The 546195-nt window shown below is 39.8% G+C and overlaps 3 long non-coding RNA genes across 4 annotated transcripts; 1 reads left to right on the top strand and 2 right to left on the bottom strand.

Annotated features, from left to right (window-relative positions):
- Nucleotides 1-92731: 92731 nt before the first annotated feature.
- LOC135327494 (uncharacterized) lies at nucleotides 92732-388773 on the bottom strand. Its single transcript, XR_010387688.1, has 4 exons — nucleotides 388635-388773; nucleotides 371505-371658; nucleotides 158600-158755; nucleotides 92732-95521 (listed from the first exon to the last, which is right to left on the bottom strand). It is a non-coding gene; the product is annotated as an uncharacterized LOC135327494 (long non-coding RNA).
- On the top strand, nucleotides 370005-389491 carry LOC135327495 (uncharacterized). Its single transcript, XR_010387689.1, has 3 exons — nucleotides 370005-370108; nucleotides 385345-385432; nucleotides 389362-389491. It is a non-coding gene; the product is annotated as an uncharacterized LOC135327495 (long non-coding RNA).
- A 607-nt stretch (nucleotides 389492-390098) lies between these two features.
- On the bottom strand, nucleotides 390099-520915 carry LOC135327300 (uncharacterized). Of its 2 annotated transcripts, XR_010387402.1 has the most exons (5): nucleotides 520836-520909; nucleotides 506538-506715; nucleotides 506069-506242; nucleotides 414160-414269; nucleotides 390099-390240 (listed from the first exon to the last, which is right to left on the bottom strand). It is a non-coding gene; the product is annotated as an uncharacterized LOC135327300 (long non-coding RNA). The 2 variants fall into 2 exon arrangements; XR_010387403.1 differs by lacking the exon at nucleotides 506538-506715 and having other exon boundaries at nucleotides 520836-520915.
- Nucleotides 520916-546195: the final 25280 nt, after the last annotated feature.

The following is a 546195-nucleotide window of genomic DNA, read 5'->3' as shown; positions in this document are numbered from 1 at the left end:
TAGCAAGTAGCTCCTCATCTACCTGTTCAAGACTTCTCACTGCTTTATATCCTTTAATGTCTCCGCTAAGTCTTCTTATTTCTCAGGTGAAAAATTTCAAGTTTTGCACTTCATTTGAGGGCCTTCCTATGCCTTTATTCACTGTTGTCAATCTTTTCTGAAACACCCTCTAATCCCACAGAATCCTCTCTAAGAAAAAGTAACTTCTTCTCTACAGGTTATTCCAGGTGAAAGGGTATTATTGATTCATATAATAAAATTATAACAGCTATCTTTTTTTGCTCTCAATCACATTCCTAATGAATCCTAATTCATCACATTCCTAATGAATATTTTTTGACCACAGATGCACATTGCTGGTAAGTCTGTTTTGAGATGTCCTTTTCCCCATCTTAATACTGTTAATATAAAAACCTTACATGGGCTGGCTAGAAAAAAAGGCATCTTTTCTGAAAGGCTTCAAAACAAAACTCTCAAATATTTCAAAAAAGAAACATGAGGGAGAGAGAGAGAGAGCCCAAATCACACCCACACACAAACTTGCATACTTTCCCTAGAATATATACAGTGACCATGAATCAACCAGTAGTTCATATGTAGAAGATCACAGCCTGTATCAAGCAAAGTCACCAAACTTCCTTTCTCTCTCTTCCATGATAAAGACTAATATATTAGTGAGATGAAATTTTCCTTTTCAGGAACAGCTGTTTACATCCTTTCAGAGACTTACTACTATTTTATTATGGTGTTTATATTATAATCTTAACCCAAATATTGGATACAAATGTTATTCTTTGTCTATATATATTTGTATATGATGGTTATAAGTTAATGTTGAATATAGGAAAGTTGATAATGCAGTAAGATTTGATTTTAACTTTCATATGAACCATGTTTGAAAATGAAATAGCCCAAATGGCCTTTTGTTAGAACTGTTTACTTTGGACAATTAGAAATGAGTGAAATTCTTGAACAACATAGAGCCAGTACCCTTTCATATAATCTGATCGTGTGCTAAGTGTTCTCTTTTTAACTTTTTCACATTACAGTTTTCTATATTTTTTATTTTTTTATTTCATTCTGCGAGGCAAAAGATGAAAGGAAAATGAACTCACAATAAAGACTGAGCTCTAGTGAAGCAGTTGATTGTCTCTGGAGAGAGTTATTGAGAAAACTCTGCTAGCTTTCAATTGTTTCATGAAAACTAATTATTGCTAAATGACATTTTAAAATCTTGTGTGTATAATCATGGTGTGTGTATTATGTAACCTTCATTTAAGGCTAAATGCGAAACAGCTTAAGAAAAAAACTGACATAAATCTATATTCATTTATTTTAGGCTTCCTATGATTTACTAAAATATATTCTTCACCAAAGGCAGTTAGTAATAAGAGTAGCAACTCAGTAGAGTGCTTATGGATATAGCTGAAGGCTGCAGAGATGTTCAGAGAGCCAAAATGAGAAGATCTGAAACACCCTCATGATGTTTCAGACAAAAATGCATCTTTTGTTTGCTTTCTGATTTCCTAACCTTTTGGCACAGGGGCACATTTAAAGGCATAGGAATTCATATGTGTGTGTATATCTCCCCGCCACGCACAAACACAAGTTAGAAACGCTAGTTAGTTAGTTTTCTTCCTTAATCATATTGCTCCAGGCATCACAGCACAGTTGCTGTGCTACGTTATCATTTCCATCCAGAAAGAAGCCCTGTTTCTGCAGATCCCTGTGCACAGTAAGTGCAGAATTGGGATACTATTCACGGCTGATGCTTCTAACACACGGCTGTGCAACGTCAGCTCTAAGACAAGGAACACACTGTGCTTAGTGTTGCTGTTGGGCAGGCAGTGGTTCCCTTAAACTCTTGGTAAACCTTTGCTAACACTATCAGCTGGAGGTCTTACCATGCAAGTTGCAAAAGTTTGGTCTCCTATCATGTCTTGCTTTAAAATTCTTATTTCCTGTTTCAAAAGAAAGAAAGCTACAAGCTTATGCAAGGTAGCGACTGTTGATGTATCAGGCACAGAAAGAGTATTAGGAGCATGAGTCATTCTGTTGGGATATGTCTGGACCTGCTTTTAAATAGCCTTTCTTTTTTTAAGGAAAAAAATGTACATTTTATCAGAAGTTTACAGGAGTTTTAGCTTTCATCAGTCTTAAAAAATTAATTGTATCAGAAATGTTAAAAGCAATTATTATAATATCTTTTAAATTAACTATTTTGTCCTTAGTGTTGGTTTGGAGACATTTCTTGTATTTTTTAGAATTAAAAAGTTTAATTTCAGCTAAATTCAAAGCATACAGTCTGATTTCAAACTTCTATTTTTTTCATGTGATCCTTCCAACACAGAGATACATAATTGATATATCTATGCATATATTTTTGGTTAAATTGAAATTATTTATTTCTTTTTTCAGAACTGGTCAGGAGCTGGAAAATTCACTATATACTCAAAATCTACCACAAACAATGGCAGAGCCAAAAGTGCGAGATAATGAGATTTTCCATTGTTTAACTTTCTAGCAAACTTCAGTGGAATATTTCCTGAAAAACTCAGAACAGCTATCTGGAACTGTGCCTCTCAGTTGGGTTTTTCCCCTTCCATTTTGCTTCTTCATGAGAACAAGACAATATAAAGAAACTATATTCAAGGAAACTGTTGAGTTATTGAATTGTCAGTTAACTTCTATAACACATAACTTTAGAAAATAAATAATATCAATATTTTGGCCTTCAGTAATCAGAATGGAAGACTGAAGTGCATCCAGTGTTGTATCATAATGACAGATTGATGATTTCTTTAACAACAAAACTGTAGACATCAATATGCAGTTGGCCACAGAGTTTCATAAAGAACAGGATTCTACAAAATCTTCTGTGTTCTTCATTTTCTATTATTGACTGGCCCCAAAATGATATCAAATAATGGCTTAATTATAAGCAGATTATATAATCGTACACCTGTCCTCATCATCCCCATTAGCTTACAAATAACATGTTAAAATGTATAATTGCTGCTGACATCAGGATTTCTCTTTAGACACTTTATTTAGTACCTATTCTGTCCACCATTTAGTTTTATTGCTTATCTAAGTCTCCTTGGAAAGCTGGCTGTTTTGGGTTTTTTTCCAACAAGACAAATTTCCTTCCTGGTGTTTACAATCAACTGCTTTCAATTGCTCTTTGTTACTGATGTTTTCTTAGTCACAGCTTTTTCCAATTCATTCCAAATTCCTTTTATTTGAGTAAATGGGATCTTTACAATAGCCAGATGCTAAAATATCGATCTCCTCCATTAGGAATGCCTACAAGATACTTCGTATGTTGTAAATCACTATCCTGGCATAGTGAAACGTAAATTCGAAAAATTCAAAAGCGCGCGCACACGCACACACACACACACACACACACAAAGAGACATGCAACAAAAGATGGTAACTGTGCACTGAAAAAAAAAAAAGTATTTTAAACATTTCACGGTATTTTTCCATTACGGATATACATCTTCATCTACCCACAAACTTTCCAGAAACAGATGTTGCATCCAGAGGAGACCTGTCAGTCGGAACAAGCCCCCAGGAAGAGGCAACAGCAGAGAGGGAGCAGTCTTGTGAACCCCGCTGATAGGTAGGTGCCACATGTTGCGAGAGGCACTGGAAAGAGGAAGCTGTGCGAAGGGGGCCTGAGGCTGCCATCCTTGGTCGTGCGGTTGAAATGGGAGGGAGCAATGCTTGAAAGCCATTGGCAATGCACAGGGGGATAACATCTGGCATGGCCAGGAGAGCCTGGCTGGGCAGAAGGAGGAACAACCCCTTGGGGTTCAGTGTTCATACCTGTGGCAGAAGGGGGAAAGGGTTGGGCAACTTTTCTTGGCATCTTCATTACATATGAAATGGAGGAGACACAGCTTGGTTGCCAGAGAGAAAGAGAAGGAATTAGCAGTAGAAAGAGGGAGTAATGTGTACACCTCATGTTCTTCCTCAACCATTTTAGTGCTGCATTTTAAACTGCATTTGCCAATGTACTCGATTTCTTCCGTTGGTAGTAAAAATATGCCTTTCACCTTTCTATTGTACTGCATGAGTAAAATCTTAGGTACTTTTCAGAAAATGACCACTTTTTTATTTATTTCTGTCTTTCTGTGGTGAGATGACACCTCCCACAGACACACACAGTCTTCTGTTTAGAAATAGCATGCCCTAAAATGTTAATTAATACTGTAAAACTGTTTTGCCTCATTGAACAACTGCAAAGTATCTTAAGTTGTGCTCCGTTTTTTACTTTCTTGTTTTTACTTCTAAGCACATGTCTCTACATTTGTGGCTAACTAAAGCCTGCATCTCTATTACACGATCCTTCCAGTTCCAATTAAACTCCTAATTGATGGAGGTGGCCCTCAATGCATGACACGCAGCATAAATAAAGTAGAGAGAACACTATGAACAGCAGTTGTAGAATACAACTGCAGCATTTCATTTCCAGCTTTCCTACTAAAAATATCCACATATTTTGACTTCTCACCATGGCCTCTTCCCTTGCAACAGCTTTTTAATTTACTGAATGCTACTGCACAGCGTATTGTAGCACAATTACAACAAGTTGTGGCAGAAATTGCACCTGCTACATGAACTGTATGTGCTGTTTACAAAACTCCAAACAAAAGAAAAAAACAGAAACAGCAAATGATATGTCTTGAATGGTGATCTGAAGGTTACTTGATTTGGCTCGCCAGTCTTGCCAAGGGGAGTAAACTCCAAAGGAAAGGCGTACTGAAACCAGTGGACGGGAAGCTGTAGAGATGCTCTGTGGCAGGAAAACCATCTCCTATAATGCTGTTAAAGCAGAAAAGAGGAGGAAAAAAACCCTGTCTCACTTGGATTTCACCACTGAATGTCAGAGGGTGTCCAAGAAGTTTACAGATTATCTAAATTGTTGTGGCAAAATAAAGGATGAAAGATGGTTTCATGTAATTTCTGAACCTAAAATTGTCCCATGCATTGTAGAACACCACTGACAGCCTAAATAAAATATGAAATATACTAGGAAGCCAGTAGAGAGAATTAGTTATAGATGTTAATTGCTCATTGTGTCTCACACTACTTGGGAAGTAAAAATTGTGATGTAATAGGCTAAATTTTCCCAGTGGAGTCCATAAGTACTGCAATACAGAAGTCTAATCTGGGGCTGACAGAAAAGAACTGGTCAACTCCAAGGAGGAAGAATGAGCATAATTTTCTGGTCTGCTGTTGATAATGATGTCTAGAGCTGTGAAGTCGGAGAAATGAGAGATCTAAGAGTATCCTGAGGCTGTTGTAAAGACTGATTGCTAAAGGTCAATTTTTGAAGGTCTTTAACAGAACATCCAGATGCCACTTACATCCTTTCCATCACACAATTCCCTCTGTTAAACAGCACTGCTTCCATCACATATGGAGACTCTCACAGAAGGGGTGAAAGACCATATTCAGACTCAACTTGTCCACAAAAGGATATAACCTTTTGATGAGAAAGGCTGGATTCTGTTACGAAGTTGAACAATTCAGGTTTACTCAAATAAGGCCATGTGGTTTATATTGTTTAGAGACTTGACTGTAACAGAAAAATAACTTTTCCTTTTTGCTTTAGCAACTGTAATATCATAAAGATACAAAAATTCCCTAGAAAGAAATATCTTGAAAACTGATCTCTTCCATTCTTTTGCATCCATTCTTCCATAGTCTCAAGGTAACTCCTACAGCTAGATGAAAATACAACCATGTTAATGAACAATTGTACTGTAGACAATAGTAGACCATTAGAAAGCATGTCAGATAACTAAGTCTTCCATTCTATCAGGTCTTATGCAAGATAATAGTATGTCAGAATAGGTGATGACTGAAATTAAAAGAATTTTAGAAAAAAAGAAAGGTCTTTTTTTTTCTTACATTCCTTGTGAGACATTTTTTCCTGTAAAGGTTTTTGCTTGTCAACAAATTTCATTGTAAAAATCCAGCTCCACTTTTCTTTCACTTGGCTTCTCAAACAGTCTTCATAAGACCAGAGGTGACTTTCTCTATCATGAGAGAAAAGAGTCATTGTAAGGAAAAATACATCTAGAGGAAACAGGTATACTGGTATACCAAGGATACCCATAAACTGCTTGATATTTCTTGTTGCCTTGTTCATTTATCCCAATCATCACTAGACCCAGTGGACAGAAAATACCCAGGTGATCCTGACTGGGAATTAAAACGAACATTTTGTACCTCACTTGCAGGACAATATTACTGAAGGCTCTTCTCACTAAAAGGCATAGGCCACTGTTATTCCTGGCATATCAGCTCCTGCACTGCTTGTCTCCCCAGATCACAAACAAAACTGTAATGCTCCTAGCCTTTTTATTATGTTTTGACACATTCCCACAAAAGAAATGAGAGCTGTTCAAAAGGAAGAGAGGGTTCCAAAGCTCCAGGAAAATACAGAATAATTATGCTTGCTATTTTATCTTTTATTTGTGCTAGTGTTTCCTTGAAAAAACAAAAGCTTTAGATTACTCAATAAATTGAGCAATCTGGACACATCTAGTTATGAGAACCCAACATTATGAATACCAATATGTTTTTTTGTTTGTTTGTTTAATAAAAGTAGAAGGCCCTTCATAGTTCAAAGGAGCTAACCAGGATTTTGAGCGTATGCTGAGAGGTTTAAGCACTTCATAAATTTACTAAACTTTCCTGTTTTACTCCACCCAGTAACAGACCATTCAAGAGGCTGTCTCCTTGACTCTGACTTGACACAGGAGGTAGGGGAAAGCATCCGCTTTTCCACATCTGCTCCTTTTTATGCTTTTATTTGATGTAGTGAGACTTTCTTTCCTCTCGTATACCTACTGTTCCCTTGTGTTACCCAGCAAACCAAACTCCAAAATCATATGACCAAACTCACTCACTGGACAAACCACTTTGCTATTTCTAATCATTAGCACCAGCTGCTCAGCATATCTAAGTGACTAAATGCAAGTATACGATGTTTGCCAAAAGTGCAGTGCAGAGAATGAAAAAGTCAGGGAAAAAAAGAGACAGAGGTACCAGTCATAACTTGCAGTGCAGCATGACTATGAAATGTTCTCATGGCCAGCAATACTACTTGTAGTGAAAAGTTTATTACGAAATAGCCTACAGCAGAGATGGAGCAGAATCTAGTACTTATGCGTAGAATAAAGAGTAACTTTGGACTTTTTTTTTTTTTAAGAAACAGTGAATTTCATTTAAAAAGAACTGTTATGAGTAATGCTGAAAGGAGGGACTCTCCACGAAGAGTCACAATTAGCAAAAGCCAATAAACACAAGACAAACTGCAGTAATTCTTACAGGGAAAGTAAGTTGGTCATATGGAAAAGTTTTCTATAATTACAGATAAGTCTGCATGTGCGGTGATGAAAAGCATGAGATAAAAAGTATTATAAATAGAACTACTCACCTGCACCTTATCAATTAATTCATTCTCAAGACTCCTCCTAACCTCATGCTCTCTTGAGCAGCTTTAAGTGGCCTGTACAACTCTAATATACTACCTTTATGTGAATGCATTCAGAAAGAGTTTTTTAATCATACGATTGCATACTATTTCTTCACAGATCCCTTGTGCCATACGTCCCACTGGAAGGATGCTACTCACTTTATGACAAGCTATTCAGTGTTTTCTTTTTTATCACTGTTAATGGTTGGACTTTGATCTTTACTTCTTGCACACTATTCACAGTCTGCTCTGAATGTAACAATTTTCTTACAAACTTTTCTCTTGCACATACCACTGTAGCACCCAAGCAATTTCTTAAAAACTATTTTTTCTTTTCAAAAGTGTTGGATTAAAAGGTGATACTAACTCCATTTTACTAACAGGAATTGAGGCTCAGATTAAAAAAAAAAAAAAAAAAAAAAAGAGGCTAAAGTGTCCTCTACTTGGGTGCATTCAACTTGCTTTTATAGAGTGTAAGTGTACTAAGCATTCAGTGGTACTTTTTATGTCCAAAGCACATCTCCTACTGATTTCATTTGATGCTGTGAGTCCTCAAATGCGCATAGAGATGAGACCTAGGGTTTCCATTAAAATGAAGAACTTTCACTGGCTATTGAAAGATTAGTTTCAGTTAGGTAGTAGGAAGAGGTGGTGTTGCAGTTGAGTTTGCAAGCCTATCTGATGTTACTGCCTCTCAATTCCCAGTTATTGCAGCTTACAGGGACATTACTACACTATCTGCTGAGGAAGAGTAGGTGACTGCTATAAGTACTATGGCTCCTATTCAGTGAATGTAAAAAAGGGTCACTGGATCCATTACAGAAACAACCGATGAAACTACTGTAGCATTCACATGGTCAACGACTGAGTCTCAGGTGAGGGGATGACATCTTCTATTCAGAGGCAAGTTTGCGATACTATTCAAATGGAACTTGTAAAAGCTTCTTTGCCTATGTCTTGTCTTAATTAATATTGCATCAGAACAACATAGCAGAAGCAAGAAAAAAAGCCTTTAGGAAAGTATTTCACTATGATAATTTTCTTTCTCCATTTTCAGCTCCTCTACCTCTATATGCTCCCCAGTTTCTGCAGCAGATGGGATCTGTAAACAGCCTCCTTTGCTGCACTGTATGTAGTTGTCTCTATATCAGGTCTAATCTTTGCAATGAATAAAGCGTGAGTCCAGAAGGAAAAATCTGACCATGCAGTTAAAGTCTATTTTGTAAAGACCAAACTATTTATGTGCAAAGCAGGGAGGGGCTAATTAAAGTGACACAAGCAAAACAAATTCTGTCATTTCCTAGCACAGGTCTAGTAGGTTAGTGTTGTTCAGGTGCAATGGCACTAGAAGGGAATTAAACACATACTTTGCCAGGGCACTTTGCAGAATTTCCTAAAAGGAAAGGTTGGCTTCAAGAACCCTGAACATCCATTCCAGGTTCTGGAAATTGTCCATCTGCATGGATTCAGGTGTGATGTTTTGTAGAAAGCTCCTGATTGTGACCCTGTCTTGCTTCTCCAGCTTCACTCCTTGTCCCATGATCATTCTCCCTGTATAGTTAATCTCAGCCTCCAAACCTAAGGCTTCTTGTCACAGGTCCATTCTTCTTCCCTAATATCCTGATCTCCATCAAATCCCAAGTCCTAAGCAGCTTACCCTGACTCTCCTTGTAATTCACAGATCATTGTCATTTGTATCATTATTCCTAGCCTTTTCTCTTTCTGTCCAAACTTCTTTCTCAGCTTTTCCTGCAGCTTGATTTTTAGTCACCCAGAATTTACCCCCACTAGCTCCCCTTCTTTCAGTGTTAGCGATCCAGAGAGTACCTCCTTTTCAGTCCTACTCAGCTCCTGCATCGCTCTTTTGAGTGGGATGGGGGCTGTGACCTACCTTCCCCATCATTTGAAATAGGCATAGGGGGCATAGCTCTAGTGAGGATAAAGAGGCCTATATATACCAAACTCCATTTTTCAGAGCAAAAACCAGACTCAAATGGCTTTCTCTTTGTTAGAGGGATCAAAACAAATTGGTCAAACAAAGCACCAACAGAAATAAACACAGCTGTTGAGTTGTCAGTGACTTGACTGATCAACCATTTCAAGTAACTGAAGACCAACTGAAAATCTGTGCAGATAATTAAACATGTTACAGGCAGCAACACATGCTAAAGAACTGATAAAACACACATATATGTTCGTGTAAAAGACCCTCATGAGAAATGTGGTATACATGATCCAAGCTCTATGGGTATCAGATAGTTTTAAACATTAATACTGTAAGCCAAAACCTTTAAACAGCATATTATGACCCAAAGACTGAGAGGGGCAGAAAATCAATAGTGCATTGGTATTTCTTTAACAGATCCCCAGCAGTGCCAAGACTGACTGCTTAAACGCACTGTATAGCTGCAGCCTCAGATAGTTAAATTATTTAGATGGTTTAGTTTATAAAATGTTATGAAAACATAAGGAAAATTATCTAGTAAAATTAAAAGAAATCTCTACTGCGCATGTGTGAGCAGTAGTTATTTTAAAGCTTATATTTTTGGTGTATTCTCATGGGAAGAGCAAAAATGCACATCTCCAAAACAAGTGTAGTTTCAAAGTTCTGATTCAGGTCTTCGGGGAAATGGGGCTTCTCAGCAAAGTTTGTCAGAGTGGTCCTTTGTTTGTTTGTTTTCAGTAAGGGAAAAACATTTGGCTTTTTGCCTAGCTTTGTTCTTAGGAACAGCTGGATGGCATTGGCTGAAATTTCAATGAAATTTAGCCCAAAGCATCCACTTTGAAAAGTTCCTATCCAGAAAGTGGAGTTAGACAAATCTATCAACAACCAAAAGAGAGGGTTTTGCTTATTTGTTTTTAAAAGGGAAGTGTCTGGCTGTGCTATGTCTTCCTCCTATAGCAGTATCAGAATGGATAGGAGAGTGGCTGCACATCAGCTTTCAGGGTTGTCTTCCTCACGGTGTGAGAAGCATAGTTTCTGAAGAAATGCTAACAGTTTTAGGGTGGTGCTTTGTGGGTTGTACTAGAGAAGGTGTTGTAGATATCGAAAGTTTGCTCTCTGCTTTCTTTTTCTGCTAATCATCAGAGAAAGATGAGGTAAGTATGAACACATGCAGCCTTTATATGCCATGAATATGTGTATGGACAATGATCTAGTGTAGGAGTCCAGAAGTCCTTCTACAGGCCTTGCTTCCATGCTGCTGTATTCATGATCTGCATCTATATGCAGCCAGGTGTCAACCACTGTCTAAAGATATATTTGTCACAAAAAGCCACTTAGGTCAAAAGTCTCATATTTCTGAAAACTTCCTGAATTCCACTTAATAAACCAGTCTTGCTCTTCAACCTTGAAGGTGTAAGCAGGTACTTCTGATCTGAGCAGAAGAAGAAATATTCCCTCTCCCTCACCAGCAAGACTGAGCGTGCTGCTCCTTACCTTAACCTTCGGTTATGCTACCCCTGTCCTCACAGGCAGTGGAGGACAAGCTGGTCTGGGGCTCCCACTCCGCTCTGTGGCTGCTGCTGCTCTTCCTCCACTCAGTGATGGGACAGGTAGCTCTGGGGCTTATTCTGGCTCCACTCACACTAACGGGATTTCTCCCTGAAATGTCACTGGAGCTAGAACTTCCTCTGCAGCTTTGCTGTTTAGCTGAAGTGTGGAAAGGGGACCTAAGCTCATTCAAAAATTTAGCCTGAATATCAGATACTTTTGAAAATTTGGCTTACGGTGTATTAGCCTTGTAATATGTCAGCGCTGGATATTTATGGTGCCCTTAAATCTCTTATTTTTGTTCCTGTTTGAGGTAATGAGAGTAAAGTGTACAAGATCTGACCATTACGTATTAATGAATGACAACTGTAAAATAATTGCTAAAGACCTATGAGGAAATCCATTTAACTTAGGAAGCCATAATAATGCCAGGTTAGCACTTTAGCTTGAATGGTGCAGTGATATAAAACCTTTCCAACCAGTTATCTAGGATCAGTCTTAATGGTACCATAAAATCTATACGTGATTTCTTCAACATGAGACAATTTTTATTTCCTGAGAGCTATGCAGATTTTCTGTAAGTGCATTTATACATTTGAGTATCTAATGGAAATAAATTAGCACAAAGTACATAACTACCCAAGTGTAATGCAAAGTCTTAAAGTACTTTCCAATCTGATAAAAACCTCTTATTTCAAAGAAACATTTTAGAAAAAAAGGCGTAAATACCAATACAGCATCAGAATGTCTATTTTTATGTACTGTGAAAATATATATTTATATGTATAGTATGCAAGTGTTCCTTTGATAAGTTTGAACTGACTTTCCCACTTCAAGCCGGATTTAACTACTTTGTTATGTATAAAGCTCACTGCTCAGGCGCCTAGTATTGATGCACTTACACCTTCAGTACATAATCAATATTTCCATGTGTTTACAAGTAAATTAGTTAATTAGTTTTTAAATTAAAATATAATTTAAAATGGATCCTTCAGTAAATTTAGCATCTGACAACAACCTATTGCCTTGTCCCAAATGATCCTGATACCATAACAATGGATAGACTTTACATTTCCTGTATAATTAACGCTCAGTTTCAGACTTTTGCCTTGTCTACATGGTTAGAATAAAATGGTCATTTTCCTTCCATTATTCTTCCTAACTAAAGGTTTATTTTTCAGTATGGGACTATTACAGATCACACCAACGATAATTTTAGTCTCTCTAGATTGATACAGAAAGCAGTGGTCATTTTACAATAGGCATCTTCAGTGAGAATAGTGATGGTGTGTTAGCTAAGGGCAGTCTGATTAAAAACAGTGGCAGAAAGCTGCTGTTATGAAAAACAGGACCTTCCCACAAGCTTCTGGAGAAAAATATTTAAAGCATCAGCATCTGCAGAAGGATAAACATTGAGCTGTGTATTAAGAGGATCATAATAGAATTCACCATTAATTCTTAATGTTTTGTCACAAAAGTAAAACCATCAACTACAAGATGTAGTGTAGAAAGGAGGTACAAAGAGACTTGCACTGTACTGCAGTCTAGTGTCAATGAAGATAGGAGGCTGAATTTTTTACACCTCTTTTTAGCATATCCTTAAATGAACATGTCTTTTACCAGATGCACAGATGGTGTAGTGAGGCTTTGATTAGAGTTCTGCTTTGATACAATTGCTGACAGTCACAATTTAGAAACTAACTGAGGCAGCAAGTGATCCTAAAATCTATAAAACCTCTTCTGCTTTCTAGGACAGTAGCCTTCGCTAGCTGCAGAAAGAAAAGGTCTCACTAGCAACAGTGGTGTGATTTTTCACTTTGGAAATAATACACTGAAAGACCAGATTAAATGATCCCTCCATATCAGTTGACTCTGTGAACAAGTAGATATTAAGGAGAAATTCATTTCACCTTAATGGCTGGGCACTGAAGAGACGAGAACATCATACACAGTAAAAGGCAACAGGCACCTTCCCAACAGCAGGTAGCTTTTTTTCTGTCACTGAGACTGAGGTATTTCATCCACTATGTTTCTTCCTGAAGACATTTTTTCACTTTAATTGCCATGAAGCTGGTGCACTGGGAGGTAGCAAAAGCAGGAAATACTGTTATTATTTTACAAATCTATGGGGGAAGATGACTTTTTATTTACACAGAGAACACTGGAGATGATAATAAGGTCAAACCTGCAGGATTTTCCAGATGTTTGATTATCATCTGTGTATTTTCTTTTTTCCTTTTTTTTTAAGTGAGAAGAAATTAATTGTTAGATTCCCCCTTTTCTCCCTCCACTGAAAGGAAAAATAATATATCAAATGCTAACTCCCATCACTCATAATTCAGGAAAGGAAGATTGAGAGGAACAGAAATAGAGTTACAAGCTTACATGAGCAGTTAGAACTCGCAGGCTTTCCAGCTGACATATAATCCACCTAAATACCCCAAATACTAAATAGATCTGTTCAAGCTTTGGAGAAGTCAGGCTTGAGCTGAGAGCTCACAATGTTTAAGCCTCAAAGCTGTTTCTGGGACCACAGGTCCACTTGACTCTCCCCAGCACACTGCAAATTTCATCAAACAAAGTTTCCAGCTAGAAATTCGGAGGTTGGATTCAGATAATGCAAAAAGGCCAAGTTCACCACTCTGTGGATGCTCTTTGTAGCTCTAATCCCTCCAAACCAATCTGAGCTCATTTTCAATTTCATGGATCCAATTGGCTCTTGCAGCTGAGCTTTAGGAAAGTCTGTGAAGTTGAAAATTGCCATTCTGCTGAATGACTGCAAGTATAATGAGATATGTATATTTCTATCTTCCTGCAGAGAGATGGTACTCACACATATTCTTTGCATATCAGCTAACCTGTAAACCATAAACAATGAATTTTTTGTGCCAAGGAATTCAAGCTACTGTTTTTTTCTTTAATATGTATTTTATATTTAAATATAACCCAGCAGGTATGGACCACAACAAATATAAGCCAACATTCAGTAAGCATAAAAGCAAATATGAGGCTGAAGAGTAAACAATACATTTAATTTTTATTTATTACTTATTCATACTCCTCTAAGCCTCAGTTACTACACCTCATAATTCTTATTTATCAGTTGAAGAAAACTGAAACATATTTTTCATTCATGTAAAAGCACACTGACTAGCAAGGATATTTCCCCCTGCTTAACATTTAGAGAACACTATAAATATTCCATTATATATGACATTAACAGGTTTAAAAAGCTATCTTTTAAAACTGAGGGCCATGTTTATCCCTCAGCGTACTTTTGAGACCAGTCTGACCATGTGATCGCTTTGCTTGCATGCTGGCCAGTGTCATTCCCTTTCTTCCCTCACCTCCTCACAGAACTAACGGATTCCCCTTGGCCTTTGGGACAGAGTTCTCAAACTTTTAGGGTGTTACAGGTTTCATAAACAACAGCAGGTGGGTAGAGCTCAAGTTACTGCTTGCATTGAGGAAAAAGCAGGTATAAGTCAGCTGTTATCTGTTGGGCAGTGACGAACCAGCTGAGCAATGTCTGCAATGCTCCAAAGTAGCCCTGAACACTCGTTGTTTCTTACCTGGTGGGAGAACCGGGGAGGGCACCTTGGGGATAGTGCAGTAGAGGACAGAGGATAAAAGAAGCAGTCCAGAGCAAAGCTGTTCTGCTGTTCAAGGAATAGCAGGGAATACCAGACACATGAGGCTCAACCTTTCTATTTCTGAGTTAGCATAGATGCTGTTGGAAAGCATTGAATATTTTTAAATTAAAAAAATTTAGAAATTAGACCAGATTTTGCAAGGGCAGTATATGCTATAGTCTAATCCTGTGCTCTTATCAGGAAGGTGATCAAAGTAGTGTAAAGTGGCCCCATGCACTTTTCCCCATGCTGTCCTCTACCGTATCTGGGTCACAGGCCCTGATCATGAGTCTTGGCCCTGGGTCTAGACCTCTCAGATGTTGTCCAGGTACAGCCCACACCCCTGATGCTCTTTCCGCAGGGTGAACTTCCCCTGCCTGGATTCTCTAGGCTGCAACAGACACGTCCTAGTCCTTTCCTGCACCTCATCGTGCTTAAGCCCAGCCCGCAGCAGCCACCAGGGTGCAGGACGTAGGCTTCTCAGGTTACGACTTCCATGATGACATACATGTCAGAAGAGTATGGATCACAGGGTTTACAAAGAGTCTCTCAGTCACATCTCACTCCCAAAGCAACCAGAGGGTTACAGATACCTGAGACAGGCAATCTGTCTTAAAGTACATATGGGTCTTACCTCAGTGTCTCCTACTTCTTAATGATAATCCAAGCAAGCCTATACTAGCTGAATATCAGTGATGACAATCTCAGCCTAGTCTACAAACTATCTGTTCTTGAGAGAATCCCTTTCAAAATCCTACTAACATTACCTTATTTTTTATGAATGTGGCATTCTTCTCTTTAATTTCCAAATTACTTTGCCTGCAGAAAGCCAGTGGACACTTCAGAGCTAACAATATGGATGTTATCTCCTTGTTTACCAAAGAGCAACTTATCTTGAGCTATATTCTTCCTTCCTCTTTGTTTGTCTTGACAGCTCCTAAATTAAAACAAATATTCTGGGAACCAGTTCAACATACAATTCATGAAGTAGGATACAGCAACTCCAAGTTGGTCAAAATCCACAAAGTTAAATTTTAGTTGCAAACACAGTATCTTTTAAAATCAGTCTTAGTACAACCAAGACAAAAAAGTTCACACTATTTTAAAAAAGGAAATGAAAAAAAAATCAACAGAACACTTAGAAGTGAATTCAATTTAACAATCTTCTTGAATTTCAAAGAAGGGACTCCTTTCCAAATTAGGTCAGAGGAGGAGAGAAGGCTAATGCTATGTAATTATATTTCTAATACATTCAGTGGACCTTTATGACTTAGGATATTATATTTGTTTTTGAAAAAGAGCCTTTTCACCCTGACAGCCAAGTTGTTGAGCCTTGAAGAAAAGCCTTTAGCTTCCCAGGCTCTGACATCAGCTCCTTATCATAGGAATATTCCTCACGTCACAGTGTCAATATTATTATTTTACACAAATTGTCACAGAAATAGAAGAGGAAGGCATTCCGAAGGAAGAATCTGAGTTCAAATATTACAAAATAAATTCAAATCATTGTAAAAAGTGTGAAGAATGCTGAGGGTGCCAGCAGGAAAATCAAACTTCCTGAGAGACAAGTAGAGCTACTTTATAGTCTTCATTTTGGGACAGTTAGTTAGAACAGAGAGAAGGTTCTCCTCCCCAAAACCAGTCTATCACTGTGTGTTCAAGCCTCAGTTTTTGGACATCCTGAGCAGACCAGGTCAATATTCAGATTCTTTGGCTGACGAGAAATTTTCAAGGTCTTTTTTTCAGTCACCTTAAGGGAAAGGATTTTATGTTGAAAGAAAACTCTAGAGAATGGTAGCCTGTAAAATTTTCAATTTTGAAATTTGGATTTTCTTTTAATTCTCATCATTTTCTTTAAGAATGGATTCTAATTATTGCTGTGTTGCAATGTTACAGTACGAGACAATAGCAGAATTGTGCATTTTATTTTTATATCTTTAAAGCCAGCCACTATTTAGAGCTCATCTCAATACCTTGTATTCTTTCTGATGTCAAAGTATTTTCTCTTTATCGTAATGAAACATGCTAATATAGGACAAGACAACCAATTTAGTACGCAAAGCACCTGCCTGAAATCCTTAAAAAGGATTTAACCATGTCACCACACTTGGACACATCAGTAATAAAAGTATTGTGATAAAATAATGAAGAATAAAAATACTAGCAAATTATTCTTGGAGTAATAGTATTATTACCTGACAATAGCACTAAGATATGAAAATAGCAACAATTCCTAGGCCTTTGAAATGCTATTAAGTGTTTGGCTGGATAAAGCTCACTAAAAATCAAAGTAGTGTGATGCTAATCTACAAATTGCCATAGTAGCTGTTGTCCCTGTATTTTCAAGTGATGTTAGTCAATGATCTGTTTATCCTGGGTTCGCTATCTACACCTCAGTCATTTTCCTGTGTTAGCCCCAGATTTGCTGCTGTAAAGACAGGCATTAGGGACAATGTGGTGCGATCAGGATGAGGACACCCACCCTGGACATGCACAGCGCAGCTGGTAGGAGCGGAGCAAGTGCCCAGCTCCACGCTGGCAACCACTCAGGGCTTTGCCTGCGACTGCTGCAGACTGGCTTGTACAGCCAGGCAATAGCCCAAAGAGATCAAATGGTGATACTACTGGAGTATCCTGCATTTCACTGGACTGTTGCTTTATGCTTATTTCAGTGTGGTTTGACAAATGTTTTTCCTCTCTGACAATTCTCTCGTTGCAACGCAGAGACAGGCTGTTCTGCCCTAATTCATTGCTAATGGTGGGAAGTTGAGGTGCTGGCATCATAAACCACCTAGTAACAGTCATTTGTTAACAACTGACCAGATCTCTTCTTCCTTTGCTCCACCTCTAAACATAAACTCTCTTGATGGATTTTATTACTTGCTGTAAAGTTGCCCAATTTTCATTTTTCCCCTGTGTTCAGCGTTCTGCAGCATTTCACCTTTAAAGGGGAGGGGGAAGAGGGAATGCAGTATAATGCAGTTTGATTTAAATTATTACCCTGGTGCACTGTTTCTTTGAGATGCTATTTTCCCTGCCTGTTCTAACTGCTGAGCACAATCGCTACAGCTCAATTATTAAAGAGATTCTAAAAATAGTGCTGTGCAAAGCTGTCTACAAAGAAAAATCATTCAAACACAGCGAGAGACATAGCCAAGGCAGCAAGCTTTCACTGTTATTAGCTTAATTCTTTTTTTTCTTCTTTCTATCTTTTTCTGTCTTCCCTCTACCCTTCCATTATTCCCTTTAGCAAAAATAAGTAAGAGGGACCTCCAAGACCTTCTCCCTGTACCCTAGGGATTTGCATTAGCTTATAAACACGTTGACGCTACTTCCTTTTTGGCAAATGCCAGCATTCACTAACTCTCATTCAGAGAAAACCATGAACCTGCATGCACAGGAGTGTGGCCAAAATAAAATAAATAAATAAATGCAAGTGCTAGTATTTCTAGCTGTGAATCTTCTCATGCACTCTTCAGTGCAGCTCAAAACAAAGGCATGGCTAACCATCTGCAAGCTTCAGAACTAATGTTTCCCTGCCAAAGATTTTCACAAGGTTGTGATTCATCTGATGATTCCTATTTGGGCATGCATTTAAGCCCCATACTTAATCTCTAATAAAGCACAGGTAAACTCTCCCCTCAAGGAAAGTCTTCCATCTCTCTTTTTTGATTCAGTAGATGGGAAGGAAGGTAGGAGGGAAGGTGAGTAGGATATCTGAGAAAGTCCATCTTATAGCCGATGTGTGCATCCTAATTCCTGGCCACTCTTTCACATGATATATTTAAGGATAAACAGGGAAATTAAAGCAGATGCAAAATAGTGATATTTTAACCTCTTTTTTTGTTTTAAAAGTTTCCCAGATGATTTCAAAATAAGCAATAGCAATTACAACCAGATGGAGATTTGTGGGAAGGAGGAGAGAGCAAGAGAGAGAGAAGAGACAAGAAGGCTAAAGGCGTTCTGGCTCCCATGGCGAAGCCCGGATCGTTGCACCCTGTGTGTATGTGTGCCTCTCATAGCAAGATAGAGGCCACGGCACTGCTTTGAACCACCAGCGTTAATTAACATTCATATTAAATTTGCAGCTGCAACCCCTCCATCAGGCAAAACTTTGCAGGAACAGTCCTGCAAAGAAGATGTGAGGACTGCAAAAGTAACAAGGGACCTTAGCTTGAAAATTAAAATCCGGAGGCTATCGGCTTAGGGGTTGCAGCGTGCATGAAGGACATAACAGCATGGAACGAACATAATTCTTGTAGTGCTGACAGCTCTGAACCATTTTACTTGACATTTCACAGTGAGCTTAGGTGGCCGTACACCTCTTTCACAAGCCTTGTCATATAGAAGAAGGGTGTCAACTGCTAATGCCAACAGTATGAAGCTGTTCAGGAATTTTTCTGCCAGCTTCTGCAGCAGAGCAACCTATTTAGGGAGCGTATGATCCTCAAGACTGTCTCTTGCTGTCTCGTATACAGTATACACAAACAGATGAACAGTCCTTCACATCTTGTTAGAAATTAATGCTCATGGTCATACTGAGCTAGATTCCTGCAATTTAATACACCCATCTCCAGTGGGCTCCAGAATACAGAAAAACTGAGGCTGTTTGAAAGTTGCTTGGGTGTCATCACAGACTCCTTAATAGGGTTGAATACCAATTTCAGCCATATGAATGTGGGAACATAAACACATATTGAGAACAAAGGTTTACTAACACAAAATATATTTCACATTCAGACTGGTCATTTGGGGTATGAGGTTACCATTGTGAAGAATATCAGAGTTCACCAGTTTCAAGAAATTAGATTTCAGATGAAATATACTTTTTATCAGATAAGAAATATGAAAAACAACTGAAAATTGTTTTTTCCATGGTCAGTTGCAGATGGGATATTTTTGACCAAGCTAATTATTACGCAATGGTAGAAAAACACCTTGTTAAGGGAAACAACTACCTGCATGAGGAGCAGAAAGCAGATTAAACTAAGTTTCTATACAGCTTATATGTCTTAAGTTTAGGAGGTGACTTACACCTTAGAGGAAGCAAAGCCTTGAAAGCAAGAGAATTGAAATTTACTTTCTCTCAATAACATCCGAAATAACTCATACAAAACTGCCACAAGCACTGATATGACATTAATAGAGTCCCCATCAGGTTCACCTTATCTTAAAACATGATATTTCCCTCAATTATTCCACCTCGAAGTGGAAAAATATGCGAAAGAGCATTACCAATAACTGAAAATATAACTTTTGTGAGGTGCTACTGATTAATATAATAAAAATCAGATCTAAAATACAGCATCCCTTTAGTAGTTATAGATCGCTCTCTTTAATTAAAATGCCATAACTAATTATTGGCACTTCCAAAAGGCACAGTTTGCCAGAGGCGCTATAAATACTAAAAATTCACTCTACAAATACTAATAATTTGTTTCTGTTGAGGTTTTCATCCATGCAATCCATACACAATCCAAAGAAAGCATCAGACCCCCATTTGGTATGTACCAGAAGACAGACAGAAATGATGTGACCAAGATTACGCAGAGAACTAGTAGCAGAGCCGGGATGGAAGCGCAGGGAGGCAGCCCAGTCTCCGGCTTGCTTTGCCTGCTGGAGACAGAGGGCTGCAAGTCAGCTGCTAATACAGCGAGTCATGACGAGACATTTATGCCAGTTGTCACACGGATACACAAAGAGCAAAACACATTTTCAGCCTGAATGACTTCAATGAGATCAGGGAACAGGAAAAAACTCAACAAGTCTCCACAAAGAGGGAACAAAGTGAGTAATACGAAGCGCCATCATCACTGTTAGGATATTCCAGGACTTGCTGCCAGCCTCCCTTAAGACACACAGAAGCTCCTTACATTTCAAAGGTGCTGGGCGTAGAGCATAAGAATTAGGTTCACGACATCTCCCCTATATTTACATAGCTAATGCAACCCTGAATACTACCAGCTTCCCTCTTGCCTGCCATTCTGGATTGGCCATTAAGCACTGAATGCACTAAGAGTAGCTAATCTGCAATACTTTTTGCATGCCATAATTTAGTATGATTAGTTGAACATGGCCTTCTTTGACAGTCTCATTTGCTGCGGAGATGTAATGCCTTTCAAATGTTTTTTGTGAGCAATGTATCTGTGCAGCAGCGTCAGCCTTTGCTGATTTTATTATTGCGCTGCTGAAGGAACACAGATGTATCCTTCAGGTTTTATGAAACTCCCAACATTCTTGTCAATTTAAGGATGAAAGACCTAAACCAGTGATGCTCCACCTGGGTATTTTAAACGTGATCTATTCTGCTTCTCGTACTTCCTTTGGAAACTAAGTTTGAAAATAAGAAAACAAAGCCACGAATGACTCTCAGAGGGAAAAACTGTCCTACCAAATCCATACACATGATATTGAACCTGATATTCTGCCCCCCCCCCTTTGCGCAAACCATGCCACATTCCCAGTGGTGTTCAGATTTTTTTGTCATTTTCTTTATTACAACCATCATTAATTCTAAAGAGAAAACAAGCTCTGGAAAATGGACAGCTTTTTTACTGTTGCTATTTTTTGGCAGTGTTGCCACAGCTGCTGCCGGCTGCTCTGGGGAATGTGGAACATTAGGAGTCAAATGCAGAGTTCGACTCCAGCACCTGGAAACAGTTTAGCTGAAAAGAACTGGATCCTTGTTCTGCAAGAGAAAGCCTAAGTATAATACACCTGTGTGGGACCCCCGATGGGGCAGCCCGTTCCAGTAAGAAACTTCAGGCTGCTGCAACCCGTGCTTCCCCTGCCAAACTTCCTGGCAAATCGTGCCTGCTCTCAGGCAGCTCCGAGGTGGGAGCATCAGCCTCCACACCTGCCTGTCCTCCTGCCCTCTGTCACATTTCTTCGTTCGCAGGCTGCTTTCCACCCTGATTTAACAGTACTGTAATGTTGCTTTACTAAGCGAGATAGAGAAAGCAAGCTTCATAAAGTCTTTTTTTTTCCTTTTTCTTTCTGTAGCTCAGCTTCCAATTTACAAAGATATATCCCAATCTCTCACCATGGTTAACAGGGGAATTTCACATTGCAGGATCACAGACTGAGGGAGCACAGAGGAAAAGATATAAACATGTCACCATTAGCTAATGGCTGCGATATTTTAGGCTGAGTGAAATACATTGGCTGCTGATACGTACAATACCATAGAAAATACTTCACAACAATGAGGTCACTGAAGGCACTTTAGGCAAAAAGGAACCACAGTCTACAATGCTTGGCAGCTACAACACAGTCTGGCTGTTTGCCGTCTTTGTCAAACCAGGGAATTAAAGGATCCTCTATAGATCTTGGAATAAATTCATCCCGGCTGCAACATCAGGGATGAATTACATCTGGATTTTGCAAATATTTGATAAATTGGCACTCCAAAGTCTCTGCTTGCGTTTAATATAATGTGGATGTTTTCAATTTCCTAGGCTCTTTATTTTGAAAGGAAAAACATATTTTTAAAAGCACTAAGGTACCTTACGGTGTGAATTTTCTTTTTTTCCCCCCCTTCTGTTTTTTAATAGATATCATCTATTTTAAAATATCCAGCCCAGAACTATGATCAGCAAACACAATTAATCATTGACTCTGACTGAGGTTTGTGCCAAATGGCAAACTGCCCCATATAAAGGTACATTTAGTTTCTTTCTATTTATCTCTCTCTGCCTTAAAGTCTTTAGTATTAAGGAGCAATGAGACTTTGGGACAGCTGGGTAGCACGCTACGAAAAGGGAGCAAAAGGTTCATCTTATTTTCTTGACATATCCTAGCCTCAAACAGGTTTCCTACAATAGCAGAAGAACAGATGAGCAACTTTGGAAGAAAATGGACAGCTATAGTCTTATGGAAGAGAGTATTTATGTCTGGAAAAAAATGCAGTAAAAAAACCCTGAAATAAAAAATGTGAGGGAAATTTAAGATGGAAGATCACTTCCTAGTGTTAATATTTATCATGTCCCTCACAGTAACTCAGTTTTTGATGGTATTTTGCTGCAATATTCCGAGCATAAGAAAAACTGAAGTTTCATTATAATGATGACTGCTGATTCTTTTCTTTATAGCACTATACCTGCCAACCAAGTATGGGGTAAGCTCAGGTGAGGACTCCGTGCTTGTAAAACAAAATGAGCTTTTCACACAGAGATCTTTCTCCGTGAGGCACCAACTGCCATACACCTGCTTACCACAGGGACGTAGGCTGGCTTTCTCCTCTCTCCTATGACATAATGCTCTTTTCTCCGAGCTCCAAAGACTGCGTCTTTCTTCAGTGGTTATTGCTTGGTCTCAGGTGCAAGCATCGGCTGACTTGCAGGGCAAGAGGTGAGCGGAGCATTACTTGCCTTAAGAAAGCGGGTTTTATCCCCTTTGGGTCATTTTATGCTTCCTTTTCACTCTAGCCCACAGGCCCCACAGGAGACCCCTTCTCACCATGTGTGTTTTCATCAGCGAGGCAGGTTGAGCTGCCTCTCCAGCCAGCATGCCAACAACCGGCTGGGCGCCTGTGGTGCTTGCGCCTCTGTCCTCTCCTCTCTCTTTTGTGCCAGATCAGCTGATGGAGAGTGCTGTACATCTACGGTTGCTTTAGTACTGTATTCTTCGCTGTCCTGAAACCTTGGCTTCCTTCCGTGAGCGGTCTCCCCGCGCAGCTGGCACTGTTGCCTTTGGCCGCCGAGTTGCAGCGTGTACAATGACAGCTCGCGGAAGCAGCTCTGCCAGTTTCTCTGCCTCCAGCAGGGCTCTAAGTGCCACATTCATTACAGTCTCACAAGCCACCTAACGGCTCTCTTTCTAACCATATTTTCATCAGTGCGGTGCAACATGCCTGTATTCTGCTAGGCTGAGAAGGGTCCCAACAACTGGTCTCGTTCCTCCTCTGTCAGAGAGATTTGGGGTTTTATGCCGTGTTTAGACCCACTGCTATCTGGCAGTGAGCAGTGCTCTTGCCATTCACCTGTGATAATCTCCAAATTGTCCTGTGGTTTTATCATCTGCCTGTGTTTGCCCGAGAGCCTCGACGGGACTCTCTTGCCCGTTACTGCTTTCTGGTAGCCCGAGCTCTTCTGTGTTACCCAGTGACCGCCGTAGGCAGCATTTCATCTGCCTGTCAGTCACAGTCCCCCCAGGCACCGGGTCTCACCAGCCAGTGCACGAGTACCACGCCTCAGGTACCGTATGAAGAACCCCAACATGACCAGACTCAACATCTCTGCAGCTTCATGGAGAAAATTCTTTCTGGGGGGGCTCACGCTACAGGTTACACACTGGCCAGATGGCTTCCCAGAGCCTTCTTTCTTCCTGAAACCTGAGCTCCTTTTCCCGAGCTCCACAAACACTGACACCGATGCCATCCTTGCCTCCGCAGCTGTAAATGTGTTTTTAGGAAGCTGTCATGCTCTTAGCGCTTTGCCTGTCTCCAGGCTGGTAGATGCCAATGCTCAGATTAGTGCAAAAAGAGCAGAGACCTGGAGCCTGGAAGGTAAACTCTTGGTTTTCATCGTAATGTGCTGTGTGTCTCTAACTGGGGAAATACTTCACAAGAATACTGAGAAAATGCATTCTCTCACGTGTAGCATATGCTACTTAAAACAAATAGATAACAACCCCTGTGTTGCTGATACCAGCAGCACACAGTATATAAACCTGACTTAGGGAGCCAAATACTTAAAGCAAATATGCCAGTAAACTGGAATACACTGGAATACCAATCTGAGCTTGAGGGAAGCTGCTGGCTGTGTGATAAAAACAGGCATAGCCCTTTTCTTCAAACTCAGCTTAGTCCTTGAATGTTACGGCAAACTCTCACCTTCACATGATGAAATCCTAAGCCTGGGTGGGCAGAGAGGGGGAAGGGAGCTGCTAGGGCCATGGAGGGAGAGGGGGGAACCGCAGTGCCTTTGAGTACTGCTAAAGTATAAAGACATTAAAGGGCCATCAGCAGCTCACCAGCAGAACCCTGCATTTATTACAGCATAGCATATTTCCAGAGATGAGCTCCTTTCATTTAGGTCTGCAGCTGCCTCTGACATCTCCCAGCTGAAAAGGGCTGAGCATTCTCACAATATTAAAAACTCAGCTTCTTTTGCTCTTGAAACTGTAGAGAGGAAGAGCAATAAAAAATGAAATAAAATAAATAGTCCGCTGTGTCCTGCGTGTTTACTCCCAGGCATAGGAAGACTGTATCAAATTTAACACGGTAAGAAAACTGGAGTCAAAAGATTTGTTTCTAGAATCCATGCTATCACTGAGTGTATGTAAGCCTTATAAAATTGAATATGTGACTCTGATCTTTACGGTAATGCTATGAGTCATCCTTTAATGGTCAGTCTCCCTCGCTTGGAACTCATTATGTGGTGAGACTCATTATAAATAAATCCCTTTATCAGAAGAATTTAAATTCCCACTGCTTGTTCCAGGTGCCTAAACAGCTAGGGTCTAATTAAGTAATGATGCTGGCCAAACTGCAAAAACAATTTGTTTATCGTGTGACAATAACATGCATACATGCAACATCCTCTGGCAGCAAACTGTGGGCAATGCATATAAAAGATCATGGCTTTAAAAGCTCATTTTCCACAGGCACAGGTCAGAAATGACACAGGCACTACATTTATCATATAGCCAGCTAGTAAATGAGACTGCACTTTACAGCAAGCTATACATATACACGGGGTATATATTAATGAATCAAAAGATGACTCTCGTTTCTACATCATGTCACTCCGTTTTCACTGGTGTCGGTTTGCTCTTTGGCCCTGCAAGCACCACATTCATCAGCACTTGTTGCAGCTGCAATCTTAGTGCCGCGGAAAGATGAAACAGAAGAAAACAACAACACTTTATCATACAAGAACATTAATATCTCTCGACTGGAAACAAGTTGCCCAAAGGGTCTTCCTGATGACTTCAAGCAGAGGAATGCTTTGAATGAAACTAGGCAAGACATATGTCTAAAGAAACGTTGGATTATATGGTCTAGCAGGATAATGCCACGCAAATTAAAACAAAGAGCCTGCTTCTTCTATTTTTATAAATCCAAATAATTAGCATCTAAATAGATACCTACAGAAAAGATTAAGTCAAATGGAAAACATTTTCAGTTATAATGTAAACAAGAAACTTTGTGATATACAGGCAATGTTAAGATGTGCTAGTCAACACCAAATAACAGCTGCTCTTAAGGTTTTAAAAAAAGAATTGATTAAAATAAGTATTTCAGCTATTGCATCATATGAGAGATGAAAACCAGTACTGTGTGCTATTAACTGACCAGGGAAGAATAAAAAAAGAAATTCAAAACTGGAAAGCCAGTAAAATAGGAAAAGTGAGTTTTTAGAATTCTGTGCCATGAGAAAATCAAGAGCATTTTTCTTCCCAATTCAGAATGAAAGTGACGCGTCAACTTTCTTCCTCTGAAATAAATATGGAGTTTTTTCCTTAATCTGGTAACTGTCAACAAAGGTGAAAGGACCAGAATGAACCTGAAGACCAAATCACTGTCTGTCTTCTCTCTCAGAGAAGTGGGGAAACCTGAAACATTATGGTCCCTGCTTCATCTGCTCTGTGCCTGGTGACTCCAGACTGGTACCTATCCCCAACCCTCCTGGGGCAGGGGGAGCGAAAGGGAGAAGCCTGCAGTGACCTGCTGCCCTTTCTCAGTATGCAATCTGCACTTCTTCCCATAGCCCCTCTGGCACGCATTTGTCCTAGGCTTGTCTCCTCTCTCAGCTAGGTAGTGTTCACAGACAGGTTAGCAGAAGGGCTGCCCATGCTTTTGAAGAAAGTGGTGTTTGACCACTGTCCAGGCACGTGAAATGGAAGGTGATGCTCCTGGTGCTCTTACCCTTCCCCTCTGAACTTCTGTCAGATTTGAGAAATCAAGCTCCTGCAAAGCCATACCTCCACCCAGCAGGCCGGACACACAGACACTCCCATTTTCCTCTGGATGAATGACAGGTTATGGAGCTGATTGCAGACACACCTCCTTTCACAAACCCGTTTTCATCTGCTCAGGCAATACGCTCATCGTAAGGAGGTTTCTGGATGAGGAGAAAGAGCATCTTGGTCTCAGTCTCTGATGTTACCCTCCCACTGAATGCAAGTGCTGCTTGGCTTGTAGGTACCGGGGAGGATTCTGACATCTGCATCTTAAAAGCTACCCTCCATCCAGAGCCTGGTTCCAGATGCATTTTATACAGACACACACAGTAGTTAGGATGGAGATATGACAAGTGGTGAAACATGCCATAATCTTCCTCTCCCAACTCTCCTCTGCGTTGCCACCCACCAAAAGAAAAGCGCTCCTGATTCAAAGAGGCGGATGTAAAGAAGTGTCTTTCTAAAGCTATATTGCGGATATATGTTCTTTCACAGAGAAGCAACAGAAGACTTGGTTATTTTTGGCTTTGTTTATATATTGTTCTTTAGGAGTAGTTTATATTTTTTGAGGAAATGAAAGAGCTTTTTAATTGTTTTTCATGGACCTCTCTAACATTGCAACTGCAACTTCTCATTCCATCTTCTTCTTTGTTAATTAAAAGACAAAATCAGAAACAACCCTTTTTTCCAGAATAAAGTTAATTTTTCATGCTTTTGTAAAAAAAGCTCTGTCTAGAATTTTTTCTTGAATAATGATGGGGAAGAGAATCTGCCTTTTAAGTAAAACCTCTACTGCTTGCTTTTGATTCTTTTTTCCTAGGAAAGGAAACCTATACTCACACATCTCTGCTGATACTTTAGGTCCTGGAATGACAGAAAAAAGTTAGTGGTTAATTATTTTGGCTTGTTTTCTTTAAACTCTTCATTACTGACCTACTATTCAATGTCTGAAATGTTAAAAAGAGAACAAAATAAATCTTTTCTCATTAAAAAAAAATGAATGCATGAAATTTTATTGCCAAAGGCTTGGGGTACTTAACTACGGTGCATTCACAGCTGCCATTTTTCCTCTCCTACCACACAGTGATTTTCAATATCATTTATCATGTCAAACAACTATCCTTAATATTTATGGATGATATGCCTGAAATGACACTTTTTCATGGTACATACTTTCTGTTTTAGCACCAGAACTCCTACTGCTATGGATAATGTCTATGTGCTGAGAAGAGCTGGCTGAAAGTATTCAATGAAACAGTTTTTGAGAGGATTTGGCATTGATTATTTAGAATATCCCGCATTATTTAAAAATATATTTCAAAATGTCCCACTGAAATTCACTTTTAATTACAGGGGTTCATTTTTTCAAATCAAGATGACTTTTCTTTTCAAAAAGGATGTTAATGGATAGTAAAAAGGAATTTTCCTAGAGTAAAGTCAAAACAAAAAGATTCTTTGACTTGACCTCACACAATTTTCTTTTTCCTTAACTTTTGTAGACTCTTGGTCCACAAAAATTTTCAAGCTGTTTAACCTTAGCAAAAATCTGGAGTAGGAACATTTGAACTATGAATATCTACATTCCCTTAATTAATTCGCAAGTCTTGTCAAGGTGAAACCAGTTCCCCTGCCTGCTCTGTGGACAAGCACAGGTGCCCTCTGCCTGGTGGAAGAGGGTTGGCTCAGCCGCTTGGAAACCTCTCGCTCGTTCACATCAACAAAGGGCCTCTAAGCCCCCAAACTCCTGCCCCAGATCCTCTTTTTTCGTTCCAGGGGTGGATCAAAAGCATTCAGCTTTCCTAAACAGATGGCATCACTTTAAATTGTGACCGCGTTGTCTGCATGTGTCCAGTATACGGTACGGATTATTCCATACAAGAGCTTCTTGGCAGCGAGCTGGCTGCGGACTAAGCAGCACATTGTGTCTTTGTTCTGCTCCTTGGCACTTCCATGAATGTTTCCCCTTTGTAGCAGTGTGGGCTTTATGTTGCATCAATGTCACTGACATGTGAAAATCTGCCATATTTTAATGCTATAAATATTAAGCAAAGGCAAAGGAAACAGAATAATAAATAAGGACACGCTCTCCCCCTGTTGCTATTGTTAAGGTACTATTTATTTACTCAACTAGGCTCATGAGCTAGAAAGGTGATCCAAGGGTTATGGATTTAACATTTATTTATATATATATATGTATGGATATACATATTATATATTTATATAATGTATCTCTCTGTGTGTGTGTGTGTGTGTGTGTGTGTGTATGTATGTATGTATGTATATATTTAAGAAAAGCATCACTCACACCCTGCAACGGTTCTGCAAGGTTTGTCAAGCAGATGTGTTCACACCATGGGATCCCTGCCCACCCCCTGGCATATCCACCATGAAGCAGGTCCTTCACAGTGTGCGAGTGGGCACAGTCTCAAGTAGCCAAACTGAAGGGAGGTAATTTGTCCAAAATAATGCTCTTGGTGCACATTTTTCTGTCCCTAAAGATGATTTGGGCTAACTGCAAATAGCAGCTTTGGTTCAATTGCAATCTGTTTTCTGTTTATCCTTCTGTGAAAATTCATGCAAATTAAGTTTTTTGGGGGGACTCTGACCATTTAATACACACCTCTGAATGAACAGAAGTACTTGCATGTAGATATGAGTTTATCCAACTTCCTCTGGAAGAGCTCTCTCCCTGTTTATAGATTTACAGTCAGCAATTAGGCAACAAAGCATCACATCTTAAATAAGCATATTTACCTGCCTACTTTATAACCTACGGTGGCAAAATTAGGAATAAATGCATTATAAACCAAAAACTTGTTGGATTAATATTTTGCAAGCAGAAAACACAAAACAAAAATTGTGAGACAAATCATCTGAGTAGCTCAGCCAGCTCCTTTCCCTCACTACATGGCTCTCTTTGGAGGAAAATGCTAAGATTAAGTTATTGAGGGTAGATTACCATCAACTTTATTGATTGTGTCTGAATCATATGATCACCCACACAGTACTAAAGTAAGTCAGGGCACTGAAATCAATGAAGGTAGGCTGCTTTACACCAGCAGAGAATAAGTCTTCCCATGCCTGCACCAATAGTAGCTGTAAAAAAACCTTAAGTGGGCTTACTCAGGGGTGAGGGAGTGGGAGTGAAGACAATCTCTTGGTTAATCCAAAATCCTGGCCAAGGATCCAGAGGGGGATTATTATTAAAGTAACCCTCTTACTAGCTGTGCTGAGCTGAGCTTGTTAGAAAGGTGTTAAACTTTCCTCAGCCAAGCTTTGCACTAATCAGTTTATGAAAAATTCAATTTGGCAGCAAATTCTTCGCAGTCTCAAATCAACTGTACTTATTATATACCAGTCACAAGTGGATGGGCAAAGGTGGCGCAGTGTATCACTACCTCCTCCCCCTCCTCCTGGGTCTTGAAATTTGCTCAGCAGTGCTGAGAGAGGGAGAAAACAGTGTTATGTAACTAGTCTCCAAAACCCAAGCAAACGTTTAGGACATGAGAAGGTGGGGGGGAAAGAAGTTAGAAACAAACATCAACCAGCTGCTGCAAAACTTCTGGCAGGAGCTTCCAGGTAGGGACTGTTTGTGTGGGCTTTGTGGGGCACAAGACAGCTCATGTCCTGTCATGACAAAATATTCACCCCAACTGGGAAAGATGTAATGAAACTGAATTGATAATGAGCACTCAAGTGGATTTCTTTCTGAAATAAATCACAGCTGCTGTCAAATCTCTGTCAATATGATTGCTGGGGCAGGGTGAGGGGAGGGTGCCCAGGATGTTCGAAGGTGTTGGCTGGTCCCACCAAGCCCAGTCAGCACCCAGCACGGGGGGGAGGCTGTTTGATGGAGGTGCTCAGCATCATGGGGTAGCAGGAATGTCTGCTCCATCCAAACAGGGACCAGAAACTTCACCTGCCTTCTCTGGGGGAAGAAATGGTCCCTCAGCACACACAAACCATGAAACTGTGGTGCATTGCTGCTTGTAGTGTTAGTAGCTTCATGGCTAGCTCCACTCTTTTTCCACTAGAAGGCATTACGGTAACCGGGGAGAGTAGGCTGGAGAGGAGACAGATGGTATTTTCTCTCTAATTTTGGTGTTTGAGAACAGAATTTGCACAGTTTGTTCCTCAGTCAACCCTTACTTTCAGGATAAAATGTGTTACCTGCCAGAACATGAACGGTTCTGAAACATGAAATCAAAAAAAAAAAAAAAAAAAGAAAGAAAAAGAAAAATAAAAAAGTGTGGGGGAGGGGGAGCTTTCATCTTAAAGAGCTACTAAATTTGCATTCCTAGGGTCTGATGCTATGCATCAGAGCTTTGGAGATATTAAAGGCTCTCTTTCACTAATATCAAATGCAAAAGTCCTTTCTTTCTCAAGATTTCCCAACAGATCTTTAAAGTCTTGCAGCTCCTTTCATTCCCAATATGCACCCTGATTATCTTGTATCTGCAGAGCTCTTCTTTACACTTCGAGTTTAATATCTTTTTCTTTTTCTTCTTCTTTTAGTCAGGGCCTCTCTCCATTTCAGGAAAGTGCAACTCCAAAACCTAATTTGCCCTTTTGTACTAATACATGCCCTCAGAAGAACTATTACATTCTCCATTGGCTTGAAGAAGGCAAGGAAACTTGCAAAGACTTTCTAAACTCACTATGATACCTACTTTTTCCATGTTCTGCTAACTTACACAATTTTATTCTATCACTGAAATCTGCAGAGTAAGTAAAAGCCAGAGATGCAATTAAGTGAATTCTCTTGCTCCATTTGATGTGACCAAATGACTTAATGTTGCTCCTTCCCACCTTCACTACTGTACTGAGAGATGGGCAAAAGCATGTGAGAGCCATAAGGTGTATAGACAACATATGTGCAGACTGAGACTCTCTTCAATTCCCTTCCATATAGAGCAAGCTGATTTCTATGTATAAGAGCCTTTTCAGGGATGAACGCTGCAGAGAGAGTGTGAAGTAGTGCACTATCAATGTGACAGAAGAATGAATTCTCCTAAGACATGAGACAGGCATTGACAAACCTTTGGAAGTGGTGGGTGAGAAGGTAAGGATTATTTTACATATGCATAACATAGGCTCTGGGCAAATTATGTCTGCACCAGCAGCACCTGACGTCAGCAGCTGAAACGAGACAGGAATCCATGGCCTGCTTGGACCATTTTCCTCTCCCTCTCTCTCACAAGCACATGTGCACATTCATCCACATATATCATCTTGATTAAGAGTCTCTAAAATTCAAATTCAAAGCATTCTTTCTTCTGCTGCCTCTCTTCTGCCAGCCACCACTCACTCTGCGTAAGGTGTAAATAGGTCAGGTGTTTCCATGGCCACAGTGAACCAAATAAGCAGTTGGGGTTCAGCAAGCAATGGGGATTTTTTAATTGTTCCAGTGCCAGGCAGCACAAAATGTGTGGCACCATGCTGACAGTACCTAACTATCTCTTCCTGTTGCAGCGCTGCTCATCAGCAACTTTATAGTTGGCACTGGCCCTGCCTCCCCTTGAAACTGTTATCTCCTGCAAGCTTCGACAGGCAGCTCCCCTCATGTGGTAGCGCTGATGAAAAGTACATTTCACACAGAAAATGTCTCTTTGCATTGCCGCTGCAAGTACTAATTGCCGGTTCCAATGCAGCATTGAACCAATTCGTACAGTGTGTAATTAAATTGTGACTCATTGCCACAGGATGTTGTAGAGGCCAAAAGCACAAAATGTGCCGAAAAGGGGACTAGGCAAATTCATGAGGGACATGTCTATTAAACATGATGGTTGAGATGCCACACAGTTCAGGAAATCCCTAAACCTCTCAGTGCCCGGAGGTGAGGAGGTGTAGCACAGAAAGGTCTTTTCTGTACTTATGCTCCATTTCTTTCTCAGAGCCTCTGCTGTTGACCGGGATCCTGAGCTAGATGAACCTTTTGTTTCTCCCGTCACCACTGTCCTTGCATTCCTCACTCAGCATAACATAGAGGAAAATATTAGTAGGAACTGTGGAGGTGATAGCTCTGAATCTGAGCAGCGCAGAGATGTCTCTGACCTTAGCTGATGCCTTGGAAGGAAACACACAGAGCACCAATGGGATCAGCCCTGTGCTGTGTTTGACCAGGTGTCAGAAGGCATTTTCTGATTTCTGATTTTTTTCCCATGGTGAATCACCTGATTACTATGGTACAGATCAGTTTTCACTCAGTGAAAAGCACCGCATCTTTCAAGTGTCACAGACTGACTTACTTGTCAGTAAAATTGCTCATATAAGACTGATTTTCTGGGGCCAGACATGAGAGTGTCTACCTGAGCTCTGGCTAGTATTGCTCCTGAAAGCTCTGGCAGTAATGCGATAATTTTGCTCCATAACCTGCCACCCAAACCATGCCTGTCTCAGCTGTTGAGGAAGAGGGCTCACTGTTGGTGGCATTCACTAAAGCCTCCTTGGCAATACAGAACAAGGCTTTTTGAGGAGGAGCCAGAACAAGACACTACAGGAAGCTGCTTCTGTGACTAGCCTGCTTGCAGCAGTGAGAGCCCTCCTGCTTCCCAGTTTCCCTGCTCTATAAATTGGAGATACCAATCTCTTCTGCAAATTGTTAAGTGTATAGAGCTCCTGGTAAAAATACCACTAGAAAAGAGAAATAGTAATAAAAATATTAATAATGCAAATATGCTATGTGATCCTAGAATTTCAGTTCAGGCTCTAATTGCACATGGTTGAAATACTGCAGCTTCTTGGGTCCATCATTAATCTCTCGGGCTAGCAATGGAAAAAGAAGGTCCACACTGCAAGCTCCTCTCTCCCGCAACCAAACACACATGAGGAACCTGCTCAAAGGTGAGCCTGAATTCTCCTGACCGACTTTTTCTGGTATAATCTTACTCAGATACATCCTTCTCTAAAAAAAAAAATCTCAGCTACATTTCGCCGCTTTTGGCAGTGTGGCTCACTAAAGGATATGGGGACTACAATCTTATTGCCTGAACCATGCTGAAGTCAATAACACTCTTCACATCTGTTCATTTATCTTATCAAGCTGGGGCCTGAAACTCGTAGTGCTGTCTCCTGCCGATACTGCCATCACAAATAACTGGTGCCAACCAAAGCGGCTGTTCTTTGTCTTGCCCCTCTGCATGTCATCTTCTCACACTGCCAAAGGGGCCTTAAACTCAGGGTCTTTATGAAGGCCTGAAAAACAGTTGGGAGGGTTATAACCAGCTCAGCTATCAGCTGTCTCCCAACGTGTTGGCTTGACACTACTCTTATACCCTCTGTGTTAGAAGTGTGGAAATTGAAAAGATTTTAATTTCAAGGCAAAATTTCTCAAAATTAATTGTTATGTGAGGCTTTGTGTTTACCTTCCAGTCTCTCTCCCAAGCCTGATAAATATATGTTCCCAGTTTGAAGATACTGATTTTTTCCTCCTCAGTATTTTTTCCTAAGTGAAATGAAGATCAGCAGAGATTTTCTTGCTTAACAGCATCAGATCAGATCACCTTGTCATGACAAATAACCTTTACTTATTCACTGGCATTAGCAACGTCCATGCAGCTCCGGGAATAGTGTGTTGTTGTTTTAGCCCATTACTGCACTGTCAGCAAAAGGATAGCAATAGGATTGAAATCCTACCCTGAGATATGTGTGTGCTGTTTGGAGCCTGGAATGTGGAACAGTATTTTTTCTAGTCCCTGCACAACGACCTCTCTTCCACAGCAACTGATGGGTGGCTGTAAAAAAGTTCTCCAGAAAGTCAAAGAGGACATAGCATGGGTGCCAGAAGACCTGTTTCTCCCCTCTAACTTTTTCTCTTATCTTGAACAAATTGTATCGCCTTTCTGCCAAAGATGCCACATTTGTAAAGTGGGGATAACAGTATTTACAATGCTTTGTAAACATATACAAATCTACAAATAAAAAGAACAATAGCAAACCAGGTAAAATCCCTCCTATTAGTTAGCTATCATCTATGGAAACTTTCTTTACCTCTCAAACAGATTCTTATAATTAAGATAAATATAATGTTGGAAGCAATACATTTTATATATAATTATCTACTCCCTCACACATACTTCCTCCACCCCCATTTTCTCTCTTATTTAAAAATTTCTGGTCTTGCTTACCAGCTAGATTTAGCTCTATTAAGGTTATCTGTAATACAGCGATTATACAATCATTAAAAATACAGGGCTTTGGGGACAAAAGATGAATCTGTAGGGAATGTATCGCAATACTATGGAAACTATATTACAGAATTTCATATTGTATACCCTAGTGATCTGAAAGTCCTGCATTGTAATCCTATGATACCAATGCTATATGGAACAGCAAGTAATGCTAAAATCCAGTTAGTATAGGTTTAGTGTACTGCAGAAGCACAGGGAATAGCAAAGATCTATCCAGTCACATTAAGCTACCATATTTACAGGATGCGTTCAGGAAAATATGCTTTGTTTTGCATTGCAGACTTCGCTTTCCAAATGCTGTCTTTATGCATTCAGGAGGTCTATATAAAAGCTGTTGGGCCATGGCCTAGTATCCTAAGTCAAATCATACGTTACAGTGCACCTATTCCAAAATAATCCCCCTGCCCCAGTCAAGTCCGAAAACTCCTTATCATGGATCAGAAAATGTAAGATAAGCAAGCAGGCACATAACAAAGTTCTGTAATTACAATGCCTGCTTTCTTAACAGCTTCTAAAACTCAGATACAAATGTAGGAAAACACACTTATTATGCTATTTAACTTAGATGATTTTATGAACACTGACTCACTTGGACAGTCCTACTAGTCCCACCACTGACCCCGTTGCGGGGAAGGGGACACAAAATGCTCTCCTGGCCCCTCCCTGATTCATTAACACCATGCATCCTAATTACCAATGGCCCACAAAAGCTTGCAGTTATACCAGTGAAATCTTTGGAAATCTGTCAGTAGTTTTTTTTTTTTTTCCTACTGGATAGTTGTCCTTTAAATGTGGACAGCTGGATAGCTGTCATTACGTGGAGTGGGATTCCTGGGGGGGGAGACAAGCCGCCAACAAAAACCCAGTAGAAAGCATGCTGAAACACATTGCACAAGACCTCAAACGTTGAGGCTATGCAGATAATCTTAGCACTGCCATTCTCTGACTGCTCACTAACCCTCAGATCTATTTTAAAAAAGCTTTTCAGCATGAAATTTCTTACGCAGTGCTTGGTGTTTTAAAAGAAAATGAAAAGGAAAGGATGTTCTTTAACTGATTTGAGAGGGTTATGGATAAGGCCTTTGAAGGTACTTCAAAATATTAAAGATATAGCCAGCATATTCCCTCCACACCTCTTTTTTTAAACTAAGAGATGCTAACCTGTTTCTTTAGCTATCCCTCCCAGATTGCTAAATCAATTAATAGATTTCTTAATCAAATGCATTATTAATCTTGTAATGTTGCATGCAAATGATATTTACCTACTCAGCAACAACCTGAAGAGCCTACCCTGAAGAGCCTAGCTAACTGACTACTGCAGCAGCAGCTATAGAGGTCTGTTTACTTGTGTGCAAATAAAAATGAGTAAAAGAAAAAAAATCACACAAAAATGCCAGGAAAAAAAAGTAAAATCTTATAAGGAATGATAAACAGAAGCACTTGGAAACTCAAGGACAGAAATCAAGTCTGTGGCCCTCTGTATCAAGTCTGGCCCCATGTATTACCATGTATCAGATATACTGAGTCAATGCCAGGGGCAAACGGTCCGATTGTCCCCATCTTCCTGGAAGCCCTGATAGCAAGTGCAAGAAAAGGTGTTATAACCACAAATACAACACTGGGGCCTCAGCTCTAGACAGTGACATTCAACAAGCCACAAGGAAAGTTGTTTTGTAACTTTAGCTATGACAACTGAGAACCTACAGCTGCAGGAATACTTGACTTAGGCCTGGATCAGCCTTAGATTACACAGACTATATGCAGCAAACACAGCTTTATTCATGCCTGACTATTACAAATAAGAGTCCCTGCCTCCCTACTTGTTTCTCTTAGAGGAAGAAAATCAGAAAGTATTTTTGCTCCAGCACTGCCTGAAGGATCTATAGCAACATGAGTTTATTTATTACCCATCACTTTTATCCAAACATTTTCTACTGTGTCAGACCAACCATTTATTATATCACTTCTCTCTGAGGTCTCAGCATCATCCATCACTTGTAGTCACCCACCCCGCTCCTGCTCTGGGCCTTTGCAAGCACTGGGATCTGCAAGTAAGGACGCCGGGGGCCCAGGTTGCTGCTGTTTTCCAGTTCGTCACTCTGCCATTACCACTCTGCCTGCCTGGAGCTGCCAACACGTTGTAAAGGGTTCAAAGGGGCACCTTCCTTATGAGCTTTTCCTACCAACATCCCCTCCATGTAGGAGGTGCTGACCTGCCTGTTCGTAACACCTCACCTCCTCCTCCTTTGACAGAGAAGGTAGATAACCAGTGGATGGGGCATTCCTTGTGAAGAAACTAGCTACCTTTCCACTCTCACCCTTCATTTATCCATTACCTTTAGCCTTAAGACTGGGTTACACAGATTTTTATCCAACCTTTTGTAAAATTGCTGCAGCGACGAGGTGAAGGTGTAAGTAATGGTGCAGCTGCCGTTGCAGCAGCAAGAGAGAGATGGCTGCACTTGCCGGGAAAGCAACCAGGACAACCCAGCATCAGATAGATTTCTCTAAATTCACATCTTAAGACACTTTAATTCTAATCTGCTGCAGTAAGAACATGTTAACATTACCCTAGTTTCATAGTGAAGTTTGTCAATAAGTGAGACGTGAAAGGATGGATCAAGAGGGACCTAGAGAGAGAGCAGCAGACTCAGCTCCATGTGGGTATGTCCTCCTCAGACCTCCCTCAAAGATGAGTCAGATAATCTCTTTTATTGCATCTATAACCTCTAATGAGATTGTTCATGCCTTTTTTTTCTGTTTGCAATAATTTCCTCTCCTTCGTCTAGTTTTTAGAAGGTGTGAGTCTGTAAGCAATACACAACTATATCTGTAAATAAACTTCTCTGGAAATTGCCTTTGCTCTGGAGAGCATCTGGTAGAAAATCTGTCCCAGTCTTTGCTTCCCAGTCTCCCTGCCAAACAGACTTTCTCCCTTGCTCTTTATCTTTGGACCCTGGTGAGGAGAGGACAGACCATGATTAAATTTTCTGTGACAGAAAGGGAAAGAAGTGTTCCTTTACAAATTCACAGAAGTGCAGTACTGCCAATATATGACTGGGGGATACTTTCCTTGCATGTTTGGTTATCACTAGCTTCATTAACCATGATGTCAGGATCCTAATAGGGCTGATTTTATGAGTAGCTCGTGCATGGTTTTGTATATTATACAATTCATATTCTCAAATGCTCACATGTATATACTCTTAGGGCCTAGAATTTGTGTAGCAGACTTTTATAATAGCTGATGAAGGGAAAAGGACTGTCTTCCTCACTATCTAGATGTGTCCATTATTACAGTATATTCTTCTCTTTCCTTATCACCAAATTAAATAACTCTGACCAGGTAATGTGTTTACAGTAGCAGAGGGGATTACCATACTGCTTAGAAATGTAATTGGATTTTTTCATAATATATTGTAGTGATATTACAAGCTAAATACCCAAGAAATTACTAGAATATGATGGCAGGGTAAGTTATGAGTATAATGTGCTACATAATGTAATACAAGAGCCCATAAAGCTGCAATGTCAGTTTCCTATGAAACTGATACAGAATTTTAATAAAAAAATAGAATTGCGCAGATACAGCAATGACTCCATGACCCGTTTGGTGATGAAAGGTCAGCTGTAAAACTTATTTGGATATGCCCTCTAACTTCTGTCTAAGATCAGCAATTTGTGTGTAAAGTGGAGAAACATTTTATTCTTCTCAAACTTTTGTAACTCTGGGCATTTTCCCATAGTGGTTCAAAAAACAACAGCTTTTTATTAACATGCTGTACTGTCTCATGGTCAGTCTAATCTGTTGTATGCACAGCACTGCTGGAGATCCATGTGCCCATTCGTACTTTTCTGTGTGAATGCAAGATACTTCGTAAAGTGATAGGTCTGGCTCTCCGCGGGCCACATTGCTGCTGTTCTTCTGAAGTAATCTTAGCTGCTGAGTTTAGTGGCAGCAAAATCCACTTACAAATACCACAGGACCCGAGCCACCTTGTATGTAAAAAGTGGCATCAAATTTACGAATGGCCCTTCTGTGAGCTGCTTAGAGAGACAAAGTCACAAATGACTTTTGAGGGGAGCTGGCCGTGTAATTTCTCCATGCCTTTGCCAACCCTCCTTTCAGCACATTACCAGCAACCGGTGCTGGCGTAACCCTGCCTGGGTTCCTGCCCAAGCGTTTCTGAAGTGTTTCCTGGTTCGAGATGTTGCAAATTCTGCTCCTCACCTCAAAATAAGGAAGACAGAAACCAGGTTGGCCAGGCAGTGGGGAGCAGAGAGGGCTCCCAAGAAAGGTTTGATTGGAAGCAAGAGTCAGAGATGGGTGAGATGCCCATAGTTTACATAGCGTCCTCACTGCCAAACCACCACATGGAGGCCCCTGCGCATGGCTGGCTCAGGAGAGGTCACGAGCAGCGTGACGGTAGTAGTATTGCAGTAGCTTGGTGTCCTCAGTCAGAGGTACCAGCCCGGCAAGGGGCTCACAAATGCAGAAGCAGTTACAGTTCCTGCGGCAAAGAGCTCCTGGTGAACTTTGAGGCATGACTCAACAGGCAGTTATCCCAAGTAACACTGAGAAAAGGCACTTTCTTCCTTTCTTGCCAAGACCATGTTAAAATTTTAACAGCCTCTGCCAAAAACCTCTCCCTGAAAGACACGCAGACCTAGCCTGCAGCTAGAGACATCTGACATGTGTGAAGTGGACCCTTTTTCATCAGATCCATATTGTCTATATTTGACCCACGTGGCAAGGATTTCTTCCACGATTTCCAGAAAATTCTTTCACCCTTACATGGAAATACTGAGGATGGTGCTGAAGCAAAGCCTAACAAAGCCAAGGGAGACATTCCCACCAATTAAATATGTTTTGCATTAATCTAACTCTCTGAGAACACTGCAGGAGCCACCTTTCTGCCCTTGGTAATGCACCAATTCAGAGTAAAACTCTCTGATTTTCATAGACAACCCTTTTATTTTTCTTTTTCTGAATTTAGAAGTCCACTAGTATCTGACTTCCAACTGCCAGCAGACCACTGCACACTGCAGACAGAGCCTGCGAGGCGCCTTAAATAAACCTGCTGCACTCGATACGTGAGCATGAACATACGCACGGCGTGCGGGCGCGTGCACACACACGCGCACGTTATTCGTCCGAAGGCACACTGCATCACTGCCATGGGAAGAGCAAAAGAAGAGACGTTACCGTGAAGAGAACAGACAACCAGAAATGAGCTTGTGAAGCATCATAAGCCCTTCAGCTCCCTCTTTTTCTCCCCGGCCTTTATGCTAAGTAAACGCCACCCAGACATTTTGTTGCTTTTACCAAAAGAAGCTATTATGGCCTCAAAAAAAAAAAAAAAAAAAAAAAAAAAAAAGAAAAGAAAAGAAAGAAAGGGGGTAGAGGACTTTATGATATTATCCCTCAGCGGACAGATACTTTTAGAGGAGAGCAACAGCACTTCTCCCCTCCCTACAAATGCAGTCAGCACGTTTGATTTCTTTTTGTATATCTCTCCCATGTTTATTATTAAAACACGTCATCACCATCTAATCACCACTGGAATTTAAAGTAACTTTGCACAGAAGCATTCTAAAATTAGAGAACACCGATTAAAATTAATGCAAAAACAAAGTGCTCATGTTTTGCTGTGCTGTAAAGAAACCAGGGCTAATATACTAGTAAATGCAAACCCATGTCTGCTAATTTCTGCACTGCTGATATTTGATTTTTTTTTTTTAATGTGGCTCCATCCTCTGAGAGTAGCGCCACAAAACTGCTAACACTGAGCTCTGTTAATACCTTCTCCTTACCCTTTCCACAAGGCAGAGGTAGTCCCATTAAGAAGCCGCACGGATTTCTGCTTGCTCGAAGCCACCACGCTCCTGTTTTCCTGATGAGCCTTCCTCCACGCGAGCTGCCCCTCTTCACGTCCCGTGGACAGCTGAGATAAGCTGCTGGGGACGGGCCATGGCAGCGAAGTTGCTAGGCCCTTCCTGATATAACGGCAAGGCTTGCGCCAGTGGCGACATCGGGCCGGGCCAGCGTCCAAGGGCCGCGTCGCTCTGCACCTGTTGTAAGGCACACGCGGTGATCATCAGCTGTCCGGCTAATATTAACCAACACAACGGCTGGGCCGAGTGAAAGGCGGCGGGGACAGGAGCACAATCAATGCATAAAACAGCTTATAGAAAAATAACTGTGCAGCTTGGCCTTTAGTTAAAAGGAGAGCAAAAGTAGAGTGAAACGCAGACAGTGCCACCAGCCAGACAATGTCTGCACAGAAGACCCAGAGCCCCACACAGTCTTTTCTGGTTCATCACATCAACCAAATTTTCCCTCCGGCAGTGGTTTTGGTCCTTCCAAAATTGCTTGCCACAAATAGAGAAAGATGTATTCATATTTACTGTCTCTATGTGGAAAAGAGAGAGCACTGATAATGCCAACTCCTCCAACGGTGGGAAGAGAAACGCTGGGCTGAGCCTCAACCACACCAAGGTCGACAGTCGCACAATCTCATTACTTAACGGCATACTTTGATTTGTGGCTACCAGGAAAACACAGCGAAATACAGTGCTGTTGCATATAGCAAGAAGATAAAATAGCCTCATGTTATAAGGGACTCATAAAAACCCAAATCAAGAAAACCTTTCTGCCCCACATAACCTACAATGCTAACATAGCATGTTAATGTCCTGCTTACAACAATAAAAATCCCACAGCATTGGGTCATCTTTTTCTAAAAGGAATTTTTGCAGCACTTGATCTCTTCTGTTCCCTGGGTATTTCAGGGGTCTCCAAGCACCAAGGGAAGTAATAAATAAATGTACTGCAGTAACGATAAGCACTGGAGGGCAGCTTAAATACAAACGTGAGCTCCGACTCCAAATTCTCTGACTCTGAGCAGCTTACAGCAGATCTTCCACAGTTTGAGCTGTAAGCTCTTTTAATGCATCTATTTTGTTTTCATGAAATGATTATGGTTAAGACGAGAGAATAAAGCAAGGACTGCAAGGCCCTGCTTTATGCAAGATCTATTTGAAGAGAATGGGACCTGAAAGTGGCAGTGTTTTTTTCAAGAAATATCGGTGGGGAAGCTCTCATATCAGGTTGTGAAAGGTGTAAAGTCTTGCTTCGGGGTTTGTGCTGGCTGGATTGTTATTTTAAACTCTGTCAGGGACCAGATGGTGCCTTTTAAGAAAAAAAGCGATTATAAACTGAAATTAAGAAATACATCAGAAGCATTTGTGGAACTGTAGGAGAATTAAAGGGACAAACACCAAAAGTAAATGTAGAAACACCTTGGCTTCTGAAGGAGAAAGCTACTGCAGTCTGTGAAAGAAAAAATATAACCGAATGTTTCCACTGCTGCAAAACATGGGAGGCTTCCTAGAGAGCTAAATTAGAGACAAGATGAGACACAGCCAAATCCCCGCATTCCCCCTGTATCCGCTGAGTACCTTCATTGATTTCTGGGAAAAGGGTACTTGAGTAATTTTCACAGCTGTCTCTCTATTGATAGTAATATATAGGTATGGTCAAGATTTGGGCAGGCTCTCCCTCCTTCCCTACTAGCTGCATTGTCTGCTTACCTGGCCAAATCAGGATGTGCTGCCTGAATTGCAATAGCCAAATATCCTGTACTGATACACTGACTAGCCTTCTACAATGTAAAAAATGTTTCCATTTCATTACTACATCTCTGTTTAGATTAAATCTTTAAAGCAAATATAAAAATGTTTAAATCTTTCAAATAACAAAATTGGTAGGTTTACAAAAATCTTTCTCTATTTTACAACCTTTCAGAGAAGATATATCAGCTGATTAGGGCTACATAATCTAGCGAAAAGAGAAAAGAGACTAGAGAAAAGAACATTTCCCTTGAGAAATGTGGATTCAGATCCACTTCTTCTCACCTTTATAGCACATATAGAACTGGAGTGTGGGAAGCCTGATTTATCCTAACTTGACACAATCTGTTCAGTAACCATGGGCAGCCATCTACATAAACAAATATCTTTAATTTTTCTTTGCTCTATTCAGTTTCTGTCAAAGGCATTAAGCTTACTGAGGAAGAAAATTACAGCGTTCCTTAAAAGAGGAAAGCATCAGGCATCAGTTTGGATGTTTGTTGCGGAGGCATGGGATGCATATCTGTTTCAGGAGGTGTTTTAGCGTGTCCTTAGCCAAACTTCTCATCACAATAACTCTAGATCAAGGAAAGACGGAAACTAGCTGCAAAGCTTGAGTGCAGATAAGACATTATCTCGCCTCTAACTATACTGGGATTTAGGTGTCTGTTTTGGACTTACACATGGGGCAGTGTGCCAACACATGCCATTAGAAAGTAAACCTGTCAGAGCAAGGATTTGACATGCAAAGCCATATTCTTCAAGAGAGTTATAATAAATAACAGAGATTCTGGAAACTTCTTATTTCTTTTTTCTACCTCAGTTTCCAGCCCTCTGCACTTCAGTCTAGCAGCAAGCCAGCCATTCCTGCAGAAATGGTGTGTCCCCTTACAGCCACCATATAGCTGTAATTCAAGACCCTGAGCACAGCTGGTATCATCACTCAATATTGCACAACTCCTTGCAACATGAAACAAGCTGCTCAGACTGTGGCATTAGACTAGTGTTGGACCTACTCCTGTAGATGTGCCTGCATGTATTTCCCATGAGATTTTGCCCTACTATTGAGAGTTCTTACCTATATGCAGATTTCTTTTATGGTGTCACAGCTTATCTAGTCAGCGTATGATCTCCCATGATGTTGTCAACCTAGCTTGCTACGCACCATCACAAAAAACAGTATTACAATAATGAGAGCAAAGCATGTTTCAGTCGGGCCCTTCCATCCCCTGTAGTTTTCGACTTTGTAATCTACACCCAAGGTTATGGGAGGACAAAAATAGATATAACCAGATCTACGAAAGACTTAGACACTCAGAAACCACACTTAGCTTCTGCCTTATTGTGGAGGTGCCTCAGTTTTTCACTATAACACTTTCCATATATCTATAACTGGGTATATTCAGTTGTACTTAGTCCCAGAAGTACTAAGCAGGTGGGAGAGCAGCTTACATTGAAGATTATGCCAATCAAGACCATAGCTTATGTGTCCCTTCTCTTTTTCTACTGCCAAAACTCCCAGTGGTTTAGATCTGTGACCCAGTATATGAAAAAAAATTGTTTCACTTCCTTTCCTTATGTAAAGGAAATTGATCCCAACAAAAGGCCATCTCCACCAAGCTACAGCTACAGAGTACTCTGAACTAGGTGTTGCCAATCTCTCCTGTTGAAACTGTTCTTCTTTTAGTGGACTACATACAATAAATTCTTACGACCAAGACAAAAGTAATCCTGAGTTTCTAGCCAGTGGGTATGTACAAGGGAATATTCACATATTTCAGCAACAGGACTAGAATTTGGCAGCGTGCCTTAATAACTAGGTTAGAGGTTTATTTTTGAACTCTCACTCAACCACCCATCAATTGGGTGAAAGAAAAATCTGAATATTTTGATGCATACGGAGCTATTTCCATCCCTGGTTGCTAACACTCATCAAGTTTTTGCCTTGTTTTGTTTTTTAAGTATATCAGCTCATCTGAAAACTAGCCACACAAGCAGTTTGCTACCTGGGGTGCAGAGTGTTACATGTGAAGCGGAGAGCTATATTTTAGGAGATAAGGCTGAGCAATAGCTCATCTGAGCTGCTCAAGTCTTGAAGCAAGCTTTCTGGAACATCCTAACTCCATTCATACCGAAGTCCATAATTAGTCCCTCTGCACCATTCTGGGGAAGGCTGGATTGATCATCAGGTCAGCATAAAATTAATTCCAGGCCAAGCCCTTATATGACAGATTGGCTTAATGGTTTCTAAAATAGCTCCATAGGCTTATGCTGCACCTATTCTCAGAGAACCAGCCCCTCACTGTATCGGAGAGTGCAATACTGCGCTGGGGGTAATAGTCATGAATCAGCAAAAGCATGGATCTATCGGCATCCTCACTGCCCTTTCGCTGGGATTCAACATCTACTAGAGTGGAGGTCAAGGGAAAAACCTAACCACACTGTTACAAGGGTCTGTTACTGAGGTATATCTTAAAGCATGAATTAAAGCAATTTATGGAGTAAGGGGAAGGAAGTCAAACAGTCTCATAACTACACTGTGTGTTTTATCCATAGATGAGCACACTTCCCAAAGAGCACAGAGGTAAAGAGCTTCAGTGCTTTTGCTTGCAATCCTGAAGAGAAAAGGCATTGCTGAGCCATGCAAAAATAGAAAGAAAAAAAAAATTAAGTCAGAAAAGGCATTTAGGCCTTTAGGAAAATGTGAGGCATCTCATCATGCTATGCAAAGTATATTCAGATCCTAGACCACGAATGCAATACATTGCTTGTATTTCCATACATTCCTTGGACAGGTACTAGCATCAGTGGCTGCAGCGTTATTGGCAAAGGCAGCTTCTGGTTCAGCATTGAATTGGGTGCTGCTTTGGAGTGGCTTGTGTAACTCCTGTGGTGCAGGCATCACCTTTTGGGAATCTCTGTGCTTGACAATAACTCTTCCAGGCAGGAGTGTGTGCTGAGCACAATACGGTCTCTAAAAGTTCCCAGCAGTTAATGCAATTGCTGGTATATGAACACAGGGAAATGAAGATCCACAGGTAAAAACCAGATGCATCAAAACTGCCTTAAAGTGTGGAGCACAAGACAAGAAAGAGAATGGGCTTTGAGGTGGTAATACTGGATTGCAACCCTATTTGTAAATTGTTATGCAGCGTGGGAGGAGAAATCATCCTATGGCCTCACATCTTTGCTTTTCCAGACAGATATGACTTAGCCAATTGCGTTTCAGCCACCGGGGACCTGTGCAACTTCTGCTGTTTGAGAAGCACCTAGCTGTGCCGATGAGCTGACAAATCCAAAAATGCCTCCCGCCCCCAGCCCCCGCTGTGTGCCAAATTGCTATGTGTGCACTTGTGCACCACTTAGGATCCATCTTCGGTGGTTGCCAAGAATGCCCCCCCACGTCTCCCCGGCAGAAAGAAGCAAGGAGAGAGGGGGGAGAGATGGGGAGACAGAAAGAAAGAGAGAGTGCGCTGTGCACTTAGAAAGCCAACTTTTATTTTTAGAGACTTGAAGCAGTGCTCAAGCACAGCTTGTTGTCACCCCAAACAGAAGACATTCCTCCTGAAAAGAAAAATTATTAAAAAAAAAAAAAATCAGCTGGCAGCTCAGCATTAGACAGGTACCTAAAAACGTCCTTGAATGCTCTAAGAGTCTAGCTGAAGCAAGAGAGAGAAGGAAGAAGCCCCATCGAGCAGGGGTAAGTGTTCATTTATGCCTCTCCACCACAGTCCTAGGAGCGTCCCCATCCAGCGCTACCCCGTTTGCAAAGCAGTTCACCTAGAAAGCGGGCAGGCAGCCTGGTGCAGTCGAGGCTTTGGGAAAGACCACTTAGGTTAACTTGCTGCAGATGCTGCAATGCTATTACAGATTGCTGTTTACTCTCTTCAGATATGGATTTAGTGAGTGCAACAGTCCTGCCAGGGTAGGAAGAAGCCTGTTGAACTGAGCCAACTTGAGCTATGAACAGATGACAGAGCCTAGCAGAGGGATGAGGAAGTGCATGTGGGGCATAGTGGTTCCCTGCGCTGCCTGGTCTAGCGTGGCGTCAGCCATCAGCCTCATTAATGCTTGACCGATGCAAACTGCCAAAAAAGCCAAAGCCCCAAAGGAAGAGATGCTCACAGTGGGAGAAAAGGAACCAGCTTCTCCCATACCCTTTTCCCAGAACCAATGAGATTGCCTGATCCCTCGGACACCTCGCACAGCGCCAGGGTTGGCATTTGAAGGCAAGAGTCAACTGCAGGGAAGACTGTGCTAAACCTCATGGGCCTCATGGAAATCTGTTAGGTCTATCTGGGACTTAGTTCTAATTTTCAAGCAAAAAAAAAAAGCTACATTTTAAATATGGGGGAACCTCATGACTTTTCTGTGGCTGTGTTAAAAGAGCATGGAGTAGAAATCAGTAACATGGGAATCCACGCCTCTTCGACTGCTCGCCAGGCACCCATGTACCTCAACAGTCCCTGTCTTCATTCTTCTTTTAGCAACTACATAATGAGTTTCCTTAATTCACGAGGGGAGAGGTGACACTGAGGACTGGCAGGGCATCAGGAATTCAGTTACTCCACAGAGGTAGGCCCCTGTGCAGCACTATATTTTGGCGAAATGTATGGGTGAAAACCAAGCGTTCAGAGGTCCAGCTTTGAAGGGCAACTTTCACCTCCAGTGCCTGTGTCGGGCTGCTGTCTGGCACAAATGAAGCAGAGGGTCAGGAACTGATTAAGGATGCTTCACTGATGCAACACTATGGTGAGTACAGCAACTTCTCTATTTATAGGTAGGATATATTTTCCTGAAATATAACCACGTCCAAAAAAATTTTTTTTCCCTCATTTTTAACCAGCAGAAGAGGAAGATCTGCAATAAAATGAGCAAGTCCATCTTTGGATGGCAAGTCACACTGGGCTGCATGTCTTAACCTACGGGAATCTTAAAAAAGACTAAGGGTTTGTATTCAGAGGGATCGTCCACAATTTTTAACCTCTCATTTGTGAACTGATGGTAACCACAAATTCATCAGCGTCAGAACCTATTAGCAAGTACAAATATCTTCCAGATGAAGATCTTTTACATCTTATCTTAAAAAATGCCAGTGGTTCTGTATTCTTAGTGTTCAGATTTGCATGTTGGTTAGCAAAAGCATTTCCAGCTGCATGAAAATGTCTTCACAATACAGGAGGGAGAGCAACTTCAAGGCAGCAATACCAGCCAGGCAAGCCATAATTATATTTCACTCACAGCTCCCCTCCCACCCCCAAATTATGTGCGAGGCTCATCCCATGCTGCTGCCAGATCCACCCTTAGCATCCTTATCAGGGCCAACTCACATTTTTCCACTGAATTCTCTTCTTAAAAAGTTTCCTACTTGCAAGCAAGAAACAGAGGAAACAAAGATTATTACTGACTTCAATCCCTGTTTCTGATCTATTACAATCATCTCCCACTCATTAGCATGACTGCCTCCAGTTTTGAATAGAATAAGACATCCTTGTTTCTCTAAAAAAAATCAGTTTCCCCAATTCGTGGTCCTCATTCTGTAGGATGTTTATTTATAGGTTGATATGTTAAAGCTGATAACAAATACTTCCCTTGCCCCTATCTGTATCTGTCACTAGTCAGCTTAACTAGTAACACTAACACTAGACCGGACAAATGCATATTCATCACATGATCAGTCTCCAGGCTGGAATACTTTATTGCTGTCATTCTGCTATTCACATCTCATGGCCAGTGATTCCTTACATGGAATCAGAGCATTTATTTAAATAGTTCTTTATTCTCCCGGAAGCTGGCAGCACATATATAATAAAGCTTATTGTCTTCATCCTGCTGAAGTTGGTTTTATTAGTGACTGTTTCTATAAAAGTCACTTCTGAAAGCTGTGATTTAACTGCTGAAATCCTAAGGAAAGAAAGGTTGCATACCTCACACTGCCCAGCTGATCATGCTCTCTCTCAGATGTTATTAGTTTGTAGAGCAGCAGCATTATAGCTTTCTTTCTCAGTGGCTCTGTATAATTTTTTGAGATTGGCACTGCACAAAAAGCGTGGCATGAAAGATATCCTGAAAGCTTGGCTTAGGTACCTAGAAGCAGATTTTTTCCTTTTCTTTTCTCTCTCTCTTTTTTTTTTTTTTTTTTTTTACATCCTCAATTTGCATACCAAATATTGATGCATAAATGTTCACTGGCAAAAACACAGCTCTAAAGATTTTTCAGAAGAGTGCAAAAGGACAGGGAGGGGAGTTGACCAATGCCAGTCTACTTTTAGTGATACCACATTTGGTCTTCATCCCTGGAGCTGCAAAAATCAGACACAACAAGTGTTGCATTGTCTGCTCTCAGCAGTACAGCCCCATCTGGCAAGTCAGCCTGGTGTGTTAAAACAAGACAGCGGACCATATTGTGTCATCACTTTTAATGCAAACTGCCTCCCTCCATCTACATTTCAATGGCAAGGGGAGGGGAATTGAGCTCCACAGCTGATAGCAGGGTACGGTCTGTGGGGTCCTCTCTAATGCCTGAAGGTTATCCACAAAGGGCACACATCCACGCAAATCTACTAGGAAATTGGCAGCACAATTACGAAGTTTTCATTTCCTAATGCATGCCTCGACATTTTAGAAGCTGCTAATGAGAGAAAAAAAAACCCAACAGCTTAAGTCCCCTTCCCCTACAAGCTGGCTTACTGCACATTTCTTATATCAAGCAATGTGACTTTTTAATGCAGACAGTGGATATTTCACAGTGGGGTCTGACCCCTTTTTTTGTCTTCTTACATGTATGGAGACATGAATGAAAGATGTCGGGCATACTCTGGACCATAAAAGTGTGGAATGTTTTCTGCCAGGGTAGATTTTGTTCTGTCTCTTTCCTTTAAGTAGTCTGAGCTGTTTGCAGTACTCATCATTTTCTGTTTTAAGCACATGTAGAAAGCAGACAAAGTGTGCACCTTGGCCTTGTGCATTTGCAAATTTTTAGCAAATACAGTCATTTAGGTAACTGCTCTGTGAATGCTTTTTTGTCGTTTGGCTCCCTGCACCAAAGATAATAATGTAGAAAAAAATATCAGTATGAAACAGAAAGGGAGGCAGGAAAGATGTTGCAAATGATATGAGAAGAGACATAAAGAGTAAACAATGCTTATTCATATAAACTAAATGCGCTTTTATGTGAGTTTGGCATTGTAGAGCTGACAAACTCAGGTCCATAATCCATGTCTGAACAGAAGCGTATCTTTTTAATCAACAGAGATAAAGCTCAGGGCTGATGGGAGGCATTGGGACTGTCCTTTCCATATGCACATGGCAGGAGTAGTCCCCTCCAAGCCCAGGTAGAGGAAATGAGCCTTAGGTACAAGAGGAAACACATTTTCACAACTCAGACCTAATCAATGTATGTTACTTGATAGTGAAACCAGGGTGGAGGAAAGTAGCTGTAATGCAAAATAAGTTACGCCTGTTACAGCACCTCTGGAAATACAGCAAAACACCAGCTAAAGGGTAGCAGAATAGGCTAAAGCAGTCTGAAATGCCACACCAAAATACAGAGAGGGCACGTAAACCCAAAACCAAGTCAGGGCTGGGCAAAGACAGCTCCCCAGCTGGCCACCTCCATTGCCCGCAGATGCTGTGCTGTGTGCTACTGGCTGAGCCTTTGGGAAAGCAAGAGGCCTGAACTCATTATGATTCCTGCCAGCAACAGTTTAGTAAAGCCATCATCAAGATGGGATGGTTGATATACTTGATGTTTTAGAAGTAAATAGTGAGCTCTTTATTATAAGAACACCTACTACAGTAGGAAAGAGACGTTTAATAGATCATGGGCCATTATGACATGCAAAACCAGCACTCATCTTTTTAAATGAGACTCTAAGAGCGATAATCACTCTTCCCCATATTATATTTCACTCTCCTTGGTCTTTAAATGACAGTAATAAAATGCTACTGTCCCACTAGTAGATTCGATATCCCATGGTTTTTGGGTTGCTGAGTATTATCAATATATTGGTATATATTTGTATTCTTTAATGCTTTTTAAACACTACAACACCAATTTATTTGACATCATCTCATGGCAGAACCACAAATGGATGGCCTTTTAGTTCAAAATGGATGACAATGGGGAAAGAGAACAGAATGCAGAACATGAGGCAATTGTGTAGCTTGACAATTTATAACACTACCTGCCTTCTGCTGCCTGGTTATTTATGGCTGGGTGGGGAGATAAAGGAAAGAAGGATAGTTACAGTGAGGATAGCTTAATCTAAAACATTGTCACCTGCTCCCACCAAAGTCAGGAGTCAGGTTCTCAATATATGTAACAGGTGCACCGCTTCTGAGCGGATGCACTAATAACAAAATCAATTTAAAATGGAGTCTTTCTAAAAGAAAGATGAATGAAGAGGGAACAAAAAATCAGAATGCTATCTTAGGGGTGGACAGTGATATTTCAGCTTGATATTGCTGGCTACTAAGAGTGAAATTAAAGCACCTCAAATTTCTAGCTCCATGGAAGAACAGGGAATATGTAGCTGGGCTCTAGGATATGTCATCTCACAGTAAATACATCTTTTAACTTCCCAGGTTAAAAGTCCTTGTCCATCATCACGGGTTCATATTTCATACTCAGACTCAGACCAAGGCTTCAGTCTCCTGAGTCTGCCTCAGAAGGTGTACAGCAGAATACACATGAATGGCCAGAGGCAGCAGGAATCTTCTAGGATCACCCATCAGATTGGTTAGAAGGCCAAAAGTTACAACCCATCTCTCCATCAGGTTTACAGTGCACCAGGCCAAAATACATCCAATGAGAGAAAGCAATTATATCTTAAACCTGGGGGTTAGCAAGAATGAGAACATACTATTGTTTGGATCCAGTTATGTGGAACACAGATTGCCCAGGTTTGCTTTTTTGTCTTTTTCTGTCCTTTCCTTTTCCCTACCCACTCACTGATTCTTACTCTGTCTTGGTAGGCGTAGCTATGCCCTTGGCTACAATATTTTGCTAAGTGTTTTAATAATTCAGGTATGAATGTTTAAGTATTGTCCACCCCCAAACACAGACAAACAGATCACAACTGACATTCATTATGAATCTACCATGGGTAAATAGGATCAGGAATGAGAACTGCTTTGTTCAGAAAAAGCGTCATCATCTTCCCTGGCTGGGTACTTTCTTTATGGACAGTAAATATTTATAAAATCTGTTTAAAATAAGACCTGCTATAAAATCTGTTATTAAAATAAAAAATGAGAACGTAGACGAAATCAGTAAAACATCCCCTGAATGCAGGCAGATTTTGCTCAGTTATTCACTGACATCAGTATCAGTCAAGTTCATTTGGACTGAAGTCAGCTGAGTTACACTAATGTAAAAAAGAGAGTGATACCATTGCTTTTAACTTGGGCTCCGAGTGCACCCCCAACCATCTGTTGGAAAGAAAGTGGAAGGGGCACTCAGTCACACTCCAGGCTACTGTGGAGGTAATAAAAGTGCCACAAACTCAAAACTATAATTCATAAATCCACCAGGCACGTACATTTGGAGCCTTCAGTTTCACATCAGATCACAACAAAAACAGAAGATGCCAGAGCATCAGTAATATTTGCCATGAGAACAGAAAGCATCTAAAAGAAAAAGAAAGAAGAAGCAGCAAACATGTTCCTACCAAGTGCATTGTCATGACAATGAGCAGTGACAACACCGCAGGAATCCTTTGTCACAGAAAATATTCTGAAAAGAATACGCAGCAATGGATTAATTTGTAGGTCAAAGATTATCAAGAGATCAGGTAATATCACTGCATGACTTTCTCCTGATGACAGGGATTATAACCAGAATAGAAAATTACGTAGATGGCACCCACATGTGAAATACATGTACAGCATCAATAGCAGGTGGAAAGAAGTATTTCTGCAACTGGTGAAAGGCAACAAAGCAGCACTCCGATGATTTATTAGTGCAGAGCAATGGTGGGATTATATCCTTATCCTAAGCTAACCTTATCCTAATAGAGACAGCTCTCTTATGCTGGCCAGATAACATTTGGCAGGGACATGACAATTTTCAGTGTTCTGGGATTGTCCTTTTTAATAATCATTACAGTTAAAAAAGAAGAGAAAGAATAAATATAATTGAAATCATTTCATTTTTATCCTCTGTTTTTGGAATTTGTTTCTACTGCTTATTTTAACACTCACTTCTTACATTTTTCTCTTGAATTTGTTTGGGATTATCTTCGGAAGATCTCGGATAGGAATATTTACTCTTCTACCTGCAACCAGAGTTATTAACACTTAGCCCATTGGCATTAACTCAGTCAAAGGAAAATGCCCATTCAGAGGGCTCTGGTGCTGATTCATTTTGGTATCAGCTACCACTCCTGCCTTACTATGCACGAGTAGCCAAATGAGGCAGCAGACAAGCAGTATCTGCCATAGGACCCTGAAACTCTTCTTTTAATACTGATACATGTTTTGAAATATGCAGAACTGCACCTCTTCATCTCTAAACCAAAGCTTTTAACTCATTTCATTCCTCTCCCCCCTACCTCTCCCCTACTTCTCTGGCTTTTTTGAATAATTTTTTTCAAAAAATACCCTTCTACCACTCTGTTCAACAGTAAAACCCTATTACTCACTGCATTTGCAGGATCACACTACAGTTTTACAACATGCGCTTGACAGGCTGATCCCAGATTATGTTGTTAGCTAGTACTCCAAACACCTTGGAAATGTGACCAATCCATCCCTCAGCAGATTAGGGACCCAGAAACCAAAATGAGTTTGATATATTAAAGCAAAAAAAGCGGTATAGATACAGTAGAAATTCATTTCAGGTGGGAGTCCAAGGGGTTAAAGGGAGAAGAATCTCAACTATTTAAATACATCTTGCTATAAATTGCATGAGCATCTTTTTTTTTTTTTTTGACACTTGTCTTTTTAAAAATATATTTCTGTTTTGATGTCCCAGCTCTGAGCATATTTCACTCCTGCCAACCCACTGTTTGTGTTTTGAATAACTCAGAACAGATGAAGCGCTGGTCCAGAGACAAGAAATCCTCCAAACATCTGTCAATCGCTTCAGCCCCTAGAGTTGAAAACAAACTCAACCAGTGGCTTTGCTGGTCCTGCTGCACACTGAGGCTGTGGAGAGTAGTTAATATTCCTTCACAGGCAGGCAGACAGGCAGCAGAGATGAGAGAAACAGCATGACATGAAGCCACACTGGCATAGCAATGGTCTGAGGTTCTCTGTGATGTGCAGAGCAGATCAAGTGAGGCTGGGGAGAAAGTTACGGAGAATGTAAAATCCTGGAGTTGAACACACCCTGTCACAGGTAGGGGCTGGGAAAGGAGAAGAGAGGGAAAATTCATCCTCAGGTGGCAAGCACATTTGTGATTCAGGTGTGACTTAAATGAGACCAAAGTCATACCAAGACCTTGCACTGACACTGAATAGACTCTCTGCCATCTCCTTTCAAGGGCCTAGCTCCACCCTAGCCAAGCCCTAGGTCCTCCTGCGTTAGGAGAAGTCTAGAGGAAAGCAAATACGGAGAACTAATGAAGAAAGGAAAGAGTCAAGGGTTAAAAACTGGATTGAGAGGCCTGTGTGGGTGATGATGAGAGAAGCACCCTGGTGTGCCCCCGCCAGTGTCCAGGGAGTCCAGCAGCCTTCTGACCAGGGACATGGGGTGATAAAGGAGTGAAAGCAGGCCCCATGGTCTTTTGGGGCCCCTTCTTGGCTTCCACCTCTCGGTGTCGTGGGTGGCCAGCATGGCCAGGGCCAGGAGGACTGTGACTTGAGGAGCTCTAGAGCAGGCTGTTCCACTGGGAACAAGCTCCTGAGCTGGGGACCAGCAAGCTGGGGCTGCATGTTTAGAGAACTCTGAATGTGACACCATGTTCTACCTTGCAATCCTCATTTAACAGGTTTTTGTTACACATCTCTGCAGCCAAGGTTTTTCTGTAGTCTTTGACGTTACACTTTGAAGACAAACCCTGCTCCAAGACTGACATGGCAGATGTCCAGCCCTGGTTTGCTCTCCTTCCTGGATGTACAAAATCACCAGGGACATCTGGAGCATACTGCTTCCAAAAAGCAGGGTGCTCATAGGCACTGAGAAACAGTGCTAGGGCTGGCTTTAGCTAGCCAGGTGTATGGGAAAGCACAGAAGAATGTCGAGGAGATAGACGATGGAGGCTAGCCAGACTGTTCTGTGGGAAAAGGAGCATCAACAGGGCATGTTGACCCATAGTCATGTAGTTGAGCCTGTGCCAGGGTGGCGCTGCACCTGGGCTTTGAATCGAGAATAGCAATGAGCTCAACATGCTTACTGCTCATGTGTATGGTACATAAAAACTTCATCTAGTGCCTCCCCCGGTGTTCCTAACCCTGGACTGATGCTCAGCGGTGCCAGGGATCCCCCGCTGCATTATTGCCTCGATCGGGAAAACACCGGGGAACCCCCGTTCAGACGCAGAGGTAATAAATGCTCCATATCGACCATCGTATGCCTTGTGTTTGTGTATCCATCCCTGCTGGGAGTCCAGGCAGTGCCCCCACCTCACCCTTACACCAGGTTTTAAAACTTTGCCTTATTTTTCTTTTAAATCAGCAATGCCCTATAAAGTGGTGAATAGGTTTAGCTTTTCGAAGTAACGAGCATCAATTTAGGAATCAGAACTAAACTCAGCTTTCCCGATTGATCTGATGGGTGCTACTGCTGTTCTCCCCTTTTCCCTACATGCCAACACTGCTCCGTGACATCAGCAAGGGTTCACCTTGCTTTCTGACCCCATGTAGTCTTTCCTGCACACATTCAGGCTCCAGAAATTCCCTCTTAAGTATTAATGTAATATATATTTATATATCACTAGCCTTTTCTCATATATACTCAATACTAAGAAACCACATACAAAGATCAGGCAGTAGATATCCATTCAGTGAAGCCCTGGATAACATAGGTTTCTTAGATGAGGTTAAAGATACTGTTAGATAACTCCTATCGCTGTGTTGGAGTGCCGGCTCAGCAGGCAGAGCCCCAGGAACACTGACATGAACTCCTTAAACTGTATTTTTTTTTTTCAGTGAAAGAAGGTGGACAGCAGTCCCCTCCTTGCTCATATGACAAAATAAGCTTTGCTTTCTTTTACCAGAATCGTATTCAGACATCAACATTCCATCAGAAGTAAACCCTCAAAAAGGGTTTCCTAGCCTTTCAGGAGATGCCAAACTCTGTAGTGTTGCCTGTGAATGTGATAGATACAGTCAATATAATCACAAACTGATGATAAGAGAACGAGAACCCTGAATGACTGCTCAGAGTTACGGCCTTGAATAAATAGTGTGAGCAGGATAAAGAACATCTTCCTGAGCTGCAAAATCATTCCCAAGCCCTTTAGTTGTATTTGTTTGCTTGTTTGTTCACAATAACAGCTAGGGTGTCTCACCAAGAGAAACACATTACGTCCCTGAAGATGGTGGCACTATCAGATTTCTGTTGCTGTCTCAAGAAGCGGGACAGCAGAGAGCAGCAGGAGACATGAAGAAAATAATGACACGCAATATTTAAATTTATCAGGAATCTGAAGTTAACGAGTATTTAGTGCTGCAATCACATTAGGTTGGAAAGAAGGGACAGCTTCAACTTCTCAGCTTCTGTAACTACTACTGTTTTATCTAATTGCTTTTGCATGTTAGTTATGATAGAAATGAAAATCCTGTACAGAAATGAAACAATGAAATGGTATTTCTGTGTAGAAAACATTTCAATTATTTCAGGTAATTAAAATAATATCTCAAAATAACTTGAAAAGGGAGCAGCATATCTTTATCAGGCAAAATGCTAAATTTTTATATGAACAAATATAATACTTTGCAATGAATTTAGACTAAGAAAAATATATATCATTGAAAGCCTAAAACAGATGCCATGACTTAATGTCTATTAAAAAAGCTAACAGTAGTCATTTCTGAAATTAAGCAGACGTATCTCAATGCACATGAATGGAAAAAACAAGTATAACTGTTTATTGGTTACAATAGGTTCAACTGGAGATGGTTAAAGTTTTCAACAACAACAAGGAAGAAACTAGGCCAGAGTGTCAGGGACATTCTGAGCCAATTTTGGGGGGGGGGGGGAATAAAAATGATAATCCAGGGAATAAAACATAATGATAAGGAAGAAGCTGAATTCTAATCTTGGCCCTGTCACAGACTCCCTGGGTGACCTCAGATAAGGCATCCCCTTTGGGCCTCAGTTTCTCCATCTAGAGAGTGGGAAAGCTAAAACAATTCTGTAAAGTGCTTAGGCTTATGAACAGACATTTCAGTGTTAGGCTCAGTACTTGCTGAACCTCTCATAGCTTCTGCTTTCCAAAGTGGGAGCTGATGGCATGTGAGAAGCATAGGCACTGGGCTCTGAAAGAAATGTATTTGCAGCGTGAAGCTTACATTTAGTTTTCACTTCAAGCACCCTCTGCTCAGGTAACCAGGGAGCAAGCTACCTCTGGTTTGTATTTCATAAACAGAGTCATATTTTTCAATTCATATTTTTTTCCCTGAAAAAAACAATAACTTTCCTCATATGAACCTACTCTTTGGTCCTCTTCTGTTTGGGAGATTTGGCTTGCCAAGCGTGGTGGGAAGTAAATGTAGTTTAACCATGGCTTTGGAAATGGTGGTTCAACTGCTGCAGCTTTTGTAGAATCCAAATGCAGATTAGTCACATGGCTCATGGCAACTTCTTATGCTACTTATTTGATGTGCTACAGCCATCTATAACACCTACTGCTCACCTCTGTCAAGGCTTTCATATATTTTAATACATGTATATATATGTATAGTCTAAACCAGAATTCTTAATAGGGGTACTCAGCAAAGGGCCCATGGGTCATACAAATGATACAGGTCTTTTAAAGCAAGGCTAAATGAGAACTGTGCTGAATCTCTCTATATGTGGCTATCTTAAAAACTAGAATCTACCAGGTTCTGACAGACTGAGTTGTCCCAGAGTGTAGACAGCCATAAAAGGCAAGACTAAGTCATTCATCATTGATTTTAAAGGAAGAAGAGCCCCAGAAGCACTCAAGTCTGGTTTCCAGAGCTCAGAGCACATGCCTAAGAGCTTAGCTGCCAGTGCTTAAGGTGAGCTCACTGAGATGATGGCCTTGGGAAGCCTCGGTGGGGGTGTCCCCGCTTGAGGTCAAGACTTCCCAGCTGGACCTCGGACCTGCCTCATTGAAGGACTTGCCTGGTGACAGGGACCAAACCTGGACACTCTTGCCAGACCCACTCCCTTGCCTTGCTTGGTACTGCTGCCCCCTCGCCACTGCCTTCGGGCCCCGCTGTCCCTGTGGGCTCCTGGCCCCCTGGCTCTCAACGCTTCCCTACACAGGTTACAGCAAACATGCTCTGCCCTAAGTGATGCTGGGCAAATCTCAACCCGAAGCAGAAACTCAAATATCTTTTCTGTTAAAAACCTCCAGTATTTAAAGAAAAAAAAAAAAAAAAACCATAGGGATGTGTGTGTGGGCCTTTTCAAGGTAGTGGCTGAGAATACTCTAGGTTGAGTAATTCTAGTCATCCTTGTAGATGCTGTGACACCGGGCAGATATATGAATGAGAGAAAGCATGGGCCCATGGCTTTTAAGACATGAGAGGTGTTCAGTTCAATGCCTCTCAGTCAGATCTCATCTTCAACCATGGGGAAAAAGGTGGACAGAGAGCCTGTCTGCAGAGTATCTTCCCTCTTTCCACAGAGAAGGTAACTATACTGAACTGATGGTGAGCTATTCAGATGGAAGTGATTAGGTGCTCGCAGCACATCGTCTTGGTGTGAAATCTTGAAATCAGCAGCAAAATCCCATTGAACAGGGAAGGGATTTGAATCCTGGATCTCTGTTCCAGAAGAGACTCCCTAGCAATCATCAGTATTCCAGAAACTCACTTTTACTATTTAATCTTTTTACATCTCACTAGTCCCCACTGATGTTGCATGGAACTCATTTATGCAGGAATATTTATTATCAAAGTTCATTTATTACCATTGTTTTTTCATTGCCCAGTCACTACTTTGCTTTCAACAGCTGAGATGTTTGAGACCTCTCAGAGCCTCGCTGCAGCACGCACCTGTCAGCTCTCTAGCCTGTCATTTTTTGACATATTCTAAGAGAGACTTAACCTGGGCGTCTGAATAAACGTAATTCTTTCCTCACCTCTGGGAAAGTGGGAATCTTCCTTGAACTATCTGTGGAAACTGAAGGGTTTCTGGGGCTTCAAGCAGGAGAGAAGCCTACGTGTGAAAAACAGTTCAATGGGAAATGCAAAAGCCAGAGACTATTTATCCAGTGACACTACTAATGCATACACTTACACATACACTGAATTTGCAGGAGCATTAAATCATTGGGTATGTTATTTTTTCATGTGCAACTTCTCTATTGGGCAGTATGCCCTACATTCCTGCAAGTTGTTTATGATAGGACATAAATTACTTTAAGCAGACATTCAGCGGGAAAAGCAGCAAAGACCATTGTTTCAGATCTCGATTATGCAGATTGGCTTCACTGGTAAGGAAATTAACTCTATGCCACAGCTGCGGGGACTAAAATTACAGAACAATCTATATTTTGAAAACTTTGAAAATCTGCCAAAGGAGAAAATTACATGATTGAACAACAGCTTTTATAGAATCAAAGTAAAATATTTCACTAATGGGTTTGTTTATTGCTTTGTTTAAAAACTTTGATCGGTGAGTTTATTCCAGTATGCCCAACAATTTGTACATCCACATATAGTTTAGAAACCCTATGTTTTTAAACTCGTTCAAAAGAATGAATGAAAATAAAAGTCATTACTCATTTTCTAGGCCTCATCCCCAAAGCAACCCTTTATTGAACGTTCTAAAATGTTCCTTTAAATTTTATCTGAGCATTTTGAGTTCTGTAATACCTCTGATCTGGGGAAAAAAAACACAAGACCCCTCCCATACAGTGTTTCAGTCCAGAGACAAGGAGGAAGTAAAGGAAGTCGATAGCCCACCCCCATAAGCACTGGGGACTGAGCAACCGCCAGCAACCCAGAAGTTACAGAAACATAGCTAGATAGCCACCGCTATCGTGCTGCTGAATTCAGCATATTCAGGTTACAAAAGTAACTGATGCAAGCAAGACTGGTCATATAAATTCACCACTGGATTGCTTCATAAGAGGCCTGTGCTAAAGGATTCAATTAATTCTCTTATCCCAGCAAAGGAGAGAAGAAGAAATAATTTGTATTATTTCTTTTTCTGTCACCATTTCTTCTCTCTTATTTGTGTGCATTCTGGATAGGAAGTTCTAGCTGCTCACAAAAACAGAAAATTAAGCAAAAAAAGTGTTTTATTTTATGAAATGGAGCACTTGTCAAGTTATATCATTCAGTTATTCATTATTATAGCTATCATGACCAGAAGCCAGCATTTTACAATCTAGGACAGCCACGCTTTGCTACTTAATACTACAGGCAGTGCCTCATACCATAAACCTACCATTCATTACATGGAACAACTGACAGCTTCTTCCCCTAAGGAGGCCAAGATTACTTAAGTCTTAAGTCTGAAATGCCATACCCTGTCAACACAGGTGTACAGAAAGAAGCTCATTTAATAGTGGGCTTGGAAATACATAAAAATAGCCGAAGTCCAAAGTTGATGATCAGCAAAAAACAGTTAAAACCAGCAAGGCTTGATGCTCAGCTGATTAAGTTCATAATTCTTCATTTGTTTCAGGGGGCTACACCTTTTAAGACCTCCTGGGGTCATGCATAGCTTAGAGGCCATTTAGCATGTGGGCTACATAGGTGCAGAAAATCATTTGTGGGTTGCTCTTGCCATGCTATTGCAGGTGTCTCCTCTTGTATAGCAGTGATTGAAACAGAGCCCCACGGCACAGCAATACAGTGATGTGAGAGACTCAACGAACAGCAAGAGTCTAAAATGACTGACTTCAGTTATATAAAGGTTTAACCCAGACCACTGAACTCAGTCTAATTATGTGCATTTATTCTTCATGCTAACAGATCCCTTTAATACAGCCCCTTTCAAGTGCTGGTGTCAGGCCCATCATTTATAAGACAGAGTTTGCTGACAGGCAGGCAGGTTTATTATATAACACCACACTGTACTACAAAAAAATGAAGTTGAAGCTGGAAATTCCCGCAGTAGTGCATGCTGCCTTTTGCCCCAGTTCAAGCCCTATTAACTTTTCTTTTTTTCCTCCACACAAGCAAATGTCAAAAGTGTACAAACTACATGTTTCGTTACCCATACTTTGTCCATTTTAAGCCAGAGCAGGGAAACATTTGCTGACCCAGGCACATAAATTACATCATACCTAATGAACTGCTGCAGAACTCATTTGAATGTAGCTGACTTTGTGAAGAGCGTGAATCTTCCAGTGATTTAGACAGGAGTACTTCAGGGTAGACAATATTAATTTAGGGATGAGTCATTATGTTCAGTACCAGTCTGGGGCTTAATGATTTGATTCAAATTAATTTAAATCACCAGGGAGAAAAAAAATAATACTAAAATTACACATACGCCATAACATCAAAACAATCTTTTCTAAGGTCTGAAGCACTTGGGGGCTTGTCATTGCTGGGTTGAAATTTTATTTTTTGCATTGCATTAAATGTGCAAAAAAATCTTGCTCATGTGTAGTGGTACCGATCATGTCGGCTGGATTCACAGGTGCCCCACAGTCCCTCCAAGGCAGAGGTATCTGTGCTTCAGAGAGCTGTTATGCCAAGTGGAGAGGTTTCTGCCACTCTTTGATACAGGTGATATTTTAGAGTAGGCAAAGGGAAAGAAAGAGGCTAGAGGGGACAACTGGCAATGAGACTCAGATTCCAGCTTATCCCTGATGCTAGGGCAGAGATTACAGACAGGATCAGAAAGAAACAAGGACCAGAGTACTGTTTTTCTTTTCCTTGATTAATATGATAGAGAGCTTCTTTTAACACTTCACTGTGGAAACAGGACAGCTGTGGGTTGTCTTCACATACCTCAGGCCAGACAGACTCAAAGCCTCTGGGACCTGCTACCCAGATATATTTGCTCCATCTATGCACTTGTGGGGAACTCATGAAGAAGAGGTCTGCAAGCGTGATAAACCTTCCAACACTAGCAAACTGAGCCAAAGTCAGACAATTATTTATTTGTAGAGATAGCCCTAGGTTAGGTAAACAGAAAGAAAGTGCTGTTTAATAGTTCTTTATAATGTTTTATTCACTGCATCTCCTTCCACGCCTACCCTAGGGACAAATATTCACCCATATATTCAAGTCCAGCAAAAGGAAGAGAAAACCAGAATCAAAGCAGTGCACTGGGTTTATACGGCATTTTGAGCAAGGGTCAATTTAATCCTTGTGAAGCAACTACCATAAGCCATGTCATGCCATGATCATCTATAGCGTACACCCAGTTGTGGAAGGGGGAGGTTGTTGCTGTTTTTTCTGTATAGCATATGTGCCTGCCTGTCAGTCTGATACCACTTACGGGGCCGGGGGGGGGGGGGAAATGTGGAGTGAGGGAAAAAAAACAAACAAAAAAAGAACAAAAAACCCCACACAGTTGTTGAGAATAAAGCAGAGATACCTTCACAAATCTGCCCTCACCAGAAGTTGTTTGTCTCATTAGTGCTTTGATCCTAAGCTGCTGAAGGATACTTTATTCTCCTCTCCTTCAGAATACCTTGAGGGAGGATTACTGCTCTATTTACCTTCTAAAAGATCATGATAGTAATTCGGATGCAGGTGCAACAGGTAATTTCTTATACTTCTTCTTTTGCAAATTATAAAGAAGCCTTTTAATTAGGAGTTTGCTTGCTTGCATTTTAAGTACAGGATTAAATGAATGACAACTCAGTGTGCAAAGGCCTCAGTTCACTAAGCCACATGGCCTGCCACACTCTTCAGTTCTCGAGCAACGGTGACCTGGGGATACTGTAGATGTGGCCTTTGCTCCTGATGCCACAGCAGCCTGGGCTCACATCCTGAAATAACACGATGAAATGACTGAAATGAGCTGCAGCTCTATAAATTGGACTGGAGAAAGCAATACAGGGTCATGATGAACAGATTTGGGTTTTGTTGGTTCTGTCAGATTTGGTGGGGAAGACTAATTCAATCACTTTGCTGTGTCTCAGTTTCCCTCTCTGTAAACTGAGGCTTATCATACTATCCTCTTGGTTAAGTGCTGACAAGAAGTGCTGTGCAAAATCTTTTCTGACTGAGTGTAGAGAAGAAACAGAATTTAAGGTTAGACCACATTCAGGCTGACTTGTAACCAAAGGTAGTGCTTTAACAGAAGCCTACAAAGAAACACCCACAGAAGAAAGTGATTGCAGCGTGTATTCCTCTACAATAAACTGACTTGAAAATGTTTGCACTTCATTGACAGCATTGGCTCCTTCACTTGGTGAAAGAAAAAAAAAAAATCAGGTTTTCTACTGGCTTTGCTGCATGATTTGCATCTCCTGTAGCTTCCTTCTTCACTGCAACCTGGTCAGGGCATTCGGTCTTAGCTTGTGCAATGCACAAATCATTTGCATGCTTCCTTTTATTCAGTGAGGGTGCACAGCTCTGACTACAACTCTTGCACAATTTCCCATAAAAAGATGAATGACCTAAGCCTCAAAACTCGGGATCTGTCCACCTCCACACAGACAAATGCTACTGCACACATACTGTTGGTAGCTCTATGATCCATGGCCATTAGTCCAAGAGATTTCATTATCATCTGACTTTTGTTTTGAGCAGCCTATATCCATTTCATTAGGAGAAGCTGGTAAATGTCAGCTCTACAAGCAGGACAAAAAATGATTCAGTCCTCTCTATATCATCTGTCCAATAAATTCAATAGGTGTCACTTCTGTGGAAGGGTCTATATACCTCAGGAGTAATTTGTCACCAAGAAACAGTTTCAGGGCGTTTCACAGTTTTGTGTCACTGTTTATTTCAGGCCTTATCTTCAATGAACATTTCTTGCTAAGAGAAATTAATTCCTTGCATCTGTCACTATAGGAACAAAGCAAATGCACTTTATGTAGAAGGCCCATTATTCAGTACATTAGGCACTGATATGACAGTTCTCCTCATCCCACAGTTGCACACAACAATAAGTAACCTCACTCGTCACTAAGATTTGCAAAATTTAATATTATGTGGGTAGGATGGTGCAAGGTATTTTCTTTCTTTTCATTTTTGGTAGTACTTCTATATATTTTAACCCCAATCAAAAAAAAAAAAAAAATTCCAGTAACCGCTGCATCACCATTTGAATTCAGCATAACAGATTTAGGCAATTTGAAAAGTACAGGTAAGAAAAAAAATAGCAGAAGGGTTTAATAAGGGGATAGGCCTTCTAAAATACACTGACATGTACTGGAACTTATTTGAAATGGGCAAATCTACCTGCAACAAGACTTTTGCTCAACTCCGACCTTTCCGTCCTGTCTAGCCTGTCCTCCAATGTAGCGGCCTAAATAAATGCAAAATCAAGACAAATAATTGTGGACAACTTTCTGAAGGAAACAATTAGATATTAAAAATGCAGTTACATGACCTCTGGAAAGAGGGTTGGACTAGAAAAGAGGTTTTCAAAAGGGGGAAGAGAAAGGAAATTCTGGACACACCAGGAAAGAAAGGCAGACAATGACCTGCCTTGTCTGATGTCTGCTGCAATGAGGAAGAACAAGGGAGATTCATATGCAAGAGCTTTTCAATCAACTGGAGGAAGCTGAAAAGAGGAGGGGAAAAAATTACATATATTCTTTGTGATCCGAGTTACTCATTTTCTGAAACATGACTATACTGTACAAACTGCTAAATGATGAAGTTAAACAGTACAATAACTACATTATATATGCAATATTTGAAAAAAGATATGTATGCACCAAACAGTCACCAAAATAAAAGGGACATCTCATTCTAGCTGCATGTTGATTCATTTTTCTTAGTTATGCCAGCAAATATATTAATTCTGAAGATCCGCTTGCTAATCGCTTTAAGCAAACACTGGAGAAAACTCAGTTGGGATGCATTTAAACAGGCACCACAGGAAGCTCATTCTGGGACTAGCTCACAGACAGTCAAAGAGTTATTTTCATCTAATTTGAAACCGGAATAATACCATGTGTCTTACAATCCTCCAGTCAGAGCTAACCAACATAATATAAATTGCAGATCATCACAGTGCAAAAGACCTCCTTGTAATAAAGAAATTAGCCGCTAAAACTAGGAATGAGTTGGAGAAACAAGTTGTTCTACATGTCCCAGCATTAATGATTCCTGTTTTCTTATGCGTTTGTGCCATATATTCGTATGTACTGCTCCCACATTTATCCTAACATTTGTAACTTGTCCACAGTGTCTGCTTCTCCTGAATGCCTCTTTCCTTCCCTCCATGTCTCCTAATCCCTCCATAATTCCCCAGATCTCCTACATCCCCAAGCTATCGGCTGCACTTGTGATGGTTGGATGGCAGGCTGAAAATGGAACAGATATTAATTATTGAACTCATAATATCTTTTTCCTCCCTTTATGAGGCCTTTTCCTCTCCCTTACTGTCACGTTTCACTAGGTACCTAGGAGACTAATATTTCTGAGACATCTTTTCCTTTATTAAAGCTGGTGAAAATTAGCGAATGGGTTCAGTAAGAGCCCGATGGTGCAATTGTAAAACCAGGCTAAACCACAGCTCTTCTCACCAGGTGTGCCCCTTGGCCATACAGGACATTAGCCCCCATCACCTGAACTGTTTCTGTGTAAGAAAGAAAAAGTTTTCAAATATCTCAATTTGCCTACTTTAAACCAAAGAAATAGTACAAAGCAGCTCTAATTCTTCACTAAGAAAACTGCTCAGATATTTTGGTTTTAATCAGTAATATTCCACTTACCTACTTGAAATCTAACAGTTAATCACACCTGTCTATTAGCTACAATTATTTTTTGTGTGTCATAACATTTTTGCATAATATATCTCTGCTCTTAATTAGGTAAGGTCACTGAATGTTCTCTTAATGACTAACATACAATCCCTGAAGCATTGTGCAGCTGTTTTTCTCCCTCCTATTTAAACTTATAAAAAAATAAAAAAGTTTTTTGAAACTCTAAATGAAGGATGAATTGCCTTAGGGTTTCCTGAATTTCCAGTATTTTTTTTTTAGCAGCCTCAGTTTCTTTAGCTAGCTTCTGAGCCATTTCAAAAAGTTTCTAGCAGATCCTATGCCAAGGGTTCTTCTGATCACCTGATCTCACTTGCAATGATAGATGTTTTTCTATTTCCAGGTGACTTTCACCCATTCCAGTTTAAGCAACTGTTATTTCCCCTTTGCCCTTTATACTTTTAATTAATACAAGTTTTCCCTTCCTCCCTGTAAGAATATTATTTTTAATTTTATTATTATTTTGCTATCATACCGCCTTTGCCAAGTGCTCTCAGCACAAAAGCAGCTACTCTGGCAAATCTATTCATTTGCCATGAGAAATCATTCTTTGGGCCCCAGCACATGGGCAAACTGGAAAGCTACTCAGAGCAATAGAAGAAGGGGGCAGCTCACCTGTCCTGCAACTTCTCCTTGGTTGATACTGTTGGTTTGTCATACCACTTCCAGTTGGTAGCATGGTTAATTCTGCAGGGAAAATAGCCCATTAGCCTATGGTGACAAAGAACTGCAGATGCCTGTTTACTGCGACTAGTGATTTTTGTCATACAACCATTCTAATCTGAAATCAGATACATGAGTGATTTAACTGTGTTGATACAGGTCTCTTCGCTGATGAGCCCAAGATGCTGTATCTGCAAGCTGCTTTTTCCCCTTGCAGGAGCAGCTTGCCTGCTTGAACACCACCACACACAGAGCCAAACTCTTAGCCCCACTCTGCACCAGCACCTCAGCTACAAACCCCAGGGAATTCTTCATTTTTCTGTTCCTTGACACTCTTGCCCCATTTTCCACAAGCTTTTCAACACACAGGGTCTCCTCTCAGGCATAGGACTCTTGCTTACTGTGACTGTCACACAGGCAACCCAAACATGTGGGAATGCGGAAGCGGCAGCCAGTCTCATTCAAAGGAGACATTCTGGAGAGCACAGAAAATACCATGCCATTTAAACTGCTTGGAAACCAACATATTTTTAGCTTAATTTAATTGGACTTTTTTTTTTTTTTTAAAGTGAATATACTAGTTTAAGTGTCCAAAAGAAAAAGATTGTTTTCCAAGCCAGTAAGGATGTTTCTATCCATCACTTTAATCCATGGTTTCTTTGCAGGTTTAATCTTTTATCATTTTTAAGTGCTCTAAATTTTAAAAATGCATTTGTCCCCCTCTGACTGCTGCCAAATGAGATTTCTAGTAGCTTAGAAACCCAGAAACAGACTGTTGGTTCAACTCTATTTTACTGCCTATTGTTTAAATCCAATTATTTACTATTATTGGAATAATGATAATATTATATATATAGTGATGATTTTATATTTCTCTTTAAACTTCATTTTTTGATAATCACCTTGGTGTTCACCAGTCTGCCAAGCCATTATCCAGTCACAGGTTCATAACACATAATTTGATTAAGTTTATTACAAAAATATTGTAAAGGTTTTTTTTTCCAATCACGCTTTCCTAGAACAATGAAGAGATGCCATGCACAACAACTCCCTCCTCCACAACAATTCTCACAGAAACGTTCTTTGTTTGCAAAGCTTCTTTGTTCTTTGTCCTGTGATGCTTAATTAAGGATATAATGGAGAATATTATAGTCATTTTGGACTAGTTTGGAAGTAATGATGCCTGAGGCAAAGCACAGAGCTCTATTTAACTCAACATACAAGTGTTGGCAATGGCCTTTACAATTGGATCCTATTGCCATCACAATTTTCAGAAATAATTTGTAGTTCCTTTTTCCCCCCAGCCTAACCCTTTCTAATTTCTTGAGTGCCATGACTCCCAGCAGGATGAAGCTGCATTTTTATAAAAGCTTATCTTTCTCCTTTAATAAACAGTGCTCCTTAAAATCATTTTACATTGGCATAAAGTATTCTTCCCAGAGGCACCTAACTCCTATTGCTGGTTGCATGCCACATCTATCAAGTTAGTCACACGGATTGCATAAGTGTGACAGCTGACCATCCTGAATAGAGAAGATCTAGAGGCAAATTTCATCCAGGAATCAACCAATTCCTTTCCATTAAGGCTCACTGCAGTTGTATGGGTGTGGGAGAAGGAAACATTTGCCAGGACAGTAGCAAAAAGAAAGAGCTCTAATCCCCTTTGTCAGGTGTTCAGCAAGGCCAGGGTGATGGGCAGTTGTTCCAGTGCAAGGTATACAGGTGCTGGACCACAGTGCGAACTGCAGAAAGTTAAACAGGGAAACTGCCACTGCCCAAACTCCCTGGCTTGAGTTGTAGCCCCTGGCTGGCCTTAGCATGCTTATTTTGCACGGGATGTTTTGTCCCAAGCCTTCTCTGCCTCTTCTTCTCACATACAACCCTTGCCTTCCCCCTCACCCCCTTGAGCTCTACTGAGACTAAAAGGGGAATTTATTCCAATATGCACAGTATTACTGTAAAGAGTTCCAAAATATGTATTTGTTGCTTAAGGAAAGCTTTCATAATATGCATTTGGACTGTAGTAAAATAGTGAGTTTTAATGAGTATTCTACAGAAAAGCTATACACCAGGGGTTGGGGGAAGAGTAACTATTTATGCTAAGGGAGATTTTAAATGTCTCAAATAATTGTATGAATGTTTTTTAATCAATGCAAGAGGCATCAAAATAAAAACTCTCCATCCTCAAGTAGAGCATCTTAAACATGCAGCTTTGCTCCCTCAGATTTCTTCAGAGGAAAGAGTTCCTGACTCACGTCACATGAAGGAGTAATGAAACCACACTAAAATATTAGGCTAAATCCAAGGGAGAGCTCTCTAAACACATACGCACTTAGCCTCTCTGCTGAAGCTGGTACATTTAGATGCAGAGATCTGCATCCACTGTGAGCTGGACTGGGGCCTTTAATCTGTTTCCCAAAGGCAAGACTGTCAGGCAACAGCAGCTGGTTTCACTCCTAAGCAAAGGCAGGTCTTAGTTCTCTGCTCCAAATTTGGTAGATCTTGAAGTCTATTGTTAGGGAAACAGTATGACCAATGGGCCCCTTTGAAATTGTACACCTAGAGAGACAGGTCAGACAAGTTGGAAAAAGTCTCCCAGTTTCTTTTCCATATATAGGACACTTGACATAAAAAATGTTAGTATGTTGATAAATTCATCAGGAAAACCTTCAGAAGTCCCCCCACCCTTCAGATAAGTTCTCTCTACTTCAGATGCTATGTGAAAGCCAAAAATGTAAAATTCATTTGGCACTCCCAAGCACAAACATCTTCCAACCATCTGGAGATGCCACCATGCCGTGAGCTTGTACCCAGCACAGCTCAGGCTCTAGGTGTGCAATGCGAGGGGAACAGTTTCTATCACAGCTCTGGTTGCTATACATTTTTCTACCTGCTCCTATTGATGAGCTTGAAAATGCTCCCCTTCAAAACAGGGGCACATATTTACAAACAGTTATTCAGACTGGGTTATTGCTTCTCAGGCTAAAGAAATAAAGTTAAATTAATTTTGGAGTCATGCACTCCAGGGCACTTCACATTAAACATTAGATACTACAGGCAACTAGATAACACTAATAACACCTGAGGCAATTTCCTTTCCTATGTTTCTTCTCCATTGCCAGCTGGAGCCTGGGCTAAAAATAACCTTGCCATGACAGAGTAATGAATCCAAGCAATAAGCATATTCTGCAGCAATGCAATGAGGTCATTAGCAGTGCATTAATGGATGAACAGGGTGGTAAAGGGAAACTGTTATTGGGTGGTACAATAAAGATGTGGAATGAATGAAACAAATGCAAACAAAAGTTACTCAAAAGGGTCTGAAAAAATCATAGCCTGCTTTCCTGTTTATGTTACTGTAAGAATAATTCATGACATTAAAAATTGAAAACATCCATAAGAAGTTTTTCGTAACTGGTGATTCTTCCACAGGAGCGAGCACTACTTCCTTGGCTCTGCAAAATTATTCTGTTTTATCTATAGGACATGGTTGATTTAGGGACAGGATGAATTTAAAGAGTAACATTACTCAAAAATGTTTTATTGCTGCCATAATTCCTAATATCACTACACCTGAAAGAAATCAGTCTTTTTACTCCCAAACCTGTTGATTATCATCATTAGACATAACTTGCCTACTGGTAGGCAAGTTATTTTCAGCATTTTTGTAGCTAGATCTGCATTTCCCCTCTATAGAGGCCAGTGATCATACATTTTCTTCATTACTTTTAAATGCAATTCTAAGTCAGAGAAAGTACATTTTAATATTTAAAGCCAACCCTGGTTGCTCTTTGCTGAGGAAAGAGAGTAGAAGTTTTCACTTGGGCAAAACATCCTGTTTCCAGTCTTGAAGATATTTTGTGACAGTGCTCAGGTGTGATAGAAAGCCATATGGATAAAGAATACATTCTAAAAAGCAAGCAAGCTAATGAGAGTAGTTAATGAATGATATTGTTAGCTCAACAGGTACAGGAGAATGTACAAAACAGAGGACTTAAAGGGAGCCTCTGACCCCAGAAAGCATGGAGCATGCTAAATTTGAATTGAGCTGCCTGCTTAGGCCCAGCAGTAAAGCTTAATTGCTTATTGTGCACCACTATTAGAGTGCAGATTTTCTTGTTTAGAACATTTAATATAGTGCAACTTATGTCCAGGACTCCTGTGCATTAGCAGAGAAAAGCACAACAATTAGGTCTTGCATACATGTACAATGCAGAAAAAGCAGAAGAAAAACTTTTGAGGCAGACCAATTATCAGCAAAGGAGAACATAATGACAACACTTCAGATCAAAGAACAGAGGCAGCCCCTGTTGCTGCAAGCATTTGTTTATTGTCCTGCGCTTCACTACCATGAGTAATCTCCTTGGGTTTCAATGAGAATTTGCATAATAGTAAAAATTAAACTATGTATCATCACTTTGAGGGCATGGTTCTGAAACAAGTACCACCTAGTCTCTCCACTCTACTTGCTAAAGAGAGGAGAGGAAAAAATAATAATTAAAAAAAAGCCTCAGAAAACTTCTGACAACAGCTAGTCCTGCTTTTCTCTCCTGCTGAGAAAAAAATTAACATAATCACCAGACCAATTACAGCAAACATTAGCTTTCTAACAGTCTAGCTATCAGGATATTTTCAAGTTGAATAGATTGGCATAGACTGAACTATTAGATCAGACAGGCCTGGGTTCATCCCATCTCTGTATCAGTTCCCTTTTTCTCTCCCTCTCCTCTGGAGGACAGCAAGTCTTCTTATTTGAGCAATGAAGTTAAACGCCTAAAGTTAAAACTGAAACCAGGTATTTTGTTGGCCACCCACAGCCTTTAGAGTCAGGTTTCCAATGCAACTGTCACACTTCTCCTTGTCTATATGCTCAGCAAATTTGTATTTTTAGAAAACTGCAGCTACAGAACTTTTTTTAAGCAAAGAATTTGTGCTGAGCAAATGCAGAGGGCACGCTGAGTATAATTCTTCTATCCACATATATTGTATATCCATGGGAGCTACAGATGATATTACACTCACTGTCAACTAGAAAGACCAGCTCTTGAACTTGAGGCTGGGCAGATCTAGCTACAATAGTTTATGACCAAAGCAGTCCTACCTGTCCCAACTTCATTCTTTTTCCAGAAGTTACAGGAACCATAGTGACTACAGAAAGGGCGACCTGCTCTGACCCTCAACTGATTCAGTTCATTATGCTAACTTAAACCCACAGCCAAGATGGGTTTGATCTACCCCACCAGATGGGACTGCAGTGGCTGAGGTACAGATGTGCTCCCATCTGCTGGCTCTTTTATCAGAGTGCTCTCACTGCAAGGGCAGACAGAATAGAAGTTGTAATTTCTTAAACCACTGCAGCTATTTTCTTCCATGCACATTCGTTTGATAAAGATGAGACAGAAGAGATGCATCATCTGGTGGTGAAAACACAAAGATAGTGTTAACAGTGTTTGACACGGCTGCCATAACACAAATACAGCTAAAGGAAACCTGAGAAACCATGCAGCTGGAGAGGTGTGCAAGTGCAAAGCATGAACTAGGATGAAGATTCACTATGTAACTCATTATTTCTTGTTTCCAACCTGCTTATGAAAAGCCTAGCCTTGAGTTTTTTTGTAAGCTGCGACTCCAACTTTTAATAAACATGGAGTTTTGTCTCTGGCAAGTTTGGCAAGCTTTGGATGTGCTATTTCCATAGATACAGGGAATATGAATAAGAAATGCACAAACAAGATGTGTTATAGGCCAATACTAGAAGAGATGTCCAAGAAAGAAAGGGCCAGATGATTAGCTGTGAAATGCAACTGCAACAGAAATTAATATTCTTCAATTCCATGCATAGAGCCAATTTCACCAGACTCACAGTCTGACTTCTTGCTCCAGTCTTCCCAACCTTCCTGGCTAAGCCAAGATTTTAATGCTGCTTTTTTAACCTGTCATCTTAGGTTTCTCACCTGTGACTGGATTTTTCACCTGCAGCCTTGGGTTGCTGCAAATATTAACACAATAATGAGGGAAAGACTAATGTCTTCAACAGGAAATATTATTGTAGCTTGATGCTACAGAATCTCTCCTTATATGTAAAGCACATTTTAAAATAGTCGATATAGTAGCAATAAATGATTTAGCCACACAAAGCCATGATATCATCAGGAACAGGAGTTCATTGGTATGTGTTGTGAATAGGTGTTTATAAACTGTGCTATAAACAAGACCCGAGATGCAAACCTTTAACAGCACCAATTGATTAAGTCTTCATGCATCTAAACACAAATTAGTCATTTATTAACTCTTTACAAATGTTTGCTTAGCATAAAAAGCTAAAACCAGCACTGATTTTTAAATAGTATAGTGGAAAAAACAAAAAGAATTTGTCAGAAAGCCAAAAGAAATAAAAACACAGCACTGTTCTTGCTTCTCCAAAGAATTTTTTAAAAGAAAACAGTCTTAATTTTAACATATTCTAAGTACGTGGTTTAGGTAACCATAAAGCAGTTTTGAACTGGAAAAAAGCTCCTGGAAAGAAAGGATTACCAGAGACTGAAGTAGTAAGTTACTTTGGCTGAACTGGGGTTGTGAGGCAGAGAAGACAACTCTTGCTGCTGGAGTTCTGGAGAAGTAGGGCAGATGAGGCCTTTCTCATGAGAAATGGAGAATGAACTCCACGGAGATTAAGCTGAAAGAATGAACTGAATGGCTGAAGACAAGTAGAACTGCAGCCTGCAAATCATTTTTGAATAAGTTTTGAATTTGTGAAAGCTGAGAAATGGTTAAGTAGAAGCTTAGTGAAACACAGCTAAAACGATGCTGCAAACAGTATGAAGTCAGGGATAGAGATGAAGGAAGCATATTAAGGAATTAAGAGTTTACATTAGAGGCTCCTATCAGTACATATCAAGTATCTTTCTTCCTTCAGAAATTTTGCTTTCAAGAATATTCACACTGTTTGGTATGAAAAAAAATTGCTCTGAAAATACTTACCTTAGTATTCTCCCCCTCCTCACACATACTTCATTCAACACTGGATACGAAAAGTTACATGTCTAGTATAGCAAAGGTATTACATATAGAAATATCATAGCTGCCAAATACCTAACAGAGGCAAAAGACTACATATTACTATTATTAAACAGAAAATAGCTACACCTTTTAATACTTCCTAACACTATTACAGAATGCAGCTACCACTTTCCCTACCTTGTTTGCCACTGCCATTATATCCATTTATATCCACCACCTTCTGTTCTAGTGATGTTTAATATAGTTTCGGGGTGGATCTTGACAAAGACACATGCCAGGTCATCTCTCCACCATCTCATAAAATAAAACAAGGCTTCTCTAACTTATTTACTCCTGTGACAAAAAGGAATAATAGGAAAGAGTTCTGTATGTGAGCAAGTGTTCAAGGCATTAGGATAGTCTCCTGCAAGTCCCAAGCACTTACAATGACTAAGTTTTATTCTTGTTCTCCTCTATGCTTCTCCCATTTTTCCCATGATTCTAGTCCACAAAAACCTCATTATTCCCAGGCTTGCCTAACTGTGGTTGCAATTCCTCACACCAGTTTAACTCGGCAGTCAGGGAACCTTATTGTTACCTTCTCAATAGCTGGCTGCAAGTCACTGATTCAGACTGATGCCCTGCAATCATCCATTGTAGGATATTTTAAATCCTAGGGGCAATTAGTAAGACAAGTCATGGTCTTCTGTATTTCTACATATTTCACAGATGTACTGTTTCTCCTCAGTAAGCGCTGTATTTGTCAATCCTCAAACTCAAGAATATTCCCCATTACCTCCTTTCACTATGGGGCTACCCTGAGCAAATCATGTAGCCAAAGAGCATAACATGGAGAGAGAAGTTAGAATACCCCTAACATTAGCAACATTAATCACAGGGCACAAAACCTGCCTATAGGGAAGAAGCACATCCCAAAGGGAACCCCATCCAACATGCTTCCTAGCCCAAACAAATACAGCACATCTAAAAGCTATTTGTAAATGGAGTCAAATCAGAATATGAAAGTACACTCATTTGGCAGCATGCAATATCACTTTCAGTCTAAGTATTGCATCCCTCCTGATGGAATTTTCTGATTCAAGTAACTTGATTAAAATTCTGTGACTAATATATGCTTTAGATTAACAGCTCAGCTGCATGGAAAGTATCCTCCAATATAGATTCTGATAGATTTATTCCATACTCTGTTACAGATGTTGCAGACAGACACTATCAATAGCTTTCATTTTGAGCTTGTGCGTCACTCAAACCCTTATTAAAAGGTGAGTCTGTTCGGAGGATTTTTCCTCAGTGACAACAAAAGCAGTACACATTCAATTTCTCTAAATACATTTATTTCCCAGTTAAGCTACCTGGCTTTATTGCTTCAAAAATGCAATATTCTCCAATGTCTCCATCTGAGATGCCCGATACCCTACCTTCTCCCACACACACTGAAGCTGACATACAAACCAACTCAAAAACGTCAGAGGAGCAAGTCAAAGTGAAGCAATCCCACATCACAGCCTTAGATGTTGCCATATCAAAATACACTGCCAACAACAAAAAGGTGACCCTGTTTACATGTGATTATTCATGTATCATAAACTTCCCTGCAATACCAAATCCTCCTGGTTATATAGGCTACCTAAAACAGTCATATATCCAGTGGGGGGGGGAAACCCCCCCCCCCCCCCCCACACACAGATTTTACCATAAGGTTAGACGGATGAGAGGAAAATCTGTGCAAACAGATTCATTCCCTGTCTGTTGCACCTATACCAATTTCTTCCCTCCCTCTTACATTAGTATAAGCCACAGGAATTACAGCAACTTTGGAGACAGATCAGTTCCTGGCATGCAGCCTCACATAGAGGACACAGCAATCCTGCTTCACTGGCAGGTTCTCATTCTGTTTAATTTAACATATATTTCCAAAAAAGTACATTATCACTTATTGAAAGAGTCAGTTCAGAAGGGCATCTTTCCTCAGCCCCTGTAGGCAGTGATGTAGATGTCATGATGGTTTCTTCAGTCTAAGCTGTGACCACAGTTCCAATATACCTTTCAACACCATCAAGACAAAATGCTTTGACCCAGAACCTCAGTTAGGACCTGGACTTGGTGCCACACAGCCCTTATAAGCCATATCAAACAAACTTGAAATAAGGGTGACATAGCATAGCCAGAGCTCAGGGTTAGCTGCTACAAACCATTTCAGCCAACAAACATGCTATTTGTGCATCTGCTTCTTGGTTGCCTGGGTAAACATTACTGTTCCATAGAAATAGGTAGCATGTGGAAGAAGCCATTGTTCTATGTTTGTAAGAAGGTGTATATATATTCTTAAAAAAACAAACAAACAAAACACACACACACACGAGATAAATATCTTGTATCATCATCCAAGCATTATGAATCCACATCCACTGTCATTTTGGGAGTATCTGATTAAAATCAAGAAGTCTATTATAGCAGCCATTATTTCAACACAGAAATTAGGCATATTGTTAATTCTTTTCAATGTGTATCAGTTCCCTTCTAACTGGATCTATATTCATTACTGCAACTGAATTAAAGAACAGCTATGAAAGGCTTTTGATCTCAGCTCTATATATCATGCCCTGAATTAAGTTACAAAAATGGTTAAAGCATTATATGAATCTAAGTACCTATTTCATTCCATAATGCAGCAAGCTTTTAGGATGGGTAAAGGAGCCCCCTCCATTTGAATTGCTGCAAAACGCATATATCATGCCACCAAACCTCCCCGAAATCCGCTGCTTTAGAACTGATTGGTCTGCCAGGTGCAGGAGCTGCTCAGTAAGTGAGGTACAGGACAAGGAAGAAATAGATCCTTTGAGTTATTGCCCATCAGAAATGCCGCAAGAATACAAAATAAAAGCTGGCTGAACTTGGATGAGTGTACTACTCCCCATCCAGGTAAACACTTCCCCCCCCCCCCCCTTCTCCCCCCAGTTAAACTGAGAAAATATTTAAAGAAAAGTTTGTGTTGAGTTTCAAAAGACATTTATCATAACTTTTCTTTTTCCCCCAACTCATGCTTCACTTAATTTTTACTTTTTTGTGGTGGATCAAAAGGCAGACTAAATTAAGAGGGCATTGTTCCAACCTCTCAAACTGTTAGAATCTCCTTTCTACCAATTATTGCCATAGGGCAATAATATATAACAACAAGTGGTATCCATTCTTATGCCTTCAAAAGAAGGCAGCATCTTTCCTGCTTGCCTGGTGTGGCACAAAAGCAGGTGGGAGGGAAGCTGAGTGACCTCTTGCCTCCACTATTCCAGACTGGAGAGGGACAAGAGGGACAGAGAGGTTGCTTTGATAGTTAGGTTTACTCACTTTTGATTGGAATCCCTATTTTCCCAGTAACAATAACCTGTAACTAGCCAGGCAGAACAAGCCATCTAGCCCTTCTTGCCTTGTGCAGCTCAGTAACACAAGGAAAGAGAAGGCAAAGCAGTAACAGTGATTATAGGACATAGATTTGCCATACTCAGAACCAGAACTGAATAATTTCAGCAAGAGCCAGCAGGAAAGCAAGTGGCAGGGTTCAGAAACCTGCTGCCCACCCACCAGCATTACAAAACAGTATTTCAAGGCAGAGGGAGACCAGAGATCATGTTTAAAGCTTCTTACTTGAACAGCCCCTCTTCTTGGGCCAAACATCTTTAATTAGTGCTTTACAGGCCCCTGAAAAGTCATAACCTACTCTTAAGGGCTATATTGATATAGCCCTTATACTAAGGGTATCAAAACAAGCTGGTGCATGCTACACTACAGCTTCTACATGTGGAATTACTTGAGAAGGCTATCCCTCTGCTAGAGGCTTTTAAGGTCCACAATCAAAAAAAAAAAAAAAAACCAAACAAACAAAAAAAACCACAACAAAACAAACCAGTTCTGCTCACACTCCTCTAAGAGACCTGAAGTAGACCAGTCTTCACTGGACTTCCAAGTGATTCCCAGCAAATCCATTAAGTTGTTGCACTGGCTAAATATTAGTATGTTTTCCAATGCAAGCATCTCTTCCTTCTGAAAAGCTGAGTCCCTTTTCCCAGGGAATATCCTGCCTGAATCTTTCTGGAGCCAGCTGAAAGTTATCAGCATTGGTGATTGTTCTAGTTTCTGTATTTGCCTTCTGTGTCCTTATCTTGCCTGCTGCAGATTTACTGACTTCTCAAAGCAGCACCTGACATTTGCTCAGGCTTTCAGAGAAGAGGTAGACAAGCCATCCAAATTTTATTTGACCAGAACAAAACCTTGGAGTAATTAATGTAAAGCAGAGTAAAGGATACCTGGCTAGAGAAACAGTGTATTCCATTTAGGCCAATTATCCTGGTTATAGTTCACCAGTTTGCAGTGATAAAAAGCCATTAATGAGCTTTGTCACTGATAGCATTACTTTCTAATCTTAATTCTTTTAGGATTATTAGCTTTAAAGCCACTTGCATGAAGATAAGTTAATTTATACTAAAATTAAATTGAAAAGTAATGTGTAGATATTGCTGCATCTAAGCAATAAAGCTGCACTACATTCACTTGAATAAAACCCACTAATTCACTCAGTGTTCTTCACAGCCTCTGAAAATGTGTTTCCTACAGGGTTTTTTTGATAAATCATAGTGATACGCACAAAAGAAGTAAAACAAAAAAGTTTTTAATCACAACCTCTAATTTTCTATTGACATCAAAGTTTGTGTGAAATCTATTTGCTTTCTGCAAAGAGTGAAGACTCTGCAAAGAGAGTTGGGTTTTTTTTTCCTTGCCAAGTCACTATGCTTCTCATAGCACCTGATAGACTCTGTGGCTGTAGAGCATTACACCCCTTTTCCTAACACAGCAACCCTTCCTCATGCCAGGGACCCCTTGGGAAGCAAATTTTTTTCTCCAAGGGCCTTAGACAGAATTAGCCCTAATAGGGATATGTGGCTACAGGCATAAATGGAGTCATGAAGCCAGTAACTGCTGGAGGCACTGGTGCAGGATACTTCAATCAGATAACTCTTTTTGGGCTAATGGTCAGATACTTTTATTAAGTGAGAAATCTTGTTACTCTGAGCAACAGTTGCTTCACTAGAATATAGCTGATGGACTTGAGAGATATACTACCCTCACTAGGAACAGTACCTTCAGTGATAAAAGCTATAGCCAAGAAAGGTGCGTAACTTGCCCACTACATCCCACAGCATATGCCTTTAGGCCTCTGGCCTGAATTCCAGAGGAGAGAGAGATACCCACAGTGGGATCCAGGTGATTGAAACATCTAGCACCATTTTAGACACCACCAGGTTTGTGGGACATCCATACAGAGTTAGTGACTATAACACAGAACCTACAAGTAAAACATCTTGCATGGCACAGGTTAAGTGCTATTTTAGGTACCTTAAGGTAGCCCACAAGTACCGATGGTTACACTCCTGACCTGCCTCCTCCCCCATCTCCCTGTTCAGTACATGGAGTGAATTAGGTACCTAAGAATAAAATTCAAAAACAGAGAGGCTGAGATATTAAGTAGCACCCCAAGAAGGAAAGCTGAGTACAGGACACTCCTACCTCTCCTTATGAGGCAGGAGCTACTCAAGTAGTTAAATCAGGCTTCAGCCTCTCCACATGTTCATTACCAAGCAGCCACATAGCAAATTTACCTGGGGTTCCCCTGTCTGTCAGACTCCCAGGGTAGGTACTCACATTTCTGCAGGATTTTCTGGCCAGAAGTCAAGGAGAAACACAACAGGTCCTACAGCATGGTTGCAGCAGTCTAGCTGCAGCACCCATCCCCCTTCCTCCTAAACACCCAGCTGTGCAACCATAGCTCCAGCTCTCTTTTGAGAGCAGATTCACATAACTTTGATACCCTCAGGGACTACTTCTCACATCAAGCCCCTTATGTCTCTGCAGCATGGCCAGGTGTCCAAACTTAGTGCTTGGTCATAGCCACCACCTGGGAACCTCCACATCAGGCATGAGGGGCTTGGAGAGTTCAGGTACAGCTTGGATTACATGGGGCCACTGCTGAGACGGCTGTGAAAATGTTTTGCTAAAATAACCAGTGAAATGATCAGGGCAGGAAGATCTGCTTACAAGCCTCTCTGATACAAAAGGAGTGAAGATTTGTAAAGCAAGTAGACAAAACAGTGCTTTCCAAAAAATAAAAATAAAAAGATGCAGTAACAACACATACAGTGCTGACCTGCAGAAGCCTAGCTCTGCGAGTTGGAATAATTTCTCATTCACACAGCTGGAAGCACAGCTGCTATGGATGGTGAGAGGAGAAGGGAACAGGCTGCATAGCCAGGTGGTTCCTTTTCTAGCACATCATATAGAGTTCATGCAGTCTAGCAGAAACCACTAACCAGAAAAGGCTTGCTTCAGCTTCTTGTTCCAGAGCAGTAAATGCATTCCTAACTCACAGATGTGTATTTAATTCAAATGTCATGATATTGCAAAAGGATTCACTGGATAAATCAGAAGAGCTCTGGTGGTTCCAGCTACCCTAGAGCAAGAACAGCATCCTGTCAGATCCTGGGTAATAGTGAGGAGAAGTGCTGGAAATTCTAGCCAAAAGAACCACTGTACATCTTTTGCTGAATATTGTGTTTCATATCCTTGCAGAGAAAAGCAGATTTTGTTTTTGGAAGAATTTTCCTAAGCAAATGTCTTGAGGCTTTTTGCTTATTAACATTCTATACTGAAATAGAATCATCAAATATTAATAAGTAAGTGGGCTAAAGAAGATGGGAAATGGGTATCTTTGCTGCTCATACATCTTAATCAAAAGTCTGTTTTATCCTTTAGCTGCAGGTGAGAGCTACAGGGCCGATTTGCTACTGCTTTACACTGGCAGAATCGTGTGACCTCAAGGATATAAAACTGGAATCAAGAGGGTGAATTAAGGCCTTGGTCAAGGGCAGAGATATATTATGTATTCTGTTCATATGTTTTTTGCTCTCGTATATTCTCAGAGCTTCTGGTCAGAAAAATTGCATTTTTTCCTTACATACATGTATGGGTAAGGCAGGACTGATGACAGGGGATGAGATTTTCAAGACTGTCCAGTTCAGCTACAGCCTTCATCATCAGTAACCCTTGTTAGTGATGCAAGGGAGCAAAGCTGGGGCAGCACTAAGCACTTCTGAGATTTACATCTGCTCAGGTGAGAGCTGAGGTGTGGGGCTAAAAGGAAACAGGATAATTTGCCCCTCTGTCAGGAAATAAAGGATTTTAGTCTTTGGGAATGTTACCAAAGTTTACCAAACATGGCTCTTAAAGACAATAGAGGGACAAAAAGAAAAACACCTCTGGAACTACTGAGCTATATGTGGAATAATGCTAGATGCGAGGGAGCTGCCAGCTTTCTTGGTGTACCTCACAAGTATGCAATTAAAAGCCCTTTAAAACTATCACTTACATAAGAAAAAAAAAAGACTTAACACACGAAATAAAAAACACTAAAAGTCCAACTATAGAAATAGAATCTTTTGTCATTCTTTATTGCACTTCATAATTATGGGTAATGATTTGTTTTTCATATTTATGAGATGAAAATACTGCATCAAGCTGTTCAGATTTGCTTTCATCTTTCTCAGACCACAGAATATATGGTTTGGTTGCATTCTTTGCACAAAGTCTACAGGAAATACTGAAAATGATTTCTTTTCACTAATTTTTGTCATAATTAAATATGGAGCACTGCTCAAAAATAATTTTGGACAAGAAAATTACCAGTAATTAAATCTGTAATGTTAGTTTCCCTCTCCTCCTTTTTGTTTTGTTTTGTTTTGTTTTCTTTTCTTTTAAGCCTGGTTTCTTAAGGAACAAAAACTTAGCAATCTGTGGTCTGTCCATCTGCTCTTCAGTACATTTTGCCTTTCTGAACCTTTGGACCTCTTAGCAAACTTCAAGCAAATTTGACAGATTAGCAGGAGTCTTAAAGATAATTAAGTTCCTGAAAGTTTCATGCAAATTGGTGGATAGCTGGATGGAGAAGAAAGCCAGGTGAGTTCCTCCCGGGGAGGAAAAGGGCTGCAGCATGAACTTAACCCTTCCCTGTTGCGTTTGACCTGCCGATACCCACCCAGCATCCTGTTGCTCACTGATGTCACATATGCATGTCTCAGCTCTAGCCCTGGTAAGCGCAGCCTCTCACGCACACTGTGGTCAGGGCACAAGCAACCGGACACAGGTACAGTGCAAATGCGGGGTTGCCAGAAAGTCAGGCCATGAGAGGCCCCTGAGGAGGTACTATGGTGCATAGGAGCATGGGGATTTGTAGGCAAAGACACAGGAAAGTTGACATCATCAGTTTTTCTCTGCATGAAAAAAACTGACTTTGTCGTTTGGGAGATTTTTACCTCTGCTGTAAAAGGGAATCTCTGTTCTACCTGAAGGCTAACCTTCCTCTCTAAATTGCTAGTGCAAATTTAGCCTACCATGGAATTAGCATGTATGTTTGCCATTCAGTGGCTGTTCAGCACACTGGAACAAGAAACCTAAAATAGTTGTTTTGCCCAGTAGACGGTAGTCCATGTTGTTTATACCAACCTCACTGTTAGCACCAGCTGAAAGTATTCAAAACAACAGTGGTGCAGAAGCCATAGATATGATTTCAGCAGACAGTACCCAACAAGAGCAGTTCCTGCTCATTTCTCTGATTGCCTAAACAGACTGTGGGTGCTCAAGTGCGCTTTACACCCAGAATGCTTTTATTTTAAACAGGGACAGAGAGCTAGGGAACACCATATGCTAGAGCTGCCTTTGTTGCACCTGTCCTATAGGTAAATGGAGAAATTTGTCCCTAGGACAACAACCTGGCAATTTTCACTACACTTTACCTCAAAATAAATCCTTCCAAGACATAACTGAGCTGGAAAAGGAAAACAAATGCACTTTGATTCAAAACTGAACAGCCTTGTCAATCAGCTACATCACTGCTTTTCCTTCTCTCTGGCCACAGAGCAAAACAGAAACTCCACAAAGATTGTTTCTTTTTCCTTGAGGGAAAAAGTTGAAGTAATAATCAATAGCAGAGAGTAAATAAATCAGTCTCTTAACTGAATGCAAGGGGCCTTCGGAGTTCTTAGCACAGCACCAGAGCCAATTCCAAAAGAACAGGGCAGCTACTTTAAAGAGTACAGCCAAAGCATCTGCACCAAAGAAACGTCAAACTCAACATCAAGTGTACATACTAAACCTCAGAAAGCCTATAAAGCCTAGGTAGTAGAATTGATCATTCCCATTCTAACAGGACAAGGCACCCCAAAGCACCTTTCTGAAATCATTGCTCTGCTGTGTGAAAATCAATTCTGTCCCTAACTTCAGATCTACAGAAAGTGAAAGCTCTCAGAAATAATATAGAGATCAATATACAACAGCTTAACCTTTATTAAGAAGATCCTAGAAGATTTGGAAATAAACTTTCTCCAGGTAAAATGCAGTCTGAGGCAGCACAGATAATTTGACGCAATGCAGATGTGTCTCTATTTGCAGGATAGCCACAGTTACTGTCACAGAAACCAAAAACCTGGCTAATCACAAATATCTGGCTAATATTCATAAGCACTAAAATTATTACGAGTGTGAGGTCAATAGCTTTATGCTCTAATACCTTTTAAGAAATTAATGATAGCTATATATCTTCATATATACCATCCTGTATCAGAAGTTGGACAAACTACAACTCGTATCATCCTACAGTTTAAAGTCAAGGAGGGAGACTAACCATATAGCTACTCAGTTTGATGTGAAACATGTTGGTTTGTATGCTTCTAGCTAACAAAGCTTGAAAGCAGTGCTTCTGGCAAATGCTAGAAAGAACAGTGGATCCAACCTCCTGTGTGACCTAGGGCAACTCAGTAACATTAAGGAGAAGTACCCTCCAAGTGTCCCCTGGTTGATGTTAGGGAGAAAGCTCCTCATATTCCCTCAGCAAGGTCAGAGAAAAGCACACCTGGTCCCTCCTGCCCATTTGAAGTGAGCCAGACACAAGTACAGTGGAAATATGGGGTTTATGGTCCTGCTCCAAATGGTGGTTGTCAAGACCAGGACTCATCAATGCGTACCCCTGTCAGCTCCAATCACATGATTTGCTAGCCTTTATATACCCCTTTTTCTCATGTTTTGTCTGCTTTGTCCATTTAGACAATGGACAAGGATTATCCCTTGCTCTTTTTATTCAGAGCATGTGATTTCAAATTAGGCAAAGCAGTAAGCTGCTGTGAGCAAGTTTGTTGTCTGTATGAAAATTTAGTGAGTCCATACTGGTGTCAAGACTCTGTTGCATATAGGACCAAGACTTTAGGCTGCAGTATTTCCAAGAAAAGACTGCCCTACCACTTAATCCATAAAATTACTGGAGGCATAATGTAAAATAATATGAAGAATATCAGAATATCTCCATGTTGCTTTGAGATGGAGCCTGCTCCACACCATGTCTGCTCTTACTCCAACCTTCCAGCTCCTCCTTTTAACAACCTTGGTGCATTTCTCCATACTCTTGAAAGCTGCATGGAAGATAAAATTACCCTGCTGTATTCGCTCTCTCCCTAGCTAGACACTTGTCCAACTCTTTTACAGCCATCTGCTACCCTCTGATCCATGTAATGGAGAAGTGTGTATGGCCTGAAATTACCCGTGTCTAAGAACATCAGCAAAAATCAAACATCTGAACTAGAGATTTCAGCTTTCTTCTAAGCTCAGTGAATAGTTTTATAATTAGTGATTTTTCAGTTTAACACCATGAGAGCTGAAGGGCATGATATCATGTACACTTCATTCCCACAAGAAAAGTGGTAGTACGTCTAAATATTCATGACATTATTACACAGTTTATCAAATCCAACAGTATTGCCAGCTTTTAATTTAGAGCACAGCTCAGCCATATTTCACTTTTAACTGTAAGTGTTTTTCATTTCTTTCAACATTTGAGTCCAAAGTATGTAGAATGGGTAGACCGTGAATTTTAAACTTCTCTCGTCTCTCCTCAGATCCTTTTATTTGCATTATTTTGTTTTTATTTCTTAAATAGGTTGTGCTTTTTGAGCAACCAATCAACACAATTCAAAAAGATATAATAGGAAAACAGTTACCGACTGTTACTTCTCATCTTTAGTTAGGTTCATTAGAATAAAATATCCAGGCTAGAGTGATAGGCTATTCAATGCATCAGATGGATATTTACCAATGAAAACTCTATCTACTCTAGCTTAATCAAGAAGAGTAGTTGTTGCTCCAGCTTGAATACAGTTCAGAGAAAATGAAACTTAGCCAAAACCAAAGAGAAAAATCTCCTTACAGCTTAATGGCATCCAAGCTATTGAAAATATTTGCAGCTTTATATTCCAGAATCAGAGAAGTGGATCTATTGCTGCTTCTCTTCTTGTACACATTTCTCTTTTCTTTCCAAGAAGCTGGAGGGAGAACGCAATTTGGGTATGTTGGCATAGGTGGACAGCAGCTGTTCAGTATTGTCATCTGAACACAGGCAACCAGGAGCCCCCGTGATTGTTTTTCCTGTAACCACAACAGCAGAGCTGTAATAAGCATCTAGATGTTAGGAGTCCAAGTTTCATGCCTTCAAGAGTTCACCTACCTTCTTCCCGGTTTATTTTTCCTAAACAGCCTGGGAATGTGAGGAGTAGGGACTTCCCAAGAAGAGGACAATGATGAAGCAAGTAGAGGAAGAGTATCACTGAAAGGTGTAGCAATCTTGAGGTCTTACACTGACGTACCATTTAATTTTAGGGCACAAGAGAAGCTCTGCTTCCTAGTCCTTTTTTGTTAGGTGGGAAGAGTTACCCACGCTGTTCTGAGTGGGTCTATGGCTGTGTTGTTACTTACCCACTTGTCTAATTCGTACATCAGTAGCCCTTGACTGCCTCATTTGAAATCACGTGCTCTGAATTTAATTTAACCTGTGAGGGGCACATGGCAAGATGAAGGTCAGAGACTGTAGTCTGAGGCAACAATGTATTTTGTCATATACATTACTGTATAAAGCTTAAGCTTGAAAACCAAAAGCATTTCATTTCTTTCAGTGAGAATATTAAAGAGATATAGGGAAGCTTAAATCAGGCAAGTTATGAGTGGTGAATGTTTGCACCATTAAAAGCTAATTGACAGGTCTGATAGGGGATTTATAGGCTGAGTTTGCCTGACCTCCAGAAGCAGAAGAAGATATTGTGGAATCTGGGGTGGTGTCTCTGTAAAAGCCACTTGATCTACTCACAAGCATTAAAGTGTGAGGGCATTTACACTGGCAAAACAAAAAGCAGAAGTGAAGGCTATATTAGAAAGTGAAAACACATCTGGATAGTAAAGGAAATGTGCTAGTTCCTAAAAGGCGATTGTTTAAGCCCTATTGGATAGGCATGAAGAATATGATGAGGCAGCGGAGGAAGCCATGGACAATTACACTGAGTTAGTGGAGAGAAGACAGCGGAGCCATAAGTCAAATCTTCTGCATCAGGGAGGGAACTTTGTGAGGACAAAATGAGTATGACCTCGGGTAACTGGAATCTTCCCTGGAGCTGCCATTCCCCGTGTGTCTCATTCATGTATATTTATTTTACTAGTACCCCTCTTCTTGCTCTCCTCTTGATTTATACCATACTGTTCTCATCTGTGCTTTGCTGATTTGAAACACTCATGAGAAATTCTGGGAGGGCCAAAGAAGACATATTAATGAAATCCTCTTTGTTGCAGAGAAAGAATACATACATATGATATTGATAGCTCAGCTGAGTTTCTCAGAGAAGCCTGTAGTACTTAAACCCATTTATGGCGACCCACAAATTTACAGTCAGAACAGCTTTGGACATTCCTGCCTATCAGCAACAGCGAGGAAGGTGGGCCAAGGCTCTGCTATCTTTCTGCTATCATAGACATAGGATGTGAACAATAATGGAGGCGGTACCTAGAAGATGTATCCTTTGAAATGACTGAACAGCTGTGAGAGCAAAAATCAAGACAAAAAGATCTAAAACTACACAAGAAATAAACAAGAAATAGCAGTCAGGTGAGCAGTAAGCCATGACAAATGCAAGTATGAGAAATAAAGTGCAGGACAGAGATAGACAGCTGGTATGTATCTCAGCAGTTTCTTTTGCAGAGCAAACAAGCAAGGAAACATAAATAAATAGCTTGTTTGCAAACTAGTTTAAAATATAACAAATATAACAAAATTTCCAGATGCCAGTAACTTTGCGTGGTTTAGCAATTTAAGCCATGAATGTCACCTATTTTCTATCTATGAGCAACTTGTTTTATACAACTATATTACTTTTTAAATATTATTCAACTGATTTTCATGGGAGCTAATTTCATGATATGCTTTTTCCAAAAAGCAGTCATTAGCATTGGTATTTAGTTGATGCAGGTTTTGAGGTATTTAGCTGACGCTTATTTTGTGATCAAAATAAAGCAAAAGAAAGAACAGTTAAACCCTGTTAGCAGTTATCAGTTGAATCTCTAAAAATGGGCCTTTGAGTTGCTTATAGAGAGAGCAAAAAATGGTCTGTGGAGTTCAAACTGAAAATAGTGTGAGGAAATCTGCACGACATCTTACATCACTTCCCTTTGGGTTGCTGGAAATGAATCTTGCATAGATAGCTATTGTCAAAATAATGCATTCAGCATAAGAAAAGGTGGTTCCAGTACCAATGTTTTTTCTTGGAAAGAGGTATTTGTGATTTCACTGGCAATACCCAAGCCTTTGGGGGCTGGTCCCGCAAAGATTTAGGTGCATAAAGAGTAGCCATAGGAGCCAGAGAGAGTGGTCCCAGCCTCAGGGCTCTGAATGTAACAACCTTAGTGAGCATGCAAAGGCACAGACCAAGTGCATTCAGCTTTAACAGACTATAACCCTATTCCAAGCCCTATAGGACAAGCACCATAAGAAGCTGACGTGTTGTCCTTCCATCCATAATCATTAAAACAAACAAACAAACCAAAACAAAAAAACAGCCTGAAGAACCCCAGAGAAAGGGGATTTTGTTTGGAGCTGATCCAAAAATATGAAACACATTAGATGGCTCTAAAGAGTGGGTGAGTGAGGTTCTCCCTTCTCGTCTCCCCCAAAATGGGATGCCCTGGGCTGTAGCTCTCCAGATTTCGGCAGCTGTCAGCCTGAGTGTCTCCAAGGGGACTGCTGTGTGACCTGTGTGTTGCTGAGCAGAACAACTAACTCTTTAACCTGCTGACACAAGCCTTAAGTTAAAAGGTCTCTCTGGAAGACTTTGAATAGGCTGCTGAACAACATGCCTGTTCTGCAAGAGGTGAGTGGTTTGAAAGTAGTATCAGAATTTGGTCTAGGCAGGTAAGAGTGTCAAATACTGACATTTTGAAAGAGCCCAGACTGAAGAACTGTACAGAAAAAAATAGATCACGGGTCTGCCTGGTAAAGCTATGTTTGGCAGAGATTCACTTCTCTGAAGTAGATCATGTGCCCTCCTTACTTATGAGAGTTACCAGAGCAATAAATATGTAATTTTTTAATTTGGGTAATTGTTTTGGCATGTATGAAATCTCAGTTGATATCATACTGCCAAAGTAAGAAGAACAGGTGGAAGCATTTTAATACAAAACAGAATTCAGCAAGCAGCATGAAGTAACCAGGCAGAAATTGTTTGTTTAATTTAAAAATTCACAGAGAGACACATTATTTGGTATTCCATCCTATATGGAATTGCTTTTATGTCAGGAACACATAATTTACTAATGAAATTAATTGCATCCATGTTCAAATGATGCACACATTTCTGAGAAAAGGCTTCCCAAGAAATGGGAAACCAGAGCTGTGGAAGGAGCAAAAATAGCAAAAAGCACCTCCTGGATAAGCTATTTGTTTATTTAAGTTTTTGCCTTCAGGTGTGACAGCTGGAAGAGGTTATGTTCTTGAAATTGAATATAGACTCCTGGCAGTGGATTGCCAGAATTTTCTACAATAAGGAGAAAAAGAGGAGAAATCAAACAGACAAAATGCAAGTACGATTCTTTCTGAGAACTGTCCTATTTTGAATGTATCTAAAACAGATACATCCCACTTATCTGAATTTTCCAGGCATGTAGTGTACCATAAACAAACACTGATTAGCACAAGCATCTCTGAAAACCAGTAATTTTTGATGTTTACATCTGGTTCTCCACCTGCAAAAAGTCAATTAAAATCATGTTTTTAACCATTACCTTTTTCTTATAGTTCGTCACAGAGTAGGTTTCTTGGATTATATACTGTTTTGCCTTGGAAACAGCTAATCACAAGAATAAATAGTGTGATGCAGAGGAAGTCCATGAAAAGAAATCAGAGGTGGGCAAGAAGAGGCTCATCTCCTGGTAATTTTCACTCCAGTTAGCCTCTCCTTTTTCCTTCTAGAAAGATAGAGCCATGTAAATTGTTTTTGGTAAGCTATCTATTCAGTGGTTTTAGCCCTTCTTCCTGTTGGCAAATGATCCATGAACTCTTTTTGATTTTCATTAATTTTGTGGTTATTCAAATGTATTGAATGAATGGTTTATGCAAATGTGACTGTTGCTTTGAGTGTTTGCTCATTATTCATGCTGCGTGATTGATTGTCTAAGTCACAGGGTATTGTTTCTGCTCCATGAGTGGAAGAGTTCTACAAGCACAAGGAGCTTTCAAGACTGCCAGCCACCACCAGGGCTACTCCTCACACAAACATCAGTTATTACAAGTGTCTAAAACATTTCTCCTTTGTGCAAAAGAAAAAAGAATATAAATAAAGCAGAACTTCCTGATATACAATGCAAGGGGAAATGGATAATTAAATGCTAGTTTTTAATCTAAAAAAAAAAGATGAATATGCAGCACTCATCCAGGAACAATCTCTGAAATTATTTGGATAGTCATTTTCAAAGAGATAAAAATAATTCATCATATAGGAGATCTTCAAAAGAAATGTCTTTGAGACTTGGTCAGTGATTCCTTTGAGCTGATACAGAGCTAAGCTGCTTTAAGTTCATTTTCCTTCACAGACGATTTCCATCAAAAACAACTTGATCATATCATTCATTTTGTCTGTTCACAAACCATCTATTAATAGACTGCAAAGCTCTTGAACATATTTGTTCATCAGGTATTGACAGTCACTGACAATGGCATCTGCTGAGACCAGAAGCTCTTAAGAAAGAGTGGTCAAAGCAGTCGAGTATATTTTCTGTAATGAAGCCCCTCGCTTAAACCCAAGGTTATATAGATGTGATCTGAATGCTGAATAGATGGCACTTCAGCTTGTGCTTCCTCAGTCTTTCATCTTAATAACTCTCAACAAGTAGTTACACTGGCTTGAGGTTTTTTTTTTAAAAAAAGGGAAAGTACAGTATATGTTTTTGCCCACTTGATCGTACAGATTGATAGAAGGTAGAACAACATCCCAGGAAAAGGATTATTCTGTATTTTAGTATGTTTGAGGATGGAATTTTGGGTTAAATAGACCCTTAGCCTGACCAAAGAAGTCATTCTTTATGTCCAGTTATATTCCCCTATGTAAGGGATATCTAGGATACCTCATCTCACTGAAAATGTCTGTCCACCTTTATGCATACCGTGTTCCTCTCTTTAAATCTCACAAGTGATTTTTTTTCTCTTTTTTTACAAGGCCCTTACCTTCTACCACAGCTAGGATGAGAGCAATGGGAACAGAATCAAAGCAGCACAGTTCCCAGAAATCTGGAAATCTGGCGTTTCCCAATTTTCTAGCACTTGGCTCCCCCCCCCCCCCCAAATAATGCTTTTACAGCAAGTATTGGTATACACTTTTTTAGCTAAATACATTAAAGGTCTTTTTAAAGTATCATGTGGATAGGGCACTTCAATAGGAGATTTGCCCTTTCTATCACCTCTGTTCTGCTGCGCTTCTGAGCTCTTCCTGCCCTTTTATCACACCCTTGAAGAGTCACCTTGTGGCACCCTTCTGTGGTCCCTATCTGCTTTGGCTGGCCTTTACAAATTTATCTTGCAGCTGCCTCTGCCTCTATTCTTTCTCCCTGCTTCAAAAATCTATTTCTGCCCTGCTGTCTCTATAGTAAAACGTATTGATTCCTATAGAAAATCCATGTTGTTACTTCCTTTCTCTGACCTCTGTTTACTGATCATTGGCCTGTGAGTTTTGGAGGGACAAGAACTTTGTACATCTGGAAAGCACCTGTAGCACTGGAGACAGTCCCAACAAACAAAACTGTAAAAATAAGAAACCCAACTAGTGTTTGGAGCAACATTCAAGTTTATGTGAGTGAGCACCATACAAAGAACATCTATCACAATCCTCCCCTAAAAAAAAATCACTGTGTGTGAAATGTTTTTTCTCATGTACGCTGAATAACTTGGGCTCTCAGTCTTTTATCTAGCTAGATCCCAAAATGTTACACCTGTAACATCACAGTTCTTCACCTAGTGATTGAACTGTCTGATCCCAGGCATTTAATTTCTGTGTGTAAACATATCAAACGGACTTGGAAAATAGGAATCACAAATCACATTGTTTCTCCAGAATGGAAGCAAATGTCTCCCATTATATGATTATTTTTTTCATCTGAAAAGACAGATAAAAAACAAGACTTAAATAACAGACATCAAAAAATATCTTTCCCTAATATCCCATTGTAAAACTAGTGCATATAGTTCTTCACATGGTTACCCAAAAAAGGTTAGATCTTTACCTGGTATAATTCAGCACAGAATCACAGAACCACAGAATGGCTGAGGTTGTGAGAAAGCCCCTGGAGATCATCTAGTCCAACCCCTCTGCTCAAGCAGGGTCACCTAGAGCAACCCTGTTGAAGAGATTAAACCTATGCTGATTTACACCAGCTAAGAATTTGACCACTATGTTTACCAACATGGCTACAGTATTATTCTTCTGTCTGTTGACTTTTTCATTAGTTAACTAATATACAATTTATTTTGATGAATAGTGCAACCGCCTTCAATTTGTTCTTGTAATTAAGGTACATGATCAACCAGTCGTTATTCAAAAGCATGATGAACTGTTAAGGTCTGTTTAAGGAGAAAAAAAAAAAAAAAAAAAAAAGCCTTGCTTCTACAGCAGCATGTGGAGGTATTTAAAAAGCTGCAGAGATTTAGAGAAAACAATTTAGAAGTTCATATAAACTAAGTACTCTGCATTGGTTTATCATACAGACCTTTTTCCATTTCCCAGAGAGACCAGTGATTATGTAGTAGAAGTAAAAGCATAAAAGTGTAAAAGTTTGGGTGGCCATGAAGTATGCATTCACTGTACGAGTATTCCCTACATTACTTAAAATGCATTGCAGTACTGACAGACAAAAAAATTAACTCTATCCTACAGTAGGTAGAGATAGAAACATTGTTTTAAGTTAAAGTAGTAATCTGTTCATTTTACTGATACGGTGTATTAAAACTTTCCCACTGAATCCCAGCTGGCATGAAAAACTGAAATCATCAGACATCAGAGACACGCTGTTTTTGTGGCACTTCTACCTAGATCTGAAGCAGGAGAGAATATCTCATGGGAGGGCATGCTCATAAGTAAATTCTAAATAGATAAGATATTCTCAAGAGGTTCATATATCCACCTGAACTTCTCTGCGGTTAACCAGACTTCAAAACCATCTGAACTTTGTCTGTCATTGGTCCTAATTTTTTTGAGAAGATGGTAACTACTGTGTACTTACCTTACAGTAGCACAAAGAGGACTGCCTTGAAAAATCTGTGATTGACATACTTTTTGATTTGGGTACAGGACAACTGTGGATAAACCAAGGCTTACTCTGCCCAAATATTTAAGCAAACATAAAATACTTAAAAGGGAAATACCAACAACAGAAAAAGAGTGATTGATCTGGGGATGAATCTTGGGAACTAAGACATGAAACAATTCAACAACTTAGAGTCACATAGAAAGTGATTCTCAATAGGCTGCTGTAGGCAGCAAGACCCAGCCAGACCAGTGCTTTATCCAGAGCTCAGTCATGATTTTAATTTGAAGCGCCACTCTTCCTTCATTATTTGCTTGCTAGAAAGAGTTGAGAGAAGCTATTGGAAGACTGGTAACAAGCATTCATAGAAAGAATCCTTTTTACAATGACTAAGTAATGTGTAACAATGATTTTCATTATACTGTCATGATTTTCTTAAATTCAATGGTTTAACAAGTGTTCTTCCTTTGGAAAGAAACAAATGTAAGAAACAAATTCTTTCATGGAACAGGGAAAAAGATGGGAACAATATGCAGCTTCCAAAAACCCACTAGGTTCTGGCTATAACAAAAGTACATACCAGGCACGTATGCAGAAGAGTTGTAGGACAATTATTTTTAGTAGAGGTGCTTACGTGAGCAGCAGAAGCCATGGGAAAGCACTAACTAGAGATAAAGTGAAGGTGATGGACTGAAAAGAGAAGGTAGCTCTGAAGAACAGTCTAGAAAGAGTACATTCTGGGCAGAATTATGTCTAAAAGATGCTGGCAAAGAAACATACCCTATTTTATTCTTTGTATGTGGAGGAAACATACTACACACATTTTCCAAGTTTTTTAAATAAAGAAGATTTTTCACTTCATTTGTCCACCACCAACCATCAGAACTCCGAATTTAGCTTTTCTAAAGGGGATAACAGCCCTTGTTTACTAGACAGTCATGGTTAGTTTGTCTCAAGTAACTGTTTCAAAAATAAATGCAGTAAGGGTTTGTTATGATTTTACACAGCAAGAATAAGGTCTGCAGACTTGGTAATAAATTTATTAGGACCAACTTTTAAACAGCAGAAAGCTAACATTCAGATTGTAGATACATATTCAAACATGTAAACAATCTGAGTGATTTAAAAATGAGCAATTTCAAGTCAATATATACAACAGGATACTCAGCACTTCTGCATCAAGATAACTTCCGAAAGATTAACACTGAGCTCCCGCTTCTAAAATGACAGTATTTTTTTCCTCTGGAAAGAATCTCTTTCTTCTTAGAAGCTGCCTAACTTTGCGAGACTCACCCTTGGAGTTCTGCCACAACCTTTGGGAAGGATCGTTGTCCTTGTGTAAGGAAGCTCCTACACAGGGCTATTTCGAACTGGTGTTCAGAGCAGCTGAGGAAGGGGAAGGAAAATATGAACAACTTGAGAGATTCTCCAATCCTGATATTGCATCTCAGAGTCTCTACCCTAATATTAGCTACAAAAAATTCTGCAAAAAATGTGATCTCAACCTTTGAAGAATCTTTCCAGCTCAGTTTTGAAGGCTCAAGGAGTCTAAGGAAGGCTAGAATTAATATTTCAACTTTGAGTAAATCTTTGAATAAATACAAATATTTTCAGACTCACAAAACAATACTGATTTTGAATTTCATTCTTTTAAAAAAAAATACTTAAAGAAGGGCCAAATTGAGAATATAATCATTGACTCATTAGTAGAGTGAGAACTGAATTCTCTCAGCTGAAATGAAGAACTAGGTTCTGGCACTGATCACAGTATATCTGTTTTCTACTTCAGATGCAAACAAAATCTCACAATCTTGTTCCCAAAATCTGAAATTGTCAGTTCTGAACCACCTGGATTTACCTTTAGCTTCTGACTCCTGAAGATTCACACCATGTTTTTGCTGTCCAAAGTACAGAGCTTGTCTTCTTTTTCCCTTGCCCACTTTGAAGTTGTCTGCAAAACTCACGTAATGCCCATATGACAAAGTTAAGGACAAAAGTGTTCCTCTTACTTTGCCATCAATCCATTCATTTTCTTTCTCTCTCATATTTCCTTCTTACCCCTTTTCCACTTTTAATCTTTCTCTTTTGTTTTGATTTTGCTCATGTCTCCTTAATGCTAATGCCTCTTTTGCAATTTTTCTTTTTGCCTTCTATGTTTGTTTGCCTGTTTTCTCCTCATTCTTTCAGTCATCTTCCAAATTGTATTTTATTCTACTCCTAGCTCCTTCTTTTGACTCTCTACCCATTTGCTGACCCATCAGCCCATTTTCTCCTGTTCTGTCTGTCCGTTTGCTTTAGATTTCTCATCAGTAGCTCTGACATTTCAAAATGTTTCCCTGGAAATACCCCAAGACACAATGTTTGAGCGAAGATGGTGCCCTCTCCAAAAGTGAAGTGGTAACATGGCACTGGAGATCGAGGGCCCCAAAAGGTACGGCCTTTGTTAAAAGCCCTTTTAGTATCCAGAGGAATTTCTGACTTAAATAACTGCTTTTGCAGTCAGTAATTTAAAATTCCACTGTTGATTAAAGAGCTGTATGTTGTACTAAAAAAAAAAAAAAGAAAAAAAAAAAAAAGACTACTATGCCCTAATAATGTAAGTTATGCTGTCTGTGAGAAAAGAAATACATTAGACAACAGCTTAAATACTCCAAGGAAACACAATTTAAGGGACTCTGTTCTGATTTCTCCACACATTTGAATACAAAATGCTAATAGAGAAATGAACATCAAATTATAATCCTAGTGAAAGAAAAAAAAAAGAATAAAACAGCACTAATAATGTTTAGCCTTCAGATTTCTTTTCTTCAGCACATCCGGACACAGAGACATGAGTTTTACTGTGACAACAATATTAGATATGTATGCATGTAAACTTGGTTTGGCTTTTGTGGAATGTAACATTTAATAGTCTGGGAGGCATAACGTACACTATGTACATGCTGTGCTAATTGCACTTTGAAGACGTCCTCTTTACTTTCTGCCAGGAGCACAGAACACAGCTTGTGCATATTGTTTCCCTTCTGATTCATTCCATACATGTGCTTTTAAAGCAGAAAGTCTGTAATTCAGCAGCAGCAATCCTTAAGGCTGGAATCTGGGGCTCTGTATTGTCAATACCAATGATACATATAATACATAACACATAGATACATAGCATACAAAATGAGAGAATAAAAATACAGAAACTGATTTGCTGTTTTGTATGTTGTCTGCATTGGAGGCATTACAAGAAGACTCTTCTCCACACTAGCCATCAATGTGTATGAGAGTGATTCAGTCTGGCTTAACTTGACATGAAAATTTAATTTGCAAACAAAAACGTCATCCCAGCCTGGCTATCTGCAATAGGAAATTTCATGCAGACACTGTCCTGACCCAGTGGCAGAGCTGTAGCATGGCCCTACTACACTGCCAGGCCATTTCCTTCCCCTTTTAGTGCATTCTTTCCCAATTTTCTTCCTGACCAGTTCAGCAAATCCTTTAAGCACTTGCTTAAGTTTAGTTGCCTGAAGATGCCTCTGAAGCTGGGCCTGAAACCATACCTTCATCATCCCCACCTCATGTCTCACTTTGCTCTTTGCTCTTCTGTTCTGCTCTTCTCTGTCGTCTGTCCTTTGCAGTTTCTTCAACTTCTTCTCTTCAGACATGCAGAAATAGGATGGCAGAATTAGGATGGCATGCTCCAATAGGATGGCAGTGAGTGTCCAAAGCACAGGAAAACTGCAGGGTCACTGATTTCAGCTCCAGTTTGGGAGAGTGTTTCAGCACATGTTCAGATTTGTGCTGATATGGTGACTTTCCTGGACAAGAGACAAAAGCGACATAACCCATTAATCTTTTCCACTGATTCTGATGGATTCATCATTACTGCCAGGTCCCTCGGGAATGGCCGTTGTCATATAATGGATTTTCTCAGTAAAATATTTTAATTATTATCCCCTTGCTTTATTATCCCCTTGTTAGACTACTTACATTTTTTAAAGCTCTCTTGAACGATCTGAAAAATGACAGTGGAAAAGGGTTAAGGTATGTGTTAAAGATGTCAAAGCTATTTGGGATTTCTCTATGTATCACCGGAAACTGTTATTTTGAACATGGTGACTACAGCCTCACGAGGTGCATATAATAAATAAATAAATAAACAAAAGAAAGAGGTTTTTCTTAGAGATGCTAAAGACCAGCACATACTATATACAGCCAAGAGGCAATGAAATAAAGCCTGTTAGAAAGTTTAGAAGTAGCCTCACGCTAAACAAAAAGAGAAATAAACAATGTATGTTTACAGTTTCCGTGGATGAGCAAATCTGTGCTAGCAAGCAACAGTATTTTCACCTCTCTCTTCACACTGCTAAAATAGCATTCTCTTAGGAATAGCTAGCACTTATTGATTATTATCAGATGGCATTAAAGAAACACATGGCTCAAACAACAACAGCAGCAGCAACAGGAAAACATACACTTATTATTTTTTCTTGAAGAGCCAGACCCCAAAGACACCATATGAAGGCTTGCTTGTGAAGTCTGTGGTTTTTTACTACCGAGGGTTATTCAGGAAGAGCAACAAACTTTGAGAGAATAACTAACCTGGCTGGCATTGGTGAGAGTTTGACACAGAAGATCTCGAAGGAGATGGCTGTGCCTATTATTGAGGGTTGCATGCATGAGGTGCACCAGGTGACCCCGCTGACAGCCACCGAGCACACGTGCCACCAGGTAGTGAGCAGGAACCAGCCACGTCCTGCGCAGCGTCTGGCTGGAGATGCTCCAAGCTGGCTGCCTAGCCCAGGGCAGAGCTCACATGCTGCAGCGTGGTGGTGGCACCAAACAAGGGGGTGGCAGTGCAGGAGGTCACAGCACAGCTAAGGAAAATCGAGCTGCTGCATGTCCTCTCTGCTCTCTCTGAGAGGAGAAGGACAAGCCACGTGGGGCCCTGGCTGCCAAGGAGGGCCTGGCACAGGCAGTTACTTTTGGCCCCAGTGAAGTCCAATGCAAAGATTACTTCTGCTCAAAGAGCAGTGTGCAATCAAAGGGGTGCTCACATATCTAAAACACAGAGCCAAGGGGCCTACAGGGGGCCAGGCAAGAGCAGCAACTGATTCACTCTTCTGCCAGATTAACTAGGGCCCTTACTTATGTACTCATCTTCATAATACACGTATTAGTGCTGCTTTATTAACAGTACCAAGCCTCTTTATAGTCTCTTCACTGCTGTTTTTTGTAGGCGTTTCAGAGGAAGACAGTAGAGTTAGTGTTTTTTAAATCCCTGGCTTTGAGAGCTGGAGAGCTGCAATTTTCTGTCCATTCATCCCTTTCCCTCCTCCTATGTATTCGGAATAAATACCAACCATACGTGCTGCAATCCATCCTGCCGCAGCAAGAAGTGTCAGCTATTGATGGCAGATGTTATGCTAATGCGTTTAATGTATACACTGTATCTCCACAGAGTGATGACACAGTTGTTGAAAGAGACCAAGTGGTTTCAACATAATATGGGATTTGGCGCTGGGGCGGGGAGGCAGATAAGATGTCTAAAAGACATTTAGATCTTACACTTTTAAATCACTGATTCCAATGTAGATGGCAACAGAAGAGAGGAATTTATTTCTTGGAACACAATAAAACAGACAGGGGTCTGAGTCCAGATCTGTGGTGTCAGGAAAAAATACATGCCTACATACCTTCATATGAGCACCTAAAACCCTGCTGTGGCTATGAACTGTGCCAAAACATCAGTAATAATGTTGCCACCCCAAAAAGAGCCTACCATTAAAACTAACAGTCTGCAAGCAAATGTCAAACAGATGGTGAAAGCACAAGGAAACAATGAACACTGGAGCAAGCAGTGGCCACAGGACACCAGTGCCTAGCTACTGTTAAAGTGTTTTGTTAGCACCACAGCAGAGATGTTTTAAAAGGCATATTTTAAAAAAAAAAGATGTGCAGAGAGGCCTTCTGCATTTTGTCCTGTCTGTGTATAACAGGGAATCTGTGACACTGTCCATCCAAACATTTGTCAAACTGTGAAATATCATGGTACGATGAGTAAAGTTAGCCCCATATGTAAGTACAGAAGATAGATGTCAGTTCACAGATTTATGTTAAAATGATGTTCAGGTTGTGGAAGGGCTCCCTATGGAGACTTGCTCATTCCTTCAACAGGCAGGCAAGGCTGCTTTATCCCTCAGTAAGGTACCATTCGCTAATAGTTTAGCTACTTGCATGCCATGACTGCCCTTGCTTTGCCATTAACATTTCCAAACAAGGGAGGGGACTTAACAGTTGAGATGGACAAGGTCTGAAATAAACACGTGTGCTCAGCTCAAAAACCTCTCCCATGAATGCAGTAAAGTTTCTTGAGAGCAAAATCCTTGACCAGGAGATTGTAAACATCTAATGTTTTGTCACTTGAATCTGAGATGATATATCAAAGCTTCTCTAAGTGAAAGATAAACTGTTTGCATCTTTTGTGCCTTTACAAGCCTCTGCAACTTTGGAACCTCTTTTACCCACTTAATAAATAGACATCTCTACCAGTTTTGCCTTAATGTAGTTTAAGGGTGATTTCAAGGTAGCTAGCTAACAGCATGACTTTCAGCTTCTACAGTTGGGTGGTCTATAAAACTAAGATGTTCAAGCTCTTTCCTAGTGCCTAGCATACTAATACATTTCTCCAAAGTAAGCACACTGTAGTTTAGTGCAAAAGATGTACACACAAAAGTGTGCACTGCTGCATGGGCTGGTAATGCACAGGTTATGTAAAAGTGTGTTCTGGTAACATCCGTTAGCAAATAAAATTCACAGCTTGATTAGGTTAGTTAAAAAAAATACATTGAACCTTGAGGGTCAGCAGTCAGGTTTGTGAAAATGATGCAGTCTGTTTGATTTGTGCTGTTCCGTGCCTCCTCATCTAATTCATATTTCATTTCTGAACATACTCGCAAAAGTACCTGTGTTTTGGAGATATACTAGCATTTCTCATGTTAAAAGAAATTGGTTAGCAGAAAATACAAAAATACAACAAAGCAGATGTCATTCAGAAGAACTATGTCTGAACAATAAAGCTGTTAAGAGATGGATTTTGCTTGATCATCCAAGTGGATTTCAATGTTCAACCTGGGAAAGCAGCCACTACCAGTTTAGGACAGCATAGCACTGTATATTGAAGAGTAATGAATGCAAAGTTAGCTAAATGAGATACGATGAACCAGCCTAAAGCTTGCAGTGAGTTCATTAAAGTACACCATGCAAAACCCTGCCTAGACAGAAGAGTTGATGTTGCTGGAAACAAAAAGCATAGCTACTTCAGTATGACCAGAGAAAAATCTGTTGGGACAAACTCTGCTTTGGACCCATCACATGCATGTACCGTAGCTGTACAGCAAGAGAAATTGGAAGTAAAAGAGATGTGGGATCTTGAAGCCACATTTAAGTTAAACGAACAGAGGCAGATAGGTGTTGAAAAAGCAGTTGAATATGAGCACAAGCGTCAACTTAATTGTGGGGACAGGAAAAAGCAGCTGGAAAGACCACAAAGGAACAAGGCAAAGGCAGAGGGAAGCCAACAAAGGCAGAAAACTGAGTTGCTGCAGAGGCAGCACCCAGTATCTCGGGATCTGCTGGGTGTGCTCATACTAGCAAGGCTCCTTTCCTGAGGAGTCTCTGACATGTTACATATGCTTTGTAACAGAGGTAGCAGAAGACCACAAGATTCCCATTTTGTTTTTTAAGTATGGGGAGGATGGCAGGAGGAAGGATGCTAGTTATTTCCAGGACTCCAGACCCAGATATTGTGCCAGATGTTTGCAGAATCCCCATCATTAAAATTCCATCTTCACAAAATGTGTTCCAAGGAGAGAGGGTTATAAAGAAGGGAAGATAGAAGAAGAAAATTGTCACCAGGATGAACGACTCAGTGGAAATGATTGGGAATTTTTCAGCTAAATGCTTTCTCAGTGATTCACTGATTTGCTGAAATGAAACCTTTCGCAGCGTTACCTGTGTCTAAATACTTCACAGGTAGAGGCCCTCAGATACAATGCAAAACTCCTGAGCAAATAAAGAAACCCATCTCACAATAGTGAGTATTACAGACATTATCTAAATTCAGCCCATTCACTCTAGGCTTATACTGTAGTAGGTTATACTTACACTAGGCTAAGACTTTCAGCCAAGATGTTAACTCCTTTTTTTGCTTACAGCAAGGGTGTGTGTGTGCATGCATGCACACATGCACGCACATGTGCACACGTAAAAACCAAAACAGACTATAGTCTCTTCCTCATGTGGCATAGAAACATTCTTGTTATATCTCAAACACTTCAGAGGCAGGAGAAAATCATTTTCTACTCAGCTCTAGTAATAAGTTAAATAAAACTAGCAATCATATCTATTAAACACTAAGCAGCTATTTAGCTTTTCCAGTTAACTGGTCTGGAACATATTTAAATTAAAGTAGTACAAATATATTAATTCAGTAACAGTAGCATGAACATCCTTGTAAATCAGAGCTGATCAGCTGCCAGACAGGCCTGCAGATATTTTACAGCTTTCACCTTTGCTTTACTCAGGTTAGTGTGGAAGAAAGAACTGATATCTTTGACCTTAGGAAGAAGCCCCTGTACTTAACTTGAAGATTTCTAAGTTGAGAGAATACTTTTCATCAAGATGAATTTACTACTGATGGTGCACAAAATATGTCATCTGGCATTTCTGCAAGGTAGAAAGAGTAATTGTATGAAAGCATCTGGAGAATTACACATATCTTAACACACATCTCTCTCACACACATGCTCCCCCACAAGACCTGTTAAAAAGAAGAAGAAAAAAAAAATTTCACGAAATCTTATAGGTGTATATTCTGAGAAAAAATAACATCTTCCATATATCTTCCAGGTTTGTTTTTGTATGTTTAGAAAAAAAGCACAATAATTTCCTCTAAAACTTCAGAAGCACAAAAAAAGGTTGACATTTAGTGGTGAAAGTGTAATTGTAATTTACAGAAAAAAGAAACACTTTTGATACCTTAGGAAAGCTCTAGATCAGAGTTAGTTCTTCATCTCATTTAACAATAAAAGAAAATAGCATGTAGTGATTTAAGACATTTAATCCAAGCTTAACAACGTATCTCCTATTTATAATATTGCTAATGAGTAGCCTGTCAGGCAGTGGAAAAATATCTTTACAATTAGTGACTTGACTCTAACCTCATTTTCATCTGCAGGATGTTGTAGATCTGCCTTAAGTCAATGGCATAACCATGTAATAATTTAAAAGTGGTGTAAGAGAAAGTCTGAGAGAAATGTAGCTAGATATTTGAAGGAAGGAAAATATAACAACAGTGTAACAGTTGCATTTGTAATAAGTCACTTTAATGTTCACTCTCAGAAAATGTAAAGTCCTGGAAGGCTATAAGGTGATTGAAATTGAACCATGAGAAAATTAACTTAGCACTGAAAGAATCTAGAAAAGAAAGTAAATTCTTTGCCTGCATCACAGATTCGATCACGTGACAAGAAGCTTACATGCAAACTGATGCAGTGTCCTGGCATGATGTTCACTTAGACAGCTTATTCTTGTTCAGAAAATACTGAGAACACTTAGATAAATGTCCCAGGACTTGGCTCAGAGTTAAAAACAACAACAACAACAACAACGACTTTCATTTTCTTAAATATGCCATTTTTAGAGATAGTTGAAAATTTCCAAACTAGTCCTCAAAAATATTTGCTTACTTCTGAAATTGTAATTTGTTCAGTTCTTCTTCTGTTTTATTCATTCCTCATGAACATTTGCTCTTGCAATTTTTTGTTTGCACATATGGTTAGAGAACATCTGTTCTTTGTTCCCATCTGAATGAGATTACCTACATATCTATGCATGAAGAAGGCAACTGGTTATCTGCGACTGTCTATTATTATTATTATCTAGCAGCAGGAGCTGACCATTTGCCTTGTATAACTGGTGAAATATCTGACTTTCATAGAATGCATATCTTCAGCAGGCAAATATGAAGAACTTTTTTGAAGGAGGCCAGTAGCATCATCACCATCTTGGAAGCAGCAAAAGAGAGAGAGAGCAGAACTGACTTGGCCAAGGTCGATCACCAGATCAGTGGGAGAGCTTAGGATAAAAACCAGGTCTCCTGAATCCTAGCCCACTGCTCTGTCCATTGTTCCACACTATCTCTCTGTAATAAAAGGCTGAAATATATTTATTCAAGCAACTGTTCATGAATAATAAAAGGAGATGGGAGCTATTCAAACAGAACTAAAGTGATCAATTATATTGGAAATTCTTTGGAAATGAATAATTTGATTGGCACATGCTGTTTGAATATATAATTTCATTTGAATGATGATTTATAAAGGAACCTGGGCATCAGTCAGCATGCAGGACCCTGCAACAGTAACATTTCTCTTTTCCATAACTGAAGACGTTACTATTTCCTACAATGTTTGTGTCTCAGAAACAGAGTTTTGCTCCAGCAATAGATTTTAAACTGTGTAAGTTTTCACATATGCCCACCATAAATCAACTAGAATATACCTGATAATAACATATATTTTCTGCAAGTCATGTTTGTGATTAGCTCTCCCACCAGGCATACTCAAAGAATGTGTTTAGCTACAGATTTGATGGAGACAGCCAGGTTTCTGTAAGAGAGGGGTTTTTTTGCTTTCCAAATTTTGTTTTTAAAAGTGTGCAGTATTGAACAGCATAAGCAATTGTGGCAGAATGGAAGTTCTTGCTTTTTATCCCCATTTCTATTTACCTGTCTGCAAAACAATCTACATTTTTACTGCAGTTCTCCTTGACATTTCCCTTATCTATTCTCCTTTCTCATTAGCCTGCCTCATGAGAAAATATGGGCACAGAATTCTAAATCAACTTTATGATCAACACATCTGGTGCATATTGGCAGACAGATTGTCCACGTACGTAAGCCTTGGGTTGGAGGGTTTTTTTTTTACTAGAAGCATAAGAACATGCTCTTCCTGAACTGGAATATATTCAAGAAAAACCTTTGCAAATACAAGACTTACTCACCTAAAAGGAAGCAGGTGGCATCATTACAGGAAAGCAATGTAAACATATGAAAGAGAAGAGAAAGATGTATTTTATCTCCTTTCTCTGAATATCTGGTTGGCTGGTTGATTTGTTTTACCTTTTCATTACATGAAGCCATTTTCATTTAGTGGCATCTCAGGAGGAATTGGTCGATGTCCAAGCACTTGCAACTTTTGACATTTTGCCAAGGTAGAATATAGTGTTGCCAGAGGACAAGACCGAGAGTTAGGGTTCAGGGTTTCCATTCCTAGAGACTGGCTCCCCTAATGGACTTGTTCAACAGAATGGGACTCTGATCTCAACTGGAGCTCACAGATGTTCCCAAGATACAGATAAACAGAATATTAAATGGAATCTATTCTTTGCACTTTCTCCAAGTGCAATGTGGTGATACATGATGGACCACTTTGAAAAGTCCCTACTAGCTTCCAAACAGAAAAAAAATGTATCCTTGGCCCTCAGGGCTTCACAGTGCAGCTGGAAATAGGATACCACAAGTGAATTCTGAAAAAAAAAGAAAGAAAGAAAGAAAAGAAAAAGAGACAGAGAGAGAGAAAGAAAAAAGGGTAGAGAAGGCAGAGCGATATAGTGGCTGTAAGTTCATATGGTTATTTACCTTAGTATCTGCTAGTTCCAAATTTTAGATATTTCTTGCCTAAATCTTGCAGATGCATACATGATATCAGATATGAGTGAGTGAATATGGATATCTTGACTAGGTCATGCTCTTCTCTCACTTGCAAAGCATGCACTTGATTTGAAGTCTAAGGAAACCCATATTCCCATAATAAGAAAAGAATTCTTAAAGTTGGTGGAATCATAATTGTTCACCTTTTGCATAAAGTCAATCCTCCAGAATGCTGTTTATGAAGACAAACTCTGGTCACTTCTCTTTATAGCAAAAATTCAGTGTTTCAGAATAATGGTAGAAAACCTATGCTCCAATATAACTATAGCATCAGAAACAAATATTTCCTTCATTTGCTTGAAAATTATCCAAAATGTAGATATCCATTTATTTCAATAAGATCAAGGATTTTAGAAAGATATTTATTATGCTACATATTTCTTGTTCCATAAAAATACCAATTTGTCAAGATTCAACACTGAAAAATATCACCTTATTTTTAATTTGACAAGATACAGATGAAATAGCTTAATTTCAGCATTAATGTGCATATTTTTTCTGGTTGTCAAGACCCAAAACATCCTCAGTCATTGTATGTAACTTCTTAAAAAAGCAGTATTTTTTATAATACTGTTAAAATGATTTGTTAATTTACCCTAGCAGTGGCCAAAAGTTCCTGACCCTAAGCCTTGCCTTCCATGATTTTAATTTGGCTATGCTATTCCAACATCCCTGCACCCTCCTTCCTACCCACAAAGTGAGACCTTAGTCCCTTGCCCCTTGCCCCCAGGGCACCATCTATACCACCACCAAACTGGCCTCTTCTGATGGTATTACCCTGCAGCTTTATGATAATTCAGACTTCCTCAGTTCCAGAGAAATTCAGAGACTGTGATTAGCAGTCGTCTCCTGATAGATGCTTCTCCTGAAGCATAGTGGCTATTTTATCTGCAACACAATGTGAAGCCAGTACCTGCCACAGCAGCTGGGACTGTAATCTCACAACTGGAGCACTGCACTCTCTCCCTCCTGCTCGGTGGTATCCTATCCCAGATAAACTCCATTGATCTGAACCACGGTCCTCTATGGGTATGCCTGGTTTGTGAACCAAGAAATAGTGTTTCCATCACTCACATTTTGTTGCTCCAAGAGGCTTCGATAGAAAGTGCATTACCACCTGTTGAAGCTGTACGTCATGACCTGCCCATCTCCCGTCAGATAACTCGGGTCCTTTTCCCCATGACATGACTCAGCCTCCACTATATGGCCTCCTCCTTTGCTTGCAGTATTGGCTGCAGAGAGCTCTGGGAAGCACCCAAGGGCTCAGAAGCCAAACTTTAGTAATTTGTCATCTCAGCAGACTTTCTTACTTGGAGGACTTTGCAGGAGTATAATTATCAGTAGACAGAAGCACTGATAAGCCAATGTTTAAAAAATACATATGTTTTGCTTTGTACGGTGTAGTGGTTCACAGAGCACATGTCAGAGACGTGCCTTAAAAACACACCTCTGAGTTGATATAGTTATTCAGACATTGGAAATGGCAGCAGGATTAACATGTAAGTATGTCCTCTGAGTAGGAGGAGAGGAGAGGAAGAGAGAGAAAAAGAGGGAGAGGGAGAAAAGAAGAGAGAATGAATATTCCTACAGGCTCAAGGAGGAAAGATAGGAACAAGTTAAAGAGCTGGAAAAAATAGTTGTATAACAATTTTGTAAGACCATAAAAATATATCAGAACAACACTGCAAGCAATATACATCTCTTTTGAGTCAAATCTTGCAGACCTTATTCAGGCAAAATGTATATTAAAGTAAATGCTGAGTAGGATTTGTAGATTTCACCAATTACTAGGTGAATTTAAGGTTACTATTTCCATCTGTTTTTCATTAGCATCAAAATTCCATGTGAAATTCTGTTTTTTTTGAAGTTAGTGCCGAAAGTCTCTTTGACTGTAATGGGCTGAGAATTTTTGCATCATTAGGTACTACTAGATACATCAGCTAGTTTGTAAAGCATGCAACTTATTACGTTAAAGATATATATTTCAACGCACCCAGTGAAAGAGCACAGGCTAAGAGGGACCACAAGACTTATTGGATCTTTAATCACTGTTTTAGCAGAACTGTAATCACATTTCCCTGCACACTTTGAGATGGTGTAAACCAGTGCTGCTGCCAAAAGAAGTCATCCTAACCTTTTTGCTGGGTTGCTTTTAATGTAAACCAGTTCTCTAATGCAACCTGCTGCATAAATGCACCAGGGCTTGGGCTGCTCAAGGCAGGGGTAACATGGATTCAGGAGTGAACCTCTGCCTAGGAGAGGAAGGGATGTCTTATTCTAACAAAAATGGCAGCTGGCTTATTCCAGCTTAAAGTGCTTGAGAAACTATGATGCGGATGACCTTTGAGTCATTGACCGCTGAGAGTTTTTAAGCGGTCTTGAGATACAAGTACCAAAAGACAACAGCATGTCAAAACAATGGATGAGACGTTTCATTACATTTTTACAGTGGAAGAAACAACATTACAGAACTGTGCATCAGTAGAGCTTAGGCACTAGCCCTGATGCTGCTACCACCCTGAGGAGTAGGCATCTTCAGGCCCCTGCAGTCCTCAGATCCCCACCGTGGAGGCAGGCATGAGCTTGCTCTGCCCAAGCCATTCCAAGGCCCTGACTGTTAAGTTATTTATGAAACAGAAGCATGCAGCTACAGTCAGCCCTGCAAGCATAACAGGCCTATTGAGACACAAAAATATATTAGCTTTTAGTCTGCTTGGAGCACAGGCAGAGCATGCTTACGTCTGCCTGCAAAAAGCAATGCTAATATAGCCTTCTGTCTTTTTCTTCTGTCACTCTTCAGTGGTCTGGTTTATTTGCACCAGGACATCTTCACCACAGGAAGTCTTTCTTAGCCCTACTTTATACAGTGCTGAACACAACAGATCCCAGATCCCATTTGGATCCCTAGGTGCTGGCACAGCACCAGCAACAACTCCCTAGCTCTTACTCTTGGGAAAGGGAAGTTTTAATCTGTGTCTTATGTGTTAATATGTCTGAATAAGCCTGCACTGCAAAGCTTTAGGCAATGGATAATTCCCCCTCCATCACCAGATTTAATTCCCAGTTTCCAGGGAGTGGAAGTCGAGGGTGAAAGCTGCAGCAGGTAGAAAGAGAGAGTGCTGCTAATTATGAACCATGTGGGGAGCATGGATTTTTTTGCACTCAGTACTACAAAATACCATTCTGCCTAGGAAGCAGATCCAAATCGCAAAGCACAGTGATGCTTCTGACAACTCTAATGAGGACTAGAGATCCCCAAGAACATTTCAACAGAGTTCCATTGACTTCAACAGGCCACAGCAGAACTGCAGAAATCCACCACTGAGAAGTTAATGAAGGATAGGGATCTTTTTTACTCTCCATCCTTTTCTATCTGCTCCTTAGGTAACTTAAATAACATATTAAAAAAGGAAAATAAATAAAATGGAACGCGTAAAAGAGGGAGATAAAATGGGATTTAAAGGAGAAAGAAATATTGGAGGAGCTGTGAGAACGGAAGGAGCTAGCAAATTAAATCTTGTCCTGATTATCTCATAGTTCTAATGATCTGAAAAGAGGGGGGTGGAAAGAACAAGGAAGAGATCAAGGGGCTTAGAATAATTAATTAATTCATTGTTTGGATTGTCTCCTATTCTTCAGCACAGAAAAAGAAATCAAGATTAAAAATAAAAATGAAAGTGAGAGAAAGTTATTAGAATAATTAACTCATAATTAGGCTGTTGTGCTGATTTGTTTTTGTTCTAACTATAAAAAAGAAGTCCAATAAATCCTACTTGATCAAATTATTTCTTCTTTAACAATTTCTTTAGAAGTGAAAGCTTTTGAAGTATGTAATTAAATGCCATTTGAAAAAGGAAGGAGGATTGGTGCTCAAACCAAGGAGATAAGCTCAAACAAATATCCCCTCTATCATGCAGTGAAATGATGGATGTCAACTCAACTCAGGCGGGTTTTTCTTTACAAGCCATTGTGCTCTATTAGATACCTCTCTTTCCTCTGTGTAGCCCCTACGAGAAAGTACACTCCTAAACCTGTGCTTCTAATGCAAAGTTGGAAAACTGGGGTCTGAATTTCACAAAGCCCAAACACTAGTCCTGAAGAAGAAAAACTCTCTCTGTGTGTCAGTGGAGCTCAGACTCAAACAGGTGCTGCTCTGGATGACCTCTGCCAATGCAGCTCCTCAAGTGCCTGTTTCCTGGGAGAGCAAAGCGTGTGGATCCAGCCCACCTCAGCTCACTTGCACACTGCAGCTCTGGGCTACGTAATGGCAGAGCTATCAACCCCTCGAGGGAACCGACGGGGAAAACAGCAGTGCCCCATCCCGCTGCCCCTGCCAGTCGGCTCGGGGACTGATCTTGATGGAGAAACCCCATGTGTGCAAGCACAGACAGCTTTCACTCTGCTAGTGATTCTGAGAGAGGCTACCCCTGGGCCATGCAATGATTTGACAGCGTGTACTGTATGTATAATGTATGCGACTAGTGTAGAGACAGAGACGATGCTGTACACAAATGAGCACTGTAGTGGAAAAGATAGGCTGTTCTTCTACATTGAAATCGTACTGGAGCTACTGAGAACTGAACACAGAATATGCTAAACTCCCTCTGTAACCACTCAAAGGAACAGCATCTAGAGCAACATCTAGTGCTGTTGACTTCTCTGAAACACACAATGATATGAGCTTGTGAGGAAAAAAATTACCATGGCCTGCCATGCTAGCAAGACCCAGAGAGAAGGGCAATAGTATAAGATGAGGCTGTGGTGTGCTAATGCAGCAGTCAGCCCCAGAAAAGTCTTCTCTTGGTTGCAGATAGCACGAACCTGGAATACGCAGGATTTCTTTTATTAAATCTGGTTATATTACTTCTTTTAATATCTTATTATTAATGTTGTTGTTCCAGTTATGTGATTTCTGGTAATATATAGTGCTGTTACATTATGATTATTGTTGTTATATTATACTTTCTATATCCTCTGCAAATATTGACGTAATGTTGGTAAAATGTCCAATGTAAGAAACACTTTTAGGGGAAACTGCTCACCTTAATCATCTGTAAATTTTGGTTTCTAATCTTCCTTATAATATGAAACTAATAATATGGATTTTTTTTACCCCTAATAATTCTTGCTGTTGGATATTCCATATCATCTGCAGATTACTCATTGGCTGGGCTGCATCTTCCAGCACTATATCAAATTAGATTTGATATGAAGAGTTCAAGGAACTGGGAAAAGAAGACTTGAAAGAAAACTGCTCAAGACACCAGCTGAATAGAATATGATAGATAGCATTATCCATACAGTGGGCCAAATTTTCAGATAATGTAAATAGCTGTAGTTCTACTGAAGTTATTGGAACTATACTGGAAGGTAATGAAACATCTTAGATGCAAAGTGATATCAAGAGGAACTTTAATTTTCCATATAATCTATCCTGGCTAACTTGTTCCAGGGATTTGAGAGATGATCCTTCCAGGAGACAAATCAGAACACATCCTGATCATGGGAGTTTATGATATCTTCAGTAGATGTGGTGCATTTTAAAAGTTGTTCCAGATTGTAGTCATTTTTATTTCAGCTATTCCTCTCCACTCTTCAATTATTAAGGTTTAATACACAGAATTCCTTGGGGACTTTCATGTTTATTAAGCAAACATTTGTATGTGCTAACAGAAAATCCCAAAATTAGGAGAAATCATTTACAAGTAGACAACAGCTGTTACAGCTTTAAAACTTTAATTGGCACCCCCTAACAGATCATTGGGTATTTCATTCATTCTCTTAAGCACGTGATAATCCTTGTAATATTCAGAAAGAAAACAATTTATATGAACCGTATTGCCCATTAGCATAGATTGAGCACATGCGCAAGCACAAATAGGTATCTGTAGAAATAGATGGTCCCCTGAGAAGACAGTAGGACCCAGCATCTCAGGTGATAGTAACCTGAATTTTGCCACTTACCTGTGGTCTTGGACGAGTCATTTCTCTAATTCGCTTCTGTACCCACTTCTTGCCAGGTTAAGATAAAAGTTCTTCAGAGCCAGGGTTCTCTCTCACTACCTATTTCTACAAGTTTTTAACACAACCACCCCTTCTATTAGACAGAGTCCTGAGGTGCCTTTGTAATGCCATTGATATCAATAATGGATACTATTTATTAACAAACAACATTTCAACTAGGTGATTTCTCGTGAGCTGTACAAGTAAGAGAGAAAGATAATTTCTGCTGAATATCTAAGCGTTCTGAATCAATACCAAAGTAACATAAATCAGCTCTGACAATGCATCCCTCATCCAAATTCTCACCATTGTAAAAACAAATCTTAGAAGAATTAGGTTAGCAGCTGAGAGACAAAGAACACTATTGATGAAATTATTAGTGGATTAGTTTGATGGCACAGAGGAAAAAGATAATGAAGTGAACAGAGTAATTGGTACAGTAAATGATCTCTGTATTTCAATATCCATTTACCTAAACCTTGCAGCACTGGAATGAAGCTGAAAAATATCAGTATGCTTCTCCTCAGGGTTTTTTCCCAGCTGTGAACAATACCTTCACAAAGTTTTCTCTGTTTTCTTTCATTCCCAAGCAGCCTAAATAAAATAGTAATATAAAATCCCAGAGAAGATAATGAAAAGTGGGATTTAAAAATTTGCCTTGGGATGGGATTCTAACTCATGAGCAGCTGCTTAAGTGCTTTGTTGATCCTGGGTCTTAGAGGAAGATTTGCTCTATTGGTAGGAAATACATAACGGTTTCACAGCTTAGCCATTCTGACAGCAAAGTATATCAAATGCTTTCTTCATAGCATAATTAAGAAGATGCTCCTTAAGGTTGTTGAAGATGTGACTTTGAATATTATGTAGGAAGCAGGGGGCTAAAAGAAGATTATTTGCAGAATAACAACCCAACAGTTTTCAACTGTTTAAATTAACTTGAAATTCAAGTATGAAAAAGATCCAACAAATCATTATTCAGTGAAGATTTCAGATAGTTGATCCTGCAAAAAATGGAGGTAGAAAAGCTGAAACATAGATAGAAAATTGTGTACTTTCAAAGGTTTATTCCTATCTTACTTTCACAGGTAATCCTCCTATCAACTTTAGTGAAGCTGTAACACTATTGCATGCTATTCTCTGGTTAGAGTTGGTCTCCAGCATCTGACCAAAGAAGAAACCCCATTTATTCTGTAAGCATAAATGCTAAGGGCCTAAAGTATATGTGCACAAACAAAAATTTAGCTCTAAACTTAGATCTATATCAAGGAATCTTTCACTTTACAGAAAGGTTGTAATAGGCTTCAATGTGCCCCTTGGAGGTCAGACTGAGTAGAAAAAAATACTCCTTATATTCCAACCATCCCTTTCTGAGGTATACACAGTTGCATGTAACACTCAGGTCAGGTTTTTCAATACCCATCAGTTTCTGAAAAATAAAATGACTGGATTATGACAACTGATCCTTGCAACCACAGTAGCTGAGTTCAGCTTTAGTTATGTGCACCTTAATGCAAAAGGAGATCTTTCGCCCCAAAAAAATAATTGCAAAAGACTGATGCCTATTGTTCTGTATTGTTAAGAAGATGCTACAGAGAAATTTGTATTTAGCACCACTCTCAGAGCTACTACTCAGCTGTATTTATCAGCAGCATAACAAATCCATCAAAAAGTGCATAAAGGGAAAAGTTGACAAGAAAGGGAAAAGTACATCAAAACATGAGTGACAATCCTATTGACTTAGCCTCAATCACTCTTAATGTATTTTATTATATATACATCCACACAAGAGTGTTCATTCTTTGGTATGGTAAGAAAACCAGAAAGAACTGATACATTTTCAGTTCAGACACAGAACAAATAAAATTTTAGAAGTTTATGTCGTATAAAAGCATACTGTTCCAAAACTGGTATTCAGCATACATGAGAAGAAATATTGTAGACCACAGATTCTAACTCATGCTTTGCTAGGTTTCTTCTGGCTTTTTATATGTAGCTATGTATGTAGTGTAGGCCATCCTTCTCCTCAGTATTATTTTAACAGTTTCAATGATGTAGCTATACTGTCTCATGTGACTGCCATAACACATAGCCATAACCTCATCTGCCTACATAAGCTTTTAAATAAAGTGCGTTCTGTATTTGGAGAACCACTTGGAGCTCCCTCTCATACCTGCCTCTGCCAGGTCAAAGTAGGAAAGATTAACAACTAATACAGGATTCATATACGGTTGGGGAGGACTATAGCATTGCTTCAGATTTGCTTGAAAGGAAGCCAAGGAGCTGGACAGTTGCATGCCAAAGCTTGCAGAGGTATTAAGGAAAATAATATGGATTTAACACATAAATTCACTTGGTGGAAAGACTTACTTGCTGGATTCCCAATATGACTAAATGCCAGAGAAGAAGTAATCTAAATGGTTATTAGCATAATTTGAGTGCTGAGTGCTGTTCTGCTCCAGCTACAAATGTGATTGAGACATATGCTTGCTCTGATGGAGGAAATTAACAGAGGATTACCTCTTTCCCTAAGAAGATTAAACTAAAAAGAAAAAATAATTTGCTTTCCATTGCACTGCTATACCATCTACCATTAAAAGAAAACAGACTACATTAAAAAGGACCATCAGTTTAATGGAAAGATTTTTCTGACAGTTGCCAGCTTTACAGCCTGTTTAGTCACATAAGTCAAGCCCACATAAGAAGCAACGGCAGAAGCTGTTTCCTCACCCCAGACAGCAAGACTGTAAAGAATTCATAATGAAATCAGGAAAGATCTCACAAAACTGTGTTAGTTTATTCTAGATTCCTTCCTTGCCAGTATCCTAGCGGTAGCCCAGCATCCCATCCCAACAGAGGAGCCTTTGCAAAGCTGCCATTTATGGGAATTGAGGACACAGAGAAAAACGCCATAGCCTTACTCCAAATCACACCCCTCTTCACCCTAACTCTATTCAAGTCTGCACGATCTGTCATAGACTCTAATATCTATGTATTGAGATTGCAAGTTGAAATATAAAAAGGAATAGAGACTATTCCTAAAACAGCCACTCTTGGTATGGTCAGATCCATGTCCCATGTGTCACACAACACTGTGCTAGTCATGGGAGAGTGAACAGGCTGTGCTGTCCAAGTACACCTTTTCCTCATTAACTGACCCAAGACACCCTATCCCATAACTGTACAACATTCTTAATAGCAATCATTACAAAAATAGAAAGAGAAAATATAAGAAATTTTCAGGTATTTTAACCTGTTTCATTGGCAGCTTCTGAAGTTTTTCCTTCTCTGTAATAGCTGTAGCTGAATAAAGATACACTGGATCCTTCTTTTTGTTTCCAGATGCCTTTTATAAGCATCTAGGTGCTTTCTTGAATAAAAGGAGTTGGACTAAAAATAAAACCAGAAAAAAAGGAAAAGAATCAAGGTCCAGCTCCAACAGGCCTACACCCTAGTTACAGCCTGTGCATAGTGTTTCCTACTGACTCATTCAAGCCCTTCAGGCTGCAGGAAATAATTAACACTTGGCACAGGAACATACATGTAATTTTGGACCCCTGGATCTGAGCCCACTTTCCAGCTACGGACCTCAGTTTAGAGGCTATCATGACAGAGAATAGGTCTCACATGTGCTATCTTCTTAAAGATGAGAAATTAGGATTTATCCAATTTATGATGCATTTATTTTAACTCCTGCATTTCTGTTTGTCTGAACGAGTCAACTACTCTTAACTTCAGTCTACAGTATAAAGCAGTCATTTCCAAATCAGTTGTATGACTATTGCCATGGTAAGGAAAAGCCTCTTAAATTTCCCTTACACATGCTTATGGATTTGTAAAACAGATAAATGGAAGTGTTAGGAGGCAACATGCAATAGAGCTGATGTCTGCTCCTAGGCACAGCTCTGAAAAAGTGCTAGGAAAAAAATCCTGCCCTAAAACCACTGCAGCAGAGCAGACCCAGGAGGCGGTGTGACTCAGACACACATGGCTGAGTCACCCGTCCCCTGTGCTTCCTCATGGCTGTTGTCTGACAGTAGTTTACTCAAGGTACAGACTAACTGGCAATTATTAGCCCTCTCCACTTGTCTACTCTACATCAGATTAGCTGTGCTTCCAACTGAGCTCAGACAGAGGGAAGGATTTGGGCCGGCTGAACATCTCACTTCTCTATTTCTGGACCACGGATTATGCACAGGGAGTTTTCACCTCCTCTCAGTCTCTTTTGTAGATGAGCAATGCAAGGTACAATGTGGCCTATAGTCAGTTGGTAGGTTCAGTGCAGAATCATGAAAAGCAAACGAGAAAAATTTTACCACAGCTTCAGTAATGTAGAGCTCTGGTCTTGTTAGGCAGGCATGATTTGTAAGGCAAATATTTATTTATAATTAATAAAATTTATAAAACAAATAGACGGTTTTGAGGGGAAATGGTGGGGATACCTCTTACAGCAGGAAAATGTCCTCTTCTGAAGGATAGGGAGAACTACCTATGTTCATTCCTCTGCAGCAAGGCCTTGTTTACCCACAAAATATTCTGTGTTGTTCCAATTTCAGCCTTTGTATAATTAGTGTTCAGTACCTGTCTTACTGATTATCTTCTTTCCTTAAAAAAAGAACCATTTTTTTTAACCTGTCCAGTGTGGTGTCCAACCAGCTGGTTCCAGTGGTGATGCCAGGGAGAACAGGACAGGGACTGGGGACGGGCCAAGAGGGATTGCCCTCTTGCCAAGGAAGAAGTCATAAGTTTTTATTTATGCTTAACATAAGTTTTTTACTGAGCATAAGTAAAATGGCTCCCTGGAAAAACAACTGCTTGCTAGAAGTGACTTTTAGCAGCTACTTCAGCCCTCAGTTCTGATCTTAACAGCCAGTTCATCCAAACCTGTCAAAACTGCCCCTACCATAATGTTTATTGCTAAAGGATGTTTATTGCTAAAATGAAATATCCTCCACCAGGAGAGACTTCATTTCCCCAGACTGGAGATTCAGGTTCTGCAGCTAGACGGCTGACACACCTCAGAGAGTGCAGGTGCTCAGGAGCGCTTGTACACCCTGTTTGGCTCTAGCGTAGGAACTGCCTTTATAAATACAGAAAGTAGGGGCACAGTGACCAGATAATCATCATCATCTTCAGTTCATAGTCCTGTCAAAGAGGGGAAGAACTGAGAGAGCGCAAAATCACTTGCTTAGGTTACCCTTCTGGATCTGGCACAAAGCACATTAAGGCCAGACAACATCACAGAGTTGCCAACGATTTGATTTTAAAGGAAACTTTAATCTCCTTGGCTATCAGTCTGATATCTTTTAGGAACACAGAAACAATATTTTAAAAATTGAAGTGAAGTTACCTGAAGCAGTTTCATAATTTTACACATTAAAAATAAATAATATGCAGTTAGCAATCTCATTCCCCAGACTCTTTCTCTCATGAGTTTAAGCAGCACTGACCAGATTTATTTGCTTCCTGATAACATGTTGTCAGAATTTCACGGTACCATCTTTTTCAGTGCCAAAATAAATTGTGCGTACACAAATTTGGTTTTGCTCTCAGAAAGGAATAGAGTAAGTTTTACGCTACTTATCAGAGCAAAGTTATCCTTTGGTGTCTTCTCTGTTTTACCCTAAATGGAGCTCAGAACAGAAAGTAGCTCTTTGCTTTTCTGATCTGATAAAACAAACCAAAGCAAACGCAATTAAGGACCTGTTTTTCACAACATGGAAAACATTTTTTACACAGCTTTCAGTCTGCAAACAGGGATGTCATTCTGATTCCATGGAGTCAGATACATCAATTGGTAATCTGATCCTTCATCTGTTTCCTTCCTGATAATCCTCCTAGCTCTTCCTAAGAACAATTCCATAAATTTGGAGATCCAGATGTCCCATTCAGCTTGCAATGGTAAGTGTTGAAGCACTCCGTTCTGGCTATCCAGCCACTCTGACTACAGATACTACAGGAATTCAAGCATGATGCTATGTGCTTCAGACCATCCCCCCAGCAGGTGAACAAAACACCCGTTTCTGATCACGGCCTTCACAGCTCACAGCCTATGAACCAAATGATATTCTCAGGCCTCAAATCTCTGAGTGCAGACTATAAGGCAGAAAAAAACTTCAGCTTGTCCTTTGCACGCTTAGAGACCCAAATGTTCAAGGCAAGAGCAGTTACAGTCAGAATAGTCGTGCTCTACGTCAGCCTCATGCAGGACAAAACATCCTTTCATCATGCCCAGACAGCGGCTTATGTCAGATACAGGAAGTCATCATGCTGGACCCCAGCCAGTAGTGCTACTCCCTCTCTTCTTTAAATCAATAGGAACTTGACCATTGACTGTAGTGGGAACAGAATAACACCCGCTGTTGCTTCATTTACAGTAACTCTCTCCACCCTCTCTTTCCTTCCTCATTAACATCCTGTAATTGCAATGGCTTCATCAGGCTGGTTTACACCGCCCAAGGCAAATCAGAAAGCATCCACCTTTCCACCACAGGGTCGTCTGCATAAACAATTAATGAAGAGTTCCTGCCCTCAGCTAATGTCCTGTCTGTCAGGTTGCTATAACCTATGGCTAGTTAGCTCCACTGACCAGTGATCAGTTGCTATTAATGCTCCAGTAGACTATTAAACTCCTGTTGGCAAGCTAAAGCATCAGAAAAATATAGCAGGCTTCTTGATTAAAATATTGAAAAGACTACGTCCTGCTGTCAGTAATGGTTTTGATCTCCTAGTGGATGAAAATACCTTGTGGCAGAAATGTAATTACAAGGGAAACACTGTACTCCTCTGGCTTAGAGCAGATGGAGAAAAGGTCAGCTATCAATTAAGCTGTAGGATAAAATATTCTCATATAAAAATAAGAAAGTAATCAATGAAAATTACACCCTTTGTATGAGAATAGAAATTTTTTTGTTTCATTATTCTGCAAGGAGATCAACAAGCAAATTTAGAAGAGTAGTTCACCAGCTAACTTCTAATGACCTCATGATATCATTTGGCAAAAGCCAGAGAAATTCAATGGGTATGGAATCTCTTCTAACTCTATGCCACACTTATCTCAGGTACTGCAGAGAACACAGTAAAATATACCATATGTAGGTGGTGCCTAGAAACAGAAGGATGGACACATCAGGTGAACTAGGCATGTTATAATCACTGGGTTACATTTGCATTTGATGCAAATTAGAGCAGCATTTGGCTTACCGAACTAGGACAGGAAGAAGTCACCTACCAAGAAATACATGTAGGAAAAAATTTCTCAAGTGAGCCACACACAATTCTTCATAGCTTCTGAAATCTGAGATCTACATTTAAGCAAGACCTCTCCTACACATAGTTGCATTTTTTGTTTCAGTTCAACACCATCTGAGTTTAAATAATGAGAGATTTTTCTTGGCACAGATACTACCTTCTTGAGATTTCATCATTAAGCCTGCCATTTTACATTCAAAGTTTTAGGTTGTTAACTGGTAGAGCGGGGTCAAGAGGGAAACTCTTTGTGATGAAGGTTAATTAGAGGAAAGAGTATGATTTCAGTTGAGCCATTTCAAAAGCACTCTATTTTTAATAGAATTTCATTAAAGAAAATAGTAATGATTTTTATTTAGACTCCCATGAAAACAGTCTTCAGAAGTCTTTTTTTTTTTGAAATGTTTTTGAAATGTTTTTTAGAATGATCTCACTACAAAAGAGAAGGAATCATTTTTGCTTTCCTGATCTTTTCTGTGCATGTGTAGAGGTCCTGTTCTAAAGTTTTCATGCTGAAATATGACCTCTGCCTTGAGACATATTCAGGTCCATTTAATAAAGAACTAGAAATTATCACGTTAAAAGCATGCTTAATCTTTACTCATTAGGGAACTCTTCAAAGAGAATCATTTTTATGTGCTTCTGAAATATCCCTAAAAATACAAATTACATTTCCAACTTCATTTAACAGATGTCCTGGGCATCTTCTACATTATAAACACATACATATAGCATGAGTGATGAAGCATGCCTAAGAAAATAATCTTCTCCAGTGTTTACTAGCTCTCTTTTTTTGTTTAAAAAAATTTATCCTTTTGAGAGCATTACAAAAATAATATTACAAGTAATCACAAATAATCCTGTTTTAACTTTAAGGAATGAATTACTTGACTTATTATTGATGAATGATATTTTAACCTAAAAAACTAAGATCATGTGTTTACTTGAAGTGGCCATGAACTTGTCTCCAACTTCTGTCATATTCATTTCCCTCATTGCTCTCCTGAACTAGTTCCCTGATGTGTCCAAATAATGGCCAAGACTCACAAATATAACAGCGCCAAGCACAAAGGATTGGTATGCATAGACAGGGACAGACTGTGCTTTGTACCATACAACCTACAACATCTCCAATTGCAAAGGTTAAATATAGCTAATTCTCAAGGGAAAAAAATAATGAAAATCAATCTACCCTTTAAGGCCATTCATTTTTTTTCTATTTATGATTGCTCCATGAGCTAGATCTCATTCAGACCTTAACCTATAGCAAGGCTCCATTTGCTCAGATAGAAAGCCTTTTTCTCCTCCCTGATTTCAGTAGAATATGAATAGATATTAATTGTTCTCAAAACGTCAGACTTGCAGAAGATCATTTTGCTGTTGCTTGTGCTTCAATAAGCTTGTAAGCTTTTGCTGATTTAATTTCACACATGCCAATCACTTTCAAAATTTTCACTCAAGAAGTTACCAACCATGGTGCCTATAAGCTGTGCTGGAGTCACCTTGCAGGTCCTGCATGGTACATCCAGCAGATAGCAGATTTCTGCTCACTCTTGTTAATGCTCATAACAGCCACATAAAGTATATGTCCCTGGAAAGGATCAACAAAAGCAATATATATGAAAGGCCATTTCCCAAATGTTCCTAATGCAAATAAGAGCACTTCTTCTTTTCTTTAATGCTATGAAACAGAAGTATAACTTTGGCAATTTCTTCCAAATGTACCCCCTCTACATTATGCAAAGTGAATCCAGCATCAGAAATGGTCCTAAGTACCAAAGGTTTTAACCTACTTTGCATTTTACTCCATCCTCTCCAACCATTGCTCAACTCCTTCACAAAATATTAGTGAATTAGATCTAACACTTCCTGTCGTGTTACCTACTAATCTTTTAGAAAAATGTTGATTGCCAAATCTGCCAGTAAATCAATTTCCATAGCTATCTGTTAGCTTTCATAAGTTCAAGTATAAGACTTCGAGACAAGTCTGCAAGTAGACTTGTAATTTTGATGCCAGTCTAGTCAAACAGAGATTATCAGATGTTGTGAAAGGAACTGAGATTTCAGCCTTAATGCTCATCTTTCACTTGTCCTGATTTGCAGTCTTTTCCCTAAGACTCAGTCATGTGACTTTTGCAGTGTCAGAGGTCTCATCTGAGTTAAGATTGTGTGTTTTTACTAAAACTTGTTTTAAAAGGGACAGTGATACAGTGAATGACTTGAAAGTTGAACCTCATTTCTCAGAAGTCAAAACATTCACACAGAATCCAGGACATAAATATAGAGAAGAAGAATTTAAATGTTGAGGATAAATTCTGTCTTCCTCAGCCATGTTGCCTATATTTAACAAATTGTCCTATTCACTTTGCTTAGGACATTAACAGAGTAATGACAAGTCTATTAATTGCAATTAAAAGAATAAGTTTCTCTCTCATTTAGTAGACTTTGGGAATATACTACATTATGGACTCTATTTTATATTTATGCTGCATAGGTGAATAGTAGATTTACTTAGTCCATGCACTGTTTTTATACCAACATTTTAATACTGTCATCTTAATTGCCCAGATCCTGGATCTCTAAATTCCAATACCATTAATGGAATCCTGAAAATATAGGATTTTTATTAAATTCCCAAACCAACATAACATAAAATATAGAGCAATTCATTTCATATCAAGGATGTAAAAGTTTCTTACAATGAGAAGAGTAAGATCGGAAATATTCAGTATATAAGCTTTTCCTGGCTCAAATTAATGATTAACACATTTGATATGATTTTATTACTTCTGATAAATCAAAGCAGTTTACAAAGCCATATTTATCATTATTGTTTGGATCAGTTATTCTCTGATGACTTAACTGCCTTGCTTTGTGTACATTTCTGAGCAGACGGAGGGTGAATTCCGATTTTGGCAATTAACAGATAGGTCATTGAGCATAATTTGTAGTTAGTTAATGTATTGTTTTTTGTAAAATGGAGGCTTAATGAACTATTTTACCTATAATTATTAATAATGGTATCTATATTATTCTGAGTAGACAAATTGCATAACTATTATATATTCTGCAAAGAAGCATATTCACTTGTGGTAATGCTAACCTCTTACTTTATTGAGAAGAGAAAGACTCTCATAAGGGTAGCAAATGCCAGTTTGCCACTTCTACAGCAGCTTTGCATCTGAAGACATCAACGTATTTAAAAGAGGGTCTTATTTCCATCATTTTCAAATAGGAAAATCTAGCTTTAAATGGAGCAGAAATTTGCTAAATGTCAGACTGGGAATCATTAGCCCAGCTAAGAATAGATCCTATCTTTCTAAGCTCAGCCGGCAGCTGTGTCCAGTAGTACAGGTCCCTCAAACAATGGAACGCAACACAGGATCAAGCTATAATGTGAAATCTTCTAGGTCACAGGCCGTCAGTCCCAGTTTGCAACCCTGACAGCTAAACTGAGATAAGAGAGGAAGATACACCTTCCCACTTACCCATTTTTATTCCTATCTTTCCCTTTCCCTTTCACCAGTTCTACTTAATCCAAGAGAGATCGGTGGGTGTTTTTAGCCCTTGTACTAAACTCACCTCCTGGAAGAAAAAAATGACCTGTGAAATTCTACAAATAGATCCATAACTTACCAAAGCAGCATTACACCTTCTTCCAGAGCTAGGAACTATAGAGAAAATAAGAAAGAATCAGTTGTTCCCAAGTAACTATTATCATTTATTACTGCATCCATTCCTCAGTTGTTAATACAGGTCTAGACATCTTGAGGCCACTCTAAATTACTTTTTGGACCTGGATCATTCTTCATAGAACTTAGGATCATAGCATTAGGTCACTTTTTTCCTTACTTCCCTGTGGCTCTCACACAGCTGAGGAGCTTGAAGCAAATCTCTAAGGAGGGTCACAGAACTCTCAATATTACAGAAAAAAAAAAAAGAGTTCTGTGGTGATCAGAGAGCAGGAGAGTCTCTGAATCAGGGTGGTGCTTTTCCCTGTTATAAAGATGAATTTACTTCCTGACAACCAGAAAATGTCCTTCAGTTCGGGTTATTTCTTGGGGTCTAATTAAATTATCCTGGTGTTTCTATCTCCATAATGCTTATCAGGAGGCTGACAGATTCAGTTCCTGCATCTCAGGAAAAATTGCATGCATATGTCAGTGAAAAAATCATAGGCTTCAGTCATGGTTTGGAGAAGTATCATATAAATAAAAATCACAGAGCTGTTTTATGTGAGATCTCCCTCTATTTTCTCCCTCTCACGCACACAGGCTCCTCACTGGTCAGGCCTATGCAAATGTGAAAAGTCACTTTAGGGATATGAAGTACGTCCTGCTTGTGCTGAGGTTTTCAGACTGTCTTGAACAGATTATTCATGATGTATTAAAGCCAAGATAACAATATGGAAAGCAGATTGGCTATGCACCTAGAGCACAATGCCAATCTGGCTCTTACTTTACAGGCTGACATCATTTCTTGAAAGAGCTGGAGCTACAAATCAGAGCTGGAGCTACAATCAGTCCCAAGAAGAGGACACTCCGCACAGCAATAGGCAGGTCAAATGGCAGCATGCTCGAACTGTATGGCACAGTGAGTTCTTAAATACCTATGACTTGGAGGTGGGGGGAATTTACCTTCAAACTAATAATATTAGTTTGTCACCAAGTGTGTTTTGTGTTAGACAGTTGGTAATACCTTCAAGTCTGTAATGTTCTTATATGCAGAAGATAGCAGGATATGGCAGACATACAAGAATACATACAAGGTTTCCCACATAGAAAACACATTTTAAAATCTAAAATATGGGGATTTTGTGCCTCCATATTTTCATAGTATTTCCAAAGCTCCATTTTTTCAAAGAGAAAAAAGTGGAATTAAAAACCTGGAGATGAACAGGAAGTATCCCTATAGTGAAACAGAAGACAACTGCTGGGCTGTATTTTAAGAAATGTTCACTTGCCGTTGAGAGACCAAGCAGGATTACCCTATTTGCTTGCCCCTTAATATGAAAAAAAAAGAGAGAGAGAGAAAGGGAGAATGAGTGAAGAAGAAAGCTGTGTAAGTGAGTGCTCTGAAGCAGCTGAGGATATGGTTACTGAGTATTAGGGGATTAGCATGATGAAAGGTTTCATTATGAGATCTCAGGACTTCAGGAGATCAGAGGAACCCTGAGGACATTTTTAAGATTCCAAGATGCCATTCCTGCTGAAACCTGAGGACGAGCTTGAATCCTTATAGATAGAGCCATGGATAAGGTTGCTATATAGTCTGTCTGCAGTGATTTGTTAGTGAGAACTCATTTATGAGAAACTAGTTCAATGAACTGAAGAAGAACAGCAACCTAAACTTAGTAATAACATGACTAAGGCAGTGACCTACTTGAGCAGTCAGCTAACTTATGCTAGGAGAAGCCAAAGAATTGTCAGTTCTTGGACTCCTCTCTTAACCCTGTTTCATTCACCTACCACATGTAAGATGAATGGGTAGAGTTCTGATCAGCCTCATGCTAATGCCCTATTCCCACTAAAGTCCATGACGAAACTCCTGTTGACTCAGGAACCGTGGACTTCTTCATCATACTTAAATGGCACATTTTGATTTACTAGCTCACTTACTGCACCATCCTTGTCTTTCCTCTAAGATGGGAAAAAGGCTTTAAAAGAGGTTTTTTCGCCTGTCCACAGCATATATATTGCAATAAGCCTGAAAGTAAATGTTATTATAAGCTCTATGAAAGAAGAGGAGCCAATGAATTGTCTGTGTATAGCTCTCTGAACTATTACTTTGACTGCGCTTTTCTCTCATGGTTTCAGAATCCAAGCTGGGCCATTTGAATAAGTCTAGCTTAAGATCACTCTTCTCACTATTCACAGATGCTGCATTGACTGTTGGTTTGCTGCATTGACTTGTGTACTAGGACTTTTGGGCCATACATTGCAGAACATTGTGCTGCAGTGACCTGATCTCCCCAATGAATCTTTTCCTAGCCTACTGTAGGAGAATTTGATTGCCCTGTTTGGGCTTATGGGCACAAATGATCTTAAATTAGCAGCTCATTTATGCAAAATACTTCCAAGTTAACATATTTCAAGTTTCTATCCTGTACCTTTGTTTCAATCAGAAGATGCAGTTACAATCTAGACCAATGAACCATACCAATTATTAGTATAACTCTTAGAGGGAGGGAGGAAGTGAGGCAGATTCATACATATAGTAGTATTTCTCCAGCAGCTTGCTACTAGGAGGAAACAGAGGCATGTTTTCCTACAGAATTATATATGCTAGCATGAAAAGATATGTGAGGAGAATATTTACAGAGGTGCTAGTAGATGTTCTCATAATTTATTATGTAACTGGAGAGCAAACAGAAGAATAGCAAGACCATACTGTCATGGAGGTATGTGAAGAAATGTGGTGGTGCAGACTCAGTTCTACAAGACAGTGAACTACCCAACCTCCTGTCAAGCTCTTCAAACCACACATAAGCAGGAAGTTTTATTAGATTTCTGTGTATCTGTAATAATTCTGCTGGATCAAAATTACAGTAGGCAACATCCACAGACACATTAGCAGCACAGGAAACATTGAGCAAAATAGAATTTATAGAGTACGAAGGGTCACTTCTTGGTCCTTCTACATCTGTGATGGAGGCATCCTTCAAAGGATGCTCTGATATTTTTTGTTTAGTGTCTGTGAGTTTCTTCCCTCATTTTCTCCTTATCCCCAGTCTTTCAATACAACTTCAGCAGTTTAATAAAGAACAGTATACTATCCCTAAAACATACCTAGCTGAAATTGTAGATTATGAATATAAAAATCAGTAAATATTCTCAAATTTGTTGTAAAATCTTCAGGTGATCATTTCTATCTACCAATCCAATCTTCATATATTAAAATATTTTTCAGGACTACAAAATCGCAAATACTTTTGTTTGTTTGTTTATGTGGGACCATTTTTAGTGTCATATCAAAAATATCTATAAACACAGATTATTTTTAACAACTGTAACTATTTCTCAAAGAAGAGAAAAACTCAATTATTGGAAAAGGTAGTTATAAGGCAGAAAAAATCAGTAAATGCCAGCTGAAGTAAGCTTCAGCTGTAACTGCTAACAGAAATACACATCATATATGCACACGCGCACGCACACACACACACATCTCAAGTTTGTATCCAAGAATACGCTGCCATTTCTATATAAAATGTAACCCCATGTAGTTTATAAACAGCTGTATTTCACTCATGTCATTACAAGAAATTTTTTCTTTAAAATAAACTAATAACTTTTGTTTTTCTGTCAATACAAGAGAAGTAAGAGGAGTTAATGCTGTCAACGTAAAGAAAATACATAAATAGGTCTCAGGGATTTTATAGTCATTTTTCCCATCAACAGTTGAGCAGATATATTATATATTAGGAACTATGTATCTTTTCAGGCTGGATGCAAAAACAGAATCTACTTAGTCACCAGATGGGAACATTGGGGTAAACTGGCTTTACTTTTTTTTTCCTTTGTTTGTAAAGCCAAAAAGAAAAAAAATTAAAACACATGTAGCAAGCTGGAAGATATATGCCACCACATGTCCTAGTACAGAAAAGCAATAACTATTAGAAAGAGGAATCGTTGGGGACGACCTGAAAACTCCATTAGTGAGGAAAAATTAACCCATGAGGACCTCTTCTTCTATACCCTCAAAGCGAATAAGCATATTGCAAAATATATGTCTGCCATCTCATGCTTGTGTAACTAAAGGGAACTGAATTGCTTGGTTTCCTATAAATTCAGGAAGTTATTGTGCAGCTATAGATAAATAGAAGTTTGCACAAATACACTTCTGTGTTATCAATCTACCTCTCATTTACCCATTTAGTGGGAGGGTGAATGTCTTTTAGGAGAGTCTGGTGGAATACTACTTACACTAAGAACATGTTCAATCTGTTTGTTCACAGAGCAACTGCTTGGCAGTGTTTTCAGCTTATGAGTGAAGTGAAAGGAAAGGAATTCTAACATTTAGTGAATAGCGAGCCTGCTAGATTACTCACACAGCTCTGCTAATGCAGTTCATTTTGACCTCTTGTATCCCTGCTCTTGCAGTCTCCAAGTAGTGACTGCCAATCACACCAAATTGTGGAGTGGCTTTGCAATATTCGATAATATCAACATATTTCAAATGGCAGGTGGAGAAATTTGTCAGAAAAATGAGCTATGTTGGTTCTGTTAAAAGCTGAAGTGATATAACATGCTTCGTTGTAGACTGGAACACACAGGAAGCAACGAAGCACTCAGAGTCTGATTTCCCTAAAATGAATCACTTCATGAATAGACTTACAGAAGCTAGCAAAATATTTTACAGATTAAAATGATAGCAAATGTATATCTGAGCATCTGAATCCACCTCCAAATCTAAGAATTTGTTCCACCTTTGGTTACACAGAAGGAGAAGACAAACACTTACCATTTGCATTAGCTCTCAGTAGCTCAAATCCAGCAATGCAAATGGGTTTCATGACCACAGTCATGACTTTCATGACTAATCACGAATGATTCATGACTTACTATGAATGGGAATTTTCTGGAAAGATTAAGGAAAAAGGCATGCATCTCTCAGGTGCAGGCTCCTCCATCTATGGAAACAGTCAAGAAAAGAAATAAAACAACTAACTGAAAAGGAAAAAAATATAGATAATAAGGCTGAGCCTTCCTTCAGCATTACTTGTCGTAAGTCCTTTGAAATCCAAACAGCTATGCTGGCGTACAACACTTGAAAGGGCCAGAGTGTGCTGAAGGGAAAAAAATAAAAATGAACGGTGACAAGTTAGATTCATACTCTGAGCTCCTTGAAGATGCTTCTGTGCCTTTTTTCACTGACCAAAAGACAAGATTACATACTGGAACAATCTTAAAAAATACCAAAGATTGAAAATAACAGTAACAAAATCTTCTCTTGTTATCACCTGCAATTTTAATGTTCTCTGACCAGTAGGGTCCCACAGAGTGTCTACTTACAATATTTGCCCCCCAACCCGCCCCGTGAAGAATAGCTACACATGCTATTATAGTTACAAATGAGTAGCTAAGCACAGGCAAGTAATACCTAAATCATTAAATATCCATCTACTATATTGTATTGTACTATATCCTTTTCTCTAGACAAAACTGATATGAAGCCCCCAAGATGTTGTAAATCACAAAAAAATGGACGGGAATAGTTACAGGATCATTTTTCTGTTTCAGTATGTTAATTACTTGTAATATCGCCGAGCCCTGTAAAACACTGTTCTGCAAAAATCATAGGTATAGAAACTAGCTTAAGCAAGCAGCAATTAATTCTCATCCATAAGCACTGTATCAGAGTCAGGATTCAAATTTTAACTCCAGAAAAGTCACTTAAAATCTCTGCCTCAACCCCCAATCTATAAAGTCCTCAGCACTTCTGCTTAGATCATAAGATCACTGGGGAAGAAGTGTGGTACTGCCTGGTAGAATATGGCCTCATATATAGGGCTTTTATATACATAACAGCATAGAGATATACTAAAATGTCAGCCAAAAGAATGAGAAATTATCAGTCCCCATTCTGAAGATCTTTGGACATATATTCTTATTTTTGTATACTAAATGTGAAATATAAATGTATTTAGCAATTGCATTGATATTTTTTCCTCTATAAAATGATTAATTATTTTGTTTTTCAAAACCACAAAAATGTATGTGAAATGTTAATTGGGAAAAGTGTGAAAATAAAGGTTTTGGTTATTTTGAATTTCCTTAATGATCTCTAAAGGAAGTCTGGATATCAGGGGATTATCAACTTTTTAACAAAAAACACCTCTCCATTTTCTGTAACAGTTTCGTGATTTTTTTGAGTAGGCAAGTGAAATGAGTTTCTAGATCCCATTTTAAATATAGCCTGACATCTTCTCTCAAACAACAGGTTTGATTTTTGAAAAGGATAATGGACTTTTAATACTGCATGGAGCCTATTCACTGATATAACTCAGCCGTCTATGTGGGAGCTGTAAAAGTTGCTTTCAATGTATTTTTAACAGATATTTTTGGCATCCTTTATTTCAGATTGCATTATCAAGGAGAAATGTCTTCAAATGGATTTTTTCTGAATAGTAAGCTAGCTGAAAAATTTCTGGTTGAAATTTTTTAACTACATTTTAATTGACACAGAAAAAAATTAGAAAACCCCAGGTGTGCCTGTCTGGATAAAAATCTGGAGGACACAACCATATACTGCCTGTCTAGTACAGATTGTCCTGAATTCCCTGAAGATTTCGGAGAGCTAGATGCATAATTGCATTCGCATGCACACTAGAATGAATGCAAAGATGAACTGGTTCCGTCAAACAAATCTGACATGACATATACAGAATAGGAGGTCACAGAGCTTCCTGGCTAAAACATTTTAATTGAAAGATCCACTGAATTTAAGACAGTTAAGACCAATTGAATCATCGTGGAAGATCCTACTGGAATATCCACCCTGCCTCAAAACATGATTAAAAGAAAATGTTTATGTTAGAGGGGGATATATCATGCAGATTGACATAAGGGACATCAAGATCAGACCCACTGAAAAAATATCAGAATTTGATAGATCTAAGTGATAATGCACAGATTATATTTAAAAATAGTTACAACAACAATGAAAGAACTCACACAAAGAGTTCCAGGTCATCAGGTTATGTGTTTTAGAACTGAAATCTTGGCCCCACTGAAGTCAGTACCAAAATTTTCATTAACTTTAACAGGGTCAGGATTTCACCCAATATTAATAAAGGGAAATATAATAACTACCATTCATGAAAACTGCTGCCTCTGCTCCTGTCAGTAACTCCTATCTGAGGTCTCAAATTTATATAAGAAAGTAATATGATGCAGGAGTTAATTCTGCAGCTTTTTTGTACTATAAGTAAACTTCACTTGTGTTATCAATCAGTTTCTGATGTGTATTACAAATTATTCCGTGAGCTATTTTTAGTTCAACTTCCCAGTTGAAGCTTGAGGCTGGGGAGTTATGTGGCCCCATAGGAGAAGGAAAAAAAACAAAAGGTTTTCTGGGAAACAATATCAGTTTCGGTTTGTGAAATGTGTAATGTGACCTGCCATCAGGGCTTTTCCTTCCTGAGGAGAAAAATTCTTGAAGGAGAAATTTCCACTCTGTAGTTTCCCAAAAGGTCAGCAGAGAAATCATGAAGAGAGTAAATGTAGAGACTGAGGTGGACACCGAGCCAGCCCTATGGCTGTATACTCAGCCCTGACCATTTTTCCATCTTCTTCATTTACAAAATGTTTGTCATTATTCCTCTTAATCCTTCGCCCTTACCTAGGAGGGCCTGGAATTAATATTGAACGCTTAGTATTAGCTCTTACAGTATTTTCTTTAATCTGGTTTACCTTCTCCTCACCACAATTCTTAACTCAGAAGATAGGTCTTCATTGTTGTGTTAATTCAGGTGAGTTAGCTCACATCAAAGTGAAACCAACACCTGTTATACAAAGCACGAGGCAACCAGACGAACACAACAAGCTCTGATTTTTGTGGAGAGTGTAATTGCTTTAGAAACTGTAGAGTTATAGCCTGGACTTGTGTTAAAAAAATCCTCAGTACTCAACTGAAGGAATTTCGGTGTGGGTTTTTGGTGCGGATTGGTCTTGGTCTTTAGTGAGTGACAATGCTTAAGTTATAATTTGAGTTAGCTCTGGCGTAAAGACAGATAAGCTTTAAATCCACTGAGCCCACACGTTCTTTGCAAAGAGATTATGATGACAAAGGATGAGTATGTTGGCTCTTTGCTCTGTGTGATTGGGGTTTGGAGGTACTCCTCCTTCTGTCCTGCCTTGGTCTGGAAGATGAGCCTGCCAGCATTGTTGCCTTCCTTCTCGAGGCACCCAAATATTTCTCTTTCAGTTGGATGTCATGAGCTACAGCACTTGTGTACAAGCAAAATTTACATTCAGCTCATTATTGTAATTGTTCAGCTCCATATTGTAATTTGAAAACTGCAGCTTCTGATAGTAAAAGCACCAAAGCATGGCACTTACTGTCACATCTATTACACTGTGGGATAGATGTGCTCCACATTGCTTCAGAGATCTGGCTGTTGCCATGCCTTAGCTCTCTTTGGATTCATCTGCCTTAGTCTCCTCCCATAGAAACTGAGGTGCAAGAGGACTGGGGAGGGAAAATAGCTGTGAGCTGTGCTCAAGGTGCCATTCTAAGACAACATCCTGATGCAGCTGGAGCACAAACACGAACCTGACAGCTGCATAATTCACCCAGGAGCTTTGAGAATCTCATGGAATTACAAAACTAATGGCAATTAAAAATCTTCAGCAGGAAATGTCAATTTGGGGAGAGCTAAATGTAGTACAGAACTGTGTTGATTTTGAGAACCTTTTGTTTTGATGCTTTTGGGGAAGGCATTGTTTTGATTTTCCATTTTCAAACCCAATTTTCACCTCAACTTCTTCTATTTCATTTGATACACCCTTTGAAAAATATCAAAAATCAGAAAAAAACATTGTGTACAAGCCTCTTCTTACACAGTTCATCTCCTGAAATTTCATTTCTTAAGATTTCAAAACTTTCTGCACTCATTCCCTTTGGGAACTTAAGGAGAAAAAGACAAAAACAAACTCAAAAATATTGGACTGATATGTTTGGATATAAAAACAACCAGTTCCCACCCACCTCTTCTTAAAACAGAGATCTCAGAGATGTGATTGAATGAAAGAGACCCTCACATCATTTTTCAATATTCTCTAACACAGTTTTCAATTGAGTTCCTCATTTTGAACATGCCACACATTGTAAAGCCCAGTGTCATGCATTTGAGGTTTGGCAGACTTTGGAACAATATAGGTTTCACTTGTTTTTGACATCTTAGTGCTCCTTGCTGATGCTGACAGGAAAGGCCAGAAGGGAATATGAAAAGCAGCTGGGTCCACACTGCAACAAGGATTCAGTGAAGGCCTGCCCAAGCTCACTGATTTTGGTTTAATATTGAGGCCAGCCTTAAATCAACTCTTGGCTGTATGTTTCAATAGAACATAGGCATTTTTGCTCAGTCTTTTATTTTCTTGTCATATGTCTGGTATTTGAAGTCCATCCAACTTTTGGTAAGGAGGGAACAGGCCAAGAGAAAAGAAGAAAGTTGATCTGGTTCACTATATACTTTGGTATGTTGCTGGAGACAGAGTGGCAGAACTGGTGTCACTGGCCTGAGGAGCTAGCCTTATTTAGTATCCAGTCTATCATATCATTCAGGGTAATTTGAGCTCCTTGGGTTTTGATTTTTCAAGACACCTGCCCCTGGTCCTGGAGGACTCAAATGTCAGTAAGCGAGGACAGAGAATAAAGGCTTTTCAGTCTCTCTGTTTAGAAAGCTATTCTTCAACTCCTCTTTTGCTTTCCAGGTCATACAGGTGTGTAATCCTTGAAGCCAAGGAGTGTCTCACACAAAGGAAAATATATAAGACTGCAGGTTGGAAGGACAAGTATCTTCAGGGGCCTGAATAAGAAACTGTACAGTCAACACTGAAAAAAGGTTAGAACGATGCTGGCAATAGTGTCTTCTTTCACACAGCATTGTAAACCAAAGGTGAGTCATCTAAAGTAAGTGTTCAATTAATATAGTCTGAATTGCTCCAGGAAATAAAACAAACAAACAAACAAAAAAATCAAAACCTTTTCCTGTACCCTGGATTTAGAGAATTGAACAGAATGAAAGCATGATGTAATGGAGCTGGCAGTGGTCTGTAACAGGAGAGGTCCTTTCAGAGGAAGTCAAAGAGAAGGAAATGCAGCTCAAGCCAAGTCCACTCTGAAACTGTTAAACCCATAGAGAGGAATGGACAACACAGAGGAAGAAAGGCAGGATCTCTAACCTTATGCAGTATGCAAGCACCTTTTCTATCCCTATTCAAAAGAATTATCACCTACTTAAAGCTGGTGAGAATTTCTGCTGATTGATAGAGATGTTTGTTAATTCCAAAGGAAGCTTTTCCAAGCTTTTAAAACTCTGCCAGCAGTTTCACAAGCGACATACATTCTTATTCCAGGTTCTTCACTAATAGACATGTCTAAAACATACACAGCAGTGTTACGCAGAAGCATGGAAGCTAGCTCAGTATTGAGGCAGTATGTACACATTTCCTCATGAGCTACTAGCTGAGAAGGCCAGAAGCATCCAGGGAAACTGGGCAAATAATTCCATTCTGTCCAAGTGCAACATCGATTCGTCAGTAGGGGAGACATCAGCCCCTATGCCCAGACTGTTTCTTCCAACAGGCTGGAAGCTGTTTTTCCTCTCTGGTAGGGTGTGAAATTCTTCCACAGGAAAGGGAATATGTAATAGGTTTAGAGGGAAATCATATCACAGTTAAAGGAAAAAGTATACTCTAATCCTGGATGTGAACTAGTGTTCCTGTGTAATCTTACAGAAATTCTTTAAAAAATGGTTGTCCGAGGCATTAAACTTCTGCATAGCATAAAGCTGTGAGGCAACTGGACTCTCTATGACTGCTCAAAAATAAAATGAGGATTTATCATCAGAAAATGAGAGAGATCTTTTCCTTGGGAAAATATTTTCTCTTTGTGGATTGTCAGTCATGAAAATCCTTTGGTGTAATTTGCATAAACACTAATAAGGGGAGGTTGTGTGGAAATTATTACTCTTTTCAATAAGATTCAGTACCCTTCCAAAACCCTAGACATGGAATAAATGACTGCAGAAGAAAAGTTCCACCTGCCCCGAAGACTGTCTATTGTCTGACACTGAAAATGCTTTGACCATTCTCAGCTTATCCACTCTTTACTTAGAATGGTATACAGGGAAAGAAATAACCTAAGGCTCTTAAATGTCCCTTAAATAGCAGGTTTTGAGTAAAAGAAATTTTAAGTGTGACTAATAGTAGTAGCACTTTTAGATGTGAGGAATTATGAAAGTAATGAAAAAGTTCCTTTTGGGGCAGTATAGCAGATGTTAACAGTTTTCTGCAGACTTAGCATTTCTACTATAGCTGCAGACCACTGGGTATAGAATTTGAGTCTACAGACAGGCTTGCTTTTCTTAGTCCCCCTTTGGCAGCCATTGGAAGTAACTGGCAGATGCCACCAGAGATCCTTAGACCACACCTTGAAGACCACTCATCGACACCTTTCTTGCCTATCACGTATTTGTCACAAGTGAAAAAGAGACTCCAAATTGTTTCCTTTTGTGAACTTTCCCATGTATCTGACTGGGAAACTTCAGATAACCTGACACTTATAACCACTGCACTTAAGTGAGTTGTTTCTCTTTCTGTGATTAGGAGGACAGCTGTTGTAGTACAGCTGTTGCCCTGCATCTGGATGTATCTGTTCAAGAAACACCGTAAGTGGAAGGAAATATTCTGGACACAGCACAAATTCATCCCTATATTGTCCCTCCTAGGGGAGACACATTTCAGACAGCATCACCAGCATCATTCACATTGAATTCTCTGTAAACAGGTTATCTCTATATTTCCATGAAGACAATACAAAAATTATTACTCCTTTCTGTTTGACTCTGAGAGGTATCCATCCTCTTAGTTTATCCACTTATTATTCCTCATTGATCCTTGTGTTTGGGGCCTCTTCTTGATTCTTCCCACCATTACTTCACTTTCCCTCCTTCAGATCCTTCTTAATAATACATTAGCTACATAAAGAATCTCTTTCCCTTTAAGATTTCTAATATTTCAGTTGTATATTGACTGCTTAGGCTATAGAAATGCCTACTAAAACATTTACCATATGAATACAATGTTTAATAACTTATCTTTTGGTGGGGCAATTAACGAACTATCCAGCTACCTGCAGATCAGCAGTTAGGATTCTAGCAGCATGCTCAGGGCAGTCTGATCCACATGAACGCACCACGTAATCCAGATGGCTTTGAAAATCTAATAATTGTTATGTTAGCAGCCATCTCCTTTCTTATCTTGCGATTTTAACTGTGACTGACTTGAAATCACATGATACTGTAATTAATTAGGCTTTCTGCATATATGAATTGGATAGAAGATCTCATCACCAGCATAAATAAAACCATAAATCAGTTCACCAAACACAACAGAATGAGTTCATGGTAAAAAGTTGGAAGCATCTTTACAAGCCATTCATAATATTACATAGTTTCTCTGTAGTACTGGGAAGTTTATATTCTAGAAATACTCTTTTCCAGACTCCAGAAAAGAGAGCTTTTTTCCTGCACTAAGATGTAGCAGGGGAGTGACTTGCAGCAAAACAAAGAAATGAAATGGAGATAAGACGTGAAAATCAGAACAAAGAAAGCAAATTTTAAAAAGGTGATACTGGTTATTAATCTACACAATAAATTTGCCTCAGTCTTTTGTGTCCTACTACTTAGAAAATTGTTGACCATGAATGTACCAGTAGGAGGTAGCAGTCTTATTTTTGTTTGTGTGAATGTCACTTCCAGGTAAAAGGAAGGGACAAGCATGTGGGTTCTATCAGTGTCACCAAAAGATTTACAAAAGCTGGTTACCAAGCAACTGTTTATTACAAAAATCAAAGTAGCATCCTTTTGTTACTCAGATTTTAGAACAGAACACTCAACCCCCACCGCTTTTGTAAGGTCTTATGATATATCAGGTCTCCCAGTGCAGCTGAGATTGGTATCATAAAGGTATTTGTATAAACCTCTCCTCTTACTTTTTCTGAAGTTGCCCACTCTTAAGCTGCAAATTGTGTATATTAAGAAGGTAACTGCTACAAAGTGTGGATCACAGAGAGTTAAATGACTAGGTGAATGTTTAAGTGGGCTTCTGGATCTCTCACCATTACCTTGATATTTATTTAACGGACTAGACACTCACACACAATGGTGATAAGTACCAGTTATGGAGCTGACAGAGAAAGAGAGCTCTGATTAGGCTGGTAAAATGCAAAAAGGGCCAGTCTGGTAATGCTTATGTTTGTAGCACTCCTTACATCAATGATTTTTCACACACAAATTTCTCTTTCTTCTCCAGGTAATTCCAGTATAAAAAGAACATTTCTATTTTGGAGATTGTGGGGTTTCTCTTTTGTTAATTTCAAATAATATAACTCAGTAATAAATATATATGTGCATATATATATATATATGCACACACATAGACACATGCCCATATACATACATATATGTGTATACAGGCTTCAGATTTTTAGGATACCACTCAGGGCAGGATTTGGGCCACAATTTGAAGGACAGCATATTGGCCACTCCTGCTAACAACCACTACCATCACCAAAATCGCATTAATGCCACACTCGGCAAATCCTCAGAGCATCCAGCTAGGTGTTTCTAGGTCTTATTCATCTTCTGACCCAGCCACACACAGAGCATTCAGCATTGCACGGCTGCCTCGTCTGCCTACGCAGAGAGTGCAGAAAAGAGACAGAGATCAAGGCTTCCCAGGCCTGCCACCGCCGCTCACACTGACAGTCCAAAGAAACAGGCACCAAACTTCTTTTATTATGAGGAGGATGAAACCTTGGGGATGTGAAATGAGCTTCAGAAGCTCACTTACAAAACTGATTAGATGGAGAGATCTGTGTGGCTTCAGATGCTTTGTGAGGGCTTTTTCACCCCTCCTTCATTTCACCTTATTTAAAATTAACTTACATTCTCACCTATACTTAAGCAGAAACTGTTGCCATGGTAACACTGGAGGTATTCTAAATCCAGCACTTGATGTAAGCAACTAAAATGAGCCTGTATAGAAAGTGATATTGGCACTAAATGCAGCCAGTTCTTTAAGGATTTCATCCGAAGGGAATAGATGAAGGAAGACTCAATCCCCATGCCCGGGAAGGAGGAAGCAAGGTGCTGCTGCCCAGCTGGGCAGCGCTGAATAGCAGGGGGCCTCTGGCAGGGGCACCTCCTCCTCCTCTGCCACCCCCTGAAGCATGAGGAGCTGCGGACTGAGGGACAGAGGCTCTGCAATAAGCTAGGAGAAAGATGCCCCCCAGAGCCCACCCTGGCACTGCTGCATCCAAAAATGTGAACAGAGGCACAGGTTCAGTTAGCTCAGGGGCTAGTAATTCATACTTTTGGTTTGGCCTGTGGGGAAAGATGGAGCATGATTTACATCATCCTCCTCTATTTACTTTTGCATTTATCACTTTTTTTGCCCAGTCTCTCTGCTTTTAGATGCCTACCCCTATTAAGCCACCTGGCAGGGCGCGGTGACATCCTGCCGCCTGCTTGCCTGCCTGCAACATGCGATAGCACCAGACGCTAGGGACAAGTGGCCAAGGTGGCACTGTCCTGACTTGCTCAGAGCTGATTACATCCTCTCCTTTATCAATTTATCCAGGTCTAGAGACCACCAGGTTGAAGCAGTGTTTGCCACATCACAGTAGACAAACTGGATTTATGGGTGGCCCCTAAGCAGGGAGAGGGGAGATTTTTTTTGGCTACCTGCTTTCTTCTCATATGTCTGCTAGAGCTGAGCTCCAGGTGAGGGCCAAGAAGGTAATTAGTGTGGAGACATAGCTTAGAGGAAATTTTTTCTTTACCCTTCCCATGATTTTGATGCTCATGGGATGTACCAAATTGCCAGCCCTCTTGCTTAAAATTCTTCAGTACCCCCATGACAGCTGTCAGACTGACCTGCTCAGTTTGTACATTCCCTCCGACCCTGCCTGTACATTTTAGCCCTGAAATGCAGAATGAAAACAAGTTCAGTCTCGACAGTTTCCTCCACCATTTTCTCCTTTGCTTAGCTCATTAGTGCTTTTGTGCTGTGAACAACTATTTGTTCATAAGAACTGGAGTGAGACTACTAAGTCATTTTGCACAGATCGCTTAGCTGCTATCAGAACAGCAACAATTACTGATTTGGGCTGGAGTCAAACCAAACAGCCCATTCCCTCACACATCATCCAATGCATCTCCTGAAAATTACTCGACATTACACATACACAGACAGAAATCCTGTTTTAAAACACTTACTTTGTTCCAATTTATGTGACCTACCTATGTATTCCCAAGCTTTTCAGGATTTTAATTCTCCTCCCTATCTGAATTCCAGGTTGTGTGAAATTTGTGAGCTTTCACAAACCCCTGCAAAGTGTTGATTTAAGAATGGAAACAATATTAGATCTGAAAAAAGTGAATTTAAAGAACAGATGCTATTCTACCACGCATATCCTAGAAAACAAGGTGAGGTTTTATAGATGATAAAGCCAAAATAAAGGCTTCATTTTTCTGTCATTTTTCTCCTCACTTTGAAAATTCTCATAGACATTGCTCCCTAAACAATCGCACAGCTTACAGTGGGCCTCTTTAGAACAGGGTGTCAGAATCTAGCCATAGGAATTCAGGGAGAGCAGAAGCTATTTTTGTATAACTAGCATTTGATCTCCTTGGACTATCTATCTTTGCCACAGATTATTGTGGGGATACATACAATGACAGAGAGATACTTATATTGGTTTTTGCTAAATGCCTCCCTGCTTCCTGTGTTGAAAATCTGCTGGTGATTTTGCCTAAATGAAGGACAGAGGAGCAGGCTTAATAAAACTTTTTAGTTCACTTTAAAATAAATGAATAAAATAAACAAGAGCAATAGCAGCAACAAAAAATCCCATGCTGCAGTCAGTGAATTTGCTCACCAGGTGCTGACTTGCCAGCTTCTGTAGCTCTCATTTTTACTGCAGCTTCCTTGTATAGATATTTTAAAATCCATATAGATCCATATATTGGACCAGATATTCTGCCACTTACGATCTCTGGAGATTTCAGTTCTGCAGAAGCTCAAAAAACATATTGCTTCTGCTCACCCACTGTTAGCTTGGCACACTAAGTCACATCAGAACTATACTTATCACTTTTAATTTTTTGTTCAGTTATTTCAACATTTTTATCTTTTTAAAGAATTGGTTGTTGTTGAAACTTTCATGACAAAGTGCAGAACAGAGTTACAAAAGTTAATTGTCTTTTTCTTGGTTTCAGAATTCATCCTTAATATTCGTATCTCCTTATCAATAAATGACTCTCCAATTTGCTAAGCAGACTTTCACTGCTGGCTGAATTTCCTTGATGGCTTTTAATTAGACTCAAGCTGTCTCCACCTTGCTAGCAGGCAGTCACAGGCACAGACAGATACGTTGTTTCTAGTTCTTAACTGTACCAAACCTTACCTAATTTCATTTAAACCAGTGGAAATTAAGTAAAAATTGTACCAAATCAGAATGCCACACTTTTCCAATTGCTTTATCCTGGTGTGAGTGACTGCATGATATGCCAGTCAATGGGAAATCAGCTTTACATTTTTACCATTAAAGAGGAGATTTAAGTAGTCTTCTGAGCTACTGTAGAAATGGTCCAGACAGGAGGAAGGAAGAAGAATGAACCTTTCTGCCTGTGATTCAGAGCTTACCAATCATTTCTTCTTTTTCTTTGCTCATCTTCCTGGGCATTCTCTATACAGAAGCTATGGCAGCCGTCAAACAGCTCAACATATTGCTAGAGACAGTTCTGCTACCAGGGGGGAACCTGGAGTAGGAGGGAAGGTTGTGGGATACTGCCAATAATAATCCTCAATAATCCTGTGACAGTAATGTCATCCTGTGCCCTTGCCAAACAGCATTCATAGCTGCACAGGCAGGTGTAGGAGCTCTGCTCTTGGGATCTGCGCAATCATGCACCCTAACCCAGAATAGGGGCCCAAAACTCCTTACTTGTTTCTCACCATTCTGTGGTCTTAAAAGTGTACCAGTTTAGCCTTCACTATTTCTTGCTGGCAATAACAGAACAAAGAATTAACTGTTTTGAAAAATGACTTCCTCTTTCAGCACTAGAGAGCTGCAATGACTTTGGTACCTGCAGCAGAAAATAAGAACCTCTGATCCATTAAGGCTGAGTTCACCTTCTTACCCCTTAGGGCTCCAACACCACAACTATTTAAAAAGCCTAGGAAGGATCTTGGTTTTGAGACTGTCTGTACCTTATGCTTTCTACAGATAAAAGACTCAAATTTCAATATATCTAGAAAATTCAGGAGAACTAAGCTTTTATTCACACATAGATAAAAGCAGTATGAAAGACTAGCCAAGGGAGTCACAGGTAAGTATATGCAACTAATGCAGTATTCCAGTCCCTGATCCAGCATGTAGTTCTTTCAGATACCACATTCACTTATCACTTGTTACACATGTATGTAAATATGTATGTATTTATGTGTAAATGTGTGCATGCATATGTATATATATTTCTTCCATTAGTCCAGAATAAATTGCATGATATGAGAAGAAATATTACCTGCAAATGGGAGAGATCCCATTTTTTCCGTGGAAGATATAAGGGCATGCATACAAATGAAAGTGTCTGAGCCCTTGTTTATCAGTTGAGACACAAACAGATTGCATGTATGCTTTTGGTCAGAGCCGTGAAGCAGAATGCCTGTTGTTGTTGTTCACGGCATGCTCATTATTATAGTTTAAGAGACCACTTTTTACTTTGCAACTGGTCAGTAACTGAACTGCATTTGCCACATCTGAGGTATCAAGCAATAACTTGTGAAGCAGAGGTGATGCAGTCACCTATCCACATGCTAAGTGGAGGAACTGGCCATGTTCATTACCAATCTCCTTTCCTAAAATGGCAGACTATTACACACAATGGATAAACAGACTTCACATTTGAGCTTTCTTTCTTATTTATAGAACAAAACATGTCTTATTTAACTCTTAGTTGTAGCAGGTGTGTCAAATATGGTGAGACATGATGAGTCCTTGGGCCAGCAGAACCTGAAGCATGTTCCTAGACAACAAGATGATTTCTTTATTGAAAAGGCAACTGACAACTGATGAAGCTAAGAGTAGTCAAGACTGTTTTTGCATTTAATTAGTACAATGCCTAGGTATCTATTTTTATAGGCACTTCATTGAAGAAACCTGTATGGAAAGCAAGACGGGGAATAAGACAGGATGCTGGATATGAGATGTGTTGTGTGCTACACAGCAAGACTGAAATACTGACCTGTATGCTGAGTATGAGCTGAGAGGTTAAAGAGGTTCTTGTCTCCATACAGAGGCAGTTGGAATATCAAACCAGTGGTCATTTTAGCAGGTTTTTTTTTTTTTTTTTTTTTTTTTCGAAATCACCTAAGGAGCTGGTAAAAGAATGTGGGACTTATTTAATGAGCTATTAAATAAGCTGAAAGCTCCTGTTGCATATTGATCTGACAAGGTGGCTTCAGTTACTGGGAAGACACACACACAGCCTGCTGAAGTGAGTTTATCCGAGTCTAGTTATAGACTTTCTTTGCCATTTAGGTGGTATTTGAAGTGAGACAGGAATAAAAGCAGTTTCAAAGCCATTTGAAAGAGTATTTCTGACACCTTGGGTCAACTGTCATTTTATTTCCAGTACAGACATATAACTATTTTATGTGCAACTTATTTAGTAAAAAGTGGACTGGAGCCCTGGACAGGGTGTCTCTGGCTAGTTTCTCATATAACCTAAGACAGAATAATATTGCCTCTTTCCAGCCACACAGTCAGTTTCTTACCTGTGGTCTGCACTCAGGTGCCTCTACCACCGAGATGACAAAGAGCAGGGGAAACAAATTAACTGCCAATTATTTTCAAAGCTGGGGCTACAGTCATTTTCATGATGAATATATTTTTTCTTGGCCCAGTACATTTGAAAGTAGCAGTTCTTCCTTTTCAGTTTATGGCACAGAAAAGCAAGGTCATTCATGAGTGAATGATAAACATTCGTACATATTCCAACACTGTCTCTGTTGTCCAAAGTTGTATGCAAAATCTATAGCAAAACCTGGAACTGAATCCCTATGCCCTGAAACTTCATCCAGTGCCAGTAGTCTGTAACTACACCATATCAAATATCTTCAGGAGTTATCATACATCTCTTATTTCTTCTTCTTTATTGCTCATTGCTTTTTTCCAAGACTTTCACTGCACAGTGTCCATCAGCAGTCTTTGATGGAGAAACACATAGCAGGAACAAATCATATTTATTTTACACATTGTGATCCATTGTTTGAATCAGAGCAACAATTATGCCTCCAAAAGACCACTGTCTAAAACATTATTTGCACCTGCGTGGGTACACCTCCCTTTTTCTTTAATACACTGAATGATAACAAAGACAGAAAATGCAGGATGGATATCTGCAGCAGCCTAGCTATCTATAATGTTGTGAAATAAATTCCATAGGAGAGTATTGTAAGTCTCTCACTGGAAAGACCTAACATATAGCAGGAGATACATTAAAAGAGGGGCAGTAGAGAACTATCTTAATCTCGCAGATGGGCCAGATGACCTAAAAACATTTTATCCTCTAATATATAGGATTCTATGACGTGTATTTCCTTCAGTATTCATCTTCTCTTTCTGATTGCAAATGCACACCATTCAAATGCACACTTCTGCTGCTGTATAATGCAATACATAAAATGGCACTAAACAATTATCTTAGTCATCTTAGACCCAGAGAGTCTGTTCTTTCGGAATACTATAAGTCTATTTTTCCCTGAATATGTCATTAGAATGGAAGTGTCACTATGCTCCTGATGACTTGTACTGAACAAGAAGACAGGACTGATTGTGAATGTGTTAATTATATTTTAACTTTGCAATGCACTTCAGAAAATATTAATAAAAATGAAATTTCAATTATTAATTACATAATAAGTAACAGAATGCAGTTGTGCAGTCTAATCCAGGCACATTCCTGAATAATTCAATTTTTAAAATGATGTAGCACAAATGGCCTGGATCACAGTGAAATCAAGCAAAAGCAGGAAGGCAAGAGTCTCAGGACTGAGAAATACAAATAATTTTCTTCTTCAAAAAATCCTGAAATTCAAATGCTCTTCTGTGATAAGAATCAGGTTAGGTATAATGTCTAATCAAAGAACAGGGAGCAAAGTGGTCATTTTATACATTAATATCATTGGCAAAATCTGCACTCCAAAACTGTGTAGTTCCAAGTGTTTGACTGATGATGCTCATTTCCTGATTATTCATCATGGTTTATAGCTGCTCACTGCTAGCTCTTTCTTCACAATACCTATTGTGTAAATGGTCTCATTTACCATAATAGTATAGGATGGCTGACAGGGAAACAATATGAAAATGTTGTGAGATACGGGAAGCTTTTGGAATTTTTCACTGTGAGGTTGAGAAAAACAGACACCTTTTAAAAATATATTAAAAAAACCCCAGAAATTGTTTCTCATGCCTCCCCCTCATCCTTAGTCCAAATGCAGATATGACCAGAATGTACTGAAAATCAGACAGACGAGAGATTTGTAGGGAGCACACCTGAAGGTAATCACATATTGGCTATGGCAAGGTAAAGGAATGTGATCTCCTGACACCAACCCTTCTTGTCTCTCACCCTTTTATCTCCTTGTCTCCTTTATCTCACCCTTTATCCCCCTCGCCCTTCTCCTTTCACTGCCCTCTGCACCTAAAAACACCCTGCCAACAAAGGGCTGAATCGCACTTCTGCAAAACGTTTCATTTTCAGCAAACTAGCATTTTCTGACAGCAGTGAGTCCCCAACTAGCTATAGGTTCGACATCTTAGCAGAGGTCGAAAGGATGGTAGAGGTGCAAAGGTGCAGGAGGTATGGCCAGCAAGCTGTTTCGTCGGAGTTCATATTAATTTTCGAGCGTGTATCAGCAGGAAGGCGCTCGCATGGTGACCCCAGTGCCACCCACATGTCAGGTAATAAAACAGAAGAAAAAAGTGGTGACCACATCTTTTTTGAAATGGATCCTGGATTCCCACTGCCATGAGAAGCAGCATAGACACAGGAGCCAGATGGAGCAAATGCTGGTGTCTTACAAATGCCATGACCGCAGGGAAAGGCACACATGCACTTGCACACACAGATAAAATAGAGGGAGGGAGCTCCAGGCTGAAGCGAGAGCACGAAGGTTGCTCTGGCCAGGAGGGTTGGGGAAGGGAACAGATTGCTGCTCTGCTGCTTGCACCTGAGCGCCCTGCCAAATTGTCACTCAGGCCAGAAGTGGCAGCTTAACTGTAGCCAGCGAAGCTGTGCCAAGCCATCGCAGCCAGCCCGAAGGGAGCCAATGTGACCTCCCTCTCACCCCATGCGCCGTCCAGCTTCCCAGGTAGCAAATGTCAGCGGGAAAGGTTTGCTGCTCCACGGGCGCTTTTGTCTTTCCGGCTGAAATATGTTCCTCTATGTTTCGGTGACATGAGTCGAGCAATAGGGAAACAAATATTGGTACTGCGGGGGTTTTTTCTGTCATTGCTGCTGATTGCAAAGAATATTCACGGTCCTTTCAAAGGATAAGCAAGTTTTGAAATGCTGGCTGGGAACCTGCAATGCATGCTGAATGAATGCTGACAACATGGGCAGTAACCAGATAACCGCGCTCTCCTCGATCCTTTCCTATCTGCTTACTGCAAACTTCCACACCATAGGAAGAAATGCTCATTCCCAGACTGTGACAGAGAAGAAGCCATGAGTGTTAGCACGAATATTCACTCCCACGACAGACTGCTGACCGAACGTGCTTTCTGGGCGAAGGCTGCGGGAGCAGAGGCAACATAGGCAACTTGGAGTCATCTAATTGTACAGATCGAGTTGCTGTGGTTAATTTTATGGTAATGGGTGATTTTCTTATGCTAAGTATATTTAATTTTAGGCTAAGCTGAAAGATTTCACTGAGGTAAATCCCAAGATTTGGAAGGCACTAACTAAATTTGAGAACACATCTTATAAAATGAATTTATCCCCTTATTCTCTTGTGAAACAGTATTAGACTAATGCACAAAAAACAGCAACAGAAATGACTCTAAAGAAGAACAGAAGTTTACTCTCTAATAGCATTACCAAAAGTAGGATTTACCTATGCTCTTGTAAACTAAACACCATTGAAATAATTTGCATCTCCTCTGCCTCTTTTGCCACATGGCCTACAAATCCTTCTTCTGCACCTCCTTCTCTTCCCATTTCTTTTAGTCTGTAACTTGATGAAAGCAGCACTTATTCAGTTGATATTTCTATGACACCATATGTGCAATTCACACCAGAAAAGGTTTTGGCTAAAAACAGAGACATTTACTTCATGTTTCTTTCACAGTCATCAGAAGCATAGACTTGGATTTCTTTAAAGAAAAAAAATCCCAAACCTATACATCTCTCCTTCCCAGAATGGGTCCTGGAGATAAATGCAATTTTTAAAAATCTTTAACTTACAGTACTCTCTTTGTTAGTAATACTGCATATAATGACATTCTAAAACAAATGTTTTCTTGCTTCACAGTGCCTTTTTAAAAATGATAATTTGATGTACAGTGATAAGAACTGGGTTGCAGGAGGGTGGTGGGAGGGAAGGAGGAGAGACTCCTGACTCAAGTTTTATGGAGTTAGAAAAATTTCAACTTTGCCAGGCAAAGAGAGAGAGGAGAGGATTTGTGCCAAGCGTAGAAGACTCTCTCCCAGAACTATGACCACAGCTCTGGTGGCTGCAAAGCAGCACTGCATTGTTCTGGGGAACTGCATTAGACACAAAGGAAATTTTCTCCTGACAAAGCAGCATGGTTTCTTTTTCTTCCTCTTTCTTTTTTTTTAAAGGACGCTATTTTTAAATGTCATGAAGTGCTGGGCAATGGCAGCTTTGTTTGGTCATCAGCCATGGAAGTGAAAAGCCACTATGGCTGTATTAGCTCACAGCCCAATATAGAAATATCACAAGAGCTGTGTTATCAAGTGTTGTACAGTGAACACATTTCTTCAAATCCACATAATTAATAATGAGCCTGCCTGAATGGAAAATTACTTTTTTTTAAGTGTTTTTAGCATGGGTTTGGCCAATAAACTTCATTAAGCGTATGTCTGCTAACCTAACTAGCTCTAAGGTTTGTCATGTCCCCAAGGGGACTCCAGCACTGAGGCTTCTGTTTTTTCTTGTTACAAGCAGCTTACCTGCACATATCCCTTGAAAGGATATGATTAGACTCAGTGCAGTCCCAGTAGATACTAGCATTTCTTTATGACCTGGGGCACAAACTGCAGATATTGTTTTTGCTCACAAATTTTAGGCAAGAGGATATAGTGATTTTTCCCAGGACAACATACTGCTATTCACAGGGTAGGAGTGACATTTAGTTTAACAGAGGTTCCACGTGAAATGCTGCATTGGACTAGACTATATATAGGGACAACTAAAAAACAAACATTTCCCAACAATGACTATGTGATGTAATTATTTGTTGTTTAAAGTGTACAAAAGCTATGCAGTAACCAATACTAAGATGGAGTAATCCTGACAAATGTTCAGTTTTGAATGCCTATGCCATATTTCTTTTAGCAACATAGCAGATTATTAACCCCCAAGACAAAAAAGGTTGGCTACCTATTCACCTCTCCTTACATGCAAAAACCAAATAATTCACTAGGAATCAGTTCAGAACAGCAATTCACCCATGGTTATTATGATGACAACAGTTACATATCTGTGCTCAAGTAAGTGACATTCTGGCAAGACAGAAAGAAACATCACCGTGCTGGGACATAACCTTTTATCACCAAAGTGAATGAGAACTGTGCAACTGCCTGGGAAAGGAGTGAAAATTTTCATAAAAGTGGACTGTGAACATACGAAAGATGGGAACCTGATTCCAATGTCTGAATGAGTAGCAGAACTGTTTTGCTTAACAGAGTGGGAGGAATGTAGAGGAACATTTCGTCCCTTCAGAAAAGAGGCTCTACTCAGTTAAGATCTCATTGAGTCTATAAGCATCATCTAAAAATATCATTATTGCTGAAGTCTTTGTCCACACCTCACTTATTCCAATATGGTCCTCTCCAGATAACCCACTTCTCACAAATTTCTTTCCCATCTCCTAATTCTCACTTTCACCCACAGACATCCTGCAAATCTAGAGCTAGGCAAGAACTGGAAAGTGTAGCTTGAGGGAAACCTCTTATTTACAAAAATGTTGTTGTACAGTTTGGAACTGAAATTCAGAAAAGCAAGATTTTGCAAACAAAGGAAAAGTTAAAAAGAAATTGTTTTGGAAAAGAGGAAACGGAATCCTTCAAAACCCTGCGGCCTCTCACCAGATCTTCAAGTGACCTCAGACCTGGAAACAAAACAGTGAGTTTTCTCAGCACGAGAAACACTCTCCGGAAACCTGATTAGCATGTGTGCATTCCTTCATCAACATCATTAAAGTTTTGAAATAGCAAATTATTAACAAGAATTAAACCTGCAGGAAAGTAAGACCTCAATTTCAACCCAAGACCATGTTTAATTCATCTGTTCCTTTACAGCCACCTCATTCTCTACTGTATCCTCCTCCTACATGGTTAAAAGATAGGACACTGCTTATGACAGTTATTTCAGCACCAGCGGTTTGACTCTTATTAGGTTTACTGGTGAGTTAAACAGGAATTGTATTCCCTTTGTAATTATGTCCCTAGCTCACCTTGGCCTAGTTTACCTTGCAAATATTAAGTCTGGCATTAGCCCCAGCAAGGTAATTAATTTCACATTTGCAGTATGCTTTATATTGCAGTTTTTACCGGCTAACATTCTTCCAAAGTTGTATGTCATATTATGTCCTTAGGTGTCCATTAAGAGCGTGCAGCACACAAAGCAGTGATCTGAGGACATACAGGTCAGTGTTTGTTAACTCTGCCAGTGACCAACACACATACCAAATTAAGCACTTAGGTGCTTAAGGTAGTGTATGTACACACATGTCAAACGTGTGGCTAGTGAGAGACCGATTAAGTAAGCATGCTGCCGTATAATTAGCCATCACAACTATTTCATACATTGCATTTTTCTTTTATTTTGATAGACTGGGGACTAATTCTTACTTCCCAACCCACATTTCCCAGGGACCATGATACCTTATGAAATAACTTCCTGAAGACATATTTTTCCTCGACCTCTTTGTATTTCCATATGCTCTTCCCACGAAGATACAAGTCTAATCATGCACCAGGCAGATATAAGCCCCAGGACTGGGCCCTCTATTCAGGCAGAGAGGAGGTGGTCACACCTTCCCAGAGGGAGTCAAACAGTAGCTGCTGCATCTGCACATATTCAGTTTTTAGCAATAAACTCATATTTGGCTGCATTGGAAAATCCACAATGAGAGAAATGTTTATTCATGAAGAGGAGAAAGGAATGTAGGAAGCAATATCAGTAAGATTACATCTATTTATGCACACTGCAGCTGCAGAAAATTCATAGGCCCATAGATTTTGAGGCTGGACAGGACTATTAAGAGCAACTAGCCTGACCTCCTGCATAATACTGAATTTCACCTAGTAATTCGTGTAATCAAGCCCAATATTTCACAGTTGAACTAGACTATAACATTAGTAAAGGTCTGTAACTTTGATGAAACATTTCTAAAGCATAGTGATTCTACTGCATTCCTTCGTAATCCATCCCACTGATTAATTACCTTCACTGTCACATTTTTGTGCTTTACTTGCAATTACATTTTTGGTGCTCTTTTGTACATGGAAAGAGACTAGAATCGGAGTTGCATTTTTGCCCTTGGCAGTGAATCTCAGAAGTAATTTCACCAACGCTATGTAAGAAAGGGAACATCACTTCCATAGTCTTTCTCATGACTGCAGTTCTCAACAATCAAAGAACTTTGCTCACACTTTATACTTAGGTTGGGAACATGTGGAGCCAGAGGCTGTGTTGCTAGCATACACACAACCCAAGAGGCGCTATCAGAAAACAGATTACCAATAATTCCAACCATTCTCACTATGGCATTACAGTTTGCTTCATATGCATCCCTTTGCCTAGAATAACCCATAAGACTTTGTCAGAGTTACACATTTCCCAGATTTGGTCCAGTATATATGATCTCTATTTGTTTGTTTTTCAGTTTCTGGTCCTGCAGTTGACTGTATTAACACGCTTAGTATTTGATGGGAACCACACGGCTCAAGTGTGCTAGATTTTTCTGCGTGTCATAGACAAACATTTCCAGCCCTCCAGAATCAAGTTGTTATAAGCCTGGATGCCCTAGCAGATTTGTCAGTTTTTGTAGTTTTTTGAAAGAAATTGGAGTAAACTTGAGAAGAACTTCAAGCAGCTCCTACTATACCAGTACTGCTAGTGGAAATTCTATTATATTGGTGGTTTTGCAAATTATTGATCTGAAACCAAACAAAGTGTAATCCTTTGAGTTTCATGTTTGATTTAGAACCATTCAGACACAGGGCTGCCTCCATACATCGAGCTGGGCGAAATTCTTTCCTGTGCTGCATGACAAGGCTTAACACATTTAACAGTGTAATTGAAAGGGGACACAAGCAATGTAATGTAGAGTGCTGCCTAGGAGTTATGCAGCCACCCATGGGACTCTCAGAGTTCAGACAGCCATTTTTTGACATTTAGAAAAGGCATTTTGCCACACACACACAGTCATTCTGAGAAAGCTAGTGCACTTAAACAGATTAGGTGGTTCTTTGTACTCTGTGTTTGTACTCATGCTCCTACAAAACTCACTGCCATTTAACATCACAGGTAAAAGCATATGAGGGGAAGTAAATGCTCTTTAGAACTTGGGCTGTCCCTTCTGCCATGGCTGAATTTGGATTAAGTGTGCAGAAATGCACCCTTGAAATACATGAGGGCTCAAAATGCTTGGGGGCTCATAGGAAAAGCTCCCTCACCTTTCACCATTTAAGATAAGAATCCCTTGCATCATCTTACTATGAATAAAGAAAACAATTTCTTAAAATCCTTGCCCTAAAGAATAAGAAAATGTTTTATTTTCTCTTTGTGCTACCTGTATATTCAAAAGTGTTTGTGGGTACCTGTCAGTCAAATAGGTATTGTTCCCTGGCTATCTACTCTTTTGCTGATCTCATTAGTTGGTTTGATTGACAAGAGAGAGTATTTTGGTTATGTTTATTATGAAGAATTGTAATTGCTATTAAAATTCCAAAACCTAACAACTTCATTTTTTCCCTAGTGTCCCTGAGACATTTAAACAATAGTAGTGGTTAATTTAAACTGAAAAATCAGTTGTGGTTCTCTGTAAAACTAAATGCCCTTTCTTCCCATTTTAAGTCATTAATCATCTTGGTGACTTGTAAACTCTTCACTGAGCCTGGAAAATTACGATCAACTTGTTGCCATGCTGCAAAGCAGTCTGGTCTTCCAGCCATTTCCACAGGTCAGAGTCAGCTCACTTTCTCTGCTGGATGCAACCTGCCCCATGGGCAAGAAACCCTTTCATTCTTTAGCAGTTGACATAGACCACATGTAAACAGATTTTCAAATGCCACTAAATATAACTAAAAAAGTGCCAATCAGTCTTTACCACAATTCACTTCCCATGCAGCTGGACCACTTATTTATAAGTTTGTGTTACACTTATATACACTCATGTAGAAAAAAGTCTCTGTGTAGGCGTCTAGAGGGATAAAATTTTATCTAGGGAGAAGAAAGTATAAGGTGTTTCAGCATCTCCTTGTGATTTCTGACACTACCTATTGCTATGATGACATCTTAGCGTTGTACAGCACATTCATCTCTCAGAAATAAAAATAATAAAATAAAATCTAAGCTGTTTATAAATCTGAGTGAACTAAGAGAAACTAAAACATTTAGAAATGCAGTGTTCAAATGGTGACGGTGGTGGTGATGTGTATTATCAGTTTCGAAAGTGATGCACTCCATCCTAACATACTTGAAGGAAAGAAAATTAGTTCACATAAGGCAGATTAAATTGGTTAGTCAAAGTTAAGGAGATGATGCAACTGATAAGAAAAAACATGCAAAACAATAGTTATTTTATACAAAAAGACTTCAAATGGAGATCAGACCTTTAGTTACCTTGTATAAAGGAAAGACGTTTATATGGCCTGGAATTCTTTGTCCATGTTGGAGGAACTACAGTAATTTGTCCAGGAGAATTATATCACGAACACTTTATTTTATCTTAGTGATATTACCCCTCCTGTATGGCCAGAGTTAAACCAAAGTAAAGAAGAAGAGGTGGAATCCTTGAGAAACAATCAACAAATAAACAAAAACTGGCAAAGACAAAGTAGCTTAGGTGAACAGCTTCAAAGGCTTTGTCTTCAAAGGAATTTTCTTGAGCCACCAGTTTGGAAAAACTACCTACCTGCTAAGAAAATGGTTTTCTTTTCTTAAGCATGGGATCAGAAGATGTTATTTAACTATAACAGAGCCTTAAGCCAAGAAGAGAGAGTAAGTTACCAGAAGAACGTAAGTGATGGCAGTGAGCCATGCTGTAAGAGAAGGGAAAGGAAAGAAATGGAAGGCATAGCAAGGAAGACTGCTTAATCCAACCCAGAGATGGAGGTGAGCAGGCTATGAAATGCAACAAAACTTTCAAGAAAAGAAGAAATATATAGAAAGGCCTTTATTATTATGACTCTTTGATACATACACTCCATAACTCCAGATAAAAGAATGTACGATATGCTATTTAAAAAAGCCTATTTTGCAGCTCTTCTTTCTAGCTGCTAATCCCAGCTTGCTCAGAGAGCAAGGATTTACAGACTCCACGTGCAGCTGTAACTGCTGCAGGCAGAGAGCTTGGGGAATGGAGGCAGCCGCCATCTCCCTCAGCTCCAGAAATCCAGCCTAGAGTGCCTGGAACTTGTGGTTTCACCAAGAGTGGGGAGAAGTGATTCAGGACTATCCCCAGTGTGCGTATTCAGTAATGGTTAAAAGGACTGTAATGCCAGTGGTTTGCTTTGTAATTGTGACACCAAGATGGTATACGTTAGAAGTTCATTGTTAAGACAGCAAGTATATTTACATATTCCCTCTCAGCATCCAAACAGAGCTGTCTCCTTCCCGCATGATGAGATCAAACCACAGAGAAAGTGAGAAAAAAGTGTGAGGCCATATCTAAATGTCTGAAACATGCTTAAAATTCTAATTTGTCATTTTTCATGTCTGGAGTGTCTGCAAGGTCACTTTGTAGGTGTCTACAACACGTCTTCTCTTGTAGGCATCTTCTTTTCAAATCAGATGGTCAACATAAGCCAGGCGAGCTGCCAGGCATGTGCTTGTCTATTTTTTCTATGCAAGTCCAATAAAATATGATAGCTCTACCCATGAATCTTTTCTTACTTATTTGTCCTTAGCTGGCATCATTACCCTTACTGCCAGCCTGCTTCGTGATCATGTCATAAAGAAGCCACACAAAGGCACCAGAATCAAGGAAACGGCCTATAGGGGAAATGGTTCCTCTTTCGAAGGTTAAGGCCAGGATCAAAGCAGGATCATAGGCCATTACAGAATTCCTGCACCGTAAAAAGGAGAAGGATGTACAGAGGCTTGTGGGTAGACACCTTTTGGCCCCTTAGAGCTCAGCTGTGGATTAAATTCTGCTTATTAATATTTGTAAGACAACCCTATTAAAACTTTTCTCACTGAGATGAATGAAGAAAACAAGTGAATTCCTTGCAGTTTGAGTCATTCATTTCCCACCATGCTGTGTGAGTGCATATATATCAAAGGGATAAATGTCTTTTTACACCTGTTCTGTGATTCTGCTTAAGACTTTCTTCAGGATTACTTTTACCGTTATCATAGAAATATGTCACAAAACCATGTAGTCCCAACCCTTTAAATTGTCTTTCAAAATGTTTTTCCTTTACATTACAGATTAAATTGGACTAAAGAGAAAGAGAAGCTCTCAGTGTGGGCAATGCCCATGGATCAAGCATTCCAGTTAAGGGAAGAAAGAGCTTATTTTTCATAGATTTTAATAACCAGATAGTAGCACTGGTCATAACACTGAGATTAGGAGATGGTAATTATCAGGTTTGGTTACATCAGCCAGGGAGTCGCTAAAAGGAGCTGCCTTTTCATACCTTCTAGCATCTTCATGAAAGTGTTTTGTTTACTCTAGTTATAACATCTCTGCATTCTGAAAGAGCTATCACTCTCTTAAATATACAAATATATATATACATGCTAAGACTGCAGAAAAAAGATATTATAATGAATGGGAAGCAATGAAGGGAATGTGTCAGAGATGACTTCAGCATGGATGTAGTAGTATAGCAAATAGACAAAAGCCACACATGAGGTAAGCAAAGCACTGAGGGTTCGAGCATGGTGCCAGAAAAAGCCTTGGTGGGTGTATCTTTTTTCAATAATGAACTCCCACTAGAGCCTGCACTTTATGAGCCTGACACATCTAAATTACATTCAGCAACATTTAAATGTTGAAATAATAGGATAAATTCAAACCAATTAGAGAGCATACGGAATATTGCTTTCTTAATGGTATGCATAAGCATCTCCTGTCAATTTTATCAGATTAAAGACCCCAAGTGCTGGCAGTGATCAGATCCGTGGTGGCATGAGCAGAGTTGCATGTGATCTTTGAGGTGGGTCTTATACATGGGAAGGAATCTGCATTGCAGTTGGAGCATTTTCCCTTTGTTTCAAGAAAGCAGGGAAATTAGACTGAATTCTCAGCCCAATCAAAGACCATTGTTTTTACCAGGTCAAAGTCTTCAAAGGAGTACATTTTTCTCTTTTTCATCTGGGCATCATTGTCCCAAGATGAATGCTCCCAAAAAAACCCAATTAACCTTGAAGTGACAATGAGACACTTTTCTTCCACTCTTAGAGCACAAAATAATGATAATCAAAAAAACCCACACAGCTTTAAGCAGAAACATTACAACAGGAGAAGGAAAAGAAGCTATATAAACCTCTCAAAAATAACGTAAAACAAAAATAAAGCACCAGCCAAATTATCAAAACACCAACCTGAAGTGGACACCCAGCATGAAAAATTTTTGCCCAAACTGCTGAAGTTTGGCAAAATTATGAGCAACTGAAAACACAAGTGTGTTGCTGCCTCTGAGTTTTACAATGATGCATTTTAAACAAACTATCACAGCTGCAGAAGTCCTTTGTACACTTTGGTCAGTTCTTCAGGGATTTATATTGCTTTGTGCATCTTAAATCAGTCCAAGGCTTTTAAAACCCTTGAATGTGAAGTGCGAGATTCACAGATTCTCACCAGCTGTACATTGCAGTCTCAGCCCCAAGGACTGCAGCAAAGTTAAGTTGGGGTAAATTGGTCCATAGTTGCCCAGCTGAGGCTCTGGCTCATGCATCCGTTTTAATCTGTTCAAGACGCTCTGTCTACCCCCTTGGCTTAAGATGTGTTGTGTTTTGCTGTGTGAAGCTCTTTGAGGCCTTCTTCAACCTCTCCTGCTCCCTGCCTGCAAAGACGCTCAGCAGCATGCTGAGCCCTCTGACAGTGTCTCGCTAGGCACAGCACCAGCACTGTCCCAGCCCCCAGGCTCAGCTGGTGAGAAGGTGCACCCCAGAGAAAACGTCCTCATGCTCTGGAAACCCTTACCTGCTGGAATAGTCCCAGAAGCACCAGTAAAATATTTTGGCCCATCTTGGTCCTGGCATCAGGGAGATGCATACATAACCCCGAGCAGCGCTAGCTAGAAGGGCACATTCCCAGTCAGGCATGTAAACATACCAAGAAAACATGCATCCTTTCTTCAACAGTGCCATTAGCAGAACAGCTTGAAATATTTAGGACCCTGGCATATATATATCACAAGACCATTTAAGCAGTCTACAAAGCATTTAAAAGGCAGCTAGCAATAAGAATGCAATTCCCCTGCTAATCCTTAATTCCTTCTTTTATAATAAACTTTCCACCTGTGTTGCCTCGTCTCCAGCTCTCTCTTTACTACTCATCGCTTTTAGGAAGTGCCTCCTCCAAAAGGCAATTCAGCTCCAGGGATTTGAGTAAATGCAGGCTGGAGACAGTGCTGCTGACTCTTGGAATTTTCTTTTTTTTACTAGTCACATAATACTTGGCATGTTCTTTTTGCTCCTGGAGGCACCTGATTAGATGATCCATTTAATTTTAATTTTAATAAAATTTTAAAAGCAGCTCTCCAGCACTCCTGACAGCAAAGGAAACTTTGAGGACTTAATCCAACATGCATAAGAGAAATAAAAGTACATTTAGTTAAATAATTTTTGAAAATCTCATGATTGGCAGGAGTCTGGCTAATGAGTTTTTCAACATCTGTGCTCACCATTGTTCTCCGTTCTTACTGGAGTCAAAACGAAATTTTAAAAGCACTTAATGAAACCTATTTTTCCTGCAGCCTTTATACTTGAAAAGTGCACGTACATACATTTTATGTTCTGAGAAGGAACAATACAGTGTGATTAAATCTTGGTCCATTTCAATCCCTGATTTACACAAATATCATCTTCTACTTATGTATTTCACCTGGCTTACCAGCAGTTTGCATTCCCATGCTTCACGCTCCGGGAGGAAGGATGTCAAGGCTTTGAAGTGAGGCCTGCTTGGGCACCGGGACCCTGGGGATCAGAGCCTCCTCTCGCTGCGGAAACAATGCTGATTGGGGGGTCTGGGCTATCTCGGGGTCCAGATCATATTCCCTTTGTCTGGACCTTGGGAAATAACACCTACCGTCACTGCTGGGGAAGTAATAAATTGTCAGGGCTTTGAGAGATAAGGGCAAGACCCGAAGAATGAAAATGCATCTGTCAGCAGAAACCACAACGGTAAACAACCTACCTAGGGACCCAATAAGGAGCAGGAGACCCCAGACCTAAATATTACTATTGGTCCAAACTACTGCGTGAAGGGCAGAGAGCTTAAGATTGGAAAGTATAATTGCCCAGGGATTTCTTTGTTCGGGGTCCCTCTTCGGAGGCACCCAACTCAAGCTGTAACTACTGCACGCGTGTCATTACAATTTATTTATTTAATTTGCCTTGATTTGGCTCCGAACTTTTCAGCGGGAACCTAGGGTCGGACCCTGCTTGAGTTGTAATTACTGCACGCGCTTCACTAAAATTTACACCCAGGGTGAAGAGGACCAACAGGACGCCGCTGGATCCATGGGTGGTGATAAGCCTTTCTCTCTCTCTCTCTCTCTCTCTCTCTCTCTCTTTTTCTTTCTCTCCTCCCCTTCGCCTTTCCCCACCTTTTCTCCCCACTCCGTGGAAAATAAAGTTAAAAGGTTGTACGATATTTGACTGGTTTTAGCGTCTTAATCTCGTCCTTGGAATCGTAACGAACCCCCCCCCGATATTGGATGGGGACAAAAGCGTACAATCAGCTGCCTAACTTTGCCTCGTGTTGTTCTGCCACTACCTCTCTCTTACATGCCTGAGGAGATAAGATTACGTGGGGCACAATCTTCCCCTCCCTCTGAAGCCCCACTCCCTGTTACAGCCCTAGGGCTGAGACACAAACCTTCGCAGGAGGAAAAGCAGCCACATTCTTAGAATATCACTGAACTGATACCACCACACCCTGCACTGAAATACTCTTTTTTCCTAACATTAGAAGTTGATGATTAAACTGTCTTAGTCACCACAGGATGTAATGCAAACAATAAAGTACTTTCTATGCATAGCTGTGATTTCAAAAGCCAAGGTGAAGTTTGGTATTGTCTGAGAGATCAGGCAACTCATCAAATAAGGAGCATATCTTGTTTCTCTTGAATGAATTGTAGCAGTGCAAAGCTCTGAAAAAGGTTATGATGGTGGAGGTTTCAAACTGATCCATCTCTTCCTTCCTAAATGTTTTTATGTGGAGGCAAGATTCTGTCCCTTGCACATATTTTATTCTTTGGGTGGAGGAATAGGACAGGGATTTCCAATCTTTTAAAAAAGAGCTATCGGATGAACACAAGTTAAAAAGAAAACATCTCCTGCAGCAAAATGAGGATTGGGGACAGATGAAAAATGTGCAGATTCACTTATAAGAGGAAAATTAATAATGATCACACTATTACCTTTAATCTCTCTATGTTGAAATGCAAACAGAGCATGTTATTTTCACACATCAGAATTTGTTTTTAATGCAGCTACCAACAACAGTTGTTGATGGAAGAGGGGGGCAAAATAAGGTGACTTTAAAAGCATTCCTTCTTAGGGAACTACATAAAAGTTACCAGGGTATAAAACTGGAATTATGGCCCAGCATAAACTCTACCTTCAGACTTTTGATAGTAAAATTTGATGGGAGTAATACATCTGCATCCTAACTCAACAGACACCAGTCCCTTTGTTTTCATGCACTTGGAAAAAAGAAAAACCATAACATAGCTGTGCTTATATCTTCTGTCATATGAAAGTGAAAGGAATTTCCTAATTTCAGAAAATTAGGACTTTACAACCGCACACAGGCAGCAGAATCACTAACTTCTTTGCACCTGTTGCCCAAATACAAAGACAGCAGGTGACACCGTGACCCCTTCTTCCAGCCATTCCGGTTTCGTGCTGCTGAGCCACGTACCATGAAGCCTCACCAACCTCTATCAGTGCGTGCACCAGTAAAAGCTTCTATCACAGAAATAAAGCACAAGCACACACTCTTCGGATGTACTATTTTCCCCTGAGAGACTCCATTCTGGCAAAAGGAAAGACCAAAGAAACAGCCACTTTGGCCGGTGCTGAGCGCAGCTATTCTTTCCCACTGCACTGCGAGCCATCTTGGAAGAGGCAGAGCAGCAGATTTGCAGTATTTGCATGGCTGGATTGTTGCCCCCTCCCCCTTCCCCCCCCTTAAATCCACTACCTCTTCACACTGGTGTGTGGAAATCCTCCTGTAATCTTGGAGGAGGTAGGACTTCTGCATGTCCTGAATGCATATATTTTTTCCAACCTTACTGGCATGAAAAGAGCCACACTGTCACAAAGGGAGCAGCTAAAGCATGGATAAATGTAGTAAACTGCAGAATCTCTATCAGGAAACAAAGCAGTCCAAAGTATCCCTCCAGACTCAGACTTTAGACTCCAGAAGAGTGTAGGTCCTCCTTTACTTCTGTGTTAGCCTACCTCTCAAGAGCATCTGGTGAGCTGTGTGCCCTCACCACATTAGCTCTGTCCCACTACTCCGTGTGCCTTGTGCCCCAGCCTGCTCCCTGCCGATTTCCAGTACGACACTGGAGGCGACTCTCCTGTGGGGGAGCTGGCAGCAAGGTGACACTGCCTGTTTGGTGCACCCCTGTTGCAAAGAGGGATTGCACAGTGCAAGCACATGCACAGAGGCACAGTCTTCTACCCAGATTTTGAGATGGCCACATACATTTAATGTGTATGGGAGAACCAAGGTGCAAGTCTCAGAGCAGAAATGCAGAGGATCCTTTAAGAACGCTGCAGCCCAGTGAATAAAGATTTCATCACCCAGCTGCTCCCCATTTGACTCTTCTCACATCTAGCTGACTGCATACAGAGCACCCCAAGGCAGTTGTCTCCTCTTCCCCACAACAACACCTGAGATCCACACTTATCAGGGGATGAGGGCCTTGGAAACTCCTAACCCAGAAAGGAGCTGCACTGCTGTGCAGGTTGCTTGCTACACCTTCATGCATGTGGAGGCAGGAACCGAGTTTGCACGGTTTTGCAAAGCTCTGTGACACTACGTTATTATATTACAATGTGCAATCATCAAACACGCTGTTTGTTCAATTCCTTCTCGATTAAATTCAGCTTCATCAAACCTAAGTAATGACTGTGTTTTGTTTTAATAGCAACCATATTTCCATTCTAAGTGTCTTACTGAATATTCTCTTCCCCTTTTAGACCTTTCCATGATCTCCGAGCAGATTCATGTCCCATCCTATTTTTCATTTTCCTTCTCATTCTTTTTCTTGCCATGCAGGCAGCTTCCTCCCTATGAACTTTGTTGAAGCATCTCTCTGGTTTCTGACTTTCAGTATCTCCAGGGGTCTGATTGTGCATGCAGCCCTTGAAGCTGAATCAAACAGGCACCTTTGTCCTGAGATGATGGAAAGTTAGCTGCTTTGATTCCTCTTGCTATTGCGTGCAGCAGATAAAAGTGGTAATGCTTAAACAAATCAGACATTTTCCTGGTGATTGTATAGCTCTGCTCAGGTACCATTTTTACACAAACATGATCTTGCTGCACAGACTACCTACTTCACCTAATTATCATTCCTCCAATATGACAATTGTCATTTCATTTTTAATATACAACACACAAACGAAGAGTGGGCAAAAGAGAGGGAAGGGACAACAAAGATGAAACCTAAAGGTACCTTAAAAAGGCACAGGGAACGGGAGAAAAGCAGCTTCAGCTCCCCTCAGTCCGCAGGCATTCAGCACAAAGGTGAACCAGCAAGGGCACCAGTGCGATTGTCTTTCAAAGGTTCCCACACCCTCCGCACACATGTGCGCCCTCCCTACGCACGTCGCTTCAGTAACCTGGGCGACCCGTCACGAATACATTGTGGGAGAAATGGCTGCTTTTAAATAGCTAAATGCTTTAGTAAGGAAACATACTTTCGATGAACAGATTGCTGCCGGAAGAGGAGAGAGTACTGAAGTAAATAAAAACCAAAGGCACTGCAGAGTCTTGTATGCCATGTAACCAGGTACACAGAGGTGGAAGCAGGGAAGCTCTGGCCTCCTTTTCACTCCTCAGTGGATCTTTCCATTTCTGTTTCTTTTAGACAGTGTCCTTGAATTCTCCTTGCACGTATGTTTGTGCCATGGGAGAACAGGGAAGCTTACTTTAAAGATATTTTAAAGGCTGTGTTTTTTTTTTTTTTTAAATGACACTTTGAGCCAATAGGGGTCTGCTTACTGTTTTGGATTGCATATATAATCTGAAAAGGATTAATGTAGTGCTGATTGCTAGGCTAAACTGGTTCAAAAAATGTTAGAGCATAATGTACCCTATCTAATGTTTAATAATAGCTGTAGTTCCTGAGTTATCATACTTCTGTTGTTTTCGGTTTTTTATTCATTTCAGTAGCAATATAATCATTTGATGTTAAAATTGCTCCTACGTTACCCTGGATAACTTTCAGAAAAGCAGGAGCTTTATATAACAGTATGTCAGGCTTCAAAGCAGGGAACTGTAAGGACTTGAAGGAAATTTTGACCAGAGCTGAGAGGGCTGCAACAATGCGTAATTTCCCTACATGAGAGCAGTTTTGTTGCTGGTAATGTGGGGTTTGTTTGTAGATAGAACAATGGAAATTTCTTTCTTTGGTGAATAATTATTAAAGAACAAAGTAATCTGCATAGAAACCAGAGGGAAGATTTCTTTTCTCAAACATGGATCATTTCACGATTCGGCTTACAGCACAGTTCTGCAAGTCAATATCAGCAAAGAGATGGGGCAGTCACCCAGCGAGGGAGGGGGGTGTCAACCAGTGAGTGTGTGGGTGGGAACTTCTTAAACTCAAATTGTTCTTGACAGAAAAATATCCTGTAGTCATCCCATAGGTAGGTATAACATATAGCTGAAAAGCTAGGAAGTGCATATCAAAATGAGGGGGATTGTAAACATTCTTTTTTAATCACGGTTGATCAGATAGTTTTAATCGTTAGGTTTCAGTTTGACACGATAGCAGAGAGAAGAGACCTCAAATCTGAAGCGCATGTATTTACCACTGAAAAGTCAATTCCTCTGTCACTAGCTCTGGCAATAGTATCACTATAATTATGAGTTTAATATCTGAAATTCGTTGATTTCATATTTGCATGCATGTATGCTAACTAAAATTAATTAATTTTAATTGCATACACCAATTACAACATCAGGCTCATTTTCCAACATATTATTCCTCACTGATTACATATCCTCTAAGATTGCTTTAATTTTTCATTTTGTGCTTTAAAGTCAAAGAATAATATGTATTTCTAATTAAGCTCACTTACATATCTCACTGCTGATTAAATCACTATTTAATATTTTATAACACAAGCCACCTTTAATTTCCCCCACTGAGAGCAAAAACCTTGCAGACTCTTTTCTTTTTCCCCTCAGTTTCACCGACCTTGCCATTGCTGTGTTGCTACAGGCAGATTTCTTCCATCTTCACAGCAGAATGTCAATGAACCACCTTGTTGACAGGAATTCATCCCTGGGGGAAGGCAAGCGCCTTACTGACCAAAGGACCTGGGCTAAAGAGATCAGCAGCCTGCCACCACCCCTAGGAGAAAAGAAATAGACATTTAGGGAGAGATTTTTAACAGGGCCTTAAGGGACCGCAAGTCTCACTGAGAGTCTCTGGAAGTGACACGATTCAGACCTTTCAGGGGCTCCTGCAAGTCACCTGTTGGTGCCTACCAAAGCTGGGCTGTGTGCTGAGAAAGGAAAAGAAAAAGGGGACTCTCCTCCCTCTCCTAGCCAGCACAGCAGTCAGCCAGTCCTGAGCCAGGACTAAATTGCTATTTTCAAAGTCTTAATGTAAGTTAGTAGGATATCTTGAGGAGAAGTCCCAAACCTGCCTCTAGCTGCCCGTGTTAATCGTACAGCTTGGGCAGAACAAGCTAAATAGTCACGTTTCCACCACAAGATTCCTGGGAAAGCAGAAAGGAAGAAGGTACACCAGATTAAATCTTCAGCAACTCTGACTTCTTAACAAACAAAAAAAGGCTAAGAAATGAAGTTCCTGGTACCTCAGAACTTGAGCCAAGTTTCACTGAAATCAATCGGAAACTTCTGATCACTTCTTTAAAAGCATGATAATCCCATACGTGACAGATACATGTATCAACTGACAGGGGGATAGATTTAGGAAGACCAGTGTTAATTTGGGCTCTGAATGAAATCAAAACATTCCCAATATCTGTGTTTGGATGCAGAACACTTCTTTGACCAGTTATTAAGAAGGAGTCATCTTTATCTGATTGTTAAAATATTCCTTTACAGCAGGCAACTCTGACAGCATCCAATTAATTGGCTAGAGACCCATTCGCCCAGATTTGTCACACCCAACTGCCAGCATTTCAGCAAAGTGCTGGATCCTTCCCATAGGCAACAGAAGGAGACTAGAGTCCAGAGCATGGTTCACCCCCTCTAAGCTCCAAAGTGTCCTCTCCATTGACTACTGAAGTTTTAACTTATGATCATCTAACATTAGGCATTTCAGTTAAGTATACCACTGTGATTACTTCAGGTCAGAGAAGAAAAATAATCAAATTGGAAAGCAACACTGTAACTAAAAATTTTCTCTCAAAACAACTCAGTCAACTGGGAAAAAATAAAGACCAGAAGACTTTGCACATTAAGTTTGAGACTGCAAGGCAGATCTAAACAAAAAGTACATATCAGCATGCATATTTGATGATATCAAAACAGGAAGATACACTCAAAGGAAAAATATACTGATAGAACCATTAAAAAAGATATTTGGGGGAACACGGAAGACACAAAGAAGAAAAACTGGGACAAAAATAAGGCAGAGGAAAAACTTGGAAAAGAAAGACAATAAAAAAGAACAATATTTTTTTAAAAAATTTTCCCTATCTCCCACCCCTGAAAAATAAAGAAGTCATTTATATTCACTTTTCTTCTGAGAACTGGATGATTATTCAGGCTATGTTAGAGATGTAGGAAAATACTGTTGCTGTGACCAATAGGTTAGCATAATCCTTCCAAGGAAAAAAATGCATGCCATCTAAATAAGAATGATGAGCCAGCAGACTTTCTCAGATAATAAATAGAAAAAAAAAAAAAAAAAAAAAAAAAAAAAAAAAGGATTGGTGTTTGAAGCTATACTATAGAAACTACTTTGAGTTTGAGTTCCTAGTATAGGTCTCCTCTGTACGTTTATTCATTTTGACACCAGGGTTCTAAAGATATTGAAATTAGTAGGAAATAGGAGCCTAAATTCAGGCATTAGTCAGTCTGTCACACTTTATAAGCTTTGAAATGGGGTTCATTTTCTGCTCCTTACTTCAGAGTAATATCACAAGGATAAATATATTAAATACATGTAATCTCAGCTCCTAAAAGAGATAATTTTGCATTTAAAATAGAGAAAAATTATAGAACCAATTGCTCAAATTTTCATTGGATGCATTGTCATCTAGAAATTAAGCCAGAAATTTTACATACGCACAAATATATAGGAATTTTACATATACAGTTATCTTTACATATCTGAGCAAATGCAATCTCTTTATTTCCACATACAGTTTGTTTGTGTTTGTATGGTTATATGTCCTCTACTTCCTTTGCTTTTCCATTAATTAACATTTCAACAATTTGCATGTTGGCTGCTAAGTGTGCTATCTCAGAAGATAATACAAGTAGGATTGACTTAGTCTTAGTCCTCTAAAAAGTAAGCACCTACACACAGCTAGCTGATTGAACCCCTTTGGCAGTCAATGGAAACAGGTACAAGAGGGCAATTTATTTTAGACAACTATCCTCTACAAATGCCTGTTAAGAGATCTTCTACAGGAGAAGATCTCTGGATTATCCAGAGTGTAACCTTGAGGAGACAAAAGAGAGATAGTGTTCAGAAAAGACAGCAGATGAGGAGAACGCAAAGACATCTTAAGGTGCCCAGGGCTGTGAAAGTATTGCCAAAGTGATAGTAATGCCCATGGCTGGAATTTTTGAATCTGAAAAATGAAATCACAGAATCACAGGATAGTTGAGGTAGGAAGGCACCTCTGGATATCCTCTAGCCCAACACCCCTGCTCAAGCAGGGTCACTTAGAGCAGGCTGCCCAAGACTGTGTCCAGAAAGCTTTGGGATATCTACCAGGATGGAGACAGCCTCTCTGGGCAACCTGGTCCAGTGCTCAGTCACCCTCACAGTAAAAAAGTGTTTTCCTACATTCAGACAGAATTTCCTGTGTTTTAGTTTGTGCCCAGTGCCTCTTGTCCTGTCACTGGACACCACTCAGAAGAGTCTGGCTCCATCATCTTTGCTCCCTCCCTTCAGATATTTATACACATTGATAAGATCCCCTGAGCCTTCTCTTCTGCAGGCTAAATAGTCCCAGCTTTCTCAGCCTATTCTGGTGTCTCAGATGCTCCAATCCCTTAATCATCTTCATGACCTTTTGCTGGACTCAATTCAGACTGTCCATGTCTCTCTTGTACTGGGGAACCCAGAACTGGATCCAGCAATTCATAAATGGTCTCACCAGTGCTGAGCAGAGGGGAAGGATCACCTCCCTTGACCTGCTGGCAACAATTTGCCTAATGCAGCCCAGGGTGCTGCTGGCCATCTTTGCCACAGGGGCACGTTGCTGACTCCAGGTCCAACTTGTTGTCCACAATGACCCCCAGGTTCTTCACTGCAAAGCTGCTTTCCAGTAGGTCAGCCCCCAGTGTGTACCAGTGCATGGGGTTACTCTTGCCCAGGGGCAGGACTCTGCACTTCCTTTTGTTGAACTTCATGAGGTTTCTCTCTGCCCATCTCTCCAGCCTGTTGAGGTCCACCTGAGTGGCAGCACAACCCTCTAGTGTATCAATACGTATTGGTGTATCCTTCCCAGTACATCCCAAAAGACCCTTAAAAATGCTCCCATGTTATTTTATAGCAGAAGGATGTGGCAAACATTTTGAGGGAGACAGAAGATGGCTTCTGATGTTTGCATTTCTGCTTCATGTATAGAATCAATAACAGAGCTGGGAACAGCATCATAGCTGACCCTGTGATCATATCCCATATGCATGGAAGACTCACAGCAAGGATTGTTAATAACCAATATTGATTCACTTTTCCCTAATGCATGGACAAAAATGTCATCAATAACCTGGTCAACAGCTTGAAGCAATGAACCTTATAATACAATGAGACTTATAATACCCTACTAAGCCAGGAATAACACAGTGTTCATTTATTTACTCAAACTTCACATCAGTTGCATGTAGTCCTCTGAGATATTAATGGATTTAAGCAGCTGGCATATAATTTACATGGCCACTTCATTTGATGGAGTCACACCCATGTTGTGTCTCAACCTGGTGCTGGCTTTATACTTGGCTGAGCTGGCTTCATCTGTCTTCCCGCCTCCACCTATCTCTGTTCTGCTGTTATCCTTTCAGCCCTGAGAGCTAGCATTTGAATTTTATTTTTTCTTTCTTCTACCAAGCTATTACAAGCAATATATCACAGCAATTATGAAAGGTTTCTGAGTTTTACCATATTGAGGGTGATATGAACATGGAAAAGAATTTCAAGATAAAAGCAATTCTCCTAAGAGCCTTTTCCACTACATTCATTTCCCTCATTAAAATAAGTGATTGTACAGGTGTGTGGAGTATAACTAGCCACTAAAACCTGTAGACCTCTCCTAGGTGAAAACAATGCTAAAGGGGACTAAGTACCAATTTTCAGTAAAACTGTGCATAAGGGCAATGCAAGCAGAAAACAGATGATAATCCTGTAATAGGTGTCACTTCTAAATGTACATTCAAATGAATAATAATGTGAGTATAATCCTATGAACCTTCATGTGATTGCCATTTATTTAATTTGTTAAAAAATCTAAATGTACTTCTTTGGAGGGCTGGAGGGCTTTTGAGGAGAGGTGGAATGTTTCTTTTTTACATTTTTATCTCCTTACAGCTTTGCTTTCTATCTGTGTATACAACATTCATTACCATGGTTTCTAAGTGTGATCATCACAAGAACATATTTATGATTAGCTATGCTTTTTTTTGCCCAGTGAGAAACTGATGCTAGGCTCAAGCCAGGAAATTTGGCTAGAGAGCAAGACTCCAAATAGCAGTCCATTGTAATTTAAAGGATTTTAGCTCCTCCCCATAAGAAAATTTGAGGACTTTGACACAGCTTGTATCTAGGGAAAAAAAAGCTCTAATTTTGAACTCGTCATGTCTATCTTTAATAAGGAGCTGTTTTTTGGAGCTAGATTTTTTTCTCCATAGAGCTTCAGTCATCAGTGAAAATGACAGAGGAATGTCCATTTCATTGAGTATGCATGGCTGTATAAATAATAAATAAATAAAAAGTTTTCAGCAGCATGGCATTTGTAAGCCACACACACAAAGTAACCTCACTAGCAAGCTGGAAAAATGTTATGGCAAAATTCTGAACAGAAATTCGAACAGAAAGGCTTGCTTTACCCTTCCTTACTCAGGTACATAGAGATGAAAGAGAAACCTTAAAATGATCCAAGAGTCCTTGGAGATGTTTTGTATTATCCTCAGGTGCCCTTTGCACCACTCAAGGATTCAAAGATTTGTTCTGTTAGGACAAGCAACACAGTAAAAAATGGCAGCACGGAGTTCAGTTCTTGATGTCTCTGAAATTTCCAATCAAATGTATTTGTGCTACAAATAGGCCATTTCCTTCCCACATTCTCTCCAGTAGCCATTCTAAAAAATCACTGTGTGTCTGAAGCCAGCGTAGATCCTCCCTCTCTGCTAAACCACCATCGGTAAATAAAGTTTGTGCAGAACTAATTAGGCCTGTTATCATATCTGCACAGTTCCACTGTCTGCAATGTATATATTGAACTGGTGCAATATCATTGATTTTGATAGAGTCTCACGAGGTTACCTGATGCATCCTTTTAATTAAAATTCAATAAACACTTCTAATGATAAAGATACACAGAAAGGAGCAGAATCAAGATCTCTTCCAGCAGCTGTGTCACTTCTGAAGGGTGAGCGAGAGTAAAACAAGCTGTACAGACATATTTTTGTCACTGAAGTCAGCAGATAAAACTCTGAACACACATAGGGAGCAGATCTGATAAGTTAAAAGGTGACATTTTAGTATTGTCACTTTCAGAATAGAACCGTACTTCAAAGAATATGTCCTAAATGGTTTTAAAGATGTATTCTGGAGGGGTTAACACATTAATTTCACATCAGAAACATCTAACAGGCACTGCAAGATAGATAGGATTACTTGCATGGTCTTTCTTTAAAATATTCTATGCCCATGGTTTACCACTTAGGTAAGAAAGGGGAAAAAAAAAGAAATTATCACATTTTATACTCTTTCAAATGTATGGCAGTCACTCCTTTTATTATATACTTTTATATGTTTTTGCCACAACTAGCAAAGAGGTCAAACAGAAATGGCTTCTACAAAGCAGAAACCCAAAGAATACCAACTAATTATGAAAGACCCTCAGAACAGTCAGAAAGTTTGAGAATACAAAGACATAAAGTTGCCCGTGCTTTGTTGTCTAGTTTCTATCACTAGGATGCACATCAAACATATCATTTTCTTTCTTTCCATTATGACAAAGCTCTTTATGTTGCAACAAGAATAATAAAAAATCAAGATCATGTTTTGAATTCAACAAAAACTATAACATAAGAATAGCCATACTCAGTCAGATGAAAGATCCATCTAGACCACTCTCTGACACTGGCCAGTAATGGATAAGCAGCAGAGAACATAAAAACGAAGACAATTATGCAATGATATTTCCCCAGAACGATCTCAAAGTAACCACTTAACTTTGGTGTCTTAACTACTTGAGACAGGAACTGAAGACAACATACACTAACTCTGTAGTCTTAGTGGACAAACCAAATAAGTTACTTGATTTTGTGGGGTTTTTTTCTATTTGGAAAATTCAGAGACACTCTGTCCATAATGACCTCAAGCATCATCCAGAGAAAGCTAAAAACTCCCTGCCCTTGGCCATACAGAAAGCCCTTTCGTTCTCCACTCTGCTTTCCTTCCAGATGTAGAGATACTTTTGCTAGCTGCCACCAGTAGGACTACTTAATTAGAAGCAAAGCTTAGTTATCTCAACACAAAATAAAGAATGATATATCCACCACAGTATTTATTAAACAGAAGCTTTTGTGAAAACGCCTAGAGCAGGCATCGCAAAGATCGGAGGCAGACAAGCCCTATACTTATTGATAGATGCTTTGATTAGCTGAGTTTTCACTTTAACTACACATTACATCAATAGTGTTGCTCATTTTCATTACTGCAACAGAGGGCTATTTCAATATTGCTTTCAAATCACACTGTCCTTTCTTTTCCAAGAATACACCTGCCCAACACCCTTCATCCTGTCTGATAAGCCTCTGTGTCTCTGAATCCAGATACTTTAGCATCTGGCACATGACCTGTCATTTAGATTGCCATAAGCAAGTACACTTGTGATTCCAGGTTACCATCAACTTGATTATTTTCAGTGTTTATGTTATGCAGATATATAGAGTCTAAAAGAGATTGCTTTTACCCCTTTCTGTCTCTTTTACATGGGAAAGATAACACATCTCTTTGGGCTGAGAGCATCATATTGAACAGCAGCCACAAACAGCGGTATACTGATCTATGCCAAGGATTCTTAAAGACAACCATAAAATACATACATAATTCTCACTCCAAAGAAAAATTACTTCACTGGAGCTTTTCAGAATATTCCTTCTTTGTTTTCCATCTTTGAACACACACAAGTCCAAAGACTGTGCTTAAGAGGAATTGTTAGTGGATTTTTGAAACAGGCCTATACTCCTTGGACACCTTTCTCCTAATACATTATTATAATAGTTTATCCATTGAACTATATTCAAAGACCAATGTATATAACACATTTAGCTTTAGTCTAGATATTCTCAGTTGTGACACTTCCTTAAGCACTTGCGAAGTCATTACCAATTCCTCCCACAACAACCTTTTTAAAATACAAGGACAAAGTCACAGATTTGACCTTGATGAAAGCATTGTTGATTATTTTTCCAGGTATTTCCATATTGCAGCTTAATTTTGTACACAATGGACTCTGTAGAAAGATACTTGGTTTATGAAATGTAGTTTAGAGTTTCTTTTTGTCTCCTTCAAAGAACAACTTTCTCTCGGTATATTTTTGAAAACACTCATTAGGGTGAGCTCTGTGGGGCTTAGATAGGGGCTTTTCACACTTCAGGGAAAGAGGAAAGGCTTTTTTCAATGATTTGTATCCATCTCATAATTTGAGGAAAAGAAGAAAAGAAGAAAAGAAGCTGAGGCTTTAGATTTACTACGGACTGAATAATTTTCTTGCATCAAGTCCTATACATTAGCGTTGGGTGTTGGGAGCTTTTTTCCAATCATAGCATTTTGCAGATAAAATAACAAAAGTCATATTAGGACTCAGTAATAATATCTTCTTTAAAATTAATGCTTCAGAAACAGCAAGGGACAACTGAAATTTCTCAGGCTTCTTTCGGGTAAGTGAGAAAATTCAGCGTCTAGCAAGAAAAGGGACATCTGTCATTTCCTGGAAAAGTGGAGCATGCAAAGAGTAGCCTCAAAACCTAGCTCTTTTTTTTCATCTCCTCAAAATATACACAATTAATTCCATAAGCATTTTTTAATTGTAGTACCTATCTAGTAGGATCCCTTTGCCCTGAAATCAGGTTATTTTGGTGGCTATATGAATTGATTCTTATAACTCTGAGAATCAACACAAAGCAAATGATATTGTATAAAAATTAATCAACAGTTGTAAAACAAAAGGGAATTTCTTTTTTTAAAAAAAGACATTTAGATGGCTCTGCTTATGAGAGGAGGAAAAAAAAGATTATATTCGAACTCTGTTGAAATCAGCGTTCCATTGCTATCAGTGGTCTTTATCTCAGGCCATATAAAAATACCAAGAGCTAGAATGGGGGCCAAACTGAAATTCAGACAGGTACTTCCTACCATGGTGTTCCTATTCACTTCTAACTCACTTCACAGCTGAGAGTTTCTCCATTCCCAGCCCTTCATAACATCACTCCTTCCACACTGCCTTTCTCGTGCGCCTGCTAGACCCCCTGGTCCTTGTGCCTCCCAGTGTATCTCCAGTTTCATGTCCTGCTGGGTTCCCAGAGAGCCTGGTCTGCAGAGGCCTTGTAAAAGATGTGGCCTCCTGGAGATGTTCAACTACTTCGCTCTGTTGCGCAGGAAGAAGCTGCCCAGCCAAACTGAACTGAACTAGCAAAACAATGTTTTATACTTTAATCTGTGCACACAAACATTCCTTTTTTCTGGACTACTTTGCTCGCTGTGAACATGATAAAATGGAAGGCAACAGAATGAATATAAAACGACAAAATTTAATTTACTTTCAGAATCCATATCTAGTACTTTGCATGATACACAGCTTAAAAAAATCCACCACAGAGAGGAAGTCACAAAAAAGGGCAAAGAAACAGATTTTTAGAGGTGTAAACATGAATGCTAGCTACAGATAGGAAAATTTTTTCTACTGCCTAGTTAGAGGTGCTCCACACTTACAACTGCCTCATTATGTGTAGAAACCAAAATATTACAGTAGACTGATGGGAGAACCTTGTAAGACTTAGGGCTTGGATTTGTTTTGGACAATTTCAAATCTTTCATTTTAAGGCCTACTCTCTTTGCTTCAAAATGCAGAACTAGACCGGAAGTCTTATGAGGGTGGCTTTCTGATTTATGAGGCTTCTACTGCCAATCTCAGTTGAAACAAAGAAAAGAAAGCTGATGGAAAAATGTATGAGGAAAACATGTAAAAAGCATGTTTCACAATCTGAAAAATCGATGGTTCCAGTTCCTTTCTAAAAATAAAATTCAGGGATCAAACAGATAAAGTTTATTTTCCCAGCCCTAATACTACAGGGAGCCAATTTAAAAACAGTATATATTTTACTTAAAAAAAAAAATCCATGATGAATATTGCATAATATAATTTGAAAAGATAACACAGTCTTTCAAAAGGATTCTATTGACTTATATAAAATTCTGACGGGAAAAGTTAGATCCTTTGTAAATTCATAAGATAGCCACAAATACAAAAGCGAACGAACTTCTGATAAGCTGGCATTAGAAAGATCAATATATAGTTACACAGAAAATACAGCAGTTATGATACAAAAATTATCAAAGAAACAGCAGAACCTGTCTGAACCAGGGCTGAAGAATATAGTTCACTAACCGGCTGGTTCCAAAGCAATTGCCGGTGTTTGGGACCTATGAGGCTCTGCAGTTCTTTGAAAAATAACCCTTTCTAAAACAAAATGTAAAGGTAGCCTGGATTTAAACAAAAAAAGACAAAAGTCTCACTTGGGACAGACTTGGAAGAAAGCAGTTTCATAAAGTTGCTAGTTCCATTTTCCTGATGTGGCTTAAAGACTGCAATCACTGAAACTTGTGTCTTTGCTGTTGACGGGTTCCACACAGGGCCTTCACAGGGTGAGTGCTGCAGCTCACATTGCAGCTGCAATGCTATAAGGAGAGACCATCGCTAGCTTCCCTAACTTGTCAAAACTCTTGCTGCTAAATGTTGCCCAATAAATATAGGCAGCTAGGGATTAACTGAATTTTCATCTGCTTACCTTTTTCCTAGCTGTTCAGCCCAGTTTGTTTTTTACTGATGGGTGACTTTGGCTCCTAATCCTGTGTTACCAGATTCATCTGAAATATATGGGGCTACTCAGGTGAATTAAGTCCCAGAATCAGTGCTAAAGTTCAAGTAGGCTCCTGGCAGTGAGGCAGACAGAAGTCTAGAAAATGATCCCTGAAGTTATTGAACAGGGATTGGTACTCTTCCTTCACAAATGCACTGTAAAAGGCTATGTCCAAAGGAGTTGGTGAGTTTTGCTCAGTTGTGGTTGGAGCACAAAAAAAGAACAGAGAGAGAAAGAGAAAACCTCTGCACTGATTCTCTCCCTGCAAAATCCTTCAACTGAAGGACGCAGATTACAAAAAGCTAAGATGAATGAAATACCTTTTTTTTTTCTATTTTAGCATTTGAATGAGACCCCATTAGAGCAGGTGCTGAGTGAAAGGCACAAATTATCATAACCTTAAAGAAAAAGCTGATCTTTAGTTCAGTATTTAGGAATGTAGGCCAGTCCTTAATGTACAGATGAAGATCCCTTATGCCTAATAACAATTTACATGAGGAATTCATTGACTTTAATGCTGACAGCATTAATGCTTTGAAGTGCTAAACTTTTACAACAATCACATAAGCATGGCAGGAAGCAAAATAACATTCTAAAACATCCCTAAAGATAGCAATTGAAGTGTTTTAATAAATTCATGCAAGACCAGGCTACTTTTTGAAGTGATACTCTCAGTGCCTGGCCACCTTGAAAGCTCTATCCCCCATAGGCAAGCTGAAGCAACTCAAGGCATTTGAGGTGACATCCAGTCTCTCTCACAACCAGTTCATGTTTTTCGAGGAAGGGGTGCAACATATCACATTTATTTTACTGCATGTCAGGTTTTTAAATAGTGCTATGGGACAGAAGACCCAGCTTGACTTTAAAAATCACCTTGACACCACCATGCCTGTTTTTAAACAACACATAGTGCAGGGGTTAATACCACTCTGCTACCCTAATTCTTCATTCATTTCTGTATAAAGTTTTATTGTTACAAATAATCAGATTGAGTGTCATGATCTGGAAAGGCTGTAAACTAAAATTTTTTTGTCTAAAGATTTTTTTAATGACCTAATAAAATCAATTAAGTACCATACAGGTCAGCACTACATGATTTGGCAGAAATGTTAAACCTGAGTAAAAAATCCCATGGAAATATGAGTCAAAGTTGTTCTGCAAGCAGTGCATTTTTCTTACTGCAGGCGTAATAGCTACCCTTAGGGTTTAGAGATTTTCGTTGATTTAGAAAAGGAGAAGAGAAAAGAATAAAGGGAGACATAGTCACTTATGGCTTTTGCCTTAAACAACCAGATTAATGATGTGCAGTGAACAATGAAATGAAAACATTCAGTTTGGTCCAAAATGCTACTTATTAGCCAGCACAGGCAAAAATGGAATAATTTTGAGGATTTCAAAGAGGATGAAAAGTGAAAATATCCTGTTTTTTTAATGATGCTTTCCATTTTGGGGGGGATCAATTAAAACATTTCATTTTGGTATTTTAAGATGTTTTTATTTGGACCTGCTGATTTGTATTGTAATACAATTAAAAAAAAAAGGTTTCACAACATTCTACTCCTTCCTTCTCATAGACCGGTCACTTCTAATTTTGAAAACATCAGGTGGGATACTGCAGCAACCTCAAACTGCTTTTCAAACAAGCAAACAAAAAAAGGCAAGGTGAAAATCTTCTTAGAGCCAAATCGCCCTTTTGTACACTTTCAGGTGCAAAGTTATTTTTTAATACAATACCTACAGCTGAAAAATCTGGGAGCAGATCTTTAGGCAATCAGGACAGAAATAAGGCATGTGTTATCACAATAGTTTATATCATATGGACTACATAAAAGCCTTGTAAGCAAGACATTGAGAGTCTATCATTCAGAGCCTATTATTGTTTAGCATTAATTTAAAAAGTATTATAATGTATTTTTTGGATTTATTGAAGTCTTTTGCAAATTCAGCTGTATTGCACTCTATTTTTACCTGTTCCTCCCTTTCTCAGAAAAGTTCCTGTGAAGAGGAGGAAGAAAGCTCATCTGACTTTATTTATATTGTCATGCTTTCCATACAGACAGAATAAACATTTCTGTCTCTCATCACTAAAGCAAATATTCTTTTTGCTATTTGTAGATGTACTGCCACCTACCAGTATGCTGGGTGTTGTGTGTACGTATGTGTGTGTGTGGGTGTCTGTGTGGGTGTGTTTCTGAGAGCGAGAAAAAAAGAAAAGAAGAACAATAAACTTTATTACGTTATTTCACTGAGTTAAAATCCATTCATAAGAGTATCGATTCATTCTGAAGAGAAACTTATGCCTAAAGACCATGTTGTAAAAACATATATATACAACATATATAAAACATATATATATGTGTGTGTGTGAAAACATACATATACATATACACATATATGGCATCTTGCTCCATATCCTGTCTCTCTCAAAAAGCAGATATTCAAGGAAGACTACAAAGCCCAGGGCTTGTGTAGGTGACACTTTCTGGGAATACTCTCCCAGCTTCAAGCCATTTAAAGATCATAATTTCTTTCTTCTCTGTTTAGTTTTTTAACCTCTCCAGGCATAATCACAAAATCTCACTCCTGATTTGTAAAGGTCATCACAGAAGCTGTCATTTTCTATGTAAGGATGGGTTTGTGTTTTCTGCATACATCATTTTACACTTACATTGAATTTCATTTGCCATTTTAATGTAGTCACACAGTCTCAAAAGGCCTTTCTGCAAACCCTCCCAGTCAGCCTTCTTTATTGCTACCTTGTATACTTCGGTATTATTAGCAAAATTAGTCATCTCATTGTTCACTTCCCTTTCTGGGTCATTTAGAAATATGTTCAATAGCACTGCATTTAGAAATATGTTGAACAGTTTTCTGCAGAACTTCCATAACTTCTCTACTGCAAGATATAGTAATTTACATTGGATCCGTTTCCTATTTTCTAGCAATTTATATACAGGTAAAGACACTTATTTCATCTCTCCTCTTCTCTTATTTCATGGCTTAACTTCCTTAAATATTTTTCATGATGGACTCTGTTAAATGCCTTTTAGAAATCCAAGCACAGTGTATCAATTTGAGCTTGCTGTCCACACAGCTGTTGATGCAAAGGTTTGTGAGGCAGAAGATTTTTTTTATTTTTATCTTTTAAACGAAAGCCAAGTTCACTGTTCCCAACTGAACCACAGGTCTACTAATTCTATTCGCTATTACATTTTCTTTTAATTTGCCCAGTACATACATCAGGTTTATTGTCCTGCAGTTCCTATAATCTCTCAGAACCCAAAGGCAGGTTCTGCCTCTCTCCACGCTACAGGCAGATGCTCTCCTTCAGCTTCCCTGCCAGGGCGCTCCTGTTACTGAATGCTACTTTAATGCCCTGACCCACCAGCAGCCCTGAAGCCTCCCAGGGAGGTTTCCTACTCCTGGCCCATCTGGAGAAAAAATATACTGATAGCTTGAATGTGTCTTGATATTTATTCCTCTTTTTTTGCTCAGCCTCACTGGGCATTTACATTTGACCTTTCTGTTCTCTTCATTTGTTCATGACTCAGATCTCTGAAATATGCCTTCTTGCTTTTAATAATTTCTCTTACCCTGCTGTTTAGCCATGCCAGCTTGCTTTTGCCTTTAAAAGATCTATGTAAACTGGTGAAACTCCCACTGAAATCAGTAAAACCTTATATAAAACTGTATACCTATACATCAAGACTAGATCTGGCCTCCAGAATTGTGGGCTTCACTTCTCACAAGATGTATAGGATTTCTATACTGCACGAGAGAAGGTGTCCACCCTGTCCACACCTTGTCTCACGCAGCATTGATCCCCTTTGCTTCAGAGGTAAACAGGACGTAAGCGGAAGATACTTGTAAACAGAATGAAGGAGCAGGGAAAGCGAGAGGAAGAGGAGGCAAAGAGGCATAACTGCTAATATTCTGTAACTGCAGATATTCTTAGCAGCTGTACATATATCCAAATGCCTTTTGAAACTTTCTGAGTTCTTGACCTCCCTGACTTGAAGTGCCAATGAATGCCACAGATTGCTCCTCAAATGAAAATGTGACTGATGGCCAGAAGCACTTCTAAGCAGAATATCACATCAGCTAAAATTCAGAAGGTACAATCCTGTTGTTTAACCATTAGCAGCATCCCTATTTCTAATTTTCAGGTATGTGGCAGAAATATTTCTCTGAAGCAAGGCTAAAATTCAAAGGATGGACTTTTGAACATGACTATTAGAATATTTACCTAGAAACCCCTGGTTTCTGATAGCTCCTGCAGATCTCAGCAATCCTGCTTTTCTTTCCTTTCTAAATCTAATTTTGCCTTCTCACAGGTGATATGTTTCGTCCAAGTTTTATTCAGTCTGCTTTTTTACAATCCATTAGCTTGCTTTCAGTCAATTATCATCTGACTTTCTACACCTTTTAGTGTACAAGTAAATGACGAAGAAATTTTCCTGAAGTTTCTAAAAGATAGATACATTTGCAACTTTTATCTAAAGGAATGAACTGGGGCCCTAAGGAAAAGGGCCGTTTGAGGAATGGTTTAGTAAAGACAACCAAAATCTGACCAAGCTGATACTACATTACAAGTACAGCTGCTGTCTGGTGGCTTTTAATACAGAAATGAGCACATGAATTAATTTACTTGATCATACTGGTTTGATCTAAGGATACCTGCAATAATTTACATAATTCCTATCTGCTGTCTTTCTGTAGGCAATTTAGGACAATGTATAATGCTTTTAATCGGTCTTTTATTAGTATCCTAAAAATGAAATCTTCCAAAAACAGGTTGTGAAGCAGTAAAAACTCATGTACAATTAGCTCAGTTTAAAAATGTTTTCTCCTAATGGGATTATGTTCTGTAAATGATCTTGTTACTATGGCAACTACTGCAAAAACCGCACCATGTTGTCAGTTCAATAGCAACTATTGCACCTGTGTACCAGTCTTTCTTTGTGTGGTTTATGTTTTTGCTTTTCAGATATTGGTGTGGAAGCAAAAGCAAAAGAATGTGACCTAGAAAATTTCAGGCACTGTTTCAGCTACCTTTGAAGGTAGCATCATTAATAGTAATTTTCCCACATATTTTCTTATAATTAAAGATATAATGGAGTAATTAAGCTGTTTTGCAAAATTGAGTGAATTTTCCTTCAAATGTGATTCCTGTAAAAAGTAAAATAAATAAAATAATCTTTATTCATCACGCAGAGGAACACAGGTGGTGGGGGGAGTGCATGCAAGTGCCTGTAGAGAAAGTAGTAGAAAACAGTTTCTACAGTAGAAAACAGTAGAAAAGTTTCACGGCCATCCTACCAAGACGGTCAGATACATTGCACAAGGATAAAAATTATCTCACTGTTTCAAAGAGAGCAGAAGGCTGTGATCAGTATAGGCAATAGGCAGCAATAAACAATACCGTGTGGCCACATATCCATCTAGAAAAAAATAGATCACATGAGAAACCTCTCTCAAACCTCCACTTTCCACTCAAGCTAAGGAGGCATCAAAGAGCATGGTGTCATTTCCTTGTCCTAATATTCTCTCAAGAGTTGATGCTACAAACACAAGGGAAGCAGGAATTATTTTGAATAGTATCCAAAGTGAGATGAAGTAAAACTGGCTCCTTTTTACTTGCAAATGTGATCCTGAGTTGCACTTGGAGTCAGATCCACTGACTTAAGTGACAGAAGTGAATTTCAAGGTCAGGAAGGAAATGTGGGTGAGCAGAAAACAGAAGTTACATGATAAAAGTGGGATTTATCATTAGAGAAGGTCTGGTAGAAACCCCCAGAAACATGAAAGTCCATTTCCCCACCTAGCTTTTACATTATATCATCACTGAGAAGTAAAAAGCAACAGAAAACTTCCACTCCTTCCTGAAGGAAGAGAGGATGGTACGTTTCTAATTTTGAGGAGCAGTCAGACACAACAGTGATGGATGCTGAATTAGAACAGAGATAAGATTGGGTTCTGTTCCTCTGGTGCCCATTATCATTTCTGTCTTATCAAAAGCTTATCATTCACATTCTGTGTCAACAGGAAAATGAAGTGTCTATTTTCTTTTTTTTTTTTTCCAGAAAAGTAGACATAAATCATCAGCATGCTATTTGCACATTGAAGACTCTGAACAAGGCGCACAACAACAATTACTTCAAAAAGCCTCCTGTGCAAAACGAAGACAAAAACAAGGCCTGTTGGAACTCTGAATAGGGAGGCTTTAGTGGCTAAAGAAGAATGACTACCCTGTATCAGAGATGAATAGCAAAAAAGATATTACCAGATGTTCCCCAGTGAAACACTGCACGATCCACTGTCTCAAAGGCAGCTGATGGATTCAATCCAGTTAAAAGAGACATTTACCTATAGAGGCTGAGCTCCTGAAGGTAAAAGTCCATTACCAATGTGACTTCTCAGCAACAGTCACATCTGAACACAATTTTTTTGTACTCCTTTCCTTTATAACATACACCTTTCTCCACCTTCACAGTCTCCACTGAAGCATGAGGAGCATGGAGAAGGAACCCTGTTGGGCAAAGAAAATATATAGAAAAAATCTGTCTTTTACTAGGTCTGTTCCATATCCCTGTGCCATATCACACACCTAGGGTTTTTTTGTTTTCATTTTATTTGGTGAATGGGTTTGAAGGCTGGAACAGCTCACTGTGAAATCATTTGGAATATGGGTTATCAGGGATACCTGAACTACAAAGGTAGCTACTTGACAAAAACTTCAGTATTAATATTACTTGAATCCGACTATTACTGCTTAAATGTTACTACCTTCCTATTCCTTTTATTCAGTGTTTTGAAAAGATGAATGATGTCTACCTTAGACTTCCTTTGTTATTTGGAGGACTTCGCTTATCTATGTCACTATGTCTTTTCCTGCCGAGACTACAAGCTCTTCAGGACACCTGTTTTTTTTAATTTGCCTGGCAAAATAAAATCCTAGGGCCACATGTACCACTGATATAAAAAATTAAACCATATGTTTGGATTTTTGGACGTATTCCCAGTCTTACAGGGCTAATTTGTTCTTCTGTATGAAGAAGTGCAAACACGGCTCCTTCCAGTCACCCTTCCCTTTCTTTTATATCATTCAGATTGCGTTGCTCTACTGCACAGTACTACTTCCTACTACTTTCGTATGAACATAAAAAAATGTTTTACCACTTTTTCTCAAGCAGCAAGCATCAAAACCAAAATCCCTCATCTTGAATACAGAGAATTAAACCCTTCCATCTAAAAGTGACAGGGATTCAAAGTAGAGATATGTGAATAAGTAATTTTTGGTTCAGTTGCATTCTCGTGAGGCTAATGCAAAAAGTGCTTCCTGTTGCATAGTACAATTTACTTTTTTCTCACTAATGTGAGAAGTAAAACAAATGAAGGTCCTAAATGAAAATCTCAGACTTGAAGAGGCCTGAACTCTAAGAAGATTTTTAGCTGGTGACTGAGGACCAATTTTAAACTTTTAAATAACGTATAATTACAATGAAATGACAGGAATAATGTATGCAAGTACTCACTCACTTTGGAAATAATGCTATTCAGATGCAGGCAAAATTATAAAATGACACTATACAGGGTGAACTGTTTTCCTTATAAAATATGACTCCTATTGATTACCCTGCACTTCTGTACCTTAATAGAGAATAATTGCATGAGACAGCAAAGTATTCAGACACAGGATCCACTGATGTACGAGCAATAGTCATTATCTCTACAGTGACATTCATTAAGATGGACAGAAAATGATTTGTTGGCAGGGATTATTGCTCAGTCATTCCCAAGGCTTTTAGACAATGGCAAATGGGGGAGATTTTCTGACTGTCAACCTTTGCCCAAGAAAAGAGAGAGAAAAAGAAGCAAAGAGCAGCTCAGGACATAGTGAAATATGACATTCTGAGGTCATCAAGTTTTCATCCTGAGCATTAAACATTAACAAAGAAACTATAATGTCAACAGCGAAGAATAGAAAAACAAATTGTTTTGTTTTGTTTTAACAGACTTCTCTGACAGGACATTTTGATTGTGAAATATTTTATTTAGAAGTTCTTGATAGTCTCTGAAGTTATCAAATACCAAATGCTAATTAGACCATAAGCTTTAACTGGCTGGACTGAAATGCCAAAAAAATAAAGGTTATTTAATCATCAAAGCAACAACAGTTCCAATCTGAAGAAAACTCTCATATAATTTGCCCAAGCTAAATCAAACTATAGTGATTCTTGAATACAAAGTACTGCAGGATCAATATTCACAGTTATGAAAGTATCTGAAAACCTAAGTGTTACTCTAAGCTTTTCCCAGGATATGTGATAAGACCCTCAATTCATCACTCAGTCCTGACCTACTCCCGGTTTCTCATGCATATGAAAGAAAATAATTCGGACTTTCTATTTCCCAGTGGAGGAGCCAGTTTTCTGGTATTCCATAGCCAACACTAGCAACACGGACAGCAGAAAAGAGCCAGCGGAGGCGCGCTGGTTCACTGCCGTTCGCAGTCGGGAAGCGCGAGCCTCTTCCTTAGCCCCTGGGAAGCCCCCGCAGCCTGTACGTGACAGGGAGCTGCCAGACAGCCCCCTGCTCTCACAGAAACAGCGCAAGGATAGAAAGGCTGTCCCCATAAATAAATTACTTACGGTACCACAGAATTGAATCTATTTCTGAGATTAATCTGTAATGACATGAGTGGCTGTTTTCACTTGTGAACTCACTCTGTTAAGCAAGTGGTGATTTTCTTGGGAAGTGCAAGCGAATCCTGCTGACTCACTGGTCCGAGCGAGCCACTAACTCCCCTTAGCATAAGGAAGATGGAGAATGACCCTGAAAAACAAAAGCCTTGGCAGAACAGCCCTCAAGGATGCAAACTCATATCTGCAGGCAGATTTGGTTTATAATGATTATGAATTATTTTGGAAATGAAGACTCACTCCATGATAGAAGATTAGTTCTGACAATCTGAAAGACATGTTGGCTATATTAAGAGCAGTCTGAGAAAACTACCAGGTAGCTGTCTATAAGCCAGTAGCATCTGTCTAGAAGACCCTATACACCAAAATGAGCACAAAAAATAACAAAATCATTAGGAGACTGTGGAACTAGGGTAGATAAAAAAAGAGAGAAATATGTGTAAAAGAGAAATTCAGTATTATCCTTACAGGTTCTGCGCTGATCCCTTTTCTATAACCTCCCCATCCAGTTTGCTCTATAATCAAATTATTTTGTCATTATTTTAAAATGAAGCTCTTTCAGAGAAAATATATTTTCGTTGCCCAGTCGTGTGAAAAAACTAATTGTCAGACATTCCAACAAGATGAGGGTGGAGCTATATACAGTGTTTCTTTTACATTTATACAGTAATGATATAATTTGGAATTTGATCAGAAAATTAAGATCCCGATGTCACAACGGACTGCTGAAATTTGCCCCAACTGTACGCTCCCCCTCACTCACACAAGCAATTGGAAAATTAACACAGTGCTTCCATTTGTATTTTCATTTCAGAGGCACTGGAATGTCAAAAAAGTTCTCTAGAGACAGACATACACATTGCTACTTTTTCTATGCTCTGACCTTCCTTTCTTATGTCAGGACCAACTCTAAACTCCTCTTGCAAGACAAAGTGGCCATGACCTTGATTAAAATAAACAGAAAACCTTATTCAGCAACCCCCTGAAAATTTTAAAGTTTTCAAGAAAAAAAATCCTATTGTGCCTGAGAGAAATCCTAAAAAATGTTATGCAGTCTGTCATGAAAATCAGAGGTAAATATAGATATATGCTTGACTTCTGCTCTTCCTGTGTCCAGCTGGAAGCCTCAACCTCAGTCTCCATCATTAAAGACAACACCAGGCTGTTGACAATTTTGGGACTGATCTCTCTCAGTGTCTCCTGATGGAGCTGCTTTCATTTTGTAGATAACACACAATATTTCTACCAAGTGAAACATTATCACACAGTCCAGTGGTGGTGGATTTCTAATCTCCTGTTCCAATGATAACGTAGTTCTTTACATAAAGTAGAAAAGCATATAACCTATTTTGTGTGTGCCTATGACCTCTCTTTTCTTTCCCATCTACTCCCTTCAATCACAACTTTCCCCTCTCCTTACTTGGATCTGAAACAAACTTCTCATAGGGAGCTGTAAGAACACTCCTATAAGAAAAACAAAAAAAATCAATTTCATGAACCAATTGTCCACCATGAGTCCACATTGTCAAAAAATTCTTTACCATCTCTAACAATGGTCCCCTGAAACCTGTTTACAGTCCTTTGGTGAGAGAACCAACAGTATGAGCAAAATCCCAGGTCTGTCCAGCCCTGACTTCTGAGAAATGAGGAATCTGCATCTTTACAAACAATGCATAGTAAGCAGGGACCAGCAACCGAGAAGCACATGTCCACTCAAAATAAATTAAAAAAAAGTTTGTTTGTTTTTCTGCATCTCTGAATCCTAACAGTGGTATCTGCATGTGATAGATGCTGCCATTCTACCACCTCTGCAATGTGTCACTGAGGACTTGAATCATCCCTGTCAGCCGTGTGTGCAGCCTCTGCCTGAGCGTTCTGACAGTGTGATCTGTTCATGATTGATGCAGACCACTTAGAAATCATTTGGCTCCAACAAGCTGTTCTTAACAGTTTGTTTGATGCGTTTGATGGGAACTGGGAGGGAAAACAAAATAATTTAATAATCTAGCATGTCAGAGCTCTAACTTTTTTTTTTTGGTAGGAAAATTGTGCTTTTATCATATACACCATAAGTAACTAATGCTCAGCAGTAGAGCAACATTTCAGTAATGGATGAAGTGGTTCCGGTTGTATGAAGAGGCATAGCAGGAGCCAACACAAAGCGTTTTCTCCCTTTGCTTAGTACAGCAAAAGCCACCTTTCCTTCTTATCAGCTTGGTGCACTGATAATCAGGGCAGTACCTGGTCCGAGACAGCTGCTCCCAATGCTGGCTGAAGCCTTGCAAGGCAGTGAAGAAAGTCGCTTTGCACTGCAGTACTTCCCCACAGCTGACATTCTGTAGCAGCCAGGAGACCCTGCTTGGGTAGAGGCTCTTGATGGGACTGATGAAGATACAATGGCCAGTACCAGGTTCCTATATAACACAGAGTTTCCTCGCTCGTGCTGAACTTCTCCCCGCAGGGAAGAGGCCACCCTACCCAGCAGAACTTTGGCTTTTGGCCTGGCATGCAAAGGTGTGAGGAGCTGGCCCAGTAAGTCAAAGCCCATCATCCTACCAGCTGCTGCTGAGTTGCACCTCAGAACAACTATGTGTCTGCTAATTCCCCCCATCTGTATGCTGATAGTAACACCAGCTTTGAGGGCTTTTTGTGAAACCAGCCTAGTCAGCTAGTTGTGTTGTCTACTTGCTCACACTGACCCTGCACACAGCAAATATATAGCATAGCACAACTTTTGTAAATCATGTGACATCATATATATGGGGGTGAATTGAATATAAGCAAATTCACAGTTCGCCTGCTTTCTACCCTATTGGAATAGGGTAGAAATCAATACCTTTCCACATAGAGTGGAAAAAAAAAGACCTCCAGTTTTCCCACAACATAAGCTGCTCTCCCAAAATGTATGCTGCTCTGAGTTAAAGACAGTTAGTAGGAAATCTTGCATGTTGCTTTTTTAATGTCCAAACCTGCAGTTTTCCAGGATTTATACTATATGGCAAAGGATGGACACCTCAGCTCTAAAGTAGTATCTGCTTCAGTTCTTCCATGACAATTACTGCTCTATTCTACTGGAGCAACTCTTCTAATTTGTAGGAAAATATTTGGTTACTCTTCTGTCAAAGTTTTCTAACATGATTGGAACAATAACAAAAATATTCAATTGAAGGTTGGAGAGCGTGGGGATCCTTCAAGTATTCTAAGATATGAGATCACAATTATTAGGTGTATAGAATACCTCAGGGTTCAAAAACTCTTAACTGAAGTTTTCCCTTCCTGACCAAAATCTGTATGGGTTGGGACCCATCTTTATTGATGAAGAAATTCAGAAATAGTAACATTTATGATTAAAAAAACAGCTGAAGTATGTCTAACATTGTTCTACACAAGCCAGAATGCTTTCTTTTTAATAATAAGGTATTAAAGTATTTTTGATGAGAGTCTGGGAGGTACACTATGACTCACTAACATCTGTCCCTTTTTTCTCTTTTTACTGCAATATATTGCTTCTCATTAGTCTCTCTAGCAAAAGAAAGCCAAAAACCAAACAAACTCCAAAACATAAGGGATCTCTTGTGGATCTCAGTGATGAAAAGACCAGAAATATTCACCACATTATTAATAATTTTCAAGTTAAAAAAAAGAGAAAGAATAGTAGCGCAGCCAGAGGGATACACTTGGCATTGCAGGTATTTTTGCCATTGGAAAGACATGAGGAATGCTGAGGTGATGGACATCTGCATTTAGCGACACCTGTTCAACCTTGGTAGCACAAATTCCAGAAAAACGTAAAGTATGTATAAACAGACATATAAAAGCTCTTCGGCTGACCACCTCTGTCCTTTTGTCTCGGGGAGGAACAAAATCCCAAATACTCATAAACTCCTTCATAGTTACCTCACCATTTTCCCAATGGACAATACCAGATGTTAAACTGCCATTAAATAACAAGAGCTGAGAAAGCCTAGCCACAGTGAGAATTTCTCATGCAGAGGAATTGTACTGCAGTTAAGATGTTGCATTACCTCAAGCTGACATAACCAAGTCAGCTTTACCCGTGCTGCAAAATCGTAGAGCCCAAAGCAGGTTATGCAAACCACTCCAAAAGCTAAGGGAATACACAAGTGGTTATGTCCATGCTCTGCTCTGTACTGCTGCAGCTGTGGAGCTCTTAATACCAGCAGTAGCTTGTGTAAAGTTAGTTGCGGAATGAACCACAGTCTCATCTTGGCTTGCAGCATACATGTACCCTCTACCTTAAAATTAATCTCATGCTCTCTATATTAATGTCCTTATCATATCTGCTTCACTTTCAGCATTTACCCCTTCCCTGGTCATTTCTGCTGTTTTGGGGGGAGATTTCTGTTTGGATTTTTTTTTTTTTGAGAAATGAATTATTTCATGTATTTTAAGTAGTGCTTTGCTTCCCTGGATTGGTAACTCTGACACCCAGGAAAGTTCAAGGATCCTAGGCTGAGTCTCCTGGCTCCACCTGCTGAAGAAAGTTTCTTTCATGAAACATTTAATAGACCATCACCTGAAATGACTAAGCATCAACAGCAACACCCACCGCTCCTCCCTTCAACATAGTTTTGAAGTTACATCTAATAACTTCAAGAACTAGAAGCTGAATACCTTAGCTGATGAGTTATAAAAAGAGAGAAACAATACATGACAAGCAACTGTGAATTCCAAATCTATAATTGCACTACAAGGTTTCAGTGATACATAATGAGAGTGAATCTCAAGTAGCTATTATTTAAAGCATCTTTTGTTTTCTAAATGCCACTGAAGCAGGGCTTTTCAGAATGTTAATAGGGTAAATTTTTCTATGAAGTAGAACAAACCGATCTACATTAAACTTCAACTAAACTTCATGGAAAACAGTTGTTTTGAGGAACGTCACATCCAGGAATTCAGTGGCATGGCATAAGATCAGTAAATGTCAAGATATCTGGGATCTGGCTGTATCCGCCAATGTGCCTAGCTATATCTGTTCCATTGGTGAGTAAATCTAAAACACTTTCTTGACAGATCCTAAGGAAGTTTCTTAAATGAAACCCTAGCTTTGGAAGATTATGTGCTAAACCAGGAGAGCTAGTCTTTTGTAGGCTTTTTCAAAGTGACCATTTGCAGCTGCAGGTGACATTTGCCCTATGTAAATGTCTAACTGCCTCTTGCACCTGTGTAGGCTCTTGCATTACAACAGCCGCCTCATGACCAGATAGCTGCATTCTGCAGACTCAACAGATGTCACAGCTCTTTCTATCATTTTTACACTGAAGATCTTTTAATGTACTTGGCTGCACTCTTCTTTCTGTATTATCTGGAGGAAAAGAAAAAAAGGCAAATTCCACTAATCTTCATCAGCTGCAATTCATCTCCCAAGACTATCTCAAAGTTAGTGAGCTACTTAAAGTCAGTCAGACAGGGTCTTCCTACTGCCTTAAGGAAGAAAGAGATACACTCATATGGCCCTTCCTTCCTCCTTAAGATAACGTAAAACATACTGGGCTGAAGATACACTTCCTGACACAAGTGCTTTAGACTGCATTTGATGAAGCAAATAAAACTGAGTCTTTACTATGCACGTTGCCTAATTTCAAGGTTCTCCTCACTTCGTACAATAAATTGTTCTGATTTATCTAGCTGCTGTAAGATCCTGCTGTTGTAATGCAAGCTGCCCTCCAGCTTTTTAATACATCACAGACCACACAGAACTAAGAGCCAAGAAAAGCACGGCTTTCAACTACTTCCCTACTAAATCATACATTTATTGTAAATGCCAATAACTTTTGGGAGACTTGCAAAAATATTGTGTGTTTTTCTACATCATTTAGGCAAGGCTATATCTATGGATTATTATTTTATATCCAAAAATTAAAGATTTCATTTTGCTGTGTGTATGTCAGACTCAAAACAAATGCTATCTCACAACCAATACAATTTCAGGTACTTCATATATACAGGCATACTTGGAGGTGCACCTGAAAGAAATCCATCCAGTGGCAATCTTCTTTTTGAGTGAGGAAAAACCATCCCTAGCAAAAGTGCTCTTGTATTGCTTGATTGCTTATTTCACATGAGATAAAAACTGGGAAGCCCTTGTCCCTTGCACTCAACAGCACATGTGTTACAAACATCACCCTCATGGCAACCAACTTCCAGTAAAAATAGTTACAACTGATCCCTAGTGAAGGAGGATGAAATATGACAAAATACCAAAGATCAACATATGGCTTAAGAACTGGCACTAGGAGAAAGATTTTGAATGTCCAGTCTCTAGAAAATATTCACAGACATGGGACCTTTCTTGACAGATGGATAGTTCCCCGAGTATATGGCATATCCAACCTCTAGGAAGCCTGGCATGACTGATAAGAGTGTTAAGCTTAGAGAAGAGATGAAAAGAACAGAAGAGACTTGACTTGTAATCTTCATGGTTAGTTTAAGAATACAGAAAAATTATGAGATAAACAAGGACACAACAATACAAGACTATCAGAAGACAGGAAGAGGGATAGTAAGGAGAAATGAAAACACTATAGGAGTGAAAATTCCCACAACCAAAGTATTAGAAAATGAATTCAAAATCAGACAGACCAGATGACTGCTATTCCAGAATTTAAGAATTTAAATCATAGATCCACCAGCAAATATTTTATATCTCTCTAAGTTTGTGACATTAGATGGAAAAATAGCAAATGTCATTCTTTTATTTAATGAGGGAAAAACTTATCTGGGTCCTATAGTCTGACTGCAGTGATGTAAGAGACTTTGAAACAAGTTCTGAAGAAAAAGAATTAAAAATGTGCTAAATAAAAAGGAAACATAACAGAACATGGGTCAACCAAATGTAGACTGCATCAAACTATTATCTTTTCTGATAATGAATCTGATTTTCTACACAAAGGGAACATTATAGGTCTCCTTTATTTGAACTTAATTAAAGCATCTCACATGGACATATGGGAAATGATTGCTTAAACTAGAGAAGATTGGTAGCAGTAGGAAAATTCTAAGGCATATATGGGATTGGTTATAGAAAAAAACAAATAAGAATGCCAGTAAGGGAGGATGAGTCTTTGGCCAACCCTATTTCATATTTTCATTCATAACTTTGCCATAGTACGTAAGAGCATGTTGATGAAATTCACTAATGATGCAAAGCTGAGAAACATCTCAAACAGGTGAAGACTCTAACATTGTCTAGATGACTTTGAGAAATAGATGTAAGTATAACTTGAAAGTTAATACTATTAAGTGCAGGGTCACAATTTTAAGGAGTAATACCAAGAGTTTTTGCTAAGGTTTGAGAGTTCATCAGAGGAAGCTAAAAAAAGTAGAAATAATACAATGTAGCAGTTGATTTCAGTACCATCTACAAGCCAGCAATGTGATGCTGTCATGTGAAATGCAATCTTGAGATGCCTGGGACAAGGCACTTCCTGTGGAGTTAGGGAAATAACAATAATAACAGCACGGCCAAAACATCATCTGAAATACAGGTCTGGTCAAGCATGTTTAAGAAACATCCTTTCTAACTGGAATGAGTGCAGGGGAGGATGACTAGGAATGTCATCAGGAAAATGAAAAATTTCTCTTATAGAAAGAAAGTGAAACAGTTTGACTCATTTAACATAACGTATCTTACACTGTGGTGGGGAAAGTACAGGAAACAGGGGAAAGAGAAAAAGAATATAAGTTATATGAAGCTGTCACAAGCACAGATGGGTAGCCCACAAGGCCTGCATAGTTAATATATACCAAGTTATCAGGCAGCACAGAAGCTGTCATGTATTTGATTGCCTTTGGGTTCCCAGCACAGGTTACCGGAGGTTCATAAGGAAGAAGCAGTTTCTCTCAAATGGGGAAGAAGATCATGCTATTGGAGTGACAGACATTTTTCCACTCTCCTACTAGTCTCGACCTAAGTGCAAAACAATGCCTCAGCAGCAGTTTTATGATGAGTTTTATGATGATGATTTCAGTTAGAAATCTACCCTCTCTCCTATCGTATCTCCTCTTGTCCTCTGCATCCAGCTACCATTTGTAAACCCAGTGAGGATTTTTAAGAAGGCTGTCAAGATCAGAAATATTATAAAACATCATTTTCGAATCTTTACAAAAGATTTAAAAACAAACAAACAAACAAACAGACCCCCAAACTTCTGGGTTTTTCAGCATGGATAAAGTTTGCTGCATTTTGTCCAGAAATAGGTGAATATGCTCTATATACCCTGAGAGCGCATTGGAAGATTAATCCAAAGAATGGCCTTAGAGGATCAGCTCCATCTTTATAACTCATTGATGTTGTACCTCTGCTTTACTATTTATAATCTTGCATTTCCTTAAATGACAACTGTCAAAGAGAAAGCAAAATAATCGTGTGTCTATTCACAATAGGCAACTACAAGCAAATACTCTGCTCTATGTTGGATTACTGCTGGTTAGACTCTACTAGAATATGTCACACAACAGCAAAGCCTTATAGTTACTAATTACTCAATCAAGAAGACTGAGGGTGCCGTTCATCAACCCAGATACCTGGAGATAGGCACTGAAATAGAAATAAAAAGACACATATCTCCAGAAACTGTTCAGGTAGCCAGGAATGCAAATAAAAGAAAACAGAGACTTGCACAGAGCATTCTAGTGTAGCCCCATTCTCTTCTGGGCTACCATCACAGACCCAAAACTACCCTTCAAGAACACCAGTGGCAGCAGTCAGCAGGACTTTGGCATATTTGGCCCCATTCGGTGCCCCTCTCACTTGATCCTTTTCCCTGCTTTTGTAGTACAATGTCACTCAATGCATTTGGAAGAAAAAAAGAAAATCAGTCCATGTTCTAGCAGGCTACAGGGAAATTTAAAAAACGATTTTGAATCACTATGTTTACAAACAGTGGCCCAGTTCGTAGAATTCTTCAGGGAGGTGAACTTTTAACAACAGTTTTAAATACAGTGAAATAGGTTTCGGAAGGAAAAGCAATAGCTGTCCAGAGACTGTATGGTGTGGGTAGGAGCAAATGGCAGTTCTATAAAGAATGAAGCAACTGCTGCCAGTTTGGCATAGTTATGCAGTATATAGCATATATCACCCCTGAGGATAATTATCTTTCTGTCATGAGCATAAAAGACAGATAACTCATGAGCCAGTTGAATCTCTTTCTCATAAGCAGTAGGGAGGTAATGCACTGATAACCCTTTTGAGGTTAAATATATTTATTCTATGGGAATGAGCTTTTATTATGATGATATTTGAAAGGGATAGATTTCGTCTGAAACCTGATTTTTCATTTCTGTGTCTGTTTGGGTTAAGCTTTTTCTTATATCTGCATTATGCTTGCCACAGTAGAATACAAGAGTAATCCAGAGGAGGCAGTGGAAAGAAACATTGGATAAGCATATACCTTTCTTTATTAGGCTTTACAGTGCAAGAACATACACCTGTTTTCTTTGGGTAGCTATGTGGATGAAAACCTGCCCAGATAGGAGATCAGTAGTACAGACAATTTAACAAAAGCTCTGTGTTCTGTTCTTATGGTAAAATAGCAACAAGCAAAAAATTCTGAGGTGAAAACCATACAGTAGTACAGTTTCCCTAAAACCCACAAAACTCCCTTTTCCCCACATTTGCTAAGCAATGCAGATTTCTGAAAGGCGTGACAGAGACAGTTTACAGTGTTGTGAGACCCTGACCATCCCACGTTGACTGATACTGATAGCACAGCAGGGCCACTTGTAGGGGAAATAATTACTTCAGGGCTTGATAATCCTAAAGACAGTTCATATACAAAATTCATTAGGAGACATTTGATTATTTTATGGGATTCACAGAAGCCTACCTGTCCCTTAGTGATTTGTTTTGTGAAATGTGAGCAACTCATCTATTAAGCTAAAGCAACTTCTTTAACAGAGGATCGATTGGGTCCGTAGTTGGAGAATTAACATACATCAGGAGTGCTGGAGCCTGCATTTCAGATTCTTTGACATAATCATGCTGTTAACTTTAAAACAAGCTCCAAGAGCAGCAACTATATACAATAACACCCCAGCTGATTGAGACGGCTACAAGCACAAGTGGGATACTTCCTATGGGTGATTTAGTTCAAGTTTGGGTGCTAGGCTCAAGGGACCACTGTCCTTTGTTATCATCTTATCAATCTAAAACTGCACTTTAGAAGAATAAAGTAGCAATACACAGGTTCTTCACTCATTGCGCCCTTAGACAACCTTTGTAAGCTAGGTTAATTTGATCCTTAATACAAAAGCACCATGTTTAAAAAAATTAGCTGTTAGCTATTTTGCACAGAAATTGCCTGACAGCTGCTCTTGGGTACAGGGAAGGAGAGCTACAGAGAAAGCACTTTCACTTCACTTGCTTCTTTGTGGATTCTGACCTTATACCCAGCAACATATTAAAAATTAAAAAATAAATTCCTTGTCTTTTGAGCTAAAACAAAAAAAATCTGCTTTAAATTCCAACAGATTGGTTATTCTAGCTGCTGAACAGCTTTATCAACTGCAAGGCTCAGAAAGATTCATCCATACAATGCATCACTGTCACTCAATCAAAGTTTTATAACCCACCTTTGAAAGCAATAATTTCCTAAATTCTGTGAAAAGATCTATCTTTTTTCTCTCAGAGTTTATAAATTATCCCTGTTACAGCATTTTTTTAATTCAAAGGCATTTAATTATTTTACTGGGAAAGCAGATTGAATGGTACCATAAAAGGAAACTAAAACAAAAGCAGTCTGAGAGATGTTCTGAATGCCTCATTATAGCAGGGGAGCGGGGAAAAAAAGCATCTTCTCATTCGCTAGAAACAGTTACAGCCTTAGAGGATATTCTCCAGAAAATCAGAATAATTGTTGTTACTGGGGACTCAGGTAGTTCTCATAAGCAAGTACATCTACCTCAATAGCTCACATTAGTACATCATTTCAGACAATTTGCATTAAATAGCACATAAAAAAAACCAGTAGAACTTCTCAGGAAAGTTCCAAAAAAATGACAAATCATTTATCTCATCAGCGCTTTTCTTGAATTGTTCTATCCTTTGCAGCTTTTTCAAGTTTTTTATTAAATCCTCCACTGTAGCTTTTTGCTGTTTTGTGACTATCTAGTACAGCTATGACTGATAATAGACCAGCCCTGTATCAGTGAAATGGGGACAGTAATCTTTCCGCTTTCTGCCATTAGCCATGTTGTCTGATTATAAAGCTCTCAAAGAAAAGTGTGTTTCTTCCCATGTACATATACAGTAGTTGGCCATTTGTCTCACTTAGCTTAATATTCAGTAGGTTTCTGTCTCTCTTTCCTTTCACAGAGAGCTCAGGCATCCAAAGCTCCGTACTTTTGTTAGAGAGATTTTTGTAAAGGCTTTGGGTAAGACGACATTAATATTTATGTTTTCATAAAGCTGCAAAAGTTAGAAAAAAACAAAAAAAACCCAAGCCCTTCAGCAAACTCTGCATTCAAAGTCACTGGGGAAAAAAAATATATAGGAATTTCCTTTCAATTATTTTTAGGCGGTTATCTCCTCTGGTCAGCCATAGGATCCATCAGCATAACATTAGCAGCGGAGGAGGCATGCTTTATAACACTGACCTAGGAAAGGTGTGTCATGCATGACACATCAAGGTGCCAGTCAAAGAAAAAGAGTGTGGATGGGTTTAGGAGAAAGAAGAGTTAGTATGGCAATAGGGCAAGGAGCAGCAGTGTACAACAGCTTAAAGTTTCCAGCTGTCTCAGGTAAATGGAAAATGGTGTAATTTCTAATGCAATAGAGACATTTTAGGATATATATCATGTTAGTGGTGCCACTCTTGTGAATCATTACTTTTTCCACTCAGTTGACAACCTGATACAGAAAAACATTTCTATTCAAGCAGATACTTCAGCATATGCTTAAGTAGCTAGTAATTTCCTATGAAAAAAACAGTAGCTACAGCTTCTGAAATTTTTTTCATTTTGTCCAAAAAAGTTTTGCTTTAGCTGAAATATTTCAGTTTTAAGAATTTTAACTACTTCAGTATTAAAGCAAACTGACATGACCTGTCATAGAGCCTTAAAAGTCTCTTTTTTCATCTGTAGTCCAGATTCACTGGTTAGACCAGTCTGCTCTTGCCAAGATAATGAAGTGTTTCACAAAAGTTCTTTAGCCACAAGTACAGATAAAGGAGATGTAGTTTAGCAGTGAAGCTTCTTCCCCAAGTAAGAAGGGAAACAGAGTTCCCAGCAGGCAAGATGGTAACTCACCATACAAGGGGCAACACTGAACGGCTGTGAAAGTAAATATTTCCAGACATTTTGTGCAATATTTATTTTGGTGCTGTTTTGGCTTTTTTCCAGCTTGTTAAGAATGCAAACAAAATCTAAAAAGCCAGACTTTCCCATAGGTCAGAAAGTCTAATTAATAGTGACCTTTTCACATTAAAAAATTTTCATTCCTCTGACTACTGGAAGACTTGAACAAATGCTTTGCTGTTGCGTTAATTCAGAATGCTGTCCTCTTAACTGTATACAAGTAGTGTATTAGCCCTACCTCTGAATCCTATTCTATTTTTTTAATTCTACTTAATCCTATTCTATTTTACTTATCAGTACAGCTTTCCCACATTTTTCTGTACCAATATCACTGGCTGAACCAAAATAACTGACGCTAAAGAAAATTTTGTGCTTAACCTCTGGATATTTATTTTGCTTTTCCTCAAACTTTCATGTCAAATAAAACTGATCAAGACTTTAGGTTAGGCTTTCACAGTTCTTAAAGTTTCTTCTGATATTTACAATTTATTTTGTTCCAAAAATCATGGGTGAACGACTATTTCCATGCTAATTCTTTTGCCCTTCTGTAAGCTGTCACTATCACAACTGTAGAGGTGGATAAATAAGTTGAGCCCTGTTTGGAAGATGTGAAGGTTCCAAGTTCTTTCTTATTTTGTCTGAACAAATTCATGCTAATAAAATAATGCTGATGAATCACAGAAAAATGGGATTATGCCAAGGTAGGATCAACAATACTGATGCTATTCCCAAAAGACATTTTCTCCTATTTTCAGAAAAAAGCTCTTAAGCATCCAATCACCAACCCGCACAGATTTACAAACAGTGCTCCTGACATTCAGGGTTATTTCACCATCAAATTAGATTTCCAGCAAACTACCTATTTCATTCTTGACGGTATTATCTACCTTCTACTTCTACTACCTCCTAGGTGGGAGGGCCAAGTTCTGCTTTGTGACGTTATGCACTGAACATCAGAAGTCTAAGCATGTTTGATACATACAGATAAAGGAAAACACAAAGAAACTGCCAGGGAAATAAACATTTTGGCTTTGACCCAGCGTTAAATTCTTGTACTATATTCTTTCTTGCTTTCAACCTATAAAACTGGTATCAACAAGAAATCTGCAGCCATAAGAGTATACACTGGTAGTTAACTGATACAGTAACTGAACTGCAAAAATGCAGTAGGCTGGTCGCTGTTCAGTTCTAGACATCCTAACATCCCTCAGCAGCAGCACTCCAGATACTGAAAAGCAAGAACCAGGGAATTCTCAAAAAAGCTGTAGTGAAATCAAAGACTAAGGGCTGTCTGCACAGAGAGAATACTGAATTACCATGGCAAAATAGTGCTTCACATGACTATAAAATGATTTTAGATCAGAATAATTTCTCTGATTTGGAAGTGATTTAAACAAAACTGAATTAAGACAGTTTTTATTTCAAATGAGAAAGGCCTCACAAGAGTTTAATCTGGTTTAATTAATCTGATTTACATCAATTAGCCTGGATTAATTTCCTAGAGTAGACAAGCTTTAAACTCAGGTTTCACTAAATCAGCAGTTGTGTTACCACAATAAAGGTAGTTGATTTTAAATATACAGACCATGGTGGTAATCCCACTAAAAGTCATTAATACTGTTCACATACCTGAAGTTAGGCATGAATTTAAGTGCTTACATAAAGCACAGGTGGAAGGAAAAGAAAAGAAAGATTTTGTGAAATGGGTACTCTAAAGGAGCTTAAAATAGAATTGCCATCAACCAAGTGAAATATCAACATTGCTTTGTAATGCAAGTGTTTCTTTAGAGCAAGATGAAACAGTCCCATTAACACATGAATAGGTCTCCATAAAACTACACTGGTTAAATGGAAGTTAAGTCTAATCATACTAGTCACACCAGTAAAACTTAATATATACACGCTCATATTTTCAAATTGATCTGCACTGCTTTAGTTTGCATTATCAATTAGTCCATGGGCAGATGTCCCTGCCCAGATTCAAGCTGGCTAATTAAAATAGTGCTGGATCCGGTTGGAGGTTATCCTCTCCCAGATAGCATGGGAGTCTCTTACATCTTCTGACAAAATATGTTATATGTCTGCTTTAAAGATGCTTAGCTTGCTTCAGGCAAATTCAGCCTTAAAGTGGATTATCTTAAACATTTAAATCATTCTGTTCAATTAGTGCAGATGATTTTGCCTAAAGAGTATTAGGGCACGTTTCCCCAAACCTCCTGCTGGGAAGCAGAGGCAAGCACCTTGGGGCAGAAATCCTTCTACCAGCCCAGCTGGACCCTCAAGAGCACACGGTCATACAGAGCAAAACAAATGTATGAAATGAAGAGTAGCTTGAGGCTTCTGAGAAAGTGGATGATAAAGGGCAAAAAGTGGTGAGACAAGAATGATACTAACTTTATTTTCACTGTATCCTGCCCTGGCTGTGCTCAAATGAAGGGAGGTAATATCCCCAGACTACTCTGCGTTATCAGTGACCTATATCACACAAGTGAAAATTTTGTCAGACCTACGAGTACATTGTATAATAGCCTTTTCCAGTCCAGGTCATTCTGACTGAATCAAATCATGCCAGAAGAACCCTGCAGTAATTGGAGATTAATCACTAGAAGATGGAAGGAGTAAAGTCTTCACATGACACAGCTACAACTGAAGCAGGACACAAGAACACAACCTAACCAAGCAAAAGGAATGTATAAACGGGCATAAAATCACGCAGAGTTGGCACAAGTCTTCCTGATTTGTCCAAGAGACATCCACAGAAGCTATTCTATCATGAAGAGATGAAAGTGTACAACATAAATCTATTCCCAAAGACACAGTGCAGAATGGGGTACACTTGGGTGAATCTAGCCAGACCGTCTCCTTCCAATTACTGTTTTTTTCTGTTTTCTCCTCTCCCAGTTTCCTCCACTACAATGAAGACAAGATTTTATTAGGACTTCTGCCAGCTGTGACTCTTTACCACTTATCTGGTGGCCAAAGATATCCACCTTTTTGCCTCCGCAACATTTTACTGGGCCTGACTGCCAGTTATCACTACTACTGTGCAACCAGTCCAAAGCCAGAAATACTTCCTCATGGAGTTTTTCTCTTGGTCCTCCTCTCTGATACCAATTTCAACTTCCAGCTTTACTTTCACCTTTTGCATTCTCATATCTCTTCTCAGAGGCAGGTATGAAGTAAAGTGAGATGGCTGCAGAATGAGGGTGAGAATAAAGCCTTAAAAGCTTCTGGAACAGTTATTAATTCAGTAGTTTCAGCATGCAGAGAAACAGTGCTGTCTCGCTGGGCAGGATTCAGCTGCTTTAATATAGGTATCTAGAAAAACAGTTTGTCAATGTATTTTTTTTGTACTGGGGAAGTCCAAAACTGAACACAGGGCTCCAGATGCAGTCTCACAAGTGCCAAATAGAGATGAATAATCATTTCCTTCAACCTTTTGGCTACATTCTTGCTAAGGCAATGTGATATGCAGTTAGTCTTCATCACTGCCAGGGCACACACTGACTCATGTTCTACTTCTTGTCCACCGGCACCCCAGGTCATTTTCTACAGAGCTGCTCTTCAGCCAGCCAGCCCGAGACTGCGCTCTTGCAGGCGTTATTCCATCCCAGTTGCGTGATTTTGCATTTGCCATTGTGGAATGTCATCAAGTTCCCCTCATCTCTGCAGCCTGTTGAAGTCCCTTTGAATAACAGCCCTGCCCACCAGCATATCTACAGGTGCCTCAGTTTGATGGCATTTGTACTCAGTGGTGCTCTTTGTAGCCCTGCCTGGTTATGACTCCTGGCTTGTGTTAGGTGCAGACATCTCTCTGTGCTCCTCATTACTGCAGGCTCCAAAACATGACAATAAATAATTCTAAAGAAGAGGAGCAACAGCAAAGGCAGGATTTACAAAGGTTTAAGTAAAAGAAAAGGTTTAAGTAAAAGGAAACACTCTCTAGCTTAGAGTTATTGACAAGATCCTTTCTGCTAGTGCAGAGAATTTCTTCTCTGTATCAGTCCCCTTTAATCACAGAACAAATATCAACCAGTGAGAAAATGAGAGAAAGAGAAAGTTGCAAATATTAGAGTCTGTGGAGGGGGAAAGCTGAACTTCCTGAGACCTCAGGACAGCAGTTCCAGTATGATTAATACATGCACACTCTTGAATGTAAGCACTAATGGCATACAGTGAAATTGAGTTGACTAGGGAAATCAAGCAGGACACTTTGCACCATCACAGCCTTCCTCTAGAGTTTCATTTTCCTGTTTACCACTAATAAATCTCTGTGTTTCATCACTGGCCCTTGGATTTCTCACATAGTTACTCCTGTAGCTTACTCCTGTTCTTATGAGACAGGTCATTTGGAAATTCATCACAGACATCTCCTTAGCGCGTGCGGTTGTAGCTCTACAGAAACGCCATAGTTACTTCAGCTTTCACAAACAGTATGTGAACAGTGCACATCAACAGAGCATGAGTTATAATAATCTTTTACTAGATTGCCAAGCCTCCCAAATGCTGGCTATGCCTACTTCCTGCCTGACTTTAACAGTTAAGTTCTTGCAAGGAAGACACACTTTGGAAAAGGATCATGGACTACAGAGCATACTCTTATTATTCAAACTTTGGTATACCAACAAAATGACACTTTTGAACTGGGCTGATTTAAAACTGCTAGCAACCTGTTATTTCAGAGATCAGTCGTTCTTTGTAGAAGCTTCAAGATTTTCCACATTTATTTATGAGAGGAAGGCTGTCATTCCAAACACACAGGGCCAAAGAAATAATAAAAATAAATTAAACTGTCTCATAATTTTTTGGTAATAAGAGGCAAAAGCACATAGCAGAACACTCACTTAAACCTCTTAAAGTATCATCATTTGCACACAGTTCCAGATTATTTCCTCCATGAGCTAGTTTATGCTTAATAGAATTTGACACTCTGCTGAATTTGCAATTTGACAATGCTCTGCTGAAACACTATCAAGGTACAGAACTAATAAAGATAATTATCCTTGCAAAGTGGAAACTACTTCTGAATGGACTCACTGAACCATCAAAGAGTATGTATGTTGCAGAAAGCTTTTTCAAAACAGAGATAAAATTGTTACAAAATACAAGCCATCAGAAAAAATATGGTACAATTTCTTGTAACTGACATCTTCCAAATTATAATTTAGTCCAGGAGCTGAAATTGCTCTGTCGAATATCATATGAATACTTTAAAAAGTTCAAATGTACATAGCCCATGTGTCTGTCCAGAAAACAAAAAAAAAACCACTCAGCATATCAACTTGACTCCAAATGAAAGAAACACACATATTAGTATCTTGCACATTGTCTCAGCATATCAGAGGAAACTGTCATGGGCTGATTCACTAGCTATTAATAATAACCTCTATTAGTCACATAATGCAAAGAGAAGCCATCACCTGTTCACCAACTCCTGTGGCCCCTGCAAGAGTTGAATCTATTTCCTCCTCCTTCCTGCCTGGCAGGTTGTGTTTTTCTTACTTATAATAGCAGCCACTAAATGCAATGGATGTCCTTACCCTCCTTGTTTTGTCATCCACTCTCTACTTGAACTGAAGTTGCCACATGGGAAGAGCAAGCTCAGCCTAATGAATGGCACATTTAGGATGTGTGGTGGTCAAAAGATCTTCAGCTGGCATGAGCTGCCTTAACCTCACAAAGTTAATGGAACTAAAACACTTTTAATGCCAGCTGACAACTGACCCATGGTCTCTGTAATTATTCAAAGAAGCCAGGTCTGTAAAGAGAGGTAAGCTATTTTACTGAAGCAGCTGATGGAGATGGATAAATTGGACAAGTTTTTAAGCCTCCTCAGGTCTTCTTCTGATTTTAGACTGTTGCACCCACATTTCAAATTGCATCCAAAGCCTTTCGTCCTTCTGCTGGGCACCTTTGAGAGGAATTGCTACTTTTTCTGTATCTCACCAGGTAGTAGTTGTAGACAGCAATAAGATCTCTCTGTTAGCTTTCTCTTCTCTGGGCTAAACCAGTCCAGCTCTTTCAGCTTCTCCTCATATGCCACGTGCTCCAGCCTCCTAAAACATGTTAACAGCCCTCTGCTGGACTTGCTCCAATATGTCAATGTTTTTTTATACCAGTGAGCCCAAAACAGGACACAGTACTTCATATGCACTTCATCAGAGCTGAATAAGGGGAAGAATCACTTCCCCTGACCTGCTGGCTACACTATTACAAATGGAGCCCAGTGTGTGACTGGCTTTCTTGGTTGCAAGGATGCAATGCTGACTCACATTCAACTTGTTGTCCACCAGAACCCCCAAGTGGACCCCTTTTTTTCTTCAAAACTGCTTTCTATGCAGGCAGCTCCTGGCCTATGCTGTTGCATGGAATTCTTTTCTCTCAGATGCAGGACTTTGAATTTCCCTCTGTTGAATTTCACAGGGTTTCTCTCACCTCATTTCTCCAACAGATCCAGCTTCCTCTGAAGGGCAGCTCTGCCCACCAACATATCGACTGCTCTCACCACTTTGGTATTGTCCACAAACTTGATGACAGTGCACTCTCTCCCATCATCCAGGTTACTAATTAAAGCATTAAATAATATTGGCCCCAGAACTAATTCTTGAGGTACTCCGCTAGTAACCAGCAGCCAGTTTGGACTTCGTGCTGTCAATCCCCACCCTTTGAGCTTGAGACCCCAGCCAATCTTCCACCCACCTCATTATCCATTTATCCTCTCCATATTTCACCAGTTTGGCTATATGGAGATTATAGGAGACCACATCAAAAGACCTTCTAAAATCAAGGTATACAACATCCATGGCTGTCACCTTACCTACAGAGCCATTCATCTTATTGTAGAAGTCCGTAAGGTTGGTCAGGGCACAACTTGCTCTTGCAAATCTATGCTAGCTGTTCCCAGTCTCCTTCTTCCCCTTCATGCGGCTAGAAATGGCTTCCATAAGGATTTGCTCCATAACCATCCCATAATTAAGGTGAGGCTAAGTGGTCTTCTGGCCCTTCCTGAAGACAAATGTGATGTCTGCTTGCCTTTCTTTCCCCCCACCCCCAAACACCCCTCCCCTCATTGCCACCATAATATAACCTTTCAAAAATGACAGAGAGCAGCCCTGCAATGACGTTGGCCAGCTCCCTCAGGTGCATCTCATCTGGTCTCATGACTTGTGCAAGACCAATTAGCCTGAGAACTCATTAATTTATCTTTCTCTACTGTGGTTAATGTTTTACTTCCTCAGACCCTGCTAGTAAGCCTAGAAAACTGGGAGGCCAGAGGGTAGACCTTACCAATGAAAATCAAGGCAAAATGGGATTGATTACCTTGACCTTTTCCCTGTCATTTGTCATTGGGTGCCCTGACCCATTGAGCAGCAGGATTACATTTTCCTCAGTCTTTCTTTTGGTAGTAATGTACTGAAGACTTTCTTGTTGCCATTTACAACACCCACTAGTTTCAAATCCAGCTGCGCTTGTTCTATCAGAGTGAGTTTTCCTTCATATTTTGAGAGGAAAGGGCACATGAGTGTATATGTGTGTGTTTAAATCACTGTTTTTGTTCTGTCAGTTCAAGAAAGGAAAGTTTTTCTGTGTTTCACATATGTTGAAGGAAAACTCTTTCCCTTCCCCCACCAAGGTAAGACCTTCTTGGTTCTTCCCATAGTCATTCAACTTCATTTTTGCCCAACCTGGTAGTAAGGTGAAAATGGAAAGACATGTCTTCCTTCAAGTGATGTAAAAAGAGTAGTTACCTCAAAACTATATATCACTATTGTGTACAATAGGGAATCAAATTACCACCCCTTACATCTTCATTTAAGTGGTCTATTCTCTCATCCTACAATTTATTTTTTTTATTTCTTTTACAGTAGGAAAAATTTGAAGAAAGATGATGATAATGCAACCTGCCCCTGCTATATACACACACACACTCCACATCAATGCTTGGAGCCCTGTATTATCCAAAGCTGTTAAATAGAAGCCTGAAACTCTAGTTAGTCTTGCATAAAGAATTAGAAATGCTGTACTCTCTTTAAAATCAATTTACCACTGTGCTTACCATGGTCTCTGGAGACATTAGGCCAGACTCAAAAAAGGTTATTGAATCATTGTTTCTTCAACAGTGGTTTTCAATTATAAACAAAGTGAGGGCTCCATTCTGCAAATCCCTACTTGTGGTATGCACACACATGCACAGAGGGTGAATGGAAAGGATTACAAAATAATGTATGAGGTCCTGTCTACTTTACAGGGATCAGGGGCTTGACTCAACTTCTGGGTTCCCAGGATATAACCTTCAGCAAGCAGAGGTGTGATGTCCTTTCTTGGCAGAAGGCAAAGAGATAAAACTGAATCAATGGGATTAAAACAAAGCAACAGATGAATGAAAGTGGACTGTAGTCTCAAGTGCGTTTGGGAAAGAACACCACATCATACAATGAATTTGCTTGAAAGTGTTGCTTAGATGCCTTTTCCAAAAATGAAGAGTAACCACATGGTTAGTATAGCTAGGGGTGAAGACGCCCATTTGATAACCAGTGTTGTCTCATGTCCACTATTATGTTATCATACTCTCCTAGTACCTAGGAGGTGCACAGCCCTTTACAGAGAATTGAAAATGATGCTCGATGATGCATAAAGTCCAAATTAAACTCTCCACTATGATGGATGGGAGCAAGACAATGTGGTTTTGGTATCTAGGATAAGAAAGGTAACGCTTCAAATTTTTGCTACAAATGCCATTATTTGGATGAGTGGTGTGTCTGAGCAATGTAGTAAAGGGGACTAAGCAATCTCTTTCTCTGCTTGACAGGAGTATCTATACTATAAGACATAGACAAGGAACTCTTTGTGGAAAAAGTATTTGGGGGAACTCTAAGAGAGCTGAATTCATAGCCCACAAAGGACAAGGGGAGATCTAGGACACATAAGATGTAGGTGCAGGGACAAAGCGGAATAAGCCTTTGGGCAAAGTGTTCATACATATGGAGAAAAGTCAAAGTAGAAACAACCAGCAACAAAGTAGGGTTACTGAAATGTCAGGGCTGAAGAGCAGGGGCAGGAAGACACTAAGGACCAAATAACAGTAATAAGGGATCACAGGCACAACAAGATGTAAAATCTTCCTGATCTTATCCCTATCAGAGTGCATGATGTTGATAAAGGATTGCTGGAACAAGACTGTTCCTTCAGACAAAAAAGGGCTGAACAGCATAGGGGCACTGATCTCATAACAGCAGCAGATGCAGCAATCAAGGAGGCAGGTCTGGTGGACACCTGGAGTATTTAACACAGATGATGGACTATATCAGCTAAAAGACAATAGGAATGCTGCATTCTTCTCTTTCCCAGTGCTCAGCAGGTATTGAAACACGCCTAAGAGTGGAAGTGAGTAGTGCTGAAGGGTATCAGAGAGATGAAATTTTGGTACTTTAAAAGAAAGAGGCAACTGCAGTAGAGATTAAACAGTGAGTGCATTACAGCTGTTGCCCAGACCTGAAGGTCACAGTACAAGGCAGTGAGGACAGGAACAGAAAACTAGATGGTACAAGAAAAAAAGAATCCCCTGAAGAAAAAAGGTCTTGGACTAGTAACTCAGATCTATAAGGAAAACAACAAAGAGGGTAGGAGAGCAAGCAGATCCTGGGAGCATCCCTGCCCTCCTAGAGGTAGCTGGTTGCAGCAACAAACTAAAAGTTCCTTCTGGAGCACAGCGGCCTCTTCTGAGGCGTCTTCCAAAGAGTTTGTGACAAAGTAAATTCCCTCTAAATAAAAGATCCTCCACAGAAGTTAGTGGCACACAACTGGTGTTTTTCGTCTCACGCTATGAGGATATGAGTGCAGAAAGGAGGAAGAGAAAGGACATTGCTGACCAGGGAAAATGGTGGCTCTTTCAAGCCATGCAGAGAAGAGCAAATAAATATGGGACTTCCTGACACCTGTGGCCATTAATATATTATAAGTGGGACACTTTCATTAGAGAGAAAAAAATCAAGAGCCTTCCTCAGAGACTGGTTAGATGGAAGAAAATAACTCCCATAAAAAGGTTTAATAAACAAACTCATAGCGAAATAATATTGTTCCATCACTCCATGCAGCATATTACTGTCAAGCCTGTTCCAGAGACAAGTAGAAGGTTCACTTCAGCATTTCACCAGTTTTACAATAGAACAAAATTAGTCCCTCCCAAATCCCCTGACAGTTAAAAGAGAGAGCAAAAAAAAACCCAACCCCCCCCCCCCCCCCCAAAACCCGCAAAAGTTGTTGGGTAGAGAGTCTTGCAACTGATGATATTAAATAAATAGATAAAACTTACACATCGTTAAGATTCCACTGGATGTTGTCAGTATGGTTTAATTAACAATAACTATCCACCCCGTTTTGCTACTAATGTAATCTCAAAAGCACCACACTAATTCTACTTGCAGTTTATGGTAACATTTTAAATTAAAATACTCTAAGTACATTTAACTACATGTTCAATGTGGATTTAATAAGGTGATTATAGGTTCACTAAGTAGCAATTGATTATTAACTCTTTGCTGGCCTACAGATGTGCACATTTGGTAAAGAACAGTGTATTCTAGAAAAGACTATCTGCCCAATAAGCTGATTTCTTCACATATCAAGCTAAACTGCTTTGTCCCTTCAGAGGCAACACAGAATCAGTTCTGCTGCAAAATGTCCATTTCCTTAATCATGAGCAAAGTGTTAAACTATGCCTGTTTTGTAGGTAATAATGGAAAGTGGATTTTTTCTGCACTGGGAAAAACTCACCATATTAAAACATATTAGTAGCAACAATATTAACACTTTCTTTCATTTTATTAATCTTGTGAACACGGCTGGAAAGGCCCTCTCTAAACTGCATTGTTCCAAAAGTGCTTCAGGAAGCACAAGTCCGATGGAAAGCCAGCAGGGCATGCCTGACAGCACGGGTCAGTGCCATTCACAGACAGGAGCAGTGGTTCGTCCGCGCTCATCCACTCAGCTGCAAACAGCAGCTCAGCTCCCGCTACAGTTCCATCGTCCAGTGGCAAATGACAGGGACAACGCTTGCTTAAGCTAGACTTTTTACTAATGTGCACCCAGAATTGGGACCCATTACCCGTACTACATTATTGCCTATCACCTTCACGTTCTCTATGATTCAACAAACCAAAAAATTGATTAACTTTTTCTCTCGATCTTAATACTTCCACTATGCTATCTTTGGACATCTTTACTATTGCTACCGAATGGAGGAGCACTATTAAGAAAGTCTATTCTCCAAATTTCTTGATGACAGTTTGGAGACTTGCAGGTCCACCAGACGGACTCAACAGTTCAGGCAACTTCTTCACCGTTGTGTGACTTCAGTGATCACCAGGCTCGAAAGCTGATTCATCTCTGTCACTGGTTAAATTATTTTAAGCCCAAATTGGCGACATTTTAAGAGCATTCCCCAGGTCAGAGAAAGCATTCACTTGTAACCTGACTAGCCAGCAAGTGTTATCAACCGAGATATTTACATAGCAAGGAGAAAGTACTCTTTAACATTTCACCTTACAGATGACATTATAAAGTTCAAAGCAGCTTAGTGCAAGCATGCATATTGTGTTTTGCAGCTATGTAAATAAAACCCATTTTTACATCTTGCTGTAAGACTTGAGTAACTAAGAAGGAAAACAAACAAACAAACAAAAAACAGTTGCCCTAAAAAGAACACAGAGTAACTGCAAATGCCATCTGAAAAAAAATATGCTGTGTATTCCCAAGGCCTGAAGTGTTCAGAGAGAGTTGAGGAGATTGTAGAGTTTCTATCAATTAACTGAACAGCTCTCCTGAAAATTTCCTAAGATCAAACCGTATTGATTCCTGGTTCAGCATGTGCAGCACTAATTCCTTTTGTTCTATCTCCCAAAAAGAGCCCACTAAACACCTCTTTACCTAGTGATTCATATGATAGCAGCTTCACAGCTCCTTCTTCATAACTTGCTTGTTCATGTCCATCTACTCGATCTTAGGCTCCATCATGCAACTGATGGAATAATTAGGCCCCTCACACCTAATACAGTGCAACTTTATTAACTCAAGTAATTCCTTGGTACATGTGTAATTCCTGAGCTTAGTTATAATGACTTTAATGAGGAAAGCCAATCTTTTGCTAATTAAGTGCTAAATGCGTTTTTTCTTTAAAGTTTTTCCTCTACTTTCATTAACAAGCTCCCTTTGTAAAACAGCTGTATACATATAAGCACTGAACTCAGATCAGCATATCCAGTTAAACCACCTCATACAATCTCAGCATGCCATGAGATCAGCTGTTCAGACATATATTTAAGATTACTGGTATAACACCTAATTCCTTCCTCTGAAACAGAATAAAAGATCATTTTATTTTCCAGATAAATTAAATCATTGCCAGAAGATGCTTCTCAATTCTCCCAAAGATACCAAGCAGAACCATCACCCTGATGTGCTAAAAGACTGTGCAAACATATGGCTCATTCTTTGCATTTTACTGACAGGGCTTGATAAACTATAAAACAGTTGTTATTATATAAACATTAATTAGAGGAAAAGAACAGGAAAGCACCAGGCCTAAACCTAACATTTGGGATCTGAAACCACACCTAAACTTCATGGCTAGCTCCTAAAAATCTAGTCCCCTGGATCCAGACTCAGTAGATTCTCTGCATCTCTATGAAAGAAAATATGAAAAATTTATACTTTGTTTTTCAAAAAATAAAAGTAAAAAATAAAAAGGAAAAGAAATAACCAACCATCATTTTAAATATATTTCATCCAAATGGATGTCCTGAATTCAAACATGCTTGATAGAAGAAGCCATTAGTGCTTTTATTATCCCTTTCTTCTTGGAAAACAGAGTGTTTTCCAGGTTATCTGACAAACAAAGGAGACTGAAAACAGACTTACTTTTTTTCTGACTTTGTTTCATACAATGCGGATATACTGTAACACCCCAATAACCTTCTTTGTGTAACACTTCAATAAACGACATCTATAATAAAGCTCGGGTTATACTTTACTTCTATTAAAACATTTTTCTGCTCTCAGGATTGCATCAGACAAACTCATAGACTGGTATTGCCAATATGTCTGCACTGCTATATACAGTAAGTGGAATCGATAAATACTCACCTGTCATCTTTTTCTTACATTTCTGTCAAAGACACACACTGCTTATTGAATCTCTCAAGGAAAAGGACTTCAACACAGAAGTCCCTTTTCTTAACTACCTAGAACCCTGCTTTAGACATTAACTCAACTAAAAATCCTGCAAAAAAATGCTTGTGGGCCTGATGTTCTGCCATAGCCCCCTGAGCTCAGAGAGCCACCTCCTCAGCTACTGTTAATCACCACTGTTTCACTGACATCAGCCAAGCTTCAGCAATATACAACAACATACAGAGGTTGAGGAACTTATCCCAGGGGGCTGCTGTGCTATCTATTGGCTAGGGAGCATAATGGCAATGCCAGACGAGGATGGGAGGGCTTGACTTAACTTTTCTCCATGCTTGTCCACTTTAGTGGTCCACCAAAGCCATAAGAGTCTCCAAGTTTAAGAGATGTCTTAAAGGCCTCTTCTAGATTTGGTTAATAATCAGATTGGACTGCTTCTACCACTTGATACCCTTGAGCGGTTCCAAACAGCTTCTATTTAAAGTGAGCAAATAAATAAGTAAAAACCAATCCACAAAAGACACAACATTCCTTTTTGACTAGAGTGAGCCTTTTTCCCTCAATGTAAGATGTCTTCAATCCTGTGCCTTCATCAGGTTTAGAGTCTAATCTTCAACAATCCTTTCATTGTATAACCAAGAGTTCAGTACCAAAGCATTTCAGTAGGACAGACAGAATGAGTGACACATATCAAAGAGGGATATTTAAGAAGTGTGATGATGAGTGTTAAAGACGTCATTGACATTCATTTGGATGAGCTGCATGATTTGTAAATAGGCTCGTCACTCATGAGTAAAGCAAATGTTCCAACTGCACATCAACGTTTACATAGCACTACCCCAGCCCATAGTATCTCATGTGATGCATTAAAGGAATATGTTGTATCTGCAAAATACAGCACAGAAAAATGCTGAATTTAATTTAGCTCCCTGGTGTGCATGCACTATGACATAGCTTTTATTTGCACAATCGCCCTCCACTCAGAGCTCTTCAATCAGAGTACATGAAGAAGAAATCATTCAGAGAACAAAACATGCCTGTGATAGGGTCTTTAACTTACTTTATTCAGAAGCTGTGCATTCCTAGAGCAACTGTTCTGCATCATCAGTTAATATGGAGTAGGAACAGTTCTAATACTCATTTCTATTGTGAAAGTAATACAAATACTATTTCTATTGTTTTAAGGAGATGAATGAAATGTGAATTGAATATTAATCATGAGAGACATTTCCAACAGAAATTTGGAATGGTTAACATTGTCACACAAGGAACTGATGAAACTTTGTCTGAAATACTACATACATCCTTGATCAACCATGCTCAGGACGGATAGACCTACACCAGAACAGGTGCATGAAAGGCCACTAGCATGATCAGAGGAATGAAGAGCCTTTTTTACAAGAGGAAACTAAAAAGCTTGGCTAGCCTAGCCTAGCAAAAGGAAGGCTAAGGGGGATATGATCGCTGTCTATAAATACATCAGGGAGTGAGGGAAAGGACAGTAGGGAATGAAAAGAGCTAATCAAAAGAACTATGTTGGCACAAGAACTGAGTTATAAACTTGCCAAAATAAGTTTACGCTGGAGATTAGAAGAATGTGTCCAACCTCCAGAGCTGTGAGATTCTTAAAAAGTAATGAAGACAAAATAACTAACCACTTTTTAAAATGGAGTTTGAGAGGTTTCTGAATAACACTAGATCACTGAGCTGCCTGTGAGACTACGAAAACCGTGGTTTAGGCACCTAAATAGCATGGAAGATATTAATCCAAGCAATATATTCCAAATCATAGAAGGTGTCTGTGGGGGAGCTGAAAAGTGAATTTATTTCCCCTCAGTCTGGCCAGTGGTTCACCTTTCAGATCTCTTCCTGTTTTACTCTCAGATTGTTTTATGTTCTCAACTCACAAGAAATAGAAGTTACATATTAGTGACACACCTGCATTTGTGTGCCCTTGAGCTTGGCACAACATAAAAGGAGGAGAAGATGCAAATGCAAAAGAGAACCAGAAATCAAGGATAAAGAAAGCTCACTGACACTGCGATATTCAAAATTCAAGACTGGATTGAGGCCATCAGTCCCTGGAAAGAGATCATACAGCTAACATTCCCATCCAATCAGAAAATGGCAGTGTTGCCAGCTCAATTTGTAAAGTTTGAGTAACAAGGAAAGTAATAGGGACTCGCGTTCCTGAACAAGAGAAGTTGTGCCCAAGGAAATCTAATCTTCTCTGCAGAAACACACTGCGGGAAAAAACATAAATCTTGCTCTGAATGCTGTATTCCAGTCATCCTTACAAATATTTTACATTTCTCCCGACCTTAGATGTAACGCTTTCTCCAGGACAGATGAGCAGGTGGAGTCAAGCTCTCCATTACAATGGGTTCTACCAAGTGAACCGTAGGGAGCATGCTACGGGGAAGCCCTCTGCAAGCAAAAAGCAAAACCTCTTATGTTGGGACAAGGCAGTGTATGTCTCTTCTTTAGCAAGGCTTAGCTGGTATATAGTTCCATAAGTACAACAGCTACCTGATCTAAGCCAGAGCTACTCTTAAGAAATTTTAATTTAGAATATGTTGCACAAGAATGAGGGAGCCACAAGCAGTGTCAAGTAGACAGTAGGGCAGAAGGAAGCCCTGTACCATGCCATTAATCTAGATGCAGAACATTCACTTTTAACAGAGGAAGACAGATGTAGAAAGGTCAAAACAGAGGACCAGGAGACATCCATGGGTGACTCTTTTTTTCTCCCTTTGCAGAAGGCCTTTCTACTTACTGTCCCTTCCAGAAGCCCAAGCACTATTCTGCAGATGTTTTCATAGTGTGCACTTCCCTTTATTCCCTTACATTACATGTTACCAATTAAGACTGAAGATTCAGTGAACCCCAAACCTGAAATTTCTCTCACTCCTAATAAATAATAGAGCAAAAAGAAACCCTACGTGCCTCCTAACCTACAGCCTGCTGAGCAGTCACTGCTGCTGATGATAAAATGTTTATTAACATGCTCTGCCAAGATATCCAGGAGGTATCTTCTCTATTCCTGAGGTCACATTCTTTGCAACTATGCTGCCAGACAGCAAGATTAGCTGAAAGCCTGTAAGTGTCATGTCTGAATTCATAGGCTCAAATATCTTGCAGACAAGGATTGCAAGAGCAGGTGGTCAACTCATTAAATCCTGATCCACGTCAGCAGGACTTCTTTCTTTCTAATTTTCTGCCTCTTCCCTCCTCCTCAGCTCTCTGGATTGGAGATGAGTGTGCCTAGCCTTTTGAAAGAATACCAAATGCACTCTTCGGTGCTTTTGGTCCAGCCCCTCAGCAACAAAAATCTGCAGCTGTTCCAGGGATGATGAGGTAGGCTTTGGGCAGGCAGTAGCCAGATCTGAAACTGTTACCTTAATTTAGAGGATCATCATTATATACATGCAAACCAGCAGGACTGCAAGTGGAGAGGGAAAAGGATAAAGGAGGCGGAGAAGAGGCATGAAGAAAACATTCAGTATTTTAACCTTCCTTTTTTTTGAAAAAAAGACAGGATTGGTCAAGGTGATTGATAGTGAGCCATATTTAAATGACTGAATGAAGCCATATTGAAATTACAATGATTGGCAATTTTAGATTGCAATCAACAGCAAAATGTCATTATGCAGCCTTCTGTGACAGAGCCTTACATTAGTGGCCAGTAACACAGAGAAGCAGATGATGCATACAAGAAACTGAACTACATGCACAAGGAAACCAGAGAAGTTACTGAACACCCAGTTTACCTAGATTCATGTGAATTCTAGGATGCCTGGCAAATCCTGTACATGCATACAGATATAAAGACTTTTATTTCTTCATAAACAGAGTTTTTAGCTTTTAAGTGGCCCAAGCAGAGCTAAAAGGGGGATGGGGGGCAGAAACAAACCAAAAAACCTTCGTTACTTCTTTTCACTCCCAACAGAAAGCTTAAGAGTCCACAGCTAGAATTTGTCCATCCAGTGCAAATACTTTGAAATCATTTTCTTCCCTTCTGGATTCACTATGAACTTCTGAGAGATTAAATGCTACCTACTCTGTCATTTTCAGAGAGCAAATTACAAACCAGCCAAGGTACCTTTCAGAAAGTTCTGAGGTTATCAGTTGAAAGTTATTAGTATTTAAATAGTATTAAAAAAATGAAACACTAGAATAAAATGTAATGTCCTTGGGTTTTTTTAATTTTGGTCTGTCTCTTTTTTTCTTTCTTTTTTCTTTTTTTTTTCTGTAGGGCTGGATTTCCAGTGTTTTTTGAACACAGTCTGATTTACATGCAGGTCTGAAAATAACATACAACTCTATTGCTTTTTTAAGTATGGCAAATCCTCCATCTCTCACCTCTCCTTCCATTCCTGAAGGAGACAAGCACATGGAGCGCATTTGCTTCCTTCCTGATCACCCTATAAGGTCACATAGTTCTTGCAAAGAGATTTATTGTTAATAAGCCTTTGCTCCCTCTGCTGGCTACTTTGCCCCTTTGTAGCAGCAGAATTAAGAGTACCTGTGACACTGATGACAACATTTCAGTCAAAGAACTTAAACACAGCTAAATACAAGATCTAAGGTCATTCTCTATACAGATATCAAGTAAATCCAATTTGCTCTTAAATTAACTTGCAGAATGACTTTAACTTTATCCTTTTAACTTTGCTGGATATGTCTTTATCTCTGAAAATGTGCAGTTACAACACTATTTATATTAAAAATTCACTGCATTCATTTGCTTTGCTTCTGCTATTTGTGCCTGGAAACCAGTCCCATGTGTGTACTGTTATAACACCTGGGTATACTTGTTCAGAAGATGCGTTGAGCACAGATGGATGTGGTCTGTGGTAAATGACAAAGACCCACCACAGGGCACAGCTTCTCTTTCAACAGTTCAACAAAAAAAATTAACCCGGAGGATTTTTCTCAGCTGATGGCAAAAATGATAGTTGTTCTATGAACTAAAGTTTAAAGTGAGAATTTGGCTGGCTGTAACAAAGAGGATTTGCACCAAAGAAGACATTCTAGTGGCTTTCCAAGGGCATGTGGAAGAAGCACTATTTAAATAATAAGAAGGACTATTTAAATAATAAAAAAAAGTTAGTTGCAGTGGCATCCTATAGAAAAAATCACAACACCAAAACTGTTCATAAAGGATCAGCTGCAAGTCACAACTGATTTTTTTGTCCTGGACTTGATCAAACTCCTCTCTATATCACAATGTGTGCAGCTTTTGTTTTTTTCCTGGATTCAAGCAGTTTCACTTGACTTCTAGAACTTCTTGAATGCATAGGTTATTTTCCTTATTCGTGAAGATAGTAGCCTGCAACCAGCATCAATATTTCTGGTCTGAAAACCAGTGTGACTTTGGAATCTGCTCACATGTTCCCAAATGAATCCTTAACCCTTCTATAGCAGAAGTGACCACTAGAGGAACTTTCAGAAGCAATACAGGTTTCTAGAGGGTGCCAGTGTGGAGGTGAAAGCAGAAAGAAGAGAAGACAGCCATGCAATAAATTGTTCTGTTGATTTCCATTAGCAAATTTGTCTGCTTAGGACACCATACAGCATAGATTAAGCCTTGCCAACTTTGTTTCTGGGAAAAACCTTTCATCTACTAGGACTCAAGTATTGATAGAGTTCCTCTTCGGTCTGACAACTGCCGCTAGAATGAAGTGTCAGCACCTGTCTGACAACATAGATTTATGGCCTTGAGCCTAGAATGTCATTGTTCGAAAACCACTACATTTCCTTCATCTTCAGCAGTCTGGTAAACGGCAGGGTTGAAAATACACTTCGCTCTTGTGCCACAGATCCATCTATTGTACTTGTAAGAAGTTCAAGTAGACACAAAAGACAATAAGGCTTTGAATAGATTTTGGAAAACCAACAACTGTCAACAAAACACCAGAAATGTGTGCTCATTTTGAAAAAAAGTCTCCAGCACGATTTGCTCCAAGCTGCTGACAGGTGCGAAGTTCCTCCTGCCTGCCCATACATCACAGCAGAGTCACAGGATGTTTCAGCAGCAGGTGAAAAAACTCCACTCACATTTCCCAGTCTTCCCACAGACATCTCACTTCGCAAAAGGGAGCCAGACTGGATAGTTTGCAGAACATCTCCTGAAGCCACAGTGTGAGCACACGTGAGCCCTACACTAACACAGACGTAGAAGGGAAAAGAGAGAAGAAAAAGAATTCAGGCTAGTATCATACGAACTTGTTGATTTGAGTGTGTTGTGACTTTACCACTGACAAATGGTGAAATCTGTCTAATCGCAGGCCAATAAACCTCATGTGCTATGCCACCTTGTATACTGTATGGAGCACATACTTAACATTACAGCTGTATTTTGGGACTTCTTAAATAAAGGATTAATATATAAATACATACATGCATACACACACACATATATATGTATTCTGGAAAGCCAGTTTTACTTATGTCTATTCCAAGGCTAGCTGCTCCTGAGAGCTAAACAGGACATTTTGGAATAAATCCCATGTGAGGTGGATTCAATAGCAAAAGATAAGTGATGCAGTCAAAGGATTGCAATAGATCTGCTTCTCCTCAGGTCCAGTTTCTCTCATACCCTACCCACATAATAAACATATTTGATTTATACACATCACTCGTCACTGTCGTACAACCTTCTCTACAGCACAAGAAAGCACAGTGACAGCAGGACGGATCAAGAACAAAGCCTGAAAAATCCCATATGCAACTGAAACAGGATTTTCCCCATGAAACAGTAGGGAAAATTCAGAAAGGTCTGAGAAACGCCATCACCCAGATTTGTTGGAAACCCATGGCCTAACACATCTAATCTCTACAAAAGGTGTGCCGAAATCTTTCCTGACTACATGTCATCAGAATCCTGCTTCTAAAATAACCTGTAGAAGTTTAGCTTGCACTGCGTTTCAGCAAGACCTGTATTCCTTTAAACAGTACAGATTCCAGCAGACTCTAGACCAGTGGTGTTAACAAGTTTTTAGGATATTCCTGACACTGGGTGTCTCACTCAGCAATTACTAAGACTGAAATGTTAAACTTGTCAAACATACATGGATTTCCCAATACTAAGAACTCTTCTTTCTCCTCCCCTACACTCCCTTATTTAATCTGAACATCTCTCCTAACAAAAGCCGTTAGTTCAGTATGTCGATGATGATAAACAATTCTATGTTGTGGTTTTGTCACAGAATTTTTTTTGGAAGGTGTTTTTATGACACCTCAGAAGCCAGGCACTGCTCTCTTACATGTGTTTGTACATAAACCCAGAACAACTTCGTTAGCAGATAAGTGTGTGGGGCTGTGGTATGCCAGCAAGCATTAACTGATGCACTGGAAGAGTTATATGAGGCCATGAAACTCCATCTCAGGATAAGGAATATGTGTACAAAGATAACAGTCTCCTCAAGAACGACAGAAGAAATACACATTTTGAAAAATCTCTCCTTTAAAACAATAATAAAATAGAAGCTAAATAAAACCTCAATCTATGCTCAGAAGTGAATGTAGGGGCTCAGGAAAAGATTGCTTTCCATGGATGTAAATGCATGATCCCTTTCATTAGTAACAGGATTTGAGCATATGTCCAAGAAATATTTCTGGAACAGATTATTGTATATCTATCTATCATGCCAAGCATGCTGCAGGCTGTTATCTTAAAGTGTCCATATCCATATTTTCACTGCAAGTCTTAACGAAGTCAAGCCTGCGAGGCCAAAATGTACAAGCTGACACAATGCCAGCGTTTTTTTCTGGAAATATGCTGATTCAGAGTGGTCCCTTGACTTCAGGTGGAGCTTATATTCATTCTTTAAGTTGAGTGTTTGGTCATCTGGCTGAAATTGGGCCACGTTGTCTTGTGTAGCCTGGCAGAAAGAGTGCTCTGCAGTATTAACCATTGCATCACTTGACTTTGACATTGGCATGAACAGCGCAACTATTACATTAGCTTGTTGCATTTATGACTATAAGGGACCTATTAATGGGTTAAAAGTCTACACATCCTAAATTGGGCATGCACAAAATCCATCAGAAGTAATTAAACTGAGGTATTTTTAAAAATATCTTTTAAATAATTAAACTGAAAACCTCCTGATTTCCTGCCATTACACATGCCCCCTCCCCTTCCTCCTCCCCCAAAGAAGTCCCTTCTGCAATGAAATACCTATAGATGGCAGTGAGAAGTCACTACCAGCAGGCACCCTCCCCTAACAGGGAGTCAGATGCTTGCTAATATCGCATTGATCCATTGACGTACACTTGCTCAGTGAAGCAGGCATCTTGGTGGAAGTCAATATCTGCTTATTATTTCAGTGTTTGAGCCCCACCATGACATGCATCTCTATACACACTGGAAATCACTAGCAATTTTAGGGGCAATTTTCCAAAAGGCTAAAGAAATGGGTTCTGAACTCCCTTGCCTTATCATTAGGAAACACTCTGAGTCCTAATTTTAGGCATATAAGGAAGGGCTCAAGTTAAGAGGTGTATTCATCTCACCATGTATAGCATTATAGAACATCTGGAGTCACCTCCAAAAGTCAGGGCCCCACTACAGTGAAGACAGATAGATCAAATTTTGGAGCTAAAACCTTTCTCCTCCCCCCCCCCCCCCGAAGAGTATTGTTACAGCAGAACTAAATTTTTCAGTTAGGTGTTCACGCTAGAGAAAATTGAAAATCTCTCCCCAGAGTCTGCAAATTTTCTTTTGAATAGTTTTTAATTGAAGCTTAATTTTCAGAATTAAAATACTTCTTATATAAATATGTGAATACAATTTATTTCAACATAAGGTAAATTCTGAATTTGAAATAATTTTTTTTTATTTCATTCAACCCAAATTGAAGTTTTAACTTTTTGATTCAGTAAAATATTTTGGAGGGGAAAGTTTTTCAGTTCACATGAGATAATTCTTTCTTAGTTCTTAGAATGATCACAAACTGAAAAATTCATTACTTCCACAAATTTTTGGAGGAGCATCATATAAAAGCACAGAAAAATTCAGTTCCTGCCTCAAAGAGTTTGTAATAAATTACACAACAGGTGGAAGAAAGGAAACACTATTCTCTTGGGATTACAGCTGACTGAAACTAAGCTCAGTGTGATTTAGTGAGCTAACCACAGTCACATGGAAATCGGTGTTACAGACAAGAATTGAAACCAGATTTGGTTTGTTCTAGAAAAAAGTATGTACCACAAAATCTTTATTCTTCATAACTTCCAAGACATTTTGGGACTGAACTTATAAATGCAGGAACAGCCTGCATATAGCACCTCAACAGCAAAGCAGCAAATTAAAAAAAAATTGCAGCTGGTCATAGCTTACAGCTCAGGTTTCGAGAGAGACTTTCTGATTAAGCAGAATGTCCTATAATATTCAATCTGCTAGGCACATGAAATGTGAAGTCAGTGTATGAATGGTGTTTGTCAGACCACATGCCTGTATGGCAATATTTAATTCTCAGAAAACTAAAAGTTCCCCAGACCTTCATGTCTTTAATGGTATAATTGTCAACTTTATTGCTCCACCAGCTTAATACCAGGTGTATTGGCCCTGAGCTTGGCTGTCCCTCAGCAAGTCCAGGGAGAGCCAACAGCAACCTAAGCACCATTCCCACAGCAAGCAGCCTTAACTCTGGCTGAAGTTCATAAAACAAATGGAGATGTGTTGAAATGGACATTTTATATTCAGTGGTCCAGCAGTTTCTGAGAAAACTTTGTGTTTCCATGGAAGATTTCCAACCAGGACATTTCAAAGAAGAAATGAAATTTATTCCTAGTTAATTCAGCAAAGGACAAGTTAGAAAAAAAAAACATACGGCAAAAGGAGTGAAATTTCTATGAACCTTCCGCACAGTTATCACCACAAGAAATGAGTATAGTTTAATATAAACTAAAGCTGTATAAATACCATTGTTTTCCACTTGTTGGCTGGGTTTCTTTTCAGATTTAACTGAAAGGAAAAATGTGTGGGTTTCTAACAAAAATGAGAACACTGTTAAATAAATACGTGAGATTGTGCTGAATCTTTCAAATCACCCCATTTTGTTTCTGAAGTGAGGGGAGGTGTTACTCTTTTAAAAACAAAAAGAACTCTATTTCAAAACAAAATAAATTTTTAAATTTTAAAAAATGAAACAGTCCAACTTTTAAAAATATATTTCAGGATATAGACAAACTATGAGTGAATTCATAAATAGTTTCAGTCAGCGCAGATTGGCATTTTTCAATAAATAAAACATTTAACAATAAAATATGCCACATTCCTATATCCTTCTCATTGCAATATTTAGCTTCTGTGACTTCCAAACAGAGGTATCCAACCAATCTCTCCTGTGAAACATCACTAGAAAGTAAAGCAAGATCAAAAATCTTTTCACTTCCAGTACACAATACCAACAAAATAGTAACAGTAAAACTGAACACACAAAGGGCAAACCTACCCATTTAAGCATGAACAAATCTAAATGTACTTTGAACATAAAAACTTCAAGGTATAAATCTGGGACAGGACTTATCAGCTAGAGGCTTTGAAGGAAGAAAGATTTGGTTGTTCTGGTAACTGGGGGATGCCCACTATTTGCTAAAGTAACACAGCTTTGAAAAGATTAATGTGGTTCTAGGATGCATAAGGCAAGGTATTTTTAAGAGACAGAAGTACTGGCAACATGGTACAGCATTGTACATTGGATTCATCAAGGACATTAGCTACGGTCCGCTATGTTTACAGAAGTAAATTCACACTGGAGCAGGTAAAGAAGATGGCTAATGCCTAGTTATGCGAATAGAGCAGCTGTTATGAAATGACATGAGCTGGGCTCATTGAATTTGGCAAAACGAAGGTTGAAATTTGATATAATGATTCTTCATTAAGATACTGTAAGAGTAAATATCAAGATGGCAGCACAATGTAAACTGAAGGATAATAACAAGACTATGCTAGAGGCAAATGAGTACAGAAAATTTCTAATTATCTGGAGAGTGATGAAACAACTTTCTAGGAAGACTCATAGGGACAGGGAATCTACACGACTGATAGATCTATTGAAGACAGAATTGGGTAAGTTAAGAGAAGGGCCTGTATGTCATATCCCAGGAACAAAAAACTAAACTTCTAATTTGAGTCCTTGCTACCTGTCGTTTTGATAACTTGAGTGCCTTTGAGAGGATATTCAGTCATGTTTTGTTTGCATCATTTTTACAGGCGATATATTTGAGCCTTCTACTGATTGCCTGGAAGGCTTTTTTTCCTCACCCTTATTTAGCTTCTGCTGTTTTTTCTTCACTTCCCATTGCAGCACTGGAGTCTGTTACAGCTAGAGAGAAAACGTGGGCTGCATAAGCAGGTGCACCACTCAGATTAAATTCCTTTAGGCAGTTAGTTGCCTTCAGAACCTCAGGAATTAGGTGGGAATTGGGTTAGGCAGGAATTTTCCCATAGTCAAATAATGAGATCAATAAGGACCATTTTTACATTTATGGAGGTATTGTCAAATTCCTACAACCACCTGGAAATTTTACCCAATATATTTCCTGTTACTGTACAGATTCAGGACCCTGGTCGTGGCCTTGATCTCTCCTGTAGCACATTGCAGCAGCGGCATTAGCTAGAGTGCTGGGAAGTGTTTGCAGCCCATGGTGAGCACTGGAAATTGGAATGAACCTTCCCTAGGCCCTGCCGGAAGCTTTGCCTTGCCTGTTCCAGGTTTCCTCCACTCTGCATCTCCCCCTTTATTATTTTGAACCAGAGGCAAACCATCAGTATAGAAGTGAATGCATTTCTAGCTAACAGTCACCGCATCCAACTTTATACACATGTACTGTATGTAATTTTTTAGCTGTGAACATTTTGCATTACTATGGTAATACATATTGTAGTAGTCCTAGTATTGTATGAACCTCTCAAAAAATGACTTCCTGTGTAGATTCTTTTTTTTTCTTTTTCATTATTATTGTTTGTAAGACAAGCCTTCTGGCAAAAAAAACCAACGTTTGTGGGGACTCTATGAGGGCTGTTTCACTCCTCTTTGATTACTTGCAGATCTGTTGCCCAGTTAGCAGTTATAACTCAGAGCTAGCCATTAGTATATTCTTCACTCCTACAGGTGGCTCCACATACTCAGGTGTGCTGGTGACTTGGAGCAGTCTCTCAGTCTGTCAGCTGGTATTGTTATCCCGCTGACACACTGCCAGGTCTCCCTTGCTATCCTGGAAGCCTATCATTTTTTTTCCTACCTTTTGATTTTGAGGAATTTTGCTCCTACTGTGAACAAAGCTGTTGAAAGTAAGTTTCATTATTAATTCTTCAACAAGTCTGTATGGATGCTCCACTGTGCTTTAAAATATGGGCCTCACCTCATCAAATTCCCCCAAACTCCTGCCTGAACATATATGTTGCTCTGCACGTGTTCAAAAAACCCACTGACACCTTGGCTTGCTTAGCAAGATGAATTTTCCCATTGCAGTTCTGACTGATAACGTTTCTCCATTTCTCTAGAATTTTAAAGCCATTATGAAGAGACAACACAGTTCTCCAAAAGAGTTCACCAGAATAAAAGAAGAAAACTATAAGGATGGAGCAACCACACATGTATTTTTGTATTGCGCTGCTCTCCAGAGCTGCCCTTTAGCAGCTGGGATGACATACAGGAAATATGCATAGGCAACTGTAGTATCACCTTAGCGTGAGTTATTCTGACCTGTTGCAGTCAATTCAGTGGCTTAGTAAAAATACCCATTGTGCTCCAGCGCATCATAAAAAAATTAGGCCTGAGCTGATGACTGCCAGCACAGCAAGAATGCAGAGATGTGTACCCAGCTGAGTCCCCAGGTCAAAATTCCTAAAACCATTTACTGTTTAAAAATTGAAACAGTGAGGCTGTGACTATTTTAAAAATTATTCTAATCACTAACTGAGCTTGTTTATCTTTTGCCCCTTTGACACAGTAAGATTTAAGTTACTCCCACAGTATAGCTTATAAGACCATTTCATGACATTAGTTTGTCAATCAGTAGTTCTGTAAGAGCTAACCCAGAGCTCCAACATCACTGCAAGAAAAAAAAAAAAAAAAAAAAAAAAAAAACAACAACAGCAAGTGCTCAGAGCAAAAAACCAAAGCCTATTACCTCCATGGAGACTTGTTTCTACATCAGACTGCATGGCTTATTGGTTCTGAAAAAGACTGCAGTGTCAGGACACAGGCTGGTGACACTGAAATTACACACACACACACAGACAAAACCAATCTGTGGACAAAACCTGCTGAAGACCATGTACGAAACCTGCCCAAAGGGGAGATGGAGAAAGCCACTTACATTGCTGTGTTATCAGCTCTGCTTTCAGGTCTTCACAATGCAGACAGTGTCAGACTTTTTTGGTACATGTACCTGTATCTTTGATCACTACATTAAAGCATCTCCCTCTTAAGGTTCTGGCTCAGTAATCTTTCTCTATTCATCGAGCACTTAAGCATCTCTTTCAAACTGTTTAAGTGGCACATAAGCAGGTGCTTAAGTGCTTTGTTGAATAGGGTGGATCAAAGCATGTGCTTAAATGTTTTGCTAAATAATTAAAAAGTGGCTTGAGAGCTTACATAAATGCACTCACTGAAAATTACCAAGCTTTATGAAAATAAAATGAAGCAATTAAGTTTAGCTTTCCTATCTCAATTTCCAGAAATGCCAATTAAGTCTAGTGCACAAGCTCTGGTTATTGGAAGTGACAGTATCAGTAAGTCTAGGACTACTTACAACATTTTGTTTTTACACAGAGACCTTGATACTGACAAGGTGCTCTGTGTCTCTTACCTTAAGGTAAACCCCAAAGAAGGGATTTTGAGCAAGAGCCTAACAATATAAGATAAAAAATATTTATGCTTTCATCTTCCTTAAGACTGCATTTTGCAATAGGTGACTACAGCCACATAAATCACAGCCTCTGTTCTTGTGAAGGCAAAGCTGACATCCCTACTTTCACTGCCACCCCTCACCTTTTGCCCTAGCTCTTCAAAGTCTCAGAGAATTTCATTTTGCCTGAGCCTTCCCACATCGGGCTAAGCCCCAAACTGTAATTTTTCTAAACTTGAACAGAACTGATTTAATCTTTATAAGTGTTGTTATCCAAACACCAAAGCTAAAAACAGAGAGAGGCTTGCACGCAAAATCTATAGGGATAGGAGATAAATTCTGTCCTCCATGCAAGGGCCTGTCAAACACTCTATTGCTTAAGAAGATCTGCAGAAACATTTAAGTTGCAGAAAAAAACTGTCAACTGAAGTGAAAGTTTTGCTTATCTTGCAAAACACTGAGTACATCTTGTGAATCCTGTTTATTTCAGTCTGTTTTGCTCAGTTGTCCTTTACCATCAGGACCAATGCAGCACTATGCCTCAGACGAGTTCATTCTTCCCTTATGTGGAATCATGTAAAAATCGTGTAACAACGGAGTCCTTCATCCTGAAAAATGCATACTATAAATGGAAGAGACAGACCAACTGCAGAAAGGAAAACAGATGCCAGCAGAAGAGGCTTGCTCAAAATCATATATCCAGTCAGCAAAATTAGGAGTAAAAGCAGGGTCTCCCGACTCTTAAAATCTCACCTGTCATCTGCTAGATTGAGAGCTAAAGAGCTCAAGACAACTCTCAGAAAGTGCACGTAGGTTGTTAAGAGGGTTATCACTTGCATTTCTTTTTAAAGGTAGGGGCAGGGGAGAAGAATGTGTGGCATTATGAAGGAATGCAAGCAGTGAACATGAAAACTTTCCATCGTTTTATAGCAAGGGACAGGGAAGCAGAGGCTAAACTAAAGGCTAGAATATAAGGGCCCAAGTTCTCCCCAAAACACTCAGAGAGGATTTCATACTTTGAAGTCTATGGGGTTGGTGTGCAATGTCCTATGCAGCTGAGGCATAAAGAATTACAATCTCTCTCTTCAAAGTGAGAGTGAATAGGTAGGCATTCAAACGATCACTGCTTGGCTCCACCTGAACGCCTCTCAACCTGCGTGGGAACTGATCTCTGATTACTGTTGCCAGCTGGGAGCCTGGCCTCTCAAAGGAATGCATATCCATATCTCCCACTGCCACCCACAAGGCTCTGAACTAAATCCCCAAAACTTTTCTCTCTTTCTCTCTTTTTAAGAACTGTTCCTGGTAACAATAAATGTTTAATCTTTAGAATAAAAAAAGGGTACTGGGTTTAGTAGATGGCCTCAGTCTACTTAGTATCAGCAGTTCTTTCCCTCTAGGGAGTAATTAAGGGAAAGCTCCCACCATAATGTTAAACTCTGATAATGATAGAATTTTAAACCATTTCCATACCACATGCTGCACTGCAGTTCATTTCCATATGCTCTGCCTCCAACTAAGGTGTCAAGCCTACAAAGTCTCTTGGGCAAAAAGATGACTGAAGTCCCTATGCCTGGAAGGAAGCTCAGGGGAAAGATACACATTGTCACACTATATGTGATAAGGTCTCCACTTCACAAAGCGTGGCAGAAGGGAGGCAAGAAGGCCCTGGAGATTTTAACTATATTTGTCTCTGCAGCACAGTTAGTGTCTCAGATTTGGGAGGTTTTGTTGCTGATTCACCTGTTCTATAAATTATTAACTAACACTGGACATTCAAGTATCCACTGCTCTCACCCAATAGCTAGATAACGGTGAGGGACCCATAAGAAATTCTTAAGGCCCATACCTTGTAACACCCTGCAAAACAGCACAGTTCAAGGACTCAGTACTGCCTGGAATATGCATTCAGCATGACACTACATGGAGCAAAATCCACTAGCAGTACAGCCACATTACCTAATAGGTCACTGTGGATTTGGGTGCAGCATTGTCCTGACAGTTATGTTCCTTCTAATTCCAGTTCTGGCTTCTTCAGTGGAAATGAAAGGACCCTTAGGGAAAGGTCATTTGCCAAACATCCCATCTGGGCTGGGAAATTAAGCTATTGACAGGACAAGTGGTGGCAGCCTCCATATAAAATGTACAGCTTGGAATGATACAGCTGGAGAAATACTTTGCAAAAAACAAACAGCAGCAAAAATCACCATCAGCTTGTTAGTAACAGCAGATAGACTGGTTTGGATAAATAATTCATTCAACCTTTGTCTCTCACTTTTATCACCTCCAAATTCAGTAAAATCTGACCCAAACATCTACGGGGGTAAATGAATAAATATTTATTACACACAGAACTAGTGATCCTACCTGAGAGGTCTCCCTACAGAAGTAAATGGATGAGAGCAGAGAAGGAGGTTGACAGGAGAAATGGGAATCAGAAACATGACTGTTGTGATAAGTGGAACTAGCAAGGAAGGGACACATCTTACAAGAGGAAAGATTGTAGGGAAACGGGAGTGGGAATCTGATGAGGGCATTTGGGAATGCATGGGTGAGGAGACTGAACCCCTGAAAAGAAATCTCTTGCAAGGCAAGACTAAGGAGAGAGGTACTAAGTAATTAAAACTGTCCACTGACAGGCTGATAATCGGTCCACTACACACAGCTAGGAATAGGAATAAAAGGACTCAGTCAACTCAGATTCACAGTCCACTGAGATTGCTTCATCCCCTTTGGGAACTAGTCCACACAGGGAACAACAATCTGACACTATTTTCCTTTATTCTGGTACTAGGCCTTGGAGCTGTCAGTCTAAAGAGTCCAGCTCCGTAAACAGCTTTTATGATTGTCAGTACAATGTTACAGTATGGAAAGAAAGTGAGGGAAGATATACGATTTGCTGTTGTAAGAAGTTTAAAAACACATCTCAACCCAGAATGACACTACACTAAAATAACGTCATTGAGGTTACAGAGTCAATCCTCAGAAGGTAGGAAATCCTAATTTTGATACTTCTCAATTCTGAAAAGAGTTCTGACATGCCAAGCTTAACGTACCCTTTTATGGTAGTGTTATCTGTGCAGGGTGTCTGTGCATGTTGTTCCTGTGAAATCATATCCCATGCTACCTTACACCTACTAGGGCTAAAACAAATGTGAAAAAAAACCAGAGCAAAATTTGAAGAATAATGCTGATGTGTATGTTGCTCTGTCCTGAAAGCAGGAAGTTTTGAACATACCTATTTTAAATCTGGAAATTTCTCATTTCCGCTATGCAGACTCAGAATGTTTGCTTCCAGAACAAAAATAGAAAGATATCTGAACTTTTCATATTGCTGCAAACTTATGATATCTCACTAATTCTTTGAAGTTTACCCATCTCATCTCACATCATTCATCTCTAAACAGCAAACACAGCACAGCCTGTCACAAAGGCTTGAAAACTTATTTCCTTTGAGTCTTTGTTTGCTCAACATGGTCTGTCAAGGAATCAATACCTATTCCCATATACACACACGCAAAAGTAATCTTAAGCATGCATATGAATAAAAGGGAAGCAATAGATTTTATGCAATTGAGACACTGCATAGCATAAGTTTGTAAACCCTTTTGGAGACCTTTATAGAGCTAATTAAAACAGGTAGAAAATATCTATCTCAACTAGGACCACACTTGCTCATGTAATTTTTTTGTGCAAACATGATGACAGAAAGTGAAATTTAAAACTCTACATGCAGCCACTGTATCAGAAAGAAGACAAAATCTTCTGGGTGCAATGCTTCAGGAAAGGCTTGGCAACACAGGATTGACAAATTGGCTGACAATTTTTTCAAAATTTCTAATCTTTCTGCTATCCAGTGTGATAAAGTCAAATTCCCAGTAGTATTTCTATGATATCTCACTGATTATGAGAATTCTGGTGATCTAATCAGGAAGTAGAAACAATACCATGTGATTTGTGGCTAGCCCCAACTAACAACAGATCAGATTTCAATAACTACCTTTCAAACAACTAAAAATCATTTGTCATCAGCCACACAGGAAAACACTTTACCAAAAAAAAAAAAAAAAAAAAATTAAATGTGAAGAAGCTGCAATCTTTCCCAAGTGAAATGAGCATTTCCATGAGCATAAAGGTTACATTTGCCTAGCATTTTATTCCACGCTATTATTCACTAAGACCTACCCTATTTAGCAGAAGTGATCCATTTGTATCTTCTTTATAAATATTGCATTGAAGTCCAAGTTCATGCACATTATGATAACTAATATCTCCCTTATACGCCTGGAAAAGAGAAACCCTATAATTATATCATTAACACACTGAGCAGAGTTCCATTTTTCTCCAAGAGCAATACTGCTTATGTAAGAGTAAAGTCTGCCTATACTTTGAGGATCTCAGAGTGTCTCTGGACACAAATTGCTTTTCACTACACCAACATGAGATAGGTGAAAATTATACACGGATGACACCACGTACATTAGAGTTAGGTTAAATGATTTCCTGTCAACAGAGCAGACAAAAAGACAGGAACGAATGGCTTAGGACTTTCATCAATAGACTGCATAGACTGCATCAGCTTAACAAGAGTTAGATATTCTATACATATGAATTACACCAGCATATTCATGGTGTATATTGCCAATTAACAATTACCTGAAAATTCCCAAACTTGCAGAAGTCAGCAGTTTCTGCATGTCTTATGGCGTCAAATGTCAAATTTGTCAAATGGGCCGATAACAGATAAAGCAAAAGAAGAATGATTTTTTCCGAGCAACCAGGAGAAACTCAGATTTTTTATTTTGATTTTAACACATAGGAATGAGCCATTTGAACTGAAACAAGCAAAAGGTCTGCATGAATTGGAGGACCAAGAAGTGCTGAGTTTTGCACAAGCTTTAAAAATTATCTGCCTTTCTCTGCCCTTGATAACAAATTGTGATCTGGGGGCTCAGATTCTGCAGTGGATCAGTGGTTTTGACTGTGAATTACTCAGGTGATCCACAGGTCAGTAAAAAGCCTTTGTTGTCTGCTAGGAAAATTCTCCTGAGCCATTCAGCACATTTCTAGCAATAAACAAATAAATCCTATAATTCAACTCACTTCACTTTTAGAACGTGAAAGGCCATCGGCCAGGATAAAACAAATTAGATTGGCATTTTATCTTGTGCCGAGACTCAGGCAGTCTCTAAAGTGACACACACCTGAACCAGATGCCATGTAGGCAGTGCCCAGTGGTATACCACAACTATTAATGGAGATACTGACAGAGGGGTAGAGAGAGACAGGAACGAAAAAGAGGGAATCTCACTTCTACAACTCCAGCAGAATGCAAAGGAGAATACAGCAGCGAGACCCTTCTATATTTCAATTAGCTTCATCATTTTACTAGGAAGCAGTGGATTCCACTGCCAGAGTTTTAATCTATCCTATTTGCCTGTTCAAAAGAGTGGGAAGGTCATGCTAAATTTTTTGTAGCACAACACAGAAAGCCAATCCATGGGAAAAGGCCTCAGGATCTACCTGCAATCAGTGGCCTGAATGTGGATAGTCTATTTGCCTTGTAGAGTGTGAATCTCAGTGCCTGGGTGAATATTTACATTTGGCAAATACTGCATTTGGCAACGGCAACATTAAATCATGTCTTTTTTTCACTATTCTCTCGCCTCACTGGTCTCTCCTTGCCAGTCACGTGTTTAAAAATCAAAACTACTACATAATTTCCATGCAAAATTTTCCAGGAGTAAGGATTCTGAAAAACAGGGATCTTGAAGGTTTGCAAGTCTCAAAGAGAATGTATAATCTATACAGTTTTCTCATATCAAAACAACTTTTATATAGTACACAGTAAATTTTACATTACTTAAAATCTTTTTGTCTGTATTGAATGTGTTTTTCAGGAAGAAACATAGTAGTTGAACCAGAAGCTTACGGCTTGAACCTTGCTGCTTATGTTGGGTGAAGTTCTGTAACCTATGTTAGGCTGAGGTTCAGACTTTTAGCTCCTTCATACCTTACAGCTATCATAAGTAGTCTGAAATTTAGCTTGAAAGGCCTATTTTAATTGCATAAATCATCTAAAATGAAGCTGCAAAGCTCTTCATTACAAAAGGCACATTATTTCCAAACAGCTCTAAAAAGTCTATAGATCACAGATATGTAAGTACCATTTCTATATTACAACGTACTTCATAATCTAATGGTATTTATAGAAACTGCTTACCCTAGTTTGAAACTTTGCCATTTGAAAACCTTGGTCATACTTTGTAACTTTTAGTAGTTAGGAATATAAACTAAAAACAGTGCAAGCAAATGCAAGTGACAAGCCTACCAAATTTTTTAAGGGTTATGCATAGCTTTATATGATAAGACCGCCCACTCACCAGCTGCAGCAGAACAGTCCATGTGCTAGCAGAGTACAAACAGATATACAGTAAGATACAAGTACATAATCAAATGATAAGTAAATACAACCAAGTCTTAAAAGAAGATTCAGGGGAAAAAAAGAGTTTTACTCTATCCTAAAGTTAGGACAGAGAATTTTTTTTTTACCCATTTTCTTACAGGGATGGTGGAGTCATACTGCTCCTACCTGTGTGGAGATATTGCCCCTCTGAACAGAAAGCTGTTTGTCAGCAGCTGAAGCTTTGAAGTGTTAGTAACTAGTATTTGGCACATCAGTGGTACACTGACAACTGAGGCATCAGAAGCACTTGGAAGCGGCAGGAATACTGATTGTGGTACAACTGCATATGGAAAGGGCATAAGAAATATAGCCCACAGAGGGTTTTCATGGAAGCTGTTTTCTGCTGGACCACAATTTTATTAATGACGTAGCCACAGGCGCTCATTAGACATCTGCAAACTACTAGGATTTCATATATAGTACAAACAACAGGTAACTGTAAAGTATAACATTTTCCACATTTTATCAAGGGGCTCTGTTAATTTCAGTAGCCGCTGAAAACTCCAGCTGCCAACCTGTGCTTTGACCTCCGTTCCTTTTACCACAGACATGAATAAGACTTGCCTCTTTCTCTGGCAATTTTCCATGCAACATAAGTGCCATTCTTTATATGAACCTAAAATACAGTGTCACATCCATGAACTGAGGCTTTGAAATTTTGATTGTGATTTTCAATATGCAACAAAATCAATCTATGTTCTCACAGCAATTGGTTGTAACTGTTACTGCTAACTCTAAAATCATCTGTAAATCAACTGAATAAGCAAATAATTAACAATACAATAATAATAATATGCTGGGAAATATGTTGCAAAGTTATTCAATGAAATATATCTAACATTTCATTGTAGGACATAAAGGAAAAAATATTCTGTGTATGAATTCTTTCCAGTTTAGTAAGCTCTGAAGACACTCATTCCTTTCAAATTTCAGTCATTTTCTACCCTATTAATTCTTGTATTAAGTCTTGTCAAATCAAGTAGGCCATCTGATGACAGGGAGGAACCAGAAGTTAATTGAACAGCCAGGTGATATGGACCAATAAATCCCTGGATTTCCACCTGGTGGGTATATTTTAATAGGTAAAGGGAAGTAAGGAAAAGTCAGGCAGGGTGACTCATCAGTTTGAGCAATGTAAGAAAATTAGATTTTAAGTGGAAAAAGATGTTTCCTAGGAAACTGCATGATCTGCTTGTGGAACATCAAACAAGAGCAATTTCCTAACAACAGCCATGGCTAAATTGATCTACTGCACCTCAGACGGTTTTATCAGTAAGAGAGAGATTGGGTCCTTTTTATATTTTCTTAGTTACCATCATCAATTTGTCTATTATTTGACTCCTTCAGTTGTTACCTTTCTGACCTTCCACAAGTACAAGTATGATATTTGCCATTATCTAATTGGAAAGCATGTTTTCCTTTCCCTCATCTTTTTTTCTTTATCTTTTTCTTGCAGCAAGTTCCCAGTTCTGCTATTGCTGCTGCCACTGAGTCAGGAGGAGGACGGTATACACCATCAAGCTAATGGGCATGCAGCATGCATAAGCCAAAGCAAGGGTCCTGCTTGAAACTCTCCACCTTGCAGCGATGAAAAGTGAGCTGCAACATGAGCAACCTACCAGGCTCTCTACTCTGAGCTGTTCATTCCACAGTTTGTTCATCCCACCTATGCAATTTACACTGGATCAAAATCAATGTCTTTCCCATTACAGGTTGCTGTCTACAATTCATTCCAATAATTTAAATTCCCTAAGTTTTTACTGTTGCACACTGCACAAAGGATACCATGTATTTTAGATGCTAGAGAGGAGAACGTTTTTTTTTCCTTGATCATTTCCTATGCTGATTGTTCAATACATACAAGTCATAGCCGACAGTCTTGAGAACATGACCATGGATTTCTGACCATAAAGACAAGCACGTGTTGCCTCTCTGTGTGCAGTGAGTGCGGGAGTTCCAGGAGCGGTTAGCTCCTCAATGACTATGCTGCATGCATGGCTTGCACCCTTCCTGAGACATGGCAAATGCATGTCTGTTCAGCCCAGATGGTCTGGAAGTGTTTGGCTACCCGGACATGCCCTGCACATTTAATCTGCATGTGCACACCAAATCCCATGCATCATAAAACCAGTAGATTTACTTTGTGTGCATGTATGGAGATATATCCTATCCCAATGGCCAAAGCATTCAAATTCCTCCTGGACAAAATTTCCTGGCAGAAAAGTAAGATATGTCTGAGAAAATCCACACACCTGGTAGTCCTAATCCTGGCCACTCTTGAGCTATCATAATGGATAAAGGGGACTCCCAGGATTAAGAGTGAAAAATTAAGCAGGCTGCCAAACGTATTAGTGAAACATTTTCAAATATGCTAATTGTGCAAGAATTTGGAGGAAAAAATTCATAAACCTAAATTCATCCATGCTTGTAAACTTATCTACTGTGCAACTTGTGAAGAAATCATAAAGGAACACATTATAGCTGACTCTTCCACAACAGAGTTGCCTTCAGCCAAAATGCAATGAACACACAAGCAGGTTTTGGGGGTTTTTTTGTTTTTTTTTTTACTTTCTACATAGTATAAAACCATGTATTTGAGGCTTTATTTTTAATGGGGAGATGCAGATGCAGGCAGAAATGATGCCAGCCCAAATTCAGGAAGTATGTTCAAGCATTTCCTTCAATTTTGTGCCTAAACTATACCAACATACTCTGGGAATCATAGGTTCAACTTTTTCTGAATTCAATGCCCAGCTGAATCAGTCCCTCACTATGAAATTCTCTTGAAACGTTCCAGAAATATCCAGGAGTGACTAGCCATCAACAAGTCACACGTGGAGCGGACAATCTCAGGTAAAAGCTGAAGAAATTGAGAGGAGACTTCACGTTCTGATTTTGTGGCTGCAGGGTGCAGTAAAGAAATGGCATAAGGAGAGCTTTGCCCACCCATAACTGGTCTTTTGGATTTGCAGCCATGATTTCACAGGTACCAAAAAAAGTTTGAAAATCTGGCTTTTTTCCAGCCTCCTAAACAGAGCACAATTCCCCAGATCTTGGTGAAACCAAGACTGAGTTGTTTAGTATGAAGAAACAACATCCCACCACCATCCCCAGAAAACCCAGATAAAATCCTGTCTACAAATCTTTTATTCTTGCAGTGTTTTCCCCAACCTGTACCTTTAGAATGGGAAAAGACTCCTTTTCCTTCCTCTTGCACTTTACAGCTTCTCTCTTAGCTAAAGACATATTTAGGATTAATGCTTTTATTTTAAAGGAGAAAGATTAAGTATTTTTAGCTTATGTGAAACAAGATGATGTATGCTGCAATTGTCAAGTCCCTCTTAAATTGCATGTAGCACATTCTGTAGCTCATAAATATTTAAGACGGCTAAATAATTATCCCAGGCTCCTCAACCTGCCTTTCTTTATTAGTTCCATGGGGAGCCAGGAAAGCATTTGTTCTTCTTCAGCCATACAGACAATTATTATATTGCAAAAATATCCACTTTCTGTTGTTGATGCTGCTGCTACGTGATTCTCTTCTGTTGTGGTGTGATGGTATTAACCACTTGCAGAGGACAGAAGAGCCCCCCCTCTCCTCACCAGATCAATCCAGAAAGCTTAGCAACTTTCCCAAAACATCTCCATCAAAGTGAATCCCACCTCACTCAATTCTATCCTTGGTTTCATGTTCAAAATAGCAGAGGGGAAAAAACACAAGTGGGCCTCTATTCGAGCACCCTGAATGTTAGCATATTTCAGAGTGCCAGGCAGAGAAGTACCTCTGATTCACCACTTTGCAGGGAAATGATAGGAGCTGAATGGATGGATGCAGGTGTATCTGTTTAAACCCATAACTGTAATGACTTAGGGGAAGAGGAAGGTGAGCCAGCAACCCTGTCACCATGCAATAGCATTGATTCTTACAATTGCTTTAAAGCTTATTCTCCTCTTTCCCTCTTTTTAAGGCAGCCATATGGTAGCAAGCAGACATTCACAACCTAATAGCAGATGAAGAGCCTGCACGCTCTAGCAGCCAGCAGACTATGCCCTACCAGTCGGAGTGGCAACACCCACCAGCAAAGCCAAGGAAAAGGAGCTGCCTCCCAGATGGCCGGGCTGCAGAGCTGTGTCTCGAAGCTTAAGCTTCTTGATTCTGCACCTGTCAAATCTGTCACCACGGTTCAGTACCCGCTGCCACCACCCCCACCTTCTTCTACTTGGATACACTGCAAAGAAGTAGAGTAAGAGCATAAGCCACACCTCTGGTGAACGCTGGCTTTTGAGTGCTGTTGTCATGCTATCTGGAGATTAACTTGCTTGGGAATGCTATTGTTAAAGTGGATGCATGGCATCACGTCAAAATAACCTAAGTAGATATTGTAATTCACATCTGTGCTGAGCAGAAATCTACATTTGTTTAGTGAAAGTGTGATGGCAAAGGTCTGCCACTTCCGTGTTAAAAGCTCAGTTTAGATTCAGTGGTTGAACATTGTGAAAGATAAGATTTTGCAAGTGTCACAAACTTTTCAAGCATTTTGCTTGCTGCATTTGTGTTTTGCAGTTTCTCCTTTATTTTTTAATCCAAAATAATAATAATAAAAAAAAAATAGTTGGGACACATCTACATGGGGGAGCACAGGGAATTTATGAGCTGAAAGGCATGAAATTAATGTGCATAAGTTAAAGCATATTACATACCTATGGGAATGCTCTCATTCTGAAGTAAATTGGCTTAAAGTTCACTGTGACTTAATGCTCCTTGTAAGATCATGATTTCCAGTGACTGCAAAAACCAACATATAGATGAACATGATATTTTAGGGTGCAATCTGACAAGATTGCTCAGCCAGTTTAATATTTTGCTACCACAGCCAGGCAGCTCCCTCCCTTTCTCCTGCCACACACTTTGCTTTGCTTCCCTTCCTTTTGATCTGGCTCTGCCACTTCTCTGACCCCTCAGTGGGCCTGTTCAACTGGCTAATCCAGCAGAAAACTAACAAGGAAAAATGTGATTAGATACAATAACCTGAAAGTAATTTTGTGGTCAACATGGGGAGTTTTACACCAGGTCCTTATTATGAACTTTTGTTGGGATAGGTTTATGAGCTACGAGCCCACAGGGGAAAAACAAAAAAGAAAAAAAACACATTCCCACCAACAAAGCAATACCTGCAAAATGTTAGGATTTAGCTTAGGCTGTGTTAGTCAGAGATGGTATGTAGCTGTGCTAGAAGACAGCCTGCTTCCCTCTGCCTGGGTGGTAGCTGTGCAAGGAGGATTCTGCCAGTGGGGTTATAATGGTGGAACCAGCTAGTGACCAGCCTTTGCCACTCTGTCTCGCTGCTAATTCCCCAGAAAAAAGTTCTTCACAGATAGTCCAAGCTTGCATGCTAGGTTCAACCAAAAATACATGAAATGTTTTATTCAAGAATGTCTAGAACTACGGAAAAACAGATTCGAAGGAGTGTCTGAAACTAATCCAGTAAAAAAACTTCCCTTACGGCTGTTGCTAAAAGAAGGCAGGGAGGTGGGAGGAAAGCAGCAACGGATAACAAGGAAATCATTTGACAATGAATCTGGATTTACAGTGACAGTATTCAGATACATTTTGAAGAAAGGGAGTGTAATTACTAGCGCAGCTGCCATATATGGGGGAAATATTTCATACTCTCCTCATCCACATCACTGTCCCCACGCTCAGATTAAACAAACTAGGCCAGATCAATAGGCAAAGTTTAAGACTGCAGTACGTAGTATGCAGAGTGAAGATTCACAGGGAATGAAGATTTTTGACACTGTCTACTTTGGAAACAATGTAGACTTCTGCATCCTATCTTTTGTTCTGAGCAGTCTAGCAAAGATTGGCACACCGAACAAAATGAGCAAGGATTAATCCAGATAAAAGTAAGACTGTGCATTTAGATCTATCAAATCAGCTGCACAAAAACAGGTGTAGTTTTTTATGCAAAGATACAACATCTGCTTAAGAAAGCCCTTTAGACCATAAAACACAGGAAGCTGGGAGACTAGTTGGGGGAGAGAAGTGAAGAAGAATTACCATTGCTCGATATTTGCTTCATTCTTATGCTTTTTCCTAGGCACTAGCTGTGGACCACTCTTGGACAGAGGATACTAGGCTAGAGGACTAGTGGTCTGACCTGGCATAGCTCTTCCTATGTTGTTAATATCATAATTTCCTCTATTCATCAAGTTGGGAAAACAGACACGGTAAAAATCTTTTTAGAACAAGGGATAGGACAAACATTTGGATACACCAAATCTCCACTTTCCACAGACATACAGCCAGCAATCTCTATGCAGGCTCATTGTCTTCAGATTGCCAAAGACACCTTTTCAAAACAAATAAATCATCAGTGATGAAAATTTTGATCGAGTCATTCTGTTTGGTGAAAAAATGTACCTTAATACACAACTATTTCTTTACAGATTGCACCAGGTGTCACCAATGACATGAGCTGAAGATTTGAAGCTGCCAGCTCAAAATGGTTTGTACTGCAGAGCACTAACTGTCAGTCATAAAGGACCAAAATTAAAACACTCAGGTTACTGTCAACAGTTCTGTGTCAAACTGAAAGAGCATTCCAGGTGAGGCCCTGCAGAAGCACAGTTCTATTAATAATTTTCATCAATAACTTAGGTCATGGAGTGTAGACTACACATAAAACATACGAATGACGCCAAGCTTGAATGGGTTGTAATTACTTTGAAGGAAAGAAAAAATGGTTCGATGTCAGCAAGGAAAAAGATCAGTAGAGACAAAGCAAAGTACAGCATTTAGCAACACTAAGTCAAGCGCAAAGCAGGCAAAACTAGGTAGGCAACTGTTCTGAAAGGATTTGGAGTGTTAGAGGATCACAGACCATTAACACATTTCTAGGACGCTACACAGAGGCAGATATCACTTTGAGATATATTAACAAACAACCTATGCAAGACAAGGATGGTAGTTATTTATTCTGATCAGTGCTATTGAGATTTCAACTGTAATGCTGTACTCAGCTTTCAGAAGGATGAAGCCAAATGTGAGAGCAGAAGGGAACTGCATGAAAAATAATATCTGTGAGGGAAGAAAAGGAGACTAAAGAGGATCACAGAAAAGACACAACAACAGCTTGCAAAGGGTTGCTCTGAAGAGTAAGGTGACCAGTCATTCCAACGTCTACTAGGGAGATAGGACAAGAAAAGATTAGCTAAGTTTCAAGCAGATAAGATTTAAGTTAGCTAGTACAAAAAGCTTTTTTTTTTTTTTTTTTTTTTTTTTTTTTAACGTGAGGATTACGAAGGATTACAAATGATACTTAGGGCTGTATGGCTTTTTACCCACAAGGATTTTGGGAATAGGTTAAACCTCTGCCCTGGGTCATGTTGATCCTGAACACCCTAGGGCACTTCCTGAATGTAAGAGTTAGGCTAGCTGATCTTGTGAAATGTCGCATTGCTAGAAATCTCTAAACACCATTGTTTCCTCATGGAGGATGATGGAGAAGTCTGTGTTTAGACATTTGGGACATTCCAGTATAAAAATAACTTATATGAAAAAGCAGACTTAAAATACAAAAAAAAAAAGTCATTCATTCACAAGAACAATTTCAAATAATATGCTGAGAAATAAACATGAATGTGAAGTACATTATTTATGACAACTTCATGTGGTCCCCAGTGGGTGACATGATGTCTGAGTCATCTGAGTGGGCTTGGGAAGTATTTTAGGTAAACTTGGAGCAATTTATTCTGGAAAATAATATCCATCAATATAGAATTTATAGCTAGGTGAAAAGAGAGAGGATATCTTGCTCTTCGGTTTCTAATAATGGATACTGGATAAAAAGAGTTACACTTTAAACTCCAAGCATACAGAGCTATTTGGCATTAAAATCATACAAAAAGAGGCAAAGTGTGCTGGTGGCTATACAGATGATCCACAGAAAAAGAGTGTTTTGTTTATGTAGTCATCATTCAAGGTAATTCTGCTCAAAGATAAAATTGCCTTTCCGAAGTTCAAGTTTAGCCAAATAATGGCTAGAGAAGGTTCCCACTCACACTCACAGCTGGTAGTAATACGGTATATTATTCTGAGCTTGTCTTCCCTCCCTATCAGAAGAGTTTGTTTGCATATAGGATTGATTTTTGATACCAGAAGATTAGAAGGAATTGTTGCATACATAGTGTATCTCATAGTGTATTTCAGGCACAGTGTATTAGCAGCTACACGTCTCATTTTTTAAAGGAGTCCTAGAACATAGTCACAATGCAGAGTGAAAACTATACACTATGACAGCATTTCTAGAGTATTGAAGTCAAGCCAGGTTGTTAAATAAATCCATATACTGTTTTGCTCTATTTCAAATCATTGTTTCACAAAGTATTAATTGCTAAGAAAGAAGACAGAGAGGCATGGCGGGGGGGGAATGCTTACTATCACAGCCTCTGGATTAATTATCAGGTAACTTCAGCTATGTCAGAAGCAAATGGGAAAACTTCAAGACATTCTCAGGAAGACTAATGTTCTTTTTTAAAACACACACACACACACAATGATCTCTTCAGCATGTGTATATACATGAATAATCTGAAGTTAATGATGACAATCAGGCAAGCAAAGAATTTTTTCCCCCAGAAGTCAGGTCTTCATCTGCAAACAAAAAAAAGAAAGTTCCCAAAAAGAAAAAAAGGTTGCATTGTTCTCTCTTTCTGGCACTGACAACCTTACTGGGAACCTGAGCAATTTTGAGGTTGTCCCAAGACAGTCCAAGAGAATTGCTTAAATTAAGAAGGAGAGTTAGAAATGTGAATATTCAAAAATAACCATGAGCTATATATTTCTTTAGAACTATGTCCCCCTTGTGGATGAGTCTGGGGAATATAGACTTGGATCCAGGGGAAAAAAAAGCTTTCTTTTAAACATCATCATGTAGGGGTTAGTTCCTGCCAAATATAAATCCATCTACAACTTCATAGCAAATAGTGCAGTCCAAAATTCTAGCTCAATTCTATTTTGAAAGAAGTGCTGAGGTCTCAAAATTTGTTTTTGCTCTAGCATGGAATGAAATAATACCTGTTAAATTATAAAAAATAATAAAGAGAAGGTATACTCACATCAGAGACTTTGCCAGTCAGAAATAGCACAAGTTGAAGTGGGTTCCCAACAGCCACATGCCAACATAATCACTTGCCTTCTCTCAATACTAGGGTTTAACCACTAGGGTTTAACCCTACACTAACAGTTCCAGCACCTATTGCCAATTTCAGAACTATGATCCTATCCAGCAACTTCAGTTGCTCCCAGATGACATCAGGCAGCTTGAAGTTCCATGCTGAATTTCTCTGCCATCTGTTACACATCAAACCTAGAGCAAGCAAAGAGTCCACCTGACTAGAACATCTGTGAGACATGCTTGCATGACTAAGGAAAGTAAAAAAGCCAGCATATCCCCTAAATGTACAATAATTACAATGGATAACCTCCTCTTCAGAAAGTGTGTGTAAATGGAGAGAAATAGCAGCAGTTTTGTATCCCTTCCCTTCTCTATGCACCCTCGAGAAACCCTCCTCCTCCATCTTTACCTATCACTTGGAACAGCCAAGTTACTTCTACCAAGTTACATTCCTATCCATAGCAGAGAGGGAAATTTGGCTGTTTAAACTGTGTGTCTTATATACAGTTTGATTACGCAGCTGGTAATAGCTCAGTATTTACATTACCTACAGAGTACTAGTGGTACATAGCAGGGGTCTTAGCTCATGCTACTCTCTTTGCTAGCAAAGTTTGTACTATTTGAAAGCACACTGTAGCTATTTGTGACTCCAAAAGTACTAGATTAGAAAAATTCATAAATACGTGGGGTCTGGTTAAGTACTTTTTCAATGAAAATGGATAGGACAAAAGGATTTCATAGCTATATTTATCTGTTGCAAATAACATCACATAATTTTCACAAAAATAGTATAGATTTTATGGACTTTTCCACTCTATTTTTCCTTCTCATACTTTCTCCTCTACTTTGTATGTTTATTCAACAGACAGCTATAGAAACCGCAGCACATCTAGAACAGAAATTCAGGTAAGGAACAGAGGGCTGCAAAGACCTTACCCTCATTGAGATCCCTATGAAAATGCTTGCAGAAGGCCTACTTTTGTGACTGCATCTCCACCTTTCCAACACTTATCAATGTACTCCTTGAAGCAGGGACTTTGTGTTCTTAATGCCTTTGGAGCTTACAAGCGCCCTTGGGCCTTCCAAGAAGGCTCGGGATGTCCTCCCCGCTCAGCTGTGGTGACATATCATTGCAAATACAGAAGGGCTAGATACAGGCTCCTATACCAAGATGAGATATTTAGGATGCAGACATATAGGACATAAATAGATTTGCAGTAAGCTTACAGCTGTGTGAGGGGATTTCCCTTGGAGTATTCCCAGGTGAGCCAAGAACCAATCCCCAAGCAGGTTAACTGCCGTGAGCAGACAGCAAACGTGGCTTTATGCCCCCTCCCTGGGGCCATTCCCGAGCAGCTGTACATGTGCAATCTTTGTCCAGCGCTGCTTGCAGCCCACACCACCACATGGGCATCACGCAGAGGGTGTGAGCCATACAGGTTAAGGTACAAAAAAGGTACAAAAAGTCTGTAATCCGTTTCATACCAGATCTTTCCCAGCCACTGTCTCTCTCTCTCTCTCCCCCTCTGCACAACCAGTGATTTTACTTCATATTTTGCTAGAAGTTTTCCAACCTTAAACTTTTTTTTTTCCTATGCAGATGATATATCTTCAGCTGCATTTATTGGAATGGATAGTTTCTAGATCTAACCTCTAACATTTTTAAATGGTTCTAAGTATTCTTTCATTCAATCAGGAGTTCCAAATACATACAGAAAACTAAACAGAAAGAAATCTCTTATGAAAATAATGCTACTAAAACTGTATTTATCAGATTGCTGCCCTGCTTCATGTAGCATGACAATGTGAATTTCAACTACCTTCCTTTCTTTTTGGAAACATAAAACAACATTTCTAATACACTATCAGAACTGCTTTACAATCAGCTAAGCAATTCCAAAATTTTCCTTTGAGCAGAATTGGAATACTACCCTCTTTCTTTTATGCTATTTATGTATGAACAAATAAGGCCATCTTATTGTATATATATGTAGATAAAAATATACATATGAATATAAAGCAAGATAGAGAGAAGCAGCAAACATCATTTGGCCATTTGTAGGCCAAATGACACTTTCTTACATGATATTTTCATATTATGTGGCTAAAAAATATGGGTTAAATGAAACTGTGATAAGATGGATGTATACATGACAGAAAAATATGCCCTAAATACTTATCAATGGCTCACCATTAAATTAGAAAGTATAGCAAGATGAATTCCACAAGAGTCTTGGCCCAGTACTACCAAAGATTACCGTTAATTTGCATGATGCAATAAGAAGTATGTTTATTAAACACATAAATAACAGCAGCGTGGAGGAGCTTTAAGCATGTTTGAAACATGGTTTTCCAAAATATGGACAAGCTGGAGAAGCTCTTTAAAAATATAAAATACTAATCAACCAGGAAAACTGTTTATAGAAATAATCAAACATTACAAATATAAGACAGGAAAAGCGGTTAAGTAACAGTTTTGCAAAAGGGATAGAGTGATGTCAGTGATTATGGATTACAAGATAACATAAGGCAAAAATGTTGTGCTGTTGAGAAAAAGCCAAACATTATCTTGAGATGCATAAACAAGAGTATTGCTGGCAAGTCATGCACAGTAATCATCTTGCTTATTGTGAAGCTGTTAAGATCTTCGCTGAGTATTACATATTCCAGGTGGAGAAAGTCCAAAAGAGATCAATGAGAAGAGTCAGAAGTCTGCAAAATATGATCTATATGGAAAGAGAGAAGGAAGAGTAGTTACTTAATCTAGACAGGAGAAGACTGGAGAGAGGCATAATATAATAAGCAGAGCTGAAAGAAGTGAGAGAATAAATTGATCTCCTTGTCCTAATTGCAGATAGGACAAAAAGTGAAGAACTTAAATTGCAGCAAATGGGATACAAGTTTGTTATTTTAAAAAAAACTTTCTAGCAATAAGGACAGTTAAATATTGCAGAGATTGGCTATGACTTCACAGCATCTCTAGCTGGAGAGGTTTTGTTTGTAGAAATGATTAGATAAACATCTGTCAGGAATGATTTTAATTCACCTTGATCCTCAGTGTTCCTTTCCATCCTATTTTCTCTGATTCCTTATGCTACTGTTGTGTTGCTTTTTGAAATTTAAGGTGATTCTCAACTGGCATCATCATGCAATGTAGTTAAAACTATGTCTAAAAATGCCAATGCATTAGCAGTAGTCTTTTCATCACTTGTTACATATGTGAATAAGTGGTGACTTGAACTTTTGGCTGCCTTTAAGGCCATCTCTTCACACATGCATTAGCTCCATATCTTCCCAGACAGAGCCATTCTGATTCATGCTGCTATGTACCAGCATGACCTGTTTACTGTCTATAATTCCTAGTTAATTGACATCAGTTGCACATCACTTGAAGTTGTATTTCAGCTTATCCTTGAAGTATTACTTGTTTTCCTCAAAGGCATGCTTTGTCCTTCAGTTCATCATACAAGAGCTCCTTTGTCATTCAGGTATTTTCCATTCAGCATACATGACTGGCCAAAACAAATTAATAAAAACAGTTTTGCAGCTTAGCAGAGTTAGAAGGCATCATTTTCCATCAATCATGACCAAATATAAAAGCAAAAGTAGTAAGGTTTCTGTCCTGAAGGAAATTCTGAATTGAAACAAAAAGCTGAAATATCAACATTTATTCACAGAAAGTTTTAAAATTTTTCCTCCAAGTGTGGGTGAACACTCTGCTTACTCCATAATGAAATCAGTCTAGGAAAAGTATAGGTTTCCTTCCTATACAACGTAATAGTAAAATACAGTAAATCACAGTATAAATATAGTGATGAACTCATTATCCAATTTGAATGACGTTTTCTCAGGCAAGATTCTCATTCAAATGACTGACATCAAATCTGCCTTGTTTGAAATGACATGATATGATCAACCTCTTTGAAGACATAAGTATCTATTGGCAATATAAAAATCTAGATTACCAGATGTATTGTGTTTGTTTTGGGGGTTTGGAGGCAGGTGTTGGAAGGATGGCACTGGATTTTTCTTACAAGTTCTAGAAAAGAGAGGGAGTACTCAGACATGTGATGCTAACCCTCTATCCCAGTTACAACATATAACACAGTCAATGCACAAGTTAATATCAGCTGGAGCACTTTATATGAACTGTGTTATTAACAGCACGTGCTTAAAACAGGTTTGAAACCTGTGAAGTTAAAGCTGCCTATCTATATTTTCATCTCAATAGGAGATCAACAATTCACCCTATAACTTACGATTGTTTCCAGTTCACTGGGTTTGTTTGCAAATTCTGTCTCCCCTCTAGTGATTTACACAATGCTGCAGGCAAAAATGGGAGCTCTTGTGATGTGTGCAAGATAATGTGACATCAATACCAAAGATTGGGTGATTCCACTAGTAGACATTTAAGATGTTAAGGAGGGGCTTGAACAAATGCAGCGTAAAATTGCCTTCAAGCTTATGTAAAGTAAACTAGATCCAAGTTCATTGTCATGCACAATCACTTAGCAAGGGTGCAAAATCTGGTGTAACAGCATTTTTTCGAATGACAGTAGGAAGCCTACAGTATGTCATGACTAATTCTGACAATCACAGCCTCCCCATGGTTGTCACAGAAGCTAATGATGGATTGTTAGAAACCACTTCAGCCTCAGGCAAAGCCCTGGGAGGTTAACTACTAGGATGGTCTCTAATAAGTGGTGAAAAACACCTTATTGGCTATTTTAAGAATGCAATTTATTTCTGTTAATCAAGAGAAGCTTTACTAAGGCATCATCCAGTTTTAAAACAAGGCTGAGGTAGCAGCACAGAAACCAGCTCAGAGATCAGTGTGTTTCCACCCAACAAATAATTGACTTAAAGATAGCGCACATCAGAAGAATTTTACAGCTCATATTTTCTATCATTATTTTGAATTTATTTTAATAGTTGGCCATAGCAGGTGACTTTTTCAGCAGACTTTGGTGAAGGATATATGTAATTATCACCTCACCTCTAGGACTTCTTACTGGAAACCAGCTTTGCACTAATGATACCTTAACATCATTATTTCTTAATGGAGACAATAATTCTGCCTCCATAATAACTAACCTGAGTAGTCTGGTTTAAGCCATGATGGTCCTGTCCAACTTTAAAAGATGTCAGTCACTCATGATACCGACAATGGAGAAAGATACAAGAATTCAGTTCACTTCTCTCAGTTTACCTAAGCTATGAAACCCTTAATTGTTATTACACATTCAATATTCACATTGAGAAAATGCCTCTGATACACAATGAAGACAAGACCAATCATGTGGATACTACAGACTAACCCATGAATGCACAATACGCTGATAAAGGCGTACCTCTCCTAAATTGTAGGCTAAGGCAGAGATTCACTAAAGCATACCATATTGACTCCAAAGTGAGCCATTAACATTCTTAACTTCTTTGGACGTAGAGGATGACCAACAATGAACGTGCAGAAAGCCAGCATTTTTCAAAGCTGCCAGCACTGGGCTACCTGATGTTCCATGCAGGGCCATATTCCGTTACGTTTCTATAATTCATACTTGGAAAATGGGCTCATCTCTACAAAGCCATTCGCCTGTAGGTATCTCCTGTTGTTTTTCAACTCTTATTAGATCTATAACCGAACCTTGAAGAATGCGTAACCTTAAGGAAAGAGGCCTGAGACTTACTAGTAAATCAAGAAGATGAGAAATTAGTCAGTGGAACTCCAGGGACAGCCTAAATGCTTGGAGACACTCAGGTGCTATTGACTAATGAGGCAGGATGCCTTGCTACTAATAATGAAAAAGGGGAGGGAAAAAAAAAAGCCAAAAAACCCCCACAAAACCCAAGCTGGGAGATATCTTTTCTTTGGGAGATCCTTACTACACTTCAAGAAGCCTAAAGGGCTAAATGCTTACATGAAATTAATCTCTGAAAGATCCAAGTTTATCTGGCATCAGGCCATATTCATTTGTAAGTCAAGTCCTATACCTGTCTTCTGCAGAGAAGCAGGAAAGATATCTCAGTAGATATCTTGCTGAACTGTCATTTTTCAGCTAATTACCAGATTCAGCCGCAGACTCTGGGTATGGAACCATAAAGACCTTTTCTGGTTGAATGTTTCATCTAATCACTGTTTATAAACATTTTGGTGCAAACTGAAGTGCAGCTAATAACTAATTAGTGAGATAGAAACAAAATAAACTAGTCTTACAAGAAAGTATTTTAAGAGCTCAGAAGTACTGCACCAAAAAGTACCTTTAGTTCTTAGCACTAGTAATTTATTGAACAAATATTGTCAGAAGTCAGTAGGGTTATTTTGGATCCGTGTTGATATAACTGAGAGCAGAATTTAATTCTTTATTAAAATGCTGTTCAAATATTAATAGGATTTAATCTTATTAAATCAGATTATCTATATTTTTGAAGATCAGTAAACATATATAAAACTGAATTATGCCAGAAGTCCATAGCTGAGCCAAGAATTCAAGGCATCCTAGATGCATACTGTACAAGAATGAAAAGACTAATATTCTTTTCTGCTTATTTGACCATCTATTTCCGCTACCTCCAGTTTATGTTGAGGTTCTCCACTAAACCTGCACTGTGATGAACTTTGAAGATGAATGGAAAAAAATAAAATAAAGTAAAATAAAAATAAATTTAAATTCCATAAATCTTTGACTTCTGCTTTATGATTGGTGTTTATATTTGTTAAGGAAAAATATACAGTAAAAATCCTGCCTTCTGGGGGAGAAATAATCATGATTTACAGAGAGACAGATTTACTTTTGGCTAGGCACACTACTGTAAACAACATTTGGACCAATGTCACAGTTAATATCACTATGAATTTAAGATGATGGTACCAATTAAGGCAAGTAAAAAATAACCTTAAGATCTACCTAGCCTGTAAAATGCAACTAGGAAATGACCAACACAAGATTCATATCATTCCCCTGCGACGTACTTAAGTTGGGGTCTACAAAGCATCTCAATTTGCAACACTGAAGCCTGACAATAAAACAGCAATTGGTAAAAACAGCTAAATTAGTTTCACACTACACCTGCCTATTATCCAGGGCAATTATACTGGATGCTGCTTTAAGCACAAATTCTGGACAAAGAAACAGAAGTGCACCCACATTCACTCATGCACTGACAGAATGGCGTCCATGGAGTTCATCAGAATTGCATATCAGTGGAATCGGTCGACCCAACTGATATGATTCTCCTTAAACAACAAGAGGCTTAGCAGTAGATCATTAACATGACTTCACTTAAAATTTATTTTTAATGAACCATGCCTTTAACACATCCCACTAAAGCCTTTCATCAGTTTTCTGGGAGTATAAATAAAATTATCACAAAACTAATAGTTCTTTGAAGAGGAAGGGAGGACTTGAATCCTCAGTTTCCACAAAATGGAGGAAATCTCCGGGTAAGTCTTTGTCCATTTTGTAGCCAAGTCAATGTTCAAATTCTCTATTTCATGATTATTCAGTTGAAACCTTCCAGCAAAAGGAAAACAAGTACAGATATAACTATCATGTCAAGTCTGCTGTTTAATGTACAAGGATAGCAGAAGTTTTTAAGATGTCTGTGGAAAACTTCAAAACAGGATTAAAACATGGCTGCAAGTACACAAGCTGTTATTTTTCAATGCAGAATCTCATGGCAAGTAAGAAATTAACTTTGTCAAACTGACTTTCTACCAATAATTTTAAAATTTGACCTAAGTGTATTCAGTCTGCTCTCTCCCTCACTGAAGACAACATACTGTGTGAATTCCCTAGTACAGACTGTTGAATCTATTAATAAAGTAAGCAGTCACTTCTTATTATTGTTTAACCAGTAAGTTGAGGAGAACACAATAAATAATTTCTTGGACAAATAGAAACATAGCGTTTTCCAGCTTCCAGAAAATCTACAAGCAGACAGATATTTCTCTAAGTGTATCCATTATTCAAAGTATTAAACATAGTTTAAAACAATTTTAAAAAGTCTATTGCCTGACTGGAAAGAGTAGTCTACATGCATTAACTTTTTGGGATGCGGCAGTTTGTGGTGACCAGTCAAAAGTTTCAGCTCCCTGAATGGATAAGTGCACATGAGCTTCCCGTGTAAGCAAAGAATCAGATGAATAAGAAATTCTCTTTTAAAGTGTGTTCAGACAGCAAATATGAAGACAGAAGTGGGAGGCAAAACTTCATCACGCCCATTCATTTAAAGACTAGAGTATATTCTTACAGTGTATTTGTAGATGTACTTTGAGTGCTTGTGTATAAATCCATACTTTTCAATAGCTGTATTATCTATGTGCATGAATGTATGACAAAGCATCCATTTTTTGTGTCTGACTGACCTATTTTGATCTCATATAGGGAGATTATGACAAATAAAAATCAATAGTCCAGGAACGTGCTGTAAAGCTATTTCTGCTTTAGCACTGCTGTTCTTCAACATTCTGTCTCCTCTATAATTCCCTGTGGTTTAATCCTTTTTTATTTCCTTTCTCTTCCAAAAATACCATCCCAAGCTACCAACAGTTGCCAAAGGCCAATTGTGCTGAAAATATAGGCTATTACCCTCAGAGGAGAAAGCAAAAGGAGTTGTTTTATCTAACATTGCTAAATTAGCCACGTTTTTCCAAAGTGTTTGACAGATTTCATTCTCAGTACACAACACTGTACCTCACTCACATAAAGTCTCCAATAGGGTAAAAATAGCAGCCAAGGGTAAGTTCAGGCCCCTTGGGGTCTTTTTTCATTCCTGTTATGGAGGAGTCTAGATAAATTTAATAGCAAAAACGAATAAGTTTCCAAAGAATTTACTCCACAAGCAAGTTAAAACCAGAGAGTAATAGCTTTTAATTGCAGAAAACTACAAACAACTTTACTGGGGCATTTTAAAACTACTTTAGCATTTAATAAAATTTTAGATGTTACATCTTGTGGTGTTTTTCCATAAGAATATAATCATCATTGCCAAAAACCATATTTTCCTTTACATAACAAGAGCACTCTCTGTCCTTCAGAATTTTCACATCGAACACTGGAATGGATACACTTCAGAATCTAAATACTGAAGCACCTACAACACTCTCAATACCCTATTAATGTTTCCTAGATCAGAAGTTCATAATAAAGAAAAGGCATAACAAAGCTAAAACCTCAAGGAGATGTAATTTTCAGAGGCAAAGGAGCACCATCCAGTACCAAATGATATTGTCCAATATCCAACTCCATTTCCATATCTGAAAATGTTTCCTAAAAATTTTGATAATTACTTTGCAAAAGGCAGACATAACCACAAGCATGATAATTCCCTTTTTAAAATTGTTTCCCGTCAGAGCCCTACTTGTTGCCTGCATAAATCATTTTCTTGAAAATATCTCTTGCATCCAGTGATAAACTCCCAGATGGACACATTGAAATAATAGTACTCCCCACTCATGACTATGCCTGAAATTTACAGTGTAACAGAGTACAATTTTTCAATAAAAGGCACACTCCTTGGTCTAGGAATCCTTCAATTCTAAATCCCTAATCTTTGAAGTTTGGCTGCACCACAACATTCGGTTATTTCACATCTATCAGAATGCTTACACTAGAGAAACAATAGGACTCCATAGATATGAACATCCACTGAAGCCACTGTTAAAAGTTTTACCGACTTCAATGTTGGAAAAAAACAGGTGCCGTAAAAAAAAAGACTCTACTGCTCAGCACAGTGAATTAAGGGGGTAGTGTTGTTATTATCTCCTGTAGTCATTACGGAAAAGAGAGCTTTGCAGAAACAACTTAAGAGGCCCTTTGTTGCCTATCATGTATTTTCATGCAGGTCCAGAAGTCCCACACGAGTCAGTGGCAGCATTTTGCAAAATGACAGTAGAATTGGTTCCAGAGGGGAGTTTAATGTGAGGGTACGATTCAACATAAATGATATACTAAATATATATCCTGTTAGATCGTAAGATTATCTACAAAGGCAGTACCAGAGTCATTGGCTGGGAATAGCAGCATTTATCTACAGGACCGTATTTGAACCAAAGCTCCACGGGTTTCAACAGAAAGATGTTCTTCATTAAAATTCCATAACTGGGCTCTTAAGTGATGCAATGATCCAGAACGAAGAGCAAATATTCATGGAGATGCTTCCTCAGCTGATATTGCTGGACTTGATGGGTTGAAGTGTTACTCTTTCATTCTCAAGAAGCCTTTCTAAGCTCTAAACAGAAGCAATATCTATCTATATACACACACACTCACGTTTACATAAAAATATAAACACGCATCTACATAATATGCATGTTTTGTATATATATGCATATATATACACACATGTGTGCACATATATATACACATCTATATAAAATGCACTTCTTGTGTTTCTTTTTTGAAGAGTTCTCTAAAAGTTTCAGCAAAGCTTTACTTCTGCTGATTGCTCATAACAGCTCAGAGTTTACATGTGTCAAGAGCTTCACATAATGGCATGGCTGAAATATGAGTCAAGGTGTTTGAAGAACATTATTACAGGAACAGTTTGATTTCAGGGCAAGATGACAGTCAGGGAACAATTACATTCTATTCAAAACTTTCATGTGCATGGAAGCTGTTGAACACTCCCCACTATTTGATTATATGTTATCTTAATGATTCCATCGATTAGGCAACTTTTCCAAACAAGAAGAAATGTCCATTTTTTGAACTGTACTTTTCTGCACTTGAGCACTTTGTGTTCTGATTCATTATTTTTTTAATCGAAGAGGCAGGTTTTTAAAAATCTGGGAAGCTATTTAGACTACATGAATCTCTAACAATGGTCAGTCATTTGCAAGCCTTTTTACATATATGATGATGCAGTTACTGATAATGATAAATTGTTCACCATGCAAATAAGTGTTGAAGTGATTACCTGCTTCTAATATTGTTTTCCTAGTGAATACAGAGAGATGCATGCAGTGGATGGGCATGGCACAGCTCAGAAATTCGGCATTTTTTTGTGGTTATCTAAAGCACTATACTCAGAGGGCTCAATCAGAGACTCACAGAATAGTTTTAGGTTGAAGAGAAATCTGGAGACATATAGTTCAACCTCCTGCTCAAAGCAGAGACGGTTTCAGAGTCAGGTTGGCTTGCTCAGGCCTCATCCAGGAGGGTTTTGAGAAATCTCCAAGGATGGAGATTCCACAGTCTCTCTGGTCTGTGTTCTGGTCTGTTAACCATTCTCAAGGTGAAAATTTGTTTACCTTATACCCAAATGCAATTTCCCCTGTTGCAGCTTGTGACTATTGTCTCTGGTACTTTCACCATTCATCTCTTAGAAGAGTCTGGCTCCATATTCTCTACAAGTAGTTACAGACAGCAGTAAGATCTCCCCAACCTTTGCCTCGCTTTACAGCCAGTCAGCCCCCAGCCTGTGCTGTCACAGGGGGTTATTCCTGCCCAAACGCAGGACTCTGCATTTACCTTTGATGAACTTCATGAGGTCCCTGTTGGCCCATTTCTCCTGCCTGTCAAGGTGCTTCTGAAGGGCAGCCTCACCTTCCAGCATGTCAACCACTCTCCCCAGTTTGGAGTTACCTGTGAACTTGCTGAGGCCACCAGTAAAGACTATGAACCACTACCACTACAGCTTGAGGCTGATGGTGCTGCCAGTTTTTCAGCCATCTTGCAGTCCTTATCTCCTCGGTTTGGCTACAAGGATACTATAAGAAACCACATAAAAAGCCTTACTAAAGTGTAGGTATACAACATTCACAGTTTTCACTTTGTTCATAGGGCCAGTCACCCCATCAAAGGAAGCAGTCAGGTTAGTCATGCACAGCTATCCCTTGGTAAATCCATGCTAGCATTCCCATTCACCTTGTTCTTCATGTACCCGGAAACAGCTCCATAAAGATTCCCTCTGTAAAATGTCACAGGATGGACATAAGGCTGATCGGCTCATATTCCTTCTTGCCTTTTCTGAAGATGGAAGTTACATTCACCTTTTCCTAGTCCTAATGCACTCCGTTCTGGGCTTCAAATTCTTTCTTCCCCCCGCCCCCCAACTCTAATGTATTTGAAGATAGGTGCCTTCCTCCTCAATGTGCATTCCCTCCATTTGTAAATTACTGCTTTAAGCAAAGAGATGCCTTCTTTCTACCTCATCCTTGTATCTTCCTTTTTCCTTAGCATACTCTATCATTTATCGTATCTTTATATCCTTACATCTGCAAAGATAATCCCACTAGCTAGCCTTCTGCAGTCCATATTTATCAGAAACAAAGCCATAGAGTGCAGTGTTTTTTGCATGGTCCAAGACCCAATCCAGGGAATATGTGAGATCCTCGGACAAAACAGCCTCTCATTGCACTGGAAATCTTCCAGGAGTCATGGTAATCTAACCGAACTGAGTGCTTCCTATTAAGCCTATAATGAAAGTCGAACACACGCACAAAAGAAAAACTCATACTCTAAAATAAAAATGATAAGGAAAAGCAGCAGAGGCCATATCCATCAATGCAACTTATGGGTTTAACTTATTCATGAAAAAGAAAAAGAAATCAAATAGATCCATAGATAATTATATAAGTATGAAGTAGTAAAATACTTGGCATATTATGTATTTAAATCAAGAAGAAAAGCACAGCACACTGCTGGCTTATTTCTATAGCAAGCCCTGGAAAAGAATGAAACATGATCATTTTCACTGGGAAGTCAGTACTTTGGGGGAAGCCGAATTGCAAGTGTCATGTCCTGATAAATGATTTCTCTCCAGCTGAATATTTTGCTTTAATGTTATAAGACTTGCATAGAAGCCCCTCTCACTTATTATAAGACCTTGGAGAAAGCTCTCAGTTTTCACAGCCAGCTTTCATACTTGAATCACATCTGCCTTCCTTGCTATAAATGCTGTCACCCATTCAAGTAGGCTTTTTTCAATTTTAAAAAATGTTACCTTCCTATAAAGACTAGATTTTTTATTTTAATAAAAAAGATTCATGTTGCAATAATGCCCTATGTGAAAAAGCAATATTTGAAATACATAATTCAAATATATCAAAGGTTGTCTCCTGCGGCTCCTACTAAAGTAGCTGACTGACTTTCTGTCCCTGACATCCAATAACCCTTCCAATGGTCAGCAACTAAACACATCTATTATGTGCCACTGCAATAAGGTCTGTAATTAAAACTGAAATTGTTCTACTGGTTTTAAAATAAACAAACAAGAAAACCCGTTCCTCAGTGTATCATTTCTAAAGAAAGAGAAAAATTCAAAAAAACCTCTCTAACCACCCAATCCTAAGTTATACTAATTAAACACTCACCTGCTGTACCCTACAAAAATATAATTCAGGGTAGAACACAAGGCAGTCGCCAACACTGTTATGGCGAAAGACTCTTGAAGGAATACTTGCCACATGGGGAGATGATAAGGTTCATTAATTGAGAGAGAGGATTAGACTTTCTTGGACAGTACAGATGTAGAGGGGACTTAATTATTTAAAAGGTTATAAAAAGAACTCAGTCTCTATTATATCCAATTTGGCTCCCTTTAAATTTGCCAGAAGGTATGACAAGAAAAAGATATTGAAAGTTATAGAAAGAAAGGTCCTAACTCATGAGGAGGAGACTATTCTCCAGATTCACAGGAGACAGACCATGAGTAACAGTGAAATAATGTGTATGCCCCCAGAGAAAAATTTTCTCCTAGAATCTTTGAAAAAGTAGAAATTTTGCCTTTGTATTATCAATAGACAATACAAACAATATCAAGTACAATGTAAATTAAAATCTACAGGAATTAGAAACTTAATAAAAATATATCACATATGCACATACCCCAAGGACTAGCTTGTTTTTGGTAACAATGACCTACAGTATCCATAAGTGCAAATATGGCATCCTATCCTAATTTCTTACGTGAGATCTAGTAAAGACTTTATAAAGTCTTTTCTCTCTCCCGATTTCTGATATTGATGCAACTCCATTTCTTTATACCACTATGGAAAGTAGAATTTGCTCTGATGCCTTCATGGAATTGTAATTATTTCATTTTCTCTCATCTTTTTCTAAACTCAGATTTAATTATATACTTTGCTTCTTTTGTCCACACTGCCACAATTTGATCCACCTTTGCTTCGCCTCTGTCCTGTGTTGGCACAGTGTCTCCTAGAACACCCTGTCACACTTTGCAGCATCCTGTGTGCACACACCGTGTGGAGCTCCTAATTCTTTCCAATCCCCCTCTAAATTCATCTCTCCCTTCCAGGTCAGGATTCCTAGCTCTGTATTCCCCCAACTCTTTCTGCCCCCAATTAAACGTTTCTTCTCACTATATTCCACTAGATAGTTATCACCGACTTAGGAGCCCAATCTCATTTGGGGCGACTTTGGAAAATGAGACGTGAGCTCTTTCAAAACATTGTCCTAAGTGTACAGGCTAATCACACTACTGCAAGCAGTGTAATACTTATCTTCCATAATTAGTAAGAGCTGCAGAGTGCAGTACTGAATATTATAGACCTCCTGATCATCTTCTGTATCTGCAAAAATAAAAAAATCTAGCTGTTTTTCTAAGTAATTTATAGTCATCACTTCAATCACCATTTGTTAAAAAATGAAATTGGTGTATCTTTTTGAGCTAGGTGTTGCTACACACAAAAGGATAACCTTATAAACACCTAACTACATTGCTGAAGAGCCAGTATTTCATATATTCATAATATTCATACAAAGACAGAAAAACAAAACTGAAAAGCCAGGACCTTTTATCAACCAATACAGAAATTGCATTTCTAAGCAGGTTTTTGTATATGTGCTCATGCATGAATATGTGCCAATAGTTGCTTATATAGATCCTTCCTCAGTGGAGAGAGAGAGAAGGTCCAAAATTTTCCTTGAGTTGTTCTCTGCCAGCTGGCTGGGTTAGCTGAGGACACCAGCCAACATATGAGGATTTTAATATTTCAGAGATCTGTCGTTTCAAGGATAAACTTTTCATTGCAGTATTCTGAGAACCAAAAATGAGATAGGTTCAGATGCATCCAGCAGTCAGAGCAACAGCATTATTAAATCTGATCCCTGGATTGTACCTTAACTCCACAACCACTGTATGGCCCTGATTCTTAAAAGGGCCCTGAGAATTTTCCCCCATACATTTGTTTGCCTGCACAAACACGGGTGGTTCTGGATTCAAGTGGGAGATGTTTAAGAGAAGTCAAGGCTTAAATTTACTACTGCTACTTTTAAAGTATAATTAGGATGCAAGGCAATCCATACATAGATCCTACACAGCACATCTACACTGTAAAGATAGACCATACAAAAGAGACATGAGAGCTAGCTCAGACCACCCTAGTTCCTAAAACACCACCACTGTACCCTTGTGGTGCAAAGTGCCAAGCAAAGAAGCACTGCTGAGAGGTACCAACATGAGAATGTATTAATATAACTATTTCAGGATCCATTTATATCTCATATGTCACTGCACCAGCCCACAGGGACTTCGCTGCTTTGGCTCATATGATCTTAGGCATTTCTGCATAACATTCACTTGCACAGTGCAGGCATGCTGAGAAAATGCTAATATGTGGGACACTCAAAGAACTAGAGCTAAATCTCTTAAATGAAGCAGAAGAGAAAGTCAGCACACAAGTTTCGAAGAATTGTATTCGCTGTTAGGTGCAGATTTCAAGGCTAGCAGACTACCAGCTGGCTAGTCTGAGACCATTTCTTAGAAAGGTGTCCACCTTTTGGAACAGAGTTGATGGCAGCAGAAAAAGACTGTGACTGGAACTCAGAATGTCAATGGTCTGGATAAGACTTGCTGTGAAGTGAGGTCAAGCTTAGGTTTGTTTGTTGAATTAATTTGAAATTGTTCTAAAGACCCTCTTTTTCCTCATTTAATCGGGTAGTTTTCCAAAAGCTTTCAGGGAATCCTTCAGAGAAAGAAAATGCATATCCACTGGTAAAGCAAACTATTTGCAATTTTCATTAAAGATTTACTTATGGTGCCTTGTGCTGAGCACAATGTCTCACAACCGGAGACAAACTCAGTTACCTACTCTGACTAAAAGTCTTCTACTTCTAGGGACATGGCACACTGGAGTCTCAACAGACTATATTGCACAAAAGGACAGTGTTACAGTGGCTAACCTTTAAGGACATTCTTACAGCAGAAATTTGGAGCAAAGTCCTAACCTCAGACTATGTAATGCATGAGAGGCTGGCCTGATTCAGAAAGAATACCACACTGGAATATTTCAACCAGCTTTAGGTCAGTGCCAGAGATGGTAGGCATACAGCTGTGGGTCACTGACCTGCTAGTTAAGGTCTCCTTCTGAGATTTGGCCTAGGTTGTTTTGAATCAGCTCAGAACCCCTTAGAAGAAACTGCATTTCATTCTGAAGATAAATTTGGGGTTTAATTCAGAGTCTACTCATGAAAAGCCAACTAAAGCAGTTACTATGACACACTACTAAGAAGGAAGCATCTTAAAAGCCTGGCCTTTTCCTGGGTTTCAAAATCTAAATATGGGCTGTTAGGAACATAGTGAAGATACTTCCAAGCTAGCAGACACCTCAGATACCAGGTGCATAGAGAGCAGGTTCAATACTGAGGCAGGTTACAGCTTTGGTTTATGTTCTGCTTGAATATGCTCAGCTGACCCAGTAAGTCTGGCTGTTATAGCCCCTGTTTTGAAAACTGTTGGCCAACACATCCTTCCAGAACATTTTTCAGGGAGGTGACAGATGCAGGTTTGACTCACATAAGCTGAAGCATTGAACTGTCACCAGGTCTCCCACATTCTGGGCTTATGCTGTAACCACTGAACTACTGTATAGGAAAGGACAAATCCTCCTCCAGCTGTACTTTTTAATAAAAATGGCTCAGTGTGGTCAGTGTGTTTTAGATGTGCACTGAGCACACCTTCAGATAAGGCACATAGGAAGATGACTTTACAGTTTGAGGACTCCAGGCATGGTATAACTCTCAAGCTGTTCACTCTTCACCAAATAGTGGTATTTCTGTGTGTGTATCATGATAGCAGAAATTCTGCTACCGAGGGAACTTTACTGAAAAAAGTTAGGCAGCTACTGGCTGTTGTTATGTAAAATGTTAGATATGGAGAGTCATAGTTTGTACCACAATACAATCTGCTGTCTTGCTGAAACTTCAGAATATTTTGTTATTCTCAGAGTACCTGGTCTCAATGAATATATTCAATGTTCAAAAGGAATATATCATTCTGTTAGGTTACCTCAGCTGGATTAGCCTAACATTGCAAAATTTTCCCTCAAAACAGTCAGAAATGTGCTTATTGGCTACTTGCTACCCTACCTCCAAGAAGAGAACGGTGGCACAGGGTTGGCCTCAGCAAGCTAGAATAGCATAGCAATATCTATGTCTTGTCACTGGTCAGCCCAAGCTGCACAGGTAGCTCTGGAAGTCCTGGGATCAATACTGTCATACATCCAGCAATATGTAATTAAATCCCTGGGTCTCTACATGTCTGTGAAAAGGTATGCACAGTTGCACAAACACCTGGCAACTGTATATCCAGCATTTATTTTTGCAAACCCTATTTATAAAATTAAAGTTACAAAGACCACTATTGAGCCAGTTAGAAAAAGGCACTGGGTGGTTGTGGGGGAAGGAATCCCTTGGTAATGCTGGACAACTGCTAATAAGACAAAGGATTAGCAGCAGTGTGAAGCATTTCATTGTTTATTCCCTTTACAGAAAGGCTTGTTACTTGGAGGAAAAGAAAATCCTACACTCTGCAGAGTTTGTTCAATATACCTGCCAACATCTAACATCAGACACACCGCTCCTATCAATGGTGGTAAAATAAATCTCTTAAAAGTCAAGAGCAGGCTGGTGACAGAGAGCTGATGTTCTCTGGTACAGTGAAAGGATTTAGAGAGATTAAATACATTTGTAGGTTTTGCAGTTAGGTAGGATCTACAGATGGGAGCCTTCAGGTGACAAATGTATCTAGGCAAAAATAGCACTGCACTCATCACTCAGGGAATGGAGAAGACCTAAGATAAACAACTACCTTAGAAGATGCCTTTAAAAATCTTTCCAAAAGTAGATCATTCCTATGAAGCCTCTATTGCTTTGTTCATTTATGTCTATCTCCTGTTTATTATACCGATTTGCAAGGCCTAGCCTATGCCTTCTTCTCTCAGTCCATAGTACAGAGGATTACCCAGCTTCTGTTATCTTTTGGAGTTGTGCAATATAATCAAAGCTGAGAAGTTCTGTTTCATCATCATCAACACTACTGATGTTGTGGTAAGTGTCCCTCAGGTTCTCAGCTCTGTTTAAGCATTCAGACTCCCAAACCCACTGGATCTAGGCAGATCAAAAGAGGGATAGGGAAGGGGAGAGAGAGGAAGAGCAGTGAATTTTTTTGGTTCTAAATTAGGAAATATTTCAAAAAAAACAGTAAGAGTGTCAGACTTGATCTACCTTTTACTCCACAAGTATTACATTAACTGGCAGAGCTGTTTTCTAAGCAAGTCTGTTGTGAATTTTCTGCAGTGTCTTGCAATGGATGTTATGGAAATGAAAATAGACTCTTTTCTAGTTTGCATGTCAGAAATGTCATTAGTAAATAGTAGCTTAAAAACTAGTGGGAGTTTTTTTTTCTTTTTTTAAAAAAAGGCAGTAACATATCCTCCCCAGTAAATAAGACATCAAATTTAATTATTTCCAGTCTGTTTAAAATCAGAAACAATTCCACTGAAGTAATTTTATTTTTGTATATATAAAACCTACAGAGACAAAAATCCAGCCCCATACATCTAGGAAATTCTCAGTAGGATTTCATTTTATTCCTTAGAGGAATTTCATATAGTACATTTCCTCCTGTTTCAGTTTCCTTTTGCTCTCCCATATCAAGATCATGTTCACTACATAGTTAAACCATACCTATATGTCCATCAACAGTTCAAAGAATCAGCTAGAATAATTTGTGGACAAAAACGTCTATGTACTACACTTTCTTCTTTCCGCAGGGTTGCTAAACATTCACATACTTCTTCAGTAACTGCCTCAGCCTCAAATTTAGAAAAGGTTTTTAAGTCCCAAAGCCCAGTTTCTTTCTTGTAGTAGGTTAATCTTTGTCTTATGATAAGACAGGAAACTTTTTTTTTTTTTGGAGAAGCTATTAACATTGCTTAAATCTAAAATTTCTAAACATTCGGTATATAGATTCTTACAGGAATGTTTTCTGTTGCTGTTTGGCCAAGTTCTAGTGCAGAAGACTAGAAAATGTGGAGGTCAATTAGTCAGAGATGCCTATTCCTGGTCCTCCTTTACAGTTCGGCAGTGAACTATAGAAAACTATTCTTTCCCCTTCATTTGGATAGTTCTCTTCTTGGTAGCATGTCAAAGAACAGCAATGGTACATGAAGATGTTAAGCCAAGCTCTGTGTTGGCAGATCTAGAGAGGAGACACCAAAGTTGTAAAGTAAAGAACATCATGGAAGAAAACAACCAGACACCAGTCTCGGCCATTCCTCCTAGATCAAATACAACCCATAACCCAGCATCCCACAGCTCTGACCTGCAAGCCTTCTCACCCTGCCCAATTAGAGCAGTTAGCTCTGCAGCTTAACTTGGAGATCTGCATTGCAATACTACACTCAGAAACCAAGCTAATGTGATGGAAGATTTCAAAAAGACAGCAAAGATTAAAGCAGTGAAAAAGGTAAAGAGCAAAGGAATGAGGTTCAGACTCCAATAGACTTTTAAATTATGCACAAAAAGCTAAGTTATGACGAAACTCCAGTTGTAAAATCAGGGAGTAAACAAATAGGAAGCGTACTTACTAGCCTCAATTTTCCACCTTGGTGCACATACCTCATGACCCTTTCTATAACTCAGTGATCATACATTATTCTCCTGTCATAAGGATATATGCGACAATCACGTTCCATCCAAAAACATAAATCTGGCATTTCCTAATTTTCAGGTACTTCATTTTATAACCTGGTTAATACTTCTTCATCACACCCTTTACTTACAATCACATTTATATTGCCAAGTTGGTGGCACATTAGTAATAGCAGCTTAGCACACCTACGTAAAGAAAACAGACTCATATATAGTGCTCCTTGGAGCAACCATATGTGAGTCAATGTGTTTGATTTTAAATATACGAAATATTGACATGCTTTGCTCTTCCAGCACCTGCTGCTGACTGAGCTATGTACGACAGAGACATAGGACTTATCCTCTCAACAGTAAGTAATGTATGATGACAAGTCAGTAGTCTCCAGCCAGAGAAGGGAGTGAGGTGAACAAGAGGACGAGGAAGGACAATCACTTCAGCCAGAAAAATAAGCAGAGCAAGAAAATGGAAAGAGGAGAGGGGAAAAAAAAAAAAAAAGGAGAGGAGTCAAACTTTTTTGGACTCCACCCAAAAAGCTCTGTGCAAGTACTATAATTCCCTTTTTTGTAAGATCTGAGAGTTAAACTTGCAATCAGAACTCCTAGACTCACAGAAATAAGACCAGAGGAAAACACTGAGATCATCCATTCTGACACAGCACAGACCACAGAACTTGCCTGAACATATTCCTGCTTGAATTCCTTGCTGTATATCTTGTAATAAATAGTTTGGGAACTTAAGCCATTGGTTCTGCTCCTCTAAATTCTATAACAGCTGTTAATTCATTAAAGGAGCAGCTGATTAAAAATTAAAAGAATACAAAGGTTGAGTACTGAAAGTATATAAATAAAACAAAAATAGCTTACACAGATACAGTATCTGTTTTCATATATTCTTCCCCATTTTAGGGTAGGGTAGATGTCTCATTTTAATTTCTGATCTACTTACAAAGACATATTTATTCTTTTTAAAATTATATATATTTAGTGAGAATTATAAGTAATATATTCCTCACAATGTTTTGAAAGTAACATTTGCTTTTCATTCCCATGGCTCACACTTGATTGTACTGGCAGGAAGTCAAGACTCACAAAGCAGCCTCCTGTCTAATCAAAATTAATATACAGTAATAATTGGAAGGGCACTGGAACAAAACACTGAATGGTGCCAATAAAAAGCAAGTATCACACTGAGTGCAATGTGTATGTTTTAGAAAAGACTAAGGAAAGCAGCTTGATTCTGCGCGTCACAGAAGCAGACTTCTTTTCTGAACAGGAGCAAGAAAAATTGCTATAATGTCCTTACCTCCCAGATCGCTGACTCACACGAGAGGGTGGCGGCGAGGCAGACAGCAAACATGTACAGGGGGCTCAGGGCACTGAGGGAAAAAAGCAGACCTCTGTGCGTGCATGTGTAAGGGGAGCTCCAGGGAATAAAACTATAATAATTTTCTCCTGCTTTAAGCATTGTTTGGGGCTAATTTTTGCGTGCATGAAGTGTGCCAGAACAACAGCTCTGGAAACTGAGCAGCTCTGTCTGAGGAGGGAGGGCAGGGCCCAGTTGCCGTGGGTTCGCAGAGGCGGCCCATGAGCTTTTGCTGGTCCCTGTCTCAGGGTGGGCTGCCTGGTAACAGGAAAGGTGTAGCCAAAGCCAGTAACGCTGCCAGGGTGCAGCTGCCTTGGCTTTAAGGGACTACAACCCACAGCTAAACAAAGGATTAGCAGCCTCAGCTAAAAAGGAAAAGATTCTTGCTGAAGAGTTGGGAAGTTGCCTCCAAGATCCCAGTAGGCTACATCCCAAGGGATTTACAATGTTTTACATGACCAACCTGTGTCAGAAACCATATGAAAGTATCCTGATCCTCCTTCTTCTTGAAGGTCGTGTTTCCTCTTCAAATGCTAAAACAACTAACACAATTTTGTTACAAGCAAGAGAGTTAATGCAGCAGTAACTGCTGCACAGATGGGACTAAAGCATCCCTCCATGAAAAATACAAACAAACAAAAAAAACAAGGGGGAGACTATTAATAAACACAGTACTCTCGCCAAAGGTGCCAGAACTGCTTTTTCTAGACAACTAAGCCGTTTAGAAGTTCTGGATGGAGACTTCGCAGATATTTCAAAAGTTGCTAATCAGAGGGCCCACTCAGTTCTGTGGCCTGCCTTAGATGCCTCACCACGACAGACCATGCAGAGCAACAGACGGTGCATTTGCAGTGAACACAAGCCTGCAACACACAGCTACACAGTTGGGAGCAGGGCGGATGAAGGAATGGAACTTGATAACAGAGAAATAAATATAGCAATGTACATGAAGTACAGTTTTTTATTTTCTTATATGCATTTTCTCACTAGTGTTAAATTATCCCTCAAAATTGTCTCTGGTTAAAAAAAAAAAAAAAAAAAAGTCAACATGTACAGCAGAGGTTGCTGTGGTAGGATTCCACTGGGCAACAGGAAGACAACACTGGGAAATTTTGTTCTGAAACTCTTGCAAATCATTATTAAATGGTTTAATCATTTAAAACACATACCTTATTTAATTCAAATGCACAAAAAGCAAAAGAGGACTTTTAGTAGGACCTCGCAGCCCCTATTATGAAAAGGGGCTTACTAAACCGCATCCATCCATCTGTACAGGAACACCAAGAGCAACAAATTTAACGCAGGACTCTAACATACTGGTGCAAGGAAAATCTGTATTAGCTCTTAATGCCAATAAAGCACTGAGGATTTGAGTCTAGCCTTTAAAGAAACAAACCTTTTGTAATCATGCACCATATTTTTATATACATATATATATGTGTGTGCACGCGCACATGTCTGTGTGCGCGCGTGTGTGCGCTGCCTCTTCCCTCCCTCCCTGATTTTTGAACCCGTTGATTGATTTTTAATAAACATTGGCCGAGCTATAATTTTCTCAAAAGATACCAAGTTTCTGCACATTTTCCGAAATCAAGCAAGCAGATAAATGAGCCACAGATTACTACTGCCCTTGCCAAAGGAAATGGTTCAAGAGTGAGCTCACCACTTATTTGCCACCAGAGAATTTACGCAAGACAGAGATGATGAGTGGCCGAACCACAGGAAAGCTACAAGTTCACTGTCTGTTAGACTACAGAGAATCCAAATGCAAGGTTTAAAAAAAATCTCCCCTCAAAAAATCCAATCCCCCCAAAAAAGGCAAAAAAAAAAAAAACCTCAGAATTTGGACTTTGTTAGTTCCGTTTCTCAGAGAAAGTTTATTTCCACATAGAGCAGCCCTGTCAGGAGCAAGACCTTGCAACTCTGAACAAATTTTTTCAACACACTTGCCAAATATCCACCTGCCCACCAAAAACCTTCAGCTCTCAAAGAGGCTTCTAAACATTCAAGAAATACCTGTATGCTGAACTTTTTCAAAAAACTGACCCATTTTGAAATCTGTAGCCACAGGATATTCCCCAATGACAAAATACATCCTTTTACCTGAGTGAGAGTAGGACTGTGTCTGCTGCAGCTACTGAAGTCAAAGGAAGTCAGTTGGCCTCAGTACTGCCCACAACGAAGTTAGTCATTCATTGCAGTTATAATGAACCTTATTCAATTAAAGCTGCTGCATTCGTTTGCAAGGAGATTTCACTACGTGGATAGTATGAAGAGTGAAAACAACCCTTTTTGACCTCATATGAGACAAAAAAGGCTCAATTCCAAACTGGATTTTTTTAAAAAGAAACTTATACTCCAGACTAGTTCAATGTAATTTCTCAAACTTTGCAAATGTGTTTTCTATTGATTGTTTGCTCTCCAAAACAAAATTTTGAGGTCTCTTAAAATAATACAGTTTATTATGGAAACTGGCTGCAATTTAAGCTATGGAAGGGCCAGTTTAGTAATATTATTATACTAATTACTTTGTAACCTTTAGCTGATTGCTTTCAATTCCCCATTAATTCAAGCTGTGATTGTCTAACAGATGTTCCACTGCAACAGAAATTATTATTTATTAGCTCTTATGTGTTCAAATGTTAAATGCAAAGTCCGAGCTGGGCTGCATCTATTTGCAAACTTGACTTCAATAAGAACTGCATTTTCAGTCTCCATCCCACTTTCTCCCCCACAGCACTCAAGCCTTGACTTGGTAATGACAAAATTCTCTCCAAGATACTGCAGCCAATAGGGTTAAAAAGGTTACAGCTAGTATTTAGAGTACATGACGACTTGATCGGATGAATGCCCACCAGACAAAAGCACGTGCAGTAATTGGAAGAGACCAAGGGTGTCTCTCTCTCTCTGCTTTTGTACCAGTTTTGCGTGGGAGAATCTGGACTGAAGATGGAGCATGACAGAAAAGGAGTGAGGCTTACAAGCAGGACTCCATCTCAGTCACCTCTGATGATCATCCGGTTACGTGATCGGACCTAGTCAGAGTGAAACAAGTAAGCCTGTATGCAGTAGCTGCATCTCCTCTTTGCATTTCCTTAATTTAATAATAAATAAATAAAGGAGGTGTGGTAGAGGTTGTAGGGCAAGGAGTAATTACAACAACAAATAGGTTTAGGCACTTACAAATGCAAGACCAAAAAAAAATCCACTCAGTTCTCAAATACCATTCTAATTAAAACAATACAAGCGAGTACAACCGGACATGATGCACTTACTTAAATCACTTGCATGCTATGTTGACCTCAAATACATACACAGAAATTGTTCATGAGTAACTGGGGTTTAATAATATATCAAAAGATTATTAAGACTTTTAGATGAGCCTCATTACACTTAACAAGAGCAGCTTGTAACACGGGACACCACGCTTGCAATGAAAATGCATACACTTTATCGGCACATCACACAGCCAGTACTACATTGCTGCGTTCCCTTCTTTTGGCATAATTCACTGCCAAAGCCAGGACATCTCCCTCCACAGAGCATCAATCCATTCCCAAAGCTCTATATTCCTAAAATAGTGGGTAAATAAATAAATAAATAAATGACATCCTCAAGAGAATTATGCTTACAAGGTCAGCAACCACAACTGAGGTGTACCCGGCTTCAGCTATAATGCAGCGGACTGCTCCTAGCCATCCAAGCTACAGCTTCAACACGCTGCACGTTCACAACGAATGTTGTGGCTTAGTTTCTGCTGGCTAGCGGTGTAGGCAGTAAGGGCAGGAAATAAGTAATTGTATTTCAAGAGCACTGTATACCCGGTAAAGCCTTTATACAGTTATACCAGAAACAACAAACTTGGCTTAATTTTCAAATTGTATTCACCACTCCTACTTTTAACATCACTTCCACAATCATTTGAGAGTTGAGCCTAGCGCTGTCGAATAATCTGTTTGCCAATATTCATTTTGTCTAAATGATTTTTTTTTCCCCCGACAGGAAAGCATCAATTCTAGAAACAAGAAAAAACAACAGTCTAGGTTTGTACGAGAAACATTTTAAAGTAAAAATTTTAGTTCTGTATCACAGCAAGTATCATTCGGTTTCAAGTTTTGTGAACCTGAGAAGTATTTTTAGTAATTTTAGTCATTTTTAGTTAGCATTTTTACTTAAATTAAAACTTTATTCCATGTTAAAAGAAACATACAAGAAAATAATATTTTAAGCTTGGTGCAAGACTTCCTAGGGGAAGAATGATATTTTTCACTATTTGACAATTTAATGACTACTTCTGCTTTAAATTTCTCATAGAGAAATATTTGGTTTTCTTTTCAGCTCTGTTTAACTTATTAGTCAACATAAGTCCCCCCTACTCAACATAAGTCAATTTGAATGTCAGAAACCAATATGAAAAAGATGGCTACTAGAAAAAAAAATACTTCAGGGAATAGTGATAATATAGGAGCACAAAGATTAATTTTAAATAAATATGTTAGGTAGAGGTTGGTTTGTTCATTTATTTTTTAAAAAATACTCCTATAAGAGATTAAATAAAAGCTTTATCTGGCATATCAGCAAGGCCTACCACTCCAGTAAGTGGTATATCATTTTCATATATGTAGAAAAGCATTTACAAGTCAGACAGGTTTAGGATGAAGGCTAGAACTGTTCACCTAGGTCAAATATGAATGGACATTAAATCCAATAGTATTCTTATTTAATGTTAAAAATATGATACAAGAAAGTATTATACAGGATAGATTTCTGTTCTATTAAAAAAAATACAGGCTTAGTGGCATAAGTATATGCATGATGTTCAGAGTGCTATTTGATTTTATCTTGTACTGCCAGTACTTTCTTGAAAGCCCACAATGAGTGGGGCTGCATGACTCTCAGAATACCGGCATCCTCTCCATGCCGCTGGAAATCTGAAATAGGCAACATAAGTTTACATCCAAAACAAACAGAATAAGAAGATAAGGATATAATTTCCTATAAGTGCAGGAGACTGTTTCCTCATTTAAAATCATGATACATTTTATGGAAGCTCAATACTTACAAGCTTTCTGGAAAACATGTTTAAAGACGGATTCCAGACTCTGGTTATTTGAGGGAGAACAGCTCGGACATTCTGATTGCACCTTCATCCTTCCCTCTCAGAATAGAAACATAACACTGAAGCGTTCTCTTGGGGAACCATAACTCATTTAATGGTGCAGGAAGTTGGGAGGAAAATGCAAGCTGAGGTATTCCCAGAACTTGAGCAATGAAAGTAAATCTTTGCACAGAAAGACACGTAGTAGGAGGAGGATTCTAATAATCAAAAAATAATTCAAGATGAGATACAGGAAGGGAAACAACATTCTGAACCCACATCAGCCTGAGTTATCAAAGGCAATTAATGATTGAAGTGCCTGACAGGACATAGATTAAATGCGCTTGATTTCAAGAACACAGATACTAAAAAAATTGAAAACTTTTAATGTCGAGTTTGGCATCTAAAAAGGCAACCAGTCCAAACTTACTTTTTCTTTGGAAAACTTAAGCTGAGATACTTTGTCATTGGTGGGGAGGAGGGGGAGGGAGGCAGCAGGTGGTGAAGACAAATGAAACAGAGAAGAATAGGAAGCACAAGTCACCCTTACTTTCATTGAGTTGATACAGAACCTCCCAAAAGACACTGAAAAGAGTAAGCATCTGGAAAGAAAGCATCTAGACAGGAGGTGATGACAGAAAACAGTATACAGCTATTGAAGTTAATAATGGAAAGGGTAGGGAGCAAGCTAGAGTGGCAGGACAGAGAGCACAATTTAAAACTAAACCACCTCAGGAATTTCACAAGTCATTAGGGTTCCCCTCATTTTCATTCTGAAGTACATTTACCTGTTGGCTGCTCAATTATACTGCAGCATCCAAAAATATTATGGAAGATAGCTAGGCTCCTATCTTGAACCACAGTGAAACCAATAATGCCCTGGAAAGAGCAGGCATCTTTATGTTTGTCATTATTCAAGCACGACTCATGCAGATGTGACTCTCAAAGTATACTGTATTATACCACATATCTGATGTGAAGAAGCCTCCATCCCAGCTATACAGCTTTATGAAAGTCTGTCCAATTAGGATTAGAATGCAAAGTGTTCATAATTAGGAAAGTCCCTGACTGGCTAACAGGACATAATGGTTTATACTCTAGAAGCTAAATCTGTCCTATTATTATGGAAATGTCCCGTTTATTTCTTTTCTCATGAAAGGGGAAAAAAAGATACATAGCAAAACTATCCAAAGAAAGTCCAATTATTTTTGAATGCTGTATACAAAAATCTTACAAAGAAAAACACAAACAAAACAAAAGAAAGAAAATAAAACCCCTTAGCACCCTCCACCCCAAAAAATCTGCATTGATTTAACAACTCTTTCCCGTGGGTTTGATCATTTCCTTTACAGTCTGAAAGGGCAATTCAAATGACATTTTTCACACTGGCTGCAAAAAAATAGTCATCCCATTTTTATATTTGCATTTGTCTTTCTTCATCTTTATTAATGCATTTAGTGAGTTCAAGAAAGTCAGATATATTGTGACAACTTTTTTATTATGTCCTCATCTATGAAAGTACTTTACTATTCAGGGAATTAAAACCAACCTCAATTAAGGCAAACAAAAGCAAGCCAGAGCGGCTATAATTAAGGGGACAAATGACAATCACAATTCTGAATGACGAGGGTCTCTAATCAAGAGTTACACAAAATATCCAGCAAGAACTACAGATCTGCTGCTACTGAACTTGGATTTGAGGTTTACTGGGTCATTACACTAAGGAGAAATCTAGCAGCTACGTTTAATGAACTGTGGCAGTTAACACAGCAAGAAAGTATACTGATAGCACCCCTGCTCACTCCTTCCCTACTCATCTGTCAACCTTGCCTTGTATACAGCTGGTATCTCCAAAGACTGGTTGAAAACTCTCTCTTTTCTCCCAGGCAGCTTCTAGTTGACCCCTTTCAGGATCTTCAGAAGGCACTAACAGTTTTCTCTACTCCAAAGCAGAGGAAATTCAGGCAAAAACCCTGCTTATCAACCCAGCCAAAGCTGATTGAAGGAAGGGGCAGGGAACTGAAAAGTCTAAACTATGAAAAAAATCAGAAACTCTCCCTCTTCGGCTGTAGTTAGAACCTCAGGTTAGGCCGTTCTCCTTATGCTGTAGTATTACTATCCCAGCACTGCTGGCCTCTTGAGGGCTTGTCCTCTCCAGAGTTTTCTCTCAGGTTCCCTTACCAGGTAACTGAAAAAGCTCCGTGACTTGATCTACACACGCTCAGTTCAAGCCTCTTTCTTGCTCTCACTAGAGGTCCTCAATTCTACTTACAAACCCTTACCAAAAACTAGCCTGAACCTATCAATGCTGCTATTTCACACAGCAGTTAACAGTCACTACTGTTCACTCTTTGGGAATTAGCACAGGTTAGGTTCTCACACAGTCCATAAACTAAAATATTCAGCAGGGTACACAGATCATCCCTCTCAATTCTGACTACCCAATGAAACATTGTAGGGCTAATTTCTGGAAAGAGAGGGAACAAAAAAGGTTCAGCTGAAATGAGTTACAGATAATCAAAATTTCAAAATAAAATCACATCTGAAATCAGCAGCAACTGCTTGAAGTAGCTGCCTGAAATAGTAAGCATTGTTGCACAAAACTACAACAGACAATGAGTAGATCTTTAAACATCTGATGGTAGTCAGTGAATTAAATTCTCTCAAGAGCTTTTCTAGTATTAGTTGATACAGTCTGTTTTTAAAAAAGTAACCTGAACAAAATTATCAATTTTCTCATTAACTATCCTCCAAAACTGCCTAACATCAGAAACTCAGAAATGACACGAAGTGTCATTTGATAGACCTGGTCCGCTCCTCTACATTAGCAAAAGTCCACCCCAAAGACAGCTTTTTCGATTTCTGAGAGTATCTAACTTCTTTTCTTGCCTTTGATGTTCACTTTTGTATCTTCTCATTTTGATGCTTAGTCTCACCACCTGAAAAAACAGAAGGACTGCTTTAAGATTCCTATCTTCCAGTTCAAACCAGTTCGAGTGCAGACCAAACAGCTTTCAGAAAGGTTTGGAGAGTATCCTAACATTTGGTTACCCAATTGAAGATAATTTTGTGACCAATTCATTACAAATATCTAGCAAGTAGAGACAGAATGATTGTCTCTTTCGTTACTTTGGTTAAATAATTGGTGAATTTTTAGATACGATATAGTGAATATTAAATTAGTCATAGATAGCTCATCCATGTCCTATTCATACTATTCATAATAGCCTACATTCTCTACCGGTGTAGATTCTCTGTTGGCGATATCCCTGTAATCAGTGCATCTATACAAATTTACACTTGCAGAAATTGGCCCAATATTGTAGACAGGCATTAATCAGAATCACAGATTCAACCACCCTGTAACTTTGGGGAGTGCAAAACAAACGCAACACATACAACTGTAATTAATTTTGAGAATTTATACAGATTGAGATAAATGTGAAGCTCTCTCTAATCAGTACAGAATAAAATTAAATTTTCCTTATATGTTGCCATGGTTGTTTCTAAAACAAAAGTATTTTTTGATTAAAATTTACTTAATTTTTAAAGACTTACTCATTTTAAGGAGTTTTACAGCCTGAAGAGAGAAAAGGAATTGAAAAGAGATAAATCAGTAGAGTATTATTGAATTCTTCTCTTTGAATGCTACTGCTTTGTTTACATTTCTTAATTTATTTTGATCTCAGACAAGATAGATGTGAATGTCACAAACTATCTATAACAAGTATTTTAAGCCTTCTAAATAACAGCTGCCTTCAAACAGGATTTCAAAGGATATTCACTAAACTCTGTTCAGTTCCAACTGGATGATACTGCAGGCTACTGAATTACCTACTGATCTCTGAGGTTAATGAGACCTACAGGTGCCAAGAACGTTTCATGACTTGGTCCAACAAAGACTCCTCGATATGTAGGTAATAAAGACCCCAGCTTGCACTCAGGGAAAACTCCAACTGGCATCGCGGTTTTCCTCAGGTTAGAAATAAGTTGCTGGTTTACATACATCAAAGCTACGAATGATCAATGACAAAGAAACATAGTCTAGCCAATCCTTTGAAAACTTACCCAACTGAAAATTTGTTTTCAATTTTCATTCTTAAAATATCACACTGTTATTTAGAATTTAAGAAAAGGGGGGAAAAGAAAGCAGTCATGAAGAATTTTCCCCAGGTGAAAACGTAGGACTATCCCTATTCCCACAGGTCCTCTGCAATGAAGAAACCATGACAAGAATGCATATACTGAAGCTTAAAGCTGCAGCTTTCAAAGCTGATTTTTAAAGTTTTGCCTGAATCAGGCCTCTTTGTAAATTGATATGGTCCAGATTTAGTTCAGTCATAGATTTATGCTTCTTATTATTATAAGATAGTAATTGCAAATTAATTTTATTATGCTTCTTATCATTCTTTAGAGGTGCCATTGTCTCAAACATTTGAAAACTTTTTTCATCAGCTTTGGCATATACAACAAAGTTTGCTAAGTATTCATCATGTTTGCAGAATACTAGTCAAAGCATCTACAAAAATTTTATTTATTAATGTTTTATATCTGAAATGCAGCAAGGTTATCATTTGATGTGTAGTAGCCCCAGATGCCTTGCTTTTAAAGGTGGTATAGGGAGATTATTGTAATAGTATGATATATAGCACTGTGAGCTATAGAATTCAAGATCATTAGTGTCTGGTAATTTCGCATAAACAGCTGTCTGTGACTTTCTAGGTGCGTGTTTTTGGTTGTGCTCAGCTAGGAATAGTATTTTTTTCACACATGCAAAGGAAGCTTATCAATTTGTCTGTTTTTTTGAGAGATATTAAGATAAATACTAATAGCACAGTTACCAAGAAATCCTTGTGTGTCTGTCTCATTGGGACATTAGTTCAGCACATAAAGCAACAGTTACCCAAGTCAGTCTTCCTCTAAAGCTGAAGAGACTTGCTTTTGCCAATAAAACAGGGATTTCGAATTGCTTCTGCAGAAGGGAATATTGTAACACAGGCAGGTCTCTCCACAAAGGAACACTGATTCATCTCTGCTACATGCACGCAATAATTATTGTGGCTTAACTTTTAAGATGCTCTTATGATAAAAAGCAAACAAAGAAGCATTAGTATGCTCTGAAGAGCTGTCCAGTATTTCTCCTCACATAAACTAAACAATTTATGCAAGTGTTTAGTATCCAGCTATTCTTACATAGACAACAAATACTAATATTAAGTTATCTCCAGCTCCCTGAGTTTATATCAGATGATTGGCATTTGGGCTTGGTTCACGCATCACAGGATAGCTGTTACCAACAGGATCAGTATCTTTACTTCTGAGAAAAAGCAGAGCAGGAAGGAACCATGCCTGTTCTGGAGAGCTCTGGCTGGGCTGGTAAGGGTGGCTGCAATTTGAACTGAATCGTAGGATGCTCTTTTCATCATGTTGCTTCTCAAAATAGAGCACCAGCTGCAGGGCTGGGATGTGGTGGAGAGAACAACATCCACTTTATATAGCACAAGAAACAGCAGGGGTGAGGGGGACAGGGAAGGAGAGAAAAAGAAAGAAGTTCTTTTGCTCATTGGACAAACAGGGGGACACTGCTGTTTTCCAGCATAGTTTTCAGAAAGCTCCACAGCAGCTGGGTAAGAGCTCTGAAACTTAAACAAGTCCTTTCTTTTCTTACTTCTCCCTTTTCTCCCTTTTACAAAATGTAGGGAGAAAAGGGCTCTTTTTCTTTCCATCTCCAGGCACCCTCACAGTCTCCTGAAACAGAACTCAGGGGCCCCATCTCTATTTCCACATCTCCTTAATACCTTTCCCCTTTGCTCCAGGTTGGAAAGGCCCCTCTCTGCCAGAAATGTTTTCCCTTGGGTTCCTGTTCTTGTCCTTGCTCAGCACCACTGCTGATGACATTAGTCACCCCTCTACCACCTCCTGTAAAATATTCCAAGAGGGAAATCCTCACCATTTGGTCTTTCAGACCTGGCAGTGCAAACAGGACAGAGACTATATTACCTGAGTCCATAAGAACAGGTAGACAATATCCCATGTTGCACAACTCCACCAGTGTTAACAGGGAAAATGAACTTCAAGTAAGGCAATCCTTGGAAAGGAAATCTAAGAAGGAACCAGGTGGAAGCAGATGCAGCCAAAGCAGAGTGGTCTTTTTTTTTTTTTTAAATTTGCTTTTTAAAAATGCACAAAAGACCTTTTCTCTTTTGATCTAACTCTTATACCTTGAACTGACAGTGGTTTGTTCAGACGGTCTCCCATTACTTGCCATGCAGCATCTTCAGCTCACTTCCATTTTTGATCTCACCACCTTACTTTTGTGTTCTTCCCCCCAAGCCCTCCAACTCCCTCACTCTTTGATTTCAATAGCTCATGTTTTCCCTCTGAAAACACATCACAGGTTTCTTCCCCTTTTGGCAACTGTCTTACTGTGCTGTGCAGCGCATGGAGTGTCTGCAACTTTGTCCTTGCAGTCAGCCAAGTGCAACAAGTATTCCTTAGGCACTGCTCTCAAATGCCATAAAAACAAATGCCATCAACAGGGTACGCTCAACCAAGCCCCTCATTCAAGCCAGCCTCTAACATGCTAGCACTAGCATATCTCTAAGAAAACATCCCTATTTGCTTGCATCATGCCTAATTAATGGAGATGCTTTTGATGAAGAATGACACTGAGTGATAGAAACAAAACTACTAGGGAATTTGGTTATTTCTAAGCATATCTAAACAAATTGCTTGACTTGCCAGAAGCATTTGCCTTCAACATTTTTAATGTGGAGGGGGAAAAAAACCCACTGTTTTTAAACAAAAATTGCCTTGAAAGACAGGTTATGACAAAATGGTTAAACAACGACAGAGTATGATGTTTCATTTCATTTTACAAGATATCAACTCAATCCAAGCTCATTTTGGAGGTGGGGGGGGGGGGGGCAGAGGGATGGGCAGTGTAGCACCAGAGGAAAGAAAGAAAGCATTGTTTCATTTTAAAAAGTGTCGTGACGCCCCCCATACACACACACAGACACACCTGGGAAGATGTTTTCTTTTGATTCATCTTAAATTAAAAGAAAAAAAATCATATTAATCCAGTTGGCAAACTGAAGTGGCTGCTATTTGCCTCAGTGATGTTATCATACTTAGTTTATTTACTGTTACTTCAACGTGGCTACCTGGCCTCACGTTCACTCATTTTCTTTGCTGACCTCTTTTCAGCAGAGAACTCTGGATAACAGATCTTGAGAGGACTGTTTTGGCCCCCAAAACAATTTAGGTCTCCATAAAACAAGTCTTTTACATTGGTTAGATGCTGTCCTGGATATCCTGCTTATCTATTATCCTCTAAATACCAAAGGCTTTGCAAAGGAGATGACAGAAGTTCACGGCTAGGGCTTATCTCTAAAGTCAGTTTCAGATGCCGGTTCAAGGTCTTGACTTTAATCTTCAAAGCAATTAACAGATGAGCCTCTGCTACACTGGAGACCGAATTGCTATCTATAAATTTCCTAAACAGTTGTGCTTCTCTGGGATGACGTTGATCACAAAGCCCAGACCAAGCTACATGAGAGCTGGGGCAAAGCATTTTCTTTCACAGAAATCTGGCTATCAAACAAGTCTCCATAGGAAAATTCAGAGCTTCACTCTTTTGAACCACTTTAAGCCTCTTCCTAAAGAAAAAAAGAGGGGAAGGGAAAAATAAAATAAAATAAAATTAAATTAAAAAGCCTCCAACCTTAGCAGGCATGGCACAAGTGCTATTAGCACTCACCGGTCACCTCAAAATATCTTCACTGCCCTACCTTCAAACTAATTAACAAAAAAAGGCATAATATGAGACATTATTCAGAAGGAGGAAGACCAGAGATTTTTAAGGCATTCAGAAGAATTTTTGCTATTGCTGCTGTTATGAGAAAGGTACAAGTAGCAATTTCAGCTAGACAGAATTGTATATTATACACTAACATGAGCAATAGTCTTTGTGTCAGCCTTGCAATTCCGTTTGGAAAGCACTGCAGCTGACAACTAGATTCACAAAACAAACACTAAACAAACAAAACTAAATTTCATCTTCCAAAAAAGGCCAGCCCACCTCATCAGGAATAGTACCTGCTACACTGGCACTCTACCTCCACCTCAAAAACCCTCTTCTGCCTTTAAACCTTTAAATGTAAGGTGCTGTTCTTTTCAGTGTCCAGTCCAGAGATGGAATTCACATCCCACACAGCACATGAGGAGAGTCAGGCACATGCTGTAGCAGAAAAAGTAGTTTAGGTTGTGAACACTAACTGGTGGCAGATAATTGGGTGTACGTGCACGCATGGGTGAATGTCCCAAACCGAACTTCCAAACTCTCAAGCAGAAGGCTGCTCCTTGCTAGTTGCAAACAGTACGGGCTGGTAGTAAATTTTGGTTTTGACATTTGGACTAAACAGGAGTGGCATGTCCAAACCTCCAATTAAAAAGACAGACCTATCACTGAGGATAGATGGAGGATCAGATACTGTGCTTCTGCACATAGGCTATTTAGATGGGAAAAAACAGGGGCTTGGTTTCCAGAAAGAAGAACTGGTACCAAGACAGGCTGAAAGGAGGAAGTGGTCTCTGAAAGAAGGGAGACCAGAAAGAAGAAGGTAAGGATCCTGGCTGGAGGAAACATACAGGAAGTTGGGAAAGATCCTGGAGATCATGGAGATGCATGGAGACCAATGCCAGGGGATGCCCAGGACCGGTGACCGGGAGCAACTGCACAGCAGGAACTGATGACTTTTTGCCCGACCTTCTGGGACAAGTAGCAATCTCCCTGAAGTGAAGGGAAGCCAAGACCTGGGAGCCATAACACTGGGTGGGGGGAAGCTGTAATAGCCATACAATTCAAAACAAATAAATAAAACCCACAGTTCCCACTACAGTTTTTGCAGAGGTGATATCCTCTGCTTTCCCAAGGATCCTAGATGAACCTTAGAGAAAAAGCTATGGGATGGAGAGGGAGGCAAGGAGCGGGAAGTGCTGCTGTTAATTTGGCATTCATTTGAAGGAGCTGAATGGGAGCCAGGAGTAGTACAGATGGCATCTCAATTCCCACTTCTTTTGAAGAGAATGTATTTTTAATACAGTAACTTTTTGTTTCCATTAAGGCATTTTTAGCTGTGAAAAAAGGACAGTTAAAAGCAGTAGTTAAAGCCTCAGCTTTTAGATGACAGTTCTGAAAGAGGTTTATTTCACAAAGCGATGACTAGTGATACACACATACAGTTTCTTCAAAGCCCTAACAAGGTGCTGGGCAGTGAGGATGCAGGGGGTTGTTGGCAGGCATCCTAGGGAGGAACACTAAGCAATACAAATGAGACAATGCTATTGCCTTTCCAAGGGGGGAAATTTGCCTGTATTAAATTATATATTCTATTTTATTCTCTGTGATTAATGCTAGCTCTAAGCTTCCCCTGTTATACTGCATTCCAGGCATCTGCCCAGTTTTCAACACCTGATTAAAAGTCTATCTGACAGCCATCAGGGCTGAAAACCTGGGAATTTTGATTGTATTTCAAACACTGACTCATCTCATGCAATATGTGGCACAGGAACCTGAAAGGGAAATGAGAAAAAAGTGTGTGTGTGTGTGTGTGTGTATATGTGTGTGTGTGTGTGTATATGTGTGTGTGTGTGTGTGTGTGTATGTGTGTGTGTGTGTGTGTATATGTGTGTGTGTGTGTGTATATGTGTGTGTGTGTGTGTGTGTGTGTATATGTGTGTGTGTGTGTGTGTGTGTATAGGGTGGCAGATTAGGAGTGTCTCCATTTGAGAAGAAATGGAGGCTGTGTTTAAGAGCAAGGTTTTGTTCTGCCTAGGGAAATCGATCAACATCACAGGCAAAGAGGGGTGGCAAGGAGGACTAGCAGGAGAGACAGGGCAAGAAATGTCACCCATCATGAAACAGCTGTGCCATGGACTCACAGAAGGCCAAGTTCAGATAAGGTAGGATGCACCTCAAGGCAAGTTAAAGAACTGCAACTTGAGTGCTTTTAAGTTCCTAGGATAAGATACTATTTTTCTAAAACTTCAGTCTTCCACTCCTTGTTAGGCAGTCCTGCATTAGATTAATGTATTTTGGCTCCCAGTGACTAAAGCCTAGGGCATCACAAGAGCATGGGATGCAAATGTCTTGTGGGGGAAGGTGAAGAGGGGAGGGAAGTAGCTCTCAAGAGACATCAGACATTAGTTTTGCAATCTAAGGACTGCATAGTTCTACACAGTTCAACGTGCACCCGGGGTTCAACATGATTGAATGGTCTAGACCAACAGGACAGTGGTATCAAAACCTTGTGGGACACCCTTTCCAGAGCTGGGAACCCTACCACAGCCCTCTGGGTTCTGAAGCACCCTGCAGTCACAGGAGGCTAGTGCTGGGCTGGGGGAATATTGCACTGCTTCATAAAACCTCATTTCCATCAGCTTCAACAGTCAGTATGCCAAGCTACCATATTTTGACTTGCACCAGTTTTTTTTTTTCCATGACTCTGCCATGACGTACAGTGGGAACAAACGATCAACATGGACTGGTGGAACTCAAAATTCAGAGCATCAGCTTGATAATATCTCCTAACACACCTGCATTTGTTCTGTTTGCAAGTACAGAGATTTAAGTTTCCACCTGCCTTTTCCCTTTCTTCAAGGGGAAGAAGCTCCTAAGAAGCAGTGAAGTCCTTAAAGGCTGAAACACATCAAACATCATTTAATAGTTGGTTTTGCAGCATGGCCTTTGCACAGTTTATGTTGATATACAGTTATGTGTCACCTAAGGTTGTCAGAACACTTCATGAAACAGCCAGCTCTTACCCTCCCATACCTGCAGTGGGGTGGGAGGAAAGCCAACAGAATATGCATATCCACCATCAATATGAATGATATCTTGGTGGTCACAAGATTAGTAAAATAATTTGAACACCACTACATCATCACAGATTACTCCAGCTTCATCTAGGCTTTCTGATATTCATCAGTTTCCCTCAGCACTTGTTTTGTCTAATGGCAAGTAGTTCATCAACAAGTTCCACCATACCGTAAGTTGCCATTCAACATTTGACAATATTGTCAAGATTGATAACTGAGGTTATCAATCCTTATGTGAAACTATAACCGTTGTTCATATTATGCTGTTTGCCAATTGCTTTGGCTAAGTTGGGAGGTGGGGAGGCTTAGGGAGGGGAATAATTTTAAACTCCACAGTGGTTCTTTTTATTTGACTTGGTGTGTCTAGTAGCAGCTTACTAGAGACAGCCAAGCCTGCACATACTCACTGAGCAGTCAAGATATTTTACTCGACCAAACTTACAGAACTGCTGACTTTCTACATATGTGCTGTTAAGAGCCAGCCATGACCTACGAGCCAGAGAACTGGGCATGATACAGTCTCTACAAACAATGACAGCTGAAAACCATGGGACCTGTGGGGGAGACATTGCAGTGTTCCTTGATTCTTTGCAGGATTTAGCAGATTCGACCAAACTCTCACTGCAGGAAAACCACACCTTTTGCATCCTGTAGTTTATACACAAAAACATTCTTTCTTTGGATGCAACACACCACTTCATACAGTATCTTTATTTTACGACTTATTTATACTCCTGGTGCATTAGCTATACTCTATCAGAGATTCATATCCCAGTATCCCTCTCATTTCTAAACACAGTTGTGAAAAATATCTGAGTCAGCCCAAGCGCTAAAAACAAAAACAGTGAATGAACACACTACCATATTCCCAGAAAATTTCAGTGCTGGTTGGTAGCCACATACACAGATGGAATAAGAGCTGCTTTAAATGTTTGATTATATTACCTAACCAGAAGTCTAATATTCCAAATACTAGAATACACAGATTATGACTAGCTTTCCTGTTCTAGAAAAGGCTTCTTTAACTGCTGGAGTATGAAAGCAGAACAAAGCTCTGAATTTCTGCTTTGTGGGGAGTTTAAAAACCAAACAAACACACATGCACACAGTTCTCATTCCTGTGAAGAAATGAAATGGCAGGTCTGAAAGGAAAACTGTGCCAGCCTTTCAGAAGCACTATTTTGGAACCTCCAATTATTGCTTCCAAATTTTGTAGGAATTTTCATTATTTCATGACAAATGAGTAGCACTGTATAATTATATATTACTGTTATTGATGCCAGTATACAGATATTCTATAATTTTACAGTCCTTTAGGGCAAGTTCTAATTAGTACTATATGGAGAATCTCAGGTTTTTTCCTGTTGAACAGTTTGAAACAAAAGCATATAAATTGAAATAAAGTAATCCCATATCTGTAGCAACAGAGAGATGACCAAAAAAAACTATTCAGAATAAGAATGAAATGAACATATTTCAGAAATGCATCTTTTTTTTTGTTCAGGAAATTTTGTGTTTAAGTTTTTCTCTGATTCTTCATTAAAATAGACAAAATATTGTGAGAAAAAACACACTCCAAGAAAACAAACTTTGGATCATTAAATATATATATAATTTTATATAGAATATACATATAAGTTAACATATAAATAAATTTGACAGCTGTATTCACCAGCAAGCAAGCAAAACCGAAACACAGGTACATGAAATACACAAGCAAGGCCACTCAGTAGACACTAATCACCACGGGGCAGAAGCAATTCTCAGGCAACTGGCAGTCGGGAGGGTACGCATTAGCTCCGCACACTCCTGTGCATTTCAAGACCTCCCCTCCTTCCAGTAACTGCTTGTGCAGCCAGACAAGTGTCCAACACACTGGCAAAAGAAGATGCATTCCAAACTACATTCCAATAAAGGTGCTCCTGGTTATGCACATCAAGCTATCATCTACTAAACTTGTTTAAAAAACATTTACAGGACCAATGTAATACATAGGGATGGATAAATGACCAATAGTGCTCAGGTGTAGCTGTTAAGAAGCAAAGGGGAAAAAAACAGAGCAGTTGGAGCTTTAGCCAAGGTCTCTGCTTGCTTTGTATGGTACTGGCTCAGCATGAACCAAAATCCTGCCTCTCCCTGCCTCCTTCTGTGCAAATTAGGCACAAAAGAAATAAAGGTAGTTAATGAACATGCTGCAAATTTTTGCCCAGAATCAGCACAATGTTGTTTGGCACAGGTGCACTTTAACAATGATAAATCTGGAAAGTTCACATTGATTAATTACTCTCAAATTTTCAGATTCTCACATCTCATAAAAAGAGAAGGTGGATCAAGCTGTTGGAAGTATTTCTCTCTCTACTCCCTTGATATTTTGTTCTGCTTTTTTTCTTTTTAACAGAAACAAACAAACAATAAAACCTTGTTTCTCAGTATCTATTTTTAGCTGTAATATTCTTGAGTTTAAAAGCAGAATTGTATTATCTTAAAACATAGCTCTGAGTTAGGCAAAGAAGGATTTAGGAAAGCTGGTGAAACAGTAAGGAAGTTGAAAGACAGCCACCTCCTTATCCATGGGGAACGTGCCACCAGCCTATCATCATAATATCGAGGCACTTTCCATAAGAAAGAGACAGCTATTGCCACCATCCTTAATGGTTGTTCTTCACGGAAGTAGTGACTTTTCAGGTGCCAGGCCAATGGAAGGAGGACTCAACGGCATATATTCCAAAAGGAAAAGGCTCTCCCAAAAGCAAAGGGCTTCTGGTGTTTTATTTGTTTATTTTAAAGAGGGTCAGATTCAAACAAACTCCCCATCAGATCTGATCCACCTCTGGGCTCCCTCATTACAGAATGCTTTGCACACTGTTTTTGTTTGTCTTGCTGGTTAAAATGATCCTAGCCATTTGAAATAAAGAACTATTTCAACTGTTTCATTAATAGCTACTGCACTGTGCAAAGTCTACTAGAGACCTACTGGCTTATCTAAATTAAATTCAAGAGGTTCTCATCTCAGTGGAGAAGTCAACTTGATAATTTTTCTAGGACCTCTAGCATTCCAAGGGGGAAAACGTATTTTTGCATAGATATATTAACATAGTGCCTAAGCAGTATCAGGCAAATCCAAAGTTATAACATTTTCTATAATATTTTCCACAACATAAGACTTTCAGTACTTCAGCAAATAATTTTAAAATACTGCTATCACAAGTTAGTCCTGGTAATCCACAGCCCGTATATCATAGATGAGTCTAAAAAATGAGACCTTTGATTCAAATATTACTAACTTTAAGGTCATGTATATCCAGATCTGAAGTGATACTGTCATCTCCTATGTAATGAAGAAACATTTCCCTCCTGCATGGAACAAAACATGACAAAAATGGCTCCTCAATTACCACTCTCACGTTCAAAACACGGAATCCACCAGAGTAAGACAAATGTGATTTTAAATAAAAAACAGATGGGAAAATATACATAATTGCTCAACATGACAAGCCTCAACTAAGTATCCTCAATTAAATAAATGTGGTTTTTTTTAGCATCATCTGAGTCAGCCAATAGCCATCAATTCAGCCACAGGAAGCTGATGAATCTGATGGTACCTGTTACACATTTGTATTAGCAAAGTTACCTAGCCAGCAGTATCAGAGCATCCTTGTTGTTGTAGATCACAGATTCCAATTAGATGTTTTTGGGGAGTGTTTTGCTTCGCTCACCCCCCCCCCCCCCCCCAAATAAAAGGGGGAGAAAGGAGATAGATTCAGTTAAAGGATTTCACAAAACTGCAGGAAGGAAATGCATAATCTACTTGAGAATACATAGACAGTGCTGCCCAGACTAACATTCTGCATTCTTCACTCTAATTAGCTTCTTTGGAGCAGATTGCTTTCAATAAGCTCAAGAAAATTGAGCTTGATTCACTGGAGACAATCTGGGTTCAGTTGTTAACCTTTCAGCCTTTAAACAAGGAAACTTCTTTAAGACATACAACATTAACAAGTACACTTGTCAATAGGAATCAGGGCAGCATCAAGATCTATTTTTTTTTAAACACCAAAAGAACTCAAAAGAGAAAGAAAGCAGAAAGCTATTTATTTTGTTGCTGATTAACATAGTCAGTTAGAATCTACCTGAATAAGATTGGAGCAGAGATGCTAAGTGCTAACATGCTGCAGTGGTTCTTGAGTTTGGACAGGATTGACAATATTATAAAACGAGTGCAGATTGACCTGCAGGCCCCAGGGAAGTTGCTGGCCAGCATTTGGTGGGGGCAGGAGGCAAGAAAGCCAGGCATCTCCTCCCACACCAGCTGATGTGATTAGAGCTGGTCAGCCTGCCCATTCCCACAGAGGCTGCATCTGTTCCTGAGAGCAGCTGCATTAACACATAGCATCATATTCCTTCGTACCAATTCCAGGCTCCTTTCTAGCTGAGGTGAGCCAAATCCTGATATTTCTTGAGCATCTACAGTTGCCTCAAGTGATACTAGAAATGGAGAAAACAGTGTTGGCCCAGAGTTCAGAGGACGGAGAAGATTAGATGGAAATATATACCACTAAAACAACTGTTCTAACAGTTTCAGAATGGTTTCTATTTTCCTTTAGAAACAACTTTTCAATTATAACAACCCAGTAAAAAGAGCAAACAGGAAACCAAAAAGTTCTGCTGACTCAGATGTAGTAGTTAGGTGGGTTTAAATTTCCCTTTGGGGAAACTCAGATCTTCGGCTTCAGTATCAATTCAAAACAAATGGGAAGTTTCAAAATATTTTTGAAATTAAAATTTAATCTCAATGCAGAGAACTGTATGAAAGCATATCAAGAGAACAACTACCTGACCATGCTAAGATTGATTTTTTTTCTATTCTTTGCAGTTTTCATCCAATTCAGTTAAGCTGACATACTCTTCTTTTCTAGGCTCAAATATCTTAGCATTTTTAGTCTCCCAAGGTCCAATTTGAGTATAACGGACTATTAAAAATCAACATTGTGGTCATCTACTAGTTAGATGATAACAGACACGAGCAATTATCCGGGATAAGGAACGTAGCTCATAAAGGAGAAAGTAAAACCCAGTCTCTGATTAGATGGTAACAAGCTGAAAAATTGTTGTTTTACAGATGCTGTGAAAAAAGAGAGTTTCAGTATAAGAAAAAAATTACTGAGTACCTTGATAATACTCACAGGAGTGGAGATGAAAAATTTGGAAGGGGAAAGCTTCTACTGATTTTTCTATTGGACAATTATTTGCAACTTTAATGTTTCTCTAACTATGTGATAAAGTGATTCACCTCATTAATCCAGCAGGAAACTAACCCAGTAAATGCAACGACCAGTTTTCTTCTGGGTTAGTGAGTTCAATAAGTTTATTGCAAGGTCAGAAAAGCACCAGAGCTGATGCAAGAAATAAGTAAGACTGCGTAGCCCAGAGCAGGAGCCAAGGGAGGGAGGGAAGGGTGGAAAAGGAGAAGGGAAGAGGAAACAGTCATTTCACTTTGGTGGCCCCAAGCCACTGCATCATCTCAGCTATACAGTCTAACTACTTCTGCAAATTCAGACTCTGCAAGCACAGAGTTCATCTAAGAATGACCTCTTGTAGGTATAATATCTCTATAGGCATATATTAGGAGGATCCAAACTGTGTTAGAAACAGCAGGTCCTACCAGAACCAGCACTACCCCTCCCAACACACAGTTGTTCTGTGCTCTTGCACAGAGGACATTAGAAGGGGAGGAGATCCGTGGAGGCTCCCCCTCTCCCTCCCCTCCTCCTACCAACATGACTGGTCCCTGCAGCCCACTTAGGGAGCTGTAAGAGTTCACATTCCTTACAGTTCTTGTGCAAAGGAAAAAGGAAGGTTTCATCTCCAAAAGGCTTAATGTCTCAAACACTAAAAATATTCAAGCACTCCAACAAATAACACAAACACTGCGTAGGGACCAGATAATCCGTATTTGACAAGAAAATCATTGCTGAAGCTCCCATTGTGAAGATCAAGACAGCCTTATAATTCCTGCCAATAGCTGTCCTCCAGATCTAATGCAATTGCATTATAATTAAAGTGAAAGAGAATTAAGGAAATACTGTCAACTTGGTAGATGAGCTGTTTGTCTAATGGAAATCTATGCATATCCTATAACATGAGTAACTGTTGGAGCTTTATTACGTGGCATGTTTTCCTCATACTTTTGGGGATTATTTGAGCCCTTTCTTTAAGCATGAGGAAATAATAGCTCACCTTGACATATGAATAAGAAGGTACCACAAAACAACGCACTATTAGAAATGAGAGAGAAAATGAAGGCAAGTCATTTACAAGTGATTTAAATGGATTAGGAGTGCTAGGCTATTTTTCCTTGTAATCAATGAAACAGGCCTTTCCCTCTTTCTCTCCCAATCAAGAGCTGTGACATGTGTCACTTTATCAGTACATAATCTCAAAAGCAAGGAAATGGTTTTGCAGCAAAACAGGCCTTCAGAGTAGCTCAGACTTAGTACAGTCTGGAAGGGATGCAGAGGTGCAGCTTCAGATAGCAAAGGAGAATGTAGTTTATCTGATTTCTCTACTGGGAATTCTTTTCAGTCCTTTTAACACATTATATTGAATGTTTTTCCAAAAACATAGGGGGAGGGGAGAGAAGGAAGACAACTCTCGGTAACTGACAGCTTGCTAAGAGTAAGATGATTATAGATAGTAACAGGCTTTAAAGATGAACACTTGTTTGGGAAGTAGGAAGGAAAAGAGTTTCTGCCTTGTTTGGAAAACATGGGATTGTTTATGAAATGTCTGGTTTTGGTGCTTTTAAGAACATTTGCTTCCTTCAGACAGCAATTTGACTGCCATAAACATTGTCTTTCATTCTGACTCGATCTTCCAAGCAGAGAGCATCTACATTTCAGTAAACATAAGAAGGCAGATTCTTTGATAATCTAGCCAGAGAAGAAACAAATTAAGGTGGGGGCGGGGGGAGAAAAACCTTGAAGTCACATCTAAAGTCAGGAAGTTTTAGTTACACAGAAGTAGAGGGAAAAAAAATTAAGGTCTCCAACTCATTACAGTTTGACTTTAGCTACGTGTTTGGCACATCCTGCGCATTCATACATATATTAGCTGTCTGTCCAGTAATCTAGAAAAATTATATAAGTATGTGAATTAATATTACAAGATATCATATTACAAGAGATCATTATCTCCTGACTTCTACGCATTTAAATTTGAAACTTTCATTCTGCACTAATATGAGCTTTCGCTTTAATATTGTATAAGTGTCCAAGAACTGTGACGTGACTGAAATGCTACCATCTCAGAGCATATGTCAAAGACCTTGATCTCAACTAGGCAAAGTGCACTCTCAAGACAAGTGGAACGTTAAAAATATGAAGGGAGTTTAGGTCTTTGATCCACGTTAGTCTGCAGCAGCTTAAGATGTTAGCAACAGTTAGTTAGCACCATAGGGAAAGGTTGTCACCCTGCCCGACTAGTCAGCAGTAAGGAACGTGTTCTCACCTCACCCACTTCAGCGCAAAATCTGACGGCTTGCTTTACACTTCTGATCGGTTGAAGCTCGGCTGCCAGACTTTGTGTTGAACCGCCTGAGGCTCACAGACACGTTCTGTTTCACCAGCTCTCCTTGGGGTAGGATGAACACCTGGGAGAGGTAACTTCAACTGCCACAGGTCATCTGCCAACACATTGGTGGAAGATGCATACACTTATTTTACCCTGAAATTGGGATAGGTTAAGAGGATATCACTGCAACCTTGGTTGACAGGCTATGATTTTAATTATTCAATTTATACCTAGAATAAAGTTATACATAAAAATGTTCTACTTTGTTACAGAGTCAAGAATGATTTATGAAGGCAAAGCTGAGTTTTGAGCATTTTGCAACTAGATCACAGAGTTGGCTGTGGGTATCTCCAGGCTATGGCTTTGTTTCTAAACTTAAACTTTTTTGTGTGATCTTAAAAATCAAGTTTCCAACATTTCTTTTGTAAAAATATCCTTCCAGATTTAAGTGAGCATGTCTTCTTCAGTCTGAAGGCAGAGTTCAGTTGAACTCTGAACCTTGACCACAACTCCTGAAACCCTGGTGCATAATGGAAAGGATGGCAGGATACGTTGGCTAGCCAGTGCTGAACATAACTTGGCATGCTAAGTGTCATTGTATGCCAAATAAGCTGACTTCTAAAAAAAAGTAAAGATGAACATGACCAAAGTTTGAGCACAAGAGAAGAGGAAGTGCACTGCTTCATCAAGCATCAGAAGTGCATTACCAGAAACAAACCTCTTCCACCTCCTAAGGGGACAACCACCTGGCAAGCTTTCAGGATGGCCTTACTCATTTCCAAAATATAGTTCTGAGGTTTCAGGACATCATTTTCCAGTACAAACTGTCAGGCTGGAGCAGCTATAATAATCTGTAGTATAAGCAATTTATATTCATTTACTAATCATTGGCACAAAAACTACTCCTGCATCAGTGTTACACAGCTTTATGTCACACTTATGCCCAGGGAAAGCTCTCCCTGTAGCAACTGAAACTCAGAGGCCACAGGTTTCTTGTGGATTTCATTATACTGAGTTAAACCTGAAATAACTTTATCAGAAGTTACCACAGGATTTTGAGTCATTCCTCCCACAGTACTGCAAGAATCGGAGGCCTCCGCAGCAGAACTTGGTGGAAAACTGGTGGAATGAGTAAGCAAATTGATGGCATGTGCATGCCTTTAAAAGTTGCCTCAGTCTCCTGTTCCAGTGGGAGTCACCAGGTGGCATCGTTACACAGGTTTACACGATTTTTTCCTTAGCACATGAGCACTGCTTTGTCGATGAAACAACGCTACTGCACTGGTTTGTGACGCTATTTCTTTGGAGGGTGTTGTGGCAAGCAGAACAAAATGTCCTTCCCACCTTAATTTCACTATTGGGGATCAATTTTGCAGACGAAGTTGTTCTTCAGAATCCAGTGCCTGAATTTTCTGCAGTATCTGTGTATGCTTTGACCTTACTTCAAAGAAAGAATAACAACAACAAAAAACCTGAAAATCCAGATTTTTCTTCTTCACTCATCTAGACTCAAATACAAAATAAAACTCATAAAAAGCATTATCTAATATGGGCCTGATAACTAAACATCAGTGAACTGTCTGGCAACTGTATGCAAGGCTTGATCCAGGAATGAACAGCTACTCCTTGAGCTGACTCAAGTCAGGGATACTATTGGGTGATGCTCCTGGTTTTTCAAGAGCAATTAATTGATCTGCAGCAACTCTGTGGGCTTCGCTGTCCAATCTATTAAGCAAGGACTAGAACAAAATTTCAACCCTGATTTCTGACCCTGAAAGTTCTGCCAAGGAAAAAGTGACAGAACATGAGATAATTAATTCTACCAGAGGCAGAAAGATGCAGGTTTCTGCAGGTAAGAAAAAGTTTTAAAAAAGAAAAAACTGCTAGACCAAATATGATCTTTCAACATGGCATCCAAGAACCACCTGAGCACTGGAAAGCCTTAGTAAACTGCAGTATATTGATCATGCACAAAACATTCAGCTAGGAAATAAGTATCTGCTTTCATATGCAAATAGGACACTTTCCTTCGAGAACAAATATCAAACAGATAATAAGCATGTCAGCATAGAGCAGGACTCATCTTCCAAGCCACTCTATTTGACTTCTGTCATATGAAATAACTTCCACTTCTTAGTGGCAACAATCAATACTGCCTGTTTCAATTAATCTAAAGCTAAATCAAATTGGAAACAGTGTCACTGGTGTGATGACTGTCAACTGATGATTTTTATTCCCCTAAAACTCCATAATGTAAACTAAATATAGAGAAGCCAAAGTTTCCTTTAACCTTATGTGGGATTGTTGGACCCCTGTTTTAGAGAAATTTTCTCTAAAACTACTTCTTTAAATAGAATTATATTCATTACCAAAGAATAACCATTTAAATGTCCTTCACAGGAACCAGAATAATTTCACATATAGAACTATATAAAATGGAAATAAGTTCTTTGAAATTCAAACACATCAGGAAAGTCATTTCAGGGAAAACATATTTCCTAGCAAAATCTCAATTTTTATTAAAGGCATAAAAACAGATAGGTGCTCCACATCAAACACCACATCACCACCAGATCATTTATTATGTAGCACTTCAAATGAGAAGATAAACAACAAATGAGGCTTAAAGAGCAAAACCCTGAAGAAGCAGATGTGTCCTTAAACATTTATCATCTTTTGTAAGATTTTACCTCTAATGGGATGCAAGATGGTAGAAATAGAAGTTATCCCTGAAAACAGTTGAATTTTTTTGAAGTAGGGCAACATTTTAAGTGCACTGTTCAAGTATATCTCAGCTAATTTATTTACTTTATGACTTAACTGAAACAAAATAAACATACCATCCAATTAAATATAAATTATTTTGGCTCTATTAAAAGGAGGTTGGTTAAGATCAATAGTGAGCATCTGCTTCATTAACATACAGGACTTTCTTAAAACAAAGAAAAATCCCTAAAGAACAAAAATAATTTTATTATCTTCCCACCTTATTACTATGGGTGTAGCTGCATTTAGAGTTGAATAAAGCAAAATAAGGATGTTAGTTTAAGTTAATGTAGAATATTAATGGAAAAACAAAAACTATTCTACTTAGAACAGGGTTCATGTATCTTACTTTTTAGCTAAATTTTGGGTGAAGTGAGGTAAACAGTTTATGTATATTTGAGATGTCTGCTGTAGAGGTTATTTGCTTCTCAGAAAAGAGATAAACAATGGCAGATATGTGAAATTATGCATTTGTAACTCGTCATTTCATCACTAGATATAAGGGATGGGTATAAACTAAATTGAAATAAGCCCACCATATGGAAATAAGAATATTGTTTTAGGTTTTTGCACTGAGTTATCTATCCCAGGCATCATACTAGCCAGATAAATAGTTGGATACCTGTCATTGTAAGAAATAACTGTTGCCCCAAGGACCTTTGCAATCATGAGACACACGTTGGGAAGTTCCTATACCATAAGCAATCCCTCCAAAGGGCAAAGAAAGAGTTTTTCAGGGATGTAGTACTATTCCGGTTGAACAGCAGTATCAGCATCAGTATCAGCACAACTGATTATTTGACAACAGAGAAGAGGAACTCTCTCTTGACAATCTCTAGGACTCAAGTTTTCTTTGGCACTCTATTAATTAGGCCTAGGCTGGCAATCTCGTAGGCATGTTACAAGAAAAAATACAACGCCTGGAAAAAGAGAAATACTTTCCAGCAGAGCCCCATTGGGATTCCCTACCGGAGTCCTTTTCTTCACCCTCCACCCACCTCCCAGAGAAAAAAAATTATCTATTTATCATGATAGTTTTTTTTTTTTTTTAATTCAGTACATCAGAACACTAAAGCAATGGTTTCCTGTCCACATGTTTGGGAGGCTGTTGCCAATTTCAATCTGGCAAGAGTCTTCCAGGCAAGTAGCTGTGGGACTACAGCTGACTTGAGAACAGATACATATATTCGACACAAACAGAGGACAGACAGCCAAGGCATTTAGCATCCAGGAAGATGGAAAGATATTCCATTTTTCCTTATTTTTGCCTGCTGAGAGAAAATATTGACAAGAGATTCTAAACAGGCAGACAGCAAACCAAAACCTTTCATTTAGGGTTCCCTTGAAACTCAGCTCATAAGACATTCACTTTTGTCACAAAAGGATTCCAGGCTTTACCTTGGATCCAGAAAATTACTGGTGAAAAATTCAGGAAAGAGTCATGACAATGCTTAAAGGCCTAAGAAACCTGCCCTACTCAAAAAAGTCTGAACAGAGTAACTTACTTAACTTACCCTCTGACTATCTACAAGACAAAATAGAAACCTATAATGGAAGGATCTCAATCCACCAGACAATTATAAGATCTAAAAGCCAGAAACAAAAAAGAAGCCATTTCAAAGAATAAAGCACAAATATTAAATGAGGATTGTTTACCCTTGGGACAGTTTACCAAGACTGATGAGCACTTTATTCCAAACAATCCTGGAAATCTAAGCCTAGCATTAATGTTGGCTTTAGAAAGCTCCCTCCAGTCCATCCAGGATATAATTCCTAGGCTTTAAGGAATTGCCATGGCCTATGCTGTTTCAGGAACCAGTATTGCTTAGCTAACCCATCTCTCTCATCTGTAAAACTGTGAGTTGAAGTGTGTAATTAGCCAAACCTCAGGATATCTTGAGCTTGGTAGAGGTTTTCTTGCACCCCTAGTATAAGTAAGGTTACAATAAAACAAAGCATCATCATAAGGGCCTAACTAGACAAGGCTTTGGGTAGAGGATACATCTATATATGCATGTGTCTTTATGTATTATTTTAGAACGGAGATATCTATTGTCAAAGTCTGTGATGTTCCTGCAAATGCTGACTGCTGATTTATGCCTGCACACACTACAATCGTTGACACAAAGGTCCATCCACACATTTCAGAGTATAATAGCAGGGCTTCTGGTTTTGCCTAGGCTCAACATGACTGTAGATCACTCCCCCTTTTAGCCCTGGATTATTGTGTTTTGATTGTTGTGTATCTCTATATCTGCTGCTGTTTGCTAGTATGTTCCCCTCCCTCCAGTTTCTGATAAAGCACTGGGACAATATGCATTCACTGACAAAGAACTGAAAGTTATCTGTCTTCAAAACTGTATTCATGACATTTTCTCTGGCATACCGTGATGCCAAAGGAAAGAACACTGATCTGGTAAATACAGAAGGTAAAGACATTTTAACAGCTGCCCCCCCCCCCTTTTTTTTTTTTTTTTAATTTTTGAATTTTCACCTTAAGTAGTGCTCTGGTATTTGCATTTAGCATCAAGCACCAGCAATTAACCTGCATGAAGATACCTCCCCTCTGGTAGCAGACAGAGGAGGCAAGAATCACTTCACATCAATGGAACCAAACATTTGGAGAACAGCTTTTAATCAAGATCGATACTAATAATGAGAAAATGGCTTAAAAACCAGCAAAGCAATAATGCACATATTAGCTTTTTGATTGAACATGCTGATAACCCCAGAACAAACAATTACACCAGTCAACTTGTAACAAACGTAATGGGACTGCCACCCTCACAAGGGGGTTGATTCAGTCAGTCGCAAATCTTCACAAAGGCAGACACCAAAATACTTGCCTACCCCCAGCTACACCGTTGCTCTTTTATCCAAGGCATTTCAACAGAGGCTCCGTCTGAGACGTTGCTAAAAATTCTTTCTCCTCCTTTTTTAAGATATAATTGACTTCTCTAAATAACATATTAAGCTGACCATTTATTTTTGTAGGCAAGAGAATAACTACTGTATTTTCTTTTTATTGTATAATTCTAGTCCAATAATCCTACTGGGAAGGTTTTTAGTAAAACGTGAAATTTCAGAGGAAAAGAAAAGAGTAGCATGAATGTCTTACACCTGCTCCTGGTGCAGTTCTGTTTTCACTACCTAAGATAGGAGACATTTAATGCCCTTTAGATTTTACAATTTATTTTACAGTTTGCTACTAATAAGTTTCAAGAAAAGTAGCTAAATTGGGATATAATGCTAATGAAGAGGGCTACTTAAACAGCCCAGGTTGCTCTGAATCTTGAGTCAATTCTCCCAAGATGTAACTTAGGTCTCAAATCTGTGATGTGTCTGCACTTTTGCAGGAGACCCCAGTGTTTTCCCTCCCAGTTCCTTGGTCACAGAAAATTCCTCCAGTTTGAAGGCTCCCTTGGCTCAAACTGGGAAAAGAGGAAACTGCACAATTTTCACTCTGCAGTTAAACTGCTGCCCTATCATTTTGACTTTCATGGCATAATCATTTTGACTTTCATGACATAAAGGCATACAAAGGGAAACAAGATATTCCAATGATTTCCATCAAAAAGTTTCTATGAAATAAGTAGTTTCCCATGAAATATTTTGATTTTCTGCGGGGGAAACATTCAGTTGGAAGACACTTAGCTAGCCCTATTAAATACTGTGAAGATCATGACAGTGCTGTTAATTTGAGCCTGCTGGCTCTTTGCTCACCAGCACCAGAGATGCACCCTCCTGCTTACCTAGCACTGACAGCCGACCTCAACAGTGTGGGATCAACCATCCACAGAGCAGCTGAGGGATTTAGGATGGGGCTTGACAATTTGGAGAATAGATGGCAATACAAGGCCTTCTTTCCCCTTGGTATTTGTTCTTGTACAGTTCAGCTCCTTCCTCTTCCTCCCATAGTTCATTCCCTCATAACTGGTATGAAGTTATACCAGTACCTCCATTTTTGTGTTTAAACTGGATTTTCCCCCTACACACATGCAAACACAATATCTGGATGTTTGCTTCTTAGAATTGAACTTCTCTTGAGATTTTTGTCACATGAAGCCCTCAGGCTGACATTCAGATGAGCAGAAGGCTCATGCAGACAATCTTCACTGCTGATACACTCACAATCTAGCTCAAAAAAAAAAAAAAAAAAAAAAAAGAGGAAAAAAAAAAGGTTTGCTATTAAGCAAGCAGTTTTCAAGGAATAAATGTTTCATTCTGAGCAACGTCACCATAACAAATCTTGGCTTCACCATTTCCACAGTTTTAGTAAGGGAAGTTTAAGGATGTGATGAGAACAGGAAATAAATTAATCTAGGAAGACCAGCTCAGCTGAGTTCAGTACAGGTAACGGATGGTCCCCCGTGCCCCCCCCCCCCAAAAAAAAAGCTACATTTTCCCAGTATCTGAAGGGGAAAAAATGGAGTATAGGGGAAGGAACCGGTTCAGTAACTGCAAAACAGATGAGTATAGCAGGAAGTGTCACAGGAGATCAGCAATCTGAACAGATACTGGGGAAATGTAGCTTTTTTTTTTTTTTTTTTTTTTGAAAATATGGTTGTAGTTATTGAATTTTAGAGAAGTACATGCTTACCAAGGATGCTTCATAATTGCCCAGTGAACCAGTCACCTAAGGAATCTTATTAAAAGTTGTATAATACATTTTAATTACTTTAGTGTGGAATTCAACTGGTTAGAATTATATTCACTCATACAAGAAATATGTACATCTATTAAAGGTTGAAAACAGCTAATATTTCCTAGCTCTTTAGAAGATGTCTGGGGGGTTCAGCTTACAGCCAGAGGTCTGAAGGGGTCATTAAGTTTATTACTGTTAACTGCGCAACAGCAGTTTATATAACAGGTTTACTTTTTCTTCTCAACCTCTATATAAGTTTCACTGAAATGGGCAAAAAATGGTACAAGTGCAAATATTGAGATGAAGTTGGGTTCTGTTGACTTCTCAGTATTTATTGCATGAAGAGGTAAATATTGACAAAGATTAAGAAAGATTAGGGGAAGGTTAGCAAGTCAATATGTGCCCTGAAGAAAGAGAACACTTGATATTTATTAAAGTCAGGCTAAATTATCAAGAGAAGACTTTCCTCTGCTTTTTGTGAGCCAAGAAGAGGGCACTGGTTTACGAAGGACTATTCCTTGCTATCTAGCAACTTATTTGCCATTAACCAGAATTTTCTATGCTTAGGAAAAAAAAAAAAAATCCTCTCTAGATGCTTACAGAACATTGGCTCCCTCTTGCCTATAAGCCAAAGGGCATGTGCTCCCGTGTCTTTGTTTTTGATGGCACTGTTGCTATTAGAAATAGCTGAGCAATTTCTCTTAGTATTTAAGCACGTATTAAGGCTCATTCGTAACTAACAAAACATTTTGGCACACATCCACAGGCCAGGATAATATTTTCATTCTTTGCTGAAACAGGATTTATTATTTATCATTCTAACCTGAGAGATAAGTCAACAATGAAAATGACACTACTGTGGAGGAAAAAAAAAAAAAATGCTTCTCCCTGTTTCCTTCAGCCAAGATCTTCAAGCATTAGATTCACCTTTGGGCCTAAGTTATCAGTAATATCAAGTCTTCACTCTGGAACAGTTTTGTTAACCCCGTAACAATTAAAGGTTAGTTTTATGAAGCTAGGATCTAGTGAATTATCAGTAATGATAAAAGATAGATCCAAAACTATGGGTTTTACATGAGTTTTGCACTTGTTTTTCAGTTTGACACCACACTGCAGACAGGAAAATAAAAAAAAAAAAAAAAAGAAAAAACAGAAAGTGGAATTTATAAGCATTTGCATATTTGAAGACAGTGTCTTTCTCTACTGCTTTGGTGATTTTCACACGTTTAAGATGACTACAAAGAAGGTAGGCTAGTCAAATACTAAATACTCAAAGATCTGGGATGCCTTGTCATCAAGAGAGATGCCATGTCATCAAGTACATGGACCACAAAAAAGCCCAATTAAGAGAGATAAAGTTAGATCAGGTATGTGTGAAACCTAAGTCATGCTTAAAAATGAGGTCCCATATGTTCAAATGGAAATCAAAGGGAACACCAACATTTGACCTACCTTTGGTTTTTGCTTTTGGAATCCATGAAACTGTCTATATATTTTTGGCCAAGAGCAGCACTCGCTACTGGTGAGAGTGGCAGGTCCTATAAAGGATTCTTGAATCATTCCTGAGGAACACTGATGCATTAATAATAATAAAATGCTGTAACATGGAAAGATGAGCTTTTACTAAAAGAAAAGGTTCCAGCCTCAAGTTCCAACAGTTACCCATCACTCTTTCCTTACAATAAGGAATCTATTTTAAAATAATATAAGCAAATTACAATGACAAAATCTCTCTGACTAGAAGAAATTTTTTCAACTGCAAAGAGTTTAAAGCTGTCTTTTTTAATTATTATTTTTGTATTATCTTCAGAACAGATCCCACACAAGGGTACAAAATTCCAGTACACGTAGGTGACATATCTACACTCTTCCTGTGCTGTAAAATATTGCTTAGGGCAGAAAAGGCAGCTCTGCTATCCCAGGATGGATTAGCTAACTCCTTGTGTCATCTTTTTATGAGACTAGAGTGTTACCCTGTTGACTTCTAACCAGGTGTTTTTCTCTGGCTCTTCTCTTTAAGTGACTCGTTTGGCCTAGGTTTCCCAGTGACACAGAGAACTGAAACAAGAGTGTCCTCATCAAGCACCTACTATACATAATGATACGACACCCTGAAGATTCAAAACCCTGCTCCTACCATTGTAAGTGAGAAATCCTTGTACACACCTCCAAGTTGCTTACTGCTTTAGGAATAATGTATGTGCATATGCTGATATGCCTTCCCAGACAAAACACATCACTTCCCAGCCCCACAATATCTCTTTTCAAGTTCCTTTCTCCCAGCTGTAAGGCCCAAGGAAGACTTCTAAAAAGACAGCATTTGAAGATTACATTTCAAAAGTGATTTAACTCCAGATCAACAGAACCATGTATTCAGACCTACACAACAAATTATCACAAATTGTACCTGTAACTTCAATAGTATATTCTCAAAATATTTTAGAGTAACAGTGTACTATATATAGGCCTATACTTGTGATGACCGCCTAAACACTTTTAATCTACTTTTGAATTTCACTGAAACTGAACTCAGCCTGCAAAGTAACCTGGCTCCTTTATTGATACATTGATGGAAGAACTGTCACTGTTAAAATAGTCACTTGTTATAAAAAGAAAGCTTTTATTGCAGTTAATCAAACAATTATCTTCTGCAAGCTGCCCACAAAATACTGCTCAAAACTACTGAACAAAATGAAGAGCAAGCAAACATCTTGGATGAAAATTTCAGTATGTATTCCAAAAGCAGTAAAAGAAACAAATCCTTCCTGAAGAAGCTTTTTCAGAAACATATATTCAAATTGCTCAGTGTATGTGCTCTGACAGTGGCCACATCACTTTTGAGGTTGTTAAAATAGCTCTACCAAACCATCACGTGTGCTGAAACAAACCACAAGCTCACTGAAGTTGCAGAATTTCAGCTAATGAAGAGCAGATATAAGTCCTCCTAGCTCCACTTGAATCAGCGGAGACTGGTCTGTAATAACTCCCCTTGTCTATCATCCCAGCAGTGATCTGCCCTTCTTTCTCTCTATATATACACCATGAACTCATCCATGTCACCCTGGAATGCCACATACCCCACCTTGCTCTCCATGCAACAACAGACTTAATTTACACCCCTTTCCCTGCTTGTTCAGTCCTGCTTTGGCAGTCTTCCTGCCGCAGGCAACAACTGCCAGTCCCCAGCTTCTCTGGTCTCAGTTCAGCCACCAAATCACAGGCCAAGCTGTAAGATCTGAGCTGCTTCCAATATGTTTCCTTTTCCTTATTGCTCTCTGCCTGAGCCCTGCATATTGAAGAGGCAGCTAACCATGAGCCGTCAGCAATCAGCTGTGCACCACCTGTTCCTCTAATCTCCCAGTCATCTTCCCTGATTATGGAGAAATTTGATGCACCCATAACCAAGTCAGGGACAGAAAGATAGCTGGAGACATCACGCAGACATAAAACAGACCATCGCAGTTCATAAATGCAGGCAACCAGACTTTCAAGCCCTGGCACAACTGTTAAGTTTCCCTTTCAGATAACTCCCCTTTCCATGCCACAGACCCTCTGAAACTTCAGGTGAGATGTGTAGGGCAAGCTGGGACTTCAATGCCCCAAAAGGATGGAGATTTACCAGCTGAGTACACAGTGTGCTAAAACAGAATACAGCCATATTTGGCAACAGCGTTTAATTCTGTTAAGTAATTATTTCACCTGTGGTCTAGGATATTAATTCTGACTGATAAAGAGTCTTATAAAACAAAGTCATTACTGATGCCTTAGAGGTGAAGGTCTACAAAGTGCTTGACAGCTATACATCCACCAGTATCTAACTGTTGCAGTCTACATGCCAGTGCCTTTCTTGCCCTGTCTTCTCCTTCCGTCAGGTTTCCTTTTTTGTTCTCAGTCAAAGATTTACTTTTCCCAGTAATTAAATTAGATAAATTTGAGCCTAACTGAAACTAATTTTGTATAATATCCCAAACCATTTGCATAAGGCTTCTAAAAATCTCCAAGCTATTTCTCTAGGCAGTGGGGTAGCTAATTATCTACCTCTCCAAGCAGCCTTCAAGGCATCACAGATCATATGTTTAGAAGATGGAACAATTTCATTCCTTTGTAAAAAAGTGTCCATTACAGTCCTAATGTATTATGAAAATTCCATGTTTCCACAGGGATTAAATAATTCACCCTCTGTGGAATATATTTGATCATATAATAACAGGCAGACATGATCATTATGCCCTGAATATCGTCATTTAGTAAATCAATTCCTGAACTATTGGGATATGCAAATCCAATTGATTCTTGAACTGTGGAGCTCTGAAAATGAACTGAGATTCTTTTGTTAGCATACAAACAGTCACCTAGCTACCTAGCATCCTCTCACACCATCTCAGCCTTTTTTCCACAGCCATATCCCTTTGGTTTATCAAATTTGAAATACGTTACAGAAATATTCTAACCATTATTCAGAACAACTATCATTACAGTGAAAAAAGTTGAATGCAAAATCGGTATTCACAGACAGTCTCTCTCTGCACATTCTTAGAAGACAGAGTTAGTTATTCAACAAAATTAGTCAATATCTTTTTGCTCAGCCACAGTCCCTTGCCAACACAGCAAACTTCTGACTGGAGCTGATGCACAACTGGTTGTTTCAGACTGTAAATCTGAGTTCTCATCCGCCTGCATGTACCCATCCTGGTAGAGCTCACCGAGACCTAAAACATCCAGATATCTCTTCTGACTCTTCCACAGTGGGGAATTTCAACTCCACAATAGAAGAATTAAGGGGAAACAGCGCCTTAGTGAAGCAAAACAAACAAAACCCAGTAACAACAAGTCCCATATGCAGTTTGTTTCAAGCAGCTGAATACTAAAACTATTTGTACAGCTTCGCTGAAACTATAGTTCTCATTTTACTTAAGTTTTCTTTAAGCTCTAGGTGATCATCTTGTTCCTGGAAGCTACATTCAAGTAGAACTCCCATTAAAATTAATCTGGTTTAAGTACACTCAAAAAAACCCTCTCGTTCCACAGGTGACCAAGGGCTCAGGTCCATACTCCTCCATGGCTTGCCTGCATTGGGGGGCAGGGAGCAGAGGGGAGAAGAGGAAGGAGAGTATACTAGTAATACTTGGCATCTGATGTGGAGGAGACAGTTGCACTTTAGAACATGTCGGCCGATCAGGCTTAATCTGAATGTACCTGCTAACGTGCTTTAAAACACTGCCCATCTTCAAGGGAAGGAAAGCATTCAACTCCAACAGAGCACAGGGAAATTTCAAAGAGCAATTTTCATCAATGTTTTACCCTCACCTTCAGTGCCGAAGATACCACAAGATAAAGTGCTCAGGAGAAAGCTATTCATAACATGAGGGAGACTTGAGGGATTCACATCATGAAGTCACAAGTGCCAGTTTCCCTTCCTGCCTCTCTTTAGGAAGAGCTTAACCCACAAATGATCCACCAAGGAACAGCTACCACATTACATTTACAGCCAGAACAAAAACATTTTCATTTCCCCAGAGTGCCAAGTTATAACCCCTCAATTAAGTTAGAATCCCAGCGTCATGTTCCTACACAAGTGTGCCATCTGTCTAAATGACTTACTGGGACTGGCACGAGTCTACACCTAACTCTCTGGCGCTATATAGAACTCTTTTCCCTGAATCTGGTGTGCAGCATTAGCCACGGCATCTGAAGTATAGAGCTTAAGAGCAACAACTTTAGAGATCCAAACACAGCCTACTACTGTAGCAAAGAATGTGTAAGTTATTTTTCTAATGGTTTTTAGTACTGATGGAGTCAGACCCTTGCGCACACATGCACAAAGGAGTTATTGATGTTTTGGAATACGTTTATGACTACAACCTAAAAGTTATTTCATACATAAAAAGAGGCAAACTTCTCATTCTTGTTTTTAACAAAATTCTTTTCTTTTTTAGAGGATGGAGAAGCATTTCCTCCTGACACTTGAATATTTCAGTTTAAGCTGCTCTCTACAGCTGTCTCCATTACACCATTTCCCCTTCTATTACCTACAGACCAACTGAGACCCTGAGTAACCTGAAATACCAGAGAAAAGTTTCCCCTTCATCACCCTACCTACATTTTCCTCTAAAAGTAGAATGCAATCACAGAACTAAAGAACAACTACAGAGCCAGCAAACGCTCTGATAACAAACAAATCAGAGAAGCAACATTATAAAGGTGCTATTAGGGAGAGGCTAAGGATGCATTTAAGATGCAAAGAATAAGCATAAAGATTAGTCAGAGCAATAGCTGGAACCTGAAGGATCTGTTCTGTCAAAAACTGCCTATTCAGCCCTGGGTAAATCACAGCATTTCTCTGAAACAAGTTCTCCCAGCATCATTTGTTCTCCTTTCCCTTCACACAACTGATAGGTACAGATTATGAGATACTGAAGCTCAGTGGTCATAAGAGCTGTGTAAGTGCCCCAGAGTCAAATCATGGATTAGTATTTGTTTGCCCAGCATGCTACAGATACAGTAAAATGAAATTTCTTGTTGAAGCTCACTGAAGCCAATGAAAAAAAAAATGCCTAGTGACTTGAGTGGGCTTTGGACAAACTAAAATATATATGCACATTTAAATTTCTTTGAACTACTTTGATCTGGAAAGTAGGCTGTATGTCTTATTATCAAGCTTTTTAATGAGGTTTCTAATAGTTCATGGAAAAAATAACAAAAACTACAAATACAAAAAAGACTTGTAATTCTTCATACATTCAGTATTAATGTATTCCATTTTATATATGACTCTGATTTAATGAACCCTAAAACAATACAATATTTATTAGTCTGATAGCATGTCCAAGAAATCATCTAGAACAAAAATAACTCAAGAATCATAAATAAACAATAGTGGGTGACAGATAATCACTACAAAGTCCATACACAAAGAAAATTAAGTGAAAAGATAAGACAGAGAGAAAATGATAGTAATATTATGCACCTGTGTCTTTATGGGCATAATGAAAACAATACACTGAAATTCCAATTTGACAGACAGAAAAAAATTAGAATATGAGAGTGAAAAGAAACATCTTTCCTCAGGAAATAAGGAAACATTTAGAATATCAGATTTCAGGTAGTAAGTTGCCAAGTAGAAAGCTTATTTAGAAACAGTAGAATAAAGATAGTAATTAAAATAACCTTTGCAAGTATATTTTCTGAACTGTTGTAACAAAAAAAATGCATAATTTTCTTGCACTGAATATTTTTTGCAATGCAGATGTCAGATTCGTGCCACACTGAATTTATTCACTACCCTTTTTTTAACAAAGGCTTATACATTTTCCATGAAGTTATTTAAATACCACCCAAAGATGCAAAGCTGGCTCTGTGACTGCAAAGATTTTTTTTTTTTTTTTTTTAAGAGTGTGAAATAATTCATTAGCATATTCATAAGGGAGTAAAATAACCACAGATTTCAGGTGAAACACTAGCGTAAGTATCACCAGAGCTAAGCTCCAACAAAAGGTGCTAAATCTTGTGATTGTGATTGCTATAGCACCACTGAGACTTCTACAAAAACAGTATAGCATTCATATAAATCCCCAGGAGCTTTATAACCGAGAGAAGAAACCTCTCCAGTGCAGACTCTGACCCAAAGGAGCCACCGTAAGGGCAATGAAAAAAGGACGAAAGAAAAAAAAGGGGGGGGGGGGCAGGAGAGTTTCCAGTCAAGGAGTAAAGTTCTGGTGAATGAGACAAAAAGTTAGTACGCAAACTGCGCAGAAACTTGATTTGCTGCAGTTTCCTCAAATCCTACCTTTTAAAATAGGCTCAAATCTGCACACCACAAACATCTCTGACCCAAAATTATAGATAGTAGCTGGAAAGAAACTGTTGACTGTGTAGTGTTTTCCACAGTAGAGACACAGCATGTAGATTAATAGCATGGGAAAGAAAACAGAGGAGCAATCACTTCATTAGGACCCATCTGATCTATCTCTAGATCTTTAGCCGATTTTTCCTTTTTTCCTCCATTCAGAACACAATTATTGCAGCAACAGTCTGTCAGTCTTCCTACTGTTTATTGACCTGGCTCCTGAACATGAAAATTTTGTAGTAATGCAATTTTGTTTGTTTGGTGCAGAGAAGAGGATTAAGTGATTATTCTCTACTCTCTCCAAACACATCTTCTCCGTTAATTTTCTTGTTATTGTAAAAAATCTCTCTTTATTCATGACTGTACACGTTCCTTGTCTTTACTGGAGTCTGGCTGGCTTGCCTGTAGTTTGTTTCTTCTATTAAAAATGTTTTTTAAAAAGTGATAATAATCTATTGGCTGAACAGCAATAGCACCAACTTTGTAACAACTTCATATAGAACACTTCCACTGTGATTAAATAAGAAAAAATTAAAAAATAAACTGATTGCTATTTGCGCTTTCCAGGGAGCACAGACCAGTAGCAGCTATTTAAGCGATGCTTCCATTGCCATTTTCAGGACTATCGGGTTCTAAGACAACTTGATTTCCCAATTAGCATTTTTTTTTCCTCAGCTAGCCACCTCCTAACTGCATGTGTGCCCTGAGTAAAACAGCAGCTCACCACGTGCCTCATGCACTGCTCTGCATTCTGTCTTAACATGGTGAAACCAAAGGAAGACGCATCTACCTAAGTAAGCGATCTCCATATTGCAAGTGTCAGACTTGCTTCAAACTCTTATGCATGATTTACACATCATCTTGCATTTACTTGCATTTGTTCTCATTGATCCTTGTCAGCCTCCAGCGGGGGAAGGATCAACCTCTCTATGCTTTGAATAGGATTAACAACCAGCTTCTAACTAAACTGTAGAGCTGGGTCTTCCTCTAACTTTTCCTCTCCCCACTCCTGAGTGAATGAGCTCCAAGCTCCTCCCAGAAATTCTTTTTATTTTTCCTCTAAGCAAGTAACTTCACATAATTTTAGTACTGATTCCTTCCCATCTCCAATCTCTCACTATTCAAGGTCAATCCTGTAGAATACAGTTGTTGTCTTATGCAATTCCAACTTCAAGTCATTAGCAAGTTTCATTAGCACATTCTTCCTTTTCGTCCTACTTTTCAGTAATTAGTGAAAATAATAAATAAGATCAATGCCAAAAACCAGTCCCTGAGGAACTCCACTAATAACCTCCCTCCAGCCTTATAGTTTCCTCTTTCAACAGTTTCTTGTCATCTCCTTCAGTCATTCACAACAGAATGCTTGTACTAACCACCCCTTCTCCACCTTAGCTATTACTTCCCATGTAGCACCATATACATGCTCTAGTTAGGTTTGGAAAGATTCAATCAACTACATTTCCTTTGCTCACAGAGTGAGTGACACAGAGGGCACATCACCATAGGTCTTGCCATAGAGGAAACTAAGAAGCCATCATACCTGGCCCTGGTGCGACCTCATATGGAAGGTTATGCACAGCTTTCCCATTTAACCCAAACAAAATGCAGGATGACAATTAGAAAGCCACTTGTGAAAACCAACTAGAAAAGCTTGCTTATATAACTTAGCAAAATAAAGGCTGAGCAGAGAGACTTTTATTCTCTGCTTGCATCTCAAAAGTAAATGCCAGAGTTTGAAGAAGAATGAAACTATTTAAGCAAAAGAACAACGATGAAACACATTGAACCCTTGAACACATTCTGCCTGAAAATCTGAAAGTTTCTAATCACGAGAGGAACTTGCTTCATTTATGAGACATATGACATGGTTGTTCACAGTAGCTGAGAGTAGCAGACTCACTAAACCAGCAGATGTCTTCCATTACTTGCATTGTTTCTATCCAAAGATCCTCAGTGCTAGCTCTACTTTGTCTCCAGTTCAAGTTAGGAAAACAAGAATGAGATCCAAGTGCTTTTCAAAACCATCACTCCCAAGGTCAGGTCCTAAAGGGTAACGTGCAACTTGGTTCACATTCAAGTCAACAAGAACTGAAGATACCAGGCATTTTACCTGCATACTCATTCCTTGATCATTGCTGCCTTTTGCTCTTCGCTTACATGTCTGCCTGCAGAGCTTCTCAGACCAGCAGAAGTCCCTCCTTGTCCGATCAGAACATACTTATTATTTACTTTGAATAGCCCCAACAATGTATTAAAGATCAGATGAGTTATGAGTTCAAACTGGTGCTGGGATAAAGAGTTCCAGAGCTGCTTTCTTCATTTTATTAACTTTGTCCGCACATAGGTCTCAACAGGAACTTTAGCCAGGAACTTTTCACCACAGGAGATGGTGAAACAGATTCTGTTCAATATTTTACTGCAGCCTGGGCTATAAAGGAGGGGCAGGAATTAGGTGGCTGAAGTCAGTTGTGAGGGGATATTTTGGAATGTCAAAGTCTGTTATATTGTCTTTTTTGCAGGAATCAAAGAATTAGTTAAAGCTAAAAGGCATCTCAGAACCACTGTGAAGAACCAGCTGGTTTTAAATCAATAAGTTACCTCTGACACTTATGAGCACCCTTCACAGATGCAGCACTTCTTTAAAAACATTTTCATCATCATATTGGGAAGATAGTTCTTTCTCTGAAAGATTTCTTTACCCCCACACCCATAGAACTTATTTTATTTAATGGACTACAGTTTCATTTTGATCAATCAAAAATAACTTTATAAAATGATTTGTTTAACCCCACTGTATGTATTCTATTGTTATTAGTTCTACTGACTTTTTCCCCCCACTTATCTTTTTTTCCCATAATGACATATTAAAAAAAAAAGGCTTCCTTTTCCTGTAGAAATTGCTTTGTTAATGAAAGCAACTGCCAAAGGCTAAAAACAGAGCTGAAGAAAGGATGAGGTTTAGTCAGTGTCATTACACACAACTATGATCTCCTTCTACACATTTGGACAGCCCTAGAATGGAAACATACAGCACTTCAACAAGGATATTCCAACATATATTCTGAAGGTCCCTTCTGCTTGAATAAAAGTTGAATAATGGACAGACCTAGGAGCAAACACGTTTTCCTTCCTGCAGATAAAAAAAATTCCTGTTGCTCCGTATTCATATGAAATCAGCACTATAAAAAAAGCTGTTTTGCGTCAAAACAGGTAAACACTAAAAAGGAGGGGGGCAGGGGGGGGACACTCCTTTTTACAGAACAGATGACCTGACCTGTTCACTGGTTAGCACCCTCACTCAGGACACGGGCCAATCCTGTGGAAGTCCCTGTTTTACCTGATTTCACAGGAGCTCAGTGTTCAAGATAACATCCTACCTACTAGGCAACAGTCATTCAGAACATCATAATTCCAGCAGGTAAGGCTGACCCACTGACCAGCCAACAGGGCACTCACCTCAGTTGCAGGTGACTCCAGTTCAAATTGCTGGCTTAAATAAGATTACTTATGCCTCTTTCTCATCGTCACTTAGGCTGAAATTTTTTTTTCTTGGTGAAAGTTTCATTAGAACTAAAATATTTCTAAAGATAATATTTTCTAGTGAACGTTACAGTTCACACAACTGTAGTGGACCAAATCAGCCCATCTATACCAGAAAAATCAGCTATAACACTATTGTAAAACTGTCATTTAGAACTGGCAAGCATCTTTTTAATAGCAGGGGGTGCCTAGAGACCATCTTGGAGACTGTAGCAATAAATTGGAGCACACAGACATTATTCACAACACTTTTTAGTCTGCATATGGCTAAAGACAAGAGATGGTTCTGCTTTAAACTAGGATTTCAGCCTGGTGAAATCCTTGATAACATTACTGTAAATATAACAAATCTATCATAAACCACAAGGCAAAGTCTATCAATAGTTAATCCACAGAGGTACACACCTAAGGTAAGGCAGAATTGAAAAGGTCAGCCTTATTCAAGAAGCCACTTGAGATTATCAGTATTTCTAAGTAATTGAGAGATATTAAGAGTTCTGAAATTACATCACACAGAACTTAACTTTCCAACAAGGCCAATTTTTTCCTCAAGAAGTAAAAATGAAAGCCTCTAGAAAACGTAGATATCTATTTTTCATGGTGTTAATGGATACTTTGATAGGTAAACACAGGGTGCAAGAGGCTTTCAAGTAGCTCCCTGCTTTGGAAGCACCCAAGCAACAACATCAGAGTGTGCTGGAGAAAGAGCAGGTCACATGCCACAAATCTTATTTGCACAAAGCCAGCAAGCAAAGTTGTTTGAAATGAACAAGCAACAATTCCTAGTTAAAAAAAAGGTTTAGTTACTTTCTCCTCACAAATAGAGATTATTTGGCCACAAAACAACCAGTTATCTCCTCCAAAGCCAAATCAGTTTTGAAAAGATCCAGGATGGAAACTACTTGGAGAGATGAGCTAGATAAATTTGAATACTTGTGTTTTCTTTAAATACACAAGGTAACAAGGCCAGGTGATTCACTGCACGAAACATGAGGAATGAGGTCAGTTTAACGATTCAATCTATATTCATATTAAGGCTTGCAGAATACTTCCTTTCCAGTATTACAGTGATGAGTGAATAGTCCAGGATCACTATATGCAGCCCTGCAGTTTGTCAATAACTATGCTTATGAGAGAATTAAGTACACTCTGCTGTGCAGGAGCCAAACAGTTCAGTTGCTGTTACTCTTAATTTCTGGTATACTTGGAAAACTAACAGTTTATTTCCTCCTTCCCTCCCTGTTTCAGGAAGGTTGATTAATTGCACTAAAAAAAGGGGGGGAAGAGGGAAGAAAAAGAGTATTAACCCTGCATTTTTGAATTCTCTCTTTCTTCAGGGGAAGAAATGATTGATTGGGAAGGGATGCAAAACAGAAATGCTATTTAAGTGTCAGGTACTAATGTATTACAAAACACTATTAAAAATTTATTGTGGTCTATGTTTTTATCAGTAGCTGCAATATGTTCATAGCTGAAGTGCTGAGCAAAGCTTACAAAACAAAGCAATAAGAAACAAATTGCAACAACTTTCAAGAGGAAGGGGCAGATAAATGTGATTATTTGCCTCATCTCCAAGATGAATCTCATTGCTGTCTGTGTCATGGAAAAAAAGTAAGGAAACTCATGGCTGAAAAAGAGCTTTCAGCTTGGGAGCGGGCTAGATACTATAGTAGGAAATCTTGACTCAGTTCAAGGTCATTTCTCTTTCTGCTTGTGTATCTTCTCACATGTCACACAGGAAATCAATTTTTTGGTGCGGGGGCAGAAACGCAAAAAAGTAAAGGCTTCCAGTGTTGGGACCCATGTGCCACTGTTTCAAATTCCCAGAGCTTACAAAATGAAGATAATTAAATACACCAACCTCCCAGGGGTTTTGTGAATATTAATTAGCCAAAATATTTAGAACAGTCCAAGAATGAAAAGTACTCTGTGTCAGTATTTACTGCTATCTTTACATATATTGAAAAAACAATAAAGATTCATTTTTAAATCTATAGGAGAAAATGCATTAAGGTGTCAAATCTCAAGTAAAAAGCCTTTCTGCTAATACGACTTTTCAGAATGATGTCAAAAAAACAAAACGGTAAACAGTTAGTGCAGTCTTTACATAAGACTGCAACTCTTGAGGTCAAAAATGAAGTGCAGGAGCTGTTAAAAATAGTGACAGAAGTCAAAAATAATTATGGAATAATAACTGGCAAAACTTTCTGGGTCTGTACATAAAACAAAGCTTATCAGTTTTCTAACCAGGATAACACATATAATTCTAGAGAAATATAATTCAATATATTCAGTGAACAAATTAAACCATAACAAGTACTGACATTCCGTGTGCATGGAATGGCTATGAGCAGATCATTGTTTCTTCAGCTATTTCACTATTTAAATCACAGAACCATTGAGATTGGAAGGGACCTCCGGAGATCATCTAGCCCAACCCCTCTGCTCAGAGCAGGGTCAACTAGGGCAGGTTGCTCAGGACATTGTCCAGCAACCAAGGATGGAGATGCCACAGCCTCTCTGGGCAACCTGTTCCAGTATTAGACCACACTCACAATAAAAGATTTTTCTTTTAAGTGAAATTTCCTGTGTCTCAGTTTGCACCCATTGCTTCCTGTCCTGTCACTGGGCACCACTGAGAAGAGTACTCTGTCTTCTTTACTTCCTCTCATCGGCTATTTATAAACATTAATAACGTCCCCCTTAAGCCTTCTCCAGGCTAAACAATCTTGGCTGTCTCAGCCTCTCCTTATATTACAGATGCTCCAGTAGTCCCTTAATCATCAGCAGCAAGCCCAGCAAAGGGTTATGTCCACGTCTCTCTTGTACTGGGAACTCAGAACTAGACACAGCACTCCAGATGTGACCTCACCAATACTAAGTACAGGGGAACATTCACTTCCGTTGAGCTGGTGGAAATGGTCTTTCAAATACAGTCCAGGATGCTGTTGGACTTTGCCACAAGGGCACATTGCTGGCTTATGTTCAACTTGGTCTACCAGGATCCCCAGGTCCTTTTCTCCAAAGCTGTTCTGCAGGCAGTCAGCTCCCAGCTTGTACTGCTGCATGGGGTTATTCCTCCTCAGCTGTAGGACTTTGCATTTCCCATCTGTTCCATCATCCAGGTCAATAATGAAGATGTTAAACAGTACTGGTTAACCCCTGGGGTACGCCATTAGTGACTGGCTTCCAGCTGGACTCTGAGCCACTAATCACAACCCTTTGAGCCTGGCAGCTCAGACAATTTTCAGTACACCTTACTGTCCATTGATCTAGTCCGTACTTTATCATTTTGTCTGTGAGAATATTATGGGAGACAGCATGAAAAGCCTTGCCAGAGATAAACAATATTCACCGCTCTCCCCTCACCCAGCAAGGCAGTCATTTCATCGTAGAAAGCTATCAGGTTCATCACCTGCGTAAATCCACACCGTCTACTCACGTCACCCTCTTTCACTTGATATGTTTAGAAGTTACTTCCAGGACAATTTTCTCCATCACCTTCTTAGGGATCAAGGTGAGGCTGACCTGCCTGTAGTTTCCTGGATCCACTTTCTTGCCCTCCTTGAAAATAAGAGTGACATTTGCTTCCCTCTAGTCCTCAGGAACCTCCCATGATCACCACTTGAGAGTGGCCACACAATGACATTAGCCAGCTTCCTCAGCACTCCTGCGTGCATCCAATTAGGTCCATAGACTTGCATATATTCAGTTTGTTGAAGTGTTCCCTAACTCAATCCTCCTCCACCAAGGGTAAATCTTCATGGCTCCAGACTTTCTCCCTGATCTCTGGGGCTTGGAATTCCTGAGGGCAAATTTAACCAATAAAGACCAAGGTGAAGTAGGCATTGAGTATCTAGGCCTTTTCCATGTTCTTTGTCACCACATCCCCCAGCCCTCTCAGCAGTGGGCCCATATTTTCCCTAGTCTTACTTTTGCTGCTGATATAGCTGTAGAAGCTCTTCTTGTTGCCCTTCACATCCCTTGCCAGATGCAATTCCAGGTGGGCTTTGGTTTTCCTAACCCCATTCCTGCACACTCAGACAGCATCTCTCTGTCCCAGGTCACCTAGCTCCACCTGTTATATTTTTCCTTTTATATTTGAATTTTGTTAGAAGTTCCTTGTTCATCCATGCAGGCTTCCTGCCACCTTTGCTTGATTTTCTGTATATCAGGATGGATCGTTCTTGAGTTTGGAGGTGATCCTTGAAAAACCAACTAGCTCTCCTGGACCCCTCTTCCCTCCAAGACTATATCCCATGGGATTCTTCCAAGCAGGTCCCTGAACAGGCAAAAGTCTGATCTCCTGAAGTCAAGAGTTGTGATCCTGCTATTTCCCTTCTTCCCTCCTCTCAGGATCCTAAAGTCTACCATCTCATGGTCACTGCAGCCAAGGCTGCCCCCAACCTTCACAAGCAAGGAAAGAGCAGTCAGGGATGTAAGTATCAAGTCCAGGAGAGCATCTCCCCTCATTGATTCTTTGGTCATCTGTGTCAGGAAGTCACCAGTGCACTCCAGAAACCCCTGGACTGTTTGTACCCTGCTGTATTGCCCCGCCAGCACATACTGGGGTCAAGTCCCCCAGAAGGACCAAGGACTGCAAACATAAGGCTTCTTTCAGTTGTCTGAAGAAGACCTTTTCTACCTTTTGTTCTTCATCTGGCAGTTTGTAGCCGGCATCCACTACAACATAACACATTGGTCTGCCTGCTAATCCCAACCCATAAACTCTCAGCTGGCTCATCAGTTATCGCTAGGCAGAGCTCCATACCTCCCTGCTATGCTCTCACATAACGGGCAACTTCATCTCATTGCCTTCCCAACCTGTCCTTCCTAAAAATCCTGTATCCACCCATGGCAGCTCTCTAATCATGTAAGCTACCCCACCATGTCTATGCAATCTCAATGAGATCATAGACCTACAACTGCACAAAGTGTTTGTTCCCCATGCTGCATGCATTAGTTTACAGGTACTTCAGCGAGGTACCCAGTTGTGCTGATTTCCCAGAAAGGGCACGAGAGCTTCCCTCACGGCACTGTCCTCTCGGCACTCCCTTATTTTTACGCATAGACTTGAGATGGGCCCCTTTCACCCTCATTTTGTTAATTACAAGCTCTCTTGTCCACATCACACACTGCGCCCGTTGCTTACCAATCCAGTCCACCACTTCCTCACTTGTTTGGGGATCAAAATCTCCTTCCTCCATCATTCCTATTTAAAACTGTCCTCATCAGTTTGGCCAGCCTGCTGGCAAAGATGCTTTTGCCCACTTGGTTGGGTGGATCCCATCTCTTCCTAGCAGTCCTCAATGCCCAAAGAGGGTCCCATGGTCATAAAAGTGGAACATATATCACGCACTTAAAGCAAATCCTATGAAAGAAGTGGCCTTCTGCACTCAGCTGCTCCATAACATATCTTCTGCAGAAATAAGAAATGTGTGTGTCCCCCTGTAGACAGAAGAAACTCTTTTTTTGTAGAAACCCCTGACTCCAGAAAAATCAGAGTATTTTCTTCAAACTTTGCCAACAGCCGAGTTACTACTGATTTAGCTTTATTCTGGTTCATTCCATCTCTGCCAGCATTCCACTCTTTCCCAGAGCTCGTCCCTTGACTTGAGGATCTCGAAGCCCTAAGTTTAATGGTTAAATGGCTTCTTCAACATTTATGGAAAGTAAATGCAAGAAGTCCAGTGTCTAAATAGCTGAAGAAAGCTCATCTATGAGATACAAGCCAAACAAAACAAAAAAAACAAAAACAAAAAAAAAAAGCAGATTTTCTTTAAAATACACTGCTTTTGGAGTACTCATCCTCCTGCCCACAAAGTTCCAAGAATAATTATTCCAAGGTAATATTTCCAAAACCACCCCAGAGACCTATAAGTCTCCTTCTCATGTTCAGAGATGATTTTCGCAATTCAGTCTCACTGATTTTCAAGGATATTTAGACTGAAAAAAAATCACCCCTGAAAATGGGATTAAGATGTTTTGCAAGTGTCACCTTCTAATGTAGAAGGGGCCAATGACCTAATTTGAGTCACTCAGCACTCATTACCATTCAAATAATTTCACAGTTTCAAGGTCCACACCTCCACCATAACAAGCCAAAGCTATACTGTGACCAAACAGACAACCTAGAGTTACAATTCCTTACTCCGACAGCCAAGCATTTCCTTGATTGTAGATTTTAGTGAATATCCATTTGACTGCATTGCCTTACTTCAAGGAAATCCTCACAACAGTTCTTCCTCACAACAGTTGCCTCTCAGTTGCATTTCCCCTATACACTAAGATCCAATTTGCAAATGCCAAGCAAATTCTTTTTTTTTTTCCCCCTCTAGGATTCCCCTTTCATAAATCAGGAGTCATTAGGATGACATGCATAATGCAGAGGAGGGGGATCCCTTAGCAAGCAATTTCCCAACCAAAGATTTAACACCAGTTGAACTGAACAGCCAATATCAATTTAAAGACACTAAGACACTACGTCCCCGAGTACATTGCTCAGCACCAATAAAAATTGTGTACAACCTGAAGATCTCAAAAACAATTTCATTCACCTGTACCCATCTATCACTACCAGCCTTTCCTGTGCAAACAGCCAGACCACTACATGCCTTTTAAAATAAATCACTTTAAAAGGATTTTATGATTCACAGCACCCATGGCCTTATGAAGGTCCATAAATAGCCCAAGTAGTATTTAAAAAAAAAACAAAACAAAACAAAAAAAAAAAACACCACACACTCATCTGCTGCAGCAAGAAAAATATGTCGTTATGAACTTCAGTAATGTCAGCAGTGTTTTGTGCTGAATAGGAGCCTGACTGGAGAATGTTCTAAGAAGAAAACCAGGTTGATTTAATCTTTCTGAGCCAGGTGTCAGATTTTTTCCAGTACAATGTACACAGTGGGTAACTGACACAATGAAAACGTCAGCTTCAAGGAGTTCAATACACTTCAAGTTGTTTTTGTGTCAAAGGGCTGCATTTATACAAGCTGTGCTGGCTAGATATTGTGAAGTCAGAGTTGTATTTTGAGCCCACTGGAAATTTCTAAATGGATTTCTTTTTAATTGAATGACACTTCATTGCAATAGGATATTCACAAAGCTTCATTAAGTATGCTTTTTTTCACCCTGCATCTGCTATCGTGTGCTCATATAAACAACATTTTAACCTGTATATCTGTCTTAAGAACACTAATTTGGTAGGGCTGTTTGTCTGGAGATTTTTATGTATTCTGTGGAGCCCTCTAGCTTCTACCAGCAGCGATCTCCATTGTATTAAGCACCACGCAAAGCACACGCAGTCTCCAAGCTGCACAGTTTAAGTTTAGAGCCCACTGTTCTAGCAATGGGTGGAAAAGAGGGAAAGGGCCAGAGGAGCTGAACAACTTGCTTGTTTAGATGACGCACCAGTGTCAGACCCAAATCCAGAACTCCATACTCCCTAGCCAACATCCCTTTTTCCAGACCAGGAGGATGCCAGATCCCAAGGTCTGTTAAGACTGCATTTCTTAATGTAAGGGGTAAAGAGAAAAAATGACTACGCCTGGTTAGGGGCAGACCTTTGTTTTGTTTTGGCTTTTCTTAGAAAGATACTTCAATTATTGCCCTATTTATCTTATGTGAAATTGCCAGTGTAGCTCTATCACGTGATATGGGAGGGGAAAAAGGGTTGACACTTGCAAAAAACCAAAGCTCTACTGTCTAGCCATGCCCAGGGAGAGACTTCTGTGTAGGATTTCCCAAAGAGAAATAACCAGACATGCACATGTACAGTTAAGTACTTATTATGTGTTACATTAAGAGAGTTCCTGCATATGCAAATACAGATCACATCTGAAAATCTACTATGCATCCAGATCCCTCAGATTCTATTAACCACAATTTCCAGCTGGAAAAAGATAGCCTATCTGGGAATACTCACAGATATGATAGCCCTGCATAAGGTTACAGATCAGGGCTTTTTTTCCCCTGGAAAAAACTTCTTTACTTTCATAAAATGAAGTTTCTCTGGAAAAGTGGATACAGGGACATCATAGGTTGATAGTGTATTAATACTAAAAACATACTTTGGATTTTCCTCCTTCTTTATGACCTTCTCAAAAGGTTTTTCTCAAAAGACCTTTGTTGTTAAAATAGGAAAAAAATATTACTCAAGGAACATATACTTTAAATTCTGATTTACAGCTTAACAATGCAGAAATGCTCAATATAATTAGGTAATGATTAGGAACCATACCTATTTGAACTGGCTTCAGGACAGGCTATCCAATTGTTCCGCAAAAAGCTACAGGAAATTGTTAAGGCCTAAGGCCCAAAAGCCATGATCTGATTCATTCTCACATCCCAATGACTTGCAGAAAAATCCTGAGAATGATTTGGGGGGGGGGGGGGGGGAATGTGTCATGATCACTACTTTTCTTCTGTTTTCTGCGAGCTTTGCCTCTGTAACCATTTTCTCACAACTATGAAACTTTTTCTTCTTCCAAATGAAAGCCAAATTTTCAAGGACATGACTACGCTGAAATACTGAAGCCAGGTGTAAAAAGCAAAATTTGGGTTGTTCCAGTCATCATGGAAATGAAGACAGGACACAGAGGGGAGAAAGGTTCTGTAGCCTCATTTAATGGCATGAGAACACGCACTGCAGCAACCAGTGTTAAAGTAAGGATCTCTCAACCCCTGCTCCCACACCTTTGTTAAGCCTGCATTTAACTCAGCTCTTTTACAAACATATCCTTTTATAATCTCTGCTGACATCTAGAACATTGCAGAGCTACAAGATCAGGAGGCTTCCTTTACCTTCTTTTCCCAAAAACTTTTCAAAAATAGCTTGCAATTTTAGAGGCTTTCAGAAGGCTATTTCTTTGGACATTTTAAAAGTGAAGAGATGCAACTTTGAAGAAGGACAAGTATTGAAAATATGGAGATATTTCAGATTGCCCATCCAAAAAACCACACACACAACTCCCTCAGCTAAACTAATTTTTGAAGATATGGACTCCATTGTTGCACCCTCTCATTGTATAACTCAAAATTAACCAGACAGTTGTTCTGAATGACTACTGCCATCTTCGAAAAAATCTTCCTTTCAGGTTGTCATGTGGTCTTTTACTTGCCTCCCTTCCTCTTACACAGGAAGTGTTCTTATTCTGGTACATTTGAAGGACAGTATGCTTTCTTTTCATATTCTCAACATTTGCAAAAAGAAAATGTCTGTCTGCTTCCCTGACAACTATAAGCTTTTATTGGGTTTTTTTTGTTGTTGTCATTTTTGCCAGTACTGCAAAGATGACACATCTATGTGAGAGTGCATTGAGTCATTTTCTGGGTCATAACAAACAAATAGGTAACTTTGTCCTAACTGCTGAGGGATCACTTCCAGCATTTCTCCAGGCATCCAAGAGATCTTAGATAGATGTTCAGACACTGATCTCAAAAGCTCAGCCTTAAAAATATTTTGCCAAATCAGCAAATCTTACATAGAATCACTTGGGGGGGGGGGCAAGAATATGCTGCTTTAGGTTTTGTTTTCTTTTATATTCCCCTTTCAGTACAAACTGCAACAATTTCTGCAAATTTTGTATCAAGGCAAAGAAAAGAAGTCCAAGTCAAGTTAGGTTAAAATAACTAGACTTCATACTGCAAAAGGATACCCAGAAGACCTTAGGACTATGCAAATATTGAACAGTTATGTATAGGTACATTACTATTGACACAAAACAAAACACTGTTTAGTTGAATGGCTTATATTAGAAATGTAGAGCTTTTACATGAATCTTGCAATTTATCACTAAAAATTAAGTTATTTATCTTCACACAATTCCATACATACAAACATTACGCTGTGGAAGCACTGATACTCCCTAGAACACTGTTGATACTAACGTTATCTGTTATACAGCTTTTTTAAGCACACTTCTTTTTAAACAACATGAATGGGAAGGGACTTACCTTCTTTCTTGCTGCTTGTATTTTAGGGAGAATTTGCTACAGTGGATTATACTGTTCTAGGCCATCTGTTGAAAACTAGCTGATTAAATAGGAAACTATCCCTCACAGATTAAAAACAAACAAAAAAATGTTCAAATGGAATTTAAGTATGCAGATGTATATTACCAAGGTTTTAAAGAGATGCATAAACAATGGCATTTAATCTGAAATCCTACCCTTTCAAAGGACGGGAACTCACAGCGTTGTATTAAAAGTTAAATCACAAGATTCATTGCCTGTGGAAGAAGCACAGTCATAGTTACACCCATGCCCACACATACTACAAGTCACAAGCATCCACACTTGCTTGTATGAGTGAGCATACTCAAACACACAGCTGTATATAGTCACAGGGTACAGCAGGGAAAGTCCAAAAGAGATGGCATACCTTCACTGACTGCACCTGCCAGAGATCTTGAAGTCATGAATAGACTTGTCTGCTGTCCAAGACAGCTAGGAGCTACATGTCTGTAGGTCGATACAGAATGAAACCCAAACTAGTAAGTCCTAAAGAGTGAAAGACATTTTGCTGTGGACTGCTTCTCAGGCAGAGGTAAATACATAGATTTTGTCTGTTCATCCAGAGAGCAGAAGATTGTTCCTGAGTCATATGCAAGCAGATCAAAAACCAAGATCTGATAAATTTCCCAACAGATCTTTATTCTGTCATAAAATGGCAATTTGTCAAATGCTAACATTTTGCAGAAACACTGATCCTCTGATGGAACAGAGTTGGAAATCTGCCTGTTTCGGTAGCAGTTTATTTACCTGGCTCCTCAGTAATAAGAGGCTAGGAGTTAAGACCTCCAGATTTCACAGCCATCTGAGCTCCCAGCTGCCTGACTCCAGCCTGAGACTCCCAGGACAGAATCCCGCTCACTAGGGAACCCTGGAAGCCCTCGAAGCTGCTGAATGAAACTGATCTAATCCTTTTAGTTTCACTAGCAACCCCCACTGATTACCAGCAGTGAAACTGTCAACTCCCATCAGCTTCACACAGCAGCAGTCAGGGAACCTGGGGGGCACACTGAGTTTCTTAAGCTAAATGTTGAGATTTTAGTTTTGCATTCTGGGGGAAGAGGACAGCTTTTCATCCCAATGTAGAATTTTCACTGTTTGGGGGAAAAAATGGTGAATAAGAACTCAATTTCCTGGCCAGCTCTATCAGAACTGAATCACTCCTATTTGGATGCCTGATGATTTCTAGTAAACTACAGAGCTTTTTTCCTATCGGTGACTAATTTGAATCAGGACACCTATGTCAACATAGAGGTAAGTGACAATCCTTTCCCTCCAAGTGTGTCCTTCCTACAAGGAAAGAGGAATTAGCTGAGCTGTACAACCATATCCCCATTCAGGGTTTGCCAATATAAACATTTGAACCAGATAAAAAAAAACCTCATATTCTAAACAAAATATTTACATAGAAACAGTGATTAGGTAAGATCTGATAAAATTTAGAAAAATATTTCTATCAAATGGGTAGTTCAGTCCCTGTACTGGATGAGCCTAGGTTTCCCAGCTTTAACTCTTGTTATGAGACCATTCCCATACGTTGCACTAGAATGCATGCTCTGTGGCAAAGGGACTCCCTCTTACTGTATCTTTGCACAATGGCTAACTTTACGCAGTCTTGATCTTCATTGGATTTGCCAGTAAGAGAGGAACTAAAGTCACAAGAAAGGCTCTATCCATGGTATTTTAATAATCCAGATATCTGCATGAGTAAAGTCTATCATTTTTTGTAAACTTAAGCCTTTTTTCAGTACCGAGGAAATAGATTATGGAACCACCCTGGGAGAAAAGAATTAAAGATCCGATTTTACCATAGTTGTGTCTGTATACATAAATAACATCTCCTCAGTGTTTCAAAAACCACAGGCTGATTTGAGACTGTTCTAAAGCAGTGTGTTACTATTGTATGTTGGCCTGCTCACTGGCACACTCAGTATCTGACTTCAACCAAGAGGGGCTGTGGGAAAAAACAGGTGAAGAAAAGACTAGTTTAAGACTAGCCGTCCCACAGCTAATACAGACATGGCTAAGGGGCTGTTGGTTCAAACAGTGCCAAGCCTAAAAAGCTAGACTCAATTGTCATGGTCAAAGGCCTGGAATGGCTTTCTGAGCTCTTGTATTTAGTTGGGCCAAGAGCAACAGGGTCTGCTCCTTCAACTGGAACAAATTGCAACCTCAATTCAGTTAAACATAAATTGAAAGATAATCTGTCTCACACCTGTTGTGGTTCTTCTGCAAAGTAATCTGGAGTATCTCAGCTCTCACCCCAACAGCTTCCCCACAATCCCTACAAACCCAGCAGGATCAGCCTCCAGTCACCCAGTATCAAACCAGAAGCGCACTGTCCACATAAGACTTAGGTTGTCTTACTTTTCTCTCAAAGACAGTCAGGTTTCAGGCACAAGCAATGTCAGCCTGAGGCATCTCCTAACCATTAAATCTTTGCCAATCTTTAAACCAACTTATATCATTATATGCAAGTTATCCGCACAGAGGCCCATGATTTTATTAGATAACATGCACAGTCGCACATTTTCCTCCACAGAACTTGGCAGCGATGCCAACAAGCTGCCACTTTCAAGGCTCCCCACTGCAGCTGAGCCTATTTCAGAGCATTGTCCCCACACCCCATGGTTCAGCAAAGCCCAGCAGCCACAGCCAGCCTCCTCCAGCCCCAACTTGCAATCCATTTTGAAACAGGGAATCTCTGCTAGCATTGTTGAACCTACCGCAGATTTTCCCCAGCCCCAGTAAACTTAAATGCTTTGTGACAGCTGGCCTGGAAAGCTAGCTTGGTTAGTGCAAAGGTGAAGCTCTACTTTTCCACCTCCGAAATTCTCCTTTGCAGGAAAAGTGTGGTTTGATGCACTATCTCTGCTCAAGATAGCAAAGGTAAACAGTTTCCAGAAGCATGATTTCTCACTATTAAGTGAGCCATTATAAATGATCACAAAGAGTTTTAATACAATTTGGTTATAACCCTTCTTGGTGTCCTTTCTTTAAGAAAGGATAAAAGAGGTATTTTGGTCAGTTGCCTTTAAGGTTTGGGGTGCTTGGGTCCCCTCCCCATTTTCCATCATTTTAAAGAATTAAAGATAACATCAACTCTATCTGTTTGCTGTACTGACAAGTCTCACAATCTAACTTAAAAGAACAGCAACATCTGTTGGGATGTGGGAAGTAGCATCTTAAGACACATTTCAGCACTAATGTTAAATAGGGCTTATCAAACACAAGTCAGAGATCAAGCGGTTAAAGGGGAAATTATAACTAACTTGTTATCTGATTTCACTCTGTGCCACTTTTGCCTACCCTTTCAAGTCATGTCTGGCACACTGATGGCTCCTTAAAAAAGCCTAATGCTGCCCTTCTACTTCATTCCGTTGCAATATAAACAGCCACAAACAGCCAGCCACAAACAGTTCTTATCACTGAAGTTTCCAGAAAAAACAAGACTAGAACTTCTAACAAGCAAAACATGCACAACTAAAATAAATCCAAACAAAAGCAAAATTTTCCAAGCTTTATCACCAAGAAGAGGTGGGGGAAAAATAAAAAAGAGGGAAAGGCTGCCCCTTTTACAGGTTGTTTTCCTGATGTTTTATCCCCAAAATTGTATGAAGTTCAATCTATCAGCTACCAAAGGGAATTAATCCTTTTACATAAAAATGCAAGAAATAAGCTTTCTCATTACAGAAGGAAAGCTTCATTCCAGCTCCCTATGGATAAACATGGCAGTTACCATGAAAGCCTTCTCATAGCATGGAAAGTGATGCACATGTTTTAACACTTTATGTGACTGGAACTTTAGCTCTGTTCAGATCCCACGCCATTTCATATTATCAGATATGGACACTTTTCTAGTGCATACAGTTACTGAATATTAACAGGACTGGATCTCCTAAGCTACCTTTAAGGGGAATTAATAAGGATTGTTGAAAAGAGAAGAAAAACATTGGAATGGGAAACCTTCAAAGTTTTGTTTAGCCAACAAGGAAATGCTAACAGAGACATACATACAAAGATAGAGAATCCTGGCCAAGACATTAAAAAAATAGGTGCCTACAGGCAATTTCCTACATCCATATTTAGGAACCTATTTAGTGGTGCTACTGTCAGAAAGATTAAATGATTGGCAACGTGGCTGAAATAACAGGCTTCGGTGTTGTAATAGGGTCCCTGCAAGTAAATTCAGGCCGGGCCATTGAAAGATGCAGGCCTAAACATGGATTTAGTGGCCTAACTTAAGGCTGCCAGAGCAGAAGAGTGCAATCATTAAACAACACTGATAGCTGAAACTGTTTCACTTCATTAGGGTTTCAATACAGTAATTTTCTTCAATTTTCTTCTTTTTTACTTAAAAAGAAAAAAAAAAACTCTAGTTCCTGCTCATAGATTGTACAAGGATCAGCAGCATTCTAAATAGAAAAGGATATTCTGAATTTCTAGCAGTGTTGAGCAATCACTGAAAAGTTCAAATTTATTTTCTCCCAAATATCATTTACTTCTGCTTGGATTGCAAAAACCTTTGAGAACAAACAAAAGATCAAAGACAGCAGAGTCCACATTGCAGAAAAACTTGAAATAGCAACAGAAATCTCGGAAGCAAGAAACAAAAGTCAGACAATAGAAAGCAACAAGGAGGCAGCCTGGAATATATCTACAAACAAGGCTTCTTACATGTCAGCACAACTATCTTATTTCTATATCTCCCCCAGTAACGTTCTTCCAGCCCATACTAAAATAAGCCCAGATTCAGAACAGCTCACATCAGAAACCCAAAGGAGAAAAAAAAAAAAAAAAAAAAAAAAGGAAAACTATTTTGATGGTATTGTCATCAGGAGTCTTATAGCTATAAACATACCACTTTGTTCATTTTTATACCAGCAGTTAATTTAGTTGTTACCATTCGGAAGAAGACACTGTGAAATTAACTCACTTCCATTCTCGCTACCCCAGTTTACTAGCAATCTCTGTGGGCCCACAGCACAAACCACCTTTAGAAAGTTTTACAGAGAATTAGAAAGGGAGCTTAGTTACCATTTACCTGGCAAGTTTCTAAAAAAGAGTCATAAAGCAAAATTCCACATTGTAATGATAAAGTTGTGGTCAGATAACCTCCCCCTGTACTGGGTGAGGCTGCACTGCCCCAGCAGCTCAGCACCAGGCTACAGCTAGAAATTACTGCTCCTACAGACCTAGCCAGCAGGGCAGTTTGTAAGGGCATTCCTCCATCTGTTTCAGGAAAAAGCTAAAGACACCTGTTTTAATTTTAAATTAACCCAATTAATTGAGACTGAGGTGAACTGGGGTGTATTCACACAAGCCACTGCCTGAGCCTTGGAGACAGGAACTCGTGGGAGAAGGAAAGCAACAAAGCAGCTTGGCATCAGTAAAAGCTGTCTGCAGCCTTGAGAGCATACTCTCACCTATGGGAAATGGGCTGAAGTAGCTGTAAACATTGCGCTTAGAGGCTCCTGGCATGTGTTAGGCAGTCAGTAAAATTAAGTTACAGGTGATTCCAGGAAAGCAAGTCAGAATTGCCCTGGTGCTCAATCCTAGAAGCAAGCACAGCCAGGCTGTCCCCACACACTCACGGAGCCGAGGCTTTTTGTGCAGGTCTCAGAAGGAAGGGTTTTTTGGGGTGCCTGTGACTATAGACAAGCTCTGCAGTCAAAGTGCTCTTCAGATCTCATTGCCCAGCTAAGAGGAGCCAGACTGAACAAAAGAAGAGGGAGAACATGTGGATTTCATTTCAGCTACAAAGAAACTAGTGGTAGTGATTCACACAAACCCTGTAAAGAATAAGCAGCAGTTCAGTAGCTAAAGCCATGGGTCTGTTGATTAAAGCCACAAGTTTCACCATTGCCCTGAAGCCCCACAGGCAATGATCCAGGCTTGTCTGTGCTGATCAGGTTACAGAATGGGAGAGCTGGGAGTCTGTACTGCAGTTAACTAGGAAATGCTTAGCAACACAGCAAGCAAAGGGTTAAACACACAGGGGAAAATGCACAAAACTGAAACACTCTGTTCCAGAAGGCTAAAACACACATTCAAGAATCCTCCAGACTGTTCTGCAGCCATACATCAAATGGTCACCTTTGTTTTTTTTAGTTAAGAGATGACAGACAATTAACAGACACTTAAAGCTCTATTTAATTTTCTATGTCTGAACAGTTTCATGGCCCACTTTTTAATTGCTGCATCTAATGGAGGTGGGAAGGTAGATCAAAACTGCTAAGCTTTGAGACAGTACAGACTCTGCAGTTCCTACTGTTTCGCTGTTTATTTCCACAGTGGAAGATTCTGTAATTTGTTGCACTCCATTCTGCCATTTGCATTCTGTATCATTTTCTTTAACTCTAATATAGCACTCTCTTAAGAGAACAGACTTACCTTGCATTGTAAAATACTTTTTGCCCTGCTGTTTCCATAAACACTCTTGGAAAGCTGTAAAACTGAAATCTAACCAAAAAGCTGGGGCCTACTCCTGACCCATGGAACAATATGATGAACTCCTCAGACTCCTTGGAAAATCACTGAGGTTGGGGAGAGCCTTGTCATGCTGAAGATCTTATTAGTAGGACTGTTTTCTTATATGCTTTATTATAGAATACAGCTAACAATTTCATTTTGCAGGGGCCAATGCAAATTGGCCTGGATTGACTTTTAAGTTATTACAAGCAGGAGGAAAAGGACCAACAAAGTTCATGTTTTAAGAGAATGACTAACCATTTGCTTTCGCAGAACAAAATTAAAATTTGGGTGTCTGAAAAAATATGTGCAGGACAGGGCTTCCCAAAGCACAGGAAAGACATAGGAACACAGCTGCCACCCAACTTTTGAAAAGTCCCACAACTCAGCTTTTAGTCTCATGTGTCATCAGCTAAACCTATGCCAGAGGGATTGCAGACCATGCAGACATGTTTAGCTAGCTTTAAATTAGACATTCATATGCTTTGGGGACCCATGTCATGGCAGCAAAAGCATTGGCCACTTCTTCCACAGATGACTACAGGCACTTTTTGCTGAACGGTGTTTCACTATTTGAAAGCTAGATAAGCAAAAGTCATTTTTTTCCACCTCTCATCTCCCCCGTGCAAAATGGCTATTGCTTCCAAGTAGGTAGAGTTCAGCTATGTGCAGAAAGTGTTGTGTAGACCTCAGCATCCCAAACTGCTTTTCCCAGCCTCCAGGCATGGAGAAGTTTTCCTCTCATTCAACAGACTAAAAATCCAGATCTTTAATTTTTATATCTGAAACTAAACACACATATGCAAATTCTTGTCAAATGCATCTCATTCTAGTCCAGAACTATCAGGGGCCAGGCTCAGAATAGGCTTTACGGTCCTAAAAGGAGACTTAGATGGAAAGCAGATATATTCTGTCAAAATCTCAAATCTGGATAAGCAGAAGACCCTGCTCAGCTCTCACTTGATTACCTACACTACAGTGTGAAATGCCAAGCTTGTGTTTTATACAAACTAGTCATGAGATAAAAATAGATCATCAGTCCAGGGAGCAGATTGCCCCAAAATTCCAAGTAGGTAGCCTAACCATGGGGTACCTCCTCCCTTTGTTCCATTTGGTCTTGTCGATCTTAACTTCTCATTGCAAACACCTCTCTGCAAAAAAACAGAACAAGACCAAAAAGTTGAGAGAACTGGAGAATGCTGCTTTCAGCAAGATATGTAGCTTTCAGCCTTCTCAGACAAGAAAGAAAATGAAATGTACATCTTTCACCCCTGGCAAAATACCCAAACTGTATGCAGCGGCAACAACGGCTAGCATCTACCCCACATTTTAAAAGAAAGGTGGAGAGAGGTACCTCCCTACCTGCATTTTCCTACTGTCTTGCTCTCAAACAGTTCTCTATCAAGTATACTCGTTTAGATGGTGTGGGGGGGTTAATTTGTGTCCCATTCTGAAATACTACAAAATCAGTCTCCATATGCGTTGCTCAGGGTTGGGCATCCTCTGTACCTATTACCTACAAAGCAAACTCCTCTATAAGCAATAGCCCTTGACATCTTAATTTCCCACTACTGTCTATAACCATCTATTTTCAGTCTCCCCTCAGAGCAGGAAAAAGGACCCACATTCCTTTATTTCTTTTTCAAAGGTTAACTGCAAGGTAAAGCATAGCTGCAGTTCCACAGCACTGCAGGAGGGAAAACAACAAGAACAAATGAAAATAAGAGCTGGGAATAAGAGGAAATCCCTTAATCTAGTTTAGCTTGTTTCATCTTTTCTCCTGCTGCCTATGAAGAAAGCTATCACCTGAGGGAAAAAATAATAGTTCAATAATCCCAGTTTATTCCTGGGACATAGAATGAGTCCCTAAGCTATTTCCTGTCAACTGGGTGCCATTAGACCACAGCCAGCCAACCTGTGACTAATTTAAGGAAATGCAGGTGCAGCAATCATCAGCCAGCAGGCACTGAGGCAAGATGAGCTTGCTGCTCTTGAAAGGCCCTGCAGTAAAAATGTGCATCACTTTAGGCAGTAAGATGGTGGAAAGAAAAAGATTGCACAGTTAAAGTTGACAGTCACCTTCCTTATACCTGGCCAGGTCCTGATCACTAGGGAGACTTATTCTCCCCTTCCTGTCACCTCTGTTTTAATAGTGTGTCACCCATCTAAAGCCAAGCTGAAAATAATGATTCAGAAGAGCACAAAAGCTTCTCTTTCTGCAAAATAATACTGTGTGAAACACAGTCTAAATTGTCTTTCTTGGCATGTGTAGACAATAGCAGTTCTACATACACATACCAGCCTCTGAAACCTTACTTTAGTACCAGTAAAACATTACAACAATGTCATCAGGGAAGACTTCATTTACAGCTTTTTGTTTGTATTTTTCACCTCCTGACATTTGCAGCACAGTTTCTCCCAGGACCTCTTTTGCTGTTGTTGTTCTCTCTTACATAACAGAGATGTTACTCCTCCTGCCACAGCTTCTTGCAAAACATCTATCACTTACACTGTATCAGCAGCATATTCCAGCAAAGTATTTCCAGCCTTGATCACAGGATTAACATTCAGAATCATGTTCTGCTAGGACATACAAACTTAGGATTCCTCTCATTCATCTCCTGATTCTTTAACCTATTGGCATTTGCATGCTTGAGAGTTTTGCTGTAGCTTTAAGGCTAGAATCTTCTTTTGTTACTGTTCTTATTAAAGCTGAGATTGTCACAATTAAAACCCCAGTTTCTAGGGATGCGTAAGGAAAATATAACTGTGGTACCAGGAGATCCAGGATCAAAATTGTGAGTTAGCAGCAGACATCTACTTTCTCTGTGTTTCTTCCAGGATCACTGATGTGTTTTGGGTGTTTGTAGTTTACTTACAGCCCTGGTCTAGGGCTTGCCAACTCAAAACAAAACAACATAGAATCAAGGGGAAACAGCTACTAATGCAGTGCTGAAGGTCTGATTATCTTGACAATAATAAATTTAAGAAACAAAGAGTTCTTAGAATGTTCTATACCCGTTGTAACAACTTAACATGCAATCACATTACATTCCCTGGCGAGTGGCAGGGTCCCCTCAGCATTAATAAAATGTCATTATTTTAGCATTTCAGCTGTTTGATTTCTCATCCAAATATCTCTGCATGCAGAAAATTTGCATGTAGAGAAAGCAGTAAAAATATATTCACACCAGTATATCAAATATAAATGTTATAAAACTTCTTACAAGTGCAGCAGAAGCTTGTCAGTCAAATAGTTGGAAAAGATAAATTTTGATATTTTTCCCTCACTAAATATAAGTATGAATACATTACTTTGAGACAAAAATAATGCCTTTTTGGGTTCACGTTTTATGCAAAGATCAGTTTTGGTAGATGAGAGTTTTGTCTAAGAATTAGATTTAGAGAAATAATTAAATTATCTTCCTGACTTTTGTACTTATATAAGCTAGTGCAAATCGCTTAACCTTTCTACACCTCCATTAAAATATAGGCAAAGCAAAAACAACACCCATCTTTAGAACATGTTCAAAAAGCCTCAGGTAGAATGACTGTATGTATTTATTTGAAGGTTAGTTTGGTTTCTTTGACATTAATAGGGCATAGTCATATGTGGACTTTGGAAACAGCTGATGTGGCTTAAGTCAGTCTTGCTATTTAACAGCTGGCTACTTCCCTTACAGCTGAGCCTCAGTAATTGACCATGTGACTGCTCCTCATATGCTGTCCAGCAATGGTTTAAATGAAGCCAGAGGACTTTGCGCTGAAGTGGGTTAGGACTGCTTGTGTTACAGCAGCTCTACTTCAGGGACAATAATAAACAGACAACAGTCACTACGGCTATTAGTAAAGCTGTCATGTGATTACGCCCTTAGGTCATATACAAAATATGATACACTAGCAAGGGAGCATTTTTTCTTTTTTAAATGTCAGTGTTTGTGATTATGCAGCAGGAAAGACTGTGCATCTCCTTTTGCCACTGATATAACCATTAAGCAAGGATTCATGTTTTTACGCACATTCATTTCCACTGGGAGCAAAAACAGACAGAAAAAAAATCTCTTCCATTAACATGAGTTGTTTCGATATGTTTTCATGCCACTTGGGGGACTTTTCAAAAACTCTGACTTTATAGTTAGCTCGACTGATACAAACTCTTGCTGTGAGCTTTTAACATAAGAAGTTGAATAGTTGTGAATTCTTTCTATCCTATGCCCCTTACACCCACATCTGACAAAAATGCAATTGCTACAATACTGCAGAATCCTTTCCCCCACCTGCTGCTGACCCCTGCAGATATGACTAAGTTTCTCTGGTCATTAAAAAAGAAGCTGAATCTCCACTGCCATTCCTTTTCCCAGCGTCTTGCCAGCCTGCCAATGTTACGCACTCAGGACTGAATCTGACTGTTGCTCACTTTAATGGGAGCTCGGTCCAACTCTCCATTTCAAAGAGCTACTAGGAGAAAAAAATATGTGCATTATGTAAATAAAGTAAACATAAAAGGCATTTGGGGCAGGGACTTTTTTGGTTTTAAGATTGTACATTGTTTAGCACAGTAGGGCCAGGACCCCAGTGAACATGCATGCGAACAACGCCTGAAACAAAGAAGTTTTATAGGTAACAGTAAGCTGCAACACAAGCTTTCAGCACCTTTTGCTTCTCTGACAGAATGTATGAGTTACAATAGGTGACATCAGCCTGAATTTTTAAAAAGAATAATTGGTTTAATTACACTGATATTTTTAAATCTTTCCCCAAAACAATATACACAATTACTAGCGTGACTACAAAATACAGTATTACTTCTTCCCCTGCTACAATATATCAAAGTCAAGGACAATGTAAGACAAGAAGTTTAACTTTCCTTAACCCTCTTGTTTCAGAGCTGCTAAAACTTACTGTTAACAGGTCCTATTCTTAACATTTTGCTATCAACTGAGCATCCAGAAAAATCACAGTTTCACTTCAGTACTCTTTTCATTTTTCTCTTTCACGGTATCCTGTAGGACAGTAAAAAGCAGTTACTATCTCCCTTACAGAATGGGATAATGACTTTTTATGTCAACTCTTGTCCCTTCTCTTGATATTTTACACTGTAAGATTAAAAAATGCCTGACATACTGGCCCTGTAGCAGTCCTCTGAGGCAAGTACCATATTGGTTCTTTAGACGAACAAACTGCATGGTATACAACTCAGAAAGGCCAACCTTTTTAGGAGGCTTTCAATTTGAGATGACTCAGTTTTCAGACAACTGTGTCTGATTTCCAATCACGTCTAATGACTGCAAATCTCACTGAAGTCAGTCACTGTAGGTGTTCAGTCCCTGAAAATCAGGTAATTGTCTCTCAAGGTCACACAACTCACAGTAGCTGGAATCAAAATGGAGGGCATTCTCTCTGCCTTTTTTAAAATCTCTCCACTTTTCCTGAAAAGATTTAGTCTATATATTTTTCAGACTTTGAGGGTTTAAAATTAGTTTTTTCCTCCCCTTTATAGTCAATAGAGTAATAACAACACCTTCCCCGCCTCAAAGTTTTCTCAAAACTAGCAGTCAGCTAAACTTTCTTTCAGGTTCACCCTTACACAAGGAATACCCAGTAAAAGAGTTTGAGACGTTTAATGAAAGAGTTTGAGCTCTGCTGCAGTGAAGGAGGAGGACGCAGTCACTGCATTCAACAGAGTTCAGGTGTCCTGGTAGGTAAAAATGACAGCAGGCAGCACCGGCTGAACCATGACAAACCAGCTGCCTCGTCCTCACCAGGAGCAGCAGCACAGTGGACATCTCAGAGTACAGCTGAGCCAGAACCAATTTTTCAGCTCCATGGCCAGATTGAAAGAAAAAATATTGTTTCAGTTTTATCACATCTGATTCGGGGGAGGAGCATAGAGTAAGGTGGGGGAGAAGGATGTTCAGTGAAATGGAAACCTCACTTTGCAGTCAACCTGAAATGTTAAAATAGGCATGAAAGTTTTGTTTTATTTGGGGGTTATCTGACCATCTTATTTAGCCTTTTTCTCTACATTTCATGTAGGTCAAATTTTTTAAGAAGTTAAAAGCTATTTTGAAACAAAAATTTCAAATGGCTGGACTAAAAACCAAGAAAATGAAGTATTTCAGTTTCCAGAAAGGATTATTTCAACATTTCTAATATCTGCATCTGTTTTTTTCCTCACCAAAACTGCTCACTAGTTCTGATTTCACAAGCAACAGCCACGTCTCTCCCCACGGCTGCACCATGCAGTGCATGTACCGTTTGTCAGACGGAGGTTGCTGGGCGCAGTGTGGGGACGAGGGCACCCAGACGGCCGCGCACCCCAAGGACCTTTGCCTCCGCTCTGGAGGAAGAGCAGTCGCTATGGAAACAGCGGTGGGGACGCGCTGCAGGCACGCTCCCAGCCCAGCTGCTCTGAGCAGCGCTGCAGACACCAAGCCCCATCCAAACCCCAGCAGGTTCCAGTGCTGGCTGAGAAGATGCGCTTTTTGCATTCCCAGTCAGTTTGCTTGGGCCAGGAGTATCATTAATTAGGAAGTGTTGGAAGGACAGCAACTCAGAAGAGAATTCAAGGTCAAGTCTTAAAAAAAAAGAAAACACACAGATGTGTCATATATCTCCATCTCAAACTCAAGTACAGCAGCTGGAAAGTCCTAGAAGGACAGGAACAAGGAGAGGTGACCCAGAGCTCTCCTCAGTCTGTGCAAACGTTCAACAGGTATTGTTAGTCTTGGACAAAGCACTTTTGCTCGATTTTTTCACTTTTCCTCCTCCACAGGAGTTACTGGAGTCCACTCTGGCACACAGCTGGGCTTTCTGTTTTAAACAAAAGCTTTTATCTCACCCTGCCACTATTTTTTCTTCATACTGGGGCCCAGCACTCTCCAGATCCTCTGATGTGTCCTTGGCAAAGTGCTCAGCTCTGCAGGAGAAATGCCTGTATGTGTGGCCTCTTCTGCACAGCAGCTGTGCTGCAACATAGCAGCCAAATGGGCAATTGCACTAGATTCTACTGATTTCTGGTTTTACCAAAGGTTAATTGAGTCAGAAGCAAGGAAAAAAAAAACGGATCAGAGTAGAAATAGTGGAAGGTGCTGTGCGAAGTGTAAGTGTAGCTTAAACAATACCTGAGTAAAAGAGATTCAGCAGGTTAGAGAGGAAACAGAGCTTCAGCCATTTCCTTCAGAAATTAAATATCTCTAGCCACTAAACACCGGGGGTGAGAGGGAGGAGGGAGTTGAAAATTATCTGTGTCTCATGAGATCCAATTACTTTAGTGAACACAGGGCCAAAATAACAAAGACCATTTAAATTGGTCACTAAAAATCACCAGACTGTGACTGTTCACACCCGTTTGTCCCAGATTGCTTCTGGTTTGCCATATCTCTGCCTGCAGAGAAGCCGCTGCTGTAGTATGCATGATGAATGTATATCATTGCAAGATGGGCAGAAATCCAGCCATTCAGCACAGGACAAGGGGGAAAAAAGAGCATTTTAATTTCTCTTATGCTTGTTGGCTTTGACAATATTTGTATTGAAATAATTATTGTTTTATTTAATAATGCAGCTTCATAATTATAACTTTTAAAACAATGCACTTATTCTCCAGTGAACCAGAAAAAATGTGTTTGTGAATCAAAATATATTTATAGAATATCCAGACGTGTTTCTGAAAAGGCAAGCTGAGGGAGATATTTGTGGATTTCTTCTTAAATGCTTTGCACAGAAGCAGTGAAAAGAAACCACTTATGCACTTTGTGTAACAACAATAATTAGCCCTTATGTAATCCAGCATAGTAACCCTGCATGGATACTAGCATGATGAACTAATCAGAGGTCCTTGTGGTCTAGAAGGAACTAAAGAAAGATTCAATGATGCAAAGACTGTGGCCATCCCACAAATCCCTCTGTGACTACATCTATAAAATGGGACTCAGCTTCCACTGTGGAGCTGGTGGAAATACCCTACCTTGTTCTGATCACACACTGAGAAGAAATCAAGGTTCATACTGTCCTCCTTCCTAGCATCTAGGAAGAAAATCCGGGTGTATGAACCAGGGAAGATCTACTGTGTCTTTCACTATCCCCTGAGGGGACCAAGACTGCAAAAAACACTGTGCAGCCACCATGCAAGTTAGACACACTTACACACACCTGCTATTAGAGAAAGATGACGAACACCACATGGAGATATTTTACAGCAGGACTACTTAAAAACTAGATGCCAACCGTGAACAGATTTTGCCTGACAGTGCAAAGGTCATAGGCAGGTGAGGTTCCCCAAACTCCTTCCCAAAAAGGTATTTCTAACTTTACACAGTGTCCTCTTTATTAACCCTTTGAGCAGAGGATGATCACTTCTGAACAGAGCTATTCAATGCCCTTGTACAATGTTCAAGGCAAGGATGGGTCTAAAACCAGGAGCCCCTCTCACATCACAGAGCATGTGCTGATTAGCTTTCTGGATCCAACTCAGTCCCCACACTGACAGAACAACTGCAGGAGGTCCATGAAAGACTTTTCTCACCTCAGCTGAGGTCCAGCAACATTTATGACCCATACTGTCTCCCTCAGAGTAGGTGTCCTTGCTCTTCACTCCGGTTTCCTTCAGGGCCCATTTTAGGGCAAACAGTATTTTTTCTCCAGCACTATGCCCAAAACCCAGGGCACTGGGCAGCATGAGACAGAGATGGAGTGAAATTACTAAAGCCAGACTAGAATTGAGCTAATAAGTCCAACTAGACCCAAGGATTGTTTCTCTGGATAGGTACACATGTTGCTAGCATACTTGTATCATCTCAGGTTTTTCTAAAGGCAAGACCATCCCAATCCACTGTTGTTCCAGAAAATAGAAAACTGTCTGCCTATTCAAAGCCATATACTAATGTAAACTAAGCAAGGAATCATTAGCCCCAGGACTGGGCTCAGTTTGGAGCTCTACCAGTGCTGAACACTATGGAAGAACTCCTTCATGCTCCTTAGAGACGATGCTCCCATGTCACTGTTTCACCTTTTAATACATTTCTTTAAATGCTCTTTTTCTCATTCTTACAATTGCAGTGTGTCCTGCTCTTTATCCAGAATGATTTTGTTCCTATGACATCAGCAACGCACTTTGCATTTGTTAGTCTACCTAATCTTTAAATTAAAATATTTTCTATTTTAAAATGTACAAATATTCTTCATATGCTGAAGAGACTATAGGTCATTTCTGATCCAGCTGAGCTCTCCTTTAGCCAAAAATGAGAAAGAGGAACTTCATAGAACTCAGACTTTTTTTCTTCATTCTTTCATTTTTTCCCATTCACATCTGTAGAGACGTTTCTATCTTGTTCTCATTTTTAATGATAATTAAGAATTACATCCATTCTCAGCAATGCTGATCCTTGCAGTAAAAGTCTGTGTTAGTCCACCAACCCCCACACTTAACCTGGTCAAAAGGCAATATTTACCAGTAAATTCAAGAACGTTCAACAACATCCTCTTACTGCTGCTGACCTGGACACGGCTGGATCAGAATGTGGGGACTTGGACTCACTGAGTCAGAGTTAATCTTTGCACTTCATCGCACCCTAGCGAGCTAAGCAGCGTTGGAGCATTCCAACCAGCCTGACTCTCTCCAGGATCATGACAGAAAACAAAAGCCAAGCTGCCCTATTTCCATCCCTATAATAATAACAGAGGGAGGTCTTTTCCAGTGGCCAATTTGTATCTTATGATTCCTTAGCTCAGCACTTGTGCCTATGTGTCAGCCCAAAACTCAGAAAAGTATATCTGTGCGCTTGGGGTTATCTGGTCTATAACTGAACAACCAAACTGCTAGTTTATTTTTGTGCATCATGACATGGTGCACTTGCCTGTTTGAAAATTTGAAAGCAATTTGGGTACTCAGTGAACCACAGCACACTGTCTGCCAGCTCATGCATAGCATAGGTAGTGTGTCAAATTATCCATTACAACTATCCATGGTACCTCTCATTTATAACATCACATCGCATTATGTCAGGTTACATTGTGTCAAGTCACATCATTTTCTCTAAAGGAAACTCATGTCTGACAGACTTGCAGTGATGACTTCCACTCTTTTTATATTTCGTTTAATATGAATGGCCCATCTGCAATAATATCAGTGACCTTCTTCCATCTCTCAGGACCTCTGGGAGATTTTTGTTTTCTTTACACAAATGCTAGAATCAAATGTAATTTCTTATATTAAAATGCATACGGATAGTTTAATAAGGGCCCTGTCATTCTGTCCCTCAGGAATGCCTCTTAAAAGAGCAGGAATGGGCAAAGATACTTTATTACTTCAAATCAATAATACTAATATTCTCTGTTCCACAATGCGTCCACATCTTGTCCAAGTGGATTACAGCACTTTACAAACATTGGCTTTTCAAGAGACCAGCCTGAAATAAAGGTTGGCTTGCAAACCTTTTGGGGAAGCTGCCCTACTTGCTTGTTCCCTTGCTTTCCTCTGGAGGAATGGGGTATATGTAAATACTGCCTGAAGCCACTGGAAGTGTAGATTGAGTAAGAGAACTGAAAACAGGCTCACACTCCCCTACATACTGCAGTTTTCCATTCTGAGTTACCTCTTACTCTTTCATCAACACCCCATCCAGACAGTCAGGATATTGGGTAAGAAACCAGTTTTACACCTTGCATATCACAAAACAAGGTCTAATCTGGACACCCAGACATGCTGTAATACACATGCCCAGTGCTAACTTTGTATTGAAAGAGGTACCAGAACATGAATACATGTATGCTAGTGTGTGTATGTCTTCACTCAAACAGGCATCAGCCCCAAATTAGCTATGCACATAATCTACTTTGTCTCCAGCTTTCTGATACGTGGTCACATCTGCAGTCAGGCTGTACTTGTTCTTGAACTGGTGACCTCCTAGTTATAAAGCGGTGGAGGGGAAAGCGGGGCTCCGACACAGCTTTCTCCACAAGAAACTGAGCTTCTCAACATGGTGCAAGAGGTGCCATCTCATAGGGTGTTTCTGAAAGAAGCCAGTGACGCAAAACTGGGGTGTATGGATAAGAATATCTCTGGTGTCTATGTACTAATACAGAAAATTATTTGGTTTTGTGTTCTGTTTGTAACAGATGTACTAAGACTGTCTGAATGAAGCATGAACAGGTAAGTCCACGTGTGTAAAAAACAGAGCTGGAGTGAAAAAATGGCCTGGACTAATAACTAAGGATATGATCAGCAGCAGTCAAATGGGTAAACACTGAGAAACATATTTTTTACATCAGGACAAGAGGGCCTGTGCTGTGATAATGCCACAAGCAACTCATCAGCAATACCTTCTAACAGCAGGATGGCAACAAGTCTAAAGAGCACTGTAGGTGTCATTCTTGTTCCTCTGATCCAGACATGAAGACAGATTGTAACCTTAAAGCAAACCGAAATAAGGAAAGACAGAGAGAAGGCAGCAACTTTGCCTAATATTCATGGAGGCTGAAGTAAACAAGATTCTTAGGCACTAGTTTATGCCATAACAACTGTTGACACCTAAAGCGTATAAAAGACCTGCCCAAAACCAAGTTTGTTAGCACCAGTCAAGGGGGATCCCAAAGACATAGCAAGGGCTCAGTAATTCCCATCCCATATCCTCCATGTTGCACACAAGTCATCCTGGCTAGACCACCTGGAGGTGGTGCTTGTGAGTGTGTGGGTGTGAGAGAAACCTATGAAAGAATGAGTGCCTGAAATCAGCTGTGTTTATGGTATCTATCCCCTTAATCTTCGATAAGGTCTGGGACTGAGTTCTGTTACATTAATTTCCTACATAATTGCCAAAAGGCTCAGACTTTATGTTCAGTCTGCTTATTGTACTGAAAACTCAATAAATTTCCTGCTTGTAATATTTCTCAGTAATACATAAATTTTATCCCTCATGAAAACATACTGTGAAGAAACAAAGGTTACTGCTGTTTTATCTAACTGTAATAGGCTATAGCATTCAAGTGAAAAATGTAGGGTTCATTACAGCTCAAACATTCAAATTTTTCAGTATTCAAAAGGAATTTAATTTCTGTACAAATTTCATTTTACAAAATTCATTCTTTAGTTAAGGCTCTCTTGCTTATTCATCCAGTCAATATACTGATTTATCTCTGAATACATCAAAAATAAATAAAACTGTATTTATACTGAATAATAGGAATCCAAGCTACTTAAAAAAGACCGAGATACATGAGAGGTTTTGCTTGAGTAGTACAATACGCATGCATCTTTGTGGTACCAGTTTCTACCGCCAGGTACTTGAATGTGATACATTAAATGCATTGACTATTCACAGAAATCGCCTCTCATTTCAAAGAAAAATTCCAAGAGTCAAAAGAAGGGGAAAAGTAAAACTTATTTTATAAAGCTCTAACCAGTGAACATTTGAGTCCAAAAACTATACTTATATATTACACCCAAAAGATGAAATATGCCTTACATTACACAAACACACAGGAATCCCACTGGAATCAAACATACAGGATGTAATTCATTTGGAGGACTTCACCATAAATTGCAAATTTGAAACTACAGTACACCAAAACCAATGCCAAAATCTTTGCCTTTCAGAAAGATTATATGTCAGCTGGTGAGAACAAAACAGAACTTCACATTTCTTTGTTCATTTAAAAGTCGTTTCTACACGGCTGCAATAAGGCTAGGCTTATAAGCAGAATGCTCACAGAAGAATAAGAGAGAAGCCGTTCCCTAATCTAAGAAAGCATACTGAATAACAAGAAACAGATGAGGATAACAGCTTCAGATAAGGGAATCTCAAAAGGAAGGTGCACCCAGCATTTGGAGGAACTTGCTGTTCCAAGACTCAACAGGTATCTTGTCAGGAAACCACAGTTCTGTGAAAACTGAATTCCCCATCCAGAGAACTAGATAGTATTTACACCTACTTTTCACCCACCAAATCACCTCTGTGTGATGCTGGGCAAGTTCCTTAAAAGTTAGCTCGTGGACAATATTTGTATGATCACTGCATTCTGGGTGCCTATTTTAAGATGCATTGCACCAGATTTGCAGAACTAATAATCACTTAGAACTGTAATAATAAATTGGATACATTTCTATAAAAGTGCGCTAAACAAGAATTCAGTCTGGGGTTTCAGGCTTGATATCCTGCATTATCAGACACTTATCAAGACATAATTCATCAGTACATATTTAAACAATAAATACTGTATAGCCTCTGTATTCATGCCTCAGTTTTCCAACATTAAGATGGAGGTGCTACCTTATCTCTCTAGGGCTTTGCAAATGCTAACTGACTAATACTTGCAAGAATTTAGATACTGCCCTGAAAACCCTTAAGAAACATGGTGGGAGAAGGGGTACTTTAAGTATTTGGAGCAAGGATTGGATGAGGTGTGCTGAGTAAAGACCCACAGCAATGTATCGATTCAATTGAAAGCAAATATTGACAAAGTATCTATTCAGCAAACGAGGTTGCTGGAAAAGGATTACTAGGCAAATAATTAACATTCACAAAAGGTGAGAACCGCATTTCCAGCATTTCTCAACTTCTGAGGGCTTAACTTTGCAGCCTTAACTTTATTTTAACCTGGGCCTGTTTTGTTACTTAATGAAGTTTCTTTAACAGCATTTTCTCCTGTTTCCAAGGACACTAAGAAAATACAGTTCCCGCTATTTTGAAGCACTAGTTGGCCCAGGAACTGAGCTGCGCAGCCCTAAGCACCGTACCTGAGCAAGGCCGGGGCCACAGTAGCAAGAGCTTACCTTGGCAGCCCCCAAGTCGCGCAGCAACCCTGCCAGGAGCAGCGGGCGATGGAGCAGGAGACACGGCTACCTACAATGAACGTAGCCAGCCAGCCAGCTGGGACCAGGACTGAGGGCCCAGGCTGGGCTGAAATGGGGCCCTGGGCCTGGCCGGGGGGAGAGACCAGGGAGGCAGCAGGGGCAGCAAAGGGCTCATGGTGCTCCCAGGGCCCCCGCAGCCTCTAACCACCCGTGCCTAATGCTTTCTCTCATAAAATAACTGCTGGCTGTGGCTGGGTCTTACTTTGCCAGTGACTCAGCACCAAGCTCTCTGCAGGTTCTAATTTCAGAGAGAGTGCCTAGGAGCAGCGAGGGGCAATGTCAGGACAGAGCGTGAGCCAAAAGCAACCGCTGAGGAGTTAAACACGTGTCCCCTACGTCTCTCATTCGCACCCTCACATGAGAACAGAAGTTTTTTAGATGCCACTAAGTGACAAATTTGGAGCTGATCAACAGAATAGATTCACTCCTGACATTATAAAATCCTATCCTTTTTTTTAAATTAAAGATGGGGGGAAAGAGGGGAGAACGCTCATTTTTTAACATCAATAAAACAATATGTTTTTTCCAAATTGCATTCTGAGAAATGGCTGAATCGCCTTCAACTATAACTTTCCTCACAAACCACTAAGCTTGAGATAGAGATCTGGCATGGAAAATTTCAGCCTGAAGGGTTAAAGTTATAAGCAACGGACAATAGAATCTTAAAATAGGAAGTCTTCAAGCTAAATATCAAAACAGCTTCTCCTATTGCATTAAAAAGAAGAATAGCTTCATTTCTGTGGAAAGGGTTGCACAAAATCAAGTGTCTCATAATATCTCACTGCTAAATGAACCCAGTTTCAATGCTGCTTGCACCAGTGCTGCTTTGATATAATTCTACTGCTCCTGATTTATTCCAGTTCAAGGGAGAAATGAACCCAGCTGTGTGTATTTGGGCCTTTTTATTATTGAACTCTATCAGAAAATACATCAGATTGTCAGGAACATATCAGGCTGTCAGCTTTATTTCTCAAAAGCCAAAATGGTGTATAAACTCACAAAGAGCTTATGGCTTAACAAAACTCTCTTTATTTTTTAGAGTTCGATTCTTTTCTGATCCCTTCAGTGGAGTCAAGCACCTGTTTTCTGTGATTGTTGTTTATACCAATAAAACAAGCAGTAAAATTGGAGTCCCACGGTGCCATGTTCTGAAGACACAGAAATGAAAATACGCAGTGGAAATTTTTGGCTGTTGATGCTTGCATCTCCCTCCACTCTTTCCCTCAGCCACTCCAGCAGAAATGGTTGTGGGATGACATTTCTACTACCAAGTCATTCTGGCGAAAGCCACATCATTTCTCAGTCAACCAAGTCTTGACAAGGACTTGTCAGACAAAGGATGTGTTTATCACAAAATAGCACCACAACAGGTATAGCCTTGCTGTTAAGCATCATCAAACCCCTAACATAGCTTTCTGATTTGCAGAAAAGAGAACACCCAAAATATTACCTGTTACAGATTCCTTTGCAGAATTTTAATTTAAATTTGAGCTAAGATGCCTGGAGAGAAAATCTAAGAGGGAAAAATCTGAACTGTGTGTGAAACAGGGGCAGAACATGGCTGTTAGCTGGACAGATTTCTCTTGTTTTTTTAATTTCCAGACACATTAACTTTTTATGATGTCTCCAGTAAAAAAATAAAATTGTAATAAAAAGAAATATAGCTATGTTATCTTCCTAATAATATATTGGATTTCTTCTGTAACAACATATAAATTTCTAGCACCCCAAACACCATGTCTTCTTTAAAGGTCATTTTGACTTTGATACTTGAAAAAAAAAAGGAAAAAAGAAAGTAGTATTTTGTACTAATGCTTTATTTCTGTGATCCTAAATTTTAACCTTTTCTCCTTCTGATCTATAAATGGATGCAGGTTTTTATATAATAAACCAGAATCTTAGCAGATTTAAAATAGGCATAGTCCACCAAGTTGAACTGAGCTATGCCAATTCACATTTACTGAAGTTCTGGCTCACCATTCATAACCCTTTCAGCAATTTCTAACTGGCTTGATATATTCTTTCTCTATTAATACCCACTTTTGTAATGGGCAGCATACCAGACAGAGTCGAAACTCCATTCAATGGCACCACATACTCCCTAAAATTCTTAGCAATGTGAAATAATAGCATCAGCCCAGGACATCCTTACTTTGCCTTAAGGTCTAATAGCTTGAGCTGTGCAGTTATTTAAAATGCAGCACATGCTGAAAGGCAACAGCCAACATCCGACATTATCATTGACTTTCAACCTGGTCATACTACAAGAATTTGCACAGCTTGGTGGGAAATTTCATGTATAATGGGCAGGTTCATGCCTTTTACTGGGAGAGGTAAGTTGGAAAATTGCCCCAAAGTCATTACTCTGAAGTTCTTTTTTATCACTAAAACTTGATGTTTTGATAAGCTTATCTTCCTCACTCAGTATTTATAGTATCCTTATAACAATGATATTTGAGCCTATACTTTTTTATTGTTTGTTTATTTTTTGGCATTGACCAAACTCTGTAATACCCATCCATTTCAGCTTAGCTACATGGTATCTTGAACACGATACAAAACAGAACAATTTATGTCAAAACTGGATATACTTGCCAGAGCTGATAAATTCACTTATATTGTTAGGTCAACATTTATGATAATGATTCTTATTATGTTGCATATCTATTATTATAAGATTATGATCTAGCAGTGCCCGGAGGTGTCAGCAGAGGCTGGGCTCATAATGAACATAGTGAGAGACATTTCATACTCTAGGAGAAACCATCCAAAATGAATTTGTGTTATTTAAGCAGCTGCAGCACACCTTCTAATTTCAGCCTCTGGACTTGCACCAGACGTCATTTGGAGACACAGAGTGCGAGATGGCAGAAGATCATTTCCCAACAGTAATATTAGCTCATGTTTCTAAGCAATTTTTAGCGCCTCCCTGACTAAACATCTTTAATGGCTGTCCCAGGAAAATAAATGGACCATAAGCAGAAATAAGACAGGTTTCAATTGAACAAGGAAATTGTATGGGAGTTTGAAGTCATTTGAGACCCAGATGGAACTGAAGGTCCAGGAATATGTCTCTGATCCATGTTTGTAATTGGGTAATTGAAACTGTAATTCTGCTGAGTTTCAGCACTCCATCATCATCTACATTTAATTTCACCCTCCAGGGGTGAAAAATCCATAAAAAAATCCATACTAATAGGAGACTTTACAGACAATGCACCCTAGTTGAATGAGAAACCCCAGAACCGAAACTATACAGAACTTTTGGAGAAGGAGAGAGAAGAATGGAGAAGCTTGTAATATGGCTAAATCGCTCACTGACTTCTGCAAATGATGTGGTTTACCTTACCTTTGATTTTTTTCCAGACTGAGTGGTAAGGAGAAGCTGCCCTGCTCTACATATTTATTCCATAGGTATTGCAGATACATCTGTGGGAATCAAACACAGAACTGTGAAAGTGCAATGTTTACATACTTGTCTTTAACACCACTAAAAGTTGCAGCAACAAAACCATGAGACCCTTGTTGCTTTTTCCTCTGATACTAGAGAATAAGAATAGGCTAATGCAGATTTCTGCATGGAACATGTCTTCCAGATACACCAGTAGCAGTTTTCTTCCTACACAACAGCTGCCTTTCCTGTTGTCTATACATGTAGTATCCACTAGTGTATATGGATTCCTCTCCCATCCTTTCCACAGAAGTTAAGGGCCACAGACATGACAGAAAGCATTCCCCTTCTCTCCCTGACGCTGATCCTGTTTTTCTTCTCACCCTATGACCTCTGCTGACAGCCTCCTGCCTCATTTACTGGAGCATATCTGCAGTGTGAATAGCATAGTGGCAAAAATAATGGTTTGTGTATGCATTTCACAGTGCATATAAAAATATTTTTCCACTAGCAAAGGAATAGGCAAGCCAGACAAAGGGCAGCAGCATGGGAGAGAGAGAACCATCCACTGAAAAGAATGCAGTGAGAGCTAATCAACTTCCTCTCAAAAGTGGTTTCAATCACTAAAGGTGTTAGCATGTTGAAAGAAAGTTTTGTGCTAGTGCTAGAGTGAATCTAAACAACTGATCTTTTGTAGAGGGGTTTCCCATTAGCAGTCTCACAGTAGAAATCCCCAAGGATGTTAGGAATCTGTAACATAAACCTGTGCTTAAAATGAAAACTTTAATTGTCATGTATAAGACCTTCCTTAATTTCAACCTTTGCAGAGAACAATACTACCTCCTACAGCTGCTACTTCTCTCTAGAACCCTATAAAGACCTCAGTCAAATCTAAAACATGTCTCACTTGCTCATGGCATTCAAACAGGTATTCACTGGATTTAAAAAAAAGCTTTGACAATGATATTGCTGAATTTAAAGCAGACTGGTAGATTCAATAAGTGTAGGAAATGCACATGTGCATCTGAAAGTTTTAAAAGAAGCCTGACAGATTCCAGATCGGAACTTACAAACTATGTATCTTGTGTACAGACAAGAAACCAACATAAGAACACTATTAGTAATTTTGCCCTTACAAGTTTTATATTTGCACTGCTACCTATTTAGTCATTTGCATACCCAGGGTATGCACACATTTTAAGAGCCAGTCTTCAACCTAGTCTTAATTGCATCTTTGCTTTGCATTTCAAACTTTAAAACCAAATTATGGGTCATTTACCTATCCCAGGAACTGTATACTGAAGGAGAAATTAGAGTCCTGCTGAAGCCAAAGGGAATTTTGCCACAGACTCCTGTACCTCAGCCCAGGCACTCACTGTGAGCTAAACTGAAGCTGCAGTTACTGCTCTAACAATTTGTAATTACAGAAATGGAAGCTAGTGGCTAAAATGGAGCAATAAGTGCCAAAAACCAAGATTTCAGTTGTTTCTCAACTATGTCGTACTCCTGTCTAAATACCCTTCTAAGAGACACTGCATTACCAAAGTCATTAGCAAGTCATTTTATTTCCATTATATGCACATTTTCATCCAGAAATAGAGGAGAAAGGTAATCAGATCTCTTGCTCACCTACATGCACTGCATATTAATGCTTTTTTTTTTTTTTTGGTTACTTTCTTAAAAACAGACAAAACACCCCAACACTTCTTAATAGTATACCAAAACCACATCATACTACATACACATAAATACAAACCTAACCATGTCTTATATTAAATTTCCTCCTCTACTTTCAAAAAGAGGTGGAGGAAATTAAAGTCACAGTTCAGACTCCCAGTTCAAATAGTCTCTTGGCCCACTGACACTGTATATGAAAACTCTCCTGGCGTCCCAGAACAATGACCAGTGCTGGACCTACTGGATGGGCTGGCTCACAACTATGAGAAATTAGGGCATCTACCCAAGGCCAAAAACTGAAGGGAGAAGTTGGATAAGTTGCAAAAGTTGCAGGAGGAATTTGCTGTCTTGGACCTCTGCCCATGCACTCTGATATCAGTCTGTACAGTTTGCAGGATGACATAATATGACTGGCAATGTTTAAACTGACCATTCCTTGGGCAGAGCAATAAAGTGTCTGTTGCACCAGTAGTTCTCTAAAAGTGCTCAGAGTCTGTCCAGCACATTATGAACCACCAAGTTCAAAGCACAAACAACACAGGGCAGAACCCCTCCAAACACTGGTTACCTCAAGCATATTTTTGCTCCTTCCCTTGATCACACACATTCAGGCTGCCACAGCTCAAATGCAGAGCTAGCAGAGCCTAATTAAAAACATTCCTAAGTATCACATGAATGTCAAGTACAGCCTCATGTGTAAAAAAAGTAAAAGATATGTCATTAATTAATGCAATGCTGGATTGACTGGCACTACCAAACCAACACAGAGGATCAGCCATGTGAACACATATGAAACACGCATGTACAAAAGCACAAAGGTTAGTTAAATGATCAGCTTCCTCTGACAACAGGGACTAGATACTTGCTTCTTCTTATGCTTTTGCAAATCTCTCTTTTAAGTCCCAGACTAAGTAAATCCATGGTACCTAACAGGGATGGAGTGCACCTTCTACCAAGATTAGAGCTGGTCATATTTTAGGACTGTTCTAAAAATGGACTTGGGTAGGTATTTTTCAGTGAAAAGAATTTGTTTTCTGTGGGAACGTGCTGTTGCTGGAAAACAACACAACTGGAAACATACCATTTTATAGGAGAAACAAAGTTCCGATCCCTAAATCCATCCTGAGCCCTGTGGGACACAGAGCTTGGCACTTTATGTCCACATTCTCCTCTTTGTGCTGCAATATGAAAATGTTGCTAATGAAACATGTGCCTTACATGCTCAGACATTTCTCCTCTTCTCCACACACTTTATATGGCCTACAATTTTCTTTCAAAGGGTTTAAACTATTGCTAGAGGAATAAAACTGCAGCTGTAGTCAAATAAAGGTTAAATAGCGTACTTCTACTAGAAATGAATAACAACACAGAAGTATGAAACTTCTGTCATCACAAGCAGACAGATTTAAGACTGACACTCTGTCAGGGCTCCTTTCCGAGTAGGAAGTTGAATGAAGAATATGCAGTAAATCAAAAAGTCACATAGGAATTTGCCGTAATCTACTAAATGGCTCTAGCAGTGTTAGCACACAACCTAGCTGACACAGAACAAACCAAGCTATGTATTTTCAGTGTCAGCTAAAATAATAACTGCCCTCTACATGTACCTTTAATAAATACGTGCACACATAATAAATAGCTGCGATGAGGGGTGTTATCTGCACTGTGGAGCTGTCTGGCCAGATACCAGCTTCAGATGTCTACGGGAGCCATGTCCAGACTCCAGATTAAGATAAGACCCTGCCTGTCCTTCATGCCTGGTTTCCATGAGGAGGAAGCTGGGCACATGGGTTAGTGCCACTCCAGTGTGCTTCAGCTTGGCCCCTGAATTTCCTTGTTATAGAAACCAGGAGGACACCATTTGATGTAGCCTGTAGAGACAGAATCCACTTATTCATGTTGAAAGTACTTTTCCCTGCTTACACATATGCTGAAGCACTGAGTAACTTCAGTGGTTTCAGACCTTCCTCGTCTGTAAGAATCTTTTACTTTATATAGTTAAATCCTCCTCAAGAAATTGTGGTAGTATGCCATGCCTGAGCCAGTTGCAGAAGAGCTGTTTTGCACTGCATGATTTCATTAAAATTTTCAGTATAAAATCATTACAAATAAAAATAGATGTAAATGGCCAAAGAGATTAGCCTTTAACTAGCCTTCTTGCTGCTGCCTTTCATAGGAGGGTTCTATACTGTATCGACTCTGCTAGATTTCCTAATAGAAACTCAGGAGGACCAAGAGGGAAGCAAGATACTGCTGACCAGCTGACTTGTGTTACCTTGCATTCATGTAAGGCTGGGAATCCGCAAGTTCCCATCAGCCAAGTTCCCTCCTCAAAAAAAACAGTGTTGCCTCTCACAGATACCTGTCTACAAATGTTTTGGTCTTGGTCTCCAGCACTTCACTAGTCTTACTGATTGTCATTAAAAATTTGCCTGCTTTCTGCCATCTTTGGTAAGTTGCTGACCTTGCTTCTAAGGATTTATAGAGTGCTTCTGATCACTGCATTGGTAAACGTTAATATATCAGATTTCATCTGAAATTTTTTCTCTTGCTGCCTTCACAGGCATGGAATAGCGCACAGATGCATCAACGTAACAATACAACAGTGGGTTGTTTGGTAACACATTCCCAAGGAGCCAGCAACTACAAGGATGGAAATCATTGCAAGCTCTGTTTTAACCAGCTGGACACTCTGGATTTGAGTCACACATAGAGTGGATACAAAACTTCTGGGACTGCTTTTGCTCTCAATCTGTCATTCTTTTAAAATGATTATTTTTTAAAACTGCTCAGCACAGAATACTCAGGGGATGCTGAATTCTAATTCATTACCAAGGTATCTAGAGTTAGACTGACAGTGATGCAGGCATACCTAAATAAAGGGAGAAAAGCAGAAGGTATTTCTTTTACTGCTTTATTCACATTCCTCATGCTGACCTATTATGCTCAGTGGTAGAAATAAAAGTAGAACATTTGATTTGGGTTGTTGCAGCACAAAAATGTTATAAGGAATCTTTTGGGGTAACCAGAATGCTAGAATGGACATTTCTAACTTGTTATTAATGACTACAAGGCTGATCTGAAGACCACTACAGGCAATCCAAAGATTCTGACTGACTAATGGGATTTGGAATAGCCCTGAATGCACTTGTCCACACAAAGATTTTTGTTGGGAAATCAGGGTGGGAGTAAATGGGAGTACACAGATGGCTCAGAGCCACTGTGTTGAGTGAAGTCCTGCAACTAATGAGTTATTTTCAGTTTTTTTGAAGGACAAATCATGAGGTTAAGATAAAATACTGGGTTCTTTTCATTCATCTTCTGGACTTGGAGTGATTTTAATCAGGTTTTTAGGCTTTTTCTCTCCAGCTGTTTTCCTTCTTTTCAACGCAATCTGAGATTCTTCTATCACAGCACCAAGAATTGTTGAAAAATAGCACATAACATAAGATTTATGGTAAAAGCTAAGAGCTGATGAAATGGCAATCATCACAGAGGAATCCTTATGGACATCCTTCACCTTCTACATTTCGATGCAGCAGTAACCAATGTCATAATATTTTTAACATGTAAGACTTCAATGCATGTGATTCCTCTTGAATAACTACTATTTTTTCTCTTTCAGGCAGCTGGTATAACAAGAATCTATAGAATTCAAGATATTGCTCATTTAGAAGATTTCCTTATTTAGCAGCTGAGCCTCATGCCTCTGCCATCTCTACTGGCATATCTTATTTATGAAAACAGTCCTAACGATTCTCAGTGGCTTAGTTTAGCAGAGAATAGACTATATATCACAGGTCCAGATCTGAGGTAATTCTAGTCCCTATCTCGGGATTTCTCCAGTCAGACTTCTAATCTGAATTATGTGGCTGCTTTCTAGAGCCCCAGTTCTGCTGGGCTTCTTTGGCAGAACAAGGAAGTCACTAAATCAGTGAATAATATATTTCAATATAATATTCAGTGCATGGTTATAATCATAGCTCCTTTAAAAGCACTGGCAGTTGCAAATCTTCTGTGACACTTCACAACATTATTTCTCCACAAATTACTTTAATTCTGAATTTACAGCTGCAGGCACAAAGATGGGAATGTTTTGTGACGACTTCTTCTGTCCTCAGTTAATTAGCATGTGGGAAGATGATCATCCCTGGAGCATGGATGGCTGGTGTCTAGGAGGCAATCAGATTGTCTAAACAAGTCCAGCTGCAAATGAGCCAGATTAATTTTTCTTTGACTTCAAACAGAAAAAAAAAGCCAAAAAAAAAGAAAAAAAGAGTCGCGGAGCTGCTGTGTTTACAGATGGCTCAAATATGAAAGTCCACAGTGCTCCCAATAAAGTTGATAAAGAACACACGGCTCATTCAGGGTGACAGCATCTTAATGCCTTTGAACTACATTAATATCTACCAGCAGTATTATTGACAGGCATTCATCCATTAGTTCTGTGAAAATGTTACAAGGCAAGAACAGAGCGCAAATGTTACAGCATCATTTTTCTTGACAGAGGCAAGTAATAACAATACTGCCCATGGAAAGTGCCTAACTCCCCTCAAGAGGTTAGAAATTCCTATAATACTGTACAAAGCAGAAGGAAAGATATAACATGGTAAATATTTCTCTTCACCAACAGAAATATCTGGAAGGGAAGGAAAGTCCTTCTAGAGAAGGGCTATCTGATAAGTGACTTTTTGCTGTGGACCCAGATACCTGTAGGCCACAAAGATATCCTACCAGGTTTCAACCTGTCTGTGATCTGATTAAAATTACTACAGTGATGACTCTTATCCCTATTACTACCATCCCATCAGCCTCAGCACCTGAAAGCCTAACCAGCTTACAGATGCAAAACTGTGCGTTACATACCTCCTTGCCCTCAGAGGTGAACGTTTCCAATATGTGACCAACACCGTGTACAAGGGAGTATGACACACTCCATGCTCCACATATTGGAGGGCGGGAATAAGCACGAATGAAAATATTTGAAACACTGCATGTATAATTGCATAAATAAGCAAGAAAACCAGCCTTGAAATTTGCAGATTCCCAACACAGCTGTTGTCGAGCACTGTGGTATATACACTAGTATGAACTTCTCTGGGCAAGGGTAAGCCACAGGACCTTGCCGGGTAGGTGATGTTGATGCAGCATCTGGCCATGCCTGGGCTGGAAACTCTGTGTGCCACAACACTGCACCCTTGCTGTGTCAGGTGATGTGTCTGCGCAGACAGAGCCTCCCAATAGTAGGGCTGGACCTTAAGCTCCCAAGTCCTGAACATCTCCATCAGGACAATCTCTTCCAGCTGCCCACTCAGTTCCCCTATCTAGCAAGCACTGGAAGTGGTTTGTTGCAGGAGGTGGTGGGCAGAGCCTTGTAGGGCTGTGGGTGCCTTGGGCAAGGGTTAAGTCCCGTTCTACTCATGCACATGCTTGGCATAAAAGAAGCTCATCTTACTTGTTTCCTCTCCCTCAGCTCTCCCTCCCCCTTAGGAACACAAAGAGCCAAACTGATTAATTCAACACAACAGTAACAGACCGCCGCTGGATGTCATAGCGTATGCTGTTTATTGGGATGCCCAATTGGATCTTAGTTTACAAACTAGATCTGACAAATGCATATTGGTGTAAGCAAACTGGCTATTGGAGCAGTGCCTTCTTGTTACCTGCTGCACTGCCCTTCTGCTCCCAGGCACTGTCTAGTAAGATGGGAGGATGAGACACAGGAGATCTGCTCCTACTCTGCCTCTGATTTGCCTGTGACTCAAGACAAGTCGCTTTGCCCAAATTCATCTAGTTTCTTCTCTTACCTTTTTTTTCTATATTCAAACATAAGTCCTGCTTTGAAAGGTTATTTATACTGTGAATCTGAACAGTACTTAAATCCTATACTGAAGACTATAGCAACAATAAACAAAAATCCTAAAAGACCGTAATAATCTACCCAGGTTTTCAAACATGGTCACAATAGACATGTTGTGGATTACGTGCATAATTCAATCATTTCTTTAGCTTAGTTAAAAAATGACAAAGAAGGAGAGGTGAATATAAATCTCTAACATTGTAGGACTCAGTCTCCTCTCATTTACACCAGTTTTATAATTCACTGAGTTCAGCAAAGCTGTTTCTGATTTACAACATTGTGAGTGAAAAAGAATCAAGCCCTGTGTCTCTAGAAGCAATCCAGCCAAGCTACTGGATAATAGCCTGAAATTTCTATGGCAACAAGAAGGAAATTGCTCGGCCTGCTGTCTGGGTTTTTTTACTCTGTGTGTATGAGAGAGTGTGTGTTATATCAGTGAGAGGGAGAGAGAATATTTAACATATAATCAATTAAATTTCACCTTTGATCCAGTCAGCTGTTTAGAAACATTATCTTGGCATCAGTGAATGATTTTTCTCATGGACTGACAAGGTGCCTGTTTATTTTCTATATAGAATGATTAAGTTAGACATCCCTATTCTTCCTGTGAATGAATGATGAAAAATGGATTCAGTATTGATTGCACCATTTAGTAATGCTCCTGGATCTCTGTGCCTCCGCTCTTCATGAAACCTTAGCCCTGGAGAGTATCACCTTCACACCTGACCTAGAAAAGTTGTTCTGTCAGGCACAACACCACATTTTGCTTGGCCTCCATGTGAGTGCTTAGGGAAGAAACCCTGGGAGAGGATGTAGAGGCTTTCACAGTCTTTAACAGCCCACATGTGGGTGGACATTCACTCCCTGCTCTGCTGAGACATCAGTCTTGTCTCATCTTTCTTCTCCTCAGAACCTTAGCAGAGTCAGGAAAAGACTAAGAACAGGCAGCAGATACAGTACTAACCCAGTCAGTCATCAGATGCTGCTTCCAGACAAGCACTGCGGAAGTAGCAAACAAATTCTTGAGGCAAAATATTACCAAGTGCTGCTTTTGAGATGATACAGGCCTACAACATGCTCAGACCTATGCCTTAGCTAGAAAGCTTAGTTAAGCAGGGTGGATTCGTGCCAAGACCACTGACGTGGATCAAAAAGCTTCCATTGATTTCTGTGGGGTTTGTATCAGGCTCACAATATCGATTAGGACTCTAACGCATCACTGAGTGCCACCATCTGGGACTGCTTAGTGGCTCAAGATCCAATCTAAACTTAAGAGTGTACTGAATTACGCACAACATACAAACTCAGTCCTCCTATTGGACAAATGGCAAGTTTTACAGCACATGGAACTGCAATTATAACATGTCTGCATAGGCCTGAAAAAGATTTGGTAATATCCAGATCTTCTTTTCACAAGCCATGAAATAGGACAGTCCAAGTTCAGTCCCAGAATCTTGATGGCATGATGGTATATTATTCACTTTCTGTAAAGGTAAACTACAGTCTTAAATGATAAAAAGCCATCACTAAATACAGCTTAATTCAGAACTCCTGCAGTGCATTTCTAGCAATATCGTCTTTCAAAACTGCATCCTGGTGGAAGCAAAGTCAGGAGTTTACACATAGGTGCTTTACATAACCATTTGTATATAAATACAACACAGTTTATGCAGTGCATGAAATTTAGCATTTTGCGGCATGTCGCTTGCATCTTTCTTCCCTGCAATATACCACCTAGATTGTGCAATATCAGAGTAATTTCAATACACAGTCTAGAATTCATAAGCAGTCAGATCCAAAAATTTGTGTAACAAACTTCTCATTTTGTTGCCATGCAATCAACATGGACAGAAAATACTCTAATCACCCTAGAACAGTATTGCAATGTAATACAATCAAGTACGTAGTGCTACTAGAATCTATCCTTCCATATACTGTTTTAGGCATCCTAATTATCTGATGTAAATTACCCCTGTGTAAATTTGCAGTGCTTTACAAAATATTTTCAATAAATACTAATAATGCTGCTGAGAATATTGATAGCTTGCTGTTGAGATAGAGCAAACATCTCCTATCCCTAGATTTCATCCAAATAACAATGCAGCAATGTATAGTATCCCAATTTCATATTATTACCTGCAGAACAAGCTCTACAATGTCCACTGGTCTAAATCAGAGGAGCTACTGCTATGAAATGACACTGCACTACAGCTGCAGCAATTCACCCATTTCCAGACTCAGTATTTATCCAAATTATAAATATCCTGTCCACCAGCAATGCCCTAGAGATTGGGAGGATCTGCAAGATGATTAAAATGAATAAATAAAGTGAACAAGCCAACATATATTTCACTCTAAATAATAATCAGACAGCAAGGTCTGATGAACTGAGCTGAATATGTGCCTGGGAGTCAGAAATTCCCATGGGTTAATTGTTGTCTCTTTGGACAATTTCCTTTACTTCTCTGCTTTGGTTTTCAATTTCTCATTTTTATTTTGTTACCCTAGGTTTTTGTTGTTTTTTTAAAATTATTTTGAAGATAAAATAACTTTTCAACACAGTGCCAATACTCTTCCAGAAGTTTTGTAGGCATTTGTGTGGCATTGTAAGGCCACTTGTACATTTTTGCTGCTGGTGCAACTTCCTTCATCTGTATCTTCCCTCAATGTATATGTATGCTATAGTAAAATCCACATACACCAGGAGAGTGCTCTGCTTCACAATATTATGCATAGCACCTGGATCACACAGTGCTGATGCAATCACTGTTTGCACCCTATGGGGCACTGTGGGGTTACACTGTCAAAGGCAACCCGTCACTGAAATCACATGTTGGGGAGAGATAAGTAAGCTACAGGAAGCAGAGCTCTCAGGCTACAGTTTGCTCAGCCATCATCAATGCGTAAGCACTGGTGGGAATGCAAATGTTTTAAGAGAAAGCAATAACTATGCCAAATGCCACCACATGTATAAACGTGGATGCTGGTGCAGTCTGGCAAGGGAAGAGGTAGTTCGACATTACTGGGCATTCTCCTAGCTTGTACAATGCAAGCAGAAAAAGCAGAGTTCTGCTTTAAAATTCACAAATATCCTTCTTGGAGGGTCCCTGAACAATGCTAGCCAGGAATGCTTAGGGAAAGTAGACTGCTTACTGATTGCTGCTCTTTTCATTACCTGCTGTACACAACTGATTAGATCTAAACAGATTCAGATTGCAGACTAATTCAGATGTTTGGTTGACAGCCTTCATGAAGAGGGCTTACTGACTGTGAAGCTGTACAAATGCAAAATTTGGAGAAGCCAAGAACCAGTGCTCTATTGATAAGGTACATAACAGTGCCGCACAGAGAAACTAAACTTTCTTGCTTCATTCTAGGACAAATACTGGGTCAAGACTTTCAAAATCATCACCTAAAACAGAATGCCCTTGGCCATATTTCAGCACCTGTTAGAACAATCCTTTTTTCAAAAGTGTCAGGTATTCAGTAACTCCTACTGATCCCAATGGAAGAAGTGTGGCTACTCAGTAGCTCTGAAAGAACAATAATATTTACTATGGATTAGATAGAATGTAAGTTTAGACACTCAATTTGCAAATATTATAAAAAACTTAGCAATGACACAAAAGCGAGGACATTCAAAACTAAGGCTCCTCCATTTCTACTAGTTATTGCTACTACTATGAAATCCAACACCATGATTTTTCACTGCAAAGTGATATACATTTCCGCATTGATAAAACAAGAGGAAGATCTTTGAACAGTATCATGAGTGTATTGCAGCTAGAATGCCTTTCTGAACACCTGAGCATAATAGGAGCTCACACATAAAGGGGGACTAGCAGGTAAACTGTCAAGTTTTGAAAAGCCCTCTCTCTTTACTTTAGTTAGCACAAGAAATGTACAGATTTATTAAAATATGTGGAAAAGACCTCTTCCCATAGCTTTTTTGTTGTTCAGCAGCCGAACAGATCCCCTGCATGTGAACTCAGTATAGTCCACAATGATACCGCATGTCTGTCTCTCTGCTGACAATGTTCCAACTGTTTTGCTCATGCGATTACTTGGAATTTACTTGCATTTCAGACTGGTTTTGGACAAACAAAACCCTGGAGCAATAAGAGATTCTCTGCTATATGGTTCCTCACTGACAATTTGACACAACAAAAGACTGAGCACTCTGAGTCTGAGCCTGCAAAGCGCTTGACATAAAAAATGTGTTTTACTTAGCACGTCAGAAGAGCAAGTCCTATTCACAATCACCTTCTGTAGCAGTGACGAGTGCCAGCTCTTTCCTACTCTGCAAGAGAACATTTTCAACAGAAACTGATGTTAATTCCACTTCCTGAACAGGTACCAGAAGTGGAAGGCCAAGGTGTATTAATAGCACGGACAACAGCATCCCCTGAAGGCTACGAATTTCACATCAGTGGTAGCCTTACTATTTGCCTCTTAGTTTGCAAGCGAAGAACCTGACCCCAGAAGCATGATCACACAAGCAGTCCTATTCACTGTAAATGAGCTTCTACTTATTTCAGTATCACCAGCCAACCCTAAACTGCCTGCACAAACACAAAGGGCTCGTATACTTTTTCCTTCCCATTTCTAGGAAAGATGACTACATCACCCATGTGATGGGGAGTCTCCCCTTATGTAGAGGAAAGATTGTCTTCTACAGTTCAGTCCAGATTTGAGTAAGTGATGTGACTAAGCTTTCATGATTTACTTCTTTAATACAGCCATAGTCTACCAAGCATTGTTGTTTTTGTATTTGGATATATATTCCTTTGGTCTGTGTGGCCCCAAACTAAGGGCTAGACCATGGAGTAACTCCTCCTGCAAATAAAGCAGCTCACAATCTGTTTTTTGAACATAACTAGTGTGTTGCTTCACCACGAATCCCGCGTGCTAATTTTCTGGAGTCATTCCTCAATCATATTGTCATAAGAACACCTCCAAAAGCTTTAATCAGGCTGCCAGAAATGAAAGTGAAATGACTGATTTTCAGTCTGTTTTTTTTTTTCATCTCTGTAAAGCAAGATTCTTAAGAGCTAATGTTAATATGTACTCATACATTTGCACAGGTCAAATTTCATCATCAGTATTGCCATACTTCTTCATGTCACAAAAAATGATGACTATCTAACTATAACACATTCTTTTATGTCCTACCGTTGATTTGCCAATGCTACTGAGCAACCTAATTATCTAAAACCAAAAACTGGTTTGCTTTCTTTGAAAACTGTGTGGGGTGAGAAGTTACTGAAAACAAAATAAATCAGTAATTTAAGGCACACAATACAGGGAAAACAAGATTTTCTACTTGCAGCATAAACAATTATTTCATAGCTCTGTTAGTATACTTAGAAAGAATAAAATATCCCTGACCTGGCTTTGCCTCTCAGTGGTGCAACAGGTTATTGAAACGTTAGATGTCTTGACAGCTCCCTGTAAAGTGAAGCCTTTAACCTTTAAAGTGGTCTTTCTTATATCTATTCTTGACCTCATGCAGTAAGCCAGAACTAAGTCAATCTCTATTCCCTCCAAAAACGTTTTTTAGAATTAAATGTATAAATCTCTTATTATTCATCCACTTCAAGAATCAATGGATAATTCTTCAGACAGTTATTTATTTGTTGCTTCTTTGATGTTTTAACAGAGCATGACTACAAAAGCCATAAATGGGAACAAAGTTGACTGAGAAATAGATGAGATACAATAAAGTTGGTGATGTTACTTTATTCGTTCAACATAAGAAAAGTTATGAAGCGGATAAAATGTGTATCAACTGTCTGAGGGCTGTTCAAAGTCTACAAGTTCTTCATTTCTCCTCATTATTTTAAAAAAGGAAGGTATAAAATTTTCATTTCAGTTTGTATTGCTTATTTAAAACTATCCTTGTACAAAAGAAATGTCACTCCAAAAAGCTATAAAGGGTTGTAAAAGGCCAGACTGATTAAAACCACAAAATAACAAAGTTAGCTGATATTTTCAAAAGTCAAGCTTTCATTAAAAAAAAACTAAAAATTTTTTTTATTATTTTCATTTTTTCATTCATTTTATTTCAATTGCTTGTTGCATGTTAGAGTTGTTCAAAAGTTTTCAATTTCTAGGGAAAAAATCAACATTTAAAAAGAACACATCCTTTTCTTTCTTGTACGAACTATTTTTGCTCCTTTTTTCTCAACCATCTTGTTAAATTACCATGAGTTGCTGTTCAAGATATGGTGGAGAAAGCTGTCTTCCTAATGAACCAAACTGACTGACCGCATTACATGTAATTCTACCACAAGGTGTACTTTTTGCTACAGCTGGTACTAACTATGATCTAGCAATTGATCACGATGCTCTGGTTGTGAATGTGGATATTGCAGCTGCATGCCATGAATTAAAAAACGTGTCTTTTTTCAAGGCTGTTTCTGTAACTGATGAGGCTCGAGCATCTACTCTGGTTGATTCATCACCAGCCTTTCTTCAGAGGTTTAAAACCTGGTGCAGTCATCAACAGCTGGGTCCACTCGCCTGAAGCAATCAGACAAAAATCAAGGGAAAATACAGACTAAGGTGAACAGACAGGGCCCTTGTGGGCAGCAGAAGAGGCAGCTCCAGCATCCAACTTTTTGTTTGATTTTCATTAGTGTTTCATTTGCCGATTGCCTTTGTAGAAGAAAAGTCACTGAATTCACAGTCATCAGGGTCAGTCTTTTGAGATACACCCTTCTGGACTGCTAAGAGAAGCTCAAAGGATAAAATAGACTGTTTAGGGGAAACTGTTGTGCCTTCTTGGGGAAAAGGAAGAGGAATACTTTTCAAACCAGAACTGCTTTTATAATTGATTTAGAAGATTTTTTTCCCCTTCCTCTTCTCCTCAACAGTAGTTCATTGCTATTTTCACCACCTCCTAATCACTTAGTACTGGTTTGTGGGAGGATTCTGCTTCACACGGCATCCCACACAGGTTGTCATTTTGTCAAGAATTCCTTCATTAACAAGCTGTCAATACCCTGCCAACAGCCACCATTTGGTTTGTTAAGGGAATGGGGGCTCTGGAGTGAAGAGTTGGCTCTATACCCTTTCCTTTTTTTCCCTTTTTTTAAAGAAATAAATAAATAAGGCAAGAGGCAGATGTCTGCCAGTCTGTTCCTCTGTGACACATTGCAGCCTTTTCCTTTTTTTTCCCTGAAAGAGCAGGGCAGAAGAGGAGGGAGAAGAAAATCACACAGACTGTGTAGGTTGTAGCTCACGTTACGCTCTCCCTTATCACACTGCTTCCCTGCAAATCCAGGTTGCCAGAGCACCCTTTCCCCCATACCACCTACCAGCCCCACATGCCCTTCATCCTTATTTCCCATTTCCCAACCTTAGCATAACAGTAAGGGGAAGCTCTAAAGCAACAAAGGCACATTTTTGCTTGTAACCTTTAAAACAATCACCCTAATGAAATATGAAGAGAGCTTGCCCGTCACATAGGTGCTTCCAGAGGAGTTTGTCCTTTCCTGCTAATTAACTGGATTAACACAGATGCTGACAGGCTTTGCCAGGTCCTCCTATCACTACTCTGTTGAGATACTGATGATTAAGAACGGCTTTGTGCATCTCCCCTCTCGAAAGCCACACTGTATTTGCATAGTCATCTTTTTTCTCCTATTAGTCCCAAGATCAAATCCCAGCTTGATTTCACTGATTAGTTTTTGATTGCGCTGTGCCTATCAGGTAGGGTTTCAAGGTTAACACAGATGCTGAGAGAACTGGGGCATTTGTCCATTGTCTGGGGCATTTCTGAGAACCTGCTGTTACAAATGCATTTCAGCAGATGTTAAGCAGGAACTTTGCTAGGTTGGCACTGGTGACTGGAAATGAAAAGGTGGTGAATGGGACAGACAGCGGAGAGGGACAGAAGTCTATGTTGTATCCAGACACCACAAAAATAAAGGACCATTCAGACTGACAGGTAATGAAACAAGTGATTTCTCTGGAGGTATCCCTGAAGTGTTTCAGGTTTTTATAGGTCAGTGAGTCTATCAGTATGTGCAGGGGAGGCTCAAAGGACTCAGGGAAATCAAAGAAAAAATCTTTTTATTTCTCTTTTTGTTCCTGCCTAATCATTATCACCTTAATGATTTTAGCTGGAAAAGCATGTATGCTAGGCCTATATCTGAACATAGAACACCAATAATTGTCTGTCAGCATTCCTGTGTGCATGCTGCTACCCACAAATAGAGGTTTACAGATCAACCCAGCTACCATTTAGGTTTATAATAAAAATTCCATTCCAACCTTTATTTTGGAGAAGTATAAAGATATTTAGGTACCTACATTTCTCAGATACAGACAGGAGAATCTCTGTTGTGTAATTACAAGGAGAAAATACTATCTATTTTTTTGTGCTAACACATAGACACATTTCTGCACTGAATGATGAAGGAGGCTGCAAAGACCACTTGAGATTCAACTATGAAAAGCAGGTTCCAGCTATGTCAGATGCAGCTCTGAAGTTGCTTTAAAATATTCAAGCACAATTTAAACACTTCTGTATGGATGGAAAAATCTCTCTTCTTATCAATTGCAAATACACCCCAAAGCTAATTGCCACAGAGCCTAAATGAGTGGAGTCAAGGGGTAAATAGCAATACAGCAAAAACAGGCCTGATGCAATGTGCCAGTCATCCTCTCTGCTTATATGCTACCTTTTATCCTTTCCTCCCTCCTTCCTATCTGTCTCTTGTCCTTTGCTTATTTAAAGATTTTCCTACAGGTTTATAAAATAGTGGACAGTATTAAAGTAGAATGAGCAGAACCAGCCAGGAGATGCTTTGGTACCCAGAGTGTGTGTGTGCATGCACCTTGCAAGACATTCCCCACTCTTTCCCCTCGCACATTTTGCATCTTCTTCAGGCTCCTTCCAGCTGCCAACACCATCTGCCCACGCCAAAGCCAGGCCCTGGCAGTGCTGCTGCCCTCTCCGGGAGGCAGCAGCCAAGGCAGCTCCACCAGGTGCTTCCATATGGACTTTACTCTAGAGGCCTCCCAGGGCAGGTGGTGCAGGGGCCCTCACTAAGGCTCTGCAAATCTACCAGAAGTATTCACAATGTGTTTCAACTCATCAAAACCGAATTCCTCCATTTTCCTAGAGAACTTCTTTTGTGCTTGTTTCCACATTAGAGAAATTATGAACAGGAGCATCTCCTGACATAACCTGACATAACCTTTCTCCTTGTCCCCCATATTAGCCCTTCTAATGGTTGGTTAATAATTCTGAAAGAAAATGTTTAAATAACATGTCTGTAATGAGACAAGCCAAAGCAAAACTAGGAAGCCTGCATTTCAGGAGACTTCTAAGCATGCAAATGAAAAAGATTCCTCTGTTGGTAAACATTTACTTGGCTCCTGCCTTCATGGGAAGCATAAATGAATCCAAACCTTCTAATAAATAATGTTTAGAACAGAGCCATGCAAAGTGTTTATACTGCCCCAAATTACACAGTTAGAAGAACTTCGCCAGAAGACTTGCTGTACAGCAGTCTGAAATCTAAAGTAGTGAGAAGCAGAATGTGACCCAGAATCCAGTCTCCAGGTTCACTCTTTATCTACAACAATTTTCATAAGTTAAATGCAGAAAATAAAAACCTGAGACAGGTTAGAAAAGAAAAGCACTGAACAGCATTTTCAAAATCCTATGGTCTGTTACAGACACAATCACCTTCATTTTTAAAGTGGTACTTGGGGATTTAGCCATATGGTTCCCATATACTTTAATGGGACTCAGACAGCCAAATCCTTTATACAGCACTTAAACAATGTTGAAAAGTCTGTCAAGCTCTATGCCTATCATTGCTTTTGGCTGCAGAGCATTAAAAAACACAACACCAAAGTCGATTGGACTTAAAATGCTGCTATTATAAAAATATTTCCTTAAACAATAAAGAAAAGACGGACTGAGAGAGAGAAGTTATCAGCAGGAATGTCACCTTGATAGACCAACTCTGCTGCACAGCAAGTATCATCATCGCTGTTACTTCAACACTATATTATTTAAGCATGGGCAGGATTGGGGACAACAAAGTAAAGCCAGTTCTTAGCTTTCAGTCTAGGATTAAGAGAGAGCAATAAGTTGATCCTTCTGATAAAGGAAAATTCAGCTTTCTCTTTTTATAACCAAAAAATGAAAGCATTCATCATTCCATCCTGGATTACTTCAGAACCTGAAATATCATGATTTTCATATCGAATTTCTTGAGATAGTGATTTACCTCTCAGAACAGGTATACCTCTAAAATGTGGTATTTTTCTGTGCGGACATTGAATGACAACATGGATGTTATGGACATCTTCCCAGAACAGTTTCTTAAGACTTTTTGAACATCAGACACTCAAGAATACCTCTGATTTTGGTGAGGAAAAAAACCCAAAGCCTTAGCATGATCTCTTGAAGACCTTTTCCCACCAAGTATGTCCAAAATTGAGAAATCCAAATAGGATGAAAATCTCTGCTATGTTAAGAATTTTGCTGTTTTACACAATCAGAAATAGCAAAAATTCATCCTTTCAGAGAGCCAGCGCAGGGCCTTCCCCTGCATTTAATAAATATTGTTTTAAAATCCTAACTAATTGAATCATCAAAAGCAGAAATTTTAGGGATCTCCAAGCTGCAAAACTATCATGTCTAGTCTGGTCCTCTGGATGAAATGCCTATTAGTGGTTATAGCATTGATGATTTTGATTCTGGACTTGTCCTTTAGTTCAGCTATCGTTCAGCATAAACACTAGCGACATTTAGCAATACAAAGTTTACCTACTCCCTATTACCCAGCTAAGAGTAATAATTGGGTGAATGTACCCCCTCTTCTGTTTACTTCTTCTTGCAGGTACACACATGCTTTGTTATCGCACATTCAGGTTTGCCCAGAACTGAAAACTCTGTTTTTCTAACTAGGATGCTGCGCATGCTGCATCACACTTTTTCAAAAAGAGATAAGTGCTAAATCTTCTACTAAGGCAAATCTGCCCCCATGCGCTTTAATAAAGCAATGCCAGCTTACACCAGTTTTAACCGTGGGCTCAAGAGTCTTACTTCATCCATATTTGTATTTGTAAAGCATCTATCTAAAGAGTGTTACAACAAAATACTCACAGCAAACTTAGCCCAGGACAAAGAAACTGGATTTTTTTGAAGTTTGAACATTTACTGCATTTAAAATGTTTTTCAAATAAATGACAGATATGAAATGTTTCAGGAGAGTCATCCTAGTTTCTGGGAATAACAGTTAAACAATGACTCTGATGACACTTGAAGCCTATGTAATTAGGTTTTGCATACATAAGCCTGGAGTTAATTTTTTATGTATCATAACGTTTCTGTAAAGTGGCTCATTTTATATTGGTTAGCTGTGACGTTTTATCTGCACTCTTTTCTTTTATTGTTCATGTAACAATAAAATATACTGTATCTATGAAAATCAATTGATATAAAGCCTTGTCATGACATCAGTTCTGAAGCAGTTTCATGATTTGTTTCAATGGAGATATCTGTCTGAAAAATAATTGTTAAAATATGACCCATAAAAAAAGTAAAGATCTGTTCTCCCTTTACATTGCTTTTTTTCTTTTCTAGCCACTGTTTTTATACTAGTGTCATCTTACTGAAATCAGTAGTACTGCTCCTAACTTGAAGCCAAACATGGGATTCTGCTCATCTAATTAGCTTCTAAAGGTATTTGCATTTCCATCCAGTGAATGTTACTGCCTTTTCACACTGAACAGAGAATCCTTACTGCAACCAGGTTACATCCACACAGGAGATGTGTGCCAGCCTGGTAGGACTTACAGGACTGCCTTGCCCGACCACCAGGGAGACTGGCTGGCGTGTGATACAGCTCCTTCCTCGCCTACATGGCTAATTTCCTTCCTTGCTTAGTGAGGGAAGAGGGGTGCTTGCTTGCAAGAGCACACTGGACTGGACTCCTCTCCGGTGGAAGTAACCTAGAATATGAGGCCCAGAAGCACACCTGAGGAGCTCAAGCCACTAATGGGCACTGCATCCACAGGGCTAGACAAGAGCCAGCCTGAAGTACAACTCCCAAAAAGCACACTGTGAGGACTTTGCTTTCGTAGTATCAATTGTTTTGCTGTTCAGATCCATTGCATTTACACCACACTACTTGTTAACTTAGTCAAAGAATACGTCTAAATTCAAAAAATCAAAATCATTCCCAGGTCTCTGAAGTTAGACACAGCCTGTGTCTTTCTGTAAACACTTGCGAAGTCAACTTCCTTCTAGTTTCCCACTATGGTTTTAAAGAGCCAGCTCAGGTATTCTCACATGGTTTATCCCAGGGGAAAAGTAAAACTATAGGGACCAGTAATAAAATTACAGACAAAAATTGCTATGATATTGGTCTGTGTTTGCAGATTTTCTTTGGCAGTCTCAAAGTTCACTATTCTGCTTGTTACGTAGAAACCTAGAAAAATCCATGATGTGTATCTGAAGCCAAGACAGTAAATATAAGTCAATATTCCTAATGATAAAAGCACATGCTAGAGGCTAGTACAGCTCAGACACACCAACCAACAACTGTAAGATGCTAGTGTCTCTGCTATGCAGGCTAGGCTAAAAGTGTACCACTTTAAGGATTTTATGCAGGTAGGTTTGCACTATATGTATGATTAGCAGAGCAAACATGGGCTGAGAGAAGTCACAATGATAACAGTTCTTGGATGCAGTTATGCATATTACAGTTTTTAAGCTAAAACAGAACATTTTCAGAAGAAACAACTCAGGACAAAAATCATGATTTTTATCTAAATAATTCTGCCAGTACATTTCATCGTCAGCTCTTGGAGTCCACAGATTATTTCCAATATACTTCAATCAGTACTGTTAGACATAATCCACAAAGGACAAAAGAAAGTATTTATGCTTACTCTTGTTATATAAAGACACCTTGAAAAGTTTTTCATTTACTGTTAACATTTTTTCCCCTCCATTAGCAGTTTTAATATGCAAATGAAAGTCTTGGGTACAAGTTAAGCCATCCACATTTAAATACTCCAAAGTATGTGGACACTAACATAGGCTTTATGACCAGATAATCAAAATACACAAGAACTAAAATGCCTTGAGAATCTCAAGGAGTTATTTGCATGTTCCGCTTCAGCCTAGGGAAGCTAATCGTCCTTGGTTCCCTCTACAGGACAGTGGTAGGCTTCTCTGGGAACAACTCAGACCAACTAAATCTCTAAGTTTCCCTCAGCAAGTCTTTTAGAAGTTTCAGTGTTTGCAGCGCCATTATGTCTAATTAGCTTAGGGACAATTTTAAATGCATGTATCCTCCAAAATGTACAGAAAGGGACCTTGAAGATTAAATGTTTCTGTTCATATTAGGTGTCTATCTGCCATTGATTCCAAAGGGTTTGATCCTCTCTTAGTCTATACATGCATCAGAATTTCCTTCCAGTCATTTTCAGAGCAGAATATTTAGTGTGTGGCCTAAAAAAAATAAATTACTTAGACTGCGAGTCAGATATCAGGTTTCTTAGGTTTGAAGCAATTTAAGGTGAAGTAAGAACCTAATTCAGTTATGAATTAGAGGTTTGGGCAACCAGCTTTGGCATATCTGGAAGAAATCTCACTAATGACAAATCTGTATTTTCACTCACATAAATACTTCTAAATACTTCTCCTCACCCAAACAATAGCAAAAAGGAGAATGTGTGGTACCTTGACTTAAGTATATGGAAAGCATAATCCAAAGAGAGAATCCACACAGAGCGAAAATACTTTTTAGTCTGCTTATTTTAAATACAGATGTTTGCTCACTTGGTGGGGTTCTTGATACTAGTATTTCTGTAAAGGCCTATTTAACATCTGTAGGAAATCCAAGTTTTAAAAATTCAGTACTCAAGCAGTGCTTCAACAACTAAATTGAGGGGACAAAGGTTGGTATTTCAGATTGTCTTTCCTTAGCACTAACAAAAAAAAAACTTAAATGAACATACTTATCTCTTCTTCTCTTCATTAATATACTGCATAAAAACAAGAAGATCTTAGAGGCTAGCACTGGTCTAGGTTTGTCTCACTGCAAGTCACCTTTGACAGTTTGAATCCCACACATGACTTTGTCTAACTTCCTTAAACCCTGGTGTAGTCCCAAGCTGATCAGCAGTGCAGACTGCGCATCCAGCTGCTGCACTCCTCTCTTGAGCCAACACTGTCAGTAGTGTCAAGCCACAGAATGATATGAGATTTGACATATGGGGAATAGGGTGGGACTATAGTCTTTCTGAACCAGCTTTTTTTAAAAACAGAATTGAATATCTTGAGTTACAAAGCTGTATGTGGCAGGATTTTCACAAGCACATTGACATCAAATGCCCATTAGTGTTTTAACATTTGGAATGATTTTAAATCCCAGAAGGCTTCCATCTGCCTCTTCAGGCACCTAGGTCCTGCTGTGACTTTAGTTGGCTTTTGATACAAGAATTCCAGAAATGATTATAGCTTAATCACAATTTATTTTGGCTGCCTGGACATCAGCAAAAATACGTATGCTATTTTATGAATACACACACATGAACTGAGACACGTGCAAGCCATCAGGTAGCATTTTCAATGGTGCCTGAGGCTACAGACATAAGGGGAAAGGGAGGCTTCAGGCATAGTACTAGAGCAAATCACATGATGGCAGCTACACACACATGAACAGACTGCACTGACAGGGTGAGAGAAGAGACAGAGGCAGCACACAAGAAAGCAAGAATGTGAAACGTGACAAATTCAGTTCTGGTTCAGTCACATGAAAACTCAGAGATTTCAGTGCAAGGCTAGCTTATTTGGAGAAGCTGCATCATAGATCTGCCACTTTCTGAAGTCAGGGCAGCTTGGTTTATCAAAGAAACCCATGCCGTGTGTCATCTAAATGCCTTTGGGTTCTTTAAGGTGCAATATACTGTGGAAAGACTCCCCAGATGGACACTTATTCTGGTGAATCCCAACTGTTACGTACTTGAATCCCCATGCTTTATACCGAAAACCTAACCATGACTATGGGACTGCAAATTATACTAAATTTAGCTGCTAAACACTGAGCCAAACTCTGTCCTCATAAGCCTACAGCTTAGAAGGTTTAGATCTCAAGGTCAGTTTTCTTTCACGATGAAAACATTTCCCCAAAATGCGCAGATAGGTTCCATCCCCTCAGCAGCCAAACTGACCACACCTTGCTGTTTAGATACCGTTATTGCAGATTAACTATTTAATCTAATCTGATTGTCATGCCCATTGACTGTTTACTAGCAAAGGCTGCTTTAATTTTTCTCTTTAGATGATACAGTACTAATTGATCTGCATTTTGCAAATACTGATATATGTATGTGGCAATAAATGATTCTGAAAGAGAACGGACTCCTCTCAACGCCATATTGAATAGCATTAACTGTAATCACAATATTGCTGTGCAGTTTTACTACTTTCTTGTTTGTTGCATGTTTCTTATATGCTGCATCAAACAAATTTGTAATTGTGTAAACTGAGCAAAAATATAGGCAAACTGTTGGGGAAACAGAATTTTGCAACCATTTATATTGCCTGGTAGTATTTTCTACTTACCTTCCGTAATTGTAAATGACCACAGGAGAGTTGAGAATCATGATATTTATTATGATAATTGATGATGATGAAAAAGAAATGGTATTTTAGTCATTTGCTAAAAAGAATTATTCACCTTTGCTAAGTGGGTGAATATATTCTTTCAAGGCTACCCTGAGGAAAAGAACAACAGTTTAAAGCTTCATTGCTCCAGTCTTTCCATTGTTCCTACAAGTGATAACTGTTGCTGGTTGAAAACTGTTATCCGGAAATTCTTCCTATAAAAATGAGATTTTGTCAAGAATAGGATTTAGCTAAGTAATGCTATTTTAGCTTCTTTTTAAATAAGAGATCTTATGTAAAATTAAATAAGTATTCTGCTTTCATTGGGTTTCAAAATTTTGTATATTCAAGACTTTTTGTTCTATTTTCTTTTTTTGCAACTGTAAGCACTGGAATGAACAGAACTGATTTTTCCATGTATTTTTTCCTGTCTTCTAGCTCACTACAGTTCAGCAAGACTGAAAGGATAGAGTAGCAAAAGGAAGAAGAGAAATTTTAAAAACTAAGCCAACAATTTAAGCTTCAAAAAGTTGAGGAAGTCTTATAGATAAAAAAAGGAAACACTTAAAAAAGATAAAAGAGATAAAAAGTAAAAAAACCTTATATTCATATTATTAGACTCAATGAGAGAAAAAGAGGGTAACAAATACTAAAGAATTCTGAAACAAGATATTCTCATTTAAATCTTAGAAAAGGGAACAAATCATTCTATTTTAAAATCTGATAATAAGAAACGTAAACATATAACATTTATTTAGACTAATTTTTGTTTTTCCATCAACTCTAACATTTCACAGCAAAGCTAAGCCCTTGTCCGTACCTACGTCACAGTCATATTACTCAAGCATTTATAGATTTATAACACTTCAATAAAAAAAAGAATTATGGTTTCTTGCCTATTAATATGAGAAGCATGATGACAGTACCACTTTTATGTGAATTAGGACTGCAGAATGTGCCTTATAATTAGAAAAGGAATTTATTTAAACTCAGATTTCAAAAGGATTGATTAGTAATATTTTTCCTCCTTAGAGAACTATTTATGTCTAGAATTTCTTCAGACAATTTGGCACATCAATAAAATTCTATTGATAGCTATTTCTTCATAAGTAACGATAGATAAATGCATGCTCAAGCACCAACTCCTTTTACAAATTGTGATTCACTATTGTGCCTTCAGTGCTATTTTACTATTCTAGGTGGAGTAAATTCCATTTATTTCTCTGATTATAGTCTCCAGTTCTGATATGTATTGTCCCATATCAGACATTTCCAACTTACTGCTTGTAACATCAATGACAAGTAAATGGTTTTGTGTGACGGAAATGGGTCTTACCTATAACAATTTATGAAAACTGTGCAATTCAACTATTGATGGTGGGTCTATATTGGCTAAATTTAATAGCAGGCTGTTGGAAAACAAGGCATCCTAAACAAACAATGGAAACCTCTTTCTCAGGGAAAGCTGACTTAATCTCCTGCAGATCACACTGCATTTATCATGGCCAGCCAGTTCCATCTAGAAAATTAAAAGTTAAAGGGCTCTGGTTGGATGAAATTTGATTACACAAGATTATCTTTGTAAAAAGGAGCGTGTCTGTGGGGGTCCACAGAGGAAATGCCTGCTGGAGATCAAGTGCTGAAGAGTTTGAAGAAGGCAGTCTTTTCCTATGCCTCTTTTTCTAGTGAATGGTCTCAAATAAGCAAGATCTATGTGGAGACTTTCTCCTATCTAATAACCCCCTTTTTCTTAAATGAGGCTTTGCTAAGATTAAGCAATGTTTTAATGTAGCTAGGAAATCTGCCTGGTTGCCAGTCACAGGCATAATTGGCTTTCAGAGGGAAAGCGCTGGGGGTCAGTCCTCACTTGTGGGGCCATGACTGAAGTCAGGGTACCACAGGCTGGGCCGCAGTCTGATACTGGGAGAACACAGGGGAGGAAAACAGACCTGAGATCTATGGGAACAGAAAAAAGGGGAACAAACAGCAATACAAAAATACGAAGTAGGAAATAACAACCACACAGCCATGATAGCTGTCATTTCTTGAAAACCAGGAATAAAGTCATTTCTGTTTTACTCCTCTATGTTCTAATAAGGCCAAAAATAATAAAACAATCCCCCAGCCCATTAAGGTGGTGTTTCTTTGTTTGTTTGTTTGTTTTCCGCTTATTTAACAGATAGCCCTACTTTATTCATGTGGCATTCAGCTAAAACTTGAAATAAATATACACACGGATACTATAAGATTGACCTGAGACATGCAGAAGACATTCACTCTTATTGCCCTGATATGGACACCAGGCTCAGCCTGTTGTATCTGCATCACTGCAAGTCTACCTTCTGTCCATTAGTATTGGTCATTTGTCATCTTCTTTTCAGCAGGAATTACTGTAGATTTAAGGACGGTGAACTGTTTCTCCTTGCCTTGAGGTTTCTTCTGTGTAAGAAACTCACTTGTTCATGTTTCATATCCATTTCTTTTTCCCAAGAGATAAAAACTTTTAGCTAGAAAATCTGTTCTCTTGAATTAGATGCTGTTGGCAGTGCCAAAAAAAATAAGACTTTTTGATTAACAATAACTTTCAAAGAGCAAATCAGATGACTGATACTGTCATTTAATAACCTCTATTAGTTACCCCTGCTTATGTGAGAACATAATTTCCCTCTCTCTCATTTTATTCTGGGGAAATTTACCAATGCACAGATGATTCCTTAGGATCACAAAGCAAACTTGGAGACTGGGGATGCAGATGGAATATTTGTTTAAAAGTATATAATTGTCAGTGCCACCATTTCTATAAAAAGGAAGCCAAGAAACATGCTATGACTGTTCATTTGCAAAGATTCAAGCTGTGACTGTGTAGCTGTGAATTTCATTCCACTATTGTCAAAGCACTGCATTGGTAATTGGCAAGAATGGATGGCTAGCCACATACAAACTAACAAAAGTTACAAGATCAGCAGCAGCTAAATATACTTGCTGCTTCTACAAAGTGTATAATCTACTTTTATTCTTTTTCCTCTCAGAGCTGCATGGTAGGTGATGGAGTCTCAAGCTGGAGAAAAAAGTGCTGTCCCCACGACTTAAAACTGGAATCTAGGTCCTCCACTTTGACCTTCTTTCTGCTATTCAATAGACCAGAGTGCTGCAAAAAGGGGCCTATGTGACAGCAGCATGCAGCATCAGCATCCAGTTCATCAGCATGTTACTCAACTCAGCAAACCCTTCAGGGACTGCCAGGTGCTCAGATATATTCGATCACACAGTTATATCTGCAACCGGTGCTCCTCAGGGGAAAAACATCACAAACTGGGAGAGAAAACAAGGAAGGAAGTTCTTAATAATACCATGTGGCATAGTATGATGTAACATGACATGACACACAACACGATGGACTGGAACTTGGTAAAACAGCAGATATCTGGGATAGGAATTTCAGCTCACCAATAACCCAGATTGCAAAATATATGCTATAAATTCTTGCAATGTGGGAAAGATGCTGCAAGCAAAAAGATTTTTTGCAACAGCTGTGAATCATTTGACATTTAGGCAATAGTGTAATATAAATAATAAATAATAATTTAGCCAGAGCCTCTCGGATCCTTTTAATAGATGCAACACTTAAGCTGCTGGTGTCTCTTGCGCATTTTAGAAATGCAGTCAGAAAACAGGTAAAAGAAGATCCCGTTGGTAGCTCTCAGTGTCCTCTAATGATTCCCTATCCAGATAATTTGCTTAGACTCATCATCTTCAGTATCATAAATCAAATCCTGATGTGATTTTAAGTCCCTTAGCTACCCACACAGAAAATAGATTGTGTTAGAAGGTTTTTTGTTGCATTTCATCTCTTCCTGTTCCAAGAAGTTTGGCAGAAATCAAAATGAGTTTTAAAACTATGGAAAATTTGAAGTAGCTCTAGCCAATGGCTTGGTCTAGAAATTTTACATTCCTTTATTTTGGTGGAGTGTCTGAAGGAAAATGTTCCAATCTTGGGGGGTGGAGTATCTGTTTTTGCAGTGCCTGAATACTGAGAGCTGGGTGGAGGCATAAGAAATACAGAGAGTTGTTTCCTAGGCAGCGAAATGGGAAAACTTTGATAATCATTTCTGGTGGTTTTACACAAAATTGTGTTAAGCCCAGAGTTCTGGCACTCCAGCTACTGCCCAGGAACAGTAAAATGGATATGACTGAAAAGGAGGAAATCACTATAAACGGAGATAACTGGGGGAGAAGAAAGAAACCATAGAATATGTGAAGAAGCATATCTAGCAATTTGTCAACTTAAAAGGGTAGCTTCTAGAAAAATACGTGTGAAGCAGGAATACTCAGACTAGGAAAAGAAGCTTCATTATGCAAATGGATGAGAATATTTCAAACCTGGTTTCATTTTGAACATGTCAAAACCAAACCCAGATTAAGCCACCAGTGAATGAAAACTGCATATCCATCCCCAGAAAACTGGTTTGGGGACAAAACTGAAATACTGCATCTGGACTTCAGCCCTTTCCAAATTTCCTATTCTCACACACAAATGTAGTGCAAACTTAAAGTAATTTAAAATTAATAAATTTTAAAAACAAAAAGCACTGTTTTCATCTGAACTTTCTTTCTTTCTAATATTGTCCTAAAACAAAATTCCAGTGAAACTGTCTCAACTTGTAAAGTCTTCCAATTTTAACATCAGAACTTCTTCTTCCAAAGGATTAAACTTATCCCAAACCCTTCTGACTGACAGTATTGGTATATATATGGAAGGCAATATGGAAGGAACATGGAATTCTACTTAGGAAATAATAGGTCATGGGAATTTGAGAGGGACTGCGGGGAATGAGAAGAGATGTGATGAGTGCGTGCAAAGGACTGAGGAGTTGCTGATGAAAAGGATTGTCATGGGGAAAAGACTAGAAATTGAAGTAATTACTGTAAGCAGACAGGGAGGGATGTGAAAGAGAAGCAGCAGATGGAAAAACCTGGAAAAGGTGCTGGATTTAAAGAATAGTGGTAAGGCATGGTCCTGACAGGGGAATATCTATGGCAAAGAATAGAAGTGTCATCATCAAAACAACTAATCACTAGAGCTGTCTTAAAACTCCATTTTCTTAAGTGTGGTAAATGTCAGAATATTTTTAAATACATTCATGTGCAGTGTGCATGATTCAACAGTCTGCATTTTGTTTATAAGGGAACGGGTTAAAGTCTTGCCTTAGGTTGGAAACAAGGAGCCCTATGGAATAAAAGGGCATATTTGCACTTGCTTGTCTAACCTGGAGCTGAATGACACACCTAGACCTGAGCTGAGAAGCACACCTGAAAATATTTTTTCAGAGAAAATGGAAACAACATCCACTGAGCATTACTTTCAATGACTTTCAGCATTACACTGACTCCTCCCTTGGACAGAGTTAGGGCCAGAGAGGTCCTAGGGAGAAGGAAGCAGGTAAGGCAGAAATATGATGGATAAGATGGAGTCAGAGAGACACTGATAAATGTTTTCTGGATCTCAGAAAGAAATCTCAAGCAGATGTTCTGCTCTCTAGCTCACAAGGACTTTACTAAGGCAGAACTCCGACCCACACAATATGTTTATCCAGTTGGCCAATAAAAGCTGATTTGTTTTAGAAAGATTGTCTTGCTTCGTTAAAGCAACTGCTGGCTGTCTCAGCTCCCCATTAAGAGTTAAGTCCTCATTTCAGAAGAGCAGTAGGCAGCTCTGCTAGGGCCAGAAGGGCAAGCGAGGGAGCTAGGACTTTCAGGCGCAGTCTGGAGTCAAGGAAGCCAGGGAGCTCATTGTAGTACAAAGGCCATGCCATGGGCTAGCAAACTAGGGGCAACACAGAGAGACAGTGTAAACTCCAGGCTTAAGAGCAGAAACCCCTGTGGCACAAATCTGTAGCAATCTGTCATAGCTGCCAGGGCAAGAGCACCTCTGACCCTCCTTGTCCTGCCCACCACCATACAGGCTTTGGACCTCCATCTGTCACTTCTCTCTGGGTAGGTTCAGGCAGTTCTCCCACTCACAGATTGTGCCTTGGGCTGCAGTTCCCTGGTACTAGTCAAGATCATCCCTGCGGCCCCACATTATATTCAGTAGCAGGAAGTCTGTTACACCAGGAGCTGTAAATATAGTAGTAACCAGACAGCCTTCTCAAACCAATGAGTTACAGAAGTAGGGCACTTCAGAAAAATCATGTCTTAAAGCAACAAGCAGGCTGTCCATACGGTTACTACTCTTAAGACCTGCTTCTGAAGCTTGGGAAAAGCCTAGCTGCATCTAAACGACTTGTGAGTACACATGAGTACATGCCTCAGTTGTGGTCTCTCCACAGAGTTTCTCTGAGTACAAAATGGCTCATACCTGCCCTGAGGCTTTCTCACTGGGGCCAAAGAGGGCAGGGATGGATGCAAACCTGGTCCTTACCCCCTGTACACCTGGGAACACAACTGCAGAGTGATCAGCATGATCCAGGCCATTTGATGTGCTCCTGACTAGCTCTGTTTAGACATAGGCTCAGGTATTTCCACAGGAAGCAGCCATTCCCCACACCTCCTCTCTACAAGAAGTATGTTTAACTATTTTTAATGACATCTTGGCTATATTGTCAGTCTTGGCAATAGCTGGGGAAGAGACCCTGAAAGTATCACCTACATCCACAACTCAGTCACTGGTTTGTCATTGTCCTCTCCTTCCCCCTCTCCTCCCCAACAAGCAAATGCTCCTTCCAAAGCTTTTCTGTTGCTTCCTAGTTGGTTTTCTAATAATGTCCCCTTCCCCATCACACTAGGCTGATTCATTCATACAGAAAAACCCCAAAGAGCTAAACAGCAATTGTGTAACTGACCACGGCACATGGATCTACACCCTGCATAGTGCATTCATAAAAGACTTCTATCACAGATCCACAAGCACTGCACAGTCTATTTTGAGCAGTATCCTGACCAATTTGAACATTTAAAGGGCAAGGTAAGGTTAGACAGGTGTTTTGCAGCTGACAGTGAGTAATAACAGGTTACTTGGCAGTACCTCTTCAACACTAATGTCCAGACATTGCAGAATGTGCCTCTTTTTTAATCATGAAACATTGGTAAGTGAAATGCTATTAGTATTTGGAGGGAGCAGGAGGGACACATATGGGGATTCCAGTGAAACCCTTCATTTATTATTACTGTGCATTTGGCTGTACTGTTCAAATGCCCTGTGTGGAGCTCTGTACTGGGAACTGCATAAAGGAACCGAACAGCAAGACAAGGGAGGGAGGCTGATGATCTGGCAAGCTGGCTGATGCAAAACGTAACAGTCCCTTTGTATCAATAGCTGATCTCAGTGGACCAATTGCTCTTTCCAACATAGGCCTGGATTCTGCAGGGATGCTTCATTTTACACATCATACAGGATAATCTGGTTGGGTAGACTCAACTAGATACCCACCTCCACCAAAGGCCACGGCAAAACTACCACACAGCTTCCCCAGGATTTCACCCGGTGAGCAAACCAAAGGACAATGAGGGAGATTCATTCCTTTAACCTTATTTCCACCTCCTTTCACTTATTTAATAAGTATACATGCATACTGTTAATAATGCTTCCTTGGTTATCTTTCTGTCCCTCTCTTCATGTTTTCCCAGCAGGACATTTTTTTCTTAAAGGCAGCAAAAAATGACACTGTTGCAGCTGGTTTCATTTCACTTTCAGAAAAGTAAAGTCTACTGCAGAGAATATATAAAGTTGGACTTGTGTGGCTCTAACTCCTCCACACACAGACCATTTCACATGGGACTTGAAATGCTTTTACCATGTGTCAGATGACAAAACATATTAGTGTATTCCTTAGATAGAAACACGATGTAACACTGTGTTTGAAGCATAATGGGGAAGTAACATTGTAACATGAGCTCTAGAAAGTTGGACTCAGAACAGTGAACAGTAACCACTCCCAAGGAATAGACCGAGATGAGGTTAGGCTTCAATGTTAAGTGTTTAGTAGAAATGTAGCAGCCAGTTTATATTTGCATTGGGAAGTTTGGCATGTTCCACTGGTTTGCAACTGATTTGCTAAAAATACATACGTATCCTGCATAATTATCAAAGAAATCTGAATTTGATTAGAGTGTGGCTGGTGTACACACACAGAGAAAAGAAAGAAAGGATAAAAAAAAGAGGCAGGACAGCAACTATACTCACAATGAGAGAGTGGGTGAACCTTGAGACAGACAGCTCACCAGAACCATGTTCTTCCCCTAAGATCACATATCTAGCTCCCCAATCTAATGCCATATGAGAAATACTTCCTGTCTTATAGGACAGTGGTCTGTGTGTCAGTTTTCTTGCGGTTCCATACTTTATTCCATGAAGCAATCACTTTCTTTTCCAGTTCATCCCATACAGGACTCAGAGGTAGTCTCTCCTTTTATTTTTTATTTTTTTCTCCTTTGGATTAGCCTTTGGAAGAATAAAGATCTTCTTTCCCACTATCTCTAAGTACAATGAAAAGCTAAGAACCTTTGGCCCTTAGGCCCAATCCTGCAAATGGCTCTTAGAGAGCAGCCCACCCTATCTGCAGAGATTCTGCTTAAAATCAGGCTAACAGAACTACTAGAATGGGGAGCTGGGCTCTAAACTGGTGAACAGCTCTAGGAGATTGTTTGTGCAGGAACCTGGCATTTACAAAGCTTGACCCTGCCCTAGCTCAGCATCCTGTGTGAAATGATGAGGCATGTGAAATGATGAGGCATGTGAAGGCTGTTAAATCTGTCTTCAAGGAATAGCACTAATATCAGTCCTTCCAGCTCTGCAATAACCAGACCTGAAAGACTTAGCAGCTTAATAGCTTGCTTATGATTCAGCTTGGGCTTCAGTTCTCCACAAGAGTGGCCTCAAGCTATGGACCTGCATGGAGAAAAAAATGTTCTTTCTTCACTTTTCTTTTCCTAGCCATCACAGAGGCTTCTGGAGGGACTTAGAAAAATACAGCTGTTGCAACAACGAGAAGAACAATCTTAGGTTTTGCCTTTCTAGAAATGCCTCTCTCTGCTGCCTGTGCTCATGCTTTGATAGCAAAGTTGCTCTGGAACCACTGATGTATTCTTGTCTTTTATGAGGTGTCTGGGAGATCTGGGCATAAAATCTAGGGCACAGCTGTATATTAAGCGCTAACACTTTCACCTCTCTCTTTCTCTCTGTGGTGCAGCAGCTTCTTTCTTATTCTTTGTTTTAAGTGAAGGAAGAAACTCCTCAAGCTATTTCTATTGACATTTGGTTGTAAAAGAATTTTTTAAGTATCTATTGCCACATATACTTTACTTTTCTGTTTTCTTTGCTTTTTCCCAATTATTTTCAACAGAATTGCCATTACTTAATATTTCTTGTATTTGGGGATTTCAGACTTTAAAATACAACTCTCAAATACCAGCACAAACTTCAGACAATGAAATCATGAGCTTGAAAGAAAGAGCTCAAGCTGTCTGTCAGCAACAATGTTTGATACATGACAGAACACATACAGCCAAGTATACAGGACAGCAGAGGTTCTTTTTTTTTTTCTTTTTTCTTTTTTTTTTAAGTTCGGGAAGTTACCACAATAATAGATATTAAAAAGTTAAGAAAAGGATAAAGAAAAGTTGTTTGTTACAGCATTCTGAGTACAGTACACAAGAATTCTCTGTAATGTGGGTAGGATGTAAAGGTATCCAAGCTCAGGGGATATTTGTCCAAGGAATCATTTAGCCTGGAGATACTATTTCTGAATGATTTGGTTGGTGTTATAATTGCTTCAAGCTTCTTATTACTTTATAGTTTAAGTGAAGTTACTTCTGCAGAGGAAAATATTGGTTTCTTTTACATCTCTACCAAAGAGCGATTTAAGAACTCATAAAATTGAGCTCCAAATAAAAATACAGCAAAATTACCCCTTATCTTGCTAAATACTTTCTCATGAATTGAGCACTTCCTGCAATAAGCAGTCATAGCTCTTGCTTTCTCAATAGCTCTCTATAGCTCTTAGTGATAGTTCAGTTTTTTTTACCACAGAATTTGATTAAAAACATGTCTCCTTTGCTCTTCCTATTACATTTTTAGGACCTGATTCTGAGCAGGATTCAAACCTAACATTCAATGTCTGAATAATTTGATTGTATACATTGGTAGCACTGTCTAAACTGGGTTCTTCATGCTGTGTAAAACCATACACTGCCATTCCACAGCAAAATAGCCTATTGATGTCATACTGTGAAAAGGGAGAATGATTTATTTTTATGCAAATAAAATATATAAATCTGAAATAGTTAAAATACTCCTAGCTTTTCTCTGGATGTGAATTTATGCCCAGCTGCTAAAGCACACAAAAGCATCTCTATCTGTGTTGCTACAGTAAAGAACTACAAGAGTAATGCTTGACTTTCTTGTTGAAGGTTAGACACAATTATCATTACCTCATCCTCCTTCATTTCACCCACTGGTATAATTCTCTTTCAGGATAAGAAGCAAGGAGGGCTGACATACCTGTTACTCAGCACTGACAGATGTCTCTGCTGTTATTACAAGCTTAATCATAATTCAGATGCATGCAATATGTTACTGGATCTTATGCTGGATCTAATGAAGTTGCAGATACATTGAAAGAAACCAGAAAAGAAAATCTATTTTTCAGGTCAATTGGTGTCATTAAATAGACAGATTTTATGGATATGTCTGAGCAAACTTAATTCATTAGACCATGTGTTTATAGATGCCAGAAACACAGGGCATTCAAAGTGAAGAGTACTGCAAGCTGGAAAAAATGGCACCTGGTGACTCAACTACATAGCCAGTTCCTTTAAGCCACTCATTATTAGCCCTCTGCTCCTTGTGACTTTTCCTGGCTCTGTTCTGAGCAGAGGTGAAAATACAACAGGAGGACAGCTGCTTCCTCATCACTCTGAGCCTGGAGTCACTGGTTTTCTGCTGTAGAATGAGTCAATTTGGGAGGGCTGTTTCTTTACATTAGAAAGCAACCATTAAGGAAAAATTAGGTAGGTTACCCAGTTGTGAAGGGTATAATGATCAGGATGAATATAGTACAGTCTCTTGGCAGCTGAGACAGTGAAGTTACTTTTACTGCTGCAGATTTAAGGCTGTGGTTACAAAGTGGCTGGTATGGGGATGGAGGATGCTGCTCACAGAGCTAAAGCCATTTTGAGAAATATGTTGAAGGAATGCAGTCGCCTTTCAGCCATATTTTCCTAAAGTACTGTCACATGCTATATGCCACAACCCCACTATCTTGGCTACGAACTGTGCAGAATTTTAAAGACATTTTAAAGAAATAAAGAGTTTTAAAGAAATTCAAGCTGGTACCTGACTCCAAATACTTTTCATTGAGAAATGCTCACCTTCCCATAAACCTTCCTGCACCATTCAAGGCAAGTAATGGGAAGGAGAAATTATAAATTCATCACAATCTTGTAAAGCTTGTCTAAGTATCTTGGTGCTACTCCCCCTTACAGGTCTGTATGATAGCCCTCCCATACCTTAATATTGACTATGGAAGGAAAAGTCACTTAAAGCAAAGTAGGTAGGGAGCAGCAGAATAAAATGAGTATGTATGGTTTAGCTGCATCTGTTACCATGATAATCTCTTGTTGCTATGGAGAGACAGGTTTTATATGTGCCAGTACAACTGGGTAAGTCAGTGCCATGCTACCAAGTATCGCAAAGATTTCAAAGATGAGTGGCAGCAGTTTCTCTGCTGCTAAATGAGGGATTTTGATGAACAGAGGACATTCATCTCCATTCATCAATTTAAGGTTTGCTCAGGCATTTTAAATCACTAGATCTTTGGCACACCTAACATAATTAATCCCGCTTGGAGTAATTATAATGAAGTCAACACAACACAGAATCCTGAAGTCTATGACATAATGTAGCTATTGTAGTGCTAATTTTTTTAATTTGATAATATATTCCAGCAGATGCCAAATATTAGAGCTCTTTTCTTTCTCTTCTCCAGCACTGACTAACAATATATTTTTTAAAGCTTCTTCTATGCCAAAAGGGGGGGGGGGGGGGGCAAAAAGCAAAAGGCAATATGGAAGACTGCCAGAAAAAAAAGAAAATCAGTAAAAAAAAACCTAAGAAAAGTTAATAGTGCACTGTCACAGTATATGCAGTACATAAAGAAGACACAAATCAGATCCTCAGCTCACATGAAATTTTATGTGGGATTTCTTAAAACTGGATATTCAGCTTTAAGGTTCATGTTTTTAAGCCTCCTTCACACCTTGAGAATACAAAAGATCATTCCTTAAAAAATAAACCTCTCTCCTTCAATGTGATGCCAAGATACAGAACGAAATTTTTTTAAAAAGGCCTTAATATTTCTAGCCCCCCAAGAGTTATGGAAGCTGGCAACCCTGCATCAACAGCTGCTGAAGGTGAAGCACATGGCAAGTGTCATCGTCTGCAAACACAATGAGGTATTAATGCAGGTATTAATGTGTCAGGTATTCCCTGGATTTCAAGAGGTCAGCAAGAAGTGGACTCAGGAAGAAGTGGTGAAGTTTGTGGAGAAAGGAGACTGACACAAGCAGACAGGGCTGTTTTATAGATAGTGTTAATTTTAAAAATGTTAGTAATATATATTGTATATGAGTAAATATTTTTAATCTGCACATTCTACTTACTTGGAAACCTGGAACACACAGGTTTATTCTTACCCACAGTTTCCTTTATTGTTACACCCCTGATTTGGGATCACGGGAAAATACCTTTACCAACAGGCTTAAACAATGCATTCAGCATTTCAGCAAAAAGCACTTGTGGTCTAATCTCCTACCAGGCTGCTCCTCCTACAAAAGCCATAGGACCACAATTTTCTGTCCTCCAATACTGCATCTTATGATCACGTCTGCTATCAATCTGAGCCCCACTATAGTTTACTAACTAAATATTCACGTTGGCTAAGTGGACATACCTAGAGCTGTCAACAACACAAAAAAGACCCTACCTGAGCATAACAATATTGTGTTAGGCACAAGGAGTTTAGTTACCTCTTTATTTACTTCTGTGTGAAGCCCAGGAACCCAGTAGTTACGGGTGCCCATTTGCTGAGCCTCCGTCTCTGGAGGACTGAGCAGCTGGGGTAAATGACACATCATCTATGTGCTAGGGTTGTGCAATGGCCAGCCGTCTGTCAGCATAAGTTAGCACAGCTTCAGACTTACACCCTCTCTTGATGAACTCCTAGCAGATCTCTAGTGGAGGTGTAAAATTTCTAAAATTTTGAAAGCATAGGAGAAGAAAGGGTTTTTTTTCCCTAAGGGGGAAAAAAAAAGTCTAAACAGCCATTGAAATACCTACAACAGTTACTTGCTTATCAAAACTAAAATTTTCTTTTTTTCTTTACATTTTTCACACTGGTTTCATCTCACCCCTCTGCTCATTTTCTCCACAGCAAACTTCCCTCTCAGGAAAGAATAGATGTCACTAGAAGAAAGCAGACAGCAATCAATAACAAAGGGCCCTGTGCTCACTCCTATTTTCCCTGAAAGATGTCAACCACCATTTCGGTTAACAATATGAGCTGAACCAGGACATCAAAAGATAAAAGTTTGATTTGGGACAGAAATGAAACTAGAGCTGAGGATCCACTGTATGCTACCAATACCAGATTAAAGAGATATATACTCCATATCAGTTATTCCAACTGAGTTAAATATATCTGTTTTTCACTGACCTCTTGTGTGAGCTGTTATCTCAGGCACGTATTTGAGTAAAATTATTAGTTCAATATTCAGAGCTGCTTTATTATAGCGTGCATCTGAAAGTATACTTGAATTTTAAATGTGGCAAACATTTAATAAAAAATTCTCCACTTCAGGAAGTAGAATGACAGTACACAGGAAAGGTAGCAGACTTCACAACTGCCCTTATAAATCCCCTCAAACTCTATAATGATCTGGTGGGTGGTCAGTGATTACGTGGTATATATTTGACAGCTCCATCTCATTCCTGCTGGACCAGACTAAGTGGACTACCATGTCCTCAGTAACCTTTGGCTCCCAAGCCCCAGCTCCTGTAGCAAGAACTCCTGTGATCCCAGCGCAGCACTGGAGCTTTCTTCCAGCTTCCCATGCCACAGCCCAGATGTCAGCAGCTAGAAAAAAGCTCCAGCCCTGGTCTGACCTCCAAGGACTTCTTCCCATCCTCAGCCCCACAGTGCTATCATGCACCACTGTCATATGATGTGACTATCTGAAGAGCAAGGAAGAATGAGTTTCAGCCACTCTGCACTGCATAGGCATTCATAGGACATAAAACAATACCGCAGTGGGAAATAAAGCTATAATGCTGTCTATACAAAAAACATATTTTTTAGCTGAGGCAGAAGTTGTGGGCTTGATGCAGAAATTAGTGGGTAAAAACCTATGTCCTGCATTATGCAGGAGCTCAGACAAGATAAATGGTCCCTCCTGGCCTTTGTATCTGCAGATCTAAAACTGGGCACTTTGTCGGCAGCACTGCATGCTCTGTAGCAAAGGAGATCTCTTCTTGAGAGAATTCCAGTGCAAGGAATTACAGTGCGAGAGCAAAGGCATCCTAGAATTACCAGAGAATACATTTTCCTAGGCAAAGACAAGACTCTAAATCACGACTAATAACATGCTTGACGGTGCCTATGGGAATTCCCCCTTCCCGTTCCCCATTCCCCACAACCCTTTTCCAAAAAATAATGAGAAGTGATACATACTTAATTAAATCATTATCTCTGGGGAACTGAATAACTCTGGAGACGATTTCTGGCAATGGGAATGAAGACTTTCTCTGCTTTTACTTATCCCAGACTAACACCAGAAGTAGCTTTCATGAGAAAGTCTGTGAGTGATCTGAAGCAGTGACATCCAACTGTTTGGGTTCATATCACCTATTACCCTATCTCTGACTTTGTTTCCCAGGATTCTTTGATGCTCTGCCTTATCACAAAGGAGCTGACCATCTGCCTTATCACTGTGTGACTGACAGATCCTATCACATAAGGAGCATATATCTGGTCACGCGGTTGTTGCTACAAGCAGTGCCTAATCACACAAAGGGCACACAGCATGTGACAATGGCATTTTAGCCATATGACAGATGGTGTTTGTTTATGTGATGGGGAGGAGATATAGGATCCTGGAAAAAAGAGGCAGTTGCCTACTGCAGTGGCAAGAACTACATCCAGCCCACTAAAAAAATTATTCACCTTGCAGTCTGATTACAGATTTCCAGCCTTGCTTTCTTAAGGCTGGAAGCACTGATACAGGATCAGGGATTAGGTCATAGCCTGAAACATGTCTTTGGAAAGCCAACCTGGTTGCTGTAAATCAGCTACCTGGGTTCCAAAGCGCACGTAACATGACTCCACCCAGCCACAATGAACATAACATGCTTGTCTACACAAGACAACAGACGTTGCTTGCTCAGTTCCCTGATTTACCCTGACTGGCTCTGGCAGAGTCTTTGCACAAGAAGATAGTTTTATACCTCACTTCTCTGACATGAATTTCTGCTGACTACTTATGGTGAGAAAAGTGACTGTATCACAATTGAGATTCTCACCTGCAGTCCTGATTAGCACCTTGACACATGTAAGCAAGTTTACCACTGCTTCGCAAGCAAGTCAGAAGCCTGGCTCTGTCTCTCTCTGACTGGCATTGGCTCCCTCCTGTCCACCAGTTTCACAGCAATATATATTGAAACAGATTTTGCTGAAGGAAGAGAGCAGCAGAACCATAATGACAAGGAGGAGTCTGCTTCAGTTCCCTGCTATCAAGGAATGCCGTGTAAGCGTGGAGCTCTGGAAAAGAATGATGTTTGATCTTTCCCACTCCTCCCTGCATTTTCCTACATCACTGGGGTAAGCCCCTGCAGAAGCCACATCCTGAAGTCAGGCAATGTAAAGGAGGAATTACAATTGCTGCACAAAAGGAAGGGGAAATGAAGAAATTCTTTGACATATTGGACTGTACTTCTTTCTTTCAGACACACAATTAATATCATAAAATTCACTATGTATAATATTTACATAGACCACATAAGAATAGTGCTTCTTCAGAAAAATGAAAAAGCATTTTCACCTTTAAGGAGCATTCAAGCCCTCTGATCTCACCCTATAAACAAATTGCTTGACCTCCTATACACAGAAGACATCACAGCTCCATAAGACCTACAAGACTACACTGAGATCAGGACCAAGCTGGAGCTTATTGTAACAAGATCTTTACACAAGATCTGCCTAAAAAATATTAGTTGCTACAGGTGGAAAAAAGTGCAAGAATATTTATGCAATTTACTATAATATCTCTTGACATAGGAACTAGCACTCCTGTCTTCAGTGCAAGTTCAGTGCCATACCACAGAAGCATACTACATAATTGAACAACCACAAAATAGAAGGAGAGAAAAACAGTATTATTGCTCCCAAGCCTAGATCAGGTCACCAGGTAAAAAAAAATCATCACTACATTATTAGAGGAGTGCAGACAAAACAAAAGCTGTGTCCAAAGTTATAACAGAAAGAGCAACTTGGCCCAGTAGAAAGCACTCAGGAGTAGCGCAAAAGCCTCCATTGTTATTCAGGTGCATTTCAGAGTATGAATTAATTAGCAAGAGGTTTTTAGAAAAAGATTGAATCTTTTATTGGCAGTTCTCAGTGCAAAAACCCTGTCACCAAGGCTAAGAAAGTGACTCAGAAATGAAAATGAGAAAGAGACAGAGAACTGCCACAATATCCAACTCCCCCTCCAACACCAACCCATCAAGACAGTCAGCCAGAAAATTCTTCTTCTAGATGTTATTGGTCACATACTATTATGTAACTAATATCTTCTCATATTACTGCAAACTGCACCCTGTTGTACCTCTAAATGACAGAGCATCTCTTAATATAATGCAGAGTGGAACAAATACAGGAAGAAGAGATATTGACTTATGGATTGCATACCTGCTACCAGTTTGGTGAGTGTTTATCCAAACTGATTCTTATTTTTATTTTTAATATGATTATATTTCCTTCTACTTTCACCCTCCTCCACATTCTTCCCTACAGCTCAAAGACCTTTTTTTTTAATTTGGCAAACAGATGTGAAAGCTGATATTTCTCTGCCCACATTTCTCTAGCAAAAATCCTGCAACCGTGTGTTTAATGAGGAGGAGTTTTAATAGAAGGATAGAGAGGTTAAATTGGCTAACAGAGAAAAAAAGAACTGGGTAAGAAAAAGATCAGGTTTCCATGGAAACAGAGCCACATCCTATAATACTCTTGATTTTATGTATTTATTTATTTCAGCTGTATCTGTTTCTAACCAGTAGGTTAAAAAAAAAGTCCAAGAATCCAGAGTTGAGAAAATTCTGTTTTTAAATAGCAATCCAGACCTTCAGCTGCTATAAATCAGCATAGCATTGCTGAAGTCAGCACAGTTAAAGAAACTGCTGTGATTTACACCACTTAAGGATTTGGCCCAAGTGCCCCACAGAGAAATGAGTAGGAATATGAACTGTCTGACAAGAGATTAGTCAGTAGATCTGCACAATTAGGACGTTATCAGAAAAAAAGCATGGGTTTATACTAGGGTTGCATATAACTGCCCTCCCTCAAGGTGGCACTTCAAAAAGGATGGCCTTTTATGTAGGTCCCCTGTTCTTAAGAGGAGTGGAAGGAGGGCTGCTGACCTCAGCATACAAGCAGAAAGAAAGCAAGTGGGTTTGGCCGGCCATGTGAAAGATAACACAGGATTAAGTTGGTCTGCACCTTTTCCATCATTGCCCTAAAATTGTCATTGAAGAAGAAAAAAGGGAGAAAACGTACATGTAAAGAGATGTTGATAAAGTTGACTCTCAGTTCTCTATTAATCAGTCAGCTGCACACATATTTGTTTTTAAGCATTTACTGGTTTGACACCATATTATAGCAGGAGCAATGTATTTCATTTTTACCCAGGAGTCAGTGCAGCACCGTGTTGAACAGATGCAGTCTAAACAGACTTTGAAATCTGCAGCACCAGGCTGACAAATTGAGCAGGGTTCTACATTCCCTTTCACAGAACTAAAATAAAAACAAGATCCAGTTTTGCTAGAATTAAGCATGGCCAAAGTCTCACATCAGGACTGTTCCCCACCAGCACATTTGAGGCCATGGAATGGATCTCACACTCATGTGGAGGTTTTGCAGCTGAACTTTATTTTCCTAAGGAGCTCAAAGGTAAGCCCAGATTTGCTGGGACAGTTGAGTTTCGGAGCCTTTGAAACCCAGATCCAAATCAATTAGTCTGACTCAGGCCTGTCTCCTGGGTTTGTGTGAACTATTTGACCACATAAAGGTATGAGGGAGTGATGCTGTGCAAGCAGCACTGACCTTTAAAATGCATGATTTCTGTGAGTAGGAATCCTTCTCTTCACATCCAGAGTTGTCCATCTTTCTGTGCATGGAAAGCATAACAAGTTCAGGAGCCTTATTTAGCCTTTTTTCACCTCAATTTATCTGGTAGAACCTGGAGAGTTAGCTTGATCTGAAAAAGAATTAAAAAATCTTTTGACTTATCTCCTCACAAAGGAGGAAAAGTGATTTCTTATAGCTCCACAAAACAGAAACGTACGACCAGGAAGGGATACACGTCCTTGTGCTGTAACTTCAGGGCTCTCCCTTCTTGAGCACCACAACTCACCTTACTACAGCAATGACTACATGTCAAGGACATTAATGTCACTGCAGAGGAGACCCTAGAAAGGTATTTGGAGCCATTAAAAACCCAATCATAAAATAGCCTGTGTGGCTAACCCTGTCAGTCAGCCTGGTTGTCTGATACAGTTTGCTGAACCAGGCAACCCTGGGAGCCCCTTTGCTCTGATGGCACAGCAGACTGACATGCTCTGCACCTCTCCAAAGGCAGCCAGGCTGCTCCTGGACTCCCAGCTGCGGCTGGTGCTGACAGGGGCTGCCTGTTCTCACCCCTCCGGTGGGACTCAGTCCATGCACTCCCCTCACTTTCTGACAGTTAAGCTAGTATTACCGTTTATTTAAATAAACCTCACAAGTGCTCCAGGCACTTTGCAAACAAGAAAGATGTGAACTTCGCCCCAAGTAGCCTGCAATCTTGTTAAGAAACAGACAAAACAGATCAGACAGAACTAGTGCAGCCTCGACCGCTACGAATCAGGACTGGCACTCCTCATCTTTAATAGGCCTCTGCAAAAAGGGGATGTTTTGAAATTTTCTGGCATCATTTTCACTGCATCATTCTCTACATTTAAAGATACAGATCCTGAGTGCATTCATTTTAGTGTTTCCCTCTGACAGGAATGCGAAGTGTCTCTAGCAGACAGCAATGAAGGCGATATCTCCTAGGGAGGATGGAGGAGCCAGGCAAAAGAAGGCACAGTGCTGAGACACCTCATCCTAGCAATCAAAGGATTTATTGGAACATTGCAAATAACCACCTCAACCACACACAGACAGAACTAAACTTTTTTTCTGGCCATCTCCTCCCTCTGATCAAAGGCAACAAAGAATTTCCTTCAGCAGAAGGGACAGGTTAAGAGTTTCCCATCGACTTGTTCCTTCAGCTGCTGTCTCCTGTTCTCTCCACCCCATTTCATCCCTTCAGGAGGGAGAGTTAGAGACAAGGAGAAAGAGAAAATCTTGAAGAAAACCTAACTATATCATCCTCTCATTAAAACTTTAGATTTTCATTGTAAAACTACATTCACTGTGTAAGAAATGAACAACATTTAACAACAGGAATGAAGTTTTACAAACAAGAGACAATATCTTGAAAATTAATCAAAACATTTTTTCTCAAGTCATGTGAAATCATTGTGGTTGCACAAAGCAATATTTTTGCTGACCAAGCTCTTACCAATTCTGCTTTAGTTCAATTCCAGCCAGTAATTCTTTCCACTTTATTAAAAAGTTTCATCCAGCTCTAGTCTGTAACAGTCTACCATGAATCTCACTTAATAAGCCATGATAACTTGGTGGATTATTCCCAAGTTCTCTTCAAAGACAAGGAGTTATGGACAGAAATTTGTTATTGGAGTCATCTGAGATTTTTTTTCCTTGATATTATTTTTCAGATCTCTCCTTCCATTGTCTCCCATTAATTATAATAACCTTTGCTCACCAGTAGCTTAGTAGATATAATTATATTCTTAACACCAATACCTTCCTAAATTCTGATAAATATATTTTGCATTATGACACTTTTTATATCTATCATCAAACCAAGATTCCTACAACAATTAAGGAACAAGAAGAAAAAATCATTTTTCAAATTTTAGGAAAATAAATATATGCTTTTCTTTAATGAAAACATGTTAGATTTTATGTAAACCTCTTTTAAGATAACATTGTCACATGTCTGTAATGTGTTTATTTTTCTCTTATTCTTTGTTAAAGAATCTGCTGGGCTTGAATTTGTTAACCTGCTGCAAAAAAGTGTTCTTTGGTGTGGGGCCTGCTACTATGCTCTTGAAAAGATTGTTTGCCTTAGGTCCACTTTGCATCATTCAGCAGTTTTTATTGATATCTCCTGGCAAACTTCAAATAGTACATCAATTATGCAGGATTTTTTTCATCTTCACACAGTGCTAATGACCAGGCACATTCCTTAAGCTCTGAAAATGCTTTGCTACTACCGTTCATTCCTTGGGGCAGACTCATCTCAACCAGATAGCAAGAGGATGCTTTCAGCAGCACTCACATTCTGTACTATTCCTCTGTTGGCCTGTGTGTTTTTCAGAGGAATCCAACTGAACTATGCTGGTGCCCAGAAGATAGATCCTACTGAGCACACCAATGCTTTTCTAAAGCCCAGCTTTAGGCAACAATTAACATGGTTACAAAAATTTGCAATGTGTTGTATCCTTTCCTGTAAGTTACCATTACGACCACCTGGTCGTAATATGTCTCCAAGGGAGGGCCATTTTCAAGAACATGTCTCTGTTCTTGAAATCACCATGTGCTTGTTTATTTTCACTGCTGTTGGTAGGTTATCAATATCTCCTGGCACAATTTGCTGGCCAGCAGTCAGACAGGTAACTTATGTCTATTCAACTCTTACCAGATCCATCCAACTGTCCTCAAGCAGTGCCAATGAAGCTTCAAAAATCTGGTAGGTCTTTCTGAATCTCAGACAGATACGGATCTGCCTGAGTTAAAAAATTATTCAGCTTACCATGTCTCTTGTCTCATATAATGCTTCAGTATTCAGCAGTTAATGAGAACTTATCTACAGTCCCAGCTGAAGAATAAATCTCTATGTAGCTCTTGTAACGTGAATGTCTTTATCTGGCCTTTCAACAGTTACCTGGGGTCTTTTTTACCAAAAAATCTCACATATCTATCTTCTATTCAGAAGCCTGAACAGAACCTCTCCCACTTTAAGATAGATGTGGACATTTGGGAAGCTATCTGGTAAATGTATTGTTTCCATATGGTACATAAATTCAATTTATCATCACCTGCAAAAAGAAATCATAGAACAGAGTTCAGATGTCATGTCCCAGCCCCCTACTTAGATGCCCATAATAGTCCTATCATAATGTCTACTATACCAATGTCAGAAATCTAAAATGGTGGTAGGTTTTACCACCATTACCACCATTTTCCAGGTAACCATTCTTTTAGGTGACAGAGATACACTCCAAGGAAATTCACAATTTGTGAAAATCAGCCATTATAGAAAACTCCATTGAAATACACTTGGCATACATCATCACAAGCATTATTGATATATTCAAGTGCTTCTTCCAAGTGGACACATTCCAGAATTGGAGGCGACAACGGATCTGAGCAGGTTTCAGATGAGCATTCTGCAAATTTATATTCTAAAGTGAACACTGCACTGGCACAAGGAATTTGTGAAGTTGTTTGAATCATTCATGTCCTCCTTGCTCATTTGGAAGAACATACACTGGCTCCATCTTCTTCTCTGCTTATCTCCATAGATGTGACATTTATTCTCCAAACCTCCAATAAAAATTCTCTCTGTTTTGTAAGCTGCACAACAATTCAACTGCTCAAGTAAATAAAAACAGTAGTAGCAGATGTACAAATGAAATGGCATCCAATTTCATTTCAGCACCCGTGTTCGAAAAGCAACTGATGAAGAAGGGTTATCCCTTCTTCAGTTACACAGATAGATCTGTTTGACTCAGATTTAGCATGAGTTATCAAGCTTGTTAAGCACTGCTGGGGTAAACGCAGTCACTCAGGTGCCTGGAGCTGTCACTTTACCCACCAAATGCAATCAGGCCAAACTGGAAAACAGAAATAGAAAGGTAAAGGACCCTTTATCTCACCCACAATTAGGTGCATGTTCTTTCCTACTCCTCCTGTGCAGGTGCTTGAAAAGCACTACAAGGGGCAAACTTTTACATTTTAGATCTGCAAACAGACACATTACTGGGTGTAACGTCCCTTCAAAGAAAAAATGAACTTTGGGAATTTTTCCTTACTGCTTTTTAGTGTCTTCGTGGATAGAAATGCAGCTTTCCTTTTTCAGGCAGTTCAGGAAACTGAGTAAACAAAATTGCAATAGATCCTCTTTAATTTGGAATACAAACATCCACTCCAAAGCTTAATGCAGTGTAACAGATCCAGTTTAAAGTGCATTCACATTACCTTTACCTCCTGAGAGCCCTCATGGGAATGAGTGAGCTTTAGGCTGGCACTGTTGTCTCTGAGCATAGCCAGCTCAGGCCTTGCTTGGCTGGAATCACTGGCAAACTTCATGAAATAGCCAGGTTGCCTTGAACCTTGATCACAATAACCTAATGACTGCAAGTGTAATCTGGTGGTGTAAGGTCAGCAGCCCCCCTACTCTCAACTCAGCTTTCAGTGGCTGCATCTCTACACACCAACAATCAGAAGTGACTTGTTTCACCACCATCAACTGCTAATTTCCAAACAGTGATCGTGGGAGCATGCCTTTTGAGCCAGTTACAAATAATTTTGTCTAATTCATCTCTATCTCCCTGTAGACAAGGAAAAAGCACCTTTAAGATACTAAAAGTTGCTTGCTCACTGCCTCCTCCTGACAAGTGTAACTGAATATTACACAGGAATATGTGGCTGCTCTTGTGACATCCTTGGGTGGGAAGTGTACATAGCATTAACTGCTAGTCTGCCATCACAGAGCTTCAGTTAGGATGTGGAGTCCTCATCTTCAGTGGTAGCTGGATTTCTCTGTTGCTCTGTTAAACCAGTGACTATACCTTTTCTTCCATTTCCTACCTGAGTGCTTTTTATATATCAAGTATATTTTAAACCTTGAATCCTTTAATAGTGTGATTTTTCCAAGTCCTGATACTTCAGCTTAATTACCCTATTAGCTCATAGCTGTTGCTTCTGTTTGTTTCTGGTTAGGGCCTGACTGCATCACCAGCATTGCTGCCCAAGCCTGCCTTTCTCATGCATGGGCAGTTCTCCAGCAGGGATTTCTTCTTCTGCCACTGTCATCAAGTTAGGACTCGCCTGCCTTTCAATCACTTTCTCTCACTCAATCTACAGGACACCTACAAGTAGCTAGTCTGCACGTCAGCCTCCACCATTTTTTCTATCCACTGCTCTGGCTTTTTTTCTTGGAGACCTCCCTCAGTCATCGAGGAATGTCCCTATTGTGAAGAATTAACAGCACAGACTTCTTTTTAAAGGAAAAATCTATTTCTGCTTTGTATTTGTAACTCCAGTACAACCAGGTCCAAAGTTTTATCCTGTGTTTTATTCTTCTTTGCTAGGGAGTTGCAATTTTCCTCTTTAATCGACTCACTAAGTGCCTTTTCAAACAAGACTCTCCTCAGTCAGCACTGGTCATGAGTTCCTCTCTGCACTACCAGATCCAGGATTAGCACAGCAGAGTCTGAAACACATCCTGACAGGACAGCACAGGAAAAACCCTATTAACATAACTTGTTAAAATACATAGAAAACTATCCAAGGTTTTCCTTTCCTGCCCTAATATGCTGTTCTGTCTGGTATTCCTTGCCATTCCTTCTTCCTGCCCTAGTGAAATATCTTGTTGTGACTGCACTTATAGCTATTGGAGATCCCTGACCTTCACTTGGGGGATTTTGATAAAAGGCTTAGGTATCACCAAACGCACTTAGTCCTGCTGCTCTCTCATTAGTCCACTTCCTCAAGGAGAACAATAGCTCAAAATCTATCAAGTATTTGCAGATTTGAGGCTCATCTCATGACCAATATCTTTTTCTCTTAGGTGAAAGTAATTCTACCATCTTGAAGCTACAGCAACTAGGAGACTGGATAAGCCTGTCCAGTCTCCCTTCAAACTCATTTCAAAGCATTAACATCCACAACTGTCTCTGAAATGGAGCTGCACAGATGTACTGCCCATTGCATAAGGAATCACTGCCTTTTGTTTGTCTTTGAATAAGGCTCTCTAGTCTCATTCAATTTCTTTAGTTCTCCTGGTGGCAGACAGACTATACAATCAATTGTTATCCACCTTATCTGTGCCTTTCAGGATGTTGCCATTTCTTTTCCAGACTTACTAGCACTTAACTTATTTAGTCTTTATATACCTCTAACCACCCCTGTTGCCTCTGAACCCATTCTAGTTCTACTACATCCCTTCTGAGATGAGGAGGCCAGAAATGCAAACAATATTAAAGATAGGGGTCAACTATGAATTTACTCTGAGGTATAAGCTTATTTTGTGTTTTATACTCAAATCCTTTCTTGATAATTGCTAACATTTTACTTGGGTTTTTTTCACCAAAAAACTGAGCACTGAGCTGATGTTTTCAGGGATCTATCAAAACTCCAAGGCCTTGTTCCTGCTCCTGAGGGGTAGCAGCCAGCCCAGAACCCATGAACTTACAGTGTGATGTTGTTTCCTCCCTATGTGCACATCCTTCCGCAGCCTTCTGCAATGGAAGCAACAGCAAAAATAATGTGGAAGTCAGGGCACTTTTGGCATTTTTGTTTTGCAGCTGTGCAGTCACAGGGTCCTGAAAGGGGCCAGGAATTAGGGTCACAGCTCTCTGCCTCTGTCCATGGAGTAAATGCAACGGATAAAACCAAATTATTCATTTACAGCAAGACGGGGTCAGGCCACACACAGGTACTGGGGCAATTCACATTCCCTTTCCTTTTCTCGCAGACAGAACAGGAGCAAACAGATTCTATCCACATACTACTGTTACCAGACATATGGCAGGAGATATGACACTTCACAGAAGACATTTCCTTCTCAGGAAGAGCTTACAGTCTTCGTCTTTTTCTGCCTACCATTACCCAATAAAATATTGAAAGAATTAGGCTAATCACCTGTTCCTCTAAAAACAATAACTCCAGCTGGCAAGTAACAAATGTCCCTATTCACAGATCTCTTTTCTACTGATGACACCCAAACTTCCCTTCAAGGTAGCCCAGACACCAAGCTCTGTTCTTGTGCCCTGCTAGACAGGATTACCCAGTACATGCTAAAACCATGGACTTGGAAAATGAATGGAAACTTTGCCGATGGCCAATAGGACTGAGGCTAGCAAATTTGGAAAGGAAAGAAATTGACAAAACATTTGAGAAGTTTTATTTTCTTTTCACAGGGAATAAAAGAGAGATAGAGCCCATAAGAGAAAAGGTGGCGTTGGAGTTCATTGTATTTCCAATTGTATTTACCTTTTGAGAGAGGAACAGAGCTAGAAAGCTCTGATCATCTCCTCATCTAAAGAACATCTGTAGTTTCTGACATGACTGTGAAACAAAGTGAGAAACCCAGGCAAATGCTGTGAGAACAGAAGAGAAAGGGAAGCATTTCTTCAGCCAACCTCTGTAGGCGAGGACACCATTTTCCCCTCTTCACCGAGAGCGGACATATGTGGGAAAGTGCTAACAAACACCAGGCCACCCCTACTCTTCTCTCACCTCCCCCATGTTCCTCCACCTCAATATTCTTAGCAAAACACCTGTGCCAAACAACTTTGAGCAGAGCTGTTGCAAAAATTCACAATGAGCAGGAGCCAAGAAAACATCTCAGTTCCAAGCTGCATGCACACGTAGGCGGACTCAAGGTGTCATACTGGGCTGTTGAATAAAGTATGACAGCACAATAGTGAATCAAAACCTTTTAAATGAATTGTTTTGTTTTTGCTTGCTGCCTAGTAGGTGCACCTGTGCTCCTTCTCAGTTCCAGATGATATACATTTTTGTTTTCTTATTTAATATTCAGCACATAAGACACACACACAAAAAAAAATCAAAATAAACAGATGAGGGGTAGAGCAGGAAGAGAAAATAGATTTTTTAAAAATCGCCTCTGATTTAAATCTTAAGGGCAAGAGCATGCACACACGTGCCTGGAAAGACTGGGCAATTATCAGTCAGATTTACATAATAAATGGAACTAGTAGGTAGGAGAGCGGGGTGCAGAGGATTGGGGGGAGCGGTTGGGAAGCCCTTTGCACTTCGTACGCTGCCAGTCGGACCACAGATGTCCATAGCATGATCAGGTGCAAAAGTGATTCCTGATCAGGTGCAAAAGTGATTCTTGGAGTCTGATGGGGAAAGGCGGCTGTCTGGTGTCTCTTACAACTATAATGCATTTCTCTCAAGGTGCTGCTGTAATATACTGTAGCTTCTGTTGTCCTGAAGCAGGTGAATGTACATAAAAGACCATAAAGGAAGTCAGCTATCTCATAGGCTGCCTGCAATTTGGTAAAACAAGACACCATCATACAGAGTGAAAGTGAAAAAAAATTTGAAGGGGAGAGGGAAGGGTTTCTGCAAACACAGATTCCCTCATAACCAGTGAATCCTTTTTCCCTCTTTTCTTTTGCTGGCATGCAGTGTGAGAAATCAAACAAAACTGCTCTTTTAGCAGCAGCTCTTGCTAGATGTGAGGAGTGAACTTGCCCCCCCCCCCCCAAGATAAAAGTTAAAAAAAACTGAAATGGAAGCTGTTCCTAAGAACATGAGCTATTAAAGCAAACTAAACGAGAGGTGCTGTGTTGTTTTTCCCTTTAGGATAATGCTACAGTATTCTGTTGTGCTGGCCTCAAATACTGAGGCCCATGAATCCTGGAGGGAGAAACCATAATTTTTTGCTTTTTCAGCAAAGCCCTTCTCTGAGCAAAATCTAAGAGTTGGCTTCCTGAAGAGACTAGTACACTTTTTTCAATATTATTTGTATTTAGTATTATCCTTTTAAAGCATTACATAAGAGCAAGGTTTTCAGGCTTCCATTACCTCTAAACATCATACAAGGGAAAAATGTGAAAGCCCAGGTCTAACAGGGCAAGGGTAGGTGACAGTGGCAAGTTGCAAAAAATCTGTCCAGGAACTGAGGAAGGATTTGACTACTGTCACAGGTCTTGTTTTGATACACACTAAGATTCAAGTTAATAAGGTCTTTCACAGCATATATCTATATACCACGTCAAATTGCTACTGCCAATGGTTTTTCTGAGGGCCTGAATGAGTTGCATTCTGGCCTCCCGCAACATCTTATGCCTTTCCATGTGCTCAGATTTAGAGAGCAGGACTGGGTGAAAGTGACAGAACTGGCTAAACTAAAACTCCAGAAGGCAAAGGCCATATGATTAAGCCATACTCTATATGAAAAACAGGTAATGTTTTGGACTATATAATGGTACAAAGATTTAGAAAGAACAGAATTATCAGCATTCTTTTGGGAATGAACTGTACCTGAAGCTGTGCCCTTCAGCAATATGCAGTGTTGAAATGGAAATTGCAAATTATAAAGCTACTGTATGGGCTAATAGAATAGAAGTCACCAGCATCCTTATTGCATTCAGATGGTAAGGAGGCTGGTGCCTGTACTTGGTGATACTTAACCTTTATGTTCTTGTCCACTAACGGAGGGACTCTTTTGTCAGGGAAAGGTATTCTACCTTTGCAAGCTGCCTTCTACAGATATATCATGTTCCCACCACCAAAAACACCAACGCAAAGGTGGCATTAGAGCTAGTGGTGGCCCAAAAAAGATTACAGTACAGTAACAAAATATGGGGTCAGAGATGAGAGAGTGCATAGCAAGGATTTTCTCACTAACAAACTGAAAGCTTCAATATTTCACTTCAGAGAGCAGGGGCCAACAGAAGCACATCCTCTCTTTATCACTTCAGTAGGCAGAGGCATTATGAAGGTCACTGAGGTGTAAGGATGGGAAGCTGGAGGCCTGAAACTGTGTCTCTGTGTACTTAGAAATGTAGGCTTTTAAGGGAGTATCAGCACGTAGCAGCTGTTTTAAATTAATATACATATATATGTAAATATACATGTGTATATATATATAAAAAGACAGAACTGAGAAGCAGTTATTTAAAGAGAGACATAAGACAAACCTAAAACCCCTTCCACCTTGGAGCAATATTTGAAGATTCGTTTCAGGTGCCCCCAAGTCTGTTCATGCCTTTACGTGATAATTTGTAAGGGAATCTGGAAATAATTGCTTTGGCTTTGAGAGTGACAGAGCATCTGGTACTGTCCAGCTGAAATTGCCTGCTTCCTTTCTCTCTCTCTTGCCATCTCTGGCAATGCAGTTCAGTTGTTTCCATACTTGTCCTATGATGTCTGTATTTTTGATTCTCCCAGTATTAACAGGAACACATACAACACTTTTGATAAAAATTATTCAAATCCTCTTGAGAGGCCTTCATTAAAATTCTATTAATATCTGTTTGTCTCACACTCCGAATAAATTGTTAACACTTCCATGTTCTTCTAAACAAAGACAAAAACAAAGCAATATCTTTCTGAAAAACACTTGACACGCACAAGAACAGCCAAGTTCTTGATGGAGTATGTTACATTTTTGTTAAGGAGTCTAGTATTCAATGTTCTGGCAGCTTAAGATGTTCATCTAAACAAGTAAGTCCTGTGTTAACAGATATGACATTTCACAATTTAGTTGGGGATTTGTCTGCATGAGGCTGCAAATACTAAGGAAAGGAAGACAGATGGAAAAAACACAAAAGTTCCTCAGGTCCCTGACTTCCAAATATCAAATATGATCCCCAAATATCTTCATAACCCTTAGTGTAAGATCAAGAAGTTCCTGATAGGTTAAAAAAGAATCTCCGATTTTGTAAACGTCCGTGTATCTAAAAGCTTTCTAATTTCTCCACTGTGCCCTATGGGAAGCCCATCTTCTAACTCTGAGTTAGAGTAGAACACAAGGGGAATTCAAATGAAATTTTCTAGCAATGCTGCCACGTGTCTTTAAAAGAATGGAAAAACATTCACAAATCGTGTACATAGTAGTTCCTTGGAAATGACTAAATTAATCAGGAAAACCCAAATACTAGCCAGATGACTCAGAATGGTTTAGGAGTCTTCTGTTTCAGATCAGGTTTGAAGATCTTCAGGGGAGTCTGTAAGTAACTTAAGCCAGTCTTATAGCAGGTTTTAGAAGCTCAAGAAAGAACACATCCTTCCAATGCAAAAATCCATGCAAAGCATTTCTTTATACCAGAAGACCATTCCTCTACCCAGGCAAAATCAGAATTGTTTGGCCTTAGCTAAGCAACACAGGGTTTCCCTCATCCTTTTCCAACATTTTTATTTCTCCAGTGCTTCTTCATCCCTCCTGTTGTCCACTTAGGAGTTCTATTCCATGTTTTTTTCCTCCCTCTTTCCTCCTGCTCCGCACTGATAATGGGGTTGCTAGTTTAACCTGTGTGCAGTTGATTGTTTAGGTAAAGTGTTGCTCCAAGACTGCTAAGAGGTCTCTACGTGTTTTCTCAGCAACTCTGACTGAATCTCAAGTCTGTCTAGTTATACAGCTCAGAAGCTCTCAGTAATGAACAGATCCTGTCCGAACCATACTTCGCTCTGCTCCAAGCATCCAGTACAGCAGTCTGACAGACTTGAGAGCAGCACTGGAAACTGCAAAACTAAAGCTAAGAAACTTTCTGCCACAGATCAACATGAACCCTGCATTCAAAGATACTTACTCTTGACCTTTACACTAACCGGAAGAATATGCTCAGTGAAGTCTTTTCATGACATTGAGCTCTACAACTTAGATCAGCAGAAGGACTTTGCTGTCAAGCCAGGGAAAATGTTGCCAAACCATTTGCATGAATTACATCAGGCTGAAACAACTTCAAAGAGAAGATTTGTCAGGAGTTTGTGAATAGATTGACACAACTGAAGGAAAGCAAAATCTTCCCACGCATAGTCTGGTTCACCAATGACTAAGATGAGATATAAATTCTTGCAAATATTAGAAAGATGTAAAACCTCAGAAGAAATTGTCAGCTCTGTACCATGAGTTCTAATTACTTCCAGGTGTTTTGCCCTTCATTACAAGGATGACTCCATTCAATGTTTGGCACCAACAGGACCATTTCCCCACTAAAATACACCTCTGCTCAGCTTGCTTCTTTTATTGCCAGGCACTGCTTTGCATACCCAATCAGGCTGCAAAGGTCTGCAAAAGATTTAGTGTACTAGCCATCAGTGTAGTGTTTGGTCCTTCTCACAGATATTTAAAGGACATGTAGAAATGTCAGCCTGCTAGCCTGCATGTAAATATCACAGTCCTCGAATTCTATAAACCTAATCTGCGTGTGAATAAGAGAGGAGCTGCATTTTTTCACCCCTTTTCAATCCACAAAATACTCTAAATCTCATTAGTACTTTAAGAGACAGTCAAATGTCTCATCATAAAATTAGAAATTCCACCTACTTCTTCAGATCCTGCAGGATTCACTGTACACATTTCCAGTTCATCTGCACACAATAATTTGGCCTTGAAGAAATTTTCCTCATCAATGAATATGCTGCTGCTTCTTCAGTGTTTTCAAATATATATTGAAGGAACATTCTCTTCCTACAATAGTTCCAGTGAAGGTTACTTTGCAGAGAAGAAGCGGAGGTGGAATCGTGGGTTAAACCAACAACATATTCCATCAGCAACAAAATGAAAGCAACACAAAATATAAAGGAAATGGAAGGTAAAGTACATACCTAATGTATCTAGCATGACAGGGGCTAGAGTAACCACTGGGCAGAGATTTTTTAACCCTGACAAAGGTGTGCTGAGCTGCAAACTAGAAAGGTGGGCATTTTGTTAGGAATCCAGTCCACATGGTGGTGCTCCCCAGTGAAGCAGCCTAAACAGCTGTTCACACAACTGGAAGCCACCGCAAAGCTGTGCTAAACTTTATCGAGCACCATGTGTGCGAGTGTCTCTTTGTCATGGACCAGACACCTCGCAGATTGGTCCTGACTGAGAGCTGCAGAAAAAATAGGCACATAATAAGAGAGAAAAGCAAAAATGTTATTGCACAAAGGGAAGGCAAAGCATAAACACTATTGTTAGGTACATCTTTGAACAATGGAACAAATCAAACTATTTTTTCTCACTAAACCTAAGCACAAAGAAAGAGATCCTGTGAATCCCTCTAGGTATCTATAGCTCCCACAGGCTTCAGTGGTATCTGAGGGTACATAGCACCATTCAGAACTGAGCCAAAAAGCCAGCCATTAAAAGAAACCTACTCACTAAGTTTTCTTGCTCAAATAATGGTTTAACCAAAGAGCCTTGTAGGACAAAAAATTTAGCACGTTATAGTCTCACATGTCTCCAGCAGGTCCAGCACATTCCTTCTTGTCATTCTTGCAAGCACTAAAAGGGGCACAAACCCAATATTTTATACTCCCCAGTTTGTTTATTCTTAATGTTTGCGATTCACCTTATAAAGCTTGGAAATAACATTTCTTCCTCAACAGATTTTATCTTTTACCACTTGGCCAATAATATTTCTGCTGTCACATAGTGGGAGCCAAAACAGCTTTGTTTTGTTTGCTTCTTTATGCATTGCCATCCCTGATCTGCCTTTCTTGCAGTTATCAAATCAAGGAAGAACTGTTAGCATCTCTGGTATAGGACATTGAGAAGACATGACCTCAGCCTGCATTGCCTCTTTTCAGAGGAACATGAGAATTTTCTCCTTTATCCCAAACTCTGCCTTCCATTAGTAGACAAACTAAGGAGAGGGATTCATCTCACCTAACCTTAGTACCTGCACGTACACCTTAGGCTTCTCTTGTAGCCAACAGAAAGAAAATGGCACCTGTATGTCACGCTTTACCCTCTCCCGATGCAGATGTCTAAAATAACCACACAACTGAAAAGTTTGTCTCATTTCATTCACAGCAGCTGTCATGGGTGACTTCTCAGATATAGATGGTTATTTTGTACTTTCAGTTAGATGCGGTGAAACCCATCCAAGGCATCCTGATCACATAACAAACACAGAGCACTGGAAGAATGAGAAGCATATCCCTGTGAAAAAGTAAGTATTTTCACTCCATGTCTTCTGCGACATTAGCACAGTGCCAAATGTAGATGGCACCTTGTAAGCTACTATGTTTGCAGTCTATTTTCAACACTAGGACTCAGCTCATAAAAGAATAGAAGTGATTGACTTTGTGCAGCTATATTCTTCAGCCTTTCCTCTCTTACACAGCTATTTAAGCTGTGTAAAAAGGTGTAAAAATTGAAAAAACAAAAAAAAAAGAGAGAATAAATCATATTGAAACAGAAAGGTAGCATTTTTCTGTACTGGTGTAAAGATATAAGGCAACATGGAACCAGGCTCCAGAATTAAAATTTTTGCAGTTTGCCAGAAATGAGTCTGAACCAGAACCGAAGATCCCTAGAGCTGTGGAAGCTCCATGACCTTCAGCAACCCGCTGCCTTTCAGACACGCTCTTGCAGTTGTCCACCACAAACTCAGCCAAGGAGGGGGTAGTACAGAAGCATGGATTTCTTTTCACTTTTTTTTCCTCTTATTTCCATATCAGTTTAGTTAATTTTCCTGTTTATTCACCTTGATTACATTCCCTTCAGTGAAGGAGGAATCACATGGAGCTCTCAGATAGCTCATGAAAATGTATTGCTTACTTTTTTTATCTTCAGTGTGGATGGCTTACATGTCTGTAATATACAGATGATTGCCACACACTGGAGAATGATGGCGTTTTGTGGTAACTTGCTTTGGAGAAATAGATTCATTTCTAAGTTTGTGAATTGAAAGGATCAGGCCGCATGGATTCAATCCAAGGAGAGAACTGGGTTGGTGACCTCATTTCATTACTTTCAGTGGAACTGCATCAATGCTGTTCTATAAAACAGCACAAATGTAAACGAGGTGTGAACTGCTTTCACATTTCATTTAGGAAACAGATGAGGCATGAAATGCATTTCACAGGCACGAGTACCAGAGCAGTATGCTAAGGCTTTTGACAAGGAAGAACTTTTTTTTTCACACACAAACATCCCTCCTCAGAGCTCTGGATTAGCTCTGAAAGTAGTTGCCGTATGGAAAGGAGAAATATCATTAAGAAATGGCATGTTGGCTGCTTTTATTAGCTCTCAAATTTTCTGGATAGTAATCAAAGTTCCTAGGGTCTTCTATCATTGCAAAGATTGATTCTTTTTTTTTCCCACAGAATAAGTCACATCCAGATGGTATCAGACAATGACAATAAATAGATAAATAATCACAAAGTCTCTGCTCTTAGAAACAAGCTTCTGAGCCAGAAAACATACTTGTTTTTCCTGATACACAAAGATTTTAAGTGTCACGGAAAAAAGTTATCTGCAAGAATGTCTTTGCCAATTAGACAACAGATGTAACATCAGAGGGTTTTTTAAACTTTTATAACATGTACAGACAAGGTACAGGTGAGGACGCTTAACTCAAGTTTAAGGTAGATGAACATGGTTATGAAAGAAGTTGGAAAAATGTGGAAAAAATGCCAATGTCTCCATTTAAAAGCTGAAAGTAAACATGGCATTCTAAATTAGAGAAACTCTAGGAGGAACAATGTAACCCATGGACAGAGATTCAACCCCTTTATATCAGGTGAGTAGAGAAGGAAATTTGCAGCCAGAAAGTCAGAGGAAATTCTGCAATGCATTTTGATGCCAGTGGCACAGTTGAAAAGTTCAGCAAAAGACACAGTCATGAGGAGAACTTCACATGCTAAGGGCAACAGAAATGTAGACATCCAAGAGAAAAGCAAAGCAAAGCAAAACTTCTTTAGCATCACAATGGTAAAGTTCAAAAAGTGTTCCAATTTTATTTTAAGCCCCACCAAAAGTTGCTTCAAATGTCTTCAGCATTCATATGCTTTATCACAGAAAACATTTGAATGTACATGCTCACAATTTGAAATATTTTTTCCATTTTGTATTAACAGTGAAACAACTAAGAAAAAATTAAAACAAATACTATTTCACTCAACCTCTACAAAATTAAGCACAGTTCTGTTAACTGAAATGTCAATATTTTTGTTAACATTAGGAATTCATTTAAAATTAATTATATTTTGTTTATCACTAGAACTCAGAAAGCACTGCTCATCGGTAATGCTCAAAGCCCTGTAAGAACCAGATCTTTCTGCTTTTTCTATAGGCTTTGTTTATTAATTTCTTATAGAGTGTACTTTTTTAAATCAGGTAGGGCACAAGTCAGGTATAAATACAAATTGACTACTGAAGAGTGATGCCTCCGCAATACTTGAAATAATAGCTCTAACAATCAAATAATTTAGCCTTTACGCAGACAAAACCTCCACTAGTTTGAGACTCAAAGGCAAATTTACCTGAATAAAAGTGCATGATCAGGCCATAAATTGCTAAGAAACAAAATGCAAAATATTTACTTGAGGAACAAGTAAAGGATGCCTAGTTTGAATAGTGCAGAGATGACCGGGAGGTACACTGCTAATGATTCAGATAAATCATTGCAAACATTCTTCTCCTTGAGTATCTCCCTCCAATTTAGAGTGAACTTGAGTACTGTTCTTAAACATAAACACTCCCTCCTTTGCTCTGTTCAATTTAATTGGTAAATGTCAGCCCTCTCAGCCCACCTTCATTCCCTCAATTAAATGGTTATGAATCTCTTGTCTGGCTCTCATTTTCTTGGCTGCAAGCAGCAGCCTTTTCTGCCTGAATGCCAAGTTAGCCCTCTTCCCTCCTCAGCCCGAACAGATGATTCACAACTTTCTCTTGCTCTGTTCTTCCCCCCCCCCCCCCCCCCCCCGGACACTTCTTTTTCTTGCCAGCTAGTTCTCATCTTTCCCTTGACACTTCTTCCCCCATCCTTTCCTGGCTTTTTTTTCATTTCCTTGCCTCATGCCATCCTTCTCTCTGGACAACTTTCCCTATCTTTATCTGGAATGGGTCTGTTTTGCAGACTCAGCTGTGCCCCACAGCATTGGCAGGCAGCTGAGAGCTGCCTGCACACATTTACAGACTGTCAACCACGCACTTCTGATTCATGCCTCAGCCAGGAAGGTTCCTTCAAAGTAGGTCCACTGCCAATTAATCTCACTTTCAAGGGTGACAGTCATGACACAGCATGTCAGCAGTCCTCTGACATTCATCCTCATTTGATCTCTGCATAGAAATGAACTCACAAGAACATAGCCCCCATCTGCCCTTTGCAGTTGTTTTTTTCTAGATCCATTTAGAGTTTCACTCACCTTAGCACATGAGCATCCCATGGACAGTAGGGCTCTATATTATAGCTTCCAACCACACGGTAGAAATGTCAGTCTTCGTATCGCTGCCTCTTCTCTTCCTAGATAAATGGCAGCCATCTGCAGATCCTCTCAAAAGCATCACTGCCTCAGAGATAAAAGGTACAGTGAGTGAGTTGTTTGGAGATAACCACTGTCTCAATTCATCATTTGACTGACTCTCAACCTATTGCCCATTAAACTTGTTTGTTAACACACTGGAAAGACCACAGGGTCATTTAAGATTTTCTGTGGAGTACTCAAAGCATCCCAAAATGTCATCTTTCCCTCAAAATTTTCTTTCTATTATTTTTGCCACTTTGGGGAATTCAGCCAAGACTAGAGGGCCTATCTGAAAGGTCAACAGCAACCCAGGCATGAGCCCTAGGCAAGGAAATGTCAGCTTCCAAATTCAGGAAAGTGACCACTAAGAAATCCACACAAGAGATATAAATTAGAAATAAACAGAGCACTGAAAGCAACTGAATATGATGTAGATCCTCTAAGATTCACCCCAATTTTTCTGTTATCTCATTTGCAACATTACAGAGGAGAGAAAAATCAGAGCTGCAGGGAAGCAGCTAATTTCAGTCTATCTCCCACTGTCCTCTCAAGAACACGATACACTTATTTCTTACTGTGACCTGCAGGCATTACTGATTTGACCTGTTTGCCAATATCGTTTTTGTAGGGAACGGCGATCGGAAGATCTCGCGATGGCACGGAAAGAGGAAGGAAGAGGAAGGATATGACGTAGAGATAGCAGTATGCTTGTAGGTATATAAGCAAATACATGCGTACAATAAACGCCATTTGCAGCATCCTCATATTGGTGTCAGTGCTCATTGGCCCGGAGGCTGGGGGAGCCTCCGTGCCGTCTCAGGCGAACGGGAGAGTGTCGCATCAGAAGGCGACACGTTTTGGAAACCCAGCAAAGATCAACGCTATATCATATTCTTTTCTTGCTTCAGTATTTGAATAGATCTTTCAGCCATTCTCTCAGCAGTTGCAAGCCCTGAGTGGTTGGATGTATATATTAATCTGACACACAGATCTCAGGATGGCTTCTCATTGCTAATGGAATGTGGGGCTGAATGGCTTTGAATTAGACATGTTTTAAATTAATTTATACAATGGCCTAGGAAGTATACTTATTACTATATAAAACTTCAGAATAAGTGTCTGACAACTACATTATTCTCATGATTTCATGCACTGGTATCATAGGTCACCTTTCTGGAACACTTATGGACAAATAGTGCAAAAGAGAGTCACTTATTCTGTGTTACAGTAAGAGCAAAGATGCTGTGATAATGCTGCTTTATTTGTAGTTTATCAAATGCACATCATAGACAGTCATCCTATCTAACAAAACTATTGGTGCAGTGGAGTGCAAGTTTTTCACTGAACCATTACTTGCCTGCTGCTTTCTGATCATTTGAGGGGTGTATTGTGTGAGGTGCTCGTTCAGGAAGTCAATGAGAGTTTACAGCAGACTGCACACCTCAGAGTAACACAATCTTAGCAGGTGCATCTGTCCTATGTTTCAGTCAATCAGAGACAACTTGATCTAAAAAAAGAAGAGTGAGAAAAGTAAAGTATTTTAGTTCTGCAAATATCTTTTCAGAATGCTTGATTTGCCCCTTTGAATATCATCAGTGAATGCCGGTGAGGAATCATACTTTAGATTGGTACCTGATTCTGCTTAATAAAACTGAGAAAAAAAGGCAGATTCTTTTGATTCTAAAGCCTAGACAGCTCTTAATTCATTAATTCATGATCAAACACAAAACTTAAATAAGAAACTCTCCTGTTAATCTCATTTTATGATCTGTGACTGGTTTATCATCTGAGTTTTGGTCTTTCATCCCTTCTTCCTGCCCTACATACATTTTCTTCTTTTCTGACTTTTCCCCCTTGAATCTCTGAGGTCATGTTTCACCTTTAAAACTAACAAAACTCTTTAATCATCAAGCTATTAATTCAAATATTTCTTTCTCGGCAGTGAGGAGAATGAAGATTTTCTTCACTTTTCTGTAACGGATTTGCAGCAAACCTCCCCTACCTAATCAAGATAAATAGAAGAGAAACGACAAACTACCTGCGTTTCATATTTAGGTGCTTAATGACAAGCACATAAATCCATATTTAAGTAACCAAATAAACAACCCAATTTAAAACAATGCATAACTTCCAGCAACTCCCATTGATTTCGCTAGTCATTTTGTTTTTTGCATTGCTAGTGAAAAATTGAGTCCTTATACAATGCCTAACTTTAGATATTCACATTGTAAAGTATTAACTTTAGGAACACTATTCTGAGAAACTTTTACCCCAATTTAAGAAATGAAAAATGTCAAAATTGAGCTTTGGGTGTCAACTCTAAATTATGAGATTAAGAAGATAACTTCCTGTATCTCACCTAACATCAAACACACTAATACATGGTGCAACGGCATTACACACATTGACCTCAGGGACTTAAGAAGGTAACTGGCAAATAAAAATGTTCCTAATGACTGGTAAATCAAGACATACAGGTCTGCAAAGTCTCAGATATCTGCCACGTGGTTTCACACTTGCTTTCGTTACAGATAGCAAGAAAACTGTCACTATACTAAAACTGTTAACTTTATTTCAGATTAGAGAGTTTTCAGAATGCAATGTGTCAATGGACCTGATCTTGTAATCTCTATTCAGTTGATCCCACATGAAGGCAATTTTTAAATTCAGGCTCCCTGGATTTTTGAAGGCAGCTTGTTCATGTTGTTTCAAATGCTAGCCTCTGAGGAAAACAAAATCTGGAAATGGGCCAGGGAGTATGGTAAGACCTAGAGAGCATCAAAAAATGATGTTTTGCAATCACCCATATTAATGGTCCTCTCTATCTGATATTAGGTCCACTGACACCATAGCAATGCTCCCAATGATTTCCATAAGCAGGATCAAACACCATTAGAAAAGCACTGAGAAGAATTCATACCTCTAAAGTTTAAAAACAAAAACTACATCTCAAAAAAAAAAAATAAAAACATACCAACGAACTACTCGTTGCTGACTGGTTTAGCTACTGCTAGACTAGCAGGATTCATTTTCTTTCAAAGATTTCCCACCTGGCTACAGAAACTTTCAGCTTAAATCACTGTGCAACTATGGCGATGTTAACACTTAGCAATAGTACTGGTATCCAACTGATCTTTGCAGGACGGCAAATACAGAATGCTATTTACTCAGGAATATTATTAGCCACAGGGTCTCTTAGCTCCAATTGTTAGAGCACATTCATTATCAGAATCACATATAAAAATCGCGAGAAGGCAGCCAATATGACGAAGCAGTGTTCTCGGTTTTTCTTATGCAACTGCCTCTTGGGACTAATTAGAGTTGTTTTTGTAATTCACAAACTATAAATTCCTTCAGATGCTTTTGGAAACACTGTGTGATCTCCTCGGTGAGATTCTGATTTGTGCTGATAGTGCAAGTCAGCTATACTTCCCAAAGCGTGTAACAATCTGCCTGATTAACAGAGAGTGGAAAGCTGAGCAATGGCAACCGGTTTGTTAATTTGCTGTTTCCCGTCCTCACTTACTTCAGGTTAATTGTACATCCTGCAGAAGTCTGCACTCTCTTCTCCTGCTGGACTTTTTTAATTAGCCATCTTATTTAATGACTGACCACAGCTAAGAGCTAGAACTAACTCTACCTGTATTGCGAAAAGAGCAACTCAAAGCAGTAAGATTTGACGCTAAAATGCAGGTATTCTTTCCTTTTGGGGGGGGGAGCAAAGGAAGCACAGCCATATTTTTAAGTTCCACTTGCAACCTCTTCTTACTTGTGGGCAGGTAGGACCCTCCATTAGGCACTTTAAGTGTGGCCCAGAGAACTACACAGGCATATCCCTGCCAGAGATTTGGCAGGACACAACCTCCTTACAGTTTCCCCTCCAGGGGATAGTAAAACAACAGCAGTGCTGTAATGAATGGTTCCAGGCAAATTTGGTAAGACAGAGTAATCAAAAGCACATTTCACCCTGCTCCTGGCATGTCTCCTACCTAGACATTAGACCCAAAATAAAGAGAAGGTACTAGATACACAGACCACCGGAGGGAAAGGTATTCTCTCCTGAGGCTGCCATTTTGGAAAATGAAGAGGAAGCTCACTGCGGGAGAAGTAAGGCAGGGCAATGGATCTGGCATCCGCTGCAGGATGGGGGTGGCAAAGCTATCCATGGCTATCTGTGCACCTGGCTGAAATCCAGCTGCAGAAGGAAGGCGTAGATCTCTGAAAGAAAATGACCCTACTTTGGTGTAGCTGGATGTCATGGAAAAGACTGAGGCTCTATGCAGATTCAAAGCAGGATATGAGAATCTGCACAAACTGTTTCTTAGAGAGATTCAGCATGGAGGATAGCTTATGATTTAAAAGACACAATTCTGTAGAGAAAACCAGTACCTTTTGTTACACCAAATCGAGCTGTAAAAAAAAGAAAAAAAGAAAAAACTCATACACGCTGCCTCTCCTTTTCCAGTTATACCAGTTGACCTAATAAGAGATATTTTCACTCCCTACAAACCATCTCTCCCTCAGATCCTGAGAGAATCACAGATACAATAACATTTTTCCTACAACAGATTTGATAAAATCATGTTTAGCTTTTTCTCTAAAAATACGTAGAATTAAGAGAGTTGATGGATATTAAAGTTGTGCTCTTATGCCAGCACTCTCATATTACTGAAAATAGAACTAAGCAGGCAGGGATTTCTTTTTGTTTTAATCTGCACCTTTGGTTGTAAAGGTTTTCTATATTGTTAAAAAAAAACATAAAATATTGAGTAGGAAGAAGTAATATAAATGGATAATGAAAGCAAATTATTACTAAAACGTTTCCGTCTCCACTGCTACAATAAAAACAAATTGTATTATGCTAACAAAGCCAAATTGTCAAATACAGAATTATAATTTGGTTTAATATACCATTGCACTCTCCTTATTCAAAATATCCCAGAGTGTCTTGTAGTACTAAAAATGTAGTCTAATTACCATATGTGTCTGGTTTTGTTATCATCCAAGCACTAAATTGAACAATTTGTTATCTAATATATTTATCAAGGCTTTCTGGGTTTTCTTCCTCCCTCAGCAATAGACAGGGTTATAATCCTCAAGGTTTTATTTAGTTTTGGCTTAGACTATAATTTGGGGCATTTAAGTGCAAGAACTGATCCAAAACCACATTAACACTCCAGAGGTTTGCCTCTCCAGATGCACCCCCATGAGTACATTTAAACAGTGTCTGTGAAGGCTCACAGACACTGCACACTGATTGCCTATTGCCCATCCATGTTCTTCCAAACAGTTCCCACACATGGTTCGTGGGATGGTACAGGTCATTCCCAACAGGGAGGTTGCATATAGCCACCCTGTTCTGGAGTCGGCAAGCCTTTACTAGCAATACATGAAGCACCACAAATCTCCCAGTCTCAGTGCCCAGGAACACCGGCCAAGTGTGCTTTGTTTGCAAAAAGAGCCATAGCCCCTGTGCCTTTGAAGCATACCTTAAAAAACAGATTTTCAAAGTGACCTACTATCATGTAAAGACCAAAATATTCAGCCAGATCTGCAGAAGAGTTTACCATGAAGATGCCAATCGATTCTAAAAAGTTTTTCCATTTCCTTCCATTAAGTAGGAAAGAGCTTTTTGCAAATCCAACCCACCAGTACACTAAAACATAACTTTAAGTGAAACAATAAAAGAATGCAGCTGGGACTAGCTGTAGCATATACAATTCTAAGCAAGTTCCTTTCATCTGAATTGTTTAAACCCTACCTCACTCTGCGTAAAATGGAGTTCAGAAATCTCCCAGATAAAGGCTTTCACACTTGTCTCATTTCTGAGGCATCTAACTTTTTTAGCTGCTTGATCACAGTCCTCGCCTAAGTGTTCCCCCAGTTTAGATTTAGGCATGAAACAGATTTCTTTTTCAGTTCAGTCACCAAACTAAACTCATGCTTAAAGAAAGAAAGAAGCAAACAGTTTGAGGTCACACTGAATTTTTAAAAGAAAGTTTATAGAGTGGTAAACTATAATCCATCGATTGAAGTTAACTCCTGACCTCAGTGAAATCTGCATTCAGTGCTTTAAACTAAATCCTCTCTTGCACCCACAGCTAGTCCTACAGCATATTCTCCTGTCTAACTTACACCTTGAGCTCTGCTCACACCTGGAGTATGAATCTTTCAACTGCCTGTTGTATCACAACCCATTGAGTGCTTTTGTGGATCACCAACATCTTCCTGACAAAAATGCAGAGACTAGCATGAGTATGCTAACAGATTCTTTCCTCTTCCACACAGCTACCTCTTGTACTCAAAAAGTCACTCCCAGCTGCAGGTACCTGTCACTAGTAATGTCTTTGCTAGGTATCATTTTACCTTCAACTCAAAATATCAAGGTCATGACAACATACTGTAGACGCCTGAGCATATTCAGCAATGAATCTTTTGCTATTCTGGGTTATCCTGGCAAGATACTCTGCTACTGTTCTTGCCAACAGCTTGCATATGCTACTGGCCTCCAAATGGTTTCACTGCACATCAGTAATATCTACTTACCTTTCCCTGATCTAGCATTGTTGCTTATCGTTATTTCCAGGATTACACTGAAGCTGGGTCCACAGTACAGATGACATCCAGCTGGTGACTGATTTAATGCAGTAGGTAATGGCTGTCAGCCCCTTCTTCTGCCAGCAGCTCCACTAAGATATTTCAGACCTCCTGCAAATCTGAAGTTCTCCAGACACACTGATGATGTCTTCCATGGAGGTCACTATGGCTGTCTAAGGCATGTAGGCCACAGAGCCAGGACACTTGCAGCTCAGATGGCATGTTAATGTTATTCCATGGCTGCCTACCGATGCCATCTTATCTTGAAAAATGCAACATACAAAACCTTCCAAGACTTCCATAGCCAGCTGATCTACTCAGTATTAGTCACCTGCTGGAACTGCAAAAGATAGATAATATACTTCTGTAGTGTATCTAAGTCAGAAAAAATGCCCTGCAGCATGTAGTATGCTTAAGCCTAAACCAAGGATTGACATGATCCCAAGCCTTATCTCCCATCATGCTATAAAGTTCATTTGAAGCTTTTGCCTGAATATAAACTTGCATCTAAACAGCTCTTATACAAGGGAAGTTTCAACTTGAGCACAGCTCCAGGGCCACACTCAGATTACTATATCATCAATCCCTTGTATGCTCTGCTGCTTTTTTCTTCCTGGGATAGTAGCAGCAACAGTTCATAAAGCTGTCCTGTTTCCCACTTTATGGACTCTTGGATAGGGGCCAAGCCTTACTCATTCCACCACTTTCCCTAGCACCCGCACTTTAGGGCAAGTCATCTGCGTTCTCAGACAGTCTGTCTCTGTCTTGCTACCTTTAGACTTTTATCTTAAACCCTTGTACTTGTTTTCCACTACTTGCTGTCTTGTTTTAGGGGGGATTTTGGGTTTTTTTTTTTTTTTTTTTTGGACAATTGAGCTCCTCGTGTTATTTTGCCTGCCATTCTCTAGGGCTAAATCTGGTTTTCAACAATCTCTCCTGTAAATTGATGTCAGTGGTCTCACACATAATTTTGCTTGGCTCTAGTTAGTAAATCTATTCTGTCTCCAGAACTGCATACAGAGGCCGGAGTTCTTAGCTCGGTGATGCATCTTTTCTGTCTAGGAACATGGAATAAGACAGACTGGTCTGGTCCATCCAGGACAGCACTCTGAATCTTGGATAATATGACAAATAATCCCTTTCAAAAACCTATCAAACTTCTTTCTATAACGTTGTGGGGTGGAAGAGGGGGGGCTTCCCCCATTGTTCTGATGATTGAAAACCTCCTTCTAATTTCTATCTTTATGTTATTAATGGCTAGTTTTGACCTTTTGTTCATTTGCCATCATTGTTCTTTGTCTTAATATGTTTTTTATCCCCCTGTAGTGTTTACTCTCCTGATGTGTAAATAGACAGCAGTCATCCATGTTCCAGCTTTAATACTGCTAATCTAAAGAGAACATGTCCCTTGAATCTCTTTTCATAAGAAAAGGTGCTCCATTCTCACAGCTATTCTCGTAACCCTTCTCTACATCTTTTCCGATATGAATTTATCTTTCTTGAGTGCAGCTGATCAGAAGAGCACACAGAATTCCACATCCCTTCCAGAAAAGGATTAATACTCCTTCTTCTTTACTGAAAATCTCTCTCCCAGTGCAACCCAGAATTGCAATGCCTTTCTCAAGGCAGTATCTCTAGTGTCTCACTGTCATTCTGCAGTTAATAGCACACTTGGATATTTGTTTTCCTCAGTCAATGAGTTTTTCTACTTCTTGGTTTCTGTTATGAAGTTTATTACAGTCTTGTTTTATCTGATCACTAGTGTTGAGTCCTATCAGCTCTTCGCTTTCAGTGTTTCCAGACATCATTCCAGGTAAAAGGATCTCAACTTGTTTTTCATCTTTTTTCCTAGCAATAACATAAAAACAAAACTTAACTTCCTCTTTTTCCACTCCCACCTCCTTTGTTAATTCAGTATACAGACTTAGTTCTTACTTCCATATCTTCCACACAGTTTCTGGAAATGCAGCATTTCCACAAACCTAAGATCTTAAATGCTGTCAGATGGTTTGCTTCTGTTTTGCTTCTCTGCTGAGCATGCTCACTAGACTGACCACTGTCACTAGGCTTCTCTTTCAGACTTGGCAATGGCCAAGTGAAAAAAGATCAAGTCTTAGCTACCCTTTTCCTAGTTCTTTGTTCTTCCAGCTGTGATCCCCCCTGCCTATTCTGTGCTCACAGCTATAAAGGAAGACTGCAGTCCTGGATGACAAAGGGACACGCAGTAACATGCGACAACGCACCCAAAATGTTCTGTGCCTCGTTCTGATGGGCATATAAAGGCACTTTCACTTTTCAAGCCTCAACTGCTCTTTAGGAGTCTAGGAAAAGTTCCTTTACCATAACCGTTGTTTGCAGCCGACTCTCTCCAGCACACTCCAGCCCTGGAAGACAAAATTTTCTCCAGTATTTTCACTTCAGCAACTTTCAAACCAATCATTATGGCATACATCAAAAGGCTTTTTATCTAAAGTTTTGACAGATTTCTACAGAAAGGTTGGGGTTTTATTCATCTAATAGACACCAGGGAAGACCAACTCCACTTCTAAAAATCTGTCTGAGTGGCCTAAATGAAGTTATTTTTCCCCACTTTAGCCTTAAAACCAAAATAAGGTTATTTTCTTAATAGCTTACTCCAGCTTGTTTTGTTTCACAAGGACTGCTTTAAGCAGAGAGCCCACTGTAATAATTTACTTGGGGAGAAGAGATGGAAGTGGGGAGAGGAACACAGCTGAGCTGTATGCTTCGTTTTTTTGTGTGCATTTGTCTGTGCTATTTCCTTTTGACTATGCAAGGTAAGACAGTAATATTTTTTCAAGACAGGAAAGTACAAAGTTAAAAAGGTAACAGTGTTTAGAAAACAGATAAGTTATAAATTAAGTTGGTCCACAGTGTTTTTTCATATTTGAGTCATAGGGTCAAATTCTTAGTTATATTTAAGGACCACAAAAAGCAATTTGTGAGGAAAACAGGGAGAAAAAATATTACATGATTTTGCCTGTGCCTCTGGATTGAAAAGTACTTCAATCTTCTAGTATTAATAGAGATTTGTGAAGACTGTTCTTCTTCCACCAGCTGCCAACAGCTCCAAGGAGCCACAACACAGAAAGGGACAGGAAAGTCACAGGGGAATCCCAGACACACAAACAGAAAAAGGGAGATGTTGAGGAAGCTGCTACGTTGACTCTGCGATACTAGGGATATAGTACCTAAAAATGTGATTGCACTGCTGTGTAAGCAGTGCATTTACAGATATTTGCCAAGTAATTACCCCAGCACACTAGTTCCACCAATAGTAAGTGTGAAGGAGCTTATCCCAGTCTCTCTGATGGAAAAGCCATTTTGCAATTATGTAATTAGAGAGTATACCCAGGCATTTTTTAATTCAAACTTAAAAACACTTTACTTGTCCCAGCTTGTACATAACAGGGACAATCTTGTTAAACTGCAGACATTAATGAGTGTTATCTCTCCACTGTCCTTTTCCTGGTATAATGGCTTACTCTTACACCAGGTACTCATAAAGAATGACCATTCTGCCTCAGCAGCTATCTACTCCCTGTGCTTTACACCACTGTACTTAGCTGGTATAAACTGTCATTCAAGCAGCAAAGCATGGCCTGGGATTTTGGTGCACAAAGATTAAAAAAATAAACAGGGTTCCACACAGGTAAATAATGCAGCTCATCCAATGATGCTTCTAGTTCATATTCTCCTTTGGCTTTTCAGAAGGATTATAATGAAAGGAAAGTAGATGATTTAGTACAGAAGCAACGAAGACAAATTTCTTCCTCTATTCTTGTTTTGTTTTCTGAAGAGTTGTAAAGAAGGGATGAAGGCAGGTATGTGTGTGTGCAATTTTGGATTTCCAAACTGTGAACCTTTTTAAATCTATATAGGTCTGGTGTGGACCTGTGACAGTACCCATCTATGTTATCTTGCCTTTTTCAAAAAAAGAAAAAGAGAGAAGGACTAGTGTAAGAGCATGGTTCCTAGATTTAAAAGGTGTGCATGGTTGTTATAGTAACTTGACTTTTGTAAAGCTTTCTTTGTGACAAAATAGAAGTCTTCTGCATTAACACAGAATCTTTTGAGAAAAGAGGTAAAACTATATGTGCAAGATAGATAATTTCAGAGGTTACCCCCAAAAAACCCTTCCCTTTATCTTTCTAATCAAATTAATCCAGAAGCACTTTCTGTGTCAGCGACAAAAGTAACAAAGCACATTAGCCTAAAAACTTGTGTAAGATCTTCATATAATCAAATGGAGGAGAGACTTCTGCTGCCTTCTCAGCAACAGAAGCAGTTTAGCTGTTGGGGGTGTTACAATGTCATGCAAATCCAGGTTTGATATTTTGCCAAGTTGACTGTCATGTTGCCTTTTTCTTAATAGATAAGGTGAGGTGGGGGGGAAGGGGCGAGGATTAAGTATTTTATCAAAAAGACTGAGAACAACGTCCTCTTGGTTGACTTCCACATGCCCTTTTTAAGAGATCAGATGCTTCTTTCCCAACTCCATAATTTCTTTCTGAAAAAGGAAGATTTAATACACCTAGGCAGACATGAGCATGTGTGAAAGTCTTGTCAACTACTAATAAAATGTCTCGATGCAGACATTAATTTGTACAGTGTACTTGCTTTCCTGGGAAGATCAGAGATACGCACATGTCCTGCTTATTTTTCCTTGACCTTTGAGGGCTGATTCAACATGTATGCTTGATTAATTTCATTATCCTATCCAATCTGCACAAAGTACTTTGTTTGAGCGTCTGTAATAAGCCATCTTTTCATTGCTCTATTCCTATAGTCTGTCCATAACGAGGTACATAATGCTTTGCTAATGTGCTAGAAATTTTACTTTTTTTTAACTGTCAAATCGATTTGCTGTTACTGTATCTTCTTCTGGAAAACTGATCCATTCTCTGTCTCTCAGCACCCAAGAAATTACACATTTCAGAGAAACATCTTTTCCATCCTATGCTAGCTAATATATAAAATTTATACATACAGCCACCATAGAATACAAACACACACATAGCATATGTCTAATAAACAATTTCCTCTCAATATGCTTCCCTGGTGTCATATTTTGGTGTCAAATTCAAGCAAATCTCCATAGGCCAAGCATTATCCTTCAATTCAAATTTTCATACTTAGAATCAATGGACCAGGCAGTCAACACCCAATTTCCCACTTTACCTATACAAAACACATTATGTTTCTAGGAAACATGCCTCAGTTTTGCAGTCAGTTGCACACATACAAACTAACAGACAATGAACACAAATTTGCCCTGCAGTAGCTAACACAGATTTCTCTCATGAGCTGTAGAAGCAAAGATTTCCAGCTTGGCAGAGAGAAAGGGACTCCATTTTGATCTCCTCATCAGGACTGATGCAATGGGACCACACATCCTGGTCCAAATCTTCACTGTACACTCAGCCCGGGATAAAACCCCCAAAGGAGAACTCTGAAAAGTAGTGACATGTTTTGTACAGTCTGATCATGAGCAGCGATGCTAGTCCTCTCTTTCACTATTTGCAGAATCTTTTCTGAAACATAACTTCTTCAAAGCCTCTCAGAAGACAACACCACAAATATCTCTGTTACTACAGCTAGATTATGATTAAGGAATCTCTGCAATAATCCCTAATGTAATTAAACTTCATAATATTGAGATCCAGGAGAGATCCTCTTACCAGTGTATTAAGTACTTATACAAATAACAGGCAAATTTATTTTTCCAGATCTTCTCTAGCAAAAGCATGTTCCTTCCACAGATCTACCCCTTCACAAAAGCTAGACATATGCAAAAATCTTTAGCAGAGCCATTTGCCCAAGACTCTATCGTGAGTCTAAGACAATGCTAGGAATAGAAAATGGGTTCTCCTGATTCACGAGAGGATAGGCCAGTCATGAGATCATGTAAGCAAATATACTCTGCATGAATGGGCTCAGGAAGAAACACTAGTTCATGCAGAACTGATCATGACCCTCTGAAAAATATCATGAAGAACAGTAAAGAAACTTAATGAACAAAACTGTAAATAAATTTCCATTCCTCTGAAACAATGACTAAACAATCAGAAGATTGATTTTACAGTTTAATACTTAAATAAAATGTCTCATGCTCAAAAAATAAAATCTTTTCTCCAATTCTTAAATTAGCTCTATGCAAGATGAACCATGCTGTACCAGCTTTCTTGCATCAAACTTCTGTGTATTTACATCACAAATACTCTAGTATTCCTCAAGATTAAAATGCAGATTTAGTAGCATGATCTAAGACTGCATGTCTACAGCACTGACTGTATGCGTGGCCTCAAAGGAGTCGCAGCTTTGCCTCAGGTTAGCGATCTGTAAAATGGTCATAATTATATTGATTTATTCAACTCCCTCAAAGGCCTGGGATTAACTGCCTAGGGATGCTATATGCTAGACTATTTCCTACAACCAATCCAGCAATAAATTTGTAAATACTTTTTTTTGCTCTAGAGAAGTCCGAGTTTAAATACCTCTCATTTTGTTATGAGAACTGATTTTCAGCAGTTGGGTAAAATTTCTCTCTTTCTACTGTCCACTTTTAATGTAACAACCTTTTCCAATAAAGAATTAATTTAAATGACAGTTCTAGAGGAGCAGTATGTGTTAATAGGCCATACATTCCCTCTCCTTGTATGAGAACTTATACATAGATTATATATACATGTAACAACGTGTCAAGTTGTGGGATCTTGGGAGAGTGCTCAGCTATTCTATCATGACAGACATATCTCTCCTTGATAGCACTCAGAAACTAGATGCCACAGAGAGGTTCTTTCAGGCAAGAAAGAAGGAAAAAAAGAGGGGAAGAGGGAGAACAAAGAAAAGACTATGGAGGATCCTGGAAGTATAAACAGTAATCACAAATCAAAAAGGTACTTAGAACTAGGGTTCACATTTGTAATTACCTGCCTTGCCATAAAAATGTATTAGTTAAATTACAAAGATATGGAAAACCTCAGGGCCCAGAGATAGGAATTTAGGCAATCTCCCTGTATCTGTTGTGTTTTTATATACTTTATCAGATCTGCTTTTACTTTATATGGCATATATCTGCCTTTGGTTTCTCCTTGTGCTTCTCTGTCTTTCTGCTCCTTTATTTTAAACCTATTCCTTATGCTCTCCAGTCTTTGCTTTATTTTTACTCTGTTCAGTTTTTTGCATTTTTTTCCCTCACCTTGAACCTATGCGCCTTTTTCAATACATTTTCCCAAATGCAATGCAAATCTTTACCTACAGAGTGAGTTTGAAAGATGGGTAAAAAAGTTGCTCATCTCTGTCACTGCCATGAGATCCTTGAGACTGCTGAAGGCAGTGTTTCAGAAAATAGCATAGCTTCAATTCAATTATGGCCCTCTTTTGGCTAGTCTACGTAAATAACTCCATCTCTCGGTAGAGACTACACTTTGCTTCTAGGTCTGAATATCCTCTCATGTTATTTGTCACTCCAAGGTAGCATTAATGCTGCTTTACATCTGTGCAGGAGGGGAATCTGTGCCGCTTTCTTTGATATCTGCAACAGGTGCTCCAACCACGCAATGCTTTCTCTTTTCTGGTATAGCTGGCTGTGATCTGCGGAAGAGGAACCTATACTAACTCTCCTTTTACCAGACCCTTAGTTAAGCTTAAGCCATGAACACTTTCCTTGCATAATCTGATTCCATTCCTTTGCCAAAATGTTATGTCTTTCGGATTTAAGCTTGTTGGCATGTATGGTTTCAGCTAGATATTTCCAAAAAGTCTGTTCTGTGTGTGACAGAAAATCTACTTTCATAATTTGCTCCGTTGTCCCTTAGCTTTCCTCTGGCGCCTGAAGAAGCAGTGAAAACTGTACATCTTTCTGACCTTTTTGTCTATGTGCAATGCCAGGGGCAGGAAGAAAAGGGTGGGAGGAAGCAGAGAGAATCCATCCACACAGTAAGACAGGACAAGTGAAAAACCTGATATAGCGGCTGGCACATTTTTGTGCAGCTGGTGTCTTCAGGAACTAGATAAGGACAAATGTTTTCTTTGGAGAATCCCTGTAAATGTGATTTCACTGTCAGAAGTGAGCTGTTCTCTTTGGCACATTAAGAACTGAAAACAGGAGAGACGCTAGCAGAGGGTAAAGCATCCAGGAAGGGAGCTCTTTGCTCATCAGCTCTTTGCTACATGAGATATGATAAAGACAGACCAAAGAAGAGATATTATTGCCGCCTCACTGGTGGAACCCCATTCTTGATCCTCCTGTGAGAAACCTATTCTGAAGATTTTTAAGAAGCACTGCAAAGGCCCCACGTCGGTTGTGATATGCCATATGGTGTGATGTTCCAGAGGCTAAATTCTCCCCTCCCAATCCACCAGAAACTAACAGGCAGATGTGAAGAGGTGAGGATAGAAAATAAATACATTTGTGTAGCTGTATGCTGACCAGCAGTGACTGGCAAAGAGATACTAAGCACATTGCAAACTGGCATCTATGAGCTTGGACTACATGGACTGGGAACATGTAGTTTACCCTGCGGATGTTGGGGTCCTGACGGCATTACACCCATTGAAGGTGGGGGATAGGTACACCAGCTCTCTGGTTACCAGAGCGTACATATCCTGAAAGGACTTTTCAAATCTATTCTTCAAGAGTGGTTTAAGTGTCTTTGCTTGTTGTATTGCATCAGCACTAGCCAGCTCTCCTTGAGCTCCTGCCTTCCCTTAAAACCAAATTCTATTTTGCTTGGACACATTGTTTACCTCTTATAAAAAAACTGGAAAGCAAGAAGGGACAGCCTATGTCCCCAGCCTCAGACAGTGTTCTAACTGCTCGATACCACAGTTTCACATTCTTTTGTTTGATTTTTTTCTTCCAATTCTTTAAGAAAAATTTAATTGAAGAGGATAGGTCTTACGATCTTAATGAAAGGTGTTTAGGATGCTGCTCTTTCTGATTTTTATAGGAAGAGTATTTCAGTGTTCTTTCTCACATTCCCTCATGTTCAACTTCTTGTTCTCAGTGATTAGCACTTTTCAGAGGATGAGAAAGAATTAGGTCACTGCGGGAAATTGTTGTTCTGAAAGCTTCAGCATAAGAACACCAGAAGAGTTAAAGTAGTGACTGGAACATCATGTCAGAACACCTGTGTAAGTTGTTCCCTTTGGCAAATTTTGCTGAAGAGATGTCTTGCTGCAATAAACTAGGAATGTTCTGTTTAGCACTAAAGAAAGTAAACAATCAAATTAGAACATTAGAAACAACAGTGACCAGGTCATTGTCCAAGACAAAAAGATACTTTCTTAGCTGGAGGTCACTGAACATTGTTATTTGCATACTCAAGATCAGCAAGTATTAAGCAAGGTCATCTAATATTAAACACTGGAGGTCCAAGAGTTTCGCAGGTTGGCTCTAATTTTTTGTTTGCACAGATTACCAAGAGGAGCTGAAAAATCAAGACAGTTGTCGCTATATGCCATAACACAGGTGTTATGCCAGAAATGAGTTCTATAAAATTTACCCTGTTGGAGTTCAGGATGAGCTGGGGCAGGTCTCTATCAAACTCCCTCAGATTTAGTAGAAAATAATCACCATGCTATGGTGACTACGCTATGCTATGGTCCTGACTGCTGTCAGGACAGGCTGGCTGGTGAGCAGTACTTCAGAACAGGCCGTTTCAGAGACAGCTCAGGGAACACTGATCTCTGCCTTGTTACCACAAGGTCCTCTTTCAGCTGCCTTCCAACAGCATGCCAGACTCCGCTGGGACTGGCTTGCCAGCATCTCCACAGCCTTTCTGAAGCAGGTGAGGCAGTGATTAGAAATGTGTTCTTTCTAAAAGAGGTACTGCTCTGAAATTTTGCATCCTATACTTGGGGTGTAAGCATTCAATTACAGTGGCCACAGAAGCTGTGGAGTAAAGGAAAGAGGTCCATCTGGTAAATCCTTTCAATCATCTCCAGATTCTGCTAACTGATCCCTGACAAGCTACAGAAGGCTTTAGAGTTATTATCATTCTCCTTCATTCGTAAAAACACTGCTGAAGGTGGTATATATTACCCTAAAATGCATAAGATTTTATAAAGTATGCTCCATACTTACAACAAAGCTCTCAGCTAGGAAATATATTGGTCCCTTCCTCCCTATGGCATACCAATTTCTCAGGTCTATCAACTGCTCAGCAGTTCCATAAGGCAAATAAATGTCTGCTCTTGGGAACTTAGGTCTGCTGATCTTTTTCATTGGTGAGCTAAGACAGATTTGAGTCCAGAGTTTAGCTTGATTTCCCTGATGGATGATGCAATGTCCATATCCCAAAACACGTTTCAGAAAATCCTGTGTCAGGCTCAGCAAATCAGTATTTCCCATATTGAAACATCAGCATTTCAAGCTGTGAAGCAAAGTGAAGATTGTATGTGGAAGAAAGAACAAAATTGCCTCCTAATATCCATAAAATGAGGAGAAAAGCAGGTATCACTGTAGTCGTTTTGTTCATTTCTTGACTGAGGGCTCTTTGTTTTTAAAAGTAACACACAGAAGATCAACCAGAGTGAACTGTTGTTGGTCACACAGGCATTCTACGTTCAGTGCTGTTTGCTAATAATGGACTAGAGAACACGATTAATACGACCATACACTACTGATCATTGTATACAAAGTGAGAGTGACTTTCATATTTATGTGAGAATAACCACCAGAAATGAGGGGAAATGATCATGCAGTCTTTTGCCAGTTAAAAGGACACCAAGGTATTCATCTCCTCTTTCATTAGCTAAGTTAAGCAATGTTTACACAAAATAGAAGAGTTTGTGCTCCAGGACACTAACTAACCACTTACGAGATTCAGAAGAAAAATTCTACAGAAAGGTTGATCCTTAAATGACTGTGAAAACATTTTTGTACCTTTCACACAAGCACAAACAATCTATTTCTGCATACCCTAAGATAACCTTAAGCCACTCTCACTATAGCAAATATAAGGTACCTATGAATCATTATTTTCTTTACGTTGAGTGATTTAGTGAGTCTTTTCTCCAATAATATCAAAAGCATTTTTGTGTGCTTTCTCGTCTATTCATCAGTCTGATGCGTCAGTACCCAACTGTCTGTGCCCTGCATTTTTCTGACATCTGAGCCTTTTCTCACAGCAACAGACAGATCCTACAACAGACCGCATAAAATGCTTAGAGAACTGTGCCAGGCTCATGAAAATGCCTATCTCATGTGACATTCTTTTGCAATTGTTAAATCAGTTCTAAAACTGCCTGGTTTATCAGTTAAGGTCTGGAAAAACAAGGTGCTCTTGCTGAAGATGTAACACACTCACAGGATGAGGGACATGGTATGATGAGGTATGTTGAGCCAATTGCCCCATAACAGATTTTTAAGCAGATATTCCTACCTACCACAGCAAACCTATCTACGGAAAATAAACGACGACACTTGTCTATACAAATTGTGCATGCTGTCTGGATAAGCAAAAGTATTTTGTCAGGCCTACTGAAGTTGACTGATAGTAGAAAACCTATTCCCTCCTCCTACTCCCATCTTGTGCCCCTTTCCCCCTTCCTCTCTCCAGCACAAGCTTTGTCAGAACCAGTATTCTCTTACACTGAGTAGGAAACAGTGAAAATCTGTCTCTAAATAACCTCCATCCCTCTTTCTTATCTCCTTTTTCTCCGTCTAAACTTTTGAGCCTTTTCCCCTTGTGCCCCTTCATCTCTTCTAGCCCTTCCAGGTCTTCCTCTTTCTTACTGCAGCTCTACTCCCTTCCCACTCCCTATGTTGCTCACCCATTATTTTCCATCTCCCAAATTCCCAAGCATCTCCTGAATCCAACTCTTCTCTCCCTCACCGTCCCATGGACCTCCACTCCTGTCCATCATTTGTCCAGCAGGGAAGGACGATGGTAGTAGCTACCATTTCTTGATGCTGTGTTATCTTCTTGGAGCTTTTCTACATTTTTTCCTCTTTCCTCTGCTGCACACCAATTCCAGAGAATGGAAATTCCAAGAGGAGAAGAAGGGTGGATAACAGCATGAGGAGAAGAGACTGATTATAGGCGCACAACAAGCGCACCTAAGAAAGCAATCTTTGACAGGCCAGTGACAGAGATATTTCACAAGCCAGAGAAAAGGCTTAATAGTGCTTAGTCCCTTACCTGAAAGTACAATCATATCAAGCAGATACCAGCTGGAAAGCTCTTTTTGCCAATGAAAGCTATCTCTTCTAGTAAGGGCAAGAAGTTTGATTTGGATAGTGAGAACTTTGCAAAATCAAAGCAGAACATCAGATTAAAAATGCCCAAAAGTCTTCATAATAACAAACATGAGTTCTGTAGGCCAAAAAAAAGCCACCTGAAGGTTGTCTAGGAGAGAAGTCACAAGGAAGAAAAGGTTATCACAGAACTCTGCAGGAAACAAACAGGCATCACACCTGCAGCTAGCAGACAGAGGCGCAGTATTAGATATATATTCCTATCTCCATTTCATACTAACTACTTTTGAGGTCAACAGTGTATTTAAAGGATTCAGCCTTAATATCTATACAGGTTTAAGACCACGACATGGAGAAGCCAAATCAGGATTGTAGCTAAATGTTCTATTTTTTCTATTTCCACTATCAGAGTTTTTAAATTTCCACTAGATATTCAGTTTAAGTTCTTGTATAAACAAGGGGAAAAACATAATCCTCGAGTAAATCTTCACATTTCTCCTAAGCATAAGGACATAGATTTCTCCATCCTGAGTACAGAAAACACTACAGAAAATATAAACACTACATTGCATCAACTGTTACATATTTGGGGTTGAATGATTTTTGTGCTTTATCCAGATGACACAGAGCCACATTCCAATGCCTTTATTCTGATTTAGTGATGCCTTATTTCACAAGAAATCTCACTGGCTTTAGCAGGATAATTCATTTAGACCCTGAGTCCAAATATGCTGAAATCACAGCCAACTGTTCCATTGGCTCCATATTTGAATGAGCCCAGGGTAAAATAGTATTCAGTATGAGCAGAGATATCAGAATTTGGCCTGTGATGAAAGAGAGTTAGGGAAAGTGGCATGAAAAAAACCACATTTATTTCTCCATCTTTCTCTGCTGTTGCTAAGGCAGGGCAGGATCAGAATCAAGATCCAGTTTTGGACAAGGAACCTACAGTGTTTGTAAGGCGGAGCTTAATGACCATCATGATAGGACTGCATGACTAAACAGGAGGATTCCTCGACATACTGAAAATGACATAGTCCTAAAAGTCCACAACTATCTCATGTGTTGATTGTTCAATGACTCAAGAGCACTGAAGACACGCCAGAGTTAGAAGTAGGATGTGCTAGTCCCCTTACTATTTTTAAATTGTCAGAGGTGTTTGGCTGATGTATCTTGCTCAGATGTTTAGGATGAAACCAGTTACTAAATTAACAGGATAGGAAGGGATGTTTTCCTCCAAGGTCCTATTGGCAGGGAACCAACATGGGTGGAGAAGAGAAGTTACTGGCTTTCCTCCATATTATGAGATGTTGTCCACTGTCTTAGCTCATCAGATATTTTTTACTGAATGCACCTAACGCTATTGCAAGGACCTATAACACTCCTGATGCCCTCTGCCCCTCATCTTTCCTTCTGGTGGCCCTCATCTTTCCTTCTGGTGGCACATCACAGTTTTGAGGTGCTTTTTTACTTTCATCTAAAGTGAGTTCTGTCGATACTCTGAAGCATTTTGGAAGTCACCTGGTACTGTCGCATGTAAGGGAAACATATCTGAACTTTACTAAACTAGAAATGCAAGACCCAGGCACTAGGCACAGCTGGTCCTGGGTACCTACATGCACTCTATGTAGCACTGCAGAACAGGAGTAAGTACTGTGAGATGCTGCAGTTTTAGGTAGTTTTGAAGCCTGTGTTTTCCTGGTTTTTATCAGAAGGGCTTTTTTCCCATTGTATTTGGTCTAGCTGTCAAAATGAAGCCATGGTTAAAAAATAAATCAGCTCCAGCCATCAGAAGCATTGTTATGCACACTCACATCTTGACAGTTTTTCACAGCTTTTCAGCGTAGGAGGAGAGTGCTTGCCACTAGAGCTGTAAATATAGCTTTTAGAGAAGGCTCCTGCTACTTTTTGGCCTACACGCACTTGAGAAACAAAATGGAATGTGCACATATTGAATTTATGAACAAGACATTGTACAAATATGAAACAATAAGGAAATTGGAGCTTAGAAATCACAGAAAATTATCACTCATAAACTAAACAAAGAAAGAGAAACTAGAAGAGGCAGAGACAGACATTCAATGTAGATAGCTGTTTAAAGCAAGGATAATGGCTTTGCAAGGAGGTTTTAATTCAAAAGGATAATGGAAAAGAAAACAAAGAGGTAATAACTGTTCATGCATCTCACCACAAATAGTTGTTCTGTACTGCATGTGAAGATCTGAACTGTGACATCATTTGCCACACATATGATATTCCCACTGTTAATATGCATTTGCTTGCAATGAGGAACAAGACCTGTAAGTATAACTTAGCAATATAATTTATAATTTAAAAAATAAATACAATTTTTACTTGAGTCGGCAAGACCAGCAACAAAATTCCAATGAGCTATTATGAAACAGACAGCAAAGGTCACAAAAATGTCAAATACAGCATCTTTTACACAAGTTGCTGTAGGCACCCAACACCATGTAAGCTGCCAGTTCAGGGTTTGGACAGGAGATAATATCAACAATCACATCTATCTCCGTGACATGCCCCAGGCGCATCTTGAAGAGAACAGTCTTGATGTCCATTAAATCCTTAAGATCTTTGTTAGCAATACTAACAACACAGAGGATTGGAGGTGCTTTTTGCAGTGTTGGCTTTGGGAAAACGAAGATTTTGAAAATTCAGTGAGATTAGTGATTCAGTTTTAAAGCACATTAAACAGCTATCTTTGCTGATGTGGGCAATATTCTGCTCAATACCTCAAAAGTCAAATGCCTTGCGTTGGACCTGTTCTACCCAGCCTAATTATTCTGCCATCACAGATAAATAGCCTTCAGTCACACTCTGCATTATACACATGTAGCCCCTTAAGAAGATTTGTTGCAAGTGACCAAGAGTTTAGCCCATGTGTATGTGTGACCTAATATTATTCATGTTACTGAATGCTACTGAAATTTGAGGTCCAAGTTCAACAAACTCCTCTTTTGTGCCAGGTCTTAACTATTCTAAAAGAGAAAAAGAGACTGCAGTTAGGCAGGTTTCTGACTGTAGGTTCTGCTATTAATCGTCATTTAAATCTCAATATCCAAGGATTCTTAAAACTATATATATATATATATATATATATATATATAGTTGAAGATATCATGACTGTCATTCTCTTCAATCATCCTTTTTCCTCTTGAGAACAAAATGACACCGAGAATCTTGAGAGTTATGTGGGTAGTGATATTAGTGAAAAATCCTTCTACTTGACTGTACCCTAAAAGGTATCAAAGGAAATTGTCTACTGTACATTGTGAGCATAATCTGCTATTACTTTTACAGTAATGCTGAAGTATTCTGCAGTGAAAATGCTAAACAGAGCAGTCTTGCTGTTACAGGCTGTAGTGCTGTGAATGCTTAGTTTGTTTCTTAGAGTTTTTAAAATACCAAATAAAGCATGTGGATGGCTCTGTGGGGTCACCCTAAAGGTCCGCCTGATCCGGAGTCCAGTCTCAGACAAGTGCTTGAAGTAGATGATTAGGGAAATAGAACTGATAAACACAGCAAACAACAGAGTGATCCTTCCACTGACACATCGTCCCACCTCCTAGTTTTTTTAAGTGAAGTTAGATTTTGAATGGGTGTTTAAAACAGCCAGATTTCACAGTTGTGAAATCCCACGTGTGCTGTTTTGACAACCCAGTTTGCAACCTCCAGTCCTACCCCAGCGTGTGTAAGAAGTATGACACAGTGATTTAACACTGCACGTTTTCTCAGTGAATCAGCACACGTATCTAGGACGAGAATTTCTTGATCCTCAGAATTACAATGCTATGAGCAGAAGACTTAGCACCCCCATGTAATCCATTGCCCATTCTTAGTTCATGTATCTTTCTTTCTTCACTTAAGACAATATCCTCTTGCATTTCCGTATATTAACTCTATTTTGAAAAGGGAGATTTATGATCTTATTTATTTTTACCACCACAGGAAGAAAATAAGACCCAAGCAAGCCTTTCCCTGCATCTCTCTGCTTCCTCATAGACCTCAGTAAGGTTGCTTTTACAGATCTTATAGATCTCTATGTCTGTTACGTACAGAGTAAGAGAAAAAATAACATTTTTCAGATTACAAGACCTCAAAGGCAGTGTCATCCAGTGGGAAGCAGATTAAATTGGAGCTTCAGGTACGTATGTCTTATTCCTGGCTCTGCTGTTTGCTTGCTGGGTGATCAAGGTGGAATCATTTTGCCATATCTCAATGGCACTAACTATAAAAGAGGGAAAGGGGACATGGGTCCTTCTTACAAAGCATTTTCTACTTTGTGCAAAGCTCCATACAAGAGCAAAGGGTTTTGCTGTTGTATTCTCCTACTTCTTACCCCCAGGCATTGTCAAGAACCCCAAGGTATACAATGGGAGTACATGAGAAGAGAAAGGTATGAACGCCCCAGAGTAATACAGACCATCTGCCAAGTAGTAGTCATCTGGATTCTGATGTTACATATTTACAAAGGCAGATGAATAGTGATCCTCTTAAGATCGCACATGAGGAAAAAATAATAAAGTGAGAACCATGGAAAGGCAGCATACAGAGATGAAGTCACCAGGTTCAGCATAACTGCATAGTGTTTTGATAGACATATAAAGAGTTTGGGGGGAATCTTTCAATGAAAATATCATATCCATGTGCACATTTATTTTATGTTTTTTAGTTACAATATTTTTAGATTGGTTCAAATATATAAATTGAAAAACAATCTGGAATTTTTCTGATCATTGAAACAGCACCACGAGGCTTTTATAATCATTCAGAGCACCCAACTCCAATGCCAAGACTTCAAAAGATGATTTCTTGCCTTTGGTTATGGAGCATTAATAGATGTCCAGCTAACACAAGCAGGAGAAAAAAGCAATATATGCACACTAGATGGTAAGAGAAGAAACATTTGCACAAATTGTGCTGGACCAGCAAATTAATATATACATTCTGTGAGAATCTGGGATATTGATGTGAACTGGAACAAGCCTTGAAATGACATATTTAGCCAGCCTGAAGAAAAGGGATCATTTTGAAAAATAGACTGAGAGACGCTCACATCTCCTATAGTTTTACAATATGTGATTGAACCTACCATAACAGACATAAAGCTGTGGATTTGCTAATTAGCTGCCCTTCAATAGCACACTGCTTAATCAGAATGCCAGCCTTAGAAGTCTCTCCGAGCCTCACAGCAAAGATGTTTCAGCAAAAGCTGCCTTTCTTAATTCACCTCGTTAAAAGTATAAATGGAAAAGATAACTAGTTCACCATCTACTCTTTCCTCTCTTATTTACCCCCTTCTGGTCCATGTATTCCCTAAGGAATCATGCTGACTTAATTTAATTGTATATATAAGGGATAAAGAACACAGGTTTCAGTGAGATCTTAGGTGTTGACAAGTACCAGCAGTGGATGAGCTAAGTCTGGGAGCCAAGAAGTCATGAAGAGTTACAGGGTCCATCTGTATCAACAGAGCTCAGCAAACCCTGCTTTACTTACTACTGTTCAGCTCTCCTCTACTGTGAAGGACAGCACTTTGGAAGGAAAACATCAAGTTCTTATACAGAATCAGCAGCAAATAAACCTGAAAGACAACATCAGGTATGACCAGCAAAAAAGCTGACAGGAAAAAACATATTAAAATCTTTCAGCTTCAGGAAGCTGCAAGTTTCCTCATGCTCTGAAAGGGTTATGCTGCCCCACAAACTGTTTGTTTTTCAGTACTGTTACTTCAAAGCCCCACAGCAGAAATCTGAGACAGAGCTACCCTGAAAATGAGAACAAGCTGGGCACTTTCCAGAGTCTGGCACCATGAAATATGTTCCTCTCTTATCTTCTCTACCATAGGAGCTGACAGCTGCTGTGAACTGAGGCACTGCATGGCCCGACAAAGAACCATGCTAGTTATAGTGCAACAAGGCAGGTAATACAATACAATTTTATACTTCTAAAGCCAGCTGTATTACTGCCAGCTCTTTAAGTAGAGTGCAGAAGCTTGCTAATAGGGTGTTCAGAGCTAGGTTTTTTGGAAACGACTCTGCTTTGACTGATGTTGTATACACCAGATTTGCTTTTATGCCATTCTGAATATCTCCCTCAAGTCCAAAAACTTCCATAGATTATCTCTTGCCTTTGGGTGTGAAGCACTATTGTTTGTCCAATTAAAACAGGTAGGGGGAAAAAAAACCAAATCCACAAAGCTGAATAATTACTAGAAAAAGATATCTGAGGATCCCAAAAGGCTTTGGGGAAAGCGGTGGGAAGCAGAAAACTCAAACACCATGCATGATGGTATGAACAGCCCGTGGGAAATAATCCCTTCAGTAAATCAACATTGCCAGTTTTCTGTCATTATACGGTATTTGGCATGACTTCCTGCTCTGAGGGCCTCTGAAACAGAAAACCCTAGATATGAACAGGGATTAGCTGAAATACACTACCAGAAATCTGACATACATTAGGCTATGCTGAGCTCTGGAAAGCTGTAGCTGTTATACCCACACAGCAGGCAAGGCTGAGGCTCCATACTGTGAGGAGAAGGGAAAGGGAAGGAGGAGGCAAGTAAAGAGAGGAAGGTAGCAGTACCATAGTGTTTAATTAGAAGTGGCTTGCAGCATTGCTCCTCCGCAGGGCTTCACCAAGATTTGCAGGCATGTCAGCTTTTAGTAAGCATGTTCCCAGTGCTGTGGGTGAATCTGTGGAGAAGGAAGCCATAAGTTAGCCCTATAGGGAGATCCCATAACAGCAAAGCCCCTTTTTCTCCCTTGCAGGCAGGGTCTGCAAGTTAAAATGCTACTGGTGGTATGCTAGGTGCTAGTAAAGCTTCTAGTTCAAAAAAAGAAGTAAAAGGTTTGGAAAAACTGTCCCACTTAAGAAGGTGTGGTTTCAGCCAGGTATTAGGTCAAAGTCAGCATACTGTTCAAGTTAACATCTAGAGACTTAAAATCATAACACTCTTGTGAGCAGTGTTTGGCTGTTCTCTCCTTTTTAGCCTTCTCTGTGGTGAAACGATGAAACCAGCTAACCCAGCTCTATAACAAGCAGACAGCCTGGTCCTTTCCCTCTCTCAGGATTCCTCAGCAGCCTTCCTGGTGCATTCGGCCCCCTCTACCTCCAGTGATGCTCAAGCTTCTCTCTGCCTCCTGCATCCCCAAACCAGTGCTTCAACAAGCCTGTGTGCTTCAGGAAAAAGAAAAAGAAAAAAGAAAAAAGAAAAAGAAAAAGAAAAAGAAAAAGAAAAAGAAAAAGAAAAAGAGAAAAAGAAAAAAGAAAAAAGAAAAAAGAAAAAAGAAAAAAGAAAAAAGAAAAAAGAAAAAAGAAAAAAGAAAAAAGAAAAAAGAAAAAAGAAAAAGGAAAAAGGAAAAAGGAAAAAGGAAAAAGGAAAAAGGAAAAAGGAAAAAGGAAAAAGGAAAAAGGAAAAAGGAAAAAGGAAAAAGGAAAAAGGAAAAGAAGGTGCAGCTTTCAGCAGGAACCTGTTTTAATGTAAAAATGCAAGGGGGAAGCCTGTTTTGATAGCTGAATATAGGGAAGTGAGGTGTTTCCAGAGACTACCCTGCAAACTCAGGCTCCATACCAAGCTTTATCTTGTTTCTTCCAGGTGTGTTGAAGACATCTGTTTCTCCTGTCTCTCTGCCTGTCCACCACATCACTAACTGGGAACAAGATATGGCACTTCAATAACCATTAATACTTAACCTTATTTAACACTTATTTTTATTTCCTAGTAGCAATCAGTGCATTACAGTTTGGATTCAAAAGGTGGAGACAACCAGTCAAATTCAAGAAAACAACATTCAAACTAATTCCATTAAAGCACTGTATCACTCTAATACATGAAGGAATATTTTAGCCAGAACAGGAAGAAGCAAGAAAATGTCGCCTCCTTATCTCTAATATGACTATAATCTGTCCTGGCTCCAGTCACCCCATTTGTACACCTGAAATGTTTTAGATACAGCCACATTCTGTGAACAGGGCAAAGGCAAAGCTACCCCACTGAGGATGGGGAGTCAATGCATAAACCAGCCATTATCATATCAGCACTACTATCACGACTGGCATATTTCAATATTCCTATCTGATGCAACTACTTCAAACACAATAAGGCACTATTACTCTTCACTACACAGTCTCTCCAGCTGAAAAGGTTATTTTTGTTATGGTCTAGATACCACTTCACTTAGCCCATCCTATCAGAGATGTTTTTTGCAAAAGTGGAGATTATTACCAAGATAATCCCTCTGACAGTCCTTGTAGGGAGCTTCTCTGATCTAGTCCAAAAATAAGATTACCCAGAGGCTTTAATGAACTATACTTAATTGATGTCTGGCATTAACTGCACCCTCATAAGAGAGATTATATCTTGTCCCCAGACACGTATCATTCATATCCTCACATAAATCTAGTGTTTGTTGAGTGGGGCCATTTATATCATCTTACAAAATGTCAGACAGATCAGTACTTGCTCCAGTTTCTAATTTCCTGGTATAATGGATATGTACATCCACTGTTGCCAGGCAGCAGATCTTAGGCTGTAGCCTCAACAACATTATTCTTCCTGATTTCCACATTAATTATTGACAGATTAAAATATATTAATTAAGAATGGCTGGGAACAGCAGACCTCATTGCTGAACACTGGGATTACCTAGTGTAGCAAAAGAAAGCAAATAGTCTTTAAGGAAACCTAAAGAATTGATCAAACCAGAAACATGCAGAGGAACTTCTAGGAGTTAGGAGCATCATTTTCACAGTTACAAGCAAGCCTGAGAACAGGCTTAACTCTAGCAACAGCCATGTCCTGACTATTTTCTATTTGTATTGCTAGCACAGGCTAAAGGCAGCCACTGTGTCTAGAAAGAGCCACAGCCAGAAAAATGCTAGTAAAAGCTTGTAAACTGGCCTGCCGTGTACCGCTCTGCCTGTATTACCCTGTACAGCATAGAACAGCTCCAGTAGCTGAGGAAGCATCAACGTCAGCAGGTTCAGCTTCTCTTGGAGAAATCCCTTTAAAACATTATCCACACCTAGGCCAAAACCTTTCCAAAATTCAAGGCAGACATGGCCCCTCTGAGTTCAGCGTTTCCGAAATGGAACGTAGCTGTTAGGCTTTTGTTCATTATGGGAGACATGTCGTGCTTATGTTTACCTAGTGCACGTTTGTAGCTACGTTATTAAAGAGAAACCTCATTGTCCTCAGGAATCAATACTCTTAAGGTTTTACAACACTGAAGTGCATCAGAAGAAACACCTGAGAAGGGAGACAAACTGCTGTGCTTGGTACCAACAGTCCTTACAGCTAACTGTAGAGCATCCTTTGGGGCTGATGGTAAGATTCACCACGAGGACACAATCTCCACTCTTTGCAGAAAGGGCCTCGTCAAGTATACTTGCTGCTGGTAGTTATGCAACTGTACCTTTGGAAAAAGAGCATTAAAGCTAAGTAACATCAGTTCCAGCATCTGTTACTGATAAATACTTAAAGGGTAACCTGTCCTGAGGACTTTACTCCTTCAGAGTGGAAAAAAAATTATCTTATTTCTCACATTATTTGCTGAATACAAAATGGGCGGGACTGAAAAATTCTCACATTATCAATACTAAAATGAATGGCTATTTTACATCTTGTAAATATATAATGAGCATGAGTAATGCATTTCTTTGCTGATGCTGTTACAAAGAGCTGCCATCCAGCAGTATGAACATGTATTTGCACATACACGTAGATCAAAGGACTCTTGCAACAGTTGGCAATTTTTGCAGTGTCTGCCTATCCCAAAACCTTCTCCTGAGATGGTATCATAACTCATTGCCAAGAAAATTGCTTAGATGTCTTATATTTCCAATAGGTAAGATCAAAAAGAAACATGTTAGAAAAAACAAGCTTTCTCCATCTACCATTCACAGAAACTGCTTCTATATCCACAAGACAGATAAAGCCAAATATCTCAGATATGATCAACTTCTTACACGCACCATCAGCTACCTACCTGTTGTTGAGTGAAATCAGTAAAAAAGCTCCCTCTGATTTTACACACATGAAAAGATGGAGATTGTGTGCTCCCAGCATAAGGCTCTGTCTGCTGATGCTTGTTTTGCCCATCCCCTCTCTATCTAGCTTTTTAACTATTCCCTGATACACAGAGCCAGGTATTGTTGATTTCCAGGCTACATTGCAGGCTCTGATTATTCAGTGAGGTCTCAAGGGGTGGCTTGAGGAATGATTTGTCATATTTTAGCATTTTGAAAAATTCTTAGTAGTCAGCCAAACTTGCCTAGTTTGTCTTGAACATCTTTGAATATCTAGAGGTTGCAGCACAGGCATACATTTTCCTATCTGAGGGCCACAGAGTTAGGCATCTGCTACATAGTTCTGAAATTCTTCAGTTCCCATTCCTATCAATAAGGGTTTGAGGACACAGAATGGCTCAAAAGAGGTTTCTGGCACCTTTCAGGAAGTGATCCTGAAAGGAAAAAAGAAAGAGGCTCTAGTGGCACTAGTTGACTGAATGCCTTTTCTATCTCCCTCTTGAGCAGAACTGCTCTTTTCTCATCTGTCCCCTCTTTCATTTCATTTCAAAAACCATGCAATTTTTCCAGATTAAAGTGTCTTCATCTGCAGCCAAATGAAAACATTTCAATATTCAACATCTTTCAGATTCATATCATTGAAGTCTTCAGAGGCCCCTTCAAAAGCGTGAGGTATCCTTGTCATTAAATGTGACTCTGCTGATGAGTATTGGCATCCAATAGGTTCTTCTCAGGAAAACTGCTATCATACAAGCATAGTATTAGGAAAAAAAAAAAAAAATCGTAGTCAGAAGCTTATCTAGGTGTGAATTAACAGTCCATGCATCCAACTTCCTGTTTATTCTATATGCCCTTGCTGCAAATGTTCCAAAACTCACGCTGTTTCTGTAATTGTGTCGAAAAAGGCCATCAGATTCAGAACACTGTTTCCCATATTTCTGAATTACATTTATAGACTAAGACACTCCAGGGTACAGTGTACAGTTATCTTTCTGTACTTTTAAAACATGGCAGGGGTACCACAGTCCTGGACTAAAGATGCATTAGCAGAGTCGTGCAGTGACAAATTGCGTAACACCTGCTTTTACTAGGCTTAGCTCTAGTCTGCTATTAGTTCCCTTGCTTTCCTGAACACCATATTTTACACAGGAAAGGATAAAATAAAACTTGGTCAATATGGAGTTGTAAACAAATGCCAGTACATTAAGCTGAAACAGCTTTGGAGAACGCTGCTGTCGACATCCAGGAAGGACCGAGAGCCTGAAAAGGCAAAGTTTACGCAAGCAAACTCGGACAGGGGGGAAAAGGGACGAGTCCTACCTCAAGCCACGTCCTCCATCACCCCACGCAACCCCTCTGGGTGCCCACGCCATGCCACCTAACCGCACAGAGAGACTAGCAGTGGCAGCCATCCCCAGCAGGAGCCTGCCAGGACCCCGCGCCCCTCTGCCGCCACACCAGAGGCAGCCGTGGCCACTCGTGCAGGTGTTTTGGTGCGTTTAATGTCAGCAGCTCCTGCGGGAGGGAGGAGGCAGGGACCTGCCTCCATGGGGGGCGGCAGGAGGAGCTGGGCACTGCCCTATGCCCTCATCCCAGTGCCCCCCGGGACCCCGGTGGCCAGATCCCTGCACATGATGCTGCAAAAGAGGGAGGCAGCAGCTTGAGACCCTAGAGAAGACCCCTGACCAGCCATGACAGGGAAAGAGACCAAAAAAAGGCCAGGGCCGATTCCAGCTGTGTGCAACAGCAGTGGTGGAAACGCGTCAAAAATGCAGCCACTGCGTGCCTGGTCTGGCAGACGGGTGAAGCAGAAAACAGAGCTGGGGCTGTCTGGAGAGGGAGGAAAAGCAGACTGGTAGGACAGGGAGAAAACCTCACACCTGCGACTGAAACTCAGAGCCAATAGCTGCTTCTAAGCTTCCCAGGCCAGCAGGGCAGCCGCAAGGCGAGGAAAGGCTGCTCGCGCAACCAGCCGCCATTTCGTGGTCCTTCTGGAGAGTTCTCTGAGGCGCCGCTCTCTGCGGCTCTGTGGAAACACGGGGTAGGGCTTGGCGCGGAAAGATAGCCCCCAAAAAGAGCCAAAGGACCAGAACAGAGATTAGGACCCAGAGAAGGAAGAAGCGGAGAGGCAAGTCTGCATGAAAGGAGGTAGGGAGTAGTTAAAAACAAGAATGGAATTAAAATTTATATAAAAACATCAGAATTGCACAGAAAAGAGAAAAAAAAGAGGCATACAAAGGTAGATGAAAGAGTGGTGAAGCACAAAATTTTAAGTGGGCCTGCAGCCAGTGTGGGTGGCAGTAGCTGACATAAGAGACAGAGGGAAGATCTATGACAAAAACACCTATTTCCAGACCAATGAGGTGAATGGAAAAAAAATCCCAATAAGGCCACAATGTGTGTCCAAATGGTTTTATAGGATTATTACATTTGAAGGTCTAGCAAAACATACCAGAAGGAAATTTGAAAAAAGGGGGGAAGAGCAGTGAGTAAATATTTAAATAACAAGAGGAAGGACAGTAATGATAAGAGAGGATGAGTGAGAAAACAGTCTTTGCTCAAGCACACATCTAGCAGCAGCAGCAGCACCTGAACAGCACATGCTCCGAAGTCCTGGGGCTTTCAGAAGTTTCCCTTAGGTGTTTTTTTGGAACTTACAGCATTAAAAAAAATAAAAAATAAAAAAATAAACACGTCTGGTTTTGTTCGGCACAGAATGTAACCACACAAATGCGACACATGTGGGCACACAGTTCCTCTGATTCCGAGTCAGCGGAAATAAGGTGGTAATATAAGCTTGTGGGGCATACAGTCCAGCCCTAGCAGAAGGCTGGGGCAGATAGATTAAATAACGTACGGAAAACGAGACTGTCACTGCTCTCTGAGACCTGTTTATGCAACATGCTGATTCCCCATGTTATTCAAAAAGCTACTGTCTTAAGCCACTGGCAAATCTTAATTAACTGCTACATCCCTGCCATGGAGCTGAGCATTGCTGCTGTTGCTGTTTCCTTGACAAGACCGAGCTAGGCTGGGTCTCCTCCAGCGATAGTGCTGGCTCCAGCAGATGAGGCACAGGATTCTGTCCGGAGAGCGAAAGCCAATTCCCAGCTCTTACGCAGATTCCTCATATGGCAATGTGCATGCTTGCCAAGCACTTAATCATCCCTTTTCCCCAACTATAAATCCCAGATAGCTGTGCTTACAAACCTGCTGTAACTATCAGAAGAGCTGAGAGACAAAGGTGCCAAAATCAGAACGTATTACAGATCTGAAAACAGAGAGCAAAGACATCTGTCTCCCCACTGTGCTGAGTCTAAGGGGCTCCTCTGCCTCTGTATAGAACATTTTGGAAGGTGTGCTGCTGTTTTCAGTAAGGCTATTGCACAAGGAGGAAGAAATAGCATTGTGTTCGTGGTCTGGAACCCAAAGAACTCAGTTTTAGCTCCAAGTCTGCTACAGATTTCTTACGGGCTTTGACCTAACCATTTAATCTTTCTGCACTTCAGTTATCTCATTAGCAGAATCACTACTAAAAGATAACCCCTGTAATTCACATGGGTGTTGTAGGTACATTTAAGTTACTGAAGAGCTCTGATACTAAGATGATTTAGGCTCTAAAAGTACATAAGTGTATTAGGAATTCTATAGCTTGCTGATTCCTATTTCATAACACCCACTAAAACTGGCATATGGACTTCTTAATCCGCAGATAAATTCATTTAAATCCCCAAATCTAGTCAATGGCACTGGTTTTCTTCGAGATCAACACAAATGAAAATGTATCTGTCCCAAGCCATCTGAATGGTACTGGGTTAAGACAAGCCAGAAAAAGGGGGAAATGAAATAAAAATAATGAATAAATAAAAACACTTAATTTTAATCAGTCATAATTCACAAACGTTTTAGCTGGTGTACATAAATTTTTCACAAGTCAATCCTTGAATAAATTCACACATGCAAAATGTCAGTCATGTCATTTAGTTTTGTAATTCAGAGGCCAGGGAATTGAAACTGTGCTTTAAAAGAATAAAGTTAATTTCAAACTCAACTATGAAAGGAAGAAATCTCTTTTAATGAGTAAACTAAGCATGTATCTTTTTACTTTAGCAGATCACAGTTTAACAAAGACAGCAAAGGATTTTGAAGAATGCATACACTAGAACAAAGGGGATATAAATTATGATGACAAGAACATAACTAATAAAAACACTGAACTAAGAAAACTGCATCATGTTAGATATGAAGTGTCCTGTCATAGATCAAACTTCAGCCTGAATACAGTGAACTTAGTGAAACAGTGAACATACTGAAATAAGTATATCACTCTTGTAGTATGACTAATGCAATCATCTTGTTCATGTGACCCGACAAGTGCTTTCTGTATGTGAGATTTAAGGTGAGAATTTAATAACATCATTGAGCTAGAGCTAATGTCATCTAGCACTTTAAATCTCACATATGGAAAGTTATCAGCAGATAAAAACCTTCTGTTGAGTTCAGTTAGTGATTCAGAGAGGTAAATTTGCTGAAATGGCATGACTGAAACGAAAGGTAGTGTTAACATTTGTTCTTTCTCAATAAAGAATGAATTTAGTAGCTCAGAAAGGCTGGTGCTTAGAGCCCTAGATAAAGCCAAGCATACCCTAGGCAGATGCTATTTCAAACTTACTCTTTTACCTCCACATTTCATTTCAAACCTGATCAGGAGAGAAAATAATAAAAGAAAAAAAAACTCCGCTAGTTTACCATTGAGTCTCTTTTAACTAGATGATCAACTAATGCCCTTCTAGTTGTCTGTGGCACTTTGATGCAGACAAATATCCATGTGATAATGGTAGAAAACAATAAAGCATACTTCATCTGGAAGCCTAAACAAGGCTTAAACTTTGAAGAATGAAAGAATGGGCCTCTTATCTCCTAAACAATTATTTCTATCCTGAAGAGCCATAACAGTCTTCCTGCAACCTGCATTTGGTGGGAAAGTTTCATGAACTATAAGATGAAAGAAATCAGCTTTTTAAAAGGAAGAAAAAACACCATTAGTATTTCAAAAATTAGTGAGGAACTTTTGAAATGGATGATTGAGTTGCCTTGCCAGGAGACATTTAGGCCTATATATAGTGCCGGTAGCAGCAGCAAACAACAAAAATGGAGCCCATGGCAGTGTTAGCAATTGAGGGCACAGTTAGGTTGGCAACTTAAAACGAGCAGGACTTGACAGTAGTTAGATAAGACAATAATAAATAGACTGGGGGGGTTTCAGAAAGCTTTTAATCATAATAATACCTTTGAATATCTTTCTAGAAGTTTTTAAAGGAGCTCCACTTTGAATTCTTACAGCCAGCTTCCTATAACACAGCTTAATAGAAAGAATCATTAAAATAGATAATGGGATAAAATTCAGTGCAAATTTTGATTCTATTAATGCAATGCTTTTCTTTGATACCTAGTTTTCTAGATAAAAGAAATGCAGGACCTTCATCCAGCTGGGCGTGCATTTGATGAAATGCCACATCGGAAAGTATTTTTTAAACAGATTAGTGCAAGGAATGAAGTGGTCTGAGCTGAAAAAGGAAGTTCTTGGGTGAGAGAGAGGTGACTGCTGCTGTGCCTTAAGAATCAGTGGAAACCATTCATGTTTCATATTTTCATATAATAACTTTAGTTAAAAACAGAGGACTGAGCTATGACATTTGCTGAGGGATGTCATCAGAAAAGATGAGTATCAGGATATTGTGTGGGAAGAATCTGAGATGTTCGAGAACAGGAATAGTAGAAATGGAATCAAATTCCATAGTACAAAAGTGGCATCATCTTGCACGTAGAGACTAGTAGAAAGTTTTTTTCTATAAGCTGAGAACTCATTAGTTGGAGATGACAGAAGAGGAAAAAGGCCTGAGGGCATTCATTGAGCATGGGATGACTCTGAGCCATAATGGAAAATGTAAATACAGTCCTCAGTTGTTACAAGATAAAATGTTTCTTGTAGAAAGAGGGAAGTATTAGTACCACTGTATAGCTCACTGGTGAGAAGGCATCTGTAATACAGTTCAGGGCAGTCATATTAAAAAAAAAAAAAAAAAAAATATTTAAATCTAGAGCAGGTGATTAGGATAATCAAAGAAATAGAGAGATTCATCTTCCAAAAGGAGACTAAACGAAGCAAAACAAAGGCTTAGAGGAGATATGAATGCCATCCATAAACACAGCAGGGAATAAATGCCAACTAGGGAAAATAATCACGCGCTAAAGGACAGTGTGGGCACCAATAAGCATCAATTTGCCATGATCAGATATAAAGATGGAAATCAGAAGGGGAGAGAGGCAGAAAAAACATCTTACAGGAAAGTAGTAACAAGAACCCAAACAGGAACAAGAAGTCCTACTAATTTTAAGGTGCAGTGTGATTCCTTTCCTGAAATGATTATATGACATAAGTGCTTGCAAAACAGTGTACCTGACTCTGCCCCAGGGCTATCTTCCAGTCCCATTTCTCTGTGTATTGCAATTAAAAAAAACCCTCCCCACCCCCATTTGCACTCCAACTCAAATACTGGTATTTGGGCTTTACTGATTATCTGACATCTATGGACGTTTAAGAGTTGAAAAGGGTTTTGCTTTTCATTCACATACAGCTTTTTCAGTCCCTCTGTCTGCATCACCAGTTGAATTATAAATACTAGTACTAGTATGAAGCTACCTGATAAAGTAATGTTGTAAATCAAACAGTCAGAAGGATTCAATCCAGCTAGAATATACTCAATACCAGAAAATAAAAGACCATAGCAGGAATGGATGTACTTTGGCTTTTAGAGGCGGGAGGAAAAAAAAAAAAAAAAAAAAAAACTTGCTACAATAACCTATTAGTCCATTCACAAAGGAGCAATATATTATCTGCTTCTATCAATATTACAAAGATACATCTGACATCATCTTATGTGATGCTCCACATACTGAATCTTCTGGTGTATTAATATTAATCAAAGTGGATAATGGCTAAGGAACTGCTTATGAATGACTTGGAAGATTGCGAGAGGAGTTTTATGTTTTAGAAAACCCTTTGAAGCGGAGGGATTCAGTCTAATATTATTATTGCATATAGTGACTACGTAGTTTTCTTACCCAGCACTACTGATTTTTTTTATTTTTTTTTTCCTCTAACTTATGGCCCAAAAGGCATTTGATATTATGAATCACACTGGGAGTAATTGCTTTAACTTTCTTTTATGTTTCAAAAGCAAGAAAAAATTTCACACATTTTTCAGTGCCTTTCAGCACCAAGAATATTCTAACTTACAGCAGTGCCAAGTGAGATGCTGGTTATAATCTGACTGGCCATCTTTATCATAAGTACTTAACAAAACTTTATCCTTTCTTCTAGAACACAGAACTTGCTTTGATCTCGAACTCATGAGTTCTCAGATGCGTAATGAAACACACATAAGTGAAACATGGATTCTCAGTAGCTGATCATATTTTGGAAGTAATAACTAACAGAATGGGAATGGAACAAAAAAAACTTTATTTAAAAAAATATGTAAAATTCAATGCTCTTGGATTTGCATAAAAACACACAACAAAAGATTGCAGTGGAAGAGGAAATCTGAGGTGAGAGACAAAAGATTTTTCTTCAGGAGAAGCAGTACTAAAGCTGGCAGAGTTACACTAGCACAGAAATCAAGCAGGAGGAGAATCCAGCCCAAAACTTTCAATTCCAATAAACTGTATGCAGCCAGGACCTCAGCAAGATCACCACTGACTTCTCAAAAACAACTGGAAAAGAGGAAACCTGTAGTAGCACAGCAATTTGTTCTAAGGGCTCAGTAGTTAGGCTCTAGGCAACAACACTACCAGATATAGGGTAAGTGAATTGGAAATGAGATCACTATCCTTTCTCCCCCTTCAGATTCTTGCCAACAGCTATGGGAATACAAAAGAACTGGAAAATTCTGAAGTATACCTGACTGTTTACTGCAGATGTATGTCTGATTCACCAGGCTATCATGTTTGCAGTTTTCTGATATATTCTGTCCATTCTGACTCCGGGCATTTTCATATTATGCTTTCTTTGCTTTACTCCTTTTGCTGTGCACTGCAGAGCTGCTGCTATTTACAAGCTTTGATTTAACATTTTACTACCTACATTCTACTACAATTTTCTACACATTTTGTTATATGGCATTGCATAATTTCACAGGCCTTCTTTTCTTAGTATTCTTTTCCCCCACATTTATTAGCCTTTTCCTAGACCAATGATGACTAAGGTTAAACACTCATCATTCTTATACTGCTGATTATATCTCATCAGCATCGCTACATCCATTGTGTGTAGTTTTGATTCCACTTTGTTTTAAACCTGGTTAAATTTTCACTCCTGGTTCATTATGATACTGTCCAGTTAGTTGGGGTTTTTTTTCTATACAGACATCACTGGACTCAATAACCAGAGTGTTCATCAGGAATAGGATATACAGAACCTCGAGGCCAAAAAGAAGTGTTCAATTTGCCCTCTCAGAGAGATGTAAACAAGAAATTGTATCAAGAAGCAGTGAGGATGGTATTTTAAGGGACTATGTGAAATCCTCACTTCAGGCTACAGTTCTGCAGGTATAAAATATTTGCTTTGTGCTTTCTTTTCAGTTTGAATCTCCCACTTAGATGCAGAAGGGCAGATTCCCAGGTTCATCCAGAATTTCAGCTAAGTCGCAAGGACTCCAAGTAAGCAGAGGTTTCTACCAGCCACATCTCCTTGAAGAAGGCTTAGCGGCCTGTTTTTAAAGCTAAACCTGACAAGCATAGGCTACTGTACACCTATAGCGACTACAACCATGGGGAATCATCTTCTAACATTATTCAAAGGGCGGCCCATCCCTCAAGGAGGAACAGTGCAAAAACCCCCTGGTGTGACACAGATATTCTAGAAGAAACTGTGTGAGAAGGAATAATAGCATCTACTGCCAGATTGCTGGAGTACTAAAAGAGAACTTCTCTGAAGGGCAGTTAGTTGAAACCCTTCTCTTACCACACCAAAAAGATGAAGCCAAGATAGATTCTTCCCTTACAGCAGTTCCAGTTTAGGCCCCAAACCCTGGTTCTTCCTGAGGAATACTCTGGTCACCATAAAGCAGTCTTTGCCTTTCCTCAGCCTGCCTTCTTCTCTGTGCATATGTTATGCACCAGTCTGAACGGAGCAGCCCAAGAGATACAGAACAAAGAGGGGAGACCAATAATGGAGAAATAAACCCTATTTATCAAGTGCATTTGCTGGTATATTTGATAGCATATTCCTTTTTGAAAGTAAAAATACACATTCTGTGAATGTAGCTTCCTAGCAGTTGGCATTTCTTTCAGGTGGTCAACCCATGCAGAAAGCAGATATTTAAGTCTTTAACCACCTTTGTGTGGAAATATACTGAACCCTTAATCAATTCAATTTTTAACAGCTGTTTGATTTCCCAACAAGAGTGATTTCATAGGCCAGTTTTTTTACTTTCTCTAGTCACTACTGAATCATTTAATATAAGATCTTTAACATATTCAGTGTTTTCAGCCATGTATGTAAAACAACTCTAAAAGAAGGTTCATTTCACAAATGCAATCCTGTAATGTAGTGCAGTTCTGATCCAGAAAAGCATGCATGAATATCCTTCACTTTGAGGACACTTCCCTCAATTGAGTACTGCTCTTTTAAAAAGGGGGATAATTAACATGCTATAGTTGAGTGCATTCTTAAGTTCTTTGCTAAATCAGGTGCTCTATTCAGGTGCACTTGGACAGGATCCAAATTCTTGGAACTACTAGACTGGAAGTGCATCAGAGAGTTAAAAACTCCTTTTCTGTGAATTGTAGCAGAAGCTTCTGATTCAGTTTCAAAGCCTGTGTAATCATCGCAGCTACTTAATGATCTTCTCAACGGAACTCATATTTTAAAGATGCTTTCTCATTTGTGAGAGACCCAGAATTGGAAATTAAACTTGTGTTATTTATTCTTTCCAGTGATCTTTTCATATAATCTTGACACAGATTTTTGTAAGCTCTTCTAATTAGACCAGAAGCATTTAGAGCCATGCGATGTGTTGTTATGCTCCTGCAGTAGGTGTTGAAAGAAATGGCTATGCAGGCTGAAATGATACGTAGCTATTGCTCTCTTAAACAAAAAGGATGGTTTCGGTGAGGTCTTAAACTAGAAATCAGGTTTTGTATCTGCTTTTATAACACAGCAAAATGAGCAGTCATAAGGCAAGCTCATGACAGGTTAGAAATGAGAAATTTTAAGGGCTATTAAACTTTCTAAAAATGTTCCCAGTGTATGAGCATAAACTTACTTAGTGCCTCTATTTCTGTAATTTTGATATAGTGGGAGCATTCACAATTTTCAGTGCTTTACTCAGTGAACTCTGAGCAGTTCAGTATTGTGGGTAGAACCCCCTGACACAAAAGTCTCACACAAAAACAAGGAGGGATGTCACAGCATCTACACAACTTAGCAGGCTTTCAGCTTGTATTGCACATATTGCAATATTATTTTGTAGAGTCTTGTTTTGCTTTAAGCTTCTTTGTTGTTTGTTTGTGGTGGTTATTCTTTTCTTAAGAAGGGGCTGTCTGTTCTTAAGTGAATTAAAAAAAAAGATGTTGGAAGAGAGGCAAAATAACTTCTTTTCCCATCTACAGGTAAAATCAGAGCAGTCTGAAGCAGTGTTAATTTGCTCAACGCACCACACAAGCACATATAGCCAGGAGAAGAAATAAAGTGCGAAAGTTCAGAGTTATTGATAGACAGTCTATTCAAATCCAGCACAACTCATGGAAATGAGTATGGCCAGGTCGTATTTTGCGCTTGCAGACAAGTCTGGTTTTGCACCATAAAATGAGTATATGAATCCAAAGGAAAGGAATGAGTCCATGCCAAATGTTAAGAAGATAGGAAATATCTATACTGAGGAGTAAGAGACACATTCTAATCATCAGAGCTTTGAACTGACTTTTGGGCAGGACCTGCATCCATAACTTATGCCCAGAATGGCACATATAATTGCTGTTGACAGTATAAAACTTATTCTAGATTTATACTAGGGTTACTGAGAGCAGAGGCCGGTCTTCTAATGCGAAATAGGTCCCCTGAGAGACATTGCAGGGTAGCACGGAATGACAGTTTGCATCATAAGAGCTGCAATGACACTGACATCAGTAAGTGCCCTATCAGCATTCTGAGAGAAAAGTAGGCAGGAAGCATTCAGATTTTGATTTAATGTCTTAAATACTTGGCACCAGAGAAAAAAGTTGAAGTCCAGGCATCAAGGAAACCATATGGCTCTTTCCGTCCCCCCTACCAAGTCCTGCCCCACCATCACTACCCAATACCCAGGTTTGACCAACACCTTATACAAGGAACACTGATGCAAATCGTATCTATTAAAGCACACTAAGATGCTCCAGGCTTCTTGGAAGGAAACTTGGAGAAGTTTCTCAGTCACGCATCTCTATAGAGGATGCAAAATGTGGAACCAATTTGACAGTCTTCTTGAGTTCAAACAAGGATGTGAATGAGTAGGAAGAATTATCTGTGCCCTTATAAGCAATAAGTCATCTTCTGCTTTATTTCAACACAGAATTTGGCTCTAATATACACCTCCACAGTAGCACAAAGGAGCCATAAAGTTACTTTGGCTGACAAGCCAGAGATTCCCCTTGCACAGGGAATTCACACACAGTGAAGCTGGAAACACCATCTCTGTATCATTCTTCCTCCCTGAGGAGGTGATTCAGGCAAATGTCATCAACAGCTATTGACTGTGATTCTCCAGCTGCTAGAACAGCTGCTTAGGGCCAATGTTGACCTGGAAAAAATTAGAATAATCTTAAGGCTGCTTTGAATTGTTCCAAGAGCTGATACAGCTGGCTTAACTTTCCACAGGAGATCATGCCTGCCTCTCTCAGACCCACAGTCAGGATTTCTTTCTTCACAACTCAAATCCTTCCTCACATAGGAAGGAAACCATAGATGCAGGTTATCATCTCCAGAAGACAGATCTACAAGGCTGCTGAATATGTCACGGAATTGGTGAGCAGAAAGGAAGAAGATTACCCAGGTGCTGCTACCAGCATATTTCTTGTTTCATGAACAGATCTTTAGTAAGTGACTGACAGTGCTTCAGGCACTTTAAGCAACTGCTGCCCTCATTTAGTGCTGAGTCTGCCCAAATTGTTTGCTTCTGCCAATCAAGCCTCAAGTTTGCCTTCCAAAGTTTGTCTTGGAGTAAAACCCATCATTTTGCCACACTGATTCAGAAAGCCAGCAGACAGAGCTCTCCTGATCAGCAGGAGGAGAACAAGATATTTCCTGGAATGAAGCTCTTCCTTAAAGAACTTACCGTACCAAGGAAGCACAGCATAGTTGTTATAGCATGTAATTAGATAAAATACGTGTGACTGAATTATTAACTTCCTTAGCTTTTAATTTGTAATATATACTGATTCATCACAGACATGTTGAAAGATTTGATCAGTGAATATACCTGAAGCACTAGAAGATGTTGAAAAGCTGAATACTTGGTTCTGTGGAGGCAGCCATTTTAGTAAACACTTAAAACTGAACCAAGGAGCAGCTACATTTTGAGCTAAAATAATAAAATGCACTTAGGTAGGACTTTAACAAACTTTCCTCTCGTGAACCTAGAATAAGTTAGCTGAGATCACATGTAACAGTAAGTTGCACTTTATTACTGAACAATACTGCTATTTGTCTTACGTTTTTAAAATAGTCTGAGAAGTGGATCTGGCTATCAATAAACAAAATATATGAATATTCGGTCCCAGGATTCTTTCCCTAGAGAAAATAATTTCCAGCTTCTACTCAAAACTTTCAATTATTTGTTAAAAAAATGAAAGAGGAGAGAGAAATTCCTCAGAAAAAGACAAAACATACATGTGTGACCAAAAAAGCACATTCAGCAGACAGAGCCATTCACTTGGTAGTATATGATAATCATGGGCAGAAACACGACCTTTCTATTTTCCTTTTATACAAGTCCAATTTCATTTAATAAGCCATTTAAGGATAACTTTAAAAAATTGACACAAACCGCAGAATCATAGAAACGTTGCAGTAGGAAGGGACCTCTGGAGATTTTTGAGTCCAATCCCCCTGCTCAAGCAGGGTCACCCTGAGAAGGCTGCCTAGGACTGTGTCCAGTTGGGTTTTGACTATGTCCTAGGATGGAGATGCTACAACCTCTCTGGGCAACCTGGTGCAGTGCTCAGTCACCCTCACAGTGAAAAAGGTTTTTTCTTATGCTCAGACGGACCTTTCTGTGTTTCAGCCTGTGCCCAGTGCCTCTTGTCCTGTCACTGGGCACCACTGAGAAGAGTCTGGTTCTGGTGTCTTTACTCCCTCCCTTCAGGTATTTATACCCATTGATAAGATCCCCCCTGAGCCTTCTCTCTTGCAGCCTAAACAAATCCAGCTCTCTCAGCCTCTCCTCATATGACTGGTGCTCTAGTGCCTTAATTACCTTCATGGCCCTTCTCTGGACACACGCTAGTAGCTCTATGTCTCTCTTGTACTGGGGAGCCCAGCACTGGACCCAGCACTCCAGATGTGGCCTCACCAGTGCTGAATAGATGGGAACGAGTCTACATTTGTCAAGTCCTCAGTAAGCACATTTAAGCAAGCACATTAATCTTTGCCCCATGATCTAAAAGAGTCTTGATACATACAAATACCAAATCTGCAACACCTTAGTTCTTGCATGCACTGATGTTTACAGGACAGTTCCCATGAAAATGCCATCCCAACAGAGCCTTTAAAGGAACAACCCAGCAGGAGCAAAGGCTGCAGATGGAGGAGGCATAGATGCAGTAAACAGCAGCCACGTGCAAAATGGCATCTTGAAAACACTTCCTGCTTTCCTCTTTAGGAGTCAGCAAGCACAATGGCTAAAAACAATCCCTCTGGCCCTCCTTTAAACATCTTCATCCTAGGCCAGTCACAAAGGACTTTGATTAGAAGCTGTATTATGATTATAACCACAACAGCATATCCACCTGGAAGAAGTTAGTGAGAAGATTCATATTTCCATTTTAAGACACCAATTTAATAGAGCATTTTAAGCCGCACTATGTATTTATCATTCTTTTGAAGGAATAGTGAGCTTAATTATGCATTACAGGAGTGGGAACCCAACTGATAATACAGCCCTCTGTGCTATGTGCTACATAAATATGCATATACACTGGCCTCAGAGAACTTGCAACCCAGACAGAACAAAATAAAATAGTGTTATGGAGGCTGGAGAGTTTAGCTGTGTCTAACCAAAGAGTTTAACATAAGGCTCAGACTCTCCAGAGTGCCTGAACTGGACAGTTTCCAAAAAGAAGATAGAAGAGGGACCACAAGGAAGAGAGACCTATACACGAGACGTTCACAGCTGCAGAAGCAGTGCAAAGTGCTAATGGTTATGGAGAAAGAACAGAACACCTTTTCATCATAAGCATAATGAACCAGCACATTTATGATGGAATTCCTGAAAATGCTAAGCAAAAACAGGAGCAGTAAACAATGCCAGGAGCCTGGGGACAAGGTAACAAAAATGAAACATGACTACCATGAGGCTATGACTCAGATAACAGCACAGGAAACAATATAAAACAGATAACCTTATACACAGAACAACAAATATAGGAAAAGCTGCACCTTACAGTCACAACATAGTTTTGAGGGGGAGAACTGATGAAGTCACTTAGGTGTGGAAAATCCTTTCCTATTTTGTGGCTTTGCATGGCATTCTGCATGCCCTTCAGGGTAAGAACTGATTGTAAGCATTGGAAAATCATTTGACCTGTGGAAGGACTTAATATGAGATAAGCTGTACGGCATGGAAACACATCTAGCATGCTTGGAAAGGAGCAGGCGCTTGAGGGCTTTATAGCATGCTTATATAAACTCAGCCATTAAGACAAAGGTCATCATATCTTTTGGACTGTAAGACTTCTCAAGGTAATATGTCATTTACTAAAACAGTAAATATACAATGGGGCATAACAAAGTCCTGGCTTTAACTGGCTTCAAAATACTACTGCAACCTGAATGCTAGCCAATTGCACACAAGCCTTCAGCAGAGCCAGGAGGTGGGCCTTGACCTCTGCATAGGTAATCCAGTGCCTGGGCCCTCTTTAAAAATAAAAATTCTTTAAGCAAGCAAAATTCTGTGGAAGAGAAATAGCTTTAGAGGTAGGGGGGAAGGGCCTGAAGTGGCTATTAAATAAAAAAGGTTTGCATCCTATAGAAATATCATAGGTTTCTGAAGCAGTCAATATGGACTAGAGAAAATGGACTGCAAATAAGTCAGAAAACGCTTGACTTCAAAATCTATGTCACTGATAAATGGGAATTAAGGTCTAATTTTCACATTGACATGTTTCAAAAATTAAAAAAACCTCTGCAACTGTCACAGTGTCAAAACAAATATCTGCATATTTTAGCAGATGTAAGATATTGTAGAGGCATATATGTACTTGCAACTTTAAACAGAAATTTTCTAAAACTAGAGGTATAATCTGTTGCCCTAATTGGAGCAAAAAATGCTGATTTCATCTTTCTGTTTTTCCATATGCAGAAGCTGACTTCTGAGTACAAATAAAAGAATCAGTAACATCTTTAGATAGATCCAGGCCCATCTCTGAGTGCCATTTTTTTTCTTTTCCTAATACTGTTATTTGTAAACCTGAAGAGAGTGTTGTATAAATTATTATATTTATATTGCAGTTAGTAGTAATAATAGTATCCTTCACTGAGAATACATAATGCCTCACTCCTAAAGATCCAGACTTACGGCCTGCTTTTCTGTAAACAAGTATTTGTGGAAAGAACCTGTTACCAACATTTATTTAAATACTCCATTGAAACTATGACCTCTACCCCATGTAATCACAGCCTCAAGACAAATGCAGAAGTGAAAAAAGTGTTTTAGGCCAGAGACAAGATTCTTTAATACAGAATCCATGTGGAAAATGTTACAGAAGTTACATGCATAATATGACAACACCAGATTTCTTTTTAGGCATCCTCACAGAGACCGATATTCTAGAGAGACTTAAATGTCAAGAGACTGCATGCCCTGCAGACTTTTCAAGAAGGTGCCTTTGTTCACCGTCAAATGACCAAGGACTATAGGATTAGACCCTGCAGTTAATGTTCAAGCTGCCACCTTTACCACGTTGGCTGGACTGCACATAAGTGCAAGAGCAGCAGCCAGCAATGGTGGGTTTTGTAACCAAAAAGGTCAACATCTCTTACCTGGTGCAAATTGTGAAGGAATTTGAGGCAAATCAAAGTATATTACCCTTTTGTCCATCACACAGATAATCAGTTTTTTTCATTGTTTATTCAGTTATCTCTTCTTGCACAGGTAATGCAATCTACTGGTTTAGCCAAGAAGTCAAAGAGACTCCAAATTCCAGATAGTTCCTCTGCCAATACAAAGGGCCATGGCTCCATTGAAGTCCTTGAAGCTAAGCCACATTTAACTCTGTTCAAACTCTAGCCTGATGTGTGTGCTAAACACATAAAGCTGTTTCTCAAATAACAATTTACAGCGAAAGGGTCAGTACCATGTCCTGTGTCTGCTGTGAAAGCAACAATGAAAAGTAATGCACATGAGGGAAAAAAAGATTGCTAACTTTAAAGACCTGGTGATGGGCTCTGAACTAGCTATTACCACTCCAGAAAGAGATCTTGGAGTTATAACAGATAACACTATGAACATGTCAGCTCAGTGCTTAGTAGCTGTCAAAAAAGCAACTGGAATGTTAGGAATTATTAGGAAAGAAATAGAGAACAAAACTGAAAACCATCATTATGCCCACATCTTGATTACTGTGTTCAATTGTACTTCCCTCATCTCAGAAAGGATATAAGTTGAACTGGAAAAAACAGCTAGAAACATGATAGAGATGATCAAAGGTTTGGCACAGCTTCCATACGAGGAACAACTAATGCATTGCAACTCCTCAATCTGAAAAACAGACAATGGAGATGTAGAATAAGAGAGGTCTATAAAGTCATGAAGGTCATAAGAGGAACAGGAAACAATTGTTCATTTTCTTTTCTAATACAAGAACTAGTAGGCATCAAATGAAATTGTCAGAATGTATCTTCTATACAAAAAAATGAATGCAGAGTTTGACCGTAGAAGTTATTACCAAACTGTGGCATTATTTAGGATGCTAAAAATTCACATAATCACAAAAACTAGTTAGAAAACTCATGAAGGGGGGAAAGAAATGCAAAGGCTATGAAACATGAAGGCAGCATACGAGGCTGAGGATGTCCCTGAACCTCAAACCACTGGAGGCTGGGAGAGTATGCCTCCAAAGTATACCAGGAAAGTATGACTAAATGCTAGCCCCGTGCTTATGTATTTGACAGAATAAAAACTGTCAGATATAAGATAGTGGGCCACATATTCCCTTGGTCTGAGCTAAAACAGCCATCTCTATGTTCTGTTCAATCTGTTTCAATAAGAGACCACAAAAGGGAAGTAGGGATTTCTTGCAAAGCAAAGGGTTCTTGAGACAGGAGGGTGCTTAACTGCATGCTTCATTTTAAGCTTATGCTTAGTTCTTGTTAAATTTGATAGAACTAAGGCACATGCATAAAACTTTTCTTAAACTGAGCTTTTTCTAGGATTGACCATCTTGTTATTACAGTTCATATCAATGTCTGCACAACAATTCTCTTCACCTCTTGTTATCATTTTCCCAGGTTGAAGCAAAATCTGCAAACTGCTGCAACAATTCATTAAGGGCAGACTAAGTACACACTTGTGATTTAATTACATCAAAGCTGTGGTCAAAGTTGACCGTTACTACTACATAGTAGTTTGTCAGACAAAGATTTTTTATCACCTACGAAGATTAAAATAGCTTTATCCGCAGTTCTTAATATTCACTGGTAATATATATGTTTTGTTTTGCTATCACACGTTATTTGAGCAGTATGGAAGGGAAAATGTAAATATCCCAAGAGAATATCTTTAAAAAATAAATTACTCATAAGTAAGTATCAATGAGTTTTAGGTATATTTCTATTTCTAAAGTTGACTGATTATTTTCCATTCGGAAGATACAGAGCAAGAATAAACTAGGACATAAGAGAAGCTGTGTGTTCAGTGAAGCTAATGACTAGGACTGGTCATGTTTTCTATACGTAATAACATATCCCATAGCCTTTTGGACTAATCAATTGAAAGTAGGGGATTTATGTTGCAGCACGCCTTAAGAAGAGGGCTTAGAAGATTCTAAAGTAATTTCATTTGACATTCAAAGCTATTTGATTGCAATTTCTGAACATTTCTACAACATTTGTATTCAGCATGTGGCAATCTGAATTTTGTGGTGTTTTGAAGCTGACTAATACATGGTGTCGGTCTTTTTATTCTTTTTTCCTGTTCTGCAGCATTGATTGCTTTCATATCACTAAGGCAAAAACATTGTGAGTACCTTTGAAATTGCTAACATTACAAAAATCCCAGAGTCACTGGCATATTGAGGGCTATTATGTAGTATTTGGGGATCTGAAATTTAAGGGGAAGAAATGGAAGCCTTATTGTGTACTAATGGTAAGCAATTTTTTGCCACTGTGAATCTTGCTAGGATGGTGGAAAAGCTGTTACTAGTATATTTCCAAAGGAAAAAATGCTGCTGTAAATACCTTTGTGGGATTATATTATTCTGATGATTTTATTTTACTAATATGATATGGCATGGTTGACACAAAGGCAACTGTAATCCTCTTTCCACCCATCTTCCTCCTGCTCTTCCACCTCACTTTTCAGTCATTTTACAGCTAGTGTGCATATGTTACAACATTCTGCTTTATTATTTGACTGCAGAGCAAACTAGTATCTAGCTGAAGGACTGGATGCTTTTACAGTCCAGAGTACCAGTGTTGCCTGACCTTATGAATGATGAATCCAAGAGCAGGAAAGGCAGGCGCTCATACTGAACATGCTGCCATGGAGCATGTCAAACTTCCAGTCATCACACCAATTTTGACAGGGCAAGGACTTTTTTGCTCTCTGGGAAAAGCACCATTTGTAGTTAAGTGAATGCTCCCGTTCATGTGGCAGCTATCGGCCAGTTATTCTTCCATTGGGATTTCTAGCCATCCGTGTTCGAGCACCGCCCTAGCAGTGGTTGAGGCAGTAAAAGCCATTTTGTTGAGAACCGATACAGACATTTCATGATAAATGCCCTCATCTTTCCGCTACAACTGCTGCTAGCCCTTATCGTAATAGGAAATAAACTAGAACCTCTGCAAGTGCAGGGCAGAGAGCTGGATTTGTCCTTGCCTGTATACCACAGTCCTTGCAAACAAGAACCCTCCAAACCTGACTTGCTTTGCAGGCACAAAAAAGCACTTGAGAAAGAATTCTTCCTCATTCTGGTGATAAGGAGGAAGAGAAGTGAAAGCTAAAAAAAAAATGCTAGATCCTGTTTATGCACTTGTACAGTCTTTGCAGCTGCGAGCACAAGCAGTTCAATGGAGCGGCTGTGCGAGACCAGTATGGCTTACTAAATCCATTTCTCAATTATCAAAGAGTTAAGGAAGCTGAAAATAAAGTGCTTGGTGATTCTCTACTCTGGAGGCCTCTTAACAAATATGTTGATACACATCTCATTAGTTTCTGTGTTATGCCTCTTCCCCACCCTTCATCTAAAATTCAGCACTACAAGGGTTGCTAAGCAATTCTCCTGACAAGGTGTCTGCATCCACCAGTGAAACAATTCTTTCACTTGCTACTCCATCTAAGACCTGGGGAGAGTGTCACTCAGGAACATCTGCAAATGCTGGCTTCTGACAAAAAAACAGAGGCCTTGACAGCTGGAAAAGAACTACTCTACTGTTTTTGAGTAACTAACTACTTGAGAAAGACAGACACAGACCTCCGAGTTTGCAGTCAGTGAGAGAGAAGGTCAGAAAACCTTCTCAGTTTGTTGTGAACGTTATTTTGAAGATTTGGGTAGGGTAAGCTCATCCTTCTCATGTTGCAGAATTGCTAATTCATGGTACTTTGTGAGGCAAGCAAATAAACAAAAAAGCTTTTAAAAATGGGGTACGTCAATGCATTTGTTACCACTCATGTATCTAACTACTGTCCTGAACCAAAAGCAATTAAAATAGGGAATATTCTTCAACAGCTGAATTTGTAGTGATATGTATGTGTAGCAGAAATCAGCCTTGCTTTCAGAAGCTGATTAATTTTTTAACATCTTGTTATAATTAGAACCAAGTGATTTACAAGGAATTATTTATTTGATTAATTTCATCCTTTTTTCTTTTCTATCAATGAATTGTCCACAGACAGCATGTTGAATTCTTGAATTCATTTTTAATTTAGATAATTTATTTGATGATTAACTCCTAGTCTGTAGGTTATTCATCATTTGCTAATATTCACAACTCAGAATTTGTCCAGTGGCATGTTATTATGAGGCTCAGAGGACATGTGGAATCTTCCTCCTCCCTCTTTGGAATGACATAGGTAATACAATGTTATGTACACTTTGTGAACTTTACTGTTAAGCATACAATCTAATACTGCCTTACAGTTAATATTTGAATTAGAAAAAAATCTCCTGATGCTAACCTTTGCAATTCTGAACCCTTATGTGATTTTAAAACTTAAAATCAAAAATGAGGACTAAGAAGAAAAAAAAAATCTTTCCAAATATTTAGAAAAGGAATACATTCTCGTAAGCTGAGAAAAAATTTTGCAGAGACCAAAGTCATAACAGGTTAGTGAATGATTTCAAGAAGTCTAATGCTGGATACTTTTATAAAATTTTTCAAGCTGGATGTCTGTAGTGATTTGTTCCCCCAATAATGCATCATCCAGTCCCATAGTTTAATTGGCACAATAGACTATGCCTAACCTGTTTCTGAAAACACAGACAAAAGCAGTCACAAGCACAGAAATTCATCTTAGTCATGGAGTATGTTATCTCATGGTAAGATGCCTCCTTTGTCTCATCATGCAGCTTAAAGCACCAGTTCACAAAAATGTGCTATCCTAAGAACATGTCTCACAAAGTAGGAATGTATTCATAAGTTGAATAACTTTTTTAGTGACAATTTCCTGGTCTGCAGCCACTCATTACCTGCAAATAGCAAATATTCACTAGTTGCCCCACTGCAGTATGGCTTACTTTCTGTGATATACAGGCATCCATGCCTTCCTCTCCAGCTGTCACATGTAGTACTCTATAGTTAGGTAGCTACAACACTCATGTTTATATGACTATAAGCACAGAACTCTGTTTTACAAGTTGAAGAACTTTTTAAGCCTTAGGATATTTCTAATTTTCTGAACATTTTCAAGTCTTAAGAAAGGATGCTCTGTTACTTTCCCATTTTAGTCAGCAGGAGAGAATGCAGACAATATAATAAACACACAGTCAATTGCACATGTGATGACTTGTAAACTTGTCTGTAAATTCTACCACAGATTATTAACAAGCAGCTGCAATGCTCTTACTGAGAGAAAAAATCTACTTACATAATAGTTCATCATGATAGAAGCTGAGTATTAATATAGATTTATTTTTAGCCTGGTTCCTATGGAAACATGACTTATGTGATCACACTCTATATATGTTCCTCAAAAACTTTTGAACCCATTGGCTAATTTCAGCTACCTCTGAAAGGTTGCTTAAGATAAGTAAGGTCCTACAATTGGTGCAAGAATAGGCAGGTGGGTATCGAATTAATTGCCGTCACTAATGAAAGACTGCTGGATGATCTCACCCTGTATTAGCCACCAGAGAATCTATTGACAGAGGCATGAAATAAGATGAGGAAAGAAGATGGTGTATGCCCCCATCACGGGGGAGATGTTGTTTGAAGCTCATAATCCACCATGAAACATAAATCTACAGAAAACTAGACTTTATTGATCCAGATGATTATGGAAGCCCTTGCTTGAAAAGTACAAGATTTTCCACTGTCTCAGAATTAGTTTAAATCTTCAAAAGGAAAGATGATCTCAAGACTATGCAAGACAAGGCATAAAATCAGGAATGCTCAAGTTTGTTCTTGACTTTGACATGTTAAACCATTGAGTAAATTTGACCCTTGAAACTGTGAATGTAAAAGCACAGGCTTAAACTTAAAGCATGCAAGAAAGTCTTCTTTAAGCAGGTTGCCACAGGCCTGATTCTCACATGTCCCAGAGGACCCTTCTCTATACCCCTTAAAATCTATTTATGGCCTGGACTGTCTGTAAGTCACCCTCACTGTGCCCATGGACTTCAGTTCCTCCTCCCCTGCAGATCCATTGTCTTTCCTAGCCCATGAGGGTAAACAGCTTGGAAAGCAGTTCAGATAGTCCTGCTGTAGGAGAAGATACAGCTTGGGCAATGTTTCTTCTTTTAAGGGAGACACAAGAGCCGGCAATGGCCTAGTGGAGTCTCTCTCAGGGACTGCTTCCAACCAAAAAAAAAAAACAAAACAAAAAAAACAACCAACCAACCAAACACAGTTTCAACTGAATGCTGTCTTCTCCAGTGGGTCATGGCAAGTAAGTCCCACGGGGCAATCCACGGAGAGCAAACTTCCACTTATCCCCGTCTCTCACCCCAATTTTCTCAGCAGATCATTAAAGAAGAAACTAGAAGAAACTATAATAATTGCTTATTAAAGAGTCTTCCTTCTGCCTGTTCACTCTTCAACAAGTTCAAAGTCAATCACAGCCACAACACTGAGAACGGGCTCTGTTTATTCTCCCTGTGGAAGGACTGACAGACCCCTGAGGGGCTGGAGTAACCCATTTGCATCAGCTCCCATGTGCAACACCAGACCCAAACCTCCTCCTCCAAGATTACAAATATTCAAATGCACCAGGTCTTTAATCACTTTCAGAAACAAAGGTCAGTTCCAAGAGTCTGATTCCTCAGTGGCATTTACAGGCCAAATTAAACTGTTCATCACATAGTGCCAGTTTTACCTTATTCACTCTGATTATTCTCACCAGCAAGGCTGTGGTTGTCTCCATAAGCTACATCGCATCACCATCAGCCTGGTCAGCACCAAGCTGATGTCAAGAATCCTATAGGCTGTATTATATATCACATCCCCCAGCAACTGTGGAGAGACTACAGACATCTAACTTAAGTCATCTAGATCAACCTCCAGAGTCATTTCTTTTCTCCCCTGACTACACAGAGAATACAATCAGCTCCTAACTTCAGGTGCTCTGAATGGCAACTAAATGAAATGCTGGCAGCAGCTGAAGGAAAGCTGTTAATATCATCTACTTAACTCTGCTTTCTCTGCTAGTTACAATCCTTTTTAACCCTGCAAGCTTTAGAAACAACCTGCATATAACAGCAGTAACTCAACTAAACTTAGAAACCTCTGGAAGTTTCAGCAAACTGCATCTGACTTTCACTTTCAGTAGCTTTTATAATATACAGGTTATTATTTCAATCAACATGTTATTCCAGTGATGGTGAGCAAAATCAAGTGCTTTTTTATATTACTAGGTTAATAAAAGAGACATTACGATTCTACACACAAAGACAGAAGCAATAATAATGAGGGAATTTTCTCTAGCATTGCATTTAATTTAAAAGTGCCGAGATTAATATGTAAGCTCTTCTGGACACTCTAGGAGTTGATATCTTGCTCTGTGGGTGTGTACACACATCTGTCTTTTTCTGTGCAGCTCTCACACCTGCAGCTGATAATCATATGCAGTTTCAAATGAGTTGAGAAATTGAAAATTACCTTCAAAAGGAAGGAAAATGCATTTGACATACCTCTCATTCCAGCGCTTGCGAGACTCACTATAATTACCACTGTGAGCTCGCAGGCAGATGGCAAACGCGGCAGCACCTTCAATTCAGTCAGCAGGATGCTGCAGAAATGCTCTCACTAACATTTTGTTCAAGATGTTTCGACACACAAATCTAAAAACTGGAAACCAAGACAGGACTACTGTGATTATTAGCGAGCCTTAAAGTAATGAGCACATTACACCTGCACTGGTCTTCCACGTCTCTCTGTACCCACAGAGTACTACCTATGGTTTACACTACCTAGCTGTATGTGGTCAGCCCCAATTAATGTGTTTACAAACATTAAGATGGAAGGAACAGTCAGCGTTAGCAGATGACATTGAAAAGGGTTGGATTCTGCTTTTAGGGAAAGATCACACTCTACTGATATCAGAGAAATAATTTTGAGGCTCAGAGGCTTGAACAGCAGCAGCATCCAAGCAAACCTGGAGGTTGCCAGCTGCCCGAGTCACACTGAGCTGTTCATATGGCAAAGGGGATGGGGAGGGGGAAAGGAGAGCGTTGGGAAGATAAAGCTTTAAAAAATAATAATAATAACAGGCTAAATATCCAGCTGCCTTAAGGCAAAGGGGTTATCTTTGTTTATTTTTCTAATCCACCTGGCTCTTTGGCTAGGGGATTTGGGAATATCTCTTTGCACAAGAAATCTCTTCCCGTGGAACTGTGGAATCATTTGAGAAGCTGTAAAGGAAAGAATGCTTATATGTCTGAAAAGCATTATAAAACTAATACCACATTCCTACCACAATGACAGTAGCAGACAGAAGAGGGTTAGCTGTGTTCTCTTTCTCCCATTTCAAAAGAAGTGTCATTTAAGTTGGGGGATTTTTTATTTTATTTTCTGTACGGAATGTGTTTTTACAGATATGAAGTCCCTCTCTGTATAGTTACAACACTAGAAAGGCTTATGGATGGCCCTTCAGCTGCCATTCCAGAGCACTCAGCTCCCTTGCCGCTAATTTAGACTGCCACAAGACCTAGCATTTTACAGTATTTTAACAGCCAAGTCCTATGTAAGGATGAAGTGATTACACTGACTGTTCTTAAGCACACTGAATTCTGCTTGCTGAAACCATTTTAGTCCATGTTATTGTGCCTTAAATGCTCTGTATAACTTAAAAAAAAGTTAAAGAGTTTACACTACAAAGGTAGAATATTTCCTACTCTTTGCTAGTTACTTCTACACCATAAGGGTTTATTTAATCCACAAAAAGAAGGTTTTTTTAATGAACTTATAGATAAAATTTAATTTAAGATTAATGAGGCTGATGGCACTTTTTAAAGGAAGAGTGATTCCCCCATGCCCTTCCTTCAGAATGATGCTAGTTTGAGGGCAGAATCAGGGTCACTATTCCTACCAGCGTGATTCAAGGTTAAAATTAGAATAACTATGGTTTGCAGCAAAGGGTGTCTCAGCTGTAGTAAAAGAAAGCAAATGCAGTCCACAGCATATAAACTGTAGATAAAAGTTCAGCTTTTTTTCTGAGACTGAGCCCCCCAGAAAGTTAGAAATTTTGCTTCTTCTGTATTTATCTGATAAGAGCAAGCACAGTTTTCGATGCTGCAAAGAAACCAACTCTACTCCTGAACAGTCCCACTAACTTGATCCTGTGTCTCCAAAGGCTGTAGGAGAATATAGCAGCAATTCCATTTTGATTGACAAACCATGACACTACTGATCATATAGTGCCCTACCACTGGTGCCAATACTTTTTTTAATCAATCCCGGCAATATACTTTACATGTAAATGCATCTTTTGTTGCAAATATAGGCCATAAATAATAAACACCTGCTTTACTGCCACCATGATCTAAAGGTGGTTGTCATTTAAGGCTTTCTGGAGATAAATTAGATGAAGTCCACACTGTCCCTCATCTCATTCAGTTTACCTTAGGGTAAAACTAACATATCTTATATTCAAAGTGTGATAGGGGTTAAAAAAAAGGGGGGGCTTTTATTAATGCTACTAATATTTAGCATCTTAGAAAAGACATCTTGATCTCAGCCTCAAATAGCATGCAATGAATCATTTAGCAACCAGTTCTGTCCCATAGAAGTGGGTTTGAATCCTCTCCAATTGGGTAAGAAAAAAACCTGTCATTCCTACTTCCCAGGTGATACACTGTAGCTGCCTTCACAGGTATCACCAGCTCTTAAAGGAGAGCAATGAAGTGGTGTTTTGTAGCAAGCAATAGCCCTGTGGGTATGTGTATGGTCTGCACAGATACCAGGATTGAGAACATTGGTGCTTTGATGTGTCAGTGTTAAAATTTGCCAGGAGAAAGCAGTTGTTACTAGTTTTGGTCAGTCTGAACTACATTTAGGTTCAGAAGAGAACAGAAGGCAGAAAAGTAACAAAACAAAGAGGATGCATTCGCTGAATGTATATTTTTATAACCTAGATAGTTCTAGAGAACATCCATATTTCTGATATAACCAACAGCAAATTAGTATATGCGGTATATATAGACTCTGCCTCAGCCAGAGGTCACAAAAATAACACAGGAGAAATAATCAGTAGGGGGAAAAGTTTCAGCATTTTAACAAGCTTTGCATAATACTGTGGCAAGAACTACAGCAAACAAAATACACTTCACACAGATCAGGAACCCAGAGGCACACACACACAGCATACAGAACAGAACAAGAGTGTTCAGCAAACATAAAAGCTGCTGATCAAAGCACAACATCCTACCCGTCACTGAACGGTATCATTCCTTGCAAAAGCCCTTTAACACAACATAACAGGAAGTATGCACTTTGAACAGGAATGAACTTTGAAGAAGATAGACACACAAAAAAGCACCACATATTGGAGTAATTAATACTGAGAAACACATTCTATTTCCTGCTCATCCTTTCATGCCATCAAATATGTAGCCCACAGAGGATCAAGAAAAAATACTTGGAAAGGTCGCAGAGGAAGATTACAACCAGACCTGAAGGCAAGAATAAACTTTAACATTTTTGCATAATACAGATGTGTATCTACTGCAAATCAGTCCCAAATGTTGATATCCTTTCCAGCAATCTTACATTAGAGTATGTCACTATCAGCAAAGGATGTTTACCCTGACTCGTAATGGTGAGAAAGCAGCTCAGAATCAGGACCTTTCCACTCCCAAGGACAGTAATTCTGTATATTTCTTCACACATTTATAGGTAATACACCTTCCCATTTTGAACTGATGTAATATTCTTTAAGTATCTGCTAGGTTTGCTAATGAACATTTTAGCATTCTCAGTTTTGATGTGTTGCTAATGACAAAAAATTACATTTATAGTACCTTATATTTGTACAGTGTTTTCAGTTATTCAGTTAATTAATTAATTAATCCTTAATGATATAAATAGATTACTGTTTAGATACCTGTTTTTAAGTGGATAACCCAAGGCAGGCAGAGTTTAAGGGACTTGGCTATGACATTACAGTAGAGAAAGTAACAGAGCCAGGATTAAAACAAAGTTAAGTGGTAATTATTAAAAGATTAAAATATGTCAACAAATGAGGCAGAAGCTCTTGTTTTTAGGGGAGCTAAACTTTCACAAATTGGGGGGGGGGGAAGGTATCTCAGAGCCCATTTACAGCAGTGAATAAAGATCATGCTGAATTTGATTTAAATAATGTAGGCAGAAATCTTCATTGAATACCAGGAGAAACCACCAAAGTAATACTGAAAAGTCAGTCAGGGTTCATTTATTCCACATCTTCTGAAACCATGATTTAAAACATCCACAGGCAGCCCATACTCCATTACAAGACAGAGAGACAAGGTAAGCTTGCTTTAGTCTATTCAACAGCTCTTACAGAGAAACAGAAGCTTTGCAAGTCTCTGTATGTTGAAATAAAACTTGCCCAAATACATGCAGGTCTCTCTCAGTAAATTTCCAAGGAAATTATTTAAATACACAGGCCAAAATGATTTCAGGTAACAAACTGTTGCACTATTATAACATACAATGTTTCTCACACAGTAATTTGGAAGGATCATTTACTTTGGAAATAATCACATGGCCCATGCAAGAACATACACAAAAGTATTGTTGTATCTGTCCAGCAGCAAGGTCTTAAAGATTTCCATATGGAAACTAATTAAGACACCCCTTCCACTCCATTGATGGTCAGTTACAAGTAGAGTAACTGCTAATTCACCCTGATGGAAATGAGAAAAAAACAGGCCTATGGGATCTCAAGCTGCAGTAGGAATTTGCATGATCAGAAACTGCACAGTGATGCATCCTAGGGGACGATTAGCTAGCTATTCATCATCACTGTTTACTGGGGGCTAATTCTGCATTTGGTCAAAGTTTCTGTAGGTTTCTTAAAGTCAGCTGATTTACACCAGCTCATTATCAGATCGTATATTTAAATCTCAAGTAAAGATGTGTTCTGTAGACTCATGAATACCCATTTGAGTTCATCCAGAACTAATGGGAATTACTGAAGACAAGCAATGATGGACAGTGTTGTCTGGAAAAGTTTCTGTGTTACATATTTTCATTCTGTGCAACTCCAGCAGGTGCTGTACCTCCAGATTCACTGCATTTTAGGCACTACTGTTTCTTGGAAGCTTTGCATAGGGAAGCAATTAAAAGTTGTCATCTATTTTACCTTGCCTTCCTTAAGAAAGCAGTATTTGTATTTTAAGGCCACATTCAGTAGTTGTACGGAATATTTTCAAGGTCCAAGAATTGTAGCATGCTTTGAAAAGTGGAGGTAACAGAGTAGGAGACAACCTTACCTACTTACTATAGCAGCAGGCATAGTTGCTAGCGGGGTCACGCTCCTATTCTGGCTGAGTTACCCATCTAATGGGAAGCTTTAGTAAGATCAGCTGATGTCAACTTGCCTGAACTGCTAAACCATAATGAAAAGTTAGGATGAGGAACTGCATTTGAAACAAATTCTCTGCAGGAAATCTGGTTCAAAGGTTTACAAAAAGATCATTATGTTTGAACCAATCACCTCCATTTTGACACCATAAATCATCACTGCTTAACAGAGGCATTTAACTGACTGTCTACCTTTGGATACCCTGTTTTGAGAACTACATTTCCAAAAGAGAGATGTAGTTAGGCAGATAAATCAGAACATTCTTTCACATAATTTAAACTATAGAAATGAAACTGCAGTGAAGTTAATGGCTTCTAAGGTAGTTGCTGCCAGAAGAAATCCCCTTTTCTTGCACGGTATTCATTAAAAAAAAAAAAAAAAAAAAAAAGGAGGAGGAGAAAACAATAAAGAATAATGACAAAGAACAAGGAAAAGCAGCAAGAGAAGAAACTGCAGAGGAAGAATCAAAGAAAGCTATTTGATTGGAACCTAGATAGGAAAAACTTTCAGAATTTCTGAATCAGACCTTGGAGCTTACAGTATATAATTCCAGAAATCTTTACATATTAATTTATCCATTTCCTAATTTCTTTTTATGCTAGATTTTTACACACTGTATATAACTCTAGATCCAGTGACTCTATTAAAAGCTTTTCAACTGAGCAGTGATGAGAAAATTTAGCTCAGTATCTTGTTATACTACAACCTATTTATGAATTCCCTCCAGTTAGTTCCTACGGTGTGGAGAGCTAGATACTCTGCTTAGCATATTTCCCATTGCCATCTAAGGTAAAAGGTCGCTAACGCACAGGAATTTTAGATTCTAGTTAGACATTCACCTAACAGCATGTGAGTCATTCTTGTTACTATGCAAATGTCATCCTTCACCTGAAGGCAAATTCCTGCCGCTTAATATTTAAATCTCATCTAGTTTTCATTGATTTCTAAACAACATCACATCTTTGAAACTTTCTTAAGAAACATATTGAGGAACAAGAAGTCTCACACTCTTTTTCCCTTGTCTTGTCTAATAGTGGGATATCTGACTGATTTTACTAGAGCAAAATGTTGTTCTCAGTTCAGATGGTAATGAACTCTCACTTTAGATGTTACAGAAAAATATAAAATGAGTTAAGACAGATTCCCATTCTTGGACAAAAAAGTTTGTACTCTGGGTCTAAAGACAGAACTAAAGACAGCACCCCAATATCTCACTTATAGAGACCTCACTCCTGTGGTTAGGTCTGTCTAGTATATGGCATGTTTGATGCATTACAGCAGAGCCTGATGCATACACAGGGACCCCCTAAAATCAGCACTCATTTATCCTTAGCTAACCAATATGGACACGCAGTGTTTCTTAAATCCATACTCTCCTCCAACAACTTCTTCACAACTGCAAGAGGTGCCTCTGTCTGCTTGGGATTCACAGCTTGAAACTTTCTCTTTAAAATAAGCACCCTTTCTTTCAAAGAAATGCAACAAGTGGGCTTTATTCTTTGTTTTTAAACCATTTCCAGGTAACAACCTTCACAATAAGTAACCTTCCTGGAAGAGTACCAGTCTGCAAAGTTGGTTCAGTCCCTTGCCTGGATAGTTTGCTTTCAAGTCAGAATAAGGGAGAGCAAGTAATGAGTCCAATTCCACAGAAATATTCCAGATATCTGGATTTGTCCCCAAAGGCTCTATTCTTGTTCTAAATCAACAATATCATCGTCACAGAAGCCTGCTACTGTAAACACACCTAAGTAAGATGAGAATCAGGCCTACTGAGTCTTTTACTGCAGTCACTGAGTGTTGAAATGAGAAGGTGATATTGTTGCAAAGATAATACTGCCAGCTGCATCAAATTTAACTTTTAAAGTAGCCATTTTTCATGAAGTTTTCTCTCTCTCCAAACAGTAGAGGAAATGGCACAAAGGCTCTTCTCTTCCAGACTGGGTCAGCATTGCTTATTGCACATCTGAATTGTGGTGCATATCTGCTTTCATGGCCACACAGATAGTCCCTTCGCCTTCAAACCACAAAATGCTAGTCCAGTTTCTAAACCAGAGCCAAAGTGTGCAGTGGAGATGCAGCGTGTAACTGGACTTCCGATGTAGAAACACAGTGAAAGTCCAAAGGCTTTTGGCCCTGAAAGCCTTTTACTCAGTTTTGGGTACAACAAACAGAAACCCTCCCAGCAGAAAAAACACCAGATCTTTGGGTACCTGCAAGCTGTTTGGAGAACACTGAAATGACAACGAAAAAGAAATGTGTAGCCCAGCCATTAGCCCCAAGTGTAAGGACTCCTTCCCTGGAGGCCAGCAGGTGACTACATGGAGCAGGCAGCGTAGCTTGCAGAGAGTGTGTGAATTGTGTCAGTGGCAGGCAGGCAGCCACTATCTGTGCAATGAGGTGTTCATATTCTGGTTCCTGAGCTGGTTCCAAGGCCCGGTGTCCCTCCAGTGCTGTTCCCAGCATGCTGCCTGCTCCTGTTTCCAACTGCATTTTGCTTGGCTGTGACTGTGCTGGTCTGCTGATCCTTTGCCTGGCTTCCAATCATTTTTCTGCCTCATCCACTCAATTTCCTACATATTTTGACTCTTCTACTGCTTGATTTTGGCTTGTATGTTCTGCAACACCCTGTTCCTGCCTCTGCCCTCATATTGCCTTGATTCTGCTTTCCCATGACTCTGCAAGTCCCACTCAGGATATGATCTGGATTGGGGCCTCCCAAGTTATGGCCCCAGTAGCAGGGATACAGTTATGCACCCTTTATGTCTTAATTTCTTTTCTAAGCCTGTTTTCAGTGCAGTACCTGTGGAATTTCTGAAGTGCATTTACATATGATTATTGACTTTTATTTCAGGCCAGAGAGGCAAATAAAATCTGCAAGTCATTGCAATGACTCAGATGTACAGGAAAGTAGAACTCGAACCTAAGCTTTATCACCTAAAAGGGCCATGAATGACTAAACAAGCTAGTATTATAAACCCTAGGAAACATGAATCCTTCCTCCCAAGATGATTTTCTAATCAGTAGATAATGGTAAAAATGTTCCTGTAACTCTGCAAGTCTAAAGAAGAGTGTTTATGCTAGTGTTCAACACATTTCATTTTATTTATTGTTTTAAGAGATGTAGTAAAATTACTGGCAAAACTAGCTGTGATGTAGAGATCACTCTTAGACCAAATTTATTCTTCACACAGAGCCAATTCAACAATTAGAATCAATGGGGGTCATCATGTGGATGTGAGAAAATAACGTATCTGTTTGTTTTGCTATTGCTTCTGACTAAAACGTCTTGGCAAAATACAGAAGATGAGGAATTATATATGGCTTTTTTTCTTCAGAGCACTTTTGCATTTAGTGGTTATATTTGCTTTGGTTAACAGCCAGGAAAAACAAAAAATCTTACTGGTCAAGTGGGAATATATAATCATTTAGCTGCTCCGGTGTTTTACCAGTTGCTATGCTCCTTCTGCATCAGAGATATCAGAGCTGCAGGACAGCTGCAGGAAGGACTGAAACAGTGGACAAAAACAGCTGGGTGAGAATTGGATGCTGGGATAACCCAGAGACATCAATACATTGGGAAGAAATTATGTCAGGTTTAAAAAGAAGAGAGAGGCAGTATTAACCAGGCCAAAAAAAGTCTTCCAAGAAACATCATGCTCCTCAGGATAAGAAACAGAACAAAACACCAACCTATGCTGACACAGAATTATAATTCTTTTGTCTTGGGTGAAGGGAGAAGAGAAATATACCTAAAACATTCCAAATAATTCACAGAGATATTAAATTACACCATCTGTAAATGTGACATACAACTCTGGGATTTCTCTGAAGACCAGGTTTAGAGAAAGTATTTTATATTTTGATAGGCCTTTTAAAAATAAACATCTTATAGCTGGCCCCAGATGTTTCATATATTCAAAATGACTAGTTATTAAAGTTCCTCATTCTAAATATTCTTTTGTTTTCTCGTTCTTCCTTGCTTTTATGTCACTATGTCAAGCTCAAGCTTTCAGATATATCCAGCTAGAAAGATGACTATTCAGAAAGTGAGTGCTGATTCCCAAAATTAAGCCACTATGAAGTTTTCTGATAACATAATAACAACTACTTTGCGTTCTAAACCTACCAATATGTTCCTTGGTCAGAGTCTGCATCTTTGCCATTTTCTATCAAGTATTAGCCAATTTTGATTGGTCTATTTGGCCCTGGGGAGAAGCAGAGGGGGAATGAAGGGGAAAACATTAGATCAGAAAGAGCACTTGCTAGGTTTTACTTCTTCTTTACTTTAGATAGCTTTGATGAGACTGTTTCAGAAGGCAAACATAGCGGGTGCAATGGAGCACAGTGCAAGAAATACCCAGGCAAACTGAGCGTGAGCTGCTCTGTGTGGCACAGTGCTCTCCCAAGCAGAGGCATAGCTCAGGTCCCGCAAGCAATATGACTCTCTTCATACAACATTGCACTTGCTAATAAGCCCCACCATTCAGTATCATGTTGACACATTTGAATGGCTTCTAGGTATTGAACTTGCTTGGTAATTTCTCTCAAGATACGCCAAGTAAAAGATCAACAATCACAAGCTGTAGCAAGGAAAATTCCTCTTACATGTAAGGAAAAATTTCTTCACAGTGGACCAACTGAGAAATGGGAGCCCTAGAAAGGTTGTGGAATATCCAGTCCTTGGAGATGTTTAAAATTTGATTAGACAAGAATCTGAGTAACCTGATTTAACTTTGAAGCTGGCCCTCCTTTGAACAGGGTTGAATGAGAGGACCTCTAGAGGTCCTTTCTGACCTAAATTATTCAATAATTCTAAGTGGTGCAGATGTACCAGTGATATCCTCACAATATTGGGAAAAGGCAGGCAAATGGAATTTGCAAAATCTGTCAGGCTCTGGACCTCAAACCCGTTCTTGCAGGGCAAACCAACATGTAGAGAGAAGTCACATCAGCCTTCCCCATCAACAGCAGTGTCACAGAGATTCCACTGCCTGTTTTCTCTGAGCAAAATTGCTCCATGTCCTCTGGCTCATCCACAGTATGCTCCCTGGGACGGTACTCCCACAGATCTGAAACAAGGAAATCCCTTCCCCTTTCCACGTTCCCCTCTCCTTCTGCCATTACCTCCAGGGATTTCACAAACCTTTTCCTACTGCTGAATTTCCACCTTTCTACCGCATTCACCTTAGCTCCAAACACCTTACAAGAAATGTAGAAGCATCTAGTAATCACAAGAGGTGTTAAAATCCTGCACACCATTTTTATCTCCTGTCACAGGCAACTGTAAAGCATTATACAACTGACCTGATTTGAAGCACTTAAAATAACAGAGTTTAACAAATGTGTCCTTTAAAATCTACTGAGAACTGATCCTGTCCCCAGTGAAAATCAATAACCATATTACTGGAGGCAGAAGCAGATCCTATACGTCAGCACCGCCCATCCATATTATAAATAAGTTGTACAAGGAAACATATTAGTTTCTAATCTTGGTACTCCAGCACCTAAATAAGCCTCATCACCATAGCAACAGATGACTTCGTAATCTTTAATGCCTTTATTTTCACAAGTCCTCTGAGAAATAGAAGAGGACAGCTGTCCTCATTTTACAACTTACTGCGGTGCAGGGAGGTGAAGTGATCTGCCCAAAATCCTGCAAGAAATCTATGGCAGAGCAGGATGTCAGGGCACCCAGGTCTCCCAAGCTTCCTGCTAGTGCAACAACCTCTTACCTCATCCTTGTTTCTAAATGTACCTCCTATATCCATGGGTACATGGACATGGCCTCTGAAAATCTGGCTTTTACATTTAGAGGCGCAGTCCTCCCAAAAGCCTATCATGCACTCCCATGGTTATCATGCACTGTGGATACCACGCATTGGCCTGCACTGTTTTCCAGATGTATCTGTGCAAGGGGAATGAACTATGGAGGAAGTCCAAAGGGAAAGAGAAAATGGATTTGGCCAATTCAATAAGCCAAAAAGCCAGGATGCTACTATGTAAATCTCACAAGTTTCTTAACTTTTTTTAGTTGTTGCAAAGAGACTCAATTCTGGGCTGCCTTTCTGTAGTATTTGTCAAGAATGTGACTTTTGCATTGTCCATAGTGCACGCTCTGTGGAACATAAACACTGAGGTAGCCAGCAAAACTAATACCTGTCTAGTTGCACTTCTCTGTGTAGTATTTAACTAAAAAGGAGAAAGTTCATATGAAAGTTATTCTACAAGTTCAAAAAACTGCCCTGAGAACTGGGGCTGAAAAGGCAGACCCAGGCCATATCCCCCATGATGACATCCTCCGCTATAATCCTCATAACCTGGAAAGAGGAAAAATGTGCCCCACACCAATGAGTGCCTTTGTACTGTGTTGTGTTTTGTGTGTATTGTGCTTTGCTGCCCATATTTCCAAGGGGGATGAACACCCTGGACCTCCCTGCCCACTTCCCTGTGGCTTCTTCAGACTGTAGCAGGTTGTCCTAGGCAGGCATGAGGTAGGCAGAGCGCCTTGCCTCCCCTTTCTGCATGATCTAAACCTATGGGTTTTGAGTCTCTTTTCACTTCCAGGCATAAAATTCAAATTTTGAAATGTGGGGAGCTCAGATCAGGGCTTCTGTGTTAGTCCGTTTCAGCAAAATTTGTTACCAGGTCAGGACTGGTTTCTAAATCCATTTTATACTGCTCCTTCTCCCCACAAAGTTCAGGTCTCATCTCAATTCTTCTTTATTTATAATAGGTTAGAGGAAAAAGAGCTTCAGTTCGTTCAACTTCTCTATCTATTTAATGAGGAAAAAATGCAATGCAAGATTCATTTATCAATATAATCTTTTTGGTTTACAATTAGCATCAGAGTTGTATATAAAACATTTCAACCTTAAAATGTCTCTACTTATCACAGCAGTCTACACTGTTTATATTTATGGGGCAATTTGTACAAAGGCCTTTAGATTGATGCAGTGATCACATTTATTTCATTTTTCTACTTCTGGTACATTGTGTTCCTCTTCCTTTTGAACGACCTTTTTATTGGGAAACAGCTTCACTTATTTCTCAGGGAGAAACTGCTTTAAGAGAGGCAGACGGGAGCACCTCAAAAGTGAAATAGGGAAACTGTCTCTACATGACATAACAGTGTCCCCCTGGTACTAGTGAATATAATACTTTTTAAAAGGCATGTTTTACTTTGGAAAACAGAAGCAATTACTTTTAATTGTGGTTCTAAGCATGAAAAGCTTAGAAAAAATATGTCTTTCTTTTCCTGAGAGTCAGACCCATATTAAAAAAAAGAAACACACCAAAACACACTAAAAAGCAGGCCATAGCTGTCTTGGGAGCATATAGCTGCATCGTTAAACATGACTGCATAAAGAAGATACATTAAGTATGAAAGTTGCCTTAGGTTTATCCTGGCTGTCTTAACTCTGATGAGATTAGGATGCCAATATCAAATGCAAATACAGTTCCCTATTTCATTACAGGAAACGTTGGTGCTTCTTTAAACTACCAAAACATGCTTCACTGTTTTAGTCTGGTTTCAGATATAAGCACTTCTTCCTCACTTATGCAAAAAAGGTTAAAATCCAGGACTGATGCTTTAGTTGAAAGGTGCATTACACAGTTAAAACCACCAAAGAAACCTGGTGTTACACAGAGAGCTCAGCTCAGCATGGGCTACACGATCAGCCTCTTGGACCCAACTGGTCTCAGCGGACCCCAAGAGCCACGTTCAATCTGGCAGTGACACAAAAAAGCATCTAAGCCCAGGAGGGCACTGAGGACATCAGATGACCGCCTACTCTGGGCTGTCAGACCCTGCCACTCTGCACAGGCAAAGACGATGTCTTTGGGGCACCCAAGGTTGTCCCTGGCAGTGCAGCCAGAGCCATCATTAACATATTTTATCCAACAAAAGAAGGGAGGACACAGAGATGCCTCAATGGTTAAAGAAGATGAAGGACTCGCACCTAAGCGGGGTGTTCAAATGAACAATGTGAGGGTGCCATGGTGAAAATAGACATGGGAAACCGAAGGAGTTAAATAAGAGGACTTGCATCTGAGGCACGGGATGGCAACACAAAACTTGATGGATGCCCCAGCAATGGGGATTAGTGTCTTCCCTTCTCTCCAGCAATTACAGCTGGAGAATGGTGGCTTTTGTGTCACAGGCTGAATATCCACACGCTCATATAGAGTGAGCATAAAAAGTCCTCTCTCCCTTTACCAAAGGTTTAAATTACCCAGAACTAACCATTAGCTATTTATTGCAGTGTCACACACCTTCCCACTGTGAAAACAAAAGCATTTCTTTTCCCTTTCCAAACATACGCACAGAGATTTGGTGATGGCAGGAACATATTCAACAGCATTGGCCGGCAGTGGAGCAAAAATTCAGCCTCACATTTGTCAGTCTGCATTTTAAAAAGTGTTTCTAGTGACACATGGATGTCCATTTTCAGAGTTACTGCTATTGATTAGATCACACGAGAAGCAGTTTACAGAGTAGAGCATGGCTGGAATGGTGTATTTCCAATCTTTGTCCATCCTGCATAGTAAAACAAACTTCCCTCAGACTACTACTTACACTTCGCTGAGATAGTGTTAATAGAAGACAATGCAACTAAATTAACAATTGCTTATATCCAATCCATTTTTCTTGCATTTTCTATCCACCAGAGATACATATGAGAGTAAGTCAGAATTTAATGGACATGAATTTAAACAGTGCCCAGTGACAAGCAACCACTCATCTCCATTATCTCTAATTTAAAGGGGTAGTGGGAAATGGTATCAAAATAAAGTGCCTATTTCAAAGACCTTGGAATCAGTTTCATATCTATATTTAATACTATTAAATTAAGGAACAATACCATTAAAGCATGGGTTGTCACCCTCTGACATTTTGTTCAACAGAAAATTTAATGCCTGCAATGTTAAAACCTGATGTCAAACGCATTGGAGATTTGCAGGTGTATAAAGAAACAGATAAAGAAAAATACAAATAATACAATTTGAAGCCCGGGGAACTGCCCTACTTCATGAAAATAGCACTGTGCATCTCAATGAAGAGGAACAATGGTTGTAAATAGCAATACTGTCTCAAGAGGGTGTCCTCAATTACATGAGGCTGCCATCACAGATAGACATATTTTATGAAGGAACAGGCAACAGATTCTCAAAAACACACAGGAAAAGGAAATATAGGGCATTGAATCTGCCCTTTGGCCTAAAGAGGACTTAGAGAAAAGCACGACTGGAGCAGGTTGAGACTGTGAACATGGCACAGCCAAGCAAATCATGTGTCATTTCCTGAAAGCCAAAGTGCTGTTGGAAAAGGAAATCTCACATGGTGTAAGGGACAATGCAGGGCAACTTAACAGGTAACCAGATACTGCGAGCAAAGTTAACCATTAGTTTATTATATTAACTTCAGCTAGCAGACGTTAACACTAGCTTCCTTGATCCACTGTCTGACCAAAGATGTCATATATTAAACATGGACCAAAGTGTATGGCTTTAAGGACAAAGAGGACATTTAGGAACAAAACGAAAATTTAGAGCTAATACTGTGGAAAAGCCTGAGCAGGCAGAGGTTCAGATTTTGTACTCACCATTATAAATCAATAGTCTCTGTTGGATTCTGTGGCCTGAATTCAGGTTCATAATCATGAAAACAAGAGAAAAATTGGTTATTTATCCTGCTACTTATGTCAAAAGGCAAACTCAGCAACTTCCAACCAAAGAAAAATAGAGGTTCTTGTGGTTAGTAGTTCCCTCACACAAACACACACATGCATACAAGATGCCCATTGCTCTCTTCATCATTAATATAGTCACACTTCGTGTACTCTTAAGCAGGTGATGTGATTCTGGATTACTGAGAGGGCTTGGTTGCAAAGCTAAGCTGCAGCATGCATCCCTACTTACAGCAGATGCACAGAACTATTCCCAGCGAGCTCCCAGGCGAGCCTTCTGCCAAGAAAAGCTGCAGATTTGTTGGGCTTTATTGTTTACTCTGCTCTTGTTGTCAGAAAGTTCTTTCTGTCAGTTGCTTTCCTCATTAAGGCAGAGATAGGGCACCTCGACAAACACAGAGCCACCAGAGATTTTAAGAATTCTGCAGACATCCATTAAGATTACAAGCATATCAAAGATATACTGGAAAGGTACTACAGAGGAGAAACTTCATTGCTAGTTTAGCGGTTGGGATGAAGTAGGTAATAAAATATGCCTAACAACGTAAGCTGCTTTCTTGGTATTCTGTAGGCACTGCCATAACTGACTTCAGAAATGAGCTGAAAGCTTCACATAACTGAGCACAGTTACAGTAAAATTAATACATATATTTTGGCCTTATTACAGTTGCTGCTTAGAAATCAGGGAAGTAAAAATGCCTACTTCTGTGGCTCCAGAGTAACTCCATGTACTGTACTGTCTTCAGTCCTGGCTAATACAGTATTTGCTTTTTGTCAATAAAATGGACCGATTTCAAAGACAAGTGAGACTAACTAGGTGGAGAGACTCAGCTATAAAGAAAAACTAAAAGCCAAGTGTCTATAACCTATTCAAGCCATGAGGAAAGGGAGACATTAATACCCTGGAAATGCCCAAAAGATGACAATAACAGGAACAGAGAGGACATGTTTAATGCGATCTAGGGGAATAAAAGGAAGGAATAGTAGGAAACTGTGGCTCCTGCAAAACGTTTTGGGAGTAGCTCAGTTCTGCCAGCAGTGATTAGCTATCAGCCACCATCCTCCAGTTAACCAGAATATTCCACCAGTAAGGATAAATTTTCAAAAGTGTGTTCAGAATTAATTTTAGGTGAAATAAATCCAGAAACAACATAGTAAACTTTTCTCCTCTGACAGGATTCCTTTTTGTTAACTCAAGCAGCACAAAGCTTAGTCTGAGCCTCTCTGTGTTGATGGATCACCATCAGTACTGTGCAGAATGACTGCCCATGCACTGCTGAACCAGAGCTCTTGGAAACAGTAGGTAGACATCTCAAGTACTTCCTGATTGTGATTCATATTAGGCAATAGAATGGTCTCTTTAGAAAAAAATATGCCGACCTTATTGTTGAGAGAAACCAGAAGACAAAGCTAGAAACTGCATACCAGAGAATAAAACCTGCAAGGGCCTTGTTCATGAATGAATACGTATTTTCTATTGTTAGTATCTCCAGGTGATGCACACACCCTCAGAAAAGCTGAAGGGATTCAGAAAGGATTCAAACCTAACAAGTCATAATATTTTTTTCCTTATATTGAAAAGCAAAATCTTCTTCTTCTCCTAAAGAACAAAGCGAGGTTTATCTGAAGTAACTCTATTAGTATTACTCTTACAGACTAAGTTCTAATCAGTTCTGTTGTTCCTTTCCATTTTAATATATAATATACATGAACTCATAGGATGTTAGATTTTCATAATCTAATACCTGCCATATTTCTCCTTGCTTTATTCACATTTTTCCTCTTTCTTCCACTGTAAATACTGGACTCAAGGAAAAATTGCTACAGTACCTAAATTAGTCCAGTTTACAGAAGTTAACTCTCTCAGAAATTGTTCAGTTCTGAATAATAAGATCTTAGTGAGCTTTCAGGAAAAAAAAAACAGACAAGTTGTTCCTCTAAAGTCATATCAGAAGAAATTTCCTTATGTTTGTCAGAAAGGACTGGAAAGAAAGATTTAAGAAGTACAGCACTGTCAGCCACAATCAGTCACTCTCCAACATGAAAGACTGGAAGAAAGAAGTTGCTGATATAGGACCTAAGGGACTTTTTGTCATTTACTTTTCACATAAGATCCACCTTTTCTAGAATTCAGGCTGACCAAAGCTTGAGAAAGAAGCAGGCAGAGACTTAAAAATCATGGCCAAACTAATATTCAGAAATAAAGAAGAAACAGGTGCCAAGAACATCATCTGCCCTTCTCAGCAAATGAGCCAACATTGTTCTCTACTTTTCTGAATTCACAGTTATACACAACTGTATTTTTTTTCTAAAGGATAAAGGAAGAGTTTAACACAAGTGCACAGAAGCTGCAAGGAAATGCTTCAATTTAAACAAAGCTAAAGTTCAGAAAGATCAGAAATAGTTCGCTTTCTTCTGTGGAAAAGCATCATGAACAATTCAAGTAACTCTCAGAACCTCTAACTTCAGCAAAATAGTCCATGAAGAAAAAAGCTGAAGATAATTGTTATACTTCCTAATAGAAATAGGCTGGTGGTTTTTTGCACCAGGGCTAGGCCCGGCCCATCATCTCCATCCACATTGAACAGGGTTAGAAGAGAGCAAAGAATTCAGATCAAGCCTGGAACAGGACCTCTAACTATGAGCGTGAAATAACTGTGGACTTTGCTATTTCCTCCCCATCCTTTTATCTTTTACCAATTTCTGATTTAAAAAAATAATAATAATGATAATGGTTAAAGCATGGTAAAGTATGCTAGCTTGGGCCCTTTCTCCCCAGATAAACTGGCTGCTGCATGACGTTCCCTGTGAACATATCTAGGTTAGCCAAATTAGTACCTGAACAGGTTTCCCGGAAGGCACAGATATATTTGCCTGGATAAAACTGGCATTAGCTAGAGTCAGAATCTGTGCAACACTCCCTTGATAAGAGACTTGGGTAGCAAAAGATGATTTAGGACAAGGGCTACACCTATTTTTCTTTGCCAGATTTGTACAAGACCGAGCCTTCCTTGTGGCCATTAACAGTTTGAAATTAGCTCTTCGTGTTCCTATTCTTAGCTGTTTTTCTCCTCTTTTGAAGCTTTGCCCATTCACTTATAATAATAATGAATAATTTACTAAAAAGAAAATCAAAGAGAACATGAGTCTGCCTTAATATTGGCATGTCAAATGATGTTTAACAGTTGCCTAGCACCATGGATTTCAATAGAGCATTTCCTCATCCCCATCAGTGTAAGAGAAGCAGCAGCAACACAATGAAACATTTGCAGTCTTCTAAGTGTCTTACTTCATCTGAATGCTACAGTACTTTACTATAATAGGAATGATTATATGTGGATTTAGTTCAATTAAGCATCACCTTGGTAATGCGCTCTTTTTTGTTATACTAACATCATTGCATATGTTCATCAGGATGACTGAAGTTTACCCAGGAAGCTAAGTCAATTTTCTAGCTTTATATTAAAGTGAGGCAAATTTAAAGAAACATTTTTAAAGCCTGAAACTGTTTTCCATTCATAATTATCTCTTTGAATGTATATGCTTCAATTGCTCACATATTGGCCACAAACACATGACTGTATTCTCTGACAAGTCCCTTTGCCTTTTTCTGAAACCCACACACAAAATGATATGCATTAGGCTGAATGATCCAAGAGAGGGCAGGGGAAGAATGGCAGGTCATGCATCAACATTAGGTCGTGTGATATACATACATTGATTCATAAAATAAGGAAGAAACTGCAGTTTAAAACTGCAGCTGAGGAGGATGGTCATACTAGCAGACAGCTCTCCACACTGTCCTCTTTCCTCTAGGGTAAGTTCATTCAGTCATGTCTTCAAATCTCTTAACTTTTTCTTTGCTCTTCTGTCAACACTCTAAAGCTGGTCCACATTTGTCTTGGAGCAAACTAGACAAACCACTCCAGGTGAGTAGTTTGACAGTGTCTAAGCAAAGCAAATAGTTCATACTTAGGCAATCTAGAATCTTTTTTTTTTTTTCAACCCTTTGCCATGCTTCCCTTCACCCATTTTCCATAGGACTTAACCATCCTGTATTTCCATGATTGATTATTCCTATCTACAGGCAGACTTTTGCCTTGTCACTATTGCTTAGCCTCTTATTTTTTTCAGATCTTAGCTTCAGTTTGTCATTTAGAACTCATATTCTCGGTTAAAATATCCTGGCAGTCCCTCCTATATTAGTCATCTGTGCCTTTATCAAGTATGCTCTCTGCCCCACCTTCCAGATGAATGATAGAAATATTGAATGATACTGGGTCCAAGACAGCCCCTCTATTCTGACTACTGGTAACTTGCTGTGGTGTTTCATCAGCTGGCTTTTTAGCCATAGATGATGTTTCTGAGGCCAACGTGATTTGAAAATATGTAAATTAGTCAAGAATTCTCCATTCTGTTCTTCCCTGTTGAAAGCTGAGATCTTACCCATTGTCACTTCTGCTAAGTGCCTCAGACACTAACTGTGGGTGACCTCTTCAGAGAAGACTGATGAAGCATTAAATTTTTCTCAACATCTTCTGTTGCTCAGCTGTTCTATTCTCTACAGAAGAAGACCAACTCTTCCCTTGATCATCCTACTACTGCTTACAGAATGCTCTCCTATTACTCTCATTTGTGTTGATCTTTCTGTGCCTTGACATTTTTGATATTGTCCCTTCATGTTCCTGCTATGAGTTCAATCCATTCTTAGCAACATGCAAAACTTGATATGGCTCTTTCACTGGTTGGAAACTATCGTGGCCTTACAACATACATCTGGGATTTTTATGGCAGAATCTGGACAGAAACCATGACTGTTAGGCCACTGAAAGCTATATATAATACAAATAGGTAGTGTTCATTTTTTTCCTTATGCATGTGAATCACAAGTAGATCAATCAGACAAACCTGGCTTTCACTCACATTGGTATAAATCTAAAGGAAAACCAGTGCTTTCAACAAAGCTCATAACACACAAAAGCCATCATTATTTCTTATCTTCCCAGATTTAATTTATGGACTGACTTTTCTTTTTCTTCACTGAAGCAAGTGAGTTTGCTGTGAGGACAACCATGCATTTTCTACTTCTGTGAAAGCCGTCTTGTATCCCGCTAGCTCAACGGGGACACTGGCTCAACATGAACCTAGTTGAAATAAGTCCTTTTTCCATTCAGAACAGTATTATACTAAATTTCAGTGCATGTGGGTGCATTTTCTCTTTGCTCTAAAGCAGTTTCTTGAAAATATATTGTTGCTATTGGTCTCTTTTCCAAAATGCCCTCAGTCTATTTGCACAGGCCAGCAACCGCAAAGTGAACAGATGTAATGAGTATTTTTCTTACATTCTCTTAAGATTTTGAAGCATTTTCTTTGACAGTGAAGCTACTTGATCTTTCAAGTCATTATGTCATATTCTCATTATGCATATGTACTGCTTTATAACTAACTCTACTGTTCTCAACATGCATTCTGTGGATCATTTCAAATTGTTCTACAAAGTTCAGTTGACTGATCCCAGCTGTAGCAAGACAATCTACCTACATATACATACACACATATATCGATACATATGCACACACACACATTCATATTCATATATGAATACACAAATACAGGCTTTTATGTACATGTATACAGACACACACACTTACATATTGTGTATGCATACCTATTCCACATTTTATTTCCAGAGTTAGTAATTTGCTTGTAATACAAATGCTGCATAGATACCTGTCAGCTTGAACAGGAGATTTTCCCTAAAATTTACTCACAAAGGCAATTATATGAGAAATTATGATTTGGAGTTTAGAAGGAGCAAAGGATTAGAGTTAAAAATATACAAGAAAACAACTCAAGTCATGCATCCATGAAAATAATCAAGGAAGGATTTTTCAATGAGAGCCAAAGCAAGGAAAGCATGCCCATCACAAGGAAAAGAAAAAAGTACAGAGGCTGATCTTTGATACAAACCACCACTGAAATTCATCCCTAAAGGCCAATTAAACTTCTTGCTCACTTTTAGAATAGGATTTTTTTGGAATTAAAGTTTCCCCTGGGCTTGGTGCTGGCCCTGTGCACAGAGGGAAATTTCACCACTTTGGTTGACCACTGTAGCATTGCAGTCATACACCGCTCAGAGCATCCCAGAGGAGAAAGTCCAGACTAGGCATCCCATATGCATCAAGTGGGCTGGCTGGAAAACAGTGACTTAATTTGACGTCTCTTTGTATATCAGTGAAGAAAAAGACCTTACAAGTATTTTCACTGCACTGACAAAAAAAAAAAAAAAAAAAAAAAAAAAAAAAGGAAAGAACCTGTATGCTTTGAGCACTTGTCTGCAGCAGTGGGTAACAAGGTTCAGGGCTGTTCTGCCTGTTCAGGAGCCAGGGCTGGATGCTCCCTCTCTCTAGGCATATTCTTTACAGCCAGAGAGAGTAGGGTCTTCTTCTTGGTCTCTCTCTGCTCCCAAAAGAATCCACAAAAGCATTTCAGCTTTGACAGAAAGAAACTGCCAAAAATTTTCAAATAGCTCTATCTAACTGTTCTTGTTCCTTCAAGTGCCGTATGAGCCAACAAAAAGGCTTATGTCCTTCGCTGTAATTTGGATTAGGCTCATAGAAGTGGAAATAGAAGTGGAAACCATAGTCACATGAGATCTAAAATACATGGCCTCTTGCTCTCCGGAAAGACAGGTCCCATCTATCAACAGCAGCTATTTGTATTACTCAGAACAACCTTGTGTCAGTGAGAATATTTGTAGGCATGCATCCATGCAGCAATAAAGAAGTTAAAGTACTTCACTGGAGTGCTTATAAGACCTTCAACTTTAATTTCCCTAGCCCTTTCTTGGAGATTTTTTGGGAGATGTAATTCTCTGGAAGGTACAGTAGGGGATAAAAACTGCAGGTTGAGACAGGCACCCTCTAAATATTATTAACACAAGGTCAAAGGGAAACAAGTAAGGTTTAACTGTAGGAACAATATTATTGTTAACCAACTAGAAAAAATTCTCCCAGTCCTCAGTGTAACTATGACATTTAGTTCTATTTTGTTTTAATGTGAAATAGGTCTTCCCCACAGGAGGCTCAGGATTGCCAATTATAAGGAGAAAAAAGAATGTTTTAGCATTTTATGTTCTCATAATTCAGAAAAGTTTGGCAGTGGTGTCAAACTCCTCCTGCCCTATGAATTACCAAGCCTTCAGGCCAAGCAGAACATTCAAGAGCCTCAGACTTACCCTAGATTGGGCCCTAAACCCATTTGTGCTTTGTTCATATGGAAAACTTCCTCATGTCAGTCAAATGAACAGAATAACTTCCATTCTGGCATCACAAGGAGTAACTTGTATTAAAATTTATTGTATTTAAATTGTATTTGAAATGAAAAGCAAACACAGCCATTAGCAGCTGAAGCTAGGAAGCCTGGTTTCCGGAAAGTTTTGACCCACTGCTTTCTGCAGCTTTGTGTTCCCTAGGGAAAGCTTTCCAATGCTTTTCCTACCCCCCCTACCATGCTACCTAAAATTAGTGATTCTGTACCTGCCACTTTTGCTCTGGCACCCCTTCTGCAGTCATACCTCTGCTGTCCCCTCTGTGCTCGTTTTGATTTCTACATCCAAAGCATCAGCCCTGTGGGAGCTCCTAGCAGGGACATCGGAGGCAGGGTGAAGCTCCCCCTCACTATTCACGTCCGAAAAAGCAAGGGGACCCAGAGGAAGGGCCCAAGTGCCCAGGTGCCTGCAGGCACCTTGCCCCAGACCTGACTGCAAGAGGATTTCAAAAAATGGATTCCAGACTAAAAGGAAATTCACGGACAACCACAGTCTCAGCAAACCTTATTTCCAAGGGAGGACCACCATCACACCGCAAAGAATGTGGCTCAATGCCACAATTCACCCCACTGCATCCTGCTGCCTCCCTTGCTGCCTTTTTCTTTACCATAGTATGTTCAGTGTCTGCCTTAAAGGGCAGTGATTTGAAAGACTGTGCACCATGTCCTGCTTATTAGTGTCCTTTAAGTTACACAGTGAGCTTAAATTATGAGACAATAACAGAAAATTAAAATCTTCCAAAAAGCAGTAAATGTGAAAAATGAAATGTGATGTTTAACTGGAAATCGAATTTAAAAAGGTGAATAATTAACTGACGGAGTCACCCAGCTTACAGTAGTCTCCAGGATAATAGCTCTATTATTTTTTTAAAAATCCATTTATTATTGTCTTGCATCAATTAATAAATTAAAAGAAACAGCAAGATTATAACAGTTAATGACTTTTTCTAATAGGAAGGACAAAGAGCTGGATAAAAAAATGTACAAATGAGGAAGATTTACCTTAGTGTAACCAGATCTGCACTTTGATCAATAGCAGCAGCTTGGAAGAAATACTAAACTGTGTGAACATCCATGACATTCTCACCTCAGAACAGTCATTCAGGCCAAAATACCTCAAGAAGAAAAGGTACTGTAATCTAGGATGCAAAAGGGACTTGAGCAAGAGAAAAGCATGCAAGTCTAATGCACACAACAGGTGTGTTAGTATTCTGTGGGTGACTCGCAGAGGATAAAAGAGATGCAGCTACTAACAAAAACAGATTTTTTTTCAAGAAAAATGACTGAGGAGTCTTTGTTTCCAGAGTTAAACATTTTAGGTTTCTCCACCAAGCTCCATGGGAAAGGAATCGCCGATTACCACAATACCTGTACACAGATGGTCACAAATTCACTACAATGAGTATATAAGAAGCGTCTCTTTCCCACCAGTGTCTGTAAACTAACAGTACAAGGTGCCGGCCACTGATGTTGAGGAAAAGACAAGCCAAGAAAACACTGGAATAGCTTCAAACAGAAATAAAAATTTCAGGCAGGCCTCCATGCAATAGAAATTCCTCCAAGTCTGATTAAGCACTGAAAGTCTCTTTTGTGAGAAAAATAATGGACAGAAGTGTGACCATATTCTGGTGTACCTCGTCCACTGCCAGGGTGCCTTGGCAGATGGTCAAAACTACAGTTCTGCTCATGTCAAGACGGGCTGGTGAACAGATCACCGGTAGAAGTTAAAGTACATGAATCTGTACTTGGTTGCTAATGTCCACTGGCATCCCTTCTTAACAGAAAAGATACGCAGCTGGTTCCAAGATAATAACGTTCTATTTTACTAAAATAAAGAGAGGAGAAAATACTCTTTAGAATAACATTATCTATAAGCTTTCCAGACAGTAATAACGCAGTTCAAGGAAATATGTCTTCTACTATCTTCCCCTCTGATAAAACCAACATAGATCTTATTGCTTTCTCTGTTCTTAATAAAGAAAAGTTGGTAAACTTCTCAACATCATCAAATAGGTTTCAGACATGCAATTCTGTCCAAGACGATCTAGAATTTCTCAAGGGAAAGCACTGAAAGTGTCTGCACCAATACTGGCAGAGTCTGATTTTAATAAATCACATTTCATCTCTCTGTTCACACTCTAATAAAACTCATATGGAACTGAAAATATTCAGAGAAACAAAATTTTCTTTCATGATGATTCACTGAAAGCACAATCAAATCTGTTATTAGCCATTAGGGCCTAAATGGTATGATGAATGCCTAGGATTTACATGGCATTTTACATCTTCAGAGTATTGTAATTAATTATTCTTGTGTTATATGGCATTGTTATCACACAAGGCTCTTTTAATATACAACTAGATGTTAATTCTAATGGTCCATTTCCTCAGCCAGCATAATCTGGTCAAGTAGGTAGAGCAGTACAAAAAGAACAGCTCTGTACTGAACCCTGCAATGAAATAAACAGTACCTTTATTTCGTTTGTTTGCTTGACAGTTTTGATTAAAACCTTTAAAAGTACTTTAATTTTTTAACAAGGTAAAGCTCCAGAGGGAGCCCATGCACAAAGAAATGTATAAACTACCTTCCAGACTAATAGAAAAAGTGTGTGTGTGGAAATTTCTTCAAAATTCCACTGTTGATGCTCCAAGCCCGTCTTTATTAGGGAACTATAAATTTCATCTACATGGAATAATCCTCCAAACAACTTTTATATAACCAGGGCTTATCTTGTTTTATTTAACGTACATATGTTGATAAATGCAAATCTTGTTGTAAACTGTGGAAACAATTTCCATTTGATATCAAAGATATTAAAGCTTTGCTTCAAATGCGAAAGAGATTGGGATAGCAGTTAGTTTTTCAGAGGAGACGAGACATCCAAAGGAAAATGTTGAAATAACAGTAAGACATGGGGGCTAGAGAGGAAAGGTTAGACGACGGCGTGCCAGGACAGTTATTCAGAAAGCCATCCAAATGGCAAGCAATGGCATCCACCTGAGGAACACAGTAGGGTAAACTGCATATGCACTAGGTTTCTTTCCCATTTCCGCTCTGTAAAGCATTCTTCCATTACATATATTTTACATGCTACTGTTGTAGTTATATCTACGTGACTCAGCTGTTTTCACTGAAGCTCATCTTCTTTCTCTTCCCCTTTATAACACTGCAAACTCGGCCCTTTCCTAAACGCTTTTCCACTCTAGCCATTTTCCCTCATGTATAATTAAAGAACCAGTCACTCTACTGGGGTTTTGCTTCAATGCTTCCCCTTCGCAATCTATAGAGATTTTAAGCCAATTTCATGGCTTAATAAAAAGATCCCAAAATGAAAAGTTCAAGAATAGCAGCACAGTGAAAATAGCTGGAGATTTCAGATAAACAATACCAAAATTACATTTCTCTAAGGATCCATGGTGAGGAGGAGTCTGAAGTAGGCAGAACAGTACAGTGGCTCACACAATCTCACATCAGAGCTAAATTTTCCTTTTGGTTTGTGCTGACAGGCTGACGCCCAGCAAAAGGGATGTGCAGATATCTCTTGTCATCGGTTGCTTACTTTTTCAAGTTTACTATTTTACCATTTTATTTACACGCTATTTGCAAACCATTTTTAGTGTTCTCCAGAAGAGCCAAGCCCTGGCTTGGTGTCCTTGTTCTCCTCTCCAGTAAAGGAGCATGTTACTACCTCTGCAGTGCTTGAAGTCCAAGAGACTGCAGAGCAGCATATCATAATAGTAATTTGAAAATATCCCTAGCTGACATATTTCACAACCTTTCCTTACCCACTCGCTTCTTCCTCCTTGCCCAAAATTCACCTGCTGTTTACCTGAGCACAGTTTAGCTTTGTGGATAGTGGTAAAAGGAACAAACCACAAACCTGGAAGAAGCATTTCAGCCCTAGAGAAGACAGGCTGCTAATGTAAATTGTGACATGAATAGGCTTTCAGAAAAATTGTTAGAAGAGAAAACCTGCTTTACATATACTCTAAATCTTAAAAAAAAAATACAACAAAAAAAAAACAAAAAACCCCCACACAAACAAAAAAAAACGCTGCCCAACCAACATTTGCCTAGCATAATGCTTCCCACTTTACTCGTTGCAAGCATGTCACCTCCATCGTACAGACAGGAAAACCCGAGCAAGAGACTGAGTAAATGACTTGCCCCAGACTAAAACATACGTCAGGGAGAGAATCAGGACAAGAACTGAAGAGTGACTGTCTCCAAACCCCAAGCCGAGCGCTGTCGATCCTACCAAGATTTCTGACCCCTGCACTTACAATTACCTACTAGTGTTTTTGTTTGGCAAGAAACTGCAAATCCTTCCAGCAACTGGACTTAAAAACACATTTCACTGTACAGGTTCCCTTTCCTACTATTATATGTTCTTCCAGCCTTAAATATTCCAGTAGTCTTCAGTATTACAGGTATTGTGGAATATCAGACGGCTAGGACAACGGTTCCCAAAAAAGACATGAATTTTAAAATGTCCTACTTCTGGCTACAAGCAAAGACAAACCAATATACAGATGAACTGGCATCCCATTATTTTCTGTTTTGTTTCTGAGAGCTACAAGGAAATAGAAGAAGATACTTGAGTGAAAAGTCGAAATATTTGCTATGTTTGACAAAGGAAACATGATTAAAATGCACTGAAGCTGAAATAATGACTAAACTCTATCAAGACTAACTCTCACCAACTCATACCACAAGTGTTGCATTTGTAACGCAAGTAATGATATATAAAATCCACCTCATCTCAACGCACCTCTTATAACATGTTACCCAGAATGTCTCACCAGACTACAAGAGGTAGAACAACATATCTATGCACCTCCAATAACCAGAAGGAATTCAGTGTTACCACCAGAGGTGTCCATAACCACCATTTCTCTGCTTGCTTGCGTATAAACTCTCTCACTGGAGCTATACAGAATTTTTCCATCAGATAATTTTCCATGGGAAATTAATAGCTGAAATTTTAGATGTTTATGGGACTGTGGTAATCTGCATATAATTCCAGGCAAATTTCTCTCTGATGTCAAGCACAGCAGCAGCAAGGGCCTCTTGGGTTCCCTGGATTTTGGCTAAACAGCAGAGGGGCTGCTATGAAGTCAAGGCTGCCCGATCTGTGGGCTCCCATGAAAAGTGATTCTGCCGGAAGACTGTCTCAGAGGCAGGGATCCCAATTCCCCATGTGTGCTGGGACTCTAAGGAAGTTATTATACTAGCAACAAAATGACTCTGTGTTCCAAAGGGTGAAACATTTCCATCACACATCTGAATCAAGGGGCACACCAGGAAAGATGATGTTTCCCTTACTGAAAAAGAGCAGTCATTAAGCAAATAGTTAACATGGAAAGAAAGAGAACCAAAATGAAAAGTAATAAATAAAAATAGACTAAATTATTTAAATTAATGTCAAATTTGAAATGTTTTGATTTGAAGTGTTTTATTTCTGAACTTCTCATTTCACAAGAAATTTTTATATTCAAATATTTACTTTGATTTAGAACAAAATGTTGTGCTTTACTGGAGAATTTCCCACAAAATGAGTATTCATCCAGCTGTATTTTTCAAAATCAGGAGGAACTCTAAGATGCCAGCTTAGTTCAGAACCCACTACATTGTTTTACAAATGAACAAGGCCATGGTAATTAGCACTGGTAATTGCAAAATGGCAGTAGTAATTAAGTTAGCAAAAATGTAGGCTGCATATCAGGATATATTTTTCAACAAGGAAGTCTATTATACTTTGAAATACATCTCCCAAGACAAGTAATGAAAGCCCCACTACTTGAATCAATTAAGTGAGACGATACACTTGAAAATACACTGTGGGGAACAATCATGCACCAGCTGAGCAGATGGACAAGATGATCTTTTAGGTTCTTTACATCTCTAAATTCTGGGGGACAAATCAGTGGCACCGTAGGGAGCAACAGACATCTCCTGTCTTGCAGGACTGCTGTTAGCCAAGAGAGAAGTCCTCCAAGTGGGGCTGGGAATATGCCTGTACAGTGGTGACTGCAGCTCTTACATCCGCGACTTGATATGGCCAACAGAGTGGGCACAGCCACACAAAGCCCAAAACAGACTGCACAACCTTCCCCAAAGCTGGGGAAAGCCTCCTCCAACAGTCACACTTACTGATAACCAAGGCAGCTTCTTCAGCAGATGCCTGGCTTTGCCTGTACGCACTGTCATGGAAATATCCATAAAGTGTTTTGCAGCCAGCTGTAGTTTGGGTCAGTGTGGGTTGTGCCTACTCAGCAGAAGATGAGAGTCTTGGCCCTGGTAGTTTAAGCTTGAAGGAGTCCAGTGTGATCTTTCTCCCACATTTCAGAAGCATGGTGGAAAACTCAAGCTTCAAAGCCCCAGCCTGCAAGACTGTGGTCCCCAGTAGCAGCAGTGGAGGCAGGTTCAGGCCTCCCAGGATTGTTTCAGCTTTTCATGTTTTAATGCAGTGCCTACTGCATTATCTGCATACCTCTAAAGGTGTCGGTGCAAACATCAAAAAAATCTAATGCAACTTTTTGATGAAACTTTCAGGCTAGAATCAGTTAACCTTCTCACAGCAACAGACTGCTTTCACAAATTTAAACAAATGGGAGGAAATACCCTGCAATCTGATATTTCCCCAGTCATTGTCATTTACATGTTTTTATTCACAGAGTTCTTCTGAATTTTTTATAGCCTGCACTAGTATCCATAAAATCCCTAGTTGAATGCTGGCCTTCATTTGTCTTCATTTCGCTCTTCCCAATGCCAGAGGAAATTTCTTAGTCAAAAGATAACCTGGTTCTCCTTTTTTTAATTTCTACATGGTTTCTGAACACCTGCTCTTTATGTTGTACTGCAAAACACTAGGCAATTAAAAACTTAGAGAACAAGGAAAACAAAGCTTGTCTGTGTACAGGGAATTATACATTAGACAGTAATGGCAATAGCTACACTGCAGCCACAAGTAAACTGTTAATTTATGTGTGCATTCAGTGCTAAGCTACAGAAGCCAGAAATTACTGGGATTTTTATGTTTAGCTTTAAACTCAAAAGTGAAAAAATTCAAAAGCAAAGTACCCATGGCAACCTTAATTCTATTCATCTTGCCCTCTGATGCAGTGCTTGTTCAGTGATTACATATTCCTGAGTGATTACATATTCCTACATCTCTTAGATGATGCAAAGCAAGGTTAAAGGATTCTTAAAGTTAATAAAGTCCTTCAGTATACTTGTAGGATTTACAACTAGAGGGATTCCAAGTCACACTTTGAAAAAGAAAATGAACTTCCTCAGTTTTTGGTAGGAAAAAATGTACACTACCATCAAAGAATTTTAAACTCCTCTATTATTTTTTCACTCTTAATATTTTCTTTTTTAAATTTCCTCTGTCTTTCAACATGAGAAATGAATAACATTAGTCATTTTACCTTTTGGTGTTCTGTTTCACTTTCTGCTTCTCTGCTTATGTTCCAATAAGAGCTAAGAAATGCCATTTCCAATGATTATTTAGGATTTTTCCTATTTTTTTCTAACTAGAATGTTTTCCTAATGAGGGGTATAGGCAAGTAAAATATCGCATGATGACATTTAATATGAGGGCCACACCACATGTTTCCAAGCATTTTGTTATTTCTTTTTAATCTGTTTTCTAACAATAGGAATGCTTACACATTCATGCTCCTTATAGAGTAAACGTGTAATTCTGTATGTGAGTCCTCCTTCTCACCCAGTACCTTTTGAACTCAATGGCCAATTTCCCCAAATTTGAAAGGAGGGTATAGCCCCAACCTTACTGAGTTCCTACAGATTTAATGGAAAAAGTGAAAGTCTAGAGGGAACAGACTCAGGCTGGTATGACCAGTACCACCCCAGAAGAGAGGCAGGTAGAACAGAGCCATCTTCCATTCTGCTTTACAGCAGCCAGATGGCATTAATGCACTGGCTATGCACAGCTCCACATCAGCCACAGGGTTGTTACAATGGCGCAGAGAAGAGGGACAAAATACTGTATATTTTATCACTCCCATTGTTCTCCAGTGCTCTCACAACCAAGGTTTGCAGGCCAGATCCCACTACGGTTTGCTCAGAAAACCGCAGTGCATCCTAGCGCTGGGAGTTGCAGGCACCTCAGCCTGGAGACATCACACCTAAGGGTCATCGTGCATGATGGAAGAATTAAGCTAGTCTTGTAACTAAGGGTAATGAGACTTTTATAGTGATTGGCTGATGTACTTTGAAAAGGGAATAGAGCAGATTAGATAGCCAAGCTACTGCAGCGTTCAGCCTCGCTAACACGTGGCAATGGCAGAAGAGTCACTGCTCAAAGCACTCTGCTAACACTGAACAAGGACCTTTACTACAAAAAGAAAGTGTGTTACCCCTTGTGGTGAGTGAGTTCTTTACACCATAAAGATAACACAGCAGTACCTGGTGAATACAGTAGAGTGAAACGACTGCTTTTGGTAAGCTACGTCAGGCGCTGGCAAGCTTCTCGGCCCCGTCCACACTGCACCAGCCAGACTGCTCCAGGAGTGAGTGCTCTGAATCCCAGACAGTCCGTATCACCTCTTACAGATAGCCGATATCTCACCATCCTTTGTGGGGGGATTTGAGATATTTCCTCTGCTTCACACTGTCGCAGCAAGAGCCCTAGTAGTCTCTGAAGCAAGAAGGACCAGTCATCTTGCTTCAAGCCAAGGATAAATGAAAAGAACCTACTCAATACACACCCAGAATTTCTGGAATCACAGTGCACTTTCTCTAGCTGCTTTTGCATAGGCAGTGTTTCACAAGCACTAACGGCAGATCCTAACCTGAAATAAGAAGTCTGCAGGATCATAACTAAATGCTGTTTATTTTTCTTTTCTCTCTCTCTCTCTGTCTCCAAAAAGAGAAAAGAAAAAAAAAAGCAGTCTCCTGCCTCCTCTCTTATTGAAAGGGAAAACACAACATTAACTTTAGTAATAATAAAGCATATATGATGATAAATAAAGTACTCTTTACAGTAACTGTGGCTACAATCTAGGAAGATGCAATTGAGAAGTATGCCTTGACCACCTACCCCTCCAGAAGACTCAGTTCACGGTTTGGGGTCAGTGAAAACATTGCCTTAGAGCTTCAAGGAGCATTTAGTTGGATCAGTCCCTTGAGAAAGACTGTGTGATACTGGAAAGGTTCTAGGTGTGTTCTTACACAGTTAAAGAAATCCCAGTTCTCCTTAGTATCTAGAAAGGTCACATTTGAGTTTTCATTCTACCGTCCTCTATGGCTTAAGCTCAAAGGTGTCCCTGTGCTGCAGGACGCTACAGAAACACCTTATCCTATACCAGAGTGAATGAGACCTCAGAGTACACAGAAGAGAAAACAGTCCCCCTTTCTTCAGCTCGTTGCCATCCAGTGATTCTGAGTTCACATGAAGCCACAGGCTCTTCCAAGAGGACTGGAAGTAGAAAGCAACGCAAATTAAATTCTTTGTAAGCAGTCACATTTCCCTCTCTTAAAAACAAACAAATGGGGCCACAGATGCTTTCCCCATCTCTCTCTCTCTGTCTCAAACTCTAAGTGGGGCAGAAGGAAAAGCTGGTTACTCACTTTACCCACCAAAGATTCACACCAGTGGTCCGACAGGTCCACCTGACTACCAGACTCAGATTTAAGGCTTCCACCCCACATACGAACTACTCCTTCCATCTACACCTTACTCTTCTCCCTGTAACTTTTCCCCATTTCCCAACTTCTTCACTTGGCTTCAAAGCAACAATTCACAGATGCACTTTATTCCCCCTGGAAAAACTTTCAGTAAAGCCTGCAACAGTTTTGTTCAAGGGAACTGAGAAACCATACCTCAGAGTGGGGCAGCAGGAGACAGAACCGTAAACAACCTTAATCCAAATCCTGGGCTTCCACCTCCCACCTATAACACAACTCTTAAGTGCAGATGCAGCCTCTGCAATCCCACCTGCCCCAGGCACCCAGGGAAGGAAAGTCCCTCCCAGCAGCAGAGACAATTTCAAAGCACCAAAACTGCAATAGGAAGCAAAATATTAAGCTAAGCAGAGTTTCACTTTGAAACGCTCTTTTCTCTTTGCAGTTTTTTCAACCCTGTCTGGGAATTCTCCATCACCTACACACCATCTCAGGGAAGGGAACATAAGAGCTGCCTGCGCATACAGAAAAAAACGTGTTTCCCCCACAAAAGGCAACCTCTATAATTCGCCAGCAAACACATAACACTTAGCACACTTCCTCTGAGCTCTGTCCTTTAGGAGGTTCATCAGATTCAGCTTTCACAGCAGCAGCACCATTCACATAAGCAACAGCTTTGATCTTCGGAGACATTTTGTTCTCATTTGAAAAGTGGGGTGCCTCTGGCAGCTTTGACTGGAGCAAGGCACTGAGCTCTGTGTGCATCGCACCCGTATCCTCATTTGAGAAGCAGCACTTTCCAAAACCAGCCTAAGAGAGGGAAACTCATGCATCTTCTCTGCTAAACATATCGTTGACCTATAAAGTGCAACCACAGCTGTTAGTTTAGCTGCAGCCCATTCCTCTAAAGCTCCGATAAAGCAAGCATTGCATATTAAGAGAAAAGTCCTGCAGATGAGGTAGCACTGAAGGGGGCCGCCTTGATTAAACTAGGTTGTTCTGCTGAGAAGTCCTCAATGCACTCTCTTGGTTATGGCTGTTAGAGCTGCAGCAGGGTGACATGAATTGCCTTTTATCTAATTGGAAAACTCCCACAGAGTTGAGAAGTACTCATTTAGACAGGCAAATCAATAAAGGAAATGGTAAGCATGAGAATATAGTGGGACTATAGAGTCTGTACGGGTCCTATATGCTTTTGCTTAATAAAGATTAACTCTTGCCAGTTTGCTGTAATGCCAGGACTTGGATTATAGCAGGACTGGTAGATTCTACCCTATAATATCAGAATAGCTTTCCCTTGCATATGCATGCCAAGGCAGGAGTATTAGCTGTTAGACAGACTGGAAATTTAGGAGAAGACATAGCAGAGAAGGCAGAAAAGAGGAAAAACTAATCTTAAACAGCTTTGAGGCTGGCCACCAGATCAGAAGTTAAGTTTCCATTAAAAGGAAAAGGGAGCAAAACTTGCTTTGGGAAATAGCAGGAGCATCAGCTGTATTTCCGTACAGGTCTGCTGTTGAAAGGTAAATTGTGATGAAGGCAATGAACGGAGAAGTGATCCCAACTTTCCTACTCCCAATTTTTCCTTTTCCATACACCCTTATCAGTGGCTGTGAAAATCACCACCCGCAGAGCCATTCCACAGCTTCAGAACTATTAAGAACAGTTATTTAGTTGTTAAAGAAAAAAACTTGGTTTCAAAAAACAAAAAAAAGAAAAAAAGAAAAAGACTAAAACCCCCAATTCTTACAGTTGCTTAGTTTAGGATTAGTTTTGTTTTTCTTATTTCTCTCCGGCATTCCTTCTCCTAAATCTCCAATCACTTTCACAACAGGCTTACGCTGAGTAGCTTCAGGCATCTGAGGACAAATCCTGTTTAGCAATGTAAGTATCTGTTCCCCTACTGATGCTAATAGGAGTTTCTATGCATACATCACTGCATGCACTGATGGGAGAATAGATCCTAAAGCATACGACTGTCTTTATCCACAAGTGTGGGCTTGAATCTCTCATTTACACCAACACGTTGGCTTTGGGGGAGCACTTCTGACATACATCAGTGTAAGTCAGGGGAGAATCAACCCCACGGGATGAGAATAGACAACACCTCTTAGCCTAGTGGCGCACGTCAGAAGTTCAGAGTAGCACGGGCTGCACCACAATGGCTTCTCAGAAGCAGACCGTATAGGACACTGGGACTCACGTTTCAACCTCGGCCACCCTTACCTCACCATCGCTTGTGTCTCTGTCACAGGTTGACCAGCCCTACCCTCAGCCCTTCCATGTGTGTTTCACATCATGAAAACCTCATTTCTCAGTGAGAAAGTGCAGATAACCTTGTATTTTCTCACTGGGGGGCACCTGTTTAGAACTAGTCCTTGGAGGAAGTAGATTGGATGGACAATAGCCTCATGCTGAGAAAGAGTCTCTGTCCTCTCCATATTAATCACTGCACAACAGGAGGTGAGTCAGCTGAGCGCTTGTTGCATCAAGGACATCTTTTTCAATATAGGACTGCTAAAACAGATTATTGGTATAAGCAAGTGCCATCTAGTTTCAGAAAAAACATTTTTTTTTTACAGTGAGGATTTTAAATAAACTTTGTATATATTATTGTCACAGTTATTTGCTTCAGCTTTCTTTTCAAACCAAGGTTTTATTGATCAAAACAAACAAACAGTCCCTTAAAAGAAGTACTTTTCATTTGCACTGATGCTCAGTTGGAGAAGGAAATGCATAAATAAAATAAATAGATTTTTTATGAGTTCCTTTTCTTCTTATTGACAAAATGTGTGTTTTAATAAGGACTTTATCTCCTCCTGCTTGATCCCACACTGAAGCCATGATCCCATACTTTGGGCATCAGTCTGTTGCCATGGAAATGATCATATCACAAACAGTGCAGCATTATGATTTCACTGCAGGATCAAGGAGAAAAAGACAGGCTATAAGGGATCAAGTCCTTAAGCAGCAATAGCCTTAGTTATCAACACAGAGGAAAAGAACAATTATGAAAAATAGATGCAAAGCAAATTCACTTAAGTCTTGTAATGGTCCGTGAATATTTTCCCTAGATAGCAAACGCTTTTTTAAAGAATTAATTCATAAAGTTCTTAAGTGCTTTTTTCTTCCATCTGCAGTCCCACCTTCCACTTGAAATATGCCCCTTCCGTGAATGAATCCTGGTCATTTTTCATTCCATTCCTACATCTGTAAATTCAGAAAACTTCTGTAAATTCATAGAATTTCATCCTCGCACCAAACGGGTTGTTCAGTGAAGGACGTTTAATAAGTATCAAGTGATGAGGCAGGCCAAGGTGCAGGAAAGGTCTTCTACAGGTTGAGGATTAGCATCACACATTCAGAGTTCTGGGTTTTGCTTGGAAACTGCTTGGTCCAGCTCATACCAGGTGAACCCAACAGAATTAAGGCCTCCTGGAAGCCTCAATCTTTGTTTTGTTTGTTTTAATTCCCATGCTATATATACCTCTGCTTCAGACTATGACACACTGATAATTGCCTTTATTTTTCTTCTCCTTTCCTTCTCTTGTGTAATGTCTCCAGTCTTTCTTCTCTTGTGGTTTTCTTTAATTCCTTCTCATTCAGAGTTGGAGATCAGGAATAGGAAAAGTAGCGAGTCAGAATCAGATCTGTAAACTTCACCTCTTCAGCAAATCATATTGCATTAACTCTGGTTCCTCACCACTTTTATTCCAGTATTACGCTGGGTTACTACAGTAACTTTTCAGAGCGGAGCTGGTACAATGGGCTTTTGGAAAGTGATGGGCAATTCAGATACATCTCATATAAGTCATGCAAAGCATATTCTGGAGCTGCACATCACAGGGAAGGGCAGGAGTGAGAAGAGAGGCAGATCTAAGGAGCCCCATGAAGCTGTTACACACCCAGTGTGTCTACCCACTTCTCCTGGCTTATGGGGCTCAGAGAGTAAAGGGGTTCAGAATTGCCCTTTCTGAGTGAGAGTGGGCTTGAAATGTCAAATATTCTTACGTGGCTCCATTAACTCATTTTGAGATGCTTGTACTGGGAATGGATCCAAACACAAATCTTGATGGACAGCAAAGAACTAGAAGGAAAAGACCTAATTAATGATGGTGCAAGAAAAATGCAGCCTCCTAATGCTTCCCTTTGAAATTTGGGGAGTCTTCAGAGATTTGTAGATGGCTGGGGCTGTTTTACTTGCTTAACAATATCTTTTGCCACTGACACAGGCACATGCAGTGCCTTGCTTTTCTAGTTAATGTGGCAGATTCTCACTTTCTGTCCCTGTTCGGAGACTTGTGGAAGTTATTTACAGCCTCAGCAGAAAGATCAAACAATGCTGTGATAACTGGCCCCCATTGACACTGTCAGGTTTCCAGGTCTGTAAGACAAATGTTGCTTCTGGCTCACAGCAACCTGAGTGCTGTGCATTTTGATGCAGATTTTTATTACCTTGTAGGTGTCTTGGGAGCCATGGGCAGAAGAAAGGGCTGAGATGTATAACGGGGAACGATCAAGTCATGTCAGAGAGGGTTCAGCTGGCAGCACCGGCAGAAGTTGCCCCTCGACACAACTCTCTGGATTTGATGAAGGAGGGACTTCATTTCTGCAAAGCGTCATACTGTGCTAGGAGTGCTTAATTGAAGCTATTGCTATGGCCTGTGACAACTTAAAGTAACAGAGGGCTTTGAACAGGGCTGGTGAATTAACTGCACCTTGTTCTGGTTGCGATGGTGTTGCTACTGTCTCTCTGTATTGTGCCAGCCTGGGGCCCCTTACTTTTAGGGTCTGCCTTTTCCTAGAGTCACTGGGTTGGAAGGGGCTCCCAAGAGACCATCTAGTCCAATATGAGATCGGTTGCAACCATTTTATTCCTGAGATGCACTTCTCCAGCCTGCTCTTAAAAACCTCTGGTGTCACCTGCCTTGAGTCGACTCACTTTTGTGCAGCAACCTGTGCTGCTACTCTTTTATCTGTAGACGTTTCAGGATAGGAATAACTACTCCAGCTTGAAAAGGCAAGTAGCTAAGACTTCTGGCAAAGGAAATGGGCATTTTTCTCCTGTGAGGTCTGCTGTTGTGCTTTTGTCCTGCTATGCTGCTTTCAGGATCAGAGAAGTCCTGCTTTCTGCAGTAAGACCTGGATACTGTTAATTATCCTACAATTTTTGCTCTGGTTGCACAAACAGGGCTATGACGGGGAAGGCCTTGTCAAAGTTTCAGACAGAACTCGCTAGTAGCTTTAGCAGCCTCTTCATTTTATCTTTGTTTGTGCCTCCCTGGAATTAGATGAGCAGTGAATTCTGCAGTTTCTTCCAGCACAATCCAGGAAGATGTCTGTAAGCAATTTCTGTGTTATAGTCCCTATTTATAGCTGTAATTAAAGAAATAAATATCATAGTTGTCTTTCTAATTTCATAATTACCTCTTTGAAGTAATAACCCTGTTCCAGGTGTTTTCTAAAATAAAACAGCTAGGAAAATTAATTTCAATTAGAAAGGAAAAAATACAAACTGAAGTGGAGTTGTTAAAAAAAAAAAAAAAAAAAAAAAAAAAAAAGCCCCCAAACCAACACTCATTTCTTGGAGGGTACTTCATTTAGATAATTAAATCTCTGCAGTGTGAATGAACCATTGGCAGCAGTACCATTTATTGAATGACATTTAAAACACATTAATCTGCTGAATTCTGAGGCTTCCCAACAGCTTAAAACACATCTGGAGGCAAAAATCAGTGAATTCTTAATGGGAAAGAATAGTCTTTTGGTATGTAGTATAGCTGCTCTAGGCTTTCTCACTGGGAAGATTTAGTAATGTTGAGAGACCTGAGTTGTACACATGTAAATTCATAAACAACCACAAATTTACAGCATGTATGTGTTGGAGTTCAGAAGAAAGGTAAGTTTATTAGCCACAAAAATTTCAGTGAACTTATGAAGGAACACTCCTATCTCAGCCATTTCTTTCTTTTCTTTTCTCATCCCATGTTAGCCAACTCAGCCACTGCTGTTATCACAAACTAGAAGAGATATCAGGATATCTTTGATCTCATTTTCCTACCTGGGAAGGGAGAGGATTCATCACCTTCCATAAATCAGCTGCAATTTCAAAGGCAGAAGGATTTTCGTGTAGTCTTTTTTTTCAGCAAGATACATTAAACTTAAAGCCTAGAGTATGATCAGATTTTTACGGCCAGTATATTGACTGGCTCTGGGAAGTGATAATGAACATACCAGGCTTTCATCTCCTCTAAAAATCAATAATATTGGTAGTGATTAAAGATTTTCATAGTGAAAGAGGCTCCTGAAGGCCCACGTGAAATAAGTCAGTGCTCCCACTCTTGGATGGCAGCAGTCCCTTCCACTACTACCAAACTGAGGTATGGAAAAAGCAGATTCTTATTTCATCTCCATAGGGAAATGCCTCCACAATCAGCATTAAAGTACTAGTAATGGTGCAGCAAGGAAAGTTGCCCAGGCTGTGAGTATTTCTTTATTAATGAAATTCAAAGCTACAGGACTTTTTTTCATGCTGTCACAATCCAGCCCCTTTCACAAACACTAAAAACATTTGCTTAAAAACCATCTTTCCTTCCACTCACTTGTTCAAGGCTTTGTATCAAGAGACTTTTTATCCATCTTCTTACCTCAAATATGTATGTGGCACACACATAGATGGTAGTATATTTTATGTATTTTTCAGTCTGTTTTTAATAGGACAAAATGAATAAAATTTTTTTCAAAAATGAACATTAGAAAAAAATAAAAAAGAAATATACCTACTGAGAAAAATATAACCTTGCAGCTTTACTAGATCACAGAATAATTTGGTCTAGGTTAGGAAGGTCTTTAGCTGTTCATCTATGCCATCCTTCAATCTTAACTCAGTGAAAAGTTTACCTTCCAAACTTGTGTCCCCATACCTCTTAAGCTTTCCTGACTAAATTCTTCCATTTCTCTCTTAATTATTACAGTACAGGTATAAAAGGATTTGCATCACTAGAGCTAAGGACATACTTCTCCTCTCTTTTACACATAACTAACTCCACTGAGAACACATCCTTAAAACTAACTAAATTGTACCAAATACATTCCTAGTCTTGAGGCAACTTTTTCTCTTGAAAAATAATAAAAACACCCAAACTTATCTAACAATTTCAAATTGATAGTTTATGAGATCTGGCACTTTGGGGGCCAGAAGAAATATTGTTTTAATGAATTGAATTTATGGAAGCACTTAGATTGAATCATTACTCTCAGAGCTGAACTTGAAGTAGTCACTTGGACCCAGACTTCTGCTCCTAAGAGCAGGATTTTCCATAGGTGGCTCACTGCAAAATTACAAACCAAAAGATTTCACTCAGTTACCACCTTTCCTTGGAAGCACTTACACTCCCTAGGTACTTTCCTTTTTAACTGGAAGCTGTCAAGTACCTCAAGTTCTTCCTCTGGACCTGACCAGAAGGGCCATGGTGGCATCCAGCTCTGGCCCAGTGCAGAGCCAGGCTGGAGCGCGCACAGCCACAAAAGGCTGAGCCTGTAGATCTCCTTTCTTCTGACCCTCTTTAGGATGAGAGGATTCAAAACTGCTTTTCCCAAACAAGTGCCCAAACCACCCAGTTTTGGAAGACGGCACTCACTGCTTTGCCTGTTGAAGCTGTGACACCATGAAGGAAAGCGTTTAAGGGGGAGGAAGAGAGAAAGACACAGCAGAGCTCTGAAACCTAGTGTTTTGGGCTCTCCACTGGGCAAGAGATCCGGGGATCAAGTCCCTGCCCTCAAAATTATCTTCAGGGATCAGAAACATTAAGGATTTATATCACAAATTTCTTCCTTTCCCAGTGGAGATTTTGAGATAAGCTTGTTACCTTCCGGTGCTAATGGAGCAGCAACTACACTGTTAATACTGTTGGTATTTAAACTGGATTCTTGAGGCTTAGGGATAAATGAGCTTTATACACCCATTGAGTGCATACTCACAAAGTTGTCCACTTAATCACATTAGAAATAGTGCAGGTATAGGTCAGGGTCTTGACTGCAAAATTCAGTGGCATATTTCACCACATCTGGCTTTTCAGTGCCCTGTCCTTCCACAGAAGCACTGAGCATCTTTCTCATCTTCTGCAACAGTGGCATCCAAAGCTATGCTTGTGTCTGTGAACGGCTCCTCCCTCCATCTGCCCCAGTCGGACAAAGAGCAGATACAGCACGGATGGACACCTCTCCACCTAGCACCAAGGACTGACAGAGATGAGAATAACAACCTCACCTATTCTTGCTGCATATAGGTAGTACAGGAGGTATCTCCCAGCCATAGTCTAGTGCAGCACTCAGCAGTGGAACAAGCTTCCACATGAATAAAATCCTGGAAGTCACTGAGGGTTTCCCTGCATGTGGACTAAATGGACTAAAATACCATGGAAACAAATTAAAGCAATTTGCAACTCTAATGCCATTTTTTCCTCACGATCTGCCCAATACAGAAAATTAATGTGATCTTCCAAAGTAAATTTAATGAAGTAGCATACGCCATTCCAGTTTCATGCAAGAAGTGTAACTTGTCTATTCCTCCAAGCCTAGATTGATTTCAATAACTGCATCTTTAATAGTCAAGACAGTACCTCATCTGCACCCACTTGCATTAGTGTTTGATCGGAATTCTTTCAGTTGAGTGACCTCTGCTGCTCCCCTACCCCTTGTACTTGAAATGGTTTCCTATCATTACCAACAACAAAAGCACAGATTTTCAAGTTTTCATCATCTTTTCCTTTTGAGCTGCTTTGATGAATCCTATCATTAATGTTTACTCCTAAGACAGAAACATAATGCTACACCATTGACACTTGCATTCAAATTAGAGCCCTAAAGAATTCAAAGGTCCTGCTTCACAACCCCCCACAGAGACCGTGAGACAGCTCCGATGCCGTAGTCACTCCACTAAAATTGCATCACGTCCGACTGAGACTCACAGCCAAGACAACGTGAGCAGGAGATTCGCTCAGTCACTTACTAGGACACATATGCATACAGAGCTCTTCCAACTCTCCTTAAAATCAGTTTTCAAATCCTTTTTGTTAAAGAACCATTAATCCCTTTTCTTTAAAGTAACAATTCTGACACCAGCTGACAAAAATGAAAAAAAAATTAAAGCTGTTGCTCTATCTCTGACGTGCTGTACTGTGATTATGATAATGCTTTGGTCAGATAGCTGTGCCTGTAGGTTTGCCACAGGTCTTGCGGATTTAGACAAAAAACAATGAGTTATGGGTGCAAAGGTTTATAAAACAGCAAGTTTGGGAATACAAAAGATGTTATCCTTTTCTCACACAACTCAATTATTTTTGCTATCCCGATCCAGTCAGAAAACATGGGCAGAAGGTACAGTTGTGCGTTACCAGCACTGCTGCACATCACTCCCCAACTCTAGGGCTGACGGCACCAAAACAGCATATAGAATTTTGCAGTTTGTGACAAAGCCTCAATGCAAATCATACAAGTATCTTTTTTCCTTTGATCTTTGTTCAATTTTCAAAGGCTGTTTTAACAGCCTTTTATAATGAAAACCAAAGGGACAAAGTTTTCCTGTCTTTTGTATAATTTGGTTCCCTCAGATTTGCTAATTCTGCTGATTTCTGCCAGTAACTGCCTCACTATTTACCACACAGCAGAGTCCTGATATCTTCCTCCTGAGACAAGTAGCTTTGCCTACTCCTTTGGGCTCTTAGCATTCCTCCAAATTATTCTGATTGATATAGACCTCGACCCGTGCTAATTATGCAGAGCTTCTCTTATAAAGTATGGTTTCCCTAGCAACAGCATTGGGTGAACAGGTGCATGGAAAGCTGTGATATATTAAATGACAGTTACCCTCTGCCTCTGCTATGCAGATTGCCATTTTCAGAGTTTATTTATAGCAAGTAGTAATTAATCTGTGTGAATCTCATTTCATTGAGAAGGAGAAAAAAAATGCAGTCCTAATTATCCGCATACCTTTGATTCTGAAAATTTTGTCACCATCGGATAATTCTAACATAGAATTGTTGAATTATCATTTATGTAGAGATGTCGTTATGAGAAACACTGAGCTATTGTCTGACAAATACCTTGCACTCTCACCTCCACGGCGCTGAAACTTGCAGCAGTGTTGCTGCAGCGGAGGTGAAGCAAAGTGCACTGAGCAGTCTCTAAAACATAAATAAATAATTTTTTTTTTGAACGCAGATATGGGCTTTAGTTGGCTCTTCCTGGGTGCCCATAGCTCTGGGTTGGCTGGGAAGCAGGCGCATGGCACAGGTCTAGCAAAACGTATGAGAGGAACGACAATTTTGATTGCAGCTCTGCTACTAACTGCCTCTGTAGCCTGAAGCAAGTCCCTTAATCTCTCTCTTTCAGATATTACTTGCATAACGCCTCTTTCACTGGGATGTTAGGAGGACTCAGAAGTGAACAGCCATAAAAAACTTCAAAGATGAAAAATGATTTCTTATGCTGCGAAGGGGGATAAGCATTACATTTTTTAAAAACTGCATGTAATAGAATCATCTGGACTGCTCTTTGCCCAGCTCAGCCCTGGATTTTAGAACTGTTCGAGTAAAACAAATAAGCCTGGGAAGCCAAAACTAAATTACAGCATTTTTGTGGCTGGCGAGAATCATGATTCATATTGTGACGCAATATTAATACCAGATGGAATTCTTGGATCTTAGATATGTCTCAGTTTTTGTTTTTTATCTTTATGACTGCATGAATGATAGCGCTTGGCAGAAAAGCTCACTCCAAAAAAATATATGGGCAATGATAGGAAATGAGGACACAATCAAAATAGCCTTCCAAAAACCAACACACATCTGAGATGAAAGTGCACAGTTAGGCGCTTAAGGCTGAGCAGGTAAAGAAAAGACCCCCAGGTGCTCTTATGGATACCATCAGAAATATTTTTACAAGCAAATATTACATTCACAATTACTACAAACACTGCACACTTTTCTGCTGCTGTGTTTAAAAAAAAAAAAGTTAAATAACCAGCAGATGTGGGCCAAATCATTCAAAGGCAGCATAGCCATACCCATCCATCAGTCTCAGAGCCTTTTGAAACCATCAGTGAACAGAGTCACAGATGATAGCAATTGGCAGACCCTAAGTGAAAACTTTGGAAGTTCAACAGCTTGGAAATATTTGGGCCTGGAGAATGTTCCCCTTGTAAATAAGGGCTCCAAAAAGCCAGTAGCCAAGGGTCTATGGCTGAATGCCACGTGAAGCCGGACTTGCCAGAGTAACTTCAACCTTCAGGGCAGTTTGCCAGAACAGCACAGCATTACTCAGGCTATGGGGTCTGATGGCTAAATCTGACTTTGCCAGACTTTGGAACAACTTTTGCTGACTTGGAAAGAGTCACCACCTACTATCCTTTGAAGTTAAGCAGCTGTGGTGTTGCACATGTCGCAGGAGAAGGTTCACATTGCATGATTTCTAGAATAAAGTCAGGATTCGATTTCGGCTATATTCCAAGGCAGGAACTTGTTCCTGTTATATCAGGTTCACATATATCAGAAGTTTGCAGACAACAGCAAAACTGAATTCTAAGAGGAAGCAAATGTCACAACAGCATAGCAGTTATTCATTTCCTGAAGAGACCCCGTTAAATCATGGCATGAGAAATGAAGACTGCGTGTGTATGTGCTTAATCTGGTAGGAAAGCCTGCCATAATAAAATCCTTCTGTGCACACCTCTGTCTTGGGGACATATATGTTTCACAGGCATGGGTTACATGTGGTTTGAACCCCAATATAAATCACTGCCTACTCAGACCCAGAGCTAGTTTTGGGGCCAAGCACTACACATCCCACCCTTGCAGGAGGCCTTACCAAGCTTAGTTGGCTAGTAGGAAGTGATAGAGAGGACATAACTTCTACTTTGAAAGACTCACAAGTCTTGCACTAAATCTGCCCACATCTGATCCCCATCACTGCAGATCTGATGTGCATTCACTGAAATTCATTAGCAGTATTTCCAGTTTATTAAAAAATGAGGGGCAGAGTCTCAAAACAGTGCAGTCACTAGCAAGAGATAGATTAATCTTGCAGACCAGACTCAGTTCCACAAAAAAGCCTGGTTGTTATGGCTTTCTGACTGTCCGGGCAGATGGGCACCATCCTTAGCCTCAGGAGTGCTCTGCCACACACCAACACGCAACACCCAGGATGACTGAAGAACAAAGCACCGTAGTCGCAGCTTCTCCTCACCCCTGAAGGTGCCATGGCTTAGGAGCATGGCGCAGATGCAGTTTGTGTATCCTTTGCATCCATTAAAACTGCTCTAAACTGGAAAAAAACAGCCAGACAAATCTAAGCACATTTCAGTCCTCTTTTACCACCTGAGTAAGAGAGAAAGTCTAGAGCATCTTGCCATCTGAAGTTTTATGCAAGCATCAAACCTGAACCCCTCAGATCTTCCAGTAGTCCAAAATCCCAGTTCAGACCCACTGTTGTAAATGGTCTCTGCCTCCTTGAAAAGCCTAACCCAGGTTTGATCTCCCCAGACTTTCCTGGGCCTTTCATGTTTCAGAGGTCTGCAGCTAGGGACAGATGGCAGCTTGGCATCCAAGGCCCACATCTACCGGACATTAACACCTAACCTCAAATCATATAAGCTCCAGCCACACCCCTTGCTCATCCTTCAAAATCAGCTCTTTTAGCAGGAAGCTGCTACATAACTGCCAACACAGAGGAAGAGGGGCTCCTGGGGCCTTGAGACATACTTCAGCATGTGCTTGCTCTTTAAAACCAACAGTATGGAGAGCTGATCACACACACACACATTCAGTATTCTCCCCCAGGGCTCCCCCCTCTTATGCTTGTTGCACTTAACCATTGAGTCTGGTTCCCACCTAGGCTAAACTCTCTCCCAACAAGTCCTACTTCCTATGACATGTTTGTATAGGAGAACTACAGTGCAGGTAATAGTTAATAGTAATGTATACTTCAGTGTTGCTGGAGTCATGATGATCTGAGGACACAGGTAAGACAAGGTTTAAATGGAAAAATCTTTTTTTAGACTGACTAGGAGAGGTGGAAAAAGCAGACAAACCCATGTGTGCCCAGAAGCTTGTCTACTTTTTCCAGCTCTACTAGTTAGTTTAATAAAAGACAGTACTTGCTTTGCCTAATAATAATGATGTCTAATGTCAAGAGAGTTAAGGTCTCAGTTAAACTCTATTTAAGCAGGATTTTAAATTAAGGCATGCAAACTTAGCACTCCTCACAGGAAGCAATCTCTCGGGCACATAAAAGGAGGTGGACTGTATGGCTCGCAGCTCAAACTCATTTAGAAATAGCCACCTGGATTAATGTTTCCTCCTCTAGCAAACCTGTAAATATTAAAGTGTCATGCAGAGCTTCTACTAAGTCATCTTTCTTTTACATCAAGCATATCAAGTTCTCCATTTTGAATACTCTTTCCAGGTCTCCACTAAGGAAACATCAAGTCATTCCAAGCTAGGGAGCATGTAACAACCCTCTTTAGCAAATTCACAGTCCGCTCATGATTTACGTTTTCCAGGTGCTGTCATGCTCCTGCATCCAGAGGACAATGAGTAATTTTTTACTCTTTTCCACTTAGGCTGGTTCCAAAGGTCTCATTACCCATAGAAATATTCTCCCTTAAAAATAATGCTGAATCAAAAGTTGCCAGAGACTGGTAGGAAAATTGATAGTAAAGAGAAAGGATCCACCACAGTAACTTGGCTTCCTGATGCCAATGCATGGAGGTAAAAAAAACTCAGCTAGAATAGGGTTCAAATGAAATTCTTAGATCTGCACAGTCTGTAGAAAGTTTACTATAAACATCATGGGTTGAGTCCAGCAAATCTCTGGAGAGGTGAAAGAACATTGGAAATCTTTCTGTTATCAATGGCATTAATATCACACAGAAAACAACCTTTATGAAGAAATTCATTCAGGGCCTGCCTATACTGTTATCTATACAATTCATTCTCTAGCTTACTTCATGCTGACTTCACCGTTCAGCCAAGCCTGCAAAGAGTTTCTCTCTAGCTCTCCCCAGTGCACGACATTTACAAGAAAGATTCATTTCGTTTGTTTTTCCTGCAATCCCAGAAGGAAACTACTTCTTTCTTCAGTGAACACACTCCCATTTTATATTGCTTTGATAATTCCCACTTCATGGCCTTTGTAAAAACTGTCATTTTTTCATCTGAGGAAAACCACACCAGAGTCTATCTGGGGTATGGCATCAGTGATACTTAAATGACTACGGAGTTTGCTGTTGAATAACACTAGACTCCCGATCCTGAAGTTAAAGGCCTGGTACCATGGTCACGCTCTGTTAGAGCTTCGAACAGCAGTGGAAGAAATCCTTGGGGGAGGAAAAGAGGTATCACATGACACAGATTTTAAATATATGCAGAGACAGCATGAGAGCTGTTCACTGCAAGTGCTTGATAGGTTAGGTTTATCTCCTGACCAGCCTTGTCTTCCTCCTAAAGAAAGGCACAGCCTTCATCTTTCCAAGGCTCCTGGGGTGTGAAGACGGCTTTCACTGAAGTGGATGAAAATTCCTCATTAGGATCTTCATTGCTCCACCTGAAAATTCTCAGCCAAATGGTATCTACATGCTGTACACTCTAAACCACCTAATCTATGCCAGTTTAGACAAAGAAAAGGAAGAGAAAAAATTAATTCAAATTTCAACAGGGTATTTACAGCCACTGAGGCCAGCTGATCCCACAGATTCCAAGCCTAAACATGGCAAGTAGCAGAAAAGCTAAGGGCAAAAGTATCTCTGGAGATACAACTATTACAACTTGGAAAAGAAAAATATCTTAAAAGTTTTAAAGTGAGATACTACCTTTTATTTATTTTTTTTAATGTTGACCTCCCACTTACTCCAAGAGAAGAGTTGAAAATTATTGTATTATTTATGCCCACATTAATCACAACTGGTCTGTCAAAAATTTTTAAATGCCTAAGTGAAGGTTTTTAAAAGGACAACAACAGCAGGACACCAAGTTTAGTTCTGTAAAGCTAAAAATAAATAAATAAACCCTTTAATAAAAGGGAACCTGTTTACTCTATAAGATCAGTTCCAGCCCCTGGAGCTCTCACTTGAACTCAGCAATGTGCACACGAGTGGGAGGCAGAAGTACTGATTGAACAATATTTTGAGTTTATTCAGCATTTTCCCCATCAGTTGTCAGAAAATGTAGGGATAACTTTTTCCATTATTCAAACAATTTTACCAAACAGGAGACTTCTTTAAATACTCTTACAATTTAGAATGTATTCAAACTCTAGTACTAGCTCTCTTCCCTTCTGTATTTTAGATCAAACCTACATTAATCTGGAATTACAGTAGTACAGTGAACACAAAAACATTACAGAAATATTGTAATAATCCTTCAAACACAAATCATAAAGCTAAAGAAATTCTGATTTAACTTTAAATTGAAAAGAAATCTAAGTAAAATGTAATTCCTGGAAATGTATTATTAAGTCACAAGATACAATTTTTTCTCTTTGAAAGGTATAATAATGATACTGTTCAGAGCACTGTATAAAAATATTTATGGCCCCAGCTGATTTTTAAAAACCCCTGAGACTTGGAAGGGTTGTTTGTTTTGGAGGTTTTTAGGCAAGGAGAAGAATGTTTTAGTTTTCTCTGTGACTGCTAATGCTACTGGTTGAAGCTAAAGCTTCAGACATTTCCTAGGTGTATAATTCCAAGGTTTTCACCATCTCTTTTGGATCTGACTTTAATTCTGATTTTTCTAGGTTCGAGCACTTGGTTTGGGTTATTATGGTATCCTAAACTCTGTTATTGACACATGCTCCCCACATTAGCCCTTGGTTAATTCCTTATATAAAGTAAGGTTTTCTTGTAAAATATTTTCTCTCCTGCCACAAATGAGTAACGCAAGCTCCAGAATGACCACCACGAGGTGGCACCTTTCCAAAGGGGCGGTGGGACAACAGGGCACCAGCTTGGGGATGCCAAGAGCAGGTGATAGGGGCATAAGCCAGACACCATGGCACCAGGGTGCGAGGTATAGTCCATGAACCTGGAGTCTGCAGAAGGTCAAGTCCAAGGACCCCCAAGAGACTAAGACCTGGACAGCTGAGGAAACGAGGAAGCAACTGGGTGGCAAGGAAGATGCAGTGAGTATCTCAAACCAATGTGCCCAAGCCAAGGGTAGCTAGGAACATAGCGCAATATCAAGTTTGCATTAATAAAGAAACAAATTAGTCTGAATCCCGTTGCCCCATGCCCATTTTGCCAGCAACACTGGGCACACAGCTGGCACCCCATGGGTTCTGAGCCTGCAGAGAGCCGAGGGGTCCTGTGTGCTCAGTGTTGCTAAGATCACTCACAGCAAAGCAAGCAGCTGCTGCGAGTCACTGACTTTCTTCAACAACCCACTTTCTAGTCATTTCAACTCATGAGCTAATTCATTTATTCATGCACTCTCGGGAAACCCATTCTGCGCTCAGGTTACAGTTTGGGGGGAAGATCTGTTGCATCTTTCATATGCAACAAAGTAGTAGATCAAAACTCAGCCTTAACAGCAGAGTCATGACTTGCTCTTTTCTTGCCTGCTGCCTTCCCTCACTGCAGAAAAAAATCCATCCTAGTTCCTTTCAAACCTGACCTTCTTCAGCTTGCATTTCTGACCCCCCTATCCTCAGTTTTGACCTCACACAAAATAGCTCCTCTTGCCTGCAGCACACTGACTTTTCACTCTCTCTCTTTCAGACCAGCATATATTTCACATACTGCTGCTTAGCTTCCTCTTCCAGTACCCGTATTTGTCATTTTTTTCCCCCTGCATGGGCACATTTCCAGTACTAATGAAGCATTTTGAATTTCGAATAAATTCATTTACTGACCTGTGCTAACATACATCTTTTCAAGACAAAACAACCAGAACTGCTATCTTGGGAGAACCTGATTTCCTGGGTCAATTCCTTAATCGGTTCTTGCTCAGGAAACTCGTGCATTGCAGTGGCCAGGGCTGAGCATAGCGTCCCCAGTAAGGACAGGAGAAGAACTGGCTCAGATACCATGGGAATTCAGTCCATAGGAATTTCACTCACTAAGAAATTAAAAAATAAACAAACAAACTGAAATAAGCCAGAAGGGGGGAATCTATTATCACTTTCCCTACTCTATTTTTGGTACCTTTGTCCAGATATCCCAGAACTGCCCGCACAAATTATTTTGAAAAGTGTGTAGGTCTCCATTAAATCTGCATAGAAGCTCTTCCAGATAAGTTTTCTGTAGAGAGTGAACTTGGAGTATATACATTTTCATTTCTTTCCTCACCTTGTTCATTAGTGTGGGAGTGTTGGCTCACTCCCACCTACAGATCTGCTGCTGAACCCATTTCTCTGAGCCACTCTACACATTGAGGCTACTATCACACGTAAGCAGATGCTTCCTGCTCTTATGGTTTCAAGTGCAAACTTTGCATGTCTCCTTTCTCTGATCACTGAGGGGGAGGGAAAAGTATCCAAAAGTGGCCATTTCCATAACTACTGTCTTTGACACAGTCACTCACCTAAGTATATAGCCCAGCCCTATATAGCCCAAGAAGATGCATCCCTACCACAAAGTAATAAAAAGAAAGACTCCAGTTCTCCTCCTCTGCATACAAACAGTTCTCACTGAATTCAATCCTTGATTCAGGCGTTATCCCGCCTAAAACATATAGAGCATCACCAATACCCTCAAGCAGGAACACTTTCCAGCAGAAAAGTGGATCTCTTACCAATTTTCTTCTACCCTGCTGATGTCTCACTAAGCAACAGTCTTGTTTATCCAACTGTTGGATATTATGAAAGAAACAGTTTCACTCCTTTCCTTAAAATCATGCTCTCCCAGACATTTTCTCCTTACCCTATGATGCCTCCTATTCATGTTATTGCTGGCATAGCTAGCAAAAAATAAGAGTAGTAAGTTTTCCTAAAGAGGCATCTTGGGTTATCCGAAAACTACTTTGAGATTATAAACTTGAATTTGCTTTGGTGGTACCATTCCACTTTTTCCAATAGTCAAGGCAACCACCCAAGGTGTGGTAGTCCAAGGTTTGGGTCTCTCTCATGACCTTAGGGACTTTGACTCCTATCATTCACAGCCACCAGGTGTGCCCTGTGACAGGGCCTGACAGTTCCCAGTCACTTGAACTTTGTTCTTCCAACCCAATTAGTGTGGGCATAAGTCACCAAGGTAAACAACCATTCTCTTGCTCTTTCAATTGATTCACAAGTATTATATATAAACAGGGATAGTATTGCCAGCAGAGAAAATCCCCACTGCAGAACAGCCACAGGCCACGTTCAAGTCATGCTTCATGCAGAAAACACTGTGCTGCTCCATGTAAAACAGATCATTGAAATAGTCCAGGTTAATAAGTGTGTGTGTGTGTGAGCAGTGCAGGGAGGGAAGGGTTCATTTCATCATTTCAAACCCACATTGTTTCAGCAGTGGATTTTACAGCATGGACCTGCAGACTGCAGCACTAGCAGCTTGAACACCTTTTGCCAGCTTTACCTCTGACAAAAACATATTGTAGAACCAACGTGCCTCCACATGGTGAGATAAGGACAGCTAAGCTAATCAGATAAAAGGAGGAAAAAAGAGACCACTCCAGCAGTTGTGCCAACCCAACACTAGAAAGAAGGCAGAATCCACAAAAATTTACAAACCGTTTCAGGATGACAAGCTGTAATGTTTTCTAAGACATTTCGTATTCTGAGAATTAAAGAGTTGGAAAAAAAAATTGTTCAGTTCATGTTACAATGAAATAGGAAAATTTTAGATGGAAACAACCGCATGTGAATAAATGGAATCCCATATTCCTAACAAGCAGAACTAAGAGTTTAGACTATTGTTCCCTCTCACACCATAATAGAGAACATTACACCAGCAATGGACCATCTGGAACAAAAGACAGCCTGTGCCTTAGAGGATCAGAGCAGATGTCTGTTTGCAGACTTTATACAGTTTTGGAATGCGATTTTAATAACAGCATGCAAACATCCATCTTCCCAGATACTTGATCTGATCTGAACCATGACTTTATGATATCGGTACTTATTGTTTTTACAATAAGCCCCCCCCCCAAGTGGGCCTAAACAATGTCTACCCAGTTACTACTAAAAAGAAATAAGCAAGTTAACAATGCCATTTTCAATGGAGTTCAGAACTGAAAAAAGAATCAGCTTATGTTGCTTAAGTCTCCAGCTAGAAATTAAAATATCTGGACTTGGTTTAATTACATTCTGAACATGATCCCCAGTAGGACTCAGTAACCTTTAGGGTTTAATAACCTCAGCTCATTTAATGTCCTTTCATTACATTAGTGTAACAATCCAAGAGCAAGGTTTGAAAGCTAAAACTGTATGCTTCCTCCTGGGCTTTCCCATATGTTCACTATCTTTAGTTCAGAGTCACAAGATACTCGTGCCAAGTCTTATGAAATGTTCCTCGCTCATAATGTTCCTAGTAGAATAGAAAAATGACATCTTCTTTCAGTCTTATTTATACATTTATCCTTTTGGGAAGGCAGAAAAAATAAGCAAATTTAGTGCACCAAAACAATACTCTGGATATCCACAGAAGATGCAGTCTCATACTGGGGAGAAAAGCTAATCAGATTTCATCTGGCCTCAGCACTGGATCAGAAAATGGGAGTGGGCCCATACCTGGGTCGTTCTGCTGAGACTGCCACTTGTTTTGTGATCTAGAAAGCTGTTTAAACAGACTGTCCGATTCCAAATCTGCCATTAAATAGCCATGCAGTAGAAAGACTGCATGTCACAAGTACAATATTCTAAAGCATTTAGGGGCTAAATCTCCATATTAAGGAGCTCTGATGTCAGGGCAAAAACTTATCGGCTGACAAAAGAGCTTAACCCTTGGAAGTGCAGAGCTATAACCCAACAATCACACTGGTCCTCCCACTATAGGGGATACCTGGCAGTGACACAGCAGGTGGGACACATCACCTAACTTGGATGTCTACAGGGTTGATGATTGTAACTCAGCCACCTACTCTCCCTCCAGAATCAGTGGAAAGAAATAAACCTTTCTCAGGCATGATTTATCTGACCTGTTTTAGGTGCCTGCTTTAGGATAACATGAATTGCACTCCAGACTGCTGACTGTCTCAATTTGATCTCCACTGACTGCACAGGAAACTCAGCTGCAGGTGAATGAATCCTACCATATGACTGCTTTTGCTCACAGCACACTTTTTAACTAGAGATAAGGTGCATGTATGAACAAAGTAGGACCAGGCTGTACCTTTCAAAGTCCATAAAGGAAAAGCTATAGCATTTTTCTTACAGTAAATATATGTATAGGCCTGCCCAAAAGACTTGCTAGAGAAGTAAATATTTTCGAGAGATTCCTCCAATTGCAATTTCTGCATCACCAGGCATCTGCCCCCTTTCACCAGCAAGTGTGAATGAGGATTGGGTTACTGTCAGTTCTGCCCTCCTGTGAACACATTAAATACCCCGTGCTTTTGCCCCACAGGATGCTCTTTATTTTTAAAACATTCTAGAAAAAATATTAAACTGAATTCTCATGAGCTGGGAATAGTGTGGGCAGAACAACCTTCCCTCCATGCATTAAGACCACCCAGAACAGGCATGAGTCCCAGGGATACAGTGTGGTTGGACTCACTTCCCACTATGGAAGGATCATAATATGCTTTCATTTCTAGTTGTTTAGGGTTTAGTAGAGTCTAGAATCAAAAAGGATCACGATTCTTCTTGGCTGTCTACTAAATACTGAAATACACTGAAAAACTAGTGAAATAGCTCAGAAAATGAATACAATGCCTTGAACGTTAATATACAGTTGCTGTGGGCTATTGGGCTTTTTTTCTGATTTTTTTTATTTGTTCTTGTAAAAGCAACCATAAGAGAAAAAGCTCTTCCAAGTTCAAGGCCTGAATAGACATTGTGGTGACCAGCTGCTCCACTCAGAAATCAGAAATGCATGCAAGATCTTTGTCCTGTTGAGAACCTAGGTGGTAAGAGAAGGTTGACTAAGAAAGGCACAGAGAGTATCAAAAGCATCTGACACACAGGAGCTGTTTTGTACACCTGATAATGCTGTGACCAAGGATTATCAAGTCCAGGTATTATCCATATATAGAGCATGTGCACTTAAAACAGACACTGGTACAATCACTGCTTAAAACTGCAAAGGCAAGGTTACAGCAAAAGTCTACAGCTGAGCACACCTGAACTTTAATTTAATAAAATCATAGGTTAAAAAAAGTATCAGTGAATCTACCAAAAGAAGTTTTGACTTGAAATTACTTTGCACTATGCCAAACTAAGGCCCAAAATGATGAAGCTCCAGTCACAGAAAAACATCTGCATACATTAAAGCCTCAGATCAGGAAAGAACATTTTCAGGTGCTGAAGTCATTCATGTATACAAACCCCTTCAAATGTATTACTCAATTAGGACTAAATATTGAAAGAAAGAATTCCTCAGCAAATGTGCAAAATGAACTACCACTTGGGCTAACAAATTAAGACTTGTATGTGCAGCAATAACATCTGATTGGTGTCATTCTCAAGTTCTTTAATTTAGGGGAATTTGATAACCTCATTGGGTACTGCTGCTGTGAGGAGAACCTTTATTTGTTAATCCAAATGGCATCTGTTATTGAAAACAATAGACACACCATTCCTGGAAGGTACGCTTTGTCTATTCCCTAGCCTATATGATTTCAAATAGTCTGAAGTTTAAAGAGGAGCTATTTTGCATTTCAATTAAGAAACAATTTGAGTCAAGCAATCCGTTCACTTGCTCCTGAGGAATTATATTTTCAGCATATATTTTTTTGCATCCACAAATTGCATTTTGCATATTCTGGTAAGCAGTAGTGCACATCTACCAGGTAACTGCATGCCAAACTGCTCTGTGAACACTTGCAAACACACTTCTGTATACCCCCACTGGGGAGCACAGCACACAAGCAGGCGCCCCTACAAAGCGTGTTGATGCCACGTGCAGGTATGCCGTAACAATTCAGTATGGCAACTTAGGGTTTACTTTCATTCTGACCTCTTTCCCTCCCCTATTTATTCATACTAAAGACATGTCAGTCCCCATGTTGTTTTAAAACAGATAACAAATGAATCAGGTTAGGACCCCCCCACAAATGCTAAGCTGTTAAGAGAAGTAAACACCTTCTTCCACTTTGTTAAAAGAGCAGAATGATACAAGGATGAGAATAGGGGTGAGAGTTGGGAACAATGAGATCCACGTTGAATTCAGACATAGACTACATTACAGTCTGAGTTATTTACATTTAGACCTTTCTCTTTAAAGACTCTAGAAGTAAACAAACAGAAGTAGGATATGATTTAAGCTTTTAAAAAGCCTAAAAGTTTTGTTAATTTCTATAGCATTTATATAAAAGTAGTTAAAATGGAAGGAGTGTATGACTCTAGACATAAGCATATAATGGCTTAATTCAATACAAGATAGGCATGTAATTGTCATTAGTGAAGTTGACAGAGCAATTAACCTTATATTGCAATGATGCTTTGAGTTTTAAGTGTTTATAAACTGGTAATAAAGATGCTTTAACATCAAGGGCCCTTATAAGAGTTCGGTAAAGCTTTATTTTTTGGAGGTACTTCATGTTTCACCACACTGCATTTCTAACAACAACAGACTGGATGAAAAACAGTTTTAAAATACATATCATCTAGAAATAAAGTCAAGTTTTCATTCAAAAAATAAATACTGTTCTGAAAAGAAGTGATCTTTGATATCTGTTGTTCACCTTGCTTCTACTAAGGCAAAGCCTTTAACAAACCATTACAGTTTGCTTATCATAGTTCTTAATATAACATTTGTAATACAGATCACAAATCTTAATTTCACTGTGCAAGCATTATTTTCCTTTATTAACCATATCAAATTATGTGATGGTTTAAAAAAAGATAGGATTATCGTTATCCCTAACCACAGCTAATAGGCACACATGACTCTGCAGCTGACCAGCTGAAGAATCCTGAACCTCGCATTTCTCAACTGAGCAGTGCAAATGGCACTCCCTTACTGTTCCCAACACTAAAGTCCCCAGAGAAAGAAAAATTAATACAAAGTACTCTGCCACAGTTCCTGAAAGAAACCTTGTGAGCACAAAACATCTAACCCAAAGCCCAGGTGCAAAGATAAAAGTTATGCAAAAAGTTTCCATTCAGAAGCAAGCATAAAACTTTAATCGCGCAGGACTCAAATGGAAAACGAATCTAACTCTTTAAGATGCTATTTTGGCACTGTAGCATATTTCAAGTGAAATTCGTATATGCTAATTTCCAGACACAGAGTAGGATTCTGCTTCAAGTTAAGACACCTAAACTTAGAGCTCTGCATGTGCATTAGAAGTCTACACACTGTTACAGTCAGACCCCCCAGTAGAGCTGTGGGACTTACAGTGGTATTCGGCTGACCGACTAGCAGATACCGATTTGGGGGCATGAAGAATCAGAGCCTGTTCTGCACTAGCTTCCAGAAAGCTTTATTCTGGTGATAAGGGCAGGCCCTGAGCATGGGTTTCTTTATGGGAACTGTATAAGAATCCTTGTAAATCCATCAAATCTTTGCAGTCCCAAATAAGAATCATCACCTCTAGGGGACTCAGCTGGATGTCAACAGTTCCAGGTGAGGTTTCTGTGGTTCCCCATCTCCACCATGAGCAGAGATCTTGCTCCTGCCTGCTCAGGTCCAAAGGGTCAGTGCAAGGAGGGAGGCTGCAGGCATGATTTGAGGCTAGTGCCTGTAACAAAGCAGACTCCTCCTTGGTTGTCCATCACCCCAACGCACTAAGTCAGCTAGATTATTTGTGGGGCTCATCAGGATGCTCTGAAGTCTGTGGGCTCCATAAAAAAGGCAGCAAGTGACTAAGAGGTTCAAAAGATTGCCCATGAGTGTGGAAATTTCAAAGGCACAGGTTCCCCTACACATCAGAATGGTTTTGCATGTCCTGAACATTAAGGTCCACTACCTCCCATCACCTTCTAACAATACTACCTTAGAGATTTATTAGGACAATTTAAACTGGCATCAACAAAATGAGTTAAGAGGCTTGTGGCTTTACTGGTACCTACAGGATCCCTCTCAGGTGACTGAGAATTTGCTGAAGGTGCTTAAATTAAACCCGTGAAAAAGCTTGGCAAGACATATTTTGCTCTGTTATATCTGTGTAGATTCACAAAGCTTTTTTTTTTTCTCCTCTTTTTCTTTCACTTGAGAGATTGAAGAGCCATAGGTTAAATGGGAGTTTATGCTATTTCCTCTGAAATCTGCTCATACCTCATTATAGAGTAATTAAGAGGGTGCTGATGAAGAGCTATGCAGCTTTCCATTAATGACTTAAGTGATCTCGGTCTCTCCCCACTTCCTTTCTTCACAGCAGCATCATGAAGTTTAATTTAATCCACTTTAACACTACAAATACACTTTGCTTTTTAAAAAAAGTTGTAACAAGGGTGTCACTTTTGAGAATCACATTATGCACCAGAGTTCAGTCTTTAGTGAGAGATTAAAAGATATGTGCTGAAGATTAACTGGAATAAACCTCTTCATTCTGAGTGGTCACATGTGGTTCTGAGTGGGTTTGGAAGCAAATTATTGATTTGTCTGGAAATACACATGCAAAAATTACAAGTTTATTATCACTGCTTGGTCAAATGAAATAGCTTATTAAGAACATTTATCCTAATTTCACATACATCTCCTCCTGTCTACAGAATTTGTCTGCATTACACAGACTAATCAGGACTTCTCCACTGCTGGCACAATGATAAGGTGTAAAGCACAAATGACGTTCTCTGCACATCAGCTGTGCTTGAAGAACTGCATTTTGCCATCTTTTTGGATATTTCTGAGCAATAATGCACAGCATACCAAACAGACAGAGAAGTTCAATGAACAGGGAGAAAAGAAAAGGGAAATAAGAAAAGGGACCCACTTTTCTTTTGCAATATCGGAATATAAATTGCTCAAAACAAGCAGCCCAGCAAAGAACATGGAAACCCTTATTTTCCTGTTACCTACCAGCGTGCTGCATTTGAAGCAGGCAACCTCTGCTGTGGTCATTGTGCAGTCCAACACTTTTTTCTTTTAATTTTTGATGGCACTTTACTTTGCGTGGTCTCCTTTGTTCTGAGCTAGGACTTCACAAATGAAAGCTGACATTATTAACAAAGCAACAAATGGAGCCAAGGAGCTCCAGCACACACAAAAAAGGGGAATGCCACAGCCCTGACCCAGGAAGGTTTCAGGAATTTCACTTCTGAATTGGAGCTCACAGCTGCAAGTTCAGCACTGAAATTCTCTGCACAGCATGAGAGCCAGGTACCACAGAAACGGGTTCCCTAGAGCTAACGCACTGAGAAGGGAAAAGGTATCTACATTAGTCAACAGCAAACCCCAGAGAGGGGCACATCTGAAATTTGTCAAGTTTAGATACCTTCTTAAAGCCATAAGCAGCTAAGAAATCCACAGCCCAAAACTCTTCTGAAATTTCTTCCTTCCATCATCCATTTGTATATGGACAAGCAGCCCATGCTTTCCTAAAAGTGAAGGAGACCATAGTGGTAGTGCAAAAAAATGTCTTTTTGTATATTACACTTACATACAAGAATCGCACACCTCCCCAGGAAATGCCAAATCCGTGTTCAATGACCTTAGCTTTCTGACATTCACAACCACTTCTTGCATTTTCCATCACGTTTTTAAATAAGATCTGGAAGGAAGCTGTAGAGCTACCTAGGTCTCGGAGCTACGCGTAGGTCATTCTGTACTCAGGGACTGAAACAGACAAATTTATGACCCACTGTACCTTGTAAAGCTAAATACCATAGCCTTTCATGTTCAATTTGTTAAATTTCAGAGTGTTTCCTATCACAAAAGACTAGCTTCCTTACACAGATCTGTCCCATTTTTCACAGGTTAACTGTTGGTTTCATCATACTCTATGCTTCACCCACCAGAGGGGCAGTTCTGGTTAAAGTTCCTTCTGATTTAAGGTTAGAGTCCTATCCCAGGAAAACTGCTCTGTGTAAATGCCGACATACCCATATGCCATGGGCAACTTGATCTTCCTTTAAGAAAGGAAGGAGAAAAGACAATTTGGTGGTATCTCAAAGAAAGAGAAACTTATGCACATGGAAAAGCACACATTCAACCACAAAACACAAAATAACTTCACATGTGAAAATGTAACAGCATCTGCACATTTCAGGTCAGAATTTTTAATAGCTACCAATATGTTTGCTTTCCCACATAAATGCAGATTTCTCCTAGTCATTTGCAAGTTTGCTTAGTGAAATTTAGCTTTGAAAAATGTTAAGATTGTTTGGCTGTATGGTAAAGTGGGGGGGGGGGGGGTTTGGGGGGGGGAGGAATTAAAGGAGTAGCAATCATGCCCTAATTTCGTATTTGGCCTTTGAAACAATTTACCAGGAAAAACAAAGGTGCACTATGAAAGGCTTTTTCAGCATGACTCATCTTGTTATCCTACTGCACAAAATTGTTCCAGTTGCTCTGTCACCCTTATGCTCAAGTTTTCACAGCAACCTGAAATACTGACCAATCTGTGCATGTGATTCTCCTATCTTACATTTTACATGACCATTTACACTTCGTGCTAATTAACTGCAAATTTAATCAGAGCCAGTGTATTTCATCTACTTTGCCCTAGTGCTAAGACTACATGGAAGTTCAGGCCTCATGTTTCTAATGACTTAAGATTTAAAAGCATTTGGGTTTGAGATTTTTGTTTATAGCAACTGTGTGCACTAACTGGCCATCCAATGCTAGTGTCATGTAAGGTACCATCCACACCTATGATTATGTTTGGAAAAAGATTACTTTATAAGCATCCTTGGGCCACGGTTAGGGCATTTATTACCTTATTACCTGACTGCAAGTTTAAATTGAAGATAATACTGCAGAAAAGCTTTAATCACAAAAAGAAAGTACCCAAGCACAATTTTGAGTAATCACCTGTTCTTACAACAGAGGCACCTCTCTTAGCACCTATATCACACCATCTTCCTGACAGTAAACAAGTGTGAGCACAAAGCGAGATCACATGCTGTCACTTAAACTAGAAAAACATGCAAAGAGTGCAGTCTTGTAAAGAAACATGCACAAACAAATACACAAAGGCCAAAGAGCACAGATTTCAAAGACTGAGTTTGTGATTCCTGTGTCCTCTGTGTGAACTCAGCATAGAAGTGTACGCCTGTGTGCGCGCATTTTCCAGAGCGTGGGGCGGGATACGTCAGCCAGAATAAGGTCACAGCCCAAATGCTGACAGCCAGAGAGCACAGAGCAGGCAGCCCAGATCATGGGTGCCCGTAAGGCACAAATGACCCAGGCAGCAGTGCCACTAAAGGGGCCCTGCCAAAATAAGGTTATCCAGCATAGGCACAGCCTGGAAAATACACAAATCGGGGATTAGCATCTGCATTCAGGCCACTATCTGGAAACTTTTCAGTGTGAGGAGCACATTGCCTCATTTTCATGTGTCATCGCTGTCACGTTCAGACAAGAACCCAGGATCAGCTTCGGATCTCCATTTCCACCTGTTCTTCCAATACCTCTTTAGTTTCAATAGTTACAGGCTTCCTTATCCAGCCGCTGTCTGGCTACCTGTTGTGCCAGAGTTCGCAACAGATGTCCCCCAGGGCTTCACAAGGGCCCTGAACAAAAATGATATATTTTGTGAAAACAGACAATGCTATTCTTTGTACACTGCACCTCTGGGAATGGCCACAGAGCTGAGCTGCTCCATTTAGTCACAAGTTTATAAAAAAAAGTGTGGGAAAAGGCTAAAGTTTATTGCAATGCTCTGTCAGCCTCTGCTTAGCAGGAAAAAACAAGCTAAGTTCAGTTCATATGGGTTCCTACTGAGCAGTTAAATGAACTACGCCCTCTTGAACACTTAAACCAGCTCAAGGGCCCATGGAGAAACTTCAGAAGCTAATGTGCAGCACCTGGACATTCGAAGTCAAGCAACACTTCCAGAGTCATAGGTGGCTTTTTAAGACTGCCACGAACTGCCCCAAAACCGTAATGCAGAGGAGGCCTGGCAGTCAGATCCTCACCCTGCAGTTGCACAAAGTGTCCCCACCGGCAGGGACCCAGCAGGTCTCTGCTCACTCAGAGGCTGCAGCTCCCTCTTCCTCACCAGCAAGAATTAACAGCCAGCTCTCTTCTCTTAGAGCTTTAACTTACCATTATGCAAACACGTACACCAGCTTCAAGCCTCTTTTCATACACAGCAAAGCAGAAGAAAAAAATAGCGCAAGGCTGTTATTTTCATCCCCTTGCAAGTCACCTTTAGCATTGCTCCTGTCATCTGGATTGAAACAAATAGACACTGCCTACCTGTAAAACTCTTCCGGATTCCAGACTTCGATTTCTTCTTCTATTTTAGACATGCTGATGCACAAGTTTTGCACTCCCAAATTGACTACACTCATTGGCAATTCGAGCTCATCTGTTTAATAGTTTGTAGCAGTTGGGACTCTGACTAGCACCGCAATGACTCAATCGCTCCGTGCAACCATGAACTCCTCGTTCAAGTTCTCTGCGGTGCCAATACACTATCTGCCTCTTAGCTAAATCTTAAGTGTTGTTTATTGTCAACTCCACAGCTACACCATACGCTCTGGGAAGAGGCATGAAGCTCATCTGCACCCTGTACGCACCATTTAACTGTGAGACACTGAAACGATGACTTGCTTGTGGACTTGCACAGAGGTTTTACACTCAAGATAAATGGAGTTCGCTCGCACCCAGGGACATTCCTAATCCGAGGCTTTGCAAACCCCGGCTAAATAGGAGGAAGCTGCTTGACTCAAGTGTGGACGGCCTTGATTGTCCCAGCGTGTACTGATGCTCTCCAATTACAGGGGGAAGTTTGTTAATACAAGTTTCCATCAGCAAACCCAAACTGGGTCCCTTTGAGAGAACTACTAGCAATCTGCATACCTGGGCAGTAGGATTAATCACCAGGAATTTCTCTCGTCTCTCACTTTACCTAAATGCAAATTCGAGGCTTCTGCTTTAAATATTTTTAGCACAGGTATACCCCACCACTGACTTGGGTTCAGCATTGCTGTCCTAATCTGCTCCACAGGAGGTAGGCAGGTCTTCCTGGGCTGCAGCCAAGCTTTTTCAGCTCAGGCTGCAGGTTTGGATGTGTTTGACTGCAGGAGGCTCTGATCATTCCCAGGTGCCAGCTACAATAAAGAGTCAAACCTGTTCCTCCAGGACTTGTGTCCCCAGTTGTTGCCCACTTTTGACAGAGACCACTAGATTGCACTCAGAAAGCAATCTAGTGCAGGCAGTGTTTTATAGCTGACATGGCATGACAGATACTAGCCTTACATCCCACAACACAGGCTTAAGTAATAACGTAGAACAGCAAAACAGATTGACTTACTCTGCTTGCCCAAGATTAGTGCCTCAGGGCAGGCAACTAGGAATACCATTGGGGAAGGACAGGCATGAAATGGCAGGATGGAAGACCCCTGCTTGACGACATGCTGAGATAGATCTAGTCTTTGCACCAGGGCTGTGCATTGCAGACCTCTGAGGCATAATATTTCCAATTTAGATTTACTTGGAGATCATACTGTGTGGTTACAAGCCTTGCATTTCTACACAAACCTGGCCTTAAAAATTGCTTAAACTAGTGTTGTTGGTCCTCTCTTGATCATTAAATTCATTCGTAAGATTTAAAAAGTGTAAATGAAAGGCAGCCTCTGAAGAACAGTACTCCTATCCATATGGGAGGTAGGTTTCTGGTTCTTATTAATGCACCCTTCAATCTTTTAAATAATAAAATTGATAGGTTCTCTCCCTTTTAAGAAAAGTTAGGCAGAGATATCATCCAGAGTGTACAAAAAGGGGCTTCAAAGAAAACCATTCTGCAAAAGTAATAGAAGAGATGCTGAATGATGGATGGGAATCGGCTAAATTGATTTCTGGGACATATTATGCATTAATAAATCAGTGACTCTGTTCATTGAAAGAAGTGTAGGAGGCGCATTAAAAACTTTTATGGGAGTAAGAAAAAAGTTAAACATTATATTTCAAAGGAAACTACAGGAGGATTAGCACACTAAGATCTTCTTATGAACATTAATACCAAGCACTTACACGAAGATCAAGAAAATAATCAGCTCCACAGGAACTCGTGCAAGTTATTTTTTGTTTTAGAAGACACTGCTGCTTTTCACTGCGCTTAATGACAACCCTGTGCTATTTCTGAAATGCTCTTGCCCAGCCCACAGTACTGGTATTAGTTCCAGCCACTGATCACTAATTATTACACTACAAAAGACCTTCCTGTTTAGCAAGAGAACAGTCCCAGAGACTGAGAGCAGGTTTGCACAGTCCCAGAGACTGAGAGCAGGTTTGCACAGAAACTAAAATCATCAGGTACACGCCTCAAGCGTGGGTCCCCAGAGCTGCATGCTTCCACATGAGTGAAGAGAGAGGTCTGCAACACTGAGGACTTGGGCTTGCAAATCACCTCAGCACTGTCTCAGTCTTCTCAAGTGGCTGGCTAGATGGGAAGAAAAAAAAAATCATTCATTAAAAACCCACCCAACCTGAAGAAGTTTCAATTCCTTGCACTGCCAGGAACAGGGGATCTGCTGTAGGCAGAGGACCTTAGTCAGGCTGCTCTTCTTCAGAGTCTTGACTACAGACGAAGCAGCCTAGGAGAAGACTCTCATATTTAAAAAACTCAATGCCTTTTGGGGTTTGCTCCATTCAAGCCAGGCCTATTTAAGCTGCAGAGGGGTTTTGGATATGGGGTTCCCCCCCCAAATACAACCAAAAAGATAAGTTTTTTCAAATTCATTTATAGAGCAACTCTGCTGTTACTATTGCATTAAAGGCGTTGTTGGAGGTTACAATGCAAAATGATTAAGACAGCCAGAAAGCAGCTAATTTCTGGGAAGCAACATTTCCATTGATAACACAAGACTGCGCTGAAATCTGTGAACACAGAGCACTTGTTCTGTCAATAAACCTTTACCCTCTTCCGCTTTCTTCCAGCTCAATTACAAACTCTCAGAGCAGACGGATCGTGGGGGAATGTGCTTATATAGCAGTAAGTTATAACCAGGCTCAGGTTCAGCCATATATACCTCCATGATTCAAAAGACTCGAAAAAACACAAGTGAAAATAGACTGTGACCTGCATTTTCTGTCAATAATGTAGTTGAGCTACAATACAATTTCATTTAGGCAGCTCCAGACAGTAAGTTGCTTGCAACAATGGACAGGTTATAGCACAAAGCAGCACATATTAATTGAAAGCACTCCTGCTTCAAAGGCATAATGTTGCTACGCTCTATGCATTTTAACAGAGAATTAGTATTACATTCATCCTGCAGCTCATTGAAACATTTTCTAGAAAGCTAGAAGTTAGACAGCGTTCTTAAGATGAAGGGCATGTTATTGTATGAATACGTACCTACAAAAAAACATGATCTGGGACAACAAAACAAGAAATTAAGAAATAACTTGTAAGGCATATAAATAATTGAGAAGAGAATGTTTCAAAGTCTTGATGAGTCATAAAAGCTAAGTTTAGAAGCTGGTGAAATTATTACAATAAAACAAAATAAATGTCAGCAATAAATGCCTAAGCATTTTAATAGTATGTAATAGTATGGTGCGTGCTGAGACAGAAAGCCAGTGGGGGTATATGCATACAGACAAGTTATTTGTGAATACAATTTGAACTCTATAAGAAACACCCACTCAAACTGGGGAGAGTTTCTTGAAACAAGATTTGCCAAAACTCCAGAAATTGCCAACACCGAAGGCCTGATGGCCAAACTATGATACACAAAGGTGAGGCCACAAACTGGTCCAAAACCTGGGAACCAGTTTGGTCCAAGCAGCTGAAGAAATTCCTTTAACTTGATCCTAGTGCATACAAAGCCATTTTGCAACAGTTCCACTGACTTCAATGGCAGCCCTTCCTGCCCTGTCAGAGAGACCAGAACTAAGCTTCCTTCTTGCAAAATGACGTATCAAAAAAGTCTAAGTTCCTAACATTCCCCCCCCCAAAAAAATTAAAGGGGGCAAAAAAGAATCTATACAACACAGCAAATAAAATAGCTAAGTAGAGTTGGTACTCAAGCTATTTCTGGTCAACAAAATGTCACTGGAAAAAGGCAACAGGTGTTTTTATTAAACAAAAATTTTGTTGCCTGTTCATTGCATGATCTGTGCATCAGAGGCTGCTAGCACTGCTAACACCCCAAAACTGCTGCCACCAAACCAGACTACAACTTATCACCCAGCGACTCTTTTGCTGCTCTTAAAGCCATTTCTTACCCCATTTCTTTCAATGGGTCAGATTTTCTCATTCCTAACCAATCACACAATGCATCTCAATCCTTCATTTATCATCCTATTTGTTAAGTAGCAAGCATACATCATATATTGGCAGCTAAGCAGCCCCCAGTGGTGTCTGACACTCCAGGAATTTGAATCCAAAGAACCCAAGCTATTGGCTGTCATATGCATGTGATCAGCATGTTGTATACTGTATTGCACATTGTGTTATTGATTATCATCTATGATACATTTTCTATTTGGTTAATTATTTTTCCTGTAGCATGAACATGCTCACAAGCTCCAGTCATTGGTAGTGCTGCAGACTCGGTTCACATTACGAACCATCACCTCTAGATGTGACATTTAGAGGTTTCCCAACCTGTATGTTCTTGTACAGGACCACACAGCTCTCCCACAGCCCACATTTTGTCCTTTGATAGATTACTGACATTCTGCTCCTTAACCCATTATCCCACCATCAGTCCCTCTCTGAAGATCCCCATTACCTCAGTCACAGAGCTACAATAAAAAGATTTCATATTTTTCAAGGCTTCAGCTTTAGGCTACACAAACAGCTTTAATCAGTGCGTAACCAAGCTGTAAAAAGCATTGTCATGGTGTTTTACGTCAAGGTTAACAAAAAAACAGCATCAGCATGCACACTAACCATCTGAATACATGGGGATGTGTCTCTTTCTGTCTCAGGACCCTCAGAACAGAAGCTCAGAAACCGCTCACAGGCGACTGTTCTGGCATGTGCTTCTGGAGATGATGCTGGCCACTTTCAGAGAGTAGACAAGGTACCCCTTGGGTCCATCAGTTTAGGACAATTCCTGAACTCCTAGGAGCATAAAATGAATTTGGAGTTAGAACAATCAAACCAACTGAGCCCTTGGGATAAAAAAAAATGCCCATACACTTCAAGTACTTAAAAAGAACATTTAGCTTGGCATTTAGCACTAATATTTAGGCTTTCCCAATATTTTCCAGACATTTTTTCAAACCAAAAGTTTATAGATCATGATGATAAAGCCTCTCTTGCTCCATAAGGAAAAAAAATTAACCTGGAGAATAAAGTCATATCTCATACAGGGCTAACTCCTCCTGTCCTCACGAACAGGCTTTTGCATGATTACCTGCTGTTAGCAAACTCCTTTCACAGCCTCATGAGAAAGCTCAGTTGTCTTCCATCACCCTTCAGACACCAGAAGAGACGCCTACGAATTACTGCTTTCTGTTAAGTTCTTCGGCAAGTGAGCAATCTAGCCAGGTACCAGCCTCATGAAGGCACAGGAGAACAGTTTCCCCAGGAGACTGTCAGATGGAAAGAAACCTCATGAGGCCACAGAAATGGACATTGAATAGATCAGATCCAGCCCATTGCAGACTTCACATCGGACAGCTGTAAAATAAACTGGTAAATAGAGCCTTCTTTTCATACCCAGGCCTATGAAAGCAAGAAAGCTGAACTCAGTGAACAAAGTATAGACTACAGCAACAACAAATTGGGAACAGTGGGAGCTGCTAGGAAATCACCACAAATAGAAAGCAAACAAAACACTAGTTAATTCAACAGTTCGTAAGAAACTGCTATTTCTGACAAAAAAGATGACGTATGTGGACAAAGGGAATTATTGACAGATCTGGCATATCAAATTCTCATTTCCAAGAATCAAGTGGTGAACAAAGTCTGTCAAATCCATGAAAAAGAAACTAGGAGCAGGGTTTTTCGTTGCACAGATTGAAAAAAAAATGTGATACTTAAAAGCAAAGAGCCATGAGAAGCACAGAAAACCATTCAACAATCACAGACCAGCCCAAAGAATAAGGAAACCAAAACAGACAATATACTTGGAAAACAGTTATTACAGAAATGCAACTGGTGGGATTGGCTTAATTCTTCTTTTACTTTCTATAGTCATTTACATCTATGCAAAATAGCTATAAAAGTCTACTGAACAGCATGGTCATTCTTTTATATGATGATGAATAGTTACACAAGGCACAAGAGAATATCATTTTTGGCAATGCAAATTCTAATTAAAGAATGAACGGTGTATGAAATAATATTAACTCAAATGAATAAAATTTAAAGTCATGAGCAAGCAAAAGGAGACAAAGCCCCATGACTTCCCAGTCAGCTCTCCCCCCACATCAAGGGATATGCAGGAGAAGGACATGAGCAATCTCTGGAGAATTTCCACAGCCAAATGAAACACTCAGGTGGAGAAAAACCAGTTTATCATGCTAATGCATGTGAGCATTGGAAATGAGAGTAATCAGTTCCACATAGCCTGAAAAGTCGCAGCTCAAGTTGTAGATAAGAGATCAATAAGTCACATTCAGCTCCTGGTTGAGTAGTGTAGACCAGCAGAAGGATTCACAGCAAGTATTCCAGCAAAGACAGCTTATTAGCTGAAAATAACATTGCAGCTAACCTTTCAAAAAAATCATTTTAATAATCGTAGAAAAAATCAGGTAGAAAGGGACATCTGCAAGTCATCTAGTCCCACCTCTGCTCAAAGCAGGGCCAGCTTCAAAGTTAGACCAGGTTGCTCAGAGCCTTGCCCCATTGAGTTTTGAAAGTCTCCAAGGTTGGATGTTCCACAGTCTCTCTGGGCCCTGCTCCAGTGCTTGGCCTTTGCTGTAAAGAATTTTTCCTTAATCCCATAGGAATTTCCATCATGGCTATGTCTGTCCATTGTCTCTTGGCCTTTCACTGTGCACCTCTGAGAAGAGCTTGGCTCCCTCTTCCCTACAGTCCCTCCCCCCCCCGCCTTAGAGAGTGTAAAGGCTGCAGATAGATCCCCCCACTTTGCCACCTCAAGGCTAAACAAACCCAGTTCCCTCAGCCTCTCGCTCTGTCTCTTGGTCCATCCCTCAACCATCTCAGCAGTCCTTCATTGGTCTCCCTGCAGTTGGTCAACATCTTTCTTACACTGGGAGAGGAGAGGGGGACCCAAAACTAGACACAATACTCCAGCAATAACATAACTGTAATCCTCCAAGTAGCAAGGGTTTATGGAGGTGGATTAGCAGCGGTTTCCCTTTCTTGTCAATAGAGAGAGGTAAGTGGGGAAGTGGCATACCCAGTGGTATTTGGCAAACCCATATCCGACATGCCAGTCACACTGCCTTCCTACACAGTTTTCCTTTCAGGAGGATTTCATACATCATAGAGGCAATTAGCAAATCTGATACTAGATGCAAAGCACCTTGGGGCCTCCCACAGATGTAGCAACCCATCATGGAACTAATTCTGCTCAACTATCAGCTGCTAAAAGCCACAAAACAAAAAACTGCCTGCATTTGGGGGGAATACAACATATGGGAAGATATGGAGTAAGCAAACAATAACTTGCATCTTTTCCTGTATATCATGAATTTCAGTTCTGACAAGACAAAGAAAAGATCTATAAAGGACTTTACTGAGCTGAGTGACGCTGTTCTGATTACAGAGGATAATCTTGAAGCAAAGAAGTTTTTCCCATATCAAGCCTTTAATGTATTTAAAAAAAGAAAGAAAAGGCCACAAATTACCTTAAGAACTGAATCACTCTGAAGATTAATGACATTTAGCCAGAAAAGACTTCAAAGACACAAAGCGTCCTTCCAAAATCCCATTCACCCTGCTGCCCAGGATCAAGTAGGTTGGTTTTGCTGAGCGACAGGCAAAAAGGATATTGTTTTCCTCATTATGGCAGTCAAACAAGAAGCTGAAACCAAGAGATTTCCACAGCAATTTTGCAAGGCTGACTTAACTTGAGGAAAGAAGTGAACAGGCATCTGAGCTCCATGAGGAAAAAATGAAGGGGTTTCTACAGATGATTAAAAGCTGCCCTGAGTTCAAACCCCTTGCCCTGTATCCTACTACAGGTCAAGGTGATTTTTTGCCTAATGCTGATCACCAGGAGGCTCTGCTCCCCCCCACCCAGACCTCAGGGTAACCAAGTTCAGAGCCAGTCTGTGCAGCTGAGCTGAGATGCAACTGGTTACTCCCTACCCTCTGCAGAACTGACTCAGGATGCCAGGCCTTGCAAAAGCAGCTCAGTTCCCTTTAAGGATGAGAAAACCTATGGGAACAGTACCATAGCTTTGGTAGTTGTCTGTTGCCCTGACATCACCCATAACACAAGCCAGGTAAAAAGCAAAGAAATAATTGACTTACAGAAATCTAAACAAGAGCCACCCTGTTTCTAATGCTGTGAAGAACAAGGGAACAGAAGTAGAAGTGTGATTTTCTCTTTTATCCCCTCATCCTAGAATCAGATCTAAGGCTTCTCACTCTATCATACAGTGTTTCAGGTGAGACAACCACGCAGCAAAGGCTCCACTCCTCCAACAAGTCTTGGATCCTTAAATTTTCTTGCAGAAGAGAAACCCCATTCCTTCCATGTCACCTCCAGTTAGAGTCAGATCTTGCTCCCTTTTTCACCCTTTAAGACTACTAGATTTATTAAGGGCAATTTTGGCAGTCTTTCCCCACCACCACCACCCTTTCCCCTCTTCTATTGTCTGTCCTCACTCCTCTGGGAATGCTTGAAGTGCAGATTGATGATGTCCTTATGAGAAAGCTATAGAAAAGCAAACAAATCATATTATTTCTGCAGGCAGGATACAGACTGAAAAAGTTAGGGCAGAAATTAGGAGTACCTCTGACTTCTTAAATCTATTTCACAACCCACTCCAAGCATCCTGCTGCTCTGAGCCAGCCAAAAGATAAACTGAGAAGGAGAGGAAAAAAGAAAAAAAAAAGGAACAGAATAATCACCAAACAGAAGAAAACTGTAAGTGCAGCCATACAGTACCTCTCCAGCAATGTAGTTGCATGCAGATAAATTTATTTCCTTGGCACTACAGTAGAGATCAATAAAAATACCCTGAGATAAATACTACAAGTGATATCCAACTGCAGGAATAAAGCAGTAAATCAGGAACAGAAAGCATTATTTATGTAAAAGAGCTACACTGTTTATTATTTGGTTCATACAGCAGGTTCTTGAAGGCCTCTGAGGAATGATAAACTCTGTACATTTAAGGACTGCTCATTTCTTATGCCACTGAAAGGCAGGCACTGTGGTGACACTGACAGTTCCCAGCTTCCTCTGATGGAAGAGAGACTTCAACAGGTTCTTTAACACAATTTCCACTGATGGGAAACCTGTTCTAGCAAACAAAATGAAAAACACCCCTGCGCACAGCTCCAGTGTTTCTCGTGAAAGGGGCTAAGGATTTGCACATGGCAAGGAACACTTTTATAGAATCCTGTTTTTAATTCACTCATCTCCAACTCCACTGGATATTTGAGAAATGCTATTTTAACACAAAAGCTCTGGCTCTGTACAGTATACAAGACTAGAGACGGTAATACTGAGCCTTTAGAGAGCTTCTACTGAAGTTGCAAAATTCAATGAAAAATGGTAGGGATTTTCTTTTTTGATAGCCACAAGGATTATCTTCTATCACTAGAAAAAGCTATAAAGTGATATTCTGGAGAACACCTTGAATTGATATTTCAAAGGGCTTCTTTTGAAAGAATGATTTATAGATCACAAAGACCAATGGGTCTTTTATCAAAGAAAATGGATTCCTTTTCTGAACCACAAAGAAAAGATTGATGGTATCCTAGACTGTATCTCCATTTTTGAGATTCATGTAGGGCCAAAAGACTACAGCAGTTACAGTGGGTTAGTAGCTTACAACACTGCATACAATTCTCATACTACTTACAGATAAAGTCCTCATGGTGTATTAGGGAGACCATAAAGCAACATTGTAGCACAAGAAAATTCAAGGTGTGGCTTATCTTATTCCCTCAACACCTATTGCAGATGACAAGGAGCTTAAGTAATAAGTGCATGTGACAAAATAGCAAAATGGATACAAACATGTCAATGTATTGTTTTATTCTCTCCCCATGACTAAGGTGCATGTATGTAAGAGTGTGCTTTATGTACAAGTTTTAAGATCCTTGCAGCTGGATCATATCCTTTCCCCAGCTCAAAGAAATTCCTATTGATTCCTTATTGGTAGCATGACCTCTATGGATAGGCTTTCCAGAAGCCAGATTTTCCAGATTACATCCAGCCAACAGAAAAGCATGCAGATTGGATTACCTTGTGGATTTTTCAGAAAAAAACAATACTCTTCTTTTTAAACTGGTTCCATTATTGCTAAGTTTTCAGAACAATAGTCTGAGACATAGCAACACCTTAAACCACAGATAACATGTATTCACCCTTCCCCAAAGTTTTGAATACATGCATGTGTTTATGTACACATATATAGAGATGTAAACACAAGAGAGCACACAGGAAACAGTGGGCTGCCCAGACTGGCATTTACTCCTGCTTTGGCCCATGCTCACCCAGGAAGGCACCAAAAATGTGTGGAGACCAGAGGCAAACCACCTGCCAGCTAGATGGGATTTGCCAAGGAAGTAGCAGTCCAGGGTTGACCCTTTCAGTCATCCACATGGTCAGTACAAGTTATCTGTAGGTCATAGACCTGCTGAGTGCGAGCCCTTAAAGTCACAGAAATGCCTGATTTTCCAAGCACTGGTGCTCACTATGGTACTACCAGCTGCAGTGCTCAAACGCAAGCTCCTCATATTTGACTTAAAGCCATTAGACTTACATCATTTGATGCACATCTGCTAAAGCCTAATAGATCAGACATGCAATTCCACCAATCTTATGGAGACTTCCTCTGTCCCTCAAATCCTCACACTTCTTCCTTCAGCCTGTGAGTGCACAACCCAGGCTCAGTCATAACCCTTGGTAGCAAGCAGCTGAGCAGGGTGATGCTTTTGGAAATAAGAAAGACATAGTGCATTATAATGAAATGGTGTAACCTAAAATATCTGAGTTTTTTCAGCTTACTCAAATGGACATCCTAATAATTTTATCTCCTTTAAGAGTAAATCCCTTGCTGACGTTGTCTCTTAATATACTAGATTCCTGGAAGATTCAAGGCCAGGGCTATTTTTCAGTCATTTTATCAGTGCCTATTCCTCTAACATTGTGCCACAAACTGTGCAAAGGCTAGTGCCATAGGTAATAAGAAACTTGCTTCTCTACTGTTCCCTCTCCTCCACTTTTCTCCCCTCTCCCCCTTCTCTTTACTGTTGTCTGTGCGCTTTGTTCTTTTGGGTTAATGTGGCATATCTCCAGCATAGCCTCAGAAAATAACAATAATGTGATTTGGGTTTAGTATCATTAAACCTGATTAGCAAGGAGTGCTCATGAAAATCCATAATTACCTTGCAAAACAAAAGACATTTTTGCCAGGAAATTACAAATAACTTGACTTAAATTTAACTATTTGGGGGTACTCCAGAAAAGTTAGCATCACATTGTTTTCCCCTCTGCAGTTTTCTGTCCCTTAAGAAGATCAAAAGTCCAAAATCTGCTGAAAACAATCTTCTCTCAAAGCTGATTTTTAATATACAACCAAATATATCATCTTTCTTTTTTTTTTAAAATGCTCTGGAGAGGATAGTGCATCTTGATGGATGTGCTGGTGCTTTGGGTACAAGGCTAGACTTTATCTGCCATTATAGATGTAACCACAAAAGGTTCCAGCAGGCCAATAACACAGCATTGCTAACATCCACATCGCTGAACTTTTACTCCCACCAAAATAGGGGATTTGTGCAGGGCATTGCCCAGTGGTTCAGTATTTTACCCTTGCTCCACCATGCATTTTTCTTCATGCTTCTGTTGCTTCTTGGGAGGGGGAGGTACTGCTTTCTTCACAAGCAGAGGCATAAGAAACCTCAGTTTAAGACCAGCACACACACTTCCAAAATCTTATTTCCATTTGACATTTCTTAGAGGACAGTATCTGCTTGTAGGTTTTTTTGGTCTGTTTTCAGTTGCAAATCAAGTTGAAATCAGCCTTTGCATCAAATGTTGCTTGAAAAATCTCAGCAAGTAGGGAGAAAGAGCCTTTCTTCTCTGCTGCCTCAGCAATAGGATCTGGGGCAGCCCCACTGCCATACTTTGTGGCTAAGTGTCCAAAAATCTGTCCCAAGCTTTGCTGAGTCCAGAGCTCTCGTTTGAGATTTCCACTAATGCTGTCCTTGAAGAATGGCTTTGTTCCTAGTTGTCACAAGCAAAAATCAACTTACCTTTGTATTATTATTTTAAGAGCTTTCTAACCTGAGCTGTGTCAAGTCAAAGGTTTGTGCAGCCACAACGCTGTTCTTAAGCTAGTGGATGTTGTTGAACTGCAAATGCCATGGGCATCTTCCCATAGAGCTCTCACATCTGTATCCGGGATTTTTTACCATCGGGTAAATATTTCCCAGCTTACACAAGGACAAAACAGCAATGCCTGTGCAACACTTGCATGTTATGCACATGCTGAAATCCATTCAGAGACTTAATGCCCTCCACAACTGAATGACAGTTGGGTTTGTAGTCTGGGAATCTGCCCTTGAAGCACTGTAACAGGCAAATTTGCAAGTGTAGGTGGAAACAAGTACCATAAAATAATATTTGAGGAACTCTCCAGCCCTAGGCAGTGAAAGTAAAAAAAAAAAAAAAAAAAGTCTCAGTGAAATGAGAAATGTAGAAATTGGACTAAAAAGTCACCTTCATGGTATACAAGAGAAGTAAGTAAACTTTGTTGTTCATATCAGAAGCAGGTAAAATTCCACTTCCACATTTACTTCTACATGCAGGATGATTGCAATATCTAAATATATATGATAAATAAGAAGTTCCTTCAGGTCTGAAGCTTTTCTGTCCTGATAGGTCTATAGGTAGACACAAGTAGAACTGACAGAATATGAAGTTAAAAATCCCTGATACTCCCTCTGGTTCCAATGTTTATCTAATCTAATAGAAAAAAAATCTGCATATTCCCACTTCAGCCAGTTCCTTTTTAGCTCTGCTATATCAGAGGATTAAAGATTGGGAGCAAGGTTACAGCTTCACAGAGCTGAAAACTCTACCATCAACTCTGAAATTTAATAAGCCAGACAAGCAAAGTGCTTATGTGTTTATTAAGCACCAAATACCTCTAGACCCAGAACAAAAGATACTAAAGTCACCCAGGAAGCTGTACGGAGGACTATGCAAATAAAGCACCTAATACAAAACCATACAGCTTTATCGCACAAATTGAGTTCATAGAAACATCCTTTTCACTTTTTACATTTACCACTTCCCTGTCATCTAATAGTTTAAAAACAAATGAAAAGCCCACCTACTAGATTAATGATGGACACAGACAAAGGACAATTTAATTTAGTAGAGATGGAAAGTTTAGAACAACCTTCAAGTGTCATCAGCAAAGGCAGCACAGAACTGCTCCCTCTTTCACAGCACAATTCTGTCAATTAGCTGCAAATAGCAATTACCAGTCCTTTTCTTTATTATTTGTGAGGAACCAAAACTTTGAGGATGATAAATGACTCCTAGGAAAATGCAAGGCTCAGTTCTGCTAAATTCGCACTTTTCCCTTTTTTTCTTCCTTAGTTTTCTTTACCATTCTTCGACACAATCTGTGGAGTGAGAGAGGAGGAAACAGGTGGGGAAAAGATGGGACACATCAGGGAAGAAAATGCCAGGTAACAGTTTAAGGGAGAGTACCAAACCTTCCTCATTTAGCACACTGACCAGGGCAAGGACATGTTCCTACACCTTCATTAATTAAACAGAAAAGTTAACATTGTTAGCAAAATTAGGAACAAAATCTCATTTAAATTGTTCTGAAACAAAACAAAAAAGCCAGTATATTCAGATGACCTTTAAGAATTCTGGCTTAATTTTGTGCTGTGCTGTTTGAAATGCTAATGAAGACAGGAAATAGCCTTACAGTGCTGTTTGACTGTAGTAGCATTATCATTAACATGCCTGTAATTAAAAGGATGCCAATGTTTGTCCCTTTGTCTCTGCTAATAACAGTGCAATATGCAAATATGACTTCTGTCACAAAACTGGGGGAGTTTTAAGTTTATTCCACTTCGGGAGCATATCTAGTAAAGCCAAGTGAGCCACCTCTTGCTCTCTGCTAGAGTGCCCTCCATGCCTGCCCTGCCAGGCTCACATAAAAACACTTACAGAGGTAGATATGGGCTGCACTTAAACACAGGCCTGTCATCCACTCCCATCGCACAGCAGCAGGGTGCCTGGGGAACTACCAGTGACCCATGCAGGGTTACAGAAGGCAGCTCAGCAACAAACACCACCCCTTTCACATGATACCATGATGCTTATGGGTCCTATTCCTCTGAAGGGGATCATTTTTGGGTCACCTCTGTGCCTGCCACATGCCAGCACTGATGCCACACTGAGCAAAGCAGCAAGTACAGTCATACGTCTCTTGCACTACCAGTTCTTGCATTCAGTAACTGACTTGTTGATACATGCTTTGGGATCTTGAAATAGAAAAATAAGCCATCGAAAACAAGGTCTGATAGGCAAGTGCAATGGACTCCCTTTGTCAGGGCAGACCACCCTTGATTCACTCTGAAGACTTCAGTGCAACATCCCAAAAATCACACAGGCTGAACTGAGGTGCAACCACTGTGGCCACAGATGGATGAGAGCCAGCACATCAGAGGGTCAGAGCAAGGCCTGGGAAGGACAGGTTACCAAACTGCTTCTCAAGTTACCATAAACTTCAACCTCTTCCCAGATAAAGTAGTGATAACATCCACCTTTACAAAATACACTTAGGTCCTTCCACAGACTACAATCAATTAACCAAAATATCATCTATAGCCCAGATAGGTGGGCAAGCTCTTCCTGCAGCAAACAGTTCCCTTCCCAGCCAGGTTAGGCTGGATCCAGCTGTCACATGCTGCTGCTAAGGCAGGTAAAATGTGTGATAGTGTGATATTTTACAGGTCTGCATGCAGTTTAGGTTTGGGGGGGGGGGGGGTTGTTTTTTCTTTGTTTTTTGGGGGGGGGTTTTTTGGTTTTTTGGGGAGGGTTTTTTGGCTTTTTCTTGGGCTTTTGTGGGGTGGTGGTTTTTTGTGGGGTGGTGTTTTTTTGTGGGGTGGTGTTTTTGTTTTGTTTTTTTTGTAGACTGCTTGGTCATCAGCTGGCAGGTTGTAGGACTTGATCTGTCTTAGGTCAGACCCAATTGAAAATTTGATAAGAACCAGCTCTGCCTCATGATAGAGAGGCAAGATGGAGTAAGTTCTTGGAAGGCTCCCATCTCCTCTTGGCATGGGATGAAGGACTGGGCATGAAGTCTTGAAGTGTCACTGCCAGCCATACAGCTCTGATGAAATGCAAGTTACATACTTTCAATTTATCATCCTGTAATCCTTACCTTTTCCACACAGTCAGAGACTGGAGTAACAATTTACTCTTGTAAGGGGGAGAGAAGATTGTCTGTAACCTGTCTTTGTATTAAGACAACGTTTAGATTATGGGTTTGCTTACAAATTCCCAGAAGAATCAGACAGATACTTAGTTGGCCATTTGCTTTGGTCATATAATCATGGACAAAAAGTCTCATCGAGCTGTTATGCAATTACTGCTATGCCACAGATTATGGCACCAACCTACTAAGGGTTAAGGAAATAATTATTGTGGGGCTGAGAGACTTGGTAAACAGCAGAAGTTCAAGGATGAACCAGATTTGTTGATCCCAGTAGAGGACTACAATTAAGATGTAATATTTCCTTAAGTTTTTTTTTTCCCTCACTGTTTATCAGTATTAAAAAGGCAATTTATACTTTGCAGCCTCTAGATTGGCCCGTGTATTTCACAGCAGGCAGGTAAGATTAAAGTGTCTATCACAACAAGCTGTCCGTTCCCTGTTGTTATATTATCAAATCCTATTGATATTAGAGCCATAGGAAACTGGAGGAAATACATTCATTTGCTTCAAGTTTATGGGTTTATGAAGTTAGATTCCTACACACCTGTAGTCTTCTTTAATGGAAAAAAGCAAAACCCAAGAAGTTCCCCCAATGGCAATGAGAGTTTGAGACTGAGCAGCATTATAAACACTTGCTAAACTTGTTCATGGACATTACAAAATATCTTCTGAGGATGCCTTAACACAGCAGGCAAATAATCAGAAAAGAAACCAGAGCCTCTTGAAACATGGGGCTGATCTGTTTAAACATGACAACCAATTATCCCACCTGGCAAGGCCAAGTGAAAGCTGCTTTGAGCAGCTTTTCCTCCCACAAAACTCTTATCCAACACTTCTATACTTACAGGTCAGCAAAGCCATCTACAGGTGAGGGACCTTTCCAAGTGCTTCACTGGCTCCACACACCAGCACCCAAAAAACACAGGTTTTTAATCACCTGTGACAGAGTCAATAATGCAGCTTTACTGTCTCAGTTATGCATGATCAGTCATGCTTATCTCATAGTACACATACAAGCTGCTTCTAGGTTCAGTTATTGATATTCTCCTTATCCAGGTTTAAAAGCCAGGGGGAAAAAAGTCACTGTATTATGCAACATCCCCATGTTTGTTCTGTAGTGTGAAATAATGTTCCCATTCCCCATTCACTTCATTAACACTTTTCAAACTGTGCATGTCCTCCCGGTTCTAAATTATCTAGGACCTACATGACTGCTTTGACCTATTGCTCCTTGTAAATCAGTTGAGCTGATTTCTATTTGGAAAACAAAGCTTTCATGCTTTTCTTGGGGTTTGACCCAAGACTACAGAGCCAAGGATGACAACACAGGAATATTAAAGGCAGTGTTCCCAGCTAACTCAAGGTAGCCATCACCTTCACATCAGCAGGTCTGAGCTCTCCACAGGTGTTGTCTGTGCCCAGAAGCAAACATTTGTGACTTGGTTCCAAGTGGTGTCACATCTGGGTAAATAACAAGTGTGCATGTCCCAGAGGAAGCTGGCTAGCTGTCAGTCAGGTACATTAGTCAGCAGGAGCCAAATCAAGTTGCAAAATTCCCTGGGACATCCTGACATGATAACGGTGGGCACAATCTAAAGGGACAAAGGAAAGAATAAATGGTTGCACAGAGAAGTGCTGTTGGGAGACCCCCATGGAGCTCTGTCAGAGCCTGTTTACATCTCAGTTTTGTTTGTGGTACAAGCAAGATCTATTTCTTTCTCTCTGGAACTGCGGTCAAAAGCAGAGAAGTGGCACTTCCAAGTTCACAGATCAAGATAGGAGGGTAAAAAAGAGACACTAGGATACCCATATGTTTTCACACACTCCACAGACTAAGTTTGACTCTTGGATGCTTGCTGACACAAAGCCCTATTAACACACAATTGAAGGAATTTAAAGGAGGGAACATTTTTTCTTAGAAGCCTCTACTAGATATCCTTTATTATTTCTGGTCAAAAAAACACCTTTCTTCTAGTCACTAAAGCCCCCTGCTACTTTAAAAGAAAAACTGCCTCAGGATAGATGTGTCCTTACAAAGAAACCACAGAAAACTTCCTGTCCATCCCTTCACTGATGAGTCACATCCTCTGGGGCAACAGTCCAAAGCAGAGAAATTAAAATTTCCACAGCTCAGAACAGAGTGAAAAGGCAAAAAAGTAAGAGTGAAGAGCTTAAAATACTCCTAAAAAGGACTCACTTAAGTTCTCTGCTTTACCCATATTAAGCAAATCCAGGAAATCTTGCATATCCAAATGCATGTTTCCATCAAGGGAAATAGGCCCAATAAAGCCAATGGATAGGAAACTGTTGAGGACAGGTAGGCATGGATTTTCTTTCCAGCTGCAGTCTGCTGATTGATGAACTATATGGCCACCCATGGTTCAGTTTTCTCACCTGTTTAACAGAAATTATACTAGGTTTGTATCCTCATGAAACTATAGCAGCATTAGACTGAGGGTGCCAGAAGCCAAGCCTCCCACTTATATGAATGGATGGGAGCTGGGTGAAGATCTAGCCCAATCCTCTGGCTTTTTTTATTTCCTCTCCAAGTTAAGGCCTCTTGACAAGATCTAAATTTAGATGCTCCTGTTTCAGAAGTGGCAAAATGCATGTACTTCTGCTTTGCCCATCTCCCCTCAGCAGCCTCCCTCCCACCCTCAGGTCTAGTAATCCACAAAGGCTATTTGAGGCTTCCTTGGTGGGAACAAGCAAATCTTGTATCACTAACATTCAAGTTGACAGCTGCTCTTAAACGTGTCCACAACACCATTGACCTTAAATGTCCAAATACAGTGCCACTCCCCTTCAGACTAGAAACATTCACTGCCTTTCACAGGATACTCAACTCTAGATTTCACTGTCCGGGTACCATCAACTTTCTCTTTGAAGCCACATCCACTTAAAACTCAGATAAGTAGAGCATCTTCCATTGATGATTCATTAGTAGCAATGTAGAAGATAGAAGGTACCAAAATGGGTCCCTCAGTCCTAATCAAGTCTTCTAAAGGGAGCATTGCTGACATTTTTGTCCACCCCTGTGGAGATTAGACTAGCTTTCAGTACCAGCACAGCAAGATTTATTGCTGAAGAACATTTCCAGCAAAGGCTTCACTTCTCAGAATAGAGATACTACTGACACTACAGAAGCTAGCTTATAACAAAAGAAAAAATAAATACAAAAGATAAGAGTCTTTTTGTCTTGGCAGGACTCAGCTAATGACATGTTACTCATTGCAATACATATGATGGCTCATGCCAAGAATAAACAGGAACAAGGAGACAAAGCCATGAGGAGACTAGCAGAGCTTTGTGGGGAGCTTTTATGCAGCAGGGGGAAATGTTTGAGATTAACAGAGAAGCTGATCCACAATAAACCACCTCCCTAAACTCACAGTAACATCAAAACTAATCAACAGAGGCAACGCAATAGTGGTAATCTACTCCAAGTTACAGTATCCAGAGTACAGGATCCCCAGAAAGACCCCAGGCCACAAGAGCCACGTGCTGAGTGAGCACTGAAACTTATCCCTAATTCGCTCTTGCCCATCCAACATTTTTCAGCAGCAGCAATCACCACAGTAGTCAAGCTACCTACCAGAGTCCACAGAACTGGAGACCTTTTCAGGTTCTCCTGTTGAAAGGTACATTCCAAAAAGAAAGACACAACCATAAGAAATAAAAATAGATGCATAGATGTTAATAAGCAATAATCAAGGATATCAGTTCCCACAGACTGCAGTTGTACAAACCTAATCAAATATACTTACAGCAACATCTGAAATGAGAAAAGAAAGAAAGAAATCCTGCAATGTGACAGACATCCATAGCACTTTCCTGGTCAGGTTAACAGCTGGACAGACAGTAAGAGAAAACAGCTGGGAGCTAGCGAAGCTTGTTAGCCTGCAGCAAAGCTGCAGTAATTTAGCAGACAGAGAAATCAGTAATATTTACTTGAGACACTTGAGATTCCCCAGATACATTGTGACAACAAAGGAGGAAAAAAGGTCAGATTTTTCAGATGAGTGGAAGGGGTAAGAGTGGTACAAACATCTGCAGACCTCAGCAGCTCTGCAGTCACCAGCTCTTCATACCTTTTGCAGGAGCCACAAATTAATCCACAAGGAACCCACATGTGAGAGTACTGGATCCAACCAGAGCTCTGTAGCACTGAGATGAATTGTAAATGACTAATTCAAGTCTGGAGAGTGTTACCATTACTCACTTTGCCTAGCACTCACTTTGCCTAGCACTTTACATTGTCAGTGGTCCCACTGGTTTCAATTAGTTTCTATCCTGGTGGGTGCTGACTAGATAGCAGACTGGTGCCTGGCCTTACTAAATTCTGAAATACTGCCCAAGTGACATTTTTTACTGGATGCCTTTTTGCTTTAAAGTTAGTTGCCTCACTTGGTGTGTGTAATCCATAGCTTTGAAAGGTCTCGATGCCACACTTCTTTGAGAGATCTGCTTTTCTTCATAGAGACAAACACCGAGACGTACCCACAAGTATGCTCAGCAGGAACTAGAGGAGCCATTTGCTGCAGCAGCCTCAGACATGATCACAAAATTCATGCCGTGCTGTCCTTTACCTCCTGACAACATGAATTTTAGAAGATGTCATGTTTCTGACAGACTGTGGAGTTTAGAATATGACCTGGTAGGGCACACTGGAGAAACCATCTTCTATGCTTTAATTTTAAACTTTTAAGAGAGGCAGGGCAGACACCATAATGCCAGTTACAGTTCAGCACAGAGCCTGCATGCTCGTAAGTCTCCTTGAATGTTCCAGAAGAATTTTAGAGCTCCTCTTGTTTTATATGTGCCCTCTGCATAGGGCTGTGTGAATGTCAAGAACAGACCAAAAACGCCTAAGATATTTATAAAACCATCAGGAAGAAAAAAAAAAATCGTAAGAATCAGCTGTTATTTTTTTCAATTCATAGGCTGAATAACTTCAGTAAGAGGGGAAAGAAATCTTGTTTTTATGGCCTCTTGAAGCTTGTTAAACACTGGCAGAATGCTTTGTATTTATTATGCAGCCATACCAGCTTACCCAATAATAAGACATTGTTCTGCATTAAGAAGTTTTCCAGTATCTCCATTTAGATACGACACTGACCTTGCTCCTTAGCAAGACCAGGTCGACATTACACCCTACAGAACTTAGTATCTTTCAATGTCAGAGGAAAAACAACCAGTTTCGTATTAGTTTCTCCTCCTGCTCAATAGAGGCAGAGGCTCTTCCTATGACCCTTGAGCATACAGATCAACAGGGGATCATCAGGGGAGCAAGCCTGAGGGTGGCAACATTACAGGAAAAGTTGAAGTATTTGATGAGAAGTTCCCCTTTTCATCTTTAACTTTAAGCTGCATCAATTCCTCAAACTGCTTTTGTCACCTCAGGTGATTTAACTGAGCAAAGTTGACTTTTTCCAGCAGAGTGCCCAGGAAGACCCCAGAGGCCCATATAAAGTTCCAGGCAATACCTCTAATACAAGAGCTGGCAAAGCCTGCTCCTGAGAATGCCCCCAGTGATCAGTAGAGACCAGAGGATGACATAACCTGAGGTGAGGGAACACAGCTGTTGCATGTGAAATACACGAATGCAGGTGCAGCTACCAAAGATCATCAGAAGCTGGAGGGGGAGGACAGAGAAGAGGGAAAAGAGCACAAGTTATTCAAAGCACTAGACCAGGCAGCTTTTAAGCAGTCAATCATAGAAGTAAACCATTCCATTTTGATTCCCAACCATTTGTAATCAGAAAGAATGGAAGCCTCATTACTTTTGAAACCTGTAACCATTTAATCACTCCAAACTCACCATTTTTCAATGTCAGCTGACTGGCTCTTTTCAACAGCTGATCTTTCCCCAAACCCTGAAACTTAGTCTTTGTACACAGCTCAGTTCAGAGCAGCAAGACCTCAACAGCCCCTGACAATGACAGAGCATCCTCCTTAGTCACAGAGGACTTGGATGACCCAGGAAAGCTCATAGAACAAGATAAATATAGCAACGACTTTCCTAATTAAATGGAGACCATTAAAAGTAACTTAAGTTTTTAAAGAAATGCTACAGTGTTTATAAAAGGAAGCCAATGTTGTTCAAACTGCTCCAGAGAGGACCATATGAGCAGCAAGCTTTCACTATCTAGAGTAGATTTGTCTACTAGATACTTAGTAATGTATCTACACACACTTGTTAAAACTGAAAACATACACAAACCTCAGCAGACTAGACACCTACCGTGGATTTAACACATAGTGTTCCTATGTATATTTATTTCCTTGCACATCTAGAGCACCCCCAATAAAGTCCCAAAGGCTTCAAGCAAAATCTTCTGGGGTGCAATACCACTGCCACAGGCAGATACAGAAAAATGACTTCAGGTGCTCTGGGAACATTAGTGGTGCTGCTGGCAAAGAGGCAAGCAGTGGAAAATAAAAACAGCTAAGCAGCAGGGAGTAGATTACTTTTGCTCCTTCAGACTTCCCACTGGGGAAGTGGATGGCAAATACAAGGTTGAAAAGGGCTCCCAGATTTACCAGTGTCCCTAACTGAAGAAGTGATCCCCTTTCCTTTTAAGCTCTCCAGATCACCTTGCCAGTGTCCTTTTTTAAGCAGCCTTGTAGGCACTGCTCTTCTGTATGTAACCTGCTGCAGGGACCATGGCATATCATCTCTCACCCATGACCTTGTTCACCAGATTGGATCTCCAAACACATCTCAAAGGAGGATCTCATTTACACTCTTAGTTTCACCTTCAGAGACCTCTTTCAGAGACTTCGTGAACTTGGCTAGTCCTTATCGCCAGCAGTGAAACACTCACTCTTTCAGTATCAGTCTAATCAGTACGTGATTTTCAAAGAAACAGGCAGATGCCATTTGACAGCAGGTTGTGTAGGTGTACCTGGGCTAGATTTAAAAGAGCAAGTTGGGTAGCACTAGCCACATGGCCAGAGCAGAACAAACCCCAACACAAGCCTCAAATTACAGGGTATCTGTTCAGATTTTGCCACCCATGTTGAGATGAGCTCTAGCACAGACTAGCCCAGCTACTGAGACAGTTATACATACCTTCACCATCCACAGCACTGTTGTCCGAAAAGCAGATTCGTCGCCCGGTGTGCAATAAGCCAATAATTACACACTCAGGAGAGACATTTGCTTATTTATTTCAGAGTTGCGCAAGCCTGGGTGCTTGGTGCTTTCCCACAAATCGAGCACACCCCCCCAACTTTTCAAGTGGCATTTATACAAACAAATTGCCAGATTTGTGACTTTCCCTTTTACACTGATTGGTTAGTGATTTCTTCATTCCCTGGGTCCCACCCCTGCTTCTCAAGGTCCTGATCAATTAACACTGCCCCAGCTAGGTCAGTAGATGTTATCTCCCAAGGTCCTGACAAAGAGGACATAATCCAGACCCCTTAATTAACACTGTTTCAACAGTGAGGGGAGGCTTTGCTTCCCAAGGTCCTGGCGCCCAAACAGGCCTTATTTCACAGCCTTGACATCCTCCCTTTTGGAGAGTGGGGCACAGGAATGCAGACTGCTTGTAACTCCCTTATCTTTCCAGCCTGCACCAGCTCTGGGGCCCTTTCTTACCGAACTAGGAGCACGGCCTAAAGCTTCAGCAAATTTAGCTACTCATGCTAAGCAAGTGTGCGGCTACTCGTGCTAAGCAAATTCTATCTAAGATAGAAGTTATCCAAATCTACCTACTTCAAACATTCTTTCTGAGCTTCTCAGGGTTGTCTTGTAACAGCACCAGGAGACAACTGCTCTATACAGGCAGGTGAGTCAGGAGCCACAGGTGACCTCAGCAAGGGCCATCCCTCAGGGTCTGAGCTGGGGGCTGACCATTCACATCCCCCAACACAGCAAGAGGATAAACCAGGCCCAGGGTCCAATTTGGAACAGCTAGAGGCAGGGCTGCAGTACAGGTCCCAGCACCACCCAGGAGAGAGGACCAAACAAGGTTCACCTACAACACAGCTCAGGCAGAACTGATAGCCCCAGGCTGAGCTTAAATGGGCTCCTGGGCCTTGGGCCGGAGAAAGAGATAAATGGGGGAGGGGGGAGCCAGCCCCAGGTGAGGCTGATCAGAGCCATAAAGGCTATTAAGGATGTGATTGCAGTAGGAGAACCTGTATGCTCTGTAAGCTCTGGTGAGAGTCCTTCTACTCAGTTGGGTGAAGCTGGTTCCTTCAAATCTGCTTTTTTCAAGAATTAAAAGTCGAGCCTCCAAAACTGGCCTAGTACTTCTAAGCATTCTGATGCTTAAAAGTGGTAAATTCCATTTGCTAAACCTTTTCTATTTTTTGCAATGTGTCTTAATGATATTAATAATGTTTTCCTTTCTCCCATGTAAACTTTGCAAAGTAAGTATTTCAGTTGGTGAACATACTGCACCTAAGAACTGTTTAATTGCTCTGTATCAGTGTTAATCTGCTGATTTACCCTGTATCAAGAGCTTTATAAGTCTGTTGAGTACTGCTAAATCAAGAATAGCTTTTGAACAGCACTAGCATTATGAAAACTCAGGAAGAGAAATCATTGTGCACTGGCAGCCTTCCTACTTACCTAGCTGAGCATCCAGCATTGTGCAGAGGCTTCAGTATTCCCAAAGATTCACAGACTTCTGTCTTTCAGGGCTTTTTAAGGCAGGTAATTCCATAGGAAATTTAGCTATCAAAAGAGAAAGAGAGGATGACACACAAATGTGCAGCCCTCTGGTTCTTTAGAAAATATTCCCACGTATACCCCAAAACTCAAAGCAGAAGTTGAAGAGAAACATTTTTTTCTTTTCTAATTTTCTTATGCTATTACAGCTTTTGGAGTTGGCAGCAAGCTTGCAAGTCTTCAGCAGAGAAGTCTCAGAGGGTACTGCAGTGAGTTGTAACTGTGTTGCAGGCAATAGCAAGACAAAAAGAAATTCATAATCTTTTCTCAATCTCTGCAAATGCTTCTAAGATTCTGGCGTGAATCATGAAACCGATGCACATCAGAAGCTTCTCTATTAAAATCATAAGCAACTTAAAACGTTATGCGTTGCATTTCATTTTTCACTTTCTTTATGGAGAGATTTTTGAAGTCATAGCAGAAAAACATAGCAAGGAATTTTAAAAAGCAGTAGTTTGCATTATTAACATGAGTGAATTTTAAAACTCCAGCTTTACTTTTAACTTCCTTGCTTTTCCATTATTAACTTTCACATTTCTCTGTGCCTGGCATAGCCCCATGTAGAAATATGCTTAAGTAATTTAATATGAAGTTGAAAAAGGCTTGGATAATTATGGCAAGTTCACATCCATCTGGAGAAAAAAAAACAACAACTCTTGTAATCTTTTTGACAACTAGGAATGAAAGAGCACCCCTGACATCCGCTCTTAACTGAAGATCTGGGAGCAACTGAGGCTCTAGCAAGACAACCTGGTAGGGAGGAGCTGTAGGCACAACCTGAAGTCAAAAGTAACGTGGTCCCTCCTTCTCGGACCGTTCCTCCACACTGCTGGACGCCTCCACCTTTACACGGAAACAAAATAAGGTGCTTCAGCCACTGCAGCAGGATGGGCTGGGTAGGGGCAGCACTTTCCCCCCAGAGAGGAAGGCTGGCTATTGCCCCACCTCAAATCTGCCTACCTGGTATCAACAGATTGATTTCTGCATCAGGGCTAGGAAAAAAATCATTTCTTCGGTCAAGGCTGGCGTCACCATGAGGAGGCAGAAGGGGAAAAGACCAAACCAGCATGCAGTAGCCCAGAGCCCTGGGGAATGATGCCACCCCAAAATCCCACCAGAAACATCTCCATCTCTCTCTCTTTTAGACACAACCCTGGAGCCTGCGTGTGATTGATCCCATCCAGGAATTGCTCTCAGCAATAAATACCTGGTTCTCACTGGAGAGGCCCCTCTGTCACGGCCCTGCTGAAAACCCTATGCAGAAATGGGAGGGGAGAAGGCCTTCTGTAGCCTAAAAGCAAGGAGGTTTCACTGCATCACGCTGCGAACCCTCAGCAGCCGGGAGGCTGGCACAAGCTGTACGTGCTTGGGGACTGAAGGCTCTTCATTTTGTTTTTAGAAGGGGGCAAAATACTCAGTTTAATCAAATTCTTGTTTTAAAGCTGCCTCTCATCTAGAAGTGGAATATTTAGCAAGCCGAGAAGTGGCTGTACTGAAATGACATGGCTGAGAGCAAACTGAATTCCTCTGCAGCAGACAGAAATTGTTTGTTTTCTGGGTAAGAGAAGGCTAAAAAAACCTTCATATGGAAGCAGGAAGACTTTATAGCATTTACAGAATTAGCACAGAAGAGAAATCTATGGCTTAGGATATTTCCAGGACTCACTGCAGCAAAACTGGGGGGGGGGGAAGAAAAGCATTAAAAATACATGTAGTATCAAGCTACCTAAATAGTGAATTAAAACCAAAACATTTGGAAGGTCTAAAGCTATCCACATTCCTATGGTTAAAAAGAATAAATAAAATGAGATTTAATACCAGCTGCTAAGCCAACATAGAACAAACACGAATTAGGCCAACCAAGAGCAGTACACTGAAAACGTTAATTAAAAAGGGCTTTGAAGTAACAAAACACAATTTGTCAGAATTTGCCTAGGAAAAAGATTAAGCTTTTGCTTTTGGGTTTATCAAACAGAAGTGAGGTCTAGAATCCGTAAACTGTAATCAGACCATATTGCTCGATCCTGATCTGCTGGAGCTATTTAGCAGGGAAAAAGGTCAATCCAAGCCTTCCAGAACTGGAGAGCTTCTGAAAACCTCCATTACCAGCAATAAGACACTATTGAGCTCAACTTGCAGCTCCAAGTGTGTCACAGATGAGAAATATCAGCGTTTTCTAGTCTAAGCCTTTGAAGCAGCAGAGCTGTTTGCCTTACAAGAGGCCAACTCCAGCCCAGGATGTAACCCTGCCATTCTGCAAAACATGTTCCTCCCTTCAGTCCTAACACAACTACAGCAGAGCAATATTCAAATACCATGAGACTTTATCCAAAAGAAAGTCAAGCTGCAGTTGAGATGTCATTGGAGGAGCTGCACTTTGCTGTAAGCAAGGAGTTAGAGAAAAATACATTGCAGAGCTAAGTTCAGGCACTGTGGACATGCTGTAGCAATAATATGAAGGAAAACAGAAGTGAGGAAGAGAGCATCTCCTCTTGCAGAAGAAGCAGTCTCACTGATGAATGAGATAAGACCATTAACAGCTAGAAGAAAGGAAATCGCAGGCTGAAAAGCAAAATCAGAGTATTAGGATAAACTGTCCAGGCCGGTGACAAAAGCACAGATCATGATACAAAGACCAGGGCAGGAGAGAAAGCAGCAAGCTAATTTGCTTTAAGATGGGAGAAAAAAGAAACCTAAATATCAGGCTGTCATGCAGAGAGATGCAGGAAAAATCACAGCGCACAAAGTCCAGCCTGAGCACGGTGCATGCAGCTAACAATAAGGAACCTGCCTTTATCATCTTACAGCCTCTGAACAGAGGCCCCAGCTTCACTAGAAAAAAAGGCATTTTCTTCATCTTTCCCAAAGACAGGAAACATTTGAGCCTCCTAGAGCACTGTCACACACAAGTGTGTAGAGTCTTGAGCCAGAGAGCTGATCACCACCCAAGGACTGGCTTTAGGAAGCTTGAAGACTTACTGGGAAAGAGCAGAAAGTATGGCTTCAAAGCTGTCAACAGAACTTACATGGGAAGGCTTGAAGAACAACTATCCTTTAAACAAAAATGGTGGCACGCACCAGTCTGTTAATAATGAATATATACTACAGAAATAAAACACATACTGCCTCAAGGCTGCTGGGGCAAAAGGGTCTATGAATGTCATCAGCTGCTGTGATGCAGGTTACACTGAAGTGTGCACCTCAGCAAAGACAAAATATGAAGCTATCCTCAAAGGAGAAAAAAAATCACTTGTGAAACACATTAAACTCATAGGTCTTAGTACACCAGCTAAGCAGTATTTTCTGAGCCAGATATTGCTGCTCATTGGCCTTGAGTTTTGCACACAAGAGGCACAAAAGCTAAAAAACTGCCTGGCCAGGTAAGTGGCCCTGCTAAGTATTCCTGATTAATCCATCAAATTGTGACAGTGTTCTGAAAGGATGAGCAATGCTGCGAACTTCATGGATCAAGGCTTCAGAGGTGAAAGAAATCATCCCTTGTCAGCCCTCTGCAGGCTCTGTCAGCTCCACAGACGCTATATCAGATGGGTTGAAATCCCATTTCATTTAACAAATGCACTTGCTAGCTGCTAGCTGGGTATAGAGGAGCGCTTGGGAAAATTTGTGAATGAGGTATGCATGCTGACTGACACCCTTGCGTGCAGCGCTGCACAGAAAATGCAGAAAAAGACTCCAATGGTTGGAGAAACACAAGATTAAGCTGAAAGCTCTGAAATGTGAGCTAGATCAGAGGTGTGTGACATGGGAATCATAACGTCTGCTCAAGCGGATTAGAAAACAGAGCAACATGGCACCTGGGATGCGCTTGCAGAGAAATCGCCAAGCATCATCACAGCCTGCTGGTTGCTGCATGTCCTCCCCACCAACAGTGCAGCCTTGAGCAGCAGATCCGCCGTACGACTTGGCGACTTACTACTAGAACTGGGCACCCAATGCTGTCAAAAGCAGATTTAGAAGGGGAAGAAAGCCAACAAGGAAATATATGGTCAGAGACCACCTATCTGGACTACACAAACTACACAGTTTTGAGCCTGCCAAGAAAGTCAGAAAAACAATCTCTGCTGTTTTCACCTCCCCTGTAGCCTACACATAGATGTTTCCATTAAGGCATTAGGTACAGCTCCTTATAACAATGTCAGGGAGTTTGACGAAGCATTATTGTTTATGGTGCATGAGCACTAACTGCAGTTGAAAAGATTGCCTCTGTTTCAGGAAAACTGGAGGTCTTTTTTTCAAATACACTGTGACTAACAAACATAGAAACCTCTATTATAAAAAACCCTTTGCTTTTACAAAGGGAACAATGTAACTCCATCATGGCAATATGGATGTTTCCTCATTTTGCCTGGATATACCAAAACAGTTCTCTGTGCAATAGCATTTGTCTGGGTATGTTTTAGTACACTGAAGGCAAAAGTATCCCAGATTTGTCAGATTCACTGAAGTTCATGCTGAACAGCCAACAAGCTTTGAAGGAAAGACAAAAATTTCATCCTAGCAAAGCAGTGGGCAAGTTCTTGAACAACATCTTCAAAGTAAAGTTACAAAAGACAAGCATGAAGTGAGTAAAGGCAAACCTAACCTGTATTTGAAATCTAACTTTCTGCCAAGCAAACATTTAAGATTTCTCCAGGACAAATTTTAGCAAAGATACTAGTAATGCTAAAGATCTTAAATGTAGCAATATACAGCAAGGTATCTCAACTAGCTTTACCTTTCAAACAACCCTTTACTGAGAGAGGGGAGCATCAGCCAGCTCCAGGGATGTTGTCTGCTGAAGGGGACTATGCTTGAGGCTCTCCCTCATGCTGGTGATAGCTGCAGTTTACCAATGTGAATCTTCAAAGCAGTTCCTGAGTCCCCACTTTACCTTTTCTTGCTAGTCAGTTTAGAGAAGCCAATTGCACTACAGCCTTGATGAGCTCTGTGCCTTTGTGGGAGCCCAAATTAAATATTGCTTCTGTCTGTGTGGCAATGTGCAAAGCCATTTTGGCATCTTGATGTTTTACCCCCACTCTAGCTGGAGGATTGAATATCCACCTCTCAGGTACTTTCTTTCCCAGATCGCACATATTGCATTAGGAACTTCCTCCTGGATCTACAGTAATTGAAAACTTGCACATATCGAGAGATATTTGCTCCAGTGGTTCCTCAGATAACTGTCTCAGATACCCCCTGCTGTTACAGTGGGGCCAGGTGGTACCAGTCCTACGCCAGCCTGTGCGTGCCCCCAGACCCAGCAGGAAGGATGCTCCTGGCCTTCCCGTCCTGTTCTGGCACCTTAACTCCGTTTCCCTCTCTCTGCAGTCTCACCCACCTGGCCCCCATTGCACTAGCCATGCACTGATATCTGGCTGCACAAGAAGCCCACAGAAAGCCTCCACCCCAGCTGGAACTGGTGGCAATTGCTCATGTGAATGGCCTCCTCCTACAGCCCTGCACAGGCGGCTGCAAACCACCTCCCGTAGTGCTGTGAAGCCCTTTCTAAGGAAGGCATGGTCTAATTGCTGTCCCTGCACCACTAAAGTAGCAAAACAGTCATCAGAGTGACTGGTAAAAGGTTAGACACTGAACAAACAGACGGGATGTCCACAGCCCCTCAGAGGTCTGTGTAAGATGCCTGCCGTGTTGTCTGGGGGAAGACACACCAGCTGAGAAGGATCCACATATGGCATGAAAGATATATGAACTCTTGGTCTTGCTAATACTGCAACCTGGATGAGGTTTAATGTCCAGATGATCAATTAGAAAATGCATGACAAAATCACGAGAGAAGATGATGACAGCTAGGAGAGAGCACGATGCAATCTATAAGGGACTGATTAATATATATGTAAAGAGGAAGCTTGCATTCAAGCAGGAGTGCTATACCCTACTGAGTCCTTGTGTCTCCACCCTGGGAGGAGCTGCTAGCACCTCTGCAAACATGTCCTGGGCAACACAACCTTTCTGCTCACATCATAATTAGGGTTATGTCGCCAGAGACCACACACGACGTTATAACAATACAGTGATGCAACGGTTAACACAAAGTTTGAGAAGCTATCGCCCTTGCTACAATTTCCATCTATTTTTGAGGTGCTTCTGTGTCTTCAGCTTCTGGGAGCACAGTGCCACAGTGTGAGTGGGCAGCAGAATTAGTTGCAATTAGCTTCAAAATTAAAGCCTGTCCTGGGAAATTAAAGTGGTGGCAGATGCTTTAAGCAGAGTGCCCTAGCAATGAGCAGACGCACCTGGTAAATGTACAGGAGAGACAGGCACAGATACTGCTGATTTTGTCCCAGAAATGTTGGCTGTATAAACTACAAACTTCAGCCATCCAGTCATGAAAGACTCTTTCAAATGTTAATGTCTTCTAGTGAACAACTTCTACAAGAAGTCACTTTAGCAGCTCCCAAAAAAATTTCATTATTGCCTAAGTGCTGTGTGACTTGAGGGCACAAATAACTACAAGATGATATGGTGAGATCTGTGACCCAGCGTATTGACTGAAATTACATCCACTGAGATGGGAAGTGGATATCTTAAGGAAACCCCAGGTGAGAGAGCTGAAAAATACAGAGATGAAGGTGTATTGAGAAGTCTATGGAAAAATGGGATACCAAGGAAGAGAGTAAGTACGTAAACACATGAGAGGTTGGTTTTCTTATCACACATGAACCTCTCAAGTTCTGTCAGTAGAGCCTATACCTGCAGAAACCACAGTACAACCCCTCACAAGCCCACTGGACACCACCAGGTAACCTTGTCACCTGAGCTTGGGTTAGAAACGCTTCATAGCAAAAACAAAAAGAGAAATGCCTTTTTGGCACAGCACACCGACCCGCTTGCATGTCTTGCCTGCAGCCAAAATGTCAAGCGAGACTGTGGCAGGCAACCTCTTAGGTTACCTTGTTTTGAAATTTGGCTTCCTGAAGAGGCTCCATGGTGCTCTGGAGGGGGCAGGGTTCACAAGCAACTTTGTCAGATACCTGCTAAAACACATCTCACACAGCTGTCAAATGCCCACAGTTCAAAGGGGCGAGCAGCAAACTCAGCCAGCTATACTGAGGATTTCACTGATTTTTGCATGACTTTGTCCTGCTGGAAGTGCAGGGCTTTACTCATGTTTGGAAGGAGATTAAGAGATTGTTATGTTTCTGTGTTTCATGTGAAAGAGCCTGAAGCATATCCAATGACATTGCATTTAGGTTACCTTTAAACTCTGAGTCTACCTCTGGGGACCATAAAATTCATGCTGCAAAATAAAAACAGCAGAAGAAGCTTCTGAACGAACATGAAAATATTTGAGAAAAATCCGATGGCAAGGTAAGAGAGCACAAAAGCCTGCAGTGCAGTCCTCTTGTCAGGAGGCTTTCAGGGAGCGCTAGAGCTGGCAAATTTATCTTATTGGGATGGCAAAATTTGTATCATACTGGGAAGGAAAGGGAAATAGCCCAGGAGGAAAAACAGAAAGGGAAAAAGATGTTAAGAGTTCTTCACTGCATTATCCTGTAAGGCTTTTCCCACCTCTCTATGTCCTGGTGTTTTTTGATCTGTGTGTCCTCCTTCATGTCAGCTCGCAGTAGGCTATAAGGAAACATGCAGGGCAAAGCAAACTACCTAGCGCACTCACCGCCTGGCAGGAGACAGGGATTCAGACTTCAGGGACCGAAGCAGCAAGAGTACAAGTTGTCTTAGCCTTTATCTAGCGCCATCGTGATGCCACCGTAGCGCAAGAACTTTGAACCAAAGTGCATTTTTATCTACGTCTTGAGATACGCCCGTACTGTTAATCTGGAAGACTTGGAAAGTGCCAAGTAGACTGATCGGGTATTTGTGCCAGATACAGAGGGACACGCTTGCCAAAACTATAATGCAGAAGCTAAAACTTGTGATGCTTCAGGGGAGGAATAACAGCACCAACCCACTGATGCTAAAAGGCCATCTGGAAAGAGGAAGAAGTGCTCCAACACCATCAACACTGAGCCACTGCAGAATGCTGGCAATGTTTGCATCCGATGACTGTGCTAGGCTCAGAAACCTCTGGTTTTTTAACCTGCTATCATAAATTAGTCTGCCTGAAAGAGACAGGACCCAGGCAACTGGTTATCTTGTATTTGGGAGGGATGAGGAAAGCCAGAAATTAAGATTTTTGTACAGGAGGCCTATTTCTCCTCTGACCCAGGGTAGCAAATAGCCTCAGTTAGTAGATCTTAAAGACCTTAGAAATCCTGCAACTGACTGAAAATTCAAAATATCTCAATTCCTTATGTAAGTGAGCTGTTGTATGCGTGAACCGAGGGACAACGCAGAGGCACACAGGGCACCGCCTGGGACCATGCTTCTGAGGAGCGAGTTTTAGTTGCTTCGCCATTTATTAACTTTGTCTTCAGAGTTTCATGAGACGGCATCCTAAATTCTGATTAAGCTGACATAACTAAGCGAAGCAGAAACTTCAGCTGTTTCCTCCACCTCTAATTCTCAAAAACCGGTGAAGGGAAAAGCGGAGCCCCGAGCTGCAGCTGCTCTGCAGCGTGCACCGGGCCCCCCCTGCCGCCCGAGCCCGGCCCGGCGGCACTGCAACCCTCGTCCCTTTGTTCAGCTCCGGCGCTGGAGCAATGGTGCTGTGGAGGAAATAAAGACCTTTTCCGAAAAGATCCTATTGGGGAATAAGCTAACAGCTTCTACCAAGAGATTGCGCGGTTTTGATCGTCAATAAGAAAGGCATTTGAAATCTCATTGCACCTTCAAGTGTTTAACATCTTGAAGGTTAGCTCAGTATATTCCTGCAAAGGTTTGCTGGGGCAGAATTAACCGCAGCGTAGATCATCTCTTACACAAGCAGTATCGCTTCGGATATCTTCAAAGATAGCTGCATGAATTGGGAGGATTATTGCGGCATTAGCTGCTCTGATTACATTCCCTACAGTTTAATAATAAGAGCGCTGAGACCGTAGGTGTATCAACAGATTTTTAGATTTGTGAGCATGGAAATTTTGGGGTTATTAGCAGAATGCGAGAAAAGAAAAGGTCACACACTCAAATGTGCCTCTCAGGATGCAGCTGACATATTCTGCAGGGCAAGAGAAGCAATTTCTCAGCACAGTACCTTGAGTTTTCTGAAGAGAAACAATAGGGACTTTGTTAGGAAAGCTGCAGGTTCTTTGCCACACAGACTGCCTGCTTTGGCTGTGAACTTGACTCATAACAAAATAAGGCAACCACGTTTTGTTTTATCTGCCTTTTAAAAATATTAGTTAGGGCCTGTGCATATTTGGTTATTCCTATTTTTCTGCTGGCGTCTACAGTGCTAACTGCAGTAGCTCACAGATTTCTTTAAATCAATAAAAAGAAAAACTTATTTTCATAGAAACAAACAAGAAAACAGGGTCTCAGCAAAAAGGGGACTATTAGCTGAACCATGGTTCCTCCCGCGTAATGTTTTTCCCCGAGGAAGCGTTCTGCTTTCTCCATGGAAACATTTTGGTCATTACTTTATGGAATAAAGCAGAGGTAGCTGAAGAAGCTTGCAGCTAAAATTACAAGCTACCAATGAGATTAAATATATTTTTCCCAGGCACATTTAGTGAAGATAATACAGAAGTTTACAGTGCTATTGTTCCAGCTCCCCGTGCTTGTTAAAGTGCAGAAGACAATCTGTAGTTGCTTATTTTGTATCTAAGCAACTGTCAGACTCTATATCTACTAATAAGAAAGGATATAATTATATGCTGCTACTTTAATTAGCAGCAGATGCCTATGTTTATGAAATAAAATATAAGATTTTCTGAAGTGCAGAATCTTGCTTCTTTGCAAATCGCAAGTGCACCTTTGTAGGCTTTTAAAGGCTTTGTTTGGCATCTTGCCCTGGGCAGGGCACTGAGGGTGGCTGGTGCGGGGTAGGCGATAGGCTCAGGGCTCAGCCGTCCCCAAGGCCCATCGGGCAGAGCTGCAGGGCGAGGATAAATCCCTATATAACGTGTATTTCAGCACCCCCATGCTGGGGTGAAGCAGGTGCTCAGGGGCAGTGCAGGAGCACCGTGATTCTCCAGCACTCGAGTAGGGCACTTCAGGCCCCCCCATTTCGGGGGCCGCGCAGCTGCCTGCTGCCCGATGTGGCCGCAGAGCGGCCGCCACAGGAGAAGCCTTCCCGCGAACCCCCAACCTCTCTGAGGTGCTTCAGCAGCACGTGGTGATGCAATGCAGCATTTTTCTTCAGAAAAAATAACAACAGGGGCTACTGCTGAGGGTCCTTTTTTGCTTATAAGAGGAAAAGAGAGTACCTGCAAAACAAGATGCACAGCCTCTTTCAGAAACTCAAGCAGATACAGCAAATAGATGGGAACAACTCTGTCCAGGCTGAGAAATAGTTGTTCGATGAGTCTCTGATTTCCATTATTCAGTATTTTTAGCCTTGTTTCCATGGAAACAGCACTTGTGCAATCATGCTGTCCTGCAAGCGAGTGACTGGATGCACACATGTGTATGTATGTCTGGGTATTTCTCACCTCTCCTGGCCTCCAGCTACTTTGAACAGATTTGCCAACAAAATTGAGGTTTCGAGGATAATCAGATGCAACCAGTTTTGTGAAAACATCCAGGTAAGGGCAAAGAGATCTTGCAAGTTCCCCCGCTAAGGAAACCTCAGCAGACACTGGAGAACCCCCATGAGAGGAGAACGAGAGAAGCTGCCCCTGTAAATGCCACAACTATGGGAGGAGTTTCAGCTGGAAAGCTCATAGTTTCTTGTTCATCAAACACCTTTGGTGTTCACCGAAAACAACTTCGGAAGTCGAGGCTCCTGTTTACAAATTGTAGAAATGCAAGACAGGCAGCTTGAGAGCTTGGGATACCAACAGAGTAACCACTGCCTGTTTTTGCTTGTTGTCCTCCTCTTGGGGTGCCTGGCCCAGCCATGCACAGTCCCTGGAGAAAGAAGCTGCAGTCATCACCCAAATTTAGCCCTTCTCTTCCTTCCTTCAGAGGGAGCCATCACACTGCCTCTCACAGCAACATACCGGAGACAAATAAAGGGCAGGTCAAGATCATCAATCCAAATTAGGGACAAATGCTGAGGGTCTGTTACTATCGTTCTTATTTCAGGAGGATATGAAATCCTTAAGCATACCTTTATAATCCTGTACTTCCTGCCCCTCTGTCACTCTTGTTAATCCAATTACAAGAATTAAGCTATAAAAGATTGTGCCCTGGTAGGCTATCAGCACAGGCAAGCGTATAACCCATACCTTTGTCTTCCCTTCCTGCACTTCCCAATCCCTAATTCGCTCTTGGCAAGAGCTGGCAGCCATTTCTCTGTTTGCTGCAGCAGAGCCTGTCAGCAGAGACAGGCACCAGATGCTTCCCCCCAGAGCCCAGTTTTGTTCTTGCTCCTATTCTGTGGCTCTCCCTCAAAATTCAAGGTCACTCCAATAGAAAAAGTTTGTATTTGTTTTCTCTGTACACAGTATCAATGCACAAAGCAATGCTTCCATAGCAGGTACTACTAAGAGCACATACGGAGCCAGAGGAATCTTGTTGAATGAGACACCTGCTAGCTGGAGCATTAGCATTTATTCAAAGTCTTTAGTGGCTAGTTTCTGATGTAGGATATTTGTCACAAAGCCCCATCAGCCTCACCTTGAATGCACTCCAAGAAACCATCCATGCTTGAGGATAGCCTTATAAAACCACTATGAACTGTATTAATCAATGTTCTGGAAGTGGAAAATGACTTTATTTAAACCCATGATCATTTTCAAAGTGATCTGAATGTCTGTTTAGCAATATTTTCAGATTATCCTCTTTGCAACAGGGGCAGGAGCTGTACCTTCTGCTACACACGCACAAACACAGACATGCAAAGTTTTTAAAATCTGTGTGTAAATAACACTCAGTAACATTGTAAAACCTGCTGAGAGCATTTGAAATACCACATTTCTGCCACACTGATGTGTCATGGGATATGAATATTACTACAGCTGTGCAGAGAATAGATCTCCTCGCATGATCCCAAACAATGGCAAGTATCACCCAAAGGGAGAGTTTGCAAAGGCACATGAAGTTTCTGCTTATGGCACCCTGAGCTTCCAGCTCATCTCCTCGTGCCCCTCTCTAAGGTGGATGAGATACCACATGAAGTGCAGCCACCACAAAGCCACAGGAGATAAAAAGGCAGCCCAGAGTGCCATAAAATAAATCTCCCCAGTTCTTTCTCTGCCATAACCAGTCTGTGACAAAGCACATGGCATTCGGGGTCCTACCATCAGCTACACATCACTGCAGAAACCGGTGAGAATCCAACAGCACCATCATCTCCCGGACACTTTGCCTTCAGTACCGAACAGTGTTGGCCCTTGTCGAGAAGGGGGGAAAGAGAAGACTCACATTGCCTTTTTTTTAGAGATTAAAATAAATATTTTATGCAACTGTATGCAGCAAGGTTATTAAGTGATGATGTAGGTCATTGCTATCAGTATTTCAGCTGACCTGCTGGCCTTCTGCTGCTTAATGCAAAATAATGGGCATGAAAAATTTGGGGGTTGCTTCATTGTTATGCTCCACTGAAAACCCTGTAGTGAAATACCACATGGTTAGCATAACCAAAGGCTCAAAAAAACCAAAAAAATCAAAATCTGTAAATCCACAAAACTGTCTTCTACAAATTTAAAGATAGTATCTAGGTTTCTCTAACATTTTCACAATCTCCTCTTATAGTTCAGCTGAACTTTTTCTTCTGCAAGTTTGTATCATTTCATCTTGACCCTTAGCAATGCTGTCCAAAATTTTCCACACAAAACTGATGATGGCCCCAAGACACAGGGATTTAACAGCAGTGCAGTACATATTGGGCGATTTGATTTTATAATTTTATGTCTTTCCATATAATGCCACCTAGTGTTAAGAAATTGCCAGCTGCTCTAGATTATTTCTCTCTGTTTTACTTGGGGGGACTGGAGGTGCAATACAAAGTTTTGTTTACTTTAGTGCTACAAGAAAAAAAAAAAGTGTTCTAATGTGGCCATATGAGAACACTGGAAACCAGCAAAGCACCACAGTTTCTTTGTTGGATCTACATCTGTTTCTGTGCTCCATCACATTCTCCTTTTCTGCTTATGGAAATTAATAATCACTGGAAACCACTGACTAACGGGAAAAAAAAAAATCAACTAATAGAATAGGCAATGCACCCTCACTAACAAAATGCAACCAGTGACAGCAGGAGGCCGAATGGAAAAGACAGCTGGGCTTTCTTTTTTAAATAAGAAACTATCTGCTATGAGGTGCTCCTGTCCCCCACCAGTTCTCAGGCTTTTATATCTTGACCTGCTGCATTTCCTTTCCTTTATAGGATCTGGGTTTCACATCACCCCTTCTCCTCTCCAAAAGCAGAGAGTCTGGCATGTAAGCACCTAGCTTGATGCCTTTACACACACTGGTCACTCCATGGATGATCCTACTCATTTCTAAAATCTGATACCCTCCTCCCGGCCCCGGTACCCAGCCTGTGCCACCACTGTCAAATCCATGGGATCTGTGACAGCTTCTCTCTTTCCTCCCACAGACCCTTGTTGGCCACCACCAACCCCAGCTTTCACCTACTTCTCCAGATGCTCGCATCTTTTGACCCACTGGAAACCCAGGGGTTCAACTCCTTTCCTTACCATTACTTCTCCCCGCAAAGGAGGAAGGGAAAAAAATTCTTTCCTTCACCTTTAAAATCCACTTCTGGAACTGCCTCTACAGCTGAAACTCTGTTTCCTTCTTTCCTTTTGTTGCTGTTGCCCTGAACTCTTTCCTCGGTTTCAGTTGATTCTTAAGCACTGTGAACTTGAGCTCTATTTCCCTTGTGCCATGCAAAATGTTATCTCTTATGACTTGTTTCTGTCCAAAGCCTGCGACTCCTCTTCCATGCTTTCTCCTCTTTTTAAACGCATTTGATGCGCCCCCTTAACACTCTTTTTCTTAACACTCTGCCGTCCCTCAGCTTTCATGCCATTTTCTCCTGCCTCTTGCCCCAGCCTCTCTGATCACTTTGACATGTTCCCCCTCTTCAAGCATTTTTCCCCCCCACATGATGTAACATCTGCTGTTACTAACTGCCTCAGAGTAACAGAGGGGTTACTTCCACTGTACCTTTCACCTTGCAGTAACATGCATCCTCCAGGGCAATCCCTAACTGCTGAAAATGTGATCTTCACCTTTCCACTGACACACTTGCATCCTCTGTCACAGTGAACACAATACCAGCATCCCTACCTTGACATGGTACGTGAGAGTGATGGGGGGAGACTGGGAAGGGGGTTTAGTGCTTCAATTTCACTGCAAGTTTTACAAAATCTGCCTGGTTAGCAGTGTACTGAACTCTCTGGTTTCAGGTCATACACTTGTTCAAATCCGGTCTAGGATGTTGGCGATGGAGTTTGGGATGGCCAGGTTTTTATGTCTGAAAATGATCCATGCAGGGTGCAGCCACATGAAAAACTTTTTCACCATGAAGACAGTCATGTATTGGAGCAGGTTGCCCAGAGAGGTTTTTGCAATCTCCAGCCTTGCTGGCTTTCACAGCCAGACTAGATAAAGCACTGAGTAGCCTGGTCTGATCTCATAGCTGACCCTGCTTTGAGTGAGAGGATGGACCTGATGGAGGCTGACCATGTGAGATCCCTTCCAACCCAAACTATCCTATCATCACTTTGGAAACCATTTCCTCTCCTAGCCATCCACTACCATCCGTGGTAGTTTAAGCCCAGTCTATGGTTCATCAAGGTGGCGGACATGGTAAGCTTACACGGTTGTTTCTGTGCTACACTGCTTCTACCACTCAGGACCCAGCCCATGAGTCAAGTTTTCCTGGAATCTACATTCACTTGGCACTGCTTAATTAAAAGTCACTAACCTGTCCTTCCACCAACATGAGTACATAAATCTCTTTGCATGCCGTCACACCAAATGATCTGTTGACAATACTGAATATTTTTCTGTTAAGTGATTTCAGACTGCCCTCTGCTGCAGATTCAGCACATTGCATCATATCCAAGAACCTTCCCCATCGCAGTGTATTTTCTGTGAACACTCAGCACAGGATTTCTAACAGCATACAAGGCTAGCCCTTGTCTTAAATGACTATATATGACTCCCTTCAAAAAAACCCAGATAGAATTAGCTGGTGTCTCTTTTACATCCTTTTGGCAAGCTGATTCTGCTTTAGGAATTCAGAAAATGTTAGTTTAAAAAGATAAAACCAAGATGTCCAACAAGGTTTGACAATTAAGGACACCTCAAAATCCTTAATGGGAAATACAAAACAGAGCACCAAAAGAGTAGTAACAATCTGCAGATACATTTCCACATGGGAAACACTGTTAGCAGTTCTCAGGTGATCTGGATCTTACATTTACACAGCACTTTTCCCTCACTATATTCTATTTCCTCACTATCACACACTAAAATGCACATAGGTGGACAACAAAACAATAAACTCTAAACACTGTATTGGTCTAAATATAGGGCAGTCTTATTTAAAGCAATTGTTCAACAGAAGTTGGTATTAGTAAAACCTGTACTATCTAACTGGTGTGGGATAAGCAACAACTCTCCTCCACTTCTGTCACATGGTTTTAGCTCTGCAGAGAAAACCGTGGTCAAAAATGAACCCAGAGGATACTTTCTTTGCTAGAAGCATGTTAAAACACTGAGGCAGGAGATGAGAAATTTTAGTTTGGATGAGTGAAGCCTATAACTATTAAACCACAAAGCCACAGCACAGGAACTCCTCTTCCCATGTTGCTCCTGCGCGCTCAGCCTGGATGAGGTAACACTCCTCCTTCCTAACCATTTCTAGGGCAGATTTCAAGATTTCAAGAGCTAGCCCAGTCCAGGGGCTATTCCAAGGAGGCAGCTAAGATGTGGCTGCTCAATTTTGGCAGTGAAGAGAGCATGCCAGTTGGCCGCAGGGCTGGAGAACAGGTCTAGCCATGCCACAGTCAGATGCACCTTTCAAACAAGCTGTGGAAATGGGGCTTATTGCGGAAAACTTAAAGCTTTAACAACTACTACGGCTACCAGCTTTGCCTACAAGAGCCCTTAAGGTGGGCTTCCTCCAGAGCCAGAACAGGCAGCAGTATGCATTTAACAGTGCCACACTCTACTCAAAAGGTGGGTGGACATACTTTCACATTTCCAATCAAATATAATTAACACCACTTACTCAGAAAAATGAGTCTCTCTCATTGCACTGTTACAATGACAAACACATCACTTTTTAACTCATGCAGCATGCCAGCAAAAAGGGGAGAAACACCAAGTTCTAAACCTATGTTTAACTTTTCAGAGACATCTACTTCCAAGAAAAACACTTGGACCACTGTGTCAGAGGATGGTCTGCTGCAAGTTCCTCATCTGTCCAGCGGAGGTGGCTTTGCTTTAATTTAAAATAAATGAACATGCCATGGAAGGAATTACTCAGTAGCCTTATGTATAGGGCACTCCACATACATTGCAACGCTTGTTGAAATAGCAGCATGTGGCACGGATGTCGGAATTGTGCAGCTCGGATTTATTGCTGAGAACGCCGAGATCCACCCTATAACCACCCGATGGCGAGGTGACAAGTAAGAGAAGCGGGCCTGAATACCCCAAAGGCAGGAGGAGGGATTTGATCTTGGATGAGTTTCCTAGCCAAAGGCTTTCAGCTAAAAACACCTCATTTTCTTCCACACTTTATGAACCTACTCTTTTTCTCTCTCCCTCCCACCTGAACGTATACAAATTCAACCCAAAGTCGCAGTGTGTCAGATCAGCATAATTTTACTCCAACTAATTGTGTCAAAAAGTAGTGCTAGAGTCATAACATGTTAGGGAAGTCTTGCAGAGCAGCTGCCAGTGGTTGTTCTGGCTAGATTCTCTAAATGCTCTATTATTCCAAGAGGCAATGAAATGAAAATAAATATATGTACAAAAAGTAACTAAAAAGGAGAGCAAGGGAAAAAAATACCATACAGTTCGTGTTTGGTTAACTTCTCCATATGAATGTAGGGTTTACTTCTTCCCACAAGTCAATGACCAGCTCCAGACTAACCAGGTCACTACCCTTACTAAGGCTCAAGATGGATTTGGCTTGCAAGGGCCTGTGCCCACACTTAGTGCCTCTGAAAAGGGTGGCTGTGTGCAAACTGTCTGCTGGAAATGGCCCTAGGACTTCCCTAAATACCCGGCCACACACAGAAGAGAAGCCAGCAAAAGCGCTAGTAGCTTACTAGTGTGGAGAATTTTATTCCAGCACCCAGGAATACTTGAATTTAAGAACACAAATACAGCCAGAAACTGCCATATACATCAGCTAAACTGATTTATGCGAAAGAACCGAAAGAACTGCTAGCATTTAATTTGTGATGACTTGGTACTGATTTTGCAAATGGTAGTAAAGACAGCTCTCTTCCCTTTCACACTCAACAGTTGAAATTTTTTTTTTACAACCTAGTTAATGGAATTGGGGAACAGCTTCCGCCAGATATTTAGAAAAAATCATTTTGTTCTATTCTTTTAAAAAAACCATGTTTTTTTAATGTCTACCATGACAGCTATCAATAAATTACTGTTAGAACAAAATAACTGAGATAGTTGTTATAATCAGTAAATACTGTAACATAGGGGAATTAGCTGCAAGATCAAAGTCAGGATTAGGAATTAACAGAAATCACACACTTGCCAATGAAGGTAATGATGGTTCCAAATTTGAGTCCAAAATAGAAAAACATGGACCTGAATATAAACTTTTCAGCTATTTTGTCAGAATACATAAGCATGAGACAAAGCACTTAGAATGGATTTAAAAAATATTTAAATAAAATCAAAAATCTGGCAGTGTTAAAATGGTCATTAAAATTATGCCAATTTTTTAAATAATAAATGACCACTATAAATTTATTCAAAAGTCATAAGTCTAAAAAGGTAGCAGCTAGCTAAAGTGACAATAAAAAACCCCAAATCCTCTTGTATCCCCATAAACAGTACATAAATAAGCAGTCTTTGGTTTGCCCTGCCATAATAGCTCATTTTCCAAAACCCACAACTATTTAAAAGTTTTTTTAACTAAACAATGAAGCCTCAAAAATTTAGATAGCTTTATTCAGTAGTATACAACCAGAACTTAAAATTGCAACCACTCTGCTTAGCCTTTACTGATCTATGAAGAAAACAATCATGCCAGAAAATCTGTCCTCAAATTGAAGTCAATTCAGAACTGTACACATTAAGAAAAAAAAAAAAGTACATCGCTCAACCAATGGAAAGAAAAGCTTTATTTTATTTTTTAAGAGTTTTTGTACTTTTTCCAGCTACCTAGCAATTGGTGACAATGCTTCAGAATGTCCAGGCCCACATACTGCCTCAACATACTTTGAAAAAGCAATGCAGTACTCTCTGCATAATTTGGACTAGATCATGCAGATCAGCCCTAAAAGCACTGAAAAAGAATTTCTATAACGTATTTGGGGAGATAGTGAAAGAAACTGCATTAGCTGGCAACGTAGAAATTAGTGGTCAGGAAAGAGAGAACTTTCCACATTATCGGGAGCCACATTAAAAAGTTAAGAAATTGTGAACTAAGGAACGACCTACCGCCCTTGCAAGAGTTTGGTGTTTCACTGATAATCCATAACATACTGCTTCATACAACTTGCATAAGAAAAGCGCGACAAAAATAAATGTTTGACTTCAAAGCCTCTGAAGAGGCATGACAGCAGACTTATCCCTGGAATAAGTACAATAAATGCAATAGTATCTAGTTCTTTAAAACTCAACTCTTCAGCGTGCTCTTGGGGTCCATTTATCCGCTGTGGCAAGTTAACTTCTCTGAGCCCTTACGAGCCTTTAACCCCCTTGCCCAGCGTAACTGCACTGCTGTTAGTCATACGAAAGCCTAACAAGAGTTCATGAAAACAAACTCCAACTCAAACTTGCCAAAGGCAAAAGGACCTCACTGTTTCCTCCTCATATAATCAAAGGGAAACACCCTCCATCAAATCAGGGTATAAATACTACTGCCAGGATCTAAACATGGCTGTTATTATAGGGCAGTAGCTGTACGGTAGGGCAACTGCATCTACACAGGTCCACACAGCAGCCGATACACTAAGTGCTTAGGGGGCTCGTAGCTCATTTCCATCCTTTGCAAGGTAGCCCTTGTCTGAAGCCAAAGTACCGAAGAGAGAAGTCAAGGAATTAGGTTTTCTAACCGATTTTTTTAATAAACTATAGAAGAACAAGTTAACGTTTCAACCAAAGTCATGACAGCTGCATGCTTAAAAGCAGATACATACATATCTCTGGATTTTTCTGTTCTTTTTAGAAAAGAAGTCAAAAAAGGTCATGTGAAAGCTGAATGTAATGCATAGATTTCTATACACATTCAAATAATAGCAGACCAAAACAAGCAGTAACATAACCGAAAAATGTTTTAACAGCGATTTAAGGTCTATGAAATTTTAATAAGAAATTTCAATTCTAGTAATCTTTATGCAGAACAAGTTACATTTTTATACTGCATTTAAACAAGTTTTACAGATTGAGACACTACAAGCAAACTTGCCTACACAACAGCCCAAAATCTAAAGGCCCTAAGGTAGTAGAAATTAGAACTGAGGAGGCTGCCTTAGTATTTGCGCTTGCTGACACTGACACAGTGGAGTTACTGGAAATCTACTATTTTTCCAGTTAGAGTAAGATCAGGTTCTGACTGTTGGTTCAAAACAATTACCTACCTAACTTTTGCTCATTGTCCTTGCTTGTATCTTATATATTATCGTTATTAGGGAAAAAATTGGGGAAAGGGGTTCCTGTCCCTCCCCATTCAGACATGTTCATAAAGAAATGCAAAGCACCTATCCTTGAACACTGTTTATCTACGGTGCTGCATTCCCCTATTTCATCCCATTCCCCACATCACCAGGCCTCTATGGGGTTAATAGATCTGCTTAAGAATTGGATTTTCACATTATATGTTTCTATGAGTGATGCTTACTTTTCACCTTTTTATCTGTATTTTCTTCAGGAGTGGAGGAGTATTAAAGACAGGTAGTCTTCACAAAGTAATGGGACTGATCGCATACAGCAAGAAGGACTTGAGACAGAAAGGAAGGAGCTCATATGGATATATTTGTTGCTTTCTTTAAGTGGAAAAGCATTCAAGATCCAGTGAGTTTTCCACTCAGATGCTACAATAACTACTACCCTCTAAACCCCTACATTAAAATATACCTTGATATTTTAATCAGGCACTTAAATAAAGGGGGGGGAGGGAGAAGTGACATTTGACATAGGCATTTTGATGGCTATTCTTTCAGACTATCTTGTGTAAAGCAACTGGGCGAGTGGGCAAACCTGCTCTACAGCACCAAATAAATCATGTAAAAGGCTAAAGGAATACAAAGTCCCTTACTAGACAAGCAGGTAGAAAAATGACAGAAAGATGTTTAGCAAATATTTGGTAGAAGCTATTAACCACAAGCTTATCTTCTTCACTATTTAATGCAAAATGTAGTGCAAGGTTATTAATTCCTTCAGAAGATGGATCCAAAAGTAGATATTCAACATTTTAATTTACATGAAGGTAAGAAATTTTTTCCACCAAAAAAAAAAAAAAAATCTTCACTGATAAGAAGCTCCCTGAGGGGAATGCATTATGTTTTGAGCTCATTTCAAGGGGGAGGGGGGGGAAAAAAAAAATCAATCATTTAAAAACAATCTGAAAAGCTCCAACAATCACT

The sequence above is a fragment of the Dromaius novaehollandiae genome, chromosome 2 (assembly GCF_036370855.1).
Source record: "Dromaius novaehollandiae isolate bDroNov1 chromosome 2, bDroNov1.hap1, whole genome shotgun sequence".
Classification (NCBI taxonomy): domain Eukaryota; kingdom Metazoa; phylum Chordata; class Aves; order Casuariiformes; family Dromaiidae; genus Dromaius; species Dromaius novaehollandiae.
This window is presented reverse-complemented; position numbering and strand designations above follow the sequence as displayed.